The sequence below is a fragment of the Canis lupus genome, chromosome 36, assembly GCF_003254725.2.
Source record: "Canis lupus dingo isolate Sandy chromosome 36, ASM325472v2, whole genome shotgun sequence".
NCBI lineage: Eukaryota > Metazoa > Chordata > Mammalia > Carnivora > Canidae > Canis > Canis lupus.
This window is the reverse complement of record NC_064278.1, coordinates 11,149,141-11,640,367: the sequence shown is the minus strand read 5'-3', so window position 1 is coordinate 11,640,367 and position 491,227 is coordinate 11,149,141. Positions and strand designations below refer to the sequence as shown.

General features: G+C 36.7%; 3 protein-coding genes, 5 long non-coding RNA genes and 1 pseudogene across 24 annotated transcripts; 2 read left to right on the top strand and 7 right to left on the bottom strand.

Moving 5' to 3' along the window:
- Positions 1-91,870: 91,870 nt before the first annotated feature.
- LOC112668030 (sodium channel protein type 1 subunit alpha) lies at positions 91,871-369,655 on the top strand. 16 transcript variants are annotated; one of them, XM_049106356.1, is made up of 29 exons: positions 228,863-229,298; positions 233,212-233,312; positions 248,326-248,577; positions 292,287-292,599; positions 303,802-303,922; positions 305,863-305,950; positions 307,550-307,678; positions 309,860-309,951; positions 310,845-311,114; positions 312,912-312,975; positions 313,483-313,624; positions 314,287-314,493; positions 316,159-316,443; positions 317,414-317,794; positions 319,046-319,178; positions 320,238-320,476; positions 321,793-321,966; positions 322,980-323,336; positions 325,322-325,804; positions 342,426-342,546; positions 343,582-343,736; positions 345,427-345,600; positions 348,354-348,476; positions 355,474-355,755; positions 358,181-358,234; positions 359,945-360,082; positions 362,345-362,449; positions 363,989-364,259; positions 366,362-369,655. In XM_049106356.1, the coding sequence occupies exons 4-29, from the start codon at positions 292,336-292,338 to the stop codon at positions 367,537-367,539; spliced, it is 6,030 nt and encodes a 2,009-aa protein (XP_048962313.1). In that variant the 5' UTR covers positions 228,863-229,298; positions 233,212-233,312; positions 248,326-248,577; positions 292,287-292,335; the 3' UTR covers positions 367,540-369,655. The 16 variants fall into 16 exon arrangements, with proteins under 16 accessions (XP_048962319.1, XP_048962320.1, XP_035554320.2 ...); XM_049106357.1 differs by lacking the exon at positions 233,212-233,312; XM_049106358.1 differs by lacking the exon at positions 248,326-248,577.
- LOC118350584 (uncharacterized) lies at positions 107,223-115,029 on the bottom strand. 2 transcript variants are annotated; one of them, XR_004804645.2, is made up of 4 exons: positions 114,818-115,029; positions 112,605-112,734; positions 109,817-109,923; positions 107,223-108,256 (listed from the first exon to the last, which is right to left on the bottom strand). It is a non-coding gene; the product is annotated as an uncharacterized LOC118350584 (long non-coding RNA). The 2 variants fall into 2 exon arrangements; XR_007408769.1 differs by lacking the exon at positions 114,818-115,029 and having other exon boundaries at positions 109,817-109,899.
- LOC118350586 (uncharacterized) lies at positions 156,279-229,280 on the bottom strand. The gene is made up of 3 exons (XR_004804649.2): positions 228,779-229,280; positions 212,027-212,093; positions 156,279-158,686 (listed from the first exon to the last, which is right to left on the bottom strand). It is a non-coding gene; the product is annotated as an uncharacterized LOC118350586 (long non-coding RNA).
- LOC125754460 (uncharacterized) lies at positions 245,391-248,993 on the bottom strand. Its single transcript, XR_007408771.1, has 2 exons — positions 248,790-248,993; positions 245,391-248,666 (listed from the first exon to the last, which is right to left on the bottom strand). It is a non-coding gene; the product is annotated as an uncharacterized LOC125754460 (long non-coding RNA).
- Positions 323,749-324,148, bottom strand: LOC112668032 (protein CEBPZOS-like). The gene has a single exon (XM_025460042.3). It carries the CDS (start codon positions 324,145-324,147, stop codon positions 323,905-323,907), a length of 243 nt encoding a protein of 80 aa, XP_025315827.1. The 5' UTR covers position 324,148; the 3' UTR covers positions 323,749-323,904.
- Positions 369,656-388,927: 19,272 nt separating the features above from the next.
- On the top strand, positions 388,928-467,505 carry TTC21B (tetratricopeptide repeat domain 21B). Its single transcript, XM_025460028.3, has 29 exons — positions 388,928-389,085; positions 393,206-393,335; positions 393,425-393,535; positions 396,703-396,869; positions 399,150-399,272; positions 402,037-402,194; positions 407,006-407,090; positions 408,721-408,819; positions 410,498-410,690; positions 411,332-411,429; positions 411,748-411,948; positions 415,980-416,109; positions 419,449-419,606; positions 421,049-421,273; positions 422,811-423,049; positions 424,582-424,654; positions 425,126-425,236; positions 426,171-426,309; positions 431,273-431,379; positions 437,860-438,048; positions 439,653-439,763; positions 441,015-441,096; positions 449,483-449,633; positions 449,841-450,002; positions 452,050-452,245; positions 455,479-455,703; positions 461,114-461,234; positions 465,123-465,190; positions 466,388-467,505. Exons 1-29 carry the CDS (start codon positions 389,065-389,067, stop codon positions 466,463-466,465), a joined length of 3,951 nt encoding a protein of 1,316 aa, XP_025315813.1. The 5' UTR covers positions 388,928-389,064; the 3' UTR covers positions 466,466-467,505.
- On the bottom strand, positions 429,659-435,272 carry LOC112668029 (uncharacterized). Its single transcript, XR_003141402.3, has 3 exons — positions 435,062-435,272; positions 433,553-433,630; positions 429,659-430,257 (listed from the first exon to the last, which is right to left on the bottom strand). It is a non-coding gene; the product is annotated as an uncharacterized LOC112668029 (long non-coding RNA).
- Positions 440,945-442,976, bottom strand: LOC125754423 (uncharacterized). Its single transcript, XR_007408596.1, has 2 exons — positions 442,650-442,976; positions 440,945-441,224 (listed from the first exon to the last, which is right to left on the bottom strand). It is a non-coding gene; the product is annotated as an uncharacterized LOC125754423 (long non-coding RNA).
- A 21,466-nt stretch (positions 467,506-488,971) lies between the features above and the next one.
- On the bottom strand, positions 488,972-489,049 carry LOC112668310 (U6 spliceosomal RNA; annotated as a pseudogene).
- Positions 489,050-491,227: the final 2,178 nt, after the last annotated feature.

Here is a 491,227-nt window from a genome sequence, read left to right as displayed (position 1 = left end):
TCTGGTTTGTGAGATCAAGCTCATGCTAGGTGTGGAGCCTTCTTAAGATGCTCTCTCACCCCCTCTCTGCACCTCCTCTGTTCAAATAAATAAATAAATAAATAAATAAATCTTTAAAAAAAAAATTGGACATCCTGGGTGGCTCAGCAGTTTAGCACCACCTCCAGCCAGGAGCCAGGTTACCAGGTTGTATGTTTAGGTACAAAGACAAAGTAAAATTGAAACTCTCTGACCTCTAAAAGTTATAATCTAGCTCAAACAGGCTATGAAAAAAGACATAAAATAATTAAAAGTAGTATATGCTATAACTCAAATTATTAGTAGGTAAAGGTACCACAGGCACTAATGTGATACGATCATGGGACTTGGCCTCACCTTCAACCACACGCTAACAGTCTGCTTGTGATTGGAATGAACAACACTTTCACTACTAGTTCGGCCCAGTTCTTCCCCTCTTACTTCAACTCCCAATTATTTGAATCCCCTGCTCAGAAAATCAACTTTTTGCAGCCACAGCCCAGCCTGAGCACTTGGAAATCCATCACCAAGGATACTGAGTCTTACTACTCTCAAAGCTTCCAGTCTACCCAGTAGAAACAGACAGTGACCTCTCAAAACTGCAGCCAATTCAAGGCATGGCAATGAAAAGTCTTCAATAAATCATTTCTAAGTGTAAACTTTCAATAAGATAAAGGTTTCTTTTCTCACTGTTAAGAGGACTCTAAGTATGTAAAAAAATGACTGTTATTTCCCCCACCCTATTTATTCTCCCCTTCTTCTTTGGTAATAGCATTCCTAATTATTAGCTAAACATGGCCTCATTAAATAAATACTACATTTTACAACCTCTTTTCGCAGTGAAAGCTGACCATGTAGCTAAATTCTATTCTTTAAGATTTCTTTCCACTTGTTGGAACATGGTTAAAGACATGGGCCATCTGTAATGATACAAGTAAGGCCGATAATCAATGAATGATAAGCAACAGGTTAGAAGAGCCTTGTTCAGATCATCATAAAGTAGTAGCAATTAGTCTGATCACATTTTTTCTCCTGTAATAAAAAAAAAAAAACAGAACCTTTGTATCATAGCGAAGTGATGTCCCAAACTTCTTTACATTTTTAGGCAAAGGTCCAAATCTTAAAAAAAAAAAGGGCGGGGGGGAGGAAGGAAGGAAGAAATCCACATCTTTATAGCAAAGTCATATTGTCGAGCATTAAGGCCTAGAAAAATTGCTAGACAACAGTACAGTTGAGAAAAGAGCAATCTAATATAATATCCCATTAAAATTGACTTTTTTGTTAGCCATGTGTGTATTATGGGCAGTACTTTCCAACTCTTCATTGACTTTCACTTTTGCTTAGTACAAATATCTCCAAGATTTTAACAACTAAATTGAAAAGAAACTTATAAACTCATAAAATAGTGCACAGTGAAGTGGGAATGCCTCTTTGATCATTAGGTGCATCATGGTGTTTCAGTATGTGAAAGAGCTATCTTTGTTTGCTAAATACATATTTATTTTAATGGCTTCATCAATCATGCTTAATGGTTCTCGGTGAAGAAAAGTATCTGTTCTCTCAACTAAGTGAAACTTCTTTAGATCAAGGTGAAGCACTGACACATTTGGGTCAAGCAAGACTTTACAATAGTGTAATCAGTTTGATTAAAGTAGATGTGTTGATTTAATTTCTTTCATATCACAGAAAGTTACTAAGAATTATCTCTAAATGTCTACTTTTTTCCTGGACCTTAAATTATTAAATATATTTCTATGGCCTCACATTACTTTATGCAGAAGACACTGCATTCTTCCATTGGACACCAAGACTCTCTACTTGGCAGTGTAACCCAAGTCCAACCAGTCACGGTTTGCTGGGGATGTCTGCTGCTAAAGCATTCGAGGCACACAGGAGAAGTCTCATGAATAATGCACGGTTATAAACAGGTGACCATATCAAGATCTCTTCACTTAATGCTGTTCCCAAACACACTCTAAGGAAAGTAATTGGATACCTTCATTAGCAATTGATCTGTACAGGAAGAAAGTGTGATTAAAAGCTTTGCAAGGCATCGATTGCATGTGCATTAGCTTGCACTGACTTCCATTTATTTTCTACTAAAAACCCACGTAAATTGTAGCAATAACCAGAATCGTAATGCTAAACAAAAATATAAAATATTTTAAAGCCACAAGGATGAAAATCCAGAGCCATTCTTCCACTGCAGAGCAGGTAAGAAGCAGAAGCAGCTTATCATGAGGCCACCTTACAACTAGGTTAAGTGCTTGTGAGGCGGTGTCAAGTGCTGATGTGCTACCAAAGGAACAGTTAATTTATAAAGTATGAATCCACTCTAGTCCATTTTCTTACCACCAGTGACAAGAAATGTCAGGAGGCTCCAAGCACCTTCCTGGAACAGCCACCACTAATCTCCAATATGATCACATCACTTTTTTATTACTCTAGATGAAAAAAAAAATAGCGGCACTTTTTCCCACCAATCACAGACTATGTGTTAAACTTGTAATTAGGAGTTTTGGGGAGCATTCCACCTCAGCCATAATTATCAGCACAATTGGCTAAAGTTAACTGCTGCTTTGGGGGGTAAGGAACTGGTGGATGGCCCCCATGGCCAAGTTATATGTGACAGATTTAAGCCTCTTTACTTACACAAATCTTTAACAAGACAGTGTTAGAATGATTTCTGTACATTTTGTTTCATTTTATATTATTTTAGTTCAGTGGCTATTATGTTATCAGTGAGTCCTATAAAATATTAACTGTATCTGAGTAACTTTCTTGCTGATATTATAAAGCAGAGTTATTATCAGGTCCTCTGTAGATTCTATGTTGCTGATTGTCTGTAGCAGGCTTTACATATAGTATATCATTAGTCTGTTACGGCTGTGTTCTCCATATCTTAGTTGTTCCTCCTTATCTTTGTTGTTTTAATGCATGAAAATAAAAATGAGGGGATCCCTGGGTGGCTCAGCAGTTTCGCACCTGCTTTTGGCCCAGGGCGTGATCCTAGTCCCGGGATCTAGTCCCGGGATGGAGCCTGCTTCTCCCTCTACCTGTGTCTCTGCCTCTCTCTCTCTCTATGTCTATCATAAATAAATAAAAATAAAATCTTAAAAAAAATAAAATAAAAATGATGATGGAGAAGAGAAGAAAAATTAAAATTTAAGCTGTCATTAGTGTGAGGTGCAAACATCGGGGAAAAGGGATTTGCTTAAGGTTATTTAAAGTCAGGATCTTATGCTTCCATTTATGAAAGATTAACTGCTGTGGGAATTGTCATCTCACTTTAAACCACAAGAAAACTTGACAGAATGTATGAGAGAGATAGTTTTAGACAGTGGGCAATAGGCAGCACAGGACTGTGAAATCTGACAGAAGGGGTCCTGAGACAACTAAGTTCTAGATCCCTGCCCTAGGTTAAAGGATGCTTCAGACCTGCTTTAAGTACACTTCAATATAAGCCTCAAATTTCTAGACTAATTTGAAAGTAATTTGAATCTGTGCCATATTTAAGGAATAAATGCAGCACTTAATAATGTAAAATTCACAATTTTCAGTATCCAATCAAAACTGTCAGAGAAAAAGGCAGGAAAATATGACTCTGATGCAGAAATAAGAAACAGACTCAGTTATGACATAAATTATGAAATAAGCCAACTACAATAGTAAAACAACTATTCTAAAAAATATAACTATGGACAGGAGTGTAAAGGAAAACATGAGTTAATAAGGGAAAAATTGAAAATATAAAAGAAATTCAAATGGAAGTAGAATCCTAGAGATTAAAATAAAATCTACTAAAGCTGTTTGGAAAGATAGAAAGAGATGGAGTACTTCCAAATTCGTTCTATGAGGCCAGCATCACCTTAATTCCAAAACCAGACAAAGACCCCACCAAAAAGGAGAATTACAGACCAATATCCCTGATGAACATGGATGCAAAAATTCTCAACAAGATACTAGCCAATAGGATCCAACAACACATTAAGAAAATTATTCACCATGACCAAGTAGGATTTATCCTTGGGACACAAGGCTGGTTCAACACTCGTAAAACAATCAATGTGATTCATCATATCAGCAAGAGAAAAACCAAGAACCATATGATCCTCTCATTAGAGGCAGAGAAAGCATTTGACAAAATACAGCATCCATTCCTGATCAAAACTTCAGAGTGTAGGAATAGAGGGAACTTTCCTCGACATCTTAAAAGCCATCTATGAAAAGCCCACAGCAAATATCATTCTCAATGGGGAAGCACTGGGAGCCTTTCCCCTAAGATCAGGAACAAGACAGGGATGTCCACTCTCACCACTGCTATTCAACATAGTACTGGAAGTCCTAGCCTCAGCAATCAGCCAACAAAAAGACATTAAAGGCATTCAAATTGGCAAAGAAGAAGTCAAACTCTCCCTCTTCGCCGATGACATGATACTCTACATAGAAAACCCAAAAGTCTCCACCCCAAGATTGCTAGAACTCATACAGCAATTCGGTAGCGTGGCAGGATACAAAATCAATGCCCAGAAATCAGTGGCATTTCTATATACTAACAATGAGACTGAAGAAAGAGAAATTAAGGAGTCAATCCCATTTACAATTGCACCCAAAAGCATAAGATACCTAGGAATAAACCTAACCAAAGAGGTAAAGGATCTATACCCTCAAAACTATAGAACACTTCTGAAAGAAATTGAGGAAGACACAAAGAGATGGAAAAATATTCCATGCTCATGGATTGGCAGAATTAATATTGTGAAAATGTCAATGTTACCCAGGGCAATATACACGTTTAATGCAATCCCTATCAAAATACCATGGACTTTCTTCAGAGAGTTAGAACAAATTATTTTAAGATTTGTGTGGAATCAGAAAAGACCCCGTATAGCCAGGGGAATTTTAAAAAAGAAAACCATATCTGGGGGCATCACAATGCCAGATTTCAGGTTGTACTACAAAGCTGTGGTCATCAAGACAGTGTGGTACTGGCACAAAAACAGACACATAGATCAGTGGAACAGAATAGAGAACCCAGAAGTGGACCCTGAACTTTATGGGCAACTAATATTCCATAAAGGAGGAAAGACTATCCATTGGAAGAAAGACAGTCTCTTCAATAAATGGTGCTGGGAAAATTGGACATCCACATGCAGAAGAATGAAACTAGACCACTCTCTTGCACCATACACAAAGATAAACTCAAAATGGATGAAAGATCTAAATGTGAGACAAGATTCCATCAAAATCCTAGAGAAGAACACAGGCAACACCCTTTTTGAACTCGGCCATAGTAACTTCTTGCAAGATACATCCACGAAGGCAAAAGAAACAAAAGCAAAAATGAACTATTGGGACTTCATCAAGATAAGAAGCTTTTGCACAACAAAGGATACAGTCAACAAAACTCAAAGACAACCTACAGAATGGGAGAAGATATTTGCAAATGACGTATCAGATAAAGGGCTAGTTTCCAAGATCTATAAAGAACTTCTTAAACTCAACACCAAAGAAACAAACAATCCAATCATGAAATGGGCAAAAGACATGAAGAGAAATCTCACAGAGGAAGACATAGACATGGCCAACATGCACATGAGAAAATGCTCTGCATCACTTGCCATCAGGGAAATACAAATCAAAACCACAATGAGATACCACCTCACACCAGTGAGAATGGGGAAAATTAACAAGGCAGGAAACAACAAATGTTGGAGAGGATGTGGAGAAAAGGGAACCCTCTTACACTGTTGGTGGGAATGTGAACTGGTGCAGCCACTCTGGAAAACTGTGTGGAGGTTCCTCAGAGTTAAAAATAGACCTGCCCTACGACCCAGCAATTGCACTGTTGGGGAGTTACCCCAAAGATTCAGGTGCAATGAAACACAGGGACACCTGCACCCCGACGTTTCTAGCAGCAATGTCCACAATAGCCAAACTGTGGAAGGAGCCTCGGTGTCCAACGAAAGATGAATGGATAAAGAAGATGTGGTTTATGTATACAATGGAATATTCCTCAGCCATTAGAAATGACAAATACCCACCATTTGCTTCAACGTGGATGGAACTGGAGGGTATTATGCTGAGTGAAGTATGTCAGTCGGAGAAGGACAAACATTATATGTTCTCATTCATTTGGGAATATAAATAATAGTGAAAGGGAATATAAGGGAAGGGAGAAGAAATGTGTGGGAAATATCAGAAAGGGAGACAGAACATAAAGACTCCTAACTCTGGGAAACGAACTAGGGGTGGTGGAAGGGGAGGAGGGCAGGGGGTGGGGGTGAGTGGGTGACGGGCACTGAGGGGGACACTTGACGGGATGAGCACTGGGTGTTATTCTGTATGTTGGTAAATTGAACACCAATAAAAAATTATTTTATTAAAAAATAAAAAATAAAATCATCTGAAATGAAGAAAAACTGGCTGGGTTTAATTGCAGATTAGAAACTGCAGAAGAAATCTGTGAACTCAAATATGTAGGAATAGGGGATCCCTGGGTGGCGCAGCAGTTTAGCGCCTGCCTTTGGCCCAGGGCGCGATCCTGGAGACCCGGGATCGAATCCCACGTCGGGCTCCCGGTGCATGGAGCCTGCTTCTCTCTCTGCCTCTCTCTCTCTCTCTCTCTGTGACTTACATAAATAAATTAAAAAATAATAATAATAAAACTCTTAAAAAATATGTAGGAATAAAAACTGTCCAAATTTAACAAAGAGAGAAAAAAAATACTGGAGCCTCAGTGACCTGTGCACCAATGTCTACACATTTTACATAAGCGAAATCTTTCCAAAATTAGGATAAATATTTTTTAAGAGAAACAAAATATAAGAAAATCTATCAACAGTAGTGGTACACTATAAGAGATCATCAGAAATCGTGTAGAAGGTGTGAACAACCAACCTGATTTTATCGACGTTAGAACCCTCTGCCAACAACAGTACGATACACATTCTTTTCAACTATAAATGAATGATGGACTCAGACACAATAAGCTGAGACATAAAACACATCTCAACAAATTTGAAAGGACTGAAATTGTAAAAATATGTTCTATGACCCCATCCGTATTAAACCGAAAGCCAGTAAATGAAAGGTATGTGGAAAATCCTCTAAATTTTTAAAAATTGAAAGTCGTACCTAAGTAACCCATGAATCAAAGAAGAAATCAAAAGGGAAGGATGAAGCAAATTTGTCCTTATTTAGAGGCAAAAACGTTGTGTACAAAGAAAATCCCCAGATTTCTTAAATAAAAAATTTAAAAGCTATTGTGCAGACAGAATTTAGAAGGTAAGCATCATTAACAAAATTAAAGAATGTTTATATATGAATTAATTACTGAGATATTAATATAAAACAGCCAATAACTAGTATTATATACAAGAGCATAAAAATGTTAAGTATTTAAGAATAAATTTAACAAACCATGCACAAGATCTATATTCTGAATAGTGTAAAACATTTCTGAGAAAATATACTCTGAATGCATTGAAAATTTAAAATTATTAAGATGTCAATTTTTCCTCAATTAATCTGTAGAGTCAATACAATTCCAATCAACAACACAGTAGAAATCAAGTCAAGTATCAAAAACAACTTTGAAAAAGAATACAAAATTTGATGAGTTACATCATCTGATTTGAAAAGCTACTATAAAGCTACAATATCAAGATAGGATAGTATTGAGGTAAGAATAGCATATATATATACCTTTGGAACAGAATAAAGTCCAGAAATAAATCTACAACTATCTGATCAATTGATTTTTAACAAAGTTACCAGGGTAGTAAAATGGAGAAAGAAAATATCAACAACTGTGCTGGAGCAATAGGCTGTCACATTCAAATAAAAATTAACTAATTAATTAATTAATTAATTAATTGATTAATGGCTATACTTCCCACCATTTAAACAAAAATTACCTTGAAATAGATCCTAGATCTACACATAAGGGCTAAAACTGTTAAAATTCTGTAGGAAAACATGGGGGATAATCATTCTAATATTTGGTAAATGAAGGATTTCTTAAGCAAGCATAAAAACTGAAACTACTGCAGAAAAAATAATGTATTACTAGAGCAGCATAAAATTTAAAACCATTTGCTCATTGGAAACACTGCAAAGGAAATATAAGTCCTTTATAGTCTGGGAAAAATATTTTAATACATTTATCTTACAAGGAACTTTTATTCATAATATATAAAGAATGCGTATATCAATATTAAGAAAATAACCAGTTTAAAAATGGCAAAAGAAAAATGTGGATATACATCTTCACAAAGGAAGAAGAGACACAAGGAACAAATAAGCCCAAGATAGTTAAATAGACATAAGAAAATGCAAATAAAAACCACAATAAGACACCAGTGTGTACCCTCTAGAATGGATAAAGTTTTAAAGGATGACAATGGCAGGCGCTGGTGCTCTGTCATATACTGCAGGTGAGAATGCAAAATGATACAAGCACTTTGAGAAATAGTTTGACTCCTTAAAGCACAGATTTGTTACCCAGAAAAACCACTCCTGAGTATGTATCAAAGAGAAATGAATACAAATCTCCATATAAAATCTCTGTTGAAAAAAAAAAATCTCTGTTGGGTGTTAATAGCAGGTATCTTCATAATAATCCCAAACTAGAACAACCTAAATGTCCATTGACTGGTGAGTGGATCAATAAACTGTGATATATCCATATAAGGAATACTACTCAGAAAGAGAAAAAAGAGAAGAGAAATGAACTACTGATAATCACAATGTAAATGAATCTCAAAATCATTGCGCTAAGTGAAAGAAAGAAGATAAAAATTTTACATATTCTATTATTCCATTTAAAACAAATCCCAGAAAAGACAAAACTAGATAGAAAGCACACAAGTGGTTGCCTGGGCCCGAGTATGGAGTGAATACACCAAAGAGAAGCTCTTAGGTGAAGGAAATATTAAATTCAGTATCTGGGCAGTTGTGGTTACACAACTAACTATACATTTGGCAAAACCCATTGAACTGCACATATAAGAGAATTGGATACAAATCAAATATTAATAAGTTTGAAGAATATATAATCTGTTCTGCTAAATTATACAGACACACATGTATGCATAGAAAATTCTGGAAAATGAGATTTAAAGCATTAATCATGGTAATCTCCAGGTAGCCTCTTTTTCTGGCAAGAAGTTAGGTATGATGAATAATATTTCCTTAATAAATGTATACACGGGTAAGAAAATGCTTTCAAAAAAAAAAAAAAGAAAATGCTTTCAACATTTAAGATCAATTATCACAAGAAATAAAGGAAATAAAAGATATCAAGGAGTAGAAAGGAAGAAGAGAATAAAAAGAAGAAAATCAAGAGTAAAATAAACAGGAAAAAATGAGATGGCAGAAATAAATCCAAGCATATAACTAAGCACAATAAATAAAAGAGATACACCTATTAGAATGTGGTTTTTCATACAGTATAGGAAGGGGGAGAAGGGATGACTTCACAAGGGAGAACATGACAAGCACTTCCACAGTCAGGTAATGGTCAAGATCCACAGTCATTAATCACGCTGAAAGGATATAGCCCTGATATGATGTGACAAAAAGGTATTTATTCTTCATGATTTTCCTCCAAAAACTCTATATCCCCAGTCTAATCACAGGGAAAAGATCAAATTCCAAAAAAAAAAAGAGTAGTATTCTGCAGAATTGCTGAATTGTCAATATCATCCAAAATCAAGGGAAGCTTGAAAAATTGTCTCAGTCAAGAGAAGCTTGTCCTGTAGACAGGACAAGTAAATGTGTGCTACTCTACATGAAACTTTGGAACAGAAACAGAATGTTAAGTAAAAACTAAGGAAATCTGAATAAACTAAGGATATATTTAATGATCATCAATATTAGTTCATTTTATTTTTTATTTTTTTAATAATTTATTTATGATAGTCACAGAGAGAGAGAGAGGCAGAGACACAGGCAGAGGGAGAAGCAGGCTCCATGCACCGGGAGCCCAACGTGGGATTCGATCCCGGGTCTCCAGGACCGCGCCCTGGGCCAAAGGCAGGCGCCAAACCGCTGCGCCACCCAGGGATCCCAATATTAGTTCATTTTAATTGTAGCAAATGTACCATATTAAATTATGTTAATAATCAGGGAAACTGGATATGGGATATATAGGAACTCTGTACTGCCTTACTTTTTCCATAAATCTAAAACTTTTCAGAAAAATTTTAATTTAAAAATGTATTATAAATCTGTATACATATTTATATATGTATATATGACAAATTAGTATGTTTTGTATTTAGCTCAAAAGGCTGAAATTAAATAACAAAACAAAAACAAATGTATTTTTAAAAATAAATAGTAAAAATCACAAAAATACACACAAGAACAAAAATAAGTCCATAAAATTTGTCCTTAGAAAATGCAGTTTTAAGACTATATAAATAAAAGAAACAAGTACTGGAGATATATTCCTCAAGAAATGTACATGCAGGGACACCTGGGTGGCTCAGCGGTTGAGCATCTGCCTTTGGCTCAGGTTGTGATCCCGGGGCTTTGGGATCGAGTCCCACATCAGGCTCCCCGTGGGGAGCCTGCTTCTCCCTCTGCCTGTGTCTCTGCCTCTCTCTGTGTTCTCTCATGAATAAATAAAATCTTTAAAAGTGAGAGAGAGAGAGGTACACATAAAAGGAATCATGGAGTAAGATTGAAAGTAGAGAAAAAGAAACATATAATTTAAAAATGAGGTGAGGCAATATTAACATCACACAATATAAAATATTTAATTTAAAAGGACTAAAAGAGGTAAAGAAGGGAAGGACTGAGTGGCTCAGTCTGTTAGGTGTCCACTCTTGATTTCAGCTCAGGTCATGATCTCTGGGTCATGAGATCAAGCCCTGTGTGGGGCTCCCCACTCAGCAGGGAGTCTGCTTGAGATTACTCCCTCCCTCTCTGCCCCTCTGCCTGTTCATACTCTCTTTCTCTCTCTCTCTCTCTCTCAAATAAATAAATAAATAAACAAATAAATAAAATCTTAAAAAAAGAGGTGGACACTACCTAATGATCAAAGGAAAAAAAATAAGTTAATGAGGTGGCATTAAAATAGGTGGCACTAAAAGCAACGGAATTGTAACGAGAAGTTATATATTCATAGAAAGAAATATTCTAATGTATTTGAGAAACATTATGCAAAGAAAGATCAATAAGATTTAGAATATGAAGAACACTACTGAGTTGGGTTTAACCTGCACACTACAAATAAAGAATACACAATTTTTCGAAGAGCACAGGAAACTTTATAAAATTAAAATAGTTAATTTAAAAAAATGGATATGATCCTTTTGGAGAAATTGTTAAAAGCTATTAAGTTGTTTTTTTAAAGTAATAAATGGATAGGGGTGCTGATGAAAAGCCTCAAAATCAAAGAGATACAAATTCAATCCTGACATTAATTCCAAATAATGTTCTTTTTAATATCGTTGGTATTATTGTAACCAGGCAAGCTGATGATCTAAAACTCACATGGAAGAGGAACTGTCCAAAGATAACAAATATAATTATGAATAATAAGCAAATAAATAAAAGGAAGAATCACATTTTCAGATATAAAAAATAGCACAATTTCCTTCCTTGTTTCTTTTCTTCCTCCTTCTTTCTCCTTCTTTCCCTCCTTTCCTCTCTCCCTCGTTCCTTCCTTCCCTACCTTATTCATTCCTTTTAGTTTCCCTCAACTCCTCTTGCTCCCCTGTTTTCCCCTCCCTCTTTCCTTCTTTTCTGCCCTTCCTACTTATTTATGTAACAAAATCCCATAATGGAAAAGAGCAACTTCAGCCAAGGTATTGGAATACAATGTTCTGACCAGTGACTTCTCACACATTCCCACTGACTTACATTATAATTTCAGGAACACTTTCTGTTCAGTAGTCAATATTCTTTGGCTGAGCCATCAAATATACATCCAAATGAAGGAGTGCCTTTGAACTAATGCTTTTTGAATAATAAGATGAGTCAAGTTGGACTCTAGTAGAATTAATTATTTCATGAAGTAGTACAAATCAGAGGATTATTATAGATTAATAGCTTATATGATTGTGATAAATCATAGGATATCTCACTTTATTAGAGCACATACTAGTCTTACTCTTTTAAAAAGATTATTTATTTTAGAGAGAGAGAGAGAGAGCACAAGCAGGAGGGCAGGGAGAGGGGGAGAGAATCTCAAGCCTCACTGCGCGGAGCACAGAGCCTGATGTGGGGCTCAATCTCAGGACCTGGAGATCACGACCTGAGCCAAAACCAATAGTCAGTAGCTTAACCGACTGTGCCAACGAGGTGTCCCACTGGTCTTACTCTTAATTTTTTTTTTTTAAATTTATTCATTCATAAGACACACAGAGAGAGAGGCAGAGACACAGGCAGAGGGAGAAGCAGGCTCCATGCAGGGAGCCCGACGTCGGACTCGATCCCAGGTCCCGGGATCAGGCCCTGGGCTGAAGGTGGTGCTAAACCGCTGAGCCATCCGGGCTGTCCTTAATTCTGATTATCATTTTAGTCTATGGTATGAATGACAGATATGCTAGGGGCAACTGATTCTTGGGGGAACCTTTTATAAGCCAAATTAGTTACATACAGATTTTAAGAAAAAAAGTGTTTTAAATAAATCCATAATAAATACTTCAGTGCTGAAAGTAATGAAGCCTTTGTAAGAGTCATTTTATGTGTTCTGCTCTTGTCCTCAATGGTAATGAATGACAATAGCTAATAATAGTGGTCATTGTTTATTGAACGCTTACTATAAAATTTACTTATTATTTTTTTAAAACATTATATTTAGCATTTTATTTGTATTATCTCCCTACCAAATATCCATTGGATGAGTATTGTTATTGTCCCCATTTCACAGATAACTTAGGCTAGTGTATGGTACAGATAAGAAATCTGTCATCAGACTCTATTACACATTAGCACTTCTGAGTAAAAATATGGAAAGTGTCAATCTATTTGGTTGTCTTAAAATAGAAAAAACCTCTATTTGTATAGATACTTATTTGTACCACCTCTTGTTCTAGAATGGAGTGAAAGTAACACTCAAAAGTACTCTTGTGGTAGATTGTATTTATGGTCCCAATTCTTTGTTCTTCCCTCTATCCATGCCCTTTGCTTTGTGGTATAATAGTTTATCTCACTACAGAGTGAGGTAAGTTCATTTCTCCAACTTTGAATCTGAGTTTGGCCATGTGACTTGCTTTGCCCACTAGAATGTGGCAAAATGTTCTCCATACTAAGTCTGAGCCGAAGCCACAAGGGATCGTACATGTTTCCACTTGCTGTCTTCTTTGTGGGCATATGTCTCGATTAGCTAGGGGCTGGATGACCACGGATCTGTCCAGTAGAACTCAGCTACCCCAAGTGCCCCAACTGAGGCCAGTCCGATCAGTCTAGATTAGTAACATCCAGCCAACCTCCAGACATGTGAGTAAGCCCATCTCAGAAAGCAGAGCCACCTATCCAACCCCAGTAAACTCCTGACTCTGGCAATGAATACTGGTTGTTGGATGCCAGTGAGATTTTCTGACTGTCTGTTATGCATTATTATCATGGTAATAAATAACTGACACAATATAGACCGAGTTTCATTTGGCAAGATTTTAAGAGCTCACTCCATTCCAGACAGTACTCTAGCTGCTAAGGCTATGGTAGTAATCAAGAGACATGGGGTCCCTGCTTTTTGCAGAGATTACATTCTACAGAAAGGCATAGGATATATATATATATATATATTTGTACAAGATACTTTCAGTGAAACTGCATGAAGAAAATCAAGCTGGATGGTATAATCAAGACAGACAGAAGATGTGAGGCATAAAGTGTGGGGTTAGAGAAAGGGGACATTTCAGTGTGGCATCACTTTTGACTTGGGAAGGTGACATTTGGGCTGATACTTGAGGGAGTACCAAGAGACAGAATTGCAAGCAGACCCTAAGCCCGATGCAGGGCTTGATCTCGGGACCTAAGATCACAATCTGAGATGAAATCAAGAGTCAGGGGCTTACACACCCTGAGCCGCCCAGGGGCCCCTAGACTGTGAATTATTTATCATGAGAGAAGCTCATGAATCAAAGTGCTATTAAATTAACAGCTAACTAGTTACCCAATCACTGACAATATCAAGTCTGAGCTCCCTGGCATGTCATTACAGGTCCCTCCATGATTTATTTTTGCTTATCTCTTTGATTTCATTTTCATTCACTCCCTGCCTCACATATAAAAGTTGTCCAACAGATTTTAATTCCTTAATGCTCTATTGTACTTCTCACTTCCATATCTGTACATGCTGTTTGGTGGAATGTGTTGCCACCATCTGCCTCAGATTTGCTTGTCTCCTCCTCCTCCTTCTTCTTCCTCCTCTTCTTCCTCCTCTTCATCCTCTCCTCCTTCCTTCTCCTTCTCCTTCTTCTTCATTTCACTCATTCATTTAATAATCAATCTTCTTCTCCTTACCAGGCATCCTTTAGCACTGAGAAATAGTAATAAAGTAGATATATTCCCCTTTTCACAGAACTTTAGTTTAACAGCCTAGGCTGAAAAATAATTACACAATTACAAGCATGATGAAAGAAAAGTTCAAAGCATAAGGTGGGGACAATGTGACCCAGTCTTGGGAATTGAAGATTGGCTTCAAACTGAGATATAATTGATGAAGAGAGTTTCAGAGAATGGGGATGGCCCTATAATCAGAGGAAACTGCATGGTCAAAGAGCCCTGAAATGAAAAGGAGTGTTTCTTGTTCCAACAGTCTAAAGGAAACTACTCTTTTCTTTCTCTCTGTCTCTGTCTCTGTCTCTTCCCCCCCTCTCTTGTTCCCTCCCTCCTTCTCTTTCCCCTTTCTTCAATTGTTGACTTTTGTTTCCACTCACAAGAGGTGGTATAGCATCATTTATTATTTGCGTATAAAGTTATGTATTTAAGATAAGCTCCTTGTCTGTTCAATGGGAGTAGTAAATGTGCCTACACCCTGGTTTGTAATGAGAATTTAATGAGATTGTGTGCCAATGCCTGATATGTCATGAACACTCAAACACCTTCAACACATTAACCAGCTTCACTTGCTTATGAGCCGGGGCTTTTAGATACCACAGTAAGCTTTATCCTTTCATAGGGTTGCTTCTTTTTAAAAAGGGAAGTTATTCTTTAATACTGACACAAGCATATTTCTTAACTTTGTTTATATAAAGGAATTTTGAACTTAAATGCAGTATAGAAACAAGATTGCATCATTCTACAGCTCCTGATGAGTGATACCACAAAGTTAAATCACTAGGGGAAATGATGGAAGGCAAACTGATTGATAGAAGAACGTTAAAGGAAATAAATCAGTCAAAATGCAGTGATTATGTTTTTAATTCCTGAGAACTACAGTGTCCTTGCCAACCCAGCTTGGTGATACAGATCATTTTTCAAATATGTATAATATGGAAGACTTCCAAAAACCTGTAGGGTTAGATCATTAAAAGCTACAATTAGCCAGTGGCCATCATTTCAGCCTTCTGTCACCATCCTCTTCCTTCTCCAGGTCCCCGGAGACTGATGCTTATGATAATATCTATGTGGGTTAATGGCCTAAGAGGTCAGGAAAACAATTTACATCAATTGGGTGCCAGTTTACAGTTCACTGATGGCCTGGTTCAGATATATGTCTTTTTAGGGGGCTGTCCAGAAATCAGAAGTACATAGGGATGGTTGAATCTTCAGACAATATCCTTTTTTTTCAACAACAGTATTGAAGCAAAAAATGTTATAAATTCTCTGACAAGCATCTGGAGTTCAAGTTATCTGTGCTTATTAAGTCCAGATCTCTTGTGCATCATTCGATTTGGGGTGCACTCTGTGCTTTTATCATACTACAGAGTCTATCTCCAGACAAGAGGCTGTCAATGTTGTCCATGGTTGGTACAAGTCCATGAGGAGTTTTCACCAGTCCTCAACTTCGGACTTCTCTGTGTTGGGGATCAGTGCATCCAGCCAATAGCCTCATTGCAAGCGGACATCTAGCTGTCCTGGAATGCTCTGCAGTCTCCATACCCCTCACAGTTCTAACAATTAGTCCATTCATTACCAGGTCTCTAACCCTTTTATTCTCAAACTGTCAAGGCAAAGTCAGAAATATTGCCTCAGATTTCTAGGGTTTCTTCTCTCATACAGAGATTGACTCACTTTTCTCAATATTCCAATGCAATACAGACTTTCTTCTGAGATAAAGGAATCAAAGAAAACTCCCTCTAACTTAAGGAATGAATCCATTGTTCCTGAATTGGGATGGGTAACACACCACATCATCTGCTATAAGTTACTGTGATACATCAAATCTTTGTTCTCTTCTTTGGGTTTTGCTACCAAATATGGATTCCTAAAGTAACAAACGTAAGTCAAGAAAATAATTACATGCAATGAGATTTGCAAATAATATTAAGTTGTAACTTTCTAGTTCAGAAAATTAGCAGTATATATAAGATTAACTATATATATGTATATATATGTGTATGTATATATATATATATATATCGACCAAGGTTTTTTTTTCCTGTTAAATTACTGTTATTCTTAGATTATGTTGTGTATACTCTTTCAGTATCAAAATGTAATTTAAAAATATATAATATATAGGTGTTAAATATCATATTTGGAATTTTTTAATAACACTATGTTGATGTCCACACATCAGACTTTCTTACTAAACACTTCCACTTGTATTTGTCACAGCATCTCAAACTCAGTATGTATACAACTTTACTCATCCTCCATCATTAAATCCACTTTTTGTACTATTTATTGAGGGTAGGATTGTTAATAAAATCATCATTGTCATCTGTTGTCACCCATGTCAAAATCTTTTGATTTATCCTGAATATTTCTATCTACTCTCCCACCTGACTACAATAACTACTTACTTCCTCTCAATTGTACTTAAAGCTATCAGTGCTGACCATACTGTTTCATTTTTACTTCATTAGTTTAAGTGTTTATTTTCTCTCCACTGAATATTTTTCAAATCACTCTTCCTAGTGTTGTTGAAGAAATACATATTTTTAAGAATAATGATTTTAGAATTAAAATAACAATGGTGATAGTTCATATTTGTAAAACATTTAGAATGTCTCCCTTCCAGATTAATGCCAGACAATGTAGCAGGGCATTTTCGAGACTTGTTGTGGCCTCTTTTCCTCCTGGCTTATCTTCTCTCATTCTCTCAAGTGCTTCCAATACTTCATTTATACAGAAACTGGAGTTACCTGCAGTATACAAAATTTCCTATCTTTACACATGATATTTCCTCTGCCTGGGACGTGTCCTTCCTCCAACTAACCCAAACCACCTGAGTAACTTGTGAGCAACCTCCCAAGTGCAGCTCAAGCATTACTTTTTTGGAATACTTTTGCTGGCACCCACACAAAGCATCATAATAAAATGTGGTAAATGTTTCGATAAGGGAATATTCAGGATATAATGGAAGCATGGAGAAGTAGAATTTAACCCATACTTAGCTCATCAATCAGGGTTTAGCAAATGTGATATTTAAGATCTGCAGGATGATCAGAGTGGGTTAAGCACAGGTGGTGGGGCAGAGTGCTCTCTCAAAGGAAGGTGCAAGAGCAAAGCCTTGCTGCTAAAGATAACAATGCATATGTTAGGGTTTTCGACCTTTGTCCTGAAGGCCACCCGTTAAAGAGGGAGTATGGAGAATTGGTTAGAGTTGCTAATGCCTAAAGGTGACAGAGCAGATATAGAGACTGTTTTTATAACACAGAAAAAAGTTCATGCCACTCAAACTAGGACAGTGGGAATAGTGGTGGAAATAAATAACTTTGGTGTAGATTTTTCCAAAAAAAGAAATGAATGAAGGAAGAAAAAAGAAAGAAGGAAGGGAGAAAAAAGAGGGAAGGGGGAAAAAAAAAGAAAGAAATCGCAGGAACTAAGAAAAACAAACAGTTGTTCTATTCTTTTCTTTCTCCTTTGCTTAATTTTTTTTTTATTTAAGATTTTTTTTTTTTTATTCATGATAGTCACACACACACACAGAGAGAGAGAGAGAGAGAGAGAGAGAGAGAGAGAGGCAGAGACACAGGCAGAGGGAGAAGCAGGCTCCATGCACCGGGAGCCCGACGTGGGATTCGATCCTGGGTCTCCAGGATCACGCCCTGGGCCAAAGGCAGGCGCCAAACCGCTGAGCCACCCAGGGATCCCTCCTTTGCTTAGATCAAACAAAAAGTGCCTACATTTTGTAGACCAATAAATCTCCAATATTTGCCATTGACTCTTCCTTTGTCAACATGTAGTAGGATTTCTTTGATCATGTATTTGTGGACAAAAGCCATTCAAAGCCAACCCAGAAGCAAAGACACAAAGTTATGAAATAGTACTTTGGTAATTAATGCTTTTTGTTTTAATATTTTAATTATTTATTTGAGAGAGAGCACAAATGGGAGCATAGGCTGAGAAGGAGAAGCAGAGTCCTCACTGAGCACTAGCCAACATAGGGTTTGACATGGAGCTCCATCCCAGGACCCTGAGATCATGACCTGAGCCAAAATCAGACACTTAACTAAGTTACCCAGGCATCCCTGGTTATTAATATTTTTGCATTTTATCATGAAGGACAAAGATCATCATCAGATGCCTCCCCACATCTGCTTCTACTTGCCATTACTTTTTTCTCCTCTCCTCCAAGAGCACAGAGCAGTAAAAGGAGGAAAAGTGAGAGGAGAAATTAGGGGCAATGTTCATGTTTGATATCTGTTTAGAACACTATTAGGAATTATTCAAAGCCTTGGCACACTCAGGAGTAATCTACTTTTAAGATGGGCTCAGGCCTTACAAGACAACTAATACCCTGGAATTAAATAGACTTTCCTGAAGAGCTGTATGTACATCTCTTCTGGAGAGTATGGGTACCCCATGGATACTATTACCTACCTTCTGCACTCTATGCCATTTAAAGACTTTTATTCTACAGGCATTTCCCTGTTTCTCTCATTGGTTTCTGGTCCATCCTGTGGTTCTAGACAGGAAACCTAGTGCCTCCAACCACCATATCTTGAATTTCCTCCAAACTATTTTATTTTAATGGAAGGAGAAAAGTATCTTGTTTATAAATTCAAACAAATTTTATTTGAGATCTACTTTAAAAATAAATTATACTTTATAAAATGATAATTATATTTATATTTTCAAAAAATTAAATATCCTAACTTCTACATCTATTTATACTGTCCCTCTCTTTTGTTTCAAATTTATATGTATCTCTGAGAGACTTTTGTTTTGCTTTGTTGTAAATCAAGAGACTAACATAAGATTATATGATTTGAGGAAGGCTTTTCTATATCAAGTGGGGTCCCCTTAAAAATAAGTTCGATGAATATTTGTGACAAAATCACAAGTAGAGGAAGAAAAGTTTGCATTAAACAATTACAAATTATTAAGAAATATCTCAACTTAAAAATATATATATCAGAAAAATAAAATAAATCTAAATTAAACCTTTCATATTTATTAGCTGAAATGACTTCTTTTCATATCACTCTTACAAATACTCAGAAGTGGTTCCCTTCTGCTCATCTAGAGATGGATCTTAGATCTGAACATCAACAAAACATACTTTCCCTTTGCTTTTCATGTAGATAAAATTTTAACAAGATTCATATGAGGAAAACTACAAAACAGATGAGTAAAACCAAAGAACTAAATCAATGAAGAGTTATTCTCTGTTTATGGATAGGAAGACTCAGTATCGTCAAAATGTCAGTTCTTCCCAACTTGATCCATAGTTTCATTGCAATCCCATCAAAATCATGTCTAGTTATTCTATGGATATTAACAAACTGATTCCAAAGTTTATGTGGAAAGGCAAAAGGCCCAAAATAGCCATATAATATTGAAGAAGAACAAAGCTGGAGGATTGGCATTACCTAACTTCAAAGTTTACTATAAAGCTACAGTAATCAAGATGGTGTGACATTGGTGAAGTGGATCTATGTCATTACACCTTTGTCCAAACTCATAGAATATACAACACCCAAGAGCGAACTCTAAGGTAAACTATGGACTGCTAGTGATTGTAATGTGACAACAGAATTTCATTTCTGAGTTAAAAACAATGTAGCATTATTGTGAGTGTTGCTAATAATAGGGTAGGCTATTCCTTTGAGGGGGCTGGGTGCATATGAGAAATCTCTATACATCCCTTTCCATTTTGGTATAAGCCTAAAACTGCTTTTAAACCTAAAACCTAAAACTTATCTTAGAACATCTAAAAGAAAGAAATAAAGAAAGAAAGAAGACAAGAAGAAAGAAAGAAAGAAAGAAAAAGAAAGAAAGAAAGAAGAAGAAAGAAAGAAAGAAGAAAGAAAAAGAAAGAAAGAAAGAAAGAGAAAGAAAAGAAAGAAAGAAAAAGGAAGGAAGGAAGGAAGGAAGGAAGGAAGGAAGGAAGGAAGGAAGAAAGAAAGGAAAGGAAAGAAAGAAAAGACAAAATAATGTAAAAGGTTTTCAGTTGACTTTCTAAAATGTTTGACATTATGAACACCAGGTGGCAGTAGATGTAGCATTTCTCAAAAATGAAAGTGGATGAAAAGGATTTTGAACTTTATGTATGCAAATTAATAGGATATACAGAGTATTCACATTAGGCAGGGTGCTAGAATTTGTAATGGGATACCTCTGAAGGAAACTCATAATCCAGTACTCTAGATGATTTCATATTTGAACCTACGATTTCTATTCAATTCAATCTCATTTGATTACTTCTCTTAATTTGTGTCAAAATACATTAATTAGCCATTTTGGTAACACCTTCCAGAAGTGGGAGTCATAGAAAAAATATGAATAGATGTTGCTCACAAATAACAATTTTTCTGGAGGCTATATGTTTCAATCAAATAATATTCGATTTAAGTTTGACTTAAAAAACTGCACATATTCATATAAAAGAAATCTAAAAGGTTAGAGAAGAAAGGACCTTAAAAACAATTTAGTACTAACTTTTCCATTATGGAGGAGAAAACTAAAACATACAGAGAGGGGTGCCAAGGGTGGCTCAGTTGGCTAAGCAGCTGCCTTTGGCTCAGGACATGATCTCAGGGTCTTGAGATTGAATCCCACCTCATATTGGGCCCCCTGCTCAGTGGGGAGCCTTCTTCTCCCTCTCCCTTTGCTGCTCCCCCTGCTTGTTCTCTCTCTCTCTCTCTCTTTCTCTCAATAAATAAATAAAATCTTTTAAAAGTAAAAATACAACACACAGAGATTAGGAGACATGCCCATGAAAAGACACAGTAATGATTGGTAAATTAGGAAATGGCTTTTGTCCTCTTTCTACTATACTATGAAGTGGTGTAACTTCTCTGCCATGCTTGATTTCAGTTAACAGGTTTAACTGTGAATAAATGAACTCCTGAGAGGTTTACTTACCTTACATTTATATTGTTCACCTGCATTTACCAAATTTAATTTTTAATTCATAATTGTAGGGTAGCCTGGCCAATGTCTTCTGAATGTTTATATTGACAGACATAGAATAGCCACTTCCTATGGAAGTAATACAGCTTGTTGCTTAACACACGGGCTCCAGATCCTGATTGCTTAGGCTGACATCTTGGTTCTGCCACATATTAGCTGTGTAGCCTTGGACAAGTTGTTTAATCTCTCACATTAGTTAGTGTTTTCACCTGTGAAAAGGGGCATGGTAATATTACCTACTTCAAAGCATTGCTGTATGGATTAATTGGATTAAACAAGAAAAGTTTTAAAAATACATGTTAAAACTTCAACAAGTGTTATCATTCATCTCACTGGCAAGGACTAAAATAATTTCAAGAGTTAAACCTAATTACTTTTCTGAATTTGTTATAAAAATATACTGACCATTTAAAAAAATACCATGTTATTTACCATTCAACCCATCTTTATTACAGTCCATATAATAATGCAGTCTCAGATACCAATATTTTGGTGGATAGTTAACAAATTTAGACATTGCTACAAAAGACCTCAAATTTATAATTTATTATATCTAATTCATCACTATAAAATATAATCTATTTTAGGAAAATGAATTTCTTTTTTTTCTTTAAAAATTTTGGTGTGTGCAGGTGTCTTTCCTTAAAGCTACAAAAATTTGAGTCTATTTATTGAAGTGCTTAAAACACAAGGTTAAAAAAAAAGTTAATGTCAAAAAGCCACGATAGTAGTTAATCAGATCATTTGAAAATCTAGGATTTCAACAATAAACCTTAACTGATTATTATTTACATGATACAAAGTTTCAGTATGGGAATCTTTTAAAAAATAAATTTAGTACTTAGAATGTGGGGATCTGTAAGTAGCAAATAAGATCTTACATATATAGGCAAGACCTTGTGAACACTGAGAACTTGTGGACTTCCCCAAGACTTACCACTCTTTTAGCTCTCCAAACTTGATCCACAGATTGGGAATATTTATTCCATTGTTTTGTTAAAACAAACCAAAACAAAATTCAACTGAGTTAATTTAAAGATCAAGTTGACCTTATTCAACAATTCATGAATCAGACAACATTCCATCTAGCAAACAGAAAGGAGTTAAACAATGGGAGACCTTTATAGGCAGGGGGGCAGGACAAGGAAAGAGATGATTACTTTGTCTTTCTTTGGGTCTATCAGGTGGATTATCTCACTAGTACAGATAACAAAATTCCAGGTTGACTAGTTCAAGATTATATTTTTTGGAGAGATTGAAACTGCATTTAAGTTAGGTATTAAGGCTTGGTTTACTGACCTGGGCTTTAGCACAAGTGACTCCATTTTAGGTCTGCTGTCTTTTTTTTTTTTTTTTTAACAGTTTCTTCTTTCTCAAATGTTCCATTCCCATCTTTGCTTTAACAATTACTAGTTAACAAAGTTAACAAAGTTAACGAGTAGACAGAACTCAGTTACTACCACATCTTAGACTATACAGTCAAATTAGTCAAAACTCTACTTCTGACAGCAGTCAAAATAACTACAAAAAGGATGCCTATATTTCCAAACTATATTTCATGTCACATAAGGGAAGTTTCAATTCAGTAAATAAACTGAAATTAATACATTTAAATAGCTATTATCCCACTTAAAGTAGCAGCTTGGGAAGTTACATTTTGATTTCACTAGCACTATTGCTGAAATATTTCTGAATTTCTCTTTGGAACTATCTTCAGGATCTGTTTCATATATCCTTAATGGAAGAAAATTTCTGATCCTTGAGGGTGAACTTAATAAATATAAATGCAATATGTTAGGTAAATATAATAAAATGCTTATCCAAAGCTAAGGATGATCCCAGCTCCCTACAAATTATTATAACTGCAAAGCAATTATTGCATTAATGTTTTATTGTTTTAAATAATAATGACATATTTATTTATATAGGCAAATTAAAGTCTGGAATGAGAGTAGTCAACTTGTTTAAAAAGGTTGCACATGAAGTTTTGTGATTTAGGGCTCATGAATTTCCTATTTTTCATATATATATATATATATATATATATATATATATATATATATTCTCTTCTGCGAATTGCATTTATATAGAGTGGATTTTCATTTCTGGTACCGTACCTTTCATATGTAGAAGTTCCAATTTGTTGTTTTAATATCTTCTATTTCTCTCTTCATGATGTTCAGATTTTTCTCTAGGGTCTTGAGCATGTAGAGCACACTTATAATATGGAACCTAATGTCATCAACTGTTAATTCTATCATCTTTGCTGTTTCTGGCTCAGTTCCTGTTGATTGACTTTTCTGCTGACTATGGCTCATATTTTCCTGCTTCTTTGCATGCCTGGTAAGCTTTTAAATCGGATGCTAGTCAGTGTTAATTTTATATCATTAAATACTTTAGAAAGTGTTGGACTTTATTCTGGCTAGAATTTAAGCAAGTTGAAATCAATTGGGTCCTTTTAAGTATTGCTTTAAAGCTTTGTTATTGTAAATCCAAAGCAACTTTAATTCAAAACTAATATAGCCTCATTACTAAGATAATACTCTTCTAAGGACTCTGCAATATCTCATGTTATGATGAAGTTTTTCTACTTTGGCTGGGGGAAATGCAAATTATTTCTAGCTGTGTGATATCCAGGGATTTTGTGACCTACAGTTTTCCATTAATTCTTTCCCTGGCCTTAGGTATTTGGGTTCTCACACCACCACATGTCAGTATCCACCAAAAACCTGAGGGTACTCCTCAGATCTCTGTATAGGTTTCTTCTCTATGGTACTCTGTCCTACAAATTTGAGATGCTTCAGCTTCTCAAACTCCAGTTTCCACCTTCTCAATTCAAGGACACTGCAGGGCTCTTTTCCTATTTCCCCCTTCCTGTGCTACAGTCTGTAAACGAATCTCACGTAGTACGTTGGGACCATCATAGGACTCACCTTGTTTACGTCCTTTCTCTCAGTGATCAGTCTTCTGTATCATGTTGCCTAATGTCTACACACAAATGTTTCATATATTGGCTAACCTAGTCTAGTCTAAGGCTTCTGCAAGAAAATAACTTTGAGAATAGTAGTTTCAATGAAATGAAATTCCATAGAAAGCATCTGATCAGCAAAAGCATTGTTCTAGTAAAGGACTCATTGGTGGGCTGTTTGACTTAGTGGAAATTCATCATGAACAATTGATCAATCACTACACTACTAAGCATCTACTACATGCAAGATAAAACATGTTTATTTTTCTTCACATGAGTTTACTAGCACAAAAACTCCCACCATGTCAAATTAGAAGAGCGAATATTCTAATGCTGATATATTTAGGAAACCTCTTTTTGTTGTTTCATTCTGCATAATTTGTCCATCTTTTTATTATTCCAAACTATGACTAATAATCTTCCTTGTGTATTGCATTGTTTTAATTGTAGTTCTATTTCTTTTTAATCCTACTTTGAAACCAAACTTTTGAAACCTGCTTTTTAGCTATGTATATACAAAAAAATTTGTAGCTTGGTTCTTTCATTTTCACAACAGCATAATTGTTTTTACTCAAGTTAGAATATTGCCACGTAGCAGATATTAGACGATAAATATAGATTTATAATCTTGTTTAATGAGAAAAAAACAAACTGCGGGTACTGTACTGTTTAATTTACTGCCTTCATAGTACTGTCTATTTCTCTCTCCTCCAGAAAATTTGAAGAAGTTCTAAAAATTGGAGAAGCAATGTGGAGAAAGAAGTGCGGTTTTCCATGGTTCCATTTATTTTATTTATAAAAAATAAATTTTTTATTCCTGTTCTGGTCTTGGAATGTAATATTGGTTAATTTCAATATGTAAACATCTCTACCTTTTGTGCCCAAATTATAGAACATCATTTGTGAATAGCCTAAGGGATTTATTGGTTGTTGGCTGGTTCAACCAGATTATCTTTTCTGCCTTCCATAATTCAGGTCCACCCTTTAACCTTCTCAATGGCACAGGTGACACCATCACTTAATGCTTGATGAACTTAGGTATGTTGACTATAATATTTAATAAGAGTTTCAGTTCTTTTCTGGATTTAAACAGAGACATAAATCTCTGCCAAAAAAGTGATTAAAAACAGAGACAGCATAGACTAAAAGCAACAGATTACAAATGCTTTAGAGACTAAAAATGAATCGTAAAACAGTTTTGGGGTAAATGGTTGAAAGATAAAAGAGAATTGAGAAGATAATTAATAATATACATCAGGCTTTGCCAATGAGCTCATAGGCAAATCCTTCCAGGGATCCTTCAGACAGACCAAGGAAGTTTTATTTTTGAAGATCCCTAACCAGAGTGTAAGTATATCATGTATAATATGTACCTGTGACTAAACTCTTGGAGTAGAACATGTATTACTAACTAACACTAGACACCAAAACCAAAAGAGATAATGTGAAAAAGAAATTCATTTTTTATATACAGGTACAACAAATCATGCATTGATAACAAAGAGGCAGCAATGTGATTGCTTTATGGTAGCCTAGTATAATTGATATGATTGCTTCGTGTTAGACTAGTGTATATGCTAATGAATGAATCATAAAATTTTTGTGGCATGCATTATTACAGTCATATTCACGATACAGCATTGCAAATATTAACATTCAATACTGCTAGGCTATGTGGTTCATTTACAAGTTTTTTCAAATTGTTGCAAATCTCAAAAATATTTTCCAGTATCTATATTGAGAGAAATTTGCATATTAAGTACACTTCAAATCTGTGTTGGTCAAAGATCAACTGTATATATATATATACAGTTGATATACATATATATCATATATACATATATATATATATATATATATATATGCTCATTGACAAAGCATGGTGTAGGTTATTCATTATTTTCTTAGTGGCAGAGGAAAAGGGATACCAAATCTCTTTCCTAACACACTGATGCAACATACTTTTTTTCTCCACTAGTAAAAACTGCTACACTTCATTATATTAATGGGTTACCCAGCCCAATATTTCATTACTATCCCAAGTGCTGTTTTCTGGGTGGTGCTATATGACAACCCACCAAAGGTGCCTGTCTTATAATTATTCTAAATATCATATGGATTATCTCCTGATGGAAATGAGATCAGATGTCAGGGAGCTTTAAGACAAAGGGTTGATTGAGCTCATTTTACTTCACTGTGACTGCACTGGACAATTTAGTTGAGGAGGGACTTGAAGGTGTCAAAAAAGAGAAAACAGCATTGATTAAGTGTAATAAAAAAAAAAAGGGCTCTCACTCTTAGTACAGTTGAACTCTTCTACGCGACCAATCACGGAAGAGAAGATGAGGTGGCTGTGATGTGGCATTAAGAATTATCTCAAGTGGCCAAGCTCACCCTTCAGTGGAGAGCCTGTGAAACAGAAAGCTTCCTTTCTTCAAGGGCCCCAGGAATCTAAGGTCAGCGCCCCAGGGCAAACTTCAGAATCTCAGTAGGCAGCTGGGATTGGTCAACCCTGGGATTTAAAATCCTGTGTATTGACCACTAACTATTTCCACAGCAAGAAGGTGTGGAAGCAAACTACAGGTGCAAATGCCACCACTTAAGTTTATACTATACTGTACACTACACAGTGTGATTTGCCCTCTTTTTAAGGCCTGAATCCAGAAATCCAACATAATCCTTTGATCTTTCCTTCTGGTGGAAATTTCTCTTTGAAAAGATAATCCTGTTTTCATTACTGTTTCTCCCAGCAGGCTGTTGTAGAAAATATACATACATACGCACACACACACCACAAAAGATTTTATGACGATTCGTTTTCACGCTCATTCGTACCCAGCTCTAAACTTGGAACCTCTATGACCGACGATGGATCCAGACGCGCGGGTCCAGGTCTGCGAAGGCAGCCTCTCCCCTACCTACGTCTCCCCCTGCAGCCGCGGCCACTGACTCCTCCGCACACCTTCCAAAGGAAACGGGGTTTTGCCTGCTGTAGAAGGTCCCGCAACCAGAGGATCTGGGAAGGAGGGAGGGGGAGGGGGAGGGGAGGGGGGAGGGGAGGAGGGGAGCGGAGGGGAGGGGAGGAAGGAAGTAAAGAAAAAGGTCGCAGCCTAGAGACAGGTCTGGGCGGCACCTCTCCGGTCTCCTTGGGCAAAGCCTGGGAGAAGGAACCGATTCGCAGCCCGAATCCTCCGGGCCCCGCAGACCCCGGCCCGGCCTGTGCCCTCGGGCCCTCCCCCCGCTTCCCACCAAACCGCCACAGGGACTTCTCGGAAACGTTCGCAGACGGTGCCGGGCGGGAAGGGAGCGCGGGGGGCGGGGTGAGGCCAGGGAAGAGCCCTGGAGGCTGCAGGACGGGGACACGCTCACACTCACTCACACTCACTCACACTCACACACACGGGCGCGCCCCCGTCCCCCCGGCGGGGTAGCGGTGGGCGCGAGGCCGCGCCCCGCTCCGGAGCCTTCTCCCCGCGCCCGCGGAGATGCCGCAGCCCGGCCGCCCCGGGGCTCCCCGCGCCTCCCGCCGGGCGTGGACAGCGCGGGTGGGGAGCGCGCGGAGGGGGCGGGGCCGGGGCGGGGAGGGGGCGGGGCCTGCGGAGGTGGGCGGGGCGGGGGCGGGGCCGGGGCGGGGCTGGGCGCGCCCGGGCCGGAGGGGCTGGGTGTCGGCGGGGCCTCGCCTGCGCGCCCGCGGCGGCCGAGCGCTGTCCGTGCAGGTCCGCCCTCCCGGAGGCTGAAGCCGGGCCGGGCCGGGGACCAGCGGCTGGTGGCGGAGGCGCCCGCCGAGCAGCAGGAGCCAAAGGAACGAGGGCGGAGGAGCGGCGAGGGCACGCGGGCGGGGCGAGGCCGGGCCCCCGGGGAGCGCGCCCGTCGCGGGCGGGACCGCTGAGCGCTGGGTGGGCGCCGTCGGCCGGCCGGGGTGCAAGTAAGTGCCTTCCCCGGGGCTCCCCTGGGGGCGGCCCGGGAGCCCGCAGCCCTCGGCGTCGCGCCGGCGCTCCCTCGGCCGCCACACCCACCTGTGTCGGTCCGCCCGTCCCTCGGTGTGTTGCGCCGCCTGCAAAGTGGAGGCGAGAAGCTGCGGGACCAGGTCCAGGCCGCTGCAGGAGGAGCCGAGGCCGCGGGGTCCCGTGCGGGGCCGGTCCTCGGCGGGTCCCGGCCGCGCGGCTCTGCTTGGCGGGCTCCGAAAATGCGGAAGGGAGAGGCGGCCGACGCGGCGGCTTGCGCGCCGGAGGCCTGTCTGTGCCTGCAGAATTGTGGGGTGGGCTTCGGTTCCAAGGGCCAGGTCGCATATTTGCGAGAAAAAAAGCAAAAAGGCAAAAAAGCAGCCCGTGTCAGGTGGCGTCTGCGGAGCTGAGCGTGCAGCCCCGGCCGCGGACCCACCTGCCGGCGGCGAGCGCGCCGCACCCCCCGCCGGCCCCCAACCCCGCCGCCCCGCACCCCCCGCCGCCCCGCACCCTCCGCGGCCCCGCACCCCTCGGGGGCCCGCACCCCCCGCCGGCCCCCAACCCCGCGGCCCCGCACCCCCCGCCGCCCCGGGCTCCGCACACCGGTTCTGCTTTTCTGTTTTGTTTGTTTTTTTTTTTTCCCCAAACGAATAAGCATTTTACAGTGATACTCAGAAAAGATTCAGAGCCCTTTTAACTTGTTTTTGGTCTCGACTGAAAGTGTCACTTACTTTCAATGGGAAAAAAAATAGGTATTTTTGTTACTTGTCTTCAAGACAAAAGATCAAAACAAGATGACCACACTAAAAACTTCAACTTTTGTGATTCTAGCAAACATTTGACTCGTTCTTTTAGTGTTTCTTTTTTCAATTATAGTTGCAGCCTCCCCAGTAATTTTTATCTCCTATGACGCTAAGAATCTTTTTTTTTTTTTTTTTTTTTTTTTATCTGAAAAGCATAGGGGAGTTTTAAAAAAAGCTAACTGCAGTAAGGTAAAGACCAGGTCAGCACAGGCTTTTCAAAGAACGGTGGATTTTCAGTTTCTGGGTGCCAACGTTGGGAGGTTCGTTTCTTTTCAGAAATACAATTCATGTTCTTTTCTATTTCTCCTCCTTCCCTGTGGACAGGAGAAAGATTTTTTTCTTTCTTTCTTTCCTTTGAGAATTTAAAATACATTTTCCCGATTTTTGCTTTAACACCTAAAACCTAACTATGACACTTAAACCTAACATTATAACCTAACATTTAAAACCTAACTATATATAATCTGCAAACCAGATCCAATTATTAAATAGCCCGTTTTATTGAAAAGTCTTGAAATTCTTTTTCCATGTTTTAAAATCATGAAACTAGATTTCAGGCTCTTAGAAACTATGATAAATAGGATTAAAGAATTTTTATTTGATTATTTAAAAGCTAATCTTATCTGATCCGTACGTATGGAGTTATCACAATTGTTAGAAGAGCTTCCTCACAAAATACTAGACAAAATATGACATTTGATGTGTTGGAGAGCGTGCCTTCTATGTAGGCAATGGGTAATAGTTTTGCTCAAGAGAAGTTTTTGCATTTTGCATGGCTTTACAATACCTGTCTATTGGAGGTTCGCTTTTGGAAGAGAACCGTTGTGCAATCATGGGACAGACACCGTGACGTGTTTTTACAGAGGCTCAGTAGACAATATGGCATGATTCCTATGGTTTAGGGCAGGGCCAGCTGGGTACCTTGTCGAGTACAGAGGAAAGATGAGTCAGGTCTGGCTCTCTGCCAACAGCATCCTTATGCCTCTTGGTGTCCCCTAGGAGTGGGAAACAATCATGGGAGCCCTCCTGTGGTAGTGCTTCTGTGTTTTTGCTACTTGTTGCTGAGGTGAGCTTTGTCAGCAAAGAAAAAGTAAGACATTCAGAGGTGGCGTCGGTGAGTCACTCTATTCAATATGACCAAACCACTTTCTTTGTGGCAAGGAAAAAAAAAAAAAAAAGAATGGCATTTTGCATGGATAATAGTGACTAACATTTATCTAATTTCTATTCCTACTAGATATATGAAAGAATGGGATATGCTGGAAGGATTTATTTGGTATTTTTCTAATCCAAGGCATGACCTTGCTGAGGAGCTTAAAGTTTATTAATGTAAATGGGTCATTCTAAATATCATAGTGGTATGATGATGATTTTCCCTCAAACTGTTTTAGATCCTTTCCCGCAGTGGTTAACATCTGAATAAATGGCTTAACCTCCAAAAGTTGATTGCTTTCTCTCTTCCTCAAGACCATCTATAGCTAGTCCAGATTTAGATCTATCAGTTTCTCTTCCAAACATCTCTATTCAATTGTACTTCTCATTTATATCTCTTTTGCCTTATTCTCTATATCTACTATGCCAGTAAATTAGTTCAAACCACCATCATATTTACCTGGATTTCTGCTCCATGCATCATATTAGTCTCTCTACTTCCATAGTTTCCTTCCCTGCGATTCACCCTTCATACAAAGCATACTATCATGCCTCTCCTTAAAAACATTCATTAGCTAACTGCATAGAAGGAAAAAAAAAAAAGAATCAATGCAGAAACAGAAACCAATCAACAGCACATTCCTTATGTTAGCATATAGCTCACTCTAATCTGGCCCTTCATTATGACTTCACTGGAGTGTATCCCCCTCATTTATATGTGACTAGAGTCACACTGGTCTTTTAGTACTTAGAACACATGGAATAATTTCACCCCCTGAGGCTGTTTTTTTTTTTTAATGATTTTTTTTTAAGATTTTATTTATTTATTCATGATAGTCACAGAGAGAGAGAGAGAGAGGCAGAGACACAGGCAGAGGGAGAAGCGGGCTCCATGCAGGGAGCCTGATGTGGGATTCGATCCGGGGTCTCCAGGATCGCGCCCTGGGCCAAAGGCAGGTGCCAAACCGCTGCGCCACCCAGGGATCCCCCCTGAGGCTGTTTTAAATGCTGTTGCCAGTGCCTGGACTCCTCCTTTCACTCTTTGAATGGTTAGCTCCTTCTCAAACTTTATTTTTTAAAAAAGATTTTATTTATTCATGAGAGACAGGCAGAGACACAGGCAGAGGGAGAAGCAGGCTCCCTGAAGGGAGCCTGTTGGGGGACTCTGTACCAGGACCCCGGGAGCACGACCTGAGCCAAAGGCTTAACCACTGAGCCACTCATGTGCCTCACCTTCTCAAACTTTAAATCTCAGCTCAAAAGTCTCTTCCTCAGGTGATCATTCTTGATCACCTGTTGAAAGTAGGTTGTCATCTGTTTTGTTTTTTAAAAAAGGATTTTATTTATTTATTCATAAGCGATACAGAAAGAGAGAGGCAGAGACACAGGCAGAGGGAGAAACAGACTCCTTGCAAGGAGCCCAATGTGGGACTCGATCCCAGATCCTGGATCCTGGGATGATTCCCTGAGCCCAAGGCAGATGCTCAACCAATGAGCCACCCAGGCGTCCCAGGTTGTCATCTGTTAGTCTCTGTCTTGGTACTCTTTGTTTCCTTCTTGGTGCTTATTGTAGCATGCTCATATTTTGTGGATTTGAATACTGAATGCTCCAAAAAGGAAGAGAGACCGAGTCTTGATGGTTGGCCCAATGTCCAGGATAGTACCTGGCATGAAGTGGTGTGAGGTTCCTAAATATTTATGTGAATAATAGAGTACAAGGATATGACTTATTTCACCATAACACACGTCAACCCAGTCAATTTATGCATTTTATGATTCAATTTCTTTTTTATTTGTTGAGCATCTGGTGCATTTACAACCCTGTACTATGATTCTGAGGAAGTGAAATAGTCTGAGATGTATCCCCATCTTTCAGCAGGCTAGGCAATGATGTGTTCAGAGGTAAGTAGACTATAGCATATATTTTGGAAAGCAGTGACCACAACTGGATTAAAATATATCCTGAAGGAAAATTGGAGCGTGTAAGCCAATATGACTCTTGTATGAGTGACTTCTGACACACAGCAATGACCTTATTAGATTTAGTTATGTATCTTTTGCCAAGAATTTGAGGGTCTCTTAGTAATCACTAAATTTAAAATATTGTTTTGTAATAAAAATGGATACTTGAATGAGTTCAGTTGATGGCAGTATGGTCGATTGAGGCTGAGGCCATAGAGCCTGTGCCAGCATGATCCATGTTGGTGTTTATGCCAGGTTCAAGGGGCGGATTATCTCATAAACCCCAAGTGTCTGCTCAGGAAGGTTCCGAAAGACAGTATGGGCTCATCTGTGAAGATCTATCACTGTTACTGGGTGTGGAGGAAATGGGGCTCCAAAATTCATGATGGTTAATGATAATGTCATATTTGTACTAGAATTTATACAAATATACACACTTTGTGTAGTGGTAAATCCACCCATTATTTTTTTGAGTCTGTATTTAGAGATATTAAACATTCTTGGTATTAACATATAATTGAAAAACCTAGCTTTCAATTAGGCAAAAAGCTTTGATTTCTGTTTTTTGTCTAGCAAGTGACCGGCCACATTTTTTTTTTTTTTTTTTATTGTAAAGAATTTGGCAATCTTATTTCTGGAAGGACTAAACTATTTCATGAATTGTCACCAGGTATTTTGTAAATTTGCTACTAAGGTGGTGGCACATTGTGGTTGTAATGTGTTGGAGTGCCTCTGTGTACTAATTGAAGATGACCCTCTGTTTTACATGTCGAAATTAGCTAATGTTTTTTCTTACTCAGAGGTATTATAGCTTTCTTCAGAAATATTTACATTAGAATAGCACTTAAGATGGCACTGTCATTATAAAATGAGTATTATAAGGTCGTATAAAAATAATTTTCACTTGAGGATTCATGGAAGAGCATCCCCAGAATGTGGGTAGACTACTTTTGCAGAATGTGAGAAAACGGTTTTGGTGTCTTGCCATCCTGCAAAACAGAATTTCTTCACTGAGGGTTAAACTGGCTCTTTCCCCCCCACCCCCCACCCCCATAGCTGGAAGGAAATGGCTTTAGGCAACAGGGAAAGCCATCAGCTCTTGGCAGCTGACGGTAGAATAAACTTTGGAGGAACAAAACTCTTCTGGGTGGTAAGGAAAAATGCCAGACCACGACATAGAGGGACAGGAGGTGGGAATGCCTTGAACATTGCCAATAAATATAATCTGCCACAGACAAATTTGAGTTGACATTGTATATACAGTTGAATTATTTGAGATCTTTTTAGCCACATTGAGAAGAATTCTTTCTTCTCTTGTCTTTAGAATAACAACTGTAGTTTCAATGAAAACATGCCATTATTGCTTCTTTTATACAGGAAATGGATTACCTTTGGATTTTTAAAATGATATAATAGGGACCCAAAAATGTCATGTATTACTATTTTTAAAATACCTTATTTTCTTTAATTGTAAATTCATTACTCTTCATTTCATGATTTCCTTTTGTTGTGTCAGGTGTTTGAGAGACTGCTGTATTGATTATACAATTTCTTTAAAATGTCTCCTTGGGTTTTTTTTTTTTTTTTTTTTTACAATGCTTTGCCAGAATACAATAAAACTAATTGTAACTATGATGTTCACTTAGAAATTTAGAGGGAGTAAGTACATTTACACTGTCAACCTACCATCTCTGTTCTACAGTTTATGTCTTTTTTCTCTTTACATATCATCTTCTGAACATTTGATGTATATGCAGTAAGACAAATTTTGCTCCACTCTTTGGTCAAACTATTAGTACAAATAATTGGAAAATTGAGCTCCTAGAGAAGAACTAATAAGATTAGATAGATGCATTAAAACATAAGCACAAAACATTCCTGTAGAGATTTTTAATGAAATTTCTATGTATTATGTGCCAAACTAGACATCCTGCGTCATCTGATTTTTTTTTTTTTTAAATAGGGGTGATTTTACTAGAGGTAGTAGTATGTAGTGGTATTTGTCAACTGTACTAGTTGCTCATAAACTATGTATCTTAGAATCTAAGCAATTCTTTTCATCTCTCTAAGAGCCTGTAATTAGAGATTCAAAAAAGAAGTAAATAGTAGATACTAAAATATGTACAGAAAAGTAAAATAGGGGAAATATCCTCTTATTTATTGGTTTAACTCCACTAAATGATTATTTTTTTCAAGTCCCATGGACAATGCTTCTTTCAGGGTTTAGAGTAAGGATAGCTTATTAACTGTATGTACATTTTGAATAAGATACATAGAATATTTTATTGAAAAATTATGCCTTCCTTTGCTTTCTCTAGATAATGATATAAAGTTAGCATTCCATATAGATAAATATTATGAGACTAATCTTTATAGATGATTCTTTCATGGAATAAAATATCACAAAGTATAAGTAATGATTTGTCCCCCTTAACATAATATATATACTTGTTACCCTGGAAAAACTTCGCTCATGGTAATTCATATAGGGAGAAGAGAAATAGCATCCTCAAGTGGGAACAAGGTTCTTACAATCTCATGAGATCATGTAGTAGACTTTCAGGAATTAATGTTTATAGGATTGATATGCAGAGACATTCTTAAAAATTCATATTACTTCCTTACTGTATTTTGCAATATTTATAAAATATTTTTATAAAGGGTTAAAAACATAGAGGGATAAATTTGTATTCATATTAGTGTAGTTACAATGTGTTTTTCTAGATATTTCTCTTGCTCAACATGTGGTCTTAGCCAAATGTTTTTTCTCAAATGCAAATTCATTATTTGTAAAATTGAAAGTGTCCACTTCTAAGGTTTCTATACAAATTAGAATGTGTATATATATATATGTATGTATGTACATATATATATATATATACACAAAATATTTATTTATTCATGAGAGACACAGAGAGAGAGGCAGAGACATAGGCAGACAGAGAAGCAGGCTCCATGCAGGGAGCCCGATGTGGGACTAGATCCTGGGACCCCAGGATCACACCCTGAGCCAAAGGCAGATGCTCAACTACTGAGCCACCCAGGCGTCCCAGAATATATATATTCAAAAAAGCAATTACAGTGTTTTGCACATGATAAGGAGGTTTTCAATAATGGTAGATAGATATTTGGTAACTTAGTATATTATAATCAAAATGTGTTCTATTGGAATACAAATGGTACAGCATTTAAAGTTCACTCTTGTTACATTTACTTTGAATCCTATTTTAAAAGACAGTCCTAATTATACATCTCTAAATAGGATCATTCCATTTTGAATTCTGTTGGTAAAGTTGTCAGTTATAAGCTATTACAAATAGTTTATGTGAAGTACCTAAAACCTTATTAAGTAGGAAAAATGAAAGCAGAGTCTAAAATTCAAGACTTTGTTAACTATTCAGTTATGTTTTCTTTCTGTTTTTGAACGTGATCCCTCAGAATTTTTCATTAATAGGGAGCAGTTCAGTGGAGGGGACCTGCCAGATATCCTAATTATACATCATAAAACTACCTACTTTGATAGGAATTTTTTTTAAAGATCATATCATGAAATTTCTCACTTACGTGTGAAATCAAACTTACTCTAGTACTTCAGTCATCAGGAATGTAATTCTAAATTTCTTTTTAACTCTAAATTTTTAAATCAGCAAATAAGATGTCTGAGCTTGAAGGAAACATTTGCCAATATGACCATTTGCTTACTTTCTTTCAGTAGTAATCATTAACAAAAACCGGAATCTCGTAAAGGAAATCATCATATTAAGGGTAATAATTGAATTGGTTTTATTTATTGTTTTCTTTAGCAATCTGTGATTCTTCCTCAGTTACAAAGAATAAGAGACTTTGCACTGTAAGAGGTAGATCATGGCAACAGTTCATAGACAGAAAATGAATATATGAACAGGTACACTGCCATTAAGAGAAATACCGGTAGCAGCATCATTTACATACGTTAAAATTACTGATTATAGCATTAATTTAATAGCCTCAAATATGGAGCTCTCATTTTTGCCAAGCGGTTCATTAAGGGTCCTTCAAATGCTCCTTTTAAATCCCTACGACCACCATGTGAGGTGAGAACACTCAGGCTCAGAAGTTTGCTAACTTTCCCAAAGATTTGCAGTGATCACTAAACTGAGTAATGTGCATTCTTTTTAGAGGCAACAAAATTGTATGTGTCCTATGAATGTGGTTGTACGTATTCCACCCAAATATGCCTAGGAGTTATGTTAACAAGGATGAAAGTCTTTTCAATCCACAATGGAGCTAAAATAATCTACATTTGCAATTAAAGCAAACTGTGTAATTACAACACTAGAGAATAAGACAGATTCTTATTCAGTGTTCATTTTGAATACTGATTTTTGGGTAGTGTATTTGTATTAAACAGAAGCTGAGATTTATTTTTTTTTAATTTTTATTTATTTATGATAGTCACAGAGAGAGAGAGAGAGAGAGGCAGAGACACAGGCAGAGGGAGAAGCAGGCTCCATGCACCGGGAGCCCGATGTGGGATTCGATCCCGGGTCTCCAGGATCACGCCTTGGGCCAAAGACAGGCGCTAAACCGCTGCGCCACCCAGGGATCCCAGAAGCTGCGATTTAGATGGAAGTTTGAGGACATTATGATATTATGAAATGCACCCATAAGTTTAAAGTGTTTTTGAGGTTGTTTTTAAGGTTGCGTGGCTTTGCTTTCCTGGTCAAAGGATGTCATTGTAATACTCTGCCTTGGCCACGATGTGAATGTTTTGCTTCTTTTATTTTGGGGAAACCAATGAACTTTCCCAATATGAGCAAGAGTTTGAAAGAAAAAGACTAGTGCCATTAAAAAGGATAGGAGTATGAAACATCTAGACAAAGTTCATTCAGCCTCAAATTTGAATAATGAAATGGAGAGGAAAGAAGAAATGAAGCCACATACAAGATCCTGGGTGTTAGGGGATGGAGAAGTAGAGAAAAGCAAAGTGACCTTGTAAAGTGTCAGGAAAGAAGAAGACAATGTTCATCTAAAGTTCTTATGTCCTAGAAATTGAGAATATAAACCTTTTTAATTAGAAGAGTACAGATATTTTGGGTACCCCAAATTGATACACTCAAATGTAATCTTAATCATAGTACTTATTGTCACAAAGAGACAATGATTTATGTCAGTTAAAGTGTTTAACATTAATGATTCAAGGTGTTTGCTCTTAAAGATTTTAAAATATTTTTGGAAAATTAATTTATTTTGCATTATATTTATAATTTTATAATGCAAATGATCTTTAAGTATCAAGTGTCTACTTAGATGCTGTACTTTGAGTGGGGTACGTAAACATGACAGTTGGAACCTTGAGTTCTACGGTATATCTGAGTTCTAATGGTTGTTGACTGGCAGCTTGTCCAGTAGACTGTTGAGACTTTAAGGGTAGAGACCATAGCTTTTTCACATCGGCATCTCTGTGTGGTGCCTTATATGCAGCCATTCTCAATACAGATTTGCTGAAGCAATGAATCATATTTATTTCACAAGTATATGCTTAACTCATTAAAAATAGCTCCTTTTCACTGAAACTTACTTTCTAAGTATGTGGGAGAAATAGGTTAAGAGGAATTTAGTAATTTAGACTTCTCATACCTAGCGTTTTTATCACTAGGTCATGAAACAATCATATTTCTTTTAAAAAGTTAAAACTAAAACTTCCAACTGATTTGTCTTGAGCTGGTGATCAGTCAGTCATTCAGCCATGTCTGGTTGGCCTCCAAAATGTGTAGGTCAGGAGTTGGCATCCAAATTGGTGTCATGCCATTGAGGTTTGTGGGGAGGGAGAGCCTGGCAGAGATCCTAAGGGTAGCGGTAAAGGGAGGCTGAGTGGCTCTGGGTCAGCTTTTAAAATTCAGCACCACTGCTCTCAGCATTTTGTTCTGCAATTGAACAGAAATTCCTTCTTTCCTTCCTTCTTCCTTTATTCACTCTCTTCTCTCAGCAGATATTTATTGAGTGGCTACTCAGGCACTGTTGCAGACAGTGTAGATAGAGCATGGAGGAGTCACACTAATTTTGAGACATAATGAGTAAATAAACATAAACCACTATCTGTATGCTGTGGAGAAACATGTAGCTGGACAGAGAGATCTGAGGGAAGGAGGCGTTAGTTAATAAGGATGGTTAGAAAAGCCTTTTAGAGGTGGTCTTTGAGCTGAGACCTGAAGGAGATGGGGAAATGTGGATGCCCAGAAGCAACAGGAAGATCATTGCATTCACAAGGAGCTGCAGTTGCACCAGCCTGAAGGCATCTTTGATGTGTTCCTGGAAAAGCAAAGACCAAAGACCGTCAGGGTGGCTGAAGTGCAGAGAGCTAAGTAGAAAATGGTAGAAGATGGTGCCTTTTCTTAATTTCAAAGGGGTTACTAAGTCTGCCTAGAGGTCTGTATAATGAGCACATGCTTTGGTGACCAGCATGGGACAAACTGCAGGGAGCTGAATTGTGCCCTTTTTTTTTTTTTAAACTGGATCTCATTTTGAATATAGGCACTGCACGATCCAAATAAATATTTGGGAAACTCCTAATTTCCATATAATATTAATCTTTTTTGTGATTTATATGTAAATGGCTTATATTCTCTTCCTATCTGCAATGAATTAGATTCTTAGCAGCCCTCACTACCATTTGAGGAAGAAAGGGCTCACTTAACAGAGATTATAATTGAGAGTATTTTTAAATGTTTAAGTTCAGAAAAAAATAAATTCAGGAAACTCAAACATGGTAAGAGTACAGTAATATTTTGCATATTTTGATTGATTTTTGTATCTCTTGTACAGTTAATTACTTATGAAATAGTGGAACTGCATGGATAGAAAGTACTGCCTAGCAAAATAGATACCAGGGAACACACCTGTATCCTGTAAAGCTTGACCCCCTGCTAACTGCTATGACTTTGGTATTCTACTGACTCTCTCTTCCTTACAGTTTCCAGCAAGTTCTTGTGAAATAAAAAAAAAAATTAATTGTGGTGCAATATTTATAACATAAAATTTGCCACTTTAGCCATTATTAAGTATACAATTCAGGGGCATTAAGTACATCCACATTGTTGTGCAACCATCACCACCATCCATCTCCAGAACTTTTTCATCATTCTACACTTAAACTCTGTACCCATTAAACAATAACATATTGCCTTGCTACATCTACCCCTGTCCCTGGTAGTCACCATTCTACTCGCTTTACCCAAGAATTCGATTATTCTGGGTACCTCCTATAAATGGAATCATATAATATATGTCCTTTTGTGTCTGGCTTATGTCACCTCGCATAATAAGGTTCACAGATGTTGTAGCATATGTCAAAATGTCTTTCCTTAAAACAAAAAAAGAATTTCCTTCCTTTTAAAGGCTGCCTAGTATTTCCTTGTGTGTATATCACATTTTGTTTACTCATTCATCAGTTGATGAATGTTTGGGTTGCTTTTAATTTTTGGTTATTGTGAATAATAATATCGTGAGCATTGGTGGGCAAATATCTGATTGCATCCTTGCTTTAAATGTCTTGGGTATATACCCACAAGTGGAATTGCTGGAGCACATGATAATTATGTGTTTAATTTTTTTTGAAGAACTATCATACCATTTTCCATATCAGCTGCACTACTTTACATTCCCACCAGCAATGCACAAGGGTTTCAATTTCTCCACGCTCTTGCTAACATTTATTTTTTTTCTTTTTTTAAAAATAACCATTCTATTGGGTGTCAAGTGGTATCTCATTGTGGTTTTATTTACTTTTCTGTAATGATTAGTGAAGTTGAATATCTTTTCATATGCTTATTGACCATTTATTTGTACATCTTCCTTGAAGAAATGTCTGTTGAAGTTCTTTGCCCATTTTGTAATATTGCTTGTTTTTGTTGTTAAGTTTTAGGAATCCTATGTATATTTGGATATTATTTTTTTATCAGATATGTGATTTGAAAATATTTTATCCATTCTCTGGGCTGCCTTTTCACTCTCTGACAGTATCCTTTGACATACGAGTTTTCAATTTTGATGAAATCCAATGTATCTGTTTTGTTCTTTTGTTGTCTGTACTTTTGGTGCCATATCCAGGAAAACATTGCCAAATCCAATGTTTTAAAGATTTTCTCTTATGTTTTCTTATTATAGTTTTATAGCTTTAGCTCTTACATTTAGGTCTGTGATCCATTGAATCCATTTTTTTTTCAATTCCTGTACACATTATAGAGTCTAAGAGTCTCCAACTTCCCTTCATCCTTCTGTTGTGTTTTTTTTTTTTTTAATTTATTTATTTAAGAGAGAGAGCAAGTACTTGCAGGTGAGCAAATGCATGGGGGAGGGGCAAAGAGGGTCCCAAGCAGATTCTGCACTGAGTATAAAGCAAGACTTGGGGCTCCATTCACAACTCTGAGATCATGACCTAAGATCACGACCTAAGATCACAACCTCAGCTGAAATCAAGAGTTGGGAGGCTTAACCCACAGTGCCACCCCTTCCCAGAGGTCTGGTTTTTTAGCTCAAATATTCCTTACTCATTCCTTACTTAGAGTTCGGTAACTAAATATTCCTTATCTTATGTAAATATTTACCTTACCTTTTAATAGCCCCCTCGTTTCATTTTTTTTTTCCTTGTATGCTAGGATTAAAGTCCTTGAATTATTGGAAGAATATGCTAACAACTAGGGAGATTTCTGATATGGAAAAAAATGTACTATTCTGCTATCTGTTGGGTTTATTCATTCTTTTGATCAATCCTATTATTGAAAACTGTTTGGGTTTGGTCCCTGCCTATATTGTCTAGAAATTCTGATTCCTTGCCAACTAGTTAATAAATTCAGGAACTGTTTGTATTCTAATCCTAAGTATTAGATGTTTTGATTAAGTAGAGCAAGAATTCTGTCTTGCTGCAATCAAATCTCCTCCACCTCTAGCACGATATTTTACACAGAGTACTAAATAATACTTGAGTGAGTAAACAAATGGGCAAATGCATGAAAAACATTGTCTTGTTTTCTTAAGTGTTTAGTTAATCAATGACTTCTACTTTTTAGAATCTTAGATTCATCTTAAGTTTAAAAATATTTCCTCTATTCCTTAATTCTTATAAAGATGTTAATTTCTCAATCAATTTTTCTTGAAGTGTTTACAGAAGAGCTTGCTACTGAGAACTGAAGTTTGAAAGTTAGGGTTCGTACCATAAATATTTTTTGTTCCATGAGAAGTCCTTGTGGAGGTTAAATCCCATAGGCAGTACCTTTTCCCCTTGGGTGGCTACCAGCAAATGAAAAATGGTGATTATTTATGGAAACTCAAGGTCACTGAGTATGGTTTATATTGTCATGAAAATATGACATATGAACATCTTTTTGCTTATAAATAGTTCAGTGCATTAATTAGTATAATAAAAGAAGTAAAGCCTGTAAATAAAAATTACCTTTGCCATTGGATTGTTTTAGTTTCTTTTTGCCTCAATACTCACCTTATCTCAGAATCCAAGTCTCCTGATCACATATCTACTAGAATATAAATTTGAGGATGGGTAGGAAATATTTTCTTCAAATTTACTTGTCACTCTGTGGCCACTATCTAATCTGGAATTTTATTCACTATTCTAAGTTTATTGATGTCTATTACGGAATTCTGAAAATCATGTATCAAAATGGTGAAAAGTAAGAAATGATATCATACATTTAATTAACCCCCCCTAAAAAATAGCCATACCCTTCATCTTTTATCTTTCAAACAATAACAACAACCATTTTAAACATTATTACATGTATTTCATCACATTCCCAGATTAAGTTCAGGGCTGCTAAATTCCTCACCATAATTTTAGCCTCTGGTTCCAAGACTAGGTGTAGAGAAGTATAAAACGTGGAATTTCCTCTGCAGGTGAACATATTAGTTTGCAAAAGCTTTGTTTGTAAGTTTATGTTACTTATCCCATAGAACCTCCTTCCCCTGCTGATAGACATTCTAACGGAAGGTCTACAGTAAAGATCTTATAAGTAGATGACTACTTTTCTCAATGATGTCCACAAATATTCCAAAGAATCCCTTGGCATGTATACTACTTAACTCACCTGTTCTGATATTGCATTAAAGGGCCGTTTGTTATTGAACTACTCCTGGGTTGCCAGGAATATTTCATCAACAGCTGTCACTCTGCTTGGATGTTACCCTCTTAAATGTATAGCTAGCTTTCTCCTTGCTTTGTCAGTTAATTTCTGGATGAAGAAAATCCTCTGGTCCATGGTAGAATGTTTTTTCTTTTTGTTTCTTAAAATAATGTTTTTTTGTATCTTGCTAGATGTTACCGAGGCCCAGCACTTTTAATGATCACATGATGCTGCTCAGTCCTAAAGAATCATTTCTACTGTTAGATGATTAATCTTTTATGAATTTGCCATATTTCTTATTTTCTTACACTTTCATCTATTTGATTATTTCAATTTTGGTTTCAAATATTACAGCACTCTCAGATGTTTGCATTTAACAAGCCTGATGGTTTTAATCATTTTCATCACCACTTAAAAACAATGCATACATTCTGTTTACACTGCATGGACTAATGAGCCTTATGTTGGTAGAAACGAAATGGCTATAAGTGATATATATTGCCGCCCATTGGTAGAGAGCAGTGTAGTTCGGTTTTGCAATGATCATAATTTTCTTTTTTTTAAAATATCCTAAGTTGAAATAAATGTCTTTAAGAAGAATAAGTTCTGTATATGTAATACAAAACTTATCTATTATGAAGTCACCAAATTTATTCTCCATTCTTAAGAACATTAGGTAAGCTAAATCAATTTGTAAGAAAGTTGATAAAATCACTAATAATAATGGTTAGAATATATTACACACTTAAAGTGTATCAGGAAATGTGCTTAATAATTAAAATGCAGTGTCTCATTTTTTTCCATTAAATGATCTAATAGGATAGTCTTTTTCAGCCCTGTTAATTTATGACGCAGAAACCAAGATTTACAGAGGTTAATTAACTTACCCACAGACACAAGTTAGTAAGTAAAAGAAATGGGATTTGAACCCAGGTTTCTCTCACTCTGGAGCCACAAAATTAACAACTCTGTTATGCTGTCTTCCTATTGTACTGCACATCTAGATTTTAAATGAAGGCCACAAACATGTTAGGAAAATGAAGTGCAACATAAGCAGCAAATATTCTCCCCTAAGATTTTAATGAGGTTTTACTTTTATTCACTACTTCATGGTTTATCATTTAAAAATTGCTCTATATATGGGAAGATGATCCTGTGGCCAGTATTTATTTAGCCTAGGCACTGTGGTAGGCACAGAAACTGTTTCTATTCTGCCTAATAACCTTGTAAGGTGGATATTTTCTCTGCTTCATTTATGAGGAATGTATGAGGAATTTGCATAATGCTGCAGAGCTACTTGGGTGTCATAATCATGGGGTTCAAACCTAAATCTGCCTGCACCAAAGCTGTTATGCCCTTTCTCCTAAATCATGTTGATGTCTTGGGTCATGGCACAGTCAGAGTAGAAATGCATTCTCTATATAACACTTTATAAAACGGTGTACGACTTCTTCTGAAGCCACACTTTAGTGACCTCAGCAGTTATTTAAGTTTGTGATGATTTGGGCTCTCAGAAATGTGTTAGTTCTGGGTTCAAATCTTTTCTGTTAGTCAGAATTAGCTAATATGGGCTAAGAAATATTTTCCTTTTTTCTTCAGATATCATATGTAGATGGAACATGCATTTTTCTATTAACAATTTCAGATATGTCAACTGTCATTGACAATAAACATAATTTCCCCGAAAATAATACACTTCTTGAGTTCTAAACATTAATTTCTTATAAATCTGAGGAAAACTATATTTTGTTAGCTCACAAATAGAGACAATTTCTATCTTAAGGTAGAATTTAAATAATCATTATGTGTGTTGCACAAGACCCAGATCACAATATTTTAATAAATAAATCTCTAACATCCATCTGCTACTCATAATTTAAAATCACATACACCTCTTAAGGTTTTTTTGCGTATCAATTGTTCAAAGACTGTAAAATTTCATAAAAAATTTTTGAGTGATTTTAGGACATGGAATATTGGACTACTCTTTTGAAATCTTTATAATAGTCATTGTCATCCCCCAAATTATGTATCTCTAAGAAACAATAATCATTTAAAGAATTTATTATTTATTTATTTTTTGAAAGATTTTATTTATTTGAGAGAGAGAAAGAGCATGAGATGGGGAGTGGGGCAGAGGGAGAAGAAGAGTCCCCGCTGAGCAGGACCCTGAGATCCTTACCCAAGTTGAAGGCAGATGTTTAACCAATAAGCCACCCAGGCACCCCTAAAGAATTTATTAATATGATTACCATGGTGCTAAACATGAAGGATGCAATGAGAAGAATTTGGCAGTTAGGAAAGTAATTAATTAAAATGATTGGTTACTTATATTTTGATTATTATATTTAATTTAGAGATGATGTACTTAACATTAGAGCCTCTAAAATGGGTAGCCAGCTAGGTCCATTTTTCTTATTATGATGGTATACTTTGTATTTATGATCTCAAGAGAAAGTATTAAGAAAAGGAGTTACAGCATATAAAGACTGCGGTTCTTTTTAAGTTAACTTATAAATTTACTGCATCCCAATGAAAACAAAAATAGGATTTTCAAAATTAGATAACACGAGTCGAGTTATATCTAGGATAATATATACACAAGAAAGAGCAATATCTGATAAGGCAATGCATTAAATATTAAACCATCTTATAAAACTAGAATAATTAAAATGATATGGTATGGATAAAATATATAGTGCAGTGGAAGAAAATATAATGTCCAGAAATAGACATAATTATATTTGATAATTATAAATGCCATCTCAAATAGGTGGGAGGAAATATTAGTTAATAAGTATCATTGGGACAACTGGATAGCCATGCAGATAAAAATAAATTCAGATTGCTACTTCATAGCTTAACCCAAGATACATATCAGATGAATCAAATATTTAAAATATAAAGTATAAATCACAAAGAACAAGAAATGTTACTGGAAGAACACATGTAGATAGGGTGCCGAGGTGGCTCAGTCAATTAAGTGTCCGAGTCTTGGTTTTAGCACAGGTCATGATCTCATGATTTTGAGATTGAGTTCTGTATCAGCCTCTGTGCTCAGCGTGCTCAGTCTGCTTGAGGTTCTCTTCCTCTCTCTCTCTGCCCCTCTCCTGCTCTCCCTCTCTAAAATAAATAAAATCTTTAAACAATATTAGATGAAAACATAGAATTTTTTCTAACTTTTAGTGTAAAAACAATAGTCATTAGAGAAAGGATTGTTGAATAAAATAGTAAATGCTTCAAAGGGCAAAATTACCATAAATGAAAAGAAATGAAAAACAGCAAAGTGATAAAAATATTTGCATCTTATACTACAGAAAAGAGCTAATTTATTATTCAGAGTTCCTAAATTAATAAGAACAGAATAATAGCCCATTATAAAAATGGAGGAAGGCTATGTATGGAGAGTTCACAGAAAGGAAGCCCATTTTAAGAATATGAAAAGATCCCCAACCTTACTCATAAGAAAAAAATGCAAACTGAAACAATAGAAAGTTATAATTTCTTACTTAAAATAGCAAAAGTGAACATTTTTTTAATAAAACACCATGTTGAGGGTGTGTGCAGAGAATCCCTGATGTACTGTTTATGGGGAGCATAAATATGTAGAACCTCTATGAAAATTAACTTGGCAATATTATCTTCTCCAAGTAAAACTGCAGATGCAGTTGTGAATCAGAGATTTTACTCTCAGCTTTTCACTCACAAATATAATTTCATATTGTGAGGCTATGTATGAGAAGATAATCATTGTGGCTTTGGGAAACAACCATAATGTTTGCAGGGAGGAATGGCTAAATAATTTCGGCCTGTCTATGCAAATAGAAGTTTATGAAACTGTTGCAAAAAGAGGTGGTGGCTCTATACATACTAACATGGAAACGTTTCCAGGCTATATTTTTAAGCAACAAATGCAAAATGTAAAGCAGTGTGCATACAGGGCATTATTTGTATGGAAAGGAAAATTAATAGGTGTATATGTGTTTATAAAAACACATAGATGGATACACAAGGGATTGGTACCAGTAGTTCCCTCCAGGGTAGGAATCTGGGTATCTGAGAAACGAGAGAGAGAGAGAGAGAATTCTTTTCTTTATACATACTTTTGAGTTTCTTGGCTGTATTTTTGCTTCAACAATAAATATAAGAATGATATTTAGGGAAAAAATGAGTCATAAACTGGTAGTTTTGGCTTAACTATTCAACTTAAATGTGTTCTGTTCTTGGAGTTATTAACTGCTCTGAAGCTTAGGATTGTAAACAAATGACAGGTCTTCAAAAATATATCTGGAATGAATTTGAATGAATGATGCATATAAAGTGTTTTGCAAACTATAATGAGTATAAAAGTATATAATATTGCTATTTGCCTTCTTTAGAGTCATATGAACTAAAGAAATTTCAATCTTCGAAATAACAAATCCAGAAAAGATAGTACAGAAGATCTGAGGAGCTGTGTTACCCAAACACTGAGAAAAGAGAGGAGGAAAGTTTAGATGGTTTCATTTGAGGTAAAATGAGTAACTAAGATCAGCCTCAGATAAGACTCCAGGGATTGTGTGAATATCTCATTCCTAGTCCTGTGCTTCCCACAAATAGTAATTGAAAATAAAACTCTGCTGTCACACTATGAAAAAAATATATAGGCACAAAAGTGAGAATGTTTTAATTATAAAGTAACTGTATAGTTCTTTTAAGTAGTAATTACATATTTTTATTTATTTTTAACAACCAGATTTACCCAAGACAAAAATGAAAAAATGACAAATTGCCAAAAAATAAATAGAAATTTTTGTGAAGAGGGATCAATATTCTTACATAGAATCTTTATCAAAAGAAGAAAATGATGAATACCCCAAAGGAAAAAGGACCAAGAAAATACAGATTTATCAAAGAAGAAACAGAAATGTTCCATGTAATATTTTAAAAATATTTTCCCCATCAAATTGGGAAGCATTTTTACTTGGAAAATAGTGAAAAAAGCCTGCATATATTGCTAGAGAGAACATAAATTTTTATAGCCTCTCTGGAAAGCAGTTTGGCTAAATGTATGTACATAAAAAGACAAAGTAAATACCTCAAAATAACAGCAGTAATTTTCTCCACACAGGTTAATTTTATTTTAGTCTTATGCCTTTCAATATTTTCTAAATTTTCTAAGGTACTGTGTTTATTACCCCAAATTAATTATATGCACAACATTCTGGAGAGGATTGTGTCTTGGACTTAATGATAATAAAATGTTTTCTTTATAACTTGACCTTGTTTTTATCTACCAATTTTAAATAAACTACATTATTAAAAAAATAAAAAATAAACTACATTATTTAATAGCAAAATTTAAGTTAGAATTAACCAATAATCCACTACTGTATCTGTGCCTGAATTTCTGAAAAAATTAAGTTTTCATTTTGTTAGAGGTCCAGACATTTGGTCATTTATCCTTAATCAAACATACACCTCAAATAAAGTATTTGCAATTTGGGGGAACTTAAATACTGGTGAAAATGGAAAAACACTTCTAATGTTTTTTTTAACTTCTGCTAAGTATACCTCAAAATTATTGAATTTTAAAGTTTAATTAGGTTGTGTCCACTGTATTGGTCTCCCTTCTCATCCATCTGATCAAACTTTTTTTAACTTTATTGTTGATAGTTAAAAGAAAGCTGCTTTGATTAAACCCAAACAGATAGTAGTTTTTATGTTAGTGTCATTAAAATGAGAAATAAACTATAATAGCAAAACTTGTGTATTTCTTGCCCATGTTAAGCTAAATATAAGGTTAGGAATTACTTTGTTCCTGATATGTTTGAATTTTTCAAACAAGGAAAAAAAAATTGAGATAGCATAATTTTTATTTTTTTATTTTTATTTTTTAATAATTTTAAAGCATGTTTCTGATATAAAGTCAATGATGGTTATTAATATAAATATTTGAGGACACTTTCAAAATATTAAAAAATCTTAAATAATTTAGTTAAAAATCTTAGTAATTTAGTTAATAAAGTTTGCTTACAAATCTGTGTGATATATGTGTTATCTTAAGGACAAGATGCTTACACTTCTTCAAGAATTTGGGTTAAGAGAAGTTGTCATTCCTCGAGCATTTAACAAGTTTCCATGACGCCTAGATACCCTGATAAACACTGGTAATAAAATATGCCTAAATGCAAACCGGTGTAGCCACTATAGAAAACTGTGTAGAGGTTCCTCAAATAGTTAAAAATGGAACTACCCTATGATCCAACAATTGAACTACTAGGTATATGCCCAAAGGATACAAAAATATTGATTCAAAGTGGTACATGCATCCCAATGTTTACAGTGGCATTATCAACAATAGCCAAACAATGGAAAGAGCCCAAATGTCCATTAACTAATGAATGGATAGATAAGCTGTGGTATATATATAAATATTACTCAGCCATCAAAACCAGTAAAATCTTACCATTTGCAAGGATGTGGATGGACCTAGAGAGTATTATGCTTAGGGAAATAAGTCACTCCGAGAAAGACACATGCCATATGATTTCACTCAAATGTGGAATTCAAGAAACAAAACAGATGACTGTATAGAAAGGGTAAAAAGAGGGAAACAAACCATAATACACTTAATAATAGGGAACAAACTGAGAGTTGATGGTGGGAGGTGGGCAAGGGATGGGCTAGTTGGGTGATGGGGATTAAGGAGGGCACTTGCTTGTTGAGCACTGGTGTTAGGGATGTGAGTGATGAATCACTAAATTCTACTCCTGAAACTAATATTATACTATATGTTAACTAACTAGAATTTAAATAAAAAAATAAAATCCTAAATAAAGATTTATAAACACAGAAAGGAAAATACAAAATAAAAGATGCTAGGGTAAGTTTCCTATCTAGGGAACCTAGAGTCTAGTTGAAGAAGACAGGCATTGAGACTGATGAAAGAAATGAAGCATTACTGCAGCTATGATTTATTTATTTTTTTAAAGATTGTATTTATTTATACATGAGAATACACAGAGTGGAGAGAGAGAGAGGCAGAGACACAGGCAGAGGGAGAAGCAGGCTCCATGCAGGGAGCCTTACATGGGACTCGATCCCCGGTCTCCAGGATCACGCCCTGGGCTGAAGGCGGCGCTAAACCCCTGAGCCACCCGGGCTGCCCTGCAGCTATGATTTAAGAAAAAAAATGACAACAACAAAACAAAACTCTTGCTCTCAGGGGCTGTTGGAAACCCGAAGCAGACAGGAGAGATGAGAGGAGAAGCTGATGAAGAGCTAATTTATATTTGATGGAAAGAAGATAGGAGATGAGGTCAGATGTCTTCAGAGAAGAGATATGGAGCTAAATATTAAAAGATAAGTGATCAAGGGATCAGGATAGTTGAAACTGGAGAGAGAGAGCATCATGAGAAGGCAGGGATCATAAAATAATCTGGCTGCCCTTTGAGGAAATAAAATGTAGAGTGATGGAGCTGGAATGTAGACTGCAAATAGGGGAAGCGAAAGAGGCTGTCAGCCCCAGGTTTGGAAAATCTTTCTATGCCAGAACAGACACAGAGCAGGTTATTCTGTAGTAGACAGCTAGAGGATTTTTTTTTTTAAGCAGCAGAAAGTCATCAAATTTCCCATTATAAAAATAGAATCTCTTGTGCCCAGAATTAACATTCTATCATTGAACCAAACTTCCTTGCTACTACCTGGTGAAGTGTTTTTAAGCATTTTCTACAGCACAGCTGTTTTTGCTTTTGTTTTCCAAAAGAAATCTTGTAGCACTTCAATACAGAAAAAAAGCAGATAAAATGGAAAGATACATCCCTAAAAGTTTTAAATCCTGGTATAGAGAAAACAATTTATTGTTTCAGTAATTCCTAACGCTCCTAAATTGAAAATTACTAATGTGGCTCATCGCACTTACACAAAAATGACACCCAATTTTCAACTGATGGAGGCAGCAGAATGGAGCAGTGCAGAAATCTGGAAACCCCTTTCAGGTGGAATAATAGGTTCTGTTTGGAATTTCTTCCCTTTATTTAAAGTTTAATTCACTTAAAACTCTCGGTATCTCCTTACAACTGTAAAGCAATGGTTTCTTGGTCAAGATATAGGAGAGCACAGTGTCATTATAGTTAATTATAGTTAATTAACAAACTTGAAACAGTATTTTTAAAGAATGCATTAAAATTCTGATGAAGATGATTTAAAAATAAAAGTGTATTTTAGTTAACTATTAATATTTTGTAATTGAGGATTGCTTTCCTAGATACCATTATATTTCACGATGGGATATAAGGTCGTTGCTAATGCATTATTTGGTTTCTTAGTTTCAGTAATGCTGCACTCTGCTTTTAATGGTAGGTTTATGTTTTTAATTTGTCATTATCATTAATTTGCTGTAGTATTTCATTTTTGTACTTATTTAAGATCATATTTTATATGCTCTATTTCTTGTCTCAATAAAAGAATCCCCTTACCAACCATGTAAATATTTGTTGAATAGAGCAATCTTTAAAAGTACATCATTAAATCCGTATGGATCTATCTATTTCACATTTTCTTTTAAGCTCTCTTAAGTAGGGCTGTGTAAAAGTGATACTCCATTAAATTATGTTAGGAAAACTTCTAACCAATCTTCTGAGTTAGCTGAGTTTTTTTTCTTTCTTACATGTATAAATTTTATATTTTAGCCATGCCAAGTATAATTTCAACATTGTTTTCTTTGTTTAAAAAATTCTTTATTTAAATTCAATTTGGGGATGCCTGGGTGGCTCAGCAGTTGAGTGTCTATAGTTGAGTGTCTATCTGCCTTTGGCTCAGGGCCTGATCCTGAGTTCCCGGGATCAGGTCCCACATCGAGCTCCTTGTATGGAGCCTGCTTCTCCTCCCTCTGCCTGTCTCTGTCGCTCTTTCTGTGTCTCTCATGAATAAATAAATAAATTCTTTTTTTTTTAATTTTTATTTATTTATGATAGTCACAGAGAGAGAGAGAGAGGCGCAGAGACACAGGCAGAGGGAGAAGCAGGCTCCATGCACCGGGAGCCTGACGTGGGATTTGATCCCGGGTCTCCAGGATCGCGCCCTGGGCCAAAGGCAGGCGCCAAACCGCTGCGCCACCCAGGGATCCCCAAATAAATAAATTCTTAACAAATAAATTAACTTGTTAACATATGCGGTATTATTTGTTTCAGGGACAGAATTTAGTGATTTACTGTTTGCAGAAACACCCAGTGCTCATTATATTGTATGTGTTTCTTAAGAACAGCCTGAAGAGGGCGGACAGTGGAAGAGTGTTCCTAACATAGCTTAGACCTTATCCTCAGATTTTATTTTTACTATGTCTTACAAGAGTAAAACAAAACAAAACCATATCATATATACTGGAATAAAAATAAAAGGCAATAAAGTGACAATCAAGTGTCACTTTATTGTTTTGCATATAAACATATTCTTGGGTGATAATATGCTGATGATGTGCTTCATAGTAAATAAAACTCCAGAATGAGATTTGTTCCCATTTCAGTCAAGAAGGATAAGGCATTAAAAAAAAATCCTAGGTCTATCCTTTGGTAATTAAAGTTAACTATGTGGGCACCTGGCTCAAAAGGTTTGGATATTGTGAATCCACATGATTTTTCTACCCAGCCCCCAACCCTAATGACTTAAGATGATCATGTTGTATTCGTTTGTCCATACCGAAGACAGATGGATCAGCCAGGGAATTCTCCACTAGCTCTGCCTCTGAAACCACAAAGTCAGGAAATGTAATCAGATTGCTGAGCTGAACCAGAGCAAGAGCTTTCCTAATGGGTAACTGTGACTTGAGAAATCACATCCATTAGATAAAGTGATTAAATATACATCAGTCCTTTGGCAAGGGAGCCATGAAGATATTGCAATAGAACATCATCCTGTGACCCATCTCTTTTGCTTGAGAAAGGAACACATTTTTACCTTTGACATGTATAGCCTCTAAATTCTTCAGTTCAGTCGCAGGAAGACATTTTTTCATGATGAGATTTACGCAGTTCATGATTTTCTATGAACTAAAGTACTTGCGTGGTTGATAACACAGTACAAAGGAAATATTTCTGACTTGCTCATCCCCTTCATACCGCTTTTGTTTTATATTATTATTCTTTATATTTTAGGAATTTCATACTTCAGGTTATTTTTTTTTAATTCTGTGTTCCCAAGTTATATTTTTTCACTTAGATATGTATGTCTTAAATATCTAATTAGAAAAACTGTATTTGTGTTTGTGTGTTCATGAAAATTTCCCTTAGCTTTCCAAATAAGCTTTCTTTTTTTGTTAAAATGTTTAAAGATATTTTCATCATAAGGAAATATGACATCAAATAGCATTAACCTTGAATATATTTATAGTTCTAGAAATTCCTGTTTCTCATTCTTAGTTATAACTATAATCATATATTTGATTAATAATATGAAGCCCATAATACATTAATATACTCCCACTTGAAGTAATGCATGCATTCATAATGTTCTTTTTAAGCTATGAATGACCCTTTACTTTTTCCTTGGTGACTATCAGCGAGCAATTGCAAAATGACTGGCAGAGAATGTGTTTACAATCATGGAATGATAGATAACGAGGTTGAAGGAGTCTTCAAAAATTATGGTCTACCTCCTTATTTTACGCTGGGTCCCTGAGAGTTTAATTTGATGTGTCCAGGATAATGGGAAGCACAGTTAAAGAAGTGATCAAAAGTAATTGTAATTTAAAATTTTTCTTTAGTGAATTTCTGAGGACACCTCTATCCATGCTAATTCCTACCACCAAATCAAAATTTCTCCATATATTCTTAAATTTATAAGCCTTCAAAGTCACCAGAGATGAGGGCAAGGGGCTCTGATTCTATTGGGTTTTCTGCTGCCTAGGCACATATAGGGGGATGTCTAGTTTCATGGACTAAGTGGTGGGGATATTACCCACAAAGAGAGGTGTCAGAGTCAAAGCCCAGATGAGAATGAATATGAAGTGCCTGAAGGGGGGCATTCTTACTAGCCTATTTGATAATCTCTGTGATTACGTAAAGTACTCATGTTACCTATAAATTACACAAGCAGGAAAAATGGAATACAATTTTCATACTGAAAGGAATTTTACAGAGATGTTGTAGTCAAAACTACTCATTTTATAAATGTTTTTGTTGCTTAGAGATGGTTTAGCTATGGCACAGCAAGTTAGACTCAAGTCTATGAACCAAGAGTAGAAAGGCTTTTAACTGAAAATATAGCAGACCTGGTATGTTAATTTGAAACATTTTTATAGATATGGTTTGTCTAGGTTCTTATAGTACATTACTGCCAATATCTATGTGGAATGTATGGTAAAGTTGTGCCCTAATTTAAAATGTAGTGGAGATATTCTGGTTTGCAGAATTGACAGTATTTTAACTTCCTCTGACCATTGAGAATGTTTAATATTCCTGAATTTTAAGATGAGGAGAAAATACTCAATAAGTAAAACATCCAGTTCAATATAGAAATTAAAATAAAGGGGATTCCTGGGTGGCTCAGCGGTTTAGCCCCTGCCTTTGGCCCAGGGCGCGGTCCTGGAGACCCGGGATCGAGTCCCACATCGGGCTCTCGGTGTGGAGCCTGCTTCTCCCTCTGCCTGTGTCTCTGCCTCTCTCTCTCTCTCTCTCTCTCTCTCTCTCTCTGTGTCTATCATAAATAAATAAATAAATCTTTTTAAAAAAAGAAATTAAAATAAATACAATTCGTTGTACAGAAAGTAGTACATGCAAGAGGAAGTGGAGAACAGTACATAACTTTGTGACTTTTTTTTTTCTTTCATTGAGGATTTCAGTTTTGAGGTTTTCCTCACCTTTTCCATTCCTTTCTTTCTGAAGTAAGGAAAAGAGAAAAGAGTATATAGACATTGAATCAATGTTTATTCCTACCGTGTGCCCCATTGGGCTAAATATTGAGAGTAGAAAGATGAATAAGTTGTCAGATCACGAGGAGAGTCACTACTTTGGAGACTTCACGAAGTGGTCCTTAGGACCTTGAAGAAGCCACAGTCTTGGATAGGTGGGTGGAGCTGAATTGCAGGGAATGAGACTAGGACCATTTAGGAAAGACTCTTTTGAGTTAATCTCATAAGGCCTGGGGAAGCTATTGATGCCTTAAATAGACAAGTGGTGCTGTCAGTTTGTTTGCCACTCTCATGAATATGTAGCCTATAGATGGGAGGAAAAAAACTGAACACCTAGAAATTAGGAGACTATTGTGATAGTGCAGATAAGAGGCAAAGAAAGAAAGAGAAAACTGTGGGGATGTACAAGGGAATGAGTTAGGGATGATTTTTTAGAAAGGAGAATCAATAGGACTTGTTGATGAGATGTTAAGACTCTATTCTGAGTTCCCAGGTAGAAAAATGTAGCCATTTCTAGCCTTGGCTACTGATTAGTGTCATTTAAATGAGCAGAGTAATAAAAGAGTATATGAAAAGGTAGCTATGTGTGCTGACCTCGAATGACATATCTAAGCTGGAAAATAGTGTTTTTAAAAAATATTTTACAGTGGAAACTCTTTCCATTCTTAGTTTGTAGAAACCATATACAATAATCAACAGACAACTGCACATGTACAAAGGTGGTATATTAGCTCATTTACACACCGGCTCATGAGTTGATGGCTGCATGCTTTCCTGTCCGAGAGGTGTTGGCTGCCAGCTGTGAAACAGACAGTATCTTGCCCACATGCTGTCCCTCAGTGGGCACCTGATTTGAGTCCCCCACCATCTTCTAGGAAAAAGGCTTCTTCCTTCTGGAATATGCTCAAGAAAAGTTACCAATTATTTTTTACGTATCTCCTGGGTTTATCTGAAATTCCAATTCAGCTAGGTGCCACTTATCTAGTTACCCTATCCTATGTTTCTCTTAAATGTTCATCCTTCTCTGTCTCTTTATGATCCCAATATATAAGCTCAAGATCAGAATGTACTAGAGGCCTTAAATTCTGGGACATGCATTTCATATGCATGAGAAGGATGGGGTTAGGGGAGGATAGTCTACCACCAGTCAATTCCAGGTACTTCAGACACTGATTCCTGGATTTATTTTCAGTGTTGTCCTTTATTGATTACTTCACATAAAAGCTTAATGTGTTTATAACTTAGGAAGAATGATGGAATAGTACTAACAGTACTGCAGGTGTGTTTTGAGCATTAATTAGTTAATTATGAAACACTTTGTTGAGAGGCATTCTAAATAGCATGGAACTCGGGGCTTTTCACCTCAATCAGGGGTCCACTTAAATAGCACTTTACTAAACCAGGAAAAACAAACACAACTTGTAGTACGTGAGGTACGTCACCCACTAGGAACACTAATCTCCCAGTGTGACTGCTTGCCTGAAAAAAATATCCCCTGAGTGTGAAAGGCTTTCTAAGAGCAATGATTCATGAACCTCCTGGACCTTGGACAGTGCTGTGAGGTTATTTTCATCTGTATTCATAAACAGTTACTTGACATGATGAAAATATTTTATGTTTTGATTCAGGAGTTATCAGTGTCAGTGGAAACAACAGAATACTCTAAAAATGTAAGCTCCTAGAGGAGAGAAGGAAGGGGGGTGAGGGCAGTGGGTGAGGGAGGAGAGAGAGCCAGTGGGCCGCACAGTGCCTGAGGATTTCAGACAGACTCCCGGTGCTGATACTTCTTGTGTTCTCTAAATGCCATTCTTATTAGATCAGGGTCACCGTCGTACTTAAAAACATTTTAAAAAGTAGACCAGTCCGGTATCATCAAATTGATGTGGGAAATGTGGCAGACACGCGGGTGACCCAGGTCCAGTCTCAATTCCCCATTCTATTTTAAATTGGAAAATCCAGCTTTTTAGGCAAACTGAGTTCTCTCCAGCCTGAGGCTCAAATGATTTGAATGACTGTCTCAAAGCTATTGTATAGATGTCCGTTTTTCTAGGTTTTTTTGTTGTCTTTCTGAGTCTTTCCTCTCCTGGCTTTTCTACCTACTATTAGAAATCATATATGTTATTGTGTACTTTTGTATACCATATATCCTTTACAATGAGCTTCATTCCCACCTGAGCCCATGATGTAGAGAGAGAACAATGATAGATTTCTCTGCACCTGCTCTATGTTTAGTAAGTTTCCAATTCCTTTCGGTGTCAAACAATAGCAGGTATCTCTGAAGTCCCTCAGGTCACTAATGTGCTGGTTTTGTTGTCAAGGTAGCAGCTGAACCATATCTTTCACAAACAGTTGGGCAGAGCACTTCTCATTCATTAGGAGAAATGCCCCTAGAGGCCTGTCTCTGTGTCACCGACGTGGCTCAAGCATTGTATACATTAAAACGTCTGATACGTTTTCTCTTGTGCAATATTGAATTGTTTGAATTAAGAATCTTAGTAAATACTCTTACTTTTTTGAGATGAATGAAAGGTGCTCAGTTTGTGTTCAGTTTTCCCTAGTCAAGACTGAAATGGTCTTTGAGAAATGCTAAGTCATAGTAGATTCATTGGGGAAAAAAAAGAAAAAAAAGGTTCCTGGCAAAAGGTTCATGGTCTTTGGTATTGAATTTTGGAATTAAGGTTAGAGATAAAAAATGAGATTTTCATGATGATCTGTTCCATTTTTATGTCCCCTGCCAAGCCCGTGGCCTTTGTGAGAAATTGACTAAGTCATAAAAGAGGGAGCAAGTGTTGGGGCATCACTGAATCATCTTTCCTTGTTTGTTTACAAGTGGTGAGACAAATTACCTCCCACAGCAGCACAGGTTAATCAAGGGGATCGGAGGAGCAGGAGGATGAGACACTCTTTATTCATATTTTAGTATAGAATTCTCCTCCATCTCTGTGGTTTCAAGGCAGATGAGAAGAACTCTGCAGCCTGTAAATCCCAGTTAGCAGACCTATTGGCATAGACCTTTATCACATGTTCCACAGTGATCGTTTTAAGTGCAGAGTATTTCTGAGATTCAGGGAGAATGCTAGGTCTAGTTCCTTTCCGGTGAAAATATTGCGGAGTGTAACTTACAATGCCTATTCTTCAGCATTTTTTCCCCTAGTAGCTTATAACTTCTATTATTAAAAGATGTCCTCTTGTGGTGAAAATAGAAAGACACAGGCTAGGCACTGTCAATTTTATTTTGGGAGGTGGTCATGGTTGGAAATACACAACCAAGGGTATCACGGCAACATAGAGAGATCAGAAAGAAGGAAAGTGACAAATACCTTCATCATTAATAGGAACTTCTGGCAAATATGCTTTTTTTAAATTCCTCTATTGATTTGAAAAACCTTGTTCTATTGTGTTTGCTTGTAACTTACATCTTTGTCAGCCAATAATCCCTCCTTTCCCCACTTTTTCAAGACCCCACTGACCTCAACATAGTGAACACATACAACACATGCAGAACTGAGTGTAAAGCCTGCTTCTGTCCCTTTCTAGTAGTATCGGATGAAATCTCTAATTCTCCATGAATGAAATGAGGATAAAACCATTCTTCGTGTTGCTAAAAAGATTATATTTCTAACAGCTTTGAAGAACACAGAGTAACTGCTCTCATGCACTCTGCTCTCTCAGACAGATAGATAGATATGTTTTCTTCTACAGCACAACTCTTCTGTCACAAATCCAGTTCTCTCCTGATGTTCTCTGTATAAGCTTCCTTATCACTGGCTAATTCCCTAAGCCATGCACACCACAAGTCAGTACCAATTTTGTCACGAAATGTCCCAAAGAAAAGCCTGAGAATAGAAATTCTATGAAAGAACATTGAGTGCCATTAAGCCAAGATATGTATCATAAAGCAGTGATTTGCTTGATATTCACCCATACAGATGATAGAGAAGTCCCTATTTAGGACACTGGATTCCCATTTTCCATGACAGCTGTGATATTTTAACTCCTGGAGTAACTGGGGATGTATTTGCAATACAATCAGCTCAAATCTAATTTATCAATTTTATGAGGTCTGAAACATGGTCAAAGCTCCCTTTTGGTGCCTTGAGAAAAAGCTGCTTGCCAAGATAACAAAGGACATGACTCAACTGCTTTCTGATTTGCACTCCTGCTTCACATCAGAGCAGAGAATTTTATGTTTAGTGACCTTCTCCTCCCACATATTTTAGATTTTCTCATCTAAAGTCACAGCTATGACATCAGTGATGGAAATTTCCATCTCTAGGTTTGTTAGCTTGATTATTTTTTTCCACTCGGCACAAAGAATTTTAGGTGGCTTTTGATAAAACATACATGAAAGGCATCACTAAAAAGCTTGGCAAAATAAATCAGGTGTTATGTGCAGTGGAGAAAAAAAATCATAGCAGCAGAAAATTTTGTTTCCTCTTTTACAGAAGATCTAATACATAGTGGTGAGTTGCTAGTATGATGATTGTTTATATACCTCAGATACATCTTAAAATTTATTCTCTGCTGGCCAAGACCAGTACTCCATGCAAGGTTGAACGATTCTCAAGACCACTTTCAAAGCAAATATAAAAATTACAAATCCTTAGTTTCATAAGATACCTTCTCACCAAAAGTCTTTACTCTGTGGTTTCTCATGTTAACTCCTAGGTGATGGATAATGGTATCTTTTTCAGCAGTATAATGTTGTCAGGTTCAAATGAAGTAGTGGATACTAAAAAGCTTTATGAAGTTAAAAATATATCAAAATAAGGTTTTAATGATGCTTCATTTATTCTAAGTGATGTAATGTGGTTAATAATTTTTCAATTAAGCATTTATCCGTGCCAGTTTAGTTTGCTTGATTAGAATATGATGCTACTGAAGCTAATGCAATGAATTGGATTCCTTTAGGAACACTTAGCATTTCTCCATGGAAAGACCCACGCTCAGACAATCCTCCTTGAACCTAGCCTGTTATCTCTCACAAGCATGGAATTGACCCTTAGCATTTTGAGATTTCATATTTATCGAGTGCTGCTTGTGTTCAGCACCGTCTCGGCACTTTGTGTTATGAAGTATTTATCTAAAGTAGATGGCATTATACGCATTACCTATTGTAATGCACACAGTAACCTGAGGTTGGGCTCTATTATCTCCACTTCTTAGATGAGGAAGCTGAGGCTTAGAAATGTAAAGGCATTTGTCCATTACACACAACTGGAACATGATATAGCTGGAATTTTGACTCAGGCTTGTCTGACTCATGGTTCCTACTACTATGCTGTATTCCTCAAACCAAAGGCTTCCTCTTGGCTGATTTTGAAATGCATAGAATAATTCTTGGGGAAAAAAAATAAAAGCTAGATTTTACTTATTCATTTTTCTTTTCCAGCAAAGGTTTTTGGCAAGTATTTTGTGTGGAGGCTTCGTTTTTGAAACACGAACATTCCCAGTTCTCTAAAAAGCTTGGCATATATAATATTTCTCAAAAGCTTAGTTTTTTACATATGTAAAGATTTCTTGTTTTCTTTTCAAAATAAAACATCAGTTAGAATTCTAAATGGGTTACCCCAAATATGTAATTTTCTCCTGTAAAACTAGCAGAGGATATGATAAAAATTTTGTGTGCTCTTTTTCTCATCACACGAAGAAAATCAGTCTTATAGTTATTTCATTTGAATAAGAATTTTCACCTGCACTAAAGTATGTAGTTAATTTTACAACACCTAGAAAGTTGTTAAACAGAAGATATTACAATTAATCTTGATATTGAAAGAATGCTGGTTTTAAAACCAGATGTAGGCTATGTGAAAAATGTGTTTTTGTAATATGAAGGTCAGAATAGACGAGGCATGTGTGCCAGAGTACTCCAGGGAAGTTTGGGTGGCCGCTGAGAGGCCTAGCTGAACCTGACAAATAGATTGGGACTTGGACATTGTAGAAGGCATAATCTGTGGTCTCCAAGTGGTATATGCACACATAAGAAGGATGTTGGAAGAGTTTTTTTTTTTAAATCAATGTCTTTAAATTTTCAGTTTTATTTTTTTAAAGATTTTATTTATTCCGAGAGGGGGGGGCAGAGTCACAGGCAGAGGGAGAAGCAGGCTCCATGCAGGGAGCCCGACGTGGGACTCGATCCCTGGTCTCCAGGATCACACCCCGGGCTGCAGGCGGTGCTAAACCACTACGCCACCGGGCTGCCCTAAATTTTCAATTTTATACATAATATTTTAATGTATATAATGTTCTATAGGTGATGTGTAGATTCTTTAAAATTTAGCAGTAGTATAAATTCATGTATTGGAAGGTGCCCACTTTGTTATTGTTGTTGTTATTTTGCTAGAAAAAATGAGTCTGGGACATTCTCTTATATTGAAAACATTGTCCTATAATTGTCACCATTTTAAGGAAAGGCAAGAAAACTAGCTATAGGAATTGACTGTTGACATGTTGCTATTGGTTTATTATAGCAGAAAGTGACCAAACATCAACATCTCTATATGTTATTTTTTGAATAAATTGGTTCTACCACTGATCTAAATCACCTGTTTCCTGAACAAACTTGAAATAATCCAATAATTATATATTATTTTAAAGTAGTATTATATATTTATGTATATGAGTTTATGTATATTTTTTTCTATTTGAAAGACATCATTATTTCTCAAATGTCAATAAAAAGTATCTTTATGAAAGATTTTTTAGAAAGCATATACAGAAAAAAAAGAAAGCATACACAGTCATTAATTAATTATTACTTTGGTAGATATTTATGCCACAGTCACAAATATAAGTCTGAGACATTTCCTATGTATTGACCACACTGTTCTGCTAGCATGCTTATGAGACAATATAGGAGAAACGAGGATCTCCTACTATTCTTAAAGTTAAGACCAAAACTTGCCTCATATTTCCTGAATGAAATGACAGGTTAATGTTATTGATGAAATGATTATAGCTTGGCTTCCTTGAAATGTAAGCTGTTAGTAAAAAAGCAATTAGGAAAATAATGAAGAAATGAACCAGCAATTCCTCTCTCATTTTTCCTTCCCTCTGTATTATGTCATAAACAGAAGTAATATAATAGTCACTAATTATAGGAAACCTTTCAGACTTTGTAATTGGATCCTTCATTTTTCCCCACAGCAACTGTGAACTAAATTTATTTACAGATAAACCTAGTTCATTCCCATGAACTCCTGTCAGTGTCTCTTTATAATAGTCTTAAAACAAAGAGATGTATGTCTTTAGTCATATTAGCTAAACTGGTGCCCTTTTGTTTTAGGAGTAAGTATTAGGCTTATTCTTGCTCAGTCTTTATCACCTACTATCAAAATGATCTATTTTAAGCTGTACGAAATGGTGGCAGGCACTGAAATCAAAGCTCAAAACTTCTGGTCATAGCTCCAGAATTTCCTTAAACATGATGTGGCAAATATTAAACTCTATAAATCTTGATGTAACCATTTGTATTTTTTTAAATTTTGTTTTCACTCATTTTCATTAAGGAAACAGGTTACCCAGTTACTTTCTTTTCCTTTCTTCTTTTCTTTCTTCCTCCCTTCCTCCCCCTTTCCTTCCTCCCCCTTTCCGCCCTCCCTCCCTTCTTCCCTTCTGTCCTCCCTTCCTTCCTTTCTTCCTTCCTTCTCTTTCTTCTTAGCTGTGATGCTCTAGAATAAAACTAACCAGTTTCTTGATATGCCTTAACTTATCTCATCCCCTCTTCCCAACAGATTAGCCAGGTAGGTTCCTCACCACTGAAGTGAGATGTATAGTACCTAGGTATCTGAGAGGATAAATCACTTGCTTTTCACACAGCAGTGATAAAGCCAACATGCTTTTGTAACAACAAAGCAGATTTTTAAATTATGTTGCCCCTCTAGACAGAGAACTAAGGTTCTCATTTATTTTTCTACCATTTTATAATATAAACGTTATTTAAACAAAAAGCTGATTTTTCTTAAGGTGATTTTTTTATAGTAACATTAATTTTTTTCTTTGCAATGGTGAGTTTGCAATTAATGAATAGGTATTGAGCAGATACTTAGATGCAAGAGACAGTTTTGTATTAATATATAATATATATATATAATATTAATGTAGCTTTTTAAATTTAAATATAGAGGCTTAAAAAGATAAATAAATATAGAGGCTTGTAGGGATAAATGGTAATAGATTTAAGAAACTTCTCCTCCACCTTCATAAATTTATTACACTTAGACGCAGGGGCCTACAAAAATTGTAAGGACCCATAGATTTGTTATGTATCAACAAAATTCTAAGAGAATGCATTTCCTTGCCATAGCATTTCTTTAATTTCCCCTTCTTGTCACCCTTTTTTTTTTTCATTTTAATTTTAATTACTATAAGCTCTAAAGTCCAAATTTAGAAATTCCTGACTTAACGTTGCTATCAATGAAAGATTACTACCTACCTACCTACCTACAAAATGAGCCTTTTCTGTGATGTATTCAATATTAGAGAGTTTGTAATTACTTCTTCATGCCTTTAAGGAAGTTAAGTGCAACCTGCCTGTCATTTTAAATTTGATTTTCAAAGAGCAGGGTGCCAGAAGTGTGACATAAACAAACCCAACAAAATGTGGCTTCTAGTTGTTACTGATGGGTAGGCATTCTTCAATTAAGTTTCTGGGGATTGTTTTTATTTAATTACAAGGGCAGTTTACCAAATAAACTACTCACTGATTGAATTTCTAAACTCAAGCCTGGTGAAAAAGGCCAAATGAATCATCAATTAAAAACTTTAATGATTTAGGAATTGTTGAATCACTATATTATGTATTTGAAACTAGTATACTCTGTATGTTAATAACTGGAATTAAAATAAAAAGGAATAAAAAGCTCCTCTCTAAAATAAGAAAATAATAAAATAAACCTTAGTGATTCAGATGCCAAGACCTCTTTGACAGGTACATATTCTAAGCTGTATGCTACTTTTTGAACTTTTAAAAACAAACATTCCTCACCTGGTGTTATCTGTTTTCCTATAGGACTGGGGATGAATAGACCCTAGTCCTAGGCCTGGCTCTGCTAGACACAGCTCTGTCATCTTGAACAAAGTAACCTCTAGACGACACTTCAATTTCCTTACTTGTTAAAAAAGATTTTATTTATTTATTCATGAAAGACACGGAGAGAGAGGCAGAGACAGGCAGAGGGAGAAGCAGGCTCCCTGCAGGGAGCCTATGAAGGACTGGATCCCAGGACCTCAGGATCACGACTTGAGCTGAATTCAGGCAGATGCTCAACCACTGAGCCGCCAAGGTGTCCCAGTTTCCTTACTTTCAAATTTAGAGGTCTGACTTACAGTTTCTCTAAACTCTAGTCACTCTAGAGTAGTATTTTTAAACGGGATTTTAGTGAATTGTAGCATGTAGATTTAATGCATGCATGCAGGCTAATGGGAGTAGACTAGGAGAGAACATCAGTGTTATCTGTAGTAAGAATAAGTATTTTTTTGTGAAGCTTTGTTTCAGATATTAGTAAAATATAGTTTGCACTGTGGAACTTGGCCAAACATTGTGAAAATAACTTCTGTAGAATTTTAACCAGCATTTCACTTTGTTCATAAGATTTGGTTTACAAATGAATACTTAATAAGTATCATCTGTCCCCAGTACAGAATTTTAATTGTCCCAGTCTTAAAAATGCCATGCCCCCAAACAGTAAACCCCTAAATAAAGCCAACACAAATATATATGAAATAGGGTTCCAAATATTATCCTAAATTTAGTCATGGAAAAGCAGAAGTGTGTTTAAGGCACTAAGTAGTATTTTGCCCAGTTAGATTGAGATGCATTTTAAGTATTTCCTGCATCCCAAAAGTTAATTGATTGTTAAATTTTAATGTTGGCTTTGCCGGCCCTGTTCTTTCAGAATGATGAGTCTGATAATTGCCATCTAAGATTTGCATATTAAATCAAGATGATTAATGATTGTTGAGCCTCAGTGGATAGTAATGTAGTCTTCGTAAAGTATTCAAGTTTCCTTTTTATTTCTAGGCTGTAAAATAGATTTTATGGTACTTTCGGTCTTGAAAAGCTCTAAGTAGGAAGAATTGCTGCAGTATAGTCATTTATATACAGCTCATTTGGACCAAGGTCTTTATACACTATAATTGGAGTCTTAGTGAAATATTATGTCTGCATTTGTGTGTATATCCCATGGAATTCTCTTATAAGTGAAATTGATATTTTGCTGTGCCTTGACCTTCTTTTGAAAGGTACCTAAGACAGCTCTGTGCTTTATTTCTCTTTGGAAAAATAATATTAACTATGGTATTAAAGCTGTATGGTTATGGGATTGTTTTATAGCCCTCTGAAATCCATAAAATCTGTGCTTCTTGAGAGAACCAACCTGTGTAGTGACATATCAAGCACTGATTAAGATACATTTTTAAAATTAATAACAATAGTGAAAAATTAAAGTTTGGTATATGTAAAAGAACAGAAGCGTACAAAATATGTTTCAGTGTTGTATTTGATGCTACTAAGAATAACTATTTATTCCAGGTTAATCAGTTTAATTTAATATGAATCAAATTAGTATTACTTAATTTAATAGCTATTAAATATTGTTTTAGTATCATTTTGAATTTTAGATTCAGCTGCTAATATTAGAGACCTGAACACAGTAGCTTACACTCCCAGATTTTATCCTTTCACTTATTAGAAACCCAAGGTAGACTTCCAGAACTGGTAGTGTCTGTATAAAGTCACTGAGTACCCAGATCTTCTGTCTTTCTGTACTGCTACTCCTGACTTCCAGTATGGTCATGCTGTAGTCCACAGTAATTGATTGTCGGAGTGCCAATATTCAAATGCAAGGCATCAGAGAGGAGGAAGGACACAAATTCTCCCTTTTCAGGCATCTGCCATGAAGTTCCATGCAACACTTCTCATACTTGTCAGCCTCCTCTCATGTACCTGTTAGGAAAACTGAGTAATGTTGGGTAGATTTTCAGGATGCTGAAATGCTTTTCAGTTGGGTAGATTACCTAGGATTCTCAAAGAAAGGCAAGAGTGAATATTAGAACACACATATTTCCTCTTTTGTTCCTCTTTTGTCTAAGTTTAGTTTATTTTTTATTTTTTCAAAAGACAGTCTCATTACCAAATAAGATGGAAGGATTTATTAAATAATCATTTACTGACACTGTTATTTCTATTCAAAATAAGCTAAACCATTTCTGGTAGTATCACAAATTCAGAAAAATCATAGCTATTTAAATACACTTTTTAAACCAGAAAAGAAATTAAAGACCATCATTTAAATTTTACATTTTCCGTGAAAGTATCTGATACTAGGGTAAGCTGAGGGAATCTGCTTTTTTAAGATTAAAAGAACTTTAGAATATTAATATTTTAACATCTGTTAATCAGATCAAATAAGATAGTTTACAGAGGGACACTTTTTCTGTTTTAAGCTTTATTCATAAAAAGGAAAAGTCTTGTCAGAAACATGCTATTGAGTTCATTTATAAGGCATTCATTTATAAGGCTTTCATTAGGAATTCAGAATACATTTTCCTGTAAGGAATATATAGTATTTTCACAACTGGCTCATGGAAGCCCATGTAACACTTGATGTATCCAGAATAGCATACACATAATACTACAGAACTTAGCCATTCTACTTCATTTGTTTAGTAGTACTAATGTGTATTAAACATAAACGTTAATATACATTAACATTTATAGTTCTAGGCACTGTACTATATACTAGAGACAAACTTGGTTACTGTCCACATAGAGTTGTCCACGGGAATGGTTTAAGTATTAAGCAAATAATTCAGAGTGAGATGAGTGCTTCCACTGAAAAGAAGAGGATCCTAAGTAAACACGTTAGCTGGAGGAGAGAGGAGTAAATACAGTGTTCTGAGAGGAAAGATGGAAATAAAAAGGGGCCAAAAGTTACACATCCAATTCTGCTCAACTCCAAGAATTGATACTGATTCCTAAAGAGAAAAACTAGTGGCAGAAAAGTTTTTTTTCCCCAGCAAAATGTATTGATTATTCCTCAGCTATACCCTGACACCCAGTTTAGAAACTTCTTATTCTCCATTTTTTTCCCTTTCTCCTCTTATCCATTTATGATTGGTCTGTAGCCTAAGAGGCCTCCGGTGTCTGTAGGTAAATAGCAAACTTAGGCCTTTCCCATCCTCTATGACAATTCAACTTTCAGTTAACTTTCTGGCTCTATTACCTTGGAAACATAAAAAATACGTGAATGATATCACTAAATCACATTGTTCATGTTAACAGAGTCTCCTGAGATACAGAGATTCACCAGTCAGCAAAAACAATAGTAATAATTATCGCAAACAAGATCCACTGATGGCTATACTAAAATTGGTATGCAAATGTTCGAGGACAAACAGGATTTCCGTAGTCTAAGTATCTTCCCTTACCAACAACAAAGGTAAAGTGAGGAACTTGGTAGTGGAGAAAATTGAAAAAATTCAACTGAACTAAGTGATCAAGGTAACATCTGCATAGTAAGACACATGGGCATTATGAATCACTTGTTCAAAATAAAGGTTTAAATAATAAATGAAAGCTGCATAGAGAGGAGGAAACAACAAATGCCCTAAGTATAATGCTGTTGTATGTGTGCACATTAGACGGGCTGTAACAGTAACCTCTAGTATCAGTTAAATATAAGGGAAACTGAACAAAAGATTAAAAATGCTCCCTGATTGGTAGGGCCCAACTGAGCTATAAATGCCTGAGGAGATGGTCTTGCCTTCGGCCACCCTTAATGCAATGACTCATATAAATGAGCTTGCCCCTTCCAAGCAAAGTTGTTATAACTGATTGGTGAAACATGTAGCTTTTAAGTGGTGTGAGTCCCACACTTGTTCAGCATGAACCTCATATCCTGGTACTTGTATGGATGTGTAGTGCTATACTGATTACTGTAAAAACTGCCAAAAAGTCTCCCATAGAAGAGAAATGCCTGTCACTACTACTCTTCTGCTAGCAAGTGTCAGTTCATACCTTGGTAGAGTACTACCAAGTACTCCATAGGCCTCTCATCATTGCTTTAACTTGTTCTATGTGTTTTGATGCATGCATGGCTGGCTTGGTTCATTTTGTTCCCTGTGCGATTAATAATGAGAATAATGACAATAGTCATAGGCTTTTACTATCATCTTACTGTTACAAATATCGTTCTAAAAAATTCATATTCATTAACTCATTTAATTGTTCAACATTCTTTTCATACTCATTTTACAGATGGGTAAACTGAGATTCCCAGTTAACTAAGTTGACCAAGGAGACATAACTTCTAAATGTTGGAGGTAGGGTTAGAAAGAAGGTATCTGGCTTGTCAGTCTCACCTTTACAAATTTGCATGCAACCGTGTTCTTCTGTAGAATTTTGACATATCTTTCTTATTACCATCTCAAACTCACTTCTAATTCCTTGTGTTCCAAAATACATTTTAACTACTTCTACTTAAGTAATTGTACCATGCCTTATATTATGGTCTCTTAAAGACCATTAACCCTTGGAGAGTAGGAAATTTTATGGTCAGTATCACATAGTTCTTTATATTCTGTGACTCCAAAGTTACTATTTCCAAGCCAGGCTCATTTTATGAGTTCTAGAACAGCATGGCTAAGTACTTACCCATCATTTTCCTTTCTTGTTCAAGCCTCATCCTCCTAGTTTTTCTACCATATGGGATCATAGGACCATTTATTTGGTTGACCAACTCAGCTGAAAAAAATCCTTGCTTCCCATCTCATTCCTGGAATCCCATATTCAACTGTCAATTTTCTCTTTTAATGAGCTCTCAAATATGACCACACCTATATACCAGCGTATGCTGTACCCCCAGTTGTATCGGTTTCATTACTTTGCTAGCTGATCTCTCTACTACAAATCTACCCTCTGCCCTGTGGGAGACAGGAGTTTTATAAAATACGGATTTGTTCGTCTTCCTGCTTAAATCAATTCATACTCATTGCATATACCTTCTTCTCCCATCCTCTTTCTCTCCACTTTATTTTTTCAAGGAGATGGTGCCTTACAAAATAATGGAAACAATCAGTCAATATTTCCCAAATGAATTAGTGTCAATGTACAAGGCCTATAGCTCAGTGCAGGTATTCTTTACAGAGAATACTCTGAGTACCAAAGGTTGGACCAAAAAGCCGCTGACAAGAGAATGATTGTAATTTAAAAGAGGCTAGCTTTTGTGGACTTACTGACAGCCTAAAACACCCCTCAGGAGAGTTTACAATGTAAATGGCAGCTAGATAATGTAAAAAGCAATTAGAGCCACGTTAGAAATTAAAAAGTCATTTTGTAAGAACCATAGCCAGTACTAAATTAAAGAGGCCACCAGATGAAATTGTGATCTAAGCCTAACTTTCTTAATTCAGCAGAAAGGACATTTGGGGCTATAGAATTCTTTGTCCTGGGAGGCATTCCTTGTAGGGTGCTTAGTGTCCTCTCTAGGCTCTTCTCACCAAGTATTCACGGTAAGTACTCTTCCCTCTTACTGAATTACAAGCTAGTCATAAAAATTATACTTTTGGTGGAGATAATAGAAATATAAATTTGGTGGATGTTTGCCCAAAGGTGCAGTGTTTATTGGAAGTTGAAACAAAGCATAAATGAATCTCTGGCTGGTATTATGGTTCTGCTCTATTGTACATAATGAAAAGTACTTGATGTTCTTTATAGTGACAGTAATTGTCATGAAATTATTCTCTTATTTCAGCACTTATTCTGTTCAAACTGAACAATTAAAAGAAGTTTTGTCATTTTTTTCTTTGCATTTAATAGTCTTCAGTTCTTTTGCATTCTAGAAGTTAGTGGCTCTCTTGAACAAATGAAGCTGGGAGACTCCTCAGCTTATTTGAAGCATTGAAATCATAATTATGAAAAGTCCCCCCCACAAATTCTTGCTGACTTTTAAAGTATCCATTGAGTGAAGTCTACGTGTTTCTTATTTGTAGTGATTTTCGTGATCTCTTTAGCAGCAAGATTATGCAGCTTGAAAGAAGAGAAGAGAATGTTATTGAGTATTGTGTACTCCATTTCTTAAAAGAACTTGTGGAATGTGTAAAAAAGAAAATTAGTGAAAATGTTATCCCTTAAATGCCAAGGTTGTTTTTAAAAGGGAGAATATTACCTAAGAATAAGCGGGGAGAAAAATCCATCTTGAAGAGAATAATTTAATGGCAGTTGTCACGATTATATTTTGAAATGAATTTCATCCCCTGAAGAATTTGATTCTTTTATATGGATGTTGCTAAATAATCTTACAGAATGGAAGTAAGTAGAATTATCGTGGTAGAAGAAGGGAGTAAAAATTTACAGTAATGTTTTGTCAGTGGACAGCATCTTAAAATGTTATAGTCTGAGAGATATAACCTGATCCTCAAGAATGCAAGAGCAAGTTATGCCTTGAAAGATAGTACTAAATGCCTCAAAAAACTCATATTTCTTAGAGTTGTTGACTTTATGTCAATATGTGTTCAGTATCCCAGCTCATAAAGTTAATTTTCTCATTAATGAATGTTCTGCTATGGTAGATAAAGGTAAATAGAACATAGACTTTACAAGTTAAATTGAACATAGACTTTAATTACAAGAAATTTTATAAGCAAATTCTGTAAAACAAGGAGCTGTTCATGAAAGCCAAATCATTAAGGAAATATTCAGGAAAGATGTATATAACTTACTGACAATATATTTCAGATAAACAATGTACATTTTTGGAATAAGTATGTTATATGCATATTTTTTATCCCAAAATGTGCACAGGGAACTAGAAATAATTTAAATTTAATTGAATGTTGTAATTTTTTTATTTGCTAAGTCTGGCAAGCCAACCCTAAGGGAGGGTGGGTAGGAAAGAATTGCCCAATTGGGAACCGCTAGTTTAGGGCTAGATCAAATAAGATAGCATTCTATGATTGTTATTTTAATTATTTTATTTTATTATTAGCATATATATTTCTCATAATAATATTCCTATATGTCCCCAACTTTCCTAAAGATGAAAAAGTATATTTTATGTTTTATAATGAAATGAATTAAAAATGTATTTTAAAAGAAAATTTAGTTTTGAAGATTTTAAAATATCAAAATTTTGTTTTATTCTAGCCGGTTGGCAACCCTTGTACTGCTCACTGAAGAATTAAGGTCCTGTCACATTAGAAAATTGTTTAAATTTGTTGCATATATATGTCAATGGTTCCATTTTCAAATGCTAAGAATAATAATGGAAGAGATAAAAGAGCAGTTTGCTTGTTAATTTATTTATTATTTTTATTTTTAAGAGCAGAATATTAAAAAAAAAAGCAGAATATTTAAAGTGAGTGTTAACGACTGAATTTAGATTGTATAGAAGTTTTGGACTACTGATTTTGCAGAAACACTTTAAATGGAGATTGTAAGCAAAATAATCATATCTTTTTTAAACTATGCAGACTTATGAAATGGGTTCTGCATTTATAGAGTACATTATTTTTCTTCCAAATTGCTACTTCTGAGCTCAGATAATTATTTTTCAGATAATTCAGAAGAAATACTTTAATCACTTAGCAAAACTGCCCTGTCTAAAATTAGCTTGTTTTTGTCATAGCCTAGTTTCTACACAGTGAGTCAAAAGAAATTATCCCATATTAAACAAGAATATTGGCTGAGAGCAAGAGGAACAAACATTTGCTGTCTTAAGCCAAAGAGATACTTATTGGAAGTTACAGGATCCTGACAGAGTTATCGGAAAGCTTTGAGAAGTTGGATGAGCTGAATGGGAAAATGAGAAGACCAAAGGGAGGACTAGAGGCTGTTTGGCTGACCCAGGTGGCAAAGACTGCTGGACCACTCTGCCACAACCAGATTTTCCCATAGCCATCTAAAGGCTCCAGCACAAAGGAATGCCAACCAGCTCTTCCTTCACTTGGTTTTATTCATTCCAGGGTCAAAATAAAAGGCAAGTGAATCCATCTGGAACAGTTTAAGAGACGTGGCCTTACCCTACTAGCAGGAATGGGAAGGAAAGATTCACCTTAGATTTCCATAGTAAGAGACAGTGCTTCAGTCGCATTACTACTCACAGTGGGAAATCTTCATTTACCCCAGGTAAGAAGGAAAATTGTATGTTGGATAGGAAAAATATATGTATGTGTGTATGTAAGTGTGTGTAGTCCTATATACATACACACATGCATGCACACATCTATAATTTGCTTTGGGGTTAAAAAACAAAGCAAATTGATGTTGGACATGTATGTAGAATCAGACGTAGAATGACTGAATATTTAGAATCAATGCACTATATATGCTTGAAGCAAAAAAAGGCATTTTTACTTCAAATAGTATAATTTTCAAATAGTGTCATCTTATGTTTGAATATAAGTTGCCATCTAAGTGATAGTGGATATCCCCTCCCCACCTAGGTAAAAGATAACTTGTGGTGCTTTTCCAACTTGTGAAATTGTAATTCTACAGTTTAGACCCAACTATGATTTAGACGCAACTATGCCTATTCTCTAATTTCATAAGTTAACTATGAAATAGTGTATTATGAGGAGCTTATATGAATGCAAAAGGTAATGCACTAAAAAGTAGATTGTATTTTTAAAAAGCAGTTAAAATTGAGGACATGGCATTTTGTCTTTTTTGTCATTGAATTCCCGGATCTTACCCAGTACCTGACACAAAACAGTTACTCATATTCTTTACTGGTGCTCCAAGAAAAGAAAAAGCAAGGAGAAAAAAATAATGTGTTTTTATTTCTAGATGATATGATCATCTATTCAGAAAACAAAATTGACAAACTATTAGAAAGGAAAATTAGTTGCTGAATATAAAGTCCCTTGGTAGCAATTACCAACTAGAATGTATATGGTTTTATTTATTTTATATTTTGTAAGATTTTATTTATTTATTCATGAGAGACACAGAGAGAGAGTCAGAGACACAGGCAGAGGGGACTCAATCCTGGGACTCCAGAATCATGCCCTGGGCCAAAGGCAGGTACTAAACTGCTGCGCCACCCAGGGATCCCCTGTATATGGTTTTAAAAATAGGATGTCATTTATAATAGCAACATAAAGCTATGAAGTATATAATATATCTAGAAATACACAAACTCTTATGTAGATAAGATTATCTACCTCATTAGAGAATCATTCTATGCTTTTGGATGGGAAGACAATACTGTAAATATATAAATTCTTCATAAATACAAGTTTCAGTTGGCTTTTTGTAGAAATAGATCAAACAGAAAAATGAATGATCATTTGTAGATAAGTTGACCTTAAGAGAAAAAGGACTTGTCTCAATATGTACTAAGACATACTATAAGAAATCTTGGTGGGAGGAGAGGTGGAGAAGGCTATTTTAAGCAATACTTTCAGAGTACTACAATAAGACAAAGGTACGTGTTCAATAAAGAAAAGATACTACTGAGAAAGTTAATGACAGAATAGAAGTTACTTGAAATTCTGAAACTGAGATATTAAAATCCAATATATCAAAAAAATCTAATATATCCAAGGAACACCTACTTATCAACCATAAAAGACAAAAATCACAACAGAAAAATGGGAAAAAGGGTAAGAACAAAGAATTTACATGAGAAGAAACTCAGAGAGCTAATAGGCATACAAGGAGTGCTCAGCATTATTGTACACCAGAGCAATGCGAATTCAACAGAAATAGGTGATTTTTGATCTCTAGATCTTATAAAAGAAAAAAATTTTGAGAGAAATCCTCCTTGGGAAGATGATATTGTAAATGTACAAGTGAATAATGCCAAGGATTGGTGAGGATGTAGAGATGTAGAACCTTCATGTACTCTGGTGGAAGAATAGAAAAGTAAAGTCATTCTGGAGAGGAATGTGGCACTGCTTAGTTCAATTAAATATATATGTACCCTAGGATCCAGGAGTTAGCTCCCAGGAAACAATTTCCCAGTAATTCTTATATAGCTCCATAAAGGGACACATGCAGAGTTGTTCAGGACTGTTATTTTGTGCTGGTGACAAGTGAGTTTACTGAGAAAGGAGGAGCCTTAACAATGTATTCACATGGTTAGCTATTTTGGTAAGATTTACAAAAGTAAGATGTCTTAACTATTACCATAATTTCCCTCTTATTATGTAGTGTTAAGAGTATGGCTATGGGCATATCTGGTTTGCAGCAAAGTGGAGTTCAGTTGGAGATACATTTAACGGGGATTCAGTGGGATGTATTTATGTGGTTTGTAGTCACTTTCATGTACATTTATCATCCACATTCTTAGAAAAACACTAAGTATATAGAACAGATGCCATGCACAGGATTTCCTTTAATCTTGATGGAGAAGAAAGAAACTCTCTTCCCAGTATCTGAAACTGTGATTACTTGGTATTTTTCAATAGTTGCATTTTTTTCTTATTGCATTTTCTTACTGCATTTTATAGACATATTTAAACACAAATTCCAAACTTGGAATTTTCTTTTATGTACCCTGCCTGTTACAAAGCTTTCCAAGCTACACAAATTAGGTACAATGAAATTCTAAGATAGACCTTTAAAGATTTTGTTGAGAAAACCAAATATCAATGAAGTACAAGACTTAATCATGAATGTGATAAAGCAAAAAATGACAGTTTAGCTCCAGTTTGGAAAGTGTATAAAAGTATTTTAAGTTTAAAATTGCAAATTACAAATTATTGAACATACTATATATATATATTACACATAGAAAAAGCACTTTTTTGTTATCTTTAACTTTTTTGTATTAAAATACTGAGAGAATTCAGATACAAGATTAGTGGTATATAAAAAAGTATAAAAAGCAAGGAAATGAATAAATTATATTAACATTGAGCAATGAAATATAACAAAATGTTTTGTTATCTCAGAAGCAAAAGTGAGAAATAGTATTTCACTAAAAGGAAGAAGGGTATTTCTTAAAGACGTATTAAATAGATTCTTGGTGTTTGGTAATCCGGTTAAAGAAGAGTGAATCATATAAATATGTTGAGGAAAAAAGATTTAAATTTGATGTTGGTTTGCCATGAAATATCCAATGCATGAGATAACACAGAACTCATTATACATCACTATATTGAGGACATTGATGACAAAGTGGTTAGAAAGTAGTTAATTCAAAGTATTTAAGATAAACCATTGGACTAGGATATTTGAAATCCTGTTATTTTATAGCTCATCTATGAAAGGAACTAAATGGAGGCATTCGCAAATTTGACAGTTTTTTAAAAAATTTATATGCTTTTACCAATAATGAGTTGTAGAGATCAAAGAACTTTGCCCAACTATCAGTAATTAATACATACATATTCCTATATTTCAACTAGTTACGTTAAAGGAAAGATAAGTGTGACTCTATTCCCTGTATTTACAAAACCCGTTGCCCTATGAAGAGATAACCAGAGCATGAAGCCAAACATGGAGAAAAAGTATTAAGTGTGCTAGGGAGTTAAATTTTGGAACTTGTGGTGTTTGTGATATTGGTTAGTTTTTTTAAAAAAATGGAAATCCATTTAATTTCTGAACTCACTTTTAATAAATATGCATTTTTATATCTAACTTTTTTTGTAATATGCATTTTGTTCTTAATCCCCCCTCCCCCCCGTAAAAAGTTGCGTAAGCTATGGGCCATATGGATCTGTCTCTTGGTTTCGGGAAGGATGGGGGGAGGTCTAGATGGCACCCGAGTGTTCTAAGAGCAAAGAGGCAGCATATCTGATAATATATGTTGGAACATTATGCAGTAGTTAGAAATACAGATTAGAATTATTTATAGTAACATGGATAGATCTTTAAAACCATAGTGCTTAGTTATAAAAATAAAATGAGTCATATGACATGAAATTTATGTAAATTTAAGATATAACATCCAAGATAATATTCAATTTTTAAGAAAACATAGTGCAAAGATGTATAGTAAACTATACTAGGATGCTTGCCTTACAATGAGAATGAGAAGATGCTAAAGTAGCAGGGAATGGAATGCGGCTGATGAAGGAAAAGAATAATAATTATGATAGGCTTCGTATGGCCAATGATGATAATTGTCTGTGCTCTGGGGAGTTTAACTCCAAACCTGAGGTAAAAAAAAAATGATAGGATGAAGGAACTTTGGTTGATATTATCTACAATATAGTTAAATCATGATTTAATCTCTACAAGCTATGTGCAAACATTTTAAATCTTAAATTACACTAGTTTAGATAAATCTAGGAATGGAATGTAAACAGTTTGTGAAGTTATACATTTCAAATTCCATGGAAGTACAAAGACAAAGATAATTTTTTTATTGTTTAGAAAAGCTGAGAGTGGTGAAGACAAGAAAGCAGGGATAAACCTAGAAGATGACAAAGACAGCTTCCGGACCACACCAAGCAGTTAGTTAATAAATAATCTTATGAATGAAGAGTGTCAAGAGAGAGGATTTATCAAGGATGTGAGTCATAGTACAGCTCAGCTGGCTTCTACTCATCTTCTCTCTCTGACCTAAATCTTCCCTCCGAAGCCCAAGTCTGATGCCGTTCTTGTATATTGTCATTACTTTTGAATGATAGGGGGATTGCATTTGTTTATTTGACTTTATTTCCCAATAGACCAGGGGTCCCAGAGGACAAGCACCAAGGCTGCCTAATTTGTATTTTTGTCCCCAGCACCTGGCATAGTGTCTGGCACTTAGTAATCATTTTTAAAATATTTGTTGAGGAGTCGATTAAGTAGAATTAGTATTAAAAGGATGTTAGCATCACATGATTTCACACATATAGCAGTCATTATTTGTACCTTCTACTGAGGGATGATCTTAAAATTAGGATTACCTTCATTTTGATTTAGTAATTTGAAAGTAATAATATTTAGGTCTTGTTTTACTCTTTTATAGCTTAATAAAGAGAAATTTACAAGCATATTCCATTAATACTGCTAGCAATTAATATGATGGCATTTAAAAATAAATTTTAGGGATGCCTGGGTGGCTCAGCAGTTGAGCGTTTGCCTTCGGCTCAGGGTGTGATCCCGGAGTCCCAGGATCGAGTCCCACATCGGGCTCCCTGCATGGAGCCTGCTCCTCCCTCTGCCTGTGTCTCTGCCTCTCTCTGTGTGTCTCTCATGAATAAATAAAATCTTTAAAAAATAAAAATAAAAATACATTTAATACACATAGTAGTATTACAATAATTCAACTGATTATTTCAGTTATTATTTCAACTGGTTGTTTAAAAATTATTCTCTAATTTTCAGTTAGTGAAGGATCTTTCAAAATAAGACTACTTGGGAAAAAAAGTAATATCTTACAATGGTATACTCTAAGAGTCTTCATGGACAGTATTTTCTACCAAAGAGAAAATTTCCATCTGCTTTTTAAAAAAGTCTGAGAACAATGCCTTCTTAATAAAACCAGTCAAATATTGTAGACAAAATAATTGAAAATCAAATAAGATTAAAGAAAATCTAGTTTGTATATACAAATTGATGAATTTAAGAAAATATACAAGCTGGAATTCATTTATGCATTTTATCCTACATAGTCGTAAAATCCATAAGATATCATTAATGCTTTGTATAGTCCTTGTTCTCTTTTGTCGAGTAAATTTTTTTTATATACACAGACACACCCATTCTGATACTCCTTTCTTTCTGTGCTTCCATTCTTCTGCTTTTAGGATCTTTTCATTCTGCCTAAAATGTTTCTTTAATGTATATTTAGTGCAGTGATGAATTCTCTGTTTGCCTTTTCTGAAAATTTTTTTTTAATTTCACATTTGTCTTTTTAAACTTTTCATGAGATACAGTATACTTATATAAAAATACATATATCCTAAATATGTAGTCCAATGAATGCTCCAAACTAAACAAACCGTGCAAGCAGCACTGGGATAAAAACATAGAGTTCCCTCACTCTAGAAGGATATTTTACTCCCTTTAGTATTCTGAATTTTCAGACTATCATCAGAATAATATATGTAATATATTATCATCAGACTATATTATCATTTTGTCAGAAAATTGTCAAGTGGCATGTGTACATTCTTCCAAGCACAATTACAAGCTAAGGATACTCAGCTCCTTAGGATTTCATAATTTTAGAAGTTCCTAGAGACATCTAATTCTAATAGTTAAGTAAAGGTATTTATGGGCTGTAGTTAAAGGGTGACACAGATAAGCGCACCTGGCCCACTTTGTCAGGGAAAGCCCGTTAATTCTATGAGAAATAACTGAGTTAGCAGGGCTTGGGGGCTTGGGGACAGTTACCTGGGTTCAGATAAGCTTTCTAGAGAAATGGACTGGATAAATTTATCATGAAGATATGCACTTAATTGATAAGGTTGTACTATATTTAACTGTTTACTTCTGATGACATTGTAAGAAACTATATAAAGTTAAAAGCAAATGGAGATATTATATTGAGGAAATAAGAGTGTGTGTAGATGCATAAAGGCTGTCTTAATTCCAGTCTCTTTACTGCCTACTTAAATGTAAAAATTTTGGTTAATTTTGAAATTTCAGGTAACAGAGCAAATAATATGTCCATCACCTAAATTCTTGAGTATGATGGATTATAATCATTGGTTTTACCGCACCTACACTGGGCAAAGGGTAAGGTAAAATGTTAGTGGTAGAACAGTCAGCAATTCGAAAATTGATAGTTTTCTAAAATGATAAACTGATATTCACAAAGTATTGGAGGGTTTCCCAAAATCAGAGCTAAAAATTGTGTATTTATTTTGACCAAAATAAGACAAATTTCAAGACAGCCCTTTTATTGCAGATTAAATACAGTGCCAAGCAGTATTTGGATATGATTCATGGTGCTTCCAGCCTTTAGCCCAAAGTTGGGAATCTTGTTTTTGAGGTTCCCCAGCTCTGCAACTCACTAGGATGCCGTTTAATCAAGATACAGGATTTCCCAACACTAGTATGTCACTACGACTAAATCCTAAGATTTTTTCTTAAAGATTTGTTTATTTATTTTAGGCAGAGAGAGAGAGAGAGAGAGAGAGAGAGAGAAAACATGCATGGGGGAGGGGCAGAGGGAGAGGGAGAGAGAAATCTCCAGCAAACTCTCCACTAAGTGCAGAGCTGGACATGGGGCTTGATCCCAGGACCCTGAGATCATGACCGGAGCTGAAATCAAGAGGGGAATGTTTAACTGACTGCACCACCCAGGAGCCCCAAATCCTAAGAATTTAAGATTTAAGGTTTAAGTTCTATTTATGTTTATTTTAGTACTTCTGTGCAGCCATAAAATCTGTCTTTCAGAAAAGCAGATGGTAACTGGGGCATACCTTGATAAAGAATTATGATCAAGACAATTAGTTTTGGGGCACCTGGGTGACTCAGTAGTTGAGCATCTGCCTTTGGCTCGGGTTGTGATGACAGGGTCCTGGGATCCAGTCCCGTATTGGACTCCCCACAGGGAGCCTCTTCTCCCTCTCCCTGTGTCTCTGCCTCTCACTCTGTGATTCTCATGAATAAATAAATACATAATCTTAAAAAAATACAATTAGTTTCATATGCTCCCTTAAAAAGATGTATTACAAAGCAGAACCAGGATTTTAGATCCTATTTGGTAAGTTCTCCTAGGATCTCTCAAAACAAGATGTGTATATATATCTAGACTGGTCCAGAACAGTCCCAGATTATACCTGTTATCTTGGTGTCCAATGTGATGTAGCATTTATTCTTGACAAAAAAAAATCTTGTTTCGCAATGTAAATGCTAGGGTCATCCTGCTAAGGATAGAACCAGACTGTCAAGTGTATATTTTCATAGCCAAGGTCTATCTCTCTCTGATTTCCTCCAGTGATACTGTCAAGTGTTCAAATCTCAGTAAAATGAAAAACTATTGAGAGATTTTTTTTTAATTACAATTCAGAGACCAGATAGGAGTGGACTCTAAACCTGGTTTAATGATTATCTTTTCCCTATATTCTCTAGATTGAGTTTTCTAAAGCAGTGTTCATTTTCTTATGCAATTAGCTGAGCAACTGGATGACTAAAGGACATTTCCTCTTGTCGTCAGATGTGTCAGCTTTATCTTCCTTGTTGTTAACATAGAGGATTTGTATGATCTTGATATTCTTCTGCACTGAGGCTGGAAAGACTCATTCTGGAAGTTTTTCAGTTCTCATGGAAGAGAGTACAGATCGTAATAGTTTGTATTGGAAGTGAACATTGCCTCTTCCATCTCTCCTGATGATGTCATTCTTTTTTATCATGGCATTTTAGATTTTAGTAATGGAAAAATTGTGACATATTGTCATTGAATTAATAGGAGTTTTTAAAATGCCAGGTGACCAAAGCGGCCTTTATGGATATCGGAAATGGTTAGATATACCCCTGGCAGCCATAGTGGAGTCATCTGTTGCCTTGTTTTGGTCATGTTATCAAGTGTTCACACATCAGTAAAAGGAGAATTTCTGAGTCAATTGCTTTCTTTCATTTCAGTGTTACACCGCAGTTCTTAAAGTAACACAAAAATCAAAACAGAACCTTTGTATCTTAATAGAATCATGAAGATTAATACATAATAAAGTATTAATTTAACAACTTAAAAAATAGTTTTTGTGTTTAACACTACCAGGTAAGTTAAATTACCATTTTTCTAAAAGGGAATGCACACAGAATCCCTTGCAGATTTATTTTTTGGCCTACTTAGTCATAATGACTCTCAAGTATAATTAGGACTCAGACATTGTGACTCCAGTCTATTTCTATGTTTTTAAGTTGTAAGCTCATTCCTTACCCAAGAGAACACATTTATAGAAAATTATCCTCTCAAGCATAATAACTTTAAAAAGTTGATCAGCATTTCTAATGAACCTCTTATTGATCAAAGTGTTGTTATTTTGTACTGTGTAAAATATTTTTATATATTAATTATAACCCATTTTAATTAGACTGTTAATCACTTAGGTACATTATAAATAATGGCAATATATTTACTTCAAATTTGCTGGAATGTTGTTAACTTTACATATATTAGTATAATTCTATATCTGTGATATCTATTTTTACATGTACTTTTTATCTTGAAATAGATTTATGGAATAATGGTGCAGACAGTATGGAAAGTTCTGAAGGAGTCCCTACCCAGTTCCCCTGTATTAAGACATACATTAGTATGGTGCAGTTGTCACAAGTAATAAAACCATAATGATACATTATTATTATTAACTAATGTCCTTAATGCAGATTTCCTCAGTTTTTCCTCACTATCCTTTTTTTTTTTTCTACTCCAAGATTACATCCAGGATACCACATTGCATTTAACCATCATTATCTCCTTAGGCATAATTAGGATGAGGCAATTTCTCAGACTTCCCTTGTTTTTGATGACCTTGAAAATTTGAAGTAACATTGGTCAAGGTATTTTGTAGAATGTCCCTGAATTGGAATTTTTCTGATTTTTTTTATCATTAGATCAAAATTAGGGGTTTTGGGGAGAAAGGCTATACAAAGAAAGTACAATTCTCATCATATCAAGGGAACATATTATTGTTGAACATATACTGAGCCTGGGTGGCTTAATTGGTTAAGTGTCCCACTCTTGATTTTGGCTCAGGTCATGATTTCAGAGTCTTGAGATCAAGCCCTGGGTTGGGCTCCATGCTCAGCCCAGAGTCTGCTTAGTATTCTCTCTCTCCCTCTTCCTCTGCCCCTACCGCCCCCCCACTCATGCGTGCTCAATAAATAAATAAATAAATAAATAAATAAATAAATAAATTTTAAAAATCTTTAAAAAGAAAAGGGAACATATTATCAACATGAGTTATCACTGCTGATGTTAGCTATGATTTATTTTACAGTGCTTTTGAAAAATGCTCATGTATAGATTCTGTGGTACCTTGAGAATACTTTAAAAATTAATAGTACTCCAGCCAAGATTTTACCTATGGGAAAATATCACTCTTTATTTCCAGAGAAGTGACATTTTCAAAGCAGTTTTTCATTTGACAACAGTCAGCATCAATAAAATATTCTATTTTACTTATTTTTACATTGGTCCACTGTCTTAAATAATTTAGATAGGACCTAATTTGATTCAGATTTTGACAGCTCTTAATGGTTTATTGAACCAATTTTAATTTTATATCCATAGAATTTAAGTTATCTATAGGTAAGAGACTCTGAGAGAAATCAAAAGAGTCTGAGATTATGATAGAGTCATATATATGTAATTATTCTACTTAAAATGTGGAAATATCCTATCTTAATCTCTCTAATCACAGTTACACAAGAAATTAAAATATTACTTGCTTTCTATAAGAAATGTTGAAAGTTCTCAATTTACTGCTAAAACAATTCTATGGGAAATATTTTTAAGAGAATAATTAATCCCATTCTTTAAATGTAGATTTCATATGTAAGACAAAGTATGCCAATAATAATCATTACCAAAGCATTATTCATATTGCAAAAGTATATGGACATAATACATATCCTATCTGAACCACAATGGAGTTGACACTGTGACATTAATGAATCAACTGGGGACTGCAATTTAGTGTTCCAGTATTAGGTACCTGCCATGGAGCCAAGAAGGTAATAGAGGCCACTGGGACCTTTGCCAGCATAAGATAATGGGCACAGCCCACATTTTCTCCTTTCAGTCATTTACGTAAGAATTGCTTTTGGGGTTCACTAAAGTGATTTCTGGGAGATTCCCAATTTGGTTTCTAAGTATGTAGGGGAACCCAGTCTCTCTCCCAGGGGCTGTCCCTATGTAGAAAATTTCATAGGACCCTGAGGACTAATGGAATCCCCGAAAGCAGCTTCCTGGAAGCTGCTCTTGATATTTGATTCCAGGAAGATAGTTTCCAGAGCAATAGTCTGTTCTGAGTCATAGCAGGCATCCAGAGACCCTAAAACTCTAGAGACATTACCTGTGATATTTCTTGCTTGAAAGAAGGGATCATTCTTGTAGTCTGATTCCATTAAGGATATTTAAATGCTTCTTAGAAGATGAACCAAGTAGAAGAATTCATTTCCTTTTGAGCTTGTTCAGAAATACCAATTCAATTAAAGAAAAAAAATCTTACTCATATGTCTATTGAGCCCATAACTGGTCTAATTAAAAAAATATTTTCAAGTTTTCATATAAAGTTCAAGGCAACAAAAATAAATTAATGGGAATTTCATCAAATAAAGGAAATGCAGCAGCAATCCAAACCTCTGAGTGATTGGTATTTATCCTAGGGCTATGTCTAACATTATATTTTACAAAGTAACTGGTTTTAAATGGTCCAATGATTTTAGGCTCAGAGTGGGTACATAAGTTCGACATCCAAGGTCACATACATAGCTAGTAAATGGTAAATCCAAGATTTAAACTCCAGGCTTTCTACCTCTAGAACTTACACTTGAATCATTATTCTAGACCAAAACTCTGCTTGTATTATATTAGAATTCTATGGGAATATATATATATATATATGAAATATGTTTCATGTTTAAGAGGCTAGTAATTCCTATAAACTGAATTATCCTCAAGATTAATGGAATTAATAGATCTTAATTATAGATGCATGATGAAATTGTTCAAAACAAGGAATTCAGATGGAAGGACAAGTTAATATTATTAACAAAACTACTTTTTTCAGGATAACAATTTGCAAAACTCTCTTCTAAGTACTTTACACATACTTAACCATCCCAGTCCTAGCCACTCTTTGAGGCAGTGATATTAATAAAATACCATTTTTCAAAGTAGGAAACTGAAATTCAAAAAAGTTAAGTCATCTGAACAGGGTCAATAGCTATAAAAGGTAGAACAGGGATTGTGATGTTCAGGTCAAGATGATTATTTATCTGTGAGCTACTGGAACCAGTTTGCATTTTTCGTATTGAATACCAATGTACTTCATGGTGTACGTTAACTATTCCTGAAGGATTTCATCTACTTTACATTTTGGAAATTAAGCCATATTCCCAATGTCTTGCAGAAACTCAAATTTAAAAAGAAACTAGAAACTCATTTTTAAAAAGTGTATACAGGGATCCCTGGGTGGCGCAGCGGTTTGGCACTTGCCTTTGGCCCAGGGCGCGATCCTGGAGACCCGGGATCGAATCCCACATCGGGCTCCCGGTGCATGGAGCCTGCTTCTCCCTCTGCCTGTGTCTCTGCCTCTCTCTCTGTGATGACTATCATAAATTAAAAATAATAATAATAATAATAAAAATAAAAAATAAAAAAATAAAAAGTGTATACATTCCTAAATAATATTCATAAAGTAATGAATACATACCTTTCATTCTTATGTTGATAAAATAAACATGTTTCTTTTAATATCTTTTTCTTTTTTGTAGTGTTGTCATTTATTCCTGAAAAAAATTGAGGTATAACTGGCATGTAATATGTAACTTTCAGGTGTATAACAGAATGATTTGGTATCTGTATACACTGTGAAATGATCACTACAATAAGTAGTTACCATCTGACATCATACATAGTTAAATTTTTTTCTTTTTTCTTCTTCTGTTGAGGACTTTGAAGGTTTACTCTCAGCAACTTTCAAATATTCAATACAGTATTATTGACTATAGGCACCACGGAAGATTGACTTTTAAAAAAATACTTAAAAAAACTAGATGCAGCTCTTAGTTATTTTACAGTTTTACAGGGTTTTTTTTCTTTTTTTCTTTTTCTTTCTTTTTTTTTTTTTTTTTGTCATTGTTATTTTTGAAAGACATTTTATTATCAGTGTTCCATTCCGTCTACTCAAGGCACTGGATGAGATGGCAGCTCAAGCAGAGAAGCTGGAGACAAACCCCACCCTCCTGGGAGGGCCAGAAGCGCCTGGTGACCTCAGGGGGCCACGCTGGAGGGCTCTGGGGAGCAGATGGGAGGGCACTCCAGCCAGCCCGCACGGGCCCTGACTCACTGGGAGAAGGTCCTTCCCTCCCACCCTCAGAGGCCCAATTTTTGTTAGCAGCAAGTTATCTGAGGTCACATAAGAGCTGACCAGTTTGAAGGATGAGTGAGTGTTAAGGGCATTCTAGCAAGGAGTATCCCATGCCTCAAAGGAAAGTAGAGAGAATAAAGGATATAAAAATGGGGTTTCCAGGCCTAATAGGGATAAAGGAATGTGAGCAACATGAGTGATGCTTAAAATGTTGCGAAATAATTTAAAAAAAAATAAAAATAAATGTTGAGAATTAAAACTAAAAATTAACATGATGACGAATTTGCTTTGCTCTTTCATTGTCTTGGATTTTAGAGCTGTGACTATACTAAGGGACAGAGGATATTTTTGTTAATCTCACATCCCTTGGTTTATCATCTTCCTTCAGTGTTTCAGTGTCGTTTCTCATTATTCTTTGTGTTTCTTCATTCCACTTTTCTTTCTTTAACTGAGGCTAACAGATTCAGAGTTCAAATATGTGGTGCTTTTCTCTTTTTAAAATTTTTTTATTTAAATTCAATTTAGTTAACATAGAATGTATCATTAGTTTCAGGGGTAGGATTTAGGGATTCATCAGTTGTATATAATACCTACTGCTCATTCCATCACATACCCTCCTTAATCCCCATCACTTAGTTTCTCCATCCCTCCTCACTTCCCCTACAGCAACCCTTAGTTTGTTTCCTAGAGTTAAGTGTCTCTTACGGTTTTTCCTTCCCTTCCCTTATGTTCTTCTGTTTTGTTTCTTTAATTCCCCCCCCTCTCCCTTTTGCGTTAAGGCCTTTGTAGGGAGAAGGATGGGCCCATCCCTGGTGTTCTCTCCAGCCCTTTTCACCTACTGGTAGGATTCCATTCCCTTTCTGTCCCAACAAAGGAACACGGCAGGCTGGGCCTGCTCTGGGATATTTGCAGACAGTGGGGCTCCCCAGGAGGGTGACATCCCTCCAGCTGAGTTCCAGAGAGAGGCCTCTGCCCATTTCTCTGGTAGAAAACAAGGGTTTCCTCAGATGGAAAAAAAAAGTATGCCCATTCGATAGGAACTCCGATGAAGAAAAAAAAATCATATGAGAATTTCATATTTCACTTAGCATAATACACTCTAGCTCCATCCACATGGTTGCCAACAGCAAGATTTCATTATTTTTGATGGCTGAGTAATATTCCCGTGTGTGTGTGTGTTGCTTTTCTTGAATGGAGTTTATGTTTATCCTTTCAATTTTAAAATGGAAATTTTAAACTTTGATGTTTTACATTCTTACTCTTCAAATAAAACAAAATCCAAAAAGTTTTTGTGCGCCTTAAATTAAATTTGCTTTCTCTTATTAAGTAATAAAACCTGGTTACTAAGTTGTATTCATCAGATGTTTTCACTTTAGTGCATTTGTTGGTTTGAAGTGGTTCTTAAAAGGAGGTTCATATCAATCATTTATGTTTTTTAAAAAGTAGAAAAGTGGGACGCCTGGATGGCTCAGCGGTTGAGCATCTGCCTTTGGCTCAGAGCATGATCCTCGGAGTTCCAGGATCGAGTCCCATGTCGGGCTCCCTGCATGGAGCCTGCTTCTCCCTCTGCCTGTGTCTCTGCCTTTACGTCTCTCACAAATAAATAAATAAAAAATATTTTTTAAAAAGTAGAAAAGCTTAGATCCTCCCACTAGAAGTTTGTTTCAGCAAACTTATTTGGGTAAGCCCTGACAGCTGCTTTTTTTTTTAAGTTACATGGTTGATTCTTTTATACATTGTGGTTTAGAATCACAGTGGAGTATACCTTTACTTTGACATATGCATTTCAGGCAGCAATAGGGACAAGCTGCCTTCTTACTATTACCTAACATAAGTGAAAAGAGCTTTTAAAACATAGTCGTTAAGAAAATAGTAGGAAATAATACTTATTAATTCCATACTACGGGTTCTTGGTATAACATAATACCGATTTCTAAACCTAATTATGGAAGAATTGGCATCAGATTCAGTGATACTTGATATTATTGAAAATCACACATCTAGCAAGCCAGCCATAGGTGGCACCTAAAAAAGCATTCCATATTCATTTAAGAGAGAAAGTAGAAGACACATTCCTTACCCTGTGGGATTTTGCAGTGTGACATATTAAGACTTTGAAAGAGTTATTAACAAAATAAATTTCAAATTATTTCATTTACCCGATTATATAAATAATGGGTCTAATACAGAGATTACTTTTTCAAAACCTTGTCTTTATTATTGGAGTACTAAATTTTCACTAGAATGATCTTTTTAATTGAACCTCTTCCATGCTTTTCAGCCAGGTGACTCTTGAATAAGTTTCCTATATCATTTCTTGTATTTTCTTTCTTCCATTTGCTGCTCCCTTTTTTGAAACTGATGCTAGGACTTCCTAAATAATTCCACATCTAAATTTTGTTTTGAGTTTTCCCTTGTTCTACTGTATTGACACAAATCTAAAGTACAGAACACTGAATTTTTTTCATATATATGTACCTGTGTGACCATCACACAGATCAGCTCTCACACACCTGAGAATTCTCACTTGTACCCCTCCTGGTGAAGTACCTGTGGAAAATAACTAAAATTCTGATGTCTTTTTAGCAAATACTTTATTGAAATTTTTATTTTGATGATTATGCCTCCAGTTACCAAGAATTTTTATTGTTTTCAGTTCCTTTTTTTCTAATAACCTGTTCTTTTCACTAGGAGCTTATCTTCTCAAACTTCTCTGAAAATACTAATTTTAACCTCTTATTTATTACCCTATGTTTGCTAAATGTTTCCTTTCTTCTAGAGTTAGGAGTATGGTCTGTTCATCTCAGTCTTTCAATTTTATATTTGATAGGCCTTGATTACCAATTCATCCTTAATTATCTATTAATATTTATGAATGAAAGACTATGTTGCTGTTTAGGGTTGCTTCTGTCTTTGTGTAGGTCTGTTTCCCAAACAAATCCTGCCTTGTTGGGGGAATACCTGCAAGCTTTGTGTATGTGGCTGTGTGGTGTGTATATGTCTGGTAGGCTAAATTTTAGGATATGGGTAAGGAAAAGGCAAGAAGAGTCCACCTTCAGAGAAAATCCTAAGTAATCTACCAAAATATCAGGGGTAATAAGAGTAAATTTAGCAAAGCCACGGGATACTAAACTAGGTTCAATTTTACCATTTTTGCATCAAACAATTGTTCCATTGTTATTCAAAACAGTGTTTCCAAACTGTCTTCTGAAAAACGCAGGAGAAATTAACATGTGAAATACAAAGAGTTCTGTACCAGTTTGAGGTTACCCTTAGGAAATGAGTGAGGAATGAAGATAATTGAGTTGAGAATGGTGAGGGGGCTTCAACTATAACTGAATATTTTTATTTCTTCAAAAAACAAAAAGTTAAAGATCCAAAACAAATATGGGAAACTGTTAAAGTTTGTTAAATCTAGTATTTCCTATACTTTCTGTGTGTTTGAAATATTTCATAATTTATCATTTCTAACATCATCAAAATAAAAAAGGAACCACTAAAAAAAGAGTTCTATGATCTAGCAGAGTCAAAGTCGGCCATATATCAACTCTATCAAACTCTTAAATGTAAAAAGTCTCTGATAGTTTAGTGGCAGAGAAATTTGCTTGTTTTCTACTCCAGTATCTTCCAAATTTAGCCCCAGAACTCTTTTATGGCGTATTATTTCATATTGCATGGGCCAGCATTCACAGATACTAGTTTTTTATATGCTGCTTTGTAATTTGTACCCAATTACTTATCAAAATAATTTGAGGAATTATTCAGTGGAAAATTATATTTAAAATAGAAATAGAAATAAAAATTTAAAAACATGAGAAAAAGGTAGTAAATTAAAAAAAGAAAATCAACAAAGAGCCTGTTTTCCCCTTGACTCTACCCTGCTTCTAGGAAAAATGGAAATGAACACTTTAGGGATCTTACGTCAATTAATTCAGAGATTAATGTTTTGGTTTAACCTGAGGATAAATCCCACTGCCTCACACTTAGATATAAAGGAGGAAGTGGAGAAATGTGGCCTGCGACATTGTTGGGTAGATAATCCTTACTCAACTTGTTTTCTGACCTACTTAACCCATGGGCCAACTCTATGACTTCTTTGCTGGATGGGAATATTTTTTTCTCTAACTCTCTCAGATGAGTATGTAGGCTGTGGCTTCTGCTAATTTCCTCACTTAGGTAATCCTATATGCTCTCTCTTCTTCAGATTTGTGAAAACTCTTTAGTGTCTTCTCTGGTCTTCAGTGACATCATGAAAATTTTCCCTACTCCATCTTTATTTTCATTGCATTGGGAATTTGAAAGCCAAGGGGTGAAAAACACATGGGTTAGAAGTCATAAATTAGAAATTGAAGTCTTGACTGGAAAAATGTATGAAGAAAAAATAGATGATAGATAGTACATGTATGCATGCATAGATAAGGGAGTTCAGAATAAATTTTTTATATCTACTTTAACTGTGAGAAATCCTAGATACAGGGATTATACCTTTACTTTTGGTTTTCAGTAATTGTGTAAGTATCATCTAATATTGAGGTTAACAGTAGCTGGATAGAATCGTCATGAGAACACCAAAATGTACAATATGTACAATATTCAAAAGAAAGCGTAGTCCTAGTAATATTAATAAGTGGAAATATGATACTATTATTTTTCAAAGTTTTAAATTAAAAAATGTTGATTTCATTAAATTTATTAGATTCAAGTGAAATAAATTTAAGTGCATCCTTTCAAAGTATTTTTTTGGGCAATAATGCATGACATTTCCATTATAAAAATTTGAAAAATAAAGAAAAGTATAAAGAAAGTAAAATTAAAAATTGAGATGAATATACAGGTATGTGTATATGTAACACATACATCAGTTACCCATTAGAAGATTTTTATAATTCATTAAATAGTTTTTAAAAGTGTTCTTCAAATGCCACTCAGTTTTTCATTATATGTTCATTTTTTATTTTACGGAACCCTATTAGGCTTTTAGGTTGATTATAATTTTTCAATATTATGGTAAACATCTGAAGTAAACATCTTCATAAATGTTTGAGGACATCTGAGATTATTGCTTCTGGATAAATTCTAGAAGGGAGGTTATTTAGCAATAAAAATGAATTATCATATTTAAGGGTTTGATAGATATTACAGAATTCTCCTCAAAAAGTTTGGATACATTATTTATTCCCATCATCAAGATAGGAGGCAGTGACTTCTATACCCTCCAAACTAGAGGATGATGATGGAATCTGATCTGAGTCTCTTCAGCTTACTTTCCAAGACAGACCATGATTGTAAGCAGATGCTCAGATGCTTAGTGTCTTTTGGCCTAATCCGGAAAATACCAAGCGTGGTACCACTGACATGAATCACTTGCCAACCCTGCTGTTTGTGTATACTTTAGTGAATCAGAACCTGTCTGTATAGGGTATGCATAAATAGAGAGTGAAGGGAAGAAAAAGAAGGGAAAAAAGAATAAGGATAGTGGAATTGGGGATTGGATATCTGTATTCCTGACATCTACTTACCTGAATTTGTCAGATAATTCCTGAAAGGTGTGATACCTCCATTTGAATGTAGGGTATATAAAAATACCAGTTCTTCAACCATCTTTTCTCCAACAGACCAAGTATGTGTACACTGAAAGTCTTTTGAGGAAAGTAATCTTCCCCTCCCCTGTATGATTTCCAGAAGCATTGCGGAGCCTGCAAAACCCAAGTGGAAACTGCACTCACTGCCTTATTTCTCAGATTGAAGTGGTATAGTTTCTACAAGGCTACTAAGGTCTTTTTAAAATACATAGATTTCTGTTAAGGAGATTTCTTTCTTATAACTGTGCCCAAATAACTGAGTGGAAAAATCATCCACTTTGTTTTAAATATAATTGAAGTTTATTTTGTTTGATATGGCAATAGGAAAATCCTGAAAAAGAATAGTTTTAGCTTCTCCCACTTCTTTTTCTGAATCTTTGTTGTCACTACTGTGATTTGCTTAATTTTTATACTTAGCCCTGGATAATAAAAGAGCAGACCCTGACTTCTCTTAGTTCACTCTCCGGGTTTGGTGATATTATTTACTATACAGCTTTTCAAGCCATTCACAATGGACCAGTATATTACATGTTGGTCATGTTGGTGTGTCCAACTCTGAGGCAATCTTAATGTAAAAAAAAAAGGATTACTTTTGTTTTTTAATGAAGAAGTTATGAAGCTATCCTGACTCATTGAAATAATGTGTTTGTTATTTTAAAATAAGAACTATTCTTTTTTATGCTTTTTTGTTTAGAACATTCCAAGATACTGATACATAGGGACTTGACTTTTGTATTTTACATTTTTTCTTTTATATAAGTTTTGTGATGTTTTGTATATACATATATGTTATTTAGGGAAGTCATAGTTTGAATGCATACCCTATTTTGTTTTTTTTTAATTTTTTAATTGAATTTAAATTTTTAATTTGAATGCATACCCTATTGTGGTTTTTTAAAAAAATTTAAATTGAATTTTTAAATTCAAATTTAAATTAAAACACAAATATGTTTTAAATTTCTTTTCTTTGTTATTCCTAACATATTTTCCCTAATTGTTTTTAATTCAAAATGAGAATATATTTTTTGTGGTATCTAAAGGGACATATAATTGTAAGAAAATGTAGAAATGCAAAATAGAATAAAACAATCTTTCCATCACCTCATTTCACAGAAATGAGTTTCCCCAAGAGAGGGGAGCAGAGGTTTGTGAGCAATGTTAATGAGATTAAGACAGAAGAGGATGAAGTGAGGTGATCAGAGAATCAAGAGAAGCTTGAGAGTGGTAGGAGACTGTTAAAATTCTTACTGCGGTAAATTTTAAATGAGAAAGGTTGATTGAATTGCAGTAAAAATGAATACAGATGAAAAGTAAAGGGAATTGATTTGTTTTTTCATTAAGTTGTCAGTTTTTCACTTTAAAAACTGAGAAGTAAAAAAATAAATAAAAAAATAAAAGCTGGGAAGTGTTAAGTTCAAATTTTTAAATAAAGATGGTAAAGAGCATGAAAAGTTAAGTCTTGCGTGTAGCAGTCACTCAATAAATGCTAATTCAACATAATAATTCTGTGAACACATTACTTCTTATAGTTGAAACAAAAAAATCTGTTTAAAGATTGATTGATTGATTGATTGATTGATTGGTTGATTTGAGAGAGTGAGAGAGCCCAGGTGCACACACATGTGAGTACAGGGGCAAAGGGAGAGAATCTCAGCAGACTCCTGCTGAGCACAGAGCCTGAGGCAGGCCTGATCTCATGACCCTGAGATCCTGACCTGAGCTGAAATCAAGAATTGAACACTTAACCCACCTGAGCCACCCAGGTGCCCCAACATCTGTTTATTATTTTTTTTACTGTGCCATTTCTGGCTGGCAAACATTTAACACTTTATTTCTTTGTTTCCATTTAGGCCTCTTATGTAAGGAGCTGAAGGGGAAATAAAATAAACAGGATGAAAAGATGGCAACGTTGCCTCCCCCAGGACCTCAGAGTTTTGTCTACTTTACAAAACAGTCTCTTGCCCTCATTGAACAACGTATTGCTGAAGGAAAAACAAAGGAACCCAAGGAAGAAAAGAAAGATGATGATGAAGAAGGCCCGAGGCCAAGTAGCGACTTGGAAGCTGGCAAACAGCTGCCCTTCATCTATGGGGACATCCCCCCAGGCATGGTGTCAGAGCCCCTGGAGGACCTGGACCCCTACTACGCAGACAAAAAAGTGAGTTATTGTGACTGCAGTAGTGTGGTCTCTGCTTCTTTTGTTCAGAGAGCTATTTTAAGTTGAGAATCCACTACATGACACAGGTGTTCAGCTAAATGCATATGTAGGATATTCAGATTATGTACTTTTAATTTTTCATCAAAACTGGTTGTCACTGTCATATTATTTTGATTTCTGTAATCTTTCAAAATATTCAATATAATGTCCAACCTTTTTGGACGTGACACAGATGCATACCTGTAGGAACAAAATCATTATCAATCTGAGAACTAAGAGCTGGGATATGTCCAGAATGCATTTGCACGCAGGTGACAGCTGAATCCATGGGAACATATAAGATCATTCAGCTAGTAATGGAATTTAGACTTTCCATTGTTCAATAAAGAAAGGGGCATATATTATAAAATTATTAGAAAAGTTGAGGACCAAGAAAGACTGTAGGAATGAGCAAAGAAAATGAGCTGGCAACTTTGCGTAAGCAGTTTGTCTTAGGGGATAGAAAGCAAAGCAAGATGGTGGCAGAGAGCAAATAAAAAGAGGAAGTTGGTAGTGGTACATTCATGCTGAGAAATCTCTCATTTTTCCACTAGAAAGATGGTCAGTTGAGGCACCAAATTGAAAACCTTTTCAACACAGCTTTGAAAGCAAAGGAAAATTATTCACAGGAGAAAAATACAGAGGGTTGGAATAATGTCATAGCGAGTTGCAGATGTTAACAGACAAGATACAAGCTTCAGGTCCAAGTGTATTTGCATTAGAAATGTGGAGAGAAAAAAAAAAAAGAAACGTGGAGAGACTTGAGGGGCAGATAGAGGTTGGATTTGGAGAGTCCTGATATGTTGAAGTAATGCGGTAATGAAGTAAATGCAGGCACGTCAGAGGAAATGCGTGTTAAATGATGTCAGTATTTTCCATAGTACAGGAATGGAAATTGTCCTCTGAATGTCAAATGTTGAGAGTACCAGAGTTGAGAAGGTGTTTATTACATTAGTGAATTGGGAAAAGTTTGAAATAACTGCTGTCAAGTTTATTCTATTGAGAAAATGCGAAGTACAGTTGCAGACACAACCAGGTTGAAGTTGAAGACTCTACGAGGAGTCTGTAAAGAATTAGATAAGCAGTTCCATAACTTTCTCCAACATTGCTTTGCATTATAGCACCTGTAGACTTTGAGAGATCAAGAAAGGCAAAATACTGTCCATTTAAAAACATATTTTGGGCCGCCTAGATGGCTCGGTTGGCTAAGTGAGTGCTTTTGGCTCAGATCGTGATCTCAGGGTTCTGGGATCAAGTCCTGCATTGGGCTCCCTGCTCAGCAGAGAGTCTGCTTCTCTCTCTCCCTCTGCCCCTCCTCCCCACTTGTACGCTCTCTCTCTGTCTCAAATAAATAAATAAAATCGTAAACAAAAATAAAAACATATTTTTGATTTGTTTAAAATATAAATAAAAGAATATTTCTTGAAAAGACACCTAGCACATAAGGTAAAATAGAAAACATATTTTAAATATCTTGAAGTATAAAATATGATGAGGTTATATTTTGACAGTAGAAACATGTCTGCCTCAGGTGGTAGTTGCTATGAATAGCGATACCTAATATTTTGGTTCACTTTAAACCCAGCATCTCAACAGGCTGATAGCACAGTGATTAAAAAGTGGAATCCTGTGAAGACCTTGAAATATTACACAGCATTCTAATTAATCAGTCACTATTCTTACACAGAAAGGAAGAATGGTAATATGTATGGAGAATCTCTGTGTTAGGCACTAGACTTTTTTTATAAATTAGCACACAAATACATTTATCATAAACTGGTGAGAAGAGACATAATACTCTATTTTTAGATGAGACAAAGGGCTTGGGGAAATTCAATGTACAAAATGTTATACCCTGGTAAATTGTAGATTTTTAAAAATTCAGGTTGGTTTGACCCCCTACTGAGATATTCTGTTGTGCAACATCTCTTAGTATCTTAGTTTCTGTTGTATAGCAACCATTATGCCAACAACTTGGCAAAAGTGAGTGAAATAATGATGAGTGAATAATTAGATAGGCAAGATAAAAAATACTTTCTCATTTGCTTATTCATCCTGAAAAATTCCTGGCTCAGCATGGATACCAACTACATTTCTTAATTCCACAAGGGGGCTGGATGTTACTTAATCAGCTACTCCTTAGGGGGAAAGGAATCTCTCCAGAATAATCCTGGAGTCAGAGATAGACACTAATACTGGTTTAAAATGACTTGGGAGGTAAAGAGAAAATGTTTACATTTGAATGGAGGATTAGTCTACGGCCATACCACCCTGAACACGCCTGATCTTGTCTGAATGGAGGATTATAGACTTATTAATAAATGGAGTAATGTTAGTTATGTGATAGACTAATTTAATAGACGACATTTGGGACGGGACTCCAGCCCTTCACCTTGTCCCCAATTCCTTTTAAATATCCAGTATTTGGATATCAGATAGCCTCATCAAAAGCCTAACAACCCACATGTGCATCAGTATTGTTGAGTTTTGACTTTTGCTTACAACTTTCGGGTTAACTTTGTGTTTCAAGTTACTCACACTAATTGACCAAAACTTTATTTCTGCTACATTATAATTACTGCTTGTATTAAAAATCTTAGTGACCCCAAATTTGACTTGGGCTCTGATATTAATCTGTATTAGAGTGTAATTATCAATGCTTCATTAAAACAAAGAACAGGGATCCCTGGGTGGCTCAGCGGTTTGGCGCCTGCCTTTGGCCCAGGGCGCGATCCTGGAGACCCGGGATCGAATCCCACATCGGGCTCCCGGTGCATGGAGCCTGCTTCTCCCTCTGCCTGTGTCTCTGCCTCTCTCTCTCTCTCTCTCTGTGACTATCACAAATAAATAAAAATTAAAAAAATAAAATAAAATAAAACAAAGAACAGTTAATGATAGAAGTTAGGGCTTCATTTTTACGTGTGATGCATATGTAAGTACTTTTTAATAGTGTTATGCTGTGCTTTTATTGTAAGTGAAAGTTTTTTTGTCTTTAAAAAGAATAAATTACCAATCACCCTCTGCTATGGGTATTAAGAAGAAAGGTACATTGTCTTATTATCTTCATATTTTCTGTGCCTTATATGTTGCCTGTAATTTCAGCAGCTGCTCCCAACATTGACTAAGAATTTAACAATGTGCCATAAACTTAAAAAACTTTATAGGTACTAGGTGCTGGCTCTCACGCTGCTAAATGGTGGATCTGATATTTAGAATCACATCTATCCAAACCAAAGCTATGCTTTTTAGACACCATAATTCTCTAATTTTATGTTCAACAAATACTTAAATAAATTAGCAAAATGAAAAGAATTTGGCAGCCCCGGTGGCTCAGGGGTTTAGCGCCGCCTCAGCCCAGGGCATGATTCTGGAGACCCAGGATTGAGTCCCATGTAGGGCTCCCTGCATGGAGCCTGCTTCTCCCTCTGCCTGTGTCTGCCTCCCTCTCCCTGTGTCTCTTATGAATAAATAAAATAAAATCTTAAAAAAAATTAAAAGAATTTATTCAAACTTTGACATCTACGCATTTCATAGCAGGATTTTAGAATTTCTTAAAGGGACCTATGCTGATCCCTCAAATTTTGTTTGAGGTTTACTTATTCTCCTACCTATAATTAACTCCTAGGTGTGTGTAAACCCAGATATTCCTAGAGAAGTTTTTGATTTTTTTTTTTTAGAGATTCTATTTATTCATGAGAGGCACAGAGGCAGAAACATAGGCAGCAGGAGAAGCAGGCTCCCTGTGGGGATCCCCACATGGGACTCCATCCCAGGACTTTGGAATCACAACCTGAGCCAAAGGCAGACACTCAACCACCCAGGTGCCTGAGAAGTTTTTGATTTGAATAAACATTGGGAATTTAAATTTAAAAATAGAGATGAATTCTTTTTTGTAAAAATTTCAAGTGCAGTGTAACTTTATCTGGCCAAGTCTAGACAGTAATGTTGCAATTTTTACGTTAGCTCAGCTGACCTCTGGTTCAGGAAGTCTCCCTAATAATTCTGACACACGTGTGCCTGTCTCCTCCATATTGTCACACTCCTCCATTTGTATTTCTCTGTATTATTCTTGTCCCATCTTGCTTTGTATTCAAGATATTGTGTATGCATCACTTTTCTAGGACGTTTCTTGAATGTAAAACCAAAGACTCACTTACAGTAAATGCCTTTTATCACCTCATATGCCAGAGTTGCTCACTACACAATTACAGAACGTTATGGATGAATGAATTTTAAAAAGCACAGTGTATCAAGATTTAAGACAATAGTGGTTGTACTCAAAGACTAGATATCAATTTTAAAGCTAATTTTAAGTGTAAAAGTGAACGTTATGTTAAATCATGTTTAGGTATAATTAGTATAGTGAAAGTGACCAGGAATATAAAAGGGCATCTGAAAATAGCAGATTCTCGTTCCTTTTCATGAAAACTCTGCCACATAAAATTAAAAAGTAACATACTCAAACTTAGGTCCCCAATTTGGTGAAAAATATTTGTTCCCGGAAACCCGTTCCTAAACTTATATAAAATTCAGATTAAACAACAACAAAAGACCAAGTCAGTGTCTACTCAATAACACAGGCAATTTGCCTACCAACTACAGAAAAATTAGACAAAGATTTGAACTTAATCTTCCTAATTTCCCAGCAGCTTTCTTAGATTGCATTAATATTTTCTTATTGTTGCTATTTATTTGTTTGAGTTTAAATTTTTAACTAAATACCAAAGCCATAGAGAATGTCACTTATTGTGCAATGGTTACATAATACATTTCAAGAGTATTTGGTTCATTTGTATTATTTTTAAAAATTACTCTGAGTTAGGAGCAAGGAAGTCCTTTAATTTGTGTTCTTTTATTTTAGCTGTTATTAGAATTATATCTAGAATAGGAAAATTGAACTGGGTAATAGGATTCTTCTAACTCTAATATTCCTTAAATTGATGAAAATGTGTTTTTGAAAGGACTCATATTTTGGAACACTTGCCATTAATTATGACAATAGCCAACAAGTATTAAAATTCTCAAGGTGTTATGGCCAAAATCAGAGATAGCTAGTTTCTATTTAGTTTGCTTAAAATGCAGTGAAATGAAAGAAGGAAATTATATTCTAAACTAATCCAGTGGCACAACTTATTGTTACTGATTTGGGTATTAAAGGGATATGAAAAAGAGAAGACACTATATTTTGGGAGCTCTAGGCAATCCATGCTCACAGTTGTCTCACTTCTTAATTTACTAAGAAGAAATGGACCAAGTTCGTTGGTCAACGTGACCTAAACAGCTGCATTAATGGCAGTTAATGGCGACGCTGCTTGAGTCTGATGGCATGTTTCTTTACTATGACCCTACTACATGCAGATGTGGTAAACTGCTGATATAAACGTGCTAGGATGAAATTTTGGATTCTCAATTTCATGCTATTTTCTTTTTTTCCCACAGACTTTCATAGTATTGAACAAAGGGAAAGCAATCTTCCGTTTCAATGCCACCCCTGCTTTGTACATGCTGTCTCCATTCAGTCCTCTAAGAAGAATATCTATTAAGATTTTAGTACACTCATATCCTTTTTAAAATGATTACTGGCATTGGTTTTTTAAAACGTAGGTTTTGCTGTTTATTCAAGTATAGATTTTAGTCCTCTTGTAGCTGAAAAGATGGGTTTTAGTTCACCGATTTTGATATAATTTGATGTAAGTCTCAGAAAATTGGGAGAATGGCAGTTTTTAGCATTTTAGGATAAATTTTAGGATAAATTATTTTTATGATAAATTACTTCGTATATTAGTCCCTTGTCCAAAGAAATAGAAAAAAAAGGTATAAATTCATATAGAATTATTTTCTAGGAAAAAGTTGTTAGCATTTTAACAAGTGTCATTATCAAATATTCAAAGTTCCCACTGTGTTCTTTTATCCTGTTCCTTGATTCTAAGCTACCTTATTCAGCATGCTTATTATGTGCACTATTCTGACAAACTGCATATTTATGACCATGAGTAACCCTCCAGATTGGACCAAGAATGTAGAGTAAGTGGGTATAAATACATTTTAATATGATCTCTATGTTATTTTAATCCTCTCCTTTCCCGCCATAAAGTTACTACAACTCTAAAAATTGTGGTGTTTTTCTGCCCATGTTATATGGTTGCTTTTCTTTCAATTATTTTTTTCTTCTCTGTGGTATTAATCTGCGAGCAGTGGAATAGAATAGTCAGATGCTACAGTCTTTTCTAGAAGAATGAATGTATCAGATGTCCTACTTGTTTCTTAAGACATGTGTATTTCTGATAGGAGTAATGTAGGACTTTTCCAGGCAGATCTAATACCTATGTTCTTAGTCATTTTGAATACCACGACTTTCTAATGTAGACATTTAAAAATTTTCTGGAAATACCTTTACTGTAGTTTATTCTAATAGAGTGAATCCAGGGATTTCCCCAATAGCCACACTCCAATAGATGCCTTTCTCTGGTTGATCAGAAAAAATAAAAGATTTACATGGTGTTGTATTCTCCTTATATTTAATATTCCATTGGATTCTTGTGTCTAGGTACACTTTTACTGGAATATATACTTTTGAGTCACTTGTCAAAATCCTTGCAAGAGGCTTCTGTGTAGGAGAATTCACTTTCCTTCGTGACCCATGGAACTGGCTCGATTTTGTCGTCATTGTTTTTGCGTAAGTACATTCAGTTTTTGAAATGGCAAACTTAGGAGAATCAGTATTTCAGTAAGAACAAGTCCTTGGGGTCTGACTTTTCCTGCATGTAAAGTTGTATTTAAAGAATACTGTGTGAAAGCTAGTCATTGATAAGCAAATACTAATTTTTGAGAAAGAGCATTTCCCATTGAAAAGTATATGACATCCTTAAGACTGATCATCTCCTCCATTCTCAGCAATTGGATGGATAGTCTATGCAGTGCAAGTGAGATTACACTTTTTTCCGTGTCTTATTTAAAAACTAATAAAACCTGTAAGAATCGCAGAAAAAGCTCAGGCCTTTAATTATAAAGTACATTTCTCTTTTTATTAACCTATACTATTCAAGAGCTAATTAAATATATTAAGATATAGAAAAGTAAATCTTTTTATAAGGGCTGTCACTGCATATAATCCTAACATCAGTGAATCATATATGCAGCCACAGCTTATTTTTGAGAAAAATATTACATTAAAATATAATTTTAATTAATTCATACTGCTGTTATTTTCCCAAATATATTTGCCAGTAATATTCCATTGTTTTTTAAAATCTCCAACCTAGATACAATATTTTTCTCATCTATCTAATTTTAAAAGTAATACATGTCCATCGGAGGAATTTAGACAATAGAGAAGGGTCTTAAGATTTCTAGTTTCCCATTCCCTCACCCCCACCTCCACCTCCTTGTCCATCAGGCTTGCTTCTTTCATGGTCACATGACTACTGCAGTTGTACCTACCACCTGCTGGTAAGACAATACTGTGTCAAAGAAGGCTGTCTCTTCTCAGGGGTCTCATTTTAAGTTGAGATATAATTTATATGACGTAAAATTAACCCCTTTAAAAGTATAAAATTTTTTTATACTTTTTTTTTTTGTAGTGTTTTTTTTTTTTAGTATTTTCACAAAGTGTTTTTTTTTTTTAGTATTTTCACAAAGTTATGCAACCGTCACTAATCTCTGATTCCAGAATATTTCCGTCATCCCCAAAATAAGTCAATTACATTCCCTTCTTCCCCTAATGCTTGGAAACCACTCATCTGTTTTTGAATCTATGCATTTGCCTATTCTAGGCATTTCATATGAATGGAATCACACAGTATGTGACCTTTTGTGTGTTTTGCTTCTTTTCATTAGCATACAGTTTTCAAAGTTTGCTGTTGACATTTTATAGGATATTAAGTATCTACATTACCATAATGTGGAGGCATAATAACTAAAGCATTTGATTGTTTTTTTTATAAAGATTTTATTTATTTATTCATAGAGATGCTGAGAGAGAGAGAGAGGCAGAGACACAGGCAGAGGGAGAAGCAGGCTCCATGCAGAGAGCCTGACGTGGGACTCGATCCAGGGTCTCCAGGATCACGCCCTGGGCTGCAGGCAGTGCTAAACCGCTGAGCCACCAGGGCTGCCCCATTTGATTGTTTATGTAGGGATTTTAGTGCATGAAACCATTTTAATAATCTGTATTTTGCTCACATAAAAGGGGTCAAATCAAATCTAATTAAATTAAATTAGTTGTGATGGGGGAAAAAGAAGGCTTGCAGAAACTATCCATTTAAATATGAATTTCCCAAATATAGGTAATACCTTGACTAAAGGCACAGGTAAGTATCATAGACTCTATCTAAATTCTGAATAACTCTGATTTAATTCTACAGGTATTTAACAGAATTTGTAAACCTAGGCAATGTTTCAGCTCTTCGAACTTTCAGAGTCTTGAGAGCTTTGAAAACTATTTCTGTAATTCCAGGTAAGGAGTGATTGGTGTGAAGCATTAGGCCACTCATAACTCCAACTATTTGGGAGTTGTTCTTTGTTTGTGTGTGTGTGTGTTGTCACTGTGTTGTGTGTGAACTCCCTATTACAGATATGTGACAGAGTTCGTGGACTTGGGCAATGTCTCAGCGCTGAGAACATTCAGAGTTCTCCGAGCACTGAAAACAATTTCAGTCATTCCAGGTGAGAGTGGGGTTAAACACCGGGGCTGACTTTGATCTTTTGGAGGAAAGACAAGAATGATTTTCTCTTACATATTTTAATTGAATTTGATTTTTTGTGGTTTTCACAATCATTATTAAAAGTCAGCCTTTGCGTTTAATCAATTGCATGGGTCTTAGAGGATGAAGATGGCCATTTGGCTCACATCTCAACTTGAAATTTTCCTTCCTGTGTAACCGATCATTTTGCATTTTGCTTAGCCAGGAACAAAAATTTCAATTTGTTTTGATTGCTTTTCATACAGTTAGAAAAAGAGATTTAAAAAAATATCAGCATGAGGGTATTGCATGATGTACTGTGTCTTTTAGCTTTTCACAACAAACCATTTCTCAACTGAAAATTGGTTAAGTTGTCACTATACGCTGCAGTTCAGCCTCTTTTAATGTCTTTATAGAGAGATGGTTTGTTTGACAAGCATTTACTAAATTAGCACTTTTAAAAATAATATTTACAAGTGAATATGGATATGATTTGAGCAAACAAATTATTCATTTTGATAGTCTGGCTACTCATTGGAAATGTTTTATATTTTTTTATCATTTGCTGTTATATATAGAAACAAAAAATATATAAAACAGCAAATCCACCCTGTTGAGCTAGTAGTCTTTTTTGAACTAGGTTACTTAAGGTCATTGATTTGATATAATGCATGCATTTTTAGGAAAGCTTGTGTTTTGTTTTTATTTCTCATTCAGAGGCTTTATTTCATTATGAACTTCTTTTTTTTTATTTTTATTTTTATTTTTATTTTTATTTTTTATTTTTTATTTTTTTTGCCCGTGTTCAGGCCTGAAGACCATTGTGGGAGCTCTGATCCAGTCTGTGAAGAAGCTCTCTGATGTCATGATCTTGACTGTGTTCTGTCTGAGTGTGTTTGCGCTAATTGGGCTACAGCTCTTCATGGGCAACCTGAAGCATAAATGTCTGCGGGATCCACTGGACGATAATGAAACATTAACAAGCTTATTGGATACCCTTGAAGAAGAAGACTATAAAAGTAAGAATGTCCCTTTAGTTGATGTTAAAATGAGATTGTTCTCTTTTAGCAATGAAATGTTGCTTTCTTTAATTTTTTCAAAATTACTCAAATATATAGAAAGTTACCACAGTGTGAATTTGGATCATGTTATATGTTCATAAATTTCCCTGTTTCTAAGCTTTGTAGCAGTTTTGGTATTGGACATATGATAGAACTACATAATTCTTAATCTCTTCTATAAGATAAAAATAAATAAATTTGCTCTAGAGAAATAAATTTATGTGTTTTATGTACTACAGTTGTATTGTGTAATTCATACTTTGGTTTATAGGGTAATCTATTTGTTATATGATAATATAATTATATTTTTACACTTGTGTTATAACATATGTAGTTGTATGAATCCCAGTATGACAATATTATTAATTATCACATATTAAAATGTCTACTTGATAGTATTTCTGAAGGTTTATATAAAGCAGAATGGTTCACTCAGCTTTATCAGCACTATCCCTATAATCAATGTAGTTTCACAGCTCTAAGGGCTTCTCCTGAGTCTAGCCAATAGCGTTATATCAAAGTTTAATTCATCAGAACTAGTCTGTAGGAAACATATGAGTTTATCTGTGCACACAATCTCAAGTCTGCTTAATTCACAAGTATATTTTAGAATATCTTACAGAGAGCCTAAACTGCGTTTTTTCTGAACAATTGTCCCCTACCGCAGTTTCTCTTGCCAGAGCTATTGATAAATTTGGGTGAGAATGAGATCAAACAAGATTGTGCTTTCTGTCTAACACCTGCAGTGTGTCTGTATGATGTTATCCACATGAACCCATGAACCTTAACAGATAATTAGATCCAGAATGGGGGAGAGGAAATCAAGAAACTTCCAAGTGTATATGCCTTTGACAGAATGTGATCAAGGAATAAAGATCTGAATTGGATTATGAAGAGTATACATCATTTTTTTACTTTACTAAATATGTACTCTCCCACTCACTAGGGAAGATAAAAGCAAATGAAACCTAGCTAGTATAGTAGGAGACTGTAAATAAAGAAAACAGAAAAAAATATGGAAGCCTAAAATGAGAAAAGTGAAGGTTTTCAAGTAAAATATTTAATGTGTAATTTCTTTACTATCAGTGTTTGATGAGGAATTTAGCATGCTTTCCCTTCCATTTTATTTTGACTTATTTTTCCAGTTTCTGATTTTTAATGATATAATCTTTTTTTTTTTTGATATAATCTTTCATTTTATTTTCAGTTTACAAAGAATTGTAACTTAATTTATAGAACATAAAAGTAATATACCTTATGGGTAATTGTTGATATTTACAATTAACAAGTGTTACAATTATAACACTTACTTAAATTTAACCTTTTTCTTTTTTACTAGGATTATTACCAGTTATTTTATTTTGATTATGTGTAAAAGTTAAGGTTGGGGCAAGCTAGTATGATAGACTTAGAGAAATACTTTGAAGTTGAGGAAATCATAAAAAAATAACCATAATGATTACCTATTGGATTCTACATTGGACAAGGAAAGAAGCGAACCCAAGAGTTAGTTGATAGATATGAGAAAGTGATGCAGTACATGAATTGGAACCCTTGAAGAAATTAAAGTATTACAGTGGTAAAGGCAGCCCCACAGAGAAAGGCTGAATATATTTTGAAAGTGTTTTCTGGTGCCTGCAGCAAAGCCTTTTTTGGAGGTGTTTTTAAAATTTATTATCAAATAAATGAGCCTACTGTCTAACATCATGTCTCAAAATACACAATTTATAGATTTCCTTTGACACCAAGCATTGTCAACATTGATACTCATCAAACTTCCTTCTTGCTACCACAGGTGAAGGAAAGATTCATGTGCACAGCTGATAGCTAAAATTCCAGTAGCTATTGTACACTAATATGGTGTGGTTCTGTTGGGATGAAGAAAGATAGTCTCTTATTCCAATTTTCTGAGTGTTTTGACATTTAAAAGGTCCTGGAAAAACCACAGTATTGGTCTGTACCACACCCAGGGCTTTTCCTGTCTTCATCTGTAAGTGCTTTCCATGTGGGGACTCCATAGAACGCAGTCTCCCAGAATGCAGTGTGTCACCTGCAGGTGTTTGGCCTGTACCTTATCTCCTGCACCAGTGTTCTCAGAGTTGACTTATTATTGCCTCTTGATTGAAGAATAAACTCCAAAAGCCCAAGTCATATGTAGTTGCTAAAGGTCACCAGTCATGTCTTACCATTCTGTACCATTGGCTTTGAAATTAATTGAAAATTTCCTCAGAATCTGCACTTGATCTCCGTTCCAGATTTTTAGTGTGTGGATTTTGCAATTTTCTATTGCCTTTTATCCTTATATGTCTTTTACTGTGAGGTTGGGGCTTATCTATTACTATCCACAACCTTTGTTGTTGTACTGAATTACAATTTTTTTTAAGATTTTATTTATTTATTCATGAGAGACAGAGAGAGAGGCAGAGACACAGGCAGAGGGAGAAGCAGGCTCCATGCAGAAGCCCGACGTGGGACTTGATCCCAGGTCTCCAGGATCACACCCTGGGCCAAAGGCAGGCGCTAAACTGCTGAGCCACCCAGGGATCCCTGAATTACGTTTTTTAACGGCTTTATATAATTCACATACCATAAAATCCTCCCTTTTGAAGTACACAATTCAGTGTTTTTATAGTATATCCACAGTATATTCACATTGTACAAACATCACTAATTTTAGAATAACTTCACCTCCCTCAAAAGAAATCCTGTACTCATAGGCAGTCACTATCCATTCCCTCCACCCCACCATCCCCTGACAACCACTAATCATTCTGTCTCTAGATGGATTTACCTATTCTGAATATTTTACATAAGTAAAATTATACAACACGTGGTCTTTGTGTCTGGCTTCTCTCACTGAGATTGTTTTCAAGGTTCATCCATGCAGCAGTTGATTCACTTTTTATTGCTAAATAATATTCCATTGTATGTATATACTACATTTTGTTTATTCATTCATTAACTAATGAACATCTGAGTTGTTTCCACTTTGGGGCTATTGTGAATAATGCTACTATGAACATTCATGTGTAAGTTTTACTGTGGACGTATGTTTTTATTTCTCTTTGCATTACATTTTTCCTTTACACATTAACCTTAAATCCTCTTGGGGCTAATTATTCTAACCATTTAATGTCTGCTTATTTAGGGGTGAATTCAGAGTGTTCTATAAGACCAGAGTGAACTACTGCCATTGCTTTAGCTTTCATCATTCTTGTACCGACTTGAGTCTGGTCACCCTACCATGTGCTAGCACAGGCAGCTCAAGAACCCCGTTCTTGTAAGGCAACTCCTCAAGCACCGGTAAACGTGAGCCAGCGTTCCTTTAAAGGATAATTCTAAAGCAGTCCTTCCATAATAATAATATCTTGGAGGCTTATGCACAAAAAGTTGCATCTTAACCTCCTCCCTCCTTATTCTATCATGCCCACCCTACCTGAGGTACAGGAGTTCTTTTTCAAAAAAGTTGTTCATGTACATTCCCAGCTAAATTGTCACCTCAAATGAAGAGGCTTTATTGTTTTATTTGTGTCCTCTAAGATTTTTATCTTCCGTGGAAGACAAAATGATGTGTAATTCAGTCAATTAATCTTACCTGGATTGTTTAATAGTTTAATAATGATAGCTGCTGCTCTCTGAGCAGCTGTGTAGAACGTGTGCATCACTGTATTAAGTGCTTTCCATGCAATATCCTATTTATGCTCTACAATATCTCTACAAAGCAGACATTCTTATGCACATTTTACACATGTAGTGGCAGTGGCTAACCATTAAAGTGGTAAGATCATTCACCTACATAGGAAGGGGTAGGAGCAACATTCAAGTCCAACTATATCTGACTTCAAAGTCTTTCTTCCACTATTACTTCAAAAGCCTCCTAATAGGGATCCCTGGGTGGCGCAGCGGTTTAGCGCCTGTCTTTGGCCCAGGGCGCGATCCTGGAGACCCGGGATCAAATCCCACATCGGGCTCCCGGTGCATGGAGCCTGCTTCTCCCTCTGCCTGTGTCTCTGCCCCTCTCTCTCTCTCTGTGACTATCATAAATAAGTAAAAATTTAAAAAAAAGAGCCTCCTAATAATTACATCTTTATTCCTTCAATTTGAGCCAAATAGGAAGATGGGCCCTTACTAAAAAGAGTGGCATATTTTAGTTTTTTATACATTTACTGTGCATTGTTGGATCAGCTCTGTGTTTTAGGAATAAGCCTTAATAGTGCATGGAGAAAGAGATTATAAGATCCCTTAATGCCTGATAATGGATACAAAGAGTGCCACGTGAGAAATTGTGCATTTAGCTCACTGCCACAGCCTCAATATCTGGAACTTAATAAGTCCTACATAAATAGTGATTGGTGAATAAACAAGAGAATTTCAGGAGACAAGTTGCATTGTTCCATTTATGTATGATACTGCCTTGCTGGCTCCACCTCTTCTAGAATGCTTTGGGGCTCAGTTGGGGGCTCCCTTCCTTCTCTTTTCTCCCCTTCCCTTTCTGAGCTACACTTTCTCTTTGGGTTAACTCAAGTCCCACGGCTTCAAAAACTATCTACTTGATGATCATATTCTTGTGTCCTCTCCATCCCCCGCCCGACTCTATCAACGAGTCCTGTCTACTCTGTTCTCATCCCTTTCTCTTCATGCACACAGCTATTCTCTGAATTTTAGCCATGTTGCCTCTCACTGTAGTCACTTAAGTCATTTCCCTGCTTCCACACTTGCTCTCTTATAGTCTACAGTCCACAAAACAACCAGAGGGATATTTTAAAATGTGATTATTATCTCCCATCTCTACCTCCCACTTCTATTACTTCTAATCATACTTAAAATCCAAACATCTTTTCATAACTCACCAAGACTTCCATCATTTGACCCCTGCTTACCTCTGCCACCATAGTTCTCTCCACTCACTGCACCATAGCCAAGCTGGCCATCTTGCTCTTTCTTCCACACACCAATTTCACTTTTGCCTCAGGGCCTTTGCACCTGCTCGTCACCCTGCAAGAATACCTCTTCCCAGGGTGTTTGGATGGCAGCTTCTTTGTAGCATTTAGGCCCCAGTTTAAATGTCATATCTTTAGAAAGGCCTTCCCTGACCTTTTCTCTTTTTTTTTTTCCTAAAGATTTTATTTAAATATTCATGAGAGACACACAGAGAGAGGCAGAGATATAGGCAGAGGGAGAAGCAGGCTCCATGCAGGGAGCCTGATGTGGGACTCAATCCCGGGACTCCGGGATCACGCCCCAAGCCGAAGGCAGATGCTCAGCCGCTGAGCCACCCAGGCATCCCTTCATTGTCTTATTTTCTTTAGGACATTTATTGCTTTCTGAAAATACCTTGTATATGTCTTTATTTACCTGTCCTTCTCCATCCCCAATTTCCACCCTTCCTTACACATAAAGATCCATAAAACTAATGATCTTGTTTATCATGCTTTTATTATTATATTCACTGCCTGGCCCATAAGAGGTTATCAATAAATCTTTGAAGGAGAATATACAAGAATATGATAAATAAATGATTTTACATTGCTTGAGACTGGGCCTGAATGTGTGTGTGAATATGCCTATACTAATTAATTTATCATCAATTTGTCACTCTTAAAGCTTGCACTCTCTAATGTTATATTGTTGAATTTCTTCCTAAACAGAATATTTTTATTACTTAGAGGGATCTAAGGATGCTCTCCTTTGTGGTTTGAGCACAGATTCAGGGTAAGTAATATTTGTTTTTAGTCAAAGGCTACAAAAAAAAGGAAAAGCATATCCAATCAGTTTTTTTTTTTAAGTAAGAACCTCTGATTTTTATATTGTTTTCATATATATCATGGCATTATTCTGTCCCACAGTGAGTCCCAACTTTAAAAATTTATGGTTAGTGCATACTTCTTTTTTTTTAAAGGGTTTTTATTTCTTCATTCATGAAAGACACATAGAGAGGCAGAGACACAGGCAGAGGGAGAAGCAGGCTCCCTGCAGAAAGCCCAATGTGGGACTCGATCCCAGGAATCTGGGTCACGCCCTGAACCAAAGGCAGACGCTTAACCACTGAGCCACCCAGGCGTCCCTGTTAGTGCCTACTTCTGAAAGCAAAACTTGGAGGTAGTGCTTGAATTCAAACAAGATACAAGTCATATGAATCTTAAGAAAATGAAGCTGGAAAACTCCACCAAAAGTTGCCTGGATAGTTTCAAGTCTTTCTTTTTCTGGAAAGAAGAGTTACAGAATCAACTTTTTCTTCCATTCCCAAATTCTATTTCCAATCAAGAATGACTCATAGGTGAATGAATGCAGTGACAATTTGGCACCCTAAACAAAAGGAACCCATGGATTTCGGTAAAGATATTTTAAGAATCTCCCATATATGCAAAATGCCCATCTTGTAGTTTCTCCTATACATCACCTTATTTCTGCTGGATTGCCTTTGTTCTTGTTCTCCCCCGACCAGATATTTCTTCACCAGGCTCTGTGTACCCTGGGAACGTTATAGTAAAAAGATAGAGATGCTGCCCTCAGAGACAGTTCAGAACACTGTTCAGAGCATCATGGGTATCAATCCACCAATTTTAGAAAAATACCATAAAGCTGCAAATCTTTATGAACTTATATAATTGCTCTATTTGGGCTATTTTTTAATTCTTACTCCAAGAATAATTTGGGGGAACCCAGTTTTGGTGGAAGCCTATATATCAGTATTTATGATGCAAGAACTATTATTTGACATCAGCAGAAGTTTCCAAGTTTTGATGATGATACTAATAGCAGGTACCATTTATTAAATGCTTTCTATGTTCAGGAGCTAGGCTAAGTAATTTGCATACATTATTTTTTTTTAACTTAACAGCAGTCTTAACTATTTGAAGTAGGTGTTATCCTCTTCTCACAGAAAGAATGAACTGCATCTTGAAGAATTTCAGTAATTTGACAAAGTCACCAACTAGTAAATAATAGGGTTGGGCTTCAAACCCAGTTCTTCTTGATTCCAGATAATGTGTTCTTAACCATTATTAAGTATTGTCCCTCTAGGAAAGGAACCTTGACTATCTAACTGTTTTGTAGTACTCTTTAACACACATCCTGGAAACAGTCTAACTTGTGATATTCTTTTTCATATGTAGTCAGTGTCCAGAAGGGTACAAGTGTGTGAAAGCTGGGAGAAACCCTGATTATGGCTACACGAGCTTTGACACTTTCAGTTGGGCCTTCTTGGCCTTGTTTCGGCTAATGACCCAGGATTACTGGGAAAACCTTTACCAACAGGTGAGTGGCAAGAGAAACATTCATTGCAATTTTGAATGCGATGAATGCAAAAATCTGGTGAATGTTCCTTCTCAGACTTTATATGAGATATTTATTCAATTTTGAAAGGACAAAACCCTATTGTCTTATCAGTAAAATTAGACATGTTTTACTTCCAGCTTTATGAGATTAGAAAATTCTTAAAATCATATATTATCTTCATATCTTTTTTGGCTTATTTGATCTCTAGTTCACTTTCCCCCTTTCTGAATATAGCATCCCATGGGTCCTGAGTAAATAGCAGGAAATACACTGTCATGGTCTTTTGTTGCTCTCCTGTACACACTGTTTTCTGCACATGCTGACTCAATTGCTCATTCCCCTAGACCTACATGGCATTTGAATATTCCTCAGTTTATCCGTGGCTTGTGCTTTCATTGTTCATTCCCATGGCCATCGCTCTCCAGCTTAAATGTGAACTTTTTTTGTCCTAGAGGCTGCATCTTTTCACTTACATATTCTCAGCACTCAACCCCAAGAGGAAGGAGAAGAGAATGGCCATTCTGTATTATAAATAAAAATGAATCACTTTTTCAGAATTGCCAGATTTTTCCTTTGGCCTGTCTTATGTCTACTTAATTTCTGATAATATTATAAATGAATATAAAAATTATATAAATAAGTTATATACTTTAGAGGAAAAAGGGAATACAACAACTTTATATAAAAAGATGCTCACTTTTACTCAGAATTAAAGAAATGCAAATTAAAAGTAGAGTAACATCAAATTTTTTACCTGTTAGAATGATGGAGCTCAAAAGAGGCGTTGTCTGGCTGAGATGTGGGGAGGCAGACTTTCTCATGTGTTGCTGGGAACCACTGCAGAGTGCAACATGGGAACCTCTATGAAAATTAAAATGAGTATGCCCCTTAATCTAACAATTCCACAATTAAGAATTTATCAAAGAAAAGAAACTGTAACATTAATAACTGATAGAAAAGGAAATGAGGGAGCATCAGATAGGAGAGATTTTTCATGTACTATCTTTTTAGGCCGTTTGATTTTTTTTTTTTTTTTTACCATAGACTGCATTCAAAAATTTCTAATGCATGTTAATGGAAAGTAAATATAACAGTAGATGAGCAGATAAGATCATTCAATGGGGCTTCCTGCTTTGTGTGAACATAATACATCATCATTCATACTTCCTGCTAAAGATAGAATTTTATCAATAAGAAAGGAACTATATATATTATCTGGTCCTCTAATTTGAAAATGAGCATAGCAGAGGGTTTCTGAGTAATTTTCAGACTGCAGATAAAGAAAAATTGCAAGATTCTTAGTCTTAAAAATTGTAAAGAATCATACCTGATTTTAATACAAGTTTAATGGATTGCTACTATATCTTTTATGCTGAAAAAGTATGTATTTTCACACTCATTATTTTCCATGGAGATATAATTTTATTCCTTTATACTTTTGATAACATGGGTTTGTCCAGACCTGCCTCACCTTTTCCAGGCCTAATATGCCATTGAAGTTGAAATAATTTACCAGGAATCTTTGTGTCACTAAAATAATGATTTCCATTTTTCCCTAGACACTGCGTGCTGCTGGGAAAACCTACATGATCTTTTTTGTTGTGGTGATTTTTCTGGGCTCCTTCTATCTAATCAACTTGATCCTTGCTGTGGTTGCCATGGCCTATGAAGAACAGAATCAGGCAAACATTGAAGAAGCAAGGCAAAAGGAGTTAGAATTTCAACAGATGTTAGATCGTCTTAAAAAAGAACAAGAAGAAGCTGAGGTATTTTATTTCATTTAAAATTCTTCCTAGGAGTCGAAGTCCAAAGGGGGATAGCAGAGGCTCTGTGGCCTTTCTAGGGAAGTTTTCCTTACTGTATTTATAAATATAAATAGAATTTTCTTTCTGATGTGGTCAAAGGAACCAATTCTTGATTGAGTTAGAATTGGCATCTGTCCCATTGTACCTTTCCCTATCATCAGCTCACTCCAGCACAGAGAATGTTCCAAGCCATTCCTCCTAACCTTGTTATCCATGAGGCCTCAGTATGTATACATTATGCACAGTCCCAAAACAGATAGGATGTGTAACAATTGCATACAAAAGTTTAGGGAAAATTATTTAAATATTTAAGTTAACGGATACTCTATGGGGTAGAAAGCAAAATATGCATTGATTTTTGTTAATGTGGCAAGAACTTTTAAGGTAAAAAACATGAGATGTTAAGAAAGTCTATACTGATGGTTATGGATGCCTTAGGTTAAGGCACAAATTCCAGAGGATTCTTCCTCACATTCCTCTCCAAAGGGGCGCTTCAGGGGAGAAGTTGGGAAGGTTTGTACCTTGAGAACACAAATTTAAATATTCTGCAAGAGTTTAAAAATTATTTGATGGTTCAACCTAAGTTAAATATCTTCAAAGTACCTAACTTATTAGGTGTAAGGTAGTAATCTGTAATGCAGAGAACTTGAATGCAGAAAGATGTCCAGTGCAGTATTGTAACATTAAAAATCAGAAAGCAGGGGATCCCTGGGTGGCGCAGTGGTTCGGCGCCTGCCTTTGGCCCAGGGCGCAATCCTGGAGACCGGGATCGAATCCCATGTCGGGCTCCCGGTGCATGGAGCCTGCTTCTCCCTCTGCCTGTGTCTCTGCCTCTCTCTCTCTCCTCTCTGTGCATTCTCATGAATAAATAAATAAAATCTTTAAAAAAAAAAAATAAAATAAAAAATAAATAAATAAATAAAAATCAGAAAGCATTTAAATTTTTAAAAATTAGTAGAATTATGATATTTTTGTCTCTTGGAGTATTATTCAGCCATAAAATTAGGTGTTTTAAGAATATTATGACAGTGAAATGTGTTAATATAATCACATATTAAATAAGAAGATACAAAATTGAGTATAATATACAAACAATTTAAAAATTATATATAAAGATTGGAAGACATATTAACAGCAGTTATTTCCAGGATATAAGATTTTGAGTGATTTTTATTTTTTATTCACAATGCCCTTATTTTCCAAATTTTTACAAGGATTATTTTAATAATAAAGCTTAATTTTTTTTATAAAGCGTTGACACTAGGCCATCCCAAGAATCTTTTAGGAAACCCTTAGAAGTCTCTCATTTTTTTGAGATGATTTTATAATAATTCATTTTCATTTTCAGACTATTCAGTCTTCATTAAACTGAGTGCCTGACTCTATTGATAATAGTGAGTTAATTACCTGAATAACACGTATTCAGGTTTATGTTTATGTGAGTTTATGTGAGTTTTATGTTCCAAAATTAACTACTAAAACTGTCACATAAACTATTTTTAATTGTTTTACTATAAATACAGTAATAATGTATAATAGTTTAATTCCAAAGTGAAATGGGGCCTTATTAAAATACAAGAGAAGCAATAAATATATGCTCTGTAAGTTCTCTGGTCATAGTGCAAAGAAAACGGCATTACTCTTGTACAAGGGACGGGATTATATGCATAGTGCAATTATATTCCTCGCAGAGAGCTGCCCTAGCATAGGGTTCCCCAGACTTTGGAAATGACTTACTGTATGTGTGGCCTCTTGGTCCAACAGGCGATTGCAATAGCAGCAGCTGAATACACAAGTATTGGGAGAAGCAGAATGATGGGCTTCTCTGAGAGTTCCTCTGAAACATCCAAACTGAGTTCTAAAAGTGCTAAAGAAAGAAGAAACAGAAGAAAGAAAAGGAATCAAAAGAAGCTCTCCAGTGGGGAAGAAAAAGGAGACAATGAGAAGTTGTCCAAATCGGAGTCAGAGGAGAGCATCAGGAGACAAAGTTTCCATCTTGGTGTTGAAGGTCATAGACGAGCACGTGAGAAGAGGCTGTCTACCCCTAACCAGGTACTCTTGCAGCTATCAAATGCATTTCACCAGGGGTAGGATTACAGAGCAAATGGTTCATTTTTAAGTACAGGATCTCATGAGAGGAAAGTGAGCAACTTCATCGGTGTTTTTAGGCAAAAAACATTGGACATTTAATAAAAGCACATAGATGTCCATAGTTTTCCATGGAAGTTTGACCCATTTTTGAAGGAGCTTATAGTTTCAGCATTGTCAAATGATCTTCTCTGATAAACAAATTTTCAAAACAAAGTATTCATGAGAACTGTCGTAGAAATGAAAAAAAAAATCATTCACACTATATATTAACTCCTACATTTTTATCTAGTCTGTATTTTATAAGGCCTCACTGGTTAAAAACTAAACTTGACTAGTTTCTCCACTTTTCTTCACTGTAAGTCATGGGACCACTGAGTAGCCATCACCAAGGCTGGAAAGTTTGAAGACATCTTGACAACCTCCACCCACAAACTACTCAGTCACTAACATCAAGTTACACAGTTTATTGTTTCTGCTTGTGTAAAACTTCTCATTTTTTTCTCTCCTTCCTGGAAACCATATCTCAGGTTTCCCTGCCTACAGACCTCCAAGAGGAACAATTGCTTCTGGTCTCTTCACCCTTCCCTGTGTTCTATCACACAACCTTCCCAAATCATTTTTCTAAAACAAATCTGTCCCTTGGCTCAACTTTAAAAAACAAAACAAAGCCCAACTCTGTAGAATAATCACAGACCACAGAACAAGACTCACAACTTATTCATGTTGTGGACTGGCCTCAACTTCATTTCCTTCCTTTCTCTACGTTCATGTACCCTCAGTCCACCATGATCATTCACTCTTACCTACCCTCCCTGTACCTGTATTACTTAATACATATCGTGTTCGCTAAGTGGTGTAGAACCACTGGTGTCATAGCACTCATTCTTTTTGTTTTCTGAATCCTGGTGCAGAAGCACCCATTCTTCATTCACTAGCTCAGATGCCACTCATCCCACAGATTTATCTCTCCCCTCTCCACTTGTCCAGTCAGCTCTTTGATGCCCTGCTCAGAATTACTAACCTTCTCATTTATGTCTTCATTTAAAATTTCTACTGCTTAAGTGTTTAAGACACTGCCAGACAGACATACAAATAAAACATAGCGTCCCTGCCATAAAAGATTTTATTATTTAGCTGGAGAGACTGAACTTGAATACATGTGATATCAATAAAAGGAAATATGACAAGAACAATCCAAGCTAGTTTTAAGACAGAGACTTTGTTATGCTTACTTCCCATTATTCAGAGTGCCTGCCACTTTGTCCTGTCCATAGGAAGCACTAACATTTATTGAAATAGGTACTTCCAAAGAATAAACATTCAGTTTGGTTTATGGACACGGTTTGTCCTGGCCACGAGTCAAATAAATGTGACTTACCCCTCTTTGTTGTTGGGCAATCTCTCTCAAGTTCTAGTGTTTTATGACTTCGTAAACTCATTGATATTTAAAGGTCTTTCTCAACGTACCTTGACTGAGTTTCCAATATGTAAAGTGGAGTTGCAAGCAATGGAAGGCAAAGAAGCATACAGTGTGGTCTTTGGCCTCAAGAAAGTGTCAGTTACTTAGAGAACTTAGGGATCAATGTATAGGGGCACCTGTGGCTCAGTTGGTTAAGCATCTGCCTTTGGCTCAGGTCGTGAGCCCAGGGTGCTAGGATCAAGCCCCACGTTGGGCTCCCTGCTCAGTGGGGAGCCTACTTCTTCCTCTCCCTCTGCCACTACCCCCAGCTCAGGCCTTCTCTCTCACACTCTGCTGTCTCTATCTCTCAAATAAGTCAATAAAATCTTAAAAAGAAAAAAGAAAAGAAGAACAGTAGAGGCCATGGTAGAAAATATCTGTATGGCAATGAATAATTTACCTGTTCCTAAAAGGATGAATTCATCCTATCTTTTCATCCCTTATTTGGAAGAATTTGTCTTGCTGCCAGATTTCTTTGTTTTTAACTATGTTCCTTTTAAACCAGAGTGGAGCCACCTGACCTCCACTCAGCCATGTCAGTAGCCAGTTCTGTGTGCTCTATTCTTGGTGCTTCAGCAGATAAGTGTCATCTCTTCTCTTTTCTGCAGTCACCACTCAGCATTCGAGGCTCCTTGTTTTCTGGAAGGCGCAGCAGCAGAACAAGTCTTTTTAGTTTCAAAGGTCGAGGGAAAGATATCGGCTCTGAGACTGAATTTGCCGACGATGAGCATAGCATTTTCGGAGACAGTGAAAGCAGGAGGGGCTCACTGTTTGTGCCCCACAGACCTCGGGAGCGGCGCAGCAGTAACATCAGCCAAGCCAGTAGGTCCCCCCCGGTGCTGCCGGTGAATGGGAAGATGCACAGTGCCGTGGACTGCAATGGTGTGGTCTCCCTGGTTGATGGACCCTCAGCTCTCATGCTCCCCAATGGACAGCTTCTGCCAGAGGTGATAATAGATAAGGCAACTTCTGATGACAGCGTAAGGACGTTTTGAATAGCTCAGGCATGGCTCGGCCTTTATTCTTGCATCACTCAGTCTCTGCTAGTGGGACCTTCTCTGGTCCTGTGAATGGCTCTGCATTTTGCAATACCTCTACTCTAGAAACACACCGTTAACTCATTAACATAATTTGCATACTGTATGCTGTAGATGTCTAATGCAAAGATATTTGAAACTCCATTTTTTTAAAAAGGAATTTATCTATTGATATTATACTTGGATATTATAAACCATCCCTGTACAAAACAATGTATAAAAGACATACATGCAAATGTATCAACACAGGAAATGCATTGATCATGCTGATCTTATCAGTTGATAATAGGTCTCATTTTTGTAAGGAAGTTTTGATTATTTGCCACCTACTGATACCTTGTTCAAGATACTGTTTATACCTTGTGCAAGGAATATTGAGTTTTAAAAATAGTAGTAATAATAGCAAATGTGTGTTCAATATTCACAATGGCCCTATAAAGTGGTATATATGATTCCTGTTTTAGGAAGGGGGAAACAAAGACACAGAGAAGTAAAGCAGCTTGCTCAAGTTCATTCAGCTAATATATATAGTAGTCCTGAAATTCAAACAAAGACCCTCTGTTTCAGAGCTTGTGCTTTTAACCCACCACACTTTTGCTGTCTCTCCAATGTGTGGTAGACTTCTTAACTCAGAAATAATTTAGAATAGCTATGCTTTTTCCCCATACATAAGTGAAAATTACTGTTTTCATTTAAAAAAAACTTATTTTGTCTGGAGTCTATGAATAAAAAACTAATATACTGCATACACTAATACGAATATACATGCATAAAAGCAAAAACAAAACAACTAGTCCAAAGAAACAATTTCAAGAGTTTAGAAGTAATTGGTTAGCAAAAGAGTCTGATTAGGCTTAAAAGAGATCTTTCTGGTTTCTGGAGTTTCCAGGTCTCTTTAGACCTCTTTAGACCACTCACTATGTTACATTGCATTACTAAATATCAGCAGGAGTTTCGACTAGCCTAACAAGCTTTGAACCCATGCTGCTTATTCATATATTTATATTTTCAGATGATATAGTATTTTTCTTGAGAATAAAGTTCCATCAAAGTCATGGCCACAAACATATTTCAGTTGGAATGAACGCATGTGCTTTTAGGTAACGTGTGACCTCTATGCTTGCATGATACAGCTTTGGCCCTTCTGTCAAGATATTTTTCCTTATCAAATGAGCATGTTAAATTTCTATGGAACCAGATCTTTGCTGTGTTTTTCTTTTCAATGACATATTATCTGTGAAATATATAATTTATATCAAATTTTTGTGATATTTCATACCTTTAAATAAAATGTTTTAAGACCTTACTTTTACCATAGGAAAATCAGTGTTACCATAAATCCTGAAACAAAATATGAAACTGGATACTCTAAGATTCAACAGAAATGCAGTAAACGTAATAGTGTGGCAAAAATGTACAGATGAAAAAAATGCATGACAAATAATATAACCTTGACAACTAAAACATGTCTACATGAAAAAGGATTTGTTACTCTCATTTGACTGGTAGAAAAATTGCTGTTTCTGGGAAGTCAGTAAATCAGAGATTGTATCTGATCTCTATGAAAAGCTACCTGCAGATATGTATGTGTGCATGTCTGCACATACACATACAGACACATATGCAGATATTATGCCCATGTGTCCATGTTTTGAGATACACACATATATAACTATATCCAAACAACTATACAACATTAAAACTCTAGAACCATGTTTATATGCTCGTAAAGTGCATATAAATACATGCTACAACAAAGCAGATAGATATGTGATATACATATAGAGTTGTATAGTTGTTTGTGTGTATATATGTGTGTGAGTGGTGTGTGTATGTGTGTGTATTATTGGCCTGCACGGAACCAGGATACTGTTTTAACTTTGAATTGGTTGCCAAGATTTAAAAATAAGACATTTTCACACAAAAGTGAGTGTACCTGGTAAGATTGAGCTCATATTCCTGCATGGCAACAATGCTTTAGAGCAGAACAGTGGTCACCTCTTTTAGATGGAGCTTACATTCTCCATTTTGCTCTAGTTCCCACCAGTCCCCATTGTGCTTTTCAAATGGAGTCATTTATCATCATACTCAGAGCAAAATATGAGACAACCATTACAGTCACCACCATTAATGCTATTACCTCAACAAAGAATAATTACAGAAATTTATCAGAGAAAACTGAGGCTCTGCCCCTTTACTACGCATCACTGCAGTACATGTCTAGCTGTTTTCATGTAGGACTCTTACATGGTAAAACTATCTGAACAAATTAAAGACCCAGAAAAATAGATGATAAACATGATTGTAACAACAAAACAACTTGTTTTATTTTTTATTTTTCTAAGCATTAATTCTTTTAATCCTCAAAGTAAGAATATGAGGCAAGTACTATGATTATCTCCATTTTACCAATACTAGAACAGAGACAGGAGTTAAGTAACTCTCCAGTTATACATACCCATGAGTAGCAGAGCTATGATTCCAACCCAGCAACCTAGTCTCTACTTTTATTTAAGAACTACAACTACCTAAGCAAGATTTTATTCTACACCTATAATTTATTAGAATTCTATTCTTAGAACTTTAAGTAATCATCTTTTTTTCTTTCAGGGTACAACTAATCAAATACACAAGAAAAGACGTTCCAGTTCTTATCTCCTTTCCGAAGACATGTTGAATGATCCAAATCTGAGACAAAGAGCGATGAGTAGAGTAAGCATATTAACAAACACTGTAGAAGGTATGTAATAATACTCGCTTACTTACCCATACAGATTTTTATAAACAGAATTTAGATAAATCCTGCTCAGTCTTAAATAGGTATATGAAGTTCTTAGGGAGAATTCAAAGAATAAAAATTGATTATAAACAATAGTAAAGATAACCAATGGATACTAATGGAATGGTCTTTATGTGCTCAAAAAGTTGATAAAGTTTTCTGTGATTAAAGACATTGAGTGATAGGACTTCGCAAAGATAAATAGCTCAATGGTTATTAATGAAGAAATCTAGGCTAACCTAGGGCTGTGTGGTTCTCACTATATAGTCTTAGAAATTTAAACTAGTCTCTCTGAAATTATCATCTCTCTAATATGCAAGAAAATAATACATACTTCCAGATGTCTATAAATGGCTATCCCTGAGCATATTCAGTAAAATTATAAAATGATAATATGTGATCTAACATCTATCCAGATTATGATGAAAAGACATTAAGAAAGCAATTCAGAGAACATAATGGAAACAATAGTGGTTAGACCATGAGATGCATTGAGAAGAGAATTAAGGATGGCAACTTTTAAAATGTGCTGGCTCCCACCCTCACCCCCTACAACATGCCCCAGAGGTCCCACCTCGTCCATAGATTGCCACCTCATACCCAAAAATACCATGATGGCAAACAAAGTTTCCACCCACCTCTTAAACTTAATGGTAAGAAATGAAAGGGCTCACGGCATGACATATCTATTGAATGAGTCACTCCATAAGTTATTTCTAGTCTTTTGGTTCTGAGATCGTTTTCACCTGTGAAGGGATATATATTGGTGGAAAATATATACTTCTCCATTAAGAAAACATAGGTTCTCCTGTTTCCCATCGCATGTTAGGTATATGTTTCTCAGGGAGTTGCCTGTATCTGCTTTAAGTCATTAATTTCATTGCCTTCCCCTAACTTATACTTTCTCTAGTAAATGAACATTGGTAATATAAGATTTTCTATGTAATATGCTATGCTTTCTTTTTTTAAAGATTTTATTTATTTATTCATGAGAGACACAGAGAGAGAGAGAGAAAGAGAGAGAGGCAGAGACACAGGCAGAGGGAGAAGCAGGCTCCATGCAGGGAGCCCAATGTGGGACTCGATCCCAGGTCTCCAGGATCAGGCCCTGGGCTGAAGGCAGCACTAAACCACCGAGCCACGAGGGCTGCCCTATGCTAAGCTTTCATAGAAGAAGCACTGTTAAATTTGTAAATTTGTAAACAGAAAATTTGTTTCAGTGTTGGAGTAGTGCTGATTTGTACCTGGTTAGGAATAAAATAAATAAATGATTGGACTTACTGTTTTCTGCTGTTTTTTCCCCCAGAACTTGAAGAGTCCAGACAAAAATGTCCACCTTGGTGGTATAGATTTGCACACACATTCTTGATCTGGAATTGTTCTCCATATTGGATAAAATTCAAAAAGCTTGTCTATTTTATTGTCATGGATCCTTTTGTAGATCTTGCTATTACCATTTGCATAGTTTTAAACACATTGTTTATGGCTATGGAGCATCACCCAATGACTGATGAATTCAAAAATGTACTTACTGTGGGAAATTTGGTGAGTCTCTTAATGCATGTTATATACCCATAGTTCTCTGATTGTCATGACTGTCATTTCTTTATTTTTTACGTCATATGGATATGTAATTACATAATTATCCATATCCAGAATTCACAGTATGAATCATTGTACCGAGTCAATATCCAGAATTCACAGTATGAATCATTGTACCGAGTCAACTTTCTGGTGATACTATTTTAAGTGACTTTGCAGAGATTCAGAGGTCTGTAACAATACTATTTCCAAAGAGGGTCACTCACCATCTTGGGAGTTGATAGCATGTTTTTCTTTTCTGCTGGCATATCTCTTTGAAGTAACAGTCTGAAAATTTGATACTTTCTTATCCATTTTATAATTACATAGCAGCTGCCTTGTGAGTACATTCTCCACATATTTTCAGAAAGACTATGGATGGTTTGTTTTGACATACAAGTGAAGTATCTGGGCCTTTCCCAAAGTCCTGGATTTGACTTCTGATTCTGCCTCTTACTGGTTGTATGACCTTTAACAAACGTGTTAATCTCTATAATCTTTAATTTTCTCATTTATAAAATATCATTTGTTAAATTAGAAAAATGATTCATTATTTATAATAATAACACTTCATTTATCATACTATTAAGAGGATTAAACACTTTCTAGTTAACATTGGTGTGGTATATCATAAGTCATTAACAAATTAAACCTATCATTACTGTTACTATTAATCATAATCATGCTGTAAATCAATTAGCAGAAGGAAGCCTTAAGAAGATGGATACCAAGAAACCAAAATGGGAGAACTGGACACAGAAGACACAGGGCACTATGCTTCAGGAAGATATAGGATCCTATTAGGAAAATGGGTGCCAGAGTGATCTCTTAAATGTGCAGGGCTGGTCACATTTTTACTTAATTAATGCCTTAAGGCAAATGATAAGTGCTAGTTTGTGAGAATCAGTGTGAAGCAGACAGAAGTTCTATTTCATGGCCAGAGGGTCCCAGTTTATGACTCTTCATAAATTGTGAATGATTCTGGATGTCTTTGTGAATGTCTGTCAGAACATTTTACTTTTGCCACAATCCCATACCAATTGATCTTTGAAGCCAAAGAGTTTGTTTCTGAGTCACACTTCTTTCCCATATATTTTTAGTTGAGTTATATGTACCACATGTGCTCTCTGAGGTAGCATTCTTCTTCCCTTCTGTTTCTCTTTGGAAAAAGACAGGACTAGATGGGTGATGGGTAGTAAGGAAGTCACTTGTGTTGAGCACTGGGTGTTGTATATAAGTGACGAATCACTGAATTCTATTCTAGAAGTCAATATTGCATTGTATGTTAAGTAGCAAAATTTTAATAAAAAAAAGGACTGTCTTGTTTCTAATTGGTGGAGGCACAGATCATGAAAATCAGTACCTTCTTGCTGAGTTGACTATATCACTGTGAACCTCAAAAGAATTTATCCTGTTTCTTATCTCTTGCCACAACCCTAAGTGTGGGTACTTCCTGCTTGTCTTCTTGATGTTGCATTTTTTTTTTAATTGACGCAGCACTTAAAGACTTCACCATTTCCCTTTGAGCCTTCTTGGGTCAGCTTCTTTGAGTCAAATCAAATCTGAATGATTCATAAACAAGTCCTTTACTGTTTTCTTTTTAAGTCAATCCTTTGATACCAGTGTCATGAATTAATGATGTTTTGTGATGCACTTTTGTGTCAAAGCTTTGGAAGTCTTACTTTAGTTCCCACTGTGTCAATTAAATACTTTTTCCTATTCTACTGATAAATCTTTAAAGAGTGAGTCAACATATTCTCTATTAACTTAGCAGTCGTCAGACCAGACAAAAAGACTGGCTCAAAATTTCAGTATCCATCTATACTTCCTTTTCATTTTCTTCCAGAATAACTTATTGACCCTCATAACTTTTTTTTTCCAAAAAGTGACTGTGTTAATTGTCATAGTTTTATTTATGTGGAATTTTTTTAAGATTTTTTTTTTTATTTATGTGAGAGAGAATGAGAGAGAGAGAGAGCAGGAGCAGGAAGGGCAAAGGGAGAGGGAGAGAGAATCTCAGGTAGACTCTGCCCTGGGTGCAGAGCCCAATGGGAGGCTTGATCTCACAACCATGAGATCCGTGACCCTGAAATTATGACCTACACCGAAACCAAGAGTTGTACACTTAACCGACTATGCCACCCATGTACCCCTATTTATATGGAATTCTTATATGCTCTTCTAAAATACTGTCTAGGGACACCTGGGTGGTTCCTTGGTTGAGTGTCTGCCTTTGGCTCAGGGCATGATCCCGGGACCCCGGGATTGAGTCCTGCATTGGATTACCCCCAGGGAACCTGCTTCTCTGTCTGCCTATGTCTCTGCCTCTCTCTGTGTGTCTCTCATAAAGAAATAAAAAATTTAAAAAATCTTTAAAAAAATAAAATGCTGTCTAAAGATGATGAGAGCAGACAGGAGTTAGAGCTTTTTAACTCTGTAATGCTTGTATTATAGCTATAGAAATAGTATCACCAAGTTTATGGGACTAAATGAGATAATTATATACATTTGTAAAGGATCTGGTACATTGACTAAAGCACAGAGATGCTAAACAAATAGTCATAATCATCATTACTTTGATTCCATGCTTTTAAGAATACTAGAAAAAAATGTTGTATTTCTCATTTAGGTCTTCACTGGGATCTTTGCAGCTGAAATGGTTTTAAAACTAATTGCCATGGATCCATATGAGTATTTCCAAGTAGGATGGAACATTTTTGACAGCCTTATTGTGACTTTAAGTTTAGTGGAGCTTTTTCTAGCAGATGTGGAAGGACTGTCAGTTCTGCGATCATTCAGATTGGTAAATATAAACCAACCTTACTATTATATTCCACATATAAGATTGGAGGTTTGAATCAAAAGACAAGATTAGGTCTTGCTATCTAGTATAATCAATTTCATTCCATAAGAAAAGCTCCTAAAGAGCTCAAAAATCACATGAATATTTTTATCTTAGCGTCTTGAAGACATAGTCGTAATTGAATTAATTTTAGGATCTTGAAGACATTCAGTTGTATATACTAGTATAATAGAAGTAGGTAAAGAAAATATTTCTTTGCCAGTAGGCAATAATTTATTTCACATTAAGAAGCTTATGGTTTACAGAATTTCAGCTCCTACAGTATGATCATTACTTTATGGGTTTGATAACTAAAAGTCAAATTATTGTCCCCAAAATGATTGTTATCTAATATCAAAAATATAAAAATGTAAAGACTTAAAAGCATTTTTCTCTAACATGTTGGGCTTTATCCCTACGTCAGGCTGAAAAAGTAGATAAAAGTATCAGACTATATTCAAAATTTTAAAAAATTTTAAAGTATCAGAAGATAGAGTTAAGGATAAATTATCAATAATAAAGGGAATAATATCTGAAACCATAATAATAGGCTTTTATAGCAATCCTGAACTTCCTGCAAATATATGTGTAGTAATTATATTGTGGCAAGCATAACAAAATAATAGAAATATTGAAAATAGCTGAAAGTAAAAAAATAGAAATAATCAATTTTAGTTAATAATGATAATATTTTAGAATTTAAAATTTGGAACAAAACTCAAGATTGGAAACATTGAACATTTTTCATAATAATTAATGTTAAGCATTGTGTTTCCTTTTAGCTTCGAGTTTTCAAACTAGCAAAGTCTTGGCCAACACTGAATATGCTGATAAAGATCATCGGCAACTCAGTGGGGGCTCTGGGCAACCTCACCTTGGTGTTGGCTATCATCGTCTTCATTTTTGCCGTGGTCGGCATGCAGCTCTTTGGTAAGAGCTACAAAGAATGTGTCTGCAAGATCAATGAAGACTGTACACTCCCACGCTGGCACATGAATGACTTCTTCCACTCTTTCCTAATTGTCTTCCGTGTGCTGTGTGGAGAGTGGATAGAAACCATGTGGGACTGTATGGAGGTCGCTGGTCAAGCCATGTGCCTTATTGTGTACATGATGGTCATGGTCATTGGAAACCTAGTGGTACGTAATCAGATATTCACACATTTAAAATTCTGCATAGAAAATTGTTATATGATCTTATCAGATCTGTTATTTTATAATTTTAGGATTAATTATACCTGAAACTATTAATTGTAATAGAATATTGCTCATTTTAATATAGGAAAGTACAGAAAAGAAAATGAAATATTGTTTCAATTTCCCTGACAGATAACCTATATTTGTATTTTTCACAAATTTTGTTTTATTTATTGTATTTTTAAAAATATTTATTTGAGAGAGAAAAAGAGGGAGCATGTGCAGGGAAGGAGGGGCAGAGGGAGAGAATCTTCAAGCAGACTCCTTGCTAAGCATGAAGTCCGATGCAGGGCTCAATCTCACAACCCGTGAGATTGTGACCTGAACCAAAACCAAGAGTTGGACAGTTAGCCAACTGAGCCACCCAGGCACCCCTTCACAATATTTATTTTAATGGGAAGTTTTCTACTTTATATTCTCTCATTTTGATAGTGATGTCACATGAATTAAATCTGTGGTTTTCCTGTCTCTTAAAAGTCCATTCAAATATCAAGTTATACTAGTAAATAGAATATGATTAAATTACAATAACAAAAATGAGGTTATAATGGAACAAAGCAATTGAAAGGACTGGTCCCATTGCTGTACAGTCATATGTAATAACACAACCAACCATAGCAAGGATCAAGAAACTATGGCTCATGTGCCAAATCCAGCATACATACTGCCTGTTTTTGTATGACCTTGCGAGCTTGGAATGTTTTTTTGTTTTTATATTCGTTCAATGATTTAAAAAAATAAAAGGAAAAATAATATTTCGTGACACATAGAAATTATATGAAAATTTCAGGCTCTGTAAGGAAAATTTTATTAGAATACAGACATGCTAATTCACTGACTTATTGTCTATGTCTGTTTTACTCTGCAGTGACAAAATTGAATAGTTGCCACAGAGATTCTATGTCCTACAGAGGTCAAAATATTTTTTATCTCGCTCTTTATAGAAAAAATTTGCCCTCCACTGCTCTGTAGCAACTCTTTCACAATTGAACATCTACTTCTCCAAGAGTGTTTGCTTGGTTTGTACTCCTTCTCTGTTTTTTTGTTTGTTTGTTTGTTTACCTACTTATTGGTGAAAACTTTCAGGCTTACAAACAGAAAATTGGGATAAGATGCTCTTTCATGACTCACTTCAATTTTCAAAGCCACCATGTTGACTTGGTTTAGTTTGTCAGCTTGGCATCAGACTCCTTACTAGGAATCCTGGGAGTGGGGTATAGACACAACTATATGGTTAGCACTTTTACTTTCTACTGACTTGAAAATAAGTTGCTAATTTTTTTTGTCCTTGAAGCCCCCATGTCAAAAGTAATTCAGAGCTACATTCATCAAATCACATATTAAATGGTACTGTTTTGTGCCTTTAAGTGGCTAGATATATTCAGAGTAAATTATGCAATCTAAATTCTAGGCCATTACTGCACAACATATAGACACCATGAGTTAGAATTCTGAGATCAGTAATTACTGATCATCCTTTAGTTGTTGTAGTAATAAATTTTCTAGCTTTATACAGGCTTATAAATCCCTTCCAAGATGAAATAAAATGTATGTTCTCTATCCAGTTCTTCTGAATTTAACATTTGTATTCATAAGCTCCTATAATGTGATTTGTTTGTATACTTCTTAAAAATTTTGCCATGAAAATATCAAAATGTAGCTTTCTGTAAGATATAGGATGTCAAAACATATCATACCAAAGCTGTTAGTCACAACTAATTTTAATATTTAGTACTCACTCAGGGATGTGTGAAGTAAGGGGAATTCTTTGAACATTCTCGAATTACTCATTAAATATTTGTATTGCTTTCTCTGTGAAAGGAAATGTATTTGGATATTGCAGGATGGATTAAAGATATATACCTGTGAGTTAGTCCATGTTCAAGTTACTTACAATCTATGGACATAGGAAAGTGGTACACAAAATTATCAGATAAGGAAGAAGTGGTAAGTGCTAGCAGTGAGGCAAAAATAAATGCTCTTGACACAGTAGAAAATGAGGGAAATTCTAAATAGTGACTCAAAGAATTTTGAAGTGGGCCTTTGAATAATATGTTAAGTAATATTTAAGCATGAACACAAGTGTGAGAGCAATGGTTTATTTTGAAAAGCAATATGAGTTCATAGTTAAAAACAGCTGGGATATCTTGGGGAATGTTTAATCATATAGAATTGGTAATGACTGACTCATGATGATATTTATTCATGATTTGCTAGTAATAGTGAAAGACAAGAGAAATATAATTCACAAAACAGATAACCAACTCTTTGTTAAGGAATTACCAATAATAATAATAATAATAATAATAATAATAATTAGAATCTAAAAAGAAAAACAAAAATTTATGTTTCTGATACAGTCCTCTGTGTATGAGTTACATACTAAACAGATCTCTCATTTTTTTTACTTTTTCCTTAGTTCATTTTACTACCAATTAGTTAAAATGGTTAAAAACAATAAGAAAGAACAATAATCAAAATGATGTTGAATCAAACATATATTTTATTAATGTCTTTCCCTGCTTAATCTGATAACGGATGTGTGATACAGAAGGGATTTCATTTTCATTTGTGATACCAGTAGATTTTGATAAAATAGTAGAGTCTTATTATGATTTTTGATGGAATGAAAGTTATTGTTATTATCCTTAATAATGATGTGACAAGGCAGCCCGGGTGGCTCAGCAGTTTAGCGCCACCTTCAGCTCAGGGCATGATCCTGGAGATAGGGGAGTCCCACGTCGGGCTCCCTGCATGGAGCCTGCTTCTCCCTCTGCCTGTGTCTCTGCCTCTATGTGTGTGTGTGTGTGTCTCATGAATAAATAAATAAAATCTTAAAAAAAATGATGTGACAGAAAAGAAGCACATTATTGAAATATGTGGAATCTTATAAAAGCCACACTCACAGAAACAGAGACCAGAATGTAATGATAACTAGCGGCGTAATGAAGGGTAATGAGAAAGGACAGTCAAAGTTCAAAATTCCAGCTACAAAATAAATAAACTCTAGGAATCTTGTTTACAGCATGGTAATTATAGCTAATAATACTATATTATATACTTGAAAGTTGCTAAGAAAATAGATCTTAAGGATGCCTGGGTGGCTCAGTGGTTGAGTGTCTGCCTTTGGCTCAGGTCATGATCCTGGGGTCCTGGGATTGAGTCCCACATTCCCCTGCGGGAAGCCTACTTCTCCCTCTGCCTGTGTCTCTCCCTCTCTCCATGTGTCTCTCATGAACAAATAAATAAAATCTGAAAGAAAGAAAGAAAGAAAGAAAGAAAGAAAGAAAGAAAGAAAGAAAGAAAGAAAGAAAGAGAGATCTTAAATGTTCTCACTACCAAAAAAAAAAAAAAAAAGGTAATTATTTGACATGATGGAGGTGTTCCTTAACATCGTGGTGGTAATCATTTTGCAATATATAATCAACATGTTGTACACTTTAAACTTATGCAACATTTTATAACAATTATATCTCACTAAATGTGGAAAAATTAAGTTAATTACAAATTTGAAAGGAAAAAAGATCTATTAACATTTGCATTGATTAGGGAGACTAAAGCTATAGAATGAGCCCTTGCCTTCTCATCAACATTCTGGTTAAAACTTAGACACAAACAAACATGTATCTCATAATGAAATATATTTTCTCATTGACAAAAAAGACCAAATTGAAAGTAGAGTTCAGAGTTCCTTAGTGTTTTATCACAATTGCTTTCTGTGATTTTTCTCTTTGCTCCCTGTCAAACTCTTCTCTTAAATCAAACATATTTACATAGACATTTTTAACCTGTGCTCTTGTACTTACATGTCTGAAAAAAATTGTTTTAGGTGGGACCAAATTCAGGCATAAATCTTTTATCTTCGATTTGACCTAATTTTGATTATTTTAATAAGGTAGATGTTTTTGTTCATGAAGAGTCTTACATGAAAGGGTATTTCAGTTACGTTTTTGTTTCCTATATAAACAACATTTAAATATAATTTAAATACTTTCAACCCTCTGTGAGATTTTGTTTTTGTTTTCGTTTCTGTTTTTACAATGTCGAGACCACGTAGACCCCTACCTCAGGGAGGCAAAACAAATTGTTTTGTACACAAATAGGATTTTAGGAGTTGTCCTGTCCTTTTTTATTATTTCTTCTAGGGCCAAATATTGGCATGAGGCCATTCAGTCATAATGCCATTATCTCAGTTGAATTGGTTCAGTGGGCAGGTCCTTTTGTATGCTTTAAAAGCCTCATTAAGTTGCAAGCTGGCACAATTCATGGACAGAATATTTTATTGCAGGAGCTTTGCAAGTATTATATGTTCCATTTGTTGCAACAAACTGGCATTTATCTTCTGGGAAAAGTGAACACAGAGCTTGGCATAGGTTACTTCAGCACAATTGGCTCTTGTCATAATTTTCTTGTTCTACCTTTTTCTTACAGGTGACAAATATTAATTACAGGTACACATTAGGAGGGCTTTTTATACCATGAAAAAGAATTTGACTAAGTGACTCCTGCTGCAGATGAACTTAAAAATGATATAATAATAGGGAAGAGAGCGTCTCTTTGCTCCTCATGCTGAGTCCTTCTTGGGCATGGCTGACCTCTGCTCCCCAGAGTTCCCAGGAGCTAGGATATGTGATAGGAGAGGATAGTGGTGAGGAATCTAGCATCTTCTCTAACCCATCACATGTTCTCTCTGTGGGAAGAAGTGCAGGGATCTTTAATCCTGGTTTGGATTTGGGCCTGTATTTCAGAAAAAATATGCTAATTTTCTTTTTTATGTTCTGTTTCCTTATTTTTCCACACTCCATCCCCATCCTGATGTAGGTCCTCAACCTATTTCTGGCTTTATTATTGAGCTCATTTAGCTCAGACAATCTTACAGCAATCGAAGAAGACACTGATGCAAACAACCTCCAGATTGCAGTGGCTAGAATTAAGAAGGGAGTAAATTATGTGAAACAAACCTTACGTGAGTTTATTCTCAAAGCATTTTCCAAAAAGCCAAAGATTTCCAAAGACACAAGAAGAGCAGAAGATCAAAATAGTAAGAAGGAAAATTGTATCTCTAACCGCACACTTGCTGAAATGAACAAAGATCACAATTTCCACAAAGAAAAAGAGAAAATCAGTGGTTTTGGAAGCAGCATGGACAAATACTTGATGGAAGAAAGTGATTGCCAATCATTTATTCATAATCCCAGCCTCACTGTGACAGTGCCGATTGCACCGGGGGAATCCGATTTGGAAAATATGAATACTGAGGAACTTAGCAGTGATTCAGATAGTGAATACAGCAAAGGGGTAAGATTGTTTCATACCCATTGTTTCATGTTATTAATCAGTGTGAAACCAATCGAAATTTCCAATTTTGCCAAGATAAGTTCTTTCTAATATTGCAGACTGATAAGGAGTTTCTCTTTTTGTTTGTTTAGTTTTTGGTTTGTGAATTTACACAGCAGCTTGCTGAAGGTTCATCTGCTAAGGTTTTACACTTACTGATTCTTAATAATTGATTTTCTCTCACTTAGCTAGATCTGAAAGCACCAGGTACCTTTAAGTCTTTGCTTCCCTCATTTCCTTTTGTTATGGATCGTAAAGTAATATGCAGTTTCCTGTCTGTTGAATCCACCACTCCTTATCACCTTTGCCTTTGCACTCACTACTTCTTGCCTAAACCATACCAGATAGAGTCCCAGCTGGTCTCTGTGCCTGCATTTTCTATCTACTCCAGGCCACGTGTTTAATTTTACTCAGGTTCAATCCTAATCATTGTCACCCCTTTGAAGTATGCTTGGCCCCCCAAGCCTCCTGAATTATAGGCTGTGGATAAAGTCTTCACACCATGGCCCCAATCAGCTGACCGTCCATGTCCCCTAGTGTTTGCCTGGTTTCCTTCTGCACCCCAAGTGCTTCGTGCATCACTCTGCTTGGGATTTCCTTCTTCTGTCAAAATCCTATACATGTTCTTAAGACATTCTTCATGTATAAAATTATTAGTCCTTACATAACAGGGCAGGTTAAAGGTTACATGGATTAACATGGGTAACAATGCTTAGAACAGTACTCAGAGTGTTCAAAAGCAGTAGCTTATTGCATCCTTCCTAATTTCTCCCCAAAGAGATAGAAACTCTCTCCATTTTGAATCCTGCCCAATTTTATGACTTTTCCTGAATTTATTTTTTAGCCTTAATAATTTTATTTATTTTATTTTTTGGAGAAAATATCGTATGTGTAAAGTGGTACTCTAAACTCATTGAGAAGAGGAACTTTTTATCAAAACTTTTTTATATCTTCCTTCTCTACACCTGGTTGCATATATTTAAAGTAACAGTTTTTTACTGTTTTATTAATTGAACAGTGTTTTCATTAATACAGGATATAAGGACCATATGTGAGTTTTATGGCAGTTCTGTAAAGTTTCAAGGTATCACTTAAAAATTTTACTCCTTTCTTTAGGTCACATTTGAAAGTATTTGACAGGTGTTTATCACATACCCTCTATCTGCTTAATCCTATACTAAGACCTGCCCTCCATGAATTTCTAATGGATTTGGAATAAAAATACATTCCGATGTGTGTGTGTGTGTGTGTGTGTGTGTGTGTGTGTGCAGTGCTGAGTGCATAGTAAGTGTTCAGTACTTACTGAGTGAATACATGACTATATAAATTAAGACTATGTATTTCTAAGTAGCTAGAGACATTCTCTCCAAGATGACAAAGTATGGAACAAATATTTTTTATTTTTAAAACTTTTAAATGGAAGAAGTACTATCTCTAAAATTCAAAAATATGGTTGTTTCATCTTGAAGGTGGGAAATTAGATTCCACATACCCCTTTTCAGGAACAGTCTTCTGAGCCTAGTCTCATGTGGAAAGGGAAACAAGTTCAATTGCTCATTTTTATGTTCATGGAGACCAGAGTTGAAAAGCCACAATTACTTGGTAGACTCTAAATAAGTTTGGGATTCCAGGTGTTAAGACACTTTGGTTGCTGGCAGAGTTTATCAAAACTTCTTTGAATCTTAATATTTGGAAGAATCGTCTTACCTGGTCATTTTTCCTTCACTCAAAACCTAAATGGATCTCCTCTTTGGCTGGCAAAAATCTTATTCTTACTATGTTAATTATAGCATTTTAAAAGGAATCTTATAGATCTGCCCATTTAGCACCTCATTTTCTGAAAAGGTAGCAGTAAGACGAAGTGACTTTATCCACAGTTATAAGCCTAGCTCAGAGACAGAGCCATGACAGGAGACCCAGTCCTGTTTCTACCTCCTTGCCCTCTTTGTCCCCTTCAGGGTTAAACACACATCCCTATTGAGTTAATACCCAGTATTTCTCCTCTGGGGTAGTGAACCAGGCTTCTGAAGAATTAACATACTATCTGTGGCATCCAGAGGGGGTTTGTGATTTAAAGAAGTTCAGGATCTATAGGAAATTTGTTAGGTAACTTAGAGCTACTATTAAGCTGTTACCAACTGTGAAACCCTATGTTTATAGCCTTTCTCTCTAGCTAAGAGATTTAAATGTTTAAGATTTAAATGTTTCTCATTATGACTTGATTTTGGTTTTCCATTTGAATCACTAAAAAACCACAGATTTTCTTTATCAGAAGTGTGTCTAATACCCTCCCATGCTAACCTCCCTAATCTTCAGCTCCCACATGAGTTCCAAAATTTTTGAACTACTTATTCCCTCCTGTGCAACTTTCTAATTTTTTCATGCCTAACGCATCTTTAAAATAGTGATTGCCATGGTCTTGATAAACCTTGTCCAAAGCAAATCTTGATCACCCAATAGAAAGTAATGCCTGATTCAGTACATTTGGGTTATTTAAGTCTTAAGTACTACTTTGGGATATGTTTAAGAATATAGCCTCTGGAGATAGAAGATTTGCCTTAAATTCTAGCTTTGGTATTTACTACCTCTATGATCTTGAGCAATTTACAAAAACACTCTTATTGTTGTTGTTGTTTTTTAGTTTCTTTATATGCAAAAGAGAATTGGTAATGAAGAGTAAATAAAGTAGGTAAATAATTAGATACATGTCTATTGGAAAGTAAGTGCCTGATTAACAGTTATTATGGGTATGGATTTGAGTGGTCACATATACACTATAAGTAGTTCCCTGCTACAAGTTAATGAACAGTAAATGATGTAGATAAATAATTAGATACGTGTTTGTTAGAAAGTAAGTCCCTGATTAACAGTTATGGGTATAGAGTGGTCACATATACACTGTAAGCAGTTACCTGCTACAGGTTAAATTCAAGAGAGGTAGCAGAATGTAGTTCAATGGTTTACAATTTTCATGTGTAAAAGACCCAGGGAACTTGTTCCAAACTCCAGTTCTGGGTTGTACCCTTTAAACTCTCTTTGCCTAAGTCTGAAAGCAACTTTAGAGTCCTTATCAGTGCTGTTCCCCGTGGCCACTGTGGTCGATTGAGTTGGCATATGGGAAATGAACCTAAATTCACTCCTAGCGTGTTTTGACCCAGGTTTTTGAGATGTCATTTTCTTTATTCAGGGGCTGAGGCTATTTTTGTCTTTGCCTATTGAAGAATCTGCATTTTGAACAGAGAGAAACAACATCTTTAACCTTTGACGCCTCTCCTCCCTACCTCCATCAAAAAACCAAACCAAAACAGAAAACAAAACAATTTTCTTTTATGGCCTAGCATTCTGTTTTCCCATTATACGTGATGGAGACTTTTCCATCTTCTTCTACTATCAGATCTCACATAGGCAAGTGTCCTTGTCCTGATATACACTCCAGAATGAAGAAAAAATCTTTTATAATAAAACTCCTTACCAGAAGATGACCAAAGAGATGAATTTAAATAAGGTGTTGAGTAAAATATCTTAAACGGTTCTGAGGAAATAATTGGCAATAGAACATCAGCATTTCTCTCAAGATAAGAGTTTTTCTCAGAATTGAGAAAGACATACTGATATCTTCCATGGGCCCATGAGAATAAGACTTGTCGCTGCTTCTCAGAATACAGACACTGAACTAATGGTCCCTTTCAAAATCAGCCTCCTCCTGAGGCACACTGTGGTCCTCTAAGCATGCAGCAAACATTAACAACACACTGCACAGATTTTTGCCATTAGTAGTGAAGTGCTTCCTTATTATGAGCCTCAAACGAAGCATGAAATGCACCCACTCATTCAATAAATATTTATTGAGATCTACTATGCTCCAGGCATGGTTCTAAGAGTTGCTGAGGAAAAAAAATTTTTTTTCATCCACCTGTAATGATTTAATGTGATTGGCATCTGGCTTAACTGAATTCATAAGTATAGTTTTTTTTTCAATTATGCCAAGTCTCAAAATTTAAAACTCCAAAAAGCTAAATAAGTAATTTTTTTTAATGGAGAGCTCTTTCTTAGATGATTAGAGTCATTCTCTTTGTTTTCTATCACTAGAGATTACTTCTTTCTCTGCTATAAAGATGAAAAACAAGAAGCAGCTTATAGAATTGTAACATGGACTTTAGAAGTATATATGCAAATTTCAGAGGAAAACATTAAATTAATCCAAATTTATTTCTTCAAATATTTAAAAACAAAAATAGCCTCATGTGATTTTAAAGTAGTACAGATTCTTAAAACTTTCAGAGAAGCTGTTTTATTCACTGTGACTCTAAACCCCCAAGTACTTTTTTACTGCTCTTTTGACAAATGTATCTACTTATCAAGACTACTTAAGTGAATTTGCTCATATTATGTGCTTAGCAGAGAGGAAATATTGTGTGTAAAGATTTCCTCCTAGAGAGATGCCCCTTCATTCCTCTTCAAGCCAAAGGCAGATACTTAGATTTACTTAATAGTTGTTTAGTGTTTTGAAACATATCAAAGTTGTGATGGAACTAGCTGAGGTCATTGGAGAAAGGAGGTCAATGAAATATTCAAATTTTACATAATCAAACTTCCCTTCTTCAAGAGAACATCATTTAAAACACTGCAAACATATTTATGCAAAATTTCACCTTCCATAAGGAACCAAATTCCAAACAAACCCCTCATTAACTTTGATCATTGGGGGAGAAACTCACAAAGGAATACATTAGAGAATATTTTCTAGAAACCAGTGTCATTCGTTTGTTCAACTCACGTTTACTGAGGTTCTTTCAGTTACTATATTCCTGCTAGACATTAGGAAGGCACATCATTAGTGCACTCATTTCTTCAGTAAATGTAGGCTATAAGTCTTTGTCTTTGACACTTCAGCACTGTCTTAAGTGATAAAATGAGTAAAGCAAGGTCCCTGCTTTTGAGAAGAAACATGGTGAAACCAGAGATTATAATTAAACATATATAAAAAATTAAAACAGAGTTTGGTTTTAGACAAAATATTCAGACAGGGTAGAGTATAACTAATCTTTAAAAAATTGTAATACTTCACAGAGGAAATGGCATTTGAGGGAGATTTTATGAGGAAAAGAGAAATTCGGGATCCCTGGGTGGCACAGCGGTTTGGCGCCTGCCTTTGGCCCAGGGCGCGATCCTGGAGACCCGGGATCGAATCCCACGTCAGGCTCCTGATGCATGGAGCCTGCTTCTCCCTCTGCCTCTCTCTCTCTCTCTCTCTCTCTCTCTGTGTGTGTGTGACTATCAAAAAAAAAAAAAAGAAAAAAAAAAAGAAAAGAGAAATTCTTTCTACAGAGTAAGTGAGAGACCTTTCTGATAGGGGTAGAGAGTTAAGTGTATGTGGAAGCATCCAGATGTAAAAAGGCCCATTAAATACATATGACAATGGCCTGGTGGGAAGTAGTAGTAGGTAACTGGGGTAGATTGGAACCAGTTAGTGAACAGCTTGATGTACCATGACAAGAGATTAAAATATGTTTCTTTTTATTTAACAGAAAGAGTAACTTAGGGTCTTGTTTTGTTAACCTTGTTGCTAGCAAACTTGTACTTTTAAAGAAAATTTCTTTGGGGGTGTAATAAAGCCCAGCCCAGAAGAAAGAGGAGAAGATGGGAAGCTATTTCACTTATCCAAAGGACAATTGATAAGGGCTCAAGCTAAGGGAATGATGGTGGCAAGTGGGGATAAACTTTGAGATTACTTCCACGTTAATATGTAGAGCCTCAGGGTCTAGATATGGGAGTTGTAAATCATTGCCAAAGGTGTATCAGTTTCCCATGGCTGCCATAATAAAGTATCACAAACTCGGCTTTATACACAGAAATGTATTCTCTGACAGTTCTAGAGTTCTAACAGTCTCAAACGGAAGTCTTGGTGGAGCCATACTGTCTGAAGCCTCTAGAGAACATCCTGCCTTGCTTTTTCCTAGCTTCTGATGGTGGCTCCTTATCATCACATGTTATTCTCCCTGTGTGTGTGTGTCTTTTCTTCCTCTGAGGCCACTGCTTACACTGGATTAAGGCCCACTCCTAGTGACCTCATCTTAACTGTATCTGCAAAGACCCTATTTCAGGTCATATTCAAGTGTACCAGGGGTTAGGACTTCAGCACCCTTTTGGGAGACACAGATTGACTCATGACAATAGGTTTTATCTTAGAAGACTGGATAGATATCAGTGCTATTAATGAATGTGTAGGAAGAGGAGAAATTTAGGAGGTAGAGTAGATTTGGAGTTTAATTTGGAAACATCTTAATTTGTGAAGTACTTGGAGGATAGCCAAGTGATGCCAAACAGTATATATTTAAAAACTTAGGTCCTCGGTAAAGAGGAGAAGTCACAGTTGTGGACAGGTTAGGATCTTATGTGTTAATTTATGTTAAGCATACGATATATGGGGAGTCAGCTCTGGGAGAGAAATCTGTGTGTAGTAGATTTACTGGGGAGTGTTCTCAGGAGCAACACCTAACACCTGTAAGAAGTGAGGGAAGCAAGATGATTGGATACAGGGAGAGATCAAAATGCAGATGCCTCTGCTGATCCTATGGGCAACTCCTATAGGTACAAGGATGACCCTTTGGAGTAGTCCTGATTGAAGCAAGGGGGTCAGGCCTTTCTTTGTATTCTCCCAACAATGAGTCACTGAATGCAGGTTCCCTCTCCACCTTTCCAGGGGAGGAGGTGTAACCTTGGGTGAGGCAGTCTTCTTCTGCATGACAGTTCCCATGCAAGAGCTCAACTGTGAACCTTCAGCCCCTAACACTCCTGGTAGCTGGCTTGCCTGAAAGGGGGGATCTGTGCAGTACAGCACAGCATCCACTACACTACAAGGACCACAGAAAGTAAGAGGACAAGTGAGCAGCTCAACACTTGAGAAGTAGACCCACAAGAAGAAAGCACCAAAAAGACCAAGTAAAAATTGTATATATTTGCCACTTTTATATACAACTTTCCTCCTTATGACAGCCAGGAAAATGGATATTATTCATGTATATTTACAGATAACTCAAACACATCATTAAGAAATGATGCTGATTAGTCACTGATGTTTCTGGGGGTATTTTAAAAATTTAAACTCCACGCTTTAAGCACCATATTACATGCCATAGAAGGGCAAGATGTGACTAATAATATAATTATTTTCTGTTATGTACTACAATGTTGCATCAAAATTTCAAAATTAAGGATCAAAATTTCTGGTATAGTGGTATTGTGCATTTGCTGGTTCATATTTGGCTTCTAGTCCTCCTTAATGCTGACTTACTAAGTTATAGTCTACCTCAATAATATAACAGAGTAGAACAAAGCACATTCCATAACAGAATAATAAACCAGTTCACTGAGGATGCATTGGGTAAGAGTCTCAGGTCGGGGGCATGTCAGAGGAGGTAGCATTTGAGCCAGGCCCTAAAGGATGGAGATCATTTCATTGAGTGGATACAGTGGAGAAGGAAATCCCAGGAAGAAGAACAGACATTCATATTGCTTACCTGATTCACTGATTCAGTAATCCACCACCCATTCATCTATTCAGTATCCAGTCTTTTCACTTGTAAAAGCCATTATCTTTGGAGAAAGTTAAATGTGCTTACTTGTTATGAAATGCATTCCTTTGATTGCATTGATTTGATTAAAAACTGTTTAAATATTTGTAGTCAGCGAGGTTAAAGATTTTGTCTTTTTACTCTACGATGGTTTTAATTATGTTGCTATTCGGTGTCTCTTTAGATTTTTTATGAAGTTTTTTCCTCAAACAGTTATTGCCTTCATCAAGATGGAAATTTAGATTTCTTCTCATTATTGCAGTTCAGAAAATAATTTCTTCCAGAATTGCATTTGGTTTGGCAAAATTTAGGGATTAGTTATAATTATACAACTGTATAATTATTTTATACTATTATACCTTAATAAGTTGATATTGATCCTAATTTTTTGCATAGATTCTTAAAAAACACAAAACAAAACAAAACAAAATAGACTCCTATAGGATTTTACTTAATTAACCATTTCTTTTCTGCAGATTGGTTTCAAACTATTTGAAAAATCTTTCCACTTTACTGGATTTGTTTATGTGTCTAAAAACAGTGAAATTTTAGTCTGAGGTTTGAGCCAGTGTTTCTTATTCTTTATATTTTGATTAATTTGGAAACATTTTTCTTTCTTTTTTTTTTTTTTTAATTTTTTTTTTAAATTTTTATTTATTTATGATAGTCACAGAGAGAGAGAGAGAGGCAGAGACATAGGCAGAGGGAGAAGCAGGCTCCATGCACCAGGAGCCTGATGTGGGATTCGATCCCGGGTCTCCAGGATCGCGCCCTGGGCCAAAGGCAGGCGCCAAACCGCTGCGCCACCCAGGGATCCCCGTGGAAACATTTTTCTTTCAATGTTGTTTAAAACGTCAAAATTAAATAAATTTGATAATTAAAAATTAATCAAGAAATATGAATTTTAGAATATACTTTTTAAAAACTATACACTTCTACTGTCACTCATTCCAAAATTGACGATCGCTTTTTTTTTATTTTTAAATTTCTTATTTAAATTCAATTAATTTATGTATAATGTATTATTGGTTTCAGAGGTAGAGGTCAGTGATTCACTTTTTTTTTTTTTGATTCACTTATTTTTAACTGGTTTTTATAAAGAGCAAGCAGAATGCAAAAGATTTCCTTAGCACATTATAATATTTAAACTTATCACCTAATAGTTATATGACTGTTGAGTGTTTTAAAATTTATGTTGAATGATACTCAGTCTTATTACTGTGTTTCAAAGATGCTGCTTTACATTGAGCATATAGCATATGTTTTCTAGCATATAACTAATTTTTATTTACAGGTATGTGACTTTAAACAGTTTAAATCAGTTGACTAAACTATTTCATCATTCTGCATTTCTAAACTTCAGTACCTAACCTTCTTACTTCTCACAGGGGTAAAACCAAACTGGATCAATCAAGGATGCAGCTCTGTGCTTTTAACCAGACAGAGACATATGTGACCACTTTTATACAGGTTATCTAAAAAAAAAAATCATACATATATGATATTTTTTTCAGTGTCATGCATGCTGTTCAGCTACAAAATGTTTCTGCCTGACCCATTGCAAGAAAGTAGAAACATATACAATTGTTCTGTAGATGAATTGGCATCATAGCATGTCACAGGGGCAATTCCATCATTTTTTGTGGTTCTCTTGATGACTTCCTTGATATATATATCTCTCATGTCCTTAGGTGATTTCAAGTGCATGATCTGTAGATTTTTATTGGATGGATTATAAAAGTAAGATATATAGAATGTAACAGAAGCCATTGAAGCAACATTTAACTTGAAAACCTCTAGCAACTTCCTCTAGTAATCTAATCCAACCTCATTTAATATATGTCACATTAAATTGTCACATTTATTGCTACGAGGGTAGAACTTTAATATTTTCCTCATAACAACAACAAATTGTAATTATGTGTGGGAAGGATGTGGTAAATATATATATACATAGACATACATATATATGTGTATATATATATACACACTATATATATACATGTATCAAATCATCAATTAAACTTACACAATGTTATATGTCAACTATATCTCACTAAAGCTTGAAAAAATAAATTATCACATTTAAATTTAGTAAATTAAAACTCTATTAAGAAACCATTTTTGTGTGAAAATATTTCAGGCATAACCATAAAATCTCAGAACATAAAAGGAACTTTCTAGTACTAGACCTGTATTTGCAGAAATTAAGACTCATACAAGTAAGCTGTGTTCTGAGTACCTAACTAGGAAGTTGGGGACAGAGCCAAAGTACTTAGCTTCTAGGCTAAATTTTGAATATATTTTGAAATGATTTTAAGAACAGTGATAACTAAGGCTTTATTTCTTTAATTGGTTCAGTAACTAACATTTGATTTCATTTGATCATATATAAAATGCATCAATTAAAATTTATTAGGCCCAGCCTATGGATGAATGAGTTATAAGTGCTTGAAATGCTTTATTTGAATCTAAAAACAAGATCATACACTGATGAGAGTGTTTCTTATTATGGATATATATATCATAAGGAGATATACAGCATAGCATCAAGAAGGTAAGAGGCTTAAATGGAACATAGGATGATGTGAACACTAAAACTTTTATTATTTTTTAAAGATTTTATTTATTTACTCATGAGAAACAGAGAGACAGAGACACAGGTGGAGGGAGAAGCAGGCTCCATGCAGGGAGCCTGACATGGGACTCGATCCTGGGTCTCCAGGATCAGGCCCTGGGCTGAAGGCAGCACTAAACCGCTGAGCCACCCGGGCTGCCCTGAACACTAAAACTTTTAATAAGACATGAAACACTTTTTATAAAATTAGAGACAAATTCATGTGGATTTCCTTATCTAGTATTTCTAACAAGTATAAAAGAAAATATTCCACTTGGATACATTTTGTCTTAATGGATTTCCTTATCTAGTATTTCTAACAAGTATAAAGAAAATATGCCACTTGGATACATTTTGTCTTAATTTTAGTATAGTTTGTTGAATGGCTGAACTCTAATAAATAACTTCTTGTGAAAAAAAAAATCCATGTTAATAAGAATCTTGCCTTTTTTTTTTAAAGAATCCAGTTCACATTTTGAATTGCTCTGTCATTGTTGGGATGTTTGTATTGTTGTTTTCCATTGTGCAATGTTGAAAGCAAAACTTTATCTTAAAAATGATACACTGAAAGGATAATAATACAAACAGTTTCCAATAAAAAAAAACTAATATTGTTCTAGTTTACTTGAAGTTAATGTTAAAGGTACTCCTGAGTAAAAGACGTATTTCTCTATTTCAGGTGGGTGGCAATATTCTCTTGTAAAACAATTTTATTTCAAAATGTAGTAAATTTCCTCCCCCTAGAATCTGAATAAAGATGCATCCATACACAACAGTATGCATACAGGTATAGGTAATGTGTCTTTTCTTGCCCTTGCCTCTTTTTGCATGGTTTTAGGGGATAGCATCGATCTACAAGTAGTCTATTTCTTATTTGTTATTTTTTTTTTTTTTAGTTCTAAATAATGGATGAGCTTGAGTCTTAGAGTCTGCACTTGTCCCTCACATTTTGCTGTCCTGTTTGCCTGTGTTCCAATCCTTATTTACCCACTTCTGGTGGGCCTCAGTAGTAGAACTGTTCAAGTGCTTGTTCCTAGTGTTTGAGATATTCTCTCTGATTTGACCCACTGCATTCCAGCTACTTAAACATCTATTCTCTGCTGATAGGAGTTCTGTGTTTTACACAGAGCCCTTCAATATGGCTGGTGGATCACATGGCAAGGCATTATCCATGAATGCCCTTGCCTTTAGGATGTCCAAGAGGACACTGCAGGATCTAGCCGAGAAATCTGTAACCAGGCCAATCTTCTTGTGTGGCCAAATTTTTTTTTTTTCTCATTCGTTTTTCTATGCAAGATCTTAACCTTCTAGGCATATAAGTTGTCATGTTATTGGATAGGAAGTGCCCTAGTTAGAAGATTCTGGGGAAGAGTAAGAACTCTCCCTGAAATCATTTGCTTTATTTTTAATTTCCATGGTGGTGCCTGAGATTTGACCCCATTATTTCTCCATCATCTGAAACTATATCACGTTGACCCTACAACAGAATTCTTGAGTAGATTTCCTGGGGAACAAGCAGCTGTTCTCTACAAGCTGTTTCTGTAGCAGTCATCAAGAACACTAGGAAAGGAAAACTTCCATCTTTTTGCCCTGTCTCTGAAAAAGTGCTGGGGCTTAGTTGCCCATGATTATAATGTGAATCAAGAGTTTATTGTAACTGGTAATTAAAACTTTCTAATTATTTAAGCAGAAGTAAAATGAAAATCTAGATAACAGAAGGAAAATACTGTTGACTCTTCAGGGTATCCTCAGTGTTTTTTTTAAAAAAGACTTTATTTATTTATTCATGAGAGACACAGAGAGAGGCAGAGATATAGGCATAGAGGGGAAGCAGGCTCCCTGCAGGGACCCTGATATGAGACTCAGTCCCAGGACCTGAGGATCACACCTTGAGCCAAAGATAGATGCTCAACCACTGAGCCACTCAGGTGTCCCCTATCTTCAGTACTTTTTTTTTAAAGATTTTTTTTTTTTTTATTCATTCATAGAGACAGAGAGAGAGAGACAGACAGGCAGAGGGAGAAGCAGGCTCCATGCAGGGAGCCCGACGTGGGACTCGATGCCGGGTCTCCAGGATCACACCCCAGGCTGCAGGTGGCGCTAAACTGCTGCGCTACCGGGGCTGCCCTATCTTCAGTACTTTTTAACTGGCATTACTATTTAAAAAGAATAATGAGAGAGACCAGAATTTCAGAGAGATGAGAAAAGGATCACAGAGACTTAAGGGGCCCAGAATACTAAACCATGTAAAGAAACTAAATATCAGTTCACTGAAGATGAAAAACACAAATGGTAATACCATAGGTAATCTCCAATTTTAGAAAAGCTATAGGAAGATAATATTCCCATTTCTTCAGAGGGCAAAAATGGCCCTAACAATTGCCAGGGAGAGGAAAGCATATTTTGGTTCTAGACCATAAAAAGAATATTTAAAATTGAAGCTATTCCATAACAGAATGGTAACTTGGAAAACATTGGCCTCTTACATAAAGTGTGGTAGCTATTTGTGGAATTCTTCTCTAAAGGTCCTTTGATCCTATACTCTGATTTTACCATTTTTACAACCCTTTAATGATTGAGAGCCCTCATTATGAATACCAATTGTAAAATCAGACTGTAAAATTAAAAGATGGGTGATATTGATTTGAAACTAATGAAAAGAATTCTTAAGCTTCATGACATACAATAGAGCTTAGTTTATCACTAATGTCTCCCATAATTTTTCTGTCCTTATATGCCCATTCCTTCTCTTTGATTTCTTCTCTCAACTTCTTGCTGTCCTCTGTGTTTCTTTGTTTTGATGCTCAGGTGAGATAACTGTTCCAGGCTCTGCTCCTCAAAGAATATGTTTTGTTATATGTAGCAAGCAGTGTTATAATATGTACTTCAAACATGACATCTTTAGAATGTTTTCCCCACAATTATCCTCTTTGAATAAGATGTCTTCTATAATTCTGCTGTAGGTTTGATTTTTTTTTTTTTGGCTTTTGAGTGCCCCATTATCAAATTATCAAACAATTGTATTTCATATTTTTTGAAATAAGAAATGACCAACTAGCATTAACCACCATCCGTACTAGCATAAAATAGCTTTCTGATGTGAATGCCTATTTGGGGATATGTCAGTAATAAATTTACCTGCTTAGGACAGTTTCTAATATGACATTTATATTAAACAGTCTCTACTCATATTCATCGTTGTAGAAACACACCTTCTAGGGACTTAAAAGAAGAACCATGAAGAATTTTTAAAAGCATTTAATTTGATCATATTTTTAAATTTACAGGTTTTTATTTAAATTCTATATAGTTAACATATAGTGTAATATTAGTTTCATAGTTGAATTCAGTGATTCATTACTTCCATATAAAACCCAGTGCTCATCACAAGTGCCCTCCTTAATCCCATCACCCAATTACCCCATCCTCCATCCACCTCCACTCAAACAACCCTCTGTTTGTCCTTTATAGTTAAGAGTCTCTTATGGTTTGTCTCCCTCTCTTTTCTTTTTCTTACTGCCATGTTCATCTGTTTTATTTCTTAAATTCCACGTATGAGTGAAATTGTAATGGTATTTGTCTTTCTCTGACATTTCATTTAGCATAATACACTAGCTCTATCCATGTCACTGCAAATGGCAAGATTTCATTCTTTGATGGCTGAGTAATATTCCATTGTGTGTATACCACATCTTCTTTATCCATTCATCAGTCAGTGGAGATTTGGGCTCTTTCTATGACTTGGCTATTGTTGGTAATATCTGATATAAACATCACAATGCATGGGTTCCTTCAAATCAGTATTTTGTATCCTTTGGGTAAATACCTAGCAGCTCAATTGCTGGGTCATAGGGTAGTTCTATTTTTCAGTTTCTAAGGAACCTCCATACTGTTTTCCAGAGTGGCTGCACCAGTTTGTATTCCCACCAACACTATAGAAAGGTTCCCCCTTTGCCACATGCTTCCCAATATCTGCTGTTTTGTGTGTTGTTAATTTTAGCCATTCTGACAGGTGTGAGGTGATATCTCATTGTAGTTTTGATTTGTATTGTCCTGATGATGAGAGATGTTGTTCTTTCCAAGGGTCTGTTAGCCATCTGGATGTCTTCTTTAGAAAAATGTCTAATCATGTCTTCTGCCTACTTCTTAACTGGATTATTTGGTTTTGGGGTGTCAAGTTTGATAAGTTCTTTATAGCTTTTGGATACTAACCCTTTATCAGATATGTCATTTGCAAATATCTCTTCCCATTCCATAAGTTTCCTTGTAGGTCTATTGATTGTTTCCTTCACTGTGCAGAAGCTTTTTATCTCGAGGAAGTACCAATAGTTCATTTTTGCTTTTGTTTCCCTTGTCCCTGGAGAAGTGTCTAGTAAGAAGTTGCCATGGCCGAAATCTGAGAGGCTGCTGCCTGTGTTCTCCTCAATGATTTTGATGGTTTCCTATCTCATATTTAGATTCTGTCATCAATTTTTATTTTATTTTTGTGTATTGTGTAAGAAAGCGGTGCAGTTTCATTCTTCTGCACGTTGCTGTTCAGTTTTCCCAACACCATGTGTTGAAGAGACTGTTCTCCACTGGATATTCTTTCCTGCTTTGTCAAGGAATAGTTGACCATATGGTTTTCTGTCCACTTCAGGGTTTTCTCTTCTGTTCCATTGATCTATGTGTCTTTTTTTGTGTCAGTACCATATCGTCTTGATGACTACAGCCTTGTAAATAGCTTGAAGTCCAGAATTGTGATGTTTCCAGCTTTGCTTTGCTTTTTCAAGATCACTTAGGCTGTTTGGGATCTTTTACGGTTCCATATAAATTTTAGGATTGTTCTTTCTAGTTCTGTTGAAAAATGCTGGTGGTGTTTTGATGGGAATTGCATTAAATGTATAGATTGCTTTGTGTAGCATAGACATTTAACATTTGTTCTTCTAATCCATGATCATAGAATGTTTTCCATTTGGTTGTGTCCTCTTCAATTTGTTTCATCAGTGTTGTATAGTTTTCAGAGTACAGATCTTTTATCATTTTGATTAGGTTTATTCCAAGGTATCATACAGTCTTGGTACAGCTGTAAATGGGATGGATTCCTTGATTTCTCTTTCTGCTGCTTCACTATAGGTGTAGAGAAATGTTACAGATTTATGTACTTTGATTTGATATCCTGTGACTTTACTGAATTTATATATCAATTCTAGCAACTTTTTTGGTGAAGTCTTTAGGATTTTCTACATAGAGTGTCATGTCATCTGTGAATAGTGAAATTTTGACTTCTTTTGTTTCTTTTTATTATCTGATTGTTAGGGCTAGGACTTCCAGGACTATGTTAGATAACAATGGTGAGAGTAGAAATACCTGTCTTCTCCCTGCCCATAGCTCTGTTTTTCCCCATTGAGGATAATATTATCTGTGAGTCTTTCATAATAAGGCCTTATGATGTTGAGGTATGTTCCCTTTATCCCTACTCTGTTGAAGGTTTTTATCAAGAATGGATGTTGTACTTTGTCAAATGCTTTTTCTGCATCTACTGAAAGGATCATATGGTTATTATCCTCCTTTTATTAATGTGGTGTATCACACTGATTGATTTATAGTATTGAATCATCCTTGCAGCCCAGGAATAAATCCCATCTGATTGTGTGAATTATTCTTTTTATGTCATGTTGGATTCAATTTGCTAGTATCTTGTTGAGAATTTTTGCATCCATTTGTTCATCAGGGATATTGGCTTGTAATTCTCCTTTTTAGTGGGCTCTTTGCCTGGTTTTAGAATCAAAGTAACGCTGGCTGGCCTCTTAGAATGAATTTGGAAGTTTTCCTTCCATTTCTACTTTTTGGAACAGTTTGAGAAGAATAGATATTAATTCTTCTTTAAATGTTTGGTCAGATTCCCTTTTCAAGCTCCTTTAGGTATAAGGTTTGGTTGTGTATATGAGACTTCTCTTGCTTCTTCAGTTGGGTCTGTATTGCTGTATATTTTCCTCTTAGGACTGCTTTTGCTTCTTCCCAGGGATTTTGGAAAATGATAAATGTTGTCATTTTCATTTGCTTCCATGTATTTTTTAATTTCTTCTTTAATTTCTTGGTTGATTCATTCATTCTTTAGTAGGATGTCCTTTAACCTCCATGTTTTGTGGTCTTTCCAAATTTTTCTTGTGGTTGACTTCAGTTTCATAGCATTTTAGTCTGAAAACATGCATACTATGATCTCAATCATTTTGTACTTGTACAGGTCTTATTTGTGACCCAGTATTTGATCTGTTCTGGAGGATATTCCATATGCACTCAAAAAGAATGTGGTATTCTGCTGCTTTAAGATGAAATGTACTAAATATATCTGTTAAGTCCATATGGTCCAGTGTGTCATTCAAAGCCATTGTTTCCTTACTGATTTCTGCTTAGATGATCTGTCCATTGCTGTGAGTTGAGTCTTAAAGCCCCCTACTATTATCGTATTATTAATGAGTTAATTTATGTTTATTATTAATTGTTTTATATATTTGGGTGCTCCCAAGTTGGGAGCCTAAATTTTACAGTTGTTAGATCTTCTTGGTGGATAGACTGCTTAATAGACTGCTTTATTCTGATACTATGCCCTTCTTCATCTCTTGTTACAGACTGGTTTAAAATCTAGTTTGTCTAATATATGTATGGCTACTTGACTTTCTTTTGACATCTATTAGCGTGATGAATCGTTCTGCATCCTCTCACTTTCAATCTGCAGGTCTCTTTAGTTCTAAAATGAATCTCTTGTAGGCAGCATGTAGATGGGTCTTTTTTTTTCCTATCCATTCCGATGCCCTATGTTTTTTGATTGGAACATTTAACCCATTTACATTTAGAGTGAATATAGATATATGAGAATTTAATGCCATTGTATTACCTGTTGTTGTTTCTTGAGATTTTTCTCTGTTCCTTTCTAGTCTTTGTCAGTTTTGGTCTTTCTTTCCCACTCAAAGGGTCCCCTTTAATATTTCTTGTAGGGCTGAATTAGTGGTCATGAATTTCTTTAGTTTTTGTTTGTCTGAGAAACTATTTCTCCTTCTATTCTGAATAATAGCCTTGCTGAATAAAATATTCTTGCTGCATATTTTTCCCATTCAGCATGTTGAATATATCATTCCACTCTCTTCTGACCTATCAAGTTTCTGTGGATAGGCCTGCTGTTAACCTAATTTGTCTTCTCTTATAAGTTAGCGATTTTTTTTTTCTATTGCTGCTTTTAGGATTTTTTCCTTAGCTCTGTATTTTGCAAATTTTACTATGTCTTGGTGTTGGCCTGCTTTTGTTTATTTTGATGGGAGTTCTTCGTGCCTCCTGCATTTGATGACCATTTTCTTCCCCAGACTAAGGCAGTTTTCAGCTGTAATTTGCTCAAATAAACCTTATCCCCTTTTCCTCCTTTTCTTCTGGGACTCCTTTGATATGAATATTATTATGCTTTATGGAGTCACTGAGTTCCCTAAGGCCATAAGTTTATTTTCTATATCACTTATTTGTTCCTCTGCTTTTTCTATCCTTGTGGTCATTACATCTGGTTTGCTCCTCATTTATAGCATTTTTTTTTTCTGTTCTAACTAGTGTTTAGGTCTGTTTTCTGCAGTAAGAGATTCTCTGATGTCTACTATGCTTTTCTCAAGTCCAGCTAGTATCTTCATGATTGTTGCTTTAAAATCTATATCAGGCATATTACTTATATCTGTTTCAATTAGATACCTGTCTGTGACCTTTGCTTGTTCTTTCTTTTGGGATGAATTCCTCCATCTTGGCATTTTGTCTAGAGCTCTGTCTTCCCCTGTGTGTTAGGAAAGCCTGCGATGTTTCCTGCTTCTGAGAATTATAGCTTTATGAAAAAAAGGTCATATACTGTCCAGGACCTGGCACTTAAGGAAGTATTTCTGTTGCATGCTTTGTGCACTCTGCTACTGTGTTTTGGCTATTCTTTCCTCAGATCAGTCCTCTGCAGAGTTGCTTCATGCCTGCAGTAAGGAGTGTTTGGACCTTGTTGAGTGTGTGGCAAGTCTTAACTTGATATGCTCTGTTCTGCTTGTTAAATGAGGCCAGATCCTCTTTCTACTAGAGCTGAAGCTTTGCTGCACTCTGTGATCAGTAGACTTGGTGCATGCAGGGGTTTGTGCTGGTCTTCTGGGAGAGGGGCCCATTGCTCTGGTTCTCAGGCACACTTACCCTAGTAAAGAAGCACCTGAAGAGTACAGGAGGGCAGGGGCTGGCTTAAGTGGTTCAGGCCTCCACTGTTGGTGCTGTTATACTTACTGAAGTCAGTGCGAGCTTATGGGCAGGAGCGAAAAATGGTGCCAGCCCTCTCCTTCATCCTGCAGAGGGGAATTCAGGCCCACTGCTGCTCAGGAAGCCCTCACAAAAGAGTGAACAATCTCCCCTTGTGTATCCTAGGCTTCCCTAGATCCTTGCCTCCACCTTGTCTGTATCCAGGCTATCTTTCCTCTCAGCAATACAAACACACCTGTGTTTTATTTCAGGCATGTTGGCTGAGTTTCAGAACTACAGACTTTAGGGATGTGGTGTAGCACAGCACTGCACTGGTCCTTTGAGGGTCTCACCATCCTCGGGCTGGTGCCAGTTTGTCCCAGAGGGCAGTCACACAGACACACAGGAGATTGGAGTTTAGAGTAAAGCACAACAAAAAGTCAGCATCCAGGTTAGCTACCCTCAGCAGGTATCTCTGCCCCTATGCTAAGGAATGGGAGCACAATGACACCTGACAGCCTTTTTTCCCGAGAGGTAATGCTTCCTCTCCCAGATGCACACCAAGAGGGGGAAACTGTCTCTCCTGGTGCATCCCAGAGGATGCTCAGCATACCATGTGCTCCAGGGTCTCTCCTCCTCATCCACAGGAGCACCACTGCACCTGCTGAGCTCCACACTGACCACAGTGTGGACTTCTAAAACTCTAGTTGTAAAAACTCAAGATGATCAACACCTCTTATTTTCCCAGTCACTGGTTTTGAAGAAGTGTTTTTCTTGTATGGTCTCCTGTGCACTGCTCTCTCTCTCTCTCTTTCTCTCCACTGTCCATGATCAGCAACCTCCCCTTTGTAGCACCCGTGATCCTTCTCTCTCCTAAGTCACATCTCCACACCTCCTACTTTCCACAATGTGGTCTTCTCTACTTCTAGTTGTGCAGTTTGTTCTCTCAGTCCTCAGATCAATTTCCTGGGTCTTCAGAATGATTTGATATCTGTCTAGCTGCATTTAAGGGATAAGGCAAGTGTAGGATCCTACTACTCTGCCATCTTAACCTGATCATATTTTCATAATTGAAAGGGGCTTCTTAGATAGCTATAGTAGTTTACAATCAAGATTAGAATGTTTCGGAACTACTTCAGTGTTTTATGAATACACACTGAAAAATATGGGAAGATATATATATGTGTGTGTGTGTGTGTGTGTGTGTGTGTGTAGTAGGTACCTCAAGGTAATAGAATCAGGGAGAGAGTAGAAAGGACTTTTGTTTTTTATCATATATTATTGTTCATTTAAAATTTTTGAATCGAGTATATAGATTTTAAAGGAAAGAAAGACAAAATTTTAGAAAGTACCTAAAAACAACACCATATTATTCAATAAAAAAGCGAGAATACTGTCTATAGCATATTGCTATTCCTAATGCTAATGAATCTACAGCATATGATCCTGTATTTATACAGTGCATATTTATACAGTGCATATATGTAGGCTGTCAAAGGTAAAAAAAATTATCCTTGTTGACATGGAAAAAAGTAATAGATGAAAAGTATACTTAACTGTTTATTAAAAATAAAATTCACACAAAATAGCCTATTTATAACACTGAAAGGGACATTTTTGATGCTAAAGTATTTATTTCAACAGTCTTGGTGTAATATAATAATTCTTCTATTCCCAATATTACAAGAAAGGAAAATAATTACAAGTGATTGAGTTTGTAGATATAAAAATAAAAATATAATTAATTATGTAAAATGATTCAAATGATTGGCATGATCTTCTCTGTGTACTAAACAAGAAAATAAGAAAATTCAGTAGTTAACTATAGCAACACTAGCTATGAGAATAAAATGCATTTCTCTTCAAGAGAAAGTTTTTGTTATAGATGTTAGCCTTTCTATTTAAAGGTATCCTTTTGGACTCTGTTAAAGAAACTTCCACTTCAGTAAATATTAAATTTAAAGACTGAATAGATTAGAACTAAACTGACTACATCACTAGGGCATGCACATAAATGTTTAATATTATATACAATATTAAAATAGCTACTTTGTGAATACTTTATGCATTCACAGGAAAACATAGAATTCCTAAAAGCATTTTAAACTTGAATTTCTAAAAAGCCATAGCAATTTGGCTTATGATACAAACTATAGTTCATATCAAATATTTTGGTAATGTCTGTTCTGATGAGGAATAGTCTTGAAAAACTGTCATTTATGATAAAGAATTTGAGCCAAACTCTGAATTGAATTGACAAAAAAAAATTTGCCATAATTTCTATTTTTAAAAAGTTTCAGAAATGACAAGATATAGTTTATAAAATCATCTTAATTTTATTTGCTTATAAATTAACTTGGCATATCTTCTTTGTTAATGCTCGGTGAGAAAGCTAAATACTGAGATTCGAGATGTTTTCATTAATTTAGACTGAAGAGTCATTCTACAAATTAGAATCATTTTATTTAAAAATTGTTACCACCTTAGAGAAAACCATGAGAACTATTTGCTAGTTGTCAATATTTTGGCTAATAGCAGGAAAGTGCTTTGAATTCTTTCTGTTAGCTGTTTCTTCCACAGCTTTGCCTCAAAATCCAGGGCAAAAATCCATTTTTCAGGTTTGAAGGACTTGGTCTCATCTCCGTAGAATCATAGTACCTTGTCTTTCAGTTCCCTGGTGAAAGTCCATAGATAGCTGAGAAGTCCAGAATGGAGGGCATCAAATAATTGTAGTCTTTTAGATATTATACTTAAAATTAGTTTTTGTGCTAATTGGCACAGTAGGGCATATTAGTAATTATACATTTCCCATTATTTCTTGGAGTAATGTATATTTTAAAACCTTAAATATATCGTCTTATTATTAATTTCTATTTATTTTAAAGTCATTTTAGATCAATTCAGTGATTCACTTCAATCAATTTAAGTCTGCTTTTTAAATGAAATTTCATAGCTGATACTATTATAAAACAGTTTGCCCTGGTGGGAAGAATGCCTTTATACCAATAGCTTATAAGTATTAGAGTATTCATAATTCTTTACTCTCACTATAAAAACAACTTTACTTATATCATTCCATATGTACAATACTGTATCAATGCCTTTTTTACTGATGTTGAATAATGTGTGATAATAATAGCACTGAGAATGTGGTAACCATTAAAAACACTTTTAGCTTCCCAGTAAATCTCTAAAAATTAGTATTTTGGATTAGGCCTATGATATTAATGCAAATTAATAGATTAAGGAATCCGTTTAATGGAAACGAGTATTTCCTCACTTTTAGCCCTTGTATTTGTTGAACTATTCTTTAAAAAATTAGTAAAGCTGTAATCTTAATAAGGGGAGCATGTGCTGAAATAACTAGTAGTTTTCAATATTCACATGTCGTTTAGCAAATGAGAATGAAAAATGAACTCTTCCATTGATGTCCTGCTCTACCCCTTATAAAGCAAAATTAGGAAAAATTGACAGAGTTTTGCTACAGTTGCTGTATGTATTTTTTCTAAAACTTTGTGTATGTGTACGTTTGTAAACATCATGTTTGATCATAAATTTCTGGGCGGGAAAAACTTGTGTTATGATCAACTGTATGATCATAATGACAATGAATTCATTCCTGTCATGTGTGAGTCTGCCATGTTTAATTTCATTGAATCTTCGTTTCAGAGTTTGCATGTGGTGCTTACTTTGGTAGCCACTATCTTTTGACAGTATAAATAATACTTTCTGATCTTTTCAACTATATCCTGAAATCTTATACTAAAATGGGTGGTGTTGGATGAAATAATTACCATGGTCTTTGGCATTTTGATTCCAATATAATATTTGACATTATTTTGTCTTGATGAAAAGCCTTCTATCTATATCATCCTGGTACATATTCTTAAATCCAAGAGATAATAGAAGAAATATGTTTGAATTTAATTTTGCATTAATTTCTTTCTTTTTAAAATTTTAAGTATCAACAAGCTCTTCTGCCAACTGTCAGGATATGATCTTTCAATTATCAGGCATTGGCAATTTGGCACTTGTATCATTTCTACTGCGGTCTTGGTTGTCTGAATATAATAATTATTGGTGTACACAAATTTATATTAAACATAAAAAAATGAAAATGTGACCAGTACTTTGCAAATGTTATAGTTTGTAAAAATATACTTTATGCTAATTCTAAATACTTACTTGTTAGCATACTAAAAATAATAAAATTTATTTTTCACAGGATGTGTAGATAGAAAGATCAAGCATAGATGTATTGTAAGGTTATTTGACCTCGATATGTGTTTATACGTTTTTATGGCCATCATACTGTTGATCTTTTTTCATAACACTTTGCATGACTTTGATTATTAAATCAAAAAAATCTTAAATATAAGATTTGAATGAACTAAATGAACTGTCTGGGGGGGCGGTCAATTTCTTTTTAGAGATTGAACCGGTCGAGTTCCTCTGAGTGCAGCACAGTTGATAACCCTCTGCCAGGAGAAGGAGAAGAAGCAGAGGCTGAACCTGTAAATTCAGATGAGCCAGAGGCCTGTTTTACAGATGGTAAGAGAAAAATCAAAGCATTGGTTAGCCATCCATTTATTGATATTTGGGGTTCTATCTTCTATCCATGTCTGTAGCTCAAAAGTCTATTTCTGTGTTGATTCTTAAATCATTATCTTTACCCCAAATCTCACGTTTAATTTTTAGATATGCTTCCAATTCCCCACTGGTCATCTCTGCTGGTTGCCTTTAAACATGCTAAGTATAAGAAGTTCAAAACAAACTTTAGTGAGTTCTCCCCCATAAAATCCGTAGCTTCTTCTGGTCTTTATCTCATTTAGTGACATCATGATCTATCCTCCCTCTCAAGCTAAAGACTTTGAGTCAGCCCTGACCTCTTCCTTTCTAGCCCCATGTTCATCACAGAAATCACAAGTTGCTCAGAAACTCTGGGGACAGGGCTTACATCCTCCAAGGAATTCTGATGCACACTAGAAGCTGAGAACCACTGGTCTACAGGATAAAACCCAAAGTCCTTAACATAGCATGTAAAGCCCTTTGCACTTCAGTCTATTCTTTTCCAACAGTACCTCCTTTGATTCCTTTTCACTTCCTGACTTACTGAACTTACTACTCCTGGAATGTTTCAGGGATTTTGAACTTGACCTATGGAAATGTATAGTATTTTCAAATATGGTGTCATTCAAGTAAAAACACAAACCTATACTAGAGTTGCAGTATAATACGATAGTGTAGGTAACAAGCTTTGGAGCCTGATATATGTGAGTTCTACTTGGGCCACTGATAACTCTCTGAGACCTTGAGCACAGTTTTAAATATTTTATCTCAGATGCCTCATCTGTGAAATAGGCATAACAACCACATCTGAATCGTAGGGGTATCCAGGAGATTAAATGAGATAGTACAAATTAATTACCACAGTTCTTTTTTTTAAGATTTTATTTATTTATTTATTCATGAGAGACACAGAGAGAGAGAGAGACAGAGACATAGGCAGAGGGAGAACCAGGCTCCCCTCAGAGAGCTCAGTGTTGGACTTGGTACCTGAACTCCAGGATCACACCCTGAGTCAAAAGCAGAGCTTAACTTCTGAGCCACCTAGGTGTCCCTAATTACCACAGTTCTTACTAACATCATTCTTTTCCTTTTTTTATTTTTAAAAATATGTTGTTAATAATTCTGTAGAGAAGCTATGATAGCATAGTGTTGATGCTAGTGACTTACTATCCATTACTCTCAGCATCAGTTTTTTTGTAGAAGTCAGACTTGCATTCATCCTCAGTGATTTTTCTCAACCAGCCTCCTCTAGCACTCATGCAGTAAACAAAATGCTATCAAATAAAGATATCTTTGAACTACAATGGGTTCATGAATTTTCCTTCAATACAGGCTAAATTCTATTTTATTTGAGAAGCAAACAAGTATGACACCCAATTGACAGAAATTTTGTTTGCTGAAATCAGTACCATGGAGCAAAACACATAGAGTTTCCTTTAGAAGTGTTTGTATACTTAAGAATTTCATCAGGTGTTGCCTATTTCTCAGTAAATTAATAAGCACCATTAAATTTGTACAGATGCTACTAAGATTTTCTCCACCCATTTTATGAATGACCCTAACTTAAAACTCTAGGATAACTAGAGAGAAGTTGGGTTTACCAAGCAGATTAGGGCTTCAAATTAGGGGCTTTGGAAAAGCTTAAACCTTCTGCAGAAAGTATTAATGCTAAGCTATTTCAGTCTGTAAGGACTATCTTATTAACATTAAACTACATAAAAAGTTTATTTTAGTCCTACAAAGCACTAATGAGACTATTTATGTGATTTCTTTAAAGTTATGCATAACTTCTAAATTGAGTCTAGTGTATAGGAGATATTACAGAAACACGTTTTCAGAGGTGTTTAGTCTTGACCACTGAAAATTTACTAAGGGCCAAGGTTTCAGTTATACAAGGTAAATACATTCTGGAGAGCTCTTGTGCGCCAATGGGACTATACGTAACTCTACTGCATTGTATTCTTGAGATCTCCTAAGAGGATAGATCTCAACTGTTCTCACCACACATACAGGGAAGAAATTGGTGAGAAGATGGCTATGTTAATTAGCTTGATTGTGATGATTATTTTACAATGTATACTTAATATCAAATTATCAATTTATATACCTAAAATATATACAGTTGCTTTACTACTTTTCATCATATTCCTCTTCATCTTTTTCTCCTCCCTTTATGCCAGGCCTTTCCTTAGTTCTGTTCCACTAGCTTCATAATCCAAGATTCCAGGCTCCTCCTCTAGATCTGCCACTGTTCTTCACTAGCCTTACTTCTGCATGTGACGGCAACCTGACATGACAGGACTTTTTGATTCTGCTTGGTTTTACATTATACTCTTTTCGGATTATACAGTTAGTATATTACAAAATCAGGATTAGGATATGAGGAGGATACTCTTTTCCAGGAGTACCTGTGTCGCTCAGTGGTTAAGTGTCTGTCTTTGGCTCAGGTCATGATCCCAGGGTCCTGGGATTGAGTCCCGCATCAGGGTCCCTGTGGGGAATCTGCTTCTCCTTCTTCTGCCTGTGTCTCTGCCTCTCTCTGTGTGTCTCTCATGAATAAATAAATAAAATTTTAAAAAAGAGAAGGATACCCTCTTTTCCATAAAATAATGTATTTTCTGTTAATTTGGTAGAAGGAACCAACTCAACTTGCTCCCAAAATGTTCTGAATTCAACTTCCTATAAAATAACTAATAAGTAATTCTAACTTTAAGAACACAATAACAACTCACTCGTACTTTTATCCTTTTTTTAAAGAAAATATGGATGAAATACTTTAGAGAATTTAGAAAGTTTTAAGAAGTGTTAAAAAACCCCATTTTCCTAATCAATTTTTACATTATATGATTATACTATTATATTTTTATTAATAGGTAATCTTTCTTGGAAGAGGTCGATGGAAGTTAGTTTTTTTTGTTTGGGGCGGTGGTGGGGGGAGCACTGGCTTAACATGATGAAACCCAGTATAGACTTTATGAAATGTATCACGAGAACAAATTAATGAAACCACCCAAAAGAAATAGCATTTACCCAAGAGGACCCATTAAAATGTTTGAGAGATTCTCTGTTATGTTTACATTTAATTAACAGTCCTTTTAAAAAAGAATGTATGATAACATTGCTAACCAGCTAGGTTGGAAATCTCTTAGGATATGCCTTTGCATAAAAGCCAGACAGGCAGTCGAACACTCCTGCCTCCAAATAAGGGTGAGAAACTCTCTGAGGTGTGATAAATCCTGAGGGCAATATTTATCAACCTTCATCTCAGATAAAAAGTTTACTTTTCTAATTAGAATATATTATCTGTTTTCTTGCCTCAATCTTTTGAATAATATTTCTCTTCAATTTTAAGTGACACAAATAAATCTCAGATAGTAAAATCTTAAAGGGAACTTTTCTCCTCTGCTAATTATACTTGAGGCAGATAAATTCTGTTCTATCCTTATTGTCACAAATGGGAAGATCTCATTCTTTTTTATGATTGAGTGGGAACTCATGGTATGTGTGTGTGTGTGTGTGTGTATATATATATATATGTAATATATATATATATTCTTTATCCATTCGTCTATTGATGGACTTAGATATTATAAATAATGATGAAATAAAGATAGGGGTGCATGTATCTTTTCAAATTAGTATTTTTGTTTTCTTTAGTAAGTACCCAGTAGTGGAATTACTGGATCATATGGCATTTATTTTTAACTTTTTGAGGAACCTCTATACTCTTTTCTACAAGGGCTGCGCCAATTTACATTACCACCAACAGTACACAATGGTTCTGAAAGGAAAAATTTTTTAAAGATCAATTAATTGTAGTTCCTCCTTTTTCAATTCTTCCTTTTCTTCAAAATAAGTGTGGTTGTTTTTTAAAATCAACTTTAATTTTTGAAATCTCAGTCATTATCTTTTTGGGTCTTTCTTGGTTATGGTTCTGTTCATCAGCTCTTTATGAAACTTATTACTCCCTGACTTTTTTGCTGCAGCCCCTTACATGTCTCTCCCACTTCTGCTCTGTCTCCTTCTCCTTCAGGGTTTTCTCTAATTCCATCTGTCCTAGTGGTATTCAGGTGAATGTTTAACAAATAATTCTCCAAAAAAAAAGAAAGTATGCATACATTTATCAGTTTATTTTAAATCTACTGATATAAAGGATGTGTAGCACATGATTTACAAATAACATAAGCAACATTCCTTATTGTACATGCCCTATAGCTCATTGGTTCTCATAGAATGCTGTTGTTAAATTCTACCAAAGTTTTGGATTTGTAGATAACCAACGATTACAGTTGATGAACAAGTATAGTTTTAACCTGAAGGTTGGTTGGTTATTTCATTTATGTTAATCAGTAAGCTAACAGTGAGACAAAGAAACTGTATGTCAGAACTTCACTCATTCATCAATGATGTTTGCAAATCTTAGATAATAGAATTTGAATAAGGAAAGAATATTTCCTCAATTTTTAGTGCTATTCCCAGTGTCATGGCTATAAATATGACACCTTTACTGTCTTTTTTAAAAGATTTATTTATTTATTCATGAGAGATACACAGAGAGAGAGGCAGAGACACAGGCAGAGGGAGAAGCAGGCTCCCCACAGGGAGCCCGACGTGGGACTCGATCCTGGGTCTCCAGGATCACACCCCCGGCCGAAGGCGGCACTAAACCGCTGTGCCACCAGGGCTGCCCAACACCTTTACTGTTTTATATATTTTATTAACATTTCCTGTATTACTTGTTAAGTTTACTCTAGAAAATCAGCAAACCCTGGTTTATAGCATTTGATGACTTTTGTAGTGTAAAGATCCCCACCATGGCTTATTTCAAACTACTGATGTGAGTTCGCCAAATGTGGAGATGCTACCAAATGAAGAGATGCCACTAGTTCAATAGCATTTTGTACTCTCAAATTGTCATTTTATTTTTATAGTATGACAAATTTCCCTTGACTCAAATAGAAGACAGAAATGTACTCGAGTATAGATAATAGCAAAATGATTTGAAAGGGATATGTTTTTAAGATTTAGTCTTTTCAAAAGTAAGTTATAATTTTAAGTTCATATAATTTAACTTTTGATAATTGCTGCATTTAACAACAGGCTTGCAAAAATGCCTGCCAGTTTAACAATGAGTTATCAAAACTTATGTGAGCTGGCTCCAGCATGTCATTGCATTCTGTTCCTTAATATTACTGTTTTAGAATGCTCTAGATATGGCCTTTTCTTGGCCCTAAATAGATTTTTATATGTATGACCTCAAAAATTCTCCTTTTCTAGCCCAGACTTTCCCCTGAGCTTCAGATTCAGACCTCCAAATAACTACAGGACATTTGTATTTGGAAGTCCTACCAGCATCTCAAACTCATTACCTGCCAAGTAGCCCTGCACCTGTATTCTTCATTTCATTGCTGACATTCATCCATCTGTTCTGAGTTCCTCCTATTCTCTTATGCTGCATAACTAAATCCTGCTGATTTTACCTGCCAAACATGTCTTGAATCTATTACTGCTCTAATTCCTAACTAGAGTTGCCATGACCTATCCAGCCTTATTAAGGCTACTGAACAAGAACCCTAAATGTTTTTTTGCATCTTCCCCTCCTTTTTTTCTCCTCTTCCACTTATCCTCCATTCAACTGTTGGAGACATAAATTTAGGTTTAATGTGCCTATATCATTCTCTGCTTACAACCCTTCACTTACTCCCCAACGTTTATAGAATATAGACCAAACTCCTTCATGTGGAAGAAAATCCTTTCCATAATCTGACCAACTTCTCTAACCTCATTTCTCACCCATGCCTCCACACTTGGCTTTCATCACAATTCTGAACTGCTTATAATTCCTATGCATAACACATTTTGCTCCCTCTTGGCCTGGAATTCCACCCATACTCTTTTTGGCTAGTATTTTGACTCAATTCAGATGTCAGATCTTCACAAAGCCTCTTCTGGTCTCTTAACAAACGAGTGGGGTGAGGTTTTCTGTGCTATCAATATTACACCTTTATATTTGTGATTTTAGTTGCCTTATCCAGTTAGTCATTTATTTCTATATCTATCTGCCTAGCCAAAACAAAAAAATAAGTTCCCAGATTAGAGAAAACTATGTACATAGCTAAGTATATAAAAGATTAAAAAATAATAAATGGAGAAATTAATAAATAAGCCTAAGATTTTAAATAAAATGATCTTCAACTCATCTTGCAGCATATTTTGCACTTAAAGTTCCAAATGTAGAGTTGTTTTTAATATAGAGTACTTGAAACAGTTTTATCTGCTTCTAATCAAAATCTACTTTTTAAAAATTTTAGAAACTCCTACTAATTTTCTTCATATTATCTAGAATGAAGCTTTGTGAGGAACTTTTTTTTTAATAGAGTAGAAGGATCAGAAAATTGTAGATGAAATCCACATCAAGGAAAATTAGCAGAGAAGGTCCGGAAAAGCATTTTGTTCTCAGCTTTGAGTTTCATATTCATTCATTCCATGTTTGTCATGTATCCACACAGTGTTTGGACTGCAATAATGAAAAAAAATAATAAGTGCTTTAAACACTTTGGAAGAGATTGATGAGAAATCAAGAAAGTACAGAATATATTTTAAGTTAGAAATAATTGACGTTATTTTTAGTTGAATGTATTCAAGTTGAATCTATTCAAAGCAGCAGTGTTAGAAATTATTCACAGGGAAAGCTTTGCATAAGCATTTTATTTATTCTGAATATCAAGATTTTATATGCATATCTCTCTTCTCAGGTTGTGTGCGGAGGTTCCCATGCTGCCAAGTTGACATAGAATCAGGGAAAGGAAAAATCTGGTGGAACATCAGGAAAACCTGCTACAGAATAGTTGAACACAGTTGGTTTGAAAGCTTTATTGTTCTCATGATCCTGCTCAGCAGTGGTGCTCTGGTAAGTTATATGACACCTAAAGCAGTCATTTGAGTCCCTCAGTATTTTTAATAAATGAGTTGGAGGATAAAAATATCATGAAAGTTGTTTTACCTAAAAATGAATCCCTATGATTAGTACTGGGACAAACTTTTAGTTTAGTTCAGTAAATATTTACTAAGCACTACTCTAGGCCAGGCATTATTCTTGCTGCCTTGAGTGCAAAGGTGGTTAAGATCCAGGTACTTTTCTCAATGAGTTCAGAGACCTCTGTAGAGAGAGGCACAAGTGATTATAGAACTGGGATGTGTTAGTAAGTGAAGAATATAATTGATAAAGATCTTTAGCAAGAGATGAACAATTGTCTGCTTGCACTTTCAGGAAAGTAGCTGATTTTTTTTTTGCAAGATCTAGAAAGATGAATAGAATTTTCCAGCCATACATGGTGGGCTGGCTGAGGGAAACAAGTGTATATAAGGCAGCATTAAATATCATGATGTGTTCAGGAAATTAAAAGTTGTCAAGTTGTAGAACATGACATTGGAGGAAAAGCAAATACAGGGAGGAGAGTGGTAGCCACAGGTACTGTGACAAAGATAGGCAGTGTCAGCTTATGAAGCATCTTGCAAAACAAACCATAATTTGGGGGTGAGAATGAGACACACTTCTTATGTGCATATACCAAGCACTTTCTATGGAAGTTGATAAGCATCTGGGAGAGTTACAAGTTCCCTGAGCCTTTTCTTACTCACTTTTCTTTCCCACTGACACAAATAGAGATGAACCCTTAGAAGCCCAGTTCCAGCTAGAGATACCACTGGAAATTCCATTATACTAAAAAAAGAATACTCAAGAACTTTGTAAATTGCCTCACAGATAGTCTTCATGGACCTGGGATTGGATTTTACTTTACTTAAAGAAGCTAACCTCTTGCTATTTCACAGATGCTAGTGGAATATGAGACTTCCAAGTCAGAGACAAAGGATTTTATTCCTCATGACATTGGAAGCAACATGAACTTCAGCATGTTTGGGTTGCTCCCCTTAGTCCCCAGGTCTCATGGGGGCATGGCATGGGGATAAATGGTACACATAAATGCATTAGCATCACAGCTAAAGAGCACTAAATTTAGAGAACCCTGTCCTTTTTTTTTTCTTTTTTTTTTAAGAGAAGGGGAAGAGGAGAGGGGGAAAGAGAGAGAGAGAATCTTAAGCTGGGCATGGAGCCCAGTGCGGGACTCCATCTCACAACCCTGAGATCTTAGCATGAGCTGAAATCAAGAGTCTGACTGAGCCACTCAAGTACCCCAAGGAACCCTGTCTTTTTATAGCAAGCAGTAAGCAGCCTTGCTTTTTTGTCCCAGAGGCACTGTTTCATCCTTCATAGTTGCTTGTTGCTAAAGCAACACTAAGAAATAGCCTGAGTAAAGAGCAGTCAGGTTCTTGTGTCCTTGGCATACCCAACAAGGATATGTTGGGGTGCTCAGGGCCTACAGTGGATGACCTCTTTTGAAACAGAAAATAAATAAGAAAAATGCTTTTCTTCTTATCTGGTGGAATCCAAATAGGAATCTCAACAATATCTACATTATCTTGTATCCATCATAACTAAGGAAGTTTATTCTGTGTTGAGCCATACACATAACTGAGACTTTTAGAAAGGAGAGTTAAAAAAAAAAGTTTAGAGTAATCCCTTGTTCAAAATATCTAAAAAGCAAGATGACATTTTTGGGAAGAGGCACTCTCCAAACTTTGGTTAGCCTGGGTAAGGCAATTGGTTAAGAATCTGACTCATGATTTCAGCTGAGGTCCTGATTTCAGGGTCATGAGATGGAGCCGTGCATTGTGCTCCTCGTTCAGCATGGGACCTGCTTGAGATTCTCTCTCCCTCTCCCTTGGCCCCTCCCCCTGCTCACTCCTGTGTTCTTTCTCTCTCTAAAGTAAATAAATAACATCATAAAAAAAAAACACACACACACACAACCCTGAAATTCAAATGAATGAATCATATGAGGAAGAAAAGGGAAAGGTATTTTAAGAAACTGCTATTTTTTACTCAGGGAGTTTGCTAATTGAACTAGATTTTTTAAGTACCTGTCTATAAAATAAACAAAAAAATAACAGCTGAGTTAGTACATAGTTATTTTTAAGATCCTTGCATAGGTTATTTTTGCTTAATCTTTATAAACAATCCTGTGAAGTTATTATTGTTTTGCTTATTTTACCAATGAGGAAATTGGGCAGAGAGTTTAAAAAGTTGTTTAAAAAAATAAAATAAATAAAATAAAAATTAAATTAAATTTTAAAAGTTGTTTAATGTCCCAAAGTTAGTAAATGACAAACCTATAACTTAACTGAGGTCTGAAGTCACAACCACCGTATCTTTTCACTGATTTCTGGCTCCTCAGAAAGGAGAGTACACGCCATGTAGAAACAAATGAGCGGTTACTGAAATGAGTAACAGTAAAACCTGCACTACACATTAATGTTGCCCTTGCATCCTTGCTCCCATATCCACGAAACTAGTCCTGGAGGTTAGCCAGGAGCCCTGCAGGCTGAATCTGGTTTCCAGCTCTAGAACCAGTCAAAATAAGATGTACTCAGGCAGGGTATCTGGTTTTCAGCCTCAAGACTTATTAGTTACTGGTCCAGCTCTGCACCCCAGTTCCAGGAACTCTTTGTTCTTTGTGATCGAGTCCCTTTGTTACCTTTGCATTCTAATACTAAAGTGTTGCCATACTGTCTGTCTGGGAAGCTGCCAGACTCTTCCACAACTTGCAGAAGGGAGGCCAGAAAATCCTGAGGGCTGGAAGTTTTCCTTTGCACTTCAGTGGCACTGACATTCAAAACCTCAGTCAGCTGCTAGAACCTTCTTTTACCATTTTAGTAAGTCTGCTCATTCTGTGCCCCAACTTCTCTGCATGCTTCAATATTGATACCAACAGTATGTAATAAGTGTGAAGGATCATTTTAAAAGTAGATAGAAGAACTTGGAATAAGAAGAATTCCAATGGCTTTGGATAGGTAATGTAATGTACCATTAAGGATACAACTCCTTTTGCTTTCATGTTCTTCAACAAAGTGGATATTGTTTCACCTTGAAAGAGAAAATTCTACTGCTTCAGACCTGTTTAGGTCAGCAGTATTTTCAGTGTCTGAGGTGATCTCAATTCATTAAATCTGTTCTAATTACTTCTCAAGGGACTAATGGCTATGACCACAGAATATCCTCTATTACTTACTGAAAGTTTTCACTTTCAAAACTGAAAGTTCCAGAAGAGTGTCAGAAAGTGCCACATTCATCAAATGAATGTAATGGTGATTTGAAGAGGTAAAGCTCTCAATGAATGATAAAATACTGTGCAGAATTCAAAGAAAGAAGCCATCCTCTGTGTTCTACAGCCCGATGAGCTACTGCACTTGTCCTTTCAGCAAACCTTCCCTTGCCTTCTGCTGTGTTCTTGACACAGTGTGAGGCACTGGGAATGCACAAGCATGTAAAAACTGAAGGAGATCTCCAAATCCTACTGGTGGGTGTGAAGGAGAGTGCAGGGTGAGAAAGATAAATATGATGGACCAATCTGGGAATCATGTTTTAAATTATTAAGATTCATCCAATTTGATGAGAGGTAAAGGGGAGTCAGAGGAAGTAGAAATCACTGTATCAAAGATGAGTATTCCTTTAGAAGATTATAAATAATTTTATTCTTTGCACCCTTTCTCTTAACCTCTGGTGACCAGTGGCACATACTAGTGAGAAGTCTAGGATGAAGTGTTACATAGTACTGTAAACCAGAATAAAGTCAGCTAGCCCATAATAGTATGTATCTTTCAGTGTAAAATTCTCCATCAGAATTTTATTTCCAGTCTTTGTTATGAATCATAAGCCTTAAGTTGGACGTGAGTTGAAATTTGAATACTATTTTCACAGGCTTTTGAAGATATATATATTGAAAAGAAAAAGACCATTAAGATTATCCTGGAGTATGCTGACAAGATATTCACGTATATTTTCATTCTGGAAATGCTTCTAAAATGGGTAGCTTATGGTTATAAAACGTATTTCACCAATGCCTGGTGTTGGCTGGATTTCTTAATTGTTGATGTAAGTTGGGTTTATTCTTATAAATAAGTGTTCTGAAGAACATTTAGTAATGTTTGTTATCATATTTTAATTTTGGTTAGCTTTTTGTACTTTCAGACTATAGCTTCATGGTTTTTTTTGAAATATTAATGTAGCTAATAGAAATATATCTGTAAGGAGTATTAAAAGGGAAATTTGGCAGTGACTATGGATTATTTTCTGTACCATTCTAACATTTATAAGTTACTTATGCGTATGTTTTCTGCAATCAGAGAAAATTTGATTTTATATACATGTATATATATGTGTGATTTGAATATCATTCCTGTTGGGAAGAACAAAGTGAAAACCTTGGTGGTGAAGGGTGGGAATGAAAAGGGCAGAGGCCCAGATTAAGAAGATAAAACATTGGGGCACCTGGGTGGCTCAGTCGTTGAGCATCTGCCTTCAGCTCAGGTCATGATCCTGGGGTCCTGGGATCGAGTCCCACATCAAGCTCCCCGCGGGAAGCCTGCTTCATTCTCTGCCTATGTCTCTGCTTCTCTCTCTCTTTCTCATGAATAAATAAATAAAATCTTAAAAAAATAAAACATTGATTTTTTTACAATATAAAATTAGAAAATAAAAGAGGATAAGGAATATTCAAGTCTCATATGTTAGCTGAAAGTTATGTAAAAGTATAATGCTAAAGCTAAATAACTCTGGGTTTAGGAGTTTGGGAGGCATGGAATTTCAAAATATTGATTTCTGTCTCAGTGAGAGGGAAAACCAGAATGAGTCACAATCCTATCCCCCCTGAAACATCCAATTTACCTTTCATCTCTAGAGTGGCAGTGAAGCAGAGAAATAGGCACTGGCAATTTCAAGTAATAAATTCAGAGAACTATTCAAAACTTGAATGATGGAAAATATATAAGAATGCTTCAGTATATGCATTATTTTTAACAAAGCAAATATTTTTAAGGAGTCTTGTTGAAATAGGAAAGAAATCCTAAAACAGCTGCAAGAGTAAGGCACTGCAAATAGAAATGGTGTAACATCCAATTTATCGATTTATTATTATTTAGTATATTTTATTTTATATCTTGATATAATTTAATATCACATATAATAGTGACCTTATTATATTTTATATTATTTTAAAAGGCTTTCTAAATTAATTCATGACCTCAGTTTCCCAATCTAATTTTTCTTAGAATGATTTATGTTTTTCCATCTTCTGTTAATTCTCCCAGATTTTCCAAATTCTAGTCTTTGTGGCTAAGGAAGGAACAACTTAGAATCAGTTACAGTTCTGAGAGATATTTTTTACATCTGATGTCTAGAATTAGAGGGCAGTATGAAATTTTTTTTATAGTCTTAACAAGTGCTTCAACATTTAACTGAGAATTTGCATCAAATTTTCAGAAAAGATAAAGATAGCATCATTCATAGATATCAAAATTGCGAGTAAGCATGACTATACATAGCCACATCTGCAAAATTAACCCAAAACTCATCATATCTACTCAAAAGTTCAGTTTCTCAACTGTCATCCGAAGCTCAGTAAACTCTTTTTTAACAGATCAATATATAAAACATTGCAAACAATAACATTTTTGTTTTCTATATTGGTGATATGCAAAAACAATTTTTTTCCTGATATAGCTATACATTACACCTCCTATGTTCTTTGGACCTTCTCTGTAAGAACTCTGATTTTTGATACCTTATATTAGTGATTCCATATGAATTGTTTTTCAATTTACTTTTATATATGTTACCTCATTACTAGCTAGAAAAATAAGGAGTAAGGTAAATGCTTTTGTAACATAATAAATTTTTTACTCTGTCAATAGTTAAATATAAGGAGGTTGACTCCCAGGTGTTCCCATCCCATGGAAAATTTCAATCTTTTCATCAGTACTTAATTCATAATGAAGCGCTGCATTCCAGACATTGTTCTTAGACATTGTTTCCTGCTACACACAGTGTAAAAACAAATGAATATTTTAAATGGACCTTACTCAGAGACTGAATGCATTACAGATCCAGATGTAAGGTCATTGAGGAGCTTATTGCTCTTTTACCAAAATGTTTATTGATTTTATTTCTATCCATGTTCCTTCCTCTAAGATAGTTTATGATGAGAACACAACTTTCTGTTGGATACTGGTTATGGTCATTGTGGCAGGTCTAATGTGATGAAGTTCTGTATGTCTATGTTGATTGTAAAGCCAGTGAGATCACTTACTCTTAAATTCTCATCAATACAATTGAGATTTTTCTCCCACTATTACTATGTAAATCCTTTGGTGCCAGTTCTGAGAAATTACAAGGCAGAACTATCTTGTGGGGAATTAGCTCCATCTCAGAATCATGAATCTTCAAAATGTTTTTGAATAAGGTTTATAGTAGGACTAAGATTTGGTTGAGTTGGGGATCCCTGGGTGGCGCATGGTTTGGCGCCTGCCTTTGGCCCAGGGCGCGATCCTGGAGACCCGGGATCGAATCCCACATCGGGCTCCCGGTGCATGGAGCCTGCTTCTCCCTCTGCCTGTGTCTCTGCCTCTCTCTCTCTCTCTCTGTGACTATCATAAATAAATAAATTAAAAAAAAAAAAGATTTGGTTGAGTTAATGCCACACTCATGACTTAGCTTCAGAATCACACATTTTGTTATGCCCTAGGTTTTATTATAATTGAAATTTTGATTGTTGTTCTAATTAAATGTAAAGCATAAATGTATAAGTTGCTCACATTAAATATATAGCATATCTAATTAAATATATCAAGCGTCAATTCAGATTTAATAAGCAAGAACATAATCATTGACCGCAAAGAGTGTGAAAAGCATGTGTGATTTTTATTGACAGAAGAAATAACCTACTTTCCTTCTACTATTGTTTTTAATTTTTTTAGCCTTCCTTTAAAGCTATGTCCTTACAAGAGCATTCATCTTATCTATTTTTAGGCTATGAATCGACAATTTGATATATAAAATATGATTCTTGCTTATCTGCACTTAGTGATCTTTGAAATTGACTTTTCGTCTTTATGCTTTATTATTTCATTGGAATGATTAATGAACATTTTATTTTTTTGTAGGTTTCTTTGGTTACCTTAGTTGCAAACACTCTTGGCTACTCAGACCTTGGCCCCATTAAATCCCTTCGGACACTTAGAGCTTTAAGACCTCTAAGAGCTTTATCTAGGTTTGAAGGAATGAGGGTAAGAAAATGCTAAACTTTCTAATATCTTTATTTTCTAAATGGAATATAAAATATGAAAAAAGTAAGTCTGTAGAAATTATGGGCTGTTTATATGTATATATGTCTACATATCTACTTATAGATGGGCTATTTATATATGTGTATGTACATATGTATATACATAGTATTTACTGCATATTGTTTAACAGAGTAAAATACAATAATGCCTCCTTCATGTAATATTGTTAGGCAGTAATTCAAATAAATGACTTTTCCTTTTTTAAATGAAAATCTTCTCTAAAAAAAAAAAAAGAAAATCATCTCTATGCTAGGAAATTTAAGTGAATGGGACACTATTCATTCTGATACCATCTCCCATATACAAGTTATCAGGGACTTGCCTGTATCCAGTGCTCATAAAATATTCTTTCAAGAGCTATGCTGGGTAGGACTCGTAAGAAAAAACAGTGAAGTGACATCAGCCACCACCTTAAATTTCATTCTTAAAACAAATGTTTCAATGAAAGTAGAATTACCTCCAGATTACATTTGACAAAACTAAAGCTCTGAGAATTTACATAATTTGTACTAGGCTGCATGGTGCCAAAAAAAGAGATTATTTTGTAGAGACAAACAAGGTGAGACAAATAATGACCTGTAGCAACTTAGCTTTAAGAACTGTATTAAAAGGGCACCCTCAGATGCCCGGGTGGCTCAGTGGTTAAGCGCCTGCCTTGGACCCAAGGCATGATCCTGGAGTCCAGGGATCGAGTCCCACATCATGCTTCCTGCATGGAGCTTGGTTCTCCTTTTGCCTGTGTCTCTGCCTTTCTCTCTGTGTCTCTCATGAGTAAATAAATAAAATCTAAGAAAAGAAAAAAAAAAAAGAACTGTATTAAACCAGCAACTTCATAAAATACATGGAGGACAATGACCTTGTTTTCTCTAATTAGTCAATACCCTCATTTATAGCTGCTCTTCTCAAATTTTCCTCTCACCAGCTTTATACTTGTTTTTTCCTGCTTCTGCTGTTCTCTTGGCTGAAGTGCTTCTCCCTGCCCTGTCTCAACCCTAACTTATCAATATAGCAGACAGTTATCTACCCAAGCCATTAAGCCTTAATTTAAATTTGCTTTGTCTCTTCACCACCGAGCATAAGTAGGCATCTTCCCTCTATGTTCAGACATACAAAATTCTTATTATATTGTTTTTTACTTATTTATCTGACTGCTTCTCTACCTGTAGTCCCTGAAAAACTCAACATGTATATTAGTTTATCTCACTTATCTCACTGGTCCTCCACATGTGATCCTCAGACCAGCCATCAACGTCATCTGAGAACTTATTAGAAATGCAGATGCCCAGGCCCAGCTCTAGACATACTGGATCATAAACTCTGGGATGGGGCTCAGAAATCTGAATATCAGAGGTCTTTTAGTCTAGCAGGTCTTCGGTGTTATCTCTGCTATGAATGTCATGTCTACTGCTTAATGTATCCAGTGTACAATGGCTTCCAGGTATATGAGAGATTATGATTATACAAAAAAAATCATAAGAATAAGTCAATTCTTTTTATCACATGAGAATTGAAAAATTACAATGGCATTGGAATCCATTGACATTAACTTCAGTTTTTGAGCATTTGTAGAATGTTACAATTTCTCTAGAGCTTAAGATTGATTTCTGGACTCAAACAGACAGTATACTGCATTTTCATGAATGAAGAATATACTTTCCCCTACCAAACTACTTCCCTCAGTGATTAAGCAAGCTCATTATTTTACTCTCTTTCCTCTTTATCTATTATAGAGCTGAACTGGATGCAGGAGAATGTCTTAATGTATTTGAAGGACCAGATATGTCTCTTAGGCATTTATTAACCATACAAAAAAAAAGGGGGTATGTTCTTTAACACTGCAGGATGATTCTGAAGAATAAATGAAATAATTATTTGAGGCATTTTGTAGTTAGCTTCCTTTGAGTCTTGAGGCTCTTAAGCTTATTGACTTTCCCAAAGTACTTCCCATCAGACCAATATGTACCTATCTCCCTCAGAGACCCACCATTGCTCACATTCTTTCAGCAAACATTTTTTAAATATTTATTTATTTATTTTATTTATTTATGATAGACATAGAGAGAGAGAGAGAGAGAGAGAGAGGCAGAGACACGGGAGGAGGGAGAAGCAGGCTCCATGCCGGGAGCCCGACGTGGGACTCGATCCCGGGACTCCAGGATCATGCCCTGGGCCAAGGCAGGCGCTAAACCACTGAGCCACCAAGGGATCCCCTCAGCAAACATTTTAAACATCAGCTATTTGTCAGCTATTATGCTATAGAAAGAGTACATGGTGAAGAGACTCAGTTCCCCAACACTGAGTAGGGACAAAAATCATGGAGACACAGGGGAACAGGAGTTATTCTATGACATCAGCTATAAATTAGTAAGCACACAGTACTACAGAAACATGGTGGTTGGAGTGGCCACTTGGAAAAGTCAAAGGCCTCACAAGGAGTTGACATTGGAGCCATAACTGAACGAGTGGGCCCAAATCTCAAGCACACAGGCATCCCAGGCAGAGATGCAACCTGATGGGAAAGCACAGGGTTGAGTGTGCAAGGCATGTCTGAGCGATGACTAGAAGATGAATGTGCCATGATAAGCACAGTGGGGAGGGAGGTCAGCAGGAAGTGAGAATGAAAGCATAGGCCTGCTCAAGAGTTGGCCACTTTGAACTTTACTGTCTACTCTTGTTTTTCCTAATCCTTTTAGTGTCATGTACACTATAAGAATCTCATAAAAATATGGATAATCTCTTCATTTAAAAAGTACAGCCATATGTTTTTCATATAATTTCATGCCCACATGGAACCTCAACAGGCTCATGGACCTCTGGGTGATAACTATTGTTCTAGCCCAGAGGTCAACGAACTAATACCCACAGGCTGGTTGCCTGTTTCGTAAAGGAAGTTTTACTGCCTCTCAGCCATGTCCATTTGTTTATAATTTATTACCATAGTGACAGAATTGAATAGTTTCAACAGAGACCACATAACACTCAAAGCCTAAAAATACTTAAGAAAGCGTTTGCTAATTCCTGCTCTAAACAATATTAAAAGTAAGTCAGAGATCTTAATGTTTCACCATTTGGAAGAAAGAGGGTGCACAGTGCTCTTACTTAAAAAATTAGTCTTTAACATTTGGATTCAAATTTAGGCTAGAGATGAAGTATAAAAAGACAGGTTTTGAAAGAGGAAGTAATTAGGAAAATCTGGAGAATGATAAACGCTACAGTAGTCTTCCTGCAGGAACACTGGAGTGGCACGAGGCACTGGTGCTTAATAGCAGTGGAAATGCTGAAAAGCAGAAATAAAGGAAATATTAAAGATAAACTATTTTTATTTTAACCAAGGCAAGCATTATCTATATTTAGCCAAGGATTTATATGTATAAAGCATATTTAGACTTAGAATAATAAATTTGAAAAGGTGCCTCTCTTTAAGCAGATGGAGAAAGAGTCCCAGAGTCTTAATTGAATTCATGTATCACACACCTAACCAAACCAATTAAATAAAAGGGTTCATATAATAAAAGACTCCTAACCTCAACTCCTGCTTACATACACAATAGTTTCTCTATCTGAAAGAATTTTAGCACTGGTCATTCTAGGATTATGAACCTTTAAATGTACATTTTATTTGTTATATTTAGGAATTTCTTTTTTTTTTCCTAGAGTATGCAGATTTACGACTTCACCTTACATATATCAGGTTTTTGGTTTATTATTTTTATTTTTTTATTTGTTTAAGCTGCGGTATCATTTTAATCACTTTGTTTTGCATTGCTGCTAATAGTTTCAATGTGTGTGTATCATCTATTTTAGTAAACTTGTTGTTCTTAGGGCTCCTATCTCACTTTGTCTCGTTTGGCATACTACTTGAGCATAGACATTCAATTAATACATGTTGGTTGGTGATTTGATGTCTTAAACGTGTAAGGGTGGCTTTTCTAATTTGATTCTGCATTGTGCTTCATTAATGTTGACCATTTAACATTTTGACTAATCCTAATCTTCCTTTTCTTCCTTTTGAATTCTAGGTGGTTGTGAATGCACTTATAGGTGCAATTCCATCCATCATGAATGTTCTCCTGGTGTGTCTTATATTCTGGCTAATATTTAGCATTATGGGAGTAAATTTGTTTGCTGGGAAGTTCTATGAGTGTGTTAATACTACAGATGGGTCACGTTTTCCAACAAATCTAGTTCAAAATCATTCCGACTGTTTTGCACTGATGAATGTTAGTCAGAATGTACGATGGAAGAATCTGAAGGTGAACTTTGATAACGTTGGACTTGGTTACCTGTCTCTGCTTCAAGTTGTAAGTGAGCCTTGTCATGATTGCTCATTATTTTAGTAGACACTAGATGAGGGATAGAAGGCATTCTTTAAATAATCTATTACCTAAAAATTAAAGATAATGTACTTTATGACTTTAAAAAGGAGACTGGGTCTTTCTTAGATTATTTGCCTATAAAATATGAGTTAAGAAGCATGTACTGTTGCATTTGAGAGTCATTAATTCATAATTGACTTCTGGTGTCATTTGGCTCCTCACCATTGCACCATCTGAATATTGATCCAAAAATAGTTTTTGGACTGCCAGTTTTACACTACATGGAAATGGGAAGAACTTCCCACTATCACAGAGGATCCTTAAGAAATGGAGGAAAAATGTTTCCTACCTTATTCATAAAATTCTCTCTGCCTCTGGAAAAATTAAGGTTCATGTACAATACTTACAGGAATTATAAAAACTTGGAAATAATTAACTAGAACTAAGATTTAGAATGTGACTGGGACTATGTCCTTTTTGTTCTTGATATAGCGTCTTTATATTATATTGATATTTTGAAGTACAGTAAAATTCAGTGATTTGATGTCACTTAATAGATGTAACAATAAATGAACTAAACTCATGTATGGCTATTTTAGAATATCAGCTTCACATCCAGATTTTATTGTTATATTTATAGGCAACATTTAAGGGATGGATGGATATTATGTATGCAGCTGTTGATTCTGTTAATGTAAGTATTGTTTTCCTATATATTTTTTTATTGAAGTTCGATTTGCCAACATATAACATATAGTATAAACACCCAGTGTAATTATTGATCAATATTACACTAAACTTACAATTTTAAGTTTGGTTCAGCCATTTTCAAACAGTAACCCCAAGGAAACTTTGGCATGTACACACAAAATGAACTCCCACCTAATAGTAGACTAGCAATTATGCCCGCAGCATTTGGAGACAGAGCTTGCTCAAATTCTATCTCTGTCATATCATATGAGCTCTGCAACTGACTTTGGACAAATTACTTTGCCTCTCTCAGCCTGTTCATTGAAAAAAAAATTCAATATCCACCTCATGGTATTGTTCTGAAGATCAAAAAAAAAAAAAGTGTAAGTAGAGCTGGCAATAATAAGCACTCAATAAATATGTTTATTGAGATAAAAATTGAGTAACAAATGTTATTCATGGATTTTAAAAATTTAATTCAGTTTCTATTGTTTTTATATTTAAAATGCTGTGGAAGGGTTTACGTGAAATGAATTCCATGCTGAGAAGGTTAAATCCACTGAAGACATTTCTGTCATCAAATGAAGAAAAATAATCAACAGAATTTCTATAAATATGGTTATCACTTCTATCACAGTTTTTTTGTTCTGGAAATAAAAAACATACATTAGGTCATTTACCTCCAGTCTGAGAACAAGTAGTACATATGGTTAAGTCCTTTTTTAATCATTTGAAGATTATATTCATGTACAAAGTAGCATGTAATAAATATTTACTTAATGTTGAATAAATGTTTAAGAATATTTATGCTGATCCTTAACATGCTGTGACTTCTGAGAAGCCAAGTTCACCTAGGAGATAGCACTGTTTGGATTAACTTGTTGTCCCATGTGAAAAAGAAAATGATTAATGTTATTGTCAACATACTGCTAATCTTTGTTAATTTTATAGGTAGACAAGCAGCCCATATATGAATACAATCTCTACATGTATATTTATTTTGTCATCTTTATCATCTTTGGGTCATTCTTCACTTTGAACTTATTCATTGGTGTCATCATAGATAATTTCAACCAACAGAAAAAGAAGATAAGTATCTTACGTCTTTTTTTACTGCACTGAAAAATATGAACAATTATTTTTCTAAAAACATAATGTGAAATTTAATCTTATATCAGTTAGTAATTAGCTTCACTAGAACTTCATTTATTTTTCAAATAATTGGCCAGAATACAGTACAGATATGCCTAATCTCATTCATCTCTGCATAGAAAATAATTGTCTCCTAAGTCATGACTATTTTTAAGTAATATAACAGTATTCAGTTTTTTCAGTGTTCCCTATAAAGGACTAATAATTATTAATGAAGAAAAAATGATGCACTATTTATTCAAAACACATTTCATTCATTCTCTGAGCCACTATTCTGTATGGTTATGTATTGGGCTGGCCCTTGATGGACAACACAGGATGCGGTTCCTGAGCTCAAGGACCTATATTATAGCAGAAGAAAGGATACATGTAATGGAAATTAAGATTTGTTAAATGGTGCAAGTGAGATACTCTCCTGAGATTTCTGTTTCGTTACCCTTCACATCAACTGAATTAATTTCTTAGAGCTCCTGTAACCAAGTACGCAAACTGATGGCTTCACACAACAGACATTTATTCTTTCTCAGTTATGGAGGCTTTAAGTCCAAAATCAAAGTAGTGGCAGGGCCATGCTCTCTTTAGAGTCTCTAGGGGAGAATCCTTCCTTGCATCTTCTAGCTTCTTGTAGTTCAAGTGTTACTTGGCTCACCACAGCATATCTTCAGTCTCTGCCTCTATGGTCGCATGGTGTTCTCCTCTGTCTCTTTCCTTTTCCTTATAAGGACACTGGTCATATTGGATTAAGGGTCCACCCTACTCTAGTATGACCTCACCTAAATTTAATTACATCTACAATGACAATTATTATAGACTTTGTCTTATAAATGTGGGTAGCCACAGAGAGGTTCAGTGATTTACCCAAGATCCTGCATGTAATAAGTGATAATTTTAAAAATCAGTAGTTGACCCCATATACCTCATTTATTTTTTAAGTCCTCTACTATTGCTGTCTCCCCAAATACTATAATATGGAATAGTGATAAGGGTAATAAGAAAAATTAATAAAAAACAATGACAACCAAAAATAAGTGGACAGAGGAAAAAATAGATGTGAATAGAAAAAACAGCTATAGAAAGTTGTATGATTTATGTGACAATTGGTAGGCCTTGGAAGATGAACAAGAAGGTATGTAGCAACTGAGAGAAAAATAAATAATCCATAGGGAAGGATAGAAAAATGTGTGAGCACATGCATAGGGCTGACAGAAGAGACAACAATCCTGGAGGAATAGCCTTCCATCCAGTTTGAAAGGAATTTGGACTTGGAGTTTTGGGATTTTGTTTTAAGTTTTTATTTAAATTGAAATTAATTAACATACAGTGTAATATCAGTAGGAGGGTACAATATAGTGATTCAACATGTCCATCCAACACCCACTGCATATCACAAGTCCTGCCTTAATCCTTATGCCCTTTTTAACAGTCCTCCCACCTACTTCCCCTCTGGTAATGATGGAGTTTTAAGAAAAGAAATAGTAAAAGACAAGGTCTTGCTTGAAAGCAGAACTAAAAAACCATATTAGATATTTGTCAGTAGGAGCTGATGTGTCATTGAGTTTTTTAAGCAAGGAAGCACATACAATCAGGACATTGGCATTAGGATTTGATGATGTGGAAAAAAAAAAAAAGATTTGATGATGTGTCTGATTCTGTGTAAAGTACTCCACACGTCATCTTAATTAGGTTTTACGACAAATCTAAAAGACGTTGTAACCTCACTTCCCCTCAGAGAGGTTGTGTTACTTGCATGTGCCCTGACAGCTAGGAAGTAGCTTCATCACAGATCCAACTGGAGGTCTGTCTTCCAGAGACTATGGAAACTGAGTTCTGATTTAAAAAATGAATCCAGTAATGATATATGGAATGATTGGAGAGACCAAAGACTAGGTCAGACCCTGCATTATTGCCACCTCAACCACATTTAAGTCTTCATATTAGTCATTTGCAGCAATAGAGAATATGGGATATGTTCAATGAAAAGACGGTAGGGAGTAGAGTCTACAGTATTATCTGTGATTTGCAAGATAATAAAGCATCTAAGAAGTCTCAATTTTCCTGTCATAGTTGACTGAGTTACCATGGCTGTAGCACCACTCACATGAAAAGATATGTTTCAACGATAGGAGTAGAATTCAGAGAGTGATTTTAAACATTGGCTTAGCCTCTCAGAAAAGATGGATGTGCATACAATGAAATATCATTGGACATGATTGATATTCACAAATGGAAGAAAATTTAGTAAATGTTAAATGTTATTTATGCTTACATTTTCAAATACAGGGTTTTTTTTCAAAGTTGTTTTAAAATTCCATCTTTCATTCTTACATTTAGTATCTGAGAGTTACACTTAGCTAACATTATCGTACATTCATGTCTTTAGACAGAGAATCTTTAAAAATTGATAATTAATCTTGAAAATAATTTTACAAAGTATACTCTAATTTTCAATTTAATTGTACTTTTCAACTTTAGTCATTATATGTGTGTATATATGATATGCAAGCATATACATATGATTCCCCACTATTCCCTGCATAGAATAAATTGGACATGTATCTAGATAAAGCCATGTGACCATGGACAGGACAGCCACAGCCCTAATTGCTTTAACCTCTTTGCTTTTAAATATTATTGAGATATTTAAAACATAGGATGGAGAAACATAGGAAGGGTTGACACCATTACCATTACTCTCAGGCAAAAGTTACTAATCTAGAAGCACTGACAACTACCACCATCCCCTACCTTCCTTCCAGTATTTCATTTCCAATTTAAGTGAACCTTTGATTTACTGGCCTTTTCTGAATGGCTGCAGGTTTCTTTCTACCCTACTAAGAGGCAGGACCAACACTTCAGTTAACCTAGTGCGTAAGAGCCCTTATGCTAGACACTTTATATATATGAATTCATCTAATCCATAGCACAGGCTAATTAAAGTGGCATCTTTATACAAAAGTGTATACACTGGCCTAGTAAGGATAAATAGCTTATTTCAAATCAAGTAACAGGACCATGGGCAGCCAGGGTCCAAAGGTCTGTTTGACTTCAAATTCCATGTTCTTTTCATAGTGCATTCTGCCTCTTAAGGTTTTTTAACTTCAGTACTTTGGTCTTAGCTCAAGGCTCTATCAAACTACCCATACCTCTTCTACTAACCAATCCCACTTTACTAGTTTTTTCCAAATACCCATAACTTTTACAAGTAATGTTTTCATTTAATATGTTCATGTTATTTAGGGTTTAATTCATCAGAAAACATATTTTGGAAAATTTGAACACAAATTATAATAGGTTCAAGTTATAAAAGGGAAAAGTATGTAGTATATTTACACAAAGACCTTGTATTGACCTGGGTACATTCTAAGTAAAGCAACCCCTTTCAGTAACTATAATCTTATCAAGAAGCTTAATAACAATGACAGTAACAGCAATTAACAATTATTGAGGGCATGTGTATCTAGCATTATGCTGAGTGTTTTGAATGTATTACCTCAATTGATCCTCCCAACTCTTCTAGGCGTAGCTACTCTAGTAATGATGACATGATTTATCCTTAAAGAGATTAAGAAAGTTGCCCAAGGACAACAGAGATAGGATCTGAACAAACCAGAAGTCTTAAGTACTATGTAATACACCCTTGACATACATAGTGTGTAACATTGAAAAAGACCACCCTGATTTACAGAGTGTCTTCCATCTAGCTTTTAAAGGAATACATTTTGCACAAGGTCTCCAAAGCTACAGTAAAACCAAACCAAACAATAGAAGCTCCTCTTTTGGAGCATCTTATAATCTCCTCCTAGTTTCACCCCACTTTTTGTTACTTTGGCAACCAGGGTATCATTAAGAGAAGTTAAAATTTACTACTTTGATGTTTACTTCTAATTTCATGGTTCTCTTCCCTGTGTTTTCCTAGCTTCTTCTGGTAGGTTCTTGACATGCTGTGGTAATCAGCCCTTGCCAATGAGTAGTTTTTTTAACATTGGCCTGAAGGTTGTCCCTGCCTAGCATCAATATGTAAGATAAATGTCAAATACTGTATATCAACTAGAATAAAGGTAAATTATGACACGTTGAGAAAGAAAGGGGAATCTAGTTACCATTAGGTATTTTAAATTAAAAAATTAAAAAGCAATGTAATAGGAAGCTGAGTATTCCTAATCCAGGGAAACTAAAGGGAAACCATACCAGATCATCCTTAACTCCAGAACCCTACAAGTTAGGTAAGGATTTGAGAACTATAAATTCCCGCAAAATAAATTCCTAATTACATGGGTGATACTAATTTATCCTACAACTAAAAAGTCAACATTACAGATCAATGTAGAAAATCTGTGAATATATAAAAATTACAGATAATTTTAAGAAAATTAGTTTACCCTAAAAGAACAGATAAATCTTCTAGGCACCCTTTATGAGATTTAGACTCTTACAGTATTGAAAAGATCAAAAAACTTCATTTAGATATTCATTATTTTTACTATTGAGACTTAAAGGTTGTCTACTCAATTAAGAAATCCTTCAGGTCAAGGTTCCTAGATCATTGGTAATTTCCTCAATATCTAGAATGCTATTATGTATAATGTTGACACCCATAGATTTATGTTGATATTTCCTTGTTGGAATAAAAAAAGTAGCTAAGAGTTTCATGAAATACACACACACACAGATATATGTGTTACATGTTCATTATACAGTACCCCTTATCTACAGGGGATGTTCCAAAAGCCCCAGTGGATGCCTGAAACCACAGATAGTACCAAACTTTAAAAAAAAAAAAAAAAAAAAAAAAAAACACAAGTTTTTGCTCCTGCATACACCCCTACAGTAAAGTTTAATTTATAAATTAGGAACAGTGGAACAGTAAGAGATTAACAACAGTAACTAGTAATAAAATAGAATAGTATACTGTAATACAAATTACATGAATATAATCTCTCTCAAAATATGTTACTGTACTCTACTCACCCTTCTTGTGATGATGTGAGATGATAAAATGCCTACATGATGAGATGAAGTGAGGCGAATAATGTAGGCCTTCTGGTGTCACTTAGGCTACTCTTGACCTTCTGACAGCATACCAGAAGGAGCATTACCTCTTCCAGACCACAGTTGACCATGGGTAACAGAAACCATGGAAAGGGATACTATGGATAAGAGGGGACTACTGTTTTATTCCTTTTCTGTGCTAAAGGAATATGGCATTTGTAAATGAATACAAATGAATGTAAAACTATTTTTGCTATTGTTTATGCCCCTGTTTTTCATTAGAGTCCCAAATATTAGCCAAATCATAAAAAAAAATCTTCAGTATTCTTATTTCTTATAAGCTTTCCTAATATATTTGTTATCTAGCAATAAAATGCCTTATGAGACAAGTAGCAGATAAAATGAAGTCTTAGCACATAGTTTAAAATAACACTGGTTACCTCACCAAAAGAAAAATGAGCCAATAGTTATCATGTAATATGTATATATAAAATATATATGTATTTTATATATTATATATATACATATTATATATACATATTACATTACGGAAAGTGACAGGCCTATATCTAAGTAATTATTTAAGACATTTATTTTATAGATATGCGGCACATAATAAAATGCATCTTATTTCTATATAAAACATTTTTAACCTGTCTTAGTCATCTGAAAAAAGATCTAGACAGTGATTCTGGTTTTTTTTCTCTTTATTGGAGTTCAATTTGCCAATATATAGCATAACACCCAGTGCTCATACTGTCACAAGTGCCCCCCTCGGTACCCATCACCCAGTCACCCCAACCCCCTGCCCACCTCCCTTTCCACTACCCCTTGTTCGTTTCTCAGAGTAGGAGTCTCTCATGTTCTGTCTCCCTCTCTGGTATTTCCCACTCATTTTCTCTCCTTTCCCCTTTAATCCTTTTCACTATTTTTTTATATTCTGGTTTTAACTAGGTTTATTTTTTATTTCTTTACCTTGGAGGTCAAGATATCTTTATGACAGAAGAACAGAAGAAATATTATAATGCAATGAAAAAGCTTGGATCTAAGAAACCACAAAAGCCAATACCTCGGCCAGGGGTAAAACAAACAAAAAACAACAAAACAAAACCAGTTAATCCTTAAACAACACAGGGGTTAGGGGTACCAACCATCCACACAGTTGAAAATCTGCATATCAACTTTTGACTCCCTAAAATCTTAACTACTAATAAAGTACTATTGACCAGAAATCTTACCAATAAACTGAAGTTGATAAACACATAGTTTTTATGTTGTATGTATTATATAGCATATTCTTACATAAGGTAAGCTAGAGAAAAGAAAATGTTATTAAGGAATCATAAAAAAGAAATACATTTATAGTACTATATTGTATTTATCTAAAGAAAATGTCCACATATTAGTGGACCCATGCAGTTCAAACTTGTGTTGTTAAAGGGTTAATGGTATATGTGTACATCTTTAATGTATAAATGTTCAAATTATTTTTAATTCATCTAGTTCTTAAACTTTTTTCTATAAAAATAAAAAGTAATTATATATGGTTTTACTTTTATATTAATTACACAGCTTACTATAAGTACAATGGCCTGTAGAGGATACAAATAAAATTTACTCTTAATGGAAATTTATTTATCTAAATGACTATTTTATGATGTAGTTATTGCTATTAGAAGGATGAAACTAACATGAAGATTTTTGAAATTGTGACAAAAAGCAAGAGAAGCAGTTGGACTGATCATAAATCTAAACTTTTTCCTACTATGAGGTCAAAGACCAGACTGGACTCAGATGGAAATAGTGAGTCTTAGCAGTCAAAGAATAGTTTATATTCCTCTAACAACTAGAGGAGAGGAATGTTTAAATGCATTATATGCATTTCAATTTATATTCAACATAACACACCTTGCCAAAGAGTTATCAATGAAGACAAAGCCAATTAGTACTCAGCTGGTTACATGAGGATCACTCAGCACTTTCTTTTTTTAAATTTTTTTTAAGATTTTACTTATTTATTCATGAGAGACACAGAGAGAGAGAGAGAGACAGAGACATAGGCAGAGGGAGAAGCAGGCTCCACGCAGGGAACCCAACATGGGACTCGATCCCGGGTCTCCAGGATCAGGTCCTGAGCCAAAGGCGGTGCTAAACCACTGAGCCACCCGGACTGCCCACTCAGCACTTTTTAAATGGACACGTTGCCAGATCTCAGCCAGACCTACTAAATCACAATCTATGGAATTGAAGGCCTGGTATTTAATTTTTTGCTTGCTCTACTTGATCTTGGTAGAACTCCTTAAAACTTTTCTGTGCAACTATTAAAAAGACTTTGAAAAAGCCTGTGTTTCCTGGAAAGCATAATACTAGCAGTGAGATTAAGAAAGGTGATATGGAAATACATATTCTGTACATGAAAGAGATAGGACAATATAGGTCTCTGATACCAAAGCAGTTATATCAGTGCAAGACAATGTAACACGTTAGTTAAAATAATATGACAAAGTAGAAATTTAGAGACATGTTATTTTATTAACTTGAAATATTCCAGGTAGTAGAGTTGAGGTTTTCTTAGTAAAAAATTACCTGTGACTATGGCTATTGATATATAACATACTGGGCTAGATGAGTTTAAAAGCAAATGTTGGTATACACAACCAACTAAAATCTGGCTGGTCTGGTATATACTGAAAGTCAACAACAACAGCAAAAGTTTTAATTTGCTCTGAGTTAGATTTAATTCAATAATATTCTAGAAATCAAGAACCTATGACAAGGATAATTTATGCAAGTTTTGAAGTAATACCTTTTTAAAATATTTTTTATTAATGTAATGGTTAATGGATACTTGCAAAATGTACTCTACATTCCATATAATTCTCATTTCTTTACAGAACAAATTCCAAGGATGTATATTTGACCTAGTAACAAATCAAGTTTTTGATATAACCATCATGGTACTTATCTGCCTCAACATGGTAACCATGATGGTAGAAAAAGAGGGACAAAGTAAATACATGACTGATGTTTTATATTGGATAAATGTGGTTTTTATTATCCTTTTCACTGGAGAATGTGTGCTGAAATTGATCTCCCTCAGACACTACTACTTCACTGTAGGATGGAACATTTTTGACTTTGTGGTTGTGATTCTCTCCATTGTAGGTAAGACCATTTTGAATCAAACTAAACTTCACATAGGCTCAGAGAAGCTTCTGAATTCTTGAATGTAAATTTACTTTTGAGTACATTAGTAAAATGAATGAATGAAAGAATCTTAAAAACAATACTAAATAAAACAGACCTCTGTGTCAGAATTCCTGGGTTCAAGCTACACGTCTCAAAGCTACAACTTTTCTATTTGTTAGAAGCATGTAATACTCCTGGATATTTGATCTCCAAGATTACTCTTCACAGAAGTAGCAACTGTGTCTGTATGTAGGTATGTAGATAGATAGACCTGTATGTAAGTAAGTAGGTAGAAAATCCCGTATGTAGGTAGGAAGACCAGTGCAGAATCTGAAATCACCTCTAGTTCTAGCACATCATGAGAAATGTCCCTTGATAGCCAGAATATCCCTGACCTTTTGTGAAAATTCTTTCTGAATTCAAAGCGAAGGTAAGATCTCAAGAAATGCCATTTTAATTATGGCTTCATACTTGGCAAGTCTATCAAATAGAATCATTTCTCAACCAACCCGTCTTGACCGTGAATCATAGTATGATTCTATGCTTCTTCTCCTTTCATTACCATAGCTGTTTCTCTGTCTTCTTGTTTTCTCAGTATCTGCACATTCCTTGCCCAGTATTTTACAGTTGCATTTATTTTTAGAATTACAAATTTTAGAGATTATGGAGATTGTTTAATACAAATTCAACTTACGGATGATGAAACAGGTGGGCCTAGAAAAGTTAAAGGTCATATAACCTAAAACTTCAATATTAAGTACCATAAAATTTAGAAGAGGCATTCAAAATCAACTTTTGAAAAAAGAGTACTAAGAAAGTATTGAGATATCAGAAAACAAATTAAATATGAATCTGTGATAACAAGCAAAATAGTAGAAGCATTCCCATTAAATTAGGAAGAAAAAAGAGCATTCCTCTACCACCTCTATTTTTATGTTGGCTGATGCAATTAGATTAGAAAACAGAGGGATACATGAGCAAATGATCTTCATCTTCAGATCATATTATGGCATTTTTTACAAATGAAAGAGAATCAACCAAAAAAAAAAATGAATTCAATTAGAGTTCGGAAGGTCCAAACTTTAAATCACATGTATTGATAGTCACAATTTTTTTTTATATGTGGACAAAAAAAATTAGAAAGTGGACCTAAAGAAAAATCTCATTTACATTTGCAATAAAAATAAAGTAAAATATATGGTAACAACTTTAATAAAAAATGTATAAGACTTTTATGAGGAAAGCTAACAGATACAAAAGAAGTCTTAAATAATTGAAAGACTTCTTATACTTGGATAAGAAGGCTATCACTATAAATGTGACCCTTTTTCAAATAAATCAATTTATAAATACAGTATTATTTATCCCAACAAGAATATCAATAAGTCTTTTTGCCTGGTGGAAATAATAAATTGGCAATACAAGTCTGAATGATTCTAAAATTTATATGGAAGAAAAATAAAAGTAATTTGCTCAGTAAACAGATCACATGCATCAAAAATTAAAGTGTAAAAAAATAAATTCAAGAAGAAATAGATTTATAACAATGAACCTATTTATGACACAAATTTGAGCTATGAAGGAAAACTAATAGACTATATAAAATAAAAATATTCTATGGAGAAAAAGCCACCACCTTCTCCCCAAATCAAAAAGGTTGAAAGATGAAACACAGGGAAAAATTGTATGTAACATGACCAGCAATGGATTGGCATTTTCAATAGAAAAATAGCCCTCCTAAATCAATAAGAAAATAGTAAATCTCAATAGAAAAATGGGCAAAGTACTTACCATGGCCAGAAAGAAAAAGTAAAAAATTACCAAGCAGCACACAGAAAAATGTCCAACTAACAAGAAAAAATGTGGATTTTTTCCCCTAAAATAAATGCAAATAAGTTATAATGAGATGCTTTGAAACATCAAAAGATTTTCTGGTAAAAATGATAACGAAAATACTGGTTGAGCATGTAGAGGATGAGCACTTTCATACATCACTATGGTGAGTTGTACAGACTTTCTGGAGATAGGTTTGACAATATATTAGAAAAATTTAAATATACTGTTTGATATTTTATTGATATATTGTCAAATCATGTTCATGTAACTAGAAAAAACCTACTTGTATATTCATCTCAGCCAAAAATATTGAAAACAACATAAAATTCTTAAATATTTAGTTATTTGACTAGAACACTATGAAACTAGAAGAAATTGCTTTGTTGCCATTTGAATGGAAATATTTCCATGACATGATGAAGTGACTCATTATTAAAAGTACCAATGTAGCATAATTACATTCAGTGACAAAGTGTGTGTGTCCTTGCATAGAAAAATATCTAAAGCGATACTCAAGAAAATAGTAATAACTATTGTAATTGGTGATATTTCAGGTGATTTATAATTTCCTTTTATGCATTTTACTGTATTGCTTAGATTTTCTACATGAGTAGGTATCACCACTATAATCAAAAATTATTATGGAGGAAAAAAAAACAATGTCCACAAATTTAGTAAAGGGAGAGAAAATGTCACAATAGTAATTTCAATCATTTTCCTTTGCTCAATCGTTTGGTATGAAATTGTTTTCAATATAAAATGATAGTCCTGAAATCATAAGAGATAAGATGCCAGATAAAATTACTTAAAAGTCATGATTTTTAATTTTTAATTTTAATTGTTAAATTTCCATCCCCTTCTTCCTCACCAGGCATGTTTCTGGCTGAGCTGATAGAAAAATACTTTGTGTCCCCCACCCTGTTCCGAGTGATCCGGCTCGCCAGGATCGGTCGAATCTTGCGTCTGATCAAAGGGGCGAAGGGGATCCGCACACTGCTCTTTGCTCTGATGATGTCCCTCCCTGCCTTGTTTAACATCGGCCTCCTGCTCTTCCTGGTCATGTTCATCTATGCCATCTTTGGAATGTCCAACTTTGCCTATGTTAAAAAGGAAGCTGGAATTAACGACATGTTCAACTTTGAGACCTTTGGCAACAGCATGATCTGCTTGTTCCAAATTACCACCTCGGCTGGCTGGGACGGATTGCTAGCACCTATTCTCAACAGTGCACCACCTGACTGTGACCCCAAAAAAGTTCACCCTGGAAGTTCAGTCGAAGGGGACTGCGGGAACCCCTCTGTCGGGATATTCTATTTTGTCAGTTACATCATCATCTCCTTTCTGGTTGTGGTGAACATGTACATCGCTGTCATCCTGGAGAACTTCAGTGTTGCTACTGAGGAAAGTACCGAGCCCCTGAGCGAGGATGACTTTGAGATGTTCTATGAGGTTTGGGAGAAGTTTGATCCTGATGCCACCCAGTTTATAGAATATAGCAAACTCTCTGATTTTGCAGCTGCCCTGGATCCTCCTCTTCTCATAGCAAAACCAAACAAAGTCCAGCTCATTGCCATGGACCTGCCCATGGTCAGTGGGGACCGGATCCATTGTCTTGATATCTTATTTGCTTTTACAAAGCGTGTTTTGGGTGAAAGTGGAGAAATGGACTCTCTGCGTTCACAGATGGAAGAAAGGTTCATGTCAGCAAATCCTTCTAAAGTGTCCTATGAACCCATAACAACTACACTAAAACGAAAACAAGAGGATGTGTCTGCTACTGTCATTCAGCGTGCTTACAGACGTTACCGCTTACGGCAAAATGTCAAAAATATATCGAGTATATACATAAAAGATGGAGACCGAGATGATGATTTGCCCAATAAAGAGGATATGGTTTTTGATAACATAGAGAACTCAAGTCCAGAAAAAACTGAGGCAACCCCATCCACTGTGTCTCCACCTTCATATGACAGTGTAACAAAGCCAGACAAAGAGAAATATGAAAAAGACAAAACAGAAAAGGAAGACAAAGGGAAAGATGGCAAGGAAAGCAAAAAATAGTTTCGTTTTTGATATATTGTTTACAGCCTCTGAAGGTGATACATTTGTGTTAATAAGACTCTTTTAAGGAAGTCTATGCCAAAACTTTTTTTTTGAAATATTCTTAAAGTCAGTGCGATGACTAACTCTCATTCCTGAAAATAGATGGGCAGCATTGGCAGATGGCTATGTTTGCATTAGTAAATGATTCTGTAAGAATAGTACGAGTACTCTGTAGGGATTCTTGATTACAGCAAACAAAGCTGATTTGATTTTATTTGCTTTTAATACATCAGAAGACCATGTGGAAAATGCTCATATCCACTCCGTCATCTCTTCACGTGACTGTAAACATTCATGTTTCCTGTGCAAATACACACACACACGTCTATCATTTGGATGTCTATAAAAGTATTTTACGTTAGCTTTGCAATGAAATGCCCTGATAGAAGGAACGGTCATTAGTAATGAAGGTTTAGTTAACACTTCTTGTTATTAGGGAGCAAGACTCTTCTCTGTGTACAGAAGTCGTTCTATATTTTGAGGTGCTTACATTTATTCTCTACTGCATTGGAACCAATTTTTATGTGCCTATACAATGACATGGGATTGAAAACATATGTAGGCTTTTCATTTCAAAAAATATTTGTTATTCATGTTGCTTCATAGACCACCCAGGATAAGGCTTACCTGTAGAGTATTGTGCTTCATAGCCTGCCTTTTAAAATACCCTCTTGTTCATACAGTAACCATACAAAGTGAAAAATTATTTTACGTACATATTACATTCCTCAAAAGAAGAAAAAAACAAGGATGCTTAAGAAAAGAAGGAACAGAAGAAAGCTTTATTCATTTTTATCTTCACAATCTTAACACTGCACTGTGCTGCCTTAAAACATTAGTAATGACCCAACTCTTCATCTGTTTGGTCACAAATTTCTGCTTTCTCATGCACTATTGTCTGGTCATTCTTTAGCAGAAAGTAAAGTTGATATTTTCCTTTAATGAAGTGCTTTCTGATGTGCAGATATCTGTTTGATACTGTGGTACATGTTTGAGCAGATAGTGACTTGGGCAAAGTGTTTACTGCATCGCCTACGTACCATCCTAAATGTGTATGGCAAACTTTCAAGTCATGATACACGGCAGCCTTTCAACACAGACTTGTTTTGGTTTGAGTGAACATCAGTGGGGATTCTTGCCACCCTGCTCTCTTCCCACTAACATACTTGTCCTAATTTGTGCTATTAATTCTTTTCAATCTTTCTCTTTCGTCTTTAAATTGACGACAATATCACTTTCTCCTTAAAAGTCTATGACTATGAGGTACATTTTATATCAATCAATAAAGTACCATGAGCTTGTAGCTTACCAAGCAAATATTCAATTTTGCTTTAGCTGCTGTCCTCCTACCAAGGATTATAAATCTAGTTTTAGAAAGTCCTCGTTGATAGTGGCTCTGAAAAGAAATGGCCATGATGCATTTTTTTTCATGAGTTTATTTCAAGACTATGAGATCTTTCTTCTATCAAGTTACTTATGCATAGGCAAAAATCGAGTTACATAAGTAGGAAGTAATTTTATTTAGAAGATTTTGTAGGAGTTTTCAAATCAAGTATATATATCATTCATTTGCTTTTCTAAATTAAAAAAGAACATAAATTATATTTCTATAATAAATACAACCTATTTTTTGTTGTTCTGGTTAGTTAAAAATAAAGGAGGTTTTAAAATACCTACAGAAATGAAGGATATGGATAGACAAAGAAACACAGTTATGAGATAGAAACAGAGACATTTCCACAGAACTTCGTATCTCTAACGTTTTTAAATTGTGATGTATTTTACAACATCCATGAACATCTAACAACTTCTAGACATTTGTCCTAAGTTACATATGAAATTAAACCTAGGGCCAAAGATTCTTTGCACCTACATTTAATCATTCATCTTAGGTTATTTGAGCCTCTTTTTTATTTAATATGAAAGATACCATGCAGTGTTTTCCTAGACTATGTAGAGCATTGCATTGCATACCTGCTAAGCCTGTTGAAAATAGGTTTTGAAATTAGGGAACCATACAAAATATATTACATTTGTAAAATTTTTTAATACAGTAAATTGAGAAATTAATATCACCTTAGATTTAAATTCAGTCTCTCCTCATATTTTAAACCCATATAAATATAACTGCATTTTGCATATTTATATATTATGAAAAGATGTGTGGTGGACAGATTTATGTGTAATTTACTGTTCATGTTTTTACATTGCCTTATTTTTATGTGAAATAAAAATTACTGGCAACTGGTTCCTCAACAGTTTCTTCTTAGCATTTCAAAAAAAAAAGTTACAGATTTGCTCTTTTCTCCTATTTCATGCTGAACAATACTTTTTTTAATATGACATAGTTAGGTTTTGTATAAATATGTTTTCCCAGGAATGTCTAGTTGTGACTTTTTATCAATTAAAAACAATATATGGAATTGAGAGCTTATTTAGTACTGTGTAAGCTTGAAGTAAAATTTGACTTTGCTTTTCGTGTAGGTTACTATTTGGTACTGATAATGAGATACCTCCAGAAGGCACTGTCATGCTAATATTTAAATTACATAATCACTGAATTCATTTCACTTAATGATGTGGAAAGGCAATTACACTGTAAAGTTTAAGTTAGTATAAAATGTAAGCAAACACAAACGGAAGCAAAAATTTGAACACAAATGCATACATACAATTTGGAGAATAGTGGGAGACTCTCATTTTGCTTTTTTGACTGTTACATAGTTTGCAAAAGATATAAGTGATATGTGGGCTGTTTCTAAATGCTGATTGTTGAAAACCTCAACCCAAAATGTTCAGCATGATTTTATAGATTTTTCATAGCTTTATTAAAAAGATTTAAGATAAAATGCACATGTAAATAAAGCAGTTTTAAATAGCAGTTTTGGAGAAATGTTACTGGAAGTAATGAAAGGAAGGCCAGCTAAATTAGAATGGCCAAGTAATTGGCCTGGATTTAGGACCTGTGTATAGAGACTACACATTTTTTTTAAGTATCTGTGGTTATGATGTAATATTCTTGAGGAAAATAATCAAGAATTGCTTCATAAAAATAAATGAATAGCCATGAATATAATAATGCTGTTTACATAGAATTCTGTATAATTTTCATACATCTGTGAATGCTCAAAATGTTGGAGTTTGTCATAAATTATATTGTAGTTATACTTGAGACTTACACATTGTAATAGAATGTTAAAATAAAAATCATTACAAAACAAAGTCATGTTTGCATGTATTTTCTGTTTCTGTGAGAATCATCTTTAAGTTCCCTAAATAAGTTGAAGCTACTAGTAGCTTTTTTCTTAAAATGGAAAGATGGATAGTTTCAAATGTCCTCCATAAGAAGTCTTCCAGGATAAGAATATGGAGATAAAGGATTAAGAGTTCTAAAGCAATTCATTGAAATCCACAACAGAGTTTGTTCAGACGGAAAAAATTGAGACAAGAAGTGAAGATATGCAAACATTTAGCCGCACGCTGACCGAATGCATCTTTTTCATGTAATAGCATAATTGTGTCATTGAGAGACATGTGTCAAGGCTCAGGTTCCAGACCTAGAAACTGTGTTTGGATCCCAGTTAAGTCTGAGTTTCCTGAATACATCATTTAAACTATATGTGACTCAGCATTCTTATCTATAAAATGTGGATAATTGTACTACCTCACCATATATGGTCACAGAATAGAATGAGAAAATCCACATGAAGCAATCAGAACAATGTCTGACAATACAAAATCAATAATCTATATTAGTAGTAGTAATTTGGCAACCGATTTGCCACTAAACACATAAGAGCTCAGGCTACCTCTCTATCACATAGGAGCACAATGCATTCTTCGTGGATATTAAATGACAATATTTCCTCGATTTTATATAACTTTGTGTAAACAAGGTATCCAAAAGAGTCTTACACATTTCATTGGCATGTAGAGAACATTTAGTGATGTAACGTATATACAAAAATATTTCAAAATTGAACTATTTTGAGATTTGTGATTTCAAACAACATGCTAAAATGAGGAAACGTGCATATTTACAAAGGTTTAACTTATTGCAAAATAGTCAATCCAAACATCTATTTTGTTTTAGCTGTGAACATCCAGTCCTGCTTTTGATTTGTAAATAAGGTGCACTAAGAATAATTGCTGCAGTGCTCAGCCATTATTTCAACTTTGTATTTTATTATAATGGCATATCAAAAGATAAAAAATATTCCTAGGGACCTCTGTACTGGTAGTTGTGATAATCACTGCAAAATAGAATTATAGTCCCTGCACAGCACCATTGTGCATCTTAACATAACTGATTGGCAATCACATAAAGTTCCTACAACAAAAGAATTAACTTCTTACTTGCAATAGATAACACTATACCATAATCCAAGCAGAATGAGCTGCGGAGTACATGGTAATCTCTCTCAAGGGAGGAGAGAATTGCATACTGGCCAGACCTTTGCTGCAATAGCATTTGATGCACACAGGAAGAGAAACATGAATAATAGATAGCTCTAAACAAGCAGTAGAGCAAACATGCTACACTATACTGCCTATAATTCCAAGTAGTGTAATTAGATACAAACATTAACAATTGATCTAAGAAAAAAGCCAATTTTAAGAGATTTAGGAGGCACGTTTAATATTTTATTATGTGTTGTTGTAGCTTGAATCTCATTTAAAATATTTTTCAAAAACAATTGAAATGCAACAAAGGAATAGATAACGCAATGGACAAAAATATATAAAAAATATTTAGGTCTTATTAACAATTTTAAAAACCTAGTTGACCTGAACAAAAATTACTCTCGTTCCAGATATCATACTTGCTGGTATATCCTATTTTTGGTTTTATTTCATAGAAGACGAAACATATTCCACTTAGTTAACTTCCACTAGCACCAGCTTAGAATGTCTTTATGAGCCAGTCAGGATAATGAGAAGCAAAGACAAAATCACATTACTAAATGGAAGGAGCCAATCTGAAGGCTACATACAAACAGGTTGGCTCCAGTGGGAATATTTCAATGTAGTCAGAACACATTGAGGTTTCATACTTATTGGGAATTTTAAATAGAGTTGATTTTAATGACATTAGTGGCCTGGCAAAGTTGAACTGAACACGACTAAAGAAAACCTTTCTTAATGTATTAAGGTGGGGGAAAAAAAGCAGTTCAAAGACAAGGCCTGAGAAAGACCACCAATAAATTGAGGGTACAGGTAAGCAGAGTTTTCCAACCTTCCTGAAAGGTCTCACAGATCATTTCTACCTTAGGTCTCACCACAGAGGTTTAGAGCTGCAGACTTTCACTGCCATCTCAGCCTAAGGCAACAAATCCAGAATTCAAAACTTTTCTGATTCTAGAATCTCTAGAAAGTCAAACTTAGCAAAATTTATTGTTCAAAGAGAATGAAACATGTATGAGTTTGCTATTCAAAACTTTTCTGATTCTAGAATCTCTAGAAAGTCAAACTTAGCAAAATTTAGTGTTCAAAGAGAATGAAACATGTATGAGTTTGCTATTCATTATTCAGTATCTACCGAGCACCCTCAGTCTGCAAACATAGACAAATCCCTTCCCTCATGAAGCTTTTATTTGAGGAGGGACAAAAATTATGAGCCATAAATTACCATAAATATCAGAGATCATGTTAGATTAATTTTATCATGCATTATTAATCATGAATGTTATGTGTATTCGGTTATGTTTTATTGGATGTTCTATAATCTATGTTATATACAATTTTATTTTATGATACTTAATATCAGGATTCTTAACTCTCAAAGCTTCATAATTTTTTTGTCCAAACTTAAAAATACTGGCTATATATTTTCTTTTACTGCGAATTTTTTACCTCTGGTCATTCATTCCAATGATTTACAAGCTGTTTTGACAGAGAAAATCACTCAGGAGCTAACTTTTGATTCCTAATAGTTAATCCACTTTTCACTGCTCTAAATGAATGATTTTTAAAAAATAGTCAAAGTAGTCATTTTGCTTTGGCACTTATGCCAAAGATTTGATGAAACAAAGACTAAAATTTATAGTCGAACTAAAAATATATGGTTCTGTCTGAAGCTTGGATATTATCATTGTCCTTGGTGTTCTCAACATTGAAAATTAAGAACAAATTTTGTAATAAAATGTTATAGATGAAAAATAGGTATCAAAATTCCACACAAAATTTTCTTTTTCCCTTATCTTTCTTTTCTTTCTTTCTTTCTTTCTTTCTTTCTTTCTTTCTTTCTTTCTTTCTTTCTTTCTTTTTAGCAACTTAAAACTACAAACATTTATTATCTCGTAATTTCTGTGGTCCAGGACTTTGGAAGCAGTTTGGCTGGAGCGTGAAGTTGCCACCTGGGGATGCAGTCATCTGGAGGCTTGAGTAAGGCTGAAAGATCTATTACCAAGATGGCTCACTGGCATAGCTGTTAGCAGGAGGCCTCAGATCCTCCCTGGCTGTTTCAAGGCCTTACTTCCTCCACCTGGATCTTTCCGTTGGGCTGCTTGAGTGTTTGGGTCCCCAGAAAGCAAGGAGGAAACTTCACTGCCTTTTATGACCTACCCTCAAAAGTCATAATCCATCATTTTCACTGCATTCTATTCATGAGATGCAAGTCCAACACATGCTCAAAGGAGGGGCATGAAAGCACTTATTGAAGTGCACAGAAAATATGTGGACATAAAAATATTTTTTAAAAAATCAGTGATCACAACTACCAAACTTCTAAATATCAGACTCTCATTCTGACTCCCTTTACAGAATTCTCCTGTAATCTCCTTGAATAACTCAGTGCACATATTGGTTCTAGCTGAAGCCCTCAATTGAATCAGCTCTAATAAGAGAGAACTGGGAAGAAACAGAAGGGGGGAAAGCATTCGTTCATGATCATTTTCCTGCCTTACTTGCTTCCTTTAATACACTCATCTTACCCTAACCATCTTATTTAGACCCTAAATTCAGAACAAAGATTGATGACTGGTTTAGAGTCACCTAATTTGGCCCTGGCACTTGGGACTGAAAGAAAAGTTATCTTTATCTCTAAAGAGTCACATATCATCCATTTATTTTAGAGACAAATGGGTCTGCCTCCTACGAACTTCAGCCAGAACACCACTTAGAGCCGGGTTATGGGCAGAAAGGGATCTCTGGGACAGAGCCAGGGAGAACAAGAGACGCGATCTCCTTCAGCTCTGTGACACAAGCCACAGCCTCCATCAGAAATCTGAAGAATGACTGCGGTCAAGAAGTGAATTTTTTAGGCAAGCATATTTTAATTTTTTTCTTTGAAATAAAGTTAAAACTTCACTTAACTCTTATGCCCAGAGCCCAGGAGGGGCATGAATAGTTTGCTCTAAAGAAGCCAGTGCAGGTAGGAAAAAACAAAGCCCTTGGAACTGCACAAAGCTGAGAAATCATCCTGGCAGCCTTTGGCATTTCTTTTCCCTATTGTCATTTCTTCCTGTCCAGTTGTTTCCTCCTGGAGTAAGAGAACTCTTTCTTTCTCCCCTGCTTCTGTCATCTTGGGAGCTAAAACCAAAAAAACAAGCCTCTTCCTCTTTATAAGATCAATAGAGCAAATTGGACACGACATTGAAAGCACTTAAAGAAATCTAAGCTCTGTTTTTCACAGCGCAATACTATCTTATGCCTTTAAGAATTGCCCCAAAAATGTAAATATAAAATATATACACAGCAGCAGTAAGATCATGAGTTTAAATCTGTGACTTACTGACTACGCGACTGTGAACTTAAACAACATACTGTATTTTCTGAACCTCAAGTTCATCTATGAGAGACTGGCACTCAGTCATCCTAAAGCACATGAGTACGTGATAGGAACTTTAAAGGGCGGCAATTTATTATGCATTTTCTGAAGTACCTCTCAATCTAGGATTCAGTCATAAATTCGATAAAATGATATTGAGCATCCACTGTGTCGTGGAAGAATCAATGAGAGTAGCCCTACATTATTTTTCCATATTGTAACATGTGAACATGACGGAGAGGAGCTGTCTTCAGCCAGGGCAGCCTGGAGCTGAGGATTAAAAAATGAGTGATAGTTTTGAATGTGTTGGAGTTTGAGGTACCCTGAGTCAAAGTCAAGGTCCTGAGGACAATTGAATGTAAGAATATTACATAATTCTTAATAAAGTATATACAAATATAGGTAATAAAGAATATACAAATATGAAGTTCAGCCAGAGTTAGAGACACATGTCCAGGAGTCATTGCTTCCCAGGGGTGGGCAAACCCAAAGGCACGCTGAGTCAGCCAGGAAGAGGATGCACAAATAGAAGCTTGAAACAAACCTTTAAGGAGAGTGAACAGAATATGAAGAAAGAGAAAGGGGTCGGCATCGCAGACTGCTTCAGAGAGGTCACACAACTTACCACTAAAGATGTCAATTGTTGAGTACATGTTTTTTTGGTGGAATTGTACATGTAAAATGCACTGTGCGTGAGTCAATAAGAAATATGTTAGGCCTTAACATGACCATTCCCCACCACCCACGAATGTCACCTTTCCAGCACACAGCACGGTAGGTTATGAAAAAAAAATCAAAACTTAAGAAACCAAACTGAATATCCTTTCTGGTAAAGTGTACATTTTCCTTTTCTGCCCATTTCTAAATTGGGATTTCAGGACGTCAGTGGAAATGTCAAAGTAGGGACCTCTCAAAAATCTACTTCTCTGTTAAAGAAGAACAACACTGGCAAAATTGTCAAAACCAACTTTTTCAGAACTCTGGAAATTAACCAAAGGAGTTTTTATTCAAGAAAAATGGCTGAATCTCAGTAAGTACATCAAGGCTTCTGGTTGTTTCAAAAGCCAGTTGTCTCATAATCCCAGTGAAAATCTGAAGCCTAAAGGCCAGCGGAGAGGACAGAACAGCTTTGGCGTTCCCCCAAAAATGTCTGTTTCCAGAAAATTGTCTGGCAATTGCCTGAAAAATGCACCTGCAAAGCTGTCTTTATGTGGCCTGGCTCAAAATATACCTGGTGCAAGCAGCCTTTTCCCTGGGGTTGTTTGCAATTATCTAACATTGCAGCTGCCTGGGGCAGTGATAATAGTTGGGGTAAACAAGATTACCAAAAAAATTTAAAAGAAAAGGCCAGGGAAGGACATGTCCATAATGGACTTTGTAAAACCCCAACATATTTCTGGGAATCTACAAGCTACCTGCATGCACAGGGCCAGACACATGGGCTGAGTTCCTACCTCTGGCTGACCTTGAGACTCTATATAAGCAGGAAATGACAGCTAAGGTAGAGTTGTAAACTGCCTGCATCTTTTTTTTTTTTTTTAGATTTTATTTATTTATTTGACACAGAGAGAGCAAGCACAAGCAGGGGTAGTGGCAGGCAGAGGGAGATGCAGGCTTCAGCGGGGAGCCTGATGTGATATATGGCTCAATCTCAAGACCCTGGGATCATGACCTGAGTGGAAGGCAGATGCTTAACCGACTGAGCCACCCAGGCGCCCTGCCTCCCTGAGTCTTAAAGGCAGGTCTCAACAAGAAAATAGAGGCCACCAGCAAAGGCTAGGAGATGGAATGGTCGCAGGCATCTAAAGGGATTTCTGACCAGTCATTAGCAGAGCACTAAGTTGATTGAGAAGAGATTTCAGTATCCACACGTGACAAAGAACACAGACTTTACTGATTTAGGCCAGTCAAGCCACTAAACAGACAAGCAGCAGCAGCACCCACCACCACCACTACCACCACCACCACCACCACCACTACCACAAGGACAAACCCGGGGTAGGGGGAAATCTCACCCTAAGATTAGCAGGTGATTTCTTATTAGAAACCATGGAGGACAGAGGCAGTGGGGTGACATAGTCAAGGTACTTAAAGAAACACTGAACTAGGAATTCGGTATCCAGAAAAACTAACCTTCAAAAGTAGCGAGATTAAGACATCCTCAGATAAACAAAAACTGAACGATTATGTTGTGAGCACTTCTGCCTGACCAGAAGTCCTACAGGGAGAGCCTAGGCTGAAATGACCGGACACTAGCCGGTAATGCAAATTTACAGGAAGAGAGACCGAGCACCAAGAAAGGTAACCAAGTCAGGAAGTATAAAAGACAGTAGGAATGTATTTTTTGTCATTCCTCTTTTTCTCCTATAAGACATAAACGATAACTGCATAAAGCAATAATTTTCAGTCTGTGTTGATGGGCATAGGATGTGTCAGGATGTAATTTGTGTGACTTAAGAGCACAAAGAACAGGGAAGGAAAAGAGACATTTGGGAGCAAATATTTTGTGTGCTATTGAAATTAAATTAGTATTGATCCAAACTAGATTGTTAGGTTAAAATATTAATTGTAATCCTCAAGGCAACCGCAAAAATATAATAAAAGAAATGACAAGGGAATTAACATAGAACACTAGAAAATATGTATTTAACACAAAAGAAAACAGTAAGTGAAAGTTGAGGGGAAAAAGCCATGGCATATAAGAATAACAAAGTGGCAAACAGATGCTACTTTATCAATGTATTGGAATGTCAGACTTATCTTTTTTTAAGCTATTCATAAGAGAAATGAAAATGAAAACAGCAATGAAATATCACTAGACTGCCATCAGCATGGCTACATTTAAAAATAAAAAAAGACTGACAATACCAAGTATTGTCAAATATATGAAGCAGAAGAAATTCTCATACCTTTCTAGTAAGAACATAAATTTGTACAATTATTTTAAAAATACGTTTGTCAGTGTCTGCCAATGCTAAACTTCTTCTATGACCGAAAGTCTTATACCAGACATATATAAATAGAAACGACCTTTTATTACCACCAAAAGACATTTGTATGATTGTTCAGAGATGCTATATTCACGAGAGCCTGGAACAAACAGGAAGCAAGGCAAAAATCCATCAAAATCAGAAAGGACAAATATTGTGGCATTAGGTATGCAACAAAATACCACACACAGCAAAAAAGGGCGCCTTACTGACATCTGCAAGATCATGGAAAATCTCACCAACTAAAGCAGCTAGCCCACCAAAGATTACCTATTGAATGAACTCATTTATGAATTTTTTTTTAAGATTTTATTTATTTATTCATGAGAATACACAGAGAGGAGAGAGAGAGGCAGAGACACAGGCAGAGGGAGAAGTAGGCTCCATGCAGGGAGCCTGACATGGGACTCGATCCGGGGTCTCCAGGATCAGGCCCTGGGCCGTAGGTGGCGCTGAACCGCTGAGCCACCAGGGCTGCCCTCATTTATGAATCTTAATAATAGGCAAAACATTTCTGATAGTAGAAGTTAAAGGACTGGAGACTTTGGGGAGGGGGTATTGATTTAGAGAGGCCTCCAGGAGAATCCTAGGGGAACAGAAATGTTTTATATCTTACCCCAGGTGGTGTTTACAGAGAAGTACAAGTATGTACATTTGAGCTGTATCACGTTTTCACTGGGCTGTGTATTTATTAAAACTCCGTAAAGTAAGGAGCAACAAGACGGCATCTGCTACTGAGATCAACCACCACCTCCAGGTGGTTCGGCCCCAGTATCATCTTGCTGCTCTGTTTCCTGCTGTTTCTTTGCTTCTGGTTCGTGGAAGCTTCTGTTAATTTCTTGCAAGCTTTGTCTTGCATTCACAAAGGTATTTATGAAATTTCACCCAACAGACATTTTATATCAGGATCTTTTTTTTTGTTTTTCAGGATATCTAGTCATCTAATTGCTGAATACTAAATAGGATGCAAAATGACTTCCTGTCTAGGAATCTCCTGTAACTTTGTCTGACTGACAAGTACAAAACCTAAGGTCATTCTAATGAAAGTTGGGCTCCCCAAATATTTTTTTCTCCATTTTTTAAAGCTTCCAGAGCAGACTTATAAACAGCTTTGAAAAAAAAAAAAAAAAGGTAGGTAAATTTAAAAAGTAATAACTCATTCAAGGAGATTCATTAAGGGGCATCTGGTTGGCTCAGTGGTTGAGCATCTGCCTTCGGCTCAGGTCGAGATCCCCTGATCAGAGGGTCTTGGGATCGAGTCCCACATCCCCGCCGGGAGCCTGCTCCTCCCTTTGCCCGTGTCTCTGCCTCTCTCTCTCTCTCTCTCTCATGAATAAATAAATAAAATATTCTTTTTAAAAAAAGGAGATTCATTAAGACTGAGACTTCAGTTCGTAAATTTAAGAAGTTTTTAAAATTCTATTTATTTATTTGATAGTAAAAGAGAGTGCACAGGAGTGGAAGAGGCAGAGAGAATCTCAAGCAGACTCCCTGCTGAGTGCTGAACGGGAAGCCCAGGTGGGGCTGGATCTCAAGATCCTGAGATCAGGACCTGGGCTGAAACCAAGAGTTTCTTAACTGACTGCACCACCCAGGCACCCCCTAAGTTTGTAAACTCAGATAATGTTTTAATTCTTTTCATGAGAGTAATTATTTGGCGATCTAAATGCAGCCTCATTTTCCTACCACACTGTAACTGCTTTTCCCTAATACCATGAAGCTCTCTGAGAACCGGGATGTACTATAAATGTGTTCATCATTTCTCTTTGGAGGAGTGGCTGGAAATCAAGAATGTGATATGGACCGCTCTCTTTCCTCCGACTAGCAAGTCTAAAAGTTTTTCTTTTTTCATTTCTTAGACATTCTCTTTACAGCCTACCTCAGGCTAGAAATTAGCTGACAGACGTAGGTCTCCAAGCCATCTACTGGTTTAACCTGTACAGCAGACCTCAAATCTGCCCATTTCTCTTCATCTCTACCACCATCTGGTCATCCTTTGCCTAGACTTTTACAGTAGCTGCTGAACTAGTCTTTTGGATCCGCTTTTGATTCCCTGCAATCTGTTCTCCACAGAGCAGAGTGATCCTTTGAAATTCTAATTTCCATCAAGCTATGCTTTCCAGCGCCTGGATTCTTCTCATAATTCTTTAGCCGGAAGGACAGACTTACAAGCAGCCTAAAGGGCCTTATGTGATCTGGCCCCTTAACTGCCCCACACCACACACCCTTTTCTAAAACTCACAAGCTGTGGTTCCACTGACTTTCTGTTCTTTCCTCTAAGTCTCCTCTTGCCCCAGGGCCTTTGCTCTTGCCCTTCTCTGCCTGGAATGCTCCTCTGGTTCAGAGCACAGCTGTGTCTTCTGAGCTCTCAGCTCCGGTGTCTCCTCCTTGGACAGGCCTTCCCTAATCAGCCTATTCAAAGCAACCCCACTGCCCTAGTCCTTCCCTACTGCACTAAACTATATTATTTTCATCTCATTACTTACTATTATCTAAAATTATTATGATTTTATCTATTTGTTTACTTGTCTCCTCTCAACTGACAAATATAGCCATATGAGGTAAAGACCTAATGTATTTTAGCTATCTCCATCCTTAGAAGGTCCTGACATCCAACAGATGCTCAGTATTAGTTAAATAGATTATTTCAGAGTCCTGAACTCCATCAGCTTGCCTTGAAGAGGAAAAGCTCTGCTGAACTAATACCACAAAAAAGGTCAGTGTCTGCTCATAATTTTGTGTTACCTTTTCCACGGTCTGTGAATTTAACAGGGAATTCTTGCGAATGTGTGTTGGGAGACAGATGGCAGGGAAGAGTTTTCTGGGATCTTCCCATTCATTTCATCTATGCGGGCTATGTTTGGCTATTTTTGTTTAATAAGAGACAAACTGTGTCCAAAGTCAGCCCATCAAAATATAAACAACCACAAAAGGATGCCTTTCAGTGGTGTGCTGGTAAATGTTTAATAACTGGCTCGCCTGGAAAAAAAAAAAAAAAAAAAACAACTCTTGTTTCTATGTGCCTTTTATCGATTTCCATGGTGTAAATACCCCACCACAGCCAATTTCAAGCACACAACCTGAAGTCACTGGAACTGGGCTGGGGAGGACATGGGCACCTCTGGCCCTCTCCAACTGTTCCAAGCTGGGTCCAGCACACTTCTGGTGTCGTCCATGTGCCAAGAATAATGTGAAGCATTTTATATGTTGTCTTTTCGATCTTAGAGCAGCCCATAAAAGTGATTTATTGGTCATCCGTTAGAGATGAGGAAATAAGCCTAGATAGCCAGCCCAAAGGCCATAATGAAAGGGCTGAAACCAGAGTTCAAATCCAGATCTGGGGACACCTGGGTGGCTCAGCAGCTTAGTGCCTGCCTTCGGCCCAGGGAGTGAGCCTGGAGTCCTGGGATCGAGTCTCGCATCTGTCTCCCTGCATGGAGCCTGCTTCTCCCTCTGCTGGTGTCTCTGCCTCTCTCTCTTGCTCTCTGTTCTCATGAATAAATAAATAACATTTTACAAAAACAAAAAACCAAAAAAACAAATCCGGATCTGTCTGACTCCAGGGGCTGCATCTCTCATTTGTGTCAGGGAATGGTAGCCAAAAAAAGCCATATACACACACACAAATAAACAAACAAAACCCAGCAACAAACAAGACAGCTAGACTTTGGCTTAATGTCAAGTTGTTTCTTAAGATCATAGCTATTTTCTGATTCCTGGGTGTCTTGCAGATGATACCAATTTTATTGCTAGTATCAATTATATGTGGAATATAAAATTAGATGGATTGAGAATCCTACAAGTATAATCGGAGTTCAGTGCACCAATAAAACCTTGGAACCCTCTCTCTACTCCCCTTTCTTACTTTCTTTGCAGCTCTTTTTTGACCCCTTCCCTCTAAACAGTAACATTCTAAACATCAAGGGGAACAGGCATTGAAAAAAAAAAAGTGACTCAATATCAAACAAGAAGTGTCTACTTGTTTAGCAAATCTGGTGAAAAGAAAAGAAAAAAGAAAGAAAGAAAAAAGAGAAATGGGTCCGTTTCCAGGACAAAACCGTCAACAAGCAATGAATAAGTTTCATCCCTTCAGGGGATGGAATCACCACCTGCCAAGGATAAAAAGAGGAGATTGGTCTCAAGATAGACCTGTGATTCTCAGAATCACTGCAGATGCTGGGCTGCGCTGCCAGTTTCTGATTCAATAGGTGGGGGTGGGGCGCCAGATGTGCATTTCTAAAACTTCCCGGATGATTCTGAGGCTTTTTGTGCAGTGACCACACTTGAAGTAGGGATGCTCCAGATGCCAAAAAAAATTGTATATACCTTACAGCTGCCAAAACAGGGGTCAAGATCGCTGTTCCCAAAGTTTATTGCACATTGGAATCACCCGCGGACCTGAAAACCAATGCCTGGATCCTACCTCAAGATTCTGCTTTAACTGGTCTGCGTTCAGCCTGGGTATTGAGCTTTTCAAAGCTCCACAGGTGATTCCAATATGCAGCTGAGCTTGAAAACCAATAAAAGTTGCCCTGGATCTTAATACATGGGTGCTAAATTTTTTACACACAACCTCTCAGTGTCCCTCCTAAAACTGACCCATCAGAAAAGTACTCATACCCTCAATTTCCTAGTTTGTTGTAAGTATGTGTTGAACAGTAGAAGTTTGAACATCAGTTGAAAGATCCAGAAGTAGACTGTGCCAAAGCTGTGAGTTAGGAAGCTCAGCTTTGGGTCCCTCTCAGTCTCTGCTTTTGCTGTGTGACTTTCTTAGTTGAATATGGCATTTAACTTCTTGGTTTTGTTTTCTGTTCTGGTTAAGAGTGGGCAGTATATTAAAAATTAGGAGGGGCACCTGGGTGGCTCAGTAGGGTAAGGGTCTACCTTCAGCTCAGGTCAAGATCCCGGGGGTCCTGGGATTGAGCCCCGTGTTGGGCTCCCTGCTCAGTGGGGAGTCTGCCTCTACCTCTGCCTCTGTCCCTCCCCGCTCAAATATATAAATAAAATCTTTAAAATTTTTTTGAAAATGCTAAGAAAAGTTTAAAATGTTATAGAGAAGAATTATTATGAGTGAGTATAATGACAGTGGTGCTTATATATAGTTTATGGATCAAAATAAAATAGTGCAACTCCTTGTTTAAATATATTTTCCCAGATTATCTGCTATATGAGATTATCTGCTATATGAGAATCCCAAATGAGAATGTTAGAGTAGCAGCTCAAATGCTACCTGCTTGTTGAAATCTGCCTTGGTCCAAGGTAACCAATGTGATTATAAATCTATAGTATATATTTTTATGGCTATTGAGGATCAAAGCCATAAATCTTCCATACATGTGCTTATTTAATAAGGGCCGATCATTTAATGATATGTTATTTCTCTGCATCTGTAAGATTAAAACGTGCCACCTCCTTTCCATTGTTAAAAACAAAGTGACACTGACTACTCAGGTTCTATAAAATGTTTAAAATAATAGTAAAGAGAGAAATCCTGGTTCCATTGTGACCTGCAAGTTTTAAAAATTCCTTATATAATGGCTCCATCTTCTGGTCAATGAAATAGTTTCCAAACTCTAAAAGGTAGTCCGGTTTCAGACTCTGCAAATAATTAAACTAGTCTAGGTATGAGTCAGAAAAAAATAAATAAATAAGGTGACTATTGAGAAAAATTTCACAAACTTTATTAATTTCTTCCTTCTCAATAAAGGATATTGAGAATCTTACTTTACTGTTTCAATTGACCCCAGTGTCTCCAATGCTGCCATGGATGCTGTATTTGTCTCATTCTCTCTAGTTTCCTTTATCAGAGCTCCTCACCTTCCCTTGTAGTACTTCTTCTCCTGGCATTTGGAGTCCTGATCCTACTCCTGAGACTTCATGTGCACTTGACATCTTATGCTCTGTACCCAACTTTTCATTCTAATTTGGAAGAAAATTTGGAAGAAAGTTTAATGAAATTTATGTGAAAATCACGATAAGAAATTATGAATATTTGCACTGACCCACGAACAAAGTTTGGTTCCTTGTGATGAAATGTCTAGCAGAAAGGAAGACCACCAATAGTAGACCTAGACCCAACAAGTATATGAGATCTTTGGAGGTTTACGGGCTTAGCTCAGAAGGAATAAAGACCAATTGAAAAGTGAAATTCATTTTAAATGACTAGAAAAGATGTGTACTTGAATGCAAAAAAAAAAAATAAGGACTATGAAACCACTTTATGTTTGGACAAAAATCTCATGGAAATGTTTTACTCCCCCTGTTCTCAGTCTATTTAATATTCCTTTGGGAAACATAACAAAATTGACCCATATTCTTTAGTTCCTAAAATACAGTAAAATAGGAGACCATTTTAAGCTGTATTTCAATGTCTTCCTGAGCCTTAGCAAATATAACTCACTGGTTCAATGTAACTGAATATTAATATATATGGGTAGGTTAGTATTTTAGAAATTCAGCTTGAGTCTTATTGTCCATATAGCTGTTGTTTTGCTTTTCATTAAAGGGAACAAAATCTTTTCTTGGAGTAGGGAGGCAGTGACATACTTAAATAGAAGTTAGGTTTTTACTCTTTATATTTATTTATGGAAATTGTGACTTATTTTCGTTAGAATGTTCTGGGGCACAATAAAGGATATTATTCACACCAAGACATATTGAGTCTACCAATATGTCTCTTGGAGTAAAGTATATGCAAGCAGTTAGCTGACTTAACATAGGAAGAAATACCGTACTTCTTTCTCTACAACTTCTCTATGAGTATAAAATGTCTGCTACTGATTTATGCTTTATTTATTTTTTTAAGATTTATTTATTTATTCGAGAGAGAGAGAAAGAGGCAGAGACACAGGCAGAGGGAGAAGCAGGCTCCACGCAGGGAGCCCAACGCAGGACTTGATCCCGGGACTCCAGGACCGCACCCTGGGCCAAAGGCAGGCGCCAAACCGCTGAGCCACCCAGGGATCCCCTGTTTTATGCTTTAAATATGACAGTGAACAACAGTCTCTTCGAAATTTCAAGTGTTGAGATATTTTGAATAGTTTTATTAAAATGAAAGTATAGAAAATTAGCTCACAAATATAGTCAAGAAGCTAAAAATAATGAAGGAATAGGATAGCAAATGCTCCAATGTCAAGCTGATCATTGAGCCACTTTGGGATCTCCACTGGACACAGTATTTTCACTGATACCAAAGTCTTACCTTCTCTAATAGGAAATGTACAAGGAAAAGAAATGATAACCAATGATCGATTTGTGGACTAAATTCAGTAGCTATTCAATAGACATGAGTTAACGGCTTCCTGTGTTCAATACTGTTGTAGGTACTGGGTTGGGGAGCATGGGGGAAGAATCCATGAACAAAGCCGACCAAAACTCCAGTCTTTAATATTGGTGTTCTTAATCATTCAAAGATGATAGCATACTGCCCTCTACAGAGGCCAAGGCTAATATAGTAAAATGCTTAAAACTATATTCATATTAGAGAAAAGTCCTGTCTGGCAAAGACTTTCAGCAAGTAAACTTTGGAATATGAGTTACTGCAATATTAGAGAACTGAGTTTCTCCTGATATATTAGTTGACGTATAAAAACGTATAAATGTAGGTGTCCAATGTGATGATCTGATACATGTATGTGTTGTGAAGTGTTTGCCACACAGGGTTAGTAAACATATCCTTTATCTTACATAATTACCACTTTGATGTTATGATGAAAACATTAAAATTCTACCCTCAAAGCAACTTTCAACTATAGAATATACTACCATTAACTATAGTCACCATGCTGTACATTCAATTCCCCAAACTTACTCATCTTTTAACTGATAAAAGTTTGTAATCTTTGACCAACTTCTCCCCATTACCCCTACCCCTCAGCCACCATCATTCCAATCTCTGTTTCTATAAGTTCCGTGTTTCCAGATTTCAAATATGAGTCAGATCATACAGTATCTATCTTTCTCTGGCTTATTTCACTTTGCATAACACCACAGGGATCAAGATCCATTCATGTTATTGCACATGCCAGGATTTCCTTCTTTCTATGGCTGAGTAATATTCCACTGTGTGTGTATTATGTATGCACGGTTATGTATGCACACATAGGCCACATTGTGTTTATCCACTCATCTATTTATGGGCACTTATGCTGTTTCCTTGTCTTGGCTATTGTGAATAATGCTGCAATGAACACGGGAATGCAGATCTTTTAGAGACAGTGATTTCATTACCTATGGATATACACCCAGGAGTGGAATTCCTGGATCATATAGTAATTCTATTTTTAACTTTTTTGAGGAATCTCCAAACTCTTCTCCATAGTGGCTGCATCAGTATACATTTCCATCAACAGTGCATGACGGCTCCCTTCTCCCATATCCTTGTCAGAATTTACTACTTTTTCTTTTTTTGATAATAGCCGTTTTAATAGGTGTGAGGTGATATCTTGTGGTTTTGATTTGTGTTCCCTTGATGATTAGTGATGTCAAGCACCTTTTTGTGTACTTGTTTGGGCCTTACAGATCTTCTTTGGAAAAATGTCTGTTCAAGCCAAATTTATTAATCAGGCTGTTTGCTTTTCCTTTTCTTTTTTTTTAATTTTTTTTTTTATTAATTTATGATAGTCACACAGAGAGAGAGAGAGAGAGAGGCAGAGACACAGGCAGAGGGAGAAGCAGGCTCCATGCACTGGGAGCGCGACATGGGATTTGATCCTGGGTCTCCAGGATCTCACCCTGGGTCAAAGGCAGGCGCCAAACCACTGCGCCACCCAGGGATCCCTGTTTGCTTTTCCTATTGAATTACGTATTCCTTATGTATTTTCTCCCATTCCATAGGTTGTCTTTGAATTTTTTTGATTGTTTCTTTTGCTGTGCAGAAATATTTTCAGAAAAAAAAAGAAATATTTTCAGTTTCATGTACACCTTCTTGCCAATTTATACTTTTGCTGCTTGTGCTGTGGTGTCATATGCAAATAAATCATTGCCAAGATCTATGTCAAGGAGCTTACCACCTATGCTTTCTTTTAGGAGTTTTATGGGCTTTAAACATTTTTTTGATGGTTTGTTATGTCGAAGTCCTTATTTTGCATTATGTCAGGGGTGTAAGATAAGGGTCCAATTTATTCATTTGCATGTGAATATCAAGTTTTCTCAATATATTTTTCCTTTGAATATTCTCAACTCCATTATCAAGTATCAGTTGACTATATATGCATTCTGGGCTCTTGACTCTGTTTCACCAGTCTACTGTGTATGAATAACATGCTGTTTTGATTCAAATAGTTTTATAATACAGTGAGGCCCCCAGCTTTGCCCTTTGTAATTCTGTAGGAATTTTAGGATTTTTTCTGTTTTTTTCTATTTTTGTGAAAAATGCCATTGAAATTTTTATAGAGATTGTATTGAATCTTTAGATGACTTTGGGAAGTAAGGACATTTTAACAATATTAAGTCTCCAATCCATAAATATGGATTCCACTTTTTTGTGTCTTCAATTTCTTTTATCAATGTTTTATAGTTTTTGATACATAGATATTTAACTTCCTTGGCTAAATTTATTCTTCGGTGTTTTATCTTTTTTGATGCTATTGTAAATGGGGTTGTTTTCTTTATTTCTTTTTCAAATATTTTATTGTTAATGTGCAGAAATACAACTGATTTTTGCATGTCGATTTTGTGTCCTATAACTTTAGTGTATTTGTTTATTAGTTCTAACAGACTTTTGGTAAAATCTTTAAAATTTTCTACATGCAAAATCACATCATTAGCAGACAGAACAAGTTTACTTCTTCCTTTCTGATTTCAATGTCTTTTCTTTTCTAATTGCTCTAGTCCGGACTTCTCTTACCCTGTTGAATAGGACTGATTAGAAATGGGCTTGCTTGTCTTGTTCCTGAGATTAAAGTAAAAGATTTAAATTTTTCGTGATTAAGTATGATGGTACCGATGGACATGTCACGTGTGGCATTTATTCTGTTGTGGGATGTTCCTTCTATACCCAGTTTGTTGAGCTTTTATCATGAAAAGGTGTTGAATTTTGTCAAATGCTTTTTTCTGCATCTATCGAAATGATTATATGATGTTTGCCTTTTATTCTGTTAATGTGATATATCACAGGTATTGATTTCTGTATGTTGAACCATCCTTGTATTGTAGGGATAAGTCTGACTTGATCTTCATGGTTGATTCTTTTAAGGTTCTGCTGATCTCAATTTGCTTGTATTTTGTTGAGAATTTGTGTATCTTTATTTATTAGGGTAACTGATCTGTAGTTTTCTATTTCCTATAGTATCCTTATCTGGCTTTGGCATTAAGGGTATGATGTCCTTGTAAAACAACTTTGAGAGTATCCCTGCCTCTTAAAATTTTTGAAAGATTTTGAGAAGAATTGGTGTGAATTTACTCCTCCTATGTTTTTTTGTAGAATTCAGGGAAGCCATATGATTCTGAGGGGTTTTTTTTGGGGGGGGGAGTTTATTTTATTTTTTTCAGTTTTTAATTTTTTTGAGTATAGTTAACACATTTAATTTCAGGTATACAACATGGTGATTTAACAACTCTCTGTGCAATGCCATGCTCATCCCAAGTGTAGCTACCATCTTTCACCATATGATGGTCACAGGGTTCCTCTGGGAATATACAGGGCATGTCACTGCCAACTCATGTTGCTCCCACCATGTGGCTGACATTGGTAGCCCTTGCTCTTTTATTTCTAGCCATTTCTATAAGCCTCCGCTTTGCTGGTCTTTTCAGCGAAACTGAATTGGGTCCTTTAGTTTGGTGCCACAAACCACGCTCACCCTCTCCTGCGGAGAGAAACTCTTTCTATGGGGAGAGTTCCCTCTTAGCTCTGATCAATGCCACCCTAGGGGTTGGGATGATGAAAGCAAAATGACTGTTCTTTCTACCCTTCTTGTGCTCCCATCTCAGGGTTTTTGTTCACTATGTTGCTAAAGTTTCTTACATGGGCCCCGGAACTGCCCTAGAGCTGTTTCTATTCATGGTCAGCTGCCTAACTGTGGATCTTTGCCAGAGGACAGAGGCTGGGGTTTCCTCTGCTACCATATTGGTGACAGTACTGCTTATTCTCTGTCTGCACATCTCAAGCAGAAGACTTTTGAAGAATCAGACTATTTTTGACAACCAATCTAAATAAAATAATAGGGATCATTTTTTCTTATTATCTTGGCTTACTCTGAAATCTATAGAATAATAATTGGTAGTTTATTCTGCCAAGCCCAGCATAGTAAAAACCATTTTGGGTCTTATAAACATTATTATGCCTCTCTCATCAGTCACTTATTTCCATATAGGTGAAATAAAGTGTCACCATCTAGCCAATAACTTCATCTCTCTAACTCTTGGCTGTTACCAGATTCTTCTGCTTTCAATCTATTGGTCATAACCTTCCCAAATTAAACTTTCTAAAATCCAGTCAATGTTGATATAGATGGTGCTGCTTAAAAGCAATCATGTGCTATCACCTATAGTATAAAATCCATTCTGATCACTCATCAGCTCCACCTTGCTTTCCCAATTTCTATCCTTCACTATTTCCCCATTGAATCCTGTCCCAATTAGCTGGTGCTGCTCCCCGAAATATCTCATACACTTTTCTGCATCTGCCTTTGGCTTCATGCTGTCTTGCCTGTACTTTATCACTCTAGAGTCTCTCTCCCTCAGTCTATTCAGCCTTCCCAGTTATATGAGTACAGCCTTTGGGGACTTTAGAGGAGAGAAGCTTGGCATGTACCTAGGAGGTGCTGCTCAAAAGGGCAGTTTTATATCAGGAGAGGAGCCCCATTGGAAGAAGGGCATTACCAAGAAGATACTCCAAAATCAATATTGGAGGAAGGAGGCAATTTGCAACCTGCAAGTGGGAGGATCAGGAGCTCTGAGATTTGATCAAATGAGTTGCCAAGTCAGACAATCTGAGCACAGAGAAAGAAAGCTAATGTGAGAGCGTGAGAGTTGAACTGGAGAATGTAAGAGGAGTGAGGTGTCCATGTGCCAAAGGCCAGTTCAAGATGTTATTGTAATGTATCCTTTACATCTGCCCTGTCATGTGGTTTGGCATGCTTTGCAGAGTTGGGGGAAAACCTTAAATTAACAACACTACTCTACTGGACACCCCATCCTTCTTGGCACTGTTCAATCCAACCTCCAGCAAGCCTCTATGAAACTTCCTTAGATCACTCCAGCACTACATAGCTCACCTTCCTCTCACACTGCAGCCCGTGTTAGCTCTATCCTTCATTTGGCAATGAATCATGATTGCCTTGTGACGTCTTTGTATTGTGGGTTTTATTTTTTGTTTGTTTTTACTTAAGACTTACATTTTTGTTTAACTTTCTGTGGTTAAATATAATAGGTTTATGAATAGGTTAGTATAATCTTATTAGACTGTAAATTAAAACTTCCTTCCATAGGAAATATGGATCCTTCGCTATTTTATATCTTTCTCTTAATCCAACATAGAGATATACTCTTTCTAGGCACCCAAACAAATACTTAATGCACGACTAGGAAAATGATATATTAACTTAATCTTCTTTTTAACTAAGCATGAATTGCAAGCTGGTATCAGGTCTCTTACTGAAAAACCATTTCCAAAATGTCAAAATGTACTCCAAAGTGCACATTCAAAAATAATTATTGTTGATTAAATCCATAAAGAATACAGATACAGCTCAGAATGACACTCAGGAAAGCAACATATTTCAGCCAGAATTCTCTGGTAACAAGCAACAAAATCAACTGTGGCTAACTTAAGGAGAAAACGATATGTTATGAGGATAGTTCATAGTTCAAAATTCATGAAAAGGCTGAAGAAGAGGCCTCAACGAACAAGGATCTAAAGATTCAAAGTAGTGGACCTATCCGAGTGCCACTACCCAAAATGCACAGGCTCTGACCATTTTTCTTTCCTTGTGTTCCCTCTGCTCAAAGTTCTAAGCCTTGGGAGAGAGAAAATCCAGCTGGCCCAACTTGAGTCATTTGCTGTTCCTCTTGACCAACAGAAAGTAAAATACCTTGACTGCACAAAAAATGAGGAGAAGTAATTTGCCCAAAGTAAATCTTGGGATTCTTATCAAAAGAAGAATAATGGAAAGCAGGCTGCCAAATAAAAATAACTAGAAAAACTGGTGTACGCTATAGTTCAACGAGCATAATGATGAGGTTGCAAGATCAAGTTTCATTATGGTGAATGAATTCTATAATCTGTTTAGACATAAAGCAAGTAGAACAAGCATTGGGCAAAGACGCTGTTTAAATTGGAATACTATGCTGAGGCTTTAACCTTGAGGCAGACTTGTCCCCCTGGTGTGAGAATGAGCTTGTGGGCAGAAAGCACAAATCAGGTCAATCTTAAATGCAGAGAGCCGCAGGTCACCGGATGAAGATGCTTTCGGGATCTAGACAGGTCCACTGTCTACTTGGATATTCCTTTAAAGTCATGTTGCTAATGACTCTAACTCGTTCACACTGAATGAGGGCTCCGTGTGTGACAGTTAGTTGCTTCACAGAGAAGAGGAAAAAGGATAAATTAACCAAATATAGCAAGGGTGTACCTAACATGGATCCCTAATGCCTATGTGGCATCTAGATTGTACAGAATTATATTTAAGAACACAGGCAGTAGGTAAGATTAGCTGCCTAGTTATGCATCAGGCATCTCCAAACCAACACAAAGGTCTTAGAAATGCTTCTTTTTTACTCAGTACCTGGATATATTTGTAAATCTACAAAACATTTGCCAACTAATTTTACTTTAGAAAAAGAATAATACACTATGCCTGAGAATAAACTGCAAATTGACTGTACATAGTTTTTAAAAAGAACAGTCTACCAACAGCATGTGTTTCTCATGTTTGTGTTACTTTTAACTGCTTATATTAACTTAAAGAAGAGTAAGTACAAAGCTCACTCTGTAAGAAGATTCTAATTTTTCTGCTCTCAGCAGTAGGCCTCTCATGTCTTCTTGGGAACAGAAGAAAATTGTTGAGAAAATAAAATTCCTTTTTAGTGAAGAGAACTAGTCTCAGTATGAACATGGTTTAAAGAATAATCCTGGTTGCCCATGCTGCTCAGAACTGAGCAAGATATTTTATCCTACTAGTGAATATAGGATACCTAAGCAGAAAAAGAGGATGACTGGAACATTAAGAGACAAGACAAATCAACGTTTTATTGTCTCAGTACAGAGAACAGAATCAAGCACCAATAAATAGTTGCTCAATATTTTTGATAAGAAACAAAAAGACAATGGATCAGTGCCATTTTCCTAGCAAAGATGGTACTTCAGTTAGAGAAAGGCATCACTAAACTGATGAGAAATCTTTGAGTCCATTATTAAATAGTTAGAACTTAGTTTCTAAAAATGATATTTATATATGTTAATCTCTTGCTCAGTCACCCAGGTACCCCTCTTAAGCTCAATTTGAACATGGCCAGGAAGTGGTATATTTGACTGATGCCACATTAAAGTGTTTTTAATTCTATCTGCAGACATTAAATGAATGTGGAGGCTAGCAATTTTACTGACTCTCCATAGAGCACTTTCCACCATAAGAAAATAAAGGAGCGATGTCATAAAATAAAGAATTTCTGTGAGGATGTCTTTTACAATGAAGTCCTTTCTTTTAAGAAAAATGTTCTTATGCCATATCCCCAGGGCAATAAACTACACATGTGCGCGCACACACACACATGCACTTCTGTTTCCTATTTTGGGGTTTCATAAAAATGTGTGTGTTGCAAGGAGAGAAAATAAGTGTAGAAGAAACTAAAGCCTTGAGGTTGCTTCCAAAGCTCTTAGGGACTACTGATCTGAGTTCTTAATTACAGGAGGGCTTTTTGGTAGCAGCAATCTCACTGACTTCTTGGGCAACTGTCAGCCAGTAGTTAGAGTCTGTTTTATGCAAAGATGCCAAAAGGATTAGGCTGAGGCCTCAGTTGTCAGTACCTCTTATTTCACTATCTGATGATGTCAAGTTTCTGGTAACACCAGTGGGAAAGAAAGGTCTTTTAGGTCACAGTGGAGCAATTAACTAGATGAAATTACTTTGGGTAATCTCAGTCTTAAATTCTGCAGGGAAATAACTCCAGTATTTTCCTGCAAGAAAAGCAAAACTAAGATCATCTCAACTTGAAGAGTTACATTATTAGCCCTAGGAAACCATCAACCACAAAAGCATGGAGACACGAATGTATTTTAAAATTTCAGAAAGATTATAACATGATTTTTTAAAAAAGAATAAAGGTGGCAACAAAATATGAGAGTTCTAAAGAGTGAACAGGTAGTTTTTGCCAAGATCTTCTTGTCCCCTTATTGAGTTTTTCAAAATCAGTAGCTGGATATAATTTAGATCTTTGTGGGGCACTGTCATCAAAGAAGTATTTCATTCATTTGTTTTCCCCTCGCTGGATTCAAGTCAAAGCTGCCCGAGATTTCAGAATCACATTTCCAACATCAAGGAACTTTAAGAGCTTTGTATAAAATACTAGGTCCAAAATTAACAGTGGAAATAAATATTCTGTGTCTGGTATACACCAAGTGCAGAACAAGTGTGAGTAAGCCCTGTCTTGTTTTGAGCATACATTCCAGTACATGTATGCTGAATGAGGAAGGGACATGGGGGGGCGGGCAGCTAAACAAGTAAATGAATAAGCCAAATTCTGGTAGTGGCAAAGGCTGGAATGAAAGGAAGTCAGGGTGCTGTGAGAGGAAACAGAGGGCTAAAATTGCATTGGTTCACCAGGGAAACACCTCATGGAGGAGGTTGTATATAATGTGAGGCTGAAATAACTAGAAAATAAGTCATATAAAGATCCAGAGTCAGAGCATTCCTGACAAAGGGAAGAGTATGGGCAAATCTGCTAAGGCAGGAAATTCTTTGAGGAAAAGAAGGGCTGTGTAGGAAATGAGGCCAGTGCCTGGCTGGGGCCATATCATGGAGGGCTTTGTGTGACTTGATAAGGGCTTTGGGTTTTCTTCTAGATGCATTAAGCAGTGGAATGACATACTTTAATATATATATATATATATATATATATATATATATATATATATATATATATTAAAGGTCCTTCTGGCTGCTTCCTGGAGTAGCAACAAAGAAAGGGCAAGAAAACAAGCAGGGATTATAATTCAGAAGATTTTGCAAGAGTTTCGGCAAGAGATGATGGGAACTTGAATTGGGTGGTAAAAATGGAGGAAAGCAGATGTAATGTGGTAGAGATAAGGAGACGAAAATAATTGTTTGGAAATGAGTGAAATAGCTATTTCATATGCTTCCCTCAATAATCCACTTATTCATTCACACATTTTTTGAGCATCTACTTAACTCCATTTTGGTACTTGAGATATAGTAATGGAAAAACACTTCATAGAATAATGCTTCAAGGTAGGTTAGAAAAAATAAGAGCTGTAACATTTTAAAATAAAATATAAAATTCTATTATATATTCTTTTAGTAGTTCTTTAAATGCATAAATACCTGCACTTTAGAGAAAAAAATTGAAAATAGGAATATGCAATAGGAAGAAAAAAAGAAAGAAGAAAGAAAGAAAACCACTCTTACCACTTCTCATTTAAGCCTTTCTCGTTTTTCTTCTTGTGTTTAGCTGTTTTCTTAATGAAAATAAAACCTGAAAAGAAGTATTAAGCTGGGGTTTAGAAATTTTGTTATATGGTTGAAATTTACAGTGTTTCATAATTATTTCATCAAGCAGTAAAAGGATTCTGTTCTAGTCTTAGCCAAGGCTGACTAGCAAACCGCCTGAGGCTGTCACAGAAGAGCAAACAGAGGGAAAGAAGCGGGGTGGGGTGTGGGGGTGCTGGAGCTGGCTTGCTTCACCAAGAGACACAGCTGATCACTTAGCCATGTGGGAAGTCTCTGGACAGGCCCTGTAACAAAACCATGCTTTGGGACTGTCCTTAAGAGAAAGGAAAAGACCATCTACTTGCTGGCTCCTACCTCTCTCCTGTCTGCCCCTGCTCAATGTTTGTCCCATGGAGATTTACTACCCGCCCACCCCTGTAGCATAATGCTTCAGATGCAAACAGATGTGGGGAACACAGAGAGATTTCCCCTTAAGTAGCCCCAGTGTTTTGTGATCACCCTTTGTCAGCTGTAGCTGCCATCACCCAAACAAGCAGAGGTAGCATGTACGAAGGAGGTGTAGAGTAGCAGAGGTTTCATGACCTGTGTAGCCAAGAGGATATGAGGCGAATACCAGAGTCCTATAAGATAGCCCTGAAGCAGATTTATTTTTGACTTTGTCCAGATAAAAATCTAAAGATCTCTTGTGTCCTTTTTGAGTGAACTTGGATATTTTATGCAAAAGCTAAGGTAAATGTTTAATCTCTAAGCGCAAAATTGTTTTAAATGTGGAATTTAAGAAAGAAAACAAACGAGCAAAGGAAAAATGAGAAAGAGCGAGGTGCCAAGAAACAGACTCTTAAGATTAGAAATCAAACTGTTGGTTACCAGAGGGGGAGGGGAGGGAGTCCAGGGGCTGGGGGCAAGAGGTGATGGAGAGTAAGGGGTGAATTTGTCATGATGAACACAGGTGATATTGGATTTGTTGAATCATGATATTGTACCCTTGAACCTAATATTATCCTATACATTAACTAGATTTTAAATAGAAACCTAAATATATATGTGTGTATGTATATATATGTATGTATACACATATGTATATTCTTAAAAATCTGTAAAAAGTCTCTTTTCCCTTAATAAGCAATTCTTAAAACAATTTTCTTTTCCTCCCAGAGACGAGGATGCACTCTGTTTTGGCAAAGGTAGAGAAGCCCTTTGAGATGGATGAACATGGTCTTTCCTTTTCCCTAAATCTCACCTGCCGGAGCTAGATCTGTGCCATGTGATAGGCTTTCAATAACAACAGTGAGTCTCTAGGCAGCCTGAAGTTAAGCAGACATTCAGTCTATTGGCCATGGGCCTGGAGGTTTTCACACTCTCCAGGGAGCAAAGAATTGTCCAACTACTTTCTAATTTAGCAATGAATGTGCTAAGTTTCATAGTCAGTGCTTAGGTAGTGATTTGCATGCATTTTTAGTTTGACTTACATAATCTTGTTTAAAATCCTTTCTAAACTTGAGTTTGAAGCCAATTTTCACTGAATTTTTTTCTCTTCTGTCCAAAAGATACATATTTAGATGATCTTTGGTTTTAAACTGCAACTGTTTGGTCAGACTATTAACAGACACTGCAGTGGTTTCAACCACAGCCTCTTATGGTTCCACCCTAGTGAAAATGATGGGATCATAATCAAATGAAACCTGCAGTGGATTGCTCTAGAATTTGACCATTATGTGCTTCTAGTTTCTATCCTTGATTTAAAAACAAAACAAAACAAAACAAAATTGTATGGTCCCAGGATAAAGCTCTTTGCTTATGCAATAATGAGGTCTAAAGAAACTGCTGAGAAGACTGAGCTGCATGCCATCAAAGTATCCTCTATAAACTCAACTTCTCTAACTTTTGATAAGAGTCCCAAAGCAGAGTTTGATGTTACAGTTTCTGACAAGTCTAAAATATGAATATTCTGGGATGTTGGATACGAGCAATTCTTACCCCTTTGCTATCAAATGTGTAGATTGGAAGGTAACACCTTTTTATGAACAAGTGTAGGCCTTACCCAAAGCTCTTACATGGGAGATGGACCTAGATTACAGCTTCCTTCAGGTTCCCTATAAAGCACTCTAATAGTCTCAGCACCAGTTCATCTCTTTGATATTTGATTGAGAATAAACAAATAGTTATGTGCAAACTTCCCACTGACACCAACGATGTCTCCAAGTCTTCAAAAAACAAGGATAATGTTGGAACTTTAGAAAATAACTTGTTTCTAACATGCTTTGTAAGAATCTACTAGATTTCAATATTCTCTTCTATCTCAATGAGAGATTTAATAATAGTATAATAGTAAATCAAAAGTTATGAAATCTAGACTAGAATTATTTTCTGTTTTCAATTTAGAAATAAGATTGTCAACAGTGTATAGTGTACTTATAAATTCTAAGAAAATTAGTGATAATTTCTGACAATGGAGGGAATTCTGGTACTCTGTCCCAAAAGAAAAGTTTGAGGTCAAAATAAGGAAGACAGCAAGCATCATGCATAGACTGTAGTTATCTCAAGATACAGGCACAGAGGTAGGGGAATAGCATCATAGACATTGGTAAAATCCCTTTACCAGGACAGTGTGTGGACCCCCAATTGTTGTCAGTGTTGATATCAAATAGATCCTAACTTTCTCCTTTCCTGAAGAATTGCCCTAGGCTAACAGGAGTGACTTTCTAACCTGGAAATGTTTAGGAAGTCCTACCCTCTTCCCCAGGGGAGCATCTGATTACTCAAAGTCTGATCCTAAAGACATGCAACAACCTGCCACACTTCCAGGGAAACCCATCTTGAGGGAGCCAGTGTGAAGGATGGTTAGCATTTATATCGACTTTCCTCCTTCTTTTCCATTTTATAGCATAAGGCTAGGAATTTACTACTTCAAATACCATTGTTGGGCTCTTTTATTTCTTGGGTCACCTAATAAAACTACCCTAATGGGATTTGATCGATTTTAGTCTTTCATTTCCCAGATAGCTCATTGTTGGGAACAATAGAGTAGATGGTGGGGAGGAAAAAAGTATCATTGTAAGTTCTAACAAAATTTCAAGACAGATGTTTCTGGAAGAGGTATTGTTAGAAAAATAATACTAATGGGGCACTTGGATGGCTCAATCAGTTAAGCCTCTGACTCTTGGTTTTGGATAAAGTCATGATCTCAGGTTCATGAGTTCGAGCCCTATGTCAGGCTCTGCACTCAGGGCGAGTCCACGCAAGATTCTCTCTCCCCCTGTCCCTCCTCCGGCTCTCTCTCTCTCTCTCTCATAAATAAATAAATAAATAAATAAATAAATAAATAAATATTTTAAAATAATATAACTGGACATAAATTCTTAGTGGAAGTGGAATTGACATTTTTTAACCAACTCCTATGGAGGGCTCTGCACTGTGGGATTAAAAAAACATTTTATTTATTCATGAGAGACACAGAGAGAGAGACCTAGGCAGAGGGAGAAGCAGGCTCCCTGTGGGGAACCTGATGTGGGACTCAATCCCAGGACTCTAGGATCATGATCTGAGCCAAAAGCAGATGCTCGACCATTGAGCCACTCAGGTGGCTTTGCATTACGGGATATTTAAAAATTCCTCCATTTGAATGATAAATAATCTAATGAGTACCTGAATTAACACACACAGTTATATTCAGTAAAAACTAAAGTTCTTATCCAAAATACGCACGATCATTCTTAAATAAGCATATAGATTCTTCCATGAATGTCTTAGTTTTAACCACTGTAAATCCAGTCTTAACTAACATTCATTCATTCATGTATTCTTTCGATCATTCAGCATTCTTGGAAAGATGAACATAAGCCAAACACTGTGAAATGAATGAGGATACGATGGTGCATAATTCCCTTTATTTACAGAGCCTACAACCAGAATCTGAATCAGCAAAGCCTCCTGAAAGAAGTGACACTTTAAGCAAAGACCCAAAAAATGAGGGAAGAGAGCCTAGAGAAAAGGGCAAATGTTAAAAGTAGAGTGCTGTATAGTTGAAGAACTGAAATTTAGGTGAGACTGGATGAAGAATAGAATACAAAGGGAAGAAGTGATGCAGTATGAAGCTGAAACACTAAATAGTCCAGGGGAGAGTTTTGTTGTCAAAGGTTGAGTTCTCTGGAACATAGACTCAAAGGTTGAGACTTTCATGCTAGAAGTTTATTGGGAGAACTTTCAATATCAACACCTGTGAAGCAATGAACGTAGTCTACTACTCAACTTCTATCTCTATGTTCAGGACTATAATATAATTACAACAAAGTCTTCAGCAAATCCCACAGGGAGCTCTTAAATTGGGATGGACCTTCAGAGTTTTCTCTGATTGGGATAAGAGGATGGAATTTCATACCTCTGAGAGGAGCTGTCACTGCATGGCAGCTGCCCTGGGAAAGGTATAACCTTGTGCAAGTACTTTCAGCTGAGGGAAAGTCCCAAGGAGGGACGTAACTGGGAGCTATTGGCTATGACACTACAACGAATGCTTGAGTCCTCAAGGAGGTCTAGAGAGTGAGCCTACTGTAAAGAAAGCATGTTAATGGTATATCATGTAAGCTGTTAGAATGGTGATAAGCCTGGTTTTTACACATGGAAGAGACACACACAATATGCAGTAGATTTAGAAAGGTCTTTCTGTCTGCTTTATGAGCCACAGGTTAGAGAGAAGCATGCCTAGAAGCAGAGAGACCAGTTGAAAGTTGGTTGGAAAAATTCAGGCAATAGATGATGGTGGTCTGAAGCAGAGTAATAGCGATTAAGACTGGAGAGTTATAGATGGATCTGAAATATATTCTGGAAGTGGAAGGGATGGGACTTAGTAGTTGGATGTGAAGAAGTTAGAGAAGTGTCCAAGCTGTAACCCAAAATTCAAGCTTGGGCACTCACAATAGAAAACAAAGCAAGAAAAGCCAAACTGTTTGTTTGTTTCTTTGTTTGTTTATGAGGGAGAGAGAGAGAGAGAAAAGCAGGCTCCATGCAGGGAGCCCGATGTGGGACTTGATCCCGGTACTCCAGGATCATGCCCTGGACCAAAGGCAGGCGCTAAATTGTTGAGCCACCCAGGGATGCCCAAAAGCCAAATTATTTGATTGTTATTGTATTTTTTTCATGGTAAGTGGAAGATGCCAAAATCAATTTGGGAAATGTAGACTTTAAAGTGAGTTTAACAGAGGCATGTCCTAAAAAGCATATAGGTATAAGAGTCCAGAGCACAGGAAAGTGATTTGGACCAGAAATAAAAATAAAGAGGCCATCAGCAAGCATAGAGGTGGTAATTGTGGCCAACAAAAAGATCAGGATAACTCAGGACAGTATATAAGTCAGGAAAACAGAAGGCTTGAAATAAAATCATGAGTTCTGATATTTCTTTTTCAGTGAAACATTAATTAAATTCCTGCCCTGTGCTTCCAACATGATTAAGGAGGAGAGGGCAAAAAACGAGTACTATTTTTGAACACCTCTTATGTGCCAAACACATTATCTCATTATCTTATTTTATAACCCTATGGTTTCAGATTATCATCCCTATTTGATAGGTAAGAACAAAGGCTCAGAAAATTTAAGCAACTTCCAGAAGTTACCATACTATTAACTAATAGGCCCAGAGTCTCAATCCTGATCTGCCTAACTGTGTTTTACTGTGATTTTTTGCACTACACCATGGCTAACTTCAAATGATCAAGTAATAGAGGTTTAGGATGAATTATAGTTTTTATAATCATAGTTTTATGTTGGTTTATATAATTTATTACCTTTAAATATGAAAAAACAAAGCTAGAAAATTAAAATATGCTTTGGGGGATAGAGATAGGGTCTCAAACCTTAAAGAAGATGTATGCATTTGTTTTCATTAAATAGAAAACCAGGGGGAAAAAAAGAGCTTAATCTTTCATTAACCACTTTGTAAAGAAAAGCTATTTATTCTGAAGGGAATTAGAAATGTATAGCAATAAGCATTTAGGACAAAATTACCTCACAATACAAAGTGTATGTACTATTAGCACTGATGTTATTTATTTATGTGTAGCTAGAATTACATGCCCATATAGGACTCAGCCTTATGAAAACGTCTGAAAGGTTTTCTTGGGGCTGTGAGAAACTATAACTATGCAAAAGCCCATCATGGGCTTTCTTGCAGGGGCTCTGAGCAATCCGGCCTGGCTTCTGTTGATAGAGATGCATCAGCAATGTTCAATCAATGGTCTGTGCTAGTAGGTATAGGCAAGTGTCCTAACACATAGGCTCGGAGAGTGGGAGCTCAGTCTTCTTGCTGGAAAATGGAGGGAGATGATTACCAGAGGGACTTTTTAGCTATACTCACATGTGGGGTAACCACTCATCAGCTGTTGACCTCCTGTGGATATGTCCTCAAGATAGAAAATAGCACAGTCTTCCTAAGGGGAGCATCCCTCGCCAGTTCCAGTGGTGAGGCTTGAGTGAATTTTTATCTTTCATAAAAGGTCATTTAGGTCAAGTGTATGGGTACATACACTTTGGAACTGCAAAGCTTCAAGTGATGCTGTAATGAATGTTAAATTACACCTGTTTCAGAATTCCTTGCAAGCCTCACCTAACCAAGAACAGAAAGGGGACCTGCTTTTAAAATCATCTTCTCTCATGACATTTCTTTAGGATGTTGGTTTTGACAGTAAGGTTTAGCTGGGCTACAAACTGTTATGTAGCCCTTGAAAAATTCTCTGGCTACCTAAGAAATAATTATTTGAACAGTGCAGATCCCATTCTCATGGGTGTGGTTTTTAAAAAAACATAAAAAGAGTATTGTAGTTTTAAAAAAATATGTGTGTGTCTATATATTTATAGTATGCAATTTTAAAACTTGAGGAATTAAAATGCATTTAAGTTTAGTCTCATCTATTTTACACTCAAGTACACAGATTCACAGATGGGAAATATATTCAAGGTCATACAAGAGCATTTTCATGGTAAAAGTAAGACCATAAGCCAGTTTTTTTAAAGGAAGGGCCAGGAGGGATGTGTGGGTGGCTCAGCGGTTGAGCATCTGCCTTCGGCCCAGGGCCTGATCCCAGGATCGAGTCTCACATAGGGCTCCCTGCAAGGAGCCTGCTTCTCCCTCTGCCTGTGCCTCTGCCTCTGTGTGTGTGTGTCTCTCATGAATAAATAAATAAATATTAAAAAAAAAAAGGAAAGGCCAGGAGGGGAGAGGGGTAGAAGGAGAGGAGGAATCTTAAGCAGGCTCCATATCTAGCACAGAGCCTGACTCAGTACTCAATCTCATGACCCTGAGATCATGACCTGGGCCAAAATCAAAAGTCAGATGCTTAATCAACAGAACCACCCAGGTGCCTCTAAATATTTTGTAAAGTTCCAAATCAAATCATATACCACAGCACTACATTGCCTTGTGTCGTAATTTCTTAATAAATAGTAAATTGGAGATGATAAAACACTATTCACTTATATGTACTAAATAAAAATGTTAAGCCATAAACTTAGAACTTTCAAGGACACTGCAAACATATTAAAACTAAAGACTCATAATTTGCTTGGGGCGATAACATTGCTTAGTTTTAAAATATCACACGTAAATCATTTATCTAATGAGCTTCATCTTATTGCCTCCGTTTCTTTTTTTAAAAAAAGTGTCCTCTGTCATTGAAGATGCTAAATAAAATGCATCAACAGAAATTAATAGGCAATAGAACTTGATGAATCCTCCTGGAGAATATTTTTATAATGAAAGCTTGGCAACTGTTCCTGTGATTAATCATGATAATGCACAAACCCTCAGGCTCTAAATAAACTGGCCTATTCCTTTTTCTGGAATATTCCTCTCTTTCCTTTTTTCTTTCGAGAACTATTAACCATTCCACCTTCTCCATGCTCTTCTTTGTGAAGTCCGCCCCCACTGCTTCTCTCTCCAAATCCCACTTTCTCCAAGTAGATCTCTTACACCCCCAAAGGAGGAGGTGATCTTGTTCTCCTTTGAATTCCAGAGTGCTTCGTATTCCCAGCACTCAACACTGGTCAGACAGTATAATACGATATATTCCCCAGACTCTAAACATTCCAAGAGGATTTAGTTATGTCCCAGAAGATAGGTGTGGGTAGGGAATCAATAAATATTCCTTGTGAATAGCTAGACTGAATCCAGCAAACGGCTTAAGTACTCAGAAGCAAGGATACTCTAAAAATTCAATCATCAGTGGATCATTGGCTAATGCACCTACTGAAAGCAAGTTTTCGCCATGAAGAAGGGACCCTTCCAGACTTCTCACCTTTCCTGTTACAGAGAGGTGAGAATAAACATGCACTTTTTAAAAAGAAGCTCAAAAGAAAATATTTCCAATTTAGTTTAATCTGAAGCCTTAGTTGGTTAAACTCCTTAGTTCCCACCTTTATTTGAGGGAAACAAGAAAGAAAGACGTGAACTTTGTTGACCACTCAACACAACTCAGTGACTAACAAATATTTTCCCACTGAAATTTACAATAATCCTATGAGAGAGGCATTGTTATTCCACTTTTCCCCTACAAAATTTGCCCTGGATGTTCAGGAACCAGGATTACTGAGAGAATATGAATAAGATATGGTATTTCTTGTAGGTAATATTTCCTCTGTTCTGTTTTGTAAACATATATTAAGAAGTAAAAAGCCTATGTGCTTTTAATATTCATTAATAGATATTAAATATTTGTTAAAGGTTAATAATTAGGGTTCAAAGATTAGATATCAAACTATTAACATATTACATTTAAAAATATATTAGTAAAGAAATATTGTGTGTCAAAATAGAAATGGTTTTTCTATTATAGCGCTAATCAGAATCAAATTTCATCTACTTTCTGCATTTGCCAACCTAGCCATGTGGGGCAATAGCAAAATTGGGGTTTCTTCCAGCCTCCAAACCCTATGATTGGTTGATTTATAGTCTTCCTTTATAATGGAATTAGAGGCAAACTTTTTCTACCTAATTAAGCTTGCTGACAGAGTGGTTTTTTTGTATGTGCAAAATTTGCTTGCATTTGGAACCTTGTTGCCTGTCCTCTGCAAAAAGGGCAATGTTTTCAAATCTGAAGATATTTGCAGCTGTGCAACTAGTTGACTAATCACTTCTGAGATTTCCTTCCCTAAAATAAAAATCATCTGGGGACTAATTGTTACTCAGAATAATAACAGAGCTTGGCATTTCTGAAGATTTATTCATCACTGGATTTCACATGTCTGAGCCCCTCTCTGAAACCTGAGCTTCTCTTCCAAAAGCCCACATGGAGGTCCAAATGCTAGCAGAGATTCTCTGTGGCAGGTTTGGGGTTGGGACTAGACATTCCTCACTGATATTTTTTACCTCCCATCCATCTGGCCCTCCCCTTGATCAGCAGATTCCTACAGTGTGAAGTGTCACACAGAGCACTGCATGCAGAGCCGCAGGCCTCAGGATGCATCCTGGGCTCATCTAGTAGAGGCATGGGTCAGGTCAGGGGCTGTCATGCAGACCGCGATGCCGATCTGGATCTGGTAAGGATCCGGGAAATCCAATATAGGAATGTACTTTGTAAAGTATTAAGCACATTCATAGAGATGTAAATTATAATTCATATTTATCTATCATTATTAGTCCAACATTTTTGTCAACTTTTTCAGTTATAAAAGGACAAGAAGGGGCACCGGGTGGCCAGTTGCTTAAGCGTCTGCTTTAGGCTGGGGTCATGATCCTGGAGTCCACAGATTGAGCCACATGTTGTTGGGTTCCCTGATCAGTGGGGAGTCTGCTGCTTTCTCTTCCTCTGCCCTTCACGCCACTCATGCTCTGTGTCTCTCAAATAAATAAATATTTTTTAAAAATAAAAAATAAAAGGGCAAGAAGAGGATGACTCAGCATATATAATGTCACTGTGAAGAGCATGTTTAGAGGTTTTGCTAAATGGGATGCACTTTAAATTTTTTATAATCCAGCTATATCTACAAAAGCAAAACGGGCTGTTCATTTTGATATTTGATTCTTCACTCCTGTACCCTGGTCAAGAAGCCCTGTGTGTTGGCCTACCCTGAGAGACGACTAGGTATGTGGCCTCCGGCAAGTCATCTAATTTCAAGTTTTTCTCCAATTGGAAAGTGGAGGGGTGAGAAAGAGATGAGGCCAAAGGAACAAATGGGTCTGGGCACCCAGTTCAGAATCCACATCTTACTTCTCTACCTCCAGGGAAATGCTGGCCTTCAGCAAAGGGAGCTCTACTAGTTTAGAGTTCCACATACTCAGATTTTCATATCACAATGTCTGAGGGAGGCCAAGACTTGCTATTTGAAGACAAGATTTCTAAAGCTGGGTTCCAAATACAATAGCTTAATTTGGAATTCTGATTAAAGGAAGTACTTTTTATCTCCTACATATGGACTTAATATAATATGTAGAGAACAAAGTAGAACTGCTAAAATAACAAGATTATCATTAAAAAAAATGTCAAGCCATTGCCTACAATTAGATTTTTGAAGGATAGATGTGGCTTATTTTAAGAAATAGACTTTTTGTGGAAAAACCGAAAGTAAAGAAAACTACTACATGACATGTTCAATGAAACTTTGGTGATCTCTCAAAAAATGAAACATCTTTTTATAGGATATATTATTATTCCTAGTGTTTTCTATTTAATAATTCCATGTTTGTGTATGCTTGGCTTTCTTGAAGTTTATGGGTTCATCTTCATTGTTATTAGTAATCTCAACTTTTTATTGCAAGGAATGTTATTGAATGCATACTATGTCCCAAGAAGTCTCCATTTTAGGTACTAGAAATTCAAAGGTGGGAAAAAAAAAATATGTTCTTGGATTTTAAATAGTTAACCAGTGATTTGAGGATGATGGTGTGAAAGCAAATATATTTAACCAAGTGTAGTATAAGCACACTTGGGCTTTCTAGGTCATGGTAACATCCCAAAAAGCAGTAATAATTTCCACTTGGGTGGAGGTGAAGGGATAAGGACCTGCTATTTTAAAGAACTCGTCCTTAAACCTACTATGTTTCAACGATGATAAGAAAGGACTGCGGATGGGATGCAAAGCCAGGGGTTGTAGAAGTGAGCAGAGATGAGTGACTCCATCAGAGAGAACAATCTAAGTGAATTCAGAGGCATGAGATAGCCTAAAGTTTTCTTATATCTGCAAGCAACTCAATGAGACTAGAACATTGGTCAAAATGAGTGAATGGGGAAGTCAATTGTTTCTTTTGATTTCGCCTGAGAATTGTTCATAGATCTTTAAGGGAATTTCTGAGTCTGGCTAACCATGTGGTGTTTGATGAGAAATAGGACATGGGGGTCCTGGAAAAGAAAAGACAGTGCAGTTATGCCAGTCCCTTAGGGTTATATTAGAGATAATATAATGCATTGAATAATGAACCAAGGCTTGCACATTCTTAGCTCTCACTTGGGAAACCAATTTGGAAAAGAGAAAACACCAAAAAGGACAAATATTAAACATCTGGTTTTTTCCTCTTCCCAGGCACCCATCTTTCCCTATCCTCCCATCTACACATATAGTTTGACCTAGTTGATTCTCCTTTTTACTCAAAAACTTAGAAACTCTGGAATGTGTGTGTGTTTAATGAAGAGAGACAGCTGGAGAGCAGAGAGCTTTTTTTAAAGGGTGCTTCTTCCCAGTTTAAATAGAACACCTGCTTAGAATATGACCTAGCAAGTTCAGAAGAGAATCCAAGACTGAAAAATATGGAAAAGCAGATGTATAAATCTATAGACATCCTGGTTCATTAGCCACTAAGTTACAGACCATTTTAAATGAAAGCAGTCTCTGGATTGCCTAGGGGTTCATGCTCAGCACCACAGCACCAATAAACCTAGTGTGTGTGTGTGTGTGTGTGTGTGTGTGTGTGTGTGTGTGTGTCTCTCACTCTTTCTCCCTCCCCCCCCGCCCTCATACACACACACACACACACACACACCACTGAGACCAAGCCCTCTGGGAAGTGGAAACAAGCTTATAATTACCTCAGGCAGATTGATTGGCCTATTAATGTTGAGTCAGACATTGTTATTTTTCCCCCTTCTTCCTTATTTTTTTAAGATTTTATTTATTTATTCATGAGAGACACACACACAGAGAGAGAGAGAGAGAGAGAGAGAGAGAGAGAGAGGCAGAGACACAGGTAGAGAGAGAGGCAGGCTCCATACAGGGCGCCTGATGTGGGACTTGATCCCGGGTCTCCAGGATCACGCCCTGGGCTGAAGGCGGCACTAAACCGCTGAGCCACCCAGGCTGCCCCCTTCTTCCTTATTAAGGGAACCCCAATTTTGTTTGAAACATCTGTTAGTCCAACTTGAAAGCTACTTTTCCTAGGCTCCTCTCTTATTCCTGTGAGGGAATACATAACAGTTCTGGACAATGAGACCCAGGAGGAAGTCTGCTGAGAATTTCTGAAAATTTTGCTTTTTCTATATAGGCTCAACCCCTTTCTCCCTGTGCCTTCTTACATCCTGCCCGAAATACCCATGTGATATCCAAGCGTTATCTGGGTGCTCTGATCAGAATGAATTCAGAAACCAACCTTTCAAGGCTCATATGAACCAGCCATGTTTCTCATTGCATGTGGGACTGCTATAATTTGGGTATTTTACTTAAAATGTAAAACCACAGACCTGAATTCCAGAAACTACAGTGTATAACTTTGAAAATCTATACTAAATTTTCTCTAATATCTGTGGGTAGAAGAAAAAGGATGTGATCCCATTTTCAGGTGCAAAATATAATCAATCATTAACGCAAGGAGAACTCTCCCCTTCTCGCCCCCCTCCCCCATGGAATCCTGAGTTCTCTAATCTCAAAAAACTATAACTGGCAAAAGATGATATTTTTTAAGTGATTAACTGCAAAGATGAAAGGCAGAGACATCTTGGTTACCACAATAACCTATGCTTCCTTTCGAGAAGTAGCTGCCCAGCTAGGGACAACATTTCTCAGCCTTCCATTGCATGTAGATGAAGCCACATGACTATCCTTCACCATTTAAATACAAGCCAGTCATTTCTGGGCTGAAGAGGTACATAGAACTCTTCCTGAAGTCTTTTCCCCTCTGTTGGCTGATTCTGAGTACCTGGAGGCAGGAGGAGCCATGAGACAGAACGATCCAAGATCCATACATCATCACATGGAAGGCCACCTGCCAATCAGGAGCAACCACATAGAACCTTTCCTGAGTAAAAAATATAATTTAATTGTGCTAAGCCACCAAGACTTTTGGGTATATTTATTGCTGAAGCTAGTGTTATTCTAATTAATATAAAGAAGGACAAAAATATCACATTTTACTGAGCCAAACCCAAGATAACTGAAAAAGTACTAAAGCGATTGAGCTGACCTAGAAATAATTAAATTTTCTGCCATGAGGCAAAGATGGGACATTAAAATTGAAATTAAATTAATTTATAGGAAAAGGAAGAAATTTCCAGTTTTGTTCTCCCTTGAGTTTGTGACTTGTAAAACTCATACCCCCAGGCACTAAACAGACTTTAATTTGTCCTCAGTCAGGCTGGATATAGTCTGCTTTCCTGCCAAGAATTTCCTCTATTTACTCCTGTTAAGAGAGTGAAATGAATACCATGTTCTGTGTGGCTTTTCAGTAGAGTAGAGGTTAGTACAATATTCCATTTTTTTCTGAATAGATTATTTCAAAATGATTGTGACTTGGGTTCAAAGTCAACTATCTTCCCTATAAAAGTTGAGTTTAATAGAAACTAAGAATGCCAGAATTTTTCCTCCTGAAATCAGAGAGTCTCTAATCCAGTCTGGCCAGGAATTTTCTACAAGTTTTGCATGAAACTTTTGGTCTGAGGGGCCATCCTGTTCCAGGTCCTTTTAAAGATGTCAGTATTATTCCTTGTCCCAGTATAAAGAACATGGTTTAGAGAGACATTCTTGTGACCTAACTGGAATATCTCATGTAGCCCTTCCATGGCCCACAGGAGGAGCCACATGCTTTTCAGCCTAGCTAACTCCAGTAAGACAACAGGCAGAACCAAAATAAATATAAATAAATAAATAAATAAATAAATAAATAAATAAATAAAGCAAAAGCCTCTTTTCTAAAGTAGTGAGGCACCATTTTTCTTAGTAACTACAGAAAATTCAAAGATCTTAGCTCCAATTCAGTGTCCATTTATTCTTCTATAGTCAGAATCTCCTCAGAAAGAAACTACTTCAGACAACCTTATTTTGAGGGTGAATATAGGGTAAAATGGCATTATTTTCTTTTTTCATTCTGAAAAAAATTATCTGCAGGTTTCTCTTTGCATATTTGACTACAGTGTAATTATAAACCCATTGCTACCCAAGTAATGTTCCGTTGCAAAAGTAGGTTAATTTTTTCCATAGAAGATCTGGATATAAGATGAGAAGCTTTTTCCTTCTTTTGGGAGATAAATCAACTTAGACTAAATGATCATGCTGAATCCTTTAGGATTTTACCAGAACTACCAAAAGTATATGCTAAGGGAGAATGGATAGTGGGGAAACAACCCCATTTGCCTTAAACACAGAAGCCCAGATCTCCTAGGGAAGACAATGGGTTTGGCTAAAAACACAATTGTTCTAGACTCCTCACTATGAAGGGTGGCATTTCTCACAATTATGATCCATAAGACATAAGCCACACTGTGTAGGTGATCAGGAAAGCTCTTGGAGAAAGAGCCGATTCAACTGGGACTTGCCTTTTGCCCTTTGCAGTTCTTACCCTCCTGCCTGGAATGTACCCAGGATGCTGGAGGAGAGGCAGCCATTTTGAGACTACAAGGCAACAAATCAGAGAATGAAAGCCAGATGCTAAGGATGGCTAAAAGGAAGGAAAGATTAGCTTAGACCTCTGAAGACTGTGGGTCTTGCCAGTACTGCGTGAAGTCCTACCTTCATGTCACTAGAGGAAAAAAAAAAAACTTCTATTTGGTTAAACTAGTGAAAGTTGAATTATCTCTTAGAAGCTGCCAAACCTATACCAAGTTGATCCAACTAGATGCAAGAAGAATGCTGTTTTCTTAAAAATGAGAATAGCCTCCAAACAGGTATTTCAGAAGCATTCGTTTACTTTGGCAATTATTAAACTGATATATTCATAAATCATTTTTCTACGTTCTTTAAAATGCCACCAAGGAACTTTGCTAGGGAATAGCATATGCAACTATCATACATGGATCATCTTGAATGCATTTCACCCCTCCATTTATTTATTCAGTAAACATTTATTGAGGTTTCCAGTAAGCACTGTGCTGGGGCAGGGATAGAAGGATCAAAAAGAAGTGCCTGACTACAAGAGCTCAGTTTACTTGAAAGTAATAAGGCCAAGTCTTTTTTAAACATTCCGTTTTCCAGTTCCTGGCCTTCTATGGGTTATTTATTTTATGTGCATTAGCTCTCCAAAAGAAGGACAAGCTTAGCTCCACAATCAACATTAAAAAGATAAAAAGATCTAAACTACCAATGTAGTGTCCATCACCAAATGTTCAGAACACTATTTCATAATTTGAAAAATTGAATTAAATGTGCCAGTATGTTCATTACGGCTGTGAGAACTAATTGAGTAAAAGTGTTCATCCTATCCACTACAGAAATGGATTTCCTAAAATCAGACTGCTCCTAAAAGCAAATATTTAGTGCTACTCCACTTTGTTTTCTGTCATTTCTATGATTAAAAAAATCATTGTACATCAGGCCCTTACACAAGTATTAGAGGACAATTATTTACTGCAGGATGGTAGGCAAACACCGGTGAGTATCAGGAAACCCACTTTTCATTCAACTCTTCTTCGGGGTCACCTTAACCACCTCGTTTAACTTCTTTCTACCTCAGTTTCCAAAGGGGTTAAATGGTGGGGTGGAATTAGATCACCATGTTGCCCCCTAGACCTAAAATTCTCTTATTTCTCTGCTCTATTCTCAGTGTGATGCATTAGTAGATAAGTTTCCCAGCTAAGAGCAGCACATTAATATTATTTTTAAATGATGCATGGCTTCTCTATTTCTGTTGCCTCGGGAATTATACATCTTAGCCCACATCCCGTATCAAACCACAGTTTTATATATAATTAAACAATATAATCCCATCTTATATTAATAATGTCATATCATTGTACTCAGGATCAGAATATAGGACTGGTTTTATTATTTCTAGCTTTTAAGAACGCAATTTGCATTGCATACACTCGAGATAATTGAATGGAAATTAAATAGAGAATACATTATTTTCCATTTGCTGTTTAAAAAGTATCCTCCAGATATCTAGGAGTGAGTGTAACAAAGCTTATTTAAAAGCACAGTGATCTTCCTGCCCCATTCTGAGACATTGCTTTGAGAGTCTAAAAAAAGATTCATTGTATACAAAATCTGAAAGTCTGATCTTTTTAGTATCAACAATGGCAGTAATTAATGAACACACTTGACAGTTATCTGCAAACCACCACAGAGAGGTAACCCGATTTTCTTATTACTTTCATGAAAATACCTGAATTGAAATGCATTAAGCACAACCAGTTTAACCCACCCCCTTCTGAATTTGATAAATCAAGATTTAAAATGCCATCCTCTTGCCTGCAAAAAGATGTTTAAGGAACATAAACACTCTTTACCACTCTTCTGGTCATCCTGCAAACCAGCTCACACCTCCAACTATTACTCCTATTACATACACGCATGTTCCCCTATACTCACCACAATGAGTTAAAGGTAGACAAAAGCTCTCGGTGGCAGCCTTTGAGTCATTACTTTGCTTTACCATCCCCTTCATCTTAGGTGTCATGGCACAGTACTTTACAGACAGCGGTTCGCTCTCTTAGGTTTATGGCAAACACCGAAAGCAGTGTCTTGCACTTGCTGGAAAATTTAGCTTTTATGCTTCTGGTCATTCTTCCCACAAAAACAACACGACCAGTTTCCGAGCTATTCTTAACTCTCCTTCCAAAACATTTCAAAAGAGAAGACAAGATTTCATGCTTCCCATGCAAACTCCCAGCCTGCCCGCCTGCCTGCTGCTGCCAATACTTCTTACTCTTGCTGGTGATGACATTCAGCGAGCTCCCCAGCCCCGACGCTTCGTTATGTAAGGCTGTCTAGGTCAAGTGTAGGAGACACACTGCTGGCCTGTGAAAACTCATGGAACTGTTCCTTCAGATTAACACTTCAGAGACTATGGAAGCTGGAGGAAGCTGAGCTTTTACTACATCTTTTGGGGGTAAATATTTTTGCATGATTCAGTGGTTTATATGCTATAGTCTTGGCAGATGCCTGTCAGCCATGCTGAGAGGTGCAGAGAGAGATTACTGAGGGAGTCCAGTTTTGTCAGCATGCCTGAATAAGCAGAGGAAGTCTGGTGGCAATCCTAGTTTTAAGACACTTAAGAGCAAACGAGTCATAAATTAGGATCTGCTTATCAAGCATCCTCTCTAGCCATCGAGGAATGGAGTGTTGCTTTGGCTGTTTTAAACTCTGAATACAATCCATTTGCCGGGAGGTGTTGTAGGAGAGCACTATTAGCTCTAAGAGATTTACTGCAGTTCTTGGCTTTTCTGTTGCCCTTGTCTGATTGCAAATTTGCTTTCCTCGTAAATAAGCTCTGTGTTCTCCTGTATGTGTCCTCCGTTGTGATTGTTTGTGACAACATGAGAGCGAAGCCTGCATAGCCTGGCAGGTCTGTGACTTCCACAAAGAATAAATCCTACTTCGTTCCAAGGTGAACACTGCAGTAAAAGCGCCATTTGATACTAGCACTGAATGATGTTGGGTTAACTGCTCGAGCTCAAACTGTGCTGCGTTTAGGGGACTGGGAGGCATGATCCCAGATTTGACACGAACGGTTATTCCCTCTATGAGTAAAATTAGAAACCGTATAGCGTCGGTTCTGTTTTAGACTCTCACACCGTGTCCTGGTACGGGAATTAGTTAAAATAGCAGGCTCTTATTGAACGCTGCAGGAAAGCCTGGAGAAGTAGCAGGGTAAGACTGCAGCAGTGGTGTGGCATTGGCAAGGAATTGTAATAAGTCTTAGCCAGAGATCCTGACACGACAGATGGCACCTAATTTAAAAGATAGGTGGGTATTTAAAAAGTTCAAGGCAGGAGCAGCACGTTTGAGAGGGTTTGGCTTCCTGCGTGCCCTTGGCAAGAGAGAAGTTCAGCACTTTGGACAGCGTGTCATGAGTTAGGGAAATCAAGGCTGTGTCAAGTGTCTCATGACGTTAAAGAGGTAAATGGGGAGCTGACTATTCGGTGTCCATAAATGAGGACTGGCGTGGGGCAATTAATTGCAGAGCAGGCTGGCTCACTAGGCAAACAGGTAGTTTTCAAGAATCTGAAATTTCTTGCGTTATTTTTATTAAATTGAAGGAATGAAAATGAATGTTGCTGGGATGGATGTCTTTCTGGGTACTTTTTCATTCTGTTAATCGTGATTAACAACAGCGCATTGATTATGATGAAAATATATTGCTTATCATTTTATGCTGTATTTAATTGATTAAACATGTACATGTTTCCCCAAATAATTTGAAGAGACAGTTATGGTCCTTCAGGGCCTGATTTTATATTACTGATGTCAATAGGCATGTTCCCCATAGACCTCGCTTGGCATAAGAGCCCCATCAGACCAGGGTTTACTGTCTGGCATTCAGAATATTCCTCATACACAGAATGTTAAAAATAATGCAGGCATATTTAGTCGTACTTACAATCCTTAGTTCATATATCTTTACTGCCAGTTCTCAAATGCCTATAAACAATTTTTGTTTAAAAAACTATTTTTAATAGGGATTCCTTTTCCTGTTAATGAAGCTTAAATGGCTATATTAATTTCTTCATCTCTAAAGTAAAAGATATGAGTTAAATGAGGTCTACAGTTAGTTTTGGTTCAGCCATCTATAGATGATTTTCCTCTAAATCTGAAGTAGCATTATTAATTAATCTATGCCAAAGTGAGATTTCACTTTTTTGGTGAGATTACATTTTTAAATACCTACAATACTAAGCCAACATTCATTAAGTAGCTACCAAACACTAGGTCGGTGGTTCTCAAAGCATGGCCTCCTGAGCAGCAGCAGCAGCAGTTCCTCCTGAAAGCTTGTTAGGAATGCAGATTCTCAGGGATGGGCAGCTTGTCTTTTAACAAGCCCTCCAGGTGGCCATGAAGCATGCTAAAGTTTGAGAACCACTATGCTGGGTAGACCTCTACTTAAACATCATGAAAATAGTTTTTACTACATACAGTCAAATATAAGTTACATAATTAAATTCTCGAGTTTTCTGGTGACCCAGATTTTCCAATGTAAGCACTACCGTGTTTTAAGGATTTATGCTGGTGCTTAGTTCATCTTCAACCTAAATTTGTCCATAAGAAGCATTATTTTCCAGAAGTTCCATTTTTAGCGTTTGGAAGTCCCAAAGTGTGGTGGGGAGACAGTAAAGGACCTACTGCCTCCATCTCTTCAGGAAGCAAGGACTTCCTGCTCCCTGTGTGACTTGGCCCCTGTCCCTGACCCTCTCTGATGTTCAGTTTCTCATTTATAAAACAATAGGTGGGCCTATGGCAGGGTTTCTCGGCTTGGCACAGTTGACATTTGGGGTCAGATAATCTTTATTGGGGTCTATTCTGTACACCATATGGCGAGCAAACACCCCTGCTCTCTACCCACAAGGTGCCACTAGCCACCCTCAATTGTGACAAATAGAAATATTTCTGAGGGCAAGATTGCCCCTCCCAGCTCCTCATACCCACCGCATCCCCTCCCCACATTTGTGAACCTGAGAAGTGCTGGCCTAGGGTAACTCCCCTATGTAAAGTTCTAGTATACTAAATAGTACAATGAATGTATTATTTCCCCTTTGGGAAGCAGGTAGGTTCAAACTTAATAAAATAGGTATATGTCTCTTTTATGTAAGAGACTTATAAGCTGAAGCCTCTTTGCCCCCTTGAAGACCTAGGTGTAATATGCATGAATCCCTACTAATTCCACAGTCTGTGAAAGTCCAAAACCCTTCTTCAACTTTTTGGTGTCTTAAGATCTTGTATCACCCTCTGTGTTTTGGAGTCCAGGTTCCATGTGTGCTACTTCATCACTCTTTCTTTTCTTAAGATTTTATTTATTTATTCATGAGAGACACAGAGAGGAAGAAAGGCAGAGACACAGGCAGAGGGAGAAGCAGGCTCCAAGCAAGGAGCCCGATGTGGGACTCGATCCCAGGACTCCAGGATCAGGTCCTGGGCTGAAGGTGGTGCTAAACCACTGAGCCACCTGGGCTGCCCTACTTCATCACTCTTAAAAAGTGACCTAAATCCTGTCACGAGTTTCCACCAAAGACTTTTCTATACCAATCATCTTTGGGGTTGATAGATTCCACTAAGGATTTGGGCTCTTTTCTTCATTCCTCCTCTCTCTCCCATCTCTGCTCCTCACCCCTTCCCACAGGATGTTCTGAGAGCTTCAAACTCTCTTTCTAGTGTACACAGCAGACCGGCTTTCTACAGCTCTTATATCCAGATGTAAATACCCAGACCCATCAAAGAGCTTAGATGATTAAGAGTCTCTAGGTTAGAACCATCTTCCCTTCATGGAAGGCAGTTGAGGTCATGTTATGTAATCATAAAATCATAGAGTTATGGGGCTGGAATAGGTATCTAATTTCATTTTACATGTCTTTAGAAGTCATACTGAATAATAGCTCTTGGCCCTTAAGATTACACATTTGCATACCAGCGTCTCAGACTTTTAAATAATATCTACCCATGAATTGTTACCTCAACCAGTTCAGCGATTCAGTTCAGACATTTGCTGGAATTGACTTGCATGGTAGAAATAGATACACCACATGCCACATGCACAAACAAACACACACACGCTTTTTTCCCAAGTGTTAGAAATTCTCTTTAGGACAATATAATACAAACTCAAACTGTATCCTAAGATATTTGTGAATTAAGCGACTTAATCTAAAACGTGGATATAAAAAATGTACCAGACAGCTGTATCTTGAGTAATCGAAACTAATAGCTTATATTTGAATGATTTCTGTATTTTCAAGTAATTTTATAGACATCCTTTCTGAGACCCACAGCAACCCTATACAATAGGTCCCATTACTATTATCATTTTACAGATAAGAAAATAAAACTGAAGATCTTCAGATGCCAAATTTACTTCTCTTCCCACTATTCCATAAGGCGAGACTCAATAGTGTAATGTAGTTTGAACACATTGGTGAGTATGAATTCTAAGTGTTTTTTGATAAAGACTTATTTCAAGAGTCTTCTTGCTCTAAAGTCATTCAGAGATTCTAAGGGCTGATATGTGTTACCAGTTCTTTGCTTTAGTTGCTAGAATTAATATATTTTCCCTGACTTATCATACATTTATTTGTATTATACATTTAATTAATTGTACTTTATATGTACTATTAAGTACTTTGGGAATGATTTCAACACACCATTTACTATACTAGTTATAGTAACATGCATTATGTCACTTAATGGTCTTGAAATCTCCAAGAGGTTGGAATTATTCCCCCTCTTAAGAGTTGCCACTGAATTTAATTTAACCTAAACTTGAGCTTTAGTAGTGTTCCTCCACTGACCTAGCCATCTGCTCTTGTCTCCACTAGACAAAGTAGAGTCATGCAAGCAGACTATCTCTTCTCATTATGGTGCCCAGTACATGGCACAGCCCTGACCATATACTGAGCCTCAGTAAATACTTGTAGAATAGATGTTGAATAATTATCACTACTACCCAATTCCTTTATGTTTTGTGCTTTACATAACAACATTATTCACCTCAGTCAATTAAATAGCAACTTGCAAATGAGATCCAGAGGAAAAAAATCAGATTCCAAAAGGAAGAGGTAGGTTCATTTAAGGCTGCAATATATTTGGAGTTCTTTGCAATTCAATCATTCATGACACTTTCTTTATTTACCTTAAGGAAAAAAAATCTTTTGGGTTTGATATGGAGATTTTCTCAGACTTACAAAGTGAAAAATTATTTCAAACATCAAGCATAAATTTTTCCTTTAAAATGCTAGTTTCCCAACACCAGAATCACACAGCCACTTCCAACTTCATTTTATCTTAAATACCCAGGAAGACCTTGAAAGATCTTTTCTTCCATTTTGTTATTAGGAAGTAAAGCTGACATACCACATTATATTAGATTCAGGTGTACAACATATTGATTTGACAGCTCTGTACATTACTAAATGCTCACCACCATAAGTGTAGTCTCTACCTGTCACTGTACATATTCCATTTTAGAATATTCAGGAAAAAATGTATTTAATAATAGAAGATAATTTAGACACATACTAAATACAATAGATTCCAAATGACTTGGTAGTATATGTAAATTCCATTTTTTTTCTGAAGCTATGACTCAGCCCAATATTACAGTCTTCTGTTGAGAGTAGAAGTGCTCAACCTACATCCTACCTCAGGACAGATAGGGTTGCAAGGTGTTGTCAATCCACCCAGTTTCTGTACCACTGGTTAACTTTGTGATGAAAATTTATTGAACCTCTCTGAAAATATGTTTCTTCAGCTCCCAAGTGAGAATCACCCTATCTACTGTCAAGAATTTAGAAGAGATAATGTATATCAAGTACTATCTTTCACATAGTAAACCTATTCAGAAAATAAGAGTTTATAATAATATTTGGCATCATATGCTCCCAAATATGTCAGGCAGTCTCAAGGAGTCCTCCCAAACTCTTCTGAGCAACCAGACATTGATTTTAGTAAGGGCTCTGGGACTCAAAGTTGCTGGATTCAAGGACTGACATTCAAAGCACTGATGAGTCAAGACCTGGTAAAGTGGCAGGACAAGGCTAGCCATGAATGGACTATTACTTACTCTAACACTGCCCCTAAAGATACTTTTACAAAAGCAGCATCCTCAGATAACTAGCCAGCCTTGTGCCCAGCATTTTTATTCTTTTTTTTTTTTTAATGTCAGCCCCTGTACTTAAAAGATTACATTATCAAGGTAAATAATCCTTTGAGAGATTTGAAAAGCCTAGGAAATGTAGAAATTTTTTCTGCAGAGTAGAAGGAGCAACTACTTAGAGGAAAAGAAATGTAAAAGTTGATTCAAAAAGAAATTTAGAATTATGCTGATTTAATTTATCTTGAAAAACAATTTGGACCTAAAGATAAAGACAAGCAAATTCCTACCAAGTTAAGATAAATTCTTTGACAACTGAAAGCCAAAATTAAGTAATTCCTCAGAATGTCTTTTAATTCCAATATTCTGTGTAAATGAGATTAACTGTGGAATATGGTCAGCCATGTATCAACAAAATCCAAGATGATTAGATTTAACAGACCCATTTCATGTAACCAATGATAATTAAAGAAAAATAAATGACTCTGAATGTTGCCATTTTAATCACTTATCCTAAAATACATCATTAGTCACATGGGCCTCGTATTCTGGAATTTGCTTGTTAAATAAACTGGTTTGCGAGAAATTAATCCTTTTTGTTTTTTTTTTAATGAAATGACAGTTCTCTGATAAAATGACATTACATTTATTTTTTACATCCAATAAGTGAAACGGTGAAATAGGATACCTAAGAGTTATCAGTGTTCTGTTGAGATTCTCTCATTTGGGGGTACAAAGAAAAATAGAACAGATATCAATCTTCCACATGAAGATATTATAGTGATAATCTAATATTGGGAGAAGGGAACATGGCAGTAATAGTAAGAGTGCTTTGGTTTCAAATGTGCAGTTTCTAGTGGAAACGTTAGAGAAAACTATGTATCAGTCAGCCTAATCAGGACATCAGGAAGAAATGTTTTGGTCTCCAGATTCACTAAATGTGTCCTCTTGACAATTAGCCAACCCTCCCACACACATCCATCTTGTCCGAAGTGGTTTTAGGAGCAAATAAGACAATTATGAAGACACTACCAATATCGTCAGTAGCCTTATAGCAAATAAATGGCTTCCTTAAACTGGTGGAAACAAAAGGAGAATATTCCATTTTAACTTCTCAACATCATTCTCTCCTGGTCTCCTTTGAACGTGGTTCTGTCTTTCCTTCCGCAGCAGGTGTGCTGAGACCTGTGTGAACTGGAATCTGCCCACCCCTCCAAACTCTAGCCATTTCCATAGAGCCAACCTTACATCTGTTTGTACATGATGTCTCCTCTTCTTAGGATGCACCTTCTCTTTCTTGTCCACATGTCTCTGTGCTTCTCCTAACAAACTCCTATGGGAGACCCCCAGGTGAAGTCAAGACTTGGCCTAGATATCACTTCCCAGTTAACAAAAAGAAAAGCTTGATATTTCCTGATAATGGCAAAGATGTGGGTAACAGGTATCTCATGATGTTGCTGGAATGTAAAAAGGTGCCATGTCTTTGGAGGGAAGCCTAGCAATATCTACCAAAGTAAAATGGCTCATGCCCTTTCACTCAGCAGAGACATTTCCTGAGAAGATATTCCACAGGAAAACTTGTACAACTGGGGAAAGTGTTAGGAAACACTGTTGACACCAGTGTTGTTTGATATAACAGCAAAACAAATGAAACCAAAAAACTGGAAATAACCTAAGTGATTATCATTTGAAGACTTTTTGGTGTATCCATCTATATACATACTAAGATACTCTTCACATAATCACAAGGGGAAAATTCTGAGATAAATGATATAATTCAAACACGCTGTACATCAATAGTATGATGTCATTTCTGAAAAAAAGATCTAAAATATATATTTCAGATGCTTGGATAGACACAAGAAATTTCAGAAAAGATTCAAAAGAAATTGTTAACAGTGATTGCCTCTCCAGAATGGCCCTGGGGAAAGAGAAGCAGGAAAGTTAATTTTGATTTAAAGGGCCACATAGGTCAAGTGACATGCAAAATGTCACTTGAAGAGTAGGTTAGGGAGTTTTCTTGGTAGAAGAGGGGAAGGGGCACCTGTCTCCAGTAGTCCTTACAAGTTTGCCTTCCAAAGGTGAGTGGGCATGCTTAGGGGACAGTGAGAAGGGCACTGGCTGATTCACAGGGCATGGGTGCAGAGGGAAGAGGGCAGGCTTAGGAGCTGAGCTTCTGTGATGGCCATTGCCAACAGTACCCTCTACAACAGTGATTCTCAAACTTTAAAGTGTACAGAAATCACCTGGGAGTCTTGTTAAAATGCAAATTCTGCTTTAGCAAAGAGGAGTAAGCCCCAGATTCTGCATTTCCACAAGCTCCCAAGAGATGCCCATGCAGCAAGCCCACTGGCACATTTTGAGAAGCAGGGCTTCAAAACTTAAGAGTATCACGTGTTTGTGTGGTTTGTGTCCTCACAAACATGAAGCAGAGCCAGAAAGCATTTGTTTTTAGAAAATGAGCTGAGAAAAAGAGTCCTCATAGAGTATGAGGTTTGCAACATGAGGCTTTGCCAGAGGAATCTTATTGTCAAATGTTCATGATCAGCAGTTCTGCTTTGTGAGACTCTTCATGTTTAACAAATGTAGACTTCTGGAAACTAGAGCATTGCCAGATGGAGGCAAGCTTCTCCACTCCACTCCTTATGTGTTTAGTTTATTTGTTGACTTGGTGAGCATATTTCCAAACATAGCTATGCTCTTTCATATTCTGAGGAAGATTGAAGAGCCTAAAACAAGGAGAAGGAAGAAATGCCATCTGCCACTCTTCCACCCTGCCACAGAACACACCCCAACACATTTGACAGAAATCCAGGCTGTAGATCTACTATACACATCAAAGCTATCTTGCGTTGGCCACATGTAGAAATACCTTTGATTGGATAGACACAAGGGAAGATACCTAAGAAACAGGTGTCTTTCTCTGTCACAGTCTGTGGGGCATGTATGATGTAATCCAGCTCAGTGAGGACAGGTGTGTTGTCTCCCATTTGTTTGCCTTTGAACTTGGATCCTAGAGACTTACCATCTTGATTTTAATAATGTGGTATTGCCAAGAGTTTTATATGAAACAAGACAATATGAACTTGGGCTGCGATTGGGCACTTTGAAGACAGAGTGTTGGTTTCAAAATCACACTTAATTAATCATCATCTCCTTACCTGGGGACCCTCCGAAATGTGACCTCGGCCAAGTTACTCAACCATTCGGAGTCTCAGTTTCCTCATCTACAAAATCATGATAATGATAATGGTACCTACTTTATTAGATTATAATGAAGTTTTAAAGTCCTAGCATATTTAATTATGATTCCTCTTAAACCACTATTAGAATTGATTTGAAAATAGTAATATATTTCTGCATACCTACCACATACTATGCACTGTGCAAAGGGTTCAGGGGTAAACAGAATCTCTTATCATAAAGATTGGGTTCATTTCTAGAAAATAGCTTAAATTCATGTACTTGTTTTTTAAGCAAAGAGGAAAAAGTGTTTTCAGAGATAAAATGAGATACATAGTTTTTCCCCCTTTCCTCCCAGCTCTTCACAACTGATGCACTCATGAGTCATCTGCCTGAGGCTTGCAAAGAATGGAAGTTTTAATCAGGACAGTGTGAATGAAGGGACTCTATGCAGAGTATGTTCAAGGAAGCCAAAACCAGATGATGAGACAGCCAGGGACATGCAACAGTGGGGAGGCCTGAAGGTGAGCATGCAGATGACAGCATTTCCAGAGCCTGGCAAGAGCTGCCCTCGTAGAAAGGAGGCCACAGCAGCAGGAGATGCAGAGTGCAAGGTCCAGGAAGGGAGTGGTGGCACAATGGTGGGTCAGAGAAAAGACCTTCAGCCCTCAAAGACTGCTTTCCAAAAAAAAAAAAAAAAAAAAGACTGCTTTCCATAGTTAGGCATAATCTGGAAGCCTTTGTCTTCTGGGTTCTTCTGGGCTGATCCCAAGGCAGGCATGAGTAGGAACTGGAGGATCTTCCCCACCACACCCCATCTTCTAGCCTAAGTGGCTAGAAGTCAGCCTCCCACTGGGGCCTTCCAAAACCCCCGTCTCACTAGGATCTGGTGCCACTGTTTCCTTCTCTTATCCATTGAGACCCAGAGGTGGCACTGACTCCATTGGTAATCCCTGAGTGCTTTGTCAACCGTCTTAACCTACATAGGAAAATGTTTCTCCATTAAATTATTTTCATTTAACAGCTTCTGCGTGTAGCATCTATTTCCTGCCAGGATCCTGACTGAATCAGAGCTACAGAATTTTAAAGCAATAGATGTTTCACGGAAAGGTAACTCTGTTGTGATGCCCTAGAGAGGAGACTCTGGGCCGATGAAGATATGGATAAAGGTACTGCTGTCTTGTGGGACGGTAACTGCCTTGTGAAGGAGGGCAAATGATTTCTGAGTTTCATCACTGCTGAAGGTATGGAAAGGTACACAGTCTGTATTTGCTTAGTTGCAGAAAGAGTAAAGGGGACAGAAATGTAGATGGTGACATCCCCTATGTGTTCATTGAAGGGGTGCAGCCCCTCTGGGGAACCATATCCTGCTTATACAGTCTGCTCTGCCCCACAGAGAGGAGGAACAGGTTAGTTTGATGTAATAACAACCAGGCTGCAAAAGACTTTCAAAGAGATTATGTCAAAGAGACTCAGCAGATGTCATCTGTTCACCTTCAGAAAATACCTTCATTCAAAGGCGATGGAAAACATTGAGACAAAGTGGCTCTGTCATAGTAGCTCTTCCCAGCAAGTATTATCTGACTGTAGACCAGCAGGTATAGGAGACCGTATGCAGTGTGGGAGTGACGTGGCCTGGTGCCCATCCCATCACACCTGAGCTCCAAGAGATCCAGGTGAGGCTAAGACATCCCATTGCTCAGCTAGCCAATGCAAATAGGGGCAATCCTAGAACTGGCAACTCAGTTCACGCACTGGAAAATTTCCAAGGAAACCTAGGGGAACTAGGCTAAATGTGGTGATTGTCTGGAGCTCATGCATCTTCTCCCTCAGTTGCTACCAATCTCTTCCAAAGAGTCTGAAGCACGGAAGCGGGCTTTGCCCATTATTTGGCCCACAGTGGAATTCTTGCTTGTCCCAAGAGAAGATAGAAGAGATGATCTGGGTGAGTTTGTGAATGGATTTTTGAAGGTTAGAACTGCTTAGGGATGTGGGAAAGATGTTAATCTCCCTGAAAAAATGGCATCATAATTTTAATTATATATGTGGAAATCATGGATAGTTTTTCTTGTTAAAGGCAAAGGCTCTCGGTCTTTGAACATGAAAGGAAAAAGATGTTGGCAAACATTCCTTAGGGAAACATGAACTACACGTTTGATTGCTAAGTTATGGCCAAGTTCAGTTTTATTTTGTAAATAAAGAGTTGTCTTCATAAATATCAGCTATTTCTTTTAGTGTAAAGAAAGCCCTCTTCATAAAATAAAATCTAATTAAATCTCTTTAATAGATAGAGAAGTGACATGTTTGATTTAAAAAATATATTTAGGGATCCCTGGGTGGCGCAGTGGTTTGGTGCCTGCCTTTGGCCCAGGGCGCAATCCTGGAGACCCAGGATCGAATCCCACATCAGGCTCCCGGTGCATGGAGCCTGCTTCTCCCTCTGCCTGTGTCTCTGCCTCTCTCTCTGTCTCTCTCTCTGTGACTATCATAAATAAATAAAAATTTAAAAAAAATAAAAAATAAAAAAAATAAAAAATATATTAAAAAAATAAAAAATATATATTTAAATGGCAAACTGGTTTTGTGGTTCCAATAAGTAATCAATCATATTTTGCTTAGCACTAGCTGTAGCTGACTTTTCTTTGCAAAGGGGGGAAATTGCTATATGTGACAGACCAGGCAAAAACCAGGCATAATGCATAATTGATCTAAGGGAAGGGAAAGAGCACATGTAAGCACAGACTAGAACCCAACACAGTAACTTAGTTTTTTTTTTAATATATTGCTCACATGTTTTCTTTATTTATATTGATGCGTCTTCTTCTTTACCCTACTGTAGCAGTAGATCTAAACATAAATATTTATGTTTATTGCTTTAAATATTGTGATGTACTTTGATCTTGTTTTAAGAGCCGAAACTTTAGGATCTGAAGCTTTTATGTATTTAAAGAAAGAGGCATAAAGCTCAAGCATGTGAAACATTAAATATTTCTTCAATATAAGAAAGTTAATGGGCATACAAATATGGTTTGCTAGACTAAAGAAACAGAAAATATATTTTTAGATTACATTTTGGCTTTTCAGAGAAATTACAGAACTTCCAGATCATTTGCTTACTAGATATTTTCTGGGCCTCTTTTTGGAGCTGCATTCCTGAAAGCTGTCAATGTTACCCTGAGTACCTGGTGCTCTTGCCCTTGAACTTGAACATTTTGTGGTTAATATTTAAGATCAGCATGTAGAGCTAGACTGAAGGACGGTCACTTCTTTACCCTTTGCTAAAACCAATGTTGGTTAGTCCATCACCTTCGTAAACAGTAACTGCAATCACACACCATCACATCCATCTCTCTGTCAAAACATGAGTGAAAATCAATTGTGGCGTATCTAGAAATACTCCACTCACTTCCATTTTGCTTCTTATGTGCTGATGCACCTACTCAATATTAATTTCCTTCATAGTTAGACAGTGGAAAAAATTTGAATGGACTTTTGTGGTATAAAACTAGCTATGTGACCTTGGACAAGTCACACATTTCTCTTGACATCATTCCTTCTCTCCAAAATAAGAACCTTGTTTAGATGAGCTTTGAGAACTTTCCAATGCCACAATTCCTCAAGGACTATCAAAAGCATATCTGTGAAGCCGTGCTAAAGATTTATGTCAATTGATGTTCTGTTTCATGTGACTTTAAAAGTTGTTTTATCCTGCCTGTGAATCTTAGTGGAATTTGATTCTGGAATTTTGATTCATCAGTACTCAGCAGATGTCATCTGTTCACCTTCAGAAAATGCCTTCATTCAACCTCAAACACTGGGGTGTGTTTGGAAATAAAATAAGAAATAAGACATAGTTCTTGGTTTCAAAGAGATTAGGGGATGGAGTCCAGGCAGGAGGAGCACAGCAGAGGGTTTGAGGGTGATAGGGCCAGAGGGGAAAGGAAGAAAACCAACTATTAAAGGTGTGAGGGCTCCTGGCTTATTTGGGGAAAGGCAAAGAGTTTGTTATGAAATATGACATCGAACATCCTCAGTAAATATTAATAATGTACTCTTATATTTTAGCTGAAGAAAAAAAGACCAAAAATAAGCCAGGGCCCCAAATAAGAAAGGATTTAAAACTAAAAATTCATAGAACACTGAAGTAATTTTTTAAAACATTGCTCAAATGATTGTATGATAGAGAAAGAATAATATTATATGAAGGGATAAAAAGTAATTCTGTAATTTAACACCCTTATGAACCAATATTGCAATGCTGACCTCATCAGATTTAATTCCCTTCCAGGAAATCATGTTTGGGTATTATTATGTCTTGTCCATAAAACCTATGTATTTGGTTTAGGAATATCATTGTTTGCTTCTCCAACACCAACAGCTGCCTATGTAATTAAAAGAAAATTGCAGTGAATCTTTCAACAGGAAGTAACTGCATCCCTGGAAATGGTCATCTGTGAATTTATAATTAAATTCTGGCTTTCATTGCTTTGGGTGGAATGGCAGGGAAGGCAGGGGGCGACTGGGGCATTCTGAGGACCTCTCTCATGATCCCACAACCTCCCCCATTTTTCTCTCTCACTTTAAAATACAGCATTGTGGTGAGGTAAAAACAAAACAAAACAAAAAACCCCAAACCTTACCATTCATTTTCCTATACTACCAGAAAGAGGGAGAATCAGAAATAATTTTAGTGACTTTTTAGAAACCTTTACAAATATTTTTCTGTGTGCCTACAAACGCTGATTCTAGCTACTTGAGAAACATTTTAGAATAGGTTCAGGCTCAGTATATTGTAGGTGATTTTAAGAATGGCAATTTGTGAGTGGAAAAAGATCATAAATCTGTAACAGGTTTGTTTCAGTAAATTCCAGTGCTAAATGGGGGTGGGGAGCTCAAGTATGTTGATATCCTGTTTGAAGAAATAGCTGGTTTTCTGTCTTTTCTTTCTTTTCCTTCTCCCTTTTCTTTTTTTTTAATTTTTTAAAATTTTTATTTATTTATGATAGTCACAGAGAGAGAGAGAGAGAGAGAGAGAGAATGGCAGAGACACAGGCAGAGGGAGAAGCAGGCTTCATGCACCCGGGGCCCGACGTGGGATTCGATCCCGGGTCTCCAGGATCGTGCCCTGGGCCAAAGGCAGGCGCCAAACCGCTGCGCCACCCAGGGATCCCCCCCTTTTCTTTTTCTCTTCTCTTCTCTTTCTTTGCGTTTCTTTTCTTCTTTCTTTTCTTTCTTTCATGGAGTGTATGGACTTTACCATGATTTTAAATGTTTATCTTCAAGTCAAGTACTTACAAGATAGCACAAAATTGGCCTATTGGTTTTAGACTAGCAAGAAATTGTAACTAAACTTTCTGAAAAACTGATTAGCTATGGTCCCTAAGAGATGGATCTAAATGACAGTTTCTGAATTTATTTATGTAATAGCAGGTAAATTCTACCCTCTTTTCTGGCTCATTTTCAGAAGGACAAATTACCTGAAAAGTAAAGTTAGGAGTTTATTATTTTCTGTTAGGAAATGGTTTCCATTTATAAAATAGTGGCTGCTTAAGGCACTATGTTAATAAATGTTTGGAGGACAAGGAATCAGTAGTAAGTGTTTGCAGAATAATATATGTGTACACACTACTGGGGAATACATATGTAAAAGCAAAGTCCTGAAGTGGTAAATTATGTTTACTGTGGAATCACAGTTCCACAGTAAACTGTTCTTTAGCTGAGTTTCATTTTCCAATCACACGAGGGCAAAGCTAAGATTTGAAGCCAGGTAATGATACAATGATCCTGTGGATTTAGAATCATAAAGTTGGGTTCAAATTCTGACTCTGGCATATGCAATGAGTATCAGAATCACCATTCCATCAGACCTGCCACCACCCACAGGCCTGTGCGGCATCCCTATTATATCCTTTGGGACACCATCCCAGGGTCAGACCCCTGCCCAGTTTCAACTCCAGACACCAATATCCTGATCCCTTTCCTTCAGGGAGGACCCAGCTTTATGTCACTCAGTAAGCCTAGATTCCCAAACAAGTACAGAAGGGTCTATTCACATTTTCTCCTTTAAAACTCAAACGTCATTTATAATTCTGATCAAGGGAATCCATAATCCAGAACACAATGATTTGACTATCACTTTGGGATATTTTGCATCAAAGACCAAGGATGAGCTCCTTCTCCCTGCCTAGACCCAAATTAATTAAGAGTTAAATCAACTCTTTTTATAAGGCAGCTAAAAGGTTCAGAACTTTAAGAGGTGGGCACTGAGCATAATGTGTCTTTTTTTTTTAAGATTTTATTTATTTATTCATTGACAAACACACACAGAGAGAGAGAGGCAGAGACACAGGCAGAGGGAGAAGCAGGCTCCATGCAGGGAGCCCGATGTGGGACTCGATCCCTAGTCTCCAGGATCACACCCCAGGCTGCAGGCGGTGCCAAACCGCTGCGCCACCGGGGATGCCCGAGCATAATGTTTTGATAAAAAAAAATTCCCTTTATTTTCTCTGCAAGAAAATGCTAAATAATATTCTGATATTAATCTCCCCGATTCTTCAGCCTTCTGATGCTGAGCTCTCCCCTTGCACTCTCAAAGTTCTAATCACAGCAGGAAGTTCTCCTGTCTGTCCTGGAACTGACTGGACAAAAAGACCCAGGGCAGCTTTTTCCATCTGAGTGACCTCTCTTCCCCTGTAATACCCAAAATGTACTGACAGCCCCGAGGTCCCATTAGCGCATCCCTTTCTCTTTGGCTCACCCAGCAGTGAACTGCTGCTGCTAGGGCCCAACAGAGCTGTATCAAAGTCACGATCCAATTCTCAGGACAGAACAAGGCAAAGACTAAAGGACATTTTATGCTTTCATTCTCTTTCCTTTGTTAGAAACCCTCTTATAGGAAAGGCACAGCCTAAGCCTCTTAGCAGGTGAGCAAAGCGGTGTATTCACAGGTGGAAGGATTGTCATATAGGAAATGGCCACTATATCCTTCCTACCTTCTGAGACAAATTTACAGGGATAGCTAACATTAAGAGTGGGAAGTAAGGGAGGGAAATTATCTTTTCATTCTTTGCAACTGAAAACCTAACTGTGAGAAAGAGAAAATTATATCTCAATAAGTTAACTTGCTGCATAAAGGTAAATAAAATACAGAGCTAGTTCCATAGGGACTGTAAAATCTGGGAGGTGAATAAGAAATCTATGTAAAACTCTCAGCACAAGGTCGAAAGAGACAATGCAATAGTGTTAAAATTTAGCACAGAGTTTCATTTTTACTTTATCTTTTGCCAACTTTAATGAATATGTGACTTTGAAAGTGTATACCACACTAATTTAATAAAAAATCTCATTTTTGGGGATGCTGGGTGGCTCAGTTGGTTAAGTATGTGATTCTTCATCTCAGCTCAGGTCTTGATCTCAGGGTCAGGAGTTTGAGTCTCATACTGGGAGTGGAACTTGCTCAAACAAACAAACAAACACCTCATATTTTGCCTTTATGCCAATGCTTAAATGAGAAATATTTAAAATTATCAATGTTGTTAAACTGCTTCAGCTCTGATGAAGGAAATGTCTTGTGTACAGAATGACCAGCTAGTTGTTAAAAATACCTTTTGTGCAATGGGTGGGATATTGGCCTTTTTTTCAGTCTGTATCAGAACAGCCATTTATTCTCTTATGTTCAGTTCTTTCACTTTAATTAGCAACCATATTCCACAAAATGAAACATAAAGCCATTCTGTAATTAACAAAAGAAACATGATTCTAACTACTGAGGAAATAAGAGAGATATTAGAGAAAAAGGAATATGTGAGCTGAAACATGGGTAGAATTTTCCATGTATGGATGGGGGGCGGGGGGCGGCAGGGAAGATTTATCAAGAGAAGTGAAGACTGTGACCAAAAATACAGAGGTGGAAGGGTGGTGTGTGCAATGAAAATTGGTATGCCTTTCCATTTGTTTAAAGGGTTGGAGTAAACTCCACTATGGAGGGATTCTGATCTGATCTGTTCACTGATGTAACTTCAGTATCTGGAAAAGTGCCTGGCAAAAAAATTTCAGAGCTTGAAGAGGTGAATAAATGAAGTACTGGATGCCCAGGATATAAGCAGTATTTGGCAGATTTCAAGGGTTGGGGCATTTGGATTCCTGCAAGGAGTAAACTCGTTAGGACTCTATAGAGTAACAGAAACTGAGTTTCACTAAGTAAAAAATTGAGTTTGTGTTTATTATGGAACCCCAAATCAGGAAAGTATCTAGATCTTAGGAAGGACTGGAACTTCTAGAAGTCATTGCAAGTTTTCTGGATCGATCTTTTGTCACAACTCCTTCCACACCTGTGCAATTCCTTGCTCCAGAGCCTTGGCCCATGTGTTTTGGTTTGAGTGAAGCGTGAGCCCCTCAGCTGCCAGAATCACATGGAGCAGCTCTGTTGGACTTGGTCAGATGGGCGGACACACCCTTCCCTGTCCAGATCCTCAGGAGCCAGGAGCACAGGGTTGCTGCTGGGGACTAGAGAGGGAGAGCTGTTGAGAGGATTCTCGTGAGCAGCCACTCGAAAGCTTGACTTTTATAATAAGCAACTAGAAGGCATGAAAGCATGTGGCCAATGGTGTTCTTATTTTGTATACCTGTATGTTTAAGCCATGAGCACTGTTCATATGAAATGTTAGCCCAACATTAAAAAAAAAAATCTCTTAGTTCACATACTTCCCACTTCTTCAGCTCCAACAACTTAGTAATTATTTACTAAATATTGGGCACCTGTCCCTCCAGCTCCCTTCAACATTGCCCTGACTCTACCAGAGACTGAACAGCACCATTTTCCAGACACTGAATAACTTTAATTAATGTCTTCATGCTACCTTGATTGGCTTTGGTGAAAATACAGATTTGCTGAGATGAATAAGAAATGATTACTTAGTTTCATTCTTTTTATAGATGAGAAGGTGAGCCCACAAGTAATTTATTTAGAAAAATGGTTCAGTAAATGTTTTGTGAGCAGAGAAACAATATATCCTTGTGATTCTAGAACGGGGCTGAGGGGAAAGGTGGACTTTTGAGGAGGCTGCAAAGGTCCATAGATTCCAGAGCCAACAGCCTTAGTTTTGCTGCTTTGCAAGTTATGTGTGGCCTGGAGCCTTCCCGATAAGGTTCAGCAAGCCTCAGAATTCTCAGCTGCACGAGGAATAGTCATGATAATATTAATAGTAACTGTTGTACTGCTCTGCAGTAAGGAACGGATAGATGAAGTACTGAAGGCCATGTCATTTAACAAGTGGTAAAGCACATGCGATGATAGTTGTCAACAGTGTGTTAGGTGGAAAACAACCAGGATGAAATACTTACTCCAAATTCTAATCTGCACGTAGTTCATGGTGAGTTTATGCATGACTGGACGTTAAAGACTGTCTCAGTTTTACAGTACACAACAGAGAAAGTTCTATTCTCAGTTCCTAGAGTTACAAATAGTTTCACGTGGATGCTCCATTGTCTTTGGAACACCTGATAGACATGGCTCCTATAATTCTATCAATAGGGTTTACTTCATTTGACTGAAAACATATATATTTACTTGCCAAACCATGCTCATGAGTGCTGAAACTGAAGTAAAACTCACGTCTTCTCACACTGAGCTGTTCACTCCAATACAGAACCTCCTACTGACCACAACCTTAAAAATGAGAAAAATCACAGGCAGATCTTCAAAGGAAAGCCACAGACAAGCAATAAAGGGCCACCCAACTCTCTCCTGGTGGGATAAGAAGACAAAGCTTTTTTTTTTTCCCCCACAAATTACATAATTTGTAAAGACAGCAATGATTCATGCAATAAAGTAACACAAAGAAAATAAAGACATTTGCAAAAGAAACTCAAGACATTTGCTGGGCTTGAAGGTAGCTATATGTAGTTTTAAACTTTCTCATCTTTGAGTCGTTGGTGGTTTGATATGATGGAACAACTGGAAATGAGGAAGCAAGCATGAGAGAGCCAAAGGGAAGAAGGGAAAGTAAGGAGCAGGACAGAGGTTGAGAAGAACCCGTAAATCTGGCCGGCGAGAAAACACTTAGCGTCTGGCCACTAGATGGCGATGTAATGTAAGGTGCTGCCTCGACTTTTTTTTTTTTTTTTTTTAAACAAGCTATTTGCTGATTTGTATTAGGTACCATAGAGTGAGGCGAGGATGAAGCCGAGAGGATACTGCAGAGGTCTCCGGTGCATGTGTGTATGTGTGCGTGTGTCCGTGCATCCGTGTCCGTGGGTCCGGCCTCAGTGAGACTGCAGCCCTGGGGAACACTTGGTCGCCTTTTGCAAAAGGAATCTGAACAATTGCAACTGAAGGCACGCTGTTACCGTCCGGCTTTTTGGGAGATGCTGCTCCTCGGTGCAGATGGGTGATTTTCCTTTTCACCAGGTAAGCCAGCTGGTGCTTTCGTTGGGATCTTAGTCACGTTCGCTCTAGTTATGCCGGCGGAGAAGGAGCCCGCGGGTCCCCAGGGGCGGCTGAGCAGGAAGTCCATTTTTGTGAATTCGGACCCGGCGGTCCCCCTCCTCCCTCCCCTCCTCCCCTTCTCCCTCCCCTCCTCCCCTCCTCTCTTCCCCTACCCCTCCCCCTCCGCTCTCCACCTTCCACGAACTGAGACCAGGTTCGCTTTGCAGTCAGCATCCTGATGCAAGATGCGATTCTTTGGCCTGAAATGGCTCGGAGCCCGGCCCGCCTCCATCCTGTCCAAGGGCTCCCCGGAAGCCCCCTCCTTCCCCGGCTTCGGGACGGCGCCGGCTGGCGGGGAGGAGAGGTCACCTCGCTCCTCGGACGGAGCGGTCGTCAGCGCTCGGGCCGCGGCGGGGGCAGGGGCAGGGGGCAGGGGCCGGGGCGCCGCAGGGGAGCAGCCGCGGGGGAGGGCGCCGTCCCGGCCTCGGCCGCCGCGCAGCAGCCCCGGGCCCCCCCGTCCTCCGCCGGCCGCCGCGCAGCAACCCCGGCCCCCCCGCCCTCGTCCCCCGGCCGCCGCGCAGCAACCGCGAGCTACTCCGGGGCGCTCCTGCTCCTGCTCCTGCGGCTGCTCCTGCTCCTGCTCCTGCGGCTGCTCCTGCTCCTGCTCCTGCGGCTGCTCCTGCTCCTGCTCCTGCGGCTGCGGGCGGGCGCCAGGGCTGGGGCGGCCACATGAGGCCCTGCAGCCTCCCGGCCCCGGCCCCGGCCCGCCGCGCTCCTACCTGTTGGGAGGCAGGTGCGCGGGGACCTCCCGGAGGCCGCCGCGCCCGCAGCTCCTCGCCGCACGTGGTGGCCGCAGGGGGCCCCGACGCCCAGCCCGGGCTGCCGGTTCGGGAGCCGGGGAGGCCCCGCGGGGCGCCGGCACCCCCCGGACTGCGGCGGGGCTCCCGCACCTGCGAGGCGTGCTGCGGCCCCTGTGCGTTCACAGGACAGATCCCCCCTGAAGCGCCTGCGAGCGTCCCGGGAGGAAGGTGCCCCACAGAAATAGGGCATTTCCAGGCTGAGGTTGCTGGTCCCTGCAGAGAGAGCAGCGGGGAGCTTTCCTCTCCTATTTGCTGCTAGACCTGGCACCCCAGGGTGCCTCCGGTTGGGGCTTCTGCTCGCCCCACTGGGCCTCGGACCCTTCTCGTCCCCCTCGTCCGGGCATTTTTGGAAGAAGAACTACCGTGAAAAACTCCTTTAAACCTCTCCCGTGGGGTGGTTGCTCCTGTGATTGCTGGGAAGCCACCGCATCCCTTTTCTAGGAGCACTGTTGCAGTTTAGGCCTTCCTCCACAAAGCTCCTTGAAGAGGTTTTTAGATGGTGTCTATTTTAGGAACATAATGTGTAGACAGGAATGGATGGCCACAGAGATTTACGGGAAAACAATTTCGTGGAGAGGCTGAGGTAACATTATAAACCACCAGAACGGAGCACGGTGGCTGGTTATGTCACATGAACCCGGCAAATGCAATTAGTTTTCATTAAACTCCCTGCAACTCCGTTGTATTGCTTTTTTTTTTTTCCTTCCCTCTTCATTTGGTTGGTCTGTTCTTTCAAATATATATATATATGTTTTTAGGTAGCCAACACATCCGAATGCTCCTGCTGGTAAAAGTAATTAATCCATTGGATTTTGCCGCCAATACTAATAGTCTCTGTTTACAGGGCCCCTTCTTGCTGGGAAATTAGGTATCTGGAGACTCATTTACTAGAGCAGTTTCCCTTTAAGGCACGGTGGAAAGGGTTCCTCTATCCACGGGAGGGGAAGGGGAAGGGAAGGCACAACTGGAGGCCTAATTAATTATACAGCATCCAAGAAGGCACTGGGGATCTCAGCCAGGGTTCTCCATTAGCAACTAGAAATACCAGGGACACAGGGACAGACTGAAGACCCATAAGTAAACTTTATTGCCACCAGCCTAGGGCATGAAAACTCCAGAATCTCATAGAGGAGTCCAGTAAGAATCATTCTAATTCCTTGTATGGAGGGCACCGTCAGGGAACCCAGAGATCCCAGGAGAAAAACTGTAAGAGCACCTCTGTGTGTTGCAGAAAAGGAAGGGAAAAATCTGGGGCTTGTTTGGAGTTAGGCCTAGGACCGCACTGACCGGCAGTCCCCGTGGGTTTATACCGGTGTGAGTCTGACACCTGAAAGCACCCCTCCAGAATTTATCCTGGGGGACGGTACAAGGTATTTTAGACCAAATCCATCCCTTCCTGCCTGGTGAACAGCTACCTTGGAAGGGGGAGGGGTGGAGAAAGAGATTACAGGGGAGGGTGGGGAGGGGTTGAGAATCAGCCCTTGATGCTTTTGCTGTCTTCATCTCCGGGTCAATGGGGCTGTGATTTGTGAAGTAATCACTACCCTTTGAAATTCTGAGTAGTCAATTAAGCATGTTTCACATCTCTATTTAGATTATACTTGTGAAAGGTGGGTGTGGGGAAGGGATTTGTTCTCTGAGCAATTGCGGTCAGAAAAGAAATTAAACCAAACTGTGCTTTTCTAACTTTCTCTCTTGTCCGTGTTGCTAGGTTACCCTTTATTATTTTATTTAGCAGAGATGATAGCATTTACTCCATCTCAGCCACTATGAGCAGATCTTTACAAATTTTGTGAGATATGTACTATTATCTTAATTTATGAGATAGGTACTATTATTAATCACCAATTTATGGATAAGGAAGCCAAGGTTTAGTGAGGTTAACTTGCTCTTGGTGAGACAACAAGTGGCAGAGCCCAAACCTAGACGGGCTGGCTGCAGAGTCTCTGGTTTTGACCATCCCTGTGCACCGGTGTGTTGGGAGAGCTAGAACTTAACGCAGATGATCAAGACTCAGGTAGTGCAATCTGTATGTGGCAGCTGTAACTCTTGATGTGGAAATGTTGGGGCGCAGAGCCAATGGGCAAGAAAGACTTGCCCATTGACCAGCTCAAGAAAGACTTCTTGAGGCACCTGTGGTGCAGAAAGTGTGGTTGTTATTAAAGCACTGGACAGGACCCATGGGCAGAAAGAGCTGCACTGGAGTTGTGAGGAGTGACCCAGTATATACGTTCAGGTTGAGAGGGGGTTAGGGAGAGCGTGAATCTCTGAGGAATTTGGAGCCAAGGTTTCCAGGATCTGAGAGGCTAAACAGTTTGTTGTTAGGAAAAAGGTCATTTACTACCGTCTAGGAAAACCTCAGTCATGAGACGCTTCAGGTGTATCCACGGGCCATATTGGTTAGGGGATGATTGCTAACGTAATATTGGGGGATAGAGATAAATGAAGCTTCTGGAGGAATTGTGATATGTTAAAGCAGACTTACCAGATCCTGGAGGTGGATTCATATAAAACTAAGATTGCCTTTTGCCTTTAGTACAGTATCGCCATAGGCAGATGAGTTCCTAGAGGAAGGTCACTCTGCCCGGCCCAAGGACCTGTCAATGGGATGTAAGTTGTAAAGAGATTTCTTTTTTCTTTTTCCTTTGTTCCCCATGTCAATTCATCTGAAACTTCATGTACTCTGATTTAGAATGATTTCCTAAATGTACTATACTCATTCACTGGGGAAAACAAACAAACAAACAAGCAAACACCAAGTTGTGCCCTCCTATGGTATAGGACAGTCCCTGTGCTAGGTACAGGAATACAATAAGACGAAAATCCCTGCCCACCTGGTGCCTTCAGCTTTGTGTTAGAGTTAGTAGGCTTATCAGTGTGGAAGGAAATAACAGAGAAGATATGCTCCTTGAAGAACAATAAAGTAGGGTAAGACAATACTGAAGATGACAGGGGCATGCAGAGAGAAGGCAAAAGAGGTGCAGAGATTTTTACCTGAGTGAGGTGAGAAGAACATTCAGGGCTGAAGGAAGAAAGAAAACAAATAGGTCCCCTCAGGGCACAGTGTCTCCCAGTTCTAGGGAGTGGCACCTGCCTTGATAGCAATCCCCAGAGGAGAAGAATTGGAAGGACTTGGGGTCCACACAGGTGACCAGCTAAGATCTCTGGAGCCCTGGCAGTGTATTTCGGGCTCTTATCATCCCTGACATTTATAAAAACAAACCAAGGTACAAGGTCAAGTAAATTTAAGTCGCACATTTAATGGTGACAAGTAACTGGTTAAAAAAAAAAAAAAAAAAAACCAACAGAACAAACCTAAACCACTCATTTTCACACACTGAAAAGTTTTGACAATTTGTAAAGTTCTGTGAAAAATGCTGTTTCCTAAAATGTAGTAAAATTGGCTCAAATGTTTAACAGGCACTGTTTAAAAGACACTATTTAATAAAACAAACAAAACAAAACAAAACACTGAGATCTTTGGTTAGATGGCCGCATATAAACAGTTAAGATTAAAAAACAAACAGACAAACACCACCACCCCAGGCACCTGGTACATCTTTCTTACACTTCAGCACTAGCCCCTGAAATGGCTAAATTTGGGAGATGTGGGTTGATGGTGAGGATAGAAACCACTCTGGCATCCCTTAGGTTGGTTAGGATACAGTAGGCACTCAGGACTGTTTGAGCAAATCTTTTTTTGCAGAAGAATTAACAGGATCTCAAAATAACATGGTAAACTATAAATATCAGCTTTCATTTTTATCTATATTAAATATTTGTTAGGTTTGTATTCCCCCGGAATTCACATTCTAATGGTTTATCTTTTTAATCTTTGCTATTTGCTCCCACTCCTTCTCAGTTACCTACAAACATTGTAATTTGTCTCCAGCAAGTGTGAAATTCTCTTCTTAGAATGAACCTTGCTTCTAACTCTGTATGTGGCCAAAGTCCTTTCCTTCTCTTAGGACCTCTTCCTCCCTTGGTGCTCTGCCCACAACCTTAGCCTGAACTTGGATGGAAACATCCCTAATTTTTGGCTTTAATTTTTTCTTTTGTCATTTGTGCTTTTGATGTCATATATATGAAACCATCACCTAAGCCAAGGTCTTTCCAATTTCTTTCTTTCTTTCTATTCTATTTATGGTTTTAGGATTTACATTTATGTCTGTGATTCATTCTGAGTCAATCTTTGTAAATAACGTGAGGCAGGGATCCAACTTCATTCATTTGCATGTTGATAGCCAGTTGTCCCAGCACCAGTTCCTTACCAAACTTAAACTTGTCTGAACACCTGATACATAGTAGACCAAGGTCCAAGACATGGATTTTGAAGGAAAGAAAGCTTTACTATCAGAAGGGCAAATCAATGAAAAGACAGATCATTCCCAATGTTGCCTTGCCCTGTTGAGCCTAGGGACAGCTCTCTGTGTTGGGGGAGGAAGATAAACACTTGTGGGGAGGGTGAGGCATATCTTGAAACCTTGAAGGTTTCAAGGCTTGAAGGGAAGGCTTGAAGAAATCTGGAGGTAAGCATTCTTCCAGACACTGAGGAGCCATTTGGGACCTGGTAAGATCGGGTACGTCGGATTTTAAGACAACTGCTACCCTCCGGCACCCAGTGCGTTTCCACAATCAGTGGATAAACAGAGAATAGGGGTAAAAAGGCAAAGTTAATGACTGATCATACAGGAGGCTAGGAGGTACACAAAACATGATTAAGTAGAGGTCAAAACAGAATGTGGAGTTAAGTTAATAATGCAACTAATACAACTGTAGTTGTCTTTATGCTTTCAAAACGGACCCAGGAACAAAGTCTTTGGCCTCAGACTTTGTTGGAAAGACTATTGTTTCCCCACTGAATTGTCATGTTAATCCTGTTGGCCTGGTTGTATTTTCCATGCATCTGTGTTTTTAGCATCAGTTAGTACACACACACCAGGTAGTACAACCATAGTGCTATGGTTGCCTTTCTTTTTTTAAGAAATGAGCAGTAAGACTCTCCCTTTTTGAGAATCTATATAACTAAGATAATTGTTACACATACCTGTAACTGCTAAGCACTTTTTTAACCTAACTTCATGTCAAAATTTTTCTTATCGTTGAAAACATATTTATTTGTGTCTCTCCTGGAAATATAATGAGGTAATGAGTAATGATGAGCTAATGTTTTCGCAGAAAGATGATTAGTAATTTCTAAGGAACATCCCTACTGTATTGCACATGCCCTCCCAAACTTACACAAACACTATCCATGTTCTTTATAATATGTTTCTAGTCTGCTTTTGTTTCATGAACACCATTGGAGGAAAATCATTGAACTTAAAATAGAGGAGTACCATCCAAATAGAGTTGCTTGTTGTATTGGTTTGCTAGGGCTGCCATAATAAAATGCCACAGACCAAACAAGAGAAGTTTATTTTTCTTAGTTCTAGAGGCCGGGAGTCCAAGGTCAAGGTGTTCTCAGGTTTGATTTTTCCTGAGTCTCTCTTACTGACTTGCCGATGGCAACCTTCTATGTCCCCACACAGTTTTTAATTTGTGTGTATGGTTCCCTAACATCTTTTTTTGTGTCCAAGTTTCCTCTTCTTATGAGGACACCAGTCAAATTGTAATGGAGATCCCCCTCACAACCTCATCTCAACTTAATCACCTCTTTAAAGACCCTGTCTCCAGACAGAGTCACATTCTGATGTTCTAGGGGTTACTTTGACATATGAATTCTGAGGGGGACAATCCAGCCTATACCAGTTGTCGTTGGTATACTAATGACTGCTAAGATAATGAACAAAGAAGATAGAAACTGATAAGCTATTTCTTGTTATTGATAAAATTGTTGTTGTTATATTAATGGTGAGTTTGCATTATTCTTAACTTTCTCCCACTGCATAATGTCTGTATATGTGTTAATAGTCCAATAAAGGCAATTAATCTGGCTTCTATATAAAGGGGCATGATGAATAACAAAGTGGGCAGAAGCAAAAAAGCAGTGACATTGATTACACTTGTGTGCCTGTAATGTCATGTTTGTATTCATAATCTATGAGTTTACTTAGCTAAGACTCTTACTTGTTTCAATTATAGAAGTGACATAAAAGGATATAAAACTTAGGAATCCATGAAGAATTTATAAATAATTAATTTCAAAGTGCTTCAATAAGCAACTGAAGCTGAGATTAATTTAAGTATAAAAGTAATTTCTTAGAAAATTAGTATAGTTCATGCAGTTGAAGAATAGTTGAAATCTAGACTGGAAATGACAAGAATTAGGAAGGTAATGACAGTCAGCTAGCCCTTACTTTGGACTCTCTGGTGGTTTCTGGTGGATTTTCTGGAGGTTTCTGGTGGTTTCTGGTGGACTTTCTGATGGTTTCTACAAGTTACTGTTATCTCCTAGGATGAACTCATTCAACTACTTAAAGCTTTTTTTTCTTTTTCTTTTTCTTCTCTCTCTCTCTCTTTTTTCTTTGGTTTGAAAATTAAAACTCCAGGAAGTGAGCATTTTTTTGGTCAAGTTTGGATTATAAATCTGATCCCTAGTTACGGGTGAACTGAACCCTTCCACTGACAGTACTACCAAACTATTCCCTGTTTAGGAAGAATAATTTCACCCAAACAAAATTTTTCAAAAATTGAAAACAATCTATATATACAATGTTAGAAAAATGGTTAAATAAACCATGGTCCTTACAAATAATGAGATTTTATAGAGCCATTAAACATAATGTTTCAGGAATGTTTACTTCTCTGCACAATTACCCAGGGTATAATGGGTACATAAAAAGTACCATACAAACATATATATCTGGTATGATCTCAGTAATGAAAAACAAAAAGCGAGTATTTTTTCTTAGGAAAAGAAAAACTGGAAAGAATGTAACAGTTATTTCCAGTTTATAGAGATTATGATTTTTTACTTTCTTCTTTATAAATTTTCCTTTAAAGAATAGAATAGTATATCTTATTTTTCTTATAACGAAAGAAGTACTTGCTCATTACATAAAGCAAGAAGGAAAGTATAGAAGAATAAAGATGATAAAATGACCTCTACTCTATATAAGCAAAGTTATTACTATTAATAATTTATTTTGGGATCCCCCGGTGGCTCAGTGGTTTAGTGCCTGCCTCCAGCCCAGGGCATGATCCTGGAGTCCCGGCATCGAGTCCTGCATTGGGCTCCCTGCATGGAGCCTGCTTCTCCCTCTGCCTGTGTCTCTGCCTCACTCTCTCTCTGTCTCTCATGAATAAATAAATAAATAAAAAATCTTTAAAAAAATAATTTATTTTATACTCCAAAGTATTTTTTGTACAACTTCTCCAAAATAAGCATGTGTTGTTTTAAAACTCAGAATAAAAGTTAGCATTCAGGGGCGCCTGGCTGGTTCAGTCCATGGAGCATGAGACTCTTGATCAATGTGAGCCCTACATTGGGTAAAGAGATTACTTAAATATAATAATATTTTTAAAACGTTAGCTAATACATTACTTTTCAAATGGATTTGGGTAAATCTATTTTGTATAAATATCCTTATTGTATCTGTATCAACATAGTAAATTCAATATAAAGTCATTAAAGAAACAGTTGAATGTTTGAATATTTTATCAGCCCTTGAATTCTCTATGATAAAATTAGTATTCTGTAAATTTTATAACCGTAGATGAGCTTTGGAAAGGGGGCTAAAGTAAAGTTAGCTTTAAATGTCATAGGAGTATTGTTCTAAAAATTGTGTAATTTGATCTAACCTCTCCCTTTAGAATTCAGCAGCATTTTAGGAAAGTCCTCTTATATTTGTGACACACCTATTGTTTGCAATGGATTGTTTTAGTAAAGATTGACCTCAGGCTGAGAACATTAAAAGCAGACCAAAAACCCCTATTAAATAATTTTGCAGTTTATACATGATTTTTAAAAAAAGATTTTATTTATTTATTTGAGAGAGAGAAAGAATGAATGGGAAGGGGGGGGGCAGGGTGAGGAGGAGGGGCAGAGGGAGATGGAGAAGCGGACTCCTCACTGAGCAGGGAACCCAAGGTAGCCACTCAACTAACTGAGCCACCCAGGTCCCCCTGTACATAAATTTTTAAACTACTTTGAATAAAACCCATCAAATTGGCAAAATCAGTTTATAAGATTAACACATAGAGTAGTAAGAGTATGTTAACAACGTACACTATTAAGCCAGAGGACAGGGTGGAGCAGTGAGGGTCATTATTAGTATATGTGGCATTTGGAGATGTGGAATTATTTGTGTGGAGAGTATATAGTAGGACAAGTCTGTGTGGAGGAACAGATGGCTAATTGCAAGTCTTAGATGACAATATCTAGATTATTTTTAAGCAAATAACTAATAATTTTAAAATTGAAGAGAAGTATTGAATACAGAAAAGAAACCAGAGTTCGGGATTTCTGATCCTATAGTCATAGAGGAGAAAAAACTAGGAGAATTATGTCACATGAAATATTTCAGCCTAAGAAATTCAGTGGATTTGAAAATCCTGGAAAGAGTTACTTTGAGACTTGACAAATGCTACCAGGCAGCAGTTTTCCTATTATCCTGGAATGTGATATGCCATTTAAAAAGGCCAGTGGTATTTTGGGCTATGTATGTCAGTGTGTTGGTACAAAACCAAAGAGGCAACAGACTGGTTTCAGGTCTAGAATGCCATAATTTCAGTGGGCCTTGGCAGTTCGGGTTTCCAGTGATTTGAGGAGTCTGTAAGATTGCACACCAATATTTAAGGCATTTAGAGGTTTATAGATCAACCTGTTTGAGTGAAGGCAAGACTGACTTTTGAAGACATTCCAAAAAAGGATGTTTGAACATAATTAGGAGCTTACATAGACATCAGTAAGCAAAGAAAAAAGAAAACATGAGGGTGGACTCTATAAAACTCCCTATGGAATAAGAAAGACTGGAATCTCAGCTCATTCTCCTCTGGGGCCAAACCCTATCTTATACTCCTATACCCTCTCTCTCTCTTTTTTTTTTTTTTTTTTTTTTTTTTTTTGTTTTTAGGCATTTTGCTGAGATCAAGAGTCGGACACTTAACTGATTTGGCCATGCTGGAACCTCTGTTTTTGTACTTCATTTCTTTTTTTTTTTTTTTTTTTTTTATAGTCACAGAGAGAGAGAGAGAGAGAGAGAGAGAGAGAGAGGCAGAGACACAGGCAGAGGGAGAAGCAGGCTCCATGCACCGGGAGCCCGACGTGGGATTCGATCCCCGGTCTCCAGGATCGCGCCCTTGGGCCAAAGGCAGGCGCTAAACCACTGCGCTACCCAGGGATCCCCTTGTACTTCATTTCTAACACTCCTTCCACTCAGTGGTTATCTAAAAATATTTCCACAATCATATTCTCAATATGTTCATAGTCTTTGATGCATACAGAATGTAATACAAAAAAATTGAAAAATTACTAACATGATTTCAACAGTTATTTTCAAAATGTGTCCCACAGTCTGCTCTGAGTTCCCTTGAAGCCTTTTAGGGAGTCCATCGTTCAAAACTACTTTCATAATCATACAAAATAATTTTTCCTTTTTTCAGTATATTGACATTTGCCCTTATGGTACAAGAATGATTAAAACTCCTAGTCTTGGGAGCCTGGGTGACTCAGTGGTTGAGCATCTGTCTTTGGCTCAGGACGTGATCCTGGAGTTCCAGGATCAAGTCCCACATTGGGCTCCTGCAATGAGTCTGCTTCTCCCTCTGCCTATATCTCTGCCTTCTCTGTGTCTCTCATGAATAAATAAATAAAATCTTAAAAAAAAAGATTAAAAAAAGAACAAAAAAAACTCCTAGCCTTAAACTTATTAAGACGGAGGCACCAAACTGGACTAGTAGTCATTTGTATTTTTCACTGCCATTCACTCCCTGTAAAAACAGGTAAATTAATTAATTAATTAATTAATTAAATTAAAAGCCAGTTATAATATTCTGTGTGCTGAAATGGGAAATATACATAAAGAGTATGTGCCACATTCCAAAGTATGATGATGGGGGATCCTTTGTTAGCTCAGCGGTTTAGCGCCTGCCTTCAGCCCAGGGCATGATCCCTGGAGTCCTGGGATCGAGTTCTGCATCAGGCTCCCCGGATGGAGCCTGCTTCCCCCTCTGCCTATGTCTCTGTGTCTCTCATAAATAAGTAAATAAAATCTTAAGGGAAAAAAAAACAAAGTATGATGATGGTTGACTCAAAAGAAAGCACTGTGCAGTTGTTTGAGTTACAAACCGAACTGGCTGCTTTTCCATGGAAGATCATTTTTACTTGAAAGAATGACTGACAGACAAATTGTGGTCATTCAGACTTGGCTGTTTGGCAATTTTTTGAAAATGAAACAAGCCTGTCATTTCAAGAAAAATAGCTGAGAATATTTGTTACCAATGACAGCATGGGAGCTTTCAAGAGAAAGTTAGAATTTTTGAAAACTTTCTCTGAACTCAGCAGCTTCTCAAAACTTAAAGGATTTTCTGGTACAATTAGTAGTGCTGTTAATAGATGGATAATGAAATGTTTCAACATCTCAGAGATCTGCATCAGTCAGTCAACCGATACATTTACAAATGAACAATATATAATGGTACAAAATCATACATGGATAATTGATCCATTCAAAGTGTAAGATAGACCAATGGTAATGGTTTCAGATTCCAGTTGTCTGGTTTCTGTAGACTTATCAAAGAAGACTGTTCACAATTAAGAGAAAAGGCTATTAAAACTTTCAAACTACAAATCTCGTGTGAGGCCAGATTTTCTTCATCCAAATGTAGACTATAATAGATTGAATGCAGAAGCTGATTTAAGAATCTAGACATTAAGCCAGACATTAAAGAAATTCACAAATTTATAAAATAGCACCACTCTCAGATTTTTTCTTTTAGAACTATGATTATTTTCACTTAAAATATTATTTTTTAACATGTGATTGCTTTGTTGTTATTTACAAATTAGTATTTTATGATTTCTCTATTTTAACTTCTAATATCTTAAATATTAGATAAGATATCTAACATCTTAAAAAACTTCACCCATACAAACAAAAGCTTTTGGGGGTCCTCAATAATATTAACAATATAGAGGGTCCTGAGACCAAAACTTTATATGACAAGGATAATTTGATAATTCATCAGATTCAATGGTACATTTATGTCTGTTACATGGTAGACATGGACTTGTTCAGATTATTATAATGCAGGTTAACTCAGTCCCTGGAAGTTACGCTGATAGAGAAAATATTTGTCACATTATACCAGTAAGTTTTCCATTACTATAATATGAGCTGCACACATCATCAGTTTAGTTCAATAAGTTCTAGTAAAAATAAACAAAAAATCTTGCAGAGTAAATCAGAGATCATAAAAGATAAATGTTCTAACACTTTTTATTTTTTATTATTATTGGTTTTTTAGGAGAGAGGGCACAAGTGAGTGAGGGGGAGGGGCAGAGGGAGAGAGACCATCTCAAGCAGACTCCCTGCTGGGCGCAGAGCCCAACGTGGTTGCTCCATCTCAGTAGCCTAAGATCATGACCTGAGCCAAAATTAAGAGTCAGTGGCTTAACTGAGGGAACCACCCAGGGACCTTACAATGTTCTAACACTCTTGTTTGGACTTTCATCATCCTTCAACTAAACCAATGGAAGAATGTTCTGTTGGTCATCTCCCCTACTTGGAGTCAGCCCTCCACACAGTCACCAGTGACCTTTCTTTTTTTTTTTTTTTAAATTTTTTTTTTATTTATTTATGATAGTTACAGAGAGAGAGAGAGGGAGGCAGAGACACAGGCAGAGGGAGAAGCAGGCTCCATGCACCGGGAGCCCGACGTGGGACTCGATTCCGGGTCTCCGGGATCACGCCCTGGGCCAAAGGCAGGCGCCAAACCGCTGCACCACCCAGGGATCCCCACCAGTGACCTTTCTAACAAGCACATCAATTCACTACTTTTTGAGACTCTAAGTGATAAACTGGGGTAAAACCCAAATTCCTTTAGGACGGCTGGCTTCTGTGAGCTGTCTAGGTTTCTCTCTTCCCCTTGGCCCATCTACCCTACCATTAGTCTTGCAGAACTAATTGCATTTCTTTGAATATCTACAGCTGTTTCTGTCTCCAAGTCTTTGCTACTGCTTCTTTTTCTGCCTAAAAAGCCATCAGTGCTTCCTCTGGCGAGAAGGCTTCTTTTCCCTGTTGTGGTGCGGCTGTGCTGGGGTATGCTTCTATCACAGCACCAGTGGTACTTTTAGTGTGCTTATTTCTCGGCCTCCCTCTCCTGTCTTGTACCTTCTTTGCGACACTGACCAACCCAGTATCTACTGTGACTAAATATTACTACCAATGGCTGCTTCACTTTGGAGTACATAGGTACTCAACAGATAAACATCTGTTTATGAAAATGAAACAAAACCAAAAACAATTTTTGGCTAAGGTCTACCACCTGACAGTTCTATACTTTAATACACTTCTTTAAAATACCACTTTTATAAAGCTATACATAAGAATTATATAGTAATTTTAATAATTATTTCTTATGCAAATTCCAAACTCTTATTATAGAGCCCATATAAATGACAATTAACACTGTTTTTCAAAGTAATTCTTAATGTTTTCTTCTCATTATCTTTAGCATCATGAATTGATTTAATATTTGATTACTTCCTTTATTGTCATTTTATGACATATGTTGTTTTCATACTTGAATCTAACTTATATAATTATCCAAGTATGATTATCTATAGTTGTAGAATGTATAAATAGTTACTATAGATAAACTTAGAATATTTAGAAAAGTATAATGGAAAAAATAATATTCACAATCTTATTATCTTTTATGTAATTTTTCCCACAATAATAATAGGATGTTGTTTTTAATATTTTCCTCTAAATAATTTTTAGTTTTGTTTGCATTATAGGATTCCTTTTTTTTTTTTTTTTTGCATTATAGGATTCCTATACTGTTTTCAGTTTAGTGTCAGGTGTTATATCTTAAACATTTTTTTCATACCATCAGAAATAATCCAATAATATAATTTTAATGGCTCCATATATTCCATCATTGAGCCTTACATTTATTTAATTATTCCTACAGTCTATTACTCTATATTATATTTATGATTAGCATATGTGCTGACTGCACAGTCTGATAGACAGTGGAAATATTGGCCAATAACATTGATTTAGCATTATAATAATAGTCACAGTTAATAGACCCTGAATGAAGTAGAATGGTCAGAAAGGTGGTCAGAGCAAGAAATAATTTTTTCCATCACTCATTTTTTTTCATTTACTATTCATTCACTTAACAAGTATATATTGAGAACCTACTTTGTATAAGACTAGTGTTAAAGGTTATGTATAAGAATGCCAAGATACCACACCTAAGTATTAGATTCTAAATAAAAAAATATAAGCTGGGTATATAAATTATTCTTAGAAAGATGGAATGCATTACTCTTTGAATCTCTGAACATATTTTATACCATCTTTAAGCTTCAATACTACAGAACTTAGGAAAATCAATGTTCTTCTTTACATGTATTAGTCTCTTCATATAAATGGAGTACTGTGCCTTGATCAGTAATAATAGGATTCAAAATTCCAGGCAGCCTGGGTGGCTCAGTGGTTTAGCGCCGCCTTCATCCCATGGCGTGATCCTGGAGACCCAGGATCGAGTCCCATGCTGGGCTCCCTGCTTGGAGCCTACTTCTCCCTCTGCCTGTGTCTCTGCCTCTCTCTCTCTGTGTCTCTCATAAATAAATAAAATATTTTTTAAAAAGGATTCAAAATTCCAAATTAAATTTAGAACAAAGATTTTTTTTGTTATAATGCCTAACATAACATCAAAGAATTAATAGATATTCTGTAAGGAGTAACAATTCTTTTTTATATAAAGATTTTATTTATTTATTTATCAGAGACGCACAGAGAGAGAGAGAGAGAGAAGCAGAGACACAGGCAGAGGGAGAAGCAGGCTCCATGCAGGAAGCCCAGTGTGGGACTTGATCCCGGGACCCCAGGATCACACCCTGGGCTGAAGGCAGGTGTTCAACCACTGAGCCACCCAGGCGTCCCAAGGAGTAATAATTCTTGATTTTAGGAAAAAAGAAAATTAGGTAAAGAAATACATTTATGTATTTTACTATAAAATGTTCTGTATTTTAGTTTTGACTATTGTTGAATTTTGAACTATTATGCTTTTGCATCTCTCCCTCTTGGAAGACGGCATTGTTTTTCCAATTATTTTATTGATTAATTCAGCAGCTATTTACTGTATGCCATTTATGAGGAAAGAACTTTGTACGGTTTAGTGATGAATGCCAAGGTGGTGGCTGTCCTCAGGTGCTTATGGACTAAGACAGAAAATGAGACATATTCACAAGTAGGGTTAAGGTGGGTAGAAGTCAGCAAGTAATGTAAGAGTTGCAGTTAAATGCTTATGGGAATTCAAAGATGACTTGCTCTTTGTTTTGGAGAACTGCCAGTAAATGAAGAAGTTAAGTCTATATGACAGCAAATTTGCCTCCACGTTGGCTTATAAAAGTAGTTAAAGGGATCAACAAAGAGTAGGCAGTAAGTATATGATGGATAAAAATAAATGAAACACGGGTAGCTAATAAGAAGTATAGCCTGTGGCAAAAATAATTATGAATAATTATATTCACTGTATAAGACATGCCAGCCACCAATTTATTGACACTCAGCTTCAGGTTCACCCTTTGGTATCTAGTTAGCCATAGTATGTGGGGCTCTATTAAGCATTTGTCCTTTACAGGAAGTTTTGTCACTGATGCTATACTTGAGCAGTAGAAGGCACTGAAGGGGCATTGCAAGAGGAGGGAGCTAAATGTTCCTGGTTCTAAATGTTACATGTTTTTTTTTTTTTTTAAGATTTTATTTATTTATTCATGAGAAACACACAGAGGCAGAGACACAGGCAGAGGGAGTGTTGGCATGGCTAACACCACACATGAATATAACTGAAAATGTTGGCAATAGAAGTGAAATCAAAGTTACAATGCCTAACATAATGCCTTCAGGGAGCCTGATGCGGAATTTGATCCCAGAACCCTGGGAACACTACCTGAGCAGAAAGTAGACACTCAACCACTGAGCCACCCAGGTGCCCCTAAATGTTACATGTTGATTTTACTTGCTTCTAGTTCATGGTCCAGTAGAAGGTGTGTGTGTGTGTGTGTGTGTGTGTGTGTGTGTGTGTGTGGCAACATCTGGTGATATTCATCCCAGCCACATACCCAGTTCAGGCAGCCCATTGGTGACTTCATGGCCTTCCCAACAGAAACACCACAGGCTGCTGGATTGAGGCCCAGAATGGTGTACCATTCCTCCTGAAGGCCCATTCGCCAGCGCCGAAGGGCTGTTCCTGCTTGCCCCACAACTCTGGCCCAGCTCTGGCCTGGGCACCCCAGCAAACGACACGGCCCCGCAGAAACAGGGCTTCAAACACAGAACCTTCCCATGTTTATCCTCCTTTGGGTGCTCTACTTCAGCCCTGAGGACACTCTTTAGGCCTTTCTTAAATCTTTATAGTGATTCTTCTGTCATAACTTAAAAACTCTTCATATTAAACTTCCTGTATTTAGTATGTGGGTTCTGTCTCCTGATTGGATCCCATCCTGGTATCTCTTGCTACAAGTTCTCTTGCTCCATTAAAATTATTAATTTTCAAGTTCCTTATTTTGTAGTGGTAAAGGCTTAAATTTCATGTCACTTATCCCTGAAAAAAAAAAAACTGGACAGGTATGACATTATCATCTCACTTGGCTTCATGGAAGATGGCTTTTTTGCTCAGGAATGCTAAATATGGTCTAGCACTCCCATTCAGAAATAAAAATTGGGCATTCACTGATAAAATGAAGTCTCATTAATCCTATTTACAATTAAAATGCTTAATTTCATATTGAGTTATCCACATAACAGATGTATAGGGATTATTTTGATCAAAGTTAGCCACATGAGACAGATTTAAACTATTTTCATATGGTCATATGTACGATAATTATTTCAATGTAAAGGGTTTCCATAAAATATAAGTATATATATGGAAGTTTTAATAGGTATGATGAGGTCTGTAGTCCACAAAATCACTTGTTAATTATAACTTTGATTTCACTTCTATTGCCAACATTTTCAGTTATATTCATGCTTGGTGTTAGCCATGCCAACAACTAAATTAAGTCCCTCATTTTAATACTTTGATAAAAGGGGAGGACCCTGGATAAAGCAGTTTTAAAACTTTTGTGATTTAAATTTTTTTAACTCACAATGGCAATTTTACCTCAAAGATTTCTAAAACAACCAAAATCAGTAACAGCCAGGCTGTAAGTTTATTGACTCAGGGATCTTTTAAAAGTGAAAATATTTACCAAGAATACCCACTGGATTGGAGCAAGATACACCAAGCAAATGTGTACAAAATATTAAATGAAGGAAAGTTCACATTCTTTTCGCTCTAGCAAAAATCCTAAAAAAAATAAGATCTAAGATATAAGACATTCCCCTTAGGATGGACCTGAGGTTCTTTGAAACATATCAGAAATAAACTGAGAAATTATCTCATTTTCTTTTAGAAGTGCTCTCCCACAGATAAAGTATTTTCTGTTATTTTTATTCCCTGAGGAAGTACTTTCTCAGGACCAGATATTAATTGTTTCCTTTCTCACCAGCAGCTTTGCACTTTCTTCTAAACAGCAGGCTGGCAAGACAAAGTGGCCAATTCGCTTCAAAGATGAAGAAGCTTTTCCATTAAGGGTTGTTGACCAAGAAGTATCACTTGGAGATCCCATCCAAAAAAATACACCTTATTTTAGCTTTAAGAAGGATTATTCTAAGGGTGCCAAATGGAACCTTAGGGGTGATCTTATCTTGCCCTTCTTTTCATGAAACTCTCATGTCCTATCAAGTTCAACACCACCTTTTATAAATGAAGACAAATTAAGAGAAGTGAAATGTTACATCTCCGCTCACTCAAGTAAGGATCTGCATTTTGAACAGTTTCTTCTTCTATATTAATCTCCCAATTCCACTGTTTTCTCCACATCTATTTTCTCACCTCTGCTTTGTTTTCTCCAGCACATAAGATGTTTTTCTTCTTAATCAAAATGTTCCTTCTCCCTCAAGCTTCAGTAACATCTTGTCCTTCTGTTCAGTCAAGCTTCTTGAAAGAAGACTCATTCAGTGTCTCCATTCCTCATTGCCCATTTACTTTTTAAACCACTATAATTGTTTTTTTTTTCATTTTTAGCCCTCTAGAATGTCCTTATGTTCATAAGATCATGAGGAACAATCCTGTTGGTAATGCAATGGACTCTTCTGTTCTTCCTATTCTAGATTATTCTGTAACATTAGACAGAGGTGATCATTGTCTCTTTCTTACTTTCTCTTCCTGATTTCCTCTTTGGAAAATGGGGATTATTTCTGCAAAGATTAACATCTGAGCCTTAAGAATTAATACATTCCTTTTTGACCAATGTCAAGTTTCACCATTGTCTTAAGAAAGTTATGACAAATATGTGTCTCTGTTCTTCCTTCCCAATTCTTTTCTCTCCTATCCACAAATACCACCAATAAAATTAACTGACTAAATTGAGTTTGATATCAAATCATTCACTCATTTCCTTTACTCAGCAGGTATTTATAAGCAGAGTGCCAGCCACCCTGCCATGAGCAGAGAGATATTTCCAGCAAATCTGATATAGTGGAATAACATGGAGCTATAGTCAGATGACTCAGTATTCATATCCCAGCTCTCACTGAATACTCTGTGACTTTGATCAGGGTTTATTTCTTCCAAGTTTTGTTTTCTTGTCTGTAAAATAGTGACAAAAATACATATTTGCCATACAAATTGTAAAGTCTAAAGTTCATGTTCATCAAGTACATAGCACAATGCTTGGCACTGTGTAGATGTGTTTAAACATTATTAGCATTCTATTTTGTACTTTTTTCTAAGTGATCAAAAGACCATATTAATTAAGTGGGTCCTACATGCCCTCAGACCCTTTCCTTTGTCTCCTGGAAAATTTCCTTTCATTTTATAAAATCCATTTCAGTTATCACCTACTTAGGAAGCTTCTCTTAGCAACATTTCTACTCCTCCCCCCATCCCAAAAGAATTGATCATGGCCTCTTCTGTGCTTCTTCTGTGTCTCATGGATAACTTAGTGCTACAAATACACAGTGTAACAAATGTGTCTCTCCTAATATACTATAAGTTCCTCCTGAACAGAAGCCATGTCTTTCATATGTATATCCCAAATCTGAAATCAGGCTTAGAGCCAGTTAGGCAACCCAGGAATGATTTATTCTTAAACAGATGAAGCCATGCTTTCAGATACAAAAGTCTTTCATTGTACATAAAATAGAGAACATCAAATTTACTGAAGTTTTATTTGATAAGTGTTATTTTCTCTATACCTGGCATATCTGAATAACAATGCAATACAATGTAATTATTACGTGATCCAAATAATCCTGCCAAATAATCCAAATAATATATTTAGCAAACAAAATTGTTTCTTTAATTCAGTGTCTTCTGAATGCTGACATATATGTTTTGCATTATGAATAAGTGTTTTAAATACTTTCCTATCATATTAAAATGTTCGAGTTTTGGTTTTAAATTAACAAAGATGGGATCCCTGGGTGGCTCAGCAGTTTAATGCCTGCCTTTGGTCCAGGGCGTGATCCTGGAGTCCTGGGATCGAGTCCCACATCGGGCTCCCTGCATGGGGCCTGCTTCTCCCTCTGCCTGTGTTTCTGCCTCTCTCTCTGTGTGTCTCTCATGAATAAATAAATAAAATCTTAAAAAAAAAACCACACAAAGGTATGCCCAAGATGTGCCTTCAGTTTTAGAGTGAGGTTATTCCTTTTTTAAATGCATTGATTCAGATAAATACAGTAAGATTATTTTATTATCTGCTGTACTTTTTAAATTTTAAGTATTTCATTATTTATGTTGTTTTAAATATCAGACAATAATTTCTTAGCCTTGAATAACTATAGCAAATTAAGGATTGGCCAGCGAGATTGATGTTTCAGCACATAGTCATTCTCATTTTGGATATTAATATAATTCTTTTTTGTTATTTTATGGAATGTTGCATTATAAAGCTTTTAAAACGGCAGTATCTTACAATGTAGAAATAGAAAAGATGTTTGGCTGGCAATTAGTTTTAATATTCAAGGCTATAAATTTACTTACTGGCTTTTATAATTGCAAGTGAAGAAAATAAAATAAGATTTATCTTTCATGTAACTTTAATGAGAAAGAGCCTTACAAATCACACATTCATACTGCTGATTTAAAGGGTAGAATGTGTTACTTATAAAATGTAGCTTTCATCATTAATCACCAACTTTTATATCAGAATTATGAAGGACCACCACAAGCAAGAAATTGAACTTTCAGTATCTGTTTCTGGTAAGAATGAATATTGACTGTTAAAAAGCCTTCTATGAGAGAATTTGGATTTTATTACATATTCCCATGAACATGTGTAAAATATGCATTCAACATAAATCTGAAGCTGGAGCTGGCATTACAAATTCTTCGAATCTTTAAAATAACTCTGAAACTTATTTCTTAAAATCATTGGTCCATATTATATTGTTGCTAGGGTAATTTCAAGTTATTCCAGATGGTTAACACTGATTCCATGATATCCTGAAGAAATATATTAACTATACCCTATTGAAATCAATCTCAAAACTATTACTGTTTAATGTCTTTTCACTGATCTTGATGTTGAAATTGAGAATAAAAATTTAAGTGGCATGGAGTAAACAATATTAATAGCTCTGAGGGACATAGGAATAGGAACTTGAAACTTTTAGAAACTGGTTCATTAAGGCAAGAGAAACTCTAGTGTTAAGTTTAACCATAATGTAATATGTTTTGAATCAAGAAAAAACTGTACAGGGGCACTTGGGTGGCTCAGTGGTTGAACCTCTACCTTTAGCTCAGGTTGTGATCACAGCATCCTGGGATCGAGTCCTGTGTCAGGCTCCCTGGGGGAAGCCTGCTTCTTCCTCTGCCTATGTCTCTGCTTCTCTCACGAATAAATAAATAAAATATCAAAAAAAAAAAAGAGAGAGAAAAAAACTATACAAACAACAAGATGGTAGGGAAACTAATTTGCCACATGTTGGTAGAATCAACAAGGCCCTTGTGTTTGAAAGGAGGTCAATTGTGTTTGTTTCTGATTAATAACAGGAAGAATAGGAGGATCATAGGATAATTTTATAAGTAAAGATCAATTTTTTAAAAGATCAACTTTATTGTTTCAATCCTTTTTAAAAAATATTAAATTGATTTATACAAAGAACTAGGCTAAATAGAGATATTCTATTACTGAAAAACTTTACACAGTACTTTGTACTAAGAGAAATATATGCAAAAGTCAGGCGTTATCTTTATGCTATTCTTTTTTTTTTTTTAAAGATTTTATTTATTTATTCATAGACACACAGAGAGAGAGAGGCAGAGACACAGGCAGAGGGAGAGGGAGAAGCAGGCTCCATGCTGGGAGCCCGATGTGGGACTCGATCCCAGGTCTCCAGGATCACACCCCAGACTGCAGGCAGCGCCAAACCGCTGCGCCACCAGGGCTGCCCTCTTTATGCTATTCTTATTACCATTGTTCTATTACAGTGTCTAAGCAGATCAGTGGAAATGGGCAGAAATTGGAAAGGAGCAAATGAACAATGCAAGTAGTTATATAGTGTCCATGATACGGAAGTGAAACTTTTTTCAGTTTAGTAGAGAGAAAACTAAAGGGAGACAAGATAGCTGCCTGCAAACATATGCAGGTTTGTCATAAGGAGAGTATGTGACTGAATTTTTTGTCTCTAGAAAGACAAAACATTGGAAATGGGCATAAATTGAAGCAAGGGAGAGTTTTGTTTATTTTCTACTTCTGAAAATTATTTAATGACTTGGAAAATCAAATACAATATAAATCCAAATAATAAAGACCAAAAAGCTAAAAAAAAAAAAAAAGTAGTAAAGTAGATGTTAAAAGCTGAAAAGTAATAGTGATTTTTGTTTGATCTTCAGTTTAGCTTGTGCTTCTAATAGCAAAAGGGTCAGGGTAAGGGACATGGTGACTTCCATGGTTAGACCTTGTTCCTTGCTCAGGAGAGTTAATAATTAAAGGGGAGCACCTGCAAATCTCTTACAACCCTATGTCCTCTAGCATGTAACAGCATTGCTATGTGATTTAATAGTTTCTTCGGTGATTGATTGATTGAGTGATTGGTATTTAGTGATCCTTTTTTGTTGAATTCTGTTCTACTACCTATGCCTAGCAACGGTGTGCCTATGCCAACTGAATAGAAATTTCTGGTATTTTTATCATATCCAACTTATTTTCTGCATTTGGCCTTACTTTGAAACATCTAAAACACTAGGTATTTTTATGCTAGGATCTTTTGAATTTCGAAGTGCCACATTCTGAATGTTATTCCTTATTTCTGCCAAAAGATTATATAATGATGTATAAAACTGTGACTTTATGTGGAAAATAAATTTGGCTCAATTCAATATTCTGGGCACAAACTTAGAGTCAGCTGCACTAAAACTTGTTCTTTCTGGTAGATGTTCTACAAGATCTGAGTTGATCATTTAAGAGGACACTTTCAAACACTCGCCTCATTAAGTGGCTCAGGGATTTCATTTGCAGGTAGCCCATCTGTCTGTATACAATTCTCCTCCAAATCAGTCTTTTTCCAAGTGTCTTTTATTTTTTAATGTATAAGGTGTAATAATGATGGCTGACTTTTTTTTCTGGTCATAATTTTTATCCATCTTTTACAACATACAGCTCTGACATCCCAACTAGGAACTTGTCCAAAGGCTTGAGATTATGCTAAGAACCTTTTGAGGAAGATCTTGGCCTGGAAGGATTCTTTCAGTCTACCTTTATGGGATGGCTTAATTGTTCAGGGACTTAATCAGTCAGGACAATAAATGTAATAAAATATCAGCTGCTGAATTTCTGGTTTTGAAATAAGAACACTGAACTGAAACAGTAGACCCAGATCCAGATCTCAACCTTCCTACAGACTATCTGACTGAGGCTGGTCACATCATCATCTGTGACACTCAACTTTACCATCCTTCCATGTCCTTCTCTGTAAAAAAGGCAGTTAAAATAGAGGGTTAAGAATTTTTTAGGGGCACCTGGGTGGGTCAGTAGTTGAGCATCTGCCTTTGGCTTAGGTCGTGATCCCGGGGTCCTGGAATAGAGTCCTGTATCAGGGTCCCCACAGGAAGCCTGCTTCTCCCTCTGCCTATGTCTCTGTCTCTCTCTGTGTGTCTCTCATGCATAGATAAATAAAAAAATCTTTTAAAAAATAATACTTTATGTGCAAACTCTGTATACATGTCAGGCAACATTTGTTTTCAATGATTAAAACCACATTTAAGTTAACATACATAAAATGGATTACGTATTGAAAACCCATTGAGCAAAACATAGCTAAGCCAATGAAGAGCCTAAACTGAAATTGAAAAGTCAGGAACCCAATCAAAATAGCCTAGTCTTTGGTTGCATACTTACATCTTCTTTCTGTTCATCTCTTTTTTTGCTGTGTCGGCTGGTATTCCCTGCTTGGTCCTGGCCAGACATTGCTTCCCAGCCTCAACTCTAGATCACTCACTTCAGGTTCCAATAACATTCTGACTCACTCAAGTCAATCTTAGTCCAATTTAAACGTTCTCCAAAAAGAGAATCCTGTTGGCTCACTTACACTTATGCAGTAGCTTCCCTGGGATCAGTGTCCTCATTTAACCTCCCTGGCTTTGGCCGTGGGAAAGGGTTCGGAAAGTCAGGTGGTACAAAAATGATGGAATTGAAGCTGAGAGAGGTCAAGAAACTATCTTCATGTCACAATTCTACTAAGGATTCCAACCACAATGTGAACCAAAATATATTCTCATTGTAAATCCAGTGATCTCAACATGAAACTTTTATGGCTGAGAATGGAAATCTCCAGGTCAGAAATGACGACCCCTTCCAACATTTAGATTGTATCATGGATTCATCTCTAACTAACAAACCAATACTTGCGTGAATTAACTCAATAGCTTAGGTGCCAAAAACTTGCTTTTGATATTTGTAAAAAATGCCTTACCTAGTCTGTTTTTCTACACCAGTGTTTCTCAACACTTGCCCATCGATAAAGTACAAGCTCTACATCCTCATCACCTGGACAAGTGAGTTAAATACAGGTGCTGGGCCCAACTTCAGACCTCTGAAACAAAATCAGAGGTGAGGTCTTGAACTGTATATTTTCTAAATGCTCCCCAGATGATTTTGTAAGTGCAATGGTTTGCATCCTCAAAGTTCAGTGTCTATTAGAACAATAAGCAATGTGCCATGCTATTTTAGTTTTCCACATACCCTCACTTAATTAAAATGTTGTATTACATTCTTGTATTTCATAGAAAGGGGAATTTTTATCTGAATAAAACTGAAAATTTTCATTGTGGTTCTATGTCGGTGTTCACTTAGTTTAGTGATAAAATGCATGTTGGCATAAAGTGGAGAGCAGTGGCATTGCACTTCTTATGACCTGTGCACTGAGCAGATGGCCTAGGGCAAGCCACTGATTAATTACAAGTTAATTCATGTATTCATTCATTCATTCATTCATTCAAAAAACTCAGTGTGGCACATATCTTGGTTCTCTAATATCTCAGAATGAATATGCCTATATTTCTAGGGGAGTTGGAGAAAAACATAGGACCCAGGAGATTTAGTTCATTTAGTTCTTGATTATTTGCATGATTGCTTTTTTCTTCAATGCTGAAGTTGTCTTTTCTGCCAATAGTGGAAGGGGTCCTGACTTGCCTATGCAGCCAGCAGAATTTATCAGCTTACGAAAATGCCTAAAGTGCTGAGTAATGCCTGCCAATGTAACAGGCCTATCTGTCCCTTCCCTACAGTGCAGTGAATGCCCTTTAGCAGTGCTACATAATCCTTTATAACTCTGTTTCTAAAACTCCAGAGAAGTCTCGTACTAAATAAAGCATTCAGTAAGTTATCAGTATTTTCCTTATTCAAATCAGTAACATCTCAGTCCATCTTGTGAGGGAGGATCTTCCACTTTGGTTACAGGCTAGAAAAAAATTTTTTTTTAAGTGCTATGTCTCTGAACACTGCTAAACAATTTCCTGAGGTAAATATCTTTCCTTGTAGCCAGTGTTTAAAGGAATTAAGTTAGATTAGTTGATTAGTTATGTGATTTTCTAAAAGGAGGAGGAGGAGGAGAAGAGGAAGAGGAGGAAGAGGAAAGAAAAGAAAATCTCTTTTTCATCTCAGCTGACAGCAACCAGTGCTGCTCCAGAAAGAAATGATTTGATTTCCAGCTTCTCTGCAGCATCTTGGTACTGCATTAGGACGCTGCTGCAAAGCTGTGCATTGTATAACTTTCCCCATCAGGCTGAGAGCTGTTTAACTCTCTTTCCCATAAAAGTCATTGTTCAAGAGAGGGCAAAAAATAAAAATACAATGCAGGTTAGTTCATATGTTCCTGACATATTTCATGCAGATTGTGGTACAGTCAAATGCTAGTAACCAAAAGAGAACTTGTGATTGTAGCTTAAGCTAATTTTGGGAAATTGTGTTTTTTTAAAACAAGGAAATCTTAGGAAAAGGAAATTTAAGCATAGATTATTTAGTTAGGAGTAGCAAATAGCAATATGAATAGATATACTCTATATAATATTAGATTTATGATGACAGCTACTGTTCTTTTCTGGGCAGAGTATTATGTGGGAGAAACAATATTGTCTAGAGGCCAATTCATAATATAAAATATTAAATTTTGAAATGTAGAATATATTTAGGGGATTTTTGCTTTAAAATATGAATTTTGATTAACAATTCTTCAATTAACCAAAAGTTTCAGAGGGCCTATTTAGTAGTTACTCTCCTGGGTGTTACCAGAGGTAAAAGGGGTTTGTAGCTGAGGTAAATATTTAACATATTAGTTAGTTACATTTTACCAGAAAATATCTGTCTGGTGCCAATGAGTGGTAAAGACAACAGAAGCCAGGACTGTGGTGACCTGGGAAGGTGTTAGGGCCTGTAGGTTCCAGGAGAGCTAAATATTGCCAGATTCTTACTCATCCTTTCCTTTTGCTTGGAATACACTGCATCACCTCTCAGGCTGTAGGCAGTATAAAATGGCTTTATCTCTTAGAGGTTTGTGACTCACATAAATGTTTAAGAGCATTTTTTCTCCTTGTTCTTATGGCTATTCATGTTCAGTGGTTTCTTCCTTACTGATCTGAATTGCCTTCTCTTTCTTTCATTCTTGAGTTTGTACCTATATAACCTACTGAGTCAAGAGGAAAGTGAAAAAATCAATAAAAGGGAGACAAGTCACTGATATGGAAAGATGTACTAGCCAAACCTTTGAGCATAGTTCATACTCTTTATAATAGAAAAAACCTGACCAAAAAAAAAAAAAAAAGAAAAAACCTGACCATAGAGTATGAGAGGAAGCACATATTATCTATGCCATGAGTTTGCTTTTCAGAACCTCCTATGTGAGATTTTTGTTAAAAACAGAAGCCAATATTATTCATTTAACCACCACAATTTACACTTAGGGAAGCCATAATGAAGTTAGTAAACTTGATCTGTCTTGCTGTTTTATTTTTAGTGCCATCTCTCCACCATTGATGAAAATCTGCTTGTCAGTATTTTAACATTTAACCGTTATCCACTTGAGAAAAATAAAGCCCCCTCCAGATTCCCCTCCAGTTAAGGACTGTCTTCAAGAACAATACTAGGAGTGAGATCTCACTGGGACTACTATGTTAATCTCTGCCCCCATTGTATCCTTTCTCCTTGGCAATTGATTGTTTTATCAGAAAATCCCCACTAAAATTCGTTTATCCACAAGTATCCTCCCACTGAAATTAACAGTTCCCACCTAACCCCACAGAATACCTCTTCCCACCAGAAAAGAATTCCCAGGCCCTCCATCTGATGGAATGACTCACTTTGATATGGAAAAATGAGTTAAACACTGAGAAATAAGTAGCCTTTAATGTTAATTCATGCTGATGTATGAACAATTCATACTTACCAGAGATATTTGTCTTTCAAAAGGGAATACTCGTTAACTGAACTGAAAATGTTACCTAATTGAATTTTAGGCAATATGAAAATAATTTTTATCAGGGAAACCTTTCTTCAAATTTAGGGTTGCTAAGCTTAGCAAACAGAAATACGTTATGCCCAGTTAAGTGTGAATTTCAGATAAACAATGAATAATGTTTTGTATAAGTATGCCCAAAATATTGTATGTGATATGCTTATACTAAAAAAAGAGAATCTGTTGTTTATCTGTGCTTCAAATTAAGTGGATGTCATGTATTTTTTTTTCCTTTGGCAACCCTACTGAGATTTCTTAAATTATCATGGTGATTACTAGTATCTTCTATGGCCTAAGATGGCCCTGGCTCTCCCTACCTCCAATCAGTTTAGGAGTTGGCCTTTGAACACAATTATGTTTCCTCCATCTAGCACTCCACCCGGCAAAGAGCAGTAGCTATTGCTATAAATCCAGCACTTTTCTAGGCCAACTTCATAACATTTGGTTGGCAATAAGGCCCTGTCTGCCCAGGAGCTTTGGAACTTTACTAGAGGTGGGAATGGAGTAACAGGCAAGAAATACTTGAGAATTTAAGCACAAGGAAAAACAATTTAAGTATAAGCCTTAGTGGAACATAATAATAGTGTTCAAATTATTTCTAAGGATTTATTTAACAAAACATGTATTTAAATGACTTCATCTGCCACCTGCCATTGAAGATAATGAAAAGGAAATTTTTCTCAGTATTTAAGGAATGTTAGAAAACATTTTGAGATGGAAGAACAGAAATGGATCCAAAAAGCATGCCTGTTTTTTGTTTTTAAGAATTTTTGTTTTAACAATCTTGTTCTGGTTCTTCATCACTGACATCTGACTAAAAGGCAATGACAACTGCAAAAAATGGTTAAGTGGAAAGAATGCAGGACGGGCATTGAACTTTATGTTTTCTTGTCTCATGTGTTTATTAAATTCAGTGTGATATATCAAAAACATCTTTAAATGATACAAGCATTAAAATGTGCATTTAGATTGGAGAAAAATCACTCTGGCCTGATAATTTCATATGAGATGGTGAATATGGATGACACAATGGTTGACTAGTTATTAAAATATGGTTTACTGATAATTCAGAAGAATTATCAGTTCACTGCACGCACTATGCACATACCCACACACCAACTTGACTTTGGGTTGAAGAAAGATGTTGTTTTCAATGCTTCAGTGTTCATTTCCTTCCTCTCTGGGACTAAAAAAATGAGTCCACTCAGGTCAGAAATATCCAATTCTCCAAGTGCCCTAAAGTCTAATTCATAAGGCAGCCTGTAGAAGGAATTTGCTTACATTCCAGTATTTCCAATATTGTTTTTTTCCCTTTACCATCTTATATCCTTCACAGCCCTGCCCAGGACCTTGTACATGGTATGCATTCTGTAAATATTTGAGGTAAACAAAACTGATTGCATGTATCACATGTCACAAACCAGACAGGAATAGACCTGGCTAGGGCTCTGCTATGACAGACGTGCTGGACATCTGGTAATGTCCCTTCTCTACAAATCTGTGATAATCACCAGCTGATGGGCACTCAATCTATATAAAGCTATAACAATAACTAGAGGGTCACTTTAACCTAGACCAGTGTTCCACAGACGGTATATAGTGAGAATGACTAAAATCACACTACAGATAAAGAGCCACTAACATAAGTATTATATATAATAAGTTAAGCGAATTTTCTTGGACAGATGATAAATAATGTATACAGAAAATCCAATATGGTGAGTTTTTGAATCAGGAAGTTATCTTTTTCATCTTTCAAGATCTATTTTCTGTGAGTTCTTGCAGCTTATCTTGTACCAATATGGTTCTTCTTTGGACAAGAGTTCATAGCAATAATTGCAGATAATATTATTACTTTGTAATATTGTTCAGTGTTCAGATTTTTATCAACTGAATTCCTGCAGCTCTGATAACTTCTGGTCCTAATTTCTCCTAACTCAGGGAGATTACCTTTGTCTTCAGGACATTTTGAACAGTGTAAGTGTCCAGCACCAGGTACTCATGCATCAGGGTGGTAAATTTGTGTGCCACACTCTCCTCTCCCCTGTTCCACCATATCTGTCTCTCATTCTTTCCCAGGTAGTTCTGTCCTTCATCTGTCCAGTTGCCCCTGGGTCTGTGCTATATCTCTCCATGCATCAACTGTGCCCTCAGCAGTTTTGGTTTGTGATGAGGTGGTCTCATGTTAATTCCCTTGAACAGGAAGAGTAACTTCAAGTTGAATTTATGCTAAAAACAACCCTCCTGAGCAGAATTCCACACTCCAGAACATTTTCTGTATGACACCATTTAAACACCCTTCTGGCTACAGCAGCTCAAGGACTGCTCATGAACTATTTCACACCCTGAGTTGTTCAGGCAACACACATATAAGTGGAGGGGGAAAGCCATAAACACAAAACAAAAAACAAAAAGACCCTACGAGTTTTTAAGGATGCTAACACCTAGACATTCAGTGAAGGTCTTACCAACGTCTAATCCTGCATGCCATGAGACCTGAAAGGGTTTATATATTGGTTGAAAATATTGCACTATTTCCCTGAAATGGTTATCAAAGGAGATATTGGCAAAAAGGGAGAATGACAGTCCCTCCCCCAACATCTTGTGTTAAATGCTAGTGCTGACTTCTTTTTCCCTCAACAGGAATTGTACCAAGGAAGCCTGATTTTTTTCTCTCCCATTATTGTCCCACAGCAAAGGACAGATGCTGACTCTAGCACTATTTCCCTGGCTGCTACTTACAGCTACATAACTCCCACCTTCACCACACCATGGGCACAAATGACTTGCATTGCCTGAGAGAGCGCAGCAAGAATAATGGCATTCATTCTCTCTGTATCCTTGTGAGATTTATACTAAATTACTTTTAAACAGTGGTTTTTGAAAAATGTTGAATGAACTGATGACATTTCTAAACAGGGAGGAAGGGTGAGAAGTGTGAGGAAGATGAGCAACAGAAGTGAGATGAGCAGCTGAGGAAAAGGAAAGAAATGGAGCATCAAGGAGAGTTGGAAGAGAAAAGAAATGAGCAAGGGGCAAGGGAAGGGAAGCAGATGAACAGACCGGCCACTGCAGGTTTAAAACCTGCCCTGTATAAGCTGAGCTAAGGCAGTGCCCCCCTCATTCCTGGCTGCACAGGTATGGGAGGCTTTCAGTGCTTTCACCTCACACTCGGTGTCTCCAAATCTACAACCACAGACACAGCCCGATGAGAACTTTACTCTCTCTCTATCCTCCCAAACCTCTGTACTGGACCATTCACCCACCAACATAAGAGTATTTACTTTCAAACATAAAAGACTTTTTTGCTAAGAGATTTTACGTAGAATAATTGATTTATCATTAAGGCTATTACTGTATTCTTAATACAAACTAATTAGAGTTAGAGGTGTGCCAGAAAGTATCCTTAAGTTATCCCGAGTAGGGTGATCAAGAAGAGATCTTGACTTGTACAAGGTTTATAATGTGGGCTAATCCACCATCCTACTTTTTATCTTTTAAGGGGGAAAAAACCATTCTAAAGATATTATGTTCTTCGTGACCAAACTACAGGCAGAAACTCATAAACAAAAGCAGGTCTGAATCTCATTCAAAAGTTGTGTTTGAGAGATACTATGTTTCTGTATCATTTGTTAAATCAGTTTAGCAATCTGGTCATGGATTAGTGGCTTTTCCTGACAGATTAGTTAGCTTTATTCTGTTAACTCAACCCCGAAGCTTCAGTAATTTACAAACTTGTTAGCGGTTCCTGGCTGGCTCTGGCAACTCTATCTATGGGTCTTCCTCTTCTAGGACCAAGGCTGAGGGAGCAGACTCTATTTGAGAAATGCCCTTCTCCAGAATGAGGGAAAAGAATAAGGCTGGGTGGAACCACAACATTTTGCCTGGTGAGCTTCTGTGTAGTTGAAGACTCTGTCTTTCCATCTTCCATTGGCCAAAGCAAATCACTTGGTCAAAGGGACAATGGGAATTATGTTCCCTGGAAGTATGTTCCACCTACCCGGAAGGGCTACAAGTCACAAGGCAGTTGGTGATGATGTATCATCTCCTTAGGGGAAGCAAACGATTGCACATCTCCCACAGTTGAATCCCACTGAAGCGCTCATTTCACCCCTTCAAGTTCATTGCACCTGCTGCAGTGGGCGATGTTCAACGTAAAGAGGAGTTTTTTTTGCAGGACCAAGACTCTCCCTGTCAAGGATCTCCCCTGCCAGCTGTCCCTTCTGAGATTTTAACACCTGCCTAAGGCACTGCCAACCCCTTCCCTGTCTAGAGACTCTGACTACTCACAGAGGCAGCTCTCTCCCCCATCTCCCTGCTCTGGGATTTCTAACCTCATGTCTGCAATGCGCGTAAGGGTTTTCCCAGAGGGAAGAAAGCATGGACTTCATGCAGCTTCTGTTTATTCCTCTACTAAAATTCATGAGGTAATAAAGACTTTAGCATTCCATTTGCTTGAAATGATAAAAAAATACATATAAGCAGAGCACACACAAATTTATATTTCAGTAAATGTTGCCACCCTGTAATGAGTTATCTAAAGGCTAAGTCTCTCAGTGAAAGTCTAGGATACAAATATGCCAGCACTTCCTAACATCATTACAACCTTTTATTCAGGAATACACGAAGTGATATATCCTGTACTGGGTGGTAGTTGAGTGGTTTCTGGAATTCAGGGAACGAATTAATGGTATAGTTAAAGGCATGGAAATAGCAATTGCCCATAAGACTGAACCCAGTGAACTATTTTGCCTAATAGAATTTGCCACAGGACAAAGGAAAATAGGATTATAGGCAGGATGGAATCTATCAGAGCTAAATTTGAGTAGGAAAATTCTCTGTGAAGCAAAAATACAAGTGTTTGGGGTACAACAGTATATGTATGATCAAGCACATTTTGGGAACTGATTTGAATGAGTCAATGTATTTTTTTTCAATTCTTTAAATACTGTCTTAAACATATTGCCAAATTAGTATATATTCAAAGTTAATTCCAACTGATAGGATTGGGACATTAGGTCCTATTTTGCTTTTCTAACATTTAATTCAGTAATTATACAGTGAGGCAAAAATGCCTAATAATTGCACAATTTTATTAATTGAAAAAATAATACATTATATATTCCTCGATTCTAAACATCCCTAGAATATAGTGTTTTATTTTAGTTCAATATATATACTTTTAAATTCTACTCTTTGTGCTAATTTTGCATTAGCATCTGAAGTAAATACAGACCATCTATTTACCAGCGTAATAAATGATGTCGGTTTGACCAAAGTAGTTTATTGATATTGGATCGACCAGGGCAACAGTGGATTGAATGATTTGTGGAGCTCGTGGTTTATTATTCAAATGCCCTGAAAAATACTCTTGAAATACACAATGTGGATGTCAATGTATGTTAGATATATGACCTTATTTTAAATGTGATCTGCATACAGCATGAAAATTTAAGGATGGATTACAAATATTTTAAAGAATGTAAATTTTTTAAACATTCCATTTATTTATTCATAAGAGACAAAGAGAAGGAGGGAGGGAGGGAGGGAGAGAGAGAGAGAGAGAGAGAGAGAGAGAGAGAGAGGAAAAGACACAGGAAGAGGGAGAAGCAGGCTCCATGCAGGGAGCCTGATGAGGGACTTGATCCCAGGACCCCGAATTCAAGCCCTGAGCTGAAGTCAGATGCTCAACTGCTGAGCCACCCAGGTGTCCCAAGAATGTAAATGTTTTAAAGATGTGAATGAAATAGGCAATTTCATTTGTTAATCTCAATTATAATTGTAAAAATGCGTATTGTAAAAACTCATGAGGACTTTTTAATACATGTACCAAACCAAATTATTCCTAGAAAAGAAATTTGTAAAACAGTATTTCCTAGGCTTGTGAAATTCTATGTAAAAAGCAGTTTCTTTCTTGGGTGTTAAAAAAAAGAGTTATGTGAGATCACAACTGTAAGAATAACATTTTACCTAGTTATTTTTATTATTATTGGCAGCAACATTCTTTTATAAAATAGGTGGCAGATACACCACAAAACCAACTGAAACACTTCATGAATTGTCATGCCCAGATGGTTTATGTGCTCAGAATAGTAATGGGACTGTACAGAAGCTGACAGTCATTTTGGCAGGAGTCCGTCTGGTTTCTCCTCAGTATGAAAATCAAATCACTTTAAAAACAGAATTGCAGATATATGAATTTTCCCAACCTCAAATTATATAGTATAAGGTGAACAAGATACATAAATGTCATATAATTATAACTTTGGTGTAAGGAAATCTTTGGAGAAATTGAAGTGGGGCAGATGAATTATAGAAAGTGATCTGCTCAGTAGACAACTAGAAATAGCCAGGTTTAGCAAAGCATTAAAAAGTTACTTAAGAGTGGAGGATGAGCTAGATGGATGATGGGGATTGAGGAGAGCATTTGTTATGATGAGCACTGGGTTTTGTATGTAAGTGATAAATCACTGAATTCTACTTTAAAACTAATATTGCGCTGTATGTTAACTAAAATTTAAATTAAAAAATAAATAAAATAAAATGAAAACCATTATTGAAGTAAAATATAAATTGACTGTGGAAATATAGTTCGTCAGGTTTTACACCTGCATGATATAGTGATATAGTTTCTAAATTTAAACATTACAATAACCATTTGCTTTGATGTCTCCTGTTTTTAAGATTTTCTAAGATAGTCTCCATTTCTGCCAAAATATTTTATTTACTAGATTTGTTTCGGGTGTCTCAGGAATATAATTCAAGTGAATATTAGTTTAAGGTGGCTACTAATATTATATTTGCATATACTTTACTGAAGTTTAAGATCATGTAAGTACTTGAAAATTATTTTGTACTATGAGAATGGACAGGCACTGGTTTGGGAGTCAGGGAATAAAAATTCTGATTCCAATTCTGCCATTATTAAGCTGTGTGACCCTGGACATATCACATATTTATTTTGGAAGTAGAAAGCACAAAAATTCTCAAAAAAGAAATATCAATTTTGCTTTGATTCAGTTTGTTTTCTATTAAGTGAGAGGGATGAATTAGATGATCCCTAACTCTTCTTTAAATGTTTGCTATTTCTTGATTTTATGGTGACTTCTCTTTGATTCTCTTAAAATACCTTACTTAACCTTTCAGAAGTTCAGAGGTTGAGGCAAACTAAGTCCTCTCTGCCTAAAAGCCTTTCTTGTAGTTTCCAGTGACTTGTTCCTCATCAGCATCAAAATACTATTATAGTAAGGATTACATATATTCTCGTATGTAAAGAGAAACTTAAAAGCTACACCTGAGAAAACATAAAGCTGTATGTTTGGTTCACTCATCAATTGGTCAATTGATACCCCCCCCCCCCGTAAATTTTTTCAGGGCCAGATAAAGCATAAAAATAGTAGTAATTAATTTAATAACTCATAACGGTAGCAGTAGAACCTTGGAGGAAAAGATGAGGATTGTCTCACCATGTTGGTGGCAGGAGGGGCAGGCAGGCAAGAGGGGGGATTGCTTTTAGGCTTTAAATACAACATGGAATTTAAGGACACCATGGAAGCAAAAATATCTCATCAGAAGTTAGCAGTTATGCTATTTCTTCACCTAAACCCACGATTAAATTAAAATGCAAAGTTGTGGGTATTAGTAGTCTCTTAAGGGGAACATTAAATAGCATCTGTCTTTCTCACTCACATTCAGAACCAAGAGAAAAATTAAACAGAGGACTAAGAAAGGAATAAAATTTCACCTTCATACTTCGTAGAAGTTTGTTTGGAGGATGTAGCTTTGTGTGAAAGACCCAAAAAGCCCGCAAATCAAATTCCAGAGTTAGGCAGACCTGCACACCCAGGCCCAAGTTGTCATGGACAGAGGTGCTTTCGAAAAAGAAGTTACATAGTCCTTAACTTATAAAAGGCCAGACTTCTTCACAGACAAAGCATTTATAAGATTACCTTCATGCTTAAGGCTATTTGTATGAAATGCCGCAATGAAGATGAAATGCTTCAATTTGAGCTATTGTAGACATTTCCATTTGGATGGAAAAATTCAGATGCCCAAAGAAGTCTGAGTATGAGACCTCATGGGTAAAGGTTACTTTAAATGGAGTTTTTTTTTTTTTACAAAGATGATCAAAACCATATTGTTCACCAGTCTAGGCCACCTCAGTGTAAAAATCTTTTGGCTGTGATACACAATTGCTCAAGTCCTGTATGTAATACATACTTAATCTTCTATAGAAAAGAGAAATACAAAATGTCTAGACGCAAAAACTTCATCCAGTAATAGAATGTTTATTATAATAATTATGTAAGGAATTCAGGAAATCTTAGAAATGATACAGAATATTCTCATTACTAACTTTTGGATATTACAAAGCTCTCCAAGAATGTGTAATATTACTAAAATGTAATTCTAATGGCACTGATTTTGCTTCCCTTTTTTATATCAGTTTGATATCATCAGAATGTATCATTTATTATTTCTACATTCTGATAAATTTTCCCTTTTTATTAGTCTTTCATCCATATTAATTAATATTGGGCTATTACTTTATTTCTTTCCAGTCACAAATTCTATATTTTTTATGACCTTCTTTCCACAGCCTCTGGCTTCCATTTCTTTTCTTTCCTTTTTTTTTTCTTATCTTCTATAGAACTTCATATCTGATTGTTTTTTACTATTGTTTTGCTTGTCTTCCTTTTTTAATTTTTTTTTTTAATTTATGATAGTCACAGAGAGAGAGAGAAAGAGAGAGAGAGAGAGAGAGGCAGAGACATAGGCAGAGGGAGAAGCAGGCTCCATGCACCGGGAGCCCGACGTGGGATTCGATCCCGGGTCTCCAGGATCGCGCCCTGGGCCAAAGGCAGGCGCCAAACCGCTGCGCCACCCAGGGATCCCTGTTTTGCTTGTCTTCCTGAAGAACAATTCTTCCATTTTTTCCCCAAAGATTTTATTTATTTATTTGTTTGTGTGTGAGAGAGAGAGAGCTCACCTGCATGCACACACAAGGGGGTTGGGGGTCAGAGGGAGAGGGAGAAACAGACTTCCCACTGGGATCCTGACCTGAGCTGAAAGCAGACACTTAACTGACTGAACCACCTAGGTGCCCCTTCCATTTTTCTATTGTCCATTATACTACTTATTCCCATATTTAAAAAAAGATTTTATTTATTTATTTTTTTACACAGAGAGAGAATACAAGCAAGGGGAGCAACAGGCAGAGAGAGAGGGAGATGCAGGGCTCCATCCCTGAACCCTGCGATCATGATCCTACCCAAAGGTAGACACTTAACCGAGCCACCTAGCCACCCCAACATTTTTTGTCTTTTTCACATTTGCTTTCTGTTAACATATCTTTCCTGTTATTTTTTGTTCCTAATTATGGTTACTTATTTTTTTTTAGTTCTCTTTTTTAATTTGATCTAAATATCCCTATTCTTCTTGAAAATATATATGTGTGTCTTTGAAGTTTTTTCACTGAGAAAGTGAACATGTCATCTTGCCTCTTTTATAAGTTAGCAAGGGCTCCTCTGTCAACCCAAAGACATATAAATGCTGTTTCTCTTGTAAAGAAAGAGGTGTAAGCCAAAACCATCGATTCTTTGAGGTTCCCTCTTCCATTATCAAATGAGCTATAGTCTCATAAACTTAGGACCATTTATTCAATTATACATTTTTGCACTGAAGAGTGAAGTTTCCTTTCAAGTATAAATGAAAATCTCATGATTCACTTTTATATTTTCTAGCAAAGTATGTACAAATTTCAAATATAATTTAGAACTTTTTTCTATAGTGTTACTGACAAAATATTTATATTGAATTGTATCTGATAGTTTCTAAATATTCCATAAATAAACTTATGGGATAAAAAAATAAATAAACTTATGGGATAGGTTATAATCTAAAAAAATTTTTTAAGATTTTATTTATTTATTCACGAGAGACACAAAGAGAGACAGGCAGAGACACAGGCAGAGAGAGAAGCAGGTTCCCTGTGGGGAGCCTGATATGGGACTTGATCCCAGGACTCTGGGATCACACCCTGAGCCAAAGGCAGATACTCAACCACTGAGCCACCCAGGCATCCCAATTAAAATTTTTTTATTCATATAATTAATATAAGGTTTATTTTTAAGTAGATATTTGAATATAAGGTCTACTAGAGTTGCAAAAAGCCTTACATTAATCTCAGTGTGATGTCACTATAATATCCATGAAATTGCTCATATATAAATGTAATTCTAGTATCTGAACTAATTTATAGTTATTTGTAATACAGTTAAAATGATCATATTTGTCAATGTAAAATTCTTTTCTTCTGTCTTCCCGGTTGTTTACTTCTCCAGTTGAAACTCACAGCCAATAATCAGGAAGATTTGCCTGGAGGACTTTTCTCAAATGGACTATTTCTGAAAAATAGGAAGACTTTTAGTAACTTTCTGTTCATTTACACAACTTCATGGGCAATGATCTCCAACATAGGGCAGCAATTGGCCACAATGATTATATATATTTATAATATACCTACATACAAGATCTAAACATATACATAATAAGGAATTTCCAAAAGAAAGCAGTGAAATGAAAAGGATAAAACCAAATGGGATGAGCAAAGACATACCAGATAGCAAACAAGAAGAAAGTAGGAGTTATATTATTATTTTGTGAAGGTTATACTTAATTTATTAACTTAGGAAAACTTCATATCTTTATTATATTGTATTTCCATCCAAGAAAAGGATATGTCTTTCCATTTATAATGTTTTAGATTTATTCAAAGATTGAAAAAATTTCTTACATTGTATTTATGAACTATTCACTAATTGTAACTTCCCCTTTTAAATAGACTATTTTTTAGGTTCACATAAAACTGAGCAAGAAGTTCAAGGTTCCCCTATATGCCCAGCCCCCATTTAAGTACAGTTCAATACCACAGTATCATTTTGTTATAATTGGTGAATCTACATCGACACATTATTATCACCCCAAGTACAAAGTTTAGATTATTGTTCACTTGATGTTGAACATCCTATGGGTTTGGACAAATATATGGTTACTTGTATCTACCATTATGGTACCATTCAGAAAAGTTTCACTGCCGTAAAAATTCTCTGTGCTTTGCATATTCATTGTTTTTTCTCCACTAACCCCCCGCAACCACTGATCTTTTTACTGTCTCCATAATTTTCCTTTTCCAGAATGTCATATAATTGGAATCATACAGTATATAGCTTTTTCGGATCGACTCTTCCACTTACTATTATGCATTTAAGTTTCCTCCATGTCATTTTGTGGCTGGATAGCTCATTTATTTTTAGTGCTAAATAGTATTCCATTGTCAGGATATACCACCTTTTATTGATCCATTTACATTTTCAGGACATCTTGATTGCTTCTACATTTTGGCAATTTTTATTAATAAAGCTGCTATAAACATTTGTGTGCAGGGTTTTGTGTAGACATAGGATTTCAAACCATTTGGGTAAATACCAAGGAGAGCAATTGCTGGATTGTATGCTAAAAGTACGTTTCATTTTAAAAAGTTGCCAAACTATCTTCCAAAGTGGCTGTACCTTTTAGCTGTCCAGATGGCAGTGGATGAGAGTTCCTGTTACTCCACAGTCCTGTCAGCATTTTGTGTTATCAATGTTTTAGTATCAGTATTTGGCCATTCTGATATGTGGGTAGTGATTTCTCTTTGTTTTAATATGCATTTTTCTGATGACATATGATATGGAGCATCTTTTCATATGCTTTTGTTCCATCTGTGTATCTTCTTTGGCGAGGTATCCATTAAAGTCTTTGATAATTTTTTTCAGTCAAGTTGATTGTTTTCTTATTTAGACTTTTAAGAGTTCTTTGTGTGTATTTTTTTCTTTTGAACTAAAATAAAATGTGTTTACATTTTTTCTGGGGCAGTTCAATTAAAAAGAAGTTCTAAACACATCTGGGAAGTGTCAAAGCTGGAGAATCTATGAAATATGTTACCCCTTAGTTGCAGCCTGATTGTAGCAACAGGAAGAACATCAAACATGGGAACCCTTCAATTTTGAAATGTTGCTAAATCTTCTGGTGCTTCAGAAATGATTGCCCTTGCCCTAAAAAATTTAAAATCATCTCTGCCATTATATGGGAGTGTCTTTGAATATTTGGATAGCAGTCCTTTATCAGCTTTATCTTCTGCAACTATTTTCCGCCAGTCTGAGACTTGTCCTGTCATTCTCTTGAAATTGTAGTCAACAGAGCAGTTTTTATTTTAATGAAATCCAGCTTATCAATTATTTTTTCTCATGGATCATGCTTGTTGTTTTTTTATCTAAAAAGGCATTCCCAAACCAAAGGTCGTCTAAATTTCCTTCTATGTTCTCTTCTAGGAGTCATAGTTTTGCATTTTATGTTTAACTCTGTGATCCATTTAGAGTTACTTTCTGTGGGGAGTGTAAGGTCTGTGTCTGGATTCATATTTTTGCATGTTGATGTCCAATTCTAGCCAGCACCATCCATTGGAAAAGACCATCTTTGCTACATAACGTTGCCTTTGCTCCTTTGTCAAAGATCCCTTGACTTAATTTATATGGGCTTATTTTGGAATCTCTATTCTGTTCTGTTGACCTGTTTGTCAATACTGTCACCAATACCACACTACTTGGTCTCTGTAGCTTTATAGTAAGCCTTGAAGTCAAGTCAGTCATCCAAGTTTTTCTTCTTCAGTATTGTGTTGGCTATTCTGGGTCTTTTGCTTCTTTATATAAACTTGAGAATCAAGTTGCCAGTATCCACAAAATAATTTGCTGGAATTTTGATTGAGATTGCATTGATCAATGGATCAGTTGACCACCGGAGATCAAGTTGAGAAAAACTGACATCTTGAAATTATTGAGTTTTCTTATCCATGAGCAGGGAATATCTCCATTATTTAGCTCATTTTTATTTCTCTTATTAGTTTTGTAGTTTTCCTCATATACACCTTGTACACATAACCTGTCAGGTTCATGCCTAAAAATTGCATTTTCAGGGTATGCTAATGTAAATGGTTTGTGTTTTTAATTTCAAATTTCCCACTTGTTCATTGATGATGTATAGGAAAGCAATTTACTTTTGTACATTGATCTTGTATCCTGCAACCTTGCTGTACCTGCTTATTAGTTCCAGGAGGTTGGTAGGTAGGTTGGTCGGTTTTTAATTAATTCTTTTGGGTTTTCTACATGGAAAATTTGTTATGTGTGTTATGTGCAAAGAAAGACACTTTTATTTCTTCCTTCTTAATCTGTATATCTTTTATTTCCTATTTTTGTCTTATTGCAGTAGTTAAGACTTCCAGCACAGTGTGAAAAGGAGTGGTGAGAAGGGCTATCCTTGTTTTGTTTCTAATCATAGTGAGAAAGCTTCTAGTTTCTTCTATTGTATTTTTAGGTGCATAACGTTCCTGTAAAGAAAATCCTTTGAGTTTTTTTCTCTTTTAAACCCGGATACTTAATTCTCTCACTACTTCTAGGAGTTTTCCAGATGTTTCTGTTAAGTTTTCTAGGTATACAATTACAGAATATGCAAATAAGTACAATTCTACTTCCTTGTCCTTATTATTATTATAAGTACAATTATTTCTCACTTCTAATTCGATTGGCTTGTACTTTCAGAAAATTATTAAATAATAGTGTTGATTTTTTTCTTGACTTTAATGAAAATACCTCTAGAATTACTTCATAAGATTCGCTACTGACTTTGGGGTTCATACAAATGAATAGATATATGTATAGTTAGCTTATGTAGTAGTCAATGTTCATTGGAATAACTAAGGAAAAAAAGAATCTACCTTATTCCATATAGACAACAAATTCCAAATAGATTAAAGAGTTAAATGTATAAAATTAAAGCATAAAAATGCTAGAAATGCAAGAAGAAAATATGATCTCTCATATATCACTCCACTCCCCCAGGGACATGGTTGCTTTCCTCAGCATGACACAAAATCTGGGAGTCAAAGAAGAGCTACAGTTAAATCATCATGTTAACATTCAAAAATATTTTTAAAAGTGTCTTAACCTATAGCACAAAAACACCACAAACTCAGAAAAAATATACCCTTTTAAAAGGCCCAAAATTAAATTGTTGATGCCATATCTAAAAAAATTGATATAGATTAGCAAGGAAAAAATGGAAACATGGACTGTTATTTAAATAGGAAGACAAATAAATAAATAAATAAATAAATAAATAAATAAGCCACAGAAAAGAAAATTTTAAAACTCTTAACCATATAGAAAAAAGTTCAGCTTTTCTGCACTATGCAAATTAAAACTATAATATGATCCCATTTTTGTCCCAATCAGATTAGAAATATTGAATATATAATAACATATTATGTGGTGAAGATATAGATGAACAGGCACAGCATTATATTGCTGTCAGGAAAACCAATACTTCATAGCAAGTAATTTTGCAATAATATTAAAATTAACTATTCACCTTTTACACAGCCAAGTCCATTTTTAGAAACTGATACCATAAATATGTCCACATATATGTGAAAGTATGTGGATGAAATATATTTGTTGCATCTTTATTTATAAAAGCAAAAGTTTGGAAACAACCTGAATACTCATAGCTGGACAATTGGTGCAATAAATTATAGTACATACAAACAATGGTTTGAAAACCATGTAGCCGATGAAAAAGTTGAATCTATAAAAATTGATAAGGAATGAACTCTAATATATTTTAAGTGAAAAATGAAGAGTTTGTATACTAAGATACTGTGTGTATGTGTTTTTAAATAGAAAATGTGTGAGTATGCACACGCTCATGTGCTTAGTGTTTACCTGTTACATACCTGGAAAAATATATGGAAACCCATAACATTGGTTACCTCTGGGAACAGAACTGAGTGCTGAAGAACAGGTGGCAGGGAGGGTTTACACTGTAAAGTAAAAACATCCGTGTCATAATACTTCCTTTATGAGAAAACGCACCATAGTTGTTATCCCTAAACTTTTATTTCCAAATAAATAACTGCCAGGGTTTCCTGATGCCTTATGGGTCAGATAGAGTTTTGGGGTAAAATATCCCTTTTCCATTCATTTAAATTTACTGATTTAATTTTTCTATTCTTGTAGGCTGATGGAAAGTAGATTGTATGAAAGTTAGTTCACTTACTAGACAGAGGGTACAGATTTAGACTTGAACATCCCACTTGTTTCTGGCCATCCACTGAAAAATACGGTCATAAACCTGCCAGCGGTGGGAACATCCTTCAGTGAAATTTGAGGTCCCTCTAGGACTCTTCACAAAACAGTTATGGCTGCAGTTTTATTATTGCAGTTTACATACACCAAAGCTGCAATTAACTGCATCATAGCTTGTTGACCTTAATGAGTTAACACAGTTTCCAAATAAAACTCATGGCTGAGCAGGAGACTCGGCTCTGGGAAGTCTTGGCTCCATAGTATCTGTGAAATTTGAGCTCATATTAAATATACCTTAAAACTATGCATCTGGGATTTGGCTCCTGGCATCAGGTCAGATCTGACTCTGCTGTATGGAGTTGAGAGTTTTGCCTCAGGTCCTTGTAATATGTTTAGCACTATAGGACTATAGACTCAGCAAGAATAGCATTATTGCTTGGGTGAAGAAAAACACTTCCATTCTTGTTGAGCTTATGGCACCCTGGCTTCTTTCCGATTATTTTTTCCCAAAATAGAAGAATTCTGCTGTCTTTTCCCATCTGAAGCCCAATCTAGGAATTTCTTTCCAGCCTACTCTTTTTCTCATTCCTAGTCACATGAATGGCATTTGTCCAACACTGAAACATCTCTGTGTGCATTCAAGTAAGCCAACCCTGCCATGGCTAATGATGTGAGCAGGTCACAGATCCAGTTGTCTCAATCTCAGATTAGCTCAAGACTCAGGTCTGCAACTCCATCAGTACTGATTATTTGATTGGTTATTAAGGCTGGCTGCAGCAAACTGTTTTGATCCGCTTGGCCAGGAGCCACTTGTCAGGACCTAAGGGTTGGATTTTTATATCCTCTCAGAGTCAACTCCCTTTCCACTTGATCCTGTTGATAAGCTATCCATTGCCTCTATGGGGATCCATCCTCATGTGGGTGGCTTACAGAGTGAACAGCCCATTAGAGACACGATGGTATTTAGCCTAATGTGCTTTAATTAAGGCTATAGTTGAATTGCTTTCTTAAGTCATGGCACAGTTCCTGTATTGGCAAAGCAAAAGAATGAATAAACATGGGACACTTAACAAAACCTGAGATAGAAAACATATCTGTTAAGCCCAAGCCAGTGAAGCAAAAAGTAGAATGGTGGTTGCCAGGGGAGGGGGAATAGAGAGTTGACATTCAAAGGGTATAAAGCTTTAGTTATGCAAGATGAATAAGTACTAGACATCTGCTGTACATCTTTGTGCTGGTAGCTGATGATACTGTCATGCACACTTTGATGATACTGTCATGCACACTTAAACATTTATTAAAAGGGTAGACCTGGTGTTAAATGGTCTTACTACCAAAAAATTTAACAATTGCATTTCATTTAATTGGAAACAAAAATCCAATCCTCTAGTTTATATTTCATGACTAGAGTTTATAGGTATTAAAATCTTCTCTTAATCTCCTTAGAATATCTGCATCCTTCTTTTTTTTAGGACTTTCATATGCAGAGTAAATGGTAATTAAAATGTGCAGGATGACAAGATGGAGCAAACAGTGCTTGTACCACCAGGACCTGACAGCTTCAACTTCTTCACCAGAGAATCTCTTGCGGCTATTGAAAGACGCATTGCAGAAGAAAAGGCTAAGAATCCCAAACCAGACAAGAAAGATGATGACGAAAATGGCCCAAAGCCAAATAGTGACTTGGAAGCTGGAAAGAACCTTCCTTTTATTTATGGAGACATCCCTCCAGAGATGGTGTCAGAGCCGCTGGAGGACCTGGACCCATACTATATCAATAAAAAAGTGAGTGTTTTTTATCAGGCATATTTTACTGCTAATTGCCTTCTGCCTACCTTGGACTATTATAGTACCAACACATGCCAAATTAGCAGAAAGTCCTTCTGTTTAAAAAATAAAACACATTTGTATGTGTTTTATGTAAATGTGTTTTATGTATATGCATGCATGAGAAATAAATTGATATCCTAACAGATGGAGCTGTCCCAAATGCACCATAATGGATACCTAAAAATAAATATATGTTGTAGGCAGGCAGCTAATTTAACAAATTAAAAAGTTCTCCCCAGAGATTGTATTAACTATACAATTTGATGTGGCTTCTGCACTTGAAAATCCTGAAAGTATCACAATGATAAAGACTTCGAAAATGTCAATATTAATTTCTCATGGAACAATATTTGATGCCACAAAGGGTTTCAATTTCTATATAATGTTATATATAATAAATCAATTTTCTGCAGAAATTTTTTTCTGCTTGGAAAAGAACATTCCTATACAAACTATAGTTTTAAAAGTTATTCAGAGCAAATTATAATGTACTTTTTCTTTCCATTTGGATCCATGTATCTTTGGGAAGTATCATGTTTAACAGTAACATTCATTAAAACTCAGTATATCAATCAACTGAATTATGAAACAAATAACTGAATTGCTGTATGACAAATGTTAAATCAAAATTTAAATAGTGAAAGCTATTCAACCATTTTCTCAATACTATTAATACATAAAAATTTACTTAAAATATTTTTATTTCAAAAAATTATTCAATTTCTTGATGGAAGTATATTGATATTGGTAAGAATTAACAAAAACATAGTATTCTGAAGAACTTATAAAATAATATTTAAATGCCTGCATTTTCTGTATCCATGCTTGAAATGAATACCTTATATTAAGCACCCAGTCTTTCATAATAACCATGATTTCACCAAACCAAGAAGGAAAAGCAAAAATGTATCATATTGATATTACATTAAATTTATGACTAGTTAACTTCCAACATTTTATTATCTTTTTCACCTTTGAACTCTTGGTAGAAGGGTGGGGCAAAAAGATTGTAACTAAGCAAATAAATTTATTTAGTTGGACATGAGCCTTAAAATACCCCCAAAACTTTTAGGGACCTTCTTGGTTGCTGGCACAGTTCTGTATCAAGTTAGTCCTTATTAGATGTATAAGTTTGGTGATTTTAATATGTGGATTTGAGACAGTTTCACAAATTGCTTCTTATTGACTACTGTAGTTTCAGAGGTAAAAATCTCACTATGCTCAGATTTTTTTTTTTTTAATTTTTAGGGATATAACCAATTTCAGTACTTACTTTCCCTTTTTAAAAACTGGTTTGCCTGTTATACAGTATAGAAAGAGTTTTTAAAGTCACTTTCTATAGATTTTATTATCTTTTATTTAACTTTGCTTTTTAACATAGTACTGTTAAATCTTAGCAGGTAAAAGTTTATCCACTTTATAACTACCATTTATTTATTTTTTTTTAAATTTTTATTTATTTATGATAGTCACATACAGAGAGAGAGAGAGAGGCAGAGACACAGGCAGAGGGAGAAGCAGGCTCCATGCACCGGGAGCCCGACGTGGGATTCGATCCCGGGTCTCCAGGATCGCGCCCTGGGCCAAAGGCAGGCGCTAAACCGCTGCGCCACCCAGGGATCCCTATAACTACCATTTAAATTATAAATTGCACATTATGGTTAAGTTAATCCTTTGAAAATTAATTTAATATAATATCCGGAAAGCTAAAACCCAAATTAAGCAAATGATGAAGGGCTTATTTGCATAAGGAAAGTAACAATGCAGAGAATTCAATTATACAACATTTTAACTTATTTAAAATTGCTTCATTATTAAAGGAATCTGATGTGTTTCTAGGCAGAAATTCATTCACACCATAGAATTTGTTCCTTTATTTTTTCAGCCATTGGACAGCCTATCTAAAAGTGCTATTATCATGGAATAGTGAGCTCAATCCTCAGCAGGACTTTTGCTGCCCCCCAATATCCATGCCCCACCTTTCTGGTAGGAATCATAATCTAAAAATAATTAAAGCTACCCAGAGACTACCCCTTTATCAACAGGGCTGAAATCTAGCCTCACAGCTCATACTCCATGTCCTTATTTATAAAACAGTAAGTGATTATTTTGAGAAAGACCAAACTAATACATGTTGACAAGGGCAATTCTTTATGTGAAAACCAGATTATCCAATCAATCTTTGCTTTAAATTAAAGAGTTTTCTTTCCTTTTTAAAAAATATTTTATTTATTTATTCATGAGAGACACACAGAAAGAGATAGAGACATAGTCAGAGGGAGAAGTAGGCTCCCTGTGGGGAGCCTGATGTAGGACTTGATCCCAGGACCCCAGGATCACAACTGGAGCGGAAGGCAGATGGTCAACCACTGAGCCACCCAGGTGCCCCAATTTGAGAGTTTTCAAACTGATACAAGTTGTGTTGAAGGAGTATCCCCCCAAAAGAACACCCCTTGATTGGCTTATAACATATGATATGTAACAAAGGATACAAAGGCAGATAGAAAAGAAAATTATGCAAATCTTTTCAAATAGTTAAAAGAAAAGTTGTTAAAACTGAGGATAAAAGACCAACTCTGAAGGAATGACTAGCCAGCCAGATTCTTGTGCTGAAGTAACCCTTAAAACTTTGTTAGGCTCACATTCAGACTTGCCTCTAACCCTCATCTATCTTTATCTTCAAATGCACATTGTGTGAGGAAGGAAAAACATTTTGGCATTTTGGAACAAATCACATTGTCCAAGCAGGACAACCCGATAAAAGAAATATTGTTATCAGGAAGTTTTCCCCAAGGTAAGGCACATGCATTGGCTTACCACTGAGCTGACATCAATCAAGCAAGTCTTCTAATGTAAGCCATCCAACAACAATGCAAATGAAGCACTGTAATCCTTAGAAACTAACCCTGCATGCTTAGGGCACATGACTAAGCTATGTGTTTAAAATTTCCTTCTTTTGCATTTTCATGGGAAGACGTTCTACGGTTGCCATTACACTGTTTTCTAGTCTTAAATTTTCTCTCCATAATTGGATTATCTCAATATTGAGGAATAGCCTTAAATTCTAAGTTAGTTTGCTCTGATTAAAGTTGGAATGCTTAGAAAATTAATAGCCTTTTTAAAATAATGACTATTTCTTTTGATATTTGATAACCAGTTTTATTTTCTGACTTGGATATCTGAGATCATCAAGGCAATCTTCATTAAAATGGTGGATTACACACACATGGGAATCCTAGCATAGACAAAGCGTCTAATGGTGGAAATGTCCCTGGAGAAAATGCTTCTTAGGATGAAATTTCCCACTATCCCTGATATTGGGGTTGTGGATTTTATTGCCCGAGTGAGTTGGAATATGCAAATATCAGGAGACCAGTGACTTACTTCCCAAAGGTTTAACTCAAGTACGATAATTCATGTGCCATTTATAGCTCTACACAAAGTCTCTAGTTTCTTATTAATGTATAGAATAAACAAAGCAAGCCACTATAAAAATGGTTGCAGAATCTGTGCTTTATGTTATAAAGTACAGTGGTATCCATATAGGAAATTTATATGTAAGGAATAGAAACACACAAACCACACTAAAGCCCTCTGTGATCTTCTAAAAAGACAATGTCAGTGAGCTTTTGGAAATGTCATTGCTGATGGTGTATTTTCAGATGGCATATGCCCACATATTTTTATCTTCTTTGCCCTAGTTTAAAATGTGCAAGTTATATAATGTTCAAGAGTTCTACTAAAGTTGTTAAAGTAGTTTAATCCATGGTGGTCAGTAATATGGTAGTAACAACTGAAGAGATCGTAGCAACCATCTCATGAACATTCCTGATGCATGGAAGCATTTCTAGACCCTCAGAAGTTTTAAGCCTTCAGCAGTCCACGATAAGAACTAAAAAATAAAATAACAGTGCTATCAGAATATAGTCACAGAATTTTCCCTATCATGTTAGCTCTGGTCCAGTGGTCTTCAAAACACAATTCCAGGTTGGGTTCCTTTTGTTTGTTGATTTGTATTAGCTATGTGGCAAGGCACATTAGCTTGTGAACACTTTTTAAGCTTTTTTTCCCTTATTTTTTTCCACATTTATTTTCATAGTTTGGCTTAATTTTGTACCATTTGGCTATACATTCAAATTCTTCACCTACTCTTTATTACAGAAAACTTCTTTCTTCTCATGTTCTTCTTAAAATTACAGATGACTCATTAGTACCATGGAAGAAAATATCCTTTGTGACAGTGTCCTAGAAATAGAATGAAGTATTTTAGATCTGTAGTGAAAATGGATGTTTGTTAATTATGGAATATAGAAATGTATCCATTTAAAAATGTATTCTTTCTTTGATTGTCTCATGGGCCATTTATGAACAACTTATTCTCCCTTTTTATCAACTCTTCTAAAAAAAGATGCATACTGCCTCTTTATTGGAGCTGCTTGAAGAGTCATATATGAATTTGTGATTCAAATTCATGCCTGGTCTGTTACTGCTGCAGGAATTTAAAATGGCTATATTGAGTAGAGAGAGCTGTTTGCTTTGTTTTTAATTAAGGGGTTTTTCTTGCAAAAAGAATTTAACAGAAAATAAGAAAAGTAGATGGTAAACAAAAGCTTATGATCCCATAAATTATATTATGAACAGTCGCCAATTTATAACTTTTTTTTTGGCATATCATTAGCTCCTCTAGAGCTAGCAGTCCCCCAGGCTCTCCCTTATACCTAAAGCACTATAGTTGACTTCCAAATCTTTCTCCACCTCATCCATTATTTCTTCCTTATGCCCCTATCTTCATCACTTCCCCATCTCTGGCTCAGAAACAGCCCCAAATGAAGGTGGTGGTAGTAAAATCAAGGTTAGCATTTATTAAGCACCTGCTATGTTAGGAAGAAACCCTTTGATTCAGACAAAAATCCAACAGAAACAAGTTCTTGAAAACAAACAAGCTAAATAATTAATAAATAAATATATGTGTGAGGTGAATCTCATTTTACTATCAAAGGATCTAGCAGCTAAAAGAACAACAACAGGACGCAGTCATTTTCCATTTGAGCTCTACTTTCTCCTGTGCTGGCTATATTCACAGACTGGCTCTTCCCACAAGATGGCAGAAATGGCTACTGGCAGCATCACGCTAACATCCTACAGCCCAGTAACCCCAAGAAAAAGCTCATGTTTTCTCCAAAAGCTCTAGCAGAAGTCCTAGAATTTGTTCTAATCAGTTCCCTTGACTTCCTCTGAATTAATTTCTGTAGCCTTGGGTATGTGATGGTCTCCTTGCCCAGATTAGTGCCACACGTTGACCTATGTTGCCAAGGGATGGTTCAGCTCCACCCAAGCCACATGGGCAGACAATGGAGCAGAGGTGTTCTCTAAAATGAAGACATGGAGTCAGCTGAAGGAAGTATGCCAGGCAGGGAAAAATTATAACTGTACTCAGTACACTACATGTCAAAATATTTACAGTTTTTATTTAATCCTCATGTCCTTCCAAGATAACTCTTGTCTTTATTCTAAAATAATGAAACTGAGGTGAAGTAATTTGCCTAAGATCACAAAGCTATTAAGTAATGGATACTAGATTTAAAACAGATCTGTCAGTTTCTATGGCCCATTGCCATGCTACTTTGGGTTTGTAGTCTTTGCACTGATAATGCCAGTGGAACAGAAAAGCCAATAATAGAATTTAAATAAGCCTATTGCTGCTTTTCCTGCCCCTCTACTCACACCACCTTGTAAGCTGTACCCTTTACCTCCTAGATGGGCAATATTTCCCAAGCCTGCCTTATTGCTTCCTTATTTCTGCTCAATCAGGAGCATGCCCTGTCTTTGTAAAAACTAAAATCTTTAAGACTCAGTGAACTTGGATCAACTTCTAAAATCATTAGATAAGGGCAGCCCAGGTGGCTCAGCGGTTTAGCGCTGCCTTCAGCCCAGAGTGTGATCCTGGAGACCCAGGATGGAGTCCCATGTTGGGCTCCCTACATGGAGCCTGCTTCTCCCTCTGCCTGTGTCTCTGCCTCTCTTTCTCTCTGTGTGTCTCATGAATAAATAAATAAAATCTTTTAAAAAATAGATAATTACATTTCCCATCAGATTGTTACAGGGTGATAAACATTTTTTCTTCAAAGAGGACCAATTCAGGAAACTTAAATTATGTGCCTCTGCAAAGAAATGCATTTAATTTGGGTCTGCAAGGTAGAAAGGAGAGGAGAGAAAAGTTTTCCAGAGAAAGGGAACAGCCTATAAGTGGACATGCAATAGAGCTGGACTGTAATAAGTAGGAAGAAAAGAAGATGTGGTTGGGGAGGTGGCCCAGGGCTAGGTAAGGGTGCTTTGAAGTGCATACTGAAGAATTCGAAGTTTAAGGGCAAAATGAATTCTCAGTAAGATTTGAGTACAGGAGTGACATGGTCCACTTTATATTTTTAAGGATCAAGTTGGGAGTGTTTATGGAAGCTTAGTCTAGATTTTTGTCAATGAAAACAGAGAATGATAGATGGGATCTAAATATATTTTGGAGGTGCGCAAGAATCAGACAAGAGCTGATTTATGACATTGTTTTCTGAATATGAAATTTGGGAGGAAACGTTGAGCAGCAAAGTTCCAATGTGAAAACTGATCCTGCTTTCAAATATGCAAGTTTTGGTATGTGTACGTATTTGAGAACCAGACAAACACACACTTTTCACCTTTAAAGTCTTGTATTTTTGTGGCCACTTTAGAATTCATTAAGGGCGTTCACATCTTCCCTATTCAGATGTAAGAATCAACAGGGAATAATTTGCTCAAAGTTCTGACACAGCAAGTCTGCAATAAAACTGGGCCACTAAGTAGTCCTCTCCAGTCAGTGAAAACTTGAGCATATAATAATGTACCACACCCACGATATAGGCTGAAGATACAGACTGGGACATATTTGACCCTCAGATTTTACTCGCACCTGCAGTTAGAGTTTCTCTTCTCTGAGGTGGAGGCAGAGGCAGAGGCAGAGGCAGAGGCAGAGGCAGCTATAACTCTGGCTGATAGACCCCAGCTGGGCCTCCCGTGGGAGGGCACTGGCCCCACCCCCACTATTACACCCAGCTAAAGCCTAGGGACCAGCAACTTTACAGACTCTTCCTTGGATACAAATTCTTTTCTTTTGGATGAGCTTAAAACAGTTTTTGTTTTTGTTTTTTTTTAACTGACTGTGAGGTATTGAGCCCACACATACATTTGCTTTGAATCATGCACTATTGTTTATTTTGAATTAGTTTCCAAGATCTATAAATTGAGAGATTACACACACACAGACACACATATAATCATGCATATTTCGGATTTCTCTTATAATATCAGATCTGGCATTACTGGTTTGCATACCAAAAATTGATAAGGACCTCCTACCATCTAGCCTCTGTGGGCATTTTGGCTTGTGATCCCTGGATTAAAGATTACATGTGTAATTAGGTAAAGGCCAGATACTAAAGCTTGGGTGGGCCACAGGCAGGCAAGTGCTACAGGTTGTTCTTTAGACTGCTTATCCCAAGCCTAAAGGGAAAAAATAGAATAAGACTAGGAGAGAAAAAAAATTTTAAATAAGACATGTTCCCTTCAGTTAGGTGGTAAACATGTGAGAATGCTTTCCATTCCCCCAGTGAGCCAGAAAAAGAGGAAAATCTTGGCCTGAATCCACAGGTTATCGCAAAATAGAGTAAGACCATTTAGAATGCCCAGGGGGGAAAAAGTATTAGACGCTGTGGAGTTGGCAGGGATGAGGAATGTTCCCAGAGATAAGCACCAAGAGGAATCTCTTGACTTTCTATGAAGTTCTTTACACCCAAAACTTCTGAAATATCTCTCCTCCTGCCACATGGCTCCCATTCTATCCCTCTCTTCTAGAATCTCTTCCCAAACCAGCAGTTTAGAACTGGGAAAAGGTTGACTCCTCTTCTGATGGAAGACTGAGCCAGGGAATTTCCCTAGGTCACATGCCAGGGCAACATCAGGGGAAAGGTTTACCTTACAGCCCAACTTGGAATTCTTTTGCCATTTGCAGAGTCACATTTTCTTTTACATGGTAATAAAGTTTACCATTAATATAGAATTCCTTTTCATTGAGCATTACATAGGCTCAATTTGGAGTGGCATGTAACTATATATATGTATATGTGTATATGTATATATATATATATGTATATATTCTTTCAATAGGAAAATATATTCAATGTTTCAAAGAATTGATTTCCAAATATATCTTTGGAGCATAGTGTATGTACAAGTTGAAAATCGCTTGTTTTAAATTTTGAGGCTGAAGCATAAATTTCATCAACCCGTATTCTATATTTTCTGTTGTTTATGACCATTGCTAACCTTCCTCTATTACTTTTGTCAGTGCATTTACCTTCAAAGCAGGCAAATGCAGTAAATTTAATTTTGGTAATTTTTTTAGATAAATACAAAATCGGGGCTTGCATTGAAACGCTTCATTGTAAGGAATATGGCCCCTAGATTGAAGAAAAAGTTAAGATTTCTTTAGAAGTGGACATCTTTAGAAAATGAGACTGGAAAACTATGGCTTGTTAGATTTAATGTCCACCTTGGGAAGAAAATTATTAAAAAATAGCTTTCTAAAAACTCCGAGACAAAAATCACTTGATGCTAACAAGCACAGATTCATAAATAGCAGTTTCTACCAAACTTTCATAACATAATTGTTTCCTTATTGACCATGCAGCTAGGTCAAGAGGAAGAATTTTAATGCTTGTGTACAACATAATCATTGACAATTTGGGCAATTTTAAATATTGCTCATTAAGAAACACAGGTTCACAGCCCCGCTATTGAAGAATCACCTGAGTATTTTATGAAAAATACACAATACTAGGCATCAGAATCTCTACTGAATTGGAATCCTAACAACTTTATGAGCTAAGAATGTGTATTCCCATTTTTCAAAAGAGACAAATGAGTCACATGAAAATGAAGTAACTTGTCTAGGATCTCACCGCTAGAAGGCTACATTTGAGCCAGACATCTGACTCCAGAGTCTGCACTCTTAATAACTACATTAGTTAAAACAAATCCTACTTATATTTTCCTAACGTTGCTCTCCAGATTGTCAGACTGTTGAGTAGCAGGGGTGTTTGCCTGTTTTTCTTGGTTTGCCTTTAAAATCAGAATTGATTTTTACCTGGCTGAAGAGAGTCTGAACTAGCAGTACAATGCATGGTTTACCTCTTGACCTGTGTTGCCAAATGCAATAGACATTAGCCAAGTGTGGCTAAAGTACTTTAAATGTGGTGAGTCCAGACTTTGAAGACTTAGAATTGGTATGAAAAAAAAAAAAAGTAAAATCTCTCAATAATTTTTAATATTGATTTCATGAAATGATAATATAATGGATATATTAGGCTAAAGAAACTATTAAAATTAATTTCATTTGCTTCTTTACTTTTTAAAACTATGACTCAGAATATTTAAAATCACATATGGTCTCAGATTTGTAATTCTCATAATATTTCTATTGGACAGCTCTGATCTAGGTAAACATTCCCTTATCCTTCTAAGTTTTCTTCCATTAGCTGATATAGTTGAACATTTACTAGTATACAGACTTCTTGGGGTCATGTCTATCTTTGTTTTCCCTATAAACCATAGCACAGAGATTTGCACATATTGTGCTACATAGTTAATATACATCTTTTGCATTGATATTTAATTCAATTAATATTTGAACCTAAACTAGTTCCATGATACTTTCCATGTGTTTGACATGATCATACATATTAGCAGCTTATCATATAGGGACTCAATAAATGTTACTTGAATTTAATAACTACATATGAAGAGGTGACAAATCTGACCACCATCTAATGTATGAAGAGTTACACTCATACAAATGTATCCTTAAAGTGATATTTCATATATAGAATCTCATTTCTGATTCAGTGAAAATGCTATTTTGAAATTTGTTCTGAGGCACATAATTATTCATATAATTATTTAATTATGTTGAAATGAATCCATGAGTTTTCTGCACCCTTGGGCTGTGAAGAGAAGTCTATTTCAAGCTCAATGCTATTTATCAGCCTTTCTCCTCAACCATCAATTTTGAACTTCTTCATTGGTATTGAAGTAACTTTGTACAGTAAACATTATCCTGAGGAGTTGTGGTAATGAAATTTTTATTGAACTAATCAGATTTAAAAGACGCTAAGGTACTTCATTATATAATAAACCATCCAACACATTCTTTTAAAAAGCCAATATTAAAGTATACATTTAGAATTGGTTAAGACGGTAAATTTTGTTATGTGATTATTAGTAAATGCTTTAAGAAACACAGAATCAGAATCTTCTGTTATATGAAATTTATGTCATTGTATGTTGCTACTTTATTTTTTTGGCTGCACACTGCTAATTGCTCTGAAATATATCTAATTTTTAGAATGTGATTCCATTTACATTAATGGAACCTAGGTTTTTGGGGGGCTTTGGGGTTTTCCTCTGTGCTAAAAAATCACTACATGAGATGAGCATTCAACTGGGATTAGAATTCAATGTGTCAGCTAACTCAGAAATCCCAATACAGAATTTAGCACTCCTGGTCAACAGATACTCTCCAGGGAGCTTGGCTTCCAAAAATCAATTATTGGATTATGTCCATCTAACTCAAGAGTGGTTTTGATGGTGGCTGTTTTTATTTCCTATTACCCGTAGAGTGATGATATTTATTTTAAAGAATAAGTGGTTAAAAAATAATTTCAAAAAAAAAAGAATTAGTTCTATTGAATGATTTTGCATTCTAAGGGACTAATTTTCAAGATGTTTGAATTGGGAAAGCTTGGAATCACTATCAAAGGAATGTAGTGTCTTAAGAGTTTTAGAATGAAATGAAATACATACCAATTTAAGACTTTCATTTAACTCAGATGCTTAAAATATTAAGAAAATAAATACATTCTCTTGGCCAAATACCTTATGTATGATAAAATTGCAGGTAAGTACCAGGTAAAAGGTAAGTGACACCATTGGATGTCCAGTGACAGTTTGGCTGCATGGTGCACAGTAAGAATTGCAATATTGGAATGATTCATTATGACAAATAACAGAAGTAGGCAAAAAAGTTATATGGTTTATACTTTTATACTTCTATGTTGTGTTCCTATCTTACAGACTTTTATAGTATTGAATAAAGGGAAGGCCATCTTCCGGTTCAGTGCCACCTCTGCCCTGTACATTTTAACTCCCTTCAATCCTCTTAGGAAAATAGCTATTAAGATTTTGGTACATTCATATCCTTTTCAAGTGATCGATACTAACTATTTGTGGGTGATCTATAAGTGTTTTGTAGCTAAATATAAAGTTTGCTTGGGAAATGTCCATATTCTATGGCATTTATCAATATATCTTTCAAACATATATTATATGTCACTCTTCAACATTTGGTATATATCTTCCTAAAAATACTTGTATGTATTGAGTCTTAGAAAACTAGTGAAAGGTGGCCATATTTATCCTTACCATCTTTGTACAAAGTTTGTGACTATCTGGAACTTGCAGTGAATAATGATATAATAACAGAGAAATCTATTTCCAGAGCCAAGTGTAGACTTATTTATTATATAAAGCATTTTAATGGACCTTAGTATAAACCTTTAAGTATATTTTCTGTGGGAGAATGTCAAGGGGCATTGGCCAATACTTAGTGAATTCTTGAACTTTTCTAATGAAATACCTGAGGAAATACTGGAATATTGGCTGAATTTCAAATTTAAGTCATTGAATTATGGCTGTGTCATGTAAAACTGATTGCTTAGTAAAGACTCTGGAAATTAATGAAAGAAGCTGAGATTATATTTCTGAATAGTCTTTAGGGATTTGACTTTGCAATTTTCATTGCTGTTAAAAACGGACTCTAAATTCATCTATTCATATTCATTGGCAGGAATACTTTATTTCTGGTTATGTCTCATTTGATAGCTTTGGTGATAAACACATACTATCTGATTTTTTTAAAAGATTCTAAAACTAAAAAGGCCATTCTATTTTTAACCTGCTAGCAAGAGAATCCTTAGAGGTCTAAATATGATGCTATTAATATTAAAAGATTTGAAACATAAGAATTATATGTTCAAGGTTTTTACATTTACAGAGGTTACCTTATCCTAGTTTGTACTCCGAGTGCCATCATGTGGTCATTTGATGAAAACTTCCTTTTGCACTTATGGAAAATTTTTGTTTTGGCAGTAAACCGTAGTGGAAAGAATGTTGGCTATGAGGGCAGGAAACTTATGTTCTACTCCTCAGCCAAGTTATCTAATTTCTCTAGAGCTTAGGTCTTATTTCTCTAATTCCTGAAATATAGTGATTAGGCTAGGTGTTTTTCAAGGTCCCTTTCAGCTCCCTAATAGTTCTGTCTTCGTCATTTGTTTGAGCTAACACTTGGATCCTGTCTACTAACATTTAGGCCTCTGCCAAGTACCTTCCACGTTTTTAACTCATGTCATCTGCACCTAGAACTGACCAGGTCTAGACTTGACCAGCTACATTATAAGAAAGTCAGTGGAGACCTAAGATTCTGTGGTCAGAGTGGCTGAGTGACTTGCCCAAGATCACTTTTATGTTGAATTTTAATTATAATTCATATCACATTAAATCCTGGCCTTCTGGAATTTTCATTTTTACCCATATTCAGTACTGCTGCACTTGTACAAACTCAAAGTAAAGCAATCAGACACTTAGCACCATGCTATACTATGACTACCAATTTTTAAAATTTATCATATTTACATTATTATTTAATGCATCAAATTTCTATGTATTTAAGAAATTACAATATTGCATATATGTGCCTTCCTTTAAGATTTGCTCTTTTAGTCACTTGAATTAGTTCAAATTCAAATTGGTTCAGATCGGTTATCTCTCTTCAAAAGCTGTACTACTCCTGATTGCACAGTTTTCTCACTGAAGTAAGTATACCGATTCAATAATAGTATCAAAGCAACATTTTATACTTACATAAAGCTTCCTCATACATTATCTCACTTAATCTACACACTCCTCTGTGAGGGCGATATTATTGCCCATATTTGACAGATGACAAAATGTAATTGCCCCCAATGTATTAGACAGTGTCCTGGACAAACTACAGTTTGAGCTTTCAATGCTGGTTTTATATAATATAATACATGGATTTAGATTTTCTTTTGTGTGTTCCTTAACAAGTATCTACATTATTCAGCATGCTAATTATGTGCACTATTTTGACAAACTGTGTGTTTATGACAATGAGTAACCCTCCTGACTGGACAAAGAATGTAGAGTAAGTTCAACTTATATTTAAACCACCTACTATGTGAGCGTGTGTTTGTGTGTGTATGTGTGTGTGTGTGTAGATGAAAGCATATACATGTAGAGACATACAGACATGTATATCTATCTATTTAGGATTTTGAAAAAATACCCCACGTACTTTCCAAACAACACTGAAGAGTATTTTTAGTAAAGCCATTTCTGAGCACAAGTACAAGCAGGAAGACAAATGACATTGGCCTTCAGGCCTGCTGGTATTGGATTTAATATCGGTCCCTCACTTATATTTGATGGTTATCAGAATCCCATCATCCTTGGACATTCACCATTTTTCCTTTAGGATCTACAGTGGCCAAAGCAAATGTGATGAAAATAATTGCAGAAAAGAACCAATATGATAGACCTTGATTCCAATTAAATCCTAGATGAATTCAGTGAATTAAGAACTTATAAGGGAATGTTACACATGCCATAAGAGGACAATGTTGATCCTCTTCAGAGTTTTCATTTCCATCAGGCACATCCACTTTGTGTCAGGCTTATATTAGTTTTAAGCATTGTCATCAAAAACTTCACTGAAAAAAAAAATCCCCAAATTTGGAATTTTACAACTTGAAAATTCAATAAACTGCAGGCTAAACTAACTGGAGTGAAAGTTACGTTTGTGTTTTTGGAAACCTGAAGCATCACTAACTGCACTAGTGTCTCTGCTCTGGGCTACCTCAGAGGGCAGAGAGGCTGGAGTTGTGTTAAGTCCTGCTGAGGCTGCTCACCTGCCCAGGTTGTAACCACTCTTGCTCTGTGGCTGCTGACCCTGAAAACAACCGCCACAGAGTATTCCCAAGAGCCCTATCCCTCACTGGACACTTCCAAGTTGGAGCCAATCAGAAAGAAACAGAGATCCTACAGGAAATAATACAATTTGCGTACAAAGAATTCCTAAAGTACTAAAGTTAACCTGTGAGGCCCAGACGTCTTCAGTCCCCTGGTTTCTGTGATTTTATTCTCTAACTTGTGAGTAGAAGGTCAAAACTTTGGAATCATCTAAATTTCTGAATTAGACTAACATTTTATTCCAAATTAAATTTTCAATTAACTCTTATGACCCTGGAGTTACCCTGTTTTGATGTTAATAAAATCCTTTATCCAAGTTAGTTAACTGTCTTATCTTATAGAAAGGGAAAAACACGAGACTTGCTAACTTGTCAATGTTCTTTCATTCATAAAACATGATTGAAATTAATTTTTTAGTGTCTAAGGGAAAATCATTTTATGCTTCTGCAATATTATTAGTTGGCCCCTCTATCATGTGAATGAACTGGGTAATTTTCAGGAGGTTCTATTCATTTATGTCAATCCCAAGACATTTCAGACAGTAGCTCCATAGACTTTATACAGCATGTATTTCTCACTCTGCCCTTAGGACACTTTAAAAACAACTCTTTATATGTTAGGGAGTGGATTTAAATTTTTTATTTCCATGAAAATAACAGCCTGCTTAGGTTCCTTTTTTAATATTCATCTACAGCAATGACAGAATGATAAGAAATTGATATGCTATAAAAGAAAATTATGTCTTTATCAATTCTTTTTGGATACTTGCCTCCAGGTACACCTTCACAGGAATATATACTTTTGAATCACTTATAAAAATTATTGCAAGGGGCTTCTGTTTAGAAGACTTTACTTTCCTTCGAGACCCATGGAACTGGCTCGACTTCACTGTCATTACATTCGCGTAAGTGCAAGATACTTGAATCTGCAAGATAGAATGTGGTTTGACTTTCTATGAGTGCCTATGTTTTTAAAGACTAAGCTTGCTTTAACTGAAAAGATATTTTGATGTGATTTATATATTTAAGCTCCTGATTTTATTTAGGACAACAGAAGTCAAAGTGCTTTACTTTGGCATACAGTTTCTGCAGGGGAAGTGAAGTTACAACCTCCGCGTGTAACAAACATGAAAGCAAATTTCATACATGCCACTTGTTCAACACACACACAACCTCCTCCCACACTCACACAATATGAAAGCACAGGTATATTCATAATACATCTGTGAAAATCACTTTTAAAAATTATAGCCACACACACAAAAATTATAGTCACAGACAGCTTTGCTGACTGCACAAATTTTCATTGACCTTACCTGTATTATGTATTCTGTCTTCTTTTTTAAAAAGATTTTATTTATTTATTCATTGATTCATTCATTCATTCATTTCAGAGAGAGTGAGAGACAGCAAGCAGAGGAAGGGGGAGGGACAAGTAGACTCCACACCCAGTGCAGAGCCCAATGCAGGGGTTGGTCTCACAACTCTGGAAATCACAACCTGAACTGAAATTGAGATTCAGATGCTTAACTGACTGAGCCACCGAGGCAATCCTCTGTCTTCTTTTATTGGTTGGTACAATAATAGTCTATAAACATCTATGAGCATCAAAACATTCTTACAGATCAAACTAATAGGAAAAAATAAGGTACTTAACATATTATGTATTTAATATAGTAAATTATTATTTTATCAGCAAATTGATTTTTAAGACTTACGAGCAGACACATTCTCTGTATTTTTCTTTTTTTAAAATATTTTTATTTATTTATTTATGATAGACATAGAGAGAGAGAGAGAGGCAGAGACACAGGCAGAGGGAGAAGCAGGCTCCATGCAGGAAGCCTGACGTGGGACTCCATCCCGGGTCTCCAGGATCACACCCTGGGCTGAAGGCCGCGCTGAACCACTGAGCCACCCAGGAATCTCCTGTCTTTTTCTATTCCTCACCTGGTCCTATTTATTTCTGCCTCTTTTTTTTTTTCCCCCCTTTCATGATTTTCTTCATATCATTCTTTACCCTCAACATAAACCTTCTTATCTTCATCTCCCATCCAGGTACACTCAGTAGTAATACGGACAGTTTCTCCAACCATCTCCTTTTTTTCTAGTGGTAAACTTCCCCGAGGAAGAAGACTCAGAAAAGTAACCAAAGGTCATTGGGGAGTAGGTGAAATTAGTATAGAGGAAGGTGACCTGTGTCCACTTGCCCTCATTGTTCCTTCAGGAGCTGATTTTCTTGGTCTCTTGTAGGCATAATGGGGGAGATAGGAGGAGAAATAGGGCTGACATACATACTCAAGGCTCTAAATGCTGCCTGTCTGGTCTTAATTACATAGCTAGTCAAGATAAGCCAGTCCTTCACTAGTCCTTCTCAGACAATTCAAAAGAAAGCATATTGGGACAATTGTTTTTTGCTAATAAAGTAACAGTAATAGCAAGGGCACCATTGAGCCCTCAAAAAAATCTTGTTCTTACATTGCCTAACTTTAATTAGGAGTTGCACCAGAAAAAAACTTTCATGTACAGATAGTAAGGCAATCTGCCCTTTCCTACCTAAATTTCTCTTGGATGATTACATACCCCCCCTTTTTTTTCTAACTGAAACCCTGAAACTATAGCCAAGATTTATTTTCTATGTATTTAATTCTCCTTAGTTACACATGATGTTGATTGTATTTCTTGCCTAAATAGCAACAGGATTATATACTTTATGAAGTTTACATCTATGAACAGCCTTAATTATGTAGGCTAAGTGAACCATAGTGATAAACTCTAATTTCTAAATTGCTACTTAGAATATTATCATTTAGAATCACCAGGAAGGTCTTTATAAAAGGTCCAAGCAAATAATATAAATCCTGCTTAAATCTTGAATAACTCTGATTTAATTCTACAGGTATGTAACAGAATTTGTAAGCCTAGGCAATTTTTCAGCTCTTCGAACTTTCAGAGTCTTGAGAGCTTTGAAAACTATTTCTGTAATTCCAGGTAAGGAGTGATTGGTGTGAAGCATAAGGGTCCTTATACCTACAGCTCTTTCTTTGTATCCTGTTATTGTGTTGTGTGTGAACTCCCTATTACAGATACGTGACAGAGTTTGTGGACCTGGGCAATGTCTCAGCGCTAAGAACATTCAGAGTTCTCCGAGCACTGAAAACAATTTCAGTCATCCCAGGTGAGAGCTAGGTTAAAAACCAGGGCTGACCCATCATGTTTCTTCAGTGACAGCTTCTTTACTTGACACTCAGCATTGCTGAAAATCAGGAATCATAAGGAAATAATCAAAATCATAATCAAAATTGAGTGCTTTACAGACAATAATTCTTATTTGGACATGAGCTTTTATGCTTTTCCACTTTTCATCAGCCTAGGAGTTTAATAGTGTTTTGCAGGAGATACTGAAAAGTACAGCGTGTGTGTTTTGTACTTAGAGATGGCATATTTTGTTTTCTTTTTCTCCATGTCAGTTGTACCAAGGATTTGGTCCCTACTGAATGTACCAACTTATAATTTCTTGCTCATTGTAGGTATTGATGATGATGAATATACAATGTAAATTCTAATATTGCTTTAAAGAAAAGGAAATAAGATAATAGAGAATAGCATGAGTCTGAATGGAGGATTTATTGTCTTAAAGTATAGTTATATGCCAAACCACCTCCAGAGTTATAGCAAAACATTTCCTACTTATAAATAGGCATTTAAAAATATGTATCAGGTAATTTGCTATAAAACTGACAAATGACCCCAGTGAAAGTGTAGAATGAGTTTCATTAGCTAAAAGTAGAGATACAAGAGCCTTTTCTTAACACAGATTTCATGAAGACCGTGAACTTTCCATTATTTTCTCTCAACATAATGGGATATGAACTTCATTTCATTGCTTGGATTATTATGTTTCCAAAGCTTATCTCCTTAGCACTTTAGCCTACATAAAGTGTTGCTTATCCACTAGCATTACAGTTATTTTCAGACTTATGCATGGAATCTTTGTTTTCAAGAAAATTGTGGAGACTTTGTTATTTTTGACCTTCTAAGTCTTCATAGACATCACCTTCTTTCTTTAAGGCCTGAAGACCATTGTGGGGGCCCTGATCCAGTCAGTGAAGAAGCTCTCTGATGTCATGATTCTGACTGTGTTCTGTCTGAGTGTGTTTGCACTGATCGGGCTGCAGCTGTTCATGGGCAACCTGCGGAATAAATGTGTACAATGGCCTCCCACCAATGCTTCTCTAGAGGAACACAGTATAGAGAGGAATATAACTGTGAATTATAATGGCACGCTTGTCAACGAAACTCTCATTGAGTTTGACTGGAAATCATATATTCAAGATTCAAGTAAGAATTTTTGTTACATAAATTTATTTTTTCATTGATCTGTCTTCCACCAACACATGAAAAATTCTCTTAAAATGATTGTGTAATAGGTTCTGATCTTTTAATCATCTAATCAATGGTTTGCATATACACTTAATTATTTTATTGATAACTGTTTTAATTTTGACTCCTAAATGCCATTTTCTGTTGTATCATTATATGGGAGGCTGAAGAATTCGGCTGCAAAGAAAGTAAGTAAAATTTTCTCTTTTATTTAGTTTTAGTATTTGCCAGTAGCAATGTTTCAAAAGCAGAGACAGAACATAATTCATGGAGAAATGGAATGTCTTTTTTAAAGAAAAATATTAAATATATAAAACTTAGTCTTTAGATGAGCTTGTATCGTTATTAGTTTAAGGTGATGAGTAACACTGAGGAAAAAAAATCAAAGAAAAAACCTTAGTGACTGTTGTATGGAACAAGTAGGATTAGTCATAAAAAATTACTGGTAGTTGGATAATTCTTAAAGGCATGATAAGCATTATAAAAAACCTAATCAGTGTCTCTTTTTATAGTTGGAGATCTAGAAAATGCCTTGGATGACACAGATTAACTCTTTCATGACATTAGTGATATGTCAACAAATATTTTGCAAACGGTTGGAAATCTCTAGATTAAGAAAATTATGTGTTAAAGCAAACATGAAATGTCCCTTATTCACTTCGTATGATGCCACTAAGGCTATTGCTGTCACCAACTCCCTGAAATCTGTTATATTTTTTCTCTTCATCTAACATTAAGGGTCTATGAGGATGTCTGTTAGGTTTTATTCTCTCATGTGAAAATGTGCTGGACTCCATTTCTCTTATTGTCAAAGTAAAAGAAAGAAATAATAAATATCTGAGGCATTTTTCATCTCTATCAATTTGTACTTATTTTGCCTAGTAGTACTTTATTTGTTGAATGGAGTATTCAATAATACTCCAATTGTTGAAAAGATTATTTAAAATTTTTTTAATTTATATTTTAAAAAGGTTTTATTTGAGAAAGAGAGGCAGACAGAAATAGCGACTGGGATAGCACAAGTAGAAAGGAGAGGGAGAAACAGGCTCCCTGCTGAGGGGCTTGATCCCAGGATCCTGGGATCATAACCTGAGCAGAAGGCAGACACTTAACTAACTGAGCCACCCAAGTACCCAAAAAGATTAATTTAAATCAAATGCAAATATAAATAAAATGGTTTATCTTTGAAAGTAATAGAAAATTAAATTTATTAAAATTAAAGGTTAAACATTATGACTGAAAGTTATAATTTCTTCAGATTAAGTTTCTAGATCATTGACTTTAATGAAATATTCTGGAAGTTGGTAGAATGGAAATTATAATTAACTATTAAACATTTATAAGTAGTTTAGCATACAGAAGAAAGAAAAAATACAATCCTTTTATTTTCAAATACTTGGCTATTTTGAAAAATAAAGGAATCTCTTCATGCTTATCTATTTTTACAGAATGAAATTTTTATTTTTCACAAGGGTGATGGAAAAAACACTGATACCTTTTAAATTTTTCTGCTAGCACCTGCAATTATTGTTAATTTTACATTCATAAAAAGCAAATGCTTTCTCCTATTAAGTATCCAGTCCCTTTAATATAATATCTAGTATTTAGAGGGGCAGGTGGCAAATACGTCTGTCTTTGAGTGAATTATAATATATTTTCAATTACTCTATGAATCCTAAAAGTTGGGCCTGATCTTGCTTTCATTTTGGAATGTAATGCAAATGCCCATCATATGACTTTCTTTTTTCTAACCAGGATATCATTATTTTCTGGAGGGTATTTTGGATGCACTCCTATGTGGAAATAGCTCTGATGCAGGGTAAGCCAATAATTTGTGTGTGCTTGTGAATGTGTATACTTTATTAATACGTATTTGCTATAATTAAGGTTACTCCTAAGGTGAGGGATTATTTAAAGATTAGGCAAGCTTTTATGTTTCATAAAACAAGGAACAATACTTTGGCTTTAGTGGTTTGTCTCTTAGAATACTATATGTGAGCTGGAAGACAGGTCTAGAAGCTTCATAGTGGGGAAAATAAACTAGAGTATGCTAAAATTCTATTTATCAACAGAAAATAATTTTGTTAGATATTAGTAAAATGCTAGGCAATATTTTAATGATGACATCAAGAAGCTAGTAAACTTATGTTAAGTCTAAAGTTGGGAAATGTATGTTACTTACTTATCATGCTTCTATCCCTTGAGATAACTTCTATGTCTTGAAATTGCCAGTTTTCCTGGGTAGACAATGCTTTAAGTATATCACGCTATCAGAATAAAAGGATAGCAGAACTTCTTGTAATACTTTCTTTTGCCCCACTTATAGTCAATGTCCAGAAGGATATATGTGTGTGAAAGCTGGTAGAAATCCTAATTATGGCTACACAAGCTTTGATACCTTCAGTTGGGCTTTTTTGTCTCTGTTTCGACTGATGACTCAGGACTTCTGGGAAAATCTTTATCAGCTGGTGAGAACCTGAAGATATACATACCTCATTTACCTAGAAGCATCTAAGAAAAGCATCTTAGTTATAAAATCCAAATCACAGCATAATATAGTAGAAGGAACAGAACTCGAAATTAGATTTGAGTTCCTTTATCATATTGATTATAGCACATATTCAGCATATTGATGACAGGAATAACAATTTTCTCTCATTTCTCTTAGGCTCAAAACCAATTTCCCACTCTTTCCAGACACAGGTCCTCTAAATAGGAGGTACATCTTCCCCTCAGCCCCATCTGCCCCCTCAAGTATTATTCCTCAGGTGGCAGGTGGTGAAAATCAATAAGCAGATAGAAAGATAACTTTGATGTCCTTCTTGACTTTTATCACAGGCTCAGCTCTTTGATGAAATCTCAACGGTATTTAATTTGATTCTGATTTATTTATTTACTTGCTTACTTATTTACTTATTATTTATCCGAGAATTTCCTCCTAGAGATCAGAACGTGACTGCATGAGTTAGGGGGAAAGGAAGAGGAGGTTACAATCAAGGAGGTAGAAGGGGGTGTAACCATCATAATTATTATTTATGTCAGAGTCCTACATGACATATAAGTAAGTTGAAAGTTGAAGGTCCTAGTGAGTGAAATGATATTGAAAAAATAATTTTAATGTTCTTTTCAGACATTACGTGCTGCTGGAAAAACATACATGATATTTTTTGTGCTGGTCATTTTCTTGGGCTCATTCTATCTGATAAATTTGATCCTGGCTGTGGTGGCCATGGCCTATGAGGAACAGAATCAGGCCACCTTGGAAGAAGCAGAACAGAAAGAGGCTGAATTTCAGCAGATGCTCGAACAGCTTAAAAAGCAACAGGAGGCAGCTCAGGTAAATTTTCCAAATCAAATAGGTCTGTCTCATGATACAATTCTTTTTTATTGTTTTGATTGTTACAAAAATACTGGAGAAAAAGTGAGAGATGGATAATTGTTTGACTCCACTTAGGCTGGTAGTTGGCAGATTAGTAATGGTTTCTACATATTAGTTATCTGGAGATCATTTAGTTTAATTTTTTTCTAAGATGTCTGTAGTATTGGTCACAATGGAAATCTCTCATGCCTTTTTAATGTTTTAAGTTTTTTTATGACTAAAGGAAAAATGTGATTTTGAATCTTCTCAAGTGAAAAACATACTGAATGAGTACACTGGCATTGGGAGAAATCCCTAAGAAGTCATCTTTTCTTAGAAAAAAAGTATTGGTTATTATATAAAAAGATGTTCATCTGACTCTTTAAAGATCTTTAACCAAAGATATACTGGCTTTTTTTAAAAAAAAATTCTATTTATTTATTCATGAGAGACAGAGAGAGAGAGAGAGGTAGAGACACAGGCAGAGGGAGAAGCAGGCTCCATGCAGGGAGCCTGATGTGAGACTTAATCCCGGGACTCCAGGATCACGCCCTGGACCAAAGGCAGGTGCTAAACCAATGAGCCACCCAGGGATCTCCTCTACTGGCTTTTAATATGGTTGCTTACTTGTCTTTCTTATATAGTAAATAAGGAAGGGATGAAATAATACAATGTTCTATGACAAAGCAGTATTCAATAGGCATATGAAAGTCACCAATTTTATGAAGACCAGGTGGCCTATGGATTGCTTGTTCTTATAGTGAGGTATTGATACTCTCAGTGTGATAAAATGCCTGTTTCATCACTTCCATCTTCATTCATGCTTTCTGTCTATCATACAACTCAGTACATTTACTTTAGAATAAAGATGTTTGGGAAATACTGATTTATTTGCAAGAGTCCCTGTATTGAGGATACTCTGAGAACAGTAGTAATAATCAAAAAGTGCCAACTGAGTACCAGTACAAGCTATGATCAAAAGCGTCGTTTTCATTCCACGCCCATACATCCAGCAAGAACTAGTGGTGAGCCAAAGAAGCTGGGGATGGTGTTTGGAGAATGGAATGTCTTGTCTTGCTTAGTAGAAACTGTGACTGCCCATTTTCCAGTCTTTTGGATTATGGAGGGGCAAGAAAGGGATTTTATCACCTTTCTGTAAATTCGATTGATAATATTTTGACAGCCCAATTTTAATAACTGGGAAGAGGATCTCAGCTTTTTATTTCATTCCTCCTACCTTGGAATATGACCTCAATTAAGTCATTAGCTTTTCTTCCATGCTTCAGTTTCTTTTTCAGAGAAAAGAAAACAGTGCTAATTAAATAGCAATTTTTAGAGTAAATCAAATCCCAAAAAGAAATAAAACTTTATGTTCTTGTTGATGCCTGATTGATCCTTTTGAATATGTGGCCTTTATAGTGTAATATAAACACAATAGATGTTAGCACAGATAAAACCACATTAACCCCAAAAGTCTTCATTAGCTAGAAAGGGGGGAAAATCCCACTTACACTTGCAGAGCTTCTTCTTGGACAAACAGCTTGAGTCAGCTAAATATGTTTTTTAAATGTCGTGCAAATACTTGAGCTTAAAAAGATAAAGTCTCCTCTCATGCCATACTAAAACCATTTCTCCTTAATGTAGCAGGCAGCAGCTGTAACTGCCTCAGAGCATTCCAGAGAACCTAGTGCCGCCGGGGGGCTCTCCGACAGCTCATCTGAAGCATCCAAGCTGAGTTCCAAGAGTGCTAAGGAAAGAAGAAACCGGAGAAAGAAAAGAAAACAGAAAGAGCAGTCAGGTGGGGAAGAGAAAGATGAGGATGAATTCCATAAATCTGAATCTGAAGACAGCATCAGGAGGAAAGGGTTTCGCTTCTCCATAGAAGGGAACAGATTGACCTATGAAAAGAGGTACTCCTCCCCGCACCAGGTACGGCACGACTGGGTTAGATGGTGCATGGGTGAAAATCAGAACACTCTAGAGAGGGGGAGAATGAAATCAGATTTACGAATTGTCATCAACTGAACTGACTGCTATGTTTATTATATTTAAACCTATCTTTTCTTCACATAGCTAGGAGAAAATTTTACTCCATGTGTATGTAAGTCTGCGGCTTTGTGTAATTGGGGTAACGCTGGGGTGAAAGGCAGAAGACCTGGATTCCCATCCTGATCCTATCTGCTGATACCTTTTGAAACTAATGACATTTATTCTTTTTGCTCCCCACCCTTTTTAATGAAAACAAAAACAAACCAAAAAAGTGATCCGTAACTTTTCTGGGTTATTTTATGCTGTTCCCTTCCCTCTGCCCCCGCCAACTTCTTTATAAACCAGCATTTGTGCTTCTGAAAATAATCAGGTGTGATGTACATGATCAAAAAGCGCATTACTCTGAATTTCAGAAGTCTGTGCCTCTTAAATGATACAGGGATGATAATTAATGTAAAGTGACTTTAGAAAGATGACCTAAAACGATTTATGAAGTGTTGGACTTCCTTGAAAGGAAAGAACAGTGAGAACAAATGTGTCCTTGTGAAGGTCATGCTGCCAATGTTTATTGAATGTTCATGGTGTCCACAGTATGTACAAAGGATGTTTCCTTTTGAATTTGAAAGACGGTGGTTGGAGGTGGTGTTTTTTCAGTATCTTTAAGTTGTGATCTCTATCTCCCCATTCATAATCTCAAGGACTAGAAATCTTCTCCGAGAAAGCCAATTTAATTTGACCAATTTAATTTCCTTTTGATTAACATTCTTAAATAAGAATGTTAATCAAAAGGAATGAATCACGTTCTGTTATGAATACTGAAATTTCCTTCAACTTAATCTTGTAAAATTAAAAGCACATTTCAAAAGCCTATATTAATATAATTGTACTTCTTTTTGGTTTCTGACTTTAGTCTTTGTTGAGCATCCGTGGCTCCCTATTTTCTCCAAGGCGAAATAGCAGAACAAGCCTTTTCAGCTTTAGAGGGCGAGCAAAGGATGTGGGATCAGAGAATGACTTTGCGGATGATGAGCACAGTACGTTTGAGGATAACGAGAGCCGGAGAGACTCCTTGTTTGTGCCACGACGACACGGAGAGCGACGCAACAGTAACCTGAGTCAGACCAGTAGGTCTTCCCGGATGCTGGCAGTGTTTCCAGCGAATGGGAAGATGCACAGCACTGTGGATTGCAATGGTGTGGTTTCCTTGGTTGGTGGACCTTCAGTTCCTACATCGCCTGTTGGACAGCTTCTGCCAGAGGTGATAATAGATAAGCCAGCTACTGATGACAATGTAAGGAAGTTTTAAATAGTTCAGGCATGGCTGGCCCATTATTGCTGCACCAGCCAGTGTTTCTACAGAATGGAACCCTTTGAGAATGATTCCTGGTTGGTCAAGCTGTGAATGCACCTGCATCTTGTAATACCTTTGATAGACTAACCAACTAAAACTGAAGGCCTCAACACTTTTGCATAACACCGAATGCATTTACTTATTAAACATGCTAAGGATAAATTAGACACAATAATGAATCACTGTCTCCAGTTGGAGGATTTGCTATATACCCATGCTGAGCTTAGTTAGCAAGATATCCTCTAAAGCTTTGGCATAAAAGTAAATGAATGATTCCTCTGTTTAAGTATAAAGGGTGTATAATAAATCTTTCCAACATCTCCTTCACTATCTCTGCCTTATTTTAGAAGATTTTCAAGAACACTGTGCCTAAGTAGATAGCTTCATTGTTATCTTAAAAATTTCTAGTATTCACATTTGTCTTCGTAAAAAAGAATGCTGATATAAGTCTTCTCAAAATTAATCTAAATGACAAGACAGAAATAAATCGTTAATACAGACAGATAAAGGAATTGTCTGTACAAACGAATGTTACGTGTTTGTGAACGTATACGAGGATGAGGAATTTCTGAACACATGCTGCCTCTTATTAGACTGATAACTCACTTGGAAATATATCAGCATGATGAGGCATGACTAAGTCAGAATTAGATGACTTATTGCTTTGGTACCCTGGATGAAACTGTTGTCCATGCAGCATGTGTGTGTTTTTTAACATACAGTTTGTGTTGTCAATGACCATCTGTGTCTTGTGTATAGGAAATGAGATGGCGGCTACATGTGTTGTAATCACTTGTACTTCTTGAAAAATAAATGGCTACCTTCTCAAAAGAAAATGCCTGATCATTTACATGACTTCTCAGGTTGTTTGTTTGCACTATTAGCTCAGAAATAAGGTGAACTGTTAAATATGTCTCTCAAGAGATTTATTAACTATATCAAAATTATATCATGTCTCATAAAATTATGAAATTAGAGAGTTAAAAAACTCAGTTTTTGCTGTATGACTAAATGGTTGACAGTTTGGATATTCCAGGTTAATGATACAATAAGTCAGCAATATCTGCCATCACCAACTAAATACGAAAGTGCATGATGCATGTGTTTCATGAAATTCACTGTGTCATATTTGGTTCTTTGCTTATCACTTTGTTCAAGTAATCATTTAATACATTAGCATTTTCTTTATAGGGAACAACCACCGAAACTGAGATGAGGAAGAGAAGGTCAAGTTCTTTCCATGTTTCCATGGACTTTCTAGAAGATCCTTCCCAAAGGCAAAGAGCAATGAGCATAGCCAGCATTTTAACAAATACAGTAGAAGGTTTGTTACACATTCTATTTTCATTCAGTTATTTTCACTAAACTTCTGTTGTCTCACTTGAAACAAATATCCCTGTTTGTAAATTGGAAACAGTACATTTTAAAAGGACTATAATAGATCTTATTTGAGAGTTATTATTCGTTATACCTACTCATATATTCTAGGAGCTTTAAAAAAAGTTACTTAAGGGCAGCCCCAGTGCCTCAGAGGTTTAGTGCCGCCTTTGGCCCAGGTCTCCAGGATCAAGTCCCATGTCAGGCTCCCTGCATGGAGCTGCTTCTCCCTCTGCCTGTGTCTCTGCCTCTCTCTGTCTCTCTCATGTGTCTCTCATGAATAAATAAATAAAATCTTTAAAAAAAATAAAATAAATAAAACTGTAAATGTTTCAATTCCACTACTTAGTTTCCTACATACAATAAAATAAAGCAATTTATTAAAAAAAAAGTTACTTAAGCACAATAATATTGGAAATATAAAGAATATTTTCCTGTGTGTGGCAATTCCTTGAAAATGCGGAATAAAGCATTTCCATTAGGAGTTTCTAATCTCATTAGTCATAGTGACCCTCTGTTCTGTCCCATTTAGCTTAGGACTTCAACATCATCATCATCCTAAATACTCTCAAGATTGGAGGGGAGGAGTGGGTCATTTCAAAGATGATTTTTGGCTCATATAAAGTTGTCTCTTACAACTTTAGGTTGACAGTTTAGCCAGAAATCAATACAGGATTACACATAGTATCTACATATCTGCATCTCGTGTTCCTATTGAAACTTCATTTAAAAGACCTTTCACTTCGGGCCAAGTGCTGAGCTGTATTGTCATTGTATATGAGGAAAATACTATTCTTTGCTAATTCTGCTCTATGTGTGTGTCTGAAGAAATATCTTCAGGTGTCTAAAGAATAAATTCTATAGTTTTTTTTTTAAGTACAAAAAAGGTTGATCCTGTAGCAAATAAAAGTGTGTTGATTACTGAAAAAGAAGTCTAGTGGATCTGAAATAAATATATGTGTGTACAAAATATATCTTCTGGTGTTTTTTTTTTTTTTTAATCTAGAACTTGAAGAATCCAGACAGAAATGCCCACCCTGTTGGTATAAATTTTCCAACATATTCTTAATCTGGGACTGTTCACCATACTGGTTAAAAGTGAAACATATTGTCAACCTGGTTGTAATGGACCCATTTGTTGACCTGGCCATCACCATCTGTATTGTCTTAAATACCCTTTTCATGGCCATGGAGCACTATCCAATGACGGAACATTTCAATAATGTGCTTACAGTAGGAAACTTGGTAAGCATATTGGAAGGTAAATGTGTTCAATCTTCGAATTTTCTGTTTGAGAAACTGTTTCCATTTAATAGCTTAAAGCAGTCTTTCTACCACCCTTCCTACCTCCTGGCTCCCAAAAGATGAGAATTATATCTAGCTGGCTGCACTGCACTTTTTGCCAACAATAATAGCCCTTAATGTCAAAGCAAGAACTGAGAAAGAGGGCAATAGGCATAGGCCTCTACTACTATTTGAAAAGTCAACATTGGGGTTTATAATTTTTTCAAGATGCAGAAGAAATTTAAGGACACAATCTTTGAAATGATATTATCATAGTTTCCCTAGCTGTAGAAAGAAAAAAAAAAGTATATCTTTTTACTTTGCTTAGTCATCATCATTACAATAAAAAATTTAACAACTCAAAAATATCTTCAGCTTTTCCACTCCCAGGATCTAGGTAGGACATGCATTGTTTTATCTATCTATTTTATATCAAAACCATCAAATACTTCTAGTACAAACTTCTAGTACATTTTGTGTGTCATATGATTAGTAAGGCCATTTTTGGTAAAGGTTGTCACTTAAATCCCTCTCTTCTATGCTCAAAAAAATGAATTATTAAAGTGTTTGTCGGTTGACTCAATCTAGGAATATTAGCTTTTATTTGCTGAAGGGGACTTTATGTATTTTTCATAATATTTGTTTTGAGGTTTAAGATTTCTGATGGAAAAGGCAAAACATATAAAACATCCTGTATTGTAGTATTCATATTTTTAAAGCTCTGGTATTAATACAATGGAAATAAATTTATTTTTTCCACATGCTTAATAAATTGATAACAGTAACACACATTATAGTAATAGATATACATATATAATAATAATCAGATTTTAAGAAAATGGGAATATACTTATTTATAATAAATAAAAGTGTTCATGGGCAAGATGTGATCAGTACCCGTGCTGTATAAAGTCTGGAGGGACAGGCAGTTTGATGTGATGGAATCTAAAAATAGACTTGCATTCAAATCCTAGTTTTGCCATTTTCCAGATATATGATACCAGGCAAGTCACTGCACCCATGTAAAGACCTGTTTCCTCATTGGCAAAGTAGTATTTGTATTACCTGCAGTAGCCACTTCATAAACTTCTGTGGCAATATAATGAAATAAAGTATATGAGAGCTTTTTTATAAACTATAAATTACTACACAAATGTATCTAGTCTTAGAATCATTATGAGGAAGTTAGCATAAACATTTTGTTCTAAGATCAAATACTATGTCATTCTACTTTATCATCATCTGATGGAATTAACGTCACTTTGTTTTGATCTTAGGTTTTCACTGGAATCTTTACAGCAGAAATGTTCCTGAAAATTATTGCCATGGATCCTTACTATTATTTCCAAGAAGGCTGGAATATCTTTGATGGTTTTATCGTGACACTTAGCCTGGTTGAGCTTGGCCTCGCCAATGTGGAAGGATTATCAGTTCTCCGTTCATTCCGACTGGTAAAAAGCAAAACAAAACAACAACAAAAACAAAATCTGAAAAAAACAAAATCTGTCCAACCATCAGGGCTCTTACATAGTATTGTCATAGGTTTTACTACACAACTATTAACATTTTAAATTTTTGTGTCACACACAAAAAAAATTGTGTCACATTTGCATTGTCAAAACTATCCCTAAATGGAAAAAAATTATCTCCACTTATTTAGATAAACCTTTATTTAAAAAAGCATGGTCATGTAGAGTTTAATATATTACTCAATTGCCATTGTGACTAACTAGAGAGGACTACTTCTAGAGATTTCTGGATCTAAGAAAATATTTTTAATGAAAATATGTTACATTTTAATAGTAATTAAAAATATAAACAACCCTTCGTATGGTGGTCAGACCCTAAATTGGGCATGCAAAATATTCCTAATTTGACCTCTGGAAAATATGCTCGTTTCCTAAATCAGAGGAGAAAAATCTGTAGCATTACTTACCATGCCTATTGATTTACATATATGTCCTTGCAAATCAGGGAAATAATTACAGGTATGGGAAATCTCCAAATTTTTAAACACAGGCATCTAGCTATGTCAGTGCTCCAAAGAAGCATTAATGGGAATAATAATCACTTTTCTCTGCTTTTAGCTTATATGATGTCATTTTGCATGTTATTGACCAATGAATATCTTTTCAACAGTGATTATTGTAATTCAGATGTTAATATAAGTGTCAGGTCTGGTATGCCTTAGAGCCACATTCACAAAAAAATTAAGGACAGTGGGACCTCAAGTAATCTTCAAAAAATTCACACTTAGGGAAAATGATCTACATGGTTAAAATACGGAAGAATTAGATTCTTCCTAGGGTTCCAAAAATTAGCTATGAGCCTGAGAGTGTTCAAGGGCAAGGCAGATGTTGTAAGAGATTCAACATTAATCCATCATTTCTTGGTAAACCTCAATATATGTAATGCTCTTAAAGATCATAATAATATATATTATTATTACATTTTTATTTTCCAGCTCCGAGTTTTCAAGTTGGCAAAATCTTGGCCAACATTGAATATGCTGATAAAGATCATTGGCAACTCAGTGGGGGCTCTGGGTAACCTCACCTTGGTGTTGGCCATCATTGTCTTCATTTTTGCTGTGGTCGGCATGCAGCTCTTTGGTAAGAGCTACAAAGATTGTGTCTGCAAGATCTCTACCAGCTGTGAGCTCCCACGCTGGCACATGAATGACTTCTTCCACTCCTTCCTAATTGTCTTCCGCGTGCTGTGTGGAGAGTGGATAGAAACCATGTGGGACTGCATGGAGGTCGCTGGTCAAGCCATGTGCCTTACTGTCTTCATGATGGTCATGGTGATTGGAAACTTGGTGGTATGTACCATTTAAGATATGTGTTTCAGAAATAGATGAAGGGTGTAATAGAATGGTGACCATCTTGTTAAAAACAACAAAAAAATACAATTAATAATTGATAAAGTCTCTAGCCTTGGATATGCATACAGTCTTACTGACAGCACTACAATATAGCAGTGACCCTACAGTTTTTATATTCAAATCCACTTTGTCAATCATTTCATCACATTTATTATATGAATTTTAATAGAGTAGAACATTGAAGCCAGGCCTAGAGGATATGCTGGGAATATTTTACAATTTCAGAAAAAAAGGGAGGGAGAAGTATGAAAAATAACTTTATTTTTTCCCCTTTCTTATCTTAGTCTTTTGTTAAAAGTAATCTTTAACAATAAATGCCAAAGGAAAACAAACGAAAGTAAGTGGATTTGTACAGTGGATGGGAAATGACTGTAAGCCATGGCAGGCCAGAAGCTCCTGTTTTGTTCTGTGGGGCCAGGAGTCTACCATGTGGTGTGCTCATCTTTCTTCTCCCCCGCAAAGGTCTCAAACAGCTTAGATGGGAGGCTGAACGCGATGACTGGTCCTAATTTTTGCTATTCAGCCATCTTTCTTGATCTTGCTCTCTGACTTCATATATTCCAGACTGTTCAATGGATTTGTAATAAACTTCCAAGATGAAGGAAAATTTCTTCCTCATTGTCTGCCTGAAATCTTGGCTTGTGTTCATCCTATTAAACAAAAAATACGCTCCAAAAATGCCCAAGAGTTCAACTACTAAAACTCCTTTAAAGATCTTCTTTGCCAGTGGTTCCATAGTGTGAGCCATCCTGAGGTGCTCGAAAAATAACTTTAAGGGAAACTTAATCTTACCTGCCAGTATAGGACAAAAGATGGTGTCCTTAAGTATTCATAGTGATTTTACCATTTCCTTGCCTCTTCAGGGCATATAGCATTCAATCACTCTGTATCATATGGCAGGTGCATTAGCCAACCTAGGTTAATCAGTTCTCTAATGGTTCTAGTCAAAATAAGGGTGGGCTAATGATGCCTGAGATTACCCACATGGAGTAACTGATCAATTCTTCTAAGTTTGAAACATTAATGACTCTTTACAGTATAGAAAAATTTAATATATTCTAAAAGATATGTATATATATTAAGTGTCAGTTTTATGGAAATATTAAAGATTATTTAAAAATAGTTCTCCAGGGATGCCTGGGTGGCTGAGCTGTTGAGCATCTGCCTTCGGCTCAGAGCATGATCCTGGAGTCCCGGAATCGAGTCCCACGTCAGGCTCCCTGCATCATGGAGCCTGCTTCTCCCTCTGCCTGTCTCTCTCTCTCTCTCTCTCTCTCTCTCTCTGTCTCTCATGAATAATAAAATCTTTAAAAAACAAAAAACAGTTCTCCTACTTAATCAATAGTGGAGTCTGAGAAATATAATAGGTCGAGAAAATGTCAGTGTTAAGATTCTCATTCTGGATCATCATGATTATTTTTTAAATTAATATCTAACTCAATATCTGCTTATCAAAAAGAAACTATAGAATTTATTTAAGTGTGTAAGTGTAAACACTAATGATTTTTAAGGTTAGAACTCTTATACATATTTCAATCTGTTTTCTTATAATCATACAATTTTAAACATAGCTGAACCTTAGGTAAACTCATTCAACTTCTTCATTCTATAAGTGGGAGAATGTGAGACCAACAAAAATCATGTCTGCCCAAGGATGCAGAGTATAGTAACTACTGAGCCAGATCACAAATTGAGATTACCCAACTTCTAATTACTATGCTATGGTGTTTCTTTCTTATCTAGCTGTTAGAACTTAGAGTTTCCTCTACATTTCGAGGAATAAGTAATTTCATTCTGCTATTCTTTACATTGGGGTAAAATTATAATCATGTCTGTTTTTTTTTGTTTGTTTGTTTGTTTGTTTGTTTTTTTAGTATATGTGCTGCCGAAGCGAGCACAATCATGTCTGTTTTATTTTTAAGGTCCTGAACCTCTTTCTGGCCTTGCTACTGAGCTCATTTAGTGCAGACAATCTTGCAGCCACGGATGATGATAATGAAATGAACAATCTCCAAATAGCTGTGGACAGGATGCACAAGGGAGTAGCTTACGTGAAAAGAAAAATATATGAGTTCATTCAACAATCCTTTGTTAGGAAACAAAAGATTTTGGATGAAATTAAACCACTTGATGATCTAAACAATAAGAAAGACAGTTGTATGTCCAATCATACAACAGAAATTGGAAAAGATCTTGACTATCTTAAAGACGTGAATGGAACCACAAGTGGAATAGGAACCGGCAGCAGTGTTGAAAAATACATTATTGATGAAAGCGATTACATGTCATTCATAAACAATCCCAGTCTTACTGTGACTGTACCAATCGCTGTAGGAGAGTCTGACTTTGAAAATTTAAACACAGAGGACTTCAGCAGTGAATCGGATCTGGAAGAAAGCAAAGAGGTAAGATTTTATAGATGTTGGTAGGTATAAATTTATATGTATATACAGTTATTATTGCCTATCTATAAATATATACATGTATATTACTGCCTTGGGTAAATCAGATTTGTGTAATGAGATGGGGTGAGAAAGAGTGCAGAGATATAATGGTCGGAAGATCCTCATCACATTTTATATGTCCACAGATAATGGATTCGGGGGGGAAATGATCGATTATTTTTGTAAAACATTGTATAATTTTTTTCAGGATTTTAATTTGAGTATTATTTCCATTCAAATTCTGTTTATTAAAGTTTTGAGTTTTACTAAAGAACCAGTGGAAGCTCATTTTTTAAAAGTGATCTTTATTTTTACAAAGTTGGGTCTAAGGTATTGTTAAATTTGGCAATATTTTTGTCTAGTCTGATTTTTTTTGTCTTGAATCTTCAGATTTGCATCTGATAGTTTGATGAAGACTAATAGTTACCACAGGCTCTGATGAATTTAAAAAAGAAACTTTTTAAACAAAGAAACTTTTATTACAAAGACCATCCATTACAAATACTTTTCTGCAAAAAATTTACGTGATTTATATTGTTTTCATCTGTATTGTTCAGGGCTAACAGAAAGACTGATCTTTTATTAAAGAGTGATTATCCACTGAACCACTAGAGGCAGTTCTATTTCTTCATACTCTTTATTTTATATCTTGGATTATCATTGTATTAATCGAAAATTTAAATGTTAGGGTAGTAGAAACTTTAGAGACAATCTAATGCAGTTTTTCTCAGATTATGAGTCATGACCCAGTAGGAGTTGATAACCCAATTTATTGTACCAGTAATTTTTTAAGTTGTAATTAAACAGAATTGATGATACCAAAGCACATTGCATAATGTAGAGAATACTGAATGACACTTGGGCTGCCTATGCTGAACTCAGATGCGCTGCTTTTCTAATCAGAATACAAGGACTAGGTCCATGGGGGGAGGGAGGGGGGACACCTAAGGTGCCGAATTCTTAAATGTGAGAAACACTGTTTCAGCTCTTTAAAAGTAGTGATCATGAGACTTCTGGACCCTAGACAGAATGGATGGCTTCTTTTCGGGTTCCCCAAAATAGAAGACAGAGTATAGGTAATAAACAACTCATCTTCTAGGCTCATATTTCTCACCAAGTATCATAACATTTTGTTCCAACTTATATGCATAATGTCTCTCCTTTTCTATTGTGACATGCTTGAATATGTTTGGTACAAAGTAGCCACCCAGATTAAATTTTTCCATCTCATTTAACTCTGTTTAATAGAACCATTTTGAAGGATTCTCATTATCACACTTGCTCTGATGAGAGCACACTTGAAAATAGTTTTATTTATGATTCAGACTCTTGGATTTTTCTCTTGATTCAATCTAATATTGTGTTAGATTTTGTTGTTTTTTTCTTTATTAGACATTTCCCTTGTCAATTTGTGTTGGGCTTCTAGGATAGTAATTATCTCATCTTTTTTCACAAGAATTGCTATTGAAATGCAATTGTATCTCAATCAGGTGAATTTTTATATTAAATACTGAAACTTCTATTCATCCTCATTACATTTCAGTTTCTTTCATTCATTTTAAATTGGCTTTCTATAAATATTCTTTTATGAATTGTCATATTGTCACAAATTTTCTGGCACTTTAGTTCGCCATTTATTTCGTCCCTCTTGGTCAGAAATAAACCCGTATAAAATTGTTTCTCCTCATTGCTTCCTTAGTCTTATATTCTAATCTCTTCAAAACAAGGCACAATTTAGAAGATGCTCTTTTTAGTGGAATTAAACTGATGGCAGATGCCTCAAAAAGGAAGATTCTTTATTCTAAGTTAGGAATGCAGCCTATAGTATATTTAAAGTAATCTCACCATTTTGGTTCTTTCTGTTCTAGCCTTTATTCTTTTGCCTACCTTCATTTATTCAGCAGTTACCATGTACCAGAGATTGTACTAGATAATGGAGGATACAAATGAGCCATAGTTTTACATATATGTATGGTAATTATCACGTGTGATAATTATCATATATATGTATATATTTGAGTTTGGGGAAGTCAAAAGTTATATGCTGATTTTTGACTGCACAGGGAGTGAGCACCCTTAACCTCTGTATTGTTCAAGAAACAACTCTACATATATTTGGATTTTAGAAAGATGACTCTTAACCTTTAACTATGAATTTATATGTTGAGACATACTTTATTGATTCACATGTTACCTGCCATGGGCTCTATTAGACCTGTTCCATTTGAATATGTTAATGTTTCTGTTCCTAGACTTCAATAATGAGCCTTATCTATAATGGATCATTATTGAAATTATATTAATGCCTTGGGTTAAAGTTATAAATGGCCATTGTTTATTATCCATTTTCTAAGCATTTGTTTTTAGACATGTAAGCTCACAATTATAATGTTGTTCAGAATAGATTATTCTCTGGAGCCAGACAATGTGTTATACGATTCCATTTTAGCTACATACCACATGGCCTTACCTGACTATCCAGTCCTCAATTCTCATCTCAAAAATAGGTATAATATTATCTATTTCATACTTTCTGTGGAGTATTAAATGAGACAATAAACGTGAAGGAGTTAGCATAGTTCCTGACAAATGATATTCAATAAATTGTCATTATTATTATTATTACTAATAGCACTTCCAAAACTCTATTCCAGTGTCTTGTAAGAATTACTAGTAACATATTCCATTGTTAGTCCTTTTGTGTTGTTTGCTTTCTGCAATAAATTGCTTTACATGTTTATCCGGGAAAGTGATAGATTTTGTATTTTCTGTTTAATTTTTAAATTGCCTCATTAAATTCTTGATAATGGTAGACTCCTTAAAAAAAAAAAGTGGGAAACTTTTTTTCCTAAAGATCATTCCAGTCAGAGATAATAAATATAGAAAAATCTAGAGAAGTTACACAACAGGATGTGTTTAGACACCATAATAGTTTGGTGTTTCTGGGAGATGAATCTACAGGAGTTGTACAAGGAGCAGACTCCCTCAGTTTCCAGGACATGAAGACCAGACTGCAAATGAAGAGACATATAAAATGCATACCTGTATTTGTTTTGCCTCTCCAATAAGGTGCATACTTATGCATCACTGTCCTGCATTCCAGGACAAATTTGCGGGCAATCTTTCTATACTTGTCCCATGCTTGTCCCTAGATGCAGAAAAGGCATAGCATGGGTCACATTCATCACTTCTATAAGTCCCAGCAGACCTCAACCCACAAAATACATTCAAATAACCTAAGGAATTGCTTTTAAAACCGCAAAGTTTCTTGACTCACTCAGCAGTCAAGAATAATGGATCAACTAGAAATACGGGTTTCCACTGGAAATTAATAATAAAGAACAGTGACTTAGACTTTGAAGATTATGAAGAACTTTAAAAACAAGGCAAAATTGCTGAGACTACGCAAAAAGCAATATAAAATCATATCTCTCCCCGATTAAAAAAATACGTTTCTTTGGTTATGGATTGTATTTTATATAATTTTGGTCTTCTGAGGCACCCACTGCAATGCTGGGCACAAATCTGTGCTCAATAACTTTTTGAGTTTTGGTTGACTTGTTTGGATAACTAGACTAAACGTCTAGTGGCCTTAGCTATACTGCAAGCAAATCATTAACTTTACATTATCCTGTTTCCTAATTTGTAAAAGGAAGACAACTGTCCTCTGGTGCTTATGGGAATATTATGAGGATCTAAAAGCTATTTGGAAGTTAAAAGTGCTCAAAAACATAAGGTGATAACAGCACAATTACTACTATAATTCTGTCTGCATCAATACTTTTGAAATGAATTGAGTTATTAAACTTAATACCTTTTTGGAATAAAAACAAGACATTACTATACTAGTTAGGGAAAAACTCATTGTTTTTGTAACGAGTCAGCCCTAGAATGAGTGAAAATGCCATTTGGATCTTTGTAATTCAGGTCATGCTAATAACAGATATCATTTGTTGAGAGCTTACCATGGGAAAACACTGTTTGTAGGGTTTTACACGTATCATCTCACTCAATCTTCATACCAAGAGATAGATATTATTCCAATATTACAGATAAGGACATTGAATGCAGAGTTTAAATAGCTTGCCACTGTCATACAAATGGTAGGCACTGATCCTGGACTCGAATCCAGGCATTTGGTGACACAGTCTATGTTTTTAACTATTAAATCTAAATAAATATAAATATATTTATAAATCTAAATAAACTATTAAATCTAAATAACTATTAAATCTATTTAACTAAATCTCCTTAACATTGTCTGATAAAATATTTTCTCTGCCAGTACTTTAAAAGTAATGATATTGCTTATTGAAAAACTAAGAATAGGTGTCCATTGTAGAGTTGTCATAACTCCCAATACTTCTTCAGTGGGCTTAGGGTAATGGCATAACCACCGGTGTCTGAGTCCTCTGTCTCAGTCCTGGAGGGTCCTTTTCCTTCTGCACTGGCCTGCATGTTACAGCCATCTGCTTCCGCCTCGCACACTGATCTACAGAGGTCTAATTCCAATTATAGAGCATTAGTTCTCTTAGACTATGGTTACCCCAAGCTGTGTTTTAGGAAGATACGCTTCTAAATTTAATGCCACCTGAAAGAATCTTTCAAACCATTTGGAAGCACTTCTGTAGTTGCCTCATTAGCTTATGAAGTCTTTGAGAATAGGTGAAACACTAACCAGGTCTTACTCACTTTAAGGCCACAGTGAGTACAAAATGTTTATTAAATGAATAAATAAATGGGTAATGAACATTTACTTCCAGACCCTCATTGGCCCTCTCAGATGAACATCTATGTTAAAGTAATATTTATTTGATGCTTTGTGGATATTCTTTCATTTAGTACTTTTACCTTTACTATATTTGAGTTAAAGAACATATGACAATTCCCAACCAAAGCATATACTGCTTATCAGACTGAATTTATACTACCACGGAAAGGCCTCCAGTGAATGCCTTACGTGGGCAATGCTCAGTTTTTAAATGTGGGGATTAGTCCATTTCATTTGCCACAGTATAGCCCACATTCACCATCATGCCTAGCATAGAGTAGGTGTCCAGTAAATACATGTTAAATAAAGAAATAAGTGTTGGAAGTCTCTGGTCAATCTTGAATCAAAATAGATATATACCAAGATTTTTGCAAATATCCCAATTCAAGAACATCGTGATAACATAATTTTCCCCCTAGAAAAGCATCACACAACATATCTGAGGACATCAAAGATCTCTGGGAGATAAATGTGTGTGCCCCCAGCTGTTCTTTCTGTTCAGTCTCTTCACAAATCCTTGTGGTCTCTGATGCAGCAGCTATTGTCTCCATCCCGTATTACACTTTCTCCTTCAGAAGCCCTTACCACAAACTTATATAAATGGAGAAGATTCCTGTCCTAAAATAAAACAAAATCATGTAAATTTTAAATGTTCCTTTGATCTCATCTCTTCCTTAAGTTTCTCTCCTTGAATTCATTGCCAATCTTCCTTAAAAGATAGATTAGATTATATTCACTGCCTTCCCATTTTCCACTGCTCGGTCACCTTCAAACATCTCCTTTCTGGTTTCTTCCTCTACATTTCTCTCTGTCAAAAATTATTGATGTTCTCGTATTTGCCAAGTTCAGTGACCCTATATCACTTGTCTGCAATATTTCCTAATTCTTTAAGCTCTGCATTCCCTGGCTTCCAGAAATCCATGCGACTTTCCTCCCAATCACATAAGCTCTCAAATAGCTTATAAGAAGGCCGGATTCATTCTCAACTTCTCTAATCGGAAGGCCCTCATCAAATTTACTGCCAAGTCCTGTCGATTTTTTCCCCTAAATCTATCCCCAACCTTGGCCTCCCACTTCCTGTCCTATTATTTCATCTGTATCACTACAATTACCATCTGAAACACAATTCCATGGGAGGAAAAAAGGCAGTCTTGAACATATCATGAGCAATTAGACAGTCTTGATCAGACTCTTTTCATCAGTCTAATTCCCCATGACTCAGCTCAGTTCTAGTCACATAGTTCCATGAAGTTTATGTCTTTGGACTCCCTCATTTCTTGTTAGAAGTTATCTTCTTCTCCTCGCCACTCTGCAAAATTTAACAAAACAAAATGACCTTTGAATCAACATGCAAGACTCTGTCCATGTATTCACTCAATAAAGATATATTGCTGCTTTGTTGCTCACTATATCAAACAACTCGTAATTCTGGAAAGCCCTCTGAATTTCCCCCAAGTAGAATGACTAGCTGCATAACTAACTCTATTTATCTGTTGTGTATCTGTCTATCCTACTTCCCAAACTTGTGAGCAACTCGAGAACAAGCACTGTGGTCATTTGTACCTTTGTACTTCTAGTAACTTGCATAGTACCTGGCACAAATGAGGTGTTGGATCGGTGTTAATTAGCATTATGTTAGTTAATTACATGTTTCATGAATACCTACATTTTTATCGGTTATTCCTTCTGAAAGTATACAGATGAATAAATCAAGCAAGACTATGCCTAAGTAAAACTATGTAAGCAGTTTGCTTTTGGATGCAGCTTCTTCTCTGGGGAGGGAGCAGGAAGGAGAGAGAGAGGAGAAAAGAAAACACTCAGAATTTTCATATAATTGCCTGACAGATGTTCAGGAACAGATGTAGAGTCCCATCCGAACATTGGTTGGATGTGTTCCTTCCAGCTCTTTCCTATTTCCTTGTCCTGAGCTATAGTGTGTCAGGGCCATGCTCTTTAATGAGATGGCAACTATTCTATGTGAAGAGTGCTACCATCTAACCAGTGGATACCCAAACTTCCTCTTCTTTATATCTAAATGATTACCAGGTGCCACCAACTCTATGCATCTTTGTCTACTCTGCATCCCCACCAGCACACACAACATCAGACCTCCATCATCTCTCAGACTTAACTGCTGCAACAAATGTTCCCTCTCACTAGTCTAGTCTGCTTATAATAAGTAGTTTTTCTAAAAGGCAAATCTGGTCATAACTCCCCTTTCTTTCTAACCTTTCAGGAGTTGCCCCTTGCTTACAGTTTATACTACATGCCTAAGAGTCCCTGCAAAAAATGACCATTATGGATCTTTCCAGCCTCACATAGTAGTACTCTCCACCTCTCTGCATCCAAGTACACTGATGTTTTGTTTCCTAAAACTGCCCATGCTTTGTCAGGTTCTTATCCTTATACCTGTTCTTTCCATCTTGCATACTCTTACGTTATCCTCTTCACCTGCCCCACCGCCACCCAACTCATCCTTCTGGTGTCAAATGTTACTTTCTTCTACCCTGCCCTTCTTAGACTTAGAGGTGCTCTCAAGATACCCTAAACTAACCCAATCACAGTGTGTGGCAGTCATTTGCTTATCTGTATCTTCCTTCTGATTGTGAACACATGAGGGCAGGTACGAGGTCTATGATATTCACTGTTTCATTTTTCAGGTCCTGATCTTGTTGTTGTATATGGACTGATATTTTTGGTATTTGAAAAGGTCAAATATTTGCAGTTATACAAATTACACACTATATAATAGTGTTATGAAATTTATAACCATTTATTGGGTAAGCACATGCCAGGCACTTTCCATGTGTTATCTTGTTTGATCCTTACAACAATCATGTTACATAAGGATCATTTAACAAATTAGAAACTAAAGCTTAAGGAGGTGGAGATAATTCCAAAAAGTCCATAAAACCACTAATTATGATTGAAACTCAAGCTTGTGTGACTTAAAACTCTTTTCCTTTTCATTATAGTTGTTACATGGTTCCTCCAGCCAGTAGACACTTGTTAAATATTTGTTAAATATGTTATAATTTATCATGAAAAATTAATGTCAAAAGAACTCTAGAGCAAGCAAAATGACTTTAACAAGGAAATACTCAATTGATTTACAACCTTGATTTCTAGCTTGGGAATTATAAATGCAATTTTGCAGAATTTTTTTGCTATTTTTAATTTATTTGAATTATAATAATTTTCTATTGGTCCAATATATTATTAGATATTCTATTTCTGTTCTTTTATATCTAATACTCAATACAAAATTCATATTTGACGTATTTTAAAGCAGAATTCAGAATATATTAGAGCTATATTCCTTTCCTCCACCTTCCCTTCTACCTTGGTGAAGTGTCTAATACTGGATTTCACAATTGATAAGACAAGTTAATATTTAGTAAATATGAATAATGCACTGAAACTTCCCTTTCAACCCACAGCTAGAAGTCATCTGGGTATTAGGGATGATGTGGGAATTAATGAGTTAATATTTGACTTTTCCAGCTGCTTTATAGAAATGTTAAATTTCTATACAGTGTATTTTTCTTTGATATTATATTGTTGCTTTGTTGAGAGTCTTTAATAGGGGTCATTTAAATTTTTAATATGCTAGTGTACACAAAAAATATTTACTAATGCATAGTGTACACAATGAAATATTAATACTAATATTTTTATGTAGAGCATCTCATTTATGTATGATTTAAGATGATATATATGTACATATGTATTTGTGTATATATATATAAAACAATATAAAATGCCCACTTTTAAAGTAATACATGCCTAGCTTTAAAAATAAGTGTTTTTGGGGTGCCTGGATGGCTCAGTCATTTAAGCATCTAACTCTTGATTTCACTCAAGTCATGATTTCAGAGCTCTGAGATCAAGTTCTGTGTCAGGCTCTGCGCTCAGCTCAGAATCTGCTTCAGATTTTTTCTTACCCTCTGCCCCTCCCCCCACTCATACTGCCTCTCTTTCTTTCTAAAATAAATAAATAAATCTTTAAAAATAAGTACTTCTTCAAAAATAAATATATATATATATACATATATACAAACACATGTATTCTGTATCCTCTTGACCCTAAATGCCAAGTTTATATTTTAATACACTTATCACTTATTATAAATTGAACTCCTATTAAACCCTATAAGTAAGCTTCCTGTAACAAACCAAGTCTAAAATAAAAGTGTAAACATCCTAATCAAGTCAGAGAACAAGAAAAACCATTTAATCATCTACTCTTTAAAAATATCATGGAGTATTTTATTTGCTGTGCTTTGTTTTGCTTCGCCCTCAAGGTCAAAATCATTTGCTATAGTAGAGAACATTTTTAAAAAGCAAGAAATGTTGCATAAATCCACTGAGAAGGAAAAATGCTCTTACCATCAGTGTGTAGTTATTAAGTGGTTATTGAATGCCCTGGTGTACAGGCAAAGTGGATGCTTTAGATATGCTGTGGTCCCTGCACTCTTTCAGCTCACTTACTAAGTCAGCCTGCCAAAAATACACTATAGGTCAGGGTAAAATTTAGAGAGTCATGTGTGAACATACACATATTTGCAAATGAACTAGCTCATTGGTAAATTAAAATTTGATTAATGGCTTAATAAACATGAAAATTGGATTTTTAAAATAGTCTATTGCTCTCAAAAATTGAGAACTAGATGCTTTATTATTTGGATGGTGAATTTCAAAATAAGATTAAATTTGAATTTAAAAACCAAAAAGGAAAAATTAATTGGCCTTATTGGTTTTTAAATAAGTAAAAGTACTTGTTTGAGAATGTTCTAGTTTGGCTGTTATCCAATTTTTTAAGTATTTTATTAGAGATGTATTCTTGCCACACATCTAAAACTTCTTCCTTCCCTCTTTGAGTAATTGTATTATTACTTCAATGAAAGAAAGAACTCAGAGACACATCATCTTTGATTTTTAAAAATGAAAAATATAAGACTATATTGATAAAAATATATAAAAATGGTTGTGAGAGTTTTACATTTACATTCTTTTAGAATGTGATAAAACAAAGAAAAATTAAATAGGGACATTGATCACTTGGTAATATAAGTAATAAAAGTAAATGTCATGGATTATATATCTTAAAATGTATACATGTAGAGAATTCTTATTTATGTATATATTTACATAAATTAAAAATATACTAGACAGCTAAGTAAAACTCAATAAATTTGTAGTAAAAGAGTTATTGGGTTATTATCTAATCACAATACAGTTAAACTAGAAGTTAATAGTAAAATGACAGAAAAAATTCTAGCCATTTGAAAATTAAGAAATCCCCTCCTAAACAAATATTGGATTAAGGACCAGATAAAATACATAAATAGCTATTTGGAAAATAACATTTTCTGTCAGAATCTGTGGAATAGGACCAAGCAGTCATTGAGAGTCTTAATATGGACAAGAATGATCAAGAAAGCATGAGGGGCACCTGGGTGGCTCAGTCAGTTAAGCTGCTGACTTCTGCTCCTGTCATGACCTCAGGGTCCTGCAAGGGAGCCCCATGCCCAAACCTGGTCTGAGCCCCACATGGGGTTCCATCCTCAGCTCTCCACCTCATGCTGTCTTTCTCTCAAATAAATAAATAAAATCTTAAAAAAGAAGAATTAATGAAAGAATATGATAAAAATACTTAGTTTGATAAATTGGAAATTAAACAAAATGAAGAGACTATAAGTAGAGAAATTAATGAATTATCAACGTGGCAGATGATATTAAGATAGCAGGTGATTCTTAGAAAAGAAATGAACTTTACTCATAGCCAGTAAAGTTGGTGGATCCTGAGCTTTGGATGATAACTGCATTCCCAGCCAACACCCTAACTTCATCCCAGTGAGACCCTAGTACAGAATGTGACTATGTAGTGCCAGACTTCTGACCTATAGAAACTCCAAATAATAAATTGGTATTGTTTTAAGCTGCTAAATTTGTACAATTTGATACACAGCAGTAGAGAACTACTATTTGGCAAATATTATATATTAAGGAGACTCAAATGACTTTCTGTTTATAAATTGCAATTGCAGTTTGGTAAGAACATAAACAGGGGCACCTGGGTGGTTCAGCGATTGAGCATCTGCCTTTGACTCAGGTCATGATCCTGGGGTCCTGGGATTGAGTCCACATCGGGCTCTCCAGGGAGCCTGCTTCTCCCTCTGCCTCCTCTCTGTGTGTTATGAATAAATAAATAAAACATTTAAAAAAAAAAAAAAGAAGAAGAACACAACACTCCAGTAGAGAAATGGGCAAAAGTCAGGGACAATTGACAGAAGAAAAAACATAATTGAAATGAAGCTTAAGAATTGTTAACCTTAATTTTAATAAATTAAATTAACCATAAAGTACTTTGTACTTTTCACTTTGGCCACTAAAGAAAAAAAAAGGCAGTGAAGGAATAGGAAAAAACCCAGATAAATAATACATTATGCTGATAAAGGGTTTCTATGAGACAGAGACTTAACACAAATTTCAGAATATAGCATCCTCAAACAAATGTTTAATGATTAATTGAATATTGCACATAGAGCTAGTAGAGAAATTAACTTAAAAGCCCAGTTATATGTGAGTGGTTTCTCTGTTTCCAAGGTAGGAGTAGCTATTACTCTTGCTTGTCCCATCATTGGCCAAAGATGATCATGGGATTTTTCTAGATATAGATTTTTCTAGATATAGATCATGGGATTTTTCTAAAAATCATGGGATTTTTCCAGCAATCATACCCACCTGAGCTCTTATTGCCTTATCTCTTCCTGGGTTCAGGTTTGTCCCTACATTGGTTTCTTATCATTTTCAATATCAGTATCTCTCTTATATCATTTCAAATCCTAAAAGACTGTGAGTTGTAGAACATTACAACAAGAACATGGGAACATGGGAGATCATCCCTTCATTTTACATATAAGAGACTAGCCCAAATAATTATGTGGACAAAACCATACAGAAAGCGAGAGGTTGAACCAGGGCAGATTTCTTCCCATAATTATTAATGGTTTTCTTTCCACTGTGATGGCTGGGGCCAGGAGAGGGTGAAAGATAGGGTTGTCAGTGACTCACAGATAATGAATCCTAAAAAAGTAGTTAAATGCCAGAGAAATGATGGAGAGTCTTTGTAGATTTTAGTAGGAAGGTGATTTGTGTTAAAACATCACACCAGCTTTTGGTGGCAGATGGATTGAAGAAAGGTTCAACTGGAGGCCATAGGCTTCTAAAAATTCTTGGAATAATCAGTTGAGAAATGCTGAGAGTGACAGATGTGGCTTGACTGTAAACTAGCCTAAACCTGCCTACTTCATCTGTGGATAAACTTACAACATGACAACAGTTCATGCATATTTTCTGCATGCATACAAACACATAAAACAACTATGAATAATTGGTACAGTGTTATGTGGTAATGAAATATGCGCAGAAGCAACAAGTTCAATTAAAAAAGAGTTTTAAAGTTAGACATTTTGAACCCTAGCTTATTGACCTATTAACTGTTTATGTTTGCCAGGTCAGATTTGCCAGTTGTACCATCTAGGTCCACTTTTCAAACCTGAATGTGAAGTTCTCTAGGGTCAATTTTAATTTTAATCCTTATAAGCTTCTAGTAAAAATCTTGAGAATAATTTATAAAAATCCTTGTTGCCGCCCATGAATGGCCTGGGCACACTTCAGCTCAGTCATTTCTGCATCTGTTTTATTTTGTTTGTTTTTCTTTTCTCTCCCACACTAATACTCATTTGTTTACATCACGTGTAAACTCCTGGAAAAAGCAGTGACATTTCTTTCTGGTTATGGTAGTTTTTTGTTTTGATTTTAAACAGAAATGAACAAAATTTAATTTTTTTTCATTTTAGATAATACTTAAATATTAAGAAAGCCAAAATTTTAAAATTCAAAATGTGTTGGTTAGGTTTTTCTAAACATTATATTTATATAATGATTCTGATTTTACCGTTCCAAGAACAGTTGCCCAGGAGGAAGGAAAGGCTGCCTGTCATAGGTCATAGTGTCTGGGGCTTGTGCTGTCTTCTCAGGCTGGGTGCCCCACAGCAGAGCAAAGAATTGAAGTGAAGAAGCCAGGGTGCCTTCCCCTTCTCTCTCCCCTGCTCCATTTTGTTTTTATTTGAAGCATTTTTGAAAAACAAATGAAAAATTAGATTTGGATATAAAAAGCTAGATGACTACCCAGTCCAGAACTGGGTTTCATTGGAGAAGCCCTGGCACAGACAGGATGTGAATTGCTCCTCATCTATAGGGACACTGTGACAGAAGTCAAAGTCGCACATAAATGTCACTAAATGTCACTTGGGACCTCTGAGCAAAAGCATAGCTAGCATCAGCTCTGTAAAATGAGGGGATTTAACCAGTCTGTCACAGGGCATCTGGTCCAGAAAGCTCGCTCTGGAGCTCCACCCGTCAGGGCAGGGGGCACTCGCCCTCTCTACTAAGGCAGATGCGCAAAGGGCCACCTATCACACTGTGGCGTGGTTAGGGTAGTTAATCTGGAGTAGACTAACTGGCCTGCACCCACCTGTCTGTAGTTTGATCTTGCTGACATTCACTTATCACTGTATCTGATGTTGTCCTGACTTGAAATTTGGAGCAAGTTTCCCTGACTAGTATGAGAATCAGGGTCTACCCTGCTGCGATATGGCTTACCAGGCTTTCTTTGCAATATGTTGATTTTGGAAGTTGTTTAAGCCAAATATGGAGAGTAACTTTTAAAATCTAATTTGTAATCGTGTCCCACTCCTGAGAGGTGTGCAAATTTCTCCTAGATCCCAGATATTATAAACTGCCTCATTTTGAAAAATGATAGGTACCTACATCAAATGTTGCTTGAGGCCTCTTGTTCTTTTTTTTTTTTTTTTTAAGATTTCATTTATTTATTCGTGAGAGACACAGAGAGGCAGAGACACAGACAGAGGGAGAATCAGGCTCTATGAAGGGAGCCTGATGTGGGACTCGATCCCGGGACTCTGGGATCACACGCTGGGCCGAAGGCAAACGCTCGACTGCTGAGCTACCCAGGTGTCCCTAGGCCTCTTGTTCTAACAGGTGTTCCATTGTTGGCAGTTCTGCACCCTCTCTTTGGCCTGAGCCATACCTATAATTTCAACTGTGATTTCCAGTTTAGGTTGTTTTCAAAAAGGATTGAGATTTTCAGAACCTTATAAAACCCGAATTTAGCATCCTTCCAGAAATGCATGTCCCCATTCCCCTCCTTTTTTTTTTTTTAGCAATTCATGCCTGATTTTATAACAAGTTTTTTGTGTGTGTATGTATATGTGTGGGGGATTTTTCTTTATTAAATGTATACAATGATTTCAACTTAGTTTTTATGGACACAACAAGACTTTCTTTTCATTCATTTTATCAAATTATGTAAGCGTAAATTACATAATTACAATAATTTAAAGTGGCACAATGATTTGAAAACAAATATAACTTATTCTTGATAAGCAAACAGCTCACTTGGTGAAAGCAGCAATGCACAGGTGTGACAGTGTAGCTAATTACCTGATCAACTTTAGCACACCGATCAACTGTAGCACACCAAGCACATCGGTCATTGTGTCTCACAGACAAAATGCCAACCATTGTTAATGTGGTAAGTCAATTAGAATACAGGTAGGTTAGATAAAGCAATATGTGCCCAAAAGATTGTGCAGATAAAGTGGTGAAGGGGGTTTAGATGAGGCAGCAATTATTATTCTGACACGATAATGGGCAAAAATAACTACTATGAGCAACAGCCAGAGAACATTAGGAAGTTCACCTTGGCTAAAGCACAACTTCTGTGAAGGACAGATTTGGGAAATTTGGTTGGAGTGCTAAGTTGGAGACAAAAAGCTTCATCTGGCAAGAATATATAAAACAGAGGTATTCATTCACCAAGTATTTATTGGGCATCTAGCGCAGAATAGGCTTTGTGGCCCACAAAGTTCCAGAATTAGGTGAGGCTAGAATGAGGGCAATAATTATTAAGTATAACTCTCCAAAGAAGTGACAAGAATGAACAGAAAGCCCACAGGAATTTGGAAGATGAGACTGAGAGAAGGGTTATTACAAAGGTAAAATTTAACAAATCTGACTTTCAATTACAGTCAATATTAGAAAAGCATTAAGAATAAAGGAGAGTTTGAGTCTGTTTGCTCGAAGAATGATATTGCAAACAACCAGCCTCAAACATGGTTAAAGGAGTAGGTTAGGATAGAAAAAAAAAGTCATGACTTTAATTGAGAGCATTTGAGTTTGAGTAACATTAGGCTTGCTTCTACTTTCTTACAGTATTCCAGGCTGACTGTAGAATATACTTATATTGCTTGAGAAGTGTTTGCAAATTAATTTGTAAGCATGTATAGGATCACTTGTCTATACCTAGTAACTGGTAACATATTACAAAATTGGGTTGTAAAACAAGAATAGCTGATTTTAAAGAATATTCTTAAGAATAAAGTTTGATATATTGGCAATAGCACTCTTATCTATAGAAAATCTGAACCAGTTAGACCTGGAGTAACTCTGTGCATTAAAAAAAAAAAAAGCTAGCAATTTATTTTATCATCATCCGGGCAAGACACATCAGAGGAGGATATTCAGGGAGGCAATGAGGAGGCATTTGATAAAAATTAATTTCATATCATTTTAGATTCACATCTTTTTACCTTAATACAGTTGCTGATTGGAAATTTGAAATCTAGATGACTAATAATGGCATTTACTAATGGGTATGAAGTTTGATATGGAGGCTGATATTTGGCACCATGTGTGAAGAACTGTGATATGCAAAAGGTGGATTTGTCCAAATTTTAAAAAGACTTTTCAATATTACTTTAAAAAATTTCCCTGTAACCAGGTGTTCCATGTAAGTGATGAATCACTGAATTCTACTCCTGAAACCACTAATACCCTAGATACTAACTCACTAAAATGTAAATAAAAACTCAAAACAAACAAAAACAAACAAAATTTCCCTGTGAGTTGAAGTAATACTGTATAACAAAGGGTTTTATTACTGCTTGTGCTTAACTTATTATTGTGACATTTGCTTTATAGCAAGTATATAATTAGATTGGCAAAATTACTGTAAACAGAAATTAAATGGAACTCATGTCTACAGCTACCAAAGAGCTGGCTTGCTGTAGCTGATGAAATAATTTCCATGAAGATACTGAATATTTGTATTATATAAAACGGCGTAATTAGTTTGTGGTGTGTATAAGTGTTTTTGTTTTTTGTTTTTCACTTCAAATTGTAGATTCTCTTCACCTGTTAGGCTAATCTTGCCACATTTTTCAATTAATTATTTTCAGTTTTAAATTGATGGAAAATTATAAGTGTGATTGCACAGAAGACAGAGCATGGAGTTTGGGCTCAGGAGTAATTCTCTCAAATCTTGCTTTGCTCATTTACTAGTTATATGATGTTAGACAAATTCTTAACCTATCTAGGCCTTAGTTCCCTTATCTACAAAATGAGAACAATTAATTTTCCTCCCCCCTCACCTTCTCTCTGGGCCTTCTCTAAGTGGTTTGCTTAGTACATGTTCCTGATGGCCATCTGTAACTTCATAACATAACAATTTGGTTTCATACTAACATTGTGAATAATGGCAAGGAGACAACAGACAATTTTCTTATTTCCTTTTCTTATTCAACCTGTCCTTTGCTCTAAACTTAAAATCTCTTCACTTCAAGGAGAATCCAAAAAATCAATTCATAGTACTAATCCTTTCTTTCTAGACTATTCATTACTGAAATTAAAGTGACTGACTTTTTATGTCCACCTCATGCACAGAAACTCAATGAAAGCAGTAGCTCCTCTGAAGGCAGCACTGTAGACATTGGTGCACCTGCAGAAGAACAGCCTATAGTGGAACCGGAGGAAACCCTTGAACCTGAGGCCTGTTTCACTGAAGGTAAAGGCAGTGACCCTCACGTTAATCTTCCATTTATAGAGTGCAGGTTTTTTTTAACTGTTGATCACCCAAGATGGACCATTCATAATAGAATAAATATACCCATTTAATTCAGCTGATAACTTTTTGTTTATTACTTTATGATAACTCTTCTCTTTCTGTTTTGAACTATTATATGTATCTTTACTGTCTTTTTTCTTCCCTCTCTTCCTTCCTTCCCTTCCTCCCTTTTCTTCTAGCATACATGACTTTTTCTTTTTTCTCTTTTCTTTTTGTTTTCTGGGTTTGTTTTGTTTTTGTTTTTGCCTTGAGGTAGGTTTCCTGGGTTTATATCTTTTCTCGAAAACAAGAATGTAAGGTTCTTGGCGGCAAGGTCCAGGTCCCATACTTTTTTCTTTTTGCCTTAAAAAAATGTATTTGTATCCTCCATGGTGTTTGCAAAGGTAGTCACAGATATCTGTGGATTTAATTCTTATGTTTGAGTGAGTAAAAGCAGTATAAGGAAAGCAATGAGAAATCTAAGCAGGGCCAACCAATCACATCTTAGTGGACTAAATTAATTTTGAAAATTATGTGAGCTCTTCTAGAAACACCTCAAAAAATAAAACAGTAACAAACCCAGTTGGGGGATATCTACATTATTATTCTATAATCTCTTCAAAAGGGAAGTTTTCTATTTATCACTAATATTCGTTTTGAACTCCTCTACTAGTGTCACTTCAACAGAGTGCAATAAGATGACATAGGACAAGGCAAAGCTACTTTACATTTGTTTGTACTTTTCAAAGTTCTTTCTTGGACAATATGACCCGGGGCAGAAAAACCAGGAAACTGTTTAAGGAGGCTGAATAATTTTCAGTTTTCACAACCTCACACAGCTAATGAATGTGCTTTTACTACTCCAGCTTAGAGAGTTACCCTAGCAAGACGGAGATGATAATTGTAGTAAAAAGATCAATCAGGGACATGCTAAAGAATATTACTGAGGCAACAGAAGTTACTTCATCTACTCCTCTTTGAACATTATACTTGCAGGCTGTGTACAAAGATTTAAATGTTGTCAAATCAGTGTGGAAGAAGGGAGAGGAAAACAATGGTGGAACCTGAGAAGAACATGTTTCCGAATAGTTGAACATAACTGGTTTGAGACCTTCATTGTTTTCATGATTCTCCTTAGTAGTGGTGCACTGGTAAGTGAATATTAAGTAAAAGTGGTACAATATTAAGTTTAAGATAATCTAATACTGATGACTTTTTAATTCTTTCTATTGCACTGTTTTAGTACCCAATGCATTCTTTCCGAAGCCCTCATCCTACATCCATTTTCATTTTCATGGTATCAGCCATAACCTCTGTTTGATAAACCTCATTTATCTCTACTTAAGACTCCTTCCTTAAATATGTGTGCATCTCTGTATCCAACAATCCCTCCATCCATCCATCTACCCACTTAGCACCTGTCCACCCACCCACTCTTCTACCTGTCTCCAACACATTTTTCATTGCCTACCCCCACATCCCATCTTCCAAATTATAGATTTAATGTTTTAACTACATACTTCTGGATTTATTTCTACTATTACAATTTCTAATAAACTCTTAATTTTTGCTTACTTGTAAGTAACCTATGAAAATTTGTCCCTCCAGCTTATTCATTATAACCAAAGAATACAAATATTCAATTACTCATATTTTAACAAGAAAGTAAGCATGGCAACTCAATGTAGTTAATAGAAGTCCTGTGATGGACTTCTGAGTTCTGACGAATATTGTGTCTGAATGGTATTATCATTTGTTTATGGACAGCCAATAAGTCCTTAGGGACCACTTCTCTGTCCCTTTTTAATTGTGTCCACTATTTTTATGCTACTCAGGAAACAAAGGAATATTGGTAACAAAAAATATTGGGCAGCATGCCTAAGTGATTCATTTAAAGATCACTTTTTCTTTATATGAAGATGGCTTTTATAACAAATTAATTTATATTTATATGAAAATCACTTATAAAAATATAAAGCATAACATAGGTAACATTTTAGAAAAACACTGACACAAATAGAATACTTAAGCCATAGGGTAGATAGATGAGAGATAAAATGAGCTTGTCTGATTGATACACACTCACTTAAGTTTATAACTTAGGTTTATAATTGGAACATAAGTCTTTATTTTCCTGCATATTTTCTAATGACATAAATTTTCTCTGCATGCCTCTTTATACAAGAGATAATCTGCCCCTGAAACAAATGTGAGACTCAGATGTTAAGTATAAAGAAAAGTTCATATTAGAAGAACAATATCACAATCTAAATGAAAAGTATTTTCATCCTATCATCATTGTCATAGCATAGCTCTGCTGAGAAATCTAAACTATCAACAAAATGAAGGGGAGAGAAGGAGACAAATGAGCCCCACTCTGTAATAAAATTGGGCAATGTGATAATCGATTACAATTTCTGCTTTATGAAAAACATAAACCTTCACTTTTTATTTCTTCAATCTTCCTATTATGGCAAAAAATCAACAGGAAGAAGCAAAAGAAATGAAACAAAAGAAATAAATAACTTCAAGTTGGGGTAGCACCATCTGGATATAGCATCAAGAACTGTTTCCTAAACAAGTCAAATTAATGAGAATTATGCTTTTACCTCTTTCTTCTGGCTATAACATCAATGGAGAGTAACTTTCCCCTGGTTCATTAAAAGATCTTTGAGAGGAAAAAAATCTTAAAAACAGCAATAGTTACTACCCCTCTGCCCTCCTAGTCCAATGGAATGTCATATGTATACATATAAAATCTGGGAAAAAATATATGATCAGAAACATAGCCTAGACTGTAATAGTTTTAGAAAGCTTAAAATATATAACTTTTCTTTACAGGCATTTGAAGACATATATATTGATCAGCGAAAGACAATTAAGACAATGTTGGAATATGCTGACAAGGTTTTCACTTACATTTTCATTCTGGAAATGCTTCTAAAATGGGTGGCATATGGCTATCAAACATATTTCACCAATGCCTGGTGTTGGCTAGACTTCTTAATTGTTGATGTAAGTATCCTCCCTATCTTTGCCTCATATTCACAGTAATTTGTCTTATCTGTATTCATTCTAGAACAGTGAATCTCTGACCAGTATGCTGAGTTGACAGGATATGCTACTTAATAGACGCTAAACTAATTCACTGAATGATAGTGTTGTAGTAAACCATTGGCTTAGTACTGGTTTAGCACAGGGGGTGGGGAGGTTATCTAGGATAAAAAACAGAGAACACAGCAGTTTGTAGAGAAAGTGGTGAAATAGGGTATGTTGCTTAAATCCCTTATATTGCGAATCAGACAGACACACGCTCACATCCCAGTCCCATGACTGATTGGTTGTGTGCCAGTGAGTGAATTACCTGGCTCTTGAATCTGTAAAAAGATATTAGTACACACGGTATTGAAGGCTCTCAGTAAACAGTGATGATGGTAGGAGCTACTGTCATTTTTAAAAAATTCTCTTTGATCTACTCAAAGTTTTAAAGGGTGAGTTTAAAGAGTAGATTACAGAGATTATTATCCATTAGAGGCAGTGAAGTGTACTGAGTGTAGGGAAAAACTCTGGTTGGTGCAGCTGCAGGAGTTTCCCGAGATGTAGACTCCATTTGCAGCAAGCCCATAATAGGTCAAACAGCCCTTCCCAGAAGTTACATGTCCAAGAAAAATTAATAATATTTCATCTACCACAAACCAGGTGGTTGCCTTCGAGATTTCTTAAACAAAATATTTCATGCTATCAATTTACTGTAATTTCAGCTGCAGGAAAATGTGTCTTTTTTTTTTTTTTAATTATTTATGATAGTCACACACAGAGAGAGAGGGGCAGAGACATAGGTAGAGGGAGAAGCAGGCTCCATGCACCGGGAGCCCGATGTGGGATTTGATCCCGGGTCTCCAGGATCGCGCCCCGGGCCAAAGGCAGGCGCTAAACCGCTGCACCACCCGGGATCCCGGCAAGTTTTATCTCCAAAAGATAATAGATAATAATTCAGCAAGACCACACAGGTTTATTGTGGAATGTATTTCTAGAGCTCAGAGTCATGCATGTTATATTTCCTGAATTCTGAATAAAGGCAAAGCCAGAGCTATTTGAAAAGCTTAATGACGTTATTATGAAATGGTCAATTGAGAAAAACCTCAAAAGTAGAATAGCTTCATCATTACAAAAGAAAAAATTTCCGACATTGAGGTTTCATTAGAAGTTATATTTCAAAAAAAAAAGTTATATTTCAACTCTTCATAATTTTTCACACTACATTTTTTTTCACACTACATTTTAAATCTAAATATAATCAAACCCTTTTGAAACCATGAGCTTGGCTTTTCTCTACTATGCTTATTCATGTCTAAATTTTTAATGAAAAAATGATGATTTTTTTATTGTTATAAGTTGAGTTTTTTAGTTATTAGATTATAAACACTTTATTTTAATTATTTTTATTGAAGTATAATTAGCATGCAATGTCACATTAGTTTCAGGTATGCAACAAAGTAAATTCAATAGTCTGAAATATATTAAGAAAATAATTCTATATAGATCTTGTTATTTTGCAATAATCATTTTTTTCAATGTTCTATTTTAATTATTTCATAAGGATCAGTGTATCTTTTTTAAAAAACAAAAAAATTATAGCACATTGCAAGTAATATAAAAAGTATATTTAAACATAAGGCAACTTAATATACTTAAAAATAGAAAATTTTGCAAAAATAGTATCCAGTATATATGAAACTGTCCAATACTAGTTCTTTTTCAAACCAAAGAAATTGTAGCTCTGGATATGGAGTTTTGGTACGTTCTTTAGCTAGAGACTTAGACACCTAACATTTTTGTTTCTTAGTTCTCTCTTATTTCATAAAAATTAAGTAAATGCATTGATTTATTTTCATGGCAAATACTTATTGATTATCCATTTTCAGCCAGATAGTATGACAGAAGCTGTAAGTTAGTACAGAAAAATTTGGGACGCCTGTGTGGCTCAGTGGTTGAGCGTCTGCCTTTGGCTAGGGCGTTGATCCCGGGTCCGGGGATCGAGTCCCGTATTGGGCTCCCAGCAAGGAGCCTGCTTCTCCCTCTGCCTATGTCTCTGTTTCTCTCTGTGTGTCTCTCGTGAATAAATAAATAAAAATCTTTAAAAAAAGAAAAAGAAAGAAAAATTTGAGTAATTTTCATGATGGAATTATTTATTAGGTTACATTGTTTACATCTGAATAAACTAGAGAAAAAACAGAGGTTAGCAAGAAAAAAGCACACCTTCAAAAATCAACTATGAAATCAATGTGCCAAGTTATTAATTTTTGAGAGTACCAACTATAATTAGTTGAACATACAATGCAGGACTAAGATTTCTTGCTTTCTCTGGTATAATAGCAGCTTTTGTATTTTATCTACTGGCCATCCAAAGTTCTAAATTCACTTAATAAAATAAAGAAGGATAACCAATTACCTTTTCTTATACCTGAATTTCTTCCTTTTTTTAAAAATTAATTTTTATCTAGTTTTTCTATCTAATTGCTCTACTGATAAATTAGTTTAACAATTAATAAATTACATAGCATTTAAGGTTTTTATTCTACTACCTTTGACATCCTGAAAACTACATTTTTTTACATCAAGCTGAAAATACTTCCTTAAATTTTAAAAGCTTTACTGAAAATATACAACCATTTTTCTTCTGAGTAATTATAAGAAAAAATCGTATTTATTATATTATATAGTAAATTGTATGATGATTTTATTTATTTACTTATTTATTGGTGCAGGTTTCATTGGTCAGTTTAACAGCAAACGCCTTGGGTTACTCAGAACTTGGTGCCATCAAATCTCTCAGGACACTAAGAGCTCTGAGACCCCTAAGAGCCTTATCGCGATTTGAAGGGATGAGGGTAAGGAAAATGAAAGAACCTGAAGTATTACATATAGTAAAAATTAAATTCATTAAACTAAACTTTATAAGAGGAAAACCCATGCATGCAAAAGGAATGGCAAATCCTTGCAAAGTTGCTACTTTATCATTTTATCTGTTGCATATTTACTTCTGTGTGATATGCAAGAGAATTTAGGCCTCCCTTGAAATGATATAATATCATTTATCTGCTGTGCTTATTAAAATGACTTTATTTCCTAATCCACCTTGGGAGTTTCCTTACCAACCTGTATACAAAAAACAACAACAACAACAACAACAAAAACAGATGCACCACTAAAGTACTATGTGTAATGATAGGATAATAATCCACTGAAGTGAAGTCTACATTATATGCTTCTCATTGTGATGACCTAAATTGTACTTAATGAGTTTTATTGAAAATAATGTGACTCACACATTGCCTAAGAGGAAAGGAAAACAATTTTTAAATGTCAAAATTTTGTCTGTATAATGCCAAAGTTTGCATTATTTGAATATGCTCAAAGGTAGCTATTAAATATTGACTGAATTTTAAACTTTTTTTTAAAGTTGTTTAATATAGCCTCAATTTATAACTGCATTAATCTTTTTAATTTATGTAAATAGTAGTACTAACTTAAAGATTATGTGGAAATCCACACAATTTTTCATGACAATAAAGCATTTATAATATAATGAACAGAAAATGTAATTTTGACTCATTACCATAGATAATTCATAAATTAAGCATAACTCAAATTTCACTTGAGTCACAGAAAATTTTATACTCTTCCTTTCAAGGAAATATTCAGCTATCCCTATGATTCATTACAGATTATAAATGTTGCCATTACTGAGTTATTATTTTCCATGCCTTTTAAAATGCATGAAGCATTGATATATAAGATGTATAACATTAAAAAATTAGCTCCTTTTAAAAAAAAAGTCAAAATTTCTTTTACCAAAGCAAAGCTGCTGAATTAAGTGTGATTCCAATAGAAAAACATTGCTTTTTAAAAAAAAAATGCTTAAGGTTTAGTCGCTTATAGAAACTAAGCTGTATTGAAGACTTCCAATTACATCTTGTAGGTTGTTCATAGCCTTACGTGTTCCTTTAAAATAAGATTTATTTTAAATGTCACTTTAAGAACATGAGACTTGTCTTTAGTTTCCCTAACATATATAGAAAATTTTTTCCTCATTAGAAACAATTTAACACAATATAATGCAGTCTTATTTTATTTCTCACAGAGATCTTCACATTTTTACTAAAATGTTAAAGGAAATTCTCTCCAGGGTATGTAAAAATTAAGTTTATTTTCCAATTAAAATGTTACTTTCTTTTGTTTCAGACAGGCAGTTTCAGTTTTTGAGAAAAATATTATTTTTATACATTCTACTTGAAAACATATTACCTGAATCAAAGTAATACCTTTTAAACATCTTCTGAAATCTGAACGATGCTAAGTATTTAAAGCTGTTATAAACGTTTCAAATTTAACCTTTTGAAAATGTATTAAATCCACAATTGAGATGGCCAGATATCCCCATGCTTAACACTTTATTTCCATAATGACGTTGGTCTCGTGGGTCTACCTTTGATTTTTACAGAAATAACCTTATCTGTTATTATTGATCAGTAATGCTTTTTATATTATAAAGAGAGATTAACTTTTGCAACTGAGAATTTTAAAAATAAACTCTTTATTGATGCTAATAGGAGGTGAACTCATCTTTAAATTATAGGATTTATGAATATGGTTTCTTGCCTCATAGTGACAGCATATATACAACCGTAAAATGGCTGATCATTTCAAGAGGTGTTTGGCATTGTAGAGACAAAATAACCTAATTATTGACTCTATTTTTGTATTTTTAGTGTTTGAATTTTTTACTTTCTTAAAAATGTAAACATAGATGATGGTGAGGTTAGAGATGATAATGATGACTATCATTGGGAAGTGATATTTGAATATATGCAGAAACTCTCATTTTATTCTTTTCACTAGCAGCATAAAATCACAATAGCTGTGTCAGAGTGTAAATCAAGCACTCATTCTATTTTTGTTGATTTGTCACTTTTTCAAGCATGTGCTTTTATGCAACATAACCAAATAAAGCATGTTATGTAGTGCCTGATAAGAAGTTAGAAAGTGATAAGTTATCATCCCATTGCACTTTATGTTTTGCATGTTCTATGCACATTTCTGGCTGACAGCTTTTAAACATTTATTGTATTTCAAATTTCCAGTCCAAATTTTTCAACCTGTAAAATTGAACTGAGTGAATTGATGTTGTGACTATCTAGAGTAACATAAAATTTGTACTTAAATTTGTATTTTTATTTTCCTAATCTAGGAAATCTTAGATACCTTCTTTTTCAAAAGAACTCAAGTCCTGATTGATAGGGAGACAGACAGAGACCATCATATATAAAAAGTAACACCAAATGTTCTGTAATATCAGATTTCTAACTAATAACAAACTATATATTTCTATTTTATATAGGATAATCTTGCTCCAACTTGGATGGGGTGGAGCGCTGGTTCCTCCCCTCAGCCCTTTATTATGGGTACTGTATTACCCCTTTTGCTACCTTTCATCCTTTCACTGTGACTTTGTGTAGTGGGGTGAGGGAGGGATTGGGAAGGGTACTATCGCACCACAGTAGAGAAAATACACTATATTCTAATCCCCTATTTTCAACTGTCTTAAGTTTTCTTTTGAGAAAAATACCTTTGTGAACTTACCCTCTGTGGGTCTGAACACCAACTGTTGATATCTTCATTAAGCTTCACGGAATATGATTTAGTTATGTGTTTATGGAGTTATCCATTTACGGGGAGATTATCTGATTGGTGAGGGTGGGCAACCTGGTTTAGAATGAATGCGTGAAAACGTTAACTTTTTGATTGATGATGCTGTTTGAGGCATTAAACCCTCGGCATTTTTTACACCGGTCTGGGTCCTGAAAACAGCCATCCAGACACCAGCAGTCAGTTCCCTGCCTTGTTGATATATGTGAGCAGAAACTAGGGTTCACTATCCCAGATTTCATAAGACTCATAATGATTATGTATGACCATATTCATTTTTACGTGGAAATTTATAAGGGTTATTTTCAAAATGTAATGAGAAAACAATGTATTAAGAGTTGAGTTAGCACATGTGCTTTGTGTTTTAAATGGGGAAAAGTAAGTACAAAGAGATCTATATATTTGAATTATACAAACTAGAATACCTGCCCTGAAATAAAGCAGAAACATCTTACCATATGTATTAAATAGAATTTAATCCATAAACTCATTTCTTAGAGTAAGTCACTCCCAAATAACTTTTTAGGATCTTAGAAGATACCACAATGAAAACATAAATAAAAATGAATCTATATTTTGTTTATTCTTAAAGTTTGAAACTGATGTACAAGAAGGAGAGTTTTTATTTTTGAAAGAGATAAAGTTGGAGATTTTACTTGGATAATTGATGTATCATATCTTTCCAAGATAATTATCTTAATTAAGCCCCACAACACAAATGTAGTCAGTAGATTCTTTAAAAAATTCCATTATTCTTTTTTGTATTTAAAAATGTGTGATTTTATTTTGCCTACTTTTGATTTTTATTCATATAGGTTTTGTATTTAGATTAATGAAGCATTAGAATCCATGAGTAGTAGTATTTGAAATTCAGAGATAATTTGTTCAGACAAGACATTTCTACATGTATCAAAATTCCTAACATTAATTTGCATACTTAACTGTCAATCCTTCATTATGTGTTGATTTAATAAAAATGCAGATGGTGAACCAGATACAGAAAGTTTTTATAAGAATGGATTGTACTAGAATAGAGAAATTCTATTGATGATGTTTTGCAAAACATTTGTGAGAAGACGCAATCTCTGATATTAATTTATTAAGATCGTTCCTTCCTTAGACATCTTCTTTTATGCATCCTACAACCTCAATCTGTTCTTTCCAATTAATTCAGGCCATTTCTGCCCAGTGTCTTCACCTCATGGGAAACAATTACTGCAGTTCCCTAGAGCCTGGAAAGAATTAATACACCTCCCTCTGTGCTGAACCAAGAAATGCCTTGAGGCTCTTGGGAAAAGACAATCCTTGCTCTGAACTTTATTGCTTAATGAAATTTTAAATACGATGGACCTTTGTATAGCAGATTTCCCAATACTGTGCCTAATGTTTTAGTTCTTTTATCTTCATATCTTCATAAAAATAAACCTTTTCTCTGGACCGAAAGTATGCCAACGTTGCAAATTATTTTCTGAAAGACACTGCTTCAGAGTACTTACTTGCGTCACGAATTACATAGAGCTCATTTTAACACAAAACTAATCCCCAGTTTCAAAGTAGACCTCTCAGACTTACTGGCTAACCCCCAATTTTTTGTTATGCCCAGCTCTTTATTCTCATCTCGTGTCCAAAGTAACATTAAAAATTATGTTTTCATCAATAAATGCTAAGCTAATCTTTACTCCACTCATTCATTCCACCATTTTTCCCCTATATTCAAAGTACTCTACTATATTCCCATAGTCAAAGCATTGAAGGCCTTGGAGAATTCACAAATATATTTTTGCATCTTAAGTTAAAAAAAGAAAAAGCCTCTTGTCTGTCAAAATTACAGGAATGCAGTTAACTCTAAGACAGAGCAATGTGGGAACCAGGTTAGTAGGAGCAACTCTATGGAGAATGAGTGATGTAGAATGGAAAGAACAAGCCCTAGATGCTACTTCTAGTCTACTTTCTGAATTTAATCTATCTTAGCCTCATTTTTTTCATTGCCAACAGAGAACATCATTCTAAATTATCTCTATGGTCCTGGCCAGCCCTGGAATTCTGATTCTTAAATTCAAAAGAGGAAACGCTCATCTTTGTTTTGGAGGCTAACGTGGAGGGCGAAGTGAGGCTTCATGAAAGAAGTGCTACGTGAACTAGACCTTGTAGAAGAAAGAATGTTCCAGAAAGGGGGATACTGGGCAAGGGATTTCAAAGGCATCTCAGTTGTCTGGTAATTGTATTAGTTGGGTTGGCATGAGGGTAGTTGGCTAGGGAAGTTTAAACTAGAAATGTAGATTGTGAATTGATTTGAATACTGAGGCAAGGAAAAGATAATCAGTGGAGATCCATTAAGTAATTTTAAAGTGAGACTTGGGGATGATGAATTTGTATCACATAGAAAGGAGAAAATTAGAAGACTCTGACAATAGTGCCACTATGAATTAATGGAGGCCAGATTTAGGATGAAGGTGAAAATGGGAAAGAAATGACAGAGATGAGGAAGGATTTGAAAAAAGAAGTATCGGACCTACAGATTGACATGAAAAGAACTTCAGGAATAGGTATAGGTCACCATACTCTAAACTGACTGTTGTAGGTAAAATGCATTTTAACATGTACTCTGTGTATACACAATAAAAATAAGTGTTTTTTTTTTTAATCTGGATGGTAGGCAAAAAATTCAGAAAAGGAGGGAGATAACTAACTTGATTCCACCTATCAAATTTTGAATCCAAGAGAAATCTAAGTGTATCCACACATTTAAAATGAGGTATAAAATAGGATTTATTTGATCAACTGGTATTACTGCAGACAGGGAAATGAGATAAGATCCATGTTTCAGTCTGGTAAGCTGCATAGGCCTTATCACCTGGATCTCCCTGGGTGACCCCACCAACCTAAATGTTTACGCTCATTTTCCTACCTTTGCCAGTAGTGGTTTTACTATTTCCTTTGGCCCACTTAGCACATTGTTTTGGAATCCCAAAAGTCCTAGAGTTCTTTGCAAACTTTAAACATAGCTCAGAAGCAGAAGGAATTGGCTCATGTATTTGTTTTTTCAGACATGTAATCAAAAAACTTTGTTCTAAAAATGCACTGGCATCAAATGGCAGATAGAAAATACTTTGATGCTTATTGTTTACATTGGACCAGAATGACAAGAATAATAGAAGTACATAGGTAGCATTAATGTAGCTATCAGTGTTCAAGTCTGAGGCATCCTCTGCCACTCACGAGCATCTGAGGTCCTGTCTTTATCTCCCCTCTTAGCTACTCCTATACAGCTCCAATGGGCACTGTCAAGCAGGGAGCAAGGACACCTATCCCTACAGTGTTGCCAAATATGAAAACTCAGATGTTTTCATCTGGGATCCAGAAATTAAGATAAGAGGGGAAAAAAACATGCTCCCATAGAAAAAGAATAGATAATTATTTAGCACAGAATTTGATGTTAATCACATCAGATTTGGGAACTATGTATGACATCCCCCTTTTCTTATTTTCCTAAGAAACTAATTTCTATTATGTTTCATTTAAAATAAGTTTATTGAATTAAACTCAGTAAATGAAACAACTGACATGACTGGAGCTTGAAATAAACGATGTGATGATCTAATGAAATACATAATGCTAAATGGTCTTGCTTCTTATGCAAAAATTATTAGTCATAGCAATGCATGAATAATTAAGGACAAAACTTATAGTAGGCATTTAATAATATTTTTATATTTATACATCTGAACTTTTTTTTTATTAAAGTATGTTGGTCAAGCCAACTTCTGTCCAAATATTTTAGTTTCATTATTTAATATATTGCCTTTTTAAAAATTAATCTTCTGTATTAGGATTTCCTATTTCTCTTTTTTCTAATAAACAACAAATATTCTAATATCATCTGGCAGCAAATTCCTCTGATTTTGCCTTTCCTTTAACTTTTTGGTACTTCTTCCTCTCTTTTCTTAAACTTTTTTTGTTTCTTTGTTACATTGTCTATATTTGTTTCCCTAAATGTATTGCTTAAGAAAGAATGGATTTCATTTTAAGTTTTTTTTTTTTTTACTTTACTTTTAAGTGTCCTAGAATAGTCTTGATACTTTAAAAAAAAAATGGAAATACTAAAGATTACTAGGGAATGTCTTTTCCTTTTTAACAAATAAGAATTCTGACTTTTCTTTTTTTCCATTTGTGTATTAGGTGGTTGTGAATGCCCTTTTAGGAGCAATTCCATCCATCATGAATGTGCTTCTGGTTTGTCTTATATTCTGGCTAATTTTCAGCATCATGGGCGTAAATTTGTTTGCTGGCAAATTCTACCACTGTATTAACACCACAACTGGTGACATGTTTGACATCACCGAAGTGAATAATCATTCTGATTGCCTAAAACTAATAGAAAGAAATGAGACTGCCCGATGGAAAAATGTGAAAGTAAACTTTGATAATGTAGGATTTGGGTATCTCTCTTTGCTTCAAGTTGTAAGTGAACACTCTTTTCTCTGAAATTTGTTTATTGTTTGGAATAATAACAAAGTAATGACAAACACCTGAGTTACTAAGAAGAGAGTTAGTTATTAAGAAGAAAGTTTATAACAGACTTTTTTTTCTAATTTTGATTTATTAGTAAGAGCCTATGAGCCCAGATGGGTGGCTACCAGTCAGTGGAAATTCAGTGCAGACATAGTTGATAGTGACCAGCTATTTCAGTTCTTCCCAAAGGTTTTATTCTCCTCCTGCCCATATGCTCTCTTCCCATATGAACAAGTTGATTAGCCATTAAGTTTGCTGGTATTTTTTTCTATTGCTACTGGAAAGCTTTGTACGCTGATGGATCACCCTCCCCAAACATACACACTTAACACACCTGATTGGATTGTAACTAATTGGTGGCAGTTTAATGCTACTGAGTTGTAGGATTTGGATTGAAAATCAGGGAGTAAATGATATTTAGGTATTAGGGTTGGATCCTTACAGTGAAATGGAAATAATACAGGGTAGTGCCTGAACTCAGAAATGAAATACTAGCAGCCATGGTCTTGTCAAATGACTTTTCAGTGCAATTAAGTCTATTTTATCTAAGTATTCCTGCCTTTTATTACTGGTTTTTAAGCCTAATTTACACAAAAGAAAAACAGTTCACAATTTATAAAAACACAAAGAGAAGATGGTGGCCCTTGAAGGATGTATATTTGATGCTATTTTGCAACAGCTACATCACAACACAGCAGTGGCTAAAAACAGAATCCAGATTGTTTGAAAAACACAGAAAGATCCTGCTCTTTTTTGGCCACTAAAAACTGAGCTTAAAAAAAAAAAAAAAAAAAAAGAAGTCTATAAAAGTTCTTTCCTTGTGTTTCTACAGAGGCTTTAGAGCAGAAATCCATTTCTGTTCACCAGGATTGTTTTCAGTTGTTCAACCAGGAGACTAACCAAGCAAACAAACCTGCATTGGTCAAAACCCTCTAACATCTCTTTCAGAGGTGTCTGTACTATGATTCCTTGACAAGTTCTTCCCACCTTCTTGTTGGAAATTCCTATTTCTCTTTTGGATGTTTCTGACTTACTCTGAATGTTTAAGCAATTAAAATAGGGATTTAAAAAATCTGGCAAGTATGAATTCTTTAAATATTATAGTGGACACATGATGACACTCTTGAGAATTTATCCTAACCCTTAATTAATAACCGCACTTGTAAATATCACTAAAGTGTATCACTTCCTCCATAAAATGGAGAAAAGAAAAAATTTTTTCAAGAAATGCCTTAAAATGCTAAATAACTTGAAAATGTAGGATAATGATCATGCATGGAGCCATTAAATAAATTCTACCACTAAAGAAACTCAAAGTACTTCTTTATAGTTGGCTTTCTACAAAATCACCTCTGTTGATGAGTAACTCGTCGAAATGGTTCCTCAAATCACTTCCTTTCTTCATATGCCTAGTGTGTAATTGACTTGTTCTATCATTCACCTCAGCCATTGACATTCAACATTTCCCTCTCTGATGTACAAACAGCTTCCATTTTCTAGCTAAGAATTATTACTGTCTCTTTACTGCCATCACACTCACCCTTTCTCGGCTTTCTTCCCATGACATCCACCACTTCACAAGTGTTAGTGTTATGAAAACAAAGATGTGTTGGGATACAGTTGCTGAAAGATTTGCTAGACTTGCTCACTAGCTAAGAACAATCATCTCAGACTTCCAGGGTTTAAAGTTTATGTTCTCTGACAAATGACAAATTACTATAAGCTTTTAGACTTGGGATCTGTCTTGAATATGGAACACCAAGTATCTACTGTTTTATTTTCCACTTTTACCCATATTAACTCACTTTCATCAAAAACTACAGAGAAAAAAATAGAATAAAAGACTATTTCTGGATGCCATGCTTCAAAATTCTTAGAAGAATAGTTGCAGCTCTGACTTTATGTAATCAATCTGATCCTCAGAGTGTTACAATCAAGAGAAATGTTAAACTTATTGTCACTGTCATCACCGAGCAGATAGATTTCAGCAGTTGATTGTGGATCTAAATTGTCAATTGTTTTTGCAGCTATATTTATTATCAAGTGTGTTGGCGTTTGTAAAGCTTTCTAAAAGTATTCCACCAAATTTCGATAGCACTTCAAATTTGCATTATTCCATTAACTCTAAGGAATTGAAAAGTATTTGTGAGTTGGTTATCAAGCAGGAGGATATATAAAATACCCATTTTGTTTATTGTGTATTTTAGAAATGAAAAGCCTTACTAAGATATGATATTTGTCCAAAATCTATGTAAAATTTGTTTTGAAATGCCTTTCAAAAATGTTCTTTTTAAAAAAATAGATACGTAAGAATATTTATTAAACAGCAGGTCTGAATTATTCCAAAGTAAAGCTTGCATGTCCTTTTTAATAGGCCACATTTAAGGGATGGATGGATATAATGTATGCAGCAGTTGATTCCAGAAATGTAAGTATTTCTTGTATCCTGCCTTTTCATAGTATTGGTTAAGTACTAAAATTAACTCAACAGAGCATAGCAGCAAAATGGGATGATTCTATGATGACTATTTTTAAAAAGGAAAAAACATGACTCAAATTAATATTCAATGATAGCTGTGTTTATCAGAAAGACCTTAATAAAATAAATTAAAACATGATTTTGAAAGTTAAAGTAACATATTCCTATATTTAAAAACTGACAAATATTTTACTTTCTTGTTATCTACTAATTTTATAATCATAAGCAGTGGTTTTGGTGTGTAAGAGCAAATGTGAAAAAATACATGATTGCTATCAGTAGATGAAATGTATAGTTCCTCTCCGTAAGTAGTGTGAAAAGTTAGAGATGCTGTCCATCTCTAGATTTCTGTAATAATCCCTGTCAAATTCATTCATTTGTATGATTTTAGTATCCATAAATTTACTGGAGCCTTTACCAATGATGTTATCACTTCAGTGGTCAACATTTCCTTTAAGTTTGTATCATCAAAGGCAAGACCTATTTTATTTGGTTTCTCCTACAATAGCCTCTTTCAGGCTTTAAGAAGAGAACTGAAATCCATGCTTATTCCAACCCTACTCTCCAAAACTTCATAAAATTCTATGTTCTGTCTTCATCTTTCTGTTCTTTTTTTTAATATTTTATTTATTTATTCATGAGAGACACACACAGAGAGAGAGGCAGAGACACAGGCAGAGAGAGAAGCAGGCTCCACGCAGGGAGCCTGACGTGGGACTCGATCCTGGGTCTCCAGGATTGGGCCCTGGGCTAAAGACGGCGCTAAACTGCTGAGCCACTCGGGCTGCCCCATCTTTCTCTTCTGAAGTCCAATCTGTTTTGTCTATTATCATGAAAAATAACTTCTGTCTCTGTAATTTTTAAACTGACCCAGTAGAGCTCACCTACCTTTCTTGATGTGCACTTCCCATAAGTGGCTCTAGTTTTATGTTGACTTTCCTCTGATATCCTCCAGAGTTGTGTTATTTCATTTGTTATCACAATTTTGTGTGTCTGGCTGGTTTTAATTCTGTTATCTTTAGAAAGACATGAATTTATTAGGGACCTATCTACTGTGACTCATTTACCCTTTACTATGTGATATGTGGTAGCTCACTGATAACTTACTGTAAGTACAATATAAAGACTAAATTATCACTTGAAAATTCATGAGAAGGATATTTGGTTATATTTACCCAATCTAAAAAATTCAATGGCTATTGTAATGTTAAAGGTATGATGCTGAACATCTAAATGAATAACTCAATTCTTGTTTGCCAAATAAATTCATGCATACACAAATTGTTGTGTCTAAGCATAGTTTATGCATATTTTCTGGAATAAAATTTTTCACTAATAATTTGTAAATTATTAAAATTCAGAACTTAAAAAAATTACCAAAGTTAACACTCTACTATCCTTATAGCAAGATATTAGTTGTATTTATAGTAATAAAAATAGATTCTAAAGTGTTATAACAACCATATTTTTTTTACATGAAAACATGTCTAAAGGCTAATTTCAGAGACTTATTAGAGGTAGGTGATTCAGAGGGAAAAAGAAAAGTACTGCTAAGTATTACTAGGCATTTTCTTTTCTATCTATTCTCATGAAAAAGTACCCATGACTTCTGGCAACAAAATGTATTATGATATTTTACGAACTCTTCTCCTTTGGTAGGTTGAACTCCAGCCTAAGTATGAGGAAAGTCTATACATGTATCTTTACTTTGTTATTTTCATCATCTTTGGGTCCTTCTTCACCTTGAACCTGTTTATTGGTGTCATCATAGATAATTTCAACCAGCAAAAAAAGAAGATAAGTATTTCTAATATTTTCTCTCCCACTAAGATGATAAAATTATTGGGAGTATTTTTTCCACTAAATGAGTACTTTGATTCAGAAGTCAAATGGGCATATATATTAAATTACATTTTGCATTCTTCTCCTCTGCCATCCACTGTCCATCTGTTTCAGAGTATTGGAAGTCAAGAACAACTGTGCTCTGTATTCCTGTACATAGCTTCACAAACCTCTCTTCTCTTTTTCTTTTTCCTTTCCTTTTCTTTTCTTTTTCCTTTTCTTTTCTTTTCTTTTTCTTTTTCTTTTCTTTTTCTTTTCTTTTCTTTTCTTTTTCTTTTCTTTTCTTTTTCTTTTCTTTTCTTTCTTTCTTTCTTTCTTTCTTTCTTTCTTTCTTTCTTTCAAGCCAGGGGGCCACATTTTCAATCCTTTGGAAGAAAATAATTAGGAAAAAAATTGGAAAAGAACCCAAGTATATGCCCCTTTTCCAAGGTCAATTTGTTGTTTATCCCTATAAATCCCCTCCTTAAAATATACTTTATAGTGAAAACCCTTAGAATGTTCGCAATAAATTAAGCATAAGATGTAAACATCTCCTACTGTTTTTTTCCTTCATTGGTTCCTCGTATAATTTCCACTTCCTTCTCTCTGATATTTAATCATAAACTATTAGCTCCAGTGTTGAATCAAACAGCTCTTTATTTTATTACCATTTATAAAGCCCATTTTATCATCCTAATTATATATGCACATTCTAGAATATATGAAAAGTAAAGAAACATCATTACTTGGAAATAATCACTATTCATATTTTATGCTTTTCTCTTCATACTTTTTCTACACATGTTTTTGGTATCAAAATTATTTTATCTATAATTATAAATTCTCAGGGCACCTGAGTGGCTCAGTCATTTGGGCCTCTGACTCTTGATTTGAACTCAGATCTTGATCTCACGGTCATGAGTTGAAGCCCAGCGTTGGGCTTGGTGTTGGGCCCATGCTGGGTTTGGAGCCTACTTAAAATAAAAAAAAAAAAAAAAATGAGGTCTTGCATATAATTATAAATTCTCTTTTGAATTAACATAAATATTTTTTCATTCTGTTAAGTCTTTGTATATACATTATCATAATATACTTAACCATTGCCCAACAAATTGATTATTTATGTTGTTACTAATTATAATGCTTTAAATAGTGCCTTGTCAAAAGTCTTCATGTAAATTAAAAAAAAAAAGTAATTATTTTTCTAAGACTAATTTCTAAAGTATTTTGCTTCCTCCAAATAATATGCCTGCTCATACTCCTAAAACAGTGTATGGATGTTCCCAGGTCACTGCTGTTTCACTGGCATCAAACATTCTAATTTTTAATACTTCATATTTGATAAATGAAAATTGTTTTTAATTTTAATTTTTAGGTCTTTTATTACTAGATGTATAAACATGTTTTTGAGTGCTTTTTCTCATTTATATTTCTTCTTTTGTTTATATTCCTTCATCTTTTGTATTCAGTATATTTTCTTTTTTTTTTTATTCAGTGTATCTTCTTATTGTGAGTGCTTCCATTGTATGAAATGCCTATAGAACATTCTTTTCCCCATCCCTTTTTTTTTATTTTATTTTTTTTTCTTTCCCCATCCCTTTTTATTGTTATTAATATTCTATGGTCAATGTAAGGCCTTTATTTCACTTATTAGCCTGAGTTTCAATCCTCTGTACCTCCTGGCCTATCAGATTCTTGCCATACTCATGATCTCTGATGTATCCCATAACTCTTCTACCAACTTAGCCAATTTCCTTTTTATCCTTTTGTTCCAATTCTTGGCAAAGTGAAAGTGGCTTTTTGTGAGTAACTTTAACCCATCTTACAATATACATACTATAATGCATTGCTACATTGGAATAAGAAAATCATTGTCTTTAATTTCTGAAAAGCAGTATATAGCATTAGGAACTGAGTATTTCCTGTCTCAGTGAATAGAATTTTACCACTCTCTAAGTATATGATGTTGGATAAAATACTTACCCTCTCAGTTTCTAGGTTTTTTTCTAATGGAAAATAATAATGAAAGTAATAAAGTCAGTTTTGTATAATGAGAGAATTAAATAATATTATAGTACATAAAAAATACATTTCTTGTTTTTCAAATTCAAAGTCCTAGGCATAATTATATTATCCATTTTCTTTTTTAATTATCCATTACCTCTTTTAAGTTTAACATTGAAAAATTATGTGCAAAGGGACATAATTTTAACGAGTTTTTCTTTTTCTTTTCTATACTTTGGAGGTCAAGACATCTTCATGACAGAAGAACAGAAGAAATACTATAATGCCATGAAAAAATTAGGATCAAAAAAGCCACAAAAGCCTATACCGCGACCAGGAGTAAGAAATACCAAATGATAAGGGAAAAATAAAATTTAAAAATTGCATGGGTTTTCTCACAGGAGAGATAGCAGCTGACATTTCCAATAGCAAAGATTTCTTCCACATTTAGAGCTTCATTAATTTATACCTTTTATAGTAATGGTAAAAAAAAAATTAAAAAGGGGAAGACCACCAAAATAAAGAAAACAGAAAACGCACCCTATTTTCAGGGTATTTCTAACTACACAACTAGACTCCAAACTAAAAGGCAGAGACACATAAGTAGGTGATATGCACAAGAAAAAGTTGGTCATATAATTCAAGAGTAGTTGCCAAGTAAATGTAAAGAGAGGAGTAAACCTTGGATGGGGTTAAAATACATGCAATTTTCTACTAGATTAACAGACTGACAAAATGTTGGTGAAATAACATCTTACTTCCATTTTATTTTCCATTAGAGGTACTGAGTGGAGAACAAAAGAATTCTAGTATCTACTGTTTGTATTTATGGCTGTGAAGTTAGAAGTTACTAATGTCTTCAGAGTCAGGGTCAATAAATACAATTCATGTTGATAAATAACAATTCTTATGTTTCCATGATGAACTGACCAAACAACTCCTGTGAAATGGGGAAGACTTATCCCACACTGTATTGATTTTGTCATGATGATCTATGAAGTTAAAATAATTCATGGAGTCCATTAGGGAGCAAAATACTAGTTAACATTCATATTGTGCTAGCCAAGAGTTGCCTTCTTGAAAATGATGAGAAATACATACTGTTCTCTGTTAAACCTTATCACTGGCAGTAGAAATGGGTCAACTATGTGTTGAAAAAATGTTAAGATAGAAGATATCCTCAGAGTTCCTGAACAGCCTTGGAAAATGAGCCAGACAATGGCCTGCAGTGACTAAAAGTGGCAGAAATGGGGAGCAGAACCACAGATCAGTGATAGAGACATTAATTTTTTATATCAGAGCATAAGGAATATCATTCTGGTCTGATTATTCCTGTGTAGCCTCAGCACTCTGTGCCAAGCAGCAAAGACTATTCAGTCAAAGAACATCAATATTGCCACTTATAGCCTTTAAATGCATAATGTTATAGATATGTTCTTGAAGTTCCAAGCTCCCTTTAACAAGTCTTTGAGAATAAGACAAATGGAATGTTAATAGACACTATGTTTTGAAATGGCTGCATGGTCCAACTGATCATGGGATATTCTGGTAAAACAAAATTAAGCAGGTTTTCTAACTTCTCATAATCTTAATATGTTACTATGCATTTTGTGCCTCTGAGTGAAGTATACAGCATGCAGTGTTTCTTTTCAGAAATCCCCTTTGGACAGAGATTGCTATTCTGTGGAATACATATTGATAAATAGAAATTTTGATAACTAAATTTTAAAAATTAATGTGTAAGTCATCTTTTACAAAATTCAGGGTCAGTGGTTACTATGCATAGTATTAGAGAGTTAATGTAGAAAGTACTTATGTAGATGCCAACATGTATAGGAAAACTCCTCGGTTGCTAAAACCATTTCTGTTTCCCTACAGAACAAATTTCAAGGAATGGTCTTTGACTTTGTAACCAGACAAGTTTTTGACATAAGCATCATGATTCTCATCTGTCTCAACATGGTCACAATGATGGTAGAAACAGATGACCAGAGTGAATATGTGACTAACATTTTGTCACGCATCAACCTGGTGTTCATTGTGTTGTTCACTGGAGAGTGTGTGCTGAAGCTCATCTCCCTCCGCCATTATTATTTTACCATAGGCTGGAATATTTTTGATTTTGTGGTTGTCATTCTCTCCATTGTAGGTAAGTATTTAAAATCTCTTAAGTTCTGTTCAGGAAAAGTAAAAGTTGGAACATTCAAGTTTAAATTAGAAGTCATCCCACTACTCACAAATAACCACTCTGAAATCTTTTTTTTTTGTATTTCATCCCTGTGTGTTTGTCTTCTTAAAAATGAGGCTCCTGATATATGTAGAGTATTGTATCCTAACCCTTTTCTAACCATTTTAGATTATGGTGAATCTAAGGGTAAATTCTCATTCATTTGAACTAGGCATGTGCTACTAACCAAGATAAAAATATTTGTGAAATGTCGAGATTGAGTAATCTGCATTACATCTAAATGGCTCTGTTGAGAAGAGAACTAGAAATTTATTGGGATACTCGGGAGAGACACTACATCAGAGATATAGACACAGAGCCATTAGCATGTAGATAGGAGTGGAAGCTGGTGGCAAGATAAAGAAAGGTATAGAGTGAAAAGAAAATTAAGTGCAATATGTTACCAAATACAGATGGTAGTTTCTTTTAAGGGTATCAGGTAGAGATTTTATAGATAACCTTGAAATGGGGTTATAGTAATGATACACAAAAAGATGTGAGGTGGTGTGGGGCATCATTTTAACAGTTATACACTTCAAAGTCTGGAATGTACAACACATCGCGTGAGCAATAGCTCATCTCATTAAAGATACAACTCTAGCTCCAGGGAAGTGAAGAAGTCTATCTGTGGGCTGAAAGTATTCATTCTTTCTTAAACCAGATAATATGATTAGGTCAACATTTTACCATTCAATATGGGGCACCTCTGCTGGGTAGCTTTTCATGCCATTACTCCCTCTGAAGAAGTTGGTCTTATCTCTAACCCATAGGTTGCAAGTAGCCTTCAATTTCTATACTGATCTATGGTGTAATCAGTTGTGGCAAGAGTGTTAAGGTTGTATTCACCTCTCGTCTCTTTCACTCTATTTTCCTCTTTCTCTCCCTCTCTCACACACCCACACATAGTGAGACTAACTCACTCTTTATTGAATGAGACCATGTAACTGGAAACACTTAGTTTCCTGAACTCTTCAGTCCAATCTTTATTTCATTATTTAAAAGGCAAATGGAGAAGAAGTCTTGAAAAAAAAGAAAAAAAAAAAAAACAGACTGAGAGACCAACATTAGACACAGGAGACCAGAAAGAGCTTCAGCTTGGATCCTTTGAGAAATGTACTAGAGCATATATCTCTTTATATGTCTATATAAAAGAATGTTATAGTGGAAGTGTAGGCAAGCATCAAGTTCACGGAAGATGAAAATAGTATTAAAAATTGCAGATACTTTTAGATGGATAAGGACTCAACAGACAATTTTAGAAAAAAAAATTCTATTCATATAAATGTGTACTGGTACCCTTGGCCACTGCTGTTCAGACAGACTTGATAATTTTTTACTTATTTTTTTTAGATCTAGTCTTGGGATTTTATATAAGCTAAAGATAGTTTTCAGACATCCCTCAAGACAAAAAGTACTATAATATTGTTATTGAATATTGTCTGAGCTTGGAGTGCCATAACAAATTATCACAGACTGGGTGGTTTAAATAACCAAAATTTACTTTCTCACAGTTCTAGAGGCTAGATGTCCAAGATCAAACCCAGCATAGTGGGTTTCTGGTGAGAGCTCTCTTCATGGCTGGTATATGGCTACCTTCTCTCTGTGTCATATGGCAGAGAAAGAGGAAGTTCTCCAGTGTTTCTTCTCATAAGGGAATTAATCCTATTATGAGAGCCCCACCCTTATGACCTCATCTAAACCTAATTATCTCCTCAAAACCCTATCTCAAAATACAGGCACTGGAGAGTTAGAGCTTTAACATATGAATGGGGGGGTGGGCAGGGAGGAGGAAGGGACACAATTTAGTCTATAACAAATATTGAGATGAATTTAATACTGAATGTCAAAATTAAGGTTTACTTATATATATTATATACAGTCACATATAATCTATGTATGTCAAAGTTGAGATTATGTAACTAAATTTCAGGCTCTAAACTTTACTTTGGAGATTTAACAGGAGAGTAATGATTATTTTAATGGATAACTTCTTCAGTGGTTGGTATTCTCATTTTTTTCCACAGGTATGTTTCTGGCTGAGCTGATAGAAAAATACTTTGTGTCCCCCACCCTGTTCCGAGTGATCCGGCTCGCCAGGATCGGTCGAATCTTGCGTCTGATCAAAGGGGCGAAGGGGATCCGCACACTGCTCTTTGCTCTGATGATGTCCCTCCCTGCCTTGTTTAACATCGGCCTCCTGCTCTTCCTGGTCATGTTCATCTACGCCATCTTTGGAATGTCCAACTTTGCCTATGTCAAGAGGGAAGTTGGGATTGATGACATGTTCAACTTTGAGACCTTTGGCAACAGCATGATCTGCTTGTTCCAAATTACCACCTCGGCTGGCTGGGACGGATTGCTAGCACCTATTCTCAACAGTAAACCACCCGATTGTGATCCTAATAAAGTTAATCCTGGAAGCTCAGTTAAGGGAGACTGTGGGAACCCATCTGTGGGGATTTTCTTTTTTGTCAGTTACATCATCATCTCCTTTCTGGTTGTGGTGAACATGTACATCGCTGTCATCCTGGAGAACTTCAGTGTTGCCACTGAGGAGAGTGCAGAGCCCCTGAGCGAGGATGACTTTGAGATGTTCTATGAGGTTTGGGAGAAGTTTGATCCTGATGCCACCCAGTTCATGGAATTTGAAAAACTGTCTCAGTTTGCAGCTGCTCTTGAACCCCCACTCAATTTGCCACAACCGAACAAACTCCAGCTCATTGCCATGGATTTGCCCATGGTCAGTGGGGACCGGATCCACTGTCTTGACATCTTATTTGCTTTTACAAAGCGGGTCCTGGGAGAGAGCGGAGAGATGGATGCCCTCCGAATACAGATGGAGGAGCGATTCATGGCTTCCAACCCATCAAAGGTCTCTTATCAGCCAATAACTACGACTTTAAAACGGAAACAAGAGGAGGTGTCTGCTGTTATCATTCAGCGTGCTTACAGGCGCCACCTTTTGAAGCGAACTGTAAAACAAGCTTCGTTTACGTATAATAAAAATAAAATCAAAGGTGGAGCTAATCTTCTTGTAAAAGAAGACATGATAATTGACAGAATCAATGAAAACTCAATTACGGAGAAAACCGAACTGACCATGTCCACCGCAGCTTGTCCACCTTCCTACGATCGGGTAACAAAGCCAATTGTGGAAAAACATGAGCAAGAAGGCAAAGATGAAAAAGCCAAAGGGAAATAAAATGCAAATAAATAGGCATGATGGGGTGACACATTGTTTACAGCCTGTGAAGGTGATGTATTTTTGTCCACAGGACTCCTTTCGGAGGTCAATGCCAAACTGACTGTTTTTACACAAATCTACTTAAGGTCAGTGCCTACAATAAGACAGTGACCCCTTGTCAGAAAACTGTGACTCTGGGTAAAGGGGAGACGACCTCGACAGGAGGTTACTGTTCTCACTACCAGCTGACACTGCTGAAGACAAGAGATCAAATGGCTACTCGGACTGGAGGGACCAGTTCAAAGGGGTGCAAACCTATAATTTGGGGGTTGTTTAACATGAAACACTTTAGTGTAGTAATTGTATCCACTCTTTGCATCTCAACTGCCACATTTGTCACATTTTTACGAAATCTGTTAGGGGATTCATCTTTTTTTTAATCCATGTGTTGTTTATTATACGTGACTATTTTTGTAAATGGGGTTTCTGTTGTGAAATAGACAAAGGGCCTCTTCAACGGGTATGTCCCCAGGGGTGAGCGCAATCTCGTGGCCTCCCATCTGCACAAAGGTGTGGTTTGCATGAGGGCATGCTGCACTTAGAGATCATGCATGAAAAAAAAAAAGTCACAAGGAATACAATGAGTTCTTAAATTCCATCCATGTTTCTGGGAGGGGTAATTGGGTGATAATTGGAGGTGCTTTGCAGATCTTGTTTTTGTCAAATCCAGCTCCCCCACCAAGTAGATCATTTCTGGGGGGGGGGGGGGTTGGCCATTAAACCTTAGCAGGTGCAAACTTCATTCAACTGTCTGGAGTCATAAATGTTGTGTTTCTGTTTATTGTATTTAAAAACAAACAACTGAGAAATGAGCATCGCTTCTCCTCTGAAGACTGAATTGACCAAAAGAACCCTTTATAAATTTCTGCTTAATCCTGCACTTTGGTTAGCCATCTTCAGCTCAGCAAGGTTGACAACCGTATATGTTAATGAAATGCTATTTATTATGTAAATAGTCATTTTACCCTGTGGTGCACGTTTGGGCAAACAAATAATGACCTAAGCACAGTATTTATTGCATCAAATATGTACCACAAGAAATGTAGAGTGCAAGCTTTACACAGGTAATATAATGTATTCTGTACCATTAGAGATAGTTTGGATGCTCTCAATGCATGTCTATATTACCATGCTGCTGTATCTGGTTTCTCCCACTGCTCAGAATCTCATTTATGGGAAACCATATGTCAGTGGTAAAGTCAAGGAAATTGTTCAACAGATCTCATTTCTTTAAGTCATTAAGCAATAGTTTGCAGCACTTTAACAGCTTTTTGGTTATTTTTAAATTTTAAGTGGATAACATATGGTGTATAGCCAGACTGTACAGACATGTTTAAAAAACAAACAAACAACAAACACTGCTTAACCTGTTAAAAATGTGTTTAGAATTTTATAAGCAAATATAAATACTGTAAAAAGTCATTTTATTTTATTTTTCAGCATTATGTACATAAATATGAAGAGGGAATTATCTTCGGGTTGATATCACGATCACTTTTCTTACTTTCTGTCCATAGTACTTTTTCATGGAAGACATTTGCTAACTAAGAAATGAAAACAAGACTGGGTAGTTGTAGATTTCTGCTTTTTTTTTAATTACATCTGCTAATTCTAGGTTATTTCATAATTTTAAGGGGCAAAATAGTTTCACAAGTCACTTCCAGACTATGCTCTGCAATTGGCAAAGGGCATAAAATTTTACTTACATTTTTGGTAGTGCCTGCACAAGCTGATTGAAGATAATGCTAATTTTTATTTTTGTCGTTTTTCTTTCTAACTTGTTTTTATTTTCATTTCTTTGCAGTCATGTTGCTCTAGATTGCTGTAAATACAATGCGAGTTTCGCAGGTTTTTTTTTTTTTCCACAAGAACAGAGAGTAGTGAACTCACATAGACAATTACATCAGGATATTTTGTGTTTCTTACAGAAGCAAACCATAGGCTCTTCTTTTTCTTAAAATTACTTAGATAACCTGTATCCGTGAACTGCATGCTGGAAAATGCTATTACCCTAAATGATGCTAACCAACATTAAAAATGTGCAAAACTAATAAAGATTACATTTTTTATTTTATTGTTTGCCCCATTACTTTTTGTTAAGAGCATTTTGTGAGAAGATGAAGATGCTTTATTCGACAAATGAGGGGAGAAGGGGAAGTATACGGCTATACCTGGCTATGGCTATACCTGAGCTGACAGTAGAAAACATGGGGTAGAAATGGAACTAGGAGGAACAACCTCCCAGGGGCTACAAGCGGTAGGGGGTGAGCTCTGCTACCAGATACTGATACCAGAGCCTAAGCTGGTGGGTCTCGGTGGAAAAGAGGTATGGGAGTCAGAGCAATGGTGGATGGCCTTTGGAGATATAAAAAGCCCTTACATCTGTATTTAGAAAATTAAAAATTGCCTTGCGGATATTTTGTTTGTTCCTCTAAAACCACTCTCCATACTTCTCCATCCTGCTCTGTGGCAGGGTGATTTTACACATTGCATCAGTGGGCTCTCTTATCCCCTGGCTTCCACCTGGGAAGTGCCAACAGGGAAGCATCATCAAAGAAAGCATCAGTGGGAGAGAGTAAACTTGGGTATTTATTCCCAGATCCTTCTTTGCTGAATTGCTCTCAGTTGGCAGTGGTGCATTCATCAACATAAAGCTATACTTTTGGTCAGACAGTCCATTCCACAGCAAGAGCTACTTGGGGGTGTGGTCATCACTCCCTTACTGGTTCCCTTAGACCTGTGGCTGGTCTTCCCTGTTCCTTGTAGCTTTCCCCTCATCTTGCTGACACCCTTTCAAATGGCCCCTTCATCTGTTTGTTTCATTTGTCTCCTGTCTGGATCAGACAGTAATTAAATAGCTTACAGAAGGGAACAAATGGCAGAGTTGATTTAAGTCACCTTGGAAATTCAATCTAACTGGCTATGGTAGATAAAGGAATAAAAACTGAGGGGATTACAATAAAAAATTCTATTCCTAGAGATCACAGAAATGTTACCAGAGTGGTCCCAACAGTAAGAGCAACAGCCTCAAAAACATCTAAATTAACGAGGAAAGAGAAGTCTTCCCTGGTCATCAAGGTAGTACAATCTCAGTTGCAAAGCTTAAAGGGGGAACACAGGTCGATGGAGAAAGGAACAGTCATTTACAGTGCTTCTCCTGTCCTTCCACACTTACTGACTTGTCTCTTCATCGTATCAGGACAGTTAGTTCTGATTTATTAGTGGCTAAAAATAATTTCCTGTTTCCAACCAACACAGTAGGATTATAGGAGAATCTCTATTCCTATAGAGTTAGTTCCTATTGAGTTATTTTTTTGTTTCCTATTGAGATTTTTTTTTTATACTTCATATCCACACCACAATTAGTGGTATTTTTCCAAATACATAAAGAACTGGTGAAATATAATTGTAAATTACCAAATTCCTTTTGGTATTACTTTACGTAATATTTGTTGTGCCAAAAAGTAATACAATGCTTAAGGAATAATAAGTCATATCAGTGGAACAAAAATAACAGCTTGAAGGGGGTTCCCACTGGCCAAAACTGGGGGGAATTTGAGAATCAAAATAAATAACAAAAGTAGTAGATTAAAACCCATTAAATAAAAATAAGAATCCACAAATATATAGTGATATAAATAAATGGAAAAAAGTAAAACCCTTACAGGTGAAAGTTAACTAACAAGGATAGGAGAAATACTGGAATTAGAAAGTCACCATTTGGCAACTGTGATAATGACAACTTATTCATGCAAGAATAATGCATGCAAACTCATGAATGAAAGTTTGATGGGGAATAAGAAAATTATGTTGTCTCAAAGTATCTCTTTATTAATTAAAAAAATTAAGAAGAATTTACAATGGAGAAACCTTGCAGATACTACCTTCAAAGACATCAACTATAGGGCCAATTACACTGAAAAAGATACATCACTTCTTAGTATCCACAAATTAAGAATTTAACCATAAGGAAAATCAAACTGAGGACATTCTGTAAAATAACTGAATTGAACTCTTCAAAATGTTTAGGTCATGAAAAACAAAGAAAGGTCAGGAACTGCCTGAGACGGAAAAGCTATGAAAACTAAACATAATCTGTGATTCTGTGTTGGATATTAGACTGGGAAAATAACATTAATTAAGATATTGTTGGGAAAACTAAGTTTGAATATGGACTGTTGTTTAATTAGTAGTAGTATGCAAGCTGAGTTTTCTCATTTTAGTAAGTCTAATGTAGCTATTACATAATTATAAGTAATGTCCTTCTTGGATAAATGCACACTAAGCTATTTAGGGGTGAATGAGATGATGTCTGCAATTCACTATCAAAAGAAAATGTGTTCAAAGGAAAATGAATTATGTGTATACATATATATATATATATATAATATAATATACATGTATATTTTTGGGAAGGGTGTTTTTTGTTCCGATTTAGTTATTGAAGTGTGTATGTATGTGTGTTCACTCTGTCATTTGTTTTTTGCGTCCTAGAATTGAGTATTTCTACTCTCAAAATTAGATATACTATCTCTAACTACTTCAGAGAATGCTATGTTTTAGCTACAATTCTTTTTTTCCTATAAGTCATCTTTCTCAAGTCATTTAAATGATTTATTTCTTGCCCTTTATGATAATCCTTACATTGTCAAAAAAAGAAGACTTTAAAAGATATATGTGACCTAATGGTTAAGACATCTGTATTTGAAATTAGACCTAAACTGGAGCTTTATGATCTAAACTCTGGATTTTATCCATACCATAAAAGAAGTTGGCTTATTGGCTATCTGAGCTGGGATCCAGACATTGTAGGTATAAACTAATAACCCAAACACAGTTCCACAGACCATCACCCCATGACAAGGTTTTCATATGCCTATAGTTAAGCCAAGAAATTAAATGTCATAAATATTTATAAAGTTTAATGTATTCTATTTAATAATTTCATTGCAAAAGTGTATCTTTTATATTATTTTCAGACTGAAATCATTTTTATGTTAAAATGTTTTTTTTAGAAATTATGGTGAGCCTGGGTGGCTCTGTTGGTTGGTCTCTGACTCTTGATTTTGGTTCAGGTCATGAACTCAGGGTCATAGGCTGGACCCCTGCTGCAGGCATTGCGCTAAGCATTCTCTCTCTCTGTCTCTCTCTCCTTCTGCCCCTCCCTCTGCTTACTCACACAAGTGCTTCTCTCTTGATAGATAGATAGATAGATAGATAGATAGATAGATAGATAGATAGATGATAGATAGATAGATGATAGATAGATAGATGATAGATAGATGATAGATCAATAGATAAAATCTTTAAAAAAAGAAATTATGGTGAGAATAAATAGTAGTGGGTTGTTTTAATATTTTCTTTGGCCAGATTAAAAATTGGCAACTTTGTGGTGGTCCTCACATTTGTATTTTACTGGTACATGAATTCAAAAGTCTAGGAACCATTGGGGTAGACAAATACTACTCGACCTCATAAATTTGTATATTCGTATGTGTGCACCAGAAAGTTAGATTAGAACTATATAAACTGTTTTAAAGACAGCAAATATGTCCTGTAATTGCCTGTTCTACTGGAATTTCAAATTATTATAAGAAAATAAATGTTTCTCAATCATTACAAATTTATTAAAATCTTTATAATCAAAAAAACATTATTGCTTCAATCAGGTGCAGCTGATAGTACCTCTTGGAATACTCTTCGAAGTTATCAATGAACATTGATTCAATCAGTGTGGCAGCATAGGCCCTGGAGGAGAAAAATATTCCAGACAATCGAGTGTTGCTAGAGAAGTTGCATCACCAAGAAATGCTTACTATCACAGCTGAATAATCTGCAATGCCAACTGTGTTGCTCAAGTGCTTTCTCATCCCCTCAGAACACTCCTCATATTTGCAGATAGCTCCGCCTCTTACTGATCAATAAACACAAGGACATTGTCATGAACTTCCTCAAATTCTTTCCTCTCCAGTGAAAAATATGTCTTCCTTCCTATCTCGTCTCTTCCATTTCCTTTTCCTGTCTCCCCTTCCATTTCCTTCGCTGCTCCTTGTCTTTGCTTTCCTTCCTTTCTCCTTCCTTCTCTCTGCCTCTCTTCTATTTCTTCATCTGTCCAGAAATAATTTCTCCCCATTCATTTTTACAGGCTCTGATACCATGCTCCATAAGCTATTTACTTTCTTTCGTATCTTTATTCTCTCTTCTTGATTGATCCTTTCTGTCAGGCTTTGTGCTTTTAAAATTGGTTCTTCCAATCTTGAAAACTAATTTTGCTCAACTTTGATGCTTTATGCACTGTCCCATTATCTCATTCTTTTTAAAAAATTACCTTCTGAAATCAGTATTCTCTACTGACTACCTTCACTCTTGGCTAAAATTACATAAAATATAGATCCCAGTGATGTTGATGAGAAAACTTGACTGTGAATATTCTTGTTGGGGGCACCTGGCTGGCTCAGTTAGCAGAGCATGTGACTCTTGATCTCAGAGTTGTAAATTTGAACCTCATGTTGGATACAGAGATTACTTTTAAGAAAATCTTGTTCACATAAGCACACTGAATTTTCAAAGTGCTATACTGGCTTTTATCAATAACGTTATGAGGAAAAGATGAAAACACTTACAAAAGGTAGTAATAGGCACAAAGAACATCACCAACATGGAGCAAAGCTGTACAGGCTCTGTTTCTGGTTATCATGAACTACATCTTCTCTATTTAATGTTTACTTAGAAGGGAAATGTATTCACAGAGCTATTCAACTGTTAACTGCATTTTGTTTGTTTTGTTTCCCAGGAATATAACCTTTCTTTATAAGGCATGGAGACCAAAAAGTTATTTTGTATTTTCTAAGTTTTTGTTTAAATTCCAGTTAGTTTACATACAGAATAATAGTAGTTTCAGGTGTAGAATTTAGAGATTCAACACTTATATACAATATCCGGTGCTCATTATCCTCCTTAATCTCTATCACCTATTTAACCCACCTCTCTACCTACCCCCCACCACCACCTCCATTCTGGTAACCTTTAGTTGGTTCTCTATAGTTAAGAGTCTGTTTCTTGGTTTTCCTCTTTTTCCCCCACTATATTCATTTGTTTAGTTTCTTAAATTCCACATATGAGTGAAATTATATGGTATTTGTTTTTCTCTGACTTACTTCGCTTAGCATATACTCTCGGCTCCATTCATGTCATTATAAATGGCAAGATTTCATTCTTTTTTATGGCTGAATAATATTCTACTGTGTGTGTGTGTGTGTGTGTGTGTGTGTATCTCACACCTTAATCCATTCATCAGTTGATGGACATTTGGGCACTTTTCATAATTTGGTTATTATTGATAATGTTGCTATAAACATTGGAGTGCATGTATCCTTTTGAATTAATATTTTTGTATCTTTTGAGTAATACCTACTCCTGCAATTTCTAGGGTATAAGGCGGTTCTCTTTTTAACTTTTTGAGGAACCCCCACATTGTCTTCCAGAGTGGCTGCACCTGTTTGCGTTCCCAGCAACAATGTAAGAGGGTTCCCCTTTCTCTACTTCCTTGCTACACCTGTTTCCTGTGTTGTTAATTTTAGCCATTCTGACAGGTGTGTGGTAATACCTCACTGTAGTTTTGATTTGTATTTATTTCTCTGATGATGAGTAATGTGGAGCATCTTTACAGGGTTTGTTGGCCATCTGGATGTCTTCTTTGGAAGAATGTCTACTCATGTATTCTGCCCATTTTTAACTGGATTATATGTTTTTTTCAGTGTTGAGTTTTCTAAGTTCTTTATAAATTTTGGACACTAAAAAAAAATTTGGATACTAATCCTTTATCAGATATGTCATTTGCAAATATCATCTTAAAGTAAATTTATAGGAAGTTATATTTTAAGTGTAAATTTTTCATAGAAAATATATTATCATATAAAATTTAATTTGCTCATTAAGATATTAATGAATTCACTATCCTGTACTAAATTTACCAAAATCTGCATTTGTGTGTACATGTGCATGTTTTTGGAAAACATTAAGATACAGGTTTTCTCTTTCTTCATCAAGCTGTTTGATATAAATTGTGACTCTAACAGATTCAAATGCCAAATCAATGCTGAAACTTATTCTTCCATAGCTCTTCTTTCTCTCTTTAATGCTCTCAAAAAAGGGTACTATTCCCACCAAGCTACAATTACCCAAACTCCATGATCTTTATTCAATCTTTATTATATTTGACAGATTATTAGAATTTGATGTTGATCATCATCAATACCTTCTTTATTAAATTGCATCTTCCTTTGCCTTCCATAAAACTAACTATTCTAGGTTTCTTCCTATATTTTAGATTCTTTGCCTTTTCCACTTATTAACTTCTTCTGTCCTTTTGGATTTATACAATATCATCAGCCTTTTTTTGCTGAGCTGATCCTGCAATTTCAACTTTCTGTTGGTCTTTTAGATTTGCATATTCAACTATCACCTTCCACTTAATATGACCAAACTGATTTGACTACATTCTATTCCTCTCAGCCATCAACAAAACTTGCCAGAAGTCGACCTGCTTTCCCAATATCTGTTATTTTGTGGGTTATCCTTCTAGTTCAAGAAAAGAAGTAAGTACACGTTACATAGTATACAGAGGGATTGATGATCCTCTATAGGATGATGTAGGAACAATTACAGCAGTAAATTCTGGCCTGGGTTTGAAGAATAAGAGGGGCAGGGCAGGCTGAACAGCAGAAATATTATAGAATAGGGGTCAAAAGCATAGATTCTGGAGCCAGAGTGCCTGGACTCAAATATCAGCTATATTGCTTATTAGCTGAACAACCTTGAAAAGCTTCTTAACACTTTGTTGCCTCAGTTTTGTCATCTTTAAAATGGTAATAATAATTTTATGAGGATTAAATGAGTTAATACAAATTAAGCATTTCGATCAACAGTTTCAAGCATATAGTAATTACTATACACATATATGCCCTGCTGCTGATGACCAAGACACATAGAAACAGGACAACATGTTCAGATAATTCACAATAAAATGAAAAGTAAGTATTGACAGTGACTGAGAGACAGGCAGAGGCCAGATAATAAAGGGCCCTGAGTGTATGTCCAAAGTACAGTGATAAAGAATTGTTAAGACATTTGTACAATAAGCAAAGGTAGAAGTGAAGATGCTAGAGAAGATTTTGACTTTAAGGAAAAGGAAACAGCAGATACATAATTTAAAAAGCTACTGGGAGAACCAGGCAAGCAATGATGAGACATGATTAGCCTTAAGTTCCTTCCTCATCTCCCTTTCTCCCCACTGAAACCAAACCCAAACTTTGGAATTCAGTGACACCTCCCTTGCATCTTATTACTGCAAGAGAATTTTCTTTCCTAGGAACTTCCAAGGGATTCTGATGGGTATTTCCAAACCCAAGAAGTTTTGAGAATGAAGGAAGAGACTATTAATAATTATGCAAAACCAGGAGGCAAACCAGGACATGAGATCACCTCATATAGCACTTAAACTGCCAGGATGCAGTGGTCTGGAATGTGATTGCTTCCTCTGACCACCCTCCCTCTCTACTTCTGCCACAAGAACTCACACACCAGATGGTGTCTGATAGGCAGAGACTGACTATAAATGCCTTTTATCCTCTATAGAGCTTTGCACAGAGAATGTTTTCAGTAGGTATTTAAGCAAATGAACAAATTAATTAATTTTTAGCACTGATCAAAATAGCTCTATTTTTAAGTTATTTATCCCTCTAAGATATTTTCCTCTTTATTTATATAATATCAGAGGGCTCTTATTATATACAAGATATATAAAGCAATAAAACATCTCAAGAGTTACAAATGAATATCGGCCTTAGTATATTTTAGTAATATTGGATATATATAATAAATATTTAAATGGATGAGTATTACATCTATCCATAAGAGCACATACACTACCTATTACCTATAAAGAAAAAGACATAGATATAGGTATAGATATGTATATACATAAATATTTCCAAGGTAAAAGAGTTCATAAATTGATTTTTAACTCTTTAGAACTTAAGGATTATATAATACCCCATTCTTTGCTATGGTGGAACTATTGAGCTTGCCATTTTAAATTTATTCCTTTAAAAGGAATTAGGGCTACTGGACCTTGTTTTCTTTTCAACATCACTTGGCCTGATTCTTACCTGCATTATTAATGCTCATCTTTCATCAAAGATGGTGAAGAAATGTCTTGTTCAGCAGTATTTCTTGCAGTTGTAGAAAACACAAATTTCTAAAGGCAAATAGATTGTACCTCTGATCAACCTCAATTGTAAGTGCAGCCATTTGCCTGACCTTAGGGAAAAGTTTATGGAGTTATGCTAACTGATGACCTAAAATAGATGCAATGCTAGAGCAAACTATAGATAGCAACTATAAGATTGTGATCTTATAAATATATAGGGAAATGGACAACAGGATTTATGGAGAATGGTGAAATACCTGGAAATATTTTCTTCAGAAATAAGGAGAGTGAGGAAGGACTTCATTCAAATATAGCAGAAGTTGTCCTATTTGTCGTATGTTATGATTTGCTAAAATAAAACTCAATGTGCAGTTAATTGCATGAAATTTAGTACACTATCCAGGTATGTCTTACAACTATAAGATACTCTCTCTTCCACCCCAAAACCTAGGTATTTCCACGGCATTCTCCCTGAACTAGGCCTTAAGAGTCCAAACCATCCAAGGATAACTTCAATACGGTGGCTCCAAGTCTCTGAGTCTATTACATAGGCTCTCTTACCTTTCAACAATCTTAGGGCAGTTTTCTTTTCTTTTCTTTTCTTTTCTTTTCTTTTCTTCTTTTCTTTTCTTTTTTCTTTCTTTCTTTTCTTTTTTCTTTTCTTTCTTTTCTTTTCTTTTTTTCTTTATTTTTCTCTTTCTTCTTTCTTTTGTCTTTCTTCTTTCTTTCTTTTCTTTCTTTTCTTTCTTTCTCTCTTTCTCTTTCTTTCTTCTTTCTTTCTTTCTTTTCTTTCTTTCTTTCCTTATCTAATCCTAACAACCTACCAGGGCAATAGCTAAACTACAGTTTTAAGCCTCACCTCAAATTATGTCAGAATCTCTAGAAAAGGACTCAAAAATGTCTATTGAGTTACAGTGTTAGAATGAGGTGGAGTAAGCTCCCCAGGAGAGTTTTATGATCAGCAAGTCTGAAAAGTTCACTTAGGGATAGGCAACCTGGTAAGTTTCAGGGCTTCAGGAACTCATCATTAGTTGATAATAGTACTAAACCAATAAAATGCTTAAAGGTCAGAATGTGCTGGCATCACCAAGGACCACCCCAGAGTTAGAGTTTGATTTCATATGATATTTTGGGTGCCCAAAGACTTCCCAGCAATCTAGGCTGAATAAGCAGAACAAAATGGTTATCTTTAGCACATGTGATAAATTCTAACATCAAGAACATGATTAGCTCATACAGATCTTTGTAAAAATTAGGAAAGATTTCCCTTTCTCCTCTGGGGAAAAGAGCTGTGCACTGGGATAAAGAATTTGGTAACTGGGACATGGTATCTTGGTGCAGGATAGTCTGAGCCGCTGGTGGTCATTTAATGACACAGACTACAATACCAAGAGAGATCACATAGGAAATATTAACTTCTAGTCCAATGACCATTCTAATATTTTAGGGCTATGGAACACTTTTTTCCACCCAGATAGCATTTTATGATAAATATGAGAATATAAAAGTTATAATAGGGATTGGGACCAGTACGTATTTGTCTTTGCAAACTTTATTGAAGTGTGATGTAGCTTTATTTGTCTGTTTGTTTTTTAAGATTTTATTTATTTATTCGAGAGAGATTGCTTTTGATTGGGCTATAAAAATATAGCATGCCTTTTATTTCAGAAAAATAACTAAAACAGCACAGAAAGGTATAAAATCATATTTTCCCACTCTCTTCTTTAAATAGTTCTTGAATAACGGTCCAGGCATTATTGTATGCATATTGTTGTACACATATCATGTTGTATACATATGTTGTTCTGCAACTTGCTCTTTTAATTAATGTATCTTGAGTATATTTCCATTTGACACATATAATCTTACCTCATTCTTGGGACATCTCAGTGGCTCAGTCAGTTAAGTATCCAACTTTTGATTTTGGCTCAGGTCATGATCTCAGGATGGTGAAATGGAGCTCCACATCAAGCTCTGTGCTCAGTGGGGAATCTGCTTAGGATTCTCTTTTTCCCCTCTCCCTTTGCCCCTCCCCCCAAATCACACATGTGCTCTCTCTCTCTCAAATGAATAAATCTTTTTAAAACAATTTTTTTAAATCTACCTCATTCTTTTTAAATGGTGCATAGCATTCCATTCTATAGATTTAATTAATGGGTCATTTCCTGATGTACATTTAGATTTTTTTCCAATTTTGCTTTGCAGCTGACAAGGCTATAATGAATATCTTTGTTCTGGTATTTTTGTGAAATCTGTAAGTATTTCTGTTGGATAGATTTCTGAAATTGGGTTTTCTAGGTCAAAGATACATTTTCCACATTTATATTAGACAGTTGGATTTAGGTATAGGTGCTTCTCCTTGAAGCAGGAGCCAGCCAGTATTATAGGATACTCTTTAATTTTTCATCTCCCAACATCTCTTCCAGGACAAACAGTTCTACAACCAAAACACCTCTAAGAGCCGGAACCACAGCCATCTTAACATAGTATCAAATAGTGCCAGCACTGTACTTTTTTAAAAAGTTGAATAAATTAACAACCTACCAACTTGGATAGATATTGCAAAGTGAAAACTTTTCTCACAATATCTTGAAATTTAGGATTAAAAACATAAAGCCAATGATACAATTTTTTTTGCAGTGAACCCAACACAAAACAGCATGCTAACAATGTCATTTCAGATAATAGGAGCCACATATCATCACATTATTATTCAAAGAAAATGCTTATTTGAGAATGAAAATGAGGAGTTATGGCAAATACTATTAGCCTATATAATACTATTTAACTCCTACATATCCTATGAATGATAAAGAATGTAATTTATATTAAATACCTATGAACAATAATACTTAAGCTATCTCATTCAGCAATAGTTTTTCTTTTAAAATATTGAAAAGTACTGCTACATTTATTTCTGAAATAGAAATTATCTCTATTTTTCATTACAATAGCAAAACACGATTATTGTAACAAAATCAAGCCTATAAAATTTATGCAGTAGAAAATGAGAAGCCCAACGACAAATATTGCTAAAATGTGATTTATATTTTTTCATAGCTTATTACTACATGTGACATTAGATCCAAACATTTGCTTAACCTTTTAAACTTCCTACGCTACTATTTGTTGCTCTTCCAGAAGACTAGAAATACTGTTCTAATAAAAGCTGTAACACTTTGAACTCATCATTTAACTTTCCTGAACACTAGAATCTCATTTACAAAATGCAGGGTTTAAAAAGACATGAATTTTCAAGGTCTATTCTAATTTCAAAACATTACTTTTCTGAGAGCAAAACCAATTTTGGCGGCATAAAACAATAAACTACCATAATTAACATGGTAAATCAAGTAAACCCTAAATTAGTTTTCTAGGCTTTTAAGACAATACAAAGGAGTTTTCGTGAGAAGGGATAGCTGCTATCTACACATTGATTTTGGTATAATACCTAGGGGAGAAAAAGATACAAACATTATAGAGAGACCACCAGTTCTTTGGAACCCATGAAAAATGATATTCTTTTTGCTCTGAAAGTCTTATTTTATGAGGGGGCTCATGTCCAAGTCTCCAATGCAACTCTGAAATAGACCTCACCCTGGATTATCCTGCCAAATCTAGTCTCCTTGATATTATTTGAATTATAATTTGGAAATAAATTATCGGGTTTTAAGGTATATTTGGGTACGCATCTTGAGAGCATCTTCTAAACCATTATTTGGGGGATCAAGTTCTGTTTAGACCTAAGCTAATTTAGTCACAGAAGCCATGAAGATTTTTGGTCTTAAAACTTCATTCCGTCCATTGCACTATACAGAACTATGAACTTCAACTATATAGAAACTATGACTTTCTAAAGTGCTCTTATTAACTATTGGAATACCACACAAAATTCGTATGCTAGACTAAGGCCAGTTGTTAGTATAGCATCTAGATTGTTCTCTGTGTCCATTAGAATACCCTAATGATGAAACAAGTTTGGTCAATAAGTAGTCTTAATGTTATATTTTCATTACAATTTTCGCTAAAGCAGTGGGTTTCAAAGCATGGTCCCCAGACCAGCAGCAACAGCACTATGTGAGAATGTGTTAGAAATTCCTATCTTTGAGCCCCCTCTCCCCACAAATTGAACTAGAACCTTTGCAGGTGGCAATCTAGCAATCTGTGTTTTAAGGAGCCCTCCAGGTAATTTTGATGTATGCTCAAGTTTGAGAACCACTGCTTGTCTTATGCATGGGGCAACAATGTCCCCCAGTGGCCAAAAACCCATACACTATTTAAATACACATATATTTTAAATAATTACCAAAGACAACTTTCACTATTTTTAGTGGGCTTGAAATTCAGTCCCAAAATTCATATGTGCAAAAAATTTCTATTTCTTTTTCTTCTTCTTTCTTTTCTTCTTTTAAATCTAATAAAATTCAAAGCTTAGCATCGGTCTATTGGATAGCCAGGAAATTAATTCCACTCGGTAGGAACATCCTCCTCTCCCAGGACTCAATTAGAATCCAAGAGGTTCATATGGTGCTCAAAAAAGGGGAGACGTTTCTTGACCCCCACAGTTCATGACAGCTTCTGATGACTTCCTTATTGTCCAAACTAAAGTGGGTCCCTGAGGTTGGTATTATAGATTCAGCTTTACTGGGTCCACCATGCAACCATGTATCTGAAGTTCTGAAGTTTCGCCTCCCTCTGGGTACACTGTCACAGATGGGCGGGGGTGGGGTGGGGGGGCAGCGGTGTGGATACCTGAAATTACAGGACTCTATTGACTTTTGTCTCTGTCTCTGTTTCTGGAAAGTCCTCCCTCTTTTGCCTTAATGGCACTGCTCTGGCCCCTTCTATCTGCCAAGAAACCCAGCTCTTTTGTAAAAGGTCTTTTATTTTAGAAAAGATCTCAAATTCTTCTGAAGTGCTGTAAAATAGAATTTCCTGAGACGATGAAATTGTCCTCTGTGCGTGCTGGCCACAACACACGTGGCTACTGAGCATCTGAAATGTGTCTAGAGCAACTGATGAATTTAATTTTCATTTTAACTATGTAAATTTAAACAGCCTCATGTGGCTAGTGGCTGTTTCACTGGGCAGCACGTTTCTAAAGACTTCTTCTTCCACCCTGATACAAAATACTAAGGGCCTAGTCATGTACATAAATTGAAGAGAATGGAAAATCCAGGGAGCAATAAAATAGCATCTCAGAAAAGTTCTCCGGTGATGAGTATAGGAATGTTCATTATATTGTTCAATTTTTCACATGTTTGAAAATCCTCAAAATAAAGATTTGGGGAAAAATATATTGCCACAAATTAGAGCTCAGTTGTAAATGGATTTATGAGCAGGGATCCTGTGGTGTGAGCTCCAGCTGTTTTAATTCAGCTAATTCAGATAAGTGGTAAGGCCGATGAGGAGGAGTCTATGAATGAGAAGCCAGGAGTAAGATGTGAAAAGAAAAAAACCTGGATACTCTGAGGAGAGGGAAAAAAAAAATCTCATAAGCTGTGAGAGGGAAACATAAGCCCTGCTTCCAGGCATCACTCTGGCAAAGGTGCTTTCCTGAGGAAGATGGACTCAGGTGCCTTCAGGGTGGAAGGCATGCCATGTGCCTCAGGGTGAGGTGACACTCTAATGAGCTTCTGAAGTTGGAGAAATAAGAGGTATTAAGGGCAAGCACACTAGAATGACAAACTGAAGAGGCAATTCAGTGGAGCAGAGGTATCATACAGTGGCTGTTAACATCAGATGCTGAAATGGATGCAGGGAAGAGAGAGACCAATGGGAAAGGCAGAGAAAGGAAGGCCAGTAAGAAAAATCATATCCAACATACTCAGACAATCGCATTAGAGCACAGCATCCTTCATGACCTCATGTGTACTGGGCATGGGCATGAAGCCACTGTTCCCTCATTCATTTTTGCAAACTCAACATTATACATTAGAATGTATTGCCTCTAAGGAATGTTGGTGACCAGATGGAAACACTGCCATAAACAAAGTTATCAAGAATCAGACACCTACAAAACTAAGGTAATGATTTTTCTCAACTTTAGGATAAAAAGTAGAACAGACCGCTGGTTATCTTACATCCAGAAATAACACTGTCTAGGAAGACGGCAGTGTGAATTTGATGTTGGGTAAGATTTTTCAGATATGAACTTGGACCCACATGAGTAAATTCCAGGCTGAGGGGGGAGTTATCACTATTCTTTGTTCTTATTTTATCAACCAGATAAAGATTCTTTTTTTTTTTTTTTCAGATAAAGATTCTTGAAAGGAGTAGAAAGAAGACAGATGGCATCTCGTGAAGATGTTCTGTATATCGTGGTTGTAAACATTTAAATAATTTATTATTTCTATTTCAAAATTCCAGACTCTTCTGAAAAATATTTTTCTGTATCTTCCCCCTCCTACTTTTGCATAGATTAAATGTCAAGATATAATCAAGAAAAAAAAATAACTCTCTTGGTAAATCTCCATTATGGTATTTGAGTAGAAACAGTCACCACATCTGATAGATGAGCAAGAGGCAAATTTTTCTGTTATTAGGAATTCTTAGCCATCAGATAGCTGAGCTGCATGGGTATTTTTAAAGAAAAACAAAGTATCAATGGTTGAAAAGAAGTCAATTGTAGGAATTGAGGAGAAGAACTCTCTGGACTATAACAAGTGATGTTAATTTCACTTTGTTCTTAATACATTAATCCCTAAAATTGTGAAGAGACCACTCAATTTAGTCTCTTGTTTAACTGCACTTCCTAAAACAGCTATTAAGGCGATCACTACTTATAATTTATTCATTTCCTATTGTGACTACCCATTCATTGTCTGTTCACCTTTACTAGACTTTAAAGTATAGGAAGAGAGGAACAAGAATTACTGTCTTCTCCCTAACTTAAATGAATAAAATTGCAGAATTTTATTTAATTTTATTATTATTTTATTTATTTATTTGACAGAGCAAGACAGGGAGAGAGAGAGAGAGAGAGCACAAGTAGGGGGAGCAACAGAGGGACAGGGAAAAGCAGACTTCCCACTCAGCAGGGAGCCCCCAAAACAGGGCCTCCATCCCAGGACCCTGAGATCATGACCTGAGCTGAAGGCAGATACTTAACCACCGGAGCCACCCAGGAGCCTCAAATTGTAGAATTTTAAATGGATGAGTTACAACAATCATAATTTTTGCATTAGCAGATACCACGTTTCATACATGATTCAAAAGTATGGTACTTTTGTCCTGTGTTATTTGGAAAAGAAAAGAGCACTAGACAGCGTATGAAAGGTTGGATCCTGATCTCAGCGAGGCAAGGTGGTTGCCCCATAGTCAAACAGCTCATCAGCTAAGGAGTTTTCCTGTAAATGTACTACGGTCTTTCACATGGGACTTTTCAATATTTCAATGACCTTACTATAATCTCATTTAGTCTAAATATTGATAAAGCAAATATTATTATCCTATTTCCAATTACTCATTACAGATGTATCAACTAAAGCAGAGAAAGGTTAAAAACTTGCCCAGAGTTGAAAAGTTATTAAGGGTCAGAGCCATAACTCAGATTCCTGCCTTCGGTTAACCTCTAACTTTTCTATAACGTCCCCTCTGAGACTGAACTGTGTGCTGGTTTATCTGGATTTCATACATTTTTAACCTCTTCATCTCCTGTTTCAACTTTATAGTAATAGCCTTAAGAAGAAAAGAAAGACAAACACTTCATCTTGTCCATTCTTCATAACTGCTCTGAAGGCTACATTGGAAGTAGAAAACTGTGAGATTTGGGGTGGATTATTTCATCTCTTTGGACCTCATTCTACTCCTTTGAAAAATAAAGAAGTTGGACAATAGTCTCTAAAGTTCTTTTTTTAAAAAGATTTTATTTATTCATGAGAGGCACAGAGAGAGAGGCAGAGACATAGGCAGAGGGAGAAGTAGGCTCCCTCTGGGGAGCCTGATATGTGACCCTGGGATCATGACCTGAGCCAAAGGCAGACGCTCAACCACTGAGCCACCCAGGCGTCCCTCTAAAGTTCTTACCAGATTCCAAGTTCCATATGTCTGCTTTATTTTTTTCTTACCTTTACTTTTTTCTTCACCAGAACCACTTGTTTATCCTAAATGTTTTTTCTTTAACTTCTAGTTCATATAATGAAATAATGTAGATACAAGTAGCTTAGTTTAAGAATGGGAAAGAAGAAAGCCAAACAGATGCAATTGTAGAGCCCCAACAGTCCTGTAAGATTTACTAAATGCTTACAGAATCAATACCATATTCTATACTTGGAGAAGTTAGGAGTACAAATAATTAGAGGTTAAAGTTATTTAATGCTTACCCTATACCTAACACTGCTGTATCCATTAAATATTAACTAATTTAATCTTCTTAACTTTCTGAAGTATTAGTTTCAGTTTACAGCTGAAACACAGAGAGGCTAAGTAATTTTTCCCAATGAACAACTAGTAAATAATAGTATTAGGATATGATCTCAGATGATCTATCTCGAGGGACTAAGCTCTTACCGACTACACTACATGCATGGCTTTAAGGAGCTCACCATATAATAGACAAGATTAAATTTAACAAAGAGTACACCAAAACCAGAGTACAAGGAACACATGAGTGCTGCAGGTCGTGCAGAGCACTATGCATTTAATGGGAATTACTGGTTGTAGAATGCCTATTATATGTTAGGAAATTTCCATGTGTGTTAGGTGTTTACTTTTTTCAGTTATTGAAGAAACCAAGGCTCAGGAAAGTGCTTCTTCCTAAGCCACAATCGTAAACAGGTAAGAGTTCTACTTTAGGTCTGGGAGACCATATTCTTGCTACCATTCCACGCAACCTCTCACATCCATCCAGTTATGGTAATCCTAAAGCCTTCATACAGAATGAGATTTGAGATGAACTCTGAAGAAAGAGTAGATTTTTTTCAGATGAAGGTGGAGCCCAGAGTAGGGGAAAGCATTCCTAGAAGAAAGAATGGTTGTCCCATTTGCCTAAAATCAGGCTCTGGGGAGGGTGAAGCACGTTGAAGAAGATGATGAAGTGAAGAGTCTTAGATGCCACACTCAGAAGTTGGTAGGCAAAGGTGAGTCCATAAAAATGTTTGAGCTGAGGAACACATGCCTTGGTTTTTTAGGGAAGACAGTTTTTCCTGGCCTGGGATCCGAAAGAAACTTCTTACCTTATATGGAGAACATCAAGTTCCCAGCCTCGGCGAAGAAAATTTCTAAAGTAGATTTAATCCAACAGACACTCATGGAGTGCCAGGGATGGTGTTTTGTGTTAAATAATTTAATCATCGAACAAAACTCAATGAAGGAAATTCTATAAAGGGCTAAATTAATATGGTCCAAGCATGCAGCCTTCCAATGGTCTGATTGATGGTCCAAGTTTAGACTTTAAAGTTCTCAGAACAGTAGCTGGATCACCTGTACCTTTAACCACATCCTTAAATATTTTCTTTCCAATGAACTTTTCACTTAGAACCAAAACCAAGGAGTTCAAGATTCTGCACTTTGATGAGCACCATGACTTACAAGTGCAAATTATACTACAGGCTTTGAGATTCAGACCAGCGCTTACACGTTGTCCATCAGCGCAGTTGTCTAGTTTCAACTGTAAATACTGGAAACAAAAAAATAATCCTCATGAAAACAATATGCGACTTTGGGTGGAGCAATCTTTATACATAAACCAATGAAGAATGTTACCCAGCCATGGAGTCTGGGAAAGTAACCACTTTTTCCTTCTAGATTGTCATTACCTAACCTACTAGCATGGAGAAAGCTAATGTTCATTGCCTCCTCAGCAGATTTTTTTTTTTTTTAAGATTTATTTATTGGAGAGAAAAAGAGTGTACACTGGGCTTGACCTCAGGACCCTGATCTCAGGACCTGAGCAGAAAGCTCAGCAGAGGGAGCCCCTTAGGCCCCCTTCCTCTTCAACGAATGTAAAATCTGATTAAGGCATCTTCCAAACATATCAACTAAAGTACGATTACTAAAGATGGGATGGAAATTTATAATCTACAAAAAAAAAAAAAAAACCACTTAAACCTCAAATCTTTACCACCGTTTTCAAAGTAACTGTAAGCTGAAACAGGAAATGTCTTAATTCATCATATTTAAAATTTTCCGACCTAAAGAAATCTGTGAGCTGCTGTCAGAGTTGCCCGATGGGTACAAACATAAACATCCGCAGAGGATTTAATTCTTTGAAGTGATTTCTACCCGCGATGTGGGTGCAGAACTGAGGACTGAGAGCAAGAGGCGGAGGCTCCAGGGCCGAGCCAGCCGGGCGCCTGCCTGCCCCGCGCACGGGAATTCAGCTCGCTGGCAGCTTAAACTCAGCAGTGCATCATTAAAATAAAATCCTGGGGGGGAAAAAAAACAAACTTCCATCAATGTCGGAGCTCGTAGAGACAAGAAGCGATCCAACGCGTATTTATTCTAACAGCAAACACGGGATTGCAGCAACGCGTGCAGGGGTGAGCTCCCGCAGCTCGGCGCCGGTGAAGAACGGACTCTTCTGCGCCACCTGGCGGCGGCCACGCAACTACGTGAAAGCCCAAGGTTTTTTTTCTTTTTCAGGATTTTATTTATTCGTGAGACACACAGAGAGACAGCTTTTTTTTCAAGATTTTATTTATTTATTCATGAGACACAGAGAGAGAGAGGGAGAGGCAGAGACACAGGCAGAGGGAGAAGCAGGCTCCACGCAGGAGCCCGCTGCAGGACTCGATCCCCGCACTGGGGCCCCGCCCTGGGCCAAGGGCAGATGCTCAGCCGCGGGGCCACGCAGGCGGCCGCGCCCCAGGTCCTCCTCGGCGCCGTCAGGCCTCCCAACACCGCGTCGCGGGCAGCGGCCTCCGCACCGCCGCGCAGAAGATGGTGTCTCCCGGTGGCCGCACGGGAAGCCCGGGGCCGTGCTATTTCCTTCGCTCCTTCCTCCCCGAGGCTCGGCCCGCCCCGAGCCCTCCCTCCGTCCGCACCCGCAGGGCGCCCGCCCCCCATCTCCCGGGTCCCCGCAGCACCGCCCCCGCCCCCGCCCCAGCCAATCCCCGCGCTGAGGACCCGCCCCCCCGCCGCCGGCAGCCAATGGCAGCGCAGCCCCGCCCTCCGCCCCGCCCCTGCCCCGCCCCCGCATCCCGGAGCGCGAGCCGCGGGCTGGGGCTGGGGCTGGGGCTGGGCCTGGGCTGCGCGGCGCTGAGCCCGGGGCTCCGGGGCTGCGCTGCGGCGGCGGTGGGTCTCGGAGGCCGCGATCCAGCCCCGGGGGAGCCATGGATTCGCAGGGGCTGAAGGTGAGCGGGGCCGGGGGAGCACCGGGAAGGCGGGGGCGTCGCTCCGCGGCCGTGCCCTTGCAGCCGCGCTGCGCCAGGTGCCCGGCGGGGCGTGCGGGCCGCAGCTGCACCGCCGGGCTGCACCGTGGGGCTGCACCGCGGGGCTGCACCGCCTGGGCTGCACCTCCTGGGCTGCACCGCGGGGCTGCACCGCTGTGGGCCCTGCCTCGGGATCCACCCCCCTACCCTCCCCCCCCCCACCCTCCCCACCCACCCCCACCCCCCCGGGGCGAGCGTCCAGGGCTTCGTTAAGCCAACTGGGGCCGGCAAACCTGGCGGACGGAAGGGACCTTGCAGAGATTCCGTGAAAACAAACAGGCTTGGAAATGGAAGCGTCTTCGTTTTGGGGTGGTGGTCCCCGATTCATCTGTTAAGCAAATCTTTGAGCACCGACCACCTAGGAAATGATCTAAAAACAGGGACACGAGGCTTGGGAATTCAGAGTTTCTTCGCCAGCACATGTTGATGGGGGGCGGGGGGCTCGCTGGGTGTCCCCTGGAAGCTGGAGATAGTGATGAGCAGAAGTGAACAGCCCCTGCCTTCAGAGACTTTGCAGTTTACTGCTGGGCAAAAACCTACACTCGATAAAGAGCTGTTGATAAGCAAACATAGTTATTTAAAAAATTTTTTTTTTTTTTATTGGAGTTCAGTTTGCCAACATATAGCATAACACCCAGTGCTCATCCCCGCAAGTGCCCCATTGAGAGCGCGCTCTACTGCTGGCCCTGTCCTAAGCCCTGAAGAGGAGAAGCCCTGGATATCAAAACCAAGAAAAATTCTCCCAGGCTTGGAGCTTGCCTTTGAGTAGGAGTCAGATACGAAGTACTATGTTAGATGATGGTAAATGGAGGAAGGACACTGGCCATGAGAGGGACTGCTTGCTGCAAGGTCTTTTGCTTTTTTTTTTTGGCCTGAGTTACATTATTTTCTGAAGTCTTTTCCCATCTCTTTAATTTTTTCCATCACTTTAAATTATCCTTTGCACGACCACCCACATGAACTTTTTAATAAAAACACTTTTGTGCTGGGGATCCCTGGGTGGCTCAGAGGTTTGGCGCCTGCCTTTGGCCCAGGGCGTGATCCTGGAGTCCCCAGATCGAGTCCCACATCGGGCTCCCTGCGTGGAGCCTGCTTCCCCCTCTGCCTGTGTCTCTGCCTCACTCTCTCTCTGTGTGTGTGAGTCTCATGAAAAAATAAATAAAATCTTAAAAAAAAACAAAAAACACTTTCGCACCAAATAGTTACCTGGTGCCTTACTGATTCAAGAGAGCTTTGGTCCTTGTCTCACGGAGTCAAAGAAATGAATCTCGTGGACACAACAGAGTGAGCAAAGCAATCGAAGTTTACTAGGCCAAGATACAGAGGAAGCTCTCGGAAGTGACAGGGGTCCTGTAGGGGTTGCCACTGAGGGCTTTTAGTGGTCGTCTTTTATTGAGAACCTGAGAACCCATGGCCTTGAGATTCTTGTGCTGTCTTGGTTTGAGCAGGGACTATTGATAACACCTTAATGATCTATTTCTTTGCAGCCTGATGAGTTTCTGTGATTACTTGGTAGCCGATAAAGGGAGATACTCCCTAACATTTTGGAGCTAGGGTGCCAGGTTTATTATTTTCTATGGTTTTACTGGCTTATCTCGGTTTTCTTGGGATGGTTAGGAGCCTGACTCGGCCTTTCCTTATCTTTCCCTGCCTAGTCCCATCTGTCCCTAACTCATCCCTACATCATCATCACTTAGTCTAGAGGAGCAAATCCAAGTCCTTAATATGAGTGAGGCCTTGCTCGATCCTACCTTTCTCTCCAACCTCCTCACCCTGTAATCTCTGTCTTAAGACTCTAAAACAAGGAATGACCAACTTTCTCTATAAAAATAGTACATTATCTTGGGTTTTTCAGGCCAAAGTGTCTGGCATCTAATCTGCCATTGCAGCTTGAAAGCAGCCCTAGACATACTTAAATGAGCATGGCCCAGTTCCAATAAAACTTTATTCATGGACATTGAAATTTGAATTTCTTAACATTTTCATGTTGTGTTTTTTTCTTTTTTTTTCTTGAAGGGGCCCTGCCCCCTTCAACCATTTGAAAATGTATAAACCATTCTTACTTTGTTGACTGTACAAAAAGAGGTGGCAGGCCATAGTTTTTTTGCCAGTTCCTGCTCTACAATCTAGAATGACTTTCAGACTTCCCCGTCCCCACTCCGTCCTTGTAAAATCATTGCTGATTTCTTGTGTCTGTTGTTGCGGTTCCTCTGCCTGGCTAACTCCTCTGCCTTCCTCAAAGATCATGAAAGGAAAGTAGGGAGAGTGTATGTGTGTGTGTGGGGGGGGGAGGGTGAGGTGTTCACCAGGCAGGAGGCAGTTCTGAAGTCCCCAAGGAGATTCTTTACCTTGATTTTATTCTTTCGTCCTCCCACACCCCAACCTCATTCTTCTACGTCTCCAAAGCACTTTATAAGCATTTTTTCCTGCTTGCATTTCCTGAATTATATTGGTTAGTCTGTAGATTCTTAGTCTCAGTTGTAGAATTTAAGCTGGGTCAGGAACCATGTCTTCTCCATCTTCACATTCATGGCATCTAGCCCAGTGCCTGGCACTAGTAGGCAGTAAACGTTTGTTGGACCGAACAAACCAAGGAATGAGAAAGTATGAAGAGTAGGAAGTAGGCTAGAGGAGCCGAAGAGCCTTACTGACTGGTTAGAATCAGGGGGACTGGGTAAACTGGAAGGGAGGATGCCAGGACTTGATTTCTGGCTTGGGGCAAGTAAATGGAAAGGTGAATCTGGAGCTTAGATGAGAGGTCTTGGCTGAATGCTACATTTTTTACTTCATCAATGTATGGGGTTCAGAGGAACTTTTTTTTAGGAGTTTTACAGTATGATGTTACGGTTAATCCTCACAATGATCTGTAAGTGATTAGCAGCGTTGTACAAATGAGCAAACTAAGGTACCCTAAGATGGACCAAAATTTTGAAATCTTTCCACCTTTAAATCCAAGTCCTTTTTATGTTACCTTTCCGGAGAGTTATGGGTGCTTAAATGCTGAACAGAGGTCCTTAGTTGTGGCAAACTAAGAGGTTATCTGCAATCTTAGGAGAAAAACTGCACTTGACTAAAGTGTGTTGTGGGCGTCCCAGGAACCAGAGGGCGGTAACCACAAGGAGGTAAGTGGAGTAAAAGTTAGGAATGTTTGCCTAACTGTTCTAGAGAAGCATGGGGACTGTGTAGCCCCCCAGAAATAACAGGCTGTTAAAAAAAAAAAGAGCTAAACAGACACTCATATTTCAATCCTGTCGGTCGCTGCTTCATCCCTACTTCTCGCTCCTGCTATCCCAGCTGCAGAGTCAGAGTAGGTGAGTATGGGATGGCCCACGTCGGTCAGTGAGGGAAGTCAGGTGTATCACAGCCGTAGTGAACGTGGCTTCCCTCTTTGATTAGGTTAGCAGCTAAGCCTTGGATGTGATCCTGAGAAAAAGCTGTAAAGCATAGACCCAATTAATCAGAAGTTAGTATCTCTTGATATTCGTTTTCTGCCGTGTAAATCTAAATAATGCAGTTTTGAAAAAAGCTTACAGATAGTAATTTCCACTAAAAAACAGTTTAGCACATTTGTTGCTACTGACAGTTATTTGTTGTAGAACTCAGAAAACAAGACAGCATTTGACAATGGATTGCTGAATTCGATTTGTCATTACTTTGTAATGCTTTAAAAACAAAATAGAAGCAAGATTTTTTTTTTGAAAGAATCCTCTGGTTTGGCAATGGAAGGCCCTTCTTATTCCTGTTTTTTGTCTGTTCTCCCATCTTCTAAAACCTTTAATAAAATGTAGGCAAAAGAAGGGCAAGAGGTGAAAGTAGCCTAATTTCAGCAGTGTTAACAAATATGTCAGAAAAAGAAGACTGAAATTATTAGAAAACATTGAGTTGTCCCAAAAATTTTGTGTTCATTGTGTTTTACATACCTTAATGTTAAGCTTTAGCCTTTAACAATATTTTCAGGAGCTTGGAAGAAAAAAAAATCATGTTATCTGACTTCAGATTATTCAAGATTTTAGATTAATATCTGTTTCTTATTTCCTTTTAGACTTTGATTCATTACTATTGTCAAGAGAGATATTTCCATCATGTGTTACTTATTGCCAGCGAAGGAGTTAAGAGGTATGCTAATGATCCAGTGTTCAGGTTTTATCATGCCTATGGTACATTAATGGAAGGTACGTGCTAATTATTAAATATGTTCCATACGTTTTAAATTCTTGTTTTGTACTCTGACAGTTTTTCACCTTGTAATTTTGATTTTCAGGTAAAACTCAAGACGCTCTTCGTGAATTTGAGGCTATTAAAAATAAACAAGATGTATCCCTTTGTTCTCTGATTGCACTGATATATGCCCATAAAATGAGTCCTAATCCAGGTATAGTATTTAAGTATAGTGCTTAGGACAATTTTTTCTACTCATTTCATTTATTTTTCTCAATTACCACAGCATTTAGTCTGATAATGCTTTATTATAATTTCCTGTAATTATTACTTTATCAGTTTGTTTTATCTTTCTGGCAAGGTTACAGATATATCAAGCACAAGAAATATATGTCTTATATCCCTTTCATATTCCTTATATCCTAAGACAGAAGTTTCATTAATATATAGGGATCATTTGAATTAATATCAAGTGGAATGTATATTAGCAATTATTAAACAAAGGACAGCCCAGAAGAAGTATATACATAAAGTGCTCTGCAGCAGCCAACTCTGTAGTTTGTTATGTGCAAAGCTGTAGCTACATGCAGTTTATCTCTTCCACTATATCTTAAGCTTCTTAAAGGCCTGTACACATCCGCACAAGGGTTGCTAACTCTTTGAAGATATTCAGTAAATTTCTATCTAGTGATAGGCTAGGAAATATAAGTTGATTATGGAAAGAACTTTATGCATAAACCAGCAATTAAAATTGTGTGAACTGTCAATATATGATGATTCTTAATGGCGGAAGCAGAATATCGTAATTATAGGTAATAAAGAGGAAATAAAAAAAAAAAGAGGAAATAGTACTGTATTCTTTTATATATATTCAGTAACAGCTAATAGCATTATAAATATAGATCATGTTTCAAATAATTAGACAAAAATCAGATGTTACAACTTTCTATAACATTAGAAAATTTTTTTCCTAAGCAAAGTATCACATACCTCCTTCACCCCACATGCACTTGCACAGATCAGCAAAAAAGTTAAAGCGTTAATATGTTTAACAAGTAAACAAGTCTAATGACTAGACTAATGCTTACTATCTGCAAGGGACCACGTCAAGTATGTTAGAGAATACAAAAGAATTGTAAGAAGTGATCCATGACATCAAGTTTATAGTCTCGTGAAGAAAAGAAAATGTAAAACCCACAAAGGTTAAATTCTAATGTTACTATTAAATAAAATTATAAGAAAACAAATGAGTCCAAAATGAACTGAAAATGGTATGAACTGCTAATCCATAGAAGAAATGGTATGTACTGTTAATCCATAGAACCTGTGAAGGTTTTGGGGAAGATGGGGCCTTTAATCTGGTCTTTGAAGGACAAGTAGGATTTGAATATATAGCAACTTGTCAGGATCAATCGATGGGCAAATATATGAAATGGTTCAGGATTAGGCTCCTTTTATGGATCTCTGTGATCCAGCAGGAGTGAGTTTAGGTGGAGCAGAGGATTTGCACAGAGAGATATAGCCAGTAAATCTAGAAAACACAAATTAGTGTAAAACATTTTCCTTTTAGGATCAAGTTTTCACTTAATTGATTATTCTCAAGAGTGTTAGTTCTGTTGGGAAATGTGATTTCCAGGACACCAAAAAAGATGGAGACAGAAATATTGTTTAGAAACACTTAAGTACTGACTCTACTTTCTACCATAGATGATTCTGAGTGGGTTTAAGCTCAGAAGGGACCCAGATATCCCTAGAAAGGGCCTCGGCGGTTCATGTCCATTCTTAAATGCTGACATAAGCCCTGATTAGAAAAGGACTTTGGTGCGTTAAGAACTTGAGCTGATATCTGGAAAGAGCCAGCTTTGAGCAGATGGTGTCACAGCTAACATATCCCCCACTTGGGATTTGATGGGCATCTGGCAGGAAACTACAGATCCTTCCCTGCCCTGATAAATTCTGTTTCTATAGAGCTCTGTCTCTATACCATGACTACTTAATGAAAACTTATGAAGGTGTTCAAGTGGGTGTATTGGAGGGTCTTCTTGCCAAGCAATCTGTAGCCTTCCAGAAACAGTTTTGTTTTGTGAACCCATAAAGTTGTGCCTTGGTGGTTCCACATTTAAGTTTAGGTTGATATCATTAGAGATAAAAGGAAGAGACGATACCTTTTTCTGGATGGCCATTTCCAGAAAGGTCATTGGTTAGAATCACAGCCTTCAACTTTGACATTTCTTGTAACTTATTGCATAGTTGATCCATATTCTGATTCAATTCAGGATTTGGATATAATCAGCCTTTGTGGCCTAAGCACACACGTAATAGATTTAATGGTTAGAGTTATTACAGGTAGACCATCTTTTAAGGGAGCTGCCAAGCAGCCAGTATTAAACCATGCAAATAATAGTAATTGTATTCCCTTTCACTGGCCTATGACAACAACAGCCAGTAATGTTTACATATTTTAGAATTGGATTAAGGAGTTGGGTAATTTGGGTACTAGTCCTCGATTTACCTCTAATAATTTTAGAATCATTGCTAGTTTTTTCAAGTTACTTACTGTTAAAAAAAATTGCCTATTTAGCCTTTATCTTGAGAATGACGTAAACTGTAGAACTACTGTACATTATAGTGGTCATTAATCACATGTGGCTGTTGAGTATTTGAAATGTATCTAGCTTGAGAAACTGAATTTTAAATTTAATTCTAATTAAATTTAAAACTGCTATTTGATTCAGTTTTTAGAAAAGTTATGTTTGGAACAATGAATATATGAATCTGCTGTTTTCAGCTATAAATTTTATGGAATCTAAGTACAAATCAAGTATTTTTTTATTAAATACTTTATTTACTTATTTATTTGCTAGAGAGTGAGCACGAGCAGGGGTGGAGGGATGGGCAGAGGGAGACTCAAACTCCTCACTGAGCAGGAAGCCAAGCAAAGGGCCCAGGCCCCTGAGATCTTGACCTGAGCCCAAGGTAGACACTTAACCGACTGAGCCACCCAGGTGCGCCCAAATCAAGTATTTTTGGAGAAAATTTAGCATCATAGTTGAGATGTACTTGGTATAAAATACATATCAGATTTTAAAAATTTAGTAAGAAAAAAGTATCTCAATAATTTTCATGTCAATTTTGTGTGGGAATGATAACTCGGATATATCAAGTTAAATAAAATGTATTATTAAAATCAATTTTACTTGTTTCTTTTTACTTCTTTGATGTGACTACTAGGAAATTTTAAATTACATACGTGGCTTGTATTTTATTTCTATTAGACAGTGGCACTATAGAGAGGACTATATTCTGTGCTCTGTTAATTGATCCATTATGAACACTTGATCTAGAATTTAATTTTCATTTAATGCCTTTTTCCCCTCCTAGATAGAGAAGCTATTCTGGAATCAGATGCCAGAATGAAGGAGCAACGTAAAGGAGCTGGGCCAAAAGCTTTGTACCATGCAGGCTTATTTTTATGGCACATTGGCCGTCTTGACAAAGCGAGAGAATATATTGACAGAATGATCAAAATGTCAAATGGCAGTAAAGAGGTAGTTGGGTTTCTTATTTTGAAATAGATATACTACTAAAGCTTATATTCAGTAGTATTCTTTGTTATTCTGCTCTTTTATCACTTTGTAAAGAGCAGCTTTATTTTAATATTATTTTATAAAATTGTGGTTGTCTAAGGTTGTTTACTCTCATGCTATTTATTAATTTTTGGAAAGATCCCTCTCTGATTCCTTCCCTCCCTTCTCTCCTTTTCTCTGTCCTTCCCTCTCATTCTCCTTATTGAGCTGCTCTAGATACAAGGAACCAATATTTGCACTGTTAATAAAACAAAGATGAGCAATGATGAAGGGAAAGGGAAACAGGTACTCCCAAGGTGGGAAATAATAAATGGGATGAAAAAAACAAGGAGACGTGTTGGTTCCAGGTATAGTGAGAAGCTCACATTTGATGGAAACACTGGGTACACAGATAAAGAAGGTGGAAGGAAAGCTTAGAGAGGTCGGGTGGGACAAAGTGAAGGGCCTTGGCTGCTAGCTACATACGTATATTTATATCTAGTGTGTTAGGCGTGGAGAGGTCATTGAGGTTTTTAATCGTGATGGTGGTATTATTAGAGTGCAAATTCACAAGACTGAACGATGGTTTATAGGATGAACTGACTCTGGGGAGAGTGCAGCCCCCAAAATGGTAGTATATACTTTCTGGCAGAAGGTTTTGAGGGCCTACAACTAAAATATTGTACTATGGTATGAGTTTGAGAATATTTAATACCCACAAGAGCTGCCAACTGATTATAAGTGGTGGGGGCAAAATTTTGAGGTGTCAGATATCAAGAATGTCTCCCTGAGGTCTTAAACCTGGACAGTTTCAGAGACTGGTTAACATAGAGAATATGTTGGGATGAGAAGGTAATCGTGGAGGGGGTAGGTGATATATTTGGTTCCAGGCATGCTATGTTTCTTTTTTTTTTTTTTTTTAATTTTTATTTATTTATGATAGTCACACAGAGAGAGAGAGAGAGAGGCAGAGACATAGGCAGAGGGAGAAGCAGGCTCCATGCACCGGGAGCCCGACGTGGGATTTGATCCTGGGTCTCCAGGATCGCACCCTGAGCCAAAGGCAGGCGCTAAACCGCTGCGCCACCCAGGGTTCCCACAGGCATGCTATGTTTCTGTCTCTGGTGGAACAGTGAGATGGAGATAGTAGATGAGCTCTTGGGGGAAAAAAAAAGTTTAAGAGGTATTGGACTAGAAATAAAGACTAGGAATCATCCACGCAGAGGCAATAGTTGAAATGATTCAAATGCAGACATTGACCTAGTGAGTAGAAATTGGATTGTTTTAGGAGTGCCTGGGTGACTCCGTCGGTTCATTATCTGCCTTTACTCAGGTCATGATCTCAGGGTCCTCTAGATTAAGCCCTGCATCAGGACCCTTGCTCAGCGGAGAGTCTGCATCCCCTCTTCTGCCCTTCCTCCCACCTCCTACCCCCATGCCTGGGCTCTCTTTTTCTCTCTTTCTCTCAAATAAATAAACTCCTTAAAAGAAAAAAGAAATAGTGTTGTTTTAGTATTTATATACGTCTTTTCAGGTGAGATAGAGGGAGATAAATATAATCCTAAAGACTTGTAAGTCTATGAATTGGCCTAGAAATTTTTTGATAGAAGGACAGATTTTACAATTTTTTATTTGACGTTGAAAAGTAAATTAACCTGTATCTATCTTCTTTTTAATCCTATAAACCTTATAAGCCACTGACTCACTAACATTTCTGAAAGTAAACATCCATGATTTCTTCAGCCTTTGAGTTCTGAGGCCATTGATCTTTCCATTTGAAATGCACTGGACTATCACAAGGATTAAGATAGTTGTCAGATTATCTTAATTTTTAATATGTATCAAGCAAGACACTGATGTTTTTCCATCTTAGTTCACATGGTCTGTTTGCCCAGAAAAGAGGTAACAGATTCTTGTTTGTGTGTTGAGTTACATATTTAACAATTATGATTAATGATTTACTAGCAAAGTCCCAGATAAGAATATTGGTTATTTAGGATTCATGGAATATTTAACAAATTTTTTAATATTGAACACGTTATAACCGTAAGAGCTGAAAATACCTAACAGTTCACAAGATTCTAGGCTGGAAAAGATTTGAAAACAGTTTAACTGAACACTTTTATAATTCGTAACATTTTTTGACAGGGTGATTTCTTTACTAATCACAAAAAAAGGACATCAGGTTTACCTCTTTCATCTATACTTATTTCTTTCATTTCCAATAAAATGGATATATGATTAGAATTGTTCATCCTACAGGGACAGATTTTGAAAGCATGGCTTGACCTCACAAAAGGAAAAGAACCTTACACTAAAAAAGCACTGAAATGTTTTGAAGAGGAATTACAAGATGGAAATGATATTTTTGCTCTGCTGGGTAAGGTGAGTTGGAGTTAGGGTAAATCATGTTTTAAAACGTATTCATAATATATTTGAAGCCCAACAAACCTGAATAACTCAAGAAAGATAATAATTGTCGTGTTACTTTTTTCAGCTCTCAACTATAGGAGGGACTTGGATTTTATTTGTATAGGTCAGTGAATGACAAACCAGAGGAATGTATTCCTTACCAACTTCCTGAATCTAGATTGGTTTTGTTTTTGTTGGTGGTGGTATTGGTTCCTATATTAGTTACTCACTAAACATTCATAGTTTGTCTAACATGTGCAAAGCATCATTCTAGATACCAGGGATACCCTGAAGTAAAATAAAACTTCTTGCTTTTATGGAGCTTGTACTCTGTTGTTGGAGACAGACAAAAAAAATAAGTAAATTACATAGTATAGTAGAAGGTGGGAAGTGCAGTGGAAAAATAAATCTGGTAAAGGGGGAGACGTAGAGCTGGGGTATGAATTTTCAGGTTTAAATGATGTGATCAGAGAAAGTGACATTTGATCCAAGACTTCTAGGATGTGAGAGTTAAAGTTCTGTGGGCACCTGCAGGAAGCATTACAAATAGAGGAGATAACAAGTTGAAATACCGTAAGTCGTGTTCTAGGCATTGCTGGGAGGCCAGGAGATGAACATGGAATGAGCGAGGTGGAGAGCAGAAGTAGAGGCTGGAGGAAAAGAAGGTGGGGTGGGGACAGGTGGGCATGAGGGTAGTGAAGAGAGGCAAGGCTAATTGTATAAAGCCTTTGGCTTTTAATTTGAACCAGATAGATAGGCAGCCAGTGACCTTACATTGTGAGGGATGAGCAATTAATTGGCGAAGTCATTAGAAATCATTGGTAGGTAGGAATGTATTATTCAGACCTTTTTCTTTAGTTCCATTGATGCCTTCAGAATGCCTTAAAATTTTTTAAATTTTTGGTTTAGCAACAGGAAATTAAAATTATATGTTAGGAGAACAGCTTGTTAGATAAGCAGTAATTTGGGGGGGATAAAAAAGAAGAGGAGAGGATTATTAGTGTCTTGACTGTTAATATCCCCAACTCACTCTTGCCCATTTCTCTGGCTACTGAACTTGTTCAGTTTGGTGCCACCACTAGTTCTCCAGGTGATTGGAGTCAAGTGTTAACTGACGGCACTGCTAGAGAAATTGAGTTTTATCGAGTTTTTCTTATCATTTCACCTCCTCCCTATTCCTTAAAGAAAAACTAGTTGATAATCTTCTAAGGTGGGCCTCTTTCAGGTGTTAACATGGTTTAGGAGGGATTTACCTTTTTCCTCCAATACTTAAGATTGGTTTAAATTCTTTTTCTGATACCACCCACCCCAATTATGTGTTTATTTTTCAATTAATTCAAGAGGATGTTTGCATTAGCCTAATTCCAACTTGGAATAACATGATCCAAATACACAGGAAATTTAGTTTCATTTAATATATATGTGGCATCATATGGGAAGTGATGGTGTAAGGAAGTAATAGATGTGGTCTTTTAGCATGATTTTCTTTTTTACATTGCCAGCTTTTTAGGTAGAGTCTAAAGATCTATGTAATTTGAAAAAATTCTCTGCATTAATCTTTCTCAGTTACTCCAAAATTTTAATAATTTATTTTGACATAGTGTCATCTTTGGATGGTCTCAGACTTTCTTTTAATTATATGGGAATATAATTATATGGGAATATTACATGAGATATAATTTCAAACAGATTTTAGGATTATATTGCAATTATATATCTTTTGAAATGGATGTTCATTTTGAACTGAGATATTCTAGGACTAGATTTATTCCTAATGGAGATCTTGAAGCAAATTTTTGAAAATCTGATATGTGATAAATATCATTCATAAAGTGCTAACTCTATAGCTTTATTTTTTTACTATGAAAGTAATACATAGACGTAAAAATATTCAATTTCAATAATATTTGAATTAAAAAATATTACCATTAGAGATAACCAGTTAAACTATTATATTATAAATGAAATCTCTTCATTTCAGTAAATACAGATCTATAAATCTACATAGCCATCTAAAATTTGGTTAAATAGGTATGCTATAATTTAATCCTGTAGGGACATTTTGGATTTTTTTAATTATACTTATTATAGGGACGCCTGGGTGACGCAGTGGTTGAGCACTGAGCTCCTTGCAAGGAGTCTGCTTCTCCCTCTGCCTATGTCTCTGCCTCTCTCTCTGTGTGTCTCATGAATAAATAAATAGAATTTAAAAAAAATTTTGGATTTATTATAAATCTGTCATGAGTATAATGTACTATTTTAATGCGTGTTCTTATTCAATTATTTCCTTAAGATACTTCCTAGAATTGAAAATGTTGAGCTAGAATGAATTGCTTGGATTTTATTTGGCTTATTCTTTAAAGTCTTATCTTCTGTAGCCAGAAAGTAATTAAAAAAAAAAAAAAAAGATACAGAATCTTCATTTTGGATACTATTTGCAAATATCCTGGAAATATTTTATTCTGAAAGATAATCTTTCTGTTCTAGTTATTAGGGGTTTATAACAAAGCCACTTACATAAAATATTTTTTGTTCTGAAGTTTTAAAATTTTAATTTCTTAAAAACTTATTTTGTATTCCTCATTATAAAAATGATAACTGTTCCTTACGGAAAAGTCAGAAAACAAAAATACAGAACATGTTAAACACTAGTATTCTATGTATCCCAGGATAACTGCTGTGAGAAGCTCGGCGTATGTGATCACAGTTTTGATGTCATGTTTTTTTCTCCCATTAGGCACAATGCCTTGAGATGCACCAGAATTATTCCGGTGCTCTGGAGGCTGTGAACCAGATAATAGTGAACTTTCCAAGTTTCCTTCCAGCTTTTATAAAGAAAATGAAACTACAACTCGCCTTACAGGATTGGGACCAGACTGTTGAAACAGCACAGAGGTTAAGTAAAAAAAGATAATACAAATACCTTGGATGTGGTTATATAATTTCCATTAAAAAAAAAAATCTGTGTGTATTTTTTTATCATATTTGAAGTTTGATTTTTTTCAAACAATAGAGAATTGAAGAAGACCTTAATACTGCATTGTTTTTAAAAACTGAATTTATTGATTTACATAAATATCTGAAGAGCTGTTCTAAAACACTCTTATGCAAATATCCCTGCCCTTGGGAAGCTGATATTCAAATGAGAGGAACCATATAATCAGAACAAATAAGAGGTTATGTAGTATGTTAGAGAGCTCTGAGTGCTGTGGAGAAAAGAGAAAGCTGGAAATTGAGATAGGGAGTGGGAAGAGGGATTCAGTTTTATGGGATGACAGTTGAACTAAGGGAACAAGCCATGCAGATATCTGGGGGAAGACTTTGCAGAAAGAAGGGAAAGCAAGTGCAAAGACCTAGAGGCAATAGTTTGGGTCATATTTTTAAGGAGTGGGAGGAGATAAAACGGCTGGGCAGCGAAGTCAGCAGAAGGTGGACAGGGGAGCCAGCATGTGCAGGGTCTTGGTTACCTTAAGGATCTGGATTTTTCTTCTGAAGTGTGAAGTCATTGGAGGAATCCTTTTCTCCTGCCCCTCCTCCTTTTCCTTCTTTCTCCATTTGCCCTCTCACTTCTCCACCTTTTTGTTGCTGTTGTTGTTTAAGAAACCAGCCTTTTATCCTGTCCGTTTTCTGTAAGAATTCTGTTGATTACATGCCACATACTATATAACTTGTTGCTTATCCTCTGAACTTCCTATAAATTGGTACTGGATATAAAGACTTGGTTAGGTACATGTTCGAATTTTTTTCTTTTTTTTTTTTTTGCAGTTACTTTGTAAGTGGTGATGGGTTCTTTCATCAAAGGGACATAATCTTTCCTTATCTTTTTGTGGTATTAGTAGAATATTTTTTTAAAGAGAGGTAGTGCGGGGAGGGGCAGAGGTAGAGGAGGTAGAGATAGAATCCCAAACAGGCTCCACACCTACTGTGGGGTTTGAGCTCAACAGTCCCAAGACCCTCACCTAAGCCAAAATCAAGAGTTGGACACTTGACTGAGCCACCCAGGCACCTTATTAGCAGAAATTTGTGCTAACTACATAGGTGCTTTAGAATTATAATAGGGTTATATTATTCTTTCTTCATTTCTTAGCTGGAATACTATTAAAAAAAAAACTTCTAATCTACTGGTTGGTTATTTGGTGTTATGGTTCATATAAGAAAAATTAAATGAATGCTTGAGTCTTTTATTTCTGGGTTTCAAAAAACAAACAAAAAAAAATTTAAAAATTCTGTGGCATCCTGCAATGGTGACTGATTAGTAGCTTGGATTTGTTTGTATAACATGGATTTAACTTGTGTGTTTCTAAACATTTCGGTTATTTTAGGTGCTCAAATTGTTTCCTCTTTGGCTGTTAGTAGCCTCTTAAAATTAGTTCTTAGGTTCTTTTCATATGATCCTAGTAGTCTTTCATAGTTTCCTTGCTATTTGGTGGATAGCAAGATATACCTGGGTCAATTTGGATATTTGCTGCCCCAAACAAGTATTAGCCATTGTGGAATGCAATCTAATCCCTTTTAGTGGGAAATGATATTTGGAGGCCACAATTTGGGCATTGGTAACTCTTTGATGTTTAGATTTTTCTAGATTTCTTTTCCGGGCACTGTGTGAGTGAAAGGGCTAGGAGGGGTATCAATATAATATATAAGAAATATATTTTGAGGGATGTGTATAAAAAATAGACTTGTTATATAGTTTTTAAACTTGATTTTTCTTTTTTTTTTAAAGATTTGTTTTAGAGAGAGAGAGAGTTCACAAGGGGTGGGGGGAGAGGTAGAGGGAGAAGGAAACTCAAGTCGCTTCAGTGCTGAGTGTGGAGCCAATGTGGGACTCAGTCTTACCATTCTGAGATCACTACCTGAGCTGAAACCGAGAGTTGGATACTTAGCTAACTGCACCACTCGGGTGCCCCTAAATTTGATTTTTCTTTAGTGTTTTGTGGATATTCTTTTATATCCATTCACACAGATATACATAATTATTTTTAACAATAAAAATATCTATAAAATAAACATACAGATAGTTGATTTTTTCCCATTGGTAGACATTTAGGCCTTTACACACACACACACACACACCCCTCTATGCACATATGGGTGTATTTCTGGAAGATTGCTTCCCAAATGCTTTAAAGGGAATCATATTTGTTAGGGTGGGCTAAGATCCTATAAAGAACAGGTCTAAATACATAATTTTTTTTTCTTGTCATACGTAACTATTTTGAGTGGACGTAAATCTCAATGAAGCAGCCGTCCTCCACACTGTCATTGAGGGACCTGGTCCCTTTCAGTCTGTGATTCTTCTCATCCTAAAACCTCATACCATTGGTATCCAGCTGGTGCAAAGGGAAAGAGAGTGTGGAGGGTTCATTCTATTTTCCTTAAAAGCCCAGGCCCAGGCATGGCAGGCGTAGCTTTGTCTCCTGCAGGCCGCATCTAATTCCAAAGGTGGCAGGAAAATGTAGGCCAGCTGTGTGCTCGAGCCAATGGGGAGATCGTAGATTTGAGGAGACAGTTTGCAATCTCAACCTCAGGAATGCATCTGAAACTTTGGAAGACACTACCAAGTTGTTCTCCTAAGAAGTTATACTAATTTGTACTCCTATCAGTAGCCTGTGGAATGCCCCCTCCCTTGTCCTTATCAATTCTGGCTATTATCGGTGGTTTTCTGTTTTTGTTTTTAACAATTTTAATAGTAGTAGTCGAATCTGGTAAAATAAAACCTTATTTTTATTTTCGTTTCTCTGATTATGTTGAGATTGAGCATCTTTCTTTTTTTTTTTTAAAGATTTTATTTATTCATGAGAGACACAGGCAGAGGGAGAAGCAGGCTCGATGCAGGGAACTTGATTCGGAACTTGATCCTGGGACTCCGGGATCATGCCCTGAGCCAAAAGCAGATGGAGATTGAGCATTTTTTTAATCCTAAAAGCTGTTTTTCCCCCTGTATAGTGACTGGTCCTTTTTTTTTTTTTAAAACTGGGTCAAAAAAAAAAAAAAATAAAAAATAAAACTGGGTCAATTCTTTCTTATATTTCAAATGGATTTTTATATTTTTTAGGGAAAGGTCTCTATCATGTTTCTTTTTCGATAGTTTTCTTGGCTCTTTTGCAATTGACTAACTTATCAAGTTAAAAAAATAGAAACCTTATAAGATTTTGGTTTGAATTGCATTAAATCTATAGATTATTTAGGGAAAAAAAAATTTAACCAAAAATGAGTGTATTATCGTGTGGCAGCTATTGAGGCATAGCAAACAGCTACAGATCTCAGGGCATATGACGGTAAGCACTCATTTCTCATTTTGGTGGGGATCCTCTGACCTCCACAGGCTTGCCTGGTATTCTGCTTCAAATTTTAGATCCAGCCGGGTGGGGATGGCACCTCATTGCAGTTTGGTCTCTGGTCAGCTCTGAGGGTGCTCTTCTCTGGGCACAAGCCAGAGAGCACCAACTACCCAGAGGAAGCTCTGCTCATGGTGATAGCAGAGACGTAAGGGACAGCCAGAAATATTCGGTGCCTCTGAAACTTTGGTGTGGCACACTGCCACTCCTACTCACATTCCATTGATTAATATAAGGAAGATGTCCAGGGCCATAGCCAAGAAGCAGTAAAGTACATGTCAGCATTTATAGGAGCAGTGGCTCACTTTCATGGCAGAAAGCATGTATTAATGGAAAGTGGGAAAATTAAAGCTAATAATTCAGTGTACCACACCATTCATGATAAGAAAACCTAAGTGTGTTAGTTACCCCATTTGTTCATTTTTTTTTTTAAATGTTTTTGCGTAAGGTTTAGGAATTTATATAGCGTTTGCATTTTTTTTTTACTAAGTTTATATCTTTTTTTGGGGAAGGGGAGCTGTTCCTATTACTAATAAGGTATTTTTCCATAATATTTTCTGATGTGTTTTTATCACATAGAAATCTGTTTTCATGTTGTGAACTACATTAACAGATTTTTAAATGTTTAACCCATCTTTTCATTCCTGAAATTCTTGTAATAAATCTTCCTGGTCAAGGTGAATTCTTTTTTTGTGAGAAGGAGAGGGTGGTGGAAGGAGGAAGAGAGAGAGTCTTAAGCAGGCTCCACATCCCACATGGAGCCTGACGTGGGGCTCCATCTCACAACAATGAGATTATGACCTGAGCCGAAATCAAGAGTAGAATGCTTAACTGAGCTATCCAGGTGCCCCAAATTCTTTTTTTTGTTATTTTATTTATTTGAGAGAGAGAGAGTGCACGAGTGAGCAAACATGAGCTGGGGAAGGGAGAGGGAGAAGCAGACTCCCCACTGAGCAGGGTCCCTGACATAGGGCTACATCCAAGGACCCTGGGAATCATGACCTGAGCAGACACTTAACCAACTAAGCCATCCAGGTGCTCCCAAATTATTCTCTTAATATACTGTTTTATATGGTAAACTAATACTTTATTTAGGATCGCCAAAGGATTTAAAGAGACTGATACAATCTATTCATATCTTTTTTTTATTCATATCTTTTTAAAACTAATATTATTAAAGATTAAGATTCAGAGGTATTTTTTAGCTTAAATAATGAGGTTGGTAATCTTAATAAAAGATATATTATTTTACTAATTAAAATTACTATTTAGACAGGGGAATTGACCAGAAAACTGACTCTTCAAACCCTCAAATGAAAGAAAACACATTAAGCTATTTCAACATTAAGTGAAACGTTATTTCTGCAGGTTAATGCTTCAAGATAATCAAAATGTGGAAGCGCTAAGAATCCTGGCTCTTTACTATTTGTGCAGGGAGGGGGATATAGAGAAGGTAAGTTGTATTATACTATTTAAGTTTCCTGTATTAAAAAAATATGTAGTTACACACACATCTGCACATACATTAGAACCTTGAAGAGCTCTTTCAGAATGTGTGGCATGGTAAGTTTTACTTGATTCCTAGAAATACACTTGAACATATTGATGAGCTTCTTAAATCAACTAATAAAGCAAAATAACGGAATAGTTAAAATACCTTGAAAATTCCTTAAATCATTAATTAAAGCATAAGTGGTTTTCTACATTAAAACTCACATCCAGTAATCTACATGATTAATGTAACTGGTAATGCTAGGTATGAAAGAATGTGTACTCAAAATATAATTTGTAGTATTTTTACAGTTTGAGTTTGCATCATTTAAATGGGCTTAGGATGACATCCCACTGGACCTTATAATAAGATACACATTTTTCTAGTAGTGATTATGTACTGCATTATGGAATGCCAAAACCCAGTCTGAAGCAAACAGTGTCACAAAATAGTAGTATAACAAGTAGTAGATTTGAATTGTGTTTAGTCTGGTTAAATTGTTAAATGTGACAACAACTAACTAAGAAGTTCTTCAGTAAATACTAGAGGAATTTTACCAGGGGCAACTCTTCAGTAAATTTTCCAGGCATTAAAATTACTTACAGTGTCATAATGATTTTTCTGTTCTAGAGAATATTTTAATATAAGCCAGACTATATAGTTAATCCAAAATCTGATCTCATATAATGCCAATGTTTATATGTTGTTGTGGATATCTCATGTGTGTCATGAAGTAATTATTGAAGAGGGATCTTGGCATATATAGTTAATTGAGCATTATGGATATCTTTGCCTACCCAAAGGTTTCCATTCAATAACAAATATTTTAAAAACACATAGGGTTATTTTATTTTATTTTTTTTAAGTTTTATTTATTTAAGTAATTTCTCTACCCAAAGTGGGAACTCATGACCCTGAGACCAAGAGTTGCATGCTCTTCTGACTAAGCAAGCCAGGGACCCCTAAAAGACATATTTTATTTTATTTTATTTTATTTTATTTTATTTTATTTTATTTTATTTATTTTTTATTATTTTATTTTATTTTATTTAAAATTTTTTTTATTGGAGTTCAATTTGCCAACATATAGCATAACACCCAGTGCTCATGCCCCTCTCAGTGCCCATCACCCAGTCACCCCAGCCCCCCGGCCAACCTCCCCTTCCACTACCCCTTGTTCATTTCCCAGAGTTAGGTGTCTCTCATGTTTTGTCTCCCTCACTGATATTTTCACTCATTTTCTCTCCTTTCCCTTTATTCCCTTTCACTAATTTTTATATTTCCCAAATGAATGAGACCATATAATGTTTGTCCTTTTCCGATTTACTTATTTCACTCAGCATAATACCCTCCAGGTCCATCCACGTCAAAGCAAATGGTAAAAGACACATTTTAAAACTCAATTCCTTATTCATAATTCTTGAACTTTTTAAAAGAACTTTTAATACATTTCGCAGCATAGAAGATTTCACTGGACAAGAGGGAATTTATAAAAGCAAAGATTTTTTAATATTAACATTTATTAGTGTATATGTCATATATTCATTTTATCGTAGTTTGTTTTAAAATTATCCTGATACTTTTGTTTTAGGCTGCCACCAAGCTGGAAAACTTAGAAAGTGCATTGGATGCCATGGAACCACAGAATGGTCAACTTTTTTATAAGATCACATTAGCCTTCAGCAGAACTGTAAGAGTGCCTGATATGCAACAGCTCTGTTATCTGTGGCTGGGAATATAAAATAAGTCACAAAGGTTGAGGTATCAAAGAGCCTTTCGCCCAGAATGAAAATATCATACATATATAAGTGTGTGATACATTCCTTAAAAAGTCAGTTCAGAGGAGATATGATTTTCAACCACAAGAAGGCATCATGGAGGCTTGTTGAGCCTTTAAGGATAGGGAAATGGGAAATTCCAAAGGAAATGGAAAGTCATTTATTTTATTCAGAGCATAGGATTTATAAGTAGGATTATTCTTTTGTTTTTTGAAACTACAGTCGACCCTTGAACAGCACAGGTTTGAACTGTGTGAATCCACTGAATGCAGGTGTTTTCAGTCAAGACAGTACAGTACTGTAAAGTATTTTTCATATGATTTTCTTTTCTCTAACTTTATCGTAAGAATATATAATATAACATACAAAATATGTGTTAGTAGACTGTTTATGTTATCAGGAAGATGTGGTTAGTGGTAGGCTATTAAGTGTTTGGGCATGCAGATTTTCAACAGTGAGGGAAGAGGTGGTATGTGGGTGATAGCACCCTACCCTGCATTATTCAAGGGTCAATTGTATTTGAAAAGAAGTTTTAACATGGGTAACAGACAATTTTGGTTGGGATCTTGTTCTTTTAAAAAATATACAATAGTAAAGAAATGTTTTTATTACAACATCCAATAAGAAGATAATCAGGAATGGAATAGGAGACTTTCAAAACCAATACAAGGAATGAGAGGTTTGGAAAGTTCTTAATTAAACTAGGAAAAAAATAAGGAAAACAGTACACACAGGTAGGTAAAATACTAAATATATAATTGAAGGAAGAAAGGATCTTTATTTTTTTATTGTTTAAATTTTTTTAAAGTTTTAATTTATTCATGAGAGAAACAGAGAAAGAGAGAGAGAGAGAAAGAGATAGGCAGAGGGAGAAGCAGGCTCCATGCAGGGAGCCCGACATGGGACCTGATCCCGGATCTCCAGGATCACACCCCAGGCCCAAGGCAGCGCTAAACCACTGAGCCACTGGGGCTGCCCTAGTATTTTACTCTTAAAAGTTATTATGTTAGGACATTGCATACTTCCTTTAGCAGAGTTGCCATTTCTGGAAACATAGTTGAAGCTTTTTCCACAAAAATTCTAACATATGATCTTTTAAAATATTTTCCCTGGTGGCGTACCTTCTCCTTAGGGGAAAAACAAATCCTTGTCCTGTATTTTGATTAGAGTTATAGATAGATAGGTAGTTTTAGATATAGACATAAATATAGATTTATATGTGTAAAAATATATAAAAACACACATATATATATAAACTTAAAGTAACAATTTTCTTGTCTAATTTGTAAAACAATCATGAGACAGTTCTAAAAAATATACTTGTGCAGCAACATCATTAGAGTATACTTTTCAAAAAGCTATTGTGTAAAAGCACTGCTCATTAGGACTTTCATTCTGATGGGATATAAACTTTCTTGCTGTATGTACTGTCTAGATAGTAAATAGAGAAGTTTTAGGTTTTTATTATTAAATAATTTTAAGTCTATTTCTATGAAATACAAATAATCCGTTATCTTTAGGAAAAAATAATCCTCCCACCTGAGTAGAAATGTTTGACTTTCTAGTCTAAAACTTCTTTTTTCTTTTTAGTGTGGGCGAAGTCAACTCATTCTTCAAAAAATTCAGACATTACTGGAAAGAGCTTTTAGTTTAACCCCTCAGCAATCAGAATTTGCTACAGAACTTGGATATCAAATGATTTTACAAGGAAAAGTTAAAGAGGCACTGAAGTGGTATAAGACGGCCCTAACACTTGATGAAACTAATATTCCTGCGCTAGCTGGTATGACAGCTGTTTATAAATGTTCTTCAGATAGGTGCAAGTAACAATTCCTTTTAATACCTGCTGTTAAAAAGATGTATGTTGTGGATTTCTAAAATTAAAATGTCCTTCATTATCCACAATAGAAAAAATACCCCACGGATCTTTTTTTTTTTTTTTTTAAACATTTTATTTATTCATGAGAATACACAGAGAGGAGACAGAGATAGAGGCAGAGGGAGAAGCAGGCTCCATGCAGGGAGCCCGACGTGGGACTCAATCCCGGGTCCCCAGGATCAGGCCCTGGGCTGAAGGCAGGAGCTAAACCACTGAGCCACCCAGGCTGCCCCCCACAGATCTTTAAAACTAAAGTCTTTATTTCTTAAATAATATCTTAAGAGAATATATTTTTATGCGATAGTTCCTATAAATTCTGAATTTCTTACTACCTGATTTTAATTTGCGTACAAAGCTGCCCATTTTCTTTTCATTTCTTCTTTTTCCTTTTTTAAGAATCTGAGGTAGTACTACTTGAATGTATTATAGTTTATGATAATGTATTAATACTTTAATATATTATGGGGGAAATGTGTTTTATTGTTTGAAGTGTACAAGGCTGAATTGATGTGGACTTTGACTATTTTTGTCCTGTTTGGTTTTAGGGTTTATCCGATGTCAATTAATAGAAGGACAGTTACAGGACGCAGATCAGCAGCTAGAGTTCCTTAGTGAAATTCAGCAGTCTATTGGAAAATCTCCGGTACAGTGTTTTATTTTATCAGATGGTAGATCCTAGCTACTGCTTATAAAATACGAGATTTTAAATTTTAGTACTAGTAATGGATTTAAGGACTAATATATACAAATTTTAATATATAATTGCATTTACTAACTTACCTCCATGCATAATTAGACTTTAAATATTCTCGTGTAAGATTCTAAAAGTTTGTCCAAGCTAATACTTGAATTTGAACAAATATTGCACATAAATAGCACTTCATATACGTTTGAAATATAAGTAGAAATAAACGGCTTTGCAACTGAATGGGATAATTAATGACAACTACTTAATTTCTAGGAATTAACCTATTTACGTGCGATTCTTGCAATGAAGAAAAATAAACCACGAGAAGAAGTTATTAATTTGTTAAACGATGTTCTGGACACTCATTTTTCACAGCTAGAAGATTTACCACTTGGCATACAGTATTTTGAGAGCCTAAATCCTGATTTCTTGCTGGAAATTATTACAGAATATCTGAATTTCTGTCCAATGCAGGTAATTCTGGGACTTAATTTCAGTGAAAATATTTACAACATCATTTACACGGTGTCACATGTTAGATTGTATCAGCATTTGACAGTGGCAGTATTGGTATCTGTATTAGTTGAAATAGTTTTAAAATCAGAATATTTATACTGACTCCTATCAAATATTAAATGTATTTGTTTACAAATATTCACACGTAGTTCATAAAGTCTTAAAATCCTAAGTTCAGAAAAAATATTAGAAGTCTTTTAATTCAGATGTGCTTGCGATACTTGAATGTGCTGCATAACATCCACGTCAAATGCCCATCCAGCCTCTGAGTACACTCAAAAATGCAGTTCTTACTGTATGACTATGACTATTACACTGTAGTTCCTATGTTGCCAGACTCAACTTTGTCTTATAAAAAAAATTCACCCTTTTCCTGGTAGTCCTGCTCTCTGAGGTGGCACAGAGCAAGTTGTTACTTTGCCAAAGCAAGAATTATTCCTCATTCATAAAACAGACCTTTGGATTTTAGAAATTAGTTTTCATGTTCCCCCCCAAACAATTCCAGGCTTTTAGCTATTTATTTTTTATGTGACTTAATTAGAACCCTGGTCATGAGCCTGAGGGTAGCCTTCATTTTGTTAGTCAGCTCTCAGCTCACGCGCTGTTGCGTATACGGGTTTGACCTTGGCAGATCCTCTGCCTCCCTGATTCTGGATGTTTCTCTAGCTTTTTTCTGTGAATCATTATCGACCCCTGTTGAATTAATAGTTGATGTAAGTCCTAGGTCTATTATTCATATAATTTAGGACCCACATGTAGACTGTATATTTATCCCTATGAAATTTTATCTCCTCAGATTCATCTTGTAACTCCAGGTTACCATATTCTTTTAGATCCTGATTATCATCTATTTATATGATCTTTATTGTCATCTGCCATCTGCCTTACCTACCTCTGAGTAGAACTGAGAATGGATCCTTTTATTCTACTATCAGAGACTTCAGTTGAAATTTTTGTAGATCGTTAGCACTCTTCTTACAGACAGTAAGCAGACGCCTTAACATTACTATACTCAGCTCACGGTTCGGCACAGGAATATCATAACGGTAGTATCAAATACTTCATTGTTAAAAGCATAGTCTTCTTAGCATTTTCCCTGATTTACAGCTTCCATAAAGGTGTTAACAAGGATGAGGATAATGGCCTTTCTTTAGGGAAGCCATGTTGCTTTTTTGAGCACCATGTCCTTTTCCAGACTTTCATCTTCTGTTTTAAATTAACCCTTCTTAAGAATAGAGAACAGATGGAGGAGTTGCTGAAGGGAGATGGGCAGGGGATGGGCTAAATGGGTGATGGGGATTAAGGAGGGCACTTGTTGTGATGAGCATTGGGTGTTACATGTAAGTGATGAACCACTAAATCCTGTTCCTGAAACCCTGTTGTACAGAATGTTAACTAACTAGAATTTAAATAAATACTTGAAAAGAAAGAAAAATAAATTAACCCTTCTGGAATAACACCTAAGATTGATCCCAGGCTCCCCTGTTATGATCTGTTTTCAGTTGCTTAGAGTTGGAATTCATTTTTCACTATTTGTGCAGCCTTCAGAATTCACTCAATAAATGCTTGTAGAGGGATCCCTGGGTGGCGCAGCGGTTTGGCGCCTGCCTTTGGCCCAGGGCGCGATCCTGGAGACCCAGGATCGAATCCCATGTCGGGCTCCTGGTGCGTGGAGCCTGCTTCTCTGCCTCTCTCTCTCTCTCTCTGTGACTATCATAAAAAAAATAAAATAAAATAAAAAAATAAATGCTTGTAGAGTACCCAGGCCTCTGCTTGGAGCTGGGGAGGTGGTTGTGTAGGAGTAAACCACAGCCTTTGCCCTCTCGAAGCATATATATCTAGTAGGAGCAGACAGATAATATATTCAAGTCAGTTATATAATGGAAAATAACAGAATGGGTCGGAGGTTGGTAATTTTAGGTAAGATGGTCTGGCTAGGCCTCATTGAGATGCTTAAAGGTGAACAAAAACCTGAAGAGTTCAGGTAGAAATATGATGTAGATTGTCTCAGGCACAGAAACAGTTGCACAGCGGCCCAAAGGGACTCATGGAGACTAATGTGACCGGGATGGAGTGAGGAGGAGGTCACAGCAGAGGACAGCAGGCCACGTAGGGCCTTAGAGGTTGTTGTTGTTGGTCCCCTGGCCTCAATTTGATTTCTAGCATGATCTGACTCAGCAATTTAAAAGGATTTCCCTGGCAGCTATGCTAAAAATTAATTGTAGGTGGAGCAAGAAACAATGTGTTAAGTGCCAATTGTGTCCCTAGTCCAAAACATTCTGTGTTCCTACAATATAACCTTTGTCAGCGTGATGACACCTAATTAGCATTTATCATGTCATTTTCATGGGGAAATATTGGAAAGACAGACTTGTCTGTCCAGCTCTGTTCCTTGCCCCATATATATATAATATATATATATATTTTTTTTTTAATCAAACAGCTGTTAGCTTAGGGATTGTCCACAATCAACCTCCCTGAAAGTTTACAGTAAAAAATGATGATGGTTCTCTAATAAAGTAATATTTTTTCAATAAGTAATTCTTAGCAGATGGCAAAGAACCTTAACCTCACTATCACCTATACTTTCACTGTTTTCAAGTACACTGAAAAAATAATTTACTCTGTATTCATTACTGTGTGAAAACATGTAAAATTCCAATCTTCAAGGCACATTAAAGATCCTAGCCCTGTAAAAGAAGCAGAACAAACTGTGAAACTACTATGGAGTTGTATAAGATATTATAGAATGCTCAATTTTATTACTAGATTAAAAGTGCTGTGGAAATTTAAAGAAGTTGAGGTGTTCTAGGCACTTGGTCATATTTTGAAATTCCTTTTGAGCGTGCATTTTTTCGTGCTTCAATGTAGTGAAGAGATGAGGTACTCTCTTGTCAGAAACAACATCGCATTGTAGAGTGATTGACAGTAAGAGACCATACTCTAGCTAACAATTTGTATTTGTGGGGTGCAGGAGGACAATGGGGAAGATTGCTTTACAGATAAGGAAATCAGCATTGGTAGGGCAAAGCCAAGAGAAGGAGGATTTGACACTTAAACTTTAAGATCACATTTGTAGCTTGTGGGATCCCTGGGTGGCGCAGCGGTTTGGCGCCTGCCTTTGGCCCAGGGCGCGATCCTGGAGACCCGGGATCGAATCCCACGTCGGGCTCCCGGTGCATGGAGCCTGCTTCTCCCCCTGCCTGTGTCTCTGCCTCTCTCTCTCTCTCTCTCTCTCTGTGACTATCATAAATAAATTTTAAAAAATTAAAAAAAAAAAGAAGCAAACATTTGTAGCTTGTGAGTTTGTATTCATTGGGTACAGCTTGGTTGGGTAGACAGCCACTAAAACAATATATGTCCTAATACTGATTAAGTTATCATATTCACTGCGTATTAATAAAAAGAAAAAAAAACTTTTGTGGGCCTTCAGCGTGCCAGGTTGAAAAGTAGAGAATGTGCAGGTATGAGATACTCGGTGTAGCACGCATGAAGTGTACTACAGAAATCTACCTTCTGATTTCTACTAGAGGGAAAGAAAAGAATTTTCTAGAAACTAATTTTATGGTACTCCAGGGGGTGATGTAAGTCACTGAACTGAATAAATCACAAGGCAGGTCTACACTTAGAATTCACATTGCCTTGGCTCTCAATTCCAGCAAGAAATTCTGCTTCTCAATTATCTTTACTTTGAATATGTTTCCTTCACAATGAACAAACATGCTCCTTTTGTGTTAATCAAATCAGTAATTGTGTAATAATTTCATGACTATTTTGTTGAAGCCATTATTTACATGATCTGTTCATAGATCTCAGGGAGATAACATAGTATTAGTTACAGTATAATAAAGATACTGTGCAAAAAGGAATAACAGAAATTTTGGAAAAATACCTAGTTTTGCCAGTTATACTAAAATTTAATATGTGTTCACTCTTAGCTCAATACTACAATAAACGCATAAAATAATATGCTAATTTGTTTTGTTTAGCCTGCAAGTCCTGGGCAACCTCTTTCTCCACTTCTCCGACGTTGTACCTCAGTCCTGGAGACTATAGTAAGAACTGTACCAGGTCTTCAGGAAGCTGTCTTCCTAATAGCAAAAGCGAAATATTTGTCAGGTAGGATATACCTTAAAAACTTAAAAAAACCTTTTTATTCTGATGTTGACAAAAACAAGGGTAAATAAACTTAAGCACTCCACATATATGGAGAAAAGTCCCATGAAATGCATTTTACTTGTGGACAAATAAATCATTTTAATCCAAAATAAAAGTGCATAATAATCTTTTCTATTTAATTCTTTAAAAATTACTATAAACTTTTGTTGTTTGAGTGAATTGCTGGGGAAATGCAGTTGTACCACTCACAAAAAAGTCTGTCAGATGATACTTAGATGACAATGAGAATTTATAGTCTTTAGTCTATAGTTAGTACCTCATTGGCATAGCCAGATGCAAAGTTTTACCAGGTTTTGGGTCTTTGTGAAATGTATTGATTAATTCCTGTCTAGTTTCTGTGATTATGTATAGCTAAAAAATTAATTCCAGATATATAACCTTAGTCTTTTAGGACACAAACATGCGTGCGACTGTTACATAATAGACCAACCTTTGGGGCTTATATTTATGTACCTTTTCTAGATGAATGCCACACAAAGTAAATTAAGTGTGTAAAATCATAAGGGGTAGAAGCCAATTTAAAAGTATCATCCAAAAAAATAAAGTATCATCCTAAACAACTATTTCTTATATGTAATGGAGAGAATGAAAAGATTGACTTTGCTAAGTTTTTGGACCTTGATTTTAACTGTTAGAAAAAAAACCTAGATGATCTTAAAAGCTTGTATCAATAAAAAACCTCTAGTTGTAAAATGGCTCTCTACTACCTTCTTCTGGTTAGGTTCTGTTGAGCCACGTGGTATTCCTACTTTCCTTTCAGTTGAAATGGTATTATCTACTAGGTAATTAAACTGGGACTTTGAGTTCTGTGATTAATCTATTGGACATCTGTTATTTTGAAAATTGATAAAAATCAGTCTCAATATAGTTAATTCTTAATTGCCAAATTCTCTGGAAATGAAAGTCTTGTATGTTGACCCCATTTTTAAAAACAGCAGCGTTGATTCATTTGAAATAGTGCTGGCATATGTCCGAATAGCAGTATCCTGATAAGATGGCAACTGCAATGACTTCCAACCCAGAACTACCTGGAATTGGACCAGAGTTCATAGGCTAAGGGCGCAGACAGGAGCCGCAAGTTCTGGGGTTGCCAATTGCCAAGGCCATATGAACTTCTGACTAGCTGACTACAAATTTGGGGTTTCTATGACCCCTCACATTCAAAGTCACTAGAATGACTCCTAGAACTCAGGAAATCACTATTTAGAATTAGAGTTGTAGTATAGCAGAAGGATACTAATCCAAACCAGCAAAAGGGAGAGATGCACAGGGCAAAGCCCTAGGAGGGTCCCAAATGTGAAGCTGCCGTTGTTCACTGTCTGTAGAGTCAGTACACATCAACTCTCCAGCACAACTGTATATGACACTACATAGAGAGCATTAACAACCAGGGAAGCTCACCCCAGGCTTAGAGTTTTTAGTAGAGATTCAGTATATAGGCATGGATTGAATCATTGGGCACATGATTGATCCCCAGGGTCCTGCTCCCCAGTTCGGGTAGATAGCATGTGGTTCAGGCCCCAACCCTCTACATGGTTGGTCTTTCTGGCATGGCTAGTCCCCATTGAGTCACATTCTTAACATAAGCTATCTAGGGCTTACCATTCATCTTTTCACTTACGTAAATGATCAGAGCCAACCTCAAACGGCAAAAATACTCCTCTCACTCAGGAAATTCTCCCAGGAACCTGGGACAAAGGCCAGCTAAATTCTGTGTTACGTAGGGCTGTAACAAAGACATACATGCAGGACAGCAATGTTCTTTCATTTTTCTCTTAAGGGAAATTGGGCTACTCTTAGATAAAAATGTGATGTTGATGTGTTGTTTATATGGCTATTTTCTACAACAGTGATTACCCATTTCTCATTTTTAAGTATGTAGTGACCTTCTAAATACTAACCACACATCTTTCCCCCTCCATCACCCTTAAAAGAAACAAAAATTCTGATCTCAATTACTCATACAGTCTTCATATTCTTCAGTCTCCTATTTTTAAACTCTGATTCTTTTCCTCTATACTTTCCCCCTTAGCAGTAACTTTCAGGTTATCTCCTTAATCCTCTTCCTCATAAAAGAACATGGGGGTGGTAATTTGCACACCAATTTATTACACTTAACCTTGCTGTTTCCTTTTCCACCTGTTCAGTTCTTGAGTGTTAGGTTGTATCATGACTAAAAAGAATCCAGTATTATTTAATATGTTGATAGTTGATTGGCAAATTTTGATACTCTGTTTAATAAGTATTATGCAGCCTCAGCCCAATCCTCTGTCTTAATCCTCTGTCTCAGACAACTGTTTTCTGTTTAAATGGACTCAGTCATTGGTTGGTTGGGCCTTTGAGAACTGGAAGCCCTAACTGTAAACCTTGTTTGGTCTATTGAAATATCAGGTGAGATTGAGGAATGTAATGGAACATAGAGTAATTTAGGGTCTGTTCCTCCCCAGTGCTTCTAGCAAGGTTGAATGGGGAGCTGGGCTCTATGTCTACTGAACGCCAGTCTGAGATGGTTTTAGGCAGATTGCTGAGGGTTACATCACTAGGAAGTTCTTCTAGGACCTAGAGTTTATGCTCTTCTTTCTCTGAAGAGCCTCTTTCTACCCCATCTCCCAGCCCAAGCTGAACAAATTCACCATCCCTGTCACTTTAATTTTTATCATTTCTTCCACCTACGACTCCCAGATATACAGATGACGTGTGTCCAAAACATGGGCTATTACAGTTGGCATTTAAAGGCATATTAAGTCAATAGCTCATATTTCTGAATGTCTGGAATATATCCTTATGCTTTTTTGGTTTTTATACAATGGTAAATTTCTGGCCAAGGATAATTATAAGACTATGTCCTCTTTGTTAATATAAATGATAGTACAGAACTCTAGCCACTTAAATGTCTGTGTTTCACAAAACTTACTGTAATGAATTTGTAAGTAAAAAGGTTTTTGATCGGGAAAATAAAGGTACATTTATAGTCCTTTATATTATATTTATACATAAATAGAATATTTATATTTATAGTCCTCTCAGTAGTGATGATGATTGATCCTTTCACAGCTTTCCCTGATTTGCTCCTTATGACTGGTCTGACTTACAGGTATATTCTTTTCATGAAGACCGGAAAGAGGCTACTTGGGGCAGGTAGGGGTTACGTCACTGCCTTATGAATAGAGGACTTTAGGTTTAAACACTGGAACTATATAAACTACTCATGTCCCTCTTCTCTCTCACATCTCTAATCTTTCAACCATATGAATTATAATGCTTTGTTTCTCTTGTTAGGTGACATTGAAGCAGCTTACAATAACCTGCAGCATTGCCTAGAACACAGTCCTTCTTATGCAGATGCTCATCTCCTGATAGCTCAGGTTTATTTGTCTCAGGAAAAATTCAAATTGTGTTCTCAGTCACTTGAACTTTGTTTGAGCTATAATTTTAAGGTAAGTATTCCACATTCAGATGGATAAGACATATTACCCTTTTGAACCTTTAGCAAGTGTTTACATATGCAGCTGTTCTGTATTTTTGCCTATAATGTTTTGCTAATAAATGCATTTTTAATGGAAAAAAGTTTGGATTCACAAACAGTGGGAGAAAAAGTGGAGGCAGCTGTGGTGTAATTAAAAAGCTGTATGGATTTGGAGACAAGGCCTGGGGGGTCAGTGTCTGGTTTTCCCACTTCTCTCCCCCCCCACCGAACCTGTTTTCTTCTCTATAAAATTCATATAATAACACCCTACAGTTATAGTAGGCATTAAATGTGGTAATGGATGTATATAAAGATGATTGTAAACTATAGAGCATTATGCCAAATATTTTTATGTGTAAGAACTCTGTTTTATTGCTTGTTTCTGTCTTGGATTGTGGGTTCTAATAACTTTTTAGAGTCATCATCAAAGAGCACCTAGCATTTTGAAAGTTCATATTTGGTTTGAGGATGTAAACACATTAGATTTCTATCCAGGATATTCTGTGTTACATCCCATATCATTAGGGAAAATCATAGGTTCAGGTGCTTCCTGAACTACCTAGAGTCATGGAGGAGCTTCTCAAACTTTTGCTTTGGGCCCTTCTGTGGACTGGACAATTCAGGATTTGCAGAAGATAGTGCCTGCTTCTTAGGTCGGTAGTTCTCAAGACTAGTGGCACTTGCAATCCCAGTGCCAGTATCCCATCCCAGTGGATCTAAATCTCCGAGAGAACAGAAGCATGAGAATTTACACAAAGCTCACCAGAAAATGTGATGCCTACCTAAGGCTTACAGCCATGACCTTAAGGATGATTGTAGCCATCCTAGACATTACATGGCTACCATATCACCTCATTCTGGATTATCTCCTGCCTTTGACCCCTTCGTTCATTTTGTCATTTTCATATTTTTTTCTTGATACACTTGATAGCCAAAATAAAGACAGAAGCTTCATTACTAAGTATTTCAGAGTAATATCAGAGGGTAAAACCAAGTTTGCTAAAGTGTTCTGAGATTTTCAATCTTAATCTTAAAATTAAAAATTAAAGGGAAAAAATGTATTTCTGGAAATCTAATGACTATATTATTGCTACTAGAAGTCCCAGATAAATTCCTTTCCTGAAAACTAAATTTCTTAGAATATATTTGGTAGCTTTACAAGTTTTTTTGTATTTTCTCTTCTATCATGGTAAAAGCCCTTAATGACCTTATCTGTTATCCAGGAAGATGCTAGGTAGTGGCAGATTGCCTGAATCTGATTTAATACAATAAATGATCAGAAAGTTAATAAAAGGACAGAAATAGACCTCATGTATAGGCTATCCTCAGGGATTTTAATGCTTGGTGGATTGTAAATTATGTGTTGGTGTTGTAAGTACTCTAAGGAAGTATTTCTGAATATTATTTTTTCAGGTGAGGGAATACCCTTTATATCATTTGATAAAAGCTCAGTCACAAAAGAAAATGGGAGAAATAGCAGAAGCAATTAAAACTCTGCATATGGCCATGAGTTTACCAGGAATGAGGAGAATTGGATCTTCTTCAAAATCAAAATACAGAAAAACCGAAGTTGATGCAAACCATCGTTTATCAATCTTTCTTGAGTTGGTAGAGGTCCACCGCTTAAATGGAGAACAGGTAAGTCAGATTTTAATTCAGTGGTTCAGCTCTGAACTTTGTTTTACAAGTATGTATGTTAGTGGGAAATGAAAAAGCTGAAATTATTTTCTTGCCCAACTGGTAAAGCTTAGAAAATTTATTTCTCACTTGGTGCCAAATCATGCCCTTTCTGCAGGTTAAACATAATTTGCACCTGGATGACCTTAGGTATCCATGTACTTTCATTAGCTACCAGGCAATATAGTATTATATGTATAATATAGTAAGAACAGGAATATAACTTAATATGTACCATAAAAAATATTAATATAATGTATATAATGTGTATAGTAATATAATATTTGATGACCTTGGCTATCATAAGAGGTAATAATATAACATGGTTATCATTCTGTGGACTCCTGAAAAGATTCACACACACACACACACACACAAACACACAAGTACTCCTGGAATCCAGTGATAATACGAGCCTAAAATTCTAACAGTTGAGAACAGAAGAACCACTCGATGAATGCAGCTTTGGTAAACTCAGAGGATGATCATAAAATCAAATACTTAAAATAATATATATAATAGTATAATATAATATAGCAATATAATGTAATAATAAATAGCAAGCAAGCAAGCATGCACTTCTGAGTGAAGAGTTAAAGCCTTGTAGTAATGAGGAACTTCACATCATATCTGTTTCTTAGATTGTAATAGTTGCTCATCAGTTATTTTCATATTTTAGTAGAAATTAAGAAGGCTGTGTCTAGATACTTGCCAAATCTCTGAATAATTTCCATTTCACTAATATATTAACATAAATATATATTTACGAAGAACCAATTCTCCCATAGATAGCTGATTCTAAAATACACTTTTTTCCCCACGTTACCGTTTCTGAAATCAGAATGTCTTAGAGATGAATCGTAAGTGACATTTAAGATTCATTGAGGTACAGATTTGGAAATGAGGTAATGTATTGAGCTGAGGCCTAACAGAAATGAGATCCTGCCCTAAGGAAAAAAGTAATCTGCTACTTAGTGAAGAGCCATTGGGTACAGGGGATGATTGTGGACTGGATCCTTTCAAGGAGGCAGTAGTGAACATGGCTGAGAGTTTAGGCTCTGGGGTCAGGCTGCCTGAGTTTGGATTCTGAGTCTGCCATTTGTTCTTAACTCTCTCAATTTCAATTTCCTTACTGCAAGGTGGAGATAATGATAGTAACTACTTCAGAGGATCCCTGTGAGAATTAAATGCACGAATATGATGCTGGATGCAAAGTAAACTCTTCTTAAATTGCCGTAGCCACAGCTCTTGTGTAGCCACTGCCATTGTCCTAGTCATAAAAACACTTTTCCAGCTGAGTGACATTTATACCGTCATCTGAATTTAGTCTTGGGCTTTAAAGTTTTTGTACTTTTTAAAAATCTGTCAATATTTCATGAATATCCTAACTGTGCTAGCTAGCACTTATTGTTCATTCTGGGTCAGGAGAAAAGCTCCATTTCCAATGGAACTTGTTGAATATTTTGAAAGAGTGTTATTTTAACTTTTATCTTTACAGCACGAGGCAGCAAAAGTTTTACAAGATGCCATCCATGAATTTTCTGGGACATCTGAAGAATTACGTGTTACCATTGCTAATGCAGACTTGGCTCTGACCCAAGGAGATGTTGAGCGAGCTTTAAGCATGCTTCGGAATGTTACAGCTGAACAGCCTTATTTCATAGAGGCCAAAGAGAAAATGGCAGATATTTATCTGAAGCATAGAAAAGAGAAAATGCTATATATTTCTTGTTATAGGTAAATGGTTATTTTTAACCCACTGTATTTTGACACACTTCTTAAAATTAATCCCCAAATTTAATTTTTTCTTCCTTTTAACTGCTTTACAGATATTTGATTGACCGCTTCCTTAACGTGTTCTACTACCAACTGCAATCACATTAACCAAGTAACTCACTCTCCCTAAAGACATAAATCGTAGTGATAATAATTATTTCAGACTGTGGCTTACTCAGGGTTCTTAGCTGTCCTCCTTCATTAGATGTTATTTCTAGACCTTAAATCTTCCTGTTTGGGTTGGGCAAGAGCAACAGTTACATGTATTTTAATAGCTTAAGAAAGCTGTGTGATGTCACAATTCAGGGTCATTTTCAGTGCTCAGCATAACAGCAATAGAAAACTATGGCTTAGTATACACCAAGGTCATGGATTCCAAATTTTCCTTGGTGAAAGGGCAGGGACTTTAAAAGCTGTGTCAGGGATCCCTGGGTGGCGCAGCGGTTTGGCGCCTGCCTTTGGCCCAGGGCGCGATCCTGGAGACCCGGGATCGAATCCCACGTCAGGCTCCCGGTGCATGGGGCCTGCTTCTCCCTCTGCCTGTGTCTCTGCCTCTCTCTCTCTCACTGTGTGCCTATCATAAATAAATAAAAAATTAAAAAAAAAAAAAAAAAAAAAAGCTGTGTCATGCCTGGTACCCTTAGGAATTATTGGGATGCACAGCACACACACACACACACACACATACACACACACTCCACAGGTTGCTCTTACTTTTCTCCCCAGACAAAAAGATAAACATACAAGCGCACACTTTTATGTAAGAGAAAATCAGCATTTTTATCTGTTGCGAACAGAGCAGAATGCTGGTGAGTTATAGGTTCATCTATATTATGTAAATATCAAAATGTGGAAAGCTGCTCTGGTTCTTTGTGGTTGCTGAGTGATTCAAAGAAACTGAGCAGCATCCCATGTATAGATGAGTGAACTGGAGATCCTAGACCATATTTTCTATGATGTTTCCCAAAGATCAGCGCCGTCATCTCATGATATTTGTTTTGGATGCTCTATAATATCATAGTTAAAAGCATAGGCTTTCAGGAAGATCTGACACATTAGTTGTAGACTTCAATTCTTTAGCATCATCTATAAAATTATACTTCTCATATAGTTTTCGGACCAGTTGAATGAGAAAGTGTATGTTACAATAGCATCACATCATAGCTTTGTGCTTTCACTCCCACATCATTTCACATCATTACAAATAATCTATTTCTGTGTAGTGAGAATTTATATGTTTATTGTCTACCAGTACTCGTTACCTGCATTTCAGAAAATGGAAAGACTCAATGAAAAAAAGGTTGATCTAGCATAAACAATCTGGGTGTGGGTACAGGTGGGTTGTTTTTTCTTCTACAGTGTTACACTGTTGGTACTATAGAAGGGACTCTAAAGGCTGTTGGTTAATTGAAATAAGTGAGCTTATCTTTTATTTAATTGGTTTAGAAGATATTTGTATTCAGTGTACTAAATAGAGCTGGTCTGATTTCTAGAGAAATTGCTGAGAGAATGCCCAGCCCCCGTTCTTTTCTTCTCCTTGGTGATGCATACATGAATATACAAGAGGTAAAATTTCTGATGCTACTGAACTCAGATTTTTTTAAAAAAAACATCAAAACTCTTTTTATTGTGATTAGCTTCATATTCTATTAAATATTAAATGTTATTTAATATTTAATGATCCAGTCATCACAGTAAAATGGAGATAAGCATTACGATATAGTTATTGTTTTCAAATTGAGATCCAGTAATTCAGCACTATCATTTGAAATAGAGATGGTATCAGAACCAAGAGTCTCTTGTAAGCAGAAGAATGAAGAGAGCTACTGGCTAGAAAAGTGTTTACTAATGAGTTACACGTAACACTAGTGACTGTCACCTCTCTAAAATTGTTGTGTCTAGACTTAACTATGTGCTTTATTTGTCTCACTGAGTGAATACTCCAGGGATAGAACTCAATTATAGAAATGTTGCCCTTTAGTGGGATCCAGCTCAGCTGTTTATTCATTGCTTATTTTTTGTATCTGCCAACATTAGCCCGAAGAAGCCATAGTAGCGTATGAGCAAGCATTAAATCAGAATCCCAAAGATGGAACACTGGCAAGCAAAATTGGGAAAGCACTTGTCAAAACTCACAACTATGCAAAGGTAAGTACTTTACGTGTTTGAAATATATGTGTATTGGATGAAATGTTTCAAGCCCTGCTCTGTGAGAAGTCTTCAGCAAACACTGTTTTATATCTTGATGGTTGTAAACTCCAAATTTATATTCACAAACTGGAATTTATGTTAAAGACTTTCTCAGTGTCTCTTCATCGCTGCATTTTACAAAGACTCTTTGGACCCTAAAATTTACTTCTGCAACCTAACCCTAAACCCTGCAACCAATCAATTATGAGGAAGTTGCTCTGGTTACATCGTTTTCATTATATGACAAAGCATGATAGATGTCCTTTCTGTTGAACCAGTTTTGGTAAGCTGTGCGCTATACCGGCCCTCTAGTGGGGATAGTGGATTTTCCTTTAGTTGTTACATTCTTATTCTTTTCCTGGTACTATTAAACATATATACAACGACTAGTAGAGTATTTGCATTCATAAAGTTCGCTGGCCACTAGAAGAAAACTAGTAAAAAAAAATTTTTCACCTAGGGGCACCTGGGTGGCCCAGTCGGTTAGACATCTGCCTTCAGCTCGGGCCATGGTCCCAGAGTCCCTGGATTGAGCACTGTGTCTGGCTCCCTGCTCAGCAAGGAGTCTACTTCTTTTCCCTCTGCCCCTCTCCCCACTTATGCTCTCTCTCACTCGCTTACTCTCAATCTCTCAAATAAATAAGATCTTTAAAAAAAAAGAAAAAAATTCACCCAACACTTTTCATCAGCTGCATTTCATAAGAAATGCTAGTTGCCTTGTGTGATGTTTGATTGTCTAAGAAAAATGTATGCTTAACTAATAGGTACATGCCTAAGCTTCTCCTCGGGTATTTCCAATTTCTATATGCTTTAAGTATAGAATGTCTAAAATATCAGTGCTTAACACAATTCTCATTGCCTTATTTTCCTAACTGAAATGCTTTTTGTTTAGGCAATTACTTACTATGAAGCTGCTCTGAAAAGTGGACAACAAAATTACCTTTGCTGTGACCTGGCTGAGCTTTTATTAAAATTGAAATGGTATGACAAAGCAGAAAAAGTTCTTCAACATGCTCTAGCTCGTGAACCTGGTATGAAAGTCTTTCTGATTTGGAAAAAAAAAACAATATACCATACCTGATATGTCAGATCTATTTTATTTTTATATTATATAAATGTGTATTCGTATTCTCAGTTTTATATATGTGAGGTTGATTATTTCATTTATGAGCATGTCACTCCACTAAAATAAGATATTTCAATAATCTAATTTAAACAGATATATGAAACAGCTAATTCTGTTAGCTGTTTAGGATGGAAGGATACTTTACTTTCCAAAATGACATAAAGGGAATTTTCTTTAAATTGCAACTACCAACACACACACACACACACAACAAATAAATAGATAGATAGATAGATAGATAGATAAATAAATAAATTGTAACTACATCTGATGTTTTTAAAGTTGTTTTTTTTTTTAAGATTTATTTATTTATGATAGAGAGAGAGAGAGAGAAAGAGAGGGGCAGAGACACAGGAGGAGGGAGAAGCAGGCTCCATGCTGGGAGCCCGATGTGGGACTCGATCCCGTGACTCCAGGATCACGCCCTGGGCCAAAGGCAGGCACCAAACCACTGAGCCACCCAGGGATCCCCCATCTGATGTTTTTATACATCAAGTAAACATTTTGTAATCTTTACTCCTCTTTAAGGTTTTTTAAAAAATTCAACACTCTAAAAGAGTATAATATGTAAGTCCCCAATTTCTCCTGTAAATTCTACTTGCCTATTCTCAAACTGTCCTCTAGAGGCAACCATTTTTGTGTTTTAGTGTATATGTAAATATGTAAGTGCAGTATGCATAACTTTTCTTTCAAATGTATTGTTCTTCCCATTCTGTACCTTTTTCACAGACAACATGTCCCAGATATAGTTTGATGTTAGTACATTTCATATCATTCTAATGATGTCGTAATATTCTAGAACTCCAAAGTGTTTTTATACTTTCCTTCAGTTATTGGGCATTTAGTTGATTTTCCATTCTTTTGATTTAAACTGTGTTCCAGTAAATATCCTTCTAGCTCATTAGTTGTTATGTACTTGCTTATATTTCTTAAGAGCAAGATGCTAAGTCAGAAACTGTGTGGATTTAAAACTTAACTGGCAATTTATAAATTGCCTTCTTACAAGTTTGTGCAAATTTGCTTTTTAAAGATCTTTATTTTTAAAATAAAATCTAGCGCTTACTCATTGTCAGAATTTAAAGATTATAGAAGTGAATGAAAGTTGTTACCCCACTCTCCAGACAAAACCATATTTACCTTGTGTATCATCCTAATTAATGTCTCCACCTTGCCTCTTTGTCTCTCTCTCTCACATAATTACATACCATGCTTTTCCTTCCAAAATGGGATCATATTATACTACCCATCTGCAGTAGGCATTTTTCGCTTAATAGCTTCTATTATTGGTAAATGTAGCTTTCCTTATTTTCTTTAGCACAGGTACAGCATTCTACCCTATGTTGATGTCATGATTTATTTGACAAGTCCCCTGTTGATAGACAGTTAGATTGAAGAAGTTAGAGGCTGTACTGAGACCGGGCCCTTGTTTACATACCTCTGTGTGCTTCCTAGAATTGAGTTATATGCCCCACGGTTCTTTCTACCATGGCCTGTCATTGGGTAGTATTGCTCATAGTGGGGAAAACCATTTTAATTTGCATTTCTTTGATGGTTATGAGGTTAGGCATCATTTTGTGTCTGTAGGTCACATTTTCTTCTGGGATGTTTTTGTTCATATCCTTTGTCTTCGACCCTGAACCTCTGATTCATCGTCTGTTACCTGTTACTCATTTGCAGACATCTTCTTCCAGCCTATCCTTTTGTTCTGTTTTTTCAATTGAATTCATTTCCTCAGTCAGATAGAATACTTAATTATCACATATACTAATCTTTTCTTTTTTTGAGTCCCAAATTTCCTATCATGCTCAGAAAAAAAAAAAATTCCCTCATCCTAACATTGTAAAAATATTCTTTTATATTTTTCTGGAATTTTTGTAGAACTCTAATTTTTGTGCTTTAATCCATATACAGTTTTTACTATATAGTTTGCCAAATTGAGAACAATTTTATTTCAGTGCCATTTATCGAAATGCCACTTTTATCATATAATAAACTTATTTATATGTATGACTGCTTCTGGGAACCTTCCATTTTGTTGCCCTGAGTTATTTTGCTTTTGCCAGTGTCATATCCACTGTAAATGTCTTCAGATACATGATAAGGTCAGCCCACTGTACGTTTCCTAGGTTTTCAAAATGGTATTTTAATTTGCTTTGATGAAGTCGGTATTTAAATTCTTCTGATTTTGGATGCATTTACTATATAAAGTGTTATTAGTTTCATAAAAATATTTACATGGGTCTGTCAGACCTTGCTTGAAACACTACAGATGGCCTTACATGTGCATATGCAGTTTTGAAAAGGTTATAAAAGAAGAGAGAGGGATCCCTGGGTGGTGCAGCGGTTTAGCGCCTGCCTTTGGCCCAGGGCGCGATCCTGGAGACCCGGGATCGAATCCCACGTCGGGCTCCTGGTGCATGGAGCCTGCTTCTCCCTCTGCCTGTGTCTCTGCCTCTCTCTCTGTGTGTGTGTGTGTGTGACTATCATAAATAAATAAAAATTAAAAAAAAAAAAAAAGAGAGATTCAAGTGGCACGTTCTGCTTATATGGGTGTAAGTTTATGACATTTATGTAATATAAATGCTTTCACGTAATAAATATTTGTTGAGCATTTCATTATAATTTCGTTAATGTCCACATTTGTTTTTGAGGTGATTATGATTACCCCCGTCTTTAAATCGGCAATGTAAGGCTCAGTTTCCTTGACACGCCCACCTTCATGTAGCAGAAGTAGCACCTGGGTTCTAATAAGCATCTTAAACTTGGCCTGTCTGCACAGGAATTCCTGAGCTGCCTCCCCACATCTCTTCCCCTTGTAGCCTTCTTTGTCTCAGTAACAACTTCATCCTCTTGGCCGTGCTGAGAGCCCAAATCCTAGCTGTCACCCTGGTCCCCGACTGTTGATTATACTTTCTGAATATATTCAGAACCCCAGTCTGGGTCACTGGTTCCACAGCTGCCCCCCCCTGTACAAGCTGCCGTCGTCTCCAGTGGATTGTGGCAGTGACCTGCCACCTCTACTCCCTATTCCGTCCTCAGCCCCACAGCCCTGCTGTAACTTCTCTCAACCTGGCAGCTGCAGTCCTTTATTTATTTATTTACATTTTATTTTATTTTTGCCATTTGTTTTTATTTAAATTCAATTTCCCAACATACAGTATGACACCCAGTGCTCATCCCGTCAAGTGCCCTCCTCAGTACCCATCACCCAGTCACCCCAGCCCCCCGCCCACCTCCCTTTCCCCAACCCTGTTTGTTCCCCAGAGTTAGGACTCGCTCGTGGTTTGTCTCCCTCTCTAATATTTCCCACTCAGTTCCCCTCCTTTTCCTTATAATCCCTTTCACTATTTCTTATATTCCATGTATGAGTGAAACCATATGATGATTGTCCTTCTCTGATTGACTTATTTCAACATAATACTCTCCAGTTCCATTCACTTCAAAGCAAATTGTGGGTATTCATCCTTTCTGATGGCTGAGTAATATTCCATTGTATATACAGACCACATCTTCTTTATCCATTCATCTGTTGAAGGACATCGTGGCTCCTTCCACAGTTTGGCTGTTGTGGACATTGCCACTATGAACATTGGGGTGCAGGTGACCTGGCATTTCACTGCATCTGTATCTTTGGGGTAGATACCCAGTAGTGCAATTGTGGGTCGTAGGGTAGATACATTGAGCCTTTAAATGAAATAGATCTGCTCTTGTCTGCTCAAGCTCACAGCCATCTCCCATTTCCCTCAGAGAGTCTTCAGAGAGAGCTGTGGGGCCCTTCTCATGTACGCAACATTACTCCTCTGACCCATGTGACAGTCTCCTCGTTCCTGTGCCATCTCATGGCTTTTCTTACCTGTAAAATAGCAATAATGGAACCTGCCCCTCAGGCTGAGATTTGAAATAAATAATATATATAAACCACTTTGATATACATGTGGCACTTGATAGTGGAAGAAACATATTTTTATTACTTATCTAGGGTTTTTTTATTGCTCTTAAATCACTAAGTAATAATACCAGGTATTCAAATAGTACTTAACTAGATTATTTTAATTGCTTTGCACATGCAACTTATTTCATAACTTACTAACTTTTTAAATTTTATAGCAACCCTATGAGATAGGTACTGTTATTTCTGCTATTTTACAGATGAAAGAGAAGCACAAAATGGATCAGTACCTTGTTCAAGGTTAAATAGCTAGTAAATGAGAAGGCCTAGATTTGAAACCATATTGCCATCAAAGTTGGTGCTCTGAAGGTCCATATTTCATCACGTATCAAGTACCTGTTATTTTAAAAACAGCAGTTACCTTCTTAATTGCCCATAGCAACTTGTCTCTATTATTTTTTAATGACCTCAATAAACAAAGATGTTTATAGGCTTAAAAATGAAAATTGAAATTCCTATATGTTGTTACATTGTTATCTTTTAATACACTTTTAAGGAAAACCTTGTTGGGGCAGCCGGGGTGGCTCAGCGGTTTAGTGCCACCTTCAGTCCAGGGTGTGATCCTGGAGACCCAGGATCGAGTCCCACGTCAGGTTCCCTGCATGGAGCCTGCTTCTCCCTCTGCCTTGTGTCTCTGCCTCTCTCTCCGTGTCTCTCTTGAATAAATAAATAAAATCTTAAAAAATAAAAAAAAGGAAAACCTTGTTGTTATCTAGTCCTTTAACTTTTCTTCCAGCTAGTTTTTATCCTAAATCTTTTTTTTTTTTTAATTTGGCCATTCTTCAATTAACCAACAAAGTTTTTCAACTTTTTTTCACTATTAGTCAAACCGTTCTTTTGTAAGACCACTATCAAAACTTGTAGAAAATGTAAACATTCATTTAAAATGAATATTTGTTCTCACTATCTTCTTTTATAGTAAATGAACTGTCAGCTCTAATGGAAGATGGACGTTCTCATGTTCTTCTAGCAAAAGTTTATAGTAAAATGGAAAGACCTGATGATGCAATCACTTCATTACAACGGGTATATGCATTTGTTTCTGAATGGTTGTGGGGTGGGAGGTCAGAGCAGAAGGGAATATGCCACATATAAGAGGAAGACAATTTATTTCAGCCCAACTGCCACAGAAAATAAGCCAAAATAGAAATAATGATTGAATGCCAGTGGGTTGTACTGCTTAAATGTGTTATTGCTACTTATTATAACAGTTAGAATGAGTTGATATTTTTAATTCTCTTTTAGAGCTGAGAAACTTGGTTTAATAATTTGTGTAGTCACATGACTAGGTCACAGGCAGAATTTGAACTCATTTTTTTCTCTTTTGCTTATTTATATCTTCCTTAATTTCTCTTAATATTTTGAGGTTTTCTAAGAAGAGGTTTTCTACACATTTGCTTAATTGTATTCCTAAGCAGCTGATGGTTTTTGATGATTTTTCGATTTCTATTTTGTTGACAATTTTTTAAATAGATGACTTAAATTTTATCAACTTCACCCTCTGCAGCTATCAAGATGCTCATGACTTTTCTCCCTATTTTTCCCCGTTAATGTGGTGTATTAAATCGATTGATTTTCAAATGTTAAACCACCCTTATATTCCTTAAATAAATGTCACTTTGTTGTGATTTTTAAAAAGATATTGCTGAAATTTAAAGATACTAATATTTTGTTCAAAATTTGTATATCTGTGTTCATGAGGGAGATTGGATCTCTAAGACTGTTGCTATTTCTTTAATGTTTAGAACAATTCAATATTAAAACCCATTTGGATCTTGAGGATTCATTGATGGAAGGTTTTTATTAGTGAATTCAACATCTCCAGATTTTAAACTATTTTTAAACTTCTTATATTAGTTTGAACTGTTGCATTTTTAAGTAATTTGTTCATTTCATCAAATTGTCCAGTTGATTGACATCAATTTCTTCATTATATCTTATTTTTGAATGTCTGCAAGTACTATAAAAAGGACTTATTTTATGATCCTGATATAGGAGATTTTGTTTTATTTTCCTTCTACTATTAATAATAAATTATGGCAGGCATTAATTATCTTAATATTTTTTTAAAAAAACCTACTTTTGCCTTTTCTGCTTCATTAATGTTTTTCCTTTTAGTTCATTAACTAAATTCTTCTACTTTCTTTGGATTTGGTTTGCTGATCTTTGCCTAGCTTATTCAAATAGTATGTTAGATAATGGATTAGTTGGCATTAGTTCTGTTCTTGTTCCTTTAAGGTAATGGATTTTTCTCTAAGCATTGCTTTAGCTACCTCCTTTAAACTTTAAATAATAAATAAAGTTTATTATTACTCAGTTCATAATATTCCTCCTTTCCACTTTGATTACCTCCTTGGTTATTTCCAAGCAGTTCTGATTTTCTTGCTATCCTTTTTTTTTTTTTTGTACCTCTTAATCAGTTTCACCTATTTTATCCATCCTTCCATACCCTCCCTTCTGGCATCCACCAGTTTGTTCTCTATATTTCAGTCCTTTTTATCTTTTGGATCTTGGTTTCTAGTTTAATTCCATTGTGGTCAAAGACATACTTTGAACGATTCAATCCTTTGATATTTGTTAAATCTTGCTTTCTATCTTATAATAAATCTTGGTATAGGTTCCATGTAGATTTGAAATAATGTGTTTCTGTCATTACTGAGTGCTTAGTTCAACATGTGTCTATTAAGTGAGGTTCGTTCATTGATTTATCCTACATCTTTTCTGAGCTTGAAGTGGAACATAGAGCATTTCACTAGTAATCCTGTGTTTAGGAGACCACACTGCTTGCCACCTTTTGACCTAATTTTCACGTACTCAAAAGAGTTCTGCATTCTCCAAAAAATGTATCAAATATTTTGACTTTGAGCATTAGCTAATAGTGGTGTGTGTGTGTGTGTTTATGTGTGTAAAATGACATATTTCAATAACTTGTCAAAATGTCCAATTTTTTTTATTCTAGCTGTGAATGAATTGATTTCTGTGATACCCATCTAAGTTTATGATTTCATTACAACATGTAATCTTTAAAATGTTAATATCTTATCCTTAATTGTTGGTATGTTTTAATCCGTATTTTCTGATCACATGATAAGAAAATTATACCTAACCTTAGGTTAGCTACCATTAGCTACTAGGAACGTGTAATTTTAGTAAATTCAGACATCGAAAATATTTCAGAAGTGAATTTGGCCTATTTTACCTTTTTATGAATACTGCTAGTCCCATTGCCCTGGTTACATGAGTCCTTATGTTATCTGAGCAGATACATCAAGCAACACTAAGAGGAGAATAAACAGTATACATGGTTAGACAATGTCAATGAACCAAATTTTACTAATTTTTTTTTTTTTTTTTTAAATTCAGGCACACACATAGGTTTTTTTTTTTTTTTTTTTTTTTTTTTTTTTAATTTTTATTTATTTATGATAGTCACAGAGAGAGAGAGAGAGGCAGAGACACAGGCAGAGGGAGAAGCAGGCTCCATGCACCGGGAGCCCGACGTGGGATTCGATCCCGGGTCTCCAGGATCGCGCCTTGGGCCAAAGGCAGGCGCCAAACCGCTGCGCCACCCAGGGATCCCCCCAAATTTTACTAATTTTAAGCTTATATGTTATAGCACAGAGATTATTCATCTTTAATAAAATGTAAAGAACCATAAAATTCTTCTTGTTAACATTCTCTGCATTCTTATCTCCAAAATGATAAATCTTGAGTTACAGTTCAAATAAAAACTTATAAATGTCATAAAAGTTTTTAATATTTTAAGTTCATTTATTTAGGAGCCATTTACTGAGCCTAATCCCCAAATTATAGGACTTGAAGGGTTCCATCACAGTATTTTTGCATAGTTGCTAAACATTTTAGGAAGTGGAAAAACGTACTGCATTTAAGGAAGCCCCGAGTCTTATTAATTTTACTTTCTAAAAATTTCAGATTTCTGAAATAACTCCACAGTTTTCCATCTCTGTCATCTCTGTCACCTTTTAGCCCCGTCCAGCATTATCTTTTGCCAGATGCCTCCAATAGCCTCCTCACTGATCCCTATTCTCTTCCAACACCAGCATAATTAGTCTGAAAGGCAGACCTGATCTTGTCACTCCATGGCTTATAAACATGTAGTAGTAATTGCCCTATAGAAGAAGCTTCCTTCTAGAATAAAAACCAAATAATTTAACAAACTTACCTGATGTAAATTTTCTCTGTATTTCTAGCCATTTTTCCTTCTAATTCTCTGGCTAAGCAATAGTATCCCTCACCTGTAATTCCTAATGCCTATATTCTAGTTCCATCTCCCTTCTTTCTCCCAAACTCACCTGGGTGTGACTACCAATAATTCTTTAAATCTCACTTCACCTCCAAGACCAGGTTAGGTTTCGTATTATGTACTCCTACAGGGACTGGTATTTCTCAGCCATAAAACTCATAATTTGTGGTAGTTATTTTATTATGTATCTTTCTGCTAAAATTAAAATTTCCATGAGTGTGGGTATAGTCTCATGTTTTATGCCCCTAGCAAATACTTGACTCATTAGTTTTCTGTGCTGTGTAACAAATTAGCATAAATTTTAGTTGGTGAAGACAATACACGCATTTATTTTTTTCACAGTTTCTGTGGGTCAGTATTCTGGGCATGGTTTAGCTGGGTCCTCTACAAGGTGTCAAGATAGTCAAGTTGTAACCAGGGCTGGGTCCTCATCTAGAGACTTACCTGGTGGAGGATCTACTTCCAAGCTTATATAGGTTATTAGTAGAATTCATTCCCTCAAGGCTATAAGACAAGAGCTCCAGCTTCTTGTTTGCTCCTTGTTGCAGATCCTAGAGATTCTCAGATCCTAGAAGTTCTTCAGCTCTTTCCCTGGTAGGCCAGCTAATAGGACTACTTATCTTATTCAAAGTCAGCAAGGGAGGAGGACTGTGGAATGAGTCTGCTAACAAGACAGAGTCTTATGTGCTGTAATCGTGGGAGTTACATTCCAGTATATTTGCCATGTTCTGTTGGTTACAAGCAAGTTAAGGTTACACCTCACACAGAGAGGGGTGATGATCGTACCAGGGAGTGAAGACCAAGAAGTGAGAATCATGGGAGTCATCTTAAAAAATCTGTCTTCCATGATAGGTGCTTAAAATTTTAGCTGAGTGACTGAAAGGAAACTTATTTTAAGTTTTTAATTGCAGGAACAAATATAGGGAAAAAAAGTCCACTTTTGGCATATTAACCATTTTTTTGTGAAAATAAAATCTAAATCAGATATAAACAACCTATATGCTATAAAACACTAACAATTTTATGACTTTCATAACTTTATATAGTTTTCATTAATATGAACAGATTGTATTTAAGTCTGTGGAATAAGATGTTTATGCTTCATTCTATCCAAGGATTTTAGGGAATTTATAAAATAAGAAGAGGAAGAGAAAAGTTAAATATATTGACAATCAAAGTCAACATAGTTATTGTAACAGATAATTAAATTTAGTTGTGATCTTTCTGGAATCCAAGGGAAAACATAGGGAATGGTATCAATTATTCAAAAAAATTTTATTCTATATGAAAATGTTTCCTAATGATCATTGTATATACTTATAATAATTTATGAGTGTTCTTTTATGAAATGCCTTTAATAGGAAATGCAAAAAATTTGTGCTCAAAAAACTGTGCCCTGATTATTTACCTTTAAGAAAACTCAAAGCATAGGAGTACCTGGGTGGCTTAGTCAGTTAAAGCATCTGCCTTTGGCTCAGATCATGGTCTCAGGATCCTGGGGTTGAGCCCCATGTCTAGCTCCCTGCTCTTCAAGGAGCCTGCTTCTCTCTCCCTACTGGTATTCTCAATCTCTCTCAAATAAATAAATAAAATCTTAAAAAGAAAAAAAGAAAATGCAAAGCATCACAACATCTAGGAAATTAAGCTAATGAGATCTTATCTGACTTTGTAGAGATTTAGTTGATGCAGGGGTAAAAATTAGACTATTTAGAGAATGAATTGTATATCCTTGAGACGTAGAATAACCATAGAATTTATGATTCAAATCAAATACTTTTGAAAGGGAAGAAGGTAGAATTAATAATTAAACTGGCACAACAGGTGTAAAAGATACTGCGAAACAGATACAATCAGTCTATTTAGACCAATTGTTTCAGAGTTTTTTTGTGTGTAAGAGTGGATGTTTGTGCACCTATGTGCAAAACCATGCACACCAATATTTGCTGATACAACACAACATGAAACAATCCTGTGTACACATCCCTCTGTACTTAAGTAAACATACATTAGTATAACCAAAATAAAAATTTCATGAAACAGTATTAATCTTTACTACATGCTCTATACACCATTATTTTTCTAATCTTTCCTCTTTCATTTCTAAAAGAACGCTTATTATGATGCCTTAAATTAATATTATGACCTCTGGTTCTAAAGAATACTCAGCTTTAGACCATCTTCATCAAAGACCAATTGTCAACCAACATTTTGACAAGAGTGCCCAGAAGGGCTCCCTGTGTGTAGCAGAATGTGTGGCAGATGGTGGCCATTTATTCTTTGTTAAATGAATGCATGAATGCATTAGTGGATGCTTATCTATAGCTCAAAGTTAAATTTTATTGTGAAGACCTAAAACATAGGATTTCTCTATCAATTACGAAAGGAAGGTCTCAGTGTTTCAGAAATCAAACATGTAGGTAGTAAGGCCCATAATCTTCCAGCTTAGCAACCTACTGTACCTTCTCACCTCGAAGGCACCCCTCCCTTCCTGGGTGTGTTTAGCACTGGACCTTACATAAACTCTGCCAGTCAATAGTCATTTCTCTGTCATTAGACATTTGAGTTGCTCTCAGGTTTGTTTTTTTCTTGTTGTTTCTTTTTGTGTTTTTACGACAAACAAAAGATATTTTTTCCCTTATGACAGATAACATGTTTTCTTTTTTTCTTCTAAGTAATATCCATAATAGCCTTCCAAAGAGTAAACCAGCTAGATTCAATAGTCTGGTTAGTTTATCGAGTTAGCATGTTTTGTGAGGATGTTCTCCAGAAAGATTGGACTCATTTGTATGTCATCAACAATATATGGATGTACTTAGTGCCTGAGACTTGCCAATATTTGATTTAATAATGTTTAGATAGTAGTTTATTAATTTAATAAACATTTTACATTTCCACTTATTTAATTACAGCACCTAGATTATTTTTTCAAATATTTGTTTCATGGTTGCATTTCCTCCTTAGTGAGCTTTCTGTACATAATCCTGATTACAGTGGGAAAAGACTCCGTAATTTTTGTGTACTTCAGTTGGAAAGATACGTGCATGCTGGCTCATTTGCAAACAAGTGCATGTTTAAGACCTCAATTAAGACATTTTCCTTGGATCAGGCTTTGTTAGATTGAGGGCCAATAAGGCATAAGTAGATCTTCTGTAAAATTATGCTGTGTGTGAGTTATTGAGAATTGTTTCATTTATTTTCTATTTCTTTTTAAAATTCCTTTTTATCCATATTTTTTTTTCTAGGCTCGAGAATTACAAACTCGGGTACTAAAGCGTGTTCAGATGGAACAGCCAGACGCAGCTCCCGCACAGAAACAGTTAGCAGCTGAAATTTGTGCAGGGATTGCAAAACATTCTGTTGCTCAGCGAGACTATGAAAAAGCAATTAAGTTTTATAGAGAGGCTCTTGTTCACTGTGATACAGATAATAAGGTCAGTACCTTTGTAAAATTTTCACCACCTTTTATTCCAGATGTCATTTGTTATACTGTGGCCCCAAATGTAAAATTTTGACCAGCTTATTTGTTTAAAAAAAAAGAAAGAAAGAAAAGAAAAATGTCATAAAAATACAAGCTGAAAAATAAGCATCTTTTCTAGAAATTCTTCAAAATACTTATGATGCCTTACACTAATGTTAGAGCTTTAAAAATTATTATGGTAAAGTGTTATAAAGAAAATCCATAAGCTCTGGAGTTTTTTTATATTAATCTGTATTTTAGTAATCACTGTAAAACAATTTCTCAATTTCAAATATCTGGATCTAGATGATTCAGTTGAGTTTACTAAACTGTGGTTGCATACCTCTGTATTTCAATTGCTGTTTGGTGGATATGAACAAAAGTGTGACTAGAATCTGTTATCTCAATTGGCACAGCATGAGGATAAATGTAAGGACAATACTGGTATAGAAAACTTCTTTATGTGTCTGGTTATGTAAACTAAAATCCTGTTACTCTCTCAGAACTTGATAGATGATTTTTTCTTTAAAAAAATGTATATTTTTCTTTTTTCTTTTTTTTAACTTAAGTTCTGGTTAACATAAAGTAATATTAGTTACAGATGTACCATATAGTGTGATTCAGCACTTCCACACAACACCCCGTGCTCATCACTCCAAGGGCCCTCCTTAATCCCCATCACTTATTTCACCCATTCCCCACCCCCCCCCCACACACACACACGCACTGGTAACCTTCCATGTGTTCTCTGTGGTTAAAAGTCTATTTCTTGGTTTATGCCTCTCTCTCTTCTTTTTTTCCCCTTTGCTTTTTGGTTTTGTTTCTTAAACACCACATCTGAGTGAACTCATATGGTATTTGTCTCTGAGACTTATTTCATGATGTAGAACAAAAGACAACCCTATGTTAGAATTTAAGGTTTTAAATTGAACCTTTTAAAATTAATACAACTCAGATGTAAGGGAAAAAGAACCTTTAAGGCATAACCAAACAGGTACCTTGTTTAGTGACAGCTAAAGGAGTTGGAATCATGGTTTCAAATCTGAAGGATACCTTAGAAATTATCTGCTTCAAGCTTTTTATTTTTCAAATGAGAAAACAGGTTTCAAGAGGTAACAGGGACTTGGGCCCATCGTGGAGAAGCCTAGACTAGAATCTAATATCTGGTTTAAGATCAGCATCCTTTCCACAGTGCTTTGTGTTTCTCTTTTCCTTTTTTTCCAGTATTGGAGAAAGTAAAGCCGAACATGCCTATAGTTTTCCTGCCTGTCGTGCTGGGCATGTTTACTGCAATCACTTTTGGTCACACAAAAGTCACACACATTTTCCTTATTCATTTTTTTTTGAAGATTTTATTTATTCATTCGAGAGAGAGACAGAGAGAGAGAGACAGAGACACAGGAGGAGGGAGAAGCAGGCTCCATGCAGGGAGCCCGATGTGGGACTCAATCCCGGGACTCCAGGATTACGCCCTGGGCTGAAGGCAGACACTTAACTGCTGAGCCACCCAGGTGTCCCTCCTTATTCATTTTTTATTCCAAAACAGTTTCTGACTGGTGTTGCACTTTTTCTGTACAGATAATGTTGGAGCTGGCACGATTATACCTGGCACAGGAAGATCCAGATGCCTGCCTCCGGCAATGTGCTCTACTTCTCCAGAGTGACCAGGACAATGAGGCTGCCACCATGGTTAGTCCAGGAGACTTCAGTGCTGTAAAGGCATTGTGGTTTTGTTTTGTTTTGTTGTTTGTTTGAAGATTTTATTTATTTATTCATGAGAGACACAGAGAGAGAGGCAGAGACACAGGCAGAGGGAGAAGCAGGCTCCAGGCAGGGAGCCCGACATGGGACTCGATCCCAGGTCTCCAGGATCACACCCTGGGCCGAAGGTGGTGCTAAACCACTGAGCCACCCAGGGATCCCCAAGGCATTGTGTTTTATATTTCATGTGGAGGTTTCAAATTTTACCCCGATAAAACTAATACTTAGGCCTAGCTTGTGTTGGCTTTTGGAAGAAATAATATTTTTAACATCATTAATACATTTTACCAATAAAGACCAAGAATCTTTTTGTTTCTTAAGAAACAAAGAATAGTAAACCTAGTCTAGCCTTTACTTACGCTTTTGGGTCTCGTTAATTTTCCTTCATGCCTAAGAGGATCCTTCGTCAGGAGGAGTTCACGGGATAAAGCTACCATTTGCTAAAGACTAAGTTTTTTGTACTTAGCCAGAGATGCTGGACTCATTTAAAAGTTTCTGTGGGACTTTTGTTGGAGTTACAGAAAAAAACTGTCATTCTAAGATGGTGTGTTTCTGAGTTTTGCTTTGCTTCCTCATTTTTGCCTGGGTTGAGGTATGCATTGCTTTTCAAACAGCTACATAGATGACAGTGTGTGAGGTTCACTGAAAGTTATCATTATGGCTGAAAAGAAATATAAAAAGTATCCCTTCTAAAACACACAATAAGAAAAGCTCAGTAGATCTTGCTCATTTTATTCCTTTGAAATATTTAGGGTTTAAGAGTGTTTGGGGTCTTTAAAAATCTTCTCGTCATTTTAGCCACGTCCAGGGAGGCATCTTTTCTATGATAACACATAGAGTGTGCAATTCCCTTCAAATTTCTATTTTTAAAATAACCACTTGAGACATATTTTCTGCTAAAAATAAAGTTTTGTGAGCAGAGCGATCTGTTTCACATCTTTAATTATCTCCCGTTAGGCTGATATCAGGGCTAATCTGCTGAAGGTGTACTTGAATTTTAAACGGCTCTTTTTTATAAACTTTGCCCTCCTCTTGTTTTTCGTGTGTGTTTACGTAGCCCTAAATCTTGACAGGAAAGGATACGCTTTGTCAATACGGCAATATTTTTATTTTTATTTTTATTTTTATTTTTATTTTTTTTTTCGGCAATATTTTTAGAACCAACTTTTACCTTTATAGATGATGGCCGACCTCATGTTCAGGAAACAGGACTATGAACAAGCGGTGTTTCATTTACAGCAGCTTTTAGAGCGCAAACCAGGTAAATATCCACTGATTATGTTTTTATAACACAATCACTTCTCTTCTCCTCCCTTTGCCTGTTGGGGAAGCCTCGGTTGAACCCAGCTGTCCACTTATTCCACACTTGCCCCTGAGCAGCAGGAAGCGCTGTAAGGAAAACGCAACACCATTGACTGGCCTCCCATTGAATTATGACCACAGACCCCAGTGGGCCCTCACATGCTGCCTGGCAGCTGCTGTGTTTCTCTAGTGAATTCTCTCACTCCAACTGCTTTGTACACTTTCTCCTCCCTCCTCAAGCCTCCAGTCCCCTTTCCCCCTTCCCTGTTCTCAGCTAAAAATGCTGCCTCCTACTTGAGTCGGAGGAACGACTGGAAGAGAAGGTCTCCATCGGCCTGTCACCAGGCCTGCCTGCCCCCAGCGACTGTCCTCCCCGGGTGTGCCCCCCGCGCGCAGCCCCCCACCACCTCCTGGAGGGCTCTCTCCCTCCACTTCTCTCTCCTGCCCCCGTCGTTGTTTCCTCTGTCTGCAAGGAGCGTGGTGTGAGAGCCCTTTGCTGAACCCATTCTTTTTTTTTTTAATAATAATAAATTTATTTTTATTGGTGTTCAATTTGCCAACATACAGAATAACACCCAGTGCTCATGCCGTCAAGTGCCCCCCTCAGTGCCCGCCACCCAGTTGCTGGTGGACCTCCTCCCCTTCCACCACCCCTAGTTCATTTCCCAGAGTTAGGAGTCTTTACGTTCTGTCTCCCTTTCTGATATTTCCCACACATTTCTTCTCCTTTCCCTTCTACTCCCTTTCACTATTATTTATATTCCCCAAATGAATGAGAACATATAATGTTTGTCCTTCTCCGACTGACTTACTTCACTCAGCATAATACCCTCCAGTTCCATCCACGTTGAAGCAAATGGTGGGTATTTGTCGTTTCTAATGGCTGAGGAATATTCCATTGTATACATAGACCACAGCTTCTTTATCCATTCATCTTTCGATGGACACCGAGGCTCCTTCCACAGTTTGGCTATAGTTGCTGAACCCATTCTTAACTCTCCAGTTACTCTTCCTTCCAGCTGCTGCTCCATTCTTGCATTGTCCTTCCTAGCAGATTTCCTGTAGGCGGCATCCACCCGTGCTGTGTCCCCTGTGTCAGCTCGCCTCCGGGGCCCAGGGCAGCCCCTTCTGCAGGGCAGCCAGCCACTCGGTGCGGCTGGATCCCGCATCGGATCCTGCATCCACTTCTTTTTTTTTTTTAATAAATTTATTTTTTATTGGTGTTCCATTTGCCAACATATAGAATAACACCCAGTGCTCATCCCGTCAAGTGCCCCCCTCAGTGCCCGCCACCCAGTCACCCCCACCCCCCCGGCCACCTCCCTTTCCACCACCCCTAGTTCGTTTCCCAGAGTTAGGAGTCTCTCATGTTCTGTCTCCCTTTCTGATATTTCCCACTCATTTTCTCTCCTTTCCCTTTATTCCCTTTCACTATTTTTTATATTCCCCAAATGAATGAGACCATATAATGTTTGTCCTTCTCCGATTGACTTATTTCACTCAGCATCATACCCTCCAGGTCCATCCACGTCGAAGCAAATGGTGAGGATTTGTCGTTTCTGATGGCTGAGGAATATTCCATTGTTTACATAGACCACAGCTTCTTTATCCATTCGTCTGTCGATGGACACCGAGGCTCCTTCCACGGTGCATCCACTTCTTAGCTCTGACGTGGATTGCTGGGCTCTTTGTGCTCAGCACGGCCCCTCCTTTACCCCCCTCCCCGTTAAGGGCTCTCACTGGCTACTGGCCTGCTAGCCTTACCTGGGCTTTCCCCTTCCTACGGTCCACCCCTTTGTTAGATCTGTGTTCTCTTTATGACCTGTAAATCTCAGAATGTTCTAGACCATGGCTCTTGAACTTTTAAATCTTTTTTTAATCCATTCAGCCCACTGGCTGACTTCATCCAAGCCTGTGGCTTTATGTGCTGTGTGTGTGCTGGTGTCTTGCAGATGTGCATCTCCGGTGCTGACTCCTACACACCACCGCCTGTTTACATTCCCCCTCGGCTGTCCCAGGATCTCAAGCCTAACATGTCCACAGAGAACAGTGTATCTTTCCCTCCCTTCAAATCTACTCCTTATTTCATTCTTCTCCTTAGGAAATAGCATCACTACTTACCCACTTAGGCCCTAACACTTTTTTTTTTTTTAAAGATTTATTTATTTATTCATGAGAGACAGAGAGAGAGAAAGGCAGAGACACAGGCAGAGGGAGAAGCAGGCTCCATGCAGGGAGCCCGACATGGGACTCAATCCCGGGACTCGCGCCCTGAGCCACCTTAGCATCCCAGGCCCTAACCCTTAGAGTGACCTTTGGCTCATCTTTCTCTGTACCACATCCCGTCTGTCAGCAGATCCCCTGTTTGCTCTACCTTCAGGGTAAATCTGAAATCCCATCACCTTTTGCTTCCTGTGCTGCTGCCACCTGGTCTCCACCGTCATCTCTCACATAGATTTTTACTGCTCTCTTCTCGTAACTCACCCTGGTTTCTGTTCCTTGCCTCTGGACAGTTCAGGAATGCTTTTTGCTGAAAACAGAAAGTAGCGGAGAATGCCCTCCCCCCTCGAAATTCCAGTGGCCCAAGTAATTATTGCTTTTTAATTTTTTCTCTTACGTACAAGAAGTTTAAAAGTAGGTGATGCAGGGAGTGTCACAAAGGTTCTACAGTATCAACAGGACACCTGAGTCCTCTGCCTTTCTCTTTGGTCTCCTGAGAGCGCCCTTCCATGGCCATCCAGTATCTATAACACCTCTTACTGCTCTGCTTTCTACCTTGTGTGTGTGTTTTAATATCACCCTTGTAAAAGAAACCAAAATAAAAATTATTTTTTTAAGATTTTATTTATTCATGAGAGACACAGAGAGAGAGAGGCATAGACATAACACAGGCAGAGGGAGAAGGAGGCTCCCTGTGGGGAGCCCAATCTGGGACTCTGTCCCAGGACCCTGGGATCATGACCTGAGCCAAAGGCAGACGCTCAACCACTGAACCATCCAGATGCTCCCAAAACAGAAATTATAAATCACAGAACAAAAATATCAAGTGGCCCGGAAGTGTCGTTGCTGCTGTGTTTCCAGGACTTAGAACAGTATCTGGTCAGCTTAGTGCTCAGTGAATATTGAATAGAAAGAAGAGTGGAAGGAGCAAAGGAAAGAAGGGAGATGGAAGGAGGGAGGGGGGAAGGATAGGGAGGACAGGAAAGGAAGGTGGAAACAGTCCTGTGTATTAGCTGTGTTTTTACCAAGGAGAGTTTGAAGGCTCAGAGAAGTCCTAGAGCTGTCATTCAGTTCTTGTCAACCCTGGTGGCTCCACAGTGGGCCAATGGCACAGGCGATCAGAGCTCCCCGGTTTGGATGGTGTGAACCCAGGGTGGTTCTCCTTCCAGTAGGGCAACTCCAAGAACCATAAGTCCTCTATGTGTTATAGTTACTAATGCTTATACCTTTAAAAAACTTGAATTTGAGGGACGCCTGGTTGTTTCTTGCCCCCGTGGGTCCCAGCTTCTGCTCTGTGTTAATTATGTCAACACCTTACCCCCTCTACTCTCTGAGAGTTCAAAATACAGGCCCATCCTGCCCACCCAGTTGCCCACAGCTGATTCTTGCTTGCTTTAGGCCTGTTATTTTTCTCTTGCTGCTCCTCTCCTGGGTTCCAGACTCAGTTTTGTCCTTTCCTTCTTCTCTGAACTGCCTCTTAAGGGAGCATACATGCTATTTTCATTCTGTCTCCAGCTGTTTCCATGTAGCAGCACTTTCCTCTGAGAGAATAATCCATCCTGGTTTCTTTAAAAAACACACCTTTGCCCTTGTGAATATTTTTAAGTCCTTGATGACATTAGGATGCTCACATAGAAGATTTGAAGAAGCCCTCATCTGTCATGTGAATTTCATTTCAGCCAAGTAACTTAGCATCAGCACTTTTTTTTAATAAATAATAGTCAAATTGACTGGCAGCTTTGGACTGTTTATAAACAAGTACAAAATAAATTATTTGTAAATTCAGCATAAGGACCTTGTACTCCAGAAATAGCAAACATCAAATGATGGGTGTCCACACCTCCAAATCCTTGCGTGTTTCTTTTCCCTGTCGCCTATAGTGTACTTTGCCTTCCTTATTCTTCTTCACTATCCTTCCCAACACATAGTCCAAAATATACTCACCCTCTGCCAAGAACAAAAGCTTGTGTCTTTCTGGCACCACTTACTGTGTAAGATGCCTTATGTGCTGCTGAGTAGGGTGATCATTTACCTCGATTTGCCTGAGACTGAAGGATCCCCTAGATAATGCGGAATTCCGAAACTAAAAGAAAGAAGGTCTCAACAATCTGGGACGCATTGATTACCCCAGTCCTGGATAACTCCCTTCATACTTCTTTATTTCTTTTAGCGATTGCCTGAAAATATTTGCGCATACATTTGTCTTCTCCACGAAACTGCAAACTCCTCAAGTTTGTGGAGATCACGTCACGTTCATCTTACATCCCTGGCATTGGGTACATTGCCTGACACATAGATGGTGCAAAAGAAATGTTTATTGGCTGAATGGATCAATGAATGGCTCAAATATCTAGACATTTGAAAATATAAAATGTCAAGAAAATTGTCATTGTCTATGTCGTTGTTATGTTTTTAACCTTGTGTTCTATGCTTTATTCCTAGTAGGACTCCATTCACAGATCTGTTTTATCAGAACTATTCTAACGCCTCTGTGTTTATACTTTCCGCATGAATTATAAGTCATCCTTAGCAGCACATACCTTAAATTAATGCTGTATTTTAGCTTACTTCAGAAATACACTGTCTAATTTGACTTAATCTTAGTAGAGAATCCTTCTTATGGGTGGAATTACTGTTCTCTTGACAGATGACACCTCTTCTCTTTCAAAATCTCCATCAGGCAAAGTCTCTCTCTGGGTTTTCCCTCCCCTCACATCAACTGCTGAACAGGGCCCATCAGGTCTGACTGCGGAGGAGCCTCTATCACACACAGGGGGCCTCTCCTAGCCCCTGCTCACCCGGCGGCCAGCGCAGGTTCCACACTCACCTTCCAGCCTCTCGGCTCCTGCTGCCCCACACCTTCATAGGACTTCATCTCACTTTCATAAATCAAAAGCTATTCCTTTGCTTAAAATTTAGGATGGCTCTCCAGGATAGAGTCTAAAATCAGCATTCTTTTGATAATAAGATGGCCTTAAATTATTGGTCCATTTGTACCTCTTACCCCTCTTCCTCCACTTTAAGATCTAGAAACCTTGGACTTACCAGCACTCCCTGAGCACTGCTGCTCTGTCTCTCCGCACATACCATCTGCCCCCCTGCGGAACCCCTCAGAATGTCTTTGCTGCCTGGCGGGATCCTCCTCTTAGCCTTCAGGCTGCCCAGAAGGCTGATTCTATGCGGAAACCTCCTGCGTCCCGCAGGCAAAGTTAGGAATTCTGTGCCTTGTAATTCCATGTAGCACCTTATTCATGCCATATCACATCACACTATAATTATTTTGATATTTTCTCACTATCCAACAACAAGTATGGCTAAGTTTTTTTTTTTTCAATGTAATACATTTCAGTTTTCAATGGATTCCTTAAATACGGAAATTTGCCTGCTGTCAGATTGCATGGTTAACCAAAAGACATTAATGTAATTTTATCTATCAGTGGTGATGATAATTTGAATGTATTTGAATAGTAATACATTTCAGTAATATTACAAGGTGATAATTATCACCTAGCCTCCAAACGCTGACTTTAGAAAACATTAGCAATATGATGCACCACATGTATTAGCAATATCATAAAAAAATAAAATAAAAAACTTTGGCCAGAAATGTTATTTTTTTATTTTTATTTTTCAAGATTTTATTTATTAATTAATGACAGAGAGAGAGAGAGAGAGAGAGAGAAGCAGAGACACAGGCAGAGGGAGAAGCAGGGAGTGGGTCGTGGGACTCGATCCCGCATCTCCAGGATCACACCCTGGGCTGAAGGCGGCACTAAACCACTGAGCCACCTGGGCTGCCCTGGCCAGAAATTTTAACCTTTATGTCCTGCCTCATCCAATACAGCTTCTAGATTCCACAAACTTATTATAGGTAGATACCCCTAGTTCCTATCAAAACTTTTGAACTTGTAAATATTCCTAATGACCATTGTATTTTTAAAGCTCTCTCATGACCTTGTTTTATTTGGTTTCAATGGCATTTTAAGGGTCAACATTATAATCCTATTAAGAAAATAAGTAATCTTTCATTTAGAGAATTTGAGTAATTTGCTTGAATTTGTATAGCTAAATGACAAGACTGATACATTTGAATCCTCTTTTTCTGAAACTCTATTCTTATCATGCTCTACTTTTTAGTGATGCTAAAAAGCAGGAAGAAAAAAATCTTGAGACCCAAGATTATAGGCCTAGGAAGGCAAATGATACTGTTGTCATAACCTAAATTATCTTGACATCATATGATAGAGTAGAGAGCCTACAGCGGTTTTTTTAATATATTTTTTATTGTGGTAACATAACAAAATACATAGCATAAAAGTTACCATTTTAGCCATTTTTAAGTGTACAGTTCAGTGACATTAAGCAAATCCAAATTATTTTGTAACCATTATCATTATTCATCTTCAGAACTTTTTCATCATTCCAACTAAAATTCTGTACCCATTAAACACTAACTCCCCAAGGTTCCCTCCCTATCCCCTGGCAATCACCATTCTTCCCCTCTATGAATTTGATGACTATAGATACTTTATATAAGGTGGAAATGTGGTATTTGTCATTTTTTGCCAGGCTCATTTCATTTGGTGTAATGTTTCCAAGATTCATCCAAGTTGTGGCATGTTGTCAGAATTCTCTTCCTTTTTAAGGTGGAATAATATCATTTATTTATTTATTTATTTATTTATTTATTTATTTATTTATTTTTTCATTCATTCATTCATTCATTCATTCATCTAATGATGAACATTGGAGTGGTCTCCACTTTTGGCTATTGTGAGTAATGCTGCTGTAAATACTGGTGTACAAATATTTGCTTGATGCCCTGCTTTCAGTTCTTTTGAATATATACCCAGAAGTGGACTTGCCAGATCATATGATATTTTCTCTTCTTGGAACATAAAATCAAGGATTAAATTGCTTAAAAAGCATTTGTTTGTGTCTTTTAATTCTCACTCACTCTACAAAAATGATCGGCATAACATATAATGAGGATTTTTGCAAATCTCCTACTACGAATCCTGTGCTAACTGAAACTTCAGAGCCCAAATACCTAACAAAGCACAACTATAGAGAAATAAAATGTGAGCCATCAATATAATAGACTACTATGCAGCCATTGAAATCAACCATTTTTGAAGACCGTTTATTGACAGTTGGGAAATGTTTACTGTGTAATGTTGAACCAAAATTAAAACCCCAAGGTGCCTTCAATTTTGTATATATGTAAGCAAAGAAACAAAATTTTAAGCATGCATTTAAGTATTGTCAGAATGATTTTCACTCATAAATATATGAAAGGAATTGTACCAAAATGTTTTAATTTCCAGCTGGTGGGAATATGAATGATTTTTTTCTTCTTTATACTTTTCTGTGTTTTTCCAAATTTTCTAAGATGTCCGTGAATTATTTTTACAATCTTAAAAACATTTTAAAATTTTTCTCAAAACTTAGTATTTTAGTGATGCGAAAGAACTAGATAGAATTGGGAGAAGGCTTTCTAGGAACCTGCCAGGAAATTATACTTGACATCAAAGAACTAAATCAATTCTTTTTTCTCAGAAGATAAAATAGGATTAAAACACTGGGACTAATCTGTTACAGTTATATTATGGTAGCTAACATCCAGTATATTAGTCACATATACATAATAAGGCAATTGTAGAGTAAAATTTCTAATTGCCCACCCCAAACATTAGCACCAAAAGGTACCATTCTCACCCCCTTCCTAGGTGCAATGAGTGAGAAAGGAGGTCAGAGATAGACTCGGCCTGTGCAATCTCATCAACCCTCCTGAATTTTACAGTTAGGATTTAGATGACCAATGCAGAGACTCTTTGTAGGTTTGGGTCCCAGGAACAGCTGAAAATTAAGTTATGACAAATGTACATTTTAATAGATTGGCTTGTATTTTATAGATTGGCTTCTCTCACTGTCCAGACCAACTGAACCTTTATCCAGTTGCTCACACAGTCTCTTTAGGGCTTTATAACCCCTAAGACATTAATTTTGCTTGTATTTAAATTTTGCTCATTTGAAGTAAACTATATTTTAATGAAATTGGATTATAACAGTCAAAACAAGAAATATAAAATGTTGTCCATGTCTGAAATACTGTTTCTTTCTAGATAATTATATGACATTATCTCGTTTAATTGATTTCCTGAGAAGATGTGGCAAACTTGAGGATGTTCCAAGATTTTTCTCAATGGCTGAAAAACGTAACTCCAGAGCAAAGTTGGAGCCAGGATTTCAGTACTGTAAAGGACTATATCTTTGGTAAATCTATTGGTGAATAAGTACCACGTAATAGTTATTTTCTTCCTTGTGAATAAAGTAGATAACCTTTCATTTGTCTTAAGATAAAACTTCATTTCAAAATATGTTAATGATTTTATTTACCAAAGAGCTTATAAATGACTTAAAGTTTGTAGTCAATGATTGAAATAAGTGATTTTTTTTTTTCTTTTTTAAACATCTAACAAGGTATACTGGAGAACCAAATGATGCCCTTCGACATTTTAATAAAGCTCGGAAAGACAGTGATTGGGGTCAAAATGCCCTTTATAACATGATAGAAATCTGTCTGAATCCAGATAATGAAACTGTTGGAGGCGAAGTATTTGAAAATCTGGATGGAGACCTTGGGTGAGTTATCATTTGACAAAGTATCCCTTTTCTGGAAACACTTCTTAGGGATAAGAAGCAAGGATACCTTCTAAAGGAGGGCTCAATTCTAGGACAGCACTGATGAAAGGTCAGATGAAAAAAAATCATAGCTAGAATAGCTATTCTCTGAAACAAGCATGAAATGCTTTTAGGAGGTTTCCAGAACCAGAATAAGCAGGTTACGAAGATGCTCCCCTAATTACTCAAGTTGAAAACAAGGTAAGTTGTAGAATGTGATTACTTGAGTGAAAGTTGTCCACACAACAATGGTAACTGCTTAGCAAATGGTAGTTCTATGCCACACCCTGTGCTTCATACTTCATACGCATTGTCCTATTTGCTCCCTGCTACAGCGTTGTGAACCACGCTCAGAATTAACTTGTCTAAGGTCGTAGTAAATGATGGGGGCAAGATGTGGCCTGAGCTCTACGTGATTCGAAGCTCCTGCTGGTAGCCTCTGTAGTGCACTGTGCTTAAATGATGTCATTGCTGTCAACCTGTGTTTGTTGCTTGTTCTCAGAATTGGGCAAGGCATGATGGGGGTATATAAGGATGTAAATGTATGAGGTATATAAGGTAGTTTCTGCCTTCAGGAGCAGGTAATTCACCTAGGAGGCAAGACAATATTCGAAAACCAATCTCTGACAAAGCAGAAATGGGTGAGATGGATATTAAGTGTTATAAGAATTCATAGAAATCTTAGCAGTGCCAAGCAGTCAGGGGAAGATGAACAGAGGAGTGAGCAAATTAGAACCAGACTGCTGAGAGATTTTAATGACAGATTTGAAAGTTTGGATTATAGAGACCATTGGAAGTTTTAGAGCAAGGGGGAGGCATGTTTATGTTTGTTTTAGAAAGGTTAAGGTAACATACTGTTATGCAACTATAGGCTGTCCTCCTGGAAATCCTTAGCAAAATAGTTGAAAATACAAAACTGGAACTCAAATGGGAGGTCACAGCTGGAGATACAGGTTTGGGAGAGTGTGTGCCCAGAGTAGGTAGTTAGAACCCAACGAATGGCCCTCTTTGCAAGTAGAATGCAGTGAGAACTAATTTTGGGCATGCTAGCATTTAAGGGGATTGGAGGAGGAAGGGCAGTGTGGTAGAAAGAGACCCCAAACTGTGTAGTGTTACAGAAGGCAGAGGAGGGGGACTCTGAAGAAGGTCGCCAACAGTGTGAAGTGTTTTAGAGAAGATAAAGCCTAAAGCCTGAGAAAAAGACCAGTGGCTTTAGTGATTAGGCTTTGAGAGTTTAGTTTCCTTTTATTAATTGGTTTATATATTTCTTTAAAAAATAAGATAATTGTTATTACATATTCAAATTGTTATTACTCTTGAAATTTACAGCCTTTTGACAGATACATAATTTTATAAGGATTTTATTTATTTGAGAGACAATGCGAGTCGGGGTGGGGGGCCGCACCAGAGGGAGAGGTAGAAGCAGGGTCCCCACTGAGTAGGGAGCCAGCCTAGGAGGCCAGATGCTGGGCTCAATCCCAGGACCCTGGAATCATGACCTGAGCAGAAGACAGCCACCCAGGCACCCTAGATACGTAGTTTCTTTTCTCAAAGTCTGATAGGCAGCTAAAAACACTGCAGTGCTTGGCACACAGTAGGTATTTCAGCAGGGTTAGTTATTTTTTTACTCCCTCCTTTCTTCCCTTTCATTTTCTGAGTAGAGCTACCCCTTGATAATTGTATGATTCTACTTATCCTGAATTCTAGCTTGATATTAGCAGAAACGAACGCACATACCACATGTAGATACCGTCCAATGTTTGTCTTCAGTCTAAAGTGAATAAATGTTTAATGATGTTTTATTAAAGCTATATTAATTGTGTTTAAATATAATGCATTATAACTGTGGTTCACTTTGTATTAGAAGAGAATGAGCGATATTTTGCAAAAGGAGTACTTGACATTAGGAACAGAAGAGAAACCAGTGTACCCTGGGGCTCATTCTAATCTCAATGAATTGTACTTCATGAGTAATAGACACGAGAGATTTATTTTTAATTGTATACAGTAATTCAACTGAGAAGCAAGAATCCGTGCAGTTAGCAGTGAGAACAGCAGAAAAACTCCTTAAAGAACTAAAACCTCAGACCATTCAGGGCCATGTACAGCTTCGCATAATGGAAAACTATTGCCTGGTCGCTACCAAACAGAAGTCTAATGTTGAGCAAGCATTGAATACCTTCACTGAAATAGCATCATCTGAGGTCAGTAGATTTTGTTTTTCAGCTTTATATTCTCTTTCCTTGGCAGTATAGAGATATGTATTTCAATTAGCTGTTTATTTTCTGAAGATTGACTTAATTACAAGAAAAAATTGCCTCTCTAGCTTGCCATAATTCTACACAACGTACCTTTGTTTCCAGAAGATACTCTTTTGTTGCTACTTTGATATGTTGTTGATATATTTTTTCTATTAGAATGGTAAATTCTAGAGAAAGGAAATTCTTCTTCAAAAGGGCATAAATTAACTCTCAGAGGACTGGCTCTATTGTCTGGAGGATTTCTGTGTTGTTTCACTTAACTGACTAATGAAAATAAACACCTGGCTGCCTTGCTAGCTCACCTTTTCACATAGGCAAACTTGAAATGTTCCCAACTCTAGGGCTAAATGAGATCAATACTGACAACTTATAATTCAGTCATGCGAACAATGGTGGTGTTTTTTCGCGACACTGAAATACCCCCCCTGCAGTAATAATAGTAGTAACAACAATAATAATAGAGCAAAGGCTTTCTTCTCTTTTCGGTTCGCCCAGATCCACCTTCTCACTCTCTGGGTGCCCTCTTTTCCCCTCCCTCACGTAGTGCTGTATTTCTTCAATACAGCTTGGAGTAAGGAAGGGATTCTAGGTCCCCACTCCATCAGCAGTGCGTGATAGCTAGTTCTAAGCATACTCCTTGGGTTTCACGATCATCCACTCAGCAGTGGTGTAGGCCACCAAAACCCCATAATTTATGTCTCTCAGAGGATATACAGAACTCCACTGTGTTTCAGAGGGCACAGTGGCAGCAGAAAGCTACCAGAAACTCCCTACAGTGGCCCCTTCCTCCTGCTTCCCACACCCCACGGGGGCTTTGGGGAGCCACAGCTCCTGTTGCCATTTGAGAACAAGTATCCTAAATGGCGCTGAATCACCACTGCCAGCCACCATGGAACTAACCAGCAAGGTAGCACCAGCAGCAGTGGCTTCCTGGAGCAGCCCTTCTGCTGACCCTGAAGTCATTTTCTTGGGGTGGGGGGGGAGTTGGGTGGAGGGCCATGTGGCAGTGGACGGATGAGAGTGGCTGACAAATAGAGACCAGAAGTAGGGGAGAGAGTTTAAATTGTGAGGTTTGAGGGAATACCAAAAGCAGTGAGTGACATCACGGCGGTTTCCTAGAAACACCATTTTTTGTGTGTTGGTGAGACTGCATTATTTTTATCAGTCTTACATATCTGATTAGTAATATCCCGCCCTCAAATCTGTGTACTGACCATACCGGCCAAAGACTGATGCATGAGCTGAAATTTCAGAAACAGTGAGTTTTATCTTGCCCTGTTTCCTTTTAATTCATAAGCTGCGTGTATTAAAGATACTGAATATCCATTAAGCCGCCAGTGGGTGCTAGGCCCAGTGGGAGTCGCAGAGGTGAACCAAGTGCTGTCTCTTCTGTCAAGTTTATCGTAATCCAGGGAAGATGAGGCAAAGCATACAGACTATGTACAAACCAGAATCTAGTACATTCTGTTCTCGAGTTGCTGTAAAAGTGCTGTAGGAAATAGTATTAGGAGACTGGGGAGGCCCTTTTGTGGAGAAGCATGCTCTAAGAAGAACCACGATAAATTACATTTTCACAGGCAGAGACAGAGAAGATACACTTTAGGGACAGGGGAAAATGTGAGCAAAGGCAAGGAGGCAGGGAAGCGTCGGGCATATTCACAACACAATGTGGCATCCACATTGATGGAAAAACAGGCACGTGACAGGAAGTCCCGGGACGAAGCAGTGGAAGCTACATTAAACCCAAGCAAAGCTTTCCACCTGCTTTCATCCTGTCACCTTGAACCAGGAGGGTGTGTTGTTTGTCCCATGGCCGTACTATCCTCCATAATCTCAAGTTGCTGCAGCTCAGAGGGACAGAGAAAGAGAAAAGCCAGCTGAACACCATGGGATGTCTGCACCGGAAGAGACACGTGGGTCTAATGCAGGGGTTGGAACTCTGGTTTGTACCTTTAGAAACTATTCTTGAGTTCATTCAGGAGTGATCAAGCTGTGAGGAACTAATTCTAAGCAAACTCAAGGTGTGTGATATTAGTTTAAATGTTTTAATGATATTAGTTTAAATGTTTTTAATGTTTAAATGTTTTAATGTTTAAAACTTAGTTTTAAATGTATATTGTGGGGTATTTTTAGCATGTGACTAGATCTGGACATTTTTTACAGGAGTCTTCTTGTCTTGGACCGTCCTGGGACCTGGCTGACAAATTCAGAGCAGGCCTCTACTGTCTTTCCTTTCTCCAGGAGGAAGCAGAGGGCAGGGGTGCTCAATAATTGATGACATACTCCTCAGGTTTCCAAAATCTACCACCAGTTGGCTGGATTTGGCACTCAGACCTTTTGCCATTCCTTAATTAGGGGAACCAATTACACATTGGGTGTTTGTTGGTAGGCATAGAATTACAACCAAAATAAGTTTTATCTTATTAAAATTATTAAATCTAAGTTTTAAGATAAGTTTTATCTTATTAAAATTAAAATTATTTTCATCAAGCTCTAAGGAATTGTCCTTCTCTCCTCCGGGGTGGTTTCTGACTTCCAACCCTGATGATCAGTGTTGGACAATGAACATACCACTCTACTGTCCTTTTGTAGCATTCCTTCTCGGTCACCCAAACTTGCTGTCTCACAGTGCACCTTTATTACGGTCATGATATTGTAGTTTCTGTATCACAGTTTCTCACCCTTTGTCTTTTAACCTGAAGCCTTCCTCGTTATAAAAACATCACAGTCCCTCTGCAGAAACGTAAGAAGCCACCCTAGCTTTAGCAGGGATATACACATACTGGGTTTCCTGGGTAGATCCCTAATGGCTTCCATTTATTACCAATTCTTACTAGTTTGTTGGTTCCATAGAGTGACATTTTGTGACACTGAACTCTCTCTAAAGGACCATTGTGTTTTACAGACACTATCAAGCTAAATCGTGTGGTCATGGTATCTGCATACTTATTAAATTATTTTGGCCACGTGTTGCCTGACCAAGTTTCCTCATGGTGGCTTGAGGCTGCTTGGTGTATTGATGAAAGGCCATCGCGCAGTGGTCTATGCGGAGCCAGATACCGAGTCCACAGGACAGTTCTCATGTTGTGGAGCACTCGCTGCTTGCCATGTTTCCTTTTAAGCATGGGGCATTAATCTAGAGTATCTAGGGGATCTGAAGTGTTGCTTTCTTACAGAAGGATCACGTTCCAGCCATTTTGGGAATCGCAACAGCTTACGTGATCTTGAAACAGACTCCACGAGCCCGGAACCAGCTGAAGCGGATTGCGAAGATGAACTGGAATCCTATTGATGCTGAAGACTTCGAGAAGGGCTGGCTGCTGCTTGCTGATATTTATATTCAATCAGCAAAATACGACATGGCGGAAGAGCTGTTAAAACGGTGCCTGCGTCATAATAAGGTAGGTGATTGAAGAGTAAAAAAATAGTCGTTAACTTTTGATGTAGAAGCTTTCTGCAATAGGTCATTAGAGAATGTTGGTCCATTTCTAAGGATTCTTGTGTGGTTTTTGAAAAGTGTATATTCTTACCACAATCAGGAAATAAACATTAATGAGAAGAAAGAAGCCATTTGTTCTTGAAAATAAAGAAAAATAGACATTTATGCAGTTTCAAGTTTCAGCTGTGGTATGCCCCACTTACAGAAAGTGTTTATGGAATGTCAAGCATTTGCCTGTGATTATCCAGCTCATCCCAGAACTAATGAAAATTGCAGAACGTTAATTGCGGACGCCTGTCCCTCCCATTAAGAAATACTCTAGATGAATTTACTGCAGCTGCATGTTGTTTTCACATTATTAGAATCCACTATGCATAATATATTTTCTGGGTAAAAGTCTTTTCAGCATTTAATTTGTTTATTAAAAAGTCCTTATCTTTAGGTATGAAATTGAGAATCTTCAAGTCCATAGAAATCCGAGGTCTCTTAGGAACTACAGTGCATTTGGGCATTGCCAAAAGAGTGTCTTATTATAACATTTTTTAAGTTAAGAATTTGTTAGTATTTGTTGAGAAATAATTGTACTCAACTTAGAAACTTGAGGATATTTATCTTTACAGATCCATATCAATTACTTCAGTGTTTTAATCATAATAAATCTGTTTTATTCTCTTCCAGCAAATTAGATTACAAAGTGGATCTTTTGTTTTTAAAGAGCTATGGTCGTCTAATGCTAAGTTACTTTTTTACGAACTTTAAAAACCTAAAACATCAAGCCATTTATCAATTTATAGTCTGTAGATCTAATTTTAAGTTAAATTGACCTTGAAAAACAGATTCTCATTAATAGGTCTTGAAAAATGTAAACTTCCAGACCCCTCAGGCAAGAGAAACAAAACAAAAATAAACTATTGGGACTACACCAAAATAAAAAGCTTGTGCATCAAGACAGAAACCTTCAACAAAACAAAAAAGCAACCTGTGAGGTGGGAGAAGATATTTGCAGTGATATATTTGATAAGAGGTTAATATCCAAAGATTTAGAGAAGTTGAATAATCCAATTTAAAAATGGGCAGAGGACCTGAATCTATATTTTTCCAAAGAAGACATGAAAAGATGCTGAACATCACTAACCATCAGGGAAATGCGAATTCAGACCACGATGGAATATTATTTTAGACTTGTCACAAATGTTAGAATCAAAAGATAAGAAATAACAAGTGTTGGCAAGTATGTAGAGAAAAGGAAACTCTTGTATACCGTTGGTAGAAATGTTTATTGGAGCAGCCATTATGGAAAACAGATGGACATTCCTCTAAAAGTTAAAAGTAGAAATACCATATGATCCAGTAATTCCACTACTGGGTATTTGCCCAAAGAAAATGAAAATACTAATTCAAAAAGACATATGCACTCCCATGTTTATTGCAGCATTATTTACAATAACATATATAGAGTATGTATCTCCCAAGTATGGGGCACCTGGGTGTCTCAGTTGATTAAGCATCCAACTCTTGATTTTGGTTCAGGTCATGATCTCAGGGTCCTAAGATGAAGCCCCACATTAGGCTCTGTGCTCAGCAGGAAATCTGCTACTCTCCTCCACCTGCCTGCCCCCCTTCCCATTCTTCTGCCCCTCTGCTCACTCATGCTCTCTCTAAAATAAATACATCTTTTTTTAAAATAAATAAATCTTTAAAAAAAAGTGACCCAAGTGTATATAGATGGATGAACAAATAAAGAAGATGTAGCATTGTGCTCGCTTCAGCAGCACATATATTAAGATGTAGCATACACACACACACATACACACAATGGAATATTACTAAGCCATAGAATGAGTCCTTGCCATTTGTGACATCATGGATAGACCTAGAGGGTATTAGGCTAAATGAAGTAAGTCAGAGAAAGATAAACATCATATGATTTCACTTATGTGTGGAATCTAAACAAACAAAAAACAGAAACAGACTCATAAATTCAAAGAACAAACTAATGATTACCAGAAAGGTTGGGAGTTGAGGGTGGGGGGGTGGACAGTGGGTGAAGAGAAATAAGAGATTCAGACTTCCAGTTATGGGATGAATAAGTCATGGAGATGAAAGGTACAGCCCAGGGAATATAGTCAATGATACTGTAATAGGATTGTATGGTAACAGATGGTAGCTACACTTGTGATGAGCATAACATAAGGTATAGACTTGTTAAATCACTCTGTTGTACACCTAAAACTAATGTAACATTGTGAGTCAACTATACCTCAATAAAAAAATAAATTAAAAAATAAAAAAACAGAAAAGAAAAAGAAAAATGTTAGCTGCCAGACGGCTGACCCTTACATGCCTAGTCCAGGATTAAGCAAGATTATGTGGGAATTAAGGTTTCAATGCAGATAGAATTTCAGTTTGCCAGAACACTGACAGCAGTATATTGCATGGTTGAACACGAATGGCTACTTTAGAGGCGCCAGTTTGGCTGATTAGACATGTCAATATTGGAAGCATGAGATTCAGGAACTAGAGCTTAGAAACCTTGAATTGTATAATTAAAAGATGGAGATCATCCAGATCTGGGACAGAAATGTACAAGATGACACTAGACCATCTTGTCATACCAGATGGCAAGGAAGCTATCGAAGATGATTAGAGTCATGTCAAGGACTCAGGAGCCAACTTGAAGACACACTAGCCAAAGTTGGAACACATTAACTTTCGATAAGAATAGTAACTGCAGTGGATTGAAACTGCAAATAAGTTTAAATCCATGAGTTTACAAAGATTCAAAAAAGAAAAGAAAATCAAAAACCTAATTGGTCACCGCTGAAATATGCCGATGAACTGTTATTTCTAAACCTGGCAAATAAAGGAAGTGCATTAAGCACTTCTCTTACCTTTCCTGTGTGAACTATACCATGGGTAACAATATAGTATAAAAGGAGATATTCTCAAGATGTTTCCAGCTAATAAATGAAGAAAGAGCGATAGATTATCACCATTTTCCAATCCCTGATAAATTAATGAATAGATATAACATCATAAAAAGAGAATCTGGTATTATGTGCCTCCTAGGGAAGAACACGCCATCTGTGATGGGGCTGGATTGGGGTGAGCAAGTAAAACCCTCACTTGGGGTCCAGAATTTAAAAGGGCACTTTAAGTAGTTATCGTAGGCAGCTGGTGCTACCGTAACAAAGTACTCTAGGCCGGGTGGCTTATAGACAACACACATTGATTTCTCACAGTTCCAGAGGCTAAAAGTCTGAGATCAGCATGCCAGCCTGATTAGGTTCTGGTGAGGGCTCTGTTCTGGGTTGCAGGCCACCAGCTTTTTGTTGTATGCTCACATGGGGAAGCAGAGGGTGAGAGAACTGGCCAGGGTCTCTTATAAGGACACCAGTCCCACTCATGAGAGCTGCATCCTCATGACCTAATTACCTCTCAAAGATCCTATCTCCTGGTACCATCACACTGGGGGGGGAGGATTTCAACATATGAATTTCAGGGGAATATAAACATTCACTCCGTTGTAGATAAATAATCATTTAATCAAGGTAATCAAGAGTATTATCATAAAAGATTATTATAATAAATAATGCAGTATTTTTTAAATCAAAATATCAAAATGTTAAATAGCACTGATAGTGCTGTGCTAAGCAGTATTGAAACCTGAAACAAAAGGGAAACATTATGCCTCTGAATCTATGTTTTTATGTATTTTTCGATGGGTAATGATTTTAATGAAAATATTGACATATTTTCTCCCATTAAAGTCAGGAAAATAAAAATTTTTTTAAAGATTTTATTTATTTATTCATGAGAGACACACACAGAGAGAGACACAGGCAGAGGGAGAAGCAGGCTCCACGCAGGGAACCCGACGTGGGACTTGATCCGGGACTCCAGGATTACACCCTGGGCCGAAGGCGGGCGCCAAACTGCTGAGCCACCCAGGGATCCCCCAGGAAAATTAAATTATTATAAATTTTGTTTGGGTATAAAGACAATATTCAAATGTAAAATGTTATGAGTTTCAATATCCCCACTTTTCAGTTTGACTTGTAAAAATTAATGTTTAGGGAAAGAACTAGCAATTAAAAAAATCACAAAAGGGCAGCTTGGTGGCTCAGTGGTTTAGGGCTGCCTTCAGCCCAGGGCCTGATCCTGGAGACCCGGGATTGAGCCCCACATCAGGTTCCATGCATGGGGCCTGCTTCTCCCTCTGCTTGTGTCTCTGCCTCTCTCTCTCTCTGTCTCTCATAAATACATAAATAAAATCTTTAAAAAAAAAAAAAAGAAAAAAAGTCAGGAATCCCTCCTGACAGTGCCACACACACACACAAAAAAATCACAAAAACATGTATACAGAGTTGTGCATTTTTCCCTATACCTCAGGCTCCAGTGTGACTCAGTAGGGCACTGACCTATGAAGTCTTTCACCTCTTTCCCCAAAGATTGAAATCAAATTTAAATCTCTAGCTCTAATTACAATTTCCAGCTATCAGTAACATAGGGGAAGCACCACAAGGATGCACTCAACTAAATCTGGGTTGTGACAAACTGTAGGATAAAAATTCTTGTTTGCTACATTTAACTGCAAGAAAAGAGACACACAGAGAGAGATGGAGGGGAACCTCTAGATCAAAAAGAAGTTGAGAGACATTTCAGCCAGTCACAGAGTATGGGCCTTGTTTGGTTCATCATCCTAACAAATTAAAAACCAAACAAAATTATGTTGAGACCATTGAAATTTGAAAAATGCCTGGATATCTGGTAATATCAAGGAGTTGTTACATTTTAGGTATGATAAACTGGTTATGTTTAAAGGAAGTCCTTATATTTAAAGAGGCATACTAAAAGATTTATGAATGAGACAGTACACTGAGGATATTTTATTTTCTAATACAGAAGGACAGCACAGGCATGAAGCTAGAGGTTAAAACAGTATTAGTCATGATTTAATTGTTGAAGATACAGGTTCATGGGTTTTTAACATGGTTAATTTTAAGTTGAAATTATTTGTGATAAAAACTATATTATATATAATATACACATATATTATATATATTATATATTTTATATTTTATATATATTATATATTTTATATATTATATATATTATATATTTATATATTATATATAAATATACATTCCCTTGCCTGTCACCTAAGAATCCCAACTTCGGGGGGAATGGGAGTTGAGCTTGATTAGAATCTTTTATTATTAAGTCCCATAGATGATTTGATTGCATAGCCAAAGTTGAAAAACATTGTTTTATGTGCCAATTAAATGAGTTAATGTGGTCGACCTCTACAGTCCTAAGTACCCCCATAAAGTCAAGTGTAATCTATTGACACATGTCCTATTTTCCTTCAGTCTTGCTGCAAAGCTTATGAATATATGGGATACATTATGGAAAAAGAGCAAGCATATACCGACGCTGCCTTAAACTATGAGATGGCGTGGAAACACAGCAATCAGACGAATCCAGCAGTTGGTGAGTTTAACAAATTAGATACTAGATTTTCACTGGAAACTTGGGTTCTATTTGTTAATCTGCATTTAAATGCAGTTGATTTTTTTAAGAACAAAATATGCATTAAGAACCAACTTCCTGTATTAGTTCTTCTGAAAAATAACCTTTATATTTATAATAGATTATTAGCTTAATAGTTAATATAATTTCCTGAGATTCGAACTGATCCTCAGTCACCTTAAAGGACATCTAATCTAATTCTGCCCCTTTCTCTCCCTTAAGCCTCTGCTATTTCCAAAATGGCAATGCTGGGGGAAAAGGGGTGCCAGTGTCGGGGCAGCTAGGAAAACATTTCATTAAATCAAGTTCTGCAGGTTTCTTTACTGCAGGATTTCCTCTGTGCCTTTATACACTCATGTATGTTGTGATGGATGTCACAGAGGGGACACGTGTCCCACAATAACAGGACCATGGGACATGTTTTTTTTCCTGAGCATCTAGAAACATCAGCTTGTTCCACTGATAGACTCAAGGAATGCAGTCTGCAACATCCCTACCAGATAGACAGCGTCTGGAATGTACTTAGGGACTAGCCTCCCCCCACATTGTGGGGCAGCTCATCCCTGTGCTCTTCCCTTTCTTTGTACTGAGCTGAAATACGCTGCATTGAACCTGGCCAGGTCGCTTCTCTGGGGCAGCCCACGGGGCCCTTTCCCTCTTACACATGGTGGCGCTCTAATAATTCAGCTTTCTGTCCAGTCTCACTCAAGGCGTCTCTCACCAGAGGCCTCTCTTCAGACTATCTCTGTTCCTCACCCATTCTTCCTGAAACTTGATTCCAAATCTTTCACCCTCCTTGTTGCTGTCTCCTGGAAACTCTAAAATAGTGCTTCCCAATCTGTGCTTTGGAATACTTGGTGAGATATTAATAGTTATTCCTTTACAAAAAAGAAAAAATAAAAAGCACTGAGTATGAGGAGATTAGATTTCATGGCCAAGTAAGGTTGGAAATGGCCGTTTTGTTTGTCCGTTCCCCTCCTGACCTGTTGTTCCAGAAATGAACCAGGTCAAAGTATAATTTACGATCTAATTATCTGTATAATCAAGCTGTTTTTTTATTAGGCATTTTAGTAGTTGTTAACTCAGGCTTAAGGTGGCATCTGTCTTTTTAGCAGCCATGTCATGGTATGGACTCAGGTTTAATTTGCAATCCAATAGGTCATCTTTACATTAACTGCTAATTGCATTAGTTCAGGACAACGCCCCCCACACACACCATGTATTTTTCTGGGGTCCCTTATTTTACTAGACTTGCTAGGGCGCAGGAACTAATACAATACCATTTGTTGATGCTATTTTTCCTTCTCAAGTATCATGTGTCCTACAGAATAAAGTTAACTTGTAAAATGAAAATTCCTTAAATATCTTTAAAATATATGTAATTTTGACACTATTCCATGGATGATATATATTTAGAAGTTAAATTATTTAAACATCTTGTTCCTTGGAAGACTTCAGCAAATATAGAGGTTCCAACTCATTTGTTCTTCCATTGTGTCATCTGTGTATTTTAGAGATGATTTTATCAATTTTCTTGACTGCTTAATGGTAAGTTTTCCCTGAGGCCCTCAATTCATTCTTTAGTTTCTTAAGATTGTCGTTGCATCTAACACCCGCAGTTGCCTGGCCAAGTTCACAGTGCATTTCACCTTTTCAGTTGTCAGGAAATCCTTAAAATCACAGTCATCTTCTTTCCATAAGATTGAGGCTTGAATACTGTCACTGTGAGAAGTAGCAGGAACAGAGATCCGGCGGGGGGAGAACACATCTCTGTCTGCCCCTCTGCACCCATCCTTGGGTCATGTGACACCCACTACTAGACTGTTTATAGCGTTCATGTTCCTCTCTCCGCTCCCCTCCAATTACTTCTTTCCCCCAATTACTTGCCACTGAGTTTTTATGAGTGTGACAGGTGTAATGCAGCTGCAGCACATGTTTTCTTTGTCATGTCTAGCCCTTTATTTCCTTTCTGCGATTTTTTTGGACAAAGTGATCTGTCAGGTTTCTTCCAGCATTAAAACGTTGTGCTTCCAATTCAGTGCTGACTAAATTGCTAATATTTGTGTGGTTCTCTAAAACTTCTAGAAGCATTTCACAAGTATTTCATCTGATCTTAAAATTGCACTAAGAGTTGGGGGCATGGGAGGTGGAGTTCAATGAGGAACTTGAAATTGACAGCCCACCTGACTTGCTGAGGTCTCAAAGCCAGCAACCTAAACTTAAATCCAGGTTTTTTGGCTCTAGTTTCTATGTAAAGTATGATTGGCATGGCATGACATCTTAAATTGTTTTCCCTTTAAAATGTCACCAACTTTATTTTTAGCCCATTTGACAATTCTTTTGTCATGATAAGTTTAACTCTCTGAAACTTACTGTTTTTATCTTTGACAGTTTTATGGGTATGTATGTTTATGTATGTTTATATCAAATTATGAACTTTAGACAATTCCTATTTCTTACCTTTATCATCTATGATTACATTAGCCAGTAATTCTTTTCAAATATTCGTTTGAAATTAAAAAAAAAAATGTTTTGGTACTTTTATTGGGGCACAGCAGTAGCATTCAAATGTCCCTAATTTATATTTGTAAGAGGTAAAGTAAGGATGTTTTAAAACTGTATTTAATTTATTTTTCTTTTTTAAAGATTTTATTTATTTATTCATGAGAGACAGAGAGAGAGAGAGAGAGAGAGAGAGAGAGGGGCAGAGACACAGGCAGAGGGAGAAGCAGGCTTCATGCAGGGAGCCTGACGTGGGACTCGATCCCGGGTCTCCAGGATCATGCCCTGGGCTGAAGGCGGTGCTAAACTGCTGAGCCACTGGGCTGCCCTAAAACTTTATTTTAAATGTCAGTGTTTGAAACACGACATTTCAATATCAGTAATTGATAATTGTCACTAATCGTTGATGTGGGATATCTGACGATTACTCTACCCCCTTCTGGGCCTCTCTCCTAACTGCCCAGTCCTTTCGGATACCCCAGTTCCTGCTTCCTGCGGCTCCTACCACTGCCTTCTATCCGCGCAGTGCCCTCTGCCTGAGAGTGTTCATGCTTCCCATTGCATTGACCCAGTTTAGGCCTCATCCTTCAGAGTTCAAGCATTGCCTGCTACCCGCCCTCTCCCAAGCCAGGTTTCTTATTACAGGTGTCTTGGCCCATACCTTTCTTTCATAGCCATTTGTTTCACTTTTGAAAATGGTTAACTTACATAATTCCTTAAATAGTGGGATCCCTGGGTGGCTTAGCGGTTTAGCGCCGCCTTCAGCCCAGGGCATAATCCTGGAGTCCCTGGATCAAGTCTCGCATCGGGTTCCCTGCATGCAGCCTGCTTCTCCCTCTGCCTGTGTCTCTGCCTCTCTCTGTCTATGTCTATCATGAATAAATAAATAAAAAATCTTAAAAAAAAATTTCCTTCAATAGCATGCTTTATTTCCTAATAGAATATAAACCTCCTGACTGTAGGGGTCAGTTTGCCCAACATCCTAAGTGCTAAATAAATCTATACTATAAAAATGAATAGCTTTATTATCATTTACTGCCCGGTGATGAGTTTGTGCTATAATTTGAAATAAATGGGACTTTTTTAGTAAGTTACAAAAGCCACTCTTGGAGGATGGCAGTCTTCTAACCCACTTCAGTCCTTTTTCCAACTCCATTTTCTTTGCTGCTTGCGCTTTGTGTGGCTGCACCTTCCATCATCCCATCACTTCTCTCTTATCATGTAGTCCCCAGCCTTCGTTTAGACTTCTCAAACGAGTAAGCAAACAAAGGAGGAGGCAAAAAAGGTAATGCTAGCAGTGTGCTGTATAAATGGTACTACTTCATTATGGTGTTTTTGTCTTAACAGGGTACAAACTGGCATTTAATTACTTAAAAGCAAAAAGATATGTGGATGCAATTGACATATGTCACCAGGTAACACTTCAATTTAGATCTCTTAAAATTGTTCAGCCGCACAGTTTCCTGCTTTTTAGTTCATTGCAAGATGTAGATGAATAGAGGTAGAGGATGTTGTATTTTGGTTAAATGACTCATCAGATACATCTGGGAGAGATTACCACTTTTCAAAGTGTAGAAGTGTAGAACTTAATAAAGTGTACTTAAATCAAACATGTTTTTAATTGGGGCTCCAATAATAAAATGCTTCTATCATGTTAGAGACTGGAGAAGCATGTGAAATAAAACCACGGGTTCTCCAAGTCATTGTTCTGAGTAGAAGCTCTTGTGAATGGGTCTGAGTCTTGGTAGTAGAGAATTCAGATTTATAAATTGGAGATAAAAATATTTTTGTTATTTAGAAGTCATTCAATTACATATCTGTCATTGATCCCTAGCTAAATGATCCCTTATTGAAGTGACAAAAATTTAAGTTGCACTTTTAGAATTTGCAGTTGCTTTATATATGCACTGCCCCGTTGATATATAAGGAATTGCCCTGTTGTTCCAGAGAAGGCATTATATATTAAACATCATTAGGAGCTCCAAGAAAAGCTCCTTAGAAAAGAATTATGTAATGTCTCCTATCCCAGATCGCTGTATCAGCATCATTATGGTAAATACTTGGCTTCAGTAATTGCTATTGATTATGGAACCTCTCTGTAAGGTAGTATTTCACATTGAGGTTAAGGTTGTACATTAACGTAAGGTTATACATTAGAATTGTTCGTGGAATTCTTTTTTTAAAATGACCATCTCCCCACTCCTAGACTCAGTAAGCCTGGAAATTTCTATGTTTCAGAATCCCTCCAGGTAAATCTGATTGTGCTTCTGGTCAGAAATTACTCCGTAAATATCATGTGAATAGCTACATTTTCTAAATATTTCAAATCACTGATACATACTTGTTTTTTGCAACTGATCTATTAAGGACTTCATTATATTTGTTGTATTTCTCACATATATTTGTGTTCTATTGTTGTCATCTAATTACTGTTACTGCGAGTTATGTCACATTTCAGATGTCACCTTTATGAAGTGTTGTTATATTTGTAATATTAGTACAATAAAATCTCAACAATAATGCTCATTTCCAGTAAGTTTTATAGCTCTCTAGTTCTCAGTAATCAATTACAAGTTCTTGTGCTTTTGTTCTGTTCTGTTCTGTTTTTGCAGGTTCTTGAAGCACATCCAACTTATCCAAAAATCAGGAAGGATATACTTGATAAGGCCCGTACATCTTTGAGGCCTTGAAAAGTGTTTTAATTTAGTGTGTTGGTCAAGCAGGAAATGAAAGGATTCCGGTTTCAGCTAAAACTTTGTAACAGAAGTGTACTTTTTTTCCTCCAGCAGAGGCTGCTATTGTATCTTAAAGAGAAATGCTTTGTCAAATGGGTAGGTTTCTGATGGAGAAGGTCAGTGGGAGTGGGTTTATTTAATTGACTCTTGATTAGGATCAGATTTGGTGTCTCTGTGGTACAGATTATAACCCATTTCTATAAAGAATATTTTGTTAAATACTGGGTAGTTAAGTATTCTGTATCTTTTCTAAGGAATATTAGTGGTTTGCTTCAGGCAATATATTTAAAATGCTGTTATTCTTTGTTAAAATTTTTTGCAACATTCTCTGTTGTTTCAAAGGTTTGGTAAAATTTTCTTGTAAATGATTTATGAAAAAGGGAAAATATATTTTAATAAAAACTTTATAAACTTATGGTTTGTATTACTACTAGAACTCAAAAGACATGGTCAGTTTTGCAAAATCAGGGTAAGCTCCCCAAACAATTTGCAGTGTTAATGAGTAGTAGGAATATGTGACATTCCTAGAAAAAAATCTTTTTGGAAAATTATAAAGAATGTGCATTTCCATTCCCTTTTTTGAACTCATTCTTTATGCTTTTGATGCCAATGTGATCATAAGAAATAATCTGTGTGTGAAATCAGTTTAAATAAACTCTTGTAGCAATAATTAACCTTAGCCCAAAGGCTAGATCTCTTGGTGTAACTTCAGACACTAACATCTGGCGGCAGGGAAGGGTGATTGAGTATTTTTGGTCAGCAGGGGCTCACCAAACAGTCTATGAAAGCCGCTGCTTACCTTGCCATGCCTACTGCCCCTGGCATAGCAGTTCTCAGCCTTTTTAGGTTACATTTAACCTAGCCTTAATAAACTCAATTTTTAGCATTATTTCCGACTTGTCATCTGCATCTTTTTCAGTTGTCTTTAAAAATACCATAAGTAGAGTCTTCTATTTCATTTGCATTTTTAATAAATACGGAGTATTTTTAACTCATATGCTGCTTTTAAGTGTCCTGTGTTTATTTCTTTTGAGATATAGTCTCTTGTTTTTGATTACTTCTGCAATTTCCCAGAATCAGTTGTTGTTGTTGTTGTTTAAGATTTTATTTATTGATTCATGAGAGACACAGAGAGAGAGGCAGAGAGAGAAGCAGGCTCCTCACAGGGAGCCTTATGTGGGACTCTATCCCTGGACCATGGGATCACGCCCTGAGCTGAAGGAGGACACTCAACCGCTGAACCACCCAGGTGTCCCTCCCAGAATCCTTTTAATCCCAGTTAATATATATCATAAAATCCTAATCATTCTTCTTTTTCACCTACCTTATTTATGGCATTTCATGAAAATATATAAGAGCATTTATGAAGCATTTCACATGTCTTTTTACAGTTGATCCCCATGACCCTAGAACACAGGTGCCAGTATCCCTTTGTATGATTCTGGAACTGTGGCAGGATTAGCTCTTTGTGATTGAACTGAATGAACGTTGTTAAGGATGTTATATAACAGGGTACCACCTTAAGCAGTTCCAGTGAATTTGCATCATGGGATGCTAGAGTCCTAGAAATTGGAGAGAGAAAGTAGAATCTTTCTTCCCCCAGCAAGACACTTCCAGATCAGTCTTCCTATCTGCAAAATAGGGAGCTTGTTTTTGTTTCTTTAGTAACCACTGACTGTTTTGTACCTGCCGCTTGTTAGGTACTATTCTAGGAACTTGACTTGCATCAGGTCTTTTAATTCTCACTCCACCCTCCAGAGAAATAATACTCTTATTTTTCAGTTGAAGAGGATGGAGCTTCAACTAAATGATTTGCCCAAGGTCACAGTAAAAGTGTCAGACAACTTCAAAGCCCACACCCTGCTTCCTATATTAAGACATTTTGCGTAAGTAGGAGAGATTGGGTCTATAAGGACAACCACTCTTGTCTGCATCTGGCTGGCGGAAGAAACTGAGCTTTCTGTCACAGAGACAGGCAAGTAATGAGGAACAAGGTGAACTGAGTGGAATGAGGAGTTCTTACAAACGTGAAACTCCTGAAGGGAAGTCTACTTGAGGAGAGGCGTAGTGCAGCAGTGAGGTACACGGATGCGAAGTCCCGCCAGCCTGGGTTTCAATTAGCCTCTACCACTAGGTGTTTAATCTTTCTCCAGGTACGGAGGTTCTCTGAGCTTCTGTTTTCTCACCCGTAAAAAAGCATATAAGGATAATCTGCCTCAGGTTGTCATAAGGATTAAATAAGAGAACATACTTAAAACCTATAATGAATCTGGCTCACTTAGGCTCTTAATAAATAATGCCTCTACTTATTTATTACAAGTGGAACAGGGCCAAGTAGTAGCTGCAACTGAGAAAAGCCCTCACGGAAGAAAAAGATGAAATCTGAGGTGAGATCAAGAGGACAAGTGAGTTCCCCAAGACTGCTCAACCATACGGGGTCCAGGTTCATGCTCACCCTCCTCCCCTCCCTACTCCCTTTGTTCCTCCCCCCACCCTGCCCCCCACCATCCTCTCCCCTCCCCTCACCAAACACTATGCTGTACTCTTTATACATGCGTAATCTCATTCTATCCATCTCTGCCTCTGCCTTGGCCTCCTCTGACCTGGGGTTCTCTCCCCACTCTCCCCTCCCTTACCATGCTTCCTGTCTCCCAAACATCCCACTCTAGGCTTATTCTTTCTTTTTTAAAATATTTTATTTATTTATTCATGAGAGACACAGAGAGAGAGGCAGAGACACAGGCAGAGGGAGAAGCAGGCCCCATGCAGGGAGCCCGACGTGGGACTCGATCCTCGGGCCCCAGGATCATGCCCTGGGCTGAAGGCAGCACTAAACCACTGAGCCACCCGGGCTGCCCTTATTCTTTCTTTCTTTGAGGCATCAGTTTATTGTCCCCTGCTCAGAGGCCATGTCCATGTCCAGGCCCACGATCTACAGTAGCCATCCTGACATCCTGCATCATATCACCCTTTTTAAATTCTGATTAGCACTTACCCAGTCTCCGATGTTTTCTTGTTCTCTGAAGTGAGGTTTATGACCAAGCCTTACGTGACATACCTAAGATCATGCGTCCAGGAAAGCGGGAGCTCAGACTGCTCTGAACTACTACTAATTGAAGGACTCCGGTTAAATGAGAGTTTGGCAGCCCCGCTAAGGACAGAGAGCCAGAGGAGCATAACCCAATCTGGGATCAGAGTACCATCCCCTCATGGTAAGGAAGCAGTTACAGGTTTAATGTGCTTTGACCGTAAGCCAGCTGGTGAACTGGGTCCAAAGAAGGAGTAGCTTTCTTCCCTAGAAGTCAAGAACCTCGAGCAATTCTGGAAGGGTTTTCTGCAGGTCCAGCTGAGGAAGCTAGGTTGAACTTTGCATTAGGGTATAAATAGTAGAGTCACAGTGGAAAACCAAATGGCCAATGAAGACTCTCAGTTTGGGACTGGAGACGACTAGTGAACAGCCTTGTAATGGGATTATGTAGCAGTGCTGGTGCTAATAAAGTAATAAATGTTTGATTTTTAAGGAAGGATGGGCAGGGATCCCTGGGTGGCGCAGCGGTTTGGCGCCTGCCTTTGGCCCAGGGCGTGATCCTGGAGACCCGGGATCGAATCCCACGTCGGGCTCCCGGTGCATGGAGCCTGCTTCTCCCTCTGCCTATGTCTCTGCCTCTCTCTCTCTCTCTCTCTCTGTGTGACTATCATAAATAAATAAAAATTAAAAAAAAAAAAAAAAAGGAAGGATGGGCAAAGGTGCAAGGAAACTAGCACATTCATACCCTGCTCTGGTGCCATGTAGCGCAGCCTTCCTGAGGGCGTTTTGGCAACAGGAATTAAGAGCTTGTCCTTTGAGTAATCCCACTTAGAGAAGTTTTTCATAGGAGATATTTGGAAATTTCTCAAAGTTTGCAGTTAATAAAAAAAAGTAGCAGCAGAAAGCTTATTTTTTTGTTTTTTCAGTTTTTTGTTTTTTATTGTTACCAAAACACCCAACATAAATTAAGTGGTCAAATACATTAAAGTTTACCCAGCAATAGAGTACTATGTAGTCATCAAAAACTATTTTCAAAGATATTTTTATGTCTTTTTAAAAAGTTTCTTCAAAGATTTTTAACTGCTAAGATTCTCACAAAATAATAAGCTTCGAATAGCGGGAAACAACTGTATATAAAATACTAACCTACAAAAAATAGATGCATAGATATAGATATATGCAAAATCAGATGAAATTAACCCAATTCTGGGGGGACACCTTGATCTCAGGGTCCTGGGATCAAGCCCCACATCGGGCTCCCTGGCTCAGCGGGGAGACTGCTTCTCCCTCTCCCTCTGCCACTCCCCCTAACCCACTCATGCTCTCTCTCCAATAAATCTTTTTTGAAAAATAAATTAACTCAAATTTTAACTCCTATCTGACTGCTGAAATAACCAGAAATATATTTCTTTGCTAAAATAATCAAATTTATTTTACAAATGAACTGCAATGAACATATACACTAAAAAAAGTGTTTTGTGTTTTTTAGAGAATAACATTCTCAGACTTGCTTCTTGCTGATTTTTTAAAGTTGTTTAGATGAGCAAAGAGGAGTAGGAAAAACTAAACAAAAGCTAACATTCTTTCAACTCTTAACACCCACACTTTACTACTAATTGTTTACGCAAAATGTAATCTGGTGTATGTCACTTGTCAGAGGAAAAGATTCAGGATGTAGAAGATAGAAAAAGACTCTGCAGGAGTGGTATTAGCCAAGATAACCAAAGAACATGGAAATTACTATGGAGGGTAGAAATTTTCTCTTGTCAAAATGGATGGGTAAAGAGCACAGTCTCACAACTGCAGGAAAATTGAGAGCAAAGCCAGTTTCTCTGCACTTTTGGTTCATATTCTGCTAGAGTTTTAGTGTGATCCTACCAAATTTAATAAGAAGCCATAGGAAATAACGGAAATCACACAGGGCCACAAAGTATGGTTGGGTAGTTTGTGGCCTAAATGGTAGGGATCCAGCTGAGGGGAGAGTGGGTGGAGGCTGAAATCCAGCACCCAAGTCTTATGCCCTGCAACTGCCCCCCCCCCACCCCCCAGGAAGAGGGCTCCCTCTTCTAATTTTTCTTTTAATGATTTTATTTATTCATGACAGAGACATAGGCAGAGGGAGAAGCAGGTTCCCTGTGGGGAGCCCGATGTGGAATTTGATCCCAGGACCCCAGGGTCAGGACCTGAGCCAAAGGCAGATGCTCAATCACTGAGCCACCCAGGTGCACCCCCCCCCCCCCCCCCGCTTCTAATTTGAACAAAGATTCCCTGTGGGTTAGTGAAAGCCCTGTGAATGGAAGATGAGGAACTATAGACCTAGACGACATAGGAAAATGTTTAGATGCAGAGCTGAGGGTCAGGGAGTGGCGGCATGCCGGCTGCAGAGGGATATGATGAGTGTCTTGCTTTGTTATTTTGTTTGCTAAGATAGAAGGTGCTTGGGCATCTCGGAATATTTACAGAACACTTAAAGCCAACAGACTGTGAAGGTATAAGAAAGAGGCGGAAAAACTGGAGTAGGAAAAGGATGAGGTTCCAGGGGCATTTAGATGAATCAGAGTTTGCAGGGATGTGTGATGTTTGTAAGAATATCAGAACCAAATAACAGCAGAAAAGAGATATGCTGTTCAAAGGTGGCCTGAGGAGCCCTTATGCTAATTGGTTCCAATAGTTTTGTAATAAATGAAATGGACTTTGACCTACGTGCAGTACCACTCCTTCATATGCATGGAATTTAGGGGCTTCTGTTTTCCTTGGGCTCTGAAGTATTTTTCACTTACTTCCATGTTCCTGGTTGTGATTGCTGGAAGTCTGCCTGCCGGATTAGAGGGGGGTTACTGTAACATAATAAATCATAGTTATGGGCAGAAAAAGTGCTACCCACCTTTTAATACTCTTCTTAAGAACCAGATGTTTTCGAGAAAAATGCTTCACTCTACAATCTGCCTTCCAGTGCACATAAATGAATCTGGCACGATGCCCATAAAAGCAATTTGATCCCATAAATGAAAGCTGAGTAATGAGCAGGTTCTAAATGTCTTCCTTCCAAGTGGTATAACCTTAGAATATATGGCGATCTTTAAACCAAGCTGTTTTCAAAGAGTGTGCATGTTATTTTTATCTTTCTTCAAACAAATTGTTTTGGCAACATAAAAGAAACTCTGTTTAAAAAAAAAAAAAAAACAGAAGGGTATTTTAAGAAGGTAATTACTATTTCAGTTTCCGCCAAAGGCAGGCTACTTTTATTTTTAATGGGTAAATGATGTAAGAAGCTGTAAAAATAAATTTTTTTTTTGAATCATAAACAGAGCTGGGAAGTAGTCAGTAGTATCCTTATTTATAATGGGGCAGGGTAAACAGGTCCTGCTTCACAGTTAGAGATTAAAATTTCTTTGAAAAACACACTAAGTTTAAAACCTTTGCAGGAAAAAGTGCTAAAATGCTAAGCAGTTATATAAATGCTCTTTCCAAACAGTTTAAGTTAAATACTTGAAATTGCTCTAGTCAATGAATTAAAACTTCTCCTCTGCAATAATTTCTTGAAAAACGTCTGGTCAATTTTTCATGTTGACTTAAGTCACAAATTGCAGGGGGCATTTGGAGGGGAATTTAGGAATTGGGAAAGTCCAGGATTTTGAGAACACCCAAGAGCAAAGTTAAAATGATTGAACATATGCCCCACAAAGAGGCAAGAGGAAGAAATGTTACAAACAGAGTGTGTCTGGATCCTGATAGCACTTCTCCGTGCTAAACACGTAACTCGGAGTTACCAGTGGTAGCTTTTTGTATATGTTGGATTATTGTTGCTTTCACAGATTTCTTAAAATGTCAAATATTCATTCATTATTTTATTTCCAGTACAAATTGGTTTTGTTTTCACTAAAAAAGAATTTCTTTTTCCTTTTTTGGTTGACTTTTAACTTTTCATTTAGAAATCTTTTCAAACTTACAGAAGGTGCGTGAATAAGACAAAGAGCACCCACCTGCCACTTACCCAGCTACATATTAAAATATTGCCTTTGTTTCACCTCACTGGCTCCATCCTTTGTGCCTTCTCTGTGTGGTTATGTATGTTTATATATACATTTATGCACACACACACTGACATACTCATACCTATACATAATGTTGCTTTCTGAGCATTGTGAGAGTAAGTTGCATATATTACACCTGCCCTTGTCCTCCTAAGTACTTTCTTGTGGGTTTCCCAGGAATAGGGATGTTCTCCAATCACAGTACAGTTGTGAGCTTCAGTAAATTTAACATAGATAACAGTACTTTTAATCTCCCACTTGACTGTCAGTTGATCCCATAACACCCTTTATAGCATCCTTGTCATCCCATCCGGTTCCACTCTGGGATCAGGGACTGCATTGCTTGTCAGGTGTCTTTAGTCTGGTCCAATCTGGGCCAATTCCCACAGCCTTTCTCTGTCTTTTGTAACACAGCCAGGTTTGAAGGATGCAGTCATCCAGCCCTTCCTTTTCTTTTGTAGAGTTGTTCCCCCTTTGGGGATTGTCTGATATTTCCTCATGATTAGATTTACGCTGAGCATACCTGGCCATAATACTGTATAAGCAATGCCTTGTCCTCAGGGTATCTTCTGGAAGCACACAATGTCCATCGGTCCTCATTGGTGACATTTATTTTGATTCCCCAGCCAAATTTTCCCACTCTGACCTTGTTTTTTCCCCTGTAACTAGTAACCAATCTGTGAGAAGACACTTTTAGATCATACAAATAGTCTACTCTTCTTCAAAAATATCCCCTAGATTAGCATGATTCTTGCCCGATTGCCTCTTTACCGTGATGGTTATAAAAGACTGTCTCGTCTATCATCAGCACTTCCTCCACATGTACCAACCAGCCAGCCCTCAGCATTTTACTGCAAGCAAGAGCTCCTCCCTTTCTTATTTATTATTATCTTTTACTTTATATGAATTAATCTATTATTTATGGACTATTATTTATGAATTCTTTTTTCCCCCCAATGACTCATAAGTCATTAATGTCCCTATTTTGGTGCTCAAATTGTTTCAGATTTTGCCAGCAGGAGCTGCTTTACGCTGGCTCCTGTGGCCTTTTGATATGTCCCTGTCTTTTTTTTTTTTTTTTTTTTTTTTTTTTTTTAGTGCTTCCCTACTTTCTAGCATAACAAAATGTCCTAGGTTAAACTTCTAATTATCCTGCCCCAGGCCTGCAATCAGCAGTTTCTCTGAGGAGCCATGGTTCACTTTAGTGAAGGAATGGTATTAGAGATCAAGATCTTACTGCTAAGTGCTCACTGCTACTAGGGTAAATTGCTTCTAAACACTTGGAGCAGGGGCGCCTGGGCGGGGGGCACAGTTGGTTAAGCATCTGGCTCTTTGGGCTCAGGTCACAATCTCAGGGGTGTGAGATAGAGCCCCATGTTAGGCTCTGTTAGGCCGGGAGTCTGTTTGAGATTCTCTCCCTCTCCCTCTGCCCCTCTCCCTGCCCACTCTCTCTCTTTCTCCAGTAAACAGAACTTTTAAAAAGAAATTTAAGGGCACCTGATGGCTCAGTCAGCTAAGCATTTGCCTTCAGCTCAGGTCATGATCCTGGGATCCTGGGATCCAGCCCCACGTCCAGGTCCCTGCTCCACAGGGAGTCTACTTCTCCCTCTGCACCTCCCCATGCTTGTGCTCTCTCTCTCCTCCTCCCCTCCCCTTGCTCATTCTCCCAAATAAAATCTTTAAAAAAATTTTTTTTAAATAAAAAGAAATTGGGCATTCCCGGTGGCTCACCAGTTTAGCGCCACCTTCAGCCCCGGGGTGTGATCCTGGAGACCCGGGATCGAGTTCCGCGTCAGGCTCCCTGCATGGAGCCTGCTTCTCCTTCTGCCTGTGTTCTGCCTCTCTCTCTGTGTCTCTCATGAATAAATAAATAAAATCTTTAAGAAAATAAAAAGAAATTTAAACACTGAACAAATAAAAAACATGCATGTATATGTACACGTACATATGTATATACATACACATAGGGTACACATGTGCACACCTGTACTCCCATATTTCAGAAATCACAAAATGACGTCCATTTGTCTGTTTCTGGTTTATTTTGGATTCTTTCTTGCTTTCCCCTAGTCTTCATTTGTACATCCCTCCTTCAACAGTGATACCCTGAGTCCCAACAACCTCAACATATTTGTTCATTTCTTCAATCCTATAATCCATCTAAAATAGTTTCAGAATTGGTTCACCCAAAACTCATGACAAAAAAAAAAAAAAAAAAAAAAAAAAAACTACTGAAAGACTTGAAGATGGATTTGCAGTCCCCTGCCTTCCTGAGCACCACCAATTTTGATTGATTTTAATGTTGATAAATTTAACAACCTATCATAACGTGTCGCCATGAGCATTTTGCAGTGGTACGAGGTATTTTTAAAATCAAACTAAATAATTTATTGCTGACAAGAGTATGTTTTGCTCCATAAACCAGCTTTGCAATTTCCCTCCAAATATTCATCTACTTGCAAAATAAATGCCATCCCTTCTCCCACCAGCCAGTGTCACATTAATGATGGAGTGGCAGGAAAGAGAATGGGAGACTCTGGAGCTTAAAAACATCAGGTGCTGAGAACTGAGACTTGAGCTTTTCATGAAAAAAAGAGAAAAAAAAAAAAAAAAGATGTAGCAGGTCTCATTATCGTAAACTGGTTTCTCTTTTGTTTGCCCTTACGTTATTTAAACATAACATATTTGCAGACCCTTTGCTGTGATAGTTCCCGTGGCGGTTATCAACGTCTCCAAAAACACGGGAAGGGTTGCTTCCTAGATTATTCAAAATGCAAGTTTCTGGATTTACAGCCACTAACACCGTTTTCCCCCTCAACCTACTATTTTTTGCATACTGTTGCCATTTTTCATTAAGAGAATCCCGGTCTTGGCTTGAATAAGTTAGATGCACGGCCCGGAGTCTTTATTTCTGTGTTTACGTTTTGTAGCTATTTCCCGCGTGCAGGGCCGGGGCCGGGGCCGGGGCCGGGGCCGCGCTGCCCCCAGGTCAGCCGCGCGCATTCCCGGGCGCCCGGGGCCTGCGCGCCGTTGCCTAGCAACGCATCTCCCAGGCCGCCTCTGCGGATGCGGGAGGGGCGCGGTGCTTCTCTGCCCTCTCAAGCCGAGACGGTTTTATAAAGTGAAAAACCTTTCGCAGAGGCTCCGACACAACCCGTCCCTGCTTTTCTGCCCGCTTTGCACACTTCACACGCGACGAGAGAACTGCCCCCCCCTTTGATGCCTCGCATCCCCTAACAGAGCTGCACCCGCTCTGCTGCAACCGCGGAAGGGACCGGTATCCCTATGTTGAGCTGAGACACGTTAATTAAGCCGCTCGCCTTTCCCTTGCTCTCACATGAAAGCGTACTTTCCCCGCAAGTTCTAAAAGCCAGTCCTGTTCCAGGCCCGCGCCGGCCCGCTGAGCCTCGGTTGCCATAGCGACGCGGGCAGGCGCCGCTGCGGGCTCCTCCTCGGGCGCAGGAGGGCGGGCTGGCGTGTGCGGGCTAGAAATCAGGCGTCTGGGAGGAACCTGTCCCAGTCCCTTTTCCCCCACACTGACTTGAAAACAAAAAACAAAACAAAAAAAAAACACCCAACCCCTCTGCTGTTTTGCCAAAGCTATTAGCTTTCCAGCGGTGAGCTTCGGTGGGTGGCAGGATTGCCCTAACTTCAGGCCTATGGGAGAAGGGGAGACAGTAACGTGTGCCAGTGGCACCCACAGGGACCCCGAGACACGTACACGGGAGCATTAGAGCAGATGCGCTGCCCCTAAACCCCCTAAAGGCATTCTGAAAATACAAAGTCAAAAACAACAGCTAGAAATGCATGTAGCTTCTTCGCACGGTGAAAATGTTTTTATGCACAATGTTTTGGACCATTTATTTACGATCCTCTCACTTTGTTTTCTAGGCACACAGTGCTCCTCGGGAGAACGTTGCAGCTCAGATCAATATTAGGTGATGGAGGGTCTTTACAACCGCTAGGTCAAATCCGGCAGAGGGCCAGAGGCCTGTGCCCTTCTCACTTGCCTCCAATTGTGGCTGAGAAGGGGGAGGCAGGAGAGCATGGGGGGCTCTGGAGTCAGGCAACCTGACACATCCTCTGCCACTTTCTAGCAGTGGGGTTCGGGACAAGTTGCTTAAGTTCTTGAAGTCCCTCTTTCCTAATGTTTGAAATGGGAGTTAAAAGAAGATTGTCAACAGTGTGAAGTAAGAAAATACATGCCAAGCACCTGACACTAATAAAAGTTCAAACACCCATGGCTGTCACTAGGAATTTGGCTTAGTTACCCAGTGCCTATTGACCACATGGTACAGGCCCAGCCCTGTGCTTTAATGTGAGAGGGATACCGAGGTCCCATCCAAAAGGAGGGCAGCCACCTGTGAGCGACTGCGCAGGTTATCCCCCCTCCAGACCTTCCAATCTGGCATCGCATTGTCACGGATGATTCCTTCTGTCTCAACGTGGCACTCCCCGGGGTCTGCCTCCAGGGCCGGTTCAGGGGGAACCTCACTGCTATTTTACAGCCAAATTTTGCCTTCTGCCCAAACTGGTGTTACCAGCACCCTCAATCACCTTTTCATCAGACTGGAGGGCTGCCTCGGTGGAGGGAGTTAAAATAATGTGCGACCACCTCGGAATGCACTTCCAAAAGAGCCACCCGACTGTATTCAGCAATGACACAACACGGAAAATATAAGAATTTCCAAAGTGCCTGTCTTGGGCACTGTTTTCTGGCAACGTTATACCTTCTATACAAATCATTGGCATAATTCCTAGAAAGCATTACCTCTTAAAAATTCAAATCATTTAATCTAATCCCTTCATTTTACATATAAGGAAGAGAGCTCAGGGATGCTGATTTATCTGGTTCCTTTGGAGAGACATGTATGTACATGATACTGTACACACACCCACATGCACACGTGTACATTCATATAAATATACACATATATAAAGAGGGAGAATAAGTCCTATAGATTTTTTTCATGTTCGTCACAAAGTAGACTCTAAACTCCATTATGAATGATTACAAGTTTCTTAAAGATTTTATTTATTCATGAAAGACACAGAGAGGCAGAGACACAGGCAGAGGGAGAAGCAGGCTCTCTGTGGGAAAGTCTCATGCGGGACTCGATCCCTGGACTCTGGGATCACGACCTGAGCCAAAGGCAGACGCTCAACCACTGAGCCACCCAGGTGTCCCTAGTGGTTACAATTTACAAGTAACAGAAACCAACACAGAATGGCCCAAGGTAGACGGGAGGTTCCTAGGGCCTCATGGAGGGCTACCAAGGTCAGCCCTGGAGCTGGAGGCAGGAAAAACCTGGAAGCAGGGCCTGGAATGTGGGCAGGACTCTGCCCTTTGCCTCTGCTGTGTTCTGCATGTCTGTATTCATTCATCCTTCTAGCCTCCATTTGCTAATTCATGTCATTCAACAATGTTCACTGGAGACATCTGTGCCAGACAAAAGAAGCAGCTCAAACAGGGAGGACATGCTCTTCTCCATTTCTCACAGACATTTCACTGCTTCCGTGTTAGGGGTTTAGCCACTTGCAGGGACGGATGTGCGGCCCCTTGGTCCCACCTCTCTCCCACTCTGGCCACGAGAGAGGCCGCCCAGTGAAACAGATAACCCATGCCTACCTCTTTGGAACAGAAAGTTCTGGGCAAGCAGCCCAGAGGCTCCACTATAAGCATGCCCTCTGACCTTTTTTGCACATCTTCCTCCACAGTATTCAATACAATATATATTTTTTCAAGGCACTCAAGCAGGGGCACCTGGGTGCCTCAGCGGTTGAACATCTGCCTTCAGCTCAGGTCATAATCCTGAGGTCCTGGGATCGAGTCCCACATGGGGCTCCCTGCAGGGAGCCTGCTTCTCCCTCTGCCTGTGTCTCTGCCTCTCTCTGTGTGTCTCTCATGAACAAATAAATAAAATCGTTTTAAAAAGAAAAAGGAAAAGAAATAAAAATAAAAAAGGCACGCAGGCACTAGTATCACTGACCAACTACATGAAAAAGCACAAACTTCAGTTAAATAATGGGAAAAATTACTCAAGTTTCACTGATTCCATAATTTTTAACGTGGTAAATTATTTGTTCAAAGTCATAATTCTCCCATCTGTTTTCTTTCACCCAGATGTCTAAAAAACCCCAACTGGGACATACCGGGGTGCTGTACCACTTCAGTGCTAGCTGGGAGTTCAGAGGGGCCTGCCTTGCTGACAGTCTCCTGGCTTCACAACTGTCTGGGCCTATCCTTTTCCAAATCTGGGGAAAGGCAGCCATAATGATCAGGGCTCCTCCATATTGATTAATAAGCTATTTTAAAGAAGATGTTGAGCTGTAACAAGACCTTTGACCTGTATACCCCCTCTGTGCAGGAGAGCCCTTATATTTACATGTTATTATCATGTACAAGGAGGCCATTAAACATTATCCCAGCTCAGGTGAAAGACAGATCCTGGGAGGGTAACCACGTTAGGCTGGTTGCGTTCAACTCCCAAGGATTGGTTGATGCCATCCCGTCAAGTTTCCAGGACTCCAACCCACTTTTCTTGGGCTCCCGTCGATGTCAGGAGATGCTTATTTATTTATTTATTTATTTGGCCTTTGGGGATGCTAGCAAAGTTTTCTTTCTTCTTGGAGTTCAATTTGCCAACATATAGCATAACACCCAGGGCTCATCCCGCCAAGTGCCCCCCTCAGTGCCCATCACCCAGTCACCCAACCCCCCGCCCACCTCCCTTTCCACCACCCCTTGTTCATTTCCCAGAGTTAGGAGTCTCATATGTTTTGTCACCCTCACTGATATTTTTTTTTAATTTTTATTTATTTATGATAGTCACAGAGAGAGAGAGAGAGGCAGAGGGAGAAGCAGGCTCCATGCACCGGGAGCCCGACGTGGGATTCGATCCGGGGTCTCCAGGATCACGCCCTGGGCCAAAGGCAGGCGCCAAACCGCTGCACCACCCAGGGATCCCCTCACTGATATTTTCACTCATCTTCTCTCCTTTCCCTTTATTCCCTTTCACTAATTTTTATATTCCCCCAAATGAATGAGACCATATAATGTTTGTCCTTTTCCGATTGACTTATTTCACTCAGCATCATACCCTCCAGGTCCCTCCACGTCGAAGCAAATAGTGGGTATTTGTCGTTTCTAATGGCTGAGGAATATTCCACTGTGTATACAGACCACATCTTCTTCTTTTTTTTTTTAATTTTTTTTTATTTAATTTATTTATTTATGATAGTCATCAGAGAGCGAGAGAGAGAGAGAGAGAGAGAGAGGCAGAGACACAGGCAGAGAGAAGCAGGCTCCATGCACCGGGAGCCCGACGTGGGATTCGATCCCGGGTCTCCAGGATCGCGCCCTGGGCCAAAGGCAGGCGCTAAACCGCTGCGCCACCCAGGGATCCCCAGACCACATCTTCTTTATCCACTCATCTGTTGATGGATGTTGAAGCTTCTTCCACAGTTTGCCTATTGTGGCCATTGCTGCTATAAATATTGGGGTGCAGGTGTCCCAGCGTTTCACTGCATCTGTATCTTTGGGGTAAATCCCCAGCAGTGCAATGGCTGGGTCATAGGGAAGGTCTGTTTTTAACTCTTTGAGGAACCCCCACACAGTTTTCCAAGTGGCTGCACCAGTTCACATTCCCACCAACAGTGCAGGAGGGTCCCCCTTTCTCCACATCCTCTCCAACATTTATTGTTTCCTGTCTTGTTAATTTTCCCCATTCTCACTGGTGTGATGCTTATTTAGATAAAAGCTAATACTTGCCAGTGAGGACTGCTCCTACGAGGCTGCTGGCGGCAGTTCCACATCGTGCTGGGACACACCTGAGGTGAGAACATCATGGCAAGCCTGCTCGAGGTCCCATCTACTCCGATATCACCACCTCCCCTGACCCCTTCTCCTCCCTGTCCCAGCCCTCGTTTACAGACACACAGTACTTTCCTCTCCCTTTTTCTTGTCCATTCCAATGACAGCACCCCTTTCTTCCCTGTAGTGAAGCCCTACTGTTTTCTGTTTCCATTTAAGATATGTTCTTGGGCCCCACCTTCTCTTGTTTTGGCTTCTAGCAGAAGTATTTTGTCCTCTTTCTTATATGGAGTTTTAACAAACAAACAAACAAACAAACAAACAAACAAAAGCCTCCTTAATATATTCAGCTTTTTTATAATAAAACGGGTGGCACACCAGACTCAAAATCTAATCGACAGGAACAACAAAAAATGTCTATCTTCATGTAAGTACAAGAGAAGCTAAAACTCTAAACTCTTTAGTTGTAGCAAGAAGAGAGAGGAAAAACAGAGTAGTTGGTCCTATGATAAAATATTGGGAACATAACAATATTCACAGTTCAAAGAGAATTAGTGAAGAATCTGAAAAGCAAAAAAAGCGTGCTTCAAAGAGATCTTGGATCTTGCTGGGCTCCTCGTATTAATCATTTCTCTCCTCCTCCCATGTAGATGAGCCCGCCTGTCCTAGACTTCCATCTGTCATTAGGAGAACATGACCATCTGGAGCCAGAACAAGATCATCAATCCTTCCACATATCCATGTTCTTTAAAAAAAAAATTTTTTTTTCATATAACACAACAGAGAAGTTACTGTTAAATTCCTCTGCTGGTTCTGTCGGATTTCTGTTAGGGATTCATTCCAACTCTGCGTGATGTGACCAGTGCCGTGATGTGGGGTCAAAGATGCTGCCTTTGGGATCGTTTTCCTTTTCTAGTGCTGCCGTAACAGGTTACCACAAACCGAGCGGCTTAAAACAGCACAAACTTATATTCTCAAACTTCTGGAGGTCAGAAGTCCAAATGGGTCTTATGGAGCTAAAATCAAGGTGAAGGAGAACCTTGTTTCTTTTGGAGGCTCTAGGGGAGAATCGGTTCCTTGACTTTTCCAGATTCTAGAGGATGCCTGCATTCTTCTTTGGCTCATGGTCACACCCCTCTGTCCTCTGCTTCTATCATCACATCTCTTTCCCTAAAAAGGACCCTTATAATTATTATATTGGACCCACCTGGAAATGCAGTATAATCTGCCCATCTCAAGATCCTTGATGTAATCACATCTGAAAAATCCATTTTCCCAAGTCAATTAACATATACATTGGTTCTGGGGATTGGGATGTAGCTATCTTTGTTGGAGGGTGGGCCAGGTGGGGCGGGTATTATTCTATCCGCTGCAGGGTCTGACATAATCAGAGGATTGCTTTCACTGTTAGGTAAATGCATGGGGATTGTTGGTGTCTGGGCTTGACCTTTGGCTATTTGACAATAGTCCCAAATTCTGATCCTAGTCTATAGGATGTTACAAAGAGGAACACTGGCTTCCAGTTAGAGACATTTCTGGGTTCTCATCCCCACCTCTTAGGAACTGTGAGAACCTGGGCAAGTCCACAGCTTCTCTGAGTTTTGATTTTCACCTCTCTTCTATGGGGATGTTTTAGGAGAAACACACGCAGAGACAGACTCGCCTATAGGGGTGTTCTTTGGAATAACCCTGGGAAGGTAATGAGGGAAGAAAGATTGGACCTCAATGAAGTCACAAGAAAGGCTTCAGCCAGTCCTACAGGGACTCTGTCGATGGGATGGCCCTCCAACATTGTCCCTCTCTCTGTAGGGCAAATGAGCCAAGCAATGGTACCACCTGCCAGGACTGGGACTAGGGTGAGGTACAGGAGTCACTCTGCTCAAGGACAAAATTTAGAGGTGCCAAAAAACTCAGTAACCAAGATAAATATTTTAATGCACTATTTTTCAAAATCTAAATTAATACAATGTCCACAATGAACAAAATATCGAACATATTGAGGATGGGATCAGTAAGAGTGCTGTGTGGAGCCATATTGGAGCCTCAGGCAAAAGGAGAAATTGGTTATTACCCATGCTGTCTTTATTTAAAATTGTGATAGTTGATCATCGTGGATGCTTTGTATTTTTTATTTTTAAAAATAGTGCATTAAGATATTACTTGACTACTGAGTTTTGTGGCTCCCCCTTAAATTGAGCGCCAAGGCCAGTTGCTCACTTGCTCCACCCTCCTCTTGGCCCTGCATTGTGTGCAGGCTATCCCTCCCCCGACTCCAGTAAGAGATATATCTTAGGCCAAGGATAATTCCCAAAAAAAGGGCTTGGCTGTGAGCCAGCAGCAGCCAGGGTCCTGGCAGCTGGGGGAAGGAATGCTTTGATCCTAAAGAAGAAGATGCCTACTACAGGATCCACTGGTGGGATGCAATGCCTATCTATAAGGAGATTACTTTTTTGTACAGTTTTTCGATCATTGGGATAGAAAAATAGTCATTAAGCACTTAAAGACTTAAGTGGCTACCAAAGCTAGTTGTTTCAGGTGCTAGTGATGCTAAGGAATGTCGTCACAGCCAAGGCTCGCCTGACTGCTTCCTTCATCTTCCTAAGATCCAAACATCTGAATGAAAGGCCCAGATAATTTACTTAGAACGGAGGTTGTCATTAATATCACTGTAAACATATGACTTTGATCTGTGGTATATTAGCTTTGGTTAGAATTGCTGAACGGATAGGCCAAAGTGAAACTATATTCTATCCCATGGCCTGTCTATACCCTTAGTCCCAGACAACTTTCTTCTGCTGGTGATCACAACGAAGTGATGGATAGGTATAAGTCTTTCATTGCTATAAGAAAAAAAAAAAATATATATATATATCTCAAAGTTCAAGCCCTACCAAATGTGGGTTAGTGAAGGCCATTGGTGAATCCATGTTTTGGAAGCTTGTTAACCTGGCATGGAGAAAAAAAAAAAGTGAATTCTTTATCTTCAAAGATCAGCTATTCTTAAGAGGGAAAGGAGTTTATAACCTTTGAGAAGATTGGTGATTCTCAAAAGGGGAAAGGCTTACAACACCTGGGTGTCCTATCAGAAGCTCCTGAGCAACATGTTTAAAGCTGCAGCCCCTTCTCAATTTCCCACTAAAAAGTTCTAATGCTTAACATCAACTTCTCTGAAAGGATTCATGATTACTGTAGTGGTGCCTGTTACTGCTAGGAGAATAATACTTGCATCAGGTGTAATGGGACATAAAAGGACAAGAACCCCTGTTGCAGATTTTGACTCAGGTGTGCCTGAAACAAAACAGTGGCAAGATATTGCACAACTAACTGGGGAGCCTCATGTCCTTTGCCTCATGAAATGTGTAACTGCAGCTTTTTTGACTTTTTTTTTTTTTTTTTTTGTACTGAAGAATAGTTGAGACACAGTGTTGTATTAGCTTCAGATATAGGACATAGTGATTGGACAAGTCTAGACTATGTTCACCACAAGTGTAGCTACAATCTGTCACCACACAGGACTGGTCAATGCCGCGGACTATGTTCCCTGTGCTGTAACTTTCATCCTCGTGACTTTTTCATTGCAGAACTGGAAGCCTGTATCTTCTGCTCCCTTCGCCCGTTTTGCCCCTCCCCTCTGGCAAGGTTTTCATGAGCCAGATTTCAAAAATAGCTTTTTTAAAAAAAAAAAAAAAAGATTTTATTTATTCATGAGAGACACAGAGAGGGAGAGGGGCAGAGACACAGGCAGAGGGAGAGGCAGGCTCCCTGCAGGGAGCCCAACGTGGGGACTCGATCCCCAGACCCTGGGTCACAACCTGAGGGAAGGCAGATGCTCAACCACTGAGCCACCCAGGTGTCCCTCAACAATGGCTATTGAATGGTATTTAAAATGTGCATCGTTTGCAGAAACAATCTCTTTCTGGAGACCTGGAGATTTTTAACTTTTATATCTTAGTTGAAGGAAAAAGAACACACTTCATTATATTTCAACAAGCGTTCGGAAATAAACATTGTTGACCCTCTCTTTTGCTTCTTGGCTTGATACTCCTTCTCTAGCTTTCTTTTCTTCCCTTCCTCCTCTCCTCTGCCCCCCTCCTCCCTCTCCTCCTCCTTCTCTTCCTTCTTATAAAATAACTTCACCATCCTTACTAATGCAAACCTCACATTGATTCTGATGAAAGAAGCAACAGAATTTCTGGACACTGTGTACTCTCTCAGATAATGCACCTCGACAATGAATCAGTTTCTTTTTCTAATTTTGCAGACCATTTAGCAGAGTGCACATGCTAAAATGGATTGTGTGAATGCTTTTTCATCTGTGAGCTTCTTAGATTTCCTTTGGAAAATTTTCTTTGTGATTTTAACATCCTCTGGGGTAGGGTGCTGATGTTTTATATTTATTTTTGTTTTTATTTTTCTCTGGTTGCCTTTTAAATCCAACAGTGACTTCCCTTTCCTCGTGATGATCATTTTCTTTTACAATCTGAAAGCACTTTGTTTTTCTTCACTGTAATCCTAGTTGATTGTACAATATCTTCATTGTTGCTCAGTGCATAAGTCTTGAGGTTTCAGCTGCAGTGTCCAAACCATGATGAGCCTCAGTCATGGCCACTGACGGAAGCTCTGGCTTTCAGAGCCTTAGGAACAACCTTATTTACTGCCTTTAATATAATGTTGGTGGACAGTCGTTCTAGATGATCTGATGGAGGTTCCACTTCAGAATCACTTCCTTGGAACGTCAAAGATTTATTTTCCTCTCATTCATTAAGGAGGGAAAAAGAAAGAAAATATAAAATGAAAGAATTGAAGAGTCTGCATGACAAATATCTTTTTGTGAGTATTTCCCACCACCATCCCCTCTCATTTTAAACTAAAATACTGTGTAATTGGATGCCCACTCATGTTTCACATGTGGGATTTTTTTTTTAAAGCAACTCCCCACCTCCAAAAAAGTAACTCCTCTATACAAGGGGAAGAAAATATCAATATTTTCAGAAACCTAGAAAGAACTTTGAATCACAGAAAGGTAAGTTGCAGATATGTTAATTCTGCAAGTATTAAATTGAGGTAAATTACAAATAAATTATAATAACATGAATTAATTATTGACCTTCAAGGTGGAAAGTAAAAGAATATTCTTAAATTTAATCAACTGTAGATGTTTTAATTATTGTCATATGATGCTTTAAAAGTGGCTTTCCACTGAACATTCCTAAATCAAATTTAAAAATTTCATACAACTTTTGATTGCCATGAGAGTTCTTGTACTTACATGTATATCAGAAGACAAGTATTAGATACACACACATTTATTTTTTGCATTTTCCATGATTTGGAAGTTATTAAAGTATCACAGAATACATCAGGTATGGATTATTTTATTTCTGCTACAAATGGTAAACTGATTCAATTGTTTTCTGTGGTTTTCTTCATTGGAAATGGTCACTTATCACTTGTTGGTAATCTTTATTTGAATGTTACTGCTCAGAAATATGCCTAAATGCTTTGTCATTTTTTTTAAGGAATGGAATTCTTTCTTTAGGGACTATGCATTGCATGTAAATTTGTGATATAATCGTATTTGTGACTTGAAAGTGTAATAAATGTTAGATTTACACAGAAACATTGTCTCAGTATGGCACCAGAGTTTACATTATTTTTTAATAATATTAAAGAACTAAGATAGGAATTGTTCCTTTGTTCCTTTCAGGAAAATAACACGTGAAGCCCTGAAAAGACCTTTCATTAATACTGATCGAAAATCTTATTGAATTGGAGTGTGACTGTGGGAGTCCAGCATATTGCAGTTTAGGCTTTTTAGACCTTTTAAGCGTTGCTCTCCTGTGTACACTCTGACTGTGCTTACAAACTCAGAATCACTCATGTGGGCATTCAGTTGTCCTCACGCTGTTCTGATGGCCATCTGGTTGACTTGGCAGCGCATGACATGGGGCACAGCCCAGACTTCCCAACACTTCCTCAACTCTAGCAGTTACAGTTCTGCAAAGAGGGATGGTGGCCAATACTTAAGGAAGCCTCTAAGTTGGAAGAATGCAGACCAGTTCAGAAATTGTTTTACCACTGAGCTGCTGTAACCAGCGTGGGTAGTCGGATGTACCTTCTTTCATTCTGACCAAGTTGGGCTGAGTGGTTATTGTTATTTTTAATTTCCATTCTGAAAAATGAGGTTGAAATGTTTACTGACTGAGGTTATTTTAAGGAGTAAAGAAAGGGAAGTGGAGCTCTACTATTTATAAAGTACCTACTATGAACAGGGCATTGTATTTAGTGTTTGAAAGGTTTATGTTTGTGGGTCATAGTTTATGTAGGCCATGCTAAAAGATCAACTTTAGAGGGCCTCCAATGAAAAGTTGCTCACTGAAATTTTGTTACAGTTAAGCATGTAGATATAGAGAGAGAGCTTCATTCATGAGGCTTACTCTATGTCTCTGGAGAGTAGCATTCTAATGAGAAAAAAGCCTGGGAAGTTTTATTCATATCTCTTCAGCTATGCTAAGTTTTGCTGTTGCTATAGCTAGGACCTTATTAAGATTCAGATTTTATTAGCCTCTGGAAAATTTTGGAGTTAGCAGAAGAGAGCAAAGAAAATAAAACTTATTTGGAACTCACTAGTAACATGCAGGAGTAGCACGATAAAGTAGATACCGATAAAATTTTATCTGGTGTCCTGGTTGATCACCTTGTAGAATGAAATGAACTATACAGTCCAAATGGAGCACATTTATCTATCAGCAGACAGGAAATCCTAATAAAAGTCATTACAGTTTGATTTAAAATAATTTCAATCAGAAAGGATTTTCCAATCTGGATACCACTATGCTTTTAGAATTTCCCCTGGGTATTTGAGGTGGATACACAGCAGGAAGTAAGAAGAAATAACTACTCTACATGGTTGTCACAAAGTCCATGGATTCTTTTCTTTTTTTTTTTTTTAAGATTTTATTTATTTATTAGAGACACAGAGAGAGAGAGAGAGAGAGAGGCAAAGACACAGGCAGAGGGAGAAGTAGGCTCCATGCAGGGAGCCTGACTCGATCCCAGGTCTCCAGGATCACACCCTGGGCTGAAGGGGGCGCTACCAGCTGAGCCACCGGGGCTGCCCCATGGATTCTTTTCTGATGGGAGAGCATGTCAATGTGGTTAGCATGGGGATGGCCAAGAAAGGGTCAGAACAGCTAAAACAATCATAGAGGAGGAAACGACAGAAGACTGAGAAGGGAGATACCAATAAAAGGCAAACGAACTTTGTAAACATGTGGAGTTTAATGGGATTTGTATGATGCTAAGCCTTTACTCCCCAAAGGCCCTGACGGACATTACTATGTTACATCACAGTAAAATAGTTGATGGATACTTGGAGATCCTATGCTTAAAGGTATATCATTAATTTCTATTCACTGTACAAACTAGAAAGTTCTACAGAAAGTGTTTATATTAAAAAAAAAAAAAGAGGTGAGTGAACTAAAAAGAAGTAGTCATCAGGTTAAGTGATGAATCTCTTATATAAAACATCTCATCATTCCCCAAAGATATAGAAAAATGGAGTAATTTCCTTTTTTTTTTTTTTTTGTAATATGGAATGCTTCATGAATTTGAGTGTCATCCTTGTGCAGGGTCCATGCTAGTGTTCTCTGTGTCACTAAATTCCTTATTCACCTTTTCTTCTTCCCCCATCTATCTACTACTTGTCAAATAGGCAAAAATTCTTTTCAGCCAAATGATAGCATTTATTATGGAACATAGTCCCTCAAATTCATAGCCAAGCGTGATAATTGTATTTATAGCAAAGACATGTACCTTGTATTTTCTATTTTGTTTTCCTTGCTTTTATTAGTTTATTTGTTCATCATTCATTCATTCGTTCGTTCATTTATAATTTGTCACTTCCTAAGTGAGTTCTAAAATACTAGATTGAAAGTGTATTCTGAACCACATGTCTGAACAATGTCAAATATGTGTAATGGTTTGGAAAAGGCAAACATCAACTATTCCTTGTAATTTCTTCCTTGTGAACTCAGACTGACTAGGATAAAAAAAAAAAACAATCCATTGATGTGCCCTGCCTTGTTGAGCTGGCAAATTCATATAGACGTATGATCCCACAGTTAGAGAGTATCTAAATTAGAGAGTATATAAGTGGGATGCACCATGACCAGGCTGAAAGTCTCTTCTGGCTGTTTATATAGAGAAAGAACATTTCTTTAAGACTGCTCTGCTCAGATATAATGATTCCATCAGATTCTCTTCCATTAAGATAAGACTAACGCACAAGTTCTAACACCTTGCCAAAACATTTGTCAGTGTGTTTTCTCCAAGTACAAATCTAAGAAATTACCCACTTTATTTTTAGAAAAAAAAAATCTCTATTCCCCTCAGCATTTGAGAGTGCATTATCCTGATGTGATTCTTCTTCCCAGTAAAAAGTTGAGTACCCATATTTTTAATTTCAAATATCCCAAATCAGTATAAGGTCTTTAGCCAATAACAATAAAGCTTTATTCCACAGCATTTTTAGTTATCTTTTGAGGGATCTCAAATGCTGAGAGATGTGCTAATCAGACCCTTCAGTTCATAATTAACAATTATTAGTCTGGTCAATATCCTACCTTTATTTTCTTTCATATGTTTTTTCCTTTCAATTTATTCTCTCTTCCCCCCACCCACCTCCACCATCTTTCCCTCTCCTATAGCCAGCCATTTTTAATGAGTTCAATATAGATTACTGTAAATGTCTTTTAAAAATATATAAACTGGTTATATGTATGCATGTCTTAATATATATGTGGTACTGTAGATCTCTTGCATACTTTTTATTCATTCAGTGATGTATTTTTAAGATGATCCTGTGTACTAACTCATTGCTTCTAAACACCAGCATTTTATTTCATAGGAGGCATCCAACACATTTTAATTAGCCATTCCTCCAACGACAGATCTAGGTTGACACCAGGTCCCAGCTTCTATAACCTAAGTAGCTGGGCCTAGTGTTAGGTCTCGGATATACACAGGGTGAATCTTTCCAAATACTTCAAATTTATCTCATCAGTTCTAGGTAGCCACTAGCCTTGCACAAGGGTTCCCAAGACTCACCAACACTTGGTATTATGGAAAGTTTTAATTTTTACCAACCCAATGAATATAAACGTTTCTCTGCCTGCTAGTGAGGGTGATCGTTTGCATACTTATGAGCCACTTGCAGTTCTCTTCTGTGAGTTGCCTTTTTCACATCAGCAGCAACGTTTGGCTTAAAATATGGCATGAAAGTTGGAAATCAGATTGTTTGGGGAAATTTCCAGGTAGGGAAGACTGTTAATTACGTATCTGAATCACAGTTTCACAACTTCATTGCTGGTTGACTTGGAGCAAAGCACTATCTCTGTGTGTCTCTTTTTGCATGCAGGCTAAGCATGTGAGCACACATGTCTGTGCATAAAATGGGGGGAATAATACTCATGGCTTATTATGAGAGGCTTGTTATTTACTATAGGATTATTTATATAAAGTTCACAGTACATTACATGGACAATTACTTGCAAGTGCTCCATAAGAGTCAGTTGTTTCCTATTCTGTGTGACATTTATGAGGCACACACTAAATGGAAGCTCATGGTATTCATGTCATCTTCGTCACTGTATGTTTGGGAAGGTTTAGGGAGAACTTTGCCTGAACACAAACATAAATCCCCTGTCTTCTTAAGATCTTATTCTCAGAATTCATCCATAAAAATTTGCCTAAACCCCCCAGGTCGGATAAATATTTGATGTTTGCTATATTCTTAAAGTTTTTAAAAATAAGTTCTCTGGGTGTTTTCTATACTTGTTTTA

Coding starts and splice junctions, on each gene's coding strand:
- LOC112668030 (XM_049106355.1), top strand. CDS start 292,336: ATGGAGCAAACAGTGCTTGTACCACCAGGACCTGACAGCTTCAACTTC. Junction 355,756..358,180: donor ATCTCTCTTTGCTTCAAGTT/GTAAGTGAACAC, acceptor CCTTTTTAATAG/GCCACATTTAAGGGATGGAT. Junction 360,083..362,344: donor TCAACCAGCAAAAAAAGAAG/ATAAGTATTTCT, acceptor TCTTTTCTATAC/TTTGGAGGTCAAGACATCTT.
- LOC112668032 (XM_025460042.3), bottom strand. CDS start 324,147: ATGGCTCACACTATGGAACCACTGGCAAAGAAGATCTTTAAAGGAGTT.
- TTC21B (XM_025460028.3), top strand. CDS start 389,065: ATGGATTCGCAGGGGCTGAAG. Junction 411,949..415,979: donor TGAATTTCTGTCCAATGCAG/GTAATTCTGGGA, acceptor TGTTTTGTTTAG/CCTGCAAGTCCTGGGCAACC. Junction 449,634..449,840: donor TGTAAAGGACTATATCTTTG/GTAAATCTATTG, acceptor ACATCTAACAAG/GTATACTGGAGAACCAAATG.